We start from the raw sequence: 532,141 nt of genomic DNA on the forward strand, positions 1-532,141 counted from the left end.
AAGATAAGGTGACCATATGTGTGTGGGTTCATCTCTGGGCTCTCTATCCTGTTCCATTGATCTATATTTCTGTTTTTGTGCCAGTACCATATTGTCTTGATTACTGTAGCCTTGTAGTAGAGTCTGAAGTCAGGGAGCCTAATTCCTCCAGCTCCATTTCTCGTTCTCAAGATTGCTTTGGCTATTCGGGGTCTTTTGTGTTTCCATACAAATTGTGAAATTTTTTGTTCTAGTTCTGTAAAAAATGCCAGTGGTAATTTGATAGGGATTGCATTGAATCGGTAGATTGCTTTGGGTAGTAGAGTCATTTTCACAATGTTGATTCTTCCAATCCAAGAACATGGTATATTTCTCCACCTATTTGTATCATCTTTAATTTCTTTCATCAGTGTCTTATAGTTTTCTGCATACAAGTCTTTTGTCTCCTTAGGTAGGTTTATTCCTAGATATTTTATTCTTTTTGTTGCAATGGTAAATGGGAGTGTTTTCTTAATTTCACTCTCAGATTTTTCATCATTAGTGTATAAGAATGCCAGAGATTTCTGTGCATTAATTTTGTATCCTGCAACTTTACCAAATGCATTGATTAGCTCTAGTAGTTTTCTGGTAGCATCCTTAGGATTCTCTATGTATAGTATCATGTCATCTGCAAACAGTGACAGCTTTACTTCTTCTTTTCCTATTTGGATTCCTTTTATTTCTTTTTTTTCCTCTGATTGCTGTGGCTAGAACTTCCAAAACTATGTTGAATAAGAGTGGTGAGAGTGGGCAACCTTGTCTTGTTCCTGATCTTCGTGGAAATGGTTTCAGTTTTTCACCATTGAGAACGATGCTGGCTGTGGGTTTGTCGTATATGGCCTTTATTATGTTGAGGAAAGTTCCCTGTATGCCTACTTTCTGCAAGGTTTTTATCATAAATGAGTGTTGAATTTTGTCAAAAGCTTTCTCTGCATCTATTGAGATGATCATGTGGTTTTTCTCCTTCAGTTTGTTGATATGGTGTATCACGTTGATTGATTTGCGTATATTGAAGAATCCTTGCATTCCTGGGATAAACCCCACTTGATCATGGTGTATGATCCTTTTAATGTGCTGTTGGATTCTGTTTGCTAATATTTTGTTGAGGATTTTTGCATCTATGTTCATCAGTGATATTGGCCTGTAGTTTTCTTTCTTTGTGACGTCTTTGTCTGGTTTTGGTATCAGGGTGATGTTGGCCTCATAGAATGAGTTTGGGAGTGTTCCTCCCTCTGCTATCTGTTGGAAGAGTTTGAGAAGGATAGGTGTTAGCTCTTCTCTAAATGTTTGATAGAATTCGCCTGTGAAGCCATCTGGTCCTGGGCTTTTGTTGGTTGGAAGATATTTAATCACAGTTTCAATTTCAGTGCTTGTGATTGGTCTGTTCATATTTTCTATTTCTTCCTGGTTCAGTCTCGGCAGCTTGTGCATTTCTAAGAATTTGTCCATTTCTTCCAGGTTGTCCATTTTATTGGCATACAGTTGCTTGTAGTAATCTCTAATAATCTTTTGTATTTCTGCAGTGTCAGTTGTTACATCTCCTTTTTCATTTCTAATTCTATTGATTTAAGTCTTCTCCCTTTTCTTCTTGATGAGTCTGGCTAATGGCTTATCAATTTTATTTATCTTCTCAAAGAACCAGCTTTTACTTCTATTGATCTTTTTTTTTTCTTTCTTTTTTAACATCTTTATTGGAGTATAATTGTTTTACAATAGTGTGTTAGTTTTTCCTTTACAACAAACGGAATCAGTTATACATATACATATGTTCCCGTATCTCTTCCCTCTTGCATCACCCTCTCTCCCACCCTCCCTATCCCACCCCTCTAGGTGGTCACAAAGCACAGAGGTGATCTCCCTGTGCTATGCAGCAGCTTCCCACTAGCTATCTAATTTACATTTGATAGTGTATATATGTCCCTGCCACTCTCTCACTTCGTCACAGCCCACCCTTCCCCCTCCCCATATCCTCAAGTCCATGCTCGAGTAAGTCTGTGTTTTATTCCCGTCCTACCACTAATCTCTTCATGACATTTTTTTCCCTTAGAGTCCATATATATGTGTTAGCATACGGTATTTGTTTTTCTCCTCCTTCTGACTTACTTCACTCTGTATGACAGACTCCAGGTCCATCCACCTCATTATAAATAACTCAGTTTCATTTCTTTTTATGGCTGAGTAATATTCCATTGTATATATGTGCCACATCTTCTTTATCCATTCATCTGTTGATGGACACTTAGGTTGCTTCCATGTCCTGGCTATTGTAAATAGAGCTGCAATGAACATTTTGGTACATGAGTCTTTCTGAATTATGGTTTTCTCAGGGTATATGCCCAGTAGTGGGATTGCTGGGTCGTATGGTAGTTCTATTTGTAGTTTTTTAAGGAACCTCCATACTGTTCTCCATAGCGGCTGTATCAATTTACATTCCCACCAGCAGTGCAAGAGGGTTCCCTTTTCTCCACACCCTCTCCAGCATTTATTGTTTCTAGAGTTTTTGATGATGGCCAATCTGACCGGTGTGAGATGATATCTCATTGTAGTTTTGATTTGCATTTCTCTAATGATTAATGAGGTTGAGCATTCTTTCATGTGTTTGTTAGCAATCTGTATATCTTCTTTGGAGAAATGTCTATTTAGTTCTTCTGCCCATTTTTGGATTGGGTTGTTTGTTTTTTTGTTATTGAGCTGCATGAGTTGCTTATAAATTTTGGAAATTAATCCTTTGTCAGTTGCTTCATTTGCAAATATTTTCTCCCATTCTGAGGGTTGTCTTTTGGTCTTGTTTATGGTATCCTTTGCTGTGCAAAAGCTTTTAAGTTTCATTAGGTCCCATTTGTTTATTTGTGCTTTTATTTCCATTTCTCTAGGAGATGGGTCAAAAAGGATCTTGCTGTGATTTATGTCGTATAGTGTTCTGCCTATGTTTTCCTCTAAGAGTTTGATAGTGTCTGGCCTTACATTTAGGTCTTTAACCCATTTTGAGTTTATTTTTGTGTGTGGTGTTAGGGATTGTTCTAATTTCATACTTTTACATGTAGCTGTCCAGTTTTCCCAGCACCACTTATTGAAGAGGCTGTCTTTTCTCCACTGTATATCCTTCCCTCCCGTATCAAAGATAAGGTGACCATATGTGTGTGGGTTCATCTCTGGGCTCTCTATCCTGTTCCATTGATCTATATTTCTGTTTTTGTGCCAGTACCATATTGTCTTGATTACTGTAGCCTTGTAGTAGAGTCTGAAGTCAGGGAGCCTAATTCCTCCAGCTCCATTTCTCGTTCTCAAGATTGCTTTGGCTATTCGGGGTCTTTTGTGTTTCCATACAAATTGTGAAATTTTTTGTTCTAGTTCTGTAAAAAATGCCAGTGGTAATTTGATAGGGATTGCATTGAATCGGTAGATTGCTTTGGGTAGTAGAGTCATTTTCACAATGTTGATTCTTCCAATCCAAGAACATGGTATATTTCTCCACCTATTTGTATCATCTTTAATTTCTTTCATCAGTGTCTTATAGTTTTCTGCATACAAGTCTTTTGTCTCCTTAGGTAGGTTTATTCCTAGATATTTTATTCTTTTTGTTGCAGTGGTAAATGGGAGTGTTTTCTTAATTTCACTCTCGGATTTTTCATCATTAGTGTATAAGAATGCCAGAGATTTCTGTGCATTAATTTTGTATCCTGCAACTTTACCAAATGCATTGATTAGCTCTAGTAGTTTTCTGGTAGCATCCTTAGGATTCTCTATGTATAGTATCATGTCATCTGCAAACAGTGACAGCTTTACTTCTTCTTTTCCTATTTGGATTCCTTTTATTTCTTTTTTTTTCCTCTGATTGCTGTGGCTAGAACTTCCAAAACTATGTTGAATAAGAGTGGTGAGAGTGGGCAACCTTGTCTTGTTCCTGATCTTCGTGGAAATGGTTTCAGTTTTTCACCATTGAGAACGATGCTGGCTGTGGGTTTGTCATATATGGCCTTTATTATGTTGAGGAAAGTTCCCTGTATGCCTACTTTCTGCAAGGTTTTTATCATAAATGAGTGTTGAATTTTGTCAAAAGCTTTCTCTGCATCTATTGAGATGATCATGTGGTTTTTCTCCTTCAGTTTGTTGATATGGTGTATCACGTTGATTGATTTGCATATATTGAAGAATCCTTGCATTCCTGGGATAAACCCCACTTGATCATGGTGTATGATCCTTTTAATGTGCTGTTGGATTCTGTTTGCTAATATTTTGTTGAGGATTTTTGCATCTATGTTCATCAGTGATATTGGCCTGTAGTTTTCTTTCTTTGTGACGTCTTTGTCTGGTTTTGGTATCAGGGTGATGTTGGCCTCATAGAATGAGTTTGGGAGTGTTCCTCCCTCTGCTATCTGTTGGAAGAGTTTGAGAAGGATAGGTGTTAGCTCTTCTCTAAATGTTTGATAGAATTCGCCTGTGAAGCCATCTGGTCCTGGGCTTTTGTTGGTTGGAAGATATTTAATCACAGTTTCAATTTCAGTGCTTGTGATTGGTCTGTTCATATTTTCTATTTCTTCCTGGTTCAGTCTCGGCAGCTTGTGCATTTCTAAGAATTTGTCCATTTCTTCCAGGTTGTCCATTTTATTGGCATACAGTTGCTTGTAGTAATCTCTAATAATCTTTTGTATTTCTGCAGTGTCAGTTGTTACATCTCCTTTTTCATTTCTAATTCTATTGATTTAAGTCTTCTCCCTTTTCTTCTTGATGAGTCTGGCTAATGGCTTATCAATTTTATTTATCTTCTCAAAGAACCAGCTTTTACTTCTATTGATCTTTTTTTTTTCTTTCTTTTTTAACATCTTTATTGGAGTATAATTGTTTTACAATAGTGTGTTAGTTTTTCCTTTACAACAAACGGAATCAGTTATACATATACATATGTTCCCGTATCTCTTCCCTCTTGCATCACCCTCTCTCCCACCCTCCCTATCCCACCCCTCTAGGTGGTCACAAAGCACAGAGGTGATCTCCCTGTGCTATGCAGCAGCTTCCCACTAGCTATCTAATTTACATTTGATAGTGTATATATGTCCCTGCCACTCTCTCACTTCGTCACAGCCCACCCTTCCCCCTCCCCATATCCTCAAGTCCATGCTCGAGTAAGTCTGTGTTTTATTCCCGTCCTACCACTAATCTCTTCATGACATTTTTTTCCCTTAGAGTCCATATATATGTGTTAGCATACGGTATTTGTTTTTCTCCTCCTTCTGACTTACTTCACTCTGTATGACAGACTCCAGGTCCATCCACCTCATTATAAATAACTCAGTTTCATTTCTTTTTATGGCTGAGTAATATTCCATTGTATATATGTGCCACATCTTCTTTATCCATTCATCTGTTGATGGACACTTAGGTTGCTTCCATGTCCTGGCTATTGTAAATAGAGCTGCAATGAACATTTTGGTACATGAGTCTTTCTGAATTATGGTTTTCTCAGGGTATATGCCCAGTAGTGGGATTGCTGGGTCGTATGGTAGTTCTATTTGTAGTTTTTTAAGGAACCTCCATACTGTTCTCCATAGCGGCTGTATCAATTTACATTCCCACCAGCAGTGCAAGAGGGTTCCCTTTTCTCCACACCCTCTCCAGCATTTATTGTTTCTAGAGTTTTTGATGATGGCCAATCTGACCGGTGTGAGATGATATCTCATTGTAGTTTTGATTTGCATTTCTCTAATGATTAATGAGGTTGAGCATTCTTTCATGTGTTTGTTAGCAATCTGTATATCTTCTTTGGAGAAATGTCTATTTAGTTCTTCTGCCCATTTTTGGATTGGGTTGTTTGTTTTTTTGTTATTGAGCTGCATGAGTTGCTTATAAATTTTGGAAATTAATCCTTTGTCAGTTGCTTCATTTGCAAATATTTTCTCCCATTCTGAGGGTTGTCTTTTGGTCTTGTTTATGGTATCCTTTGCTGTGCAAAAGCTTTTAAGTTTCATTAGGTCCCATTTGTTTATTTGTGTTTTTATTTCCATTTCTCTAGGAGATGGGTCAAAAAGGATCTTGCTGTGATTTATGTCATAGAGTGTTCTGCCTATGTTTTCCTCTAAGAGTTTGATAGACATTTCTTGACTGGGATCAGTGATGTGAGTTTGTTGAATGGCATCGTGTGTACCCTGGGCAATGCCAGTGACTCTCAGGACAGTGAGTGCAATCGGTAGGAAAACAGCACATTTGTGTTGGGAAGGGCCACAGCGTATTTGGAAGGAGGGTGCCCCAAGTAAAATATTGACATCCAGGGTACAGAGTACAGGTGGTGTTAGGAGGAAAGTCCGGTGGTGGGATATGAGGGTTTGCTTCTGGAAACTCTTATAGTAAACAAAAGGATTGTTGAGAATGACCATTTGACAGAAATGTCTCGTGCAGAAAGGCCTCTGTTTATAAGGTGTCACTAAGCCTGAGGATCAGAACAAAGTAATGGGCCCATGTGCCGAGGTGGGGGTGGGTGGGAAGGTCTAACTAATGCCTCAAACAGCGGGAAGACTCATTTAGAAGTTAACACGGTTCATCTAAGGAGGCCATTCTGGCTTCTATGAGGGCTGTATCCTGGGGTCATAGGAAGTAAAAGTGCCATGGAATGCCTTTCTGTAGAGCCCAGTGTCTTGAGGTTTTGTTTGTTTGTTTTTGAGAAATGAGTAGGTCACATCAGTGTCTTGGTGGGTCCTTCCATTTTGGCTTCATCAGTGGCGTGTCTAATAGGGTAAGTGAGGAATATGTCTATGTAAGTATATACCATGGTCAGAGCATAGCAAGTAGTCCTGCTGAGGGGATGAAGGGTCCTATTAAGTCTATTTTCCATCAGCTGTAGGGACCCCTTCCTCAGCCTGGAAATTATGTCCATTGATTATACTACTAGGGGCATTTTTTTCCCTTATCAGGTAAACTTGGCATTTAGTAAGTTAGCCATGACAGAGGAGGGGAGTTCCTTGCATTCTGCCTAGAGCTTTAGGGTAGAGGTCTCTCAATGGTTTCACATTTCATGGGCCCACAGGGCCAAGATTAATACCATCAGGTCTGAGAGGTTTCATACGTGCAGTTAGGAGTGACCTTGATTGGGTAACTGTAAGATATTCCCAGAGTTCTTTATTCCGGAGCAGTGATAAGGAGTTAGATAAGGAGTTCTTGTCACTACTGGTGGGACTGGATAGCAAGATCATTGGCAACGGTCAAAGGATCTGTGAAAATGTGCAGATGAGTTTGACTGTTTGCCAGGGCATCCTGTAGTGCTAGCGTGCTTGCTGGAATTTGAGCAGATGCTTGGGTGAAGTTTTTATCAGGGATATCTTGTTTGATCGGGGGCAGAACCTGCCATTCTCTCCAGTGGACTCCATCAGGTGTAGTGGTAGCACATGGTCTATAAAGTATAGGAACTCTCATGGTCCTTCATGTGATCCTAAGTGACTCTCCAAATGGCCAGAGTCTAGAAAAGGGGTGACCTCCTCCAGAACAACTGCATTACTCAGAAGGGAGCACACTTCCTACTGTAGTTGAGATGTGCCAGAGGTCCCAGTTTTGGCTTTATCCTGTAGGTACCATTGTCTTTACAATGAGGAAGCCTCTGTGGTGAAAAAAGCCTGAGGGATCTTGGCTTCATGACCCAAGACAAAATGGAAAGCTGGCTAGAGTCTAGATTCTTTTGTTTTCCTGTTCAAAATCTGCAGATTTTTAAGTATTTTGTAAGTAAGCAAGTAGAGATGATAATTATGGGACACCTGGGATTGTTGCAGCTGAGAGGTATGTGCCCATGACATGGGTTTGACCGCTGTTTCTTCCACCATCTCAGCTCACAGCCCCCTGGTGTTGCCACAGAGAAATTTTCCAGAGTGGGGCAGGTGTGGATTTCTAAAGATGTTTGCCAGTAGGAGGCACAGAGTAGGCTTGAGCTGGAAAATGTAGAGCTGGAAATGGCCTTAAGATGAGCCTGGAAAAGATATGATACTGATGATCATGAATTAGGATGTTCCCAGGCAGATTCCACTTGGGGAGACTGTGGGATACACCTTTTATGTTTCAGAACCATAGTACTTCCAAAGATCTGACCGTGAAACCTAACTTAAACTCAAAAGATCTGGGAGCCCTCTCACTCCACTACTGTTATGAGATGAGGGCCAGTGCAGCCCTATAGGGTGTTTTCTAAATTGAGATTTCAAGAGAGGCCTGTTGAGGACTGAGTCCTCCTTCCTGGTCCTTCAATTCTTCATAAATAGTACCAAAAGGTGGTGGAAATAACTGCTGCACATGTAAAAATCAAGATTCAGCAAAGTTTAACATTTTCCTAGCATGTGAAAGCATTGTTTTTGTTTTTTGTTATTTTAAATATGTATATATACCACATTGTAAGTGTAGTTGTGAGTTCTCACAAATGTACAGTAACACTACCACCAAAAGATGGGTTATACTCCATCACCCCAAAAGAACATTTCTGTGATGCCCCTTTCTACCAAACCCCTTCACCACTGACTGATGTTTTAGGTCCCTATGTATGCCTTTCCAGAATGTAACATAAATAGAACATATTGCCACTTGAGTCATCTGTGAAATTTGATGCCATCTTTTCTTTCAAAGTGAGTAATTTCTTACAGTGTTATTCTTCTTTTTAAAAATATTTACTTGTTTGGCTGTGTCAGGTGTTCGTTGCAGCATATGGGCTCTTCAGTTGCAGCATGCAGGATCTCTAGTTGCGGCACGTGGGATCTAGTTCCCTGACCAGGGATTGAACCTGGGCCCTTTGCATTAGGAGTGCAGTCTAAGCCACTGGACCACCAGGGAAGTCCCTTGCAGGGTTCTTCTGAGTTTAAAATTTTGACAAGTGTTAAGTTGGTGGCATACATTAGGCTTTCAAAACTGAGATTCCATTACTGTGAGCTCTGTACGTTTGGGTAATAACCTCTTCTACCATGGTTAACATTCTTGTTAAGATGTTAGGAATGATGGAAGGAATGATTGGTAGGGACGTCAAAAAGGAGACTAATAATTATGAAATGACAATCTTTACAGTGCTAAGAAAATGTAAGTTAGCACTAAAAATGGACAGAATTTGTCTTTCCTTTGCTCTTTAATAAAACTCAGAGCTGTTACTTTTGTATCCTCCTACTCTAGAATATGTGCTGGAAGCCTAAGCATATGGAAATGATAACTGTGAACAGCAAGATGGGATATGAGGCTTTGTGGGTCACTGAAAAAAAGCTTTCAACTAATTCTCTTATAGAAAGGCATTAAAAATTTCCACTATCTCCTTTCACATTAGGATATTACTCAAAATGATACCCTCTCTCTGTAGCTCACCTCAGTAATTCCTTGGATAATTTGCCTTCTAAACATCCGTAGCTCTTTTTGTTGTTTCCATCAGGAAGTCACAGTAGACTTACATAAATATCACTCTACTCACAGGATAAACTCAGGATGGGCTAGAACACTGCAGATGAACATAACCTTTTCTCAGACTGGGGGGAACTCCAGGGCTAAACAGAGTATATACTGTGTCAGTCAGTATACAAGCAAAATGAAAATGCCAAATATAAAACTTGAAATAGTTAAAGTGAATAGTTTCTTAAAGGATGTTAAACAAAAAGATGTCACAAATATCTGTGGCTAGATCAAAGAAAAGTCTCAAGTCCCAGAAACCTATGTCCAAACTCATGATCACATGTTGTATACAGGAAACTGCAAAAATGAAGATGAACCATATCTATATCTTTACCTCTATGGGGAATCTTTACCATTAATCAAAGAAAGCAGGACTTTCAACACTGCTGCCCTCTACTTCCACAACCAAGCAGTTCCTGTAAGTTAATAGAAATCCAAGTGATCAATAATGACATCCTCACTCGAGGCTCCTACCCTCATAAGAAAGATATACACACACTCCCAGCCTATTATCTCACACATCATTATTTACTTTCCTTCAAAGCTCTCATTTCCATCTTATAAAACCAAAGCTTTATCATTTAACTATCTCCCTTTTCCCACAAAAATATGACCACCAGGACTGTAAGAACTTGTTTCCTGCCTCTATATCCAAATCCTAGAGTGCCTTATTTGTGCTAAATTGGGTAGGTGTTGAATCTAGTGCCAGTTATGTTGAAATAGCATCAAGAGTATAGTCTCTGAGCAAGAAATGCTTAACTGGAACAGTGATCCTTTCTCTCTTGCTAGGTTTGTGTTCACTCACAATTTACCTGAACATATAGGTCTCAGCTAAGTTATAAAGGAGATATTAAAAGGTATAGTATACTTTACGAAGAACTGAATTTATATATTTTCACTGAGGTACTTAACAGTAAACACTATCCATCCAGTATAACACAGGAAGTGTAAGAGTGTTTAGATGATGGGTAGGAAAGGCAAAAAACGACACTGGGGGACTGGATGCTGGCCTTGTGTTCTTTCATCATGTTGAAGAGAAAAATGTCAAACACATCCATCATCAGACAAAGCTGTTCAGTGATCACAAATGGATCAAGACAAAAATAAGGGTATTTTGTAACCATATCACTAAAAATGATGAGATAATTCCAAATCATAAGAATGACCAAGATTCTCCTCTTAATAATATGACTGCAGAGCTTCCTGTGAATTAGATTTAGCCTCACTACACTGTTTTTGTCTTCTAGAAAACACTGATTATGATTACCTATAATAGAATTAAGTTCACCTTCTTGCAGCAACCAGTACATCCAGAAACATCTTGCTTCCCTGAACAGTAATCAAATCACCTAGCAAAAGCCCAAATCCTAAATCCTTTTGAGCACCCTCTTACTGATAAATCCAGTCATTTAGGGTTTGTGGTCATTCTGAGTACTACAATTTATGACACCACTCTTGTTGACCGCTGCTGTGATCCCAGTGGGTTCTGGCCACATGACGTTGACAAAACAAATGAGAAATTCATTTCAAGACAAAAATCATAACTATGTAGAAATAAAAATAAAATTTACCAGAGGAAAAAAATACCCAAACATGTATATACAAGGGATTATTGAATGAGAATGTGTAGCAATTAAGTTGACCAAATTACAAAGTTCACCTGAAAATCCAGTTACAACAGAATATTTTAATATATGTGCTCAGGAAATGAAAAACACATTTATTAGTATGCAAATTGTATGAAAACAGTTAATGAAAATATTTCTAAGAAACAATAGAAGATTCTGTTCAACAAAAATGTATTGCTTGTAATCACAATCAAACATAATTGAAAATGTACTGAGGAATTGCATACAGCTGAGCAACGTGAAGCACCCACAATCTGCCTGATATGAGGAAGGTGCCAATTCTTACTTGGAGGGGCTGGGCCAGGGCAGTCACTGAACAGTGCAGCAGAGGAACAAACTCCAATGTGGTTCTTTTGGACTGTGCAACCATAGCTGTCATAGTGGAGTCAGGAACACATGGTCACTAGCAGTATTACCAGAATTAGGTGTTTACTACACAAATTAGACCTTAAGTGAATATGATCTAGAGAAGATGGAAATCTAGGCATCAGAGAATACTCTGAACTATGAAAGTTAGAATTAGTTGCCTGGTGGACTCATGGAAACTTGAAGGAAAATCCAAACTATGATGGATCTTTGATGTGGAACCTGTGAAGATGTGTGGAAACCTACATGTCTGAGAAAATGGAAGTCAACCAGCTGACTGTCGTTTCCAGGATACTCTGGATTGGCAGGTTAAGGAATCAGGAAAACAGGCTAGAACAAGTATCCTCAAAGTTCCTACACATCTGTCTCCCTGCACAGTGCTGAAATATGATTAATGCCTCCTGTATTTCTGAATTCCAAATCTCATGTGAGTGAGGCTACATGTGAATTCTCACATGGAACCATAAGAGAAATGGATTATAGAAAATGTTACATTACTCAGGTGACAAAACAATGTAGGAGAGCCAAGTCTAATTCTACATTTTATCGTTCAGTGACAGGTCTGTCTCAACTTTTTTTTTTTTTTTTTTTTTGCGGTACGCAGGCCTCTCACTGTTGTGGCCTCTCCCGTTGCAGAGCACAGGCTCTGGACGCACAGGCTCAGAGGCCACAGCTCACAGGCCTCGCTGCTCCCCGGCACTGGGATCTTCCCAGACCGGGGCACAAACCCATGTCCCCTGTATCGGCAGGCAGACTCTCAACCACTGCGCCACCACGCAAGCCCAACAATTATTTTTTTTTAGTAGTTATTTGGCTGCATTGGGTCTTAGTTGCAGCATGTGGAATTTTTTTTTTTTTTTTTTTTAGTTGTAGCATGCGAACTCTTAGTTGCAGCATGTGGGATCTAGTTCCCTGACCAGGGATTGAACCCAGCCCCCCAGCATTGGCAGTGTGCAGTCTTAGCTACTGGATCACCAGGGAAGTCCACATTATTCACAGGAGATGTATTAATACATCTTTTGTTACCTGAATGTTATTGACCAGAGGTGTACCAATACGTTTTTAGAGAGTGATACAATTAACATCACTGTGCAAAGTTGTTAGAGCTTAAAATTGATCAAGGTTCATTATACAACTTGTGATTGTCATTATCATTCACATTTTGCTCCGTTAGGTTTTTGTTCCAATCTTGTATATATTATAAATGCAAGTTTATGACCATAAAATTTTCAAAAATGATGCATCGTGAAATTTTGAGTGAAGAATTTTTTGATGAATTTTATGCAGATACTTTCTCTGATTGTCCACGAGACATATATACTAGTATCTTAGAATATAGTTCTGATTCAGATGATGTGAATATTAGACCAAAAAAAGACAAAAAACCTTAGTGATTGATTCTGATACATGAAATGAAAACGAAACTCACAGCGCTGGAGAATGCTCCTTTGCTTCTACAGAAGAGTGGATTGAAGACATCATTTCACAAAAATCAGAAGACTTTACAGGTGTGCCAGGTGCAAATAACCCGCAAAGCATTAGTGAAATAACAGAATTAATTTTTGGTAACAACTTTTTTGAGCTGGTTCCTTCTCATACTTGTATCACCAACAGAATGAAAAATCATATAAAAAGTATGATAAGGCTTTAAAATAGACTGATGTAACAATAGTGACACGAAGAAGTTTCTTGGATTAATACTTTTGATGGGACAAATAAGAAAGTCATACTGGAAAGAATACTGGTCGACTGACCCTTAATTGAAACGCCTATCCTCCCAAAGACTATGACGAGAAGAATGTTTGAACAAATAATGATGTTTCTTTACTTTAATGATAATTCGGAAAACTCCACTTCCCGCAGAATTTCAAAAGTTAAACCTCTTTTGGATTATTTTCTACTAAAATTTCAATCATTCTGTATACCCAAACAAGAGCTATAACTTGATGAGAGAATGATAAAGTGGAGAGGACAACTCAGATTCAAATCCTAGAAAACTTACAAAATATGGAATTTTGGTCAGGACCGTTAGCAAAAGTGAAACTGGGTATATATGCAACCTTGAGATTTACATGGGTGAAGTAAAGAACTGCAAGAAACAATATTATCAGTCCTACAACCTTATCTTGGTTCATGGCACCATATTTACCAAGACAATTATTACAACAGTGTGTCCACATCTAAAATATTTTTAAAAACTAAAGCCAGAGTTTGTGGGACTATAAGAGAGAATCAAGGTCTACCAAACCAATTAAAGGAGAAATCTAAACATCTACAGAGGGGAGAAATGACATTCTTACGGAAGGGATAAGTGATTCTTCTTACATGGAAAGACAAGAGGCTAGTCCGCAGGGTGCAACTATTCATGATGCCTCCATAGCATCTACAGGAAAGGAAGACAGGAGGACTGGCCATCAGATAACTAAGCCCACTTGTATACTAGAGCATAATAAATATATGAAAGGAGTTGATCAATCTGATCAGTATCTGGCAAACTTCAATATCCTCTGGAAAACTTGAAAATGGTATAAGAAAATGAGTTTCCATTTGAGTAACTACAGTTTATTCAATGCATTTAAAATTTACTGTAGCCTTAATGCACAAAATAAAATGACTTACAAGCAATTTTTGTTAGCAGTAGCTAGAGAATGGGTAACTGACCATTCTGGTGAATGCAGTGGTAGTCCCGCACCTGGTCCTTCTTGTGGCCTTTTTAAAAGAGTACCCCGCAAAGATCCACCTTGTTGACTATCAAGTAAAATAAAAGAACATATTCTAGAGAAAATAATACCTATAGGACCAAAAAAATGCCGCCAAAAAGTCTTCTCTTCCAGGGGAAAGTGCAGTGAAACAGTATGTTTGTAATAGATGTTCTGTTCCCCTGCACAGAGGTGCTTGCTATACTGCCTATTACACTCTAAAGAAATATTAGAATGCCTTAGTAACACATGTACAAAGTTTCAAATAAATACATTAAGTGCAAAAAAAGTTGATATTTACTCAAACATGGGTGTTTCAATATTCATTTACGTAACAAATCGCTGGCCACAGGTGTTAGTGTCTGCAAAAATCCCCTGGTCAATGTGTTAATGCAGACTCTTTATTATTCAAATCCCAGCCAGAAGGAATGACAAAGAGCAAAACATAGAAATTCACATGAGACTATATACACTATGACATTTACAAATTTATGCCATCTTTTACTAGCAAGGAAAATGAAATAGGCTCTTCTGGCCAAAACAAGAGTAGGTTTCCCCATAAGGATTGACTATATATGGGTAAGGAATATCCAATACCTGGCACTACAGGAGGCCAATACGAAAATCCCAACAAATATCAAAATGTCATTTATCAATAACGCCACACAAAACAATCAAAACAAAAATTAAACCAACCTGCGTATTAGACATACATGTCAATTCAACCATGGATCAAACAGGCTTCAAAATGAAAAGAGAAAAATGTTGATTTAAGGGCAAAACAATACCTGTTAATCATTATGTAGTACTGCTTACCCAGTACTTACAGAATTCTCTCACTTCAGTGTTCATTTTTGAACGTAAGTAGTAAATATCCAGTTGAGAGATCCGCTTTAAGAATGAGGCACTGATAAAGACAATATAACTCTAAGAATTATTCTTTCAGGTTATTTTTTTTCTGGAACATTATACATGGATTAATTTGTATCAGGTTTTCTCAGATTTCTTACACATATAGGGTTTCTTTCCAGTGGGAGTTTTCACATGTAAGATGAAGGCCAACTGATGTTTTCCCCACATTGCTTACATTCAAGAGGTTTCTATTAAGTATGAGATCTTTCATGCCTTCGAAAGGAATTGGGTCGACTGAAGGCTTTCCCACATTCTCTACATTTGTAGGGTTTCTCACCAGTGTGTATTCTCATGTGCCCTCGAAAGGTAGTGCGATAAATGAAGGCTTTACCACATTCTGTACATTCATAAGGTTTCTCTCCAGTGTGAGTTTTTTCATGTGTTCGAAAGGATGTGTAACAACTGAAGGCTCTGCCACATTGTTTACATTCGTAGGGTTTCTCTCCTGTGTGAGTTCTTTGATGTATTCGAAATGAACTGGGAAAATTGAATGCTTTCCCACATTCCTTACACTTATAAGGTCCATCTCCAGTGTGCATTATCATGTGTGTTCGAACACTTGAGGGAGAAATGAAGGCTTTCCCACATTCTTTACATTTATAGGGCTTCTCTCCAGTGTGCTTTCTTACATGTCCTTGAAAGGTAGTGCGATAAATGAAGGTTTTCCCACATTCTGTACATTCATAGGGTTTCTCTCCAGTGTGAGTTCTTTCATGTATTCGAAAGGAACTGGGCCAACTGAAAGTTTTACCACACTGTTTACATTCATATGGCTTTTCTCCAGTGTGAGTCCTCTCATGTGATCGAAATGAACTGGGACAAATGAAGGCTTTCCCACATTCCTTACATTTATAAGGTCCATCTCCAGTGTGTGTTATCATGTGCGTACGAATGCTTGAAAGAGAAATGAAGGCTTTACCACATTCCTTACATTCATAGGGTTTCTCTCCAGTGTGAATTCTTTCATGTATTCGCAAACCTAGAGGAGAACTGAAGGTTTTCTCACATTGTTTACATTCATATTGTTTCTCTGCCGTGTGAATCCTTTCATGTCTTCGAAAGGAACTGGGACAACTGAGAGCTTTACCACACTGCTTACATTCATAGGGTTTCTCCCCAGTGTGAATTCTTTCATGTATTCGCAAACCTAGAGGAGACCTGAGAGATTTACCACACTGTTTACATATGAAGGGTTTCTCTCCAGTGTGAGTTCTTTCATGTGCTCGAAATGAAGTGGAACAACTAAAGGCTTTCCCACATTCCTTGCATTTGTAGGGTCCTTCTCCAGTGTGTGTTATCACGTGTCTTCGAAAAGTTGTGAGCCATGTGAAGGCTTTCCCACATTCCTTACATTCATAGGGTTTCTCTCCAGTGTGAGTCCTTTCGTGTCTGTGAACAGATTTGCGGTAACTGAAGGCTTTCCCACATTCCTTGCATTTATATGGCTTCTCCTCATACTCATGATACTCATATGGTTTGTGTCCACTGTGAGATCTGATGTGCCTATTAAGGAATGAATGATGCATGAAGACTTTCCCACACACATTACATTTACATGGTTTTACTCCAGAAAGAGTTTTCTGGTTCAGATTTAGATTTGGAATCTGGCTGACAGTTTCTCCATCTTGATTACCTTCTTTGCTTTCACAGAGTTTTTCTACCATAAGGCTTCTGTAAAAAATAAGAAATTATTAATGATTTCTTTAACGATTTCACATTTATTAGAGGATATCAGAATTACAATTTTATATTTTATAGCAAAAGTGAAGGTTTTTTGCTCTTTCTGAATTTTTTGAGGGCGATTTATACCGAAAGCTCTGTAAGAGGGCTTGACATAGCTATTATGAAAACAGTAATACTAATATATTGGGTTTCTTAATATTGTTTCCAAAAGCACTGGACATCTATGTCACGTTTAAGTAAATGTTTTCAGTGAAAGAAATTTAAGGGTAACTTTGAAGCTGGGGTTGTTTTTTCGCTATTTTAAAAAGTTTATGACATACCAGGATTCTCATGTGGCACACTGCTATCTACTGTGTGTGTGACTCACCTTAGTTTTCTCCCTTGGGTTTTGTACCAATCTTCAATGTTATGATTGTCCCATTTTTTTCCTAAAATGCAGACCCAGAAAAATAATGCAAATTATTGGAAATTATAGAAAAATATTAGATTCTAGGTCCACGATGAGCTGTGACCATGCTTAGTTTATTTATCAATGTACAGCAGTCCCCCCTTACCCACCGTTTCACTTTCTGTGGTGTCAGTTACCTACAGTCAATTTCAGTCTGAAAATCTTAATTTAAACTGTGCACCTTCCAAGTAGCATGATGAAATCTTGAAACGTCCCACTCTGTCCTGTCCAGGATGTGAATCATCCCTTTGTTCACTGTATCCATGCTGTATATGCTACCTGCCCATCAGTCACTTAGTAGCCATCTCAGTTTTCAGATCACTGTGGTGGTATTGCAGTGCTTGTGTTCAAGTAATCCTTATTTTAATTAATGATGGCCCCAAAGTGCAAGAATAGTGATGTTGGTAATTAGAATATGCAAAAGAAAAGTCATAAAGTGCTTCCTTTAAGTGAAAAGATGAAAGTTCTTGATTTAAAGGAAGAAAAAAATCATACACTGATGTTGCTAAGATCTATAGAAACAATGAATCTTCTATCGTGAAATTCTGAAGAAGGAAAAAGAAATTGATCTTAGTTTTGCTGTCTCATCTCAAACTGCAAAAGTTATGGACATTTAACACTTATGCATGTTAAGTTCATGTCTATTATGTGTTCTATTCTTAGTTATCGTTATCAATCTTACTGTGCACCACATTTCTAAATTAAACTTATTACCATAGGTATGTACGTATAGAATTCAGTACTATCTGCAGTTTCAGGCATCCACTGGTGGTCTTGGAATGTATCCCCTGCAGATAAGGGGGGACTACTGTATTCCTTTTCCACATTCCACATCTTGGAACAGTGTTGATGGGCAAGAAATACTTGTTCTCTAACTGAAGAAGTGAAGAAACGTTGTCATGCTTACCTATTGAGGTCAGGTTCCTCAAGGTTTCCTGCATCACATCTCTGTAAAGTTTCTTTTGAGAAGGATTCAGTAAAGCCCACTCCTCCTGGGTGAAGTTCACAGCCACATCCTCAAAGGTCACTGGGTCCTAAAACATTCCAAATATGTTTCCAGTAAGATGTGAGAATCTGACAGAACTGGGGATTTATACTCAATTTATAGGAAGATTACATACGATTCTGTCACCTTCAAACATTTATTTTATGTCTTGGTCATGAGAAACTGACTCTAGGTCCTTACTTACTTCTTCATGAATTTAACAGCATAATGAACACACGCAAATTATTTATTCATTTTCACTGTGATCACTTTAAATGTTATTGCTCTCTGATGTCAGGGTCTAGAGCACCTTGGAGAAATGAGAGAAATGCTACACAAATGAATCAAATATCATTTTAAACACATCAATCTCTTGTGAGAAAAACTTATCTCCTTTGTTATTACACACCATTTAACTCAGTACACTCCACTGATGTATGAGGTCAAATCTGCAGGAGTTTTTAAGGAATAAAACACAGTGAAGAACTGGAAACTTTTTCTATTCCCATCACCAAACATGAGAGTCCAGGAGGCCTGTGGAAATCCAACTTGTGACAAGGATCAGTTTGCCATACTGGCCTGAGAATTATTCCAGGTGATTAGAAATAGCCAGGTGCAACTGGTTAGGTTAAAATATTCTTGTAAAGAAGTAGTACTTTTAGCTTGTGTAAAATTTTTGTGGACTCAGTTTCTCCATTCTCTCTCTGTCCCATTCATGGAGCTAGAAAGTTATTCAGAAGTTAAGGCTCAGACAACTTCACATGATATGACATGCTAAAAAGACAAAACTACTTAGACCTCCACAAAACCCTATACACAATGAGCCTCAGGGCTGCTTCTTGCCAGTTTTTAGCACATACAGGCACACATAATGAAATGATAAAGTGCTAAAAGATTTCTTTTTGGTCAAAGCCCTTGCTAAATAACCTTGAGGAACAGGTTAAGAGCTGCATATTGCACAGGAATTCACTACACTCCACAAAGGTCTGATGGTGAATCTGCCCATGATTATATAATACATAAAGGATTCACAGTGCTTTCCTCCAAAGAATGTAAAACCTCAATTCTCTATTTTCAAGTGGAAGTTTCCTGGCCAGCCACTCCAGAGGCAATCCTCCCAACATCTCTCATTTCTGAGCTCCCATATGGTGCACAGAAGCATAACAGCCCAACCCCAAGTATAGATATATGTAAACTGATGACACCACACACTGTACAAAAGGGTTTATTACTTCCATAATTGAGGTCTCTGGGGAGTAAGGCAGGCCTCTCAAGAAGGCATGAAATGGCTTGAGAGTGCAAGGAAAAAGTACATGGACTTATTTTTTAGTTGAGATTGTGGGTGGACTGAAGAGAGAGTTCACATACAAGGGCAGGAGCTGGCATGAATTGAATCTCTTGTCACTGCGAAAGGAAGGATAACTAAGGCTTTCCTATCATCATGGATACATGTGGGTCACAAGAGGAGGAAGGAGGGATGAGGCTTCAAAGCTGTCAGCAGTCAAACATAAAAAACTGGAGACAGAGACTTTTTTCTTGTTCATTGTATAATGAACTTAGAAACCATCATTCCTAACCTCACAAGAAAAAAAACAAAGAACTGAAGATAAAGAGCAAACCACTGTTTCCAAAATTGGAAAGACAGAAAGAAGCTATTTTGAAATAGCTATTCTTAACAAGGCCTATCCTCAAAAAAGACTATTTCACCAGGGCCTAATGCAAAGACAAAAAAGAATACAACATCTAAGAACTTTGGGACAATGATAGCAGGTGTAATATACACACAATGAGAATACCTGATAGAAAAGCAGAAAGGAACAGAAAAGTAAGTGAAGCAATCATCACTGAGATTTTCCTAACATTAGTGATAGACAGCAAACTGCAGATCCAGGAAGCTAAGAAAAACAAAACATGAAAAACAAGAAAAGAACACAAAAACTGCACTGCCAAGCACATCATTTTCAACTGGAGAAAAATCAAAGACAAAGGGAACATTCTGAAAGAAGCCAGAGGGAAGAAACAAACCTCAGTTTTACTTAAGGATAAGAATTAAATCAGACCTCTTTTCAAAATCTATGCAAGCAAGAAATATCATATAACTGGAATCACACTATATTTATCCTTTGGAATCTGGGTTCTTTCACTTAGCAATAAATATATATATATAAGATTTATCCATGTTGTTGCATATATTAATAGTTCATTACTTTTTATTGCTGAGTAGGACTGCATTGTACAGATGTACTATAATTTATTCATTCACCAGATGACATTTGAGTTGTTTCCAGGTTTTGGTGATTATGAATAAAGCTGCTGTAAACATTCACATACCAAAAACAAACAAAATAACAACAACAAAAAACCCCCAACTATGCAAGCAAGAAGAGAATGGAATGAAATATTTAAAGTGAACAAGGTAAAAAAACACCATCCTACAACTCTGTGTCAAGCAAAATTATTCTTCAAAAGTGAGGGAGAGGGCTTCCCTAGTGGTGCAGTGGTTGAGAGTCCACCTGCCGATGCAGAGGACATGGGTTCGTGTCCCAGTCCAGGAAGATCCCACATGCCGCGGAGTGGCTGGGCCCATGAGCCATGGCCGCTGAGCCTGCACGTCTGGAGCCTGTGCTCCGCAAGGGGAAAGGCCACAACAGTGAGAGGCCCACATACCGCCAAAAAAAAAAAAAAAAAAAGTGAGGGAGAATATTTTGTAATAACCTATATGGGAAAAGAATCTGGAAAGTAATAATATATATATTAATAAAATAACTAAATATATATATAATAACTGAATAACTGCTGTATACCTGAAATGAACACACACTATAAATCAACTATACTTCAATAAAAAAATATTAAAAAGCCGATAAGCCTTTGTAATAAAATAAAAATCTCTAGGACTGCTACATCTCATGAAAAAAAAGTGATGGAGAAATACTTTCTGAGAAAAATTGAGTGACTCTGATATCAATACACCTGGTTTTACAAGAAACAATAAAATAAATTCATTAGAAGGTACAGGCATACCTTGGAGACAATGAGGGTTCAGTTCCAGACTACAACGATAAAGCAAATCACATGAATTTTTTGGTTTGTCAGTGCATATAAAGGTTATGTTTATACTATTCTGTACTGTTACAAGTGCACTAATGTTATGTATAAAAATATAATGTACATATACCTTAATTTAAAAATACTTTATTGCGGGCTTCCCTGGTGGCGCAGTGGTTGAGAGTCCGCCTGCCGATGCAGGGGACTCGGGTTCGTGCCCCGGTCCGGGAAGATCCCACGTGCCGCGGAGCGGCTGGGCCCGTGAGCCACGGCCGCTGAGCCTGCATGTCCGGAGCCTGCGCTCCGCAACGGGAGAGGCCACAACAGTGAGAGGCCCGAAAAAACACTTTATTGCTAAAAAATGCTAACCATCATCAGAGCCTTCAGCAAGTGGTGGCAGTAACATCAAAGATTACTGATCACAGACCACCATAACAAATGTAACAAAAATTTGAAATACTGTGAGAATTACCAAAATGTGACAAGACACACAAAGTGAGCAAATGCTGTTGAAAAAAAAGGTGCCAATAGATTTGCTTCACACAGGGTTACAACCAACCTTCAACTTGCAAAAAATGCATTATCTGTAAAGAGCAATAAAGTGAATTGCAATAAAATAAGCTATGTCTGAAAATGATATAAACAGGTGAAATATTAAAAAAAGGGGACCCTTTAAGAACTGTTCTCAGTTCACTATAGCCTTGTTGGTCTCATGGACACAAGCCCCACTGGTTTTCAAAGCTAGATGTTTTGGGACTTCCCTGGTAGTCTGGTGGTTATAAGACTCTGCCCTTCTACTGCAGCGGGCATGGGTTCCATCCCTGATCAGGGAACTAAGATCCCACATGCTGTGCAGTTGTGCCCCCCACCCCTGAAAGGCTAGATGTTTGAGGGGCTTGTCTTCATGTGTGACTCTTAAAAGCTGGGGTGCCAAGTGTGGGGTCTAAACCCTTTGCTCCTCAAGGAGAAGCTTGGAGTTTTGAGTGTCTTCCTGAAGGTGGGGTGCCATGTGGCCGGGGGGTTGGTTATGGTAAGATTGTGCCTCAGCTTCTACCCACTTTGATGTGGGTGTTCTCATGTGCCCTATGCATAGGGAATCGCCAGTTATGGGCAATGAGAGATGAACTGCTGCATGTTCCTGTACACATGACAACGTCTGCTGCTGCCCTGCTGGATCACATCCCGGGCTCTCCAGACTGTCTCTGCATAGCTAGACTGAGTCCTCTCCCAGGGCCTGTCTGCCTGGGATTCCTGGGGTGCTGCCCTGTGTGCGCAAGGACAATGGTTGCTTCCAGCCGCCCCACCAAGATCACACCCAAGACCCTTGGTCTTTGTGTCCAGACCGAGTCTTTTCCCAGGGCCCAGTTGGCCCAGATCTCCCACCAGGCTGTGGCGTGGAGTGTGCAGGGCCAGAGTATTTGCCCAATTCAGACTGGGGAGTGGCGAGGCAGCAGCTGCCAGTGCCAGGCTCTCTCTGCCCTGATTGCTGACAAGCCAGCATGTGCACAATCCTTGTGAGTAGTGTCTTGGCCTCTCCAGCCCTTCTGACAGTCCCAGTGGTTCTCCGAGCAGCCAAGGGGGCTAGTCTCTCCGCAGGACGCCAAGACTGGGACACACAGATTGTGGCTCCACCTGCTTGCTCCCCAAGGTGAGAGGCTGCCCGTGTGAACCTTCTCTTCCTTTCAGATCCCTCCCAGGGGCACAGATCCCAACCTGATGTCTTTTTTTCTGTCCTACCCAGTTACATGGAGATCTTTCTTGCAGCTTTGGTTGTACAGAAGTTCTTCTGGGGACCTCCCTGGTGGTCCAGCAGTTAAGACTCTGCGCTTCCACTGTAGGGGGTGTGGGTTTGATTTCTGGTTGGGGAACTAAGATCCTGCAAGCTGTGTGGTGTGAGCCAAAAAACAAAACCAAAACGTTCTTCTGCTAGGTTCTAGTTAATTTTCTGTGAGAACTGTAGAAGTATTTTTGATGTGTTTGTAGGGGTAGGTGAGTTCCACATCCTGCTACCCTGTCATCTTGATTCCCCTTTCTCCTTTCAAATTATTAAATTATTATACTATTTGTTATGGTGATCTGTGATCAATGATCTTTGATGTTACTACAATGACTCACTGAAGGCTCAGATGATGATTGGTATTTTTTAGCTCTAAAGCATTTTAAATGTAAGGTATGTACACTTTTTATACATAATACTATTATACAGTTAATAGACCTTAACATAGGGTAAACACAGGTTTATATACACTAGAAAACCAAAATTCATGTGGTAATTGCTTCATTGTGATAACTGCTTTATTAGAGTGGACTGAACCTGCAATATCTCTGAGGTATGCCTGTGGTAGACACACAAAAGATAAAGGTAAAGGAATCTAAGTAGACCAAAAAAGACAAGAATCTAAGCAAGCGAAGAAGACAGGAAAATAGGAATTACAAAACAGCCAGAAGACAGTGAACAAAATAGCAATAAGGACAGAACTATCAATAATTACTTTAAATGTAAAAGAAATAATAAATTCTCCCATCAAAACACAGAGTGACTGAATGGATTAAAAAAAGAAGACTCACCTATATACTGCCTACAAAAGCCTCACTTGAGATAAAAGTGCACACAAAGACTGAAAGAATGGAAAAAAAATTCAATGAAAATGTAGACCAGAAGAAAGCTGGGTTAGCTATACTTATAACAGTCGAAATAGACTTAAAACAAAGACTGTTATAAGGGACAAAAAGGTCATTATATAATGATAAAGCAATAAATCCAATAAGAGGATATAACCTTTGTAAACATTTATGCACCCAAAATAGAAATATCTAAATACATAAAATAAAATTTAACAGATCTAAAGGGAGAAGTAGAAAACCATACAATAACAGAAAGGGACTTTAATACCCCAATTTCATCAGTGGATACATCATTCAGACAAAAAATCAATAAAGAAACACTGCCCCTCAGTAACAAATTAGGCCAGTCATTCTGTCCAAAAGCAACGAAATACACAATCTTCTCAAGGGCACATGGAACATTCTCCAGGAGAGAGCACATGTTAGGCCACAAAACAAGTCTTAATAAATTTAAGATTAAAGTTATATTAAGCACCTTTCCCGACCACAATGCAATACAACTAGAAATCGATTATGAGAAGAAAACTGGAAAATTCACATGTGAAGATTAAACATGATACTGAACAACCAATAGGTTAAAGAAATCAAAAGAGAAATTTTAAAAAGTACCTTGAGACAAATGAACTGGAAATATAGTAGAACCCCATTATCTGTGAGGGATACATTCCAAGACACTGAGTGGATTCCTGAAATCATGAGTAGTACTTAATCCCACAAATATGTTTTTTCCTATACATACACATGCACACACAGTGTGGATACAAAGAACAAAGGGATGATTCATAACCTAGGCAAGATGAAGCAGGATGGCACAAAGTTTTATCACACTCCTCAGGACAATGCACAATACAAAACTTTATTTTAAAAAAATTTTAGGGCTTCCCTGGTGGCGCAGTGGTTGAGAGTCCGCCTGCCGATGCAGGGGACACGGGTTCGTGCCCCGGGGTACAGCAGGATCCCACATGCCACGGAGTGGCTGGGCCCGTGAGCCATGGCCACTGAGCCTGCGCGTCCAGAGCCTGTGCTCCGCAACAGGAGAGGCCACAACAGTGAGAGGCCCACATACCGCAAAAAAAAAAAAAAAAAGGATATCTCCTGGGAGCGAAGCTTGCTGCCATGTCCTGCCCGCTGGCCGCCACACACAGTGGGGTGTTGCTCCAGGACCCTTCAGACAGGGTGAGGTAACACAGACCTTGGAGCCAGATTTGCTGGGTTTGTACCCCAGCCCCAAGAGTTAAGTGCTCTATGGCTTTAGGCAACTCAGGTAGCAAGAATCTCATCAGCACAGAGAGAAAACTTCACTGAAAACTCATTGCAGCTGTGTGGATTAAAGGCTTTTGGTGCTCCAGCCAGGCATTAGGGCTGTGTCTCTGAGGTGAGGGAACCAACTCCAGGAAACTGGTCCACAAGAGACCTCCCAGTTCCACATAATATCAAATGGCGAAAATCTCCCAGAGATCTCATCTCAATGCCAAGACCCAGCTTTACTCAACGACCAGCAAGCTACGGTGCTGGACACCCTATGCCCAACAACTAGCAAGACAGGACTACAGCCCCATCCATCAGCAGAGAGGCTGCCTAAAATCATAATAAGGCTACCGACACCCCAAAACACACCACCAGACATGGACCTGCCCACCAGAAAGACAAGATCCAGCCTCATCCACCAGAACACAGGCACTAGTCCCCTCCACTAGGAAGCCTAACACAACCCACTGAACCAACTTTAGCCACTGGGGACAGACACCAAAAACAACAGGAACTATGAAGCTGCAGCCTGCAAAAAGGAGACCCCAAACACAGTAAGATAAGAAAAATGAGAAGACAGAGAAACACACAGCAGATGAAGGAGCAAGATAAAAACCCACCAGACCTAACAAATGAAGAGGAAATAGGCAGTCTACCTGAAAAAGAATTCAGAATAACGATAGTAAAGATGATTCAAAATCTTGGAAATAGAATTGACAAAATGTAAGAAACATTTAACAAAGACCTAGAAGAAATAAAGAGGAAGCAAGCAACAATGAGCAACACAACAAATTAAATTAAAAACACAATAGATGGGATGAATAGCAGAATAACTGAGGCAAAAAATGGATAAGTAACCTGGGAGATAAAATAGTGGGAATAACTAATGCAGAGCAGAATAAAGAAAAAAGAATGAAAAGAACTGAAGACAGTCTCAGAGACCTCTGGGATAACATTAAATGCACCAACATTCGAATTATAGGGGTCCCAGAAGAAGAAGAGAAAAAGAAAGGGACTGAGAAAATATTTGAAGAGATTATAGTTGAAAACTTCCCTAATATGGGAAAGGAAAGAGTTAATCAAGTCCAGGAAGCACAGAGAGTCCCATACAGGATAAATCCAAGGAGAAACACGCCAAGACATATTAATCAAACTATCAAAAATTACATACAAAGAAAACATATTAAAAGCATCAAGGGAAAAACAACAAATAACACACAAGGGAATCCCCATAAGGTTAACGGCTGATGTTTCAGCAGAAACTCTGCAAGCCAGAAGGGAGTGGCAGGACATATTTAAAGTGATGAAGGAGAAAAACCCACAGCCAAGATTACTCTACCCAGCAAGGATCTCATTCAGATTTAATGGAGAAATTAAAACCTTTCAGACAAGCAAAAGCTGAGAGAGTTCAGCACCACCAAACCAGCTTTACAACAAATGCTAAAGGAACTTCTCTAGGCAAGAAACACAAGAGAAGGAAAAGACCTACAAAAACAAACTTGAAACAATTAAGTAAATGGTCATAGGAACATACATATCGATAATTACCTTATATGTAAATGGATTAAATGCTCCCACCAAAAGACACAGACTGGCTGAATGAATACAAAAACAAGACCCATTTATATGCTGTCTACAAGAGACCCACTTCAGACCTAGGGACACATACAGACTGAAAGTGAGGGGATGGAAAAAGATATTCCATGCAAATGGAAATCAAAAGAAAGCTGGAGTAGCAATTCTCATATCAGACAAAATAGACGTTAACATAAAAACTATCACAAGAGACAAAGAAGGACACTACATAATGATCAAGGGATCGATCCAAGAAGAAGATATAACAATTGTAAATATTTATGCACCCAACATAGGAGCACCTCAATACATAAGGCAAATACTAACAGCCATAAAAAGGGAAATCGACAGTAACACAACCATAGTAGGGGACTTTAACACCCCACTTTCACCAATGGACAGATCGTCCAAAATGAAAATAGATAAGGAAACAAAAGTTTTAAATGATACATTAAACAATATGGACTTCATTGATATTTATAGGACATTCCATCCAAAAACAACAGAATACACTTTCTTCTCAAGTGCTCATGGAACATTCTCCAGGATATATCATAGCTTGGGTCACATATCTAGCCTTGGTAACTTTTTTTTTTTTGTGGTATGCGGGCCTCACTGTTGTGGTCTCTCCTGTTGTGGAGCACAGGCTCCGGACGCTCAGGCTCAGCGGCCATGGCTCACGGGCCCAGCCGCTCCGCGGCATGTGGGATCTTCCCAGACCAGGGCACGAACCCGTGTCCCGTGCATCGGCAGGCGGATTCTCAACCACTGCGCCACCAGGGAAGCCCTAGCCTTGGTAAATTTAAGAAAATTGAAATCGTATCAAGTATCTTTTCCGACCATGCTATGAGACTAGATATCAATTACAGGAAAAGATCTGTAAAAAATACAAACACATGGAGGCTAAACAATACACTACTTAATAACGAAGTGATCACTGAAGAAATCAAAGAGGAAACCAAAAAGTACTTAGAAACAGATGACAATGGAGACACGACGACCCAAAACCTATGGGATACAGCAAAAGCAGTTTTAAGAGGGAAGTTTATAGCAATACAATCATACCTTAAGAAACAGGAAACATCTCGAATAAACAACCTAACTTTGCACCTAAAGCAATTAGAGAAAGAAGAACAAAAAAAAAACGCCCAAATTTAGCAGAAGGAAAGAAATCATAAAGATCAGATCAGAAATAAATGAAAAAAAATGAAGGAAATGATAGCAAAGATCAATAAAACTAAAAGCTGGTTTTTTGAGAAGATAAACAAAATTGATAAACCATTAGCCAGACTCATCAAGAAAAAACGGAGGGGACTCAAATCAATAGAATTAGAAATGAAAAAGGAGATGTAACAACTGACACTGCAGAAATACAAAAGATTATTAGAGATTACTACAAGCAACTGTATGCCAATAAAATGGACAACCTGGAAGAAATGGACAAATTCTTAGAAATGCACAAGGTGCCGAGACTGAACGAGGAAGAAATAGGAAAATATGAACAGACCAATCACAAGCACTGAAATTGAAACTGTGATTAAATATCTTCCAACCAACAAAAGCCCAGGACCAGATGGCTTCACAGGCGAATTCTATCAAACATTTAGAGAAAAGCTAACACCTATCCTTCTCAAACTATTCCAACAGATAGCAGAGGGAGGAACACTCCCAAGCTCATTCTATGAGGCCACCATCACCCTGATACCAAATCCAGACAAAGACATCACAAAGAAAGAAAACTACAGGCCAATATCACTGATGAACATAGATGCAAAAATCCTCAACAAAGTACTAGCAAACAGAATACAACAGCAAATTAAAAGGATCATACACCATGATCAAGTGGGGTTTATTCCAGGAATGCAAGGATTCTTCAATATACGCAAATCAATCAACGTGATACACCATATCAACAAACTGAAGGAGAAAAACCATGATCATCTCAACAGATGCAGAGAAAGCTTTTGACAAAATTCAACACCCATTTATGATAAAAAGCCTGCAGAAAGTAGGCATAGAGGGAACTTTCCTCAACATAATAAAGGCCATATATGACAAACCCACAGCCAGCATTGTTCTCAATGGTGAAAAACTGAAACCATTTCCACTAAGATCAGGAACAAGACAAGGTTGCCCACTCTCACCACTATTATTCAATAGTTTTGGAAGTTCTAGCCACAGCAATCAGAGAAGAAAAGGAAATAAAAGGAATCCAAATTGGAGAAAAGAAAGTAAAGCTGTCACTGTTTGCAGATAACATGATATTATACATACAGAATCCTAAGGATGCTACCAGAAAACTACTAGAGCTAATCAATGAATTTGGTAAAGTAGCAGGATACAAAATTAATGCACAGAAGGTGAGGGAGAAGATGGCGGAAGAGTAAGACGCGGAGATCACTCTTCCTCCTCACAGATACATCAGAAATACATCTACACGTGGAACTTCTCCTATAGAACACCCACCGAACGCTGGCAGAAGACCTCAGACCTCAGACCTCAGGCAAGAAACCCCCCCACGTACCTTGTTAGGGCAAAAGAAAAAAGAATAAACAGAGACAAAAGAATAGGGACGGGACCTGCACCAGTGGGAGGGAGCCGAGAGGGAGGAAAGGTTCCCGCACACTAGAAGCCCCTTCGCGGGCGGAGACTGCGGGTGGCGGAGTGGGAAGCTTCAGAGCCGCGGAGGAGACCACAGCCAACAGGGTGTGGAGGGCAAAGCGGAGAGATTCCCGCACAGAGGATCGGTGCCGATCAGCACTCACCAGCGCGAGAGGCTTGTCTGCTCATCCGCCGCGGCGGGCGGGGCTGGGAACTGAGCCTCGGGCGGATCCCAGGGAAAGGTCTGGAGTTGGCAGAGCGAAAACAGCCTGAAGGGGTTAGCGCACCACGGCTGGCCGGGAGGGAGTTCGGGAGAAGTCTGGAGCTGCCGAAGAGGCAAGAGACCTTTTCTTCCCTCTTTACCTCCTGCTGCGCGAGGAGAGGGGTTTAAGCGTGCCGCTTAAAGGAGCTCCAGAAACGGGCGCGGAGCTGCCGAAGAGACAAGAGACTTTTTCTTGCCTCTTCGCTTCCTGGGGCGCGAGGAAAGGGAATTAAGGGCACCACATAAAGGAGCCCCAGAAACAGGCGCGAGCTGCGGCTGTCGGCGCGGACAACAGAGACGGGTGTGGGGCGCTACGGTTGCTGCTGCCGCCACCAAGAGGCCTGTGTGCGAGCGCAGGTCACTCTCCACACCGCCCCTCCCGGGAGCCTGTGCAGCCCGCCAGCGCCGGGGTCCCGGGATCCTGGGACAGCTTCCCCGGGAGAACGCGCGGCGTGCCTCGGGCCGGTGTAGCGTCACGCCGGCCTCTGCTGCCACGGACTCGCCCCACATCCGTGCCCCCCCACCCACCGCCTGAGTGAGCCAGAGCCCCCGAATCAACTGCTCCGTTAACGCTGCTCCTTTGACCCCGCCCTCTCTGAGCGAAGGGCAGAGGCCCTCGGACAACCTGCGCACAGAGGCGGGGCCAGGTCCAGGGCTGAGCCCCAGGAGCTGTGCGAACAAAGAGAGGGGGTGGGGTGGTCCCTCCCAGCAGCCTCAGAAACAGCAGGTTAAAGCTCCACAGTCAGCTTGAAGTGCCCTGCATCTGTGGAAAACCTGAATAGACAGCGAAATATCCCAGGTTGAGGAAGTGGACTTTGGGAGCAAGATATACTATTATTTTCCCCTTTTTTCTTTTTGTGAGTGTGTATGTGGGTGCTGCTGTGTGAGATTTTGTCTGTGTAGCTTTGTTTTCACCATTTGTCCTGGGGTTAGACTGACCATTTTTTTTTTTCTTTAATAGAAATTTTTCTTCTTAATAATTATTTTGTTATTTTAATAACTGTATTTTACCCTACTTTATTTTGTCTTCTCCCCTTTCTTTCTTCCTTTCTTCCCTCCTTTTCCTATTTCCCTCCTTCCTTCCTTCCTCCCTTCCTTCCTTCCTCCCTTCCTTCCTTTATTCCCTCCTTCCTTCCTCCCTTCCTTTCTTTATTCCCTCCTTCCTTCCTCCCTTCCTTTCTTCCTCCCTCCCTTCCTTCCTTTATTCCCTCCTTCCTTCCTCCCTTCCTTTCTTCCTCCCTCCCTTCCTTCCTTTATTCCCTCCTTCCTTCCTCCCTTCCTTTCTTCCTCCCTCCCTTCCTTTCTTCCTCCCTCTCTTCCTTTATTCCTCCCTCCCTTCTTTATTCCCTCCTTCCTTCTTCCCTTCCTTTCTTCCTCCCTCCCTTCCTTTTATTCCCTCCTTCCTTCCTCCCTCCCTCCCTTCCTTTTTTTATTCCCTCCTTCCTTCCTCCCTCCCTTCCTTTCTTTATTCCCTCCTTCCTTCCTCCCTTCCTTTCTTCCTCCCTCCCTTCCTTTCTTCCTCCCTCCCTTGCTTTCTTTATTCCCTCCTTCCTTCCTCCCTTCCTTTCTTCCTCCCTTCCTTCCTTTATTCCCTCCTTCCTTCCTCCCTTCCTTTCTTTATTCCCTCCTTCCTTCCTCCCTTCCTTTCTTCCTCCCTCCCTTACTTTCTTCCTTCCTTCCCTCCCTTCCTCCTTTCTTCCTTCCTTTCTTGACTTTCTACTTTTTTCTCCCTTTTGTTTTGAGCCGTGTGGATTAAAGGCTCTTGGCACTCCAGCCAGGTGTCAAGGCTGTGTCTCTGAGGTGGGAGAACTAACCTCAGGACACTGGTCCACAAGAGACCTCTCAGCTCCACGTAATATCAAACGGCGAAAATCTCCCAGAGATCTCCATCTCAACACCAAGACCCAGATTCACTCAAGGACCAGCAACGAACAGTGCTGGACACCCTATCCCCAACAAAGAGCGAGACAGGTCTACAGCCCCATCCATTAGCAGAGAGGCGGCCTAGAATCACAGTAAGGCTACCGACATCCCCATACACGCCCCCAGACGTGGACCTACCCACCAGGGAGACGGGATCCAGCCTCATCCACCAGAACAGGGGAACTGGTCCCCCCAACCAGGAAACCTGCTCAACCCACTGAACCAACCTCAGCCACTGGGGACAGCCACCAAAAATAGATAGAAATTCGAACCTGCAGCCTACAAAAGGGAGACCCCAAACACAGTAAGATAAGCAAAATGAGAAGACAGAAAAACACACAGCAGATGAAGGAACAAGATAAAAACACACCAGACCTAACAGATGAAGAGGTAATAGCCAATCTACCTGAAAGAGAATTTAGAATAATGATGGTGAAGATGATGCAAAATCTTGGAAATAGAATAGACAAATTGCAAGAATCAGTTAACAAGGACCTAGAAGAAATAAAGAGGAAGCAAGTAACGATGAGCAACACAATAAATGAAATGAAAAATACTCTAGACGGGATCAGTAGCAGAATAACGGAGGCAGAAGGACGGATAAGTGACCTGGAAGATAAAATAGTGGAAATAACTACTGCAGAGCAGAAGAAAGAAAAAAGAATGAAAAGAACTGAGGACAGTCTCAGAGATCTCTGGGACAACATTAAACGCACCAACATTCGAATCATAGGGGTCCCAGAAGAAGAAGAGAAAAAGAAAGGGACTGAGAAAATATTTGAAGAGATTATAGTTGAAAACTTCCCTAATATAGGAAAGGAAATAGTCAACCAAGTCCAGGAAGCACAGAGAGTCCCATACAGGATAAACCCAAGGATAAACACGCCGAGACACATAATAATCAAACTGTCAAAAATTAAATACAAAGAAAACATATTAAAAGCAGCAAGGGAAAAACAACAAATAACACACAAGGGAATCCCCATAAGGCTAACATCTGATCTTTCAGCAGAAACTCTACAAGCCAGAAGGGAGTGGCAGGACATATTTAAAGTGATGAAGGAAAAAAACCTACAACCAAGGCTACTCTACCCAGCAAGGATCTCATTCAGATTTGATGGAGAAATTAAAACCTTTACAGACAAGCAAAAGCTGAGAGAGTACAGCACCACCAAACCAGCTTTACAACAAATGCTAAAGGACCTTCTCTAAGCAAGAAACATAAGAGAAGGAAAAGACCTACAAGAACAACCTGAAACAATTAAGTAAATGGTAATAGGAACGCACATATCAATAATTACCTTAAATGTAAATGGATTAAATGCTCCCACCAAAAGACACAGACTGGCTGAATGGATACAAAAACAGGACCCATATATATGCTGTCTACAAGAGACCCACTTCAGACCTAGGGACACTTACAGGCTGAAAGTGAGGGGATGGAAAAAGATATTCCATGCAAATGGAAATCAGAAGAAAGCTGGAGTAGCAATTCTCATATCAGACAAAATAGACTTTAAAATAAAAACTATTACAAGAGACAAAGAAGGACACTACATAATGACCAAGGGATCGATCCATGAAGAAGATATAACAATTGTAAATATTTATGCACCCAACATAGAAGCAACTCAATACATAAGGCAAATACTAACAGCCATAAAAGGGGAAATCGACAGTAACACAATCATAGTAGGGGACTTTAACACCCCACTTTCACCAATGGACAGATCATCCAAAATGAAAATAAATAAAGAAACACAAGCTTTAAATGATACATTATACAAGATGGATTTACTTGATATTTATAGGACATTCCATCCAAAAACAACAGAATACACATTTTTCTCAAGTGCCCATGGAACATTCTCCAGGATAGATCATATCTTGGGTCACAAATCTAGCCTTGGCAAATTTAAGAAAATTGAAATCGTATCAAGTATCTTTTCTGACCACAACGCTATGAGACTAGATATCAATTACAGGAAAAGATCTGTAAAAAATACAAGCACATGGAGGCTAAACAATACACTACTTAATAACGAAGTGATCACTGAAGAAATCAAAGAGGAAATCAAAAAGTACTTAGAAACAAATGACAATGGAGACACGACGACCCAAAACCTATGGGATACAGCAAAAGCAGTTCTAAGAGGGAAGTTTATAACAATACAATCATACCTTAAGAAACAGGAAGCAACTCGAATAAACAACTTAACTTTGCACCTAAAGCAATTAGAGAAGGAAGAACAAAAAAACCCCAAATTTAGCAGAAGGAAAGAAATCATAAAGATCAGATCAGAAATTAATGAAAAAGAAATGAAGGAAACAATAGCAAAGATCAATAAAAGTAAAAGCTGGTTCTTTGAGAAGATAAATAAAATTGATAAACCATTAGCCAGACTCATCAAGAAAAAAAGGGAGAAGACTCAAATCAATAGAATTAGAAATGAAAAAGGAGATGTAACAACTGACTCTGCAGAAATACAAAAGATTATTAGAGATTACTACAAGCAACTCTATGGCAATAAAATGGACAACCTGGAAGAAATGGACAAATTCTTAGAAATGCACAACCTGCCAAGACTGAACCAGGAAGAAATAGAAAACATGAACAGACCAATCACAAGCACTGAAATTGAAACTGTGATTAAAAATCTTCCAACAAACAAAAGCCCAGGACCAGATGGCTTCACAGGCGAATTCTATCAAACATTTAGAGAAGAGCTAACACCTATCCTTCTGAAACTCTTCCAAAAGATAGCAGAGGTAGGAACACTCCCAAACTCATTCTATGAGGCCACCATCACCCTGATACCAAAACCAGACAAAGACGTCACAAAGAAAGAAAACTATAGGCCAACATCACTGATGAACATAGATGCAAAAATCCTCAACAAAATACTAGCAAACAGAATCCAACAGCACATTAAAAGGATCATACACCATGATCAAGTGGGGTTTATTCCAGGAATGCAAGGATTCTTCAATATACGCAAATCAATCAACGTGATACACCATATCAACAAACTGAAGGAGAAAAACCATATGATCATCTCAATAGATGCAGAGAAAGCTTTTGACAAAATTCAACACCCATTTATGATAAAAACCCTGCAGAAAGTAGGCATAGAGGGAACTTTCCTCAATATAATAAAGGCCATATATGACAAACCCACAGCCAGCATCGTTCTCAATGGTGAAAAACTGAAACCATTTCCACTAAGATCAGGAACAAGACAAGGTTGCCCACTCTCACCACTCTTATTCAACATAGTTTTGGAAGTTCTAGCCACAGCAATCAGAGGTAAAAAAAGAAATAAAAGGAATCCAAATAGGAAAAGAAGAAGTAAAGCTGTCACTGTTTGCAGATGACATGATACTATATATAGAGAATACTAAGGATGCTACCAGAAAACTACTAGAACTAATCAATGAATTTGGTAAAGTAGCAGGATACAAAGTTAATGCACAGAAATCTCTGGCATTCTTATACACTAATGATGAAAAATCTGAGAATGAAATTAAGAAAATACTCCCATTTACCATTGCAACAAAAAGAATAAAATATCTAGGAATAAACCTACCTAAGGAGACAAAAGACTTGTATTGCAGAAAACTATAAGACACTGATGAAAGAAATTAAAGATGATACAAATAGGTGGAGAAATATACCATGTCTACATAGTGAAAATGACTGTATTACCCAAAGCAATATACAGATTCAATGCAATCCCTATCAAATTGCCACTGGCATTTTTTACAGAACTAGAAAAAAGAATTTCACAATTTGTATGGAAACACAAAAGACCCCGAATAGCCAAAGCAATCTTGAGAACGAAAAATGGAGCTGGAGGAATCAGGCTCCCTGACTTCAGACTATACTACAAGGCCACAGTAATCAAGACAGTATGGTACTGGCACAAAAACAGAAATATAGATCAATGGAACAGGATAGAAAGCCCAGAGATAAACCCACACACATATGGTCACCTTATCTTTGATAAAGGAGGCAAGAATATACTTTGGAGAAAAGACAGCCTCTTCAATAAGTGGTGCTGGGAAAACTGGACAGCTACCTGTAGAAGTATGAAATTAGAACACTCCCTAACACCATACACAAAAATAAACTCAAAATGGGTTAAAGACCTAAATGTAAGGCCAGACACTATCAAACTCTTAGAGGAAAACATAGGCAGAACACTCTATGACATCAATCACAGCAAGATCCTTTTTGACCCATCTCCTAGAGAAATGGAAATAAAAACAAAAATAAACAAATGGGATCTAATGAAACTTAAAAGCTTTTGCACAGCAAAGGATACCATAAACAAGACCAAAAGACAACCCTCAGAATGGGAGAAAATATTTGCAAATGAAGCAACTGACAAAGGATTAATATCCAAAATTTATAAGCAACTCATGCAGCTCAATAACAAAAAAACAAACAGCCCAATCCAAAAATGGGCAGAAGAACTAAATAGACATTTCTCCAAAGAAGATAAACAGATAGCCAACAAACACATGAAAGAACGCTCAACATCATTAATCATTAGAGAAATGCAAATCAAAACTACAATGAGATATCATCTCACACCGGCCAGATTGGCCATCATCAAAAACTCTAGAAACAATAAATGCTGGAGAGGGTGTGGAGAAAAGGGAACACTCTTGAACTGCTGGTGGGAATGTAAAATGATACAGCCACTATGGAGAACAGTATGGAGGTTCCTTAAAAAACTACAAATAGAACTACCATATGACCCAGCAATCCCACTACTGGGCATATACCCTGAGAAAACCATAATTCAAAAAGAGTCATGTACCAAAATGTTTATTGCAGCTCTATTTACGATACCCAGGACATGGAAGCAACCTAAGTGTCCATCAACAGATGAATGGATAAAGAAGATGTGGCACATATATACAATGGAATATTACTCAGCCATAAAAAGAAATGAAACTGAGTTATTTGTAATGAGGTGGATAGACCTGGAATCTGTCATACAGAGTGAAGTAAGTCAGAAGGACAAAAACAAATACCGTATGCTAACACATATATATGGAATCTAAAAAAAAAATATGTTATGAAGAGATTAGTGGTAGGAGGGAATAAAACACAGACCTACTAGAGCATGGACTTGAGGATATGGGGAGGGGGAAGGGTAAGCTGTGACGATGTGAGAGAGTGGCAGGGACATATACACACTACCAAATGTAAATTAGATAGCTAGTGGGAAGCTACAGCATAGCACAGGGAGTTCACCTCTGTACTTAGTGACCACCTAGAGGGGTGGGATAGGGAGGGTGGGAGGGAGGGTGACAAAAGAGGGAAGAGTTATGGGAACATATGTATATGCGTAACTGATACACTTTGTTGTAAAAGAGAAACTAACACACTATTGTAAAACAGTTATACTCAAATAAAGATGTTTAAAAAAAAAATTAATGCACAGAAGTCTCTGGCGTTCTTATACACTAATGATAAAAAATATGAGAGTGAAATTAAGAAAACACTCCCATTTACCATTGCAACAAAAAGAATAAAATATCTAGGAATAAGCCTACCTAAGGAGACAAAAGACCTGTATCCAGAAAACAGTAAGACACTGATGAAAGAAATTAAAGATGATACAAATAGATGGAGAGATATACCATGTTCTTGGATTGGAAGAATCAACATTGTGAAAATGACTCTACTGCCCAAAGCAATCTACAGATTCAATGCAATCCCTATCAAATTACCACTGGCATTTTTTTTTGTTTGTTTACAGAACTAGAACAAAAAACTTCACAACTTGTATGGAAACACAAAAGTCTCTGAATAGCCAAAGCAATCTTGAGAACGAAAAATGGAGCTAGAGGAATCAGGCTCCCTGACTTCAGACTATACTACAAAGCTACAGTAATCAAGACAGTATGGTACAAGCACAAAAACAGAAATATAGATCAATGGAACAGGAGAGAAAGTCCAGAGATAAACCTACACACATACGGCCACCTTATCTTTGACAAAGGAAGCAAGAATATACAGTGGAGAAAAGACAGCCTCTTCAATAAGTGGTGCTGGGAAAACTGGACAGCTACATGTAAAAGTATGAAATTAGAACACTCCCTAACACCATACACAAAAATAAACTCAAAATGGGTTAAAGACCTACATAGAAGGCCAAACACTATCAAACTCTTAGAAGAAAACATAGGCAGAACACTCTATGACATAAATCACAGCAATATCCTTTCTGACTCACCTCCTAGAGAAATGGAAATAAAAACAAAAATAAACAAATGGGATCTAATAAAATTTAAAAGCTTTTGCACAGCAAAGGATACTATAAACAAGACCAAAAGACAACCCTCAGAATGGGAGAAAATAGTTGCAAATGAAGCAACTGACAAAGGATTAATTTCCAAAATTTATAAGCAACTCATGCAGTTCAATAACAAAAAACAAACAACCCAATCCAAAAATGGGCAGAACTAAATAGACATTTCTCCAAAGAAGATATACAGATTGCCAACAAACACATGAAAAAATGCTCAACATCATTAATCATTAGAGAAATGCAACTCAAAACTACAATGAGATATCATCTCACACCGGCCAGATTGGCCATCATCAAAAACTCTAGAAACAATAAATGCTGGAGAGGGTGTGGAGAAAAGGGAACATTCTTGCACTGCTGGTGGGAATGTAAATTGATACAGCCACTATGGAGAACAGTATGGAGTTTCCTTAAAAAACTACAACTAGAACTACCATACGACCCAGCAATCCCACTACTGGGCATATACCCTGAGAAAACCATAATTCAAAAAGAGTCATGTACCAAAGTGTTCATTGCAGCTCTATTTACGATACCCAGGACATGGAAGCAACCTAAGTGTCTATCAACAGATGAATGGATAAAGAAGATGTGGCAAATATATACAATGGAATATTACTCAGCCATAAAAAGAAATGAAACTGAGTTATTTGTAGTGAGGTGGATGGCTAGACCTGGAGTCTGTCATACAGAGTGAAATAAGTCAGAAGGAGAAAAACAAATACCATATGCTAACACATATATATGGAATCTAAGAAAAAATGTCACGAAGAGACTAGGGGTAGAACGGGAATATAACACAGATCTACTTGAGGATATGGGGAGGGGGTAGGGTAAGCTGTGACGAAGTGAGAGAGTGGCATGCACATATATACACTACCAAATGTAGGGTGGATAGCTAGTGGGAAGCAGCCGCATGGCACAGGGAGATCAGCTAGGTGGTTTGTGACCACCTAGAGGTGTGGGATAGGGAGAGTGGGAGAGAGGGAGACACAAGAGGGAAGAGATATGGGAACATATGTATATGTATAACTGATTCACTTTCTTGAAAAGCAGAAACTAACACACCATTGTAAAGCAATTATACTCCAATAAAGATGTTAAAAATGTTTAAAGTATTTTAAAATTTTTATTTCTGTAATTTTCCGTTTAATAGTTTCAGAACACAGCTGACTGCATATAACTGAAACTGTAAAAAGCAAAACTGCAGATAATGGGGGACTATTGTGCAATATACTGAAACTTACAGGATGCAGCAAAAGCATTTCCAAGAGGAAAGTTCATAGTGACACTGATAAATCAAGAAACAAAGACCTAAAAAAACCTAACTTTACATCTCAAGGAACTAGAAAAAAAAAGAAAAAAACGCCAAAGTTAATAAAATGAAGGAAATAAAGATCATAGTGGAAACAAATGAAAAAGACTAAAAGGAGAGTGAAAAAAGAATCAATGAAACTAAGAGCTTTTAAAATATAAGACAGATATCCAGTAGAGATGGTGGAGAAATAAGATGCGAAGATCACCTTCCTCCGCACAAATACACCCAAAATACATCTATACGTGGAACAACTCCTAGAGAACACCTACTAAATGCTGCCAGAAGACCTAAGACTTCCCAGAGAGCAAGAAACTCCCCACGTACCTGGCCGGGTGGCTGACAGGGTCTTGGTGCTCCAGCCTGGTGCCAGGCCTGAGCCTCTGAGGTGAGAGAGCCGAGTTCAGTACACTGGACCACCAGAGACCTCCCGGCCCCATGTAATATCAATCGGCGAGAGCTCTCCCAGAGATCTCTGTCTCAATCCTAAGACCCAGCTCCACTCAACGGCCAGCAAGCTCCAGTGCTGGACACCCCATGCCTAACAACTAGCAAGAAAGGAACACAACCCAACCCATTAGCAGAGAGACTGCCTAATATCACACTAAGTTCAGACACCCCAAAATACACTACTGGACACGGCCCTGCCCACCAGAAAAACAAGATACAGCCCCACCCACCGGGCACCAGTCTTCTCTACCAGGAAGCCTACACAAGCCCCTGAACCAACCTTACCCACTGGGGGCAGACACCAAAAACAATATGAACTACGAACCTGTAGCCTGCAAAAAAAAAACCAAACACAGTAAGTTAAACAAAATGAGAAGACAGAGAAATATGCAGCAGATGAAGGAGCAAGGCAGAAACACACCAGACCAAACAAATGAAGAGGAAATAGGCAGCCTATCTGAAAAAGAATTCAGAGTAATGATAGAAAAGATGATCTAAAATCTTGGAAATAGAATGAAGAAAATACAAGAAATGTTTAACAAGGACTTAGAAGGACGAAAGAGCTTCCCTGGTGGCACAGTGGTTGAGAATCTGCCTGCTAATGCAGGAGACACGGGTTCGAGCCCCGGTCTGGGAGGATCCCACATGCCGCAGAGCAACTAGGCCTGTGAGCCACAACTACTGAGCCTGCGCGTCTGGAGCCTGTGCTCTGCAACAAGAGAGGCCGCGATAGTGAGAGGTCCGCGCGCCGCGATGAAGAGTGGCCCCTGCTCACCACAACTAGAGAAAGCCCTCACACAGAAACAAAGATGCAACACAGCAAAAATAATTACCTAATAAACTCCTACCCCCAACACCTTCTTTAAAAAAAAAAGGACTAAAGAGCTAACAAATAACGATGAACACCAAATAAATGCAATTTAAAATTCTCTAGAAAGATTCAATAGCAGAATAAATGAGGCAGAAGAAAGGATAAGTAACCTGGAAGGTAAAATAGTGGAAATAATAGCTGCAGAGCAGAATAAAGAGAAAAAAGAATGAAAAGAATCAGGACAGTGTCATAGACCTCTGGGACATGAAATGCACCAACATTCGAATTATAGGGGTCCCAGAAGAAGAGGAGAAAAAGAAAGGGCTTGAGAAAATATTTGAAGATATTATAGTTGAAAACTTCCCTAACATGGGAAAGGAAACAGTCAATCAAGTCCAGGAAGCAGAGAGAGTCCCATGCAAGATAAATCCAAGGAGAAACACACCAAGACACATATTAATCAAACTATCAAAAATTATATACAAAGAAAAAAATATTAAAAGCAGCAAGGGAAAAACAATAAATAACATACAAGGGAATCTCCATAAGGTTAACAGCTGATCTTTCAGCAGAAACTGCAAGCCAGAAGGGAGTGGCAGGACATGTTTAAAGTGATGAAAGGGAAATGCCTACAATGAAGATTACTCTACCAACCAAGGATCTCATTCAGATTAGACAGAGAAATTAAAACCTTTACAGACAACCAAAAGCTAAGAGAAATCAGCACCACCAAACCAAGTTTACAACAAATGTTAAAGGAACTTCTTTAGGCAGGAAACACAAGAGAAGGAAAAGACATAAAAAACAAACCCGAAACAGTTAAGAACATGGTAACAGGAACATACACATCAATAATTACCTTAAATGTAAATGGATTAAATGCTCCAACCAAAAGACACAGACTGGCTGAATGGATGCGAAAACAAGACCCATTTATATTCTGTCTACAAGAGACCCACTTCAGACCTAGGGACACATACAGACTGTAAGTGAGGGGATGGAAAAAGGTATTCCATGCAAATGGAAATCAAAAGAAAGCTGGAGTAGCAATTCTCGTATCAGACAAAATAGACGTTAACATAAAAACTATCACAAGAGACAAAGAAGGACACTACATAATGATCAAGGGATCGATCCATGAAGAAGATATAACAATTGTAAATATTTATGCACCCAACATAGGAGCACCTCAATACATAAGGCAAATACTAACAGCCATAGGGCTTCCCTGGTGGCGCAGTGGTTGAGAATCCGCCTGCTGATGCAGGGGACACGGGTTCGTGCCCCGGTCCGGGAAGATCCCACATGCCATGGAGTGGCTGGGCCCGTGAGCCCTGGCCGCTGAGACTGTGCGTCCGGAGCCTGTGCTCCGCAACGGGAGAGGCCACAACAGTGAGAGGCCCGCATACCACAAAAAAAACAAAACAAACAAACAAAAAAACAGCCATAAAAGGGGAAATCGACAGTAACACAACCATAGTAGGGGACTTTAACACCCCACTTTCACCAATGGACAGATCATCCAAAATGAAAATAGATAAGGAAACAAAAGTTTACAAAAGTTTTAAATGATACATTAAACAATATGGACTTAATTGATATTTATAGGACATTCCATCCAAAAACAACAGAATACACTTTCTTCTCAAGTGCTCATGGAACATTCTCCAGGATACATCATAGCTTGGGTCACAAATCAAGCCTTGGTAAATTTAAGAAAATTGAAATCCTATCAGGTATCTTTTCCGACCACAATGTTATGAGACTAGATATCAATTACAGGAAAAAATCTGTAAAAAATACAAACACATGGAGGCAAAACAATACACTACTTAATAACCAAGAGATCTCTGAAGAAATCAAAGAGGAAATCTAAAAATACCTAGAAACAAATGACAATGAAAACACAACAACCCCAAACCTATGGGATGCAGAAAAAGCAATTCTAGGAGGGAAGTTTATAGCAATACAATCCTACCTCAAGAAACAAGAAACAAGCAATACAATCCTACCTCAAATGAACAACCTAACCTTACACCTAAAGCAATTAAAGAAAAAACAAAACAACCCCGAAGTTAGCAGAAAAAAAGAAATCATAAATATTAGATCAGAAATAAGTGAAAAAGAAATGAAGGAAATGTTAGCAAAGATCAATAAAAGTAAAAGCTGGTTCTTTGAGAAGATAAACAAAATTGATAAAACATTAGCCAGACTCATCAAGAAAAAAAGGGAGCAAACTCAAATCAACAGAATTAGAAATGAAAAAGGAAAAGTAACAACTGACACTGCACAAATACAAAGGATCATGAGAGACAACTACAAGCAACTATATGCGAATAAAATGGACAACCTGGAAGAAATGGACAAATTCTTAGAAAAGTACAACCTTCCAAGACTGAACCAGGAAGAAATAGAAAATATAAACAGGCCACTTACAAGCACTGAAATGGAAATTGTGACTAAAACTCTTCCAACAAACAAAAGCCCAGGACCAGATGGCTTCACAGGCGAATTCTATCAAATATTTAGAGAAGAGCTAATACCTATTCTTCTCCAACTCTTCCAAAACATAGCAGAGGGGAGGACTCCTGATAGAAAAACCAGACAAAAATGTCACAAAAAAAGAAAACTATAGGCCAATATCACTGATGACCATAGAAGCAAAAATCCTCAACTAAATACTAGCAAACAGAATCAAAAAGCACTTTAAAAGGATCACACACCATGATCAAGTGGGGTTTATCCCAGGAATGCAAGGATTCTTCAATATATGCAAATCAATCAACGTGATATACCATATCAACAAACTGAAGGAGAAAAACCATATGATCATCTCAATAGATGCAGAGAAAACTTTTGACAAAATTCAACACCCATTTATGATAAAAACCCTGCAGAAAGTAGGCATAGAGGGAACTTTCCTCAATATAATAAAGGCAATATATGACAAACCCACAGCCAGCATTGTTCTCAATGGTGAAAAACTGAAACCATTTCCACGAAGATCAGGAACAAGACAAGGTTGCCCACTCTCACCACTCTTATTCAACATAGTTTTGGAAGTTCTAGCCACAGCAATCAGAGAAAATAAAGAAATAAAAGGAATCCAAATAGGAAAAGAAGAAGTAAAGCTGTCACTGTTTGCAGATGACATGATACTATACATAGAGAATACTAAGGATGCTACCAGAAAACTACTAGAACTAATCAATGAATTTGGTAAAGTAGCAGGATACAAAATTAATGCACAGAAATCTCTGGCTTTCTTATACACTAATGATGAAAAATCTGAGAATGAAATTAAGAAAACACTCCCATTTACCACTGCAACAAAAAGAATAAAATATCTAGGAATAAACCTACCTCAGGAGACAAAAGACTTGTATGCAGAAAACTATAAGACACTGATGAAAGAAATTAAAGATGATACAAATAGGTGGAGAAATATACCATGTTCTTGGATTGGAAGAATCAACATTGTGAAAATGACTCTACTACCCAAAGCAATCTACCGATTCAATGCAATCCCTATCAAATTACCACTGGCATTTTTTACAGAACTAGAACAAAAAATTTCACAATTTGTATGGAAACACAAAAGACCCCGAATAGCCAAAGCAATCTTGAGAACGAAAAATGGAGCTGGAGGAATCAGGCTCCCTGACTTCAGACTATACTACAAGGCCACAGTAATCAAGACAGTATGGTACTGGCACAAAAACAGAAATATAGATCAATGGAACAGGATAGAAAGCCCAGAGATAAACCCACACACATATGGTCACCTTATCTTTGATAAAGGAGGGAAGGAAACACAGTGGAGAAAAGACAGCCTCTTCAATAAGTGGTGCTGTGAAAACTGGACAGCTACTTGTAGAAGTATGAAATTAGAACACTCCCTAACACCATACACAAAAATAAACTCAAAATGGGTTAAAGACCTAAATGTAAGGCCAGACACTATCAAACTCTTAGAGGAAAACATAGGCAGAACACTCTATGACATCAATCACAGCAAGATCCTTTCTGACCCACCTCCTAGAGAAATGGAATTAAAAACAAAATTAAACAAATGGGACCTAACGAAACTTAAAAACCTTTGCACAACAAAGGAAACCATAAACAAGACGAAAACACAACCCTCAGAATGGGAGAAAATATTTCCAAACAAAGTAACAGAGAAAGGATTTATTTCCAAAATATACAAGCAGCTCATGCAGCTCAATATCAATAAAACAAACAACCCAATCCAAAAATGGGCAGAAGAACTAAATAGACATTTCTCCAAAGAAGATATACAGATTCCTAACAAACACATGAAAGGATGCTGAACATCACTAATCGTTAGACAAATACACATCAAAAGTATAATGAGGTATCACCTCACACCATTCAGAATAGCCATTATCAAAAAAATCTACAAACAATAAATGCCAAAGAGGGTGTGGAGAAAAGGGAACCCTCTTGCACTGTTGGTGGGAATGTAAATTGATACAGCCACTGTGGAGAACAGTATGGGAGATCCTTAAAAAACTAAAAAAAGAGCTACCATATGACCCAGCAATCCCACTACTGGGCATACACCCTGAGAAAACCATAATTCAAAAAGAGTCATGTACCACAATGTTTATTGCAGCTCTATTTACAATAGCCAGGACATGGAAGCAACCTAAGTGTCCATCGACAGATGAATGGAAAAAGAAGATGTGGCACATATGTACAATGGAATATTACTCAGCCATAAAAAGAAATGAAATTGAGCTATTTGTCATGAAGTGGATGAACCTAGAGTTTGTCATACAGAGTGAAGTAAGTCAGAAAGAGAAAAACAAATACCATATGGTAACACACATGTATGGAATCTAAAAATATAAAAGGTTCTGATGAACCTAGGGGCAGGACAGGAATAAAAAAGCAGACGTAGAGAATGGACTTGAGGACACGGGGAGGGGGCAGTGTAAGCTGGGATGAAGTGAGAGAGTGGCACTGACATATACACTACGAAATGTAAAACAGATAGCTAGTGGGAAGCAACCACATAGCACAGGGAGATCAGCTCCATGCTTTGTGTCCACCTAGAGGGATGGGATAGGGAGGGTGGGAGGGAGATGCAAGAGGGAGGGGATATGGGAATATATGTATACATATAGCTGATTCACTTTGTTATACAGCAGAAACATAACATTGTAAAGCCATTATACTCCAATAAAGATGTTAAATAAATAAAAGATAAACTGAAAAACCTTTAGCTAGACTCATGAAGACAAAAAAGAGAAGATCCAAATAAATAAAATCAGGAATGAGAAATGTTACAACAGGTACCACAGAAATACAAAGGATCAGAAGAGACTTCTATGAACAATTACATGCCCCCCAAATTGGACAACCTATAAGAAATTCCTAGAAACATACAACCTTCCAAGACTGAATCATGAAGAAATAGAAAATCTGAACAGACCAATTACTAGTAAGGTGATTCAATCAGTAATCTACAACCTCCCATCAAAGAAAAGTCTAGGGCCAGCTGGCTTCACTGATGAATTCTAACAAACATTTAGAGAAAACTAATATCAATCCTTTGCAAACTCTTCCAAAAAACAGGACAGAACACTTCGAAACTCATTTTACAAGGCCAACATTCTGCTCATACCAAAACCAGACAAAGACTCCACAAGAAAATTACAGTCCAGGAAGAACGTAGATATAAAAATCCTGAAGAAACTATTATTATACAAAGTTCAACAACAAATTAAAGGGATCACACACCATGTTCATGTGGGATTTATTCCAAGGATGCAAGGATGGTTCAACAGCTGTATATCAATCAATGTGATACACCACATTAACAAAATGAATAATAATCACACGGTCATCTCGATGCAAAAAAAAAAAACATTTGACAAAATCCAACATCCATTTATGATAAAAATTCTCAATAAAGTGAGTATAGAGGGAATGTACCTCAACATAATAAAGACCATATATTACAAGCCCACAGTTAACATCATACTCATCAGTGAAAAGCTGAAAGTATTCCCTCTAAGAGCAGGAACAAGGCAAGGAAGCCCACTCTTGCCACTTTTATTCAACGTAATATTGGAAGTCCTAGCCACAGCAATAAGAGAGAGAGAGAGAATCTAAATTGGAAAGGAAGAAGTAATATTTTCACTCTTTGCAGATAACCTAACACTATGCATAGAAAATCCTAGCCACAATCACCAAAAAACTACTAGGGCTCATTAATGAATTTGGTACAGCTGCAGGATACAAAATTAATATACAGAAAAGCTAAAAGCTTTTCTTCTAAGATCAGGAACAAGACAAAGATGCCCACTACATAGTATTGGATGATAAGCTACAACAATTAGGCAAGAAAAAGAAACAAAAGGCATCCAAATTGGAAAGAAAGAAGTAAAACCGTCACTATTTGCAGATGACATGACATTATATATAGAAAGCTCTAACGACTCCATCATATCTGTTTGAACCAATAAAGAAATGCAGTAAAGCTGCAGGATACAATATTAATATACAAAAATCTATCTCTATACACTGACAATGAATTATCAAGAGAAATTAAGAAAACAATACTAATTAGGAGTTTGGTATTAACAGTCGCACACTACTATATATAAAATAGATATAAATAAGGACCTATTATTTAGCACAAGGAGCTATATTCAATATCTTGTAATAACCTATGATGGAAAATAATCTGAAAGAGAATTATATATAACTGAATCACTTTTACTGTATACCTGAAATTAACACATTGTAAATCAAGTATACTTCAATTTAAAATAAAACAAATTAGTAATTAGCAAATCAGATCATATTCTAATTAGATCAAACTCTTGAAAACCAGGAATTTCAGTCTGAGAGAAAAGAGATACACATTTACTAGACAGACTAAAATCCTGTAGTCCTGTGGAAACATCAGTCTAAACTTAAATTTTATCTTTTGTAAAAAAACAAAAAATTCTCTACTTCAGTGACAAAAAAAATCCTATTTACAACTGCATTAAAAAGAATAAAATACCTGAAAATACATTTAACCAAGGACGTGAAAGATTTGTATACTGCAATTTATAAGGTGTTGATGAAAGAAACTAAAGATACAAATAAATGGAAAGATATTTTGCCCTCATGGATTGGAAAATACTAAAACTTGTATAGAACCACAAAGACCCTGAATAGCCAAAGTAATCTTGAGAAAGAACAATTCTGGTAGCATAATGCTTCCTGATTCCAAACTATATTACAAAGCTAAAAACAAAACAGTATGGTATTGGCATAAAACAGACATATATAGATCAGTGGAACAGAATAAAGAGTCTAAGGAAAAACCCCATGCTTATATGGTCAATTAATTTTTGGCAAAGGAACCCAGAATATACAATGAGGAAAGCACAGTTTCTTCAATAAATGGTTTGGGAAAACTGGACAGCTACATGCAAAGGAATGAATCTGGACCATTATCTTACACCATACACAAAAATCAACTCAAAATGAATTAACTAAATTGGAAGATTGGGATAGACATTCATACACTAATATATAATAAATAGAGGACTTCCATGGTGGTGCAGTGGTTAAGAATCTGCCTGCCAATGCAGGGGACACAGGTACCATCCCTGGTCCGGGAAGATGCCACATGCCATGGAGCAACTAAGCCCATGTGCCACAACTACTGAGCCTGCACTCTAGAGCCCACGAGCCACAACTACTGAAGCCTGCACGCCTAGAGCCCATGTTCCACAACGAGAAGCCACCACAATGAGAAGCCTGTGCTCCACAACGAAGAGTAGCCCCCGCTCATCACAACTAGAGAAAGCCCGCATGCAGCAATGAAGACCCAACACAGCCAAAAATAAATAAATAAATTTATTCCAAAAAAGATAGTAAGGACCTACTGTATGTATAGCACAGGGAACTCTACTCAATACTCTGAAATGATGTATATGGGAAAAGATTCTAAAAAAGAGTGGATATGTGTATAACTCATTTACTTTGCTGTACACCTGAAACTAACACATTGTAAATAACTATACTCCAATAAAAAAATTTTTTTAAATGGCATAAGACTTGACATAAGCCTCGATACTGTAACAATCCTAGAAGAAAACACAGGCAGTAACCTCTTTGACATCAGTCTTGGAGATGATTTTTTTGGTTTTGACACCAAAAACAAAAGCAAGAAAAGCAAAAGTGAACAAGTGGGACTACATCAAACTAAAAAGCTTCTGCACAGTAATGGAAACCATCAACGAAATGAAAGGCAAACTGCTGAGTGGAAGAAAATACTTGCAATCATATCTGATAAGGAATTACTATCCAAAATATATAAAGAACTCATACAACTCAACAGCACAAAAACAACCTGATTTTTAAAAATGAACAGAGGATCTGAATTGATACTTATCCAAAGACATACAGATGGCCAGTAGGTACATGAAATGTGCTCAACATTACTACCACAATGAGATATCACCTCACACCTGTTAGAATGACTATTATCAAAAAGACAAAAACAAGTGTTGGTGAGGAAGTGCAGAGAAGGCAACTCTTGCACATTGTTGGTGGGAATGTAAATTGATGAAGCCACTATGGAAACCAGCATGAAGGTTCCTCAAAAAATTAAAAAATCCAAACTTTTTGGCCAACCCAATATTTGCACCCCCATGTTCTCTGCAACACTATTTACGATAGCCAAAACATGGAAACAACCTAAGTGCCCAACGATGGATGAATGGATTTTTAAAATGTGTACGTACACACACACACGTACACACACACACACACACATAATGGAATATTAGTCAGTCATTAAAAAAGGAAATCTTGCCATTTGTGACATGGATGGATCTTAAGGGTATTATGCCAAGTGAAATGAGTCAGAGAGAAAAATACCATATGATCTCACCTATATATGGAATCTGAAACAAAGGAAGAAAACCCTGAGAATTCCCTGGCAGTCCAGTGATTGGGACATGGTACTTTCACGGCCGTGGGCCTGGGTTCAATCCCTGTTCAGGGAACTAAGATCCTGCAAGCCATGCAGCAAAACAAAGAAACAAAAAACCCCCAAAACCCAAGTTCACAGATATGGAGAATAGATTGGTGGCTGCCAGAGGTGGGACATGAAGGTGTGTGTCTTGAGGGGTGGGCGAAATAGGTGAAGGCAGATCAAAAGTTACAAACTTTCAGTTATAAAATAAGTCAGGGGATATAATGTGCAGCATTGTGACTATAATTAATAATACTTTATGGCATATTGGAAAGTTGCTGAGAGGAAATTTCAAAAATTTTCATCACAAGAGAAAAAACTCTAACTATGTGTGATGATATTAGTCTAGTTAACCAGACTTACTGTGGTAATGCTTCACAATGTATACAAATACCAAATCGTATGTTGTACTTTTTTTTTTTTTTTTTTTTTGCGGTACGCAGGCCTCTCACTGTTGTGGCCTTTCCCGTTGCAGAGCACAGGCTCTGGACGCGCATTTTCAGCAGCCATGGCTCACAGGACATTCAGCAGCCATGGCTCACAGGCCCAGCTGCTCCGTGGCATGTGGGATCTTCCTGGATCAGGGCACGAACCCGTGTCCCCTGCATCGGCAGGTGGACTCTCAACCACTGCGCCACCAGGGAAGCCCCGTATGTTGTACATTTTAAAGTAATATATCAATTATATCTCAATAAAAATAAGTAAAATGACCAAAAAAAAGAAATAATTAGGGAAGACATAAAAATTGCAGGAATACAGACTATCAACAAAACCAAAAGCTGGTGTGCTTTGAAATAACCAGTAAAATTGATAAAGGTCTAGTCAAGCTAACTGAGAAAAAAGGGTAGACAGAAGTTAGTAATATCAGTAATGAAAGGAGTGTAAGTAAAACAGAAAAGCATTTGATAGAATCCACTTATGATACACACACTAGGAATAGAGGGGAGTTCAGGCTCTTGAGATAGAACATCTTCACGAAACTTGTAGGCACCATCACAATAGTGAGAAACAAGATGCTTTTCTTTTGTAAGGTAAGAAACTAGGTAAGGAAGTCTCCTCTCACCACTCCTATTCAACGCTGTACTGGAAGACCTAGCTAATGAAATAAGGCAAGAAAAGGAAATAAAATGTATACAGATTGGGAAGAAGGAAATAAAACCGTCTTTATTGTGTATGACATGATTTTCTATGTAAAATATCTGAAAGAAATCATAACACCAGAGATCACTCCAGGAATTAATGAGAGTATAGAAAGACTGAGAATACAGAAGTCAACTGCTTTCTTATAGACCCAGAAAAATATAGCCAACTGATCTCTGATAAAGGACTAAAAGGCAATTCAATGGAAAAAAGAAAATCTTTTCAACAAACAGTGCTGGAAATAGTGGATATCCACATGCAAAAAACAAATAAGTAAATCTAGACACAGACCTTACACAAAACTTAAAATAGACCATAGCTGTAAATGTAAAATGCAGAAGTAAAAAACTTCTAGAACATAGGAGAAAATGAAGGTGATCTTGTGTTAATTGATGAATTTTAAGATACAACACCAAAAGCAAGATCCAAGAATGAAAACAATAAGCTTCACTTCATTAAAATCCCCTGTGCTACAAAAGACAATAGTAAGAGAATTTAAAGACAGTCACAGATTGGGAAAAAAAATCTTTGCAGAACACTTATCTGACAAAGGACTGGTATCCAACATGTCTAAAGAACTCTTAAAATGCAACAGTAACATGACAAGCAATCCACTTAAAAAATGGGCAAAATTCGGGACACTGCCCTAGTAGTCCAGTGGTTAAGACTCCATGCTTCCAATGCAGGGGGTGTGGGTTTGATCCCTGATTGGGGAACTAAGATCCCGCATGCTGTGTGGCACAGCCAAAAAAAAAAAGGGCAAAATTGAAAATAAAGCAAGAATCCTTGGGGGAAAAAAATAAAGTCCCAAACATGGGGGAAAAAATGGGCAAAATATTTGTACACACATCAATAAAGAAGATATACAGATGTTAAATAAGCATATGAAAAGAAGCTCAACATCAAATGTCATTAGGAAACTGCAAATAAAACAAATAGATACCACTAAACGCTTATTACAACGGGTAAAATACAAAACACTCAGAATACCAAATATTGATGAAGATGTAAAGCTACAGGAATCCTTAGTCATTGCTGATGGGAATGGAAAATGGTATGCCTACTTTGGAAGACAGGCGGTTTTTTCACAAAACTAAACATACCCTTATCATAGGATCTAGCTCCTAGATTATACTCCTTGTATGTTTATATTTACCCAAATGAGTTGAAAACTTGTCTTCAAACAGAAATATGCAAATTAGTGCTTACAGGTGTTTTATGCATAATTGCCAAGGCTTAGAGTTAAGCAAGATATCCTTCAATAGTAGAATGAATAAACAACCAGTGGTATATCCATATGATGAAATATTGTTCAGTGATAAAAAGAAAGGAGCTATCAAGCTATCAACAGACAAGGAGGAAACTACTGTGTACTGGTTTGTTATAATTTCAAATTTATGGCTTAAGTGAAATTGTTTTGATCTACTTGTTTACGGCTCAAGTAAAGATGTTTTGGTCCAAGAGTGAATTTGTTTACTTTGGGAGGCCATGTCAGGATGACGCCATCAAAATTGTTCTTACCATTATGAACATGTGGAGGAATGATAATCATGTGACAGACATTTAAACTTTAAACACCAAGAATTTGTGAGGACTTAATTTGAGTGTTCAGTCTGGGTAAGGCTACTCTTTGCTAATCTAAAAAGCTCTCAGATCATGAGACACTTGCTCCTGCTGTGGCCAGGTTACTCTTGGATAGCAGTCGTGTTAAACCAAGCAGCAGTCTCAGAAAGAGAAGGGACATAATTGTTTCTGCCGTGGCCAGCCTACTCCTCATAGGCAGTGGTGCAAGCCATGAAATAGTCCCTGGACTAAGCAGCCTACCTTGCCTGCCAACACTAGTGCCTTTGCCCAGCAGGGAGGGATCTAAGTGGGCATCTGATACCCAGCTTTTAGTTGGAAGGACTGATGCTATCAATAACCAATTCATATAAAGGTGCAACTCAACTAAATTTGGACTTCATTTCTTTCATCTTCCCTTTGGCTGGAACAACAGTGTAATTAAACTATCGTTGGTTTGGGGTATGTTATGTCTTTACTGGCTTATTAAGAGACATTATCCTATTTGCAATTGGCTTGTGAAATATTATAAATTATAATTCCCACAGTTGAACCTGTGTTAAATAAATTACTGGCAAAGACAATCTCAGTCTCTGAGCATAATTAGCCTGAACGAAACAGGAAACTTAGAAGTATATCGCTAAGTGAAAGAAGACACTCTGACAAGGCTACATACTGTATGATTCCTACTGTATAGGACATTCTGGAAGAGATAAAACTATGAGCCAGTGAAAAGATCTTTGCTTGGGAAGGATTTGGGGGTTTGAGAGAGCGATGAATGGACAGGTGAAGCACAGGGTATCCTTAGCAAAGTTAAACTATTCTATATGATATAGAAATGATGGACACATGTCATTATACATTTGCCAAAATCCCTTCATTGTATAACACAAAGAGTCAAGGCTAATATAAACAGTGGACTTTATAGCATCGATATTGATCCATCAATTGTAACAAATATACCATAATAATATGAGATGTAAAAAAATAGTACAAACTGTGTGGATGCAAAGGGGTCAAGTGGAAACACTGTACTTTCTGATCAATTTTTCTGTAAGCCTAAAATGTTCTAAAAAACCAGAAATCTGTTTCATACCTTACAATTTTTTAAATCCTTTACAAGCATTATTTAAAATTAAGAGAAATTTATATACACCATACTTTCCTATCTAGTAGTGTTTTTAATTAACTTTTGCTACTTTAAATTTATTTTTAAGTTAATTTTAATTTTTCTACATAGGAAATCATTCCAAATTTAATTCTTTAAACACTATTGGGTATAAAACTGCAATCTGTAGAAAGTGAAAAACTTCAAATGTCTTTCTAACTAAAAGGACAAACGACATCATAGTTTGTCCCTCCACTATATTTCACACTCAGGATATGGTCAGGAATGCGTAGCATATTATAATGCATTAGGGGTTTGCATCTAATCCATGAAGAAACCTACTAGGATTTTCAAAGATTTTCCTAAGTTTGACTAGTTTTTCTCATATCAATTAAAACAGAAATTCAATAGTTTTGTTCACTCATCAGTACAAATAGAAATTCACTTGCCTTAAGAATTGTACAGTCTTTTAAATATCAAAGTTCTCTAGGGACAAGCACATACAAAAACTGATCTAAAAATGAAAAATGTGCCTGAGAACCTAAACATACCCATCTCACAGCTTAAGATTCTGTTGCCTAAAAGGAGCAGAAATTCTGTTTGGTTCCAGGATTTTCTTGCCTTACACACATATTTTTCAATCAACTTATATTTTCCAAAGCCTAAGAAATCAAAAATCGTATACACTCACCAAGGAAATAAAATTGCAAACTGCTAAGGGAAACTAGAGTTAAAGGACTGAAATATCCAATAGATAAAGGCATCTAAAGAAAAGAAACACAAATATTCAAATCAGCTCAGGTAAGAAGCCTGCTTGCCCCCGGTTAAGAACGAAAACCCACATTCAGAAAGTTAAACACATTCCCAAGCTTGGGGTCTAGATACCCAGGTTGAGATACAACCCCTAAGCTGGGTCAGTCCCTGGTGAAGAAGGGTAGGGACACCTGAGCAGTCACTGGAGAGAACTCTCCTCATATTCTCACAAGTGAGGAAACTCTCAGGCAGATTCAGTTTAAGATCTGACTTAAACTCCCAAATTTTGTCCAGGAGACAAAACTCCTGACCACAGATTTTGTGAATACACAAAATACACTCAGAGTGCACCTATATCATGGATGCAGAACTCAAAACATAAAACATGTAGGCCAAAAAATACCCCCCCACTGCCAGCTCCAGATGGGAACTTTAGTTTGGAGTCATTGGCCTCAGGCCTCTGCTCCAGTCACAATACTTTGGATCACCAATGATAATTTAAATTACATAAACCCAGTGTTTCAATAATCCAGAAAAATCACTCAACCCAGTGTTTATGTGTAAAGGAAGAGAGAAGACTGTAAGGCAATTTTATTTGTTCAACAGGAAAATCCCAAAACATCTATTCCTGTCGGAAAATGAAGATGTCAATGAATTAATTCCAAAAAAAGAAACTCATTTGTAAACAATCGTATTGGAACACTTCTAGATTTTGCAAGTCTAAGTCCTGATATGCCACTGGAAATCACCCAAAAGACCTCAGAATATTACTACATCCACTCAGGGTGGGGGAAGAAAAAGGAAACAAAAATTTTAATACACAGAATGTAATAATGAAATATTTTTCTGAAATTCACCTTTCTTGCCTCTTTGGAAAAACTTTATATACTGTCTCCCCAGGTCTACTGAATAAATAAAATTCACACTTATTGAAAAACTGAGTCTCAAATAAGTGAATAAATCTTTTCAAAGAGAGAAACTCGGGAACGGAGGCAGTGCTGAAAAAAGATCACCCAGGAAAGTTTCTCAAGAGGACCCTCCACCCAAAGGTCTTCCCATAGGATGTCCGTGACCAAGAAAGATTTTGAGAGAAGAGGCACAAACATTCCATATAACATATTCCAGGTGGTGGTTCTCTGCTTTCCTCTCAAGTAAAATAGCCGTAACAATAAATCTTTAAAAAGAGCCATCCATGGCTCCATTGATAAATGACTAAACAATTAAAATACTGCATCCGTTTGAAACGCACCACGGAGAAAAACAGTTAATAGTGATACTATGAACTGCAGAGGGGAAGACGGCATTTGGAAATGCGGGGAAACATCTGTAAATTCAGGGATTTATTGCCAGCCCTAGAAGAGCTAGGCTGGGGGGACAGTGTCGTGGATTTGAGATCCTGCTCCTCAAACATTTTAAAAAGTGAGAGTAAAATGATTCCCCTGGAGAGAAAGGGGGAACCGGACACCCCCAGACCACAGCTGCTCCCACACGTGTACCCCGGAGACGGAGTCACGATTGTCCCGAGTCCCTCCCTATGGCCACTGCGCCGTGTGGAGGAGACTCGGGTTCGCAGGGACAGGACAGGACACCTGGGGGTCCCGGCTGTCAACCCAGCCCCTAGGCTGTGTGGCGCGCCACCGGCTGACTCGGGTCCACAGACTCTGGAGTTAACCGCGCGGGAGGCCCGGTTCCACTCAGTCCCACCACCCCCCTCTCCCAACACCCGACACCGCACACCCACCATTTTTCGGTTTCTGGAGTTTCCGGTTGTCCACCCCATGACCGCCGCGGCAAGTGCCGGTCACAGCGACACAGAATGCGGCATAGCCAACCTGGAGCCTTTAACGGCAGCAGGAGCTGATGCCGCTACTGCCAGAACAAGCGGCACTGAGCATGCAGTCCACGCCTCCGGCGTCATCGGAGCAGCGCCGCCACGTAAAATAATTGGCGACTCCCCTGATTGGACAGTTCACAGGGCCCCGCCCCCCTGTGCCTGAGTGACAGGAGGTCGCAGGTCGCGTCTCAGAGCTGACCTCGTCCTGGCAGTGGGTGGGAAATGTTCTCTCCAAGGACCCATCGTCGAACCATAAGGCCACTGAGGCCTGGCACAGAACTGTGACCCTTCACAAACATGGACACTTTTGTGTCCTTACTATTCGGTAATAATGAGGCTGTTCCAGGAATTCCCTGGCCGTCCAGTGGTTAGGGCTCCGTGCTTCCACTGCAGGGGGCACGGGTTGGATCCCTGGTCTGGCAACCAAGGTCCCACAAGCCCCGCAGAGCAGCTCCCCCCGCTCCCCCCACCAAAATAAAAGACTCTATTCCACTTTCATCTTTCCCTTTAGGAGAATTCTGTCCCCCCTCCCCACCCCCACTCATTTGGTACTTTAAAAAGTCCCGTGGCCTCAGGGACACTTGGCTCTGGTGGGAGGATGAACGCCACAGTCCTAGACCAGCCCTGAAGCCTCAGACACTAGCATGTGTGAAACACAGGCAGAGAAACCACCGGAAAACCTTTTCAATGGAATTCCATTAATACTCGTTTGTCGAAAGGTCAAAGGAGGTAAAACTGAAAGAACACTGCTGAGTGAAAAATAATATTTAGATGGTAAGGGTATGTAGATAAACAAAAAAATCGGGACAGTGGTCACGAATGGGGCAGAATGGAGATAAATCAGGCATGGGAACATCAGGACACTCTCACCACTGCCCACAGGCCATTCAAGAATCTTCACGATGATTCCAAGGATGTGTATATTATTACTACATCTTACCACAAAACATTTTGTACATTTTTTCCCTGAATATATTTTATGATAAAAATTTTAAGAAGAAATTCAGTTTGGAATATAACAATTTGTAAATGTTTTTTGCCCTGTAAGGTGGCAATCTGAGTTTTCATTCATGGTTTTGGCAGCAAAAATTTGTAATATCGACTGAAAAAAACGCACAATATAAAAGTTGAGAATTATGTTTTATTTGGCAGACTTCCTGAGGACTCAAGCCTGGGAGGCGGTCTCTCAGGTAGCTCTGAGGGGCTCCAAAGAGGTAAGGGAGAAGCCAGGATATATAGGAGCTTTGTGATAAAAACCAGGTAGTAGAGCATCAAAAGATTATTGTTAAAGAAAACCAGATATCTCAAGTTAATGAATTAGTGCTTTTCTGCATGTGGGAAGATGCAAGAGTCTGGGCTCACTGAAAACATTCCTTTGATATGAACCTTAACTATCTAGGGCCAGTATCCTTTTTTCCACCCTGAATCCCCTCAGGGTGCACAGTTGGGGATGGCTTGATGGCTGATGACTTGAAGGCTGCAACATCCTTTGTTTATTGATAATGGCAGGCAGCATTTTTCATCCACAGTAACAAGCCATGTATCTACTGCGTTGGTCAAAAAGTTCGTTCCACCTTATGGAAAAACCCAAATGAACATTTTGGCCAACCCAATATTTAGAAAAAATGGATTACATAAATTCATCACCATTTGTACCTTTTAAAAATAAAGGGTGGCATGCATTGATATGTAAAAATATGGATTATTTATCAATAGAACAATTAAGCAGTGTATTGATAAAGATACTGAGAACTAAAATATTGCCTGCCATATTAGGAAGCAAAGGATGTCACAGTCATCAGTGATTGCAGCGCCAAAACGGTGAGCCCAGAGGAAACTCAGGATGTGAATACAGAGGATACTGGCCCCAGATAACCGAGGTGCATATCAAAGGAATGATTTCAGTGAGCCCAGACTCTTGCATCTTCCCATACATAGAAAAGTGCTAAATTCCTTAACTTGAGATACAGTAAGTCCCTGCAAACGACCCTTCAAGTTGCAAACTTTCAAAGATGCAAATGAGCGTTTCATCAACGTTAGGCATGAGTGAAACTGCAGCTTGCCCTCCATCTCCTATTGCTGACGATCCTTCAGCTCTACCATCTTTCACCTCCTCTCTCTCTCCTCCAGTCAGTCACCCTTCTTGCCTGTTCACTCGATGCCAGCCCCTGTATGCCAGCTGTTGTACTGTACTACTGTACTTTTCAACGGACTGTACTGTAAGATTTAAGATGTGTTCTTTATTCTTTTTTAATGTATTATTTGTGTGAAAAGTATTATAAACCTCTTACAGTACAGTACTATATAGCCGATGGTGTTAGTTGGATACCTAGACTAACTTTGTTGGACTTACAAACAAATTGGACTGATGAACGTGCTCTCAGAACCAGAACTCAGAACTCATTCTTATGTAGCGGACTTACTGTACGTAGTTTTCTTTTATTAACAGTAATCTTTTGTTCCTACTACCTGCCCTTTGTTGCAAAACTCCTATATATCCTAGCTCCCCCCTCGCCTCCTCAGAGCAGTTTTCTCAGGATTATTTGAAATGCTGCCCCCGGACGTGAAGTCCTCAGTATGTCCACTGAAGAAAACACAACTCTCAACTTTCAGGTTGTGAACATTTGTTTTCAGTTGACAATACCTTACCCCTTCTATAACTGTTATGGTAACCTACTGTGTTAGGGGGTGGTCCCTACCCTAGGTTTGATTGACAACACATTACTGCCAGGAACACATGAAAGAGTTTATTACTTCCATAATGGAAGTGTCTGGGGAGGGCAGGGAAGGCCTTTTAAGTAGGTGGGAAGTGCCTTGACAGAACAAGGAAAGGACCCTGGCCTGAGTTTTCTTCGTTTGTTTTTTTTAAAATTTTTATTGGAGTATAGTTGATTTACAATGTTGTGTTAGTTTTTGCAGTACAGCAGAGTGAAACAATTATACGTAAACATACATCCACTCTTTTTTAGATTCTTTTCCCATATAGGTCATTACAGAGGACTGAGTAGGGTTCCCTGTGCTATACAGTAGGTCCCTATTAGTTACCTACTTATTTATTTTAATTAAAAAAAATTTTTTGGCCGCACCATGCAGCACATGGGATCTTAGTTCCCAGACCAGGGATTGAACCTGTGCCTCCTGCATTGGAAGTGGAGAGTCTTAACGCCTGGACCACCAGGGAAGTCCCTCTATTTTATATATGTTAGTGTGTATATGTCAATCCCAATCTCCCAATTTAACCTTCCCCACCCCCCTTTCCCCCCAGTAAACATGTTTGTTTTTCACATCGGTGACTCTATTTCTGTTTTGTAAATAAGTTCATTTGTGCCATTTTTTTAGATTCCAAATATAAGCAATATGGTATTTGTCTTTCTCTGTCTGACTTACTTCACTCAGTATGAGAATATCTAGGTCCATCCATGTTGCTGCAAATTTTGGCCTGAGGGTTTGTTTGTTTGTTTGTTTGTTTGAATTGAGATTAGGATGTGGGCTAGTGTGAGATTTCGCACATAAAGGCAGGGGCTACCAAGGATTTAATCTCTTACCAGCACCAAAGAAGTAAGCACCCAGGGCTTCTTGTCATCTTGTACAGACGTGGGGCACCAGGAGAAGGAAGGATGAGGCTTTAAAAGTTGTCAGCAGTCAAACATAGAAAAATGGAGTCAGACTTCTAGATTCTCATCTGGCATGTAAAGAGCTTAGAAGGTGACATTCCTATAATCCTCACCAGAAAAAAGCAAACAAACTTAAAATTAACGACTCGGATCTATCAAACCATTAATCACAGAGCCGACTGCTGTCTGCAAAATTGGAGAGACAGTAAAATAGCAATTCTGAAATATGCCCACAATATTCTGCTATTAATAATGCCTGTCCTCAAAAGATTCTGTTTTACCAGTGCCCAGCTGACATGGTGGGAGGGTGAAGTAGGAGATAGATGGGCCCCTGGGCCAGACAGCTGGTGTTTGTCAACTGCAGCAAAACTGAAGTTTTGTCCTCAGCCAGACAAGAATGAGGCCCGTTTCCCTTCCTCCACTGATACAGAGGGAATGAACTAGCTAGCAGTGGGGAATTTGTTGCAGCAAAAATAGAAATGAAGTTTTTCCTCTCCTGAGAACAAGGAAAGTAAAGGGAACAGTGATCAGGCTAGAGAAGAAACAAACAGGCCTGAAAGAGTTCATCACTCTTGGCTATATTTTAACTGTTACTAATCTGTAGTGTCTGTAACTAGATTAGTCCTTCATAAAGCTAACCTATCACTACCTGACACTATGTGAATTACATCCTGCACCTATCACCCCCTAACTCTGTGTGATGTAAATTACATCCTGCACCTGATGTTTAAGCTCCCTGTACTCCCTTGTTACAAGTCACCCCCTGTCGCTTTTTGCATTTCAGAAAGGTCACAGGCCAATAAAACAGAGACAAACAGGCCCAGTTACCCTGCGGGGCTGCCTGACTCCAGCTGTGACTGTTTTGAAATAATGCAAGAAGAAGAAAAATGCAAGACCTTCATGACTTCAATCTTTATCATACACCCCGAACTTCGAGCCCCACCTATAAGATCTCCTCTGATTCCTCGGAAAGTGAGGGCAAAGTTCCTGAGGCGCTAGCCTGCTGTGTTTTCCCCTTTGCCTGGCAAAGAATTAAAAGCTATCTTTCTTTTCCTCCAAAAACTGTCTCCATATTTCTGTTCAGCATCAGTGCACAGAGAGCCAAGGTTTTTTTGGCAAAAGGGGAAATTGCTAACTTGAGTCCCCTCTAGCCTTTCTGACTGACCTAAGTTGAGGGAGAGGGGGACCTCAGAAAGACTTGTGAGGTTGAGAGTTTTGTTCTGTTTAAACCCCAAAAGCAAACACGTGGTGTGTTTTCCGAAACCACTTCACCAGCTCTCCAATTCCAACTGGGTGTCTTACAACTCAATTTTACCACTAACCAAAGTTAACATCAAATTCCACAGTTGGGGCTTCCCTGGTGGCGCAGTGGTTGAGAGTCTGCCTGCCGGTGCAGGGGACGCGGGTTCGTGCCCTGGTCCGGGAGGATCCCGCGTGCCGCGGAGCGGCTGGGCCCGTGAGCTATGGCCGCTGGGCCTGCGCGTCCGGAGCCTGTGCTCCGCAGCGGGAGAGGCCGCAGCGGTGAGAGGCCCGCGTACCACAAAAAAAAAAAAAAAAAAAAAAAATTCCACAGTTGAAGGGCCCAGTCCTGTTGTTGGGGGAACCTCTGACCATAACTGCCCACCCTGGCCAGACACGACAGTAACCACTTACAATAAGTTATCTTACAACAGGAGGTTCTGGTAAGGAATGCAGAACTAACGGCTACCACCAGCCGTAAGAATTCGGGAAAGGTCAAAAGGAGAGAAGAGACGCCAGTCCGTATATCTTACCAACCTCCCAGAAACCTCACTGGAATCCATCTTGGCTGAGCGATGGTCGTGCCACCAGGAAGGACCCTGAGTCAGAATGATCGGCCAGAGACAACCCAGAAACGAACCCCATTACTATAAAACGTCAGCCTTTGAGCCATGCGGAAGAGCAGTCCTTCTGGGTTCCCTTACCCTGCTGCTCTCCACCTGGGTGCCCCTTCCCAGTGAACTCTCTCGCTCTGTCAGCATGTGGGTCTCCTTGGACAATTCACTTCTGAGCGTTAGACAAGAGCCCATTCTCAGGCCCAGGAAGGGGTCCCCCTTCCTGCAACACCGCAAGACTGCCCCCATGTCAGATGCCAGCTGCAAATGCAAGGCCCAGGCCACACACATTTCTGGATGGCTGACTACAAATGTGGAAGTTCCCTATAACCCTTCATGTTTGTTAATTTGATAGAATGACTATTAGAACTAAGAAAAATGTGTTACTTATTATTATCAGTTTATTTTAAAAGATACAAGTCAGGAACAGCCAAGTGGAAAGGGTGCACAGGGCAAAGTGGGGGAACAGGGGTGGGGAGGTTCCATGCCCTCTCCTGGCATGACAGCCTCCCAGCACGGTAATGTGTTCACCAACTCAGATCTCTCTGAATCCCGAAGTTTATGGGGTTTGATGGAGTTTTCAACACTGGAGGCTTGAGGGTGGGCTGGGCTGAAAGCTCTAAGCCTCTAATCATAGCTTGTTCTTCCCGGTAACCATCCCCATCATGAAATCATCTATGGGTCTGGAAACAGTTGCCTCATTAGAACATAAGATGCTACTATCACCCTTATCACATGGGAAATTCCAAGGGCTTTAGGAGGTCTTTGCCAAGAACCATGGACAAAGACCAAATATCTTTCTTATACCACAGAAGGGTCACGGTCCATGGTCACATACTGAGACCCAATCATGGGACTATAAAACATTTCCTTTCCACCCTCAACGTACCACCACATCAAGAAGACACCTAATAACTGTATAAAACACTGACAGAACTGTATGTTTCAGAACTTATTTACATGTTTCTATAGTACTCCTAAAGTGACATGGGAGACAAAAGCAAGGACACCTGAAGATATTTTAGCCTCTGACAGCCACAGCAAATAATAAACAAGTCCAAACCCTAGTCAGATAAACCTAAAATCTCATACTACAGGTCTAAAACCCTCAGTTCCTTTTCACAGTATGTCAGGTCTGGTATTCAACAAAAAATTAAAAGGCACAATAAAAGACTTAAAAAACACATCTCCTAAAAAAATAACAAAAAAGTGGGGGGGAGAGGAAAAAAAAAAACCCAACACATCTCTGGGATTAGGACAAGCAAAAGAACCTGATTCAGATGTAGCAGATATGCTGGAATTATCAGACCAGTAATTTAAAGCAACCATGATTCATATGCTAAGTGCTCTAATGGAAATAATAGATGACCTGCAAGAGCGGATAGGTAACATGTGCAGAGCTGGAAACTCTAAAAAAGAACCAAAGGGAAATCAAAAAAAAAAAAAAAAGAACAGAACAAAAATAAAGAATTCCTTTTTGGGGGGGACCTTATTGTTACAGTGGAAATATGTGAGAAAAAATGATCAGCAACCTTGAGGAGATGTCACTAGAACCTTCCGAACTGAAATGCAAAGATAAGAAAAGGGTAAAAAGAACAGAAATCCAAGAGCTCTGGGACAATTTTAAAAGGTGTAACATATACAACAAGGGAATACATGAAGGAGAAGAAATAAACAGGATACGTAAAATAATAATGAGTGAGATTTTCCCCCAAATTAACAATGGATACCAAAATACAGATCTAGGCAGCTCAGAGGTCACCAAGCAGGATAAAAACCCTAAAAATGCACACTTAGAAATATATACTCAAACTCAAGAAAAATCAAAAACAAAAAAAAAATCTTGAAAGAAGTCAGGGAAAAAAATCTTAGCTACCGAGAAACAAGGATAAGAAGTAAATTGGACTTTTCTTTTCAGAAACCATGCAAGCAAGAAGAGAGTTTTGTGAAACACAGTGTTGAAAGAGAAACCACCCACCTAGAATTTTGTGTCAAGCAAAATTATCTTTCAAGTGAGGAAGAAATAAAGACTTGCAAAAAAATTGAGGGAATTTGTCACCAATACCCCTGCTTTGCAAGAAATGTTACAAGAAATTCATCAGGGGGCTTCCCTGGTGGCGCAGTAGTTGAGAGTCCGCCTGCCGATGCAGGGAACATGGGTTTGTGCCCGGGCCTGGGAGGATCCCACATGCCGCGGAGCGGCTGGGCCCATGCGTGCAGAGCCTGTGCTCCGCAATGGGAGAGGCCACAGCAGTGAGAGGCCGGCGTACCACACACAAAAAAGGAAATTCATCAGGAAGAAGGTAAATGATAAATGTTAAGTGTTAGAGAAGGAACAAATGAAGGTAATAATTAAATCGTTTGTTTTTGTTATCCTTAATTAATCTGACAATAACATTTTGTTGAAAATAATAGCAGCAGCAACATACTCAGTAATTATTGCTTTTGGATGAGTGAAATGAATGACAGAAATGTTACAAGGGGCAAGGGAGAGAATTTGCACATCCAGTGAAATGCTATGGTATTATTTCAGAGAGGAGTTGGGTTAGTTGTAAATGTATACTACAAACTCAAGGGCAATGACTAAAAACGTAAAAAAAAAAAAGTTATAATGATATGCTAACAGAAGAGAAAAAATGGAATCAAGTAAAATGTCCCCTAAAAGGTAGAGAAAACAGAAGAAAAGTGGAAGATGAAAAAGAAACAAAGAACAAGGGCAACAAATAAAAAATGGTAAAAGTATGGTAGATATTAATCCAGTTATATCAATAATCACTTTAAACATCAGTGGTCTAAATACAATAAGTGAAACCAAAAAAAACCCTGTCACAGTGGATTAAAAAAAAACACAAAACTGGGCTTCCCTGGTGGCACAGTGGTTAAGAATCCACCTGCCAGGGCTTTCCTGGTGGCGTAGTGGTTGAGAATCCACCTGCCGATGCAGGGGACACGGGTTCGTGTCCCGGTCCGGGAAGATCCCACATGCCACGGAACGGCTGGGCCCGTGAGCCATGGCCGCTGAGCCCGTGCTCCGCAACGGGAGAGGCCACAACAGTGAGAGGCCCGTGTACCGCCAAAAAAAAAAAAAAAGAATCCACCTGCCAATGCAGGGGACATGGGTTCAAATCCCACATGACGTGGAGCAACTAAGCCCGTGCACCACAACTTCTGAGCCTGCGCTCTAGAGCCCACGAGCCACAGCTACTGAAGTCCACGTGCCCTAGAGCCCGTTCTCCGCAATAAGAGAAACCACCGCAATTAGAAGCTCACACACCGCAACCAAGAGTAGCCCCCACTTGCCGCAACTAGAGAAAGCCCACGTGCAGCAACGAAGACCCAACGCAGCCAAAAATTAATTAATTTTTAAAAAAAGAATACCAAGGGGGTCAGCATGGATGAGTGGCTGGAAGGCTGGTACCAGGAAGTCATGAGGATTCACACCAACCAGGGCTTGGAAATCCAAAAAAGGGCTGCAGACCCTACTAATTGCTCGCTGAATCCATCAGGAGCCTTGCGCACCAGCTGCTTGGGATACTGTGCCTGCAGACACTTCCAACTGGCCCATGGGCACACCCAGTGCTCCATATACGTCAACCCACACCCTATGTCTGGCTCCCCACATGACCCCCAGATGATGAGCGCAAGACTGCAGAGTAAGCACACACATGTAGCTCATAAGCACACACATGACTAGGTGGGATTGAGAAGACATACAAACGTGAGCATTTCAGGGGAAGCAAACACAGCACCCAGCCTGGATGTGAGGGATCAAGGAAAGGCATAGAATCTTATCTGTCCAAAAGAGGGAACAAGAGGCATGAGGTGGGCATCCACAGGAAAAGCCTGAGAGAAGCTCAGAATATCCATCTGGGTTGAATGGTAAAGGTGTTTCTCTCCTAAAGCCAGCCAGTAAAAACTGGAGGAGGTGACTGTTTCTTCAAATGCAAAGACAGCAACACAACAGTTCATGAAAAATGAAGAAGGAAAAAAAACGAAGATTGTAAGGCATTCTGCTAGCTCAACAAGAAAAGCCACAAGTATCTATTAATTCCAGAAAATAATGATACTGGTTATTATTTCCATGGCAAGAAACTGTTTCGTAAACAATCATACTTGAGCACTTCTGCTCTGCAAGCCTAAGCCCTGGAATTATTGATACATTCGAAAGCACCCAAAAGTAAGCAATAGACTTCAGAAACACCCGCTAAGGGCAGGAAAAAAGGGAAACAAATTTTAACACAGGCCATGTACTAATGTTACATTTTACTTTTCTGAAATTCACCTCTTTCTTTAGATTACAGTTACTGTAAAACGGTGACTAAAATGTGAATAAAACTTTTTCGGGTGACAAACCCATGGAGGAGGAGGAACATTTCTCAAGGGGTAGCTACATTCAAGGGCTTTCCATAGGACACAGGATGTCTGTGCCCAGGAAAGACTCTGCGGGGAGACACCCAAGGGTTTCATACAGCCTAGATACAGGTGGTTATTCTCTGCTTTCCTCTCATGGTAAAGTATCCACAAACCAAAAACTACACCTTTAAACATGAGCCATTCATTGGCTGTGGGAAAATGACAAAATTCTGCATCCCCCTCTGCCAAAGAGTAGCTAGCTGTGGGACCTTGTGTAAGGATTTAACTTCTTGGATCCTTCAATGTTTGCTTCTAAAGAAGTGAGCTTAATATTTATTAGGTGTTAGGATTTAATGAGATCTGGGTAAGGTGTTTGCACAGTCCCTGATATATGGTGAGCATTAAATAATTTTTATTTCCATTAATAATACTATTGATTTTATTATTAAATAAATGAACGCATACATTTTCCTCCCTGGAAAAAAAAAATACCGCGTCTGTTTTACATGCACCACGGAGGACAAGTAGTTGATAATGATGCTGTGAATTAGAGACGCAGTTGGCTTTGGGAAGACGGGGAGGGACCTGGAATTTATGGATTTAATGCCAGCCCTAGGAAGAGCTAGGCTGGGGAGACAGGTTCGTGGATTTGAGACTCTGCTTCCCCAAACATTTGGAAAACTCAGGAGAAAACGGGTCCTCTTGGAGAGAAAGGTGGCACTGGGGTCCCCACAGACTAAAGCTCCACCCGCACTTAAAGACAAGACACAGAGTCTGAAGACTCTACCCGAGGTCAATGCACAATCTGAGGAGAGACGGGTTGCGGGCGCAGAGCTTCCCAGAGAGGCTCCGGGGCCAGAGTCACCACGCACAGTGATGGGACAGAACGCCCGAAGTCTCGGCTGCTGGCCCAGCCCCCACGCTGAGAGCTGGAGGGGGCTTAGGTCTGAGCTGAGCCCCGGGCGGACTTGGGTCTGCAGACTCCGGAGTTGACCGCAGCAGGGTCTGGGTCCCACAGTGGCAGGTTCCGACTCAACCCCTCCTCCCTGTCCTGGGACACCTGGCCCCTCAACTCACCATTTCCTGGCTTCTGGGATCCCCATGCGATCCTCCCTTCCACTCCTGCCGCCTCTGCAGTTCACAGCATCATATACGCTGCAGAGAGACACCTGGGACCCGGGAGAGCCGATGAAACGCGACGCTGAGCACCTACAGGAGCCTCTAAGTGGTCGGCTAAGTGTTGCCCCACCCACTTTCCCGTGCTGCGCCCCTGATTGGACAATTCATGAGACCCCACCCCCTTTCCCTGAGTGACAACAGGGCAGAAGGTCACGTGGTTGAACATAATGAGTTTCAGCCAGTGGGCTGGAACTTGCCCCCTCCAGGGAAGTTTGCTTTTAAACAACTTTTTCATAGGTTTTCCTAACCAATATTATGCATAATCACACAGTGAAAGCCACAGGGCTTATGGGAAAAATGGGATTGGGTGGGGTTCAACACTCAAAACTTGTCACTGACATTAAAAAAAGAAGGAATCTAATAAAACAGCATTTTACATATATTGAATGGTTAAGAAATACAAAAGCAGTACAAGAAACAGAGCACTTTACTTTGAAAGAGGCCTGTCCTTTGCTTGTAGACGTGATCCTCAGAAGGACTGACACTTGTGAGTTATAATGAAGAGGTGGAAGGAGAGTTACCTAAAATCAGACAGAAAGTCAGAACCCATATGGATATGGGGATCCCTCATAACACCTGAGAGGCACTGAATGAGCTGGCAGTGTCTTGAGCTGTGCGCATGTGTTTTGTGTATTTCTGAGCAGCAAGGTTCACCTGGGTGCAGTTTTCTGCAGTTAACTCCTGTTTCTCTTGTGTGCCTTGCAGATGAAATTGCACATAAGCAAACATGAAATTAACATTATGTTCAAATTGTTTCCAAATTTATCAATACCCAGAAAAATATGTTTTCAAAACAAGCATGGCAGAACTGACTGCATGTTGATGTAGATATAATTTTTTCTGAACCATTTGAAAGTTGAAAATATCATGACACTTCACCATTAAATATTTCAGCATGAATCACCCAGAATCAGGACATTGTCCTATGTAACCATAATACCAATACCACACTTCAAAAGTTGAGACTATTTTGGTATCATCTAATATTCAGTCCATATCAAACCAAGCAGAAGCTGTAGGGACTTTACAGGGGACAGACCCCTGTATCCCCCACCTGATGTTTATATTGTAGAAAATCTTTAGCCTCCTAGGCCTTCCCGGAGTTCCAAAGAGCAAATTTAATAAGAGAAGGGGGAGAATGCTGAAACAAAGGAAGAGGGTCAAGCAAGACAAAATAATAATAGTTTAGCCAGAAAACAAAGTCAAGGACCTGAGTTCCTCCTCAAGGGTATATATAATAATCTGAGCTGTATCTTTGAGTTGTTTTTCTGATAATAAAACTCCCACCAGGTGGCATCAGTTAACTGTATGCTGACCACAAACACATGGACCCCAGAGTGGCTGGAACCAGGAAGTTGATGCTGTTCACTCCTGAAATACCACCCTGTTACCTCACCATCCACCAATCAGAGAATTGTGCAGCGTGACCCTCGTCCTCACTTTGTCTATAAAACACTTCCCTTAAAGCCACTGGGGAGTCCAATTTGTTGATAAGTCCTACAAAGTTAGCCTAGGTAGCCAACTAACACAATCGGCTATATAGTACTGTACTGTAATAGATTTTAATACCTTTCACACAAGTAATACATAAAAAACATCTTTTTGCCTCCACTCCCACAATTATTTCCACTTTTTCCCCCCATTGTTATCCCTTGGCGCTTCTTCACTGTACCAGCCACATCACCGCTGCTTTTACACTTGCTTCCAGACACCCTGCGCTTGAAATAAAGATGCTGTGCTACTGTACTCTATACGGTACTGTACAGTAAACTACACAAAAGCACAACCACTTGTAGAGGATGCACACACGTAACAATGTACGCCGGACACGTGAACTAACTTACATGATTGGACATGCGAATCCATGTTCGCATCTTTGAAAGTTCTCAACATCAAGGCTCGTGTGTAGGGGACTTAACGTATTCCAACCGTCTTCAAATATTTCCTTTTTGTAGGTGGCTTTTTTCAAACTAGGATTCAATCCACCTTCCTATACCAATTAGGTTATTGACTTTTTAGTGTCTTTTGATTTAGTCCTACTCAGAACCTCACCTCCCCCGCCCGCTGTTTTTCATTATGACATTGATTGATTCTTAATGACGCCAGAACAGAATCTGGCTTTGTTTGCTTGCTTTAAATATACTCTTGAATAAAACTATACTTGAAAGGAATTATTCATAAAGTAAGTCTTATTAAATGAGAAAATTGGGTAAATTGGAAAAAAATGTCAGTGGGCAAATTGCTCCTCAGGCAAGTTCTCAAATGAGGCATTGAAGGATAAACGTGCCCGGGAGTGTCCTCAAAGGTGCCCTGGTAGGAGGAAGAAATGGGCTCAAGCCAAGACTAGTTGTTCTTCCTACCTATTTCTCACATGTTCCCATGCCAATCCAACCCAGCATAAGGGTTTTGAAAGATTTCAGGGTTGAGCGAGAAAAAAGATATGACCACACACAAGGTGGCAGTAGCACACCCAAGCTTTACTAGGCAACACTTGGACGAGTATGCATGCAGGGGAGGTACCTGGGAGCATGACATTTTGAAGAGGTTATGGCACGGAAATCACTACTCATACTCAGAAGGGTAGAAGGGCAAAGGAACTCTCACTAGAGAGAGGGGAGGTGGTCAGTGAGGAAACTTACATGTCTAGTCGATATCACTCAGCAGCCTCGTGGGATCTCTGGTTTAGACCGCTCTAAAGGACAGCAGGGATTAATGCATTTTACAGCCACAGGGTTTATCTTTTTTATGGTATCACATGTTGTGTGCAGTTTCACAGGGTATGCAAAGCTGGCAGAGTCTAAACGAAATGGCAACTTTATCAAACAGTAAGCCTCTATATTAACAAGGGATTGATTCTAGAGCCTCTGTATTCTTATTCAATATTTTGGTTTTTTCCTCTGATAATGAACTCTGGAGATTATTTTGGTATATTACTATTTTCCATATTCTCTCTCATGTTCCCCCACCCAAAATGTCTTAGTTCTCCTTGAAAAATTGCCTTCCTTGTGAAGGCAAGGAAGGGTTCCCTTTTCTCCACACCCTCTCCAGCATTTGTTTGGAGCTTTCTTTTTAAAATTAAAATGTGAAATTTGAATAAAATGGAGGACAAAGACCACAATCCATGGTGAATGTCTCAGCTCATTTGGATATTCTATCCCTTTTGTCTCCCTGGAGAAATGTGTCTCAAATTTAGAGTGCATCACAATCATCTAGAGGGTTTTTAAATCTCAGATTTCTAGATGTCAATCCAAGTAGATCTGGGGCGAGAATGGAGAATTTTCATTTCTAAGAGGTTCCCAGGTGATGTTGATGCTGCTGGTACACATTGATGCTGCTGGCATCACACATTGAGAAAGGGATTCTGGGACATTACAAAGCTGACATGAGACAAAGACAGAAAGCTGAAGGTCATTGTCCAGCACCAAATCCAGACCAATTTACAGAATAAATTATTCAAACACTAAAACTTTACTTTCTGATATATTTAAAATCCATCCACTAACTATACTTATGCAAGATGTCATCTTTTGAGTGACCTCCTCTAATAAATTAGCAATGACAGGTTAAGATTCCTAATCCTTTCTCCACTAATTCAGTTATGAGATTCTAGTCACAATGATCCATTTAAAACATAAATCAGATCAGTTCACCATAACGTTTCACATATATCTGAAACTTTTTGTAAGCATTGGCTCATAGGCTTATTAGATGGAGAAGTCCCAGAAACTACCATCTCCAAACTGGAGAACCAGAAAAGCGAGTAGTATATTTGATTCCAAGTCTGAATGCCTGAGAACCAGGGGTTCTGAAGTCCAAAGGCAGGAAAAGATGGATGTCCCAGCTCAGGAAGAGAGAATGAATTCATCCTTCCTTCACTTTTTGTTTCATTTGGGCTCTGAGCAAATCGCATAACACCCAACCACATTGGTGAGAGTGGATCTCTTTACTCAGTCTGTGGAATCAAATGCTAATCTTTTCTAGAAACACCCTTAATTACACAACCAGAAACAATGCTTAACCAGCAATCTGGATATCCCACAGCTCAATCAAGTTGACACAAAAAATTAGCTGTCATCCATGGCTTTATCCAGCGAACACTAATAGAAAGAGAACAATGTGACCTATGTAATTTTAAAATTTGGAGAACACACATTAAGGAAAGTAAACCCACACAGGGGACCCTTGTTTCTATAACATCTATATTTAACCAAAGAAATCGAGTTATTGTCATTTCAAAATGGAGTCCAGAACAGAACAAGATATGTTATTGTTAGCAAACATAAGTTCATGTGCCTGAAGCACAGTCGGGTCAAAGAAACTGAAACGCCAGAGTTTGGAACAGAGAAAGTCTCACTGCAGGACCAAGCAAGGAAGAATGCATAGCTCATGTTCAAAAACCCTGAATTCCCACATGGTTTTCAGGGAGAAGTTTTTATAGGTAAAATTTGAATTTTATGTTATTTATTTTTTTATACAGCAGGTTCTTATTAGTTATCCATTTTATACATATTAGTGTATAGTGTATATATGTCAATTCCAATCTAGGGCTGCAGGGTTTGTGACTTTTTCTGGTTGGTTGGTGGTTAACAGTGCGCTGTTTTGGGAATCTTGTGCTCAGGCTGAAGTTACCATTCTCCACCGGGGTGGGGTCTTTAGTTCCTGCAGAAGAACTCAACGATATTGTTATATATATTCCTTCAGGAGGCACCTGGACCCCGCCCCAAGGCTGCACTACTGTTTCTTGAATGCTCTTCCTTTCATTCCCTCCCTTCTCTCATAAGCTACTTTTTGAATGTGCCCTTTGGAACTCAGGGAAGTTCAAGGAGACTGAATGAAACCTATTTCCTACAAACAAGAAACAGGGGACACAGAAAGAATTTGTACCAGGGAGGGCCTCATAAGGCCCAGCTTCATTTCATTATATCCTTTTCTTCTTTCTGAGCCTTGAAATATGATGCCTTATGATTTATAGCACATGTCAATACAAAAGTTAAATTTGATTCATTATACTTGATCTGTATCAAGATTTCACAAGATTTGTAGTTGTAAGAGAATATTCACACAGAGTATTTATCCTTTCTTACACAGTGCCTATTCTAGTTTGCCCCATTTTTCTAGTGTTTTTTCAGAATATTGTTTCATTTTACAGTATTTGTATTGAATATTTACATAATTTAGCTTGATGTACTTTACCAAGGTATGTAATGCGAATCTCTTCTCCCACACAAGTTTTCCATTCCCTCTGTCCTTCTGAGGAATTTTGATGAATACTGAATCCTAAAATATTTAATCTTATCCTAATTATAATTTCCCCTCTCTGTTTGAGTGTTATTGTATCAAAAGGAAAGAATTTTCTCCTCATTGTGAAACTGCTCCTTTTTTAAAAAATTAAAAATTTTGTATTGTGTTTGTCTTAGAACTGAAACTAAGAATTTAGGTAATTAAGAAGATAGTGATTCTAAACAGCTTAGCTGGATTACTAAACAGCAAGACAGAGCAAACAGCCTAACAGAAGCTGAGAGTGAAAAATAATAAACAACTCAACACAGAGTTAAAATGGAAGAGAGATATCATTAAAAGGGGAGCAGAGTAAAGGTGGGGAGGAATTGATATTGAAATGGAGCAGGACCTTATGGTCCTTCCCCCCACCACCATGTCCTCAGCCTGACTTTTGTCTGTGGAAAAAGGTTAGCCAAAGAATACGTTAATCAGAGAAGTGAGAAAATGCTGCAGAAACAAAGGGAAAAAGTCCAACAAGACTAAATAATAATAGTTGAGTCATTAAGCAAAGTCAAGGACCTTTAGTTCCTTCTCAAGGGCTATAGATAATATTCTGAGTCGTATCCTGTGAGCTGTCTTGTAGATACTGAAACCCCTACCAGGTGGAAGAAGTTAACTACACGATGACCAGACAGTAGCCAGGACACAAGCTGCCACAATTCTGAGAACCGGCCTCAAGGAAATGGGAACAAACCGACTCTGGAAATAAAGACCAACTGCACTTAAAACAATTAAGATGACCACTGCATGACCAGTTTCAAGATAACTGTCAGAGCTGACTGCTTTTCTGCATGTAGCCCCCTCCGTCTATAAAATCTCTTGCGCCTTGATTGTCGGGGGCAGGGGGTCAGCCTTTGGACAGGAGTCTGCCCTCCCCCCTCTCCCCAGTCGCTGACATCCAAAATAAAGCAAACTTTCCTTTCCACCAACCTTGCCTCTTTAATGGCTTTTGAGTGGCGAGCAGCTGGACCCCACTTTCGGTTACAATATCACAAGTGAAAATACACAAGCATTTTTCAAATTGATGAAAGTCATCCACCCACAGTTGGAGTAACTCAACATTCCCTAAGAAAAGCATATGCAGAGGAAACAGAGCTATTCTATGATCTAAAAGCCAAAGGTAACCTAATAGATTTGTAGAGAATACAGAAGACAAATGAGCAAGAAAAAGGTTAATTGGTGACATTGATATTGAAACCAAATAAGGTAGATACCAACAGAGCATCAATTTTTTTGTGATTTTTTTATTGGAGTATAGTTTACACTATAGTTTACACTATATAGTTTACACTATATATAAACTATATAGTAAACTATATAGTTTACACTATATAGTTTACACTATAGTTTAAACTTTACACTGCTGTGTCAGTTTCTGCTGTGCAACAGTGTGAATCAGCCCACAGGTATATATAGATATATAGATATATAGATATATAGATATATATACTATATCCCCTCTTTTTTGGATTTCCTTCCCATTTATGTCACCACAGAGCACTGAGTAGAGTTCCCTGTGCTATACAGTAGGTTCTCATTAGTTATCTATTTTATACATAGTAGTGTATATATGTCAATCCCAATCTCCCAATTCATCCCACCCCTCCCCTTTCCCCCTTGGTATCTATACCTTTTTTTTTTTTTTTTTCTTTTGGTATGCAGGCCTCTCACTGTTGTGGCCTCTCCCGTTCTGGAGCACAGGCTCAGCGGCCATGGCTCACGGGCCCAGCCGCTCTGCGGCATGTGGGATCTTCCCGGACCGGGACACGAACCCGTGTGCCCTGCATCAGCAGGCGGATTCTCAACCACTAGGCCACCAGGGAAGCCCCTATACCATTTTTAAAGTGCAAAAAGTATCATATCAAACCAGACTTCTATATCAAGCATCATATTGTCCCAAGTAAAGATGCCTTTAAATCTTAAAGTGAAACATTTCATTGTTAGCAGTCTTGAATTAGACAAAATACTACAGTGAGTTATTAAGTCCAAAGGAAAAAAATCCCAGATTGAAAACCAGGAATGAGGGAAGGAATGAAGAGGAAAGGAAGGGATAACTTCAAAATCAATATAAATAAAGTTTGCTTTATAAGGAACTAGATACATCTCATGGAGATTAAAATATATGTAGAATTAAAATGCATGACAGCAGTGTTAGAAAAGTCAGGAAAGTGTAATGGAATTGAAAGTGTTCTAAGGTTCTAGTCATTGGGAAAGGTGGTAAAAGTAATTATCTGTATTAGAATAAGTGAAGGATTTATAATTTAGTCACCAATGTAACTACACCCAGATCTGTATATGATTTGCATTAACAAGTTGACAGAGGGAACAATGGAATAATAAAAGTGAAGTAAAAAGAGTAAAGAGAATATTTAGGTCAAAGAATGAGGAAAAAGTAAGAGGGTTGTAATCATCTCAAATTCCCAGTAATTAAGTAAAATGTAAATGCACAAAACATTAATTTTGTTGTAATGGCTGTATGATATAGACAGTATAGACTTGTCAATAAGTATTTTTGACTTTTTTATTGATAAACATTTAAACGGTCTCTACTTTTTCATATTAAAACATGTTACCTGGAAAATTTTATATATAGAAACTTCCATTCCTATTTTTGTAGAATGTATTCCAGAGTGAGAAAAAAAGGAAATACTAAAATATTGACTAAAATGTTGACATAAACTCTAGGTAACACCCACATACACATATGTATTACATTTTTTTCATCTAGGACAGTATGCAAATGTGAGTAGCCCCATATTTTTGTCTTTGTGTAAAAGGATTTAAGAATCTCTCCAATCCCATTAATCTGAGACAGGGTTCCTCCTCTGGATTATCCACTGATTATCCACTGATTATCCAATGATTATCACCATTATCCAGTGATTGGATTATCCACTCTCTTAGTCTATAAAAGAAGAATCAGAGGCAGAAGTCACTGCTTTTGCCAGCAAGCTACAGGCTGTCTGCATCTCAGGAGTGGGTCCCAGGACAGCTCTTGAACTTGGGGAACCTGCATCAGCCTTTTTCACAAATCAGACTCTGGTGAGTGTGGCATCCTTATTGATGGCAAGAGTGTCCATTTGTATCCTTATTTCTTCAGTAAAATCTCTTTAAGTTAGCAGACTTGACTCTTAAAACAAGAAGTTATCTTATTGAAGTTATTTCTTTGTTGGTGTTGGTATTAAGAAATATTCAAAGTTTTGTGTATCTTGTACATGAAGCTTTCTTGGGATAATAATCCAGATTTTTGTTTTTAAACCAACATCACTGGGAAGGGAAGTAGTGTTTAGCCCTGTGCTGCTGAAATTGCTCTCCTCTCTGGAAAATTCTTTACCCAGAATGTGCTTGGTTCTTTTTTTTTTCTTTAATTTTTGTCCATGCCATGCCATGTGGCTTGTGGGATCTTAGTTCCCGGACCAGGGATTGAACCTGGGCCAGGGCAGTGAAAGCGTTGAGTCCTAACCACTGGACAGCCAGGGAACTCCCCTTTTTCTTTTATATTTTTAAAATTAAATTCTCTGCTCTAATGTCATTAGTCAGGCTTCCCCTAATCTCATCATCATCAGAAATTGTAGTTAATTCTCCCTCCCTCTCTCCTTCTTACTGCTCTTCCTCCAAGTCTCCTATTTCTGTGTTAACCTTACTGTTAATGAGAGCACTTATTCGTACCTAACAGCACTTATTCATACCAACACTAGAGTAGACACTCTTCAGTCATTTAACCCTTTTATCTCATCAGAATTAAAATAAACTGGGGCAGTGACTTTGTAAGTGCAATTCTGAATCCTGGGTTTTAGCCCACAATTTGGCATATATTAGGTGCTCTGTAAATAAGAGGATCAAGTAATTTTCCCTCCAGACTCAAACATCTTGAGTGTTTTAAGGGGTAGTGTTAATAATTATGACAGGGCTTCCCTGGTGGCGCAGTGGTTGAGAATCTGCCTGCCGATGCAGGGGACACAGGTTCGTGCCCCGGTCCAGGAAGATCCCACATGCCGTGGAGCGGCTGGGCCCGTGAGCCATGGCCACTGAGCCTGCACGTCCGGAGCCTGTGCTCCGCAACGGGAGACGCCACAACAGTGAGAGGCCCATGTACTGCAAAAAAAAATAATAATAATAATAATAATAATTATGACAGGACAGCAGGAATGAAATTTGATTTATTATTTCTCCCTTTAAAAATATGAGGACAGCAATGAAAGATTAAAAAGAAAGGGTGGGGACTTCCCTGGTAGTGCAGTAGTTAAGAATCTCCCTGCCAATGCAGGGGACACAGGTTCGATCCCTGGTCTGGGAAGATCCCACATGCTGCGGAGCAACAAAGCCCGTTGCACTGCAACGAAGAGTAGCTCCCGTTCTCAACTAGAGAAAGCCCACTTGCAGCATCAAAGACCCAATGCAGCCAGAAATTAATTTTAAAAATATATAAAGGAAAGTGTGCACTGATTAGCTTTACATTTTAAACAGACTTTTGTGACTAGAGTCTTAGAATGGATTACAAAGAGAAAAAGGATTTGAAATCTTAATGAGAATTGATTGCAGTATATCACAAAAGAGACTATCAGTGTATAATTGTAGTTGAGTGAATTTATTTCAAAAAATGTAGAAAAAAAGGTTTGTTTGGGGGTATGGATAAATTCTTTCAAAAATACATCTGAGCGTTTCCCTAAGGGCAAAGCAATAAGTGAATAATATGTCAGTGTTAAACATTAAAGTCCAGATCAGTCTTCTCTTCATTGGATATCAATTTAGTGAGAAAAACAATATAAAATGAAAGAGAGCAATATACATACAATTTAAAATTGGAAAAAAAATAGAAAATGTAATATTGATTTTGATTACTGGATCAGGAAAGGTCACTTGTGCAAATGGTGTTTTGCAGGAAAATTGAAAGGTGTTCCAAGAATTACTCAAGGGAGGGGCCAGGTCCTGCGTGGAGGTGCTCCTGGAAAGTGTTGCTGGAGCATCGGAGGTTCCTTCTCACCTCAGATCTAGGTCAGGTCAGGTTCTAGGTCCATGATCTTCCCCTGAGATCTCTCTTATCTCCCTCAGCTTCAAGAAAATGGCTGAAGCAATGGAGTCCGAGATGGAGGAAACTTTCAAAACTGTTACTTTCTGGAGGAAGAAGAAGGAACAAGAATTCCATAAACTATTCATTGGTGGCTTGAGCTCTGAAACCACAGAAGAAAGTCTGAGGAACTACTACCAGCAATGGGGAAAACTTACAGGCTGTATGGTCATAACGGATCCTGCCAGCAAAAGATCAAGAGGATTTGGTTTTGTCACGTTTTCATCCATGGCTGAGGTGGATGCCGCCATGGCTGCCAGACCTCATTCCATTGATGGGAAAACGGTTGCCCCCAAACGTGCTGTCCCAAGAGAGGATTCTGGACAGCGGGGTGCTTTCTTGACTGTGAAGAAGCTGTTTGTGGGTGGAATTGAAGGAGATACTGAGGAGCATCATCTTAGAGATTACTTTGAGAAATATGGAAAAATCAATGCCATTGAGATAATTACTGATAGGGAGTCTGGAAAGAAAAGAGGCTTTGGATTTGTCACTTTTGATGACCATGATCCGGTGGATAAGCTTGTGTTGCAGAAATACCATACCATCAATGGTCATCACGCAGAAGTAAGAAAGGCCTTGTCTCGGCCTAAAATGCAGGAAATCCACAGTTCTGGAGGTGGAAGAGGAGGCGACGCCGGTTTTGGAGACTCTCCTGGTGGTGGTGGAAATGATGGAGCAGAACCAGGACAAGGAAGGAAATTTGGAGGACGATCTGGTGGATTCAGGAGTGGTTGGTGGACTTGGTCGTGGCTCTAATAGGTGTGGAGGAGGACCTGGAGGTGGCAGTTTTGGAGGTGGCCCTGGTTATGGAGGAGGAGGAAGATATGGTAGTGGAGGACCTGGATCTGGCAACCAGGGTGGAGGTTCTGGGGGTGGGTATGGCATCTATGGAGGAGGAAAGCGTGCAAGTGAATATGACAATGATTTTTGGAAATCATAACCAGCAACCTTCTAACTAAGCTTAGCAAAGGGTGGAAACTTTGGCTGCAGGAACAAGGATTACACCGTGGAGGAAAGTATGGTCCAGGAGGCAGTGGAGGAAGTGGGCATTATGGAGGGACCATCCGATACTGAGCCACTATTTGCTGTGGGCAAGCGGGAAAGCCCAGAGGCAGCAGAACATCTTCAGGTCGTGGAAACTCTTACCTCAGTCATGCAGAAATATGCAGTGATATGGCAGAAGACATCGGAGCAGATGCGGAGAGCCATTTGTGAATGGATTGGATTATTTAAGAACATTACCTTACTATGGAGGAAAGATTGTGGAAAAAAAATGCTTTTGAGACAGTTTCTTAGCTTTCTCATTGTTTCTTTCTACTGGTATTTGTAAGAGTGTAGAAGCATACCTTCTTTGATAATGTTGACATTTGTGTCGGGTGACATATGAAACCATTTTCAAGAATTTTCTCACAAAGTTTTGAAAAGCTGTTATCCAGGACCATGGTGTAATGAGACATAATGTTACATGAATTCCTAAAAAACTGAAGTGTCTGTGTAGACTTAAGAAGCTTTTGTACATTTATGATCTAATAAAGACTTCTAAAGGAAAAACAACTGTTGCTTGTCCTCTTTCATTGATCATTTTTTGCATTTTTATTTTTTATCTTTTAAATAAATATTTCTTAGTTTTATGAGCTCACTGACATACAGCTCCATATAAGTTTAAATGTGCAGCATAATGATATGACTTTCATACATTGTGAACTGATTACCACAAAACTTTAACATTCATCTCATACTTTAAAAATTTTTCTCATGATGAGAATTCTTAATTTTCACTATGATACAGCAGTGTTAAGTATGGCCCTCATGTACATTACATCTTTTGTATTTATATTATAACTGGAAGTTTGTACCTTTTGACAACCTTCATCCTCTTTCTCCTCCCGCCAATTCTCCACCTCTGGTCATCACAAATTCATTTGTCTTGTTACCAATGTGTCCTAAAGCAGCAGTTCACCTGAGTCCACCAAGCTGTAGCCCTGGGGATGGCTGTGTTCTTTTCTACAGCCTTGAGCTGTGCTTAATGAGGGGAGGGCCTGAAATTTTCCTGGTGGGAGTTTGAAAGATAAACCTTGAGAAGGGGGGTTTTGAGAGGTCCAGAAGTAGATGTCACCAAACTGATGATGCCTGGGCACCGGCTTACCAATTAAAATCCTGAAATGTTTCCAATCAGGGCAGTAAACAGTCACTGAGCTGGGGTCACTGCAAGTACCCATGCCATGACCAGGAGCTAAAGGGTTTTTATCTGGCATTTTGAACTTCATCCCCTGGAAAGATAGATAACTTGACACTTCTGAGTTAAAAGCCTCTTTTCTGATGGCTGCAAGTGTCATGGAGACACACAGCAGGCTGGCCTCTGCCAGGGAGGCCTTTTCAGTACAGCCAGCAGCTGAGGATAAACCCTGGTTCCCAGCAGCCCAGGCCCTACCTGACGTGGCACAGATATCCAAGAGAGTGATTTGCTAAAGGGAAGTGGGTAAGGCTGCACCTTCACTCCGAAGAGAAAGAGAATGCCAGGCCCCAGGGCTTATCCAAGGCTAGGAGGAGGGAGTGGTGTAAGAAGAGTTTCTCCTGCAGGACTGTGAGGCCCCTGAGAGCAGAGGCAGCGTGGAGCACTATTGAATAAGTCTTGTGGGTACAACTATGGCAGAGCAGAGATAACTTATTGCACCTTTGGCCTTCCAATGGCCAAAGGGCACTCACAGTTAACACGAAGGGGCGGAAATTTGCAACAAGGGTCTACCTTACTAGTCAAATATATGTGTATAATAAATGTATGCTAACTTATTCAAAACAGAATAGAGAATAAATACTCATTACAATCAAACGCATGTGAATGTTTCGCTGTCCTTGCTTTCTCACGTAGCTATCATCTACCATCAATCAAACCATCTTATGTATTGATACATTTCTCTTTCCCTTTTTTCCAGCTTTATTGAGGTATGATTGAAAAATAGAAATTGTATATATTTAGGTTATACGGTGTGGTGTCTTTTTTTCCCTAAGGATGCACAATGTGATGATATATCAGTTTTTGTTACATGTATGTTGATTCTCTGTTGTAATCACTGTCTTCTTGGTGGGCTGACATTTTTATCATCAGGTAATGTCCCCTTTTGTACCTAGTAATTTTCTTTGATGTGAAACCTACTTTATTTCATTGGTACAGACCCTCTGGTTTTTATTACTGTTATTATTGCTTGCCTATTATAAGTTCCCTTCCTTTTCCTTTCTGCTTGCCTATGTGGACATATTTGAAGTGAGCTTATTGTAGGTGGCTTACAAATAGGTCGTCATCTTTTACCTACCTTACCAAATTCTGTATTTATATAACTGAGGAATTTCAGCTTCAAGTATGCTAAGCCTGACTCCTGCCCTAGTTCCCCTTTAACTCTTGCTTAGTTTACAAATGAAGAAGCTAATGACGCATACTGAAAGGGAAGTTAGTAGCTCTATTTGCTTTTACCTCTGTTCCTTACTTTTTAGAAACAACTAACCAGGGACTCGTGGCCTGATATTGTTCCAACCGCAAGCAAGACTTGATGAAATTTTTATGCCAATGATCATGATAATCATCTCTGAAAATAGAAGACTACCCTCTCCCCAGCATGTAGCTCCTTCCTCCTTTCCCTGTATTATCTCTGTGCAAAACTGAGGGAGTCAGGCATTGTTCTTTGGGACATGAACACCTTCTCCCCAGAACTGCCAGATTGCCAGCTTCCTCAATAAAGCTATCTTTCCTTTTACCCAACGCTTGTATGTCAGTAATGGATTCTTTTTTTTTTTTTCTTTTTGGCTGCACCACGTGGCTTGTGGGATTTTAGTTCCCTGACCAGGCATTGAACCCGGGCCCTCAGCAGTGAGTGTGTGGAGTTCTAACCACTGGACCGCCAGGGAATTCCCAGGATTGGATTCTTGAGTGAGGAGCAGCCAAACCTGGGTTCCATAACATTTAGACCATTTACATTTAAAGTAGTTATCCGTATGTTAGGCCTTAAGTCTGACATTTTTATCACTTGATTTTTTTTGTTCCCTTTGCTTTTCATTTCTCTGTTTCTCTTTTCTTGCTTTCTTGTAGGCACTTGACTTAGAATTCCATTATGATTCACTTGTAGTACTTTGGAGTCAACGTTTCCTATAGTTTTTGCAGTGGTTGCTCTAGATAATATAACGTGCACATACAACTTATTATGGTCTACTGGTAAGGACGATTTATCACTTCAAATGAAGTGAAGAATCTTTACTGCCCACATTTAAATAGACTTGTCTTAAGTATTTCCTCTGCCTCCATCAACATAAGATGATGTTATACATTTTACTTCCACTCAAACGTGAATACAAATAGCATGAGAGGATAGGTTATATTTACACTTATTTCCACCCGTTTCACTGTTCTTTCTTCCTTTCTGAAGTCACCTTCTTTTATCATTTCACTTCTTTCTGGAGAAATTCTTTCACCATTGTTTGAAGGATAGGTCTGCTGGCAACAAATTCTCTTAGTTTTTCTTGTTCTGTGAAGTATTTATTTTCTGAATATTTCCACTAAATATAGAATTTGGGGTTGACAACTACTTTTTTTCACCACTTGAAAAATATTTTGCCATCTCTTCATGGCTTTTGTGGTTTCAGATGAGAAATCCCCTGTCATTCGAATCTTTGTTCCCCTATAGAGAATATGTCTTTTCTCTCTAGATGCTTAAAAAATTTTTTGTCTTGAGTTTTCAGAAGGTTAATTATGATGTATCTTGGCATGGTCTTTTTTTTTTTTTTTTATGGTACGCGGGCCTCTCACTGTTGTGGCCTCTCCCATTGCGGAGCACAGGCTCCGGACGCACAGGCTCAGCGGCCACGGCTCACGGGCCCAGCCGCTCCGCGGCATGTGGGATCTTCCCGGACCGGGGCACGAACCCGTGACCCCTGCATCAGCAGGCGGATTCTCAACCACTGCACCACCAGGGAAGCCCATTGGCATGGTCTTTTTGTGGGGGAAAGGCAGAAGATCTGTTTGAGGTCTGCTCAGCTTAAAGATCCGATTGAGCTCTGCTCGGCTTATTATATCTGTAGTATTATGTCTGTCACTATGTTTGCGACATTTTCAGCTAATATTTCTTAAAATATTTCTCAGCCTCACACACTTGATCCTCTGTCTATGGGACTTCACAGACATAAATGTTACATAATTTGCTATTGTATTACAGGGCTCTGAGGCTTTTTTTTTTTCCATTTTCTCTCTCATGTTTAGATATGGTATATTCTATTGATCTAAACTCAAATCCTGGGACTTCCCTGGCAGTTCAGTGGTTAAGACTCCATGCTCCCAATGCAGGGGGCCTGGGTTCAATCCCTGGTCAGGGAACTAGATCCTGCATGCTGCAGCTAAGAGCCCACAGGCCTCAAGGAAGAGCCCACATGCCGCAACTAAAACAAGATCCTTTATCCTGCAATGAGAATCACCTGTGCCACAACTAAGACCCAGCACAGCCAAATAAGTAAGTAAGTAAATAAATAAATATTTAATTTATTTAATTTTAGATTCCGTGGTCCCAGTGCAGGGGGCACGAGTCCCAGCCCTGGTTGTGGAACTAAGATCCCACATGCCACATGGTGCAGCCCAAAAAGAAAAAAAAAACCCAATAGACCAATTCTATCATCTACCATCTCAAATTTATTATTGTGCCCATCCAATGAGTTTTTTTCTTTCAATTACTATATTTTTCAGCTCTACAATTTTCATTTGGTTTTTTTTTGTTTGTTGTTGTTTTTTTTTTTTTTTTCAGTACGCAGGCCTCTCACTGTTGTGGCCTCTCCTGTTGCAGAGCACAGGCTCCGGACACGCAGGCTCAGTAGTTGTGGCTCACAGGCCTAGCCGCTCTGCGGCTCTGCGGCTTCTGCCCCGCAGTCAGGGTGTCAGGTGGGGTCCCAGAGGACAGGAAACAGAACAGAATTGGAAATGACTGTGGCCTCAGCCGGTTCTGTGCCCACCGCCCTGCCCCTGCGCAGCCCCTGACCCACAGGGACAGGATGGGCAGCGACAGCCCAGGCCCTCACTTCCCAGGGGCAGGGACGAGGGACGGCACCCCCAGGGCCCGGACCCTGCTCAGCCAGCCCTCTCCTGCCTCCCGCTCCCGCCCTTGAACCCTGGCCCCAGCACAGCAGCCACCCTGGCCTGGAGACCCAACAGGCCATGCCCCCATCCATCCTGTCCCACCCCTGGGCATCTAAGCCTCCCCCCCAGAGGGAAGGACGGACAGCCCCCACCTACCTGCCCTGTCCCCACTCCCCTGCTCCAGTTTTCTCTTGAGCGCTTAGCACCGTGAAGCAGCTGAAAACATTTTACTGATTCCCACTGTTTCCTGAAGTCCACGTGGGCAGGGTGGCATCTGTTCTAGTCTCTGTGCCCTGCACAGCTCCTGGACACATAGCAGAAGCTCCAGAATGAAAATAAGTTTAAAAATGCATGACACGTAACTTTTAAAAATCGTGAATCACTATGCTGTACACCTGAAATGAATATAATATTGTGAATCAACTATACATCAATATAAAAGAAAGTTCAAACTAAAAATAAAGACATAAGTGTGTATGACTGGAAAACATCAGTTCTAAAGGCACCTGTGGTTAACAGCACTGCGCTGGGCACTTCAAATGTTCCAAGGGTAGAGCTCATGTGTTCATATCACAAAGAAGAGGAAAAGCAAAGTGAACACAATGCAATGATTGTAAGTGAAATGAAATAAGTTCTCTCTAAAAGCAGTTATAAGCAACAGCCCCCAGTGTGAGGACGGGAGTGTGGTAGGGTTGGAGGAGGCTGTGCTGGTGGGGAATCTGGGGGCAGCCTTGGGGGCTGACAGCATCAGGGGATACGCTGTCTGGAGACGCAGTTCCCAGGGAAGGGACGGGACCCAGACTGTGTTCCTCTCACAGCCTCAAAAGACAGACACGAAAACCGATGGAATCTGAGAGAGACAAGATGCCTGAACGTCCTGCATGTCGTAACCAACGAGTCTTATAGAGATGAGCAAATTCACAGACGCCTCGATGAACAGCTGCTGGGCTTGATCAAGGGGACACACATGGAACTAGGGGCTGCCTGTGCTTCTGGAGCGTACGTGCAAAGGTAGGAAAACTGATCATATACCAGGGAGAAAGCAAATCTCAACAAGTACCAAAGAAGCTGTACTGGAACTTCCCTGGTGGCGCAGTGGTTAAGAATCCGCCTGCCAATGCAGGGGACATGGGTTCAAGCCCTGGTCTGGGAAGATCTCACATGCCGCGGAGCAATGAATCTTGTGCACCACAACTACCGAGCCTGCGTGCCACAACTAATGAAGTCCCCACCCCTAGAGCCCGTACTCCACACCAAGAGAAGCCACAGCAAGAAACCAGAGCACCACAATGAAGTATACACCCTGCTCACCACAACTAGAGAAAGTCTGTGTGCAGCAACGAAGACGCAACACAGCCAAAAATATAAAACCGAAAGAAAAAGAAAAAAGAAGCAGTATTATAAGGAACATTTTCTAACCACAGTGCCATTAAGTCCGGAATCAACAATGAAAAGATCATTTTAAACCCAGGGAGCTGTTCCCGTTCTCCCACTCTGGCCGCCTCTAGGAATGGACCTAGAAGTCCACCATGGCCTGTCCCTGCAGGGGCCTCAGGGGGCCAGGTGTGGTGTTGATACCGACCAGGGTTCTTGGCCCCCTTAGTCAATAGAAATTGATCACGGGTCAGACAAGAAATTCAGGCAAGTCTTTATTGGAGCCCCTGCTGCAGCAGGGGGGGAGGAGAAGAAACAACAGGTACCCTTACTTGCTTGCTCCCTGAAGGGGGGGCCGAGCTTGTTCCTTATATGGGGCGAGGGTAGGGGTGTGTCCAGAGGTCGGGCTGGGGGGGCGGCTTAGGTGTTTTGCCCACCCCTTTGGTGGTGTTGTACTCAGAGGACCCCGGCAGTACCCTGCTTTTACTCCCGACCCCCTGCTTTTGCTCCAGGCTCTTCAAAAGTGGGAACTGGGGTTTTTGGTCTCTTTGTATCTTTTGTCCAGAATTTGTCCCAACTGCTTATGCATGCAGTTATTTTTAGTCCCATACAGTTTCTTTGTATTTTGTTGCTCCAGGAGAGGTGTGTCTAGGTGCAAGCCTGCAGCCCTGCAGCAGAGTCCCAGGTCCCAGCCTGTCTCAGCGTGAGCAGAGGGCATGGGCTTTGGGAGGCTAACGTCCTGGGAGAGCAGAGTCTGCCCTGGGGGCAGCAGGAGGTCCGAGGTGGAGCAAGGAGCCCAGAGCCCGGGGCACAAGCCTGCAATTCAGCCGCGTTCTGTGAATGCTGGTGCACCCGGGGCTGAGGGATAGCACCTGTCCCAGGTAGCACCTACACGGAGCTGTGCCCTGCATTTGCTCTGCACGTTGGCACAGAGGCTGGCCACTCAGACCTGCAGTGAAAACCCCTATTGGGCCCCAGGCTCAGCTCGAGACTTCTGAAACCTGGAGACACGTGCGGCCTGGTGGTCAGGCTGCCCAGGGACCAGGAGGAGCAGCTCCTCCTACGTGAACCCTATGGAGTCCTGCGAGGGGTGGGAGCGATGGGGTCAATGCAGGCACCCCGCTGTTATCCCAGCTTTCGGGCAGGACTGGCTCCGGAGGTGATCCTCCCAGGGTGTCTCAGCCGCCCACCCTGCCATCCCAGTAAGTAGCTGGACAGGGTGGAGGAAGGCACTGTCTGTATGGACCCTTCCCTGGTAAGCGGGTAGGGCTGGTTGGTACCCTCGTCCAGCCTCATGTACGGTCTGAAAAAACTCCAAGGGCTTCCTGGAGGAGGTGGCCTGTGGTGCTGGGCAACAGGGCTGTTGTAGCCATAAGGCACCCGCTTCATGGGCCTGTGATCTTAAGAAAGGGTTATGGAAATGTGTGTGTGTTCTGATATTTGAGAAAAAAACTGCAGAATCACTTTAGAGCATTTCAAAAACACCTGTGTAACCAATACACATTTAATGGGGAGTGCTCTCTTGGGTATCTCCAGCACCCAGAGGGGCCATCAATAAATCCTTGTTGATGATTAAAAAAACCCAAAAACCCATACATTTGAAAACACCTCTAAATAGTTCATGGGTCTAAGAAGAAATCATAATGGAAACTACAAATACTTATACCTGAGAATACCGACAGGCACGGAAGGCAGCTAAAGTGTATTTCAGGAGAAATGTGGAGCCTTAATGTGTTTTAACCGAGTCACAGGAGACACTGGAAATCAGTGAACTGTTCATGGATTCGGGACGTTGGACGCAGAGTGGGACAGAGACAAGGGGCAGAGAGAAGAGGATGAAGATGTACACAGGAGGGCCCAGGAGCTGGTCCATCAAAGGCCTGGAGCCCGTGAACACGTCCACTGGTGAGCACATAGCTTGGGGACCCGCACAGTGGGGACAGACCCCGAGAAGTAATGCCAAAATCTTGGCTCTCTGTGCACCGATGCTAAAAAGCAATACGGAGACAGAGTTTTGGAGGAACGAGAAAAATAGCTTATACTTTCCTGGCAAAGGGGTAGCACAGCAGGCTAGTGCACAAGAACTGTGGCCCCCCTTTCCTGGGGAATAGAGAAAGGTTATATAGCCCAGGGCTCCTGGTCTGGGGTTTGTGATAAGGCTCATAGTAATAAAGGTCTTGCATTTCTTTTCTTGTGCAGATTCATGGCCGAAGCTGGGGTCAGGCGGCTCAGCAACTGGGTCTGTTGTCCCTGAGGTTATTAGCCAGTGACCTTCTTCCTGAAATGAAGAGTGCTGCAAGGGAGTATAGGGGGAGAAGAAGTGCCAGGTGCAAAGGGTAATTCATATGGCTTCAGAGAGTAATCATCTTTGTGAAAGACAAGTCTAAGGACAAGTGTTTGTCAGTAGTTAACAACTAAGAATAACCAAGATTGCTTAACTCTTTCAGGCCTGCTTATGTTATTTGCCAGCCTGTTCATTGTTTCCTTATTTCCTTATCAGGGAAAAAAAGTCTCATTTCTATTTTTTATTTATTTATTGTTTTTTGCGGTACGCGGGCCTCTCACTGTTGTGGCCTCTCCCTTTGCGGAGCACAGGCTCCGTACGCACAGGCTCAGCGGCCACGGCTCACGGGCCCAGCCGCTCCGCGGCATGTGGGATCTTCCCGGACCGCGGCACGAACCCGTGTTCCCTGCCTAGGCAGGCGGACTCTCAACCACTGCGCCACCAGGGAAGCCCTTTATTTATTTTTTTAATACTACTTTTATTGATTGATTGGCTGCGCAGCTTGTGGGTTCTTAGTTCCCTGAGCAGCGATCAAACCCACACCCCCTGCACTGGAAGCACAGGGTCCTAATCACTGGACCACCAGGGAAGTCCCCAAGGGAGGTTATTTTTAAACTACAAGACACGACACCAAGGACCACAGGGCCAGGTGGCCGAGAGGGTGTGTAGGCCAGGGTCGGGCTGGTGAGGAGGGGAATTGGTGAGGAGGAGGTGTTGAGTAGGTGGGTGCAGGCCGGGGAAGGTCCAGAGGTGCAGAGGCTCCCTTCCGACTGCCAGGTCCCTCCCATAGGTTCCAGCACGGGGAGGAGGCCCACGTTCCCAGGTGGCAATTTTCCCATCCACTTTCCCGAGACTGTTCCCCCTTGGGTCACAGCTACACCGCGAGATGGCAGGTCCCAAGGAGATGCCTGCTGCTTCTCGATCCCTTAAAAACAAGTCTAAGAGAAGCGAAGATGCATCAGAGGTCACTGTGTTCACCCCGTGACCATCCATCACTTCAGAGTTTTTGGTATATGGAAAGTCCAAAGTGCCAATGAAACCCCCAAGGACACTGGAGCTCTGAGGTGAGTGTGTCACCCTCCCAGTCACCATGTGGCACCTACTGTGGTCCTGGGGAGAGTCCAGGAACCTGGCGCCTCAGGTGTGCTGAGACACAGCTAGGACCGGCCTGAGCCCCCAGCACTCGAGCCCCATGCCCAGAGGCTCAGCTGCGGCCGGTCAGTACAAGTCCCATCCCAGGTCACACTCCAAAGAGACGAGTCACAAAAGAAGAGTCCTTCTGCCACCACATCTCCTGTCTCCAGCCATCTCTCTCTCTCCATCTGTCTCTGACTCTGTCTCTCTCCATCTGTCTGTCTTTCCGTCCATCTCTCCATCTGTCTTGAGCTCCACCAGCTTCTGGACTGAGCCCAGGTCTCTCACTCTGGCCGTCAAGGCTGAGTAACCTGGTCCCGTGGTACCACATCCAATTTCACCGTCTGTTCCCATCGGTGCCGTGCCGTAAATCACACTTGATGCCATGTCTGAGGTCTCTTTGAACTGCGTGCGTGGTGGATCCCAGCTCACCGCCCGCCCACCGGCTGATGCCCCTCCTGACCAGACACACAAGCCTTTCCCCCGGGGCTGGAGAAGGACCAGGAGTCGGCTCTGTCCATACCCTTCGCGTCAGCCTTGTGCTTCCATAAGGCTAGAAAAAGCAGACTGATCAGGAAGGAAGAAATAAAACTCCCTGTTTGCATAGGGCATGGTTGAGTGCTGGAAATTTCAGGGTATCGAAAAAAAACACGTGTAGAAGGACAGAGAGGGCTCAGCAAACCCATACATGGGTCAACAGGATCCTTCCTGCTCACCAGGATCGATCCCGTGGAAACCAAAGACACCACACTGGCTACAGTCATGCCATGGAAAATAAGATACTGATATATACATATAACTGAATCACTTTGATGTACACATGAAGCATTGTAAATCAACTATACTTCAATTTTAAAGAAAGAGCAAACACAATAAAATCTAAAACCCAGCAAAACCCAATTCTCTGTGATGATATACAGGCGAGTCAGGGCATACTAAACACCAGATTCATGACAGACAGCCACCGTCTCTGGCCTCTGGTGGGATCCAGGGCAGGAAACTGGGGAGGGGCGGGAGGGAGACTTGAGCTGTCTTGGAAAAGCTGGGGCTCTTCTGAGAGGCCCAGGAGGAAGAATTCTGAGACCTGTCAGATTGTGTGGTTCTATGTAGCCTGGACATCTTAAATGTTGGCTGACTTTATGTCTCCTTTTAAATTTGCGTGGACTGATTACACGAATGGAGAAGGAAGTGGACAGCTGGAGGGCTGTCCAGGAGCAGGGCCTTTGCCCTAAACGATCGTGTGCCAACGCTTTCCTTGCTCTCTGCCTGTGATCACAGCCTATGTCCTCCTTAGTTGTTGTAGCAGGTGCCATCCACTGCTCTCCACCGTGGTCTACCAGGCACCCCCAAAGGGAGCCCAGAGTGAGCAGGTGATCTCTTCCTGGCTTGTCCAGGGGAGTGAAACGGCTAGTTGGGTTGACAGGGGGAGAACAGTGGCCAGCTGCCCTGCGTTGAGAGTCAGACTGCCCGATTTAAACTTGGCTTCACACCTTTCTACTTCATGACCTGTACAAATTACATAAAAATTCTGTGCTCCTTCTCTCTTCTATAAAATAATAGTAAAGCAGAAAACCAAATATGGTATAATATCGCTTATATGTGGAATCTAGAAAACTGGTACAGATGAACTTATTTGCAAAGCAGAAATAGAGTCACAGATGTGGAGAACAAACTTATGGTTACCAAGGGGGGAAGGGAGGGTGGGACGAATTTGGAGATTGGGATTGACATATGTACACTACTAGGTATAAAATAGATAACTAATGAGAACCTACTGTAGAGCACAGGGAATCCTACTCAGTGCTCTGTGGCGACCTAAATGGGAAGGAAATCTAAAAAAGAGTGGATATTTGTATTATGTATAACTGATTTACTTTGCTGCACAGCAGAAACTAACACAACATTGTAAAGCAACTCTACTCCAACAGAAATTAATAATAATAATAATAAGGGGTACACCTAGATTTTGAGGGTGATTGTGCAGATGAAATGAAACAAGCTGCATAGCTCAGAGCCTGGCACTTAGGACACCCTCTATAAAGATTTGGTCCTGGGCTTCCCTGGTGGCGCAGTGGTTGAGAGTCCGCCTGCCGATGCGGGGGACGCAGGTTCGTGCCCCGGTTCGGGAAGATCCCACATGCCGCGGAGCAGCTGGGCCCGTGAGCCATGGCCACTGGGCCTGCACGTCCGGAGCCTGTGCTCCGCAGCGGGAGAGGCCACAACAGTGAGAGGCCCGCGTACCGCAAAAAAAAAAAAAAAAAAAAAAAAAAAAAGTTATGTTTACACTAGACGGTAGTCTATTAAGTGTGCAATAGCATTGTCTAAAATAACAATGTGTATAACCTTAACTAAAAAATACTTCATTGCTAAAAAATGCTAACCATCATCTGAGCCTTCAGTGAGTAATAGTAGTAACATCAAAGATCACAGATAATAAACAAGTATAAGTATAACAAGTATAATTAAAAGTTTGAGACATTGTGAGAATTATCAAAATGTGACACAGACATGAAGTGAGCAAATGTTGTTGGTAATACGGCGTCAATAGACTTAGTTAATCTGTGAAGCACAATAAAATGAGGTATGCCTGTACTGTAACAGCAACACTCCACAGTACATTCTAAAATACCATAATGGATTTCCCTGGTGGTCTAGTGGTTAAGACTCCACACTCCCAACACAGGGGGGCATGGGTTCGATTCCTGGTTGGGGAACTAAGATCCCACATGCCACACGGCATAGCCTAAAAGAAAATCATTCAATCATCCATTCTGTTCAATAAAATAAAATAAAAGTACCATAAGAAGTAATGTTGCAAGCAGAAACTAACACACCATTGTAAAGCAATTATACCTCAATAAAGATGTTTAAAAAAAAAAAAAAAAAAAAAAAAGAAGTAATGTTGCAACAGTCTCATACCTAAATCTTTTGGGACCAATCTGATAACCTCATTTTCTTAGAATTAAAATAGAGGGCTCCCAATGTATATATACATTTGGAAGGTTCCAAATACTTACTAACTTGATCTCTAGAACAGCTTAGCCGAAAAGAGCCTTTTCAAACACAGTCATGCCAATTTCACTTATTATGACCAATATTTGATAGTCTCATTAAATTTGGTGCTGGTTTTGTTTTGTTTTGTTTGCTATTTCTTTAAATGGAAACATAGTCTTGCCATATTACCCAGAAGTTGTGTTCCTAGTATTGACCCAAGTGAGTTGTAAACTTATGTCCACACAAAAACTTATACAAATTTTATGTAACTTTATTCATAAGTGACCAAAATTGGAAGGAACTAAGATGTTCTTCAGTAAACAAACTGTGGTAACATCCAGACAATTAAATATTATTGAGGAATAGTGGGGAGTGAGCTATCAAGCCATCAAAGGACATGGAAGAACTGTAAATGCATATGTAAGTAAAAGAAATCAGTCTCAAAAAGTTACACGATTCAAACCGTATGCCATTCTAGAAAAGGCAAAGCTACAGAGACAGTAAGATCAGTGGTTGCTGGTGGTTGGAGAGGGGAAAGATTACACGGAGCACAGGGGATTTTTAGGGTAGAGTCTGTATGATACTACAATGGTGGGTAAATAATATTATGCATTTGACAAAACCCATAAAACAGTAAAACACCAAGAGTTAACTCTGAAGTGAACTATGGACTTTAGTTAATAATAATGTATGAATAATGGTTCATTAATGATAACAAATGTTTCACTACAATGCAAAATGTTAATAATAGGTAAAACCGAGGACCAGCAGGAAGAGGGGAAATAAATGGGAACTCCACTTTCTGCTCAATTTTTCTGTAAACTAAAACTACTCTAAAAAATAAAGTCTACAAAAATAGCATCTAACTGTTCCTTTGGTTTTCATTGCATGCATATATGCATGGAACTTGAGCATTTTTTCATGTTTTTATCCACTTGTATTTAGCCTTTTATTTTTTTCTGCTTTTTTTCTTACTGTTTTTAAGAGCTTTCTAATATACTGTTATTGCACTTCTATATTTTCTTATAAATCCTCCCTACCTCATGTCATTTGGTATTACTGATAAACACATGATTTATTGAATATATATTATTTATTTATTTATTTATCTATCTATCTATCTGGCTGCATCAGGTCTTAGTTGCAGCATGTGCGATCTTCATTGCAGCATTCGGGATCTTTTGTTGCAGCGCGCACGCTACCCTGTAGTTGTGGCACGCAGGCTTAGTTGTCCCATGGCATGTGGGATCCTAGTTCCCAGACCAGGGATCAAACCCATGCATAGGAAGGTGGATTCTTAACCTCTGGACCACCAGGGAAGTCCCTACTGAATGTTTTTTAAACTACTGATCTAATCCTTTGTGATTCCTTTCACTGCTTTTCTACTTAGGAAGCTTGCACACACTTCATGAAGTCATCTAAATACATTATTTGTATTCATTTCTAATACTGTCCTGATTTCAGTTTTGCCAGTCACTCTCTTTTCTATCAGGTATTTATTTTGAAGTATTTTTCAAATGTTTTCTAGTTTTCTAAATAACATTTATTATATCATTTATCTTTTATGGGTTAATTTGTGATATATCTGTATTACAAACTAAATTCTCATATTGGCTAATATCTGTCTCATGACTGTCCAGTCCGTCCCACTGATATTTCTGTATTTATGTCCATTGCACTGTTTTAAAAGTTGCCTGTCCTCATTCATCTCCTTTTACAAACTTTCTTGAATTTTCAACTAAGTTAATATTCCTTCAGTATGACCAGTTAATACTCCTACTAATCACTTTCCTTAAGTGGATGGATCATAAGAGTCTTAAACAGAATGATTACCTCAGAGGAGTCAAAGGCTACAGGAAAGCAGAGCCCATGCCTCTTACCTTTCTATACTTAGTTCTAACCCACTGCCTGGCATACAGTAGGCACTCAAATAATTGTGGAATAAACAGAAGATGAGGAGATGCAGAGAGAATCATTTAGATGTCTACAAATATCTAAATATTATCATGACAAAGAGAAATGATTTTCAGAGAGGAATTAAAACCATGTAAGTTATAAAAAGCCACATTTCAACTCAAAGGAAGGAACTTTTTCTTAAATGTATATGAAATTGAGGATAACTGTCTTTTAGTTTAGAAATTCCCTCCTGTGGTAGAGATGTAATATTCAAACAGAAATTAAGACTTTTTTTAAAAAATTTTAAAGAGGGACATAAAAGGTAGAAGGCTCTCATTCTCTTTATTTTCAATTGAAAAGGCTTCATGATAAATGTCTCCTTGTTCTTGGTTAAAAGATTTTATGATAGGGACTTCCCTGGTGGTGCAGTGGTTAAGAATCCACTTGCCAATGCAGGGGACATGGTTCGATCCCTGGTCTGGGAAGATCCCACATGACGCGGAGCAACTAAGCCCATAAGCCATAACTACTGAAGCCTGCGTGCCTAGAGCCTGTGCTCTGCAACAAGAGAAGCCACCGCAATGAGAAGAACACGCACCACAATGAAGAGCAGCCTCCGCTCGCCGCAACTAGAGAAAGCCCGTGCGCAGCAACGAAGACCCAATGTAGCCAAAAATTAATTAATTTTAAAATAGATTTTATGATAAGGAATTGCCTCTACACAACCTGACAATTTCTGTCATTCATTCAACAAATATTTATAGAGCACCTATTATATACCAAGTACTGTACTAAGTGCTTAGGTTACAAAATTAACATGAAACAGAAAAGACACAATCCTCTCAACCTAAAGAAATTTAAAGAACTGCAACACGAGCATGCAGGGCACAATTAGAATGTATGGTGGGAGTTCTGATTTGGTCTTTGGAATTGGGGTGTATTAAGCTACATTGGTCATTACAACGATACACAAATTGGGAGAGTAATGGAGAAGTTACTATATGATAATGGAGGAATTATCTATAAAATCTTTGCACAATATCCTTCTCCGAGTCAAACCTGAGACAGAGAATGGTCTGCTTCAAGATATTATTTCAAGACAAATGGCATGAGGGTAATAAAACATCATTAAATTCTGCAACTCCCAATGATCTCTTTCTCTCTACGTTTCCCTGGAACTTGAAGAGACCACAATGGCAAGGCAGAAAGGAGATGTTCCTGAGGCTGGTACTTTCGTGGGAATTATACAGCAAAGGAATAGTCATGAGTCAGGGAAGATGCAAGACACCCCTGCATGGTGTGGGACATTCATTTTTAAAGAGGTGTTCCTGGTAGTAGTGGTCAAAGCAGGGAAGGGAGGGTGTTATTGAGGAGATCTTGGTCTAGAAAACGCTAGATATAACATAAGACTTCATGAGTGAATGAGTTTCAAATGTATGGCACATTCCTGTTTTGTCATTGTTTGAACATTATTCTTGCTTCTTTCCAGGCAACTTCCACAAGTTATATGGAAGCAGGGAACCAAACAGCTATTTCAAAATTCATCCTTCTGAGCCTTTCGGAAGATAGGGACCTGCTGCCCCTCCTCTTTGGGCTGTTCCTATCCATGTACCTGGTCTGTGTTATAGGGAACCTCCTCACCATCCTGGCCATCATCTCAGACTCCCACCTCTACTCTCCCATGTACTTCTTCCTCTCCAACCTGTCCTTCACTGACATCTGTTTCGGCACCACCAGTCCCCAAAATGTTAGTGAACATCCAGATGCAGAACAAAGGCATCACGTATGAAGGCTGCCTTACCCAGATGTATTTCTGCATGATCTTTGCTGGGCTAGATAATTTGCTACTGACAGTGATGGCCTATGACCGGTTCGTGGCCATCTGTCACCCCCTATACTACATGGTCATCAGGAACCCTCGCCTTTGTGGTCTCCTGCTTTTGCTTTCTTGGTTGATCTGCCTGACATATTCTTTGTTGCAAAGCTTGGTTTTGAGGGTGTCCTTCTGCAAAGAGACAGAAATCCCCCACTTTTTCTGTGAACTTGCTCAGATTCTCAAGCTCACCTGCTCTGACGCCCTTGTTAAAGACATCCTGCTGTATTTTGTTAACTGGCCTGCTGGGTGTTATTCCCCTGACTGGGATCCTTTTCTCTTATTCTTATCTCCTCCATAATGGGCATTTCATCTACTGGTGGGAAGTATAAAATCTTTTCCACCTGTGGGTCTCACCTCTCAGTCATCTCCTTGTTCTGTGGTGCAGGCCTTGGGGTCTCCCTCACTTCTGGAACAGCCCATCCCTCCAGAAAGGGTTCAGTAGCCTCGGTGATGTACACGGTAGTCACCCCCATGCTGAATCCCTTCATCTACAGTCTGAGGCACTGAAGGGGGCTCTGAGGAGACTTTTCACTAGAGGAACATACTCTCAGTGAGACAGAAAGTTAAGGGCAGGCAACAGAGATCCCAAGTGCTGATAACTGGTGTTCCTGAATATGTTACCTGAAGACATAGAAAAGAAATACCATTTATGATATACTAGAAGAAAACATTCCTGAGTCAAAGACAAACTTGAAGTGGCACACCAGAATGTTCACCGTCCACCAAGAAAGAATGGCCAACTCTATATAGGAAAAAAATCTAAAAAAGAGTGGATATATGTATAACTAATTCACTTTGCTGTACACCTGAAACCAACACAACTGTAAATCAACTATACTCCAACAAAAGTTTTTTTTTAAATGGCCAACCAATAACAAAACTTCTCGTGAAAACAAACTATTTCAAGGATATAGATTCCTACAAGCATCATGGGAGGAGAAATCAAGTCAAGGAATGCAGGTGGGGAGAAGAGAGGACAAGAGTGACAACAAAAGTTTACACACTGGCTCATCTTTTAACCCTCTCGGTTATTCTAGCACCATGCCTATGGGACCATGTTTTTCCCTGGTCCTGGTCTGAAAACCATTACTTGGACCGTCTCATACCAACCTCCCTCACTCCATAAGATTTTACTTACTGATTCTTGCTTTGGTGTTGGCTATTGACCTATACTGAGGATAATAAGAAACTTAATAAGAAACTTCTTTAGGAAAATCATTGTAGTGTCTACTTTAAGAGAAGGGGAATTCTGGTCTTTGTCAATCCATTTGATCTGGAATAAAGGTCCAAAGCAATCTACTCGCTGTCTTCCTTGGCTGGCCCATGCTTCCCCAAATCTTCACACACCTGTTTCCTTTTCACAAGTTGGGCTTCAAATCAAAACTGTCAGCTCTTCTGAGAGCCCCACCCTGACCACCATCTTCCTATTCATTCGTTTCCATAGCACTTATCATGTTTTGAGGGGTGGGAGAACATAGAGGCTAAGAGGGCTCTGGGTTAATATCGCCATCATTCACTACGAGTGCAACCTCATGCAAGTTATTTAACTTCTCTGTGCCTCTATGCCCCATAATATATTTCCTGAAGAGTTCTGGTGGGGATTAAATGGTACACTTATAAGACAGCCCAGAACAATGTCTGGTATAAGCACTCAATAATTGTTATCCATCACAAGATCCATGAGAGCTGTGTGGGTCCATGTTCACCATGTGAAGGTACAAAGGGATCCGTTATCAACAGAACAGGTAGAAAAGCTGACTAGAGAGGGTTGATCAGGCTATGGATTTAGATGAGGCTGAATGAATCCCCAGAGCTCTGACTTAGGGCACCAAGGACGTAACGTAGGAGGGGGCCCTGTGCAAGGCTCAGCCCTCTGAATTGCCCCAGGAGCACCACATGCTGGAGATCAGATCTGTAGAGTCCAGGAGAGAACTTTCCTGGATCTAGAGACTAAGGATTGGACCAGGAAATGGCCCCAAACAAGGACTCCCTACAACAGGGAACTGGGAGGGCAGAGCATCCTTTATACTGGTTCAGCTCCATGGGGAGATTCTCCTGAAATGAAAGCAAAGAATTAAAACCTGTCTTGGGTTGACTTGAGGAACGATGAACCCTCTTGGTGAATACTAGATTTGGACACAGGCAGATTCCAATGTTTGAATCCTAACTTTATTATTTTCTCTGTCTCTAAGCAGCCTCAGATTCTTCATTTGTAAATAATTGCTGGGGTGATTATAGAAAATCAGTGGTAAGTATCAAATGTACACATTTTGAAAAAGCAGTGGATACCATATTCATGAACACAATATTTATTTATTTGTGCCCCTATCTCGTACCAAAAAGAGGTATATCTATTGGCAGGATCCTGCACCCCACAAAGCACTGCCCAGCTGCATTCTTCTCCAGGAGAGGTCTGAGTGTGAGATAAAAACTGATTGCTACTGGAAAAAAAAAATTACTTTATTCAGTGCAATGTCTTAGCTTCCAACCATTCTATGGGACCTCTGGCCCTGGTGACCTGGGGCACTAGAGTAAGATGAAACCAACATAGGACCATCCTAATAAGCCTGAACAGTATCTGACTGTCCTCCATCTTTCAATTAGTTGCAGGTATAGAAATTATTATTCTACCACAGGGTTTTTCAACCTCGGTACTGTTAAAAGTTGGGGCCAGATAGTTCTTGGAAGGGGGGACGGGTACTGCCCTATGCATTGTAGGATGTTCAGCAGCATCTGTGGCCTTATCCACTAGATGCCAGCAGCTTCTGCCACTCTTACATCCCATTCAAAAACGTAAAAAGGGCTTCCCTGGTGGTGCAGCGGTTAAGAATCCACCTGCCAATGCAGGGGACAAGGGTACGAACCCTGGTCCGGGAAGATCCCACATGTCACGGAGCAACTAAGCCGGTGTGCCACAACTACTGAGCCTCCACTCTAGAGCCTGCATGCCACAACTACTGAAGCCCGCACGCCTAGAGCCTGTGCTCTGCAACAAGAGAAGCCCACCGCAATGAGAAGCCCGGGCACTGCAACGAAGAGTAGCCCCTGCTCACCACAACTAGATTTCTCTAGTTGCATGCAGCAACAAAGACCCAACGCAGCCAAAAATAAATTAATTAAATAAATTAAGAAAAAAAAAAAAAAAGCAAAAAACTAGGGAATTCCTTGGAGGTCCAGTGGTTAGGACTCGACCCCTGGTCAAGGAACTAAGATCCTGAAAATTGCACAGTGCAGTCAAGGAAAAAAAAAAAAAAAAAAAACCTCCAGATATTGCCAAACAAATATCCCTTAGGGACAAAATCACTCCTGAATGAGAACCACTGATTTACCATGACTCAGAACAATCAATGAAAGGAAAATGAAGAAAACAAAAAAAAAGTAAGGGTTAGACCCTAGTTTTCCTAAGGCCCAAAACAGAATGGACCTAAAATACTGGTCTCTAGACAGAAGAGTCCTTGCATGGAGAAGGAGGCCGCCACAGGTCTAGAACAGAGCATCAACGGATATTTGTTAAGTAAACAGATGAACAAATCTTACTGACCGAAGCGCCAGAGAACAAGAACGTTATTTGTTCATTGCTTGCCTGGGTAATGATGGGGAAGGATTCCAAAGGGACACGAGGAAACTTTTGGGGGTTCACCACCTTGACTGTGACAATGGTTTCACAAGTGTACATATAGGTCAAAACTTATCAAATTGTATATTTTAAGAATGTGCAGCTTCTTATATGTCAATTTTATCTATATAAAGCTATTCTCCCTCATTTGAAATTCTTGCAATATAAACACTGGCCTTGTGGCAACTGTAAAAATAGGTACCATTTCTTCCCTTTCCTGTACCTATGTCCCTTCTGTGTAATTCTGAGGACCTTCCACACTGGGCTGACTCATGTGACTGCACAGGGCAATGGGGTGCATGCAGGCAAACATGACACATGCAGGGGCTTGAAAAGCACCCTGCAGGGTGGAGCTTGTGCTCTTCTGGAACCCTCTGGCATGATGTGTACAGGACCCATCTAGACTACTGGGGGATGAGACCGGAGTGAAGAGCAAGTAACCAAACCAGCAGCCAACTGCAAGCACATGGTAAGCCCAGCTAAGAACAGCCCAAATTGTCAAGCAACAGAACTGTAAACGAAGTAAATGGTGGTTGTTTTAAACCACGGTGTTTGAGGTAGTTTATTATGCAGCAAATATGAACAGGCCCCCTTCGTTCCACTCTACTAAGGAGCATGCACAGGCTACCTTTCTTCCTACACAGCAAATCTCATCAAATGTCAATGGATTTCCATCAACTTCAACTAACATTTAAATTGGGATTGATAAAGTCCTGATGTACACGTACGTGTATGTGTTAGATAATGTCCCATGTTACCTCTTCAGCTTTATCTCCTACTTCAAAGATTGTCCTTTTACATGTCAGTGGATGTTATATCTGATCCTGAACACTATAAATAAGCCTTCTAAACTTAGCTTGCATCATCTCTTCAATATGGCTTTGCTTGAACTCCCAAAGTTCAACATCCCTCCTCGGGGCCTCGTTAATGGATTACCAGGCCATACTAACTATCTTATTTGTTGTTTATATCTGTCTCTCCTCCTAGACCTTTACTCCTTTAAGGTCAGTACCATGTCTTTCTTCCCAAAGCCTAGTCCAGTGTAAGGCACTTAACCGATATTCCCTAGAGAGGAAAAACTCCTGAGTGGAGTTGAGTTACCCAAACATTACACAAGATCTAGCTGCTTCCTGCTGGAGAGGCCCCAAGAACTGAAAGCCACAGTGAGACAAGAAGACCGGGTAGGAGTATAATTACAAGTCCTCTCCAGAGAGACTGTGTAAGGTATCACGTCTGTCCCAAGAACTGGCAGAACAGTGCAATGAGATGCAAGAGCTCTGAGCCACTTGTTGGCGATGGGAATTCAGTTTCCTTCTGCCCTGTTAATTGACATGATGGAGGAACTGGGTTGAGGGAGTAGCTGTGCTGGATTCCCAGGGCTCCTAATTAAAGAAATAGTCATATTTTACTCAGTGCTGAGAGAAAGTGCTCTTCTCCCCTTGGGCTTGGCCTCTAGGGTACATTTTTTTTTCAAATGTAGGCAAGAGCCAGTCAATAATTGCTATTTCTTCACTAATGAGCTGAGGAAAACTTTTGATCTGCAGAACACCCACCACCTTCACTCACAGATGTGCAACTGCCCCCCACCAAGCACCCAAAGACCTGCATGGAGCACTGCAAGTGGAAAGGGTGCAGGGACTTCAGGAAGACAAACGGAAGATGGAAGCCCTGTGACCATGCCCCCATGACATAATGTACTATAAGCCCAACTGGTATCAGGTGGTACCAGCATGAAAGGTACTGCAGTTGAGAGGAGATGAAGTGAGGCTGAACAGACAGCACTCGATAAAAGGTCCCAGTTTCCAGCTGATAAGTTGACTTATTTCACCTGTGTCTTCTCAGGTGAATGACTAACAGTGGTGTGTAGAAGACGGCAGTTAATCTATGTTACAGTATTCAAATCTGCCTTCTTCTTGGGTAAGGTAGAGAAACTTTTTTTTTTTCCCCCCAGTTATCACAAATATTAAGTCAGAAGGATTATCAAAGGCCTGGGGCTGGAACTTGTCTTTAGGAAGCAGATTTATTTATCTACTTAGATTCTCAAGGCATAACTGAGTACTTTTTAAAAAAAATCAGCTTTTATTCTGAATTCATAAAAGTAGCAGTGGGCTAAAGACAAATATAAAGCAATGCATGTAGCTTAAACTGAAGGGAAAGGATTTTCCTGGGCTCATGTAGAACAAAGGACTACAGTTTAAAGAATTGCTAGTCTTGAGCTCCTATTTAAAGAGTTTCTAGGGAGTTCCCTGGTGGCCTAATGGTTAGGATTCCAGGCTTTCACTGCTGCAACCCGGGGTTCAATCCCTAGTCAGGGAACTGAGACCCCACAAGCTGCACAGCATGGCCAAAAGATAAAAATAAAAATTAAACAAACCCAAATAAATTTGAGAGGCTGCAAAAATAAGTAAATAAGTAAAAATTTAAAAAAGAGTCTCTAGAAGAACCCAAGAACAGGGAAGACACTGGAGGATACTTTAGTCTCTGACACAATAGCTACAGCAACCAGCAAACATAGGCTAACTTCTAGCTAGAAAAATATAAAGCACATTAAAGGACTATCTACTGCGGTTCACTTTACCCAACACATCATGTCAAGATTTCAACAAAAAAACTGCAAGCCATATTAAAAGGCAAGGAAAAAAGAAAAGAAACAGTCTAAAACAAGAAAGCAAGCATCAGAACCAGACTCAGTTATGGCAGAGATTTTGGAATTACCAGACTGGGAATTTTAATTAACTGTGGTTAATATGGTATGGGTTCTAATGGATAAAGGAAATATATAAGAACAAGTGGGTAATGTAAGCAGAGAAACAAAAACTTTAAGAAAGAATCAAGGACTTCCCTGGTGGCGCAGTGGTTAAGAATCCGCCTGCCAATGCAGGGGACATGGGTTTGAGCCCTGGTCCAGGAAGATCCCATATGCTGTGGAACAACTAGCCCATGCACCACAACTACTGAGCCTGAGCTCTAGAGCCTGCGCAACTACTGAGCCTGCGTGCCACAACTACTGAAGCCAGCACACCTAGAGCCCATGCTCTGCAGCAGGAGAAGCCACCACAATGAGAAGCCTGTGCACTGCAACGAAGAGTAGCCCCTGCATGCCCCAACTAGAGAAAGCCCGCGGACAGCAACGAAGACCCAACGCAGCCAAAAATAAATAAATTAAAATTTAAAAATGAAAGAATCAAAGGAAAAGCTAAAAATAAAAAACACTGTATCAGAAATGAAGAATGCTATCAAAGGATGGGCTCAATAGACTGGATGTGGCTGAAGAAAGAATCAATGATCAGTGAGCTTAAATATACAGCAGTGAAACCTTCAAAACTGAAATGCAAAGCAAAATATGAAAAGAAAAACAATCTCCAAGAACTGCAGGACAATTTACAAAAGGTGTAAATGCATATAATGGGAATACCAGAAGGAGAAGAATGAGAGAAAAGAACAGAATATTTGAAGTAATAACAGATGAGAATTTTCCAAAATTAATGACAGACAGCCAACCACCACAGATACAGGAAACTAAGAGATCATCAATACAAAATGGGATCAATATAAAAAAGAAAAAAGGAGGGCTTCCCTGGTGGCGCAGTGGTTGAGAGTCCGCCTGCCAATGCAGGAGACGTGCCCTGGTCCGGGAGGATCCCACATGCCGCAGAGTGACTGAGCCCGTGAGCCATGGCCGCTAGGCCTGCGCGTCCGGAGCCTGTGCTCCGCAACGGGAGAGGCCACAACAGTGAGAGGCCCGCATACCGGAAAAAAAAAAAAAAAAAAAAAAAAAAAAAGGAAAAAAAAAGCCTAGATCTAGGCATATTATATTCAAGTTGCAGAATAATCAACATAAAATAAACCTAGACTTTACTAACAAAAACAAAAAAGGCTCTTTTACCTGGATATTTAAAAACCTTATTAACTCCTAAGTGAAAAGAAAAATACAAACTGCAATTACAGAACTATAAAGAAATGATGATAATCAAAACTACATACTAGAATCTACAGGATACATTCAAAGCAGTGAGCAGAGGAAAATTCACTGCACAAAACACTTGTGAATGAAATGAAAGATTAAGAATAAATTAATTACTAGTTAAGAAAAAAAAACATAGAAAAAGAAAAATAAACCAAAAGAAAGCATAAGGAAGTAGTAGAGATAAAAGCAGAAATTGAGGAAGGGACTTCACTGGTGGTCCAGTGGGTAAGATTCCACACTCTCAATGCAGGGGGCCCAGATTCGATCCCTGGTTGGGGAAATAAGATCCCACCTGCATGCCGCAACTAAAAAGTCCGCCTGTCACAACTAAAGATCCCTCATGCTGCAACTAAGACCCAGTACAGCCTAAATAAATAAATAAATAATAAAAAGAAATTAATTCCATTTTTTTCAAAAAACAAATAAACCACTAGCTTATTTGATGCATGAAATGAGAAAGCAAATATATAAAAAATAAGAGGTGATGACCATTGAATCAAAAAATATTTTTAAAATCATATAACCACTTTGCTGACCTCTGTTAGATGAAATGAACAATTTCCTAGGAAAATACAGATTACCAGTGCTGACTCCATTCAGGTTAGAAAGCTTAAAACAGACTAATTTCCATTAAAGAAATAAAGTTCCTAAGAAAACAAACCACTAAAAAGCACTCCACCCAGATGGTTTCACAAAGAATTCTACCAAATCTTCTAAAAACCACAGTCTTAATGCTGTACAAATTATTCCAGAGCATTGAAAAGGAGGCAAAAATTCCTAATTCCTCTCATGAAGCAGCCATAATACTAATACCCAAACCAGACAGACGGTACTAAGAAACCACACATCAATTATTCATGAATACCAATGCAAAATTCTAAACAAAATACTAGCAAACAGAATCCAACAACACATTAAGAAAATAATATACCATGGCCAATAAAATTCATTATAGGGAAACAAAATCTGTTGAGTATTGAAAAATTTATTAATATCATATACTATATTGATAAATCAGAGGAAGAGAATCACAATCCTCCTCATAGATGTTCAGAAAAACTTGCACAAAATACAATACCCATTCATGGTAAAACATTCAAGAACACACGATACCTTCTCAATATGATAAAATATACAGTTGACCCCTGAACAACATAGGTTTGAACTGCATGGGTCCACTTATACATGGATTTTTTCTTTCAAAAAATATGTACTACAATACTATACAATCTGCAACTGAATCCTTGGATGTGGAACCATGGATATGAAGGGCAAACAGTAAAGTTATACATGGATTTTCTGTGTGGAGGGTCAGTGTACCTAACCCCCACGCTGTTCAAGGGTCAACTGTACACCTTAGTTTTAAAGAGCATTTATCTTGGGCTTCCCTGGTGGCGCAGTGGTTGAGAATCTGCCTGCCAATGCAGGGGACACGAGTTCGTGCCCAGGTCCGGGAAGATCCCACATGCCGCGGAGCGGCTGGGCCCATGAGCCATGGCCACTGAGCCTGTGCTTCTGGAGCCTGCGCTCCGCAATGGGAGAGGCCACAACCGTGTGAGGCCCGCATACCGAAAAAAAAAAAAAAGAAAAAAGAAAAAAAGAGCATTTATCTTAATGAATGGAAAAATAACAGGGGCATTACCTCTAGAACAAGGCAAGAATGCCCTCTATTATCATACTAGAGGTACTAGCCAATGCAATCAGACAATCAAAAACAGTAAGAGGCATAAGAGTTGATAAACAAGCAAAGCTCACTCAGTTTGCAGATGATATGGTAGTATGCCTGGAAAATCCCAGAAAATAAATAATAAAATGAACTCAAAAAATGAAAGAATTCAGTGAAGTATCAAATAATAAAATCAAGATACAAAATTAGTAGCTCTCACATACAGAAACTGTGAAGAGAAGACATAATGGTAGAGAAAATTTAATTTACAATGTAATATTAAATACTTAGGGAAAACATAACAAGAATGTAGAAAACTTTTACAAAGCAAATTCTAAACATTCCTGACATACACTAAAGTAGACTTGAACTACTTGGAAGACATTCCCTGTTCTTGGATAAGATGACTTAACATTATAGAGATATTAATTCCCCCAAGTTAATTTATAAGTTATAAATTCAAGGCAATGCCAATAAAAATACCAACAAGCTAATTTTATGGAGTTGGACAAGATAATAGACAAGTACATATACCTCCATCCCCCCACACACACATACATGCAAGCATACCTAGAAAAACACTTAAAAAGAAAAACCATGAGGGAGAACTAGTCCATCCAGACACTGAAACTTATTATAAAGCCTCTGATTTATAATTTAAACACTGTAGCACGGTATGTGAATAAACAGACCAATAGAATAGAATAAAGTCCAAATTTAGGCCCAACACATATGGAATTCAGTATATGACAAAGGTGAAAAACCCCTGGGGCAAAGATGTACTTTTAAAATAAATGATGCTAGGTTAATATGGAAAAAAAAAATTAATCCTACCTCATACAATAACACAAAAAATCAATTCCAAGGTGTAGATCTAAATGTGTATACTAGGGGCTTCCCTGGTGGCACAGTGGTTGAGAGTCCGCCTGCGGATGCAGGGGACGCGGGTTTGTGCCCTGGTCCGGGAAGATCCCACATGCCGCGGAGCGGCTGGGCCCGTGAGCCATGGCCGCTGAGCCTGTGCGTCCGGAGCCTGTGCTCCGCAACGGGAGAGGCCACAACAGTGAGAGGCCCGCGTACCGCAAAAAAAAAAAAAAAAAAAAAATGTGTATACTAAAATAAAACCTATAGAAAAAAATGCGAAACATCTTCTTGCCTTCAGCGTAGGTAAATGTTTCTTACACAGGAACAGAAGAACGATGCCCATAAAGATTAGATGACATTTGATATGTCTGGTGTTGTGTTGTGTATTTGCTTTGTGTCTTTGTGGGAAATGGTGAGGTATTATTAACATTATGGTTCCCTACCTCCAAGATCAATTCCAAAAATAATTTTATTAATCCTAAGAATGTAACTGTGGAAATAAAATGGCTTTTCAGTCCTGTGTTGCCAAAAAAAAAAAAAAAGATTAGGTGACATTAAAATTAAGAACTTATTTCATCAGAAGACACCAATTAAAACACTGAAGAGACAAGCCAGAGTGGGAAAAATTACTTGCAAAACGTATCCAGCCATAGGGCCCACATCTGGAATACATAAATCAGTAAGAAAAAGGCAGGCAACTTTAGTATCATCTGATCCAACTCCATAAAATAGCCTGTTGAAAAACAAATTTGTACAACCACTTTGGAAAATTGGCATCATCTATGAAATATGCATCCCATGTGATCCAGTGACTTCAGTCCAGGGTATACACCCAAGAGAAATATATGCACTTATGCACTATCAGAAATACTAAAATATGCTCACAGCAGCATTATTTACAATAGCCCCAAGCTGAAAAGACAAATGTCCACCAACACAAACTGCTTAAATAAACGGAATATTCAAACAATGGAACCCAATAAAATGTATTACTATCTAGAGGTCCTCACAAAAATACTGGGCAAATTAAGACAGACACTAAAGAATGTCTACTGTGTGGCTCCATTTGCATAGGGTTCAAAGACAAAAATCCAAGCCATGTTGTCAGAGTTAGAATATTAGTCACTTGTGAGGGGTAAGGAAAGGTTTGTTATGTGGACGAAGCGAAAAGGGGTTATCAGGAATGCGAGTAAAACATTTTTCTTGCCTGTTTACATGGATGTATTCATGTGATAATTTAGCTGTACATATGTATGAGGTTAAGCACTTTTCTGCATTTCAGTAAAACCTGTTTTTAAATGTTACCACACAGGTATCATTACACAAACACTGCAGAAACAACTGTGGCGTTAAGATAAAATGAACATGCACAGACTTTACAACCCAGCAATTTCACACTCCTGGAATAACTCAGCAACGCTCCAGAAGGCATGTACACAATTTCTTAAAGCAGCATCACTCCTAACTGGGGAAAGTGGAAATAGTCCAGCAACTAAATGTACATCAGCACTAAACGAATTATGGGATGAAAATACAAAAGAAACTACAGCCACATTCAACGTGACTCTCAAAACACCCCTACTACTAATGGACCCTGTTACATTTAACTTGAACTTTGCAATGACCTTCTAACAGGTTTCTGTTTGCATCTTGTTCCTCTATTTAGCCTATCAACCCATAAGCCACTATGTTCCTCTAAAAACAGAAATTGAATGGCTGTCACTTCTCTGTCCAAAATCCTCCACTGACTTTCCACACTGAGAAAGAAAGGCAAAGTCCTTCTAGTTAACCCACAAGATGCTGCAGTGAACAGGACCTCAATCCAGCTCTGACCTCAACACCTTCTGCAACTCCCAAGTTTGCCTGACTCCAGTCACACTGGCCCCTCTGTCCCAAGCAAAATTCTTTTTCATGACCTTTGGATTGCCAAGGGTGCTCTTCCCCACATTACAACATGGTGCACACTGGCAGTGAATTTACATCTCTGCTCAAATGTCCCCTTAAACGAAAGGCTTTCCCTATCCATCCAATAGTTCCACTGAACCCCCACATCTCTCATCACCACCATGCTTAAATTTCCCAGCACTGAACTGACCACCATCTAATATACAATATATTTACTCATTTGTTTATCACATGCCTTAATACCATGTAGAATGTGGTCACCATGATGGCAAAAATCCTGACTCACTACTATAGATCCAAGGCACCAAACAGGGCCTGACATAAGAGAGTATGGACTCAAAACAGACACTACTACTTGTTAATGAGCTGACCTCACACAAGCACCCTTAAACTTCCTTGTCTCAGACTGCCCGTATGCAAAAGGGAGTTACTGGTGGTACCTACTTCTTAGAGCTTTTGTGAAAACTAATACACTTATTTCAACACAAGTCAAGAAGTAATGTTTAAGTACATCAGGGATTTGAAATACAATTTAAAAACATGGTTTAAGGATTTTTAAAACCCATATCCAACAATTAAAAGTATAAGTAGATTATACCCACACGTGCAGCAGCTCTCCAACCTCACTAATGACCAGATGTATGGGTTACAGATAGCATCCAGCTGGGTACAGCAGAACCCTCCTGCCAATAAAACAATTATTAAATAGATTAAACAATCAAATATCCAAAGTAGCTTAAACCAATAATCAGTTTTATTTTTTCTCATGTAATAGGAAGTCTGGAAACAACAAATCCAGGACTTCTGCAGACACTCAAAGAAGCCACAGGGGAAGCCAGGATCATTGTGATTTTTCTGTAGTTATCTCCCCCTTCAGCCTGTGGCTTGCATCCTCACAGTCATAAGATGCACCTTTAACACAAGATACTGAATCTCTTTTCAAAGTGAGAAGTAATGAGAAGAGCAAGGAAAAAAAAAATGTAGAGAAGAATCTAGGTAAGAATGACTCTTTTTCAAGAGCTTTTTTACAGCCTATACAGTAATATCTGCTTATTTGTCAATGGCCAGGCTGTGGACATGGACTGTACTAACTGCAGGAAAACCTGTAAGAGATTTTTAAAAATAGCACACCTTACTAATCAGACAAAACTTGGACTCTCTTGATATAAAAGAATATGAGATACTGAAGGAGCAACTATATGTTACTCTTGGCTGAATGGGAGGCCAAAAACATTCCAAAGGATCAATCTGATGAAGACATCCTGGTCTGATCACAACTGCATTCGAATTAGATAGTTGTAACAAACAGGTACTAAAAATACCCACGTTACACAGCATGTAACACTATTCTAAAAAATTCCATCGGTCAAGTAAGTTGTCCAAAAGGAAATGAACACATATCGAGAATGAAATTATAGTAAAAATACTATATACAAACCTTCTGTGATGAGGCATAAGGAGTATTTGGAAGAGCATAATCTTAAAATTAAAGACTTAAAACTTCATCAGCTGGGGTCCACTTTCATGATGAAAGACTGATAAGTGCAATTCCACATTTACTAAGAAATCCCACTGGGGACTGAATTCTCATATGCACAAGTGCCAGGGCTGTGGATGAAATTATCTCCACATAGGGATTGTCTGCAGTGTGGGTTATCATGTGTTTCCTGAAAGAATTACACTGATTATAATTTTGAAGTTTTAAATAGAAATTTCTCCTAGTGTGAGTACCCACGTGTTTCATAAAAAATTGAGGGACTGTTGGCTAAGGTTTCTCAACCTCAGCAATATTGACATTTGGGGGCACATAATTTCTCTTTCTTGGGGGAAGCCCCCTGTCCACTGAAGGATATTTAACAGCATCCCGATGTTTCCCAAAACATGCCAGTAGCACCTCCCCAGTTTTGACAACCAAAAATGTCTCCAGACGTTGCCAAGTGTCTCCCGGGGAGCAAAGTTATCCCCAGATGAGAACCACTGCTGTAGACCAAGGACTGGCAATGTTTTTCTGTAAAGGGCCAGACAGTGAGTATTTTAGACTTTGTCGGCCACACATGGTCTCTAGCACGTATTTTTCTTCTTAAAAATGCAACAACTATTCTCAGCTTGCCAGCTGTACAAAAACAGACAGTTGGCCATAGTTTGCCCACCCGTTACCGACTTTCCCATGTTCCTTATTTCATAGGTTTTTCTCTTCACTGTGATTTCTCTCATGAGGAATACAGTGAGACCAGGAAAGGTCTGTCCAGTCTTGGAATTTACAGAGATACTCCCTGGTGGGCTTACTCTTGTGCCAAGAAGGTACAAGGTGATGCTTAAGTCATTTTGACATTAAATATCAGACTAGGGTTTCTCCCCCTAAGTTCTCGTTTGTTGAGAGCTAAACATACACGGACGGCTTCTTCACACCACAAACACATGTTTTCTCACCTATCTTGAGTTCTCACGCTATCTCCAAAAGTTATGTGGAAAAACCCAAGTCTTTCCACAGTTATTACACAAATTGGATTTCTCCCAAGTTAACACATATGCTTTTGTGCCCAGTGAGATGAGTTCATCAAGGCTTCCTGCCTTCCTTACACCTGCCAGGTTCCCTTCCAGCCTGCGCTCTCGTGTTTCTCTTTAAAGAGACGTGTCACTGGAGCCTTTTCCACACTGATGACGTGAAGAGCTTCTCTCCCCGGTGCGTCTTCACGTGACTCCTGAGGGACGAGTGATCACTGAAGGCTTTCCCGCAGGCCAGGCACTCGTAGGGCTTCTCCCCGGTATGTATCCTCCGGTGCACATTAAGGTTCGAGCCGATGCTAAAGGCTTTCCCACAGTGATCACACTCGTAAGGCTTCTCTCCTGTGTGACTCCTCATGTGTGTCTTAAGGGTCGACTGGTTTCTGAAGGCTTTCCCACACTGTCTGCATTCAACACGCTTCTTTACGAGATGAATGCTCATGTGCCTCCTCCGCGATAAATAATCACCAAAGACCTTACCGCAGGCGGCACACTCGTAGCGCCTCTCTTGAGTGTGTATTTTTCTGTGAGCAGTTAGGTTGGAGCTTGCACTGAAGGCTTTCCCACAGAGATCGCATCCATACGGTTTCTCTCCAGTGTGGGAATTCATGTGTGTCTTAAGGATGGACTGGTTTCTGAAGGCTTTCCCGCACTGTCTACATTCAACAGGTTTCTTTACAATGTGAATTCTCATGTGTTTTCTCCGTGACAGGAGGTCCCCAAAGGATTTCCCGCACTCTTTACACTCATATGTTTTCTCTACCATGTGGTTCTTCTTGTGCAAGTTAAAGTTGGACTTCCATCGGAAGGCTTTTCCACACTGTGTGCATTCGTAGGGTTTCTCTCCAGTGTGGTTCCTGACGTGCTCTTTGAGATGTGAGGGATGCTGGAAAGCTTTCCCACAGTCATGACATTCATAGGGTCTCTCTCCAGTGTGTGTTCTTCTGTGTGCAATGAGATGGCAGCTCCTGCCGTATGCCTTCCCACATTCATCACACTTGTAAGGTCTCTCCCCAGTGTGAACTCTCATGTGTATCTTCAGTGAGGAGAGGGTTCGGAATCCATTTCCACACTGACTACAGTCAAAGGGCTTCTCTGTGAGGTGAGTTCTTGCATGACTCCTAAGAGCTGAGGGGTCATTGAAAGCTTTTCCACAGGCATTGCACTCATAGGGTTTCTCCCCAGTGTGTATTCTCCTGTGCCGTGTAAGGGAAGCACTCGTGGTGAAGGCTTTTTGGCACTGATGACATTCATGCATTTTCCTCCCATTGTAAATGTTCACATGTTGGGTTACATGGGATCTGTTCTTGAAAGTCACCCCACAGTCCCGGCGGTGATAAGGCCTCTTGCTAGTGTGCCTTCCCATTTGCTGAGTAAGATGAGCACCCATGCTGAAGACGTCTAACAGGTTAGCATATTCACTGGATTTCTCTCCAAGCTGACTGCTTTCCTGCTGATGAAGAGGCAGGGTTGACTAAGGCATTTCCCATATTCATTACATTCCTAAGACTATCCCTACATAAACTGGCATAAATAGAAGCGCATCATTATGACTAATGATGTCATAATTTGCAGTGCAAAAGTACTACTCCTGCCTCATTTGGACTCCATCAAAGAAAACAAGTGAATGCTATGCTCTGAGGCTCCGTGTGTATAACTTTCACAAAGCTTTTTGCATGTACTTTGTTAACTGTTTAAAACTAAATTAAGCCCCAACACTCAACATCTGAGACACAGTTACAGAAATAATTTACTCACTGGAACTTTAAGTGAAGAGGTTTGGGGCCAGGTTTTAGTGTTTTCCCCAAATCGGTAATATTCAGTGTCTCTGAAACTGTTTCCTCTTGGGGACCTGCCTGGTTTTGAGCTGCTTTTCTAACTCAGGCTGCCCCTGTCCTCTCCCAATATGGAAGATCCAGAATTATCCCAAGGAAATCTTACCATTGTCACACCATTAGATGTTTCCTTCCCAAAAATATCTTCCATAAGAATTGACCATTTGGTTTTAGATGGAGTCTCCCAATCTGAAACAAATTGGGAAAATATTAACTTGCTGGAGAAAGAAAATGGTGGGATGATGGTGACAAGAACAGAGGTGGCTTTCTTTGCAAATATTAACCCTAAGGGAAAGGGAATATGAAAGGGGAGAACACACATGAGTAAAAATGACTGAAAAGTCTGGTTAGGTGAGATATTTGGCAATGACAAGGGTAGAAATTTAAGCTGACTCACTAAGAAGCACCTCTTCAAAGAATGACATTGATAATGACATTAAGAGTGTGATCAGGAATGTTGAGTAGGAAAGAATGGGACAAAGAACCCATTTGGACACATATCAAATTTAAAGAAGAAGGGACATGGAGACCAAAAGAATTGTGAGAGGATGGAGGGACAGTGAAAGAGAATGAGCATTTTCAGATTTCCCTGGGTGACGTTTCCTCATGGATCTCTGTCATCCCAATCACTGGAGAGAGCAGATTCTCAGAAGCACTTGTGCCTTCCTGGTGCTTACCAGGACAAGGGCCTTGGTGAAGTTCCTGCTCCTCTGTCCTCAGCTCCTCTTCTTGCTCCAAGTGGGAGATGAGGCTGGGTTTGCCCACCTGACACCCTACTCACGGGGAAAGACACATGTTGAGGGAGGATCGTGCAGAGGACAACCCCTTCCATTAGTCTGGGGTCAGTGTTTTGGTCTTCAGTGCTCTGAAGATGGACAAGTCTGACTTAGGAGCAGCAAAATGATGGTGCCACATTTCTAAGGAACACAGTGAAAGGCTTTCATAAAACACAAAACCACAAATACCCACACGTTTTGCCCTTCAAAAGAATGAGGATTTTTTTTTCCTTTTTGGCTGTGGCGCACGGCTTGTAGGATCTTACTTCTCTGACCAGCGGTTGAACCCATGCCCTTGGCAGTGAAAGCTCAGAGTTCTAACCACTGGACTGCCAGGGTTGAGGACGTCTTAACTCAGAAAGCTATGCCCAAGCTCAGACACACTCGACAACCTCCAAGGGCAATGCAATGGACGGGTCTCAATATCCAAGGTACCATCAGGGCAGGCACCAGGTCGGCTTGTTCATAACTGTGTTCCTAGTCCCCACACAGTTCCTGGGTCACAGCAAGTACTTACAACAAAGACATTTCATTCATGAACGAATAAATGAAGAAATGCCACCAGCCTTACCCACTGAGGCAAGGTTGCTATAGTTCTCCAGCATCACATCTTTGTACAGTTTTCTCTGAGAAGAATCCAGCAAGGGCCACTCCTTCTCAGTGAAGTCCACAGCAACATCCTGGAAAGTCACTGATTCCTGAAACACCACACACATTTGGGGTGAGAACCCAGCCTGTATGTGTTCAAAGGTGGCTGAGGCTAAATATTACACAGGAGAGACTCTAAACACAGGATTTTCAATACGGGGATCTGGGGTCTAAGCATTTACTCTAGAAGTCAGTCCTCAGATGTCTTCTCTTCCAATGAGAAATCTCATGAGATAATCTCATTGCTTCAAATGCAACTCTGACATGGGATCAAACCTGCTTCCACTCCAAACCTGGCCTGAGAACTTTGAGCTATACTATGAAAGAAACACCTGTTAGTCATTTCCCTTAACATCCCTGATACCAGGACAGCCTCACCAACTTCTCCGGCTCTTCCTCTTGCACCCTGATCATGCATCGATCAGCCTGGATAAACATCTAAAAGAATCCTAACATGCGACGTTGCGGGCATTCTAGGGAAGTGCCTCCTCCACCCTCAGGGGCCTTGAGATCTTGGTGTACCTGGGAACCAACACTGGTTGATGTATGAGGCTCCAGGCCATTGTATGCAAACAGCTCCACATCCTGGGGACAGGAATGGTCTTTTGAAGAAAGAGGAATTTCTGACTCATGGACATAGGCGAGCTCCTGGTTGGACATAGCTAGAGAAGAGAGGACCCATGAGGATTAAAGCCCACCTGACATTCGCAGATCAGGAAACGGTCTCACACTAATGATATGTGTGCGGTGCATATGCCCCAATCTCACATTCCCTCACACACTCACTCACACACACTGTTGTGCAACAAGCCAGAGAAGCCCTGCTCTACTCAAGGACAGGAAAAAGGGTGGTGCGCCTACATAGCCATAAAGATAATGATATATAGTCTCAATTTATGAGTAAAGAAATAGAAGCTCTGAGATAGAGCTGTTACTTCATCTAGACTTATCAAAATAATAAATGGGATGCCGCAGGGTTACCAATTACCAGTATCCCTCCTTACACAGCAACTACAAACACTCCCTGCCTCACACAAACTCACAAAGACCCTGAACCAGACACAGTCACCTGCGGAGCTCTCATGACTTCGCTCCCACCCCCGTTCAGTTCATGTATCCTCCTCCACTTCTAATCTGGCAGCCCTCCCATTAGCTGTGCACATCCTTGCCCTCAGTGAAGGGGCAGGGGCCACTGAAGCTTGATTTCTGAGGGCATTCATCACCCGAAGAACTTACCAGATGTGGGAGACAGACCAAGAGCTGCCATCCTGCGAGAATGATAGTAAATTTGCCTGAACGAAAGCAGGGCACTGGCACCAGAAAGTTACTCTCTCGCTCTCATGGGACTCTTGGAGCAGGCATCTGTAGTAAATGAGAAAAAGACTACTAGCTGTAGCCAAAGGCTTTCTGCCTCTCCCACTAACAGGACAATTCTGACTTTTGTTTTTCAGCGTTTCCTCTTTGGAGCAGCTTGTCTCAGGTTGGGCCTTAACCTTGCTTAGGTAAAACCTCCAGGCAATGTGGTGGAGGTCCCTGACCTACCTCAAATAAGATTCAGATTCACTCTCTCAAGTAATTTGTCCCCAGTTACAATTCTGTTAAACTCTGTCACTCATTGAACACTCGGGCCCCAGACTTCCTTCAACTTCAAGGCATAGTCCTCCTGGCTTAGGATGGCTCCAGCATCCATGAGGACTGGTCCATCTCTGATCGCCAATGCCTTTTGGCCCCCAACTCCACACCAACATACAAACCTGTGGGCCACAGCCCAGGCCTTGTCATCACTAGAATCAGATTCACTTCACAAACAATGATTCAGAAATTTGCCCTCTGGACAAAACCTCCTACACAACATTCTTCTCACATAAACTCTACCACTTAGAGGGAATTCCAGGCTACGCAGGCTTCTACCACCTTGCTCCCTAACAGTAAATTCTTCTTCACTGCCCCACCTATTCAGCTGAGAGATCCATCATGATCCATCCCTTCTACAAATTTTTGTCCAAATTCCTTTAATCCTCTACCTAGTATATACCCCCAATGAGCAGAAGACCAGTCTGGGATGATTCCAACCACCTGTTTCCTCCCTGAAGGTACTTGGAAAGACCAGTCTGCACACACCCAGTCACACCAGCAGCTTTCAAAACACAGTCACTAACCTTGAAGGAGCATCTATACTAAAGAAAAGCATAAGTGGTAATCCAATCTCCCCAAAACCATGTAAAAATCTCACCAGCTTTTCTAAACCCAAAACTGTCTTACATGACCCTTGCTTTCAGCAAATAATCTTGCATTTCATTTCACAGTAATCACAACTAAAAAAACATAGCTCAGCAAAGAACTGGAAAATGAAACTTAAAAAATACTTTCATTTATAATAGCATAAAACATACAAAGCACATAGGAATAAACCAAGTAAAAGCTGTGAAACCATGCTGGAAGAAATAAAAAACCTGAATAAGTGAGGAGCTATATCATTTTCATGGGCTGCAAGAGTCAATATTATTAAGGTATTCACTCTCCCCAAATTCATCTGCAGATACAACGCAGTCATCACCAAAATCTCAGCACGTTATGTTCTAGACATTGACAAACCAAATCTAAAATGGGTAACAAAATGCAGAAGATCTAGAAGAGCCAGAACAATGTTAAGAAAGAAAAATAAACTTGGAAGATTCATATTACTAAATTTACTACAGTAATGAACAGCTGTTGGAGTAAGTATAGACAAAAAGGTCAATGGAACAAAACAGAAATAGACCTACACGTGCATAATCAAATGATTTTCAATAAGGGAATAAAGAAATTAATTAGGGAAAGTGATCTTTTTAATAAATAGTGCTGAGACAGCACCCTTCTATAGTCGGTAGATGGGATGCTGCCCAATTCATAAATCGCCTAAGAAAGCCAATTAGATCTTCAAATTAGGAAAAACACAAGGTGCTGCAAGAACTTAATGGACAAAAAGGAACTTTGACCTCCATTATCACTGCATACACAAAAATTTGAATTAAAAAAAACCTTTTTGAGATAACTGACACCAAACAGTAAAATCCACAGAGAATACTTTAACAACACTGAGTTACACAACAATATTTTAGACTAGACACAAATAGGACTAAACATTTAAAAAAATCAATAATTAGACTTTACCAAAATTAAAAATTTCTAGTCATCAAATAACATTATCAAGAAAATAGGGGTTTCCCTGGTGGCACAGTGGTTAAGAATCCACCTGCCAATGCAGGGAACACGGGTTTGAGCCCTAGTCTAGGAAGATCCCACAGGCGGTGGAGCAACTAAGCCCATGTGCCACAACTATTGAACGTGAGCTCTAGAGCCCGCAAGCCACACTACTGAGCCCACATGCCATAACTACTGAAGCCTACATTCCTAGAGCCCGTGCTCCGCAACAAGAGAAGCCACGACAATGAGAAGCCCAGGCACCACCCACCACAACTAGAGAAAGCCTGCACACAGCAACAAAGACCCAAAACAGCCAAAAATAAATAAATAAATTTATTTTTTTTAAAAAAAGGAAGAAAGAAAATAAATAGGCAAGCCACAGATTGGGGAAAAAAGATATTTGCAGTACATACACCTGACAAAGAATTCACATTCAGACTACATAAAGAACTCCTACAAAACAATAATAATTTTTAAAAAAACTCAACAAGGGCTACACTTAGACACTTCACAAAAGTTAATGAGTGAGGAACAATAAGCTTGACAAGTTACTCAAAATCATTAGTCATCAGATGGATGCAAATTAAAACTTATGGTATAACATTTTAGCCCACCAGAGCAGCCAAAATTAAAAGACTATCAACACTAAATGGTGGCAAGGATACAGCATACCCAAAACTCTCATATACTAAAGGTGGGGGTGTGAAATGGTTCAACCACTTTGGAAAACAATGCACCAGTTTCTTAAAAAGTATACCTACCATTTGACTCAGCAATTCCACTCCTAGATATTTACCCAAGAGAAAAATTTTAAACATGTCCACAAAGATTCATATAAAAATGGTCATAGCAATCTGATTCTTAATAGCCCCAAAATGTAAACAATCTAAATATCCATCAACAAAAGAATGAATAAGCAAACTGTGGTATGTAGAGTGGAATACTACTCAGCAATGAAAATAAACTACTGAGACACAACATGGATGAACTTCTATAATGCTGACCAACAGAAGTGAGACCAAAAAAAAAGCTCTGTAACTCCAATTCCACAAACAGATAAAATTTATTAAGGTCGATAGCAAAATGTGTTTATTTAAGTCAATAGAAGGAAAAAAGTTGGTTGCCTCCTTGCAGGAATATGATATGGTGGTAGAATGAGAAGCAAGAGGGAACTTTCTGGGGCAACTGAAATATTTTATTATTTTTTTCAGTTAGTGGCTATACAATGTACACTGTATCAAAAAATTCATCAAACTGATCACCTGAGATATGTACATTTTCTTGAACGTAAATTATACTCTACTTTAAAAAAGTTAAGTGGAGTCTTTCTTACTTTCATGTCTCTAGTTACACAAAAATTCCTCCCACAACTGACCTATGACTCCTATTACCAGTAAGATGTCTGCCCTCCCTCCCTTCTAAAGCCAACCTCTTCAGATCTGCCTCGACTACACTTAACCCTCCCTCCAGAGCAAAAGCTTATAAAGACAGTCCACACTATCTCCCTAATTCAGTGTACCTAATGTCAATTACCATCATCTCCATCTTCACAGAAAATACAATTACTCCTGTGTCCTGTGTCAATGGAATTCAGTAAGTACATTTCAGTCTTAGATCCTCAGCAAAATTTGGTGTCTATTTTCTTTGAGAATCATTCTCTTTCTAGGCTTCCATATAACTCTCTCCCTGGTTCTCTCTCTACTTCTCTTGATACTCCTGTCAAGGTTTTTTCAGAAGATCTCCTTCCACCATTAAAGGCTGAATTTGATCAAGAATCAGCCCTTACCGTATTGCTCTTCATACTCTGTGCTTTGCCAAGGCTTCCCTTAATGTCACTTAATTTTCATCTCTAACACTCAAGATCCAATATGAATTCAAAATCATATTCTCACTGCCTACTAATAGCCACCAAAGAACATCTGATACAAAAAAGCCTGTTGAGCCTGTGTTTCTGGGCTCAGCAAAGAGAATCAGTAGCCAGACCTCTGGCCAGTCACAAGAGGGAGGGGGGGTATGGGAATATATGTATACATGTAGCTGATTCACTTTGTTATACAGCAGAAACCAACACAACATTGTAAAGCAATTATACTCCAATAAAGATGTTTAAAAAAAAAAGCTACAACTTAACTGCTCCATTCCACACCTCTAATCACTTAGAAACTAAAGAAAAATCCATACAACCTTCTTCACATTACAAATTTAAGTTATTATCTTCATATGAAAAAACTTGGCTTTCTCTGTTAGCTCTCTTTCTCCTACAAAACCTGTCACAATGTATTTTTATGTTTTTACTCCCTTGTTTTTATTTCCTTGTTTTATACTGTTTCCTAAACTATATAATAAACTAAAAGAGTGCACCACTGTACTCAGGTCCTAATCCACTACCCGATATTAAGTAGAAAAATGAAGGGGGGTGGGGGCCGAAAAGGTCAATGAATAGAGAACAGACTGGTGGTTGCCAAGGGGGAGGGGCTTGGGGGAGGGAAAGAGTGGGAGTTTGGGGTGAGCAAATGTCAGCTTTTACATACAGAATGTATAAGCAACAAGGTCCCACTGTATAGCATAGAGAACTATATTCAATAACCTATAATAAACCATAATGGAAAAGAATAATAAAAAGTATATACATGTATAACTGAATCACTTTGCTGTACAGCAGTAAGAAACACAACATGGTAAATCAATTATACTTCAATAATAAAATAGGGCTTCCCTGGTGGCGCAGTGGTTGAGAATCCGCCTGCCGATGCAGGGGTCACGGGTTCGTGCCCCGGTCCGGGAAGATCCCACATGCCGCGGAGCAACTAAGCCCGTGAGCCATGGCCGCTGAGCCTGTGCGTCCGGAGCCTGTGCTCCGCAACGGGAGAGGCCACAACAGTGAGAGGCCCGCATACCGCAAAAAAAAAAAAAAAAAAAAAAAAAAAAAATAATAATAATAATAATAATAATAATAAAATAAAGTAGATGTTTTAAAACTCTTGAAAAAAAAAGTCAATGAATTCTACCTCTTATACCACATGTCTCTAAATCATTTAACTTTCTCCAATTCAACACCCAGCAATAGAGTTTGGATCATATATGCTGGACCATAAAAAAGTCTCAAATTTAAAAAAATAGCAAATGTACTAGATTAGAAATTAATAACAGTAAGATATCTAGAAAATACCCAAATATTTGGAAGTTAAAGACACACAAATAATTTTATGTAGAAGATGAAACAAGGGAAACAATAAATATTTTATACTACATGAAAATGAAAATACAACAAATAAAAACTTGTGAAATGAGGTTAAAGTCATTCTCAGAAGGAAAGTATACAGTTAAATGTCTACATTAAAAAGTGGACAAGCACAGTGAAAATCAATGAACTACACTTAAGAAAAAAAAGAAAATTAGGGTTTTCTAGGATAAACCATAAATTAGGCCAAACACAATTCTCAACCAATTTTAAGACAAATAATAGCAAAATATATTCTCCAACCACAATGGAATGAACCTAAAAAACAATGATAGAGGGAAAACTGGAAAACTTACAAATACATGGAAATGAAACAACACATTCTCACAACCAACAGGACAAAGAAATCACTGGGGAAATTAGTAAAAACTTTCAGACAAATGAAAATGGAAATATAACACAGCAAAATTGATGGGATGCAATGAAAGCAGTGCTCAGAGGGAAATTTATAGCAGTTAATACCTACATTAAAGAAGAAAGATCTCAAGCAACCTAACTTTACACCTTAAGCCACAAGATAAGAGCAAACTAAAGCTAAAGGCAGCAAAAGAATTAGAACAGAGATAAATGAAATTGAGAGCAGAAAAAGTAGAATCAAAAGTTGGTTCTTTCAAAAGATCAACAAGATAACTAAAATCAGAAATAAAAATGGGGACATTACTACCAACCTTACAGAAATTAAAAAGACTCTAAAAGGGTGTTCCCTAGTGGCCTAGTGGTTAGGACGCCGAGCTTTCACTGCCAGGGCCGGGTTCAATCCCTGGTCGGCAAACATCCTGCAAGCCGTGAGGCATGGCCAAAAAAATCCACAGCATTATAGAAATTGAAAAAATATTTTAAAAAATAAAAATAAAGAGAATACCATGAACAACTGTACACCAACAAATTAGGTAATCTAGATAAAATGGACAAATTCCCAGAAATATACACTTTACCAAAATGGACTAGAGAAGAAATAGAAAATCAACAGACCCGTAACAAATAAACAGGCGCAATCAGTCATCAAATTCTCCCAACAAGGGGAAGTCCAGGACCAGATGACTTCACTGGTGAATTCTACCGAACACTTAAAAGAATTAACACCAATCCTATTCAAACTTTTCCAAAAATAGAAGAGGTAACATTTTTCTAACACAATCTTTACGGCCAGCATTACCCTGATACCAAAACCGAGAGAGCACAATCTCAAACACCTTTGGACTCCTCAAGAGACGAAGCTACCTGGAGACCAAGCTACCTGTATACATGTTAAGCCTGGGGTGGCGTTTAGACTCTATGTCGCTGATAGGTTGTCTGGTTCTCAGTCAATGTCACATTATTCTCTATGAGACTCAAAGAAGTGACCAAAGCAGGCAGCTTTTATACCTTTCAGACAAAGAAACAATAAATTTGTGAAGAACTGACAGGACAAAGTTTGGGCCTGAGGTAGTAAATTGGTAAAGAAGTAACAAATTTTGTTTATACATCCTTCTCAGCCCTGAACTTCATATCTATCTCTGGAGACAAGGATGTCTCTTTGCCTTCTGGTACAGGGAAGGTGCCTTTCACACAGGAGATTTATTTCCTACTTTCAGGGTAGCAAAAAAGGGTCAGAGTGTCCTTCTCACGCCAACTGTTTCTTATGTAACTTTAATTCAAAATAATCAATATGCCAAAGTCGCATATTTTGGGGCATCTTGTCCTGACCTCCATCACTGCTAATCCACCATGTCATAGTTACCCCAGTCATTTATTGTTTGGCTGAATTAATCCTTTGGCAGGTTTTTTTTTTCATATAGGTGATTATCAAATCTCATCTGAATTTATGCTGATTTGTTATACATATTAGCAATTTCTGGCATACAGCAAAGTGATTCAGTTATACATTTGCCAAGCATAGAACCTCGCACATAGAAGTTACTTTTAAAATATTGAATGAAGAAAAGGATATATGAATAGTAAAATCAAGTTCAAGTGATAGAAGTTAAAAAAAAATCACATTACTTTAGTATCTTCTGGTATCTAGGACAACGTGTCACTCATCAGTTTTTCTTTGTCAAAAATACTGGATATTCTCGAATATTTTCTTTTGCAGATGAAATTTAGAATCAGCTATACCATTTGTATAATGTATTTCCATTTTCATTAATGTTTTGATATTTTAATGTCTTAATTTTCTAAGTGTTTCTAAATAGGCACATCAATTTATTGAAATGATCTTACGTTAAAATGTTTAGAATATTTCCAATTTTTCACAAGTAGAAAAACACTTGGAAGAAATATTTGCAGCTAAATTTTTGCAGTTTTTTTTTCAAGTTTTTCCTTAGAACAAATTTCTAGATAGTGAAATGTTTAGTCAACATTTATGACTAAACGTTTAGTAAGTGTTGCCAAAATGCTCCCCAAACTGCTTTATCTGCAGTCTCTTTAGCTACACACGTATTTATCATACACTAGAAAAAAACCACTTACTTGCCAAGGTGATGAATTATGTTCTTTTTAAATTAAAAACTGAGTAGGGATGTAAAATACTATAGAACACAATTTTATAGCTTGTTAACTGGAAAATAAGGGGCAAGCTGTTTAATTCCTTGAGCTGTAATTAAATGTTACCAAGCACCAGTCTTATCTATTTTCTAGAAAATGAACAAATCACATGTAATAAAACACAATTAGAGGGGCTTCCCTGGTGGCGCAGTGGTTGAGCGTCCGCCTGCCGATGCAGGGGACACGGGTTCGTGCCCCGGTCCCGGAAGATCCCACATGCCGCGGAGTGGCTAGGCCTGTGAGCCATGGCCGCTGAGCCTGCGCGTCTGGAGCCTGTGCTCCGCAACGGGAGAGGCCACAACAGTGAGAGGCCCGCATACCACAAAAAACAAGCAAACAAAGAACAACAAAAAAAACACAATTAGAAAAATGTAATACTCTTGGGAACAACTTATGGAAACTGGGTGAAGTAATAATAATAAATAGTAGTTGCATTTCTCTTTGAAAGGTTTACAAAGAGAGTGAACAGCACTGCCCCTGGTGGGAACCCAGGTCCCACCTCATTGTAAGCACGATCCAGCGTTGGGTTTACCTGAACCCCACAGAAAACCAATCAGATGGGCCTTATAGCACCATCAGAGGTGCACAAACAGGCTCAGAGGGTTTAAGTAACTGCCAGAAAATAGCATAGCAGGTGGCAGGGATGAGACCTGGGCTCTAATTTCTTTAACTGCAAAGCCTAAGTTCATTCCTCCCTTTGGAGGTGGCAGTGGGGGCATGGTTTTACTTGATAAGTACCACCTCTGTGAGAAGAGTGAGGGTTCTCAGAGATTCAAGAATACTACATCAGCTGATGTAGTAGATTCTCAACAAATATTAGCTCCCTTCTCTTTCCCCTTTTGCAGTGAGGAAATACACAAATGTTAACCATCTTTCATTCATTTCTAGATACCATGGTACCTGTCTCCAAATGAGATCAGGTGCTGCCACCTTCTGGGTTTAAAGAGGTATTGCAAGCCTTCTGAGGTCGAACTTGGAACAAACATTTGCCTTTCTCAAGTAGAGGATTTGGGTTCCAACATCAGATTACTGAGGAGAGACTCGATAACTTAAACAAAAGAGGTTCAGAGTCACTGAAGAACAAGGTCTCCACCCTCACCTCCCACTTATTCCTCTATTCTCAATTTACAAATTTCTGCTCCCCAACTTTTCTTGCCAACATCAATACCAATGCTACAAATAACATAAGCATGCTTACTATGCACAAAGTATCTCCTGAGTCTTTCCAGGGACTCTCATTTAATACTCACAACTTCCCCAGGAGGTAAGCAGTATCCTGAGAAAAGTGGGGCAGGTACTGAAGGGTTAGGTCATGTGATGAAGGTCACAAACAGGGGCTAATGAACCTGATTCCAGAGCCACACATGTCCCCTCTCAAGGTGACCTCTGCATGTGAACCCCCTGACACCAAATCAGGAAACAGCTTTTTCCTGATTCTTGTCTTGCTTGATCTCCTCAATACATGATCCTGCCCACTACCAACCTCCCCTCTCTCCCTCTTCCCGGGGAGCCTCTGCTCTTGGCCAATATGCATCATATCCCAAGGTCCTCCTCCATCTCTCCCATCTCAATGGCAATGCTCTTTTTGAGACTCCTGCTCGTGGTCCTTCCTCCTTTGCCAGGATCCCTAAGGGCCAGGGTTCTCCTGCGCCTTCCTCTCCCCTATCCCACACATGTTCACACTCTGAAATCCCTCCTCGCTTCGGTACTGACATCCAGGTTCTGATTACACATCCATGAAGATTGTTGTCTGTCTGTCCTTGAGACCTCAGGTGACCTCACCTTGCTGTAAGCCCAGCTTTCTTGCCCATGGGGGCTCCATTCAAGAATGGATTCATGGACTTCCCTGGTGGCACAGTGGTTAAGAATCCACCTCCCAGTGCAGGGGACACGGGTTCGAGGCCTGGTCTGGGAAGATCTCACATGCCGCGGAGCAACTAAGCCCATGCGCAACAACTACCGAGCCTGTGCTCTAGAGCCCGCAAACCACAACTACTAAGCCCGAGCGCCTAGAGCCCGTGGTCCGCAACGAGAGAAGCCATGGCAATGAGAAGCAAGCGTGCCGCAATGAGGAGTAGCCCCCGCTCGCTGCAACTAGAGAAAGCCCACGTGCAGCAACAAAGACCCAATGCAGCCAAAAATAAATAAATAAATATTTTATTTTATTTTATTTATTTTTTTTTTGTGATATGCGGGCCTCTCACTGTTGTGGCCTCTCCTGTTGCGGGGCACAGGCTCCGGATGCGCAGGCTCAGCGGCCATGGCTCACGGGCCCAGCCGCTCCGCGGCATGTGGGATCTTCCCGGACCGGGGCACGAACCCGTATCCCCTGCATCGGCAGGCGGATTCTCAACCACTGCGCCACCAGGGAAGCCCTATTTTTTATTTTTTTAAAAGGGCTTCCCTGGTGGCACAGTGGTTGAGAGTCCGCCTGCCGATGCAGGGGACGCGGGTTCGTGCCCCGGTCCGGGAAGATCCCACATGCCGTGGAGCGGCTAGGCCCGTGAGCCATGGCCGCTGAGCCTGTGCTCGGCAACGGGAGAGGCCACACAGTGAGAGGCCCGCATACCGCAAAAAAAGAATGGGTTCACTAAACTTGTTTTCTCATCTGGAAACTGGAGGTTATAACACTGGATTATGGGATTGTATGTGCTCAATAAATGTTCACTCTAAAACACCATTATTTTTATCATAAAACAAAACGGCCGTTGGCGATTTAAACTGTAAACTGTTAATTTACAGTGGATGCCACTCTCCACTCCTTGGTACTTGCCCTAGGCAACATGAGTCAGAGAAATGGGCAGATGAGCGCTACGTAAACATTTCCCCTGCAATATCTAATAAGACCTCAAGGTAAACACCTAACACTGAGCTCCTGCCAGCCTCCCCATCTCAATGGCAACTCCATGCTTCCAGGAGCTCCAGGCAAAAAGCCTTGAAGTCATCCTGGATTCTCCTTTTTCACACTTTAGATCCAAATCACCAGCAAATCCTATGGGCTTTACCTTGAAAACGTACCCCAAATCTGGCCACTCCTCACCACCTACTCTAATACTGCCTTGGTGCAAGGTACCACCTCTCTCCTAGATCATTCCAATAGCTTCCTAAAGTATCCCTGTTTCTGTCCTTTAGTTTATACAGCAAGTAGAACCTTGCCAGTAAAATGTAGGTCACATCACTCTTGCTCAAAACATGCTGGCGTCCCATCTCACTCAGCCAAAGCCCTACATTCCTGCTGCCTCATCCACAACCCCTCCTGGCTCCCGGCCCCCGCTGGCCCTGCTCACGCTATCCTCCTCACTGGGCCTTATGCCTGTGCTAGGCATGTTCCCACCTTGGGAATCTTTGCACTTGCTGTTCTCTACATGGAAATGTGCTTCTCCACATTCAAGTGTACCTGCTCCCTCTCCTGCTTCGGATCTTTAGTCAACTTTAAGTGTCTCGACATGGCATTTACTGGCCACTCTAGTCAAAATGCAAACCTCTGCCTGTCTATCCCTAAACCCCACTCCTTCTTCTATTTTTCTTCAAAGCACTAACCTCCACTTAATATACTGTGTAAGTCAGGGTAGCCTCTATTTTACTGCAAAAACAGACTTCAAATCTCAGTGACTCAATGAAACGGAAGTTTATGTCTGGCTCATGTTACTTGTTCAACCTTGGCTGGTGGTGAAACTTTACCAGTTACACGGGGGCATGCCTCTTGTATCTGAGCCAACTGAAATCCCTGGGCACTCTGGCCATGGATGATGAGAAGGGTGTGCCTAGAGAATTGTGCACTTGACACACACGCTCTGGCCCTGAAATGCTCATAGCTCATTGCCCAGAACTAGTCACATATCCCTGCTAGTTCCAGGGATCCTGGGAAGTGTAGGACAGCACACAGAATACCTAGTAAGCATTACTGTCTCTCCCACACATACTATGTATTTTACTTGTTTAGTTTTCTTCCCTTATGCCCAGCCAGACAATAAGCTCCAGGCAGATAGATTTTCCACTTCTTTGTTTTTTTCACTGTTGAGGTGTCTGGAACAGTACCTGAGATAACAAACCAGATAATAGTGAGCAAAAGAATGAATGGATAACAAATAAGCTGATCTACATTTCTCTTCAGATTGAGAAGGCCCTCCCAGACCTGGGGGTCTTGGGAAGATCACAAAGGAGGGGGTCTATGGATCTTGGTGTTTGTGTGTGGGGGCCTCCCCCTTCAGGTCCTATGAGATGTATGTTGACCCAGGTGCTAGGACACAGCCATAAAGCTTAGCTACACCTTGGCTCCCCATCATTCACTACGGCCTGCAACGTGGGGCAAGGTAAACAAACGGTTCAAGCCTGGATAGAGAGTGCACTCACATCATTTTCAAACTTGGGGGATATTTTCAAAGTCTCATGGTAATGCAAACTAGAGGTCAGAGCGAGGTTCTGGAGTGTTTCTCATCTAAGCAATTATACCACTTGTTGAGCTACGCTCAGTGACCCTGAATACAGCTGCTAACAGGACTACCTCAGCATCTAAGTGACTGGAAGTGGAGCAGGGGAGTCTAGGAACAGTTACAGGATCTATTAAAGAAGTTTTGACTCCTGTTTCTACACAATACATGAAACAAAACCACGATGATCAGACTGATATCAGCACAGATAAATGCGATGGAGAGAGAATTTTCAAAGAGCTACTGAGATTGTTTAATTTCTCTTTTAATTTCCTTTATAACACAGTGAAAACAGTTCCCTTTTTCTATTTCAACACATCTTAGCCCATTCTCATTGGGATCTGCTTTTCTCTGTGCCAGGACCAGCACTAGGGGGAGATAAGAGAGGTTGCTGGAGTACAAAATTCAAAGAGGTGCTTTCAGCATCATACAAGTGCGAGGTTGATGCCTCCGCCCACATACCTCACCCTAATCTCACCCCTGCTCCCCACAGTTACAGAAGATCTGCCTCCTACATCAATTTTTTGGTCCCAAACACATTTTACCCTTTAAAATTGTTCTATTGTGACTTCTCCTTTTGTGGGCATAATTCTTCCAATATTTGATTTAAAATCCCCACATTCAATTTTGTAATACTGCCCCAATATATTCAGAATTTGCAGATGTAAATACTAAAGATAGAATGATTCTTTTGTTACTTTTATGGAGTGATATTTCTCCCTCTGCTAGAACTGTTTCTACCAGTGTTACTCTTGTACACAGACAAAGTAACAATAGTTGTAAGAACACTGCATGCCATTTTTCTCAGTCCAGAAATGTGTTACATTTGTAAATTAATATCTCTATGTACTTCACTATCTGTAAGCTTTCAACCAGATGAAATATCCCAGGGGTAAAAGGGCAGATTAAGATTTCTATTTCCAACAGGCAATCTAGATATACTGATTAAACCTTCCACTCTAAACTATTTTAAGTGCAACACAAAATACAGACAGAGGGCTTCCCTGGTGGCTCAGTGGTTAAGAATCCACCTGCCAATGCAGCGGACATGGGTTTGAGCCCTGGTCCGGAAAGATCCCACATGCCGCGGACCAACTAAGCCTGTGTGCCACAACTACTGAGCCTGTACTCTAGAGACACGAGCCACAACTACTGAGCCCATGTTCCACAACTACTGAAGCCCATGCACCTAGAGCCCATGCTCCGCAACAAGAGAAACCACCTCAATGAGAAGCCCACGCACCACAACAAAGAGTAGCCCCCGCTCACTGCGACTAGAGAAAGCCCACGTGCAGCAAGGAAGACCCAACGCAGCCAAAGTTAAATAAATAAATTTATTTAAATATATATATATATCGGGAGGGGGGCAGAACTCTAAGGAGATGGACAAAGCCACTACCAGAGCTCTCAATAATATGTTCAAGCAGACAATTCAATAACTATATGCAGACTGCACAAGATGAAACAGTATTTCCTAACTATAAACTCCAACCACACATGGGGCACAATGTGTGTCTCAGAAAATGGCATCAGTCTCTGACTATAGTGCAAGCAAGTTAGCAAACAATAACCAAAAGATAACCCGAAAAACGTCACAGAAATGGAAATTAAAAGAAAAAGGCCTAAATAATTCACATGCCAAAGAAGTCATAATATTTGATAATATTTAGAACTGAAGTATAAGAAAACACTATCACTGTAATCCTTTTGGATGTACAGGTTCCAATGTGTAAGAAACTGTAAAGAAACATGCCAAAAAGGTAAAAGGAAGACAATTATAAAGAACAGAAAGTTATGAAATAGAAAACATATACATTATAAAGTGCTTCTTCATGAAAAACAAAATTGACAAAATTTTGGCAGGATGTATTTTTTTTAAAAAAAGAACATATAAATACAAGAATGAAAACCTAGAAAACACTAAACATGCAGCAAACATTAAAAATATAATAAAAGCACATTATTAACAACTTTGACTATACAATTTAGCCTTAGATGGAATGAATAAATTCCTAAAGAAATTTTACTTACCATAATGAAATATAGAATTGGATGCCCTATGACTCTTAGAGAACGGAAACAACAGCTTTAAAATTTTCCCCAAAGAAAATTCAGACCCCAGTGGTTTTTCCTGGTAAAACTCCCTTTTAAGGAACAAGTTATTCTACTCTTAGGCAAAATATTCCAGAGTTTAGAAAAAAAAAAGGGAACACTCCCACCCCACTTTATGAGGCTGGAATAAACCTGAAACAGAAAAAGAAAATTACAAGCCAATTTCACTCAAACATAGATGCAAATCATCAAACAAAAATACTAGCAACCAGAAACCAAAAATGATAAAATAGTACACATCCTTTCCAATTTAGTTATTTTACCAAAGAAAATTTAATGTAACATTAGAAAATCAATTGGTTTAATTCACCACGTTATCAGGTAAATGAGAAAGTCGTATTTTTCACTTATTCATTCAAAGCACAAACAGAACTAGAACGTATCACAGACCAGGCATAGTTTTCAAAAGGTGACTGAAACTATCAACATATCAAAGTAGTTGCTAGTGGGGGGAAAAAATCACTTGTTAAAAGCTTACAGCTGTCCAAGACAAAAACTCTTAAATTAGGAAATAGGAGACTTCTTTTACCTAATAAACGCTTTCCAAAAAAAAAAAAAAAGCCTCCAGCAAACATTCAAGTTAACTTCCCTTAAAGTCAGAAAGAAAACAGGACTTCTTTAAGTTTGCTATCCAAACTCCATTCAACGCTACTCAAAGTCCTCAGCCTGTCTAACAAAGAAAGTAAAAAATAAAAAATGTGTGTGATGCAAAAGGAAAATATACACTTTCCTAGGAATAAATCTAACAACAACAAACCAAACCCTTAAATTGTTTTTGCTGATCCTCATAAAACTTTATTGAAAGGCATTATACAAGATATAACTGGGACTTCCCTGGTGGCACAGTGGTCGAGAATCTGCCTGTCAATGCAGGGGACACAGGTTCGAGCTCTGGTCTGGAAAGATCCCACATGCCGTGGAGCAACTAAGCCCGTGGGCCACAACTACTGAGCCCGCGTGCCACAACTACTGAAGCCCGCTCACCTAGGGCCCCAGCTCCACAAGAGAAGCCACCACAGTGAGAAGCTCGTGCACCACAACGAAGAGTAGCCCCCACTCGCAGCAACAAAGACCCAGCGCAGCCAAAAATAAATAAATTTATTTTTAAAAAAGATATAACTAATTAATTGTAAAATTCAATGGCATAATGATGCCAATATTCTCAAAACCCATATATACATTCAACACAACTTGAAAACAAACCCCCGGTATGTGGAACTTTGTAAACTGACTAAAATTTAAGTCACAAAATACCTGAAAAAGAATGGGTAGGTAGGTGCATGTAATCTTCTACAAGATATTCGGAAATATCTAAATTAAAATGGGTACTTCCATCAATATGGAAAAAGGGTGTCTCTGAAAATACTTTAGTGTAAGCCCACCTACAAGTAATTACCAAAATTAATAAATACATTTTTGAGAAAACATATAAGCAGTAAAATCCAGGAAGAAAATCATGGGGAAAGAGAAGGACGCAGTTTAGGAGAATACAGGTTTCCGAGGTTTCGAATTCTTATTTTTCTTGGCCTGGTTTGCAGATTCACTTTATTTTTCTTTTAATTTTCTGTGTTTTCATATTTCTGTAGGACATATATGTCCTTTATTCTGATAAAAGAATTATTTGAAGGGAAAAAAATAAACAGAAAGTACCAAATAAGATGGTAAAGATCAATGCAAAATATTAGTAACCACAATAAATATTAATAGACTAATTCTCAAATTAAACAATGTTGAAGTGCATTTTAAAATCTAGTTATAGGCTATTTACACGAGTCAACTAAAGTAAATAAAGATAAATAACCGAAAAGTTTACGTGTAAAAAGTATTCAAGACAAATGCTAACAGAAAGAAAACCAGTGTGCTCCTATTAACGTTAGACAAAGCTGACCACAAAGCAAAAGGTAGGTAGTTTATCCTTGCGGTCTCCAATTCCTGACACACACACAAACACACACACCTCCCTCCCCCCCCCAAATAATGTCCTGAATTCACTTCGGCCGGGCTTTTCTGTCCCCATCCCAAGATGTCAGTTTTTTTGGACCAGTTCACCAGTGCCTCCCCCTCGTCGCTAAATACAGTGGTCCTAAACTTCATCACTAGCGTTTCATACCGCTTATCACAGGATCTAAAACGCACTCCTCCTGGCTACCTGGCTTCCCGGTCCCAGGTCCCTGTCCCCCGTTACCCCTCCCTGCCTTGTGGGCCTCTCTTGTCCTCAGGAAGGAGGGGAGTAAAGGGTTAAGTGAGGAAAGCGGGTCTTACATTACAGAGGATAGAATCACGGGGAGCAGAGGTCACAGAAGCTGTCGCCGAAGGGACGAGAAGCTCATTGAAAGGTCCGGTCTGCCGCGAGGACCAACAGGTCGGAAGCGGCCGCGGTGGACCACTCCTCTGCCCATGTGTACAGCAGCAATCGCCTCCGGAGAGTAATGGCTTCCGCTTCACTTCCGCCTTCTGAGTGTCGCGGGACTTCATAACCCGCCTCTAACCAGGAAGCGCAGACGGAAAGGATTCTGGGAAATGTAGTTCTGGAGTTTAGACGGGCATGGCGGGTGTACCTCGGTGGAAACTGCGGATGGCGCTCATTTCCCCCCAACTTCTAATTGTTCAAGTGCCTCGGAACTCAGTTCTCAGGCCTCTTTTTGTCTTATAATTCCTGTGGTAGCACTGAATCTTACCTCTTCAAGTACTGTGTATACACTCAAGAGTCAAAATTCCATCCACAGTCCCACACCTCTACCCTGAATGCCAGACAGAATGAGATATTCTCTCTCCACTTGGGTTTTTTAGAGACACATTTAAAGTCCACAAATCAAACTCCTGACTCCACCTTATCAACTTCAAATAGTAGCAACCCCATCTTTCCACATGTCCATTGTAAACCTTGGCAACATCGTGGACCCTTCTTTGTCCCATTGATCCAACAGGCAATGCTCAGCTCTACCTTGACCATCAACCCAGAATCTGATTGCTTTGCCAGAAATATTTTTCTTGTTTCTGAGTCATGAAAGGTCACAGGAGGACTTGAAACTGGCCCTCCTGGGCAAAAAACCCTTTCTGGGTCCCCCATTTCTTATTTGTAGGATGAAGGCTTCAGCCTCCTAGACTTTCCCTGAGTTCCAAAGGGCAGATTCAAACAGCTGCTAATCAGGGAAACAGGGATTGCAGAAACAATGGAGGAATAGTCAAGAAACTATAGAGCAGCGATTAAAGCAAGATCCTGGTCCTCCTCGAGGGGTATACATAACAATATCTTTGAGTTCTTCTGAACGAACTAAGGCACCCACCCAAGTGGACGATGGTAACTTCTGACTGAGCACAAGATTCCTATAACACTGCCCCGTTACCTCACCACCAACCAATCAGAAGAAAGTCACAAACTCTGCAGCCCTCACCCCCAAATTTTGCCTATAAAACTTCTCCCAGGAAACCAACAGAGAGTTCAGAGTTTTCAAGCATAAACCACCCATTCTCCTTGCTTGGCCCTGCAATAAACCTGCCTCTGCTCCAAACTCCAATGTTTTGGTTTGTTTGGCCTCACTGTGCTTCAGGCAGAAGAACTTGTGTTCGGCAACAATAGCCTTTCAGTAGCTCTGAAGGGACTGCTTCAAAGAGGTAGGGGGAGAAGCCAGTATATATATGATTTTTGGCTAGGGAATACATGCAGTTAAGCACATATTTCAGTAAAAGATTATTACTACTCACAAGGAATAGATATCTCAGTTAATGATTTTAGTGCTTTTCTATATATGGAAAGATCCAAGAATCTGGGTTCATTAAATTTCTTCTTGAAATATACTATCTAAAGAGGCTATTTTGGGGCTTCCCTGGTGGCGCAGTGGTTAAGAATACACCTGCCAATGCAGGGGACACAGGTTTGAGCCCTGGTCCAGGAAGATCCCACATGCCGCGGAGCAACTAAGCCCGTGCGCCACAACTACTGAGCCTGCGCTCTAGACCCCACGAGCCACAACTACTGAATCCCATGTGCCTAGAGCCCATGCTCTGCAACAAGAGAAGCCACCTCAATGAGAAACCTGTGCACCGCAACAGAGAGTAGCCCCCACTCGCTGCAACTAGAGAAAGCCTGCACGCAGCAACGAAGACCCAACACAGCCAAAAATAAATTAAATAAATAAATACATAAACTTAAATAAATAAGATAAAGGCCCTCTTTTCCTAAAGCACAGAGTGTCTCATGTTGTTTTTCATCCTGAATTCTTCTCAGAAGGCACTACTGTCCATCAGCAACTGCAGTGGCTAATGACTTAATCTTTGCAGCACTTGGATGGAGAGAAACATTCTTTGTTTTACAACAAACATACAGAAAGTCTACAAATAAATTTTTTAAGAGAACATACCTATGCGCAAATTATAAAAAATGTCCACAAAATGCACATGCCTATGCAATTACTACCCAGGTTTTTCAAAAAGAAAATTACCAATAACACAGAAGCTCCCTTCATGGCCCTCCTGGTCAGTACAATTCCTCATCCTCCAAGGGAAACCCTATCATTGAGGCAGGAGATAGATAACCTCCAGGCTGAGCAGCTGAAGTCTGTCCCCTGTGGACAGATACTCCAAGACAAAGATAATAGCAGGGCCAGAGAGGAGCTGAGTCCTGCCCAGATAAAAGATAAAGAAACCATATATTTCTCATTCTCGAGGTCAAGGAGACCTTCCCAACTACATATGCTCCTTGGGGGTCAAAAAGGGAGGGGGCACCACCCCATAGTAGGTGATGTCAACTGGCCTCTTTGCTAGAATCCATCTTGGCTAAGAGATGCACACACACACAGCGGAGAACCCTGAGATAAACCAAACATGAACTCAGAACCAGGCTAAGCCAGGTGACTTGCCAAAGGAAACCTGGGGAAAATGCCCTATAAAAGTGATTCAAACTACCAGCAGGACGTGACTCTCTCTCTGAGTTTACCCATGTGAGTCTTTTCACACATACTCTTTTTCCTCCTAATAAAAACTTTACTTGTTTCACTACTTTCCATCTCTTAGTGGAAATTCATTTCTACAAAGCCAACAGGCCGGGCCTTATCACTGTCCCTCATGGTCTAGTAGTTAGGATTCAGGGCTCTCACTGCCACAACGTGACTTCAATCTCTTGCCAGGGAACCAAAATCCTGCTTCAAGCCACTGCAAGCCAAGGCCACTGAGATCATTTTAACTTATTATAATACCTGTGGCCAAAAAATAAAATAAAATAAAATTTTAAATAAAAGGGAATTCCCTGGCAGTCCAGTGGTTAGGACTCTGCACTTCCAATGCAGGAGGCATGGGTTTGATCCCTGGTTGTGGAACTAAGATCCTGCATGCCGCATGGCACAACCAAAAAATTAAAAAAAAAAAAAAAAAAAAAAAAAAAACCTGACACGGTTCAGGACACAACTACCCTAAAATACGGCACCTTAGCATATTGAATATTTTAAGCTGAGGGAATCAGAGAAATGACTCAGGGAGGATTCTTTGACCTTCCCCTGAAGCAGGTAATAAGACCCTCCTGTGATAGCTGTCCTTCCTACACCAGAGGAAAGGAGCATCCTTATCTGTGAAGATGGAGGGACACATAAAGGAATCCAACTGTACAAGATTGCTAAATTTCCCTCAGTTTACTACCCTTAGCTCATATCCTTTTGTTCAATCATATTTTTCTATGGCTTTCCAGTCTTCATCAAACCTAGCATAAAAAAGTGCTCAGATTTAACCACTTTTTGGTGTGTCTTCATTTCCTTATGAAGGTTTTAGGGTCATGTAAAACAGATTTGTATGCTTTTCTCTCGTTACTTTTGCTACAGAGCCCCATCCAAGAACCTATAAGTGTATAAGAAAAGTTTTGGGTTTTTTTCCTCCCTTACACATCATAGAAGAGTTTTGCCTGTTTCTTGAACTTTATGTAAGTAGAATCAAGCCTCTCTCCTTTGGGATTGGTGCAAGAGTAGAAAACTTGGGACTTCCCTGGTGGTGCAGTGGTTAAGAATCTGCCTGCCAATGCTGAGGACACGGGTTCAAGCCCTGGTCCGGGAAGATCCCACATGCCACGGAGGAACTAAGCCCGTGAGCCACAACTACTGAAGCCTGTGTGCCTGGAGCCCACACACCACAACAAGAGAAACCACTGCAATGAGAGGCCCAAACACCAGAACAAAGAGTAGCCCCCACTCGCCGCAACTAGAGAAAGCCTGCGCCCAGCAACAAAGACCCAATGCAGCCAAAAATAAATAAATAAATAAATTTTTAAAAGGGGGAAAAAAAAAAAGAGTAGAAAACTGACCTGTGCAAGAGGACAGAACCACACACACAGGGCCGCCTAGTATGACAGCAATGACTACAGTGGGACAAGGACAGTCTTTCCAATAAAGCTGGGCCCATTGGATATTCACATGGAAAAAAAATGAAAACTGATCCCCATGATTCCAAAAAGATGGCAGAATTAAATTTGAAAGGTAAAACAAAAATTATAGAGAAAAACATGATTTTATGGCTTGGAGTAGGCAGAAATTTCTTAAATAGGAGACAAAAGGGGGAAAAAGATTTGATTAGCTGGAATACATTAAAATTAAGAACTGCTTGGGAATTCCCTGGCGTTCCAGTGGTTAGCACTCAGTGCTTTCACTGTGGCCCCAGGTTCAATCCCTGGTTGGTGAATTAAGATCCTGCAAGCCACATAGCGTGACCAAATTAAGAACTGCTCATCAAAAAACACCACTGGGCTTCCCTGGTGGCGCAGTGGTTGAGAATCCGCCTGCCGATGCAGGAGACACGGGTTCGTGCCCTGGTCCGGGAAGATCCCACATGCCGCGGAGCGACTGAGCCCGTGAGCCATGGCCACTGGGCCTGTGCATCCGGAGCCTGTGCTCCGCAACGGGAGAGGCCACAACAGTGAGAGGCCCGCATACCGCAAAAAAAAAAAAAAAAAAAAAAAAAAAAAAAAAAAAAAAAAAGACACACCACTGATGGTGAAAAGTAACCCACAAAGCAGAAGAAAAACATGTACATCTATATGTATATGTGTATATATCTACTATATATAAGATAGACATATATAAGATAGATAACCAACAAGGACCTACTGTATAGCACAGAGAAATCCTCTCAATATTCTGTGATAACCTATATGAGAAAAGAATCTGAAAAGGAATAAATATACATATACAGGGCTTCCCTGGTGGTGCAGTGGTTGAGAATCCGCCTGCCGATGCAGGGGTCACGGGTTCGTGCCCTGGTCCGGGAAGATCCCACATGCCGCGGAGCAACTAAGCCCGTGAGCCATGGCCGCTAGGCCTGCGCGTCCGGAGCCTGTGCTCCGCAACGGGAGAGGCCACAGCAGTGAGAGGCCCGCATACCACAAAAAAAAAAAAAAAAAAAAAAAAAAAAAAAAACATATACATGTATATGTATAACTGAACTACTTTACTGTATACCTGAAACTAACACACATTGTAAATCAACTATACTCCAATAAAATTCTAAAAAATAATAATAATTCATGTTCAGAATATGTAAAGAAGTTTTACCACTCAATAAGAAATAGACAACTCAATTTAAAAATAGGCCAAAAATAAATCTGGTCATATCACAAAACAGGATATTCAAATGGCCAATAAATATATGAAAAAGTGCTCAACTTTATTAAGGAAAGGTTAATTAAGTGCTAATTAATTTAAACCACAATGAGATACCATTACTTAACTAACAGAATAGCTATGAAAAAGGCCCGAGTTCAATCCTTGGTCAGGGAAATAAGATCCCACAAGCTTCATGGCACAGCCAAAAATTTAAAAATTGGGAAATTAAGTGGTGTGACACCTACTTCACTGCTGTGACAATAATGATTATAAAGTTTGTAGAGTTCCCTGCTTCTTAAGGATATCCCTTGAGAGAGGCACAGGCAAAGAGAGAAATGAAAATCTGTGAATATACAGTTGAGACCACACATGGAAAGTCACCTCCAATGAAAGAAGAACTGCTTGAAACTTCTGAGTAGAGTAGCAGAATTCAACAAAAATGTTTTATAAACTGTAACATTAGAAATTGAAGGGAGTTCCCTGGTGGCCTAGTGGTTAGGATTCATGGCTTTCTCTGCTGTGGCCCAGGTTCAATCCCTGGTCAGGGAACTGAGATCCCACAAGCCACGTGGCAAGGCAAAAAGAACCCCCCAAAACACTGAAGCCTTGGTTGCCTTCTGAGATGGCCCACACTGTCTCTGGAGTGTGTGTATCTCTCTCAATAAATCTACTTCTTACTGATCACTTTGCCTCTTGCTGAATTCCTTCTGCACTGAGAAAAAAATAAAATAAAAAATAAAAAGAAATCGAAGTCTTTAAAAATTGTCAATGGAGCATTTATTTATTTTATAAATTCCTACTAACTGTATATAAAAGGGTCTGAACTATGCTCTGTGGTGCTACAGCTTCCTCATTCCCCGCCCCCCCACCAGTCTGTGACTGTAGAAATTCTCTTTTTCTCTAGAAATATGGCTCAATCTCCAGGGTCCATACTTTTGCAACTTCCACAAGTGCCATTCATGTAAAACTTCAGATTCTGCCTGCTCTATATAGAGACCTGAAGAGGACATATTGATTTCAAATATTACTTTATTTTTCTAACATCTTTATTGGAGTATAATTGCTTTACAATGGTATTAGTTTCTGCTTTATAACAAAGTGAATCAGCTATACACATACATATATCCCCATATCTCCTCCCTCTTGCGTATCCCTCCCACCCTCCCTATTCCACCCCTTCAAATATTACTTTAAATAAATTGATACTAGTGACACAGTTAAAGTTTAGGACTACATTCCCCAGCCAGCTCTGTTTATCTAAAACTCTGGTGTGCAAGGTTGGATTTCTGTTAGTCTTTCTAAAATAACTGGCTTCAGGAAAATAAAGTTTTCTTATGGTTTTTGTGTGTTTGGCACTTTACTGACAAAGAATCATTCTTTTTATTTTTATTATTTTTATTTTTTTTTTTTTTTTTGCGGTATGCAGGCCTCTCACTGTTGTGGCCTCTCCCGTTGCGGAGCACAGGCTCCGGACGCACAGGCTCAGCGGCCATGGCTCACGGGCTTAGTTGCTCCGCGGCATGTGGGATCTTCCCGGACCAGGGCACGAACCCGTGTCTCCTGCATCGGCAGGCGGATTCTCAACCACTGCGCCACCAGGGAAGCCCAGAATCATTCTTTTTAAAAAAATTTTTTAAATTTATTTTTTATTAAAGTGTAGTTGATTTACAATATTGTGTTAGTTTCATGTGTACAGCAAAGTGATTTAGTTATACATACATATATATGATTTTTTCAAATTATTTTCCTTTATAGGTTATTACAAAATACTAGGTATAGTTCCCAGTGCTGTACAGTAGGCCCTTGATGGTTATCTATTTTATACATAGTAATGTGTATATGTTAATCCCAAATCCTAATTTATCCCCCCCCTTTCCCCTTGGTAACCATAAGTTTGTTTTCTATGTCTGTGGGTCTATTTCTGTTTTGTATACAGGTTCATTTGTACCTTATTTTTTTTTTTTTTTAAGATTCCACATATAAGCAATAATAAGCAATATCTTATATTTGTCTTTCTCTGTCTGGTTTACTTCACTTAGTATAATATGCTCTAGGTCCATCCATGTTGCTGCAAATGGATAAGAATGATTCTTAGGCTCCGGACGCCCAGGCTCAGCGGCCATGGCTCACGGGCCCAGCCACCCCGCGGCATGCGGGATCTTCCCGGACCGGGGCACAAACCTGCGTCCCCTGCATCGGCAGGCAGACCCCCAACCACTGCGCCACCAGGGAAGCCCAAGAATGATTCTTTTAAATGAATTATCAATGCCATTGTTTTTCTACATGGGATCAGCAGTTAGAATGATGTTGGGAGTGGGCTGAGGCAACAAGAGCCTCTTCTTTCCCAGCTTCTTTTTTCTTTTTTTTCCTTTGCCATGTTTTGCTTCCACCTTTGTGCCTCTTGAAGAGGGCAGAGTTATCCGGAAGTCCCCTGGTCAATACCCGGAGGGTGAGCTTTTCATTAGTGCTCTGCTGAGGTTCCCAAATCTTTTATTTTGCTTTTCTTTTTCCAACTTTATTGAGCTATAATTGACAAATAACATTGTGTAAGTTTCAGGTGCACAATGTGTTGCTTTGATACATTTGTCAATTGCAAACCGGTTACCACCAGAGTATTAGCTACCACCTCCGTCCCATAACATAGTGGCCATTTCTTTTTTTGCTGCGAGAACATATGAGATCTACTCTCTTAGCAACATCCGAGTATAGGATACAGCATTAGTAGCTATAATCACCTGTGCTCCACCTTGGATCCCCAACCTTGTTAATCTTATAACTGGAAGTTTGTGCCCCTTTCCAATCAAGTTCACTCACTCTTCCACCTCATTTTTTTTTTTTTTTTTTTTTTTTTTTGCTATTTTTTGTCAAAGGCAAACAATAAAAAGTGAGCTAGTAAGGAGATTGGTGGGTTTTTTTTTTTTTTTTTTTTTTTTTTTTTGTGGTACGCGGGCCTCTCACTGTTGTGGCCTCTCCCGTTGCAGAGCACAGGCTCCGGACGCGCAGGCTCAGCGGCCATGGCTCACGGGCCCAGCTGCTCCGCGGCATGTGGGATCCTCCGGCACCGGGGCACGAACCCGTGGCCCCTGCATCGGCAGGCGGTCTCCCAACCACTGCACCACCAGGGAAGCCCAGGAGATTGGTTTTATTCAGGCTAATGCAATAAGGAAAACACCCCCAATCCAAACATCAGAGTGTCTCTGCAGAGTGGTTTTGCCTTAGACTTTCATAGGGAGGAATAAGCAAATTATAGGTGGAGGGATTTTACATTTGGGATTGTTATTGTAACCAGAGGACTCTGTTAGCTGAGCAAGAAATGCTTAATCTCTATGTCTAGCTAGTTTGTCAGGGAGGGGGACAAACAGCTCACCTACTCATTTATGAGACAAAAAAATTGGAATTGGAGAGTGTGTCTGGCCCTGTCATAGGAAACAAGGAGGTCACTAGAGAGTCCTATCCTCCTCCTATGGGGAAGAGAGGTTCTTTGCAGTACTGGTTTCTAGAACACAAAATGGCGGGAGGTGGGGAGATTAACTGTCTGGGTTTTCCAGCAGCCCTGGTAAAGTTCAATATTGTCGCTCGCCTTTATATATTAATAATTGAACCATGCATATAAATGCCTACTTTACGCTAAGAGAACTTACCTGTATTCAATTAAACTATTTTTCCCTCCTAGCTATGGTTCACAATGGGGAATGATTTGGCAATGCTTGGAGATTAGTGTTGGGTAGCACAACTTGGTTTGGGTGGGGTGCTACTGGCATCTATTGGTGGAAGCAGGGGATGCAGCTAAACATCTCAAAATGCACAGGATGGCCTCCCAAAACAGACTTATTTGGCTCCAAAGGAGAATAGTGCTGAGGTTGGAGGCTGGGTGGGAGGGTTGGGGGGAGTTAGGGGAGTATTGGTAAAATTGCTCAATACCTCCTTTGGTAAACAGGGCTTTAGAGGCTGGGCAAAAACGTCTGAAAAACTAAATTCCTCCTGAGATGCAGAAAACAAGCAGGCGCAAAGGATTTTCAAATGCATCTTCAATTTCCCTTGGAGTTGTTGACCATTATTCATCTGTCTGTTACCTTTTATTTGAAACACTGCAGCTCAACTTGTATAATTTTTATATGAAGTTTGTAAAACTTTACTTATAAAAATTCACGGAAGGGCTTCCCTGGTGGCGCAGTGGTTGAGAATCCGCCTGCCGATGCAGGAGACACGGGTTCGTGCCCTGGTCCGGGAGGATCCCACATGCCGCGGAGCGGCTGGGCCCGTGAGCCATGGCTGCTGAGCCTGCGCGTCTGCAGCCTGTGCTCCGCAATGGGAGAGGCCACAACAGTGAGAGGCCCGCATACCGCAAAAAAAAAAAAAAAAAAATTCACGGAAGAGTCTCAGATTTTAGCTAAGAGCAAGGATAGGGTAGGAAGCAAACTTTTTCTTTTCTTTTTTCTTTTATTTTGGCTGTGTCACTTGGGCTTGCAGGATCTTACTTTCCCAACCAAGGATCAAACCCACGTCCTTGGCAGTGAAAGCGAGGACTCTTAACCCCTGGAGTGCCAGGGAATTCCCTATAGATGTGTTCTTGCTCACCAACCTGGAAGCTCTCTGAACTCTGTCATTTTAGGTTTTCATGTTGGCTTCATTACATAGACAAGGTGGATTAAATCATTGGTCATGGATCATTGGTTCAACCTTCAATACCTCCACAGATGGGGGTTTGAGGCTGAAAGTTCCAACCCTCTAATCAAAGTTCAGTCTTTCTGGCAACAAGCCCTGAAGCTCTCTAGAAGCTGCTTAGCCAAGAGTTATCTCATTAACATACCAAAGACACTCTTATCACTCAGGAGATTCCAAGGGTTTTAGGAGTCTGTGCCAGAAACTGGGAACAAAGACCAAATATTTTTTATTACATCATAGGGACAAAAACCAGACCTCCATTCATACAAGCATCCCCCCCACCCCACTCTCAGAAAGTACACAGAACTCATCTCAGAAAATAGGTATTTCCTGGCAGTCCAGTGGTTAGGACTCCATGCTTCCACCGTAGAGGTCACGGGTTCAGTCCTGGTCAGGGAACTAAGATCCCAAGTGCTGGCAGGCGCAGGCCAAAAAAACAAAAAAAAGTACTTCTGCTTTAGAAGACTGTATCCTCCATAAGTCTGATTTAGCTGGTACAGAAATCTAGCTTCAAACCTAAGATAGTATTGATTTAATAATCTGTATACAGGACTTCTGCTGCTGGTAATTGAAGGTTGGGAAATTTAGACCAACTCTCCAACTGAAGAAAATGAAAAGTATGCATGTAGTGTACATTAAAAAAATTATCTGGGTTTCCCTGGTGGCGCAGTGGTTGAGAATCTGCCTGCTAATGCAGGGGACATGGGTTCGAGCCCTGGTCTGGGAAGATCGCACATGCTGCGGAGCAACTATTCCCGTGAGCCACAACTACTGAGCCTGTGCTCCGCGCAACCAGAGAGGCCGCGATAGTGAGAGGCTCATGCACCGCGATGAAGACGGGGCCCCTGCTTGCCGCAACTAGAGAAAGCCCTCACACAGAAACGAAGACCCAACACAGCCATAAATAAATAAATAAATATTTTAAAAAGTCAAGCATTTGAAGCCCTTTTTTAAAAAAAATCTAAAAAGCAACAAAGATCTAAATACTAGTAAGAAATCACTGCAGTGGAATCTCAAAAAGGTGAACCCATTAAAATAGAGAAGAGAATGGTGCTTGCCAGGGGCTCTGGGAGGAGGGGGTGGGAATTGGGAGATGTTGGTTAAAGGGTACAAGCTTCCAGTTATAAGATGAATAAGTTCTGGGGATCTAATGCACAGCATGGTGACTCTAGTTAACAATACTGTATTGTGTACTTGAAAGTTGCTAAGAAAATAAATCAAGTGTTCTTACTACAAAAAAGAAATGGTAATTATGTGATGGAGGTGGTAGCTAACACCATGGTGGTCAGCATTTTTCAAGATATAAGCATTTTACAAATCAGTACATTGTGCACCTGAAACTTATACAGAAAAGAAGTCACTGCATGGAGACTAGGAGAGGACAGGGTTCCAGAGAGGTGAGCCAGACACTGGGGTTGCTTTTACCCTTGAGGTGGTCTACAAGAGGCAGCTAAGGGACCAACTGAGCTTTAGGTCTCTACAAGACCAGGGATAAAGAGTGAGAGTAAGGGTCTCCCCTCTTTGGACTGGCTTCCCAAAGGAATGTCTCTGGGGAATAGAGGGGAACTGGAAGCAAACCAGTATGGACTGCAGCCAGGTTTCCCATCACCTGGTAGATGCCAGAAAAAGCTTATGTAACTACAGTGCATTACTATCAGACAAAGTTGATTTTAATGCAAAAACGTTTGTTACACCCAGAGATAACAAAGGTAACTTCACAAAGATAGAAGATTGGGTCCACCATGAAAACATAATAATTCTCAATTTGTATTCAATAGTCTATTGATTTTTTTTTTTTTTTTTTTTTTTTGCGGTAAGCGGGCCTCTCACTGTTGTGGCCTCTCCGAGCACAGGCTCCAGGGCCATGGCTCACGGGCCCAGCCGCTCCGCGTCATGTGGGATCTTCCCGGACCGGGGCGCGAACCTGCGTCCCCTGTATCGGCAGGCGGATTCTCAACCACTGCGCCACCAGGGAAGCCCTGATTTTTTATATATATATAATTTTATTTATTTTATTTTTGGCTGCGTTGGGTCTTCGTTGCTGCACCTGGGCTTTCTCTAGTTGCAGTGAGCAGGGCATACTCTTCGTTTTGGTACGCGGGCTTCTTGTTGCAGTGGCTTCTCTTGTTGCAGAGCACAGGCTCTAGGTGTGCAGGCTTCCGTAGTTGTGGCTCGCGGGCTTCGTTGTTCCGTGGCATGTGGGATCTTCCCAGACCAGGGCTCGAACCCGTGTCCCCAGCATTGGCAGGTGGATTCTTAACCACTGAACCACCAGGGAAGCCCCTCAATACTCTATTGATTGAACTACAAGCAGAGATAGTCAAATTCTATATCACACTGGGTGATTTTAGCATATATCACTCCATGATTGATACAACAAGGAGACAAAAAAAATCAATAAAAATAAGATTTCAACGTGATTAACCAACTTGACCTATTGGGCATATATAGAAAATGCACTCATCGTTGTAGAATCCACATTGATCTTTCAGCGTAAACTGATTACCTACTAAGTTTGACCACAAGTGCATGAGAGCAAATCTCAATAAATTTCAAAGAATTAAAATTATACAGAGTATGTTCTTTAGCCACAATGCAATGATACTAAAAACCAATAACAAAAGAAGAAAAAGAGGTCCTCCATATATTTGGATACTAAAAAATGCACTTCTATATAACTCATGGATTCAATAAAAACTCTCAATTGACTTTATTCAAATCAATTTGTCTGCATAGATTGCAGCAGAAACCAGGAAAATGAGGATGACTCAAACGGGAGAGATGAAACGAAAATTGGTTTATCTAAGTATAATGTGAAAGCAAATGAGTGTTCACTACAAGTTTACAAACACATGGACTGCACATCTGATAATAATTTTTTCCTCCAGCTTTATTGAGATTAATTGACTTCGGTGAACACCTGATAATTACACATTTGATTTTACTAGTGCTTAATATAGACAAATTTCTGTACACATATATTATACTATCTCATACATTCATATATTCCCATATATGAGATATATTCCCTATATCACTATTAAATATGTAACATTTTGCCTATATTATAGATGTCGACTGAACTCAGAGAGTTAAGTTAGCTGATAAATGACAGGTAGTAAAACACAGGATAGAAGGATTTTTTTTTTTTTTTTGCTGCTGCTGCATTGCAGCCTGCAGGATCTTAGTTCCCCAACCAGGGATCAAACCCATGTTCCCTGCAGTGGAAGCTCAGAGTCCTCACCACTGGACCTCCAGGGAATTCCCAGGACAGAAGGATTTAATACAAAGATATCTGATTTGAAAACCCATGATTAATCACTTTGCTAGGAGAATTGAATTTTGGAAGAGTCAGGGATTCTGGCATACCCAGTATTTCATTCCCTTTGACTCTTTCTAAAAGCCCACACCTAAGGCAGATGACAGAATCATGAAAGAGAAAATGTTCCAGAGATCAGTGTCCTCAAGTCTCCCTTTATGGCTCTGTTCCTCAGGCTGCAGACGGAGGGGTTCACCAGAGGAGTGACCACAGTGTTCATCACTGAGGCCACTGCCCTCCTCCTGGGGGAGAGAGTAGCTGCAGAACTAAGGTAAACTCCAACACAGGTCCCATAGAATAAGAAAACGACAGACAGGTGAGACCCAAAGGTGGAAAAAGCTTTATACTTTCCACCAATAGATGGGATTCTCAGGATGGACGAGACAATGCAAGTGTAAGAGAAAATTATCCCTGAGAGAGGACCAACACCTGACAGCCTAGTCACTAGATACAGCAGGATGTCATTGATAAGAGTATCAGAACAGGCGAGTCTGAGGATCTGAGCAAGTTCACAGAAGAAGTGGGGGATTTTCAAGTCTATGCAGAAGGACAGATGTAACACCATCAGACTGTGGAGCAAGGCGTTCATAATGCTAATGAACAAGGAGCAAAGACTCATCAGACCAGAGACGGGGGTTCATGATGATTGCATAATACAGAGGGTGGCAGATGGCCACGTAGCGGTCATAAGCCATGATGGTCAGGAGCAAATTGTCCATACATATGGAAACCATGAAAAAATACACCTGAGTGAGGCAGCCTGCATCGGTGATGACTTTGTTCCCTGTCCGGATGTTCACCAGCATCTTGGGGACTATAGTGGAGGTGAAACAGATGTCAACAAAGGACGGGTGGGAGAGGAAGAAGCACATGGAGGTGTGGAGATGGGAGTCTGAGCTGACGGCCAGGATGATGAGCAGATTCCCCAGCACAGTGACCAGGTACATGGACAGGAAGAGGCCAAAGAGAAGGGGCTGCAGTTCTGGATCCTCTGAGAGGCCCAGGAGGAGGAATTCTGAGACACCAGTCTGGTTTTCTGAGACATGAATTACCATGAAACGGACACACAGACATCACTTGTGAGAGAAGTCATTTAAACAATTCTTCCCTTCTGGTTGCTCTACTCATTTCTTCCTTCACCAAGTAGTTTTTGAATGACTTCTAAGTACCATACATTATGTTCTAATACTAAAATTTAAAAATTAAAACATTTTATTAAAAATTAAAATATTTTATTTTTTTAGGAACTATCATGCCTGCATGGCATTTTAAAATCTATGATTAGGGCTTCCCTGGTGGTACAGTGGTTAGGAATCACCTGCCAATGCACGGGACACGGATTCGAGCCCTGGTCCGGGAAGATCCACATGCTGTGGAGCAACTAAGCCTGTGTGCCACAACTACTGAAGCCTGTGCTCTAGAGCCTGAGAGCCACAACTAATGGGCCTGTGAGCCACAACTACTGAAGCCCGTGCCCCTAGAGCCCGTGTTCTGCCAACAAGAGAAGCCACCACAATGAGAAGCCTGCACACTGCAGGAAAGAGTAGCCCCTGCTCGCTGCAGCTAGAGAAATCCAATGCACAGCAATGAAGACCCAACACAGCCAAAAATAAATAAATAAAATAAATTTATTAAATAAATAAATAAAATCTGTGATGAAATTCTCATCATTTCTTCACATAGGGTCAAACGTGGTTGGATGACTTCACTTTCTCAGAGAATTTTAACTCTGTAGTTAACTTATATACTGAGTCTGCTCAGAATGGCAAATCTCAGGTATTGCTGGAAATTATAAGCTCAGATTCTTTACTGTCTCAATATGAGAAATAATATCATTAATCCATTCCTTTAAATATTCTACTTTTTACAAATTGGATCAAACCACTCTTTTGGAACCTGTCTATATAGGAAGAATTGTTTTGCTGCAATCTATCATTTGCCATCAGCCTACAGTGAGGGACATTTATAAGAAAGGTTAAATGAATCTATATCTTGTCTATTGTGGAAGTGTCATACCTGTAGGGGAAATTCCTGTCTGGCCCTTAAAACAAGAATAGCTAATACTTTTTCTGAAAAACTGATTTAGGGAGTTCCCTGGCAGTCCAGTAGTTAGGACTCGACGCTTTCACTGCCGTGGCCCCAGGTTCAGTCCCTGGTCAGGGAACTGAAATCCTGCAAGTCTAGAAACTCAGAAAGAGTCATTTTATAGCATATATCTTTCAACTAGTTGTTCCTTGGTAGCTACCTTTTTGGACATGTCTATATGGCAATGGCTTTGTAATTATCCCCTACCCTCCAAGTACTCTTTCCTTTTAAAAATTTATTTATTTATTTATTTATTTTTGACTGCGTTGGGTCTTCGTTTCTGCTTGTGGGCTTTCTCTAGCTGCGGCGAGTGGTGGCTACTCTTCATTGCGGTGCGCGAGCTTCTCATTGCAGTGGCTTCTCTTGTTGCGGAGCACGGTCTCTAGGCGCACGGGCTTCAGTAGTTGTGGCACGTGGGCTCAGTAGTTGTGGTTTGTGGGCTCTAGAGCGCAGGCTCAGTAGTTGTGGTGCATGGGCTTAGTTGCTCCGCGGCGTGTGGTATCTTCCTGGACCAGGGCTCGAACTCGTGTTACACTGCATTGGCAGGCGGATTCTTAACCACGGCGCCACCAGGGAAGCCCCTGCAAGTACTCTTGAATGCATTTAACCCTGTGCATTTTTGCAGAACAATCTTCTTCCCAAGCGTGCCAGGGAAGGTCCAGCACATCCTTCTGGAACACTTCAATGGCATTCTACCCAATAAACCCCCAAGTCTTCACTTTGGCATTCAAGTTCTTCCAACATCTGGGCCCTGTAATAATTACACATGGGGCAAGTTACTCTCAGCAATGAATTTACCTTGTAAAACTGACACTCCACATGGTTTCATTGAGAAAGCTTCAAGAGTGAATAATTCTAGGAGCTGATGTGCAAATACCAGCAGGACACATAATTGATGAAGATGTGTCATTTCCTGCTCTAATCAAAAGCAAATTATTCATCTCAGAATATGAGCTTTGGAAGGACACATATTTGTAACAGAAGTGAAGGGAGGATGGAATGCATAGAGTCTTGAGAGAGCAAAGGAAACAGTGAGCATTTTTAAGCTCTGCCTTCACACTGGCTGGCATGTGGGAGAGATGTTAGCCAATGCTAACATCCAGGCCCCGTGACAGGATCAGAACTCAGGCAATGGTTTATGAAGCAAGGGAGGAAACACAGGTGTCTAGTCACAAAGGAAAAGAAGTTGAGCAAAGTTCAAAAGACATTTGTGTCCTTCAAATTAATAAGACATATGCATTAGATAGGAAACGTTCTGAGTACTAGGGACATAGGGAATACTCAAGAAATATTGGCTCTCATTATTGCCATTACTGTTTTTTTATTAATAACAGAATAGCTATTGTTATATTAGTCTTTATGGCAGAGAAAATATTGAGCTTACTTAAGGATGTTCCTCTTCCCCTTAATTTTCTGACACACAGACTGATCTGTTTAACTGTCACAATTCCAGAAACATGAATGAAATATCAACATTTGGAAAGTTTAAAAATGCAAGAAAGAGATTTTGTAATTTTTCTGTTTCGTTTTTTGTTTGTTTTTTTGTTTGTTTTTTTTGCGGTAAGTGGGCCTCTCACTGCTGTGGCCTCTCCTGTTGCAGAGCACAGGCTCTGGACGCGCAGCCTCCGCGGCATGTGGGATCTTCCTGGACCAGGGCATGAACCCGTGTCCCCTGCATCGGCAGGCAGACGCTAAACCACTGCGCCATCAGGGAAGCCCAGTTCTTTTTTTTTTTTTTTTTTTTTTTAGCTTATAAACAATAGGAATTTATTTCTCATAATTCTGGAGGCTGGAATGAAAGTCTGACATCAGGCATGTTGGGTGATGGAGGGAGGGTCGGCCTGGAGGCTAGAGACTTCTTATATCCTCACTTGGCAGAAGGGGTGAGGGACCTCTTTTATAAGACACTAATCCCATTCATGAGGGCTCTATCTTTATGACTTAAGCACCTCCCAAAGGCCCCACTTCATAATACCATCATATTTGGGGGTTAGGATTTCAGCATATATACTTTGGGGGTACACAAACTTTTAGACCATAACACATATATTGGCATAATCCTTTTCATATTTTTTCAGTGCATTTAGGTTTCCTTTCTGTTATTGATTATTTATGTTTTTTAATTTAATTTAATTTTTTATTGAAGTATAGTTAATTCACAATGTTGTGCCAATGTCTGCTGAACAGCAAAGTCACCATTATATATAATATATATGTTATATAATATATATTATATATAATATATGTTAATATATTATATATAAAATATATGTTATATATTGTATATAAAATATATGTTATTTATAATATATGTTATATATTATATATAAGATATAGATACTCTTTTTCATATTCTTTTCCATTATGGTTTATCATAAGATATTGAATATAGTTCCCTATGCTATACAGTAGGACCTAGTTTTCTGTTTTTCTTAAAGAAAATGTTGGAGAACTTCTCAAAAAATTAAAAATAGAATTACCATATGATCCAGCAATTCCACTTCTGGGTCTGTATCCAAAAGATCTGACAGTAGGATCTCCAAGAGCTATTTATACACCCATGTTCTTAGCAGCATTATTTATTTATTTTTTGTGTGTGTGGTACGCGGGCCTCTCACTGTTGTGGCCTCTCCCGTTGCGGGGCACAGGCTCCGGAAGTGCAGGCTCAACGGCCATGGCTCACGGGCCGGTCCGCTCCGCGGCATGTGGGATCCTCCCGGACCGGGGCACGAACCCGCGTCCCCTGCATCGGCAGGCGGACTCGCAACCTCTGCGCCACCAGGGAAGCCCCAGCATTATTTACAATAACCGAAAGGTGGAAGCAGCCCACCTCTCCAGTGACAGATGAATCCTACAGATGAGGGAATATTTAACACCATTCATGGAGACTCAGATCTTACCTCCTCCTGTTCTTGGTAGGATCGCATCCAAATCCAGCTTAGAAATAACTGGGTGACTGCTGTCTCTTGGAAGAATCCACGGCAGGAGACAGACTTAGATCCTTACCAACTCTGTCCCCTCAGTCTACTTCAGGATCCTTGGACCTTTCCAAAGAGGCAAGAAAAGACTGACTAGGCGGCTCACCAAGTGTCTACCAATTGTTCTTAGGCATGAGGTGGAAGGAGCCATCCATAATGAGTCCCCAGGGATCAGAGGCTAGAAGGATAATGAGAATTACAGAGTTTTCAACACCCAGCCACCATGCTCCACAAACCAGGGGACAAAATAAGGACAATGATAAGTTCGTTATTCTCAAGGAAGATACTAATTACGATGGCACTATGGTCTTTAAACTTGATTGTGCATCAGAATCACCCAAAGTGTTTGTTAAACAGATCTCTGGGTCCCACCCTAGAGTTTCTGATTGACTAGGTCTGGGGTGGAGTCCAAGAATTTGCATTTCTAACAAGTCCCCAGGTGATGCTGGTGGTCACACTTCGAGAATGACTGCTGTAGAAATTCCTAAAGAGTGGTGTGGAATCTGCCACATCTGGATTCAAATTCTGTATAAAGCCAAGGAGGAGAATTCTTGAACATGTTTGAGCTTTTGTTTCCCATCTGGATAATGGGAGTGAAAATGTAGGTGTACCCTACATTCCAGGAGTACATATGAAAAAGAAAAAAATAAAGCCCACAGCAGAGTATGCATTTACTGGGTGGGGCTCAGAGCAGGCCACCCCCAAATATGCCAAAGTGTCATAATGATTATTTTGAATTAAAGTTACTTTAGGGACTTTCCTGGTGGTCCAGTGGTTAAGACTCCACGCTCCCAATGCAGGGGGCCTGGGTTCAATCCCTGGTCAGGGAACTAAGATCCTGCAAGCCACACAGCGCAGCCAAAAAAAAAAAACTTCACAAAAATGTCCAATGCGAGAGGGACACTTTGACTCTCCCCTCTGTCTCCTTGAAAGCAGAAAATAAATCTCCCATGTGAAAAGGTACCCTCCCCGTACCAGGAGGATGGAAAAATCCTTATCACCAGAGATAGGGAGCCCAGGGCCAAGAAGGCTATATAAACAGGTCTTGTTACCTCTTCATTAATTAGCCATCCAAGCCTATTTTTCTTTGTATGGTCAACTCCTCACAAATTTATTGTTCTTTTGTCTAAAAACTATAAAAGCTGCTTGCCTTGGTCAGTTCTTAGGTCCTATATCTATGAGACTTCTGTATGTATGACTTAATTTTTTTTTCTCCTTTTAATCTGTCTTGTGTCAATTTAATTATCAGATTGCCCAGAAGAACTCAAGAAGGGGGAGGGGATTTTTCCCCTCCCCAACCCGTTCATTATTCATATACCTATTATTTTTAAATTTTATTGGAGTATAGTTGATTTACAATGTTTTAGTTTCAGGTGTACAGCAAAATGATTCAATTATACATATATTCATTCTTTTTCAGATTCTTTACCCATATAGGTTATTACATAATATTGAGTAGAGTTTCCTGTGCCGTACAGTAGGTCCTTGTTGGTTACCTATTTTATATATAGTACTGTGTGCATGTTAATCTCAAGCTCCTAATTTATCCCTTCCCACCACGTTTCCCCTTTGCTAAACATAGGTTTGTTTTTGATGTCTGTGAGTCTGTTTCTGTTTTGTAAATAAGTTTATTTGTATCATTCTTTTAAAAATTAGATTCCACATATGAGTAATATCGTATGGTATTTATCTTTCTCTGACTGACTTACTTGACTTACTATGATAATCTCTAGGTCCATCCATGTTGCTGCAATTATTCATATTATTTATATTACGATTACCAGGACTTGAGATCCTGACCTGATTCCTCCCTTTGAGTGGCGTGTATTGGAGGGTTTAGGGCGGAAAGGACAGGAATGTAAAGGAGGAAGAGGAAGAGGCAGAAGAGAGAGAACATCCAGGGACAACACTTATGAATTGTGAAGAAAGAGGACCATCTTGAAAATTCCATGAGGATCCTTGATCACATCAAGGAGCAAGTTGTCTGGGGAGACTGACCCCCTTTCCTTGAACCTCGGTGTCTTCCTTAAAGGGTTGGATCCCAGTTGGATCCAGCAGTGCGAGGATTCAACAGCACAGTTCTCCTCCTTCCCTTCCTGGGACATAAAGGATGCATTGGAGCAGCCTGGAATTTTCAGAAAATTCTGAGAAGTATTGATTCCTTTGAGTAGCGAATTGGTCTATGCAATTTTAAGGTGAGAGAAAGGGGTCAACAGAGCCACAAGCAATTGCAAATCTAGTGCCAAGGGACTTGGAAATAGGCTGGAAAAATCGGGAGGGCAGTTAGACAGTGACTCTCACTCTTGACCATGCATCAGAGTCACCTAAAGGGTTTCTTAAAACACAGGCTGCTGGGCACCACCCCAGAGTTTCAGCATGTCTAGGTGAAGTCTGAGAAATTGCATTTCAAAGAACTCCCCAGGTAATGCTGATATGACTGGTAGAACCTGCTGCATTAGACTTCCTACTTAATTAACCTAGGACTACCTCCAAATAGGAATAATAATGATAATGATAACAATAATAATAATGCTGCCCCCTTTCCCCTAGAACTTACAAGGATTTCTGTATCTCCAGGATGGCCCCACAGGAGACCACGGGGGCTGAGTTTCTCCCCAGGATGTAGATGTTGAAGATAAATTGATGCTTGAGAATTTCAAGGAGGCAGTCATGTGTGCAGTTTCTGGACAATACACATTCTCTAAGAAGCAACAATGTAGCAAAGCTTTCTGGTTGGTTCCTGTGAGATTGTGTTGATAGGGGGCACTTAGTATATTTATAGTTTTTCTCTGGCCCTAGGGGCCTTGTCTCCAAAGCTCCTCATTAGCCAAATTGTTCTCTCTTCACTTCAATCCTGCAGCAGAAGGAAGGAAACTACTGGCTTGCTAATTCCCTGAGCCCAGGTAAGCATGTGGCCTTTCCTCTCTCCTGCCTCTTGTACCAAATTTCAGTCTGGGATGATGGAGATGCCCAACAGCAGATAGTCACCCTTCACCAAGTACCACTCGCTTTCCCAGGAGGCAGTCTCCCAAACTTCAGCCATTCCTGATTTTCTTCATGGTTGTTAATACCCTCATTGACTTGAAAGTGACACTTAATTGGCTCTTTAAAAAAAAAGGAAAAAAAGATGTTGGGGGTTGGGGTTTATTAATTAATTTATTTTTGTTGTGTTGGGTCTTCATTTCTGTGCCAGGGCTTTCTCTAGTTGTGGCAAAGGGGGGCCACTCTTCATCGCGGTGCGCGGGCCTCTCACTATGGCGGCCTCTCTTGTTGCGGAGCACAGGCTCCAGACGCGCAGGCTCAGTAGTTGTGGCTCCGCGGCATGTGGGATCCTCGCATACCAGGGCTCGAACCCGTGTACCCTGCATTAGCAGGCAGATTCTCAACCACTGCGCCACCAGGGAAGCCCATGGCTCTTCTTTTAAACTCAGCAAAGGTTGTTTGTTTTTTGGTGCTGGTGATATTTTCTAATACTTATTAAAATACACAGTCTTTAAAATATTGTCTGCATCCCATTTTGGAAACACTAATGAGTGCATCTCTATAGCTTCTAGATTTTTTTGTATCAGGAGCACCTGCGCAGGTAGCCTCCTCTGATTCTCCCTCTCGGCCAGGGTTTTTTTTTTTTTTTTTTTTTGTGGTACGCGGGCCTCTCACTGTTGTGGCCTCTCCAGTCGCAGAGCACAGGCTCCGGACGCGCAGGCTCAGCGGCCATGGCTCACGGGCCCAGCAGCTCCGCGGCATGTGGGATCTTCCCGGACTGGGGCAACGAACCCGTGTCCCCTGCATCGGCAGGCGGATTCTCAACCACTGCACCACCAGGGAAGCCCTCGGCCAGGGTTCTTAATTTGGGGCTCTAGTCATTGACAGCACTCACCTATGACTGTACTGAGATCCAAGACTCTGGCAATTATTTGATGAAAGGCCACTTTGCCCTGTAAAATGCAACTACAAGAGAACAGGGTTTGCTCACCATGGCTTAACACAGTGCCAGACCCAAATAGGAGCTGATATAATATTACTATGCGAGCCAGGAAATTGTTGCAACCCATGAGTTAGGTGCCATTATTATACCCATCATAGGAACCAATGTTTAGAGGCAATGGTTTGCTGGGAAGTCAGGAAAAAGATCTGATTTGTAGCACTGGTTGATTTCTGAGGTGTAAATTCTCCCACCACAAATTTGAGCTCCCAGTCATTGAAGGCAGAGTTGGGAAGAGCTGTGTGATCAGCTCTGCGGTGTGGACTTTCAGCTCACCACTGAGAAGGATTCTCTATTCTTCAAACTCCCCAAGCTTATTCATGCCTCAGGGCTTTTGTATCAGCATTTCTGGCATTTCTCTGTTTTGAAATGTCTTCTCCCAGATCTTCCCACTGTAGGCCTTTGTAATTCAGATTGTCAAATTTAAAAAAAAAGAAAGAAAAATGCCACTTCGAAAGTCAGCAAGGAATGACTTTATTAAGAGTGACTATTGTAGCAAGCAGAAACGCCTATTGTTAGCCAGAATCGTTTCAGGGAGGGAATGGAGGAACAAAGCTTTAATATGCGGAGGCCACTGGCTGGGGAGGGAAGGAGGGACTTGTTAAAAACTGCATTGTGGGCGGGGCTGGGGTGATAGTGGGGTGAAGGTGAGCGGGGGCTGGGGGTAAAGTGCCGGATGGTGGAGGAGTAAGGGAAGTGTCTTGAAACTTAACAAACTGCTTTAAATAATTGCAATAACAGGAAGAGAGGAGGCAGGAAATGTTTGTTGTCAGGCACATGGTGGAGGGGTGGGGATCTGGGACTGACGCAGAGCTAACAAGTTGTAGTGCTGGAAGTTCTCACAAATAAACGGTCTCGCTGTCCTAAGTCAATCCAGCCTCGGTTACGTCAAGCAACGTTTTAAGCAGCCTTGTCAAGGTTTCCGCTGGAACATCAGCTCCCGAAAGAGTGCCTGTGTTCAACTACTACCAGTCATTCAGGTACCCCATTACCATTTACTTTTCTTCTAGCATTTGCCATTTGCTTTTTCTTTTTTTGTTGTTTTTAATATTTATTTATTTGGCTGCGCCGAATCTTCTTTGCCATGTGCGGCATATTCCTCGCGGCCTGTGGGATCTAGTTTCCTGACCAGGGATGCAACCTGGGCTCCCTGCATTGGAAGCGCGGAGTCTTAGCCACTGGACCACCAGGGAAGTCCCGCCATTTGCTTTTTTCCTTATTTGATTTTTCTGTGTGTATGTTGTGTTGTTTATTTTACATTCCTGGTAGTTAGAATAGTGTATGGTATACAGTAAGTCCTCAATAAACATCAATTCAATGAATGAATAATTACCCTGTAAAAATACGCAACAATTTAGACTTCCGTAGGCAGCGAACCACTCTATTAATATCGCTGAATACAGTCGACCCTGGGGGTCGGTAGATCCGCGATTAGCCGGCTGAATCCGCAGATGCGGGACCCGCTGAATGGGAAGGTAGAATGTAATAGTACACCATGTTTCATAAGGGACTTGAACGTCCATGGCTTTTGGTATGCATGGGGCGGTGGTCCTGGAACCAGTCTTCCGCAGATACTGAGGGACGACTGAACTTGTATCTTTACTTGTACAATTAAAAGGAACTAGTGTAAACGGGGTGTGTTTTTTTTGTGTGTGTGGGGGGGCTTTTTTTGCGGTACGCGGGCCTCTCACTGCTGTGGCCTCTCCCGCTGCGGAGCACAGGCTCAGCGGCCATGGCTCACGGGCCCAGCCGCTCCGCGGCGTGTGGGATCTTCCCGGACCAGTGCACGAACCCGTGTCCCCTGCATCGGCAGGCGCGCTCTCAACCACTGCGCCACCAGGGAAGCCCAGGGTGTGTTTTTTTGATTTAACAATAATCCTATATAAATCGGTAACACTGAGCCTGTTAGTATTTGCTCTAGGTGACTGTGTAAATCTAGTCAGGGAGAATAGGGTGTGTCTTTTAAGCCTTTAGTCCTTTCAGTTGTATCATAGATAAAAGTCAGTGACTTTGTGCATTTCTCCAGACAGAAAGTTTGCTGTAGCTGAGAAGTATGTGGACATCACTCTGGCCCAAGCTCTTACCCCAATGACTGGATTTCTGTGTTTTGCGGTGAGTAAGGAATAAGAGCTTGTGGCAGGGGCTCTCCACTGCCCTTCACTTTGTAAGATAATTTTTACCTTGTAGAACATTTTCTCTTGACTGTGGGCATCCGGGTGCATTTGAGATTGAGGTATCTTGTGAAATGAAATTTTTCAGTTATTTTTGCTGGGTAAGCGTCGACTGAAAAAAGTACACAATGTGCGAGTTGTGAGTTAAGTTTTATTTGGGGTAAAATGAGGACTATAGCCTAGGAGACAGCCTCTCAGTTCCGGAACTGATCCCAAAAAGGTAGGGGGGAGGTCCGTATACACGTGATTTGGGTGAAGGGGGACACGTGCAATGAAGCACACACGTTGGCAGAGGGTTACTATTAGTCATGGGGAACAGATGTCTCCGTCAATGATTTTAGTCCTTTTCTAGATATAAGAAGATGCAAGAAATTGGTCTCATCAAATCTTCTGAAGAATATCTAACTATCTGAAGACCTGTTCTGCCAGTTTTTCCCAGAGCACAGAGTGCCTCATTCCTCAGATCTGCCCCGAACTCCTTTCAGGGTGTATTGAAGGTCAGCCACTGCAGTGGCTAGTGACTTCTTCCTTGTGGAGGCAGACGGCAGTTTTTCATCCACAAAGGCTTTGTTCACAGGGTGTCAGGATGGGCAATTTATTACCTTTTAATTATGAGTTCTACTATTAAGGTCAGCTTTGTTCTTTTCAAGTGAGCTTAGCTAACCTGACAACCCCCAACACTTGAAAGTCAAGACATTCTTTAAAAAGTGATGCAAATTTCATTAAGGCACTACGTGAAATGAGAGTTCAATTGACATTATATGAAATGAGTTTTACCTAGTGCTGTGTTAATTATTTGTTTTCTCCCAAACCATATAAAAATAATAAAAGCAAACTAGGCATCGACTTTTAAATGCAAGTAATTTGGTTATAAAAGAGTATCCTCTTACAGAATTTGATGCTTCCTTTACTTAAATAGAGTTCACTTTTTTTTTTTTTTCCCCCCGTACGCGGGCCTCTCACTGTTGTGGCCTCTCCCGTTTCGGAGCACAGGCTATGGACGCGCAGGCTCCGTGGCCGTGATGTCTCACGGGCCCAGCCATTCCGTGGCATGTGGGATCTTCCCGGACCGGGGCACGAACCCGCGTCCCCTGCCTCAGCAGGCGGACTCTCAACCACTGCGCCACCAGGGAAGCCCTGGGTATAGCGTTTTAATAAGAAAAGGCCATTCTCTTGGACGTTACAATCTAGTGGAAGAGAAAATATAAGCAAAGAACTAAATATATAATTACAAATTCTGAGGGCTACATAGGAAGACTAGAGAGAGCTCAGACAATAAAATAAGATTGGCTTTATATTAAATATGGGGCTCACAATAAAGGTGATTATGAGGAAATGACATTTAAATGGACAGAAGAATGACAAGGGAAAAATTATCCATGTGTGGCAGGGAACGGGGAAGAATTTAGTAGTTGGGATTTTCTCCGGAGAGAACACCATTGAAGAAATGATTGGAGTTGGGTGGAGAGAGGGTGTGGCTTGGATTAGTCTCTGTCAGTTTCTGTTGTTTGGGAGGGTGGACAAGTCTACAAAGGAATCGTTTTAGGTTTCAGGTGATTGCTGCCTTTGGGGGATGGGGGAGAAAGTGTCCATATTTTAAAATTTCAATGGCTTGTGGGCTGAGGGAAAGGAGTCAAGGATTCTGTGGGTTGGTGTTTTTATTTTTTCTTTCCTTTTTTTTTTGCGGTGCACGCGCCTCTCACCGTTGTGGCCTCTCCCGTTGCGGAGCACAGGCTCCGGACGCGCAGGCTCAGCGGCCATGGCTCAAGGGCCGAGCCGCTCCGCGGCATGTGGGATCTTCCCGGACTGGGGTACAAACCCGTGTGCCCTGCATTGGCAGGCGGACTCGCAACCACTGCACCACCAGGGAAGCCCTCTGTGGGTTTTAATTGAGTCCAGCCCACAGGAAGGGAGAAGCGCTTATCAAATAATTAATCTTCAGGGTTTTTTTTTTTTTTGCGGTACGCGGGCCTCTCACTGTTGTGGCCTCTCCCGTTGCGGGGCACAGGCTCCGGACGCGCAGGCTCAGCGGCCATGGCTCACGGGCCCAGCCGCTCCGCGGCACGTGGGATCTTCCCGGACCGGCACGAACCCGTGTCCCCTGCATCGGCAGGCGGACTCTCAACCACTGCGCCACCCGGGAAGCCCTAATCTTCAGTTTTAATTAATTATAGCTGTCGGGTGGGGGTAAAGGGTGTGATACCAGTGATGCCTTCTGCCTGCTCTAAATACCTAGAGCGTTAGTACTCCTTATTGAGAGTGCAGATGCTTGAAATGAAAACAGTTTTGGGGAAGAGATAAGTTCAGTCTGATAAGTTTCATCCAAGGTGGCTACAAAACGTTTAGATGGCCATAGTTGAAAAGGCAGCCGGATACATGGGTCTTAAGCTCAGATTTGAGTTCTCAAACTGGAGATTTTGGTGTTATGAGCATAGAGATGGAATTTATTTATTTATTTATTAATATTTATTTATTTATTTGGTTGCACCGGGTCTTAGTTGCGGCACGTGGGCTACTTAGTTGTGGCAGACAAACTCTTCATTGTGGCATGCATGTGGGATCTAGTTCCCTGACCAGGGAATCTAACCCGGGCCCTGTGCATTGGGAACATGGAGTCTTGCGCTGCGCCACCAGGTAAGTCCCGACATGGAATTTAATTTCAGGGGAATGCATAGATGTGGAATACACAGAATAAGGTGAGAGATAAGGGCCAGGACTGAGCCTTGAGGACAGTCAACAGTGGGAGAGGAGCTGGCCAATGAGCTTGAAAGACAGTGGCCAGAGAAATAAGATGCCAACCAGGAGATTATGGTCACAAAAGCCCAGAACAGAGGCTGATTTATAAAAGAAAGTAGTGATAGTTCAAAGAATGGCATTCACTGGATTAATCCTCTTAAATCCTTGGCAGTCTGGCAGAGCAGTGTCAGTGAGGTGGTGGTGAGACAGAAACCAGTTTGGAGTGTAATTAAGGGAGGTGAGGAAATGGGGAGAATGAGAGGGTAGACCAGTCTTTTCAAAAGCTGGGTGGAGAAAAGGAAGAGGGACTGAGCAGTAACTGTAGGGCTAAGTGGGACCCAAAGGCATGAATTTGTTTCTAGATGGGAGATTTAAAATTTTTTTCAGAGAAACAAGAACATTTATTTAGAAAGAAGAGGTACAAGGCAATATGTATTAGAAAATACAAGGCAATGTTTAGAAGATGTAAAAATATGCAATCACTAAGATAACTCTCAAACTTTAGAAAAATTACAAAGGAAAAAGGAAAAAAATTAGCAAGGAAAATACCTGTCTCCAAGGTCATGCACTGTCTCTTCATTATTTTTTTAACATTCCTTTTTTTAAAAAAATATTTTTTGCCATTATGGTTTATCATAGGATATTGAATACAGTTCTCTGTGCTATACAGTAGGACTTTGTTGTAAGATGGGACATCTTTGATTATGTTTCAGTGTTATAAGTATGAGTACAGTGGAGTAGAAGTTGATGGTGATGGAAAAGAACAAAGGAATAATTAATAAAGCAAGCTTTCTGAGAAGGTAGGAAGGGATTAGACCAGTGGTTCTTAAAGGGGAAATTTTGCCCTCTAGGGGACATTTGGCAATATCCCTTTCACAACTAGAGGGGATCCACTGACATCTAGTGGATGCTACTAAGCATCCCTGGTAGGATGATAGAATGGTACCCCCATAGCAAAGAAGTATCCAGCTCAAAATGTGCCAAAGATGGGAAACATGACATAGCAGAGTAGCAGATATTGACTTTAGATAAGAAGGCAGACATATCTTGTTTGGAAAGTGAAAGAAACCATGATGCTGTGGAACTACTTTTGTACTAGTGGCAAGAAAATGAGGAATCCTTCTTTCATTGTTAGAGTTTCTCTGCAAAGTAAGATGTAAGATCATTGGTTACTGAAGAGACAAGGTTGACACCATATGAGATTCAAAATCTTGGAGGAATTGTGAAAAGGTCTTTGGATGACTAGGAGGTTAAATTGCCTATTGGGCTTTTCCTTTAGTGTTGAAGCCCCATTTAGAGTATGTGGACTCATTTTTAGTGCTTCCCATATAACTTATTGGATAGGAATTACCCAGGCAGGATAGACAGATGGTTGGAATTATCTAAGGCAGGTGTTACGATTCCTCAGAGAGGAATTTGAGGTTTTAGAAAATATATTATTGAAGTGATGGGCCATGGCATTTCATATTTAGTGCCAAGGAAATGAGGGTTACAAATAGCAATCTGGTGGAAGTATGGATGGCTTGGAAGCTTCTTTGAGGTAGGAAAGCAGATGCAATACAGGCAAAAGAGTGAACAAGATGGAAGTATACCTACTTTGTTCAGAAAGCGGGATGTCTGACTTTTTGCCTTCGTAGAGAGCAAGAGTCTCAGGTGATGATAAATTTAAGGTGTTTGGTTGAGATGTAGAAGCCATGGACATTTGCTAGTTTATGCCCAAGAACATGGTATCATCTTGAATCAGAGCAGGGATGGGAGTTAAAATGAAGAATGGGAGTCAGGTGACAGTGACTTTAATGGGTCAGGTCTATATGTTGGTGCTAATTCAGGGGAGAAGCCAGTGAAGTGCCTCAGTGGAGATGGAGTTTGTGATAAGTGGTGGGTAATGTGGTTTCATAATGTGGAGGATGTACATTAGGAATGGGGAAGGTCAAGAATACCCACTAGGGCTTCCCTGGTGGCGCAGTGGTTGAGAATCCACCTGCTGATGCAGGGGACACGGGTTCGTGCCCCGGTCCGGGAAGATCCCACATGCCGCGGAGTGGCTGGGCCCGTGAGCCATGGCCGCTGAGCCTGTGCGTCCGGAGCCTGTGCCCCGCAATGGGAGAGGCCACAACAGTGAGAGGCCCGCGTACCACAAAAAAAAAAAAAAAAAAAAAAAAAAAAAAAAAAAAAAGAATACCCACTATATTGCTTTGAGGTTGTACATGGCATGCAAAACAATGACCCAGGATCAAAGACAGCTTGAATCTGAAAGGACCACATACTGGATGCATGATGATGTAACTGTCCTAAGTGCAAAGGAGAAACAGAAAGCTTGTGAATTCTCTTGTTAATATTTCTTTATTTCAGAGCCCTGCCTGGAGTGGATCATAGAAGCAATAAGAGGAGCATCCTTGTTCTCCTGGTTGCTGTCTGATCATATTTATTGCAAAATGGCAGCCCCACATCTGTCCACTATATGTGGTGAGTTCCTAGGGTAGATTCACTTTACCAGGATTAAGTGGGCACAAAATAAGGGAGTTGAGTAGCCACAGGGGACTGGGAAGAAGGGGCTGAAATGAAAGGAGGTGGGTATGGAGCTCTACGAACACTTGGTGCCCCAGAATTTGCTCATGTCGGATTCAATGCCCTTTGGGAGTTTAGAGGAAGGGGTGGCACCTCCTTATCCCATCCATTTGTTTTATAAAGCTGGGGAAGGTAACAGCTCAACCTTTCTGATTTTCAACTTCCTTGCTAGGGAAGTTGAGACTATGTATGTGCCTAGAAACTCATGTCACCCTCTCCTCTAGCTCTGCCTGTCCTAGACCCTTCCTGTGCCCATGAGAGGATATCAGAGATGGAAAACTTCCACTGTGGGTTACAAGTGAGTCATAATTTTTTTTCTTTCTCCTAAAATACATTCCTGTCCCCTGGGGTGAATGCATCTCCTTCCAGTACTCTGGAGCCTCGTAACCCAACCTGCATTTTGAAACTTCTGATGGTGGTTAAGGGACTTCCAAAAAAAAATTCTTCTACTACCTTACTACTTACAGTTATTTTGCAGGCATCTGTCCTGCTTAGTGCTGTTAGTAAAACAAGTAAAAAGTAAAAGAAGGATATAAGACTGTCTTAAGCCTCAAAAAATGTATGGCCACTCTGTGGGAAATAACTTTTTCATTTAGGAAGTATTTCTCTCATTCTTGCAATGTGTTCAGGTGTCTGATTAACCCTGCCGATAGAAGAGAGTATGATTATGAAAGCTTTCAGGCTAGGAGTGGAGAGATACATTTCATCATGTGTTAGAGAGGCCTTAAATTCTTGAGGCTGGTTGAAATTCCTTAAGGAGTGAGCATGAATAGAGAAGAGAAGGAAAGATTCTGAGAACTGAGTCCTGGGTTAAATAAAGAGCCCTCAGAATCTTGAAGTTACTGTGAAACAGGTCTTTCATTTCCACTGCTATTGTGCATGATCCTCTCCCCAGGAACATTGGTGGGGTTGGTGGCTAGTTGAGACAGAATGTGTTGTTATTTTAGAGCTCAATAACCTTTGAGGATGTGGCCATGGACTTCACCCAGGAGGAGTGGGTATTGCTGAATTCATCTCAGAGAAAACTGTACAGAGATGTGATGCTGGAGAACTATAGAAACTTGGCTTCACTGGGTAAGACTAACAGAATCCCTTGATTTATTTACTGAATTTGAGCCATGGATTTCTTGGGTGAGTGAGACCCAGTCAACTTGTGATACAGACTATAGGAGTTTTTTTGGTAGGCTTTTACTTTTAAGAAAAATTGCCGTATTGAGACGTAATTCACATACCATAATTTACTCATTTGAAGTGTACAAAACAATGGGGTTTTTTTTCTAGTATATTCATAGAGCTGTCCAACTGTCACCACTGTCTAATTCCATAACATTTTTGTTGCTCCGCCTACAGGGTGTTTCATTCCTCCTGCCTGCAGCCCCTGGACAACTACTCTACTTTCCTTTTCTACAGGTTTCCCTGTTCAGCATTTCATATTAATGGAATCATACCAAATGTGGTCTTTTGTGACTTATTTTTTCACTTAGCGTAATGTTTTCAAGGTTCATCCTTGTTGTAGCATACGTCAGTACTTATATCCTATTCATTGCTGAATAATATTCTCTTGCATAGATATACAACATTTTTTTTATCCATTCATCAGTTGATGGACATTTGGCTTTTTGACACTTGCTGTTACGAATAATGCTGCTATAAACATTCACATACACGTTTTTGTGTGGACATATGTTGTCCTTTATCTTGGGTATATGCCTAAGAGTGAAGTTGCTGGGTCATTTGGTAACTTTATACTTAACATTTTGAGGAGCTGCCAAACTGTTTTCCAAACTGGCTGTATCATTTTACATTCCCTTCAGCAATGTATGCAGGTTCCAAATTCTCCACATTATTACCAACACTTATTTCCTGTCTTTTTGATTATAGCCATCCTAAGAGTTGTGAAATGGAATCTCATTGTGCTGTAGATTTGCACTTCCCTAATGACTAATGACATTGATCATCTTTTCATATGTTTATTGACCATTTAGGTATCTTCTTTGGAGAAACCTCCATTTAACTCCTATGTTCATTTGAAAATTGGATCGTCTTTTTTTCCTACTGAGCTGTGAATGTTCTTTTTATTTTTGAGATACAAATCCCTTGTCAGATACATGATTTGCAGATATATTTCATTCTGTGTGTTGCCTTTTCACTTTCTTGATAGTATCATTTGCAGCACAAAAGGTTTTAATTTTGAGAAAATCAAATTTATGTACAAACTTAAATATTTTTTCTGGACTCAATTTTATTCCAATAGTTTATATGTCTGTCATTATGCCATTACAGTGCTGTTGATTGCTGAGCCTTGTAAGTTTGAAATTGGAAAATGTGAGTTCTCCAACTTAATTTCTCTTTTTCAAGATTGTTTTGACTATTCTGGATCCCTTGCATTTTCATATGAATTTTAGGGTGGTTGGTCAATTTCTGCAAATAATCCAGGTGGGATTTTGCTGAAGGTCACATTGAATCTGTAGACCAATCTGGGGAGTATTGCCAAATTAACAATATTATGTTTACCAAGCCATGAACATGGAATGTCTTTACATCTTATTGAGGTCTTCTTTAAATTCTGTCAACAATGTTTTGTACTTCTCAATACCTAAGTCAGACTTCTTTAATTAAAATTATTGCTAAAGTATTTTCTTTATGATGCTGTTGTCAATGGAATTGTTTTCCTTTTTAGTTTTAAAATTATTTTTCCTCTAGTTTTATTGACATATAATTGACATACAAGACTCCGGACGCGCAGGCTCCAGACGCGCAGGCTCAGTGGCCATGGCCCACGGGCCTAGCTGCTCCGCGGCATGTGGGATCTTCCCGGACTGGGGCACGAACCCGTGTCCCCTGCTTTGGCAGGCGGACTCTCAACCACTGTGCCACCAGGGAAGCCCCGGGATGGTTCTTTTAACAGAGCTCCCAAAGAGGTCAGACCTCTCTGTTGACTGCAGCACTACTGATTTTGGCCATTTCTTCTTCTTTTTCTTTGGCTGCGCCATGCGGCTTATGGGATATTAGTTCCCTGACCAGGGATCAAACCCAGGCCTTCGGCAGTGAGAGCACAGGGTCCTAACCACTGGACCACCAGGGAATTCCCAAGGGATGGGAATATTCTTAAATTAAAATGTCACAGATCCTGTTCTCTTACCAAGGTTCAGTAATTTCTCTTGGAAAGACAATTTTCCATTTATGGAAAGCTGATCTCAGAAATGCTTTACTTTTGCTTTCTCTGTTAGAATTTTGTCATTTTGCTGCTTACAAAGTCACAACTGCCTATCTTCAGAACCTCAAAGACCAAGTTGTTGTCACAGTTTGATGGTAGTTTTTGTTGTACACTGCATGGTCCTCTCATATGTATCTTTCCCCATAATAGGACATCAACTCAGCAAGCCTCCTCTCATCACCCAGATGGAGCAGAAAGATGAAATGGAGATAGTAGAGAGAAGAATTCACCAAGACACCTGTTCAGGTGAGCACCAGGCATATATGAATGTCTTACCTACAAGATCTGTTCCCTGTGCTATACATCCCACTATTTTATACTCTAGGAACTTGAGGTTATGTTTCCCATTTGTTTCAGATTGGGTTGGGGCATTACCTGCTTTTTGTCAGCATATTGTCACCATGTCTTTTCCAAAACTTTCTCCCACTTTGTTCAGATGAGCTGATTCTCCTTAAAACTAAACAACCACAGCAAAAACAAGATATTTTGGAGAAATATATGCTCAATGGCAAGAAGGTAAGAGTCACATGGGATAATTTCTTGTCCTCACATTAGAAGTCCAGAATTTTATAAGATAGAAAAGGACTAGAGGGTAATATGAGGGATATCACACTCATTTCACCAATCGAAAGCAGAAGATTCTCTAAGTATTCATTTGAAGGAAACTCATAACTTAGTTCCAAAAATGGTTACAGAGAATCTCCAAAGTAAATATTTGCATAATGGAATTAGTTGTAACTGTTTAAGATACTCACTCTAAGGCAATTTTATCTTAAATCTGTTGAAGAGACTCCAGTGAAGCCATCTGGTAGAGCAATCAGCTTATTCAAGCTGATACACTCAGTCAGAAACTGCATATTCACTAAGAAAATGTGAAACTCTGATGCTAATAAAGTGCTCATTAGATGTATCAGAATTTACATTGGGGGAGATTCTCAGTCATGAACACGATAAATCCTGTGATTGTAACTCATATTTTAATCAATAGGAACAAACTCTTGGAGGCAGTCCCATTCAATGCAGTGAAATTGTTGAAGCCTTGAGTGTGAAATCTAGCATTACTCAGAATAAAATTTACCCTAGCAAGAAACCCCATCGATACCTTGACTCTGCAGAAGCCCTTAGAGATTCTTCACATCTTAAGCCACCTGAGGGAATTCTTCCTCCGGAAAAATCTTATGAATCTAAAAAGGATGAGAATGCCTTCCTCAGGAGTTCTAACTTAGCTGGGCACAAGAGACAACATACAGAAGAGACATCCCCTGAATGCAGTGACTTGGGGGAAGTTGTAAATTCAATCTCACACCTTAAGAAGAATGAAAAAACTCACTTTAGAGAGAAACCTTTTGAATGTAATCAGTGTGGTAAAGTATTACAGAGCCATTCATCCATTAAGTTGCACATGAGAACCCACACTGGAGAAAAACGGTTTAAGTGTGATCAGTGTGGGAAAACCTACAGCTCAAGCTCTTACCTTACGCGTCACAAGAGAATTCATACCGGGGAGAAGCCCTATGAGTGCCCTGACTGTGGAAAAACCTTCCGAGATAGCTCACTTCTCAGACAACATTCAGGGACTCATTCAGGAGAAAAACCCTACAAATGTGATCAATGCACCAAAACCTTCACTAGAAGCTATAGGCTTACCATACACCAGATAACACATACTGGAGAGAAACCCTATACATGCAATGACTGTGGGAAAACCTTCAGTATTCTCCCATATTTTAAAAGACATAAGAGAATCCACACTGGAGAGAAATCCATTGAATGTAGCCATTGTGGTAAAGCTCTGAGTAGTAAGTCATCTCTTAAGATACACCTGCGGATACATACTGGAGAGAAACCTTTCAAGTGTGATCAATGTGGGAAAGCTTTTAGGCTGAGCTGCAACCTTATCACGCACAAGAAAATTCATACTGGAGAGAAACCCTGTAAGTGCAATGACTGTGGGAAAGCTTTCAGGGATCGTTCATGTCTTAAAGAACATGTGAGAATTCACACTGGAGAAAAACCCTTTACATGTAATCAATGTGGAAAAGACTTCAGAGTGAAATCTTTCCTTGTTTTACACAAGAAAAATCATATGAAAATGAAACATGAATGTAAGGAATGTGGGAAAATCTTCCGTGGTCTCTTATCTCATAGGAGGCATATGAAAATCCATACCAGGGACAAGAAACCTTTTAAGTGCAGTGAGTGTGGTAAAGCTTTTAGCAGGCATGTGTCCCTTACAGTACACATGAGAACTCACACTGGAGAGAAACCCTACGAGTGTAATCAATGTGGAAAATCCTTTAGTGTAAAGTGTAATCTCATTGTGCACAAAAGAACACATACTAAAGAAAAACCCTATAAATGCAATGTCTGTGGGCAAGGTTTCAGTAAATCCTTACCCCTTCGGCGTCATGAGAGAACTCATGCCCAATAAACCCCCTTTTAAATGATATCCATGTAAAGTAGCTTTCAGTGAACGCTCAATCTTTTAAGGCATACAACCAAATGCTAAGTGAAAAGAACTGGTTGTGAAGAATGAGAAAGCCTCTAAGTAATGCATATATGGAAGAAACCTAAGTTAGAAATCCTTTATTCATTCATTATCCCTTAGAAGATAATGTGATAACACTGAAGGGAAGATGTTTTGATATCTTCAAGAATTGTTACTTGAGAAAAATAAAACACCTAATGTTCTAAGCCACCATGTTTTCCATGTGTTTGTTCCTTTGTTTTGTGTGTGTGTGTGTGTGGTGGTGGTAGGGAGGTTTTTTGTTTTTCTTTTTTCACTCCTAATTGACAAGTCACTAATCAATAGAGTCCACAGATGGCCAGTTTTTAAAAATAAAGTTTTATATGGTAACAAAAGTGAAAAATTATTTGGTACAGGGATGTATGTTTAATAGATGTTTACCTATTGGATAAAGCTCTTAAGTTGTACTTACAAATCATCTGTGTACCTGTATATTTCATGTGTCCTAACCTACCATTACCTGCACAAGGTCTGTAATGAACCTTCCCATGAAGATTGCAGATGGTGAAATTCTCCTTGGAATTCTGAACTTTTTCCAACACATTTTGTTTACATTTAACACGTACAAGAATGTACAATTGCATGAATTTTTACAAGGTAGAAGAACACTTCTGTATTAACTACTGTACACTCTGGTTAAGATACAGAATATTACAGGCACCTGAGCATCGTTCTTTAATGCTCTTTCCATTACTAATCACTCTGATTCCTACCACCAGAATGTAGGTACTCTATGGAATCATGTCTTTTTAATTTTTTAAGTCAAACTATAGTTGATTTAGAACGTTGTGTTCGTTTCTGGTGTACAGTAAAGTGATTCAGTTATAGATATATATACTATATACATATTTTGCATATTCTTTTCCATTATGGTTTATTGTAGGATATTGAATATAGTTCCCTGTGCTATACAGTAGGATGTAGGACTTTGTTGTTTATCTATTTTATGTATAGTAGTTTGTATCTGCTAATCCCAAACTCCTAATTTATCCCTTCCTCACCCCTTTTCCCTTTGGTAACCATGAGTTTGTTTTCTATGTCTGTGAGTCTGTTTATGTTACCTAAAGTTCGTTTGTGTCTTTTTTTTTTTTTTTTTTTTTTTTTGTGGCCACGCTGTGAGGCTTGTGGAATCTTAGTTCCCCGACCAGGGATCGAACCTGGGCCCTGGCAATGAGTGCTGAGTCCTAACCACTGGACTGCCAGGGAATTCCCTGGAGTCATGTATTTTTAAAAAAACTTTATTGAGATATAATTCACATACCACAAAAGTTCACCCATTCGAAGTGTAAAATTCAATGATTTTTAGTGTATTTAAGGTTATGTGCACTCTGTGCCTGATACCGTGTGTTATCGTTTGTGCCTGGCTTCTTCTGCTCAACATTACATTTTTCAGATTCATTTTTGCTGTTGGATTTAGCAGTTTATTTTCATTGTTGCATAGTTTTCTATAGAATGAATATGCACACTTTATCATTCAACTGTTTTGAACATTTTATCTGTTTATAGCTGGGATAGTTTACAAATGGCTCTGCCACAAACATTATTGTACATGTTTTTTGATTCACAATTGTACATATTTTTGTTGGGTTATGTATTGAAGAGTGCAATAATCTATGGTCATATTTATTCATAACTACCAAACAGTTTTCCAAAGTAGTTGCACCAATTTACATTCCCAGTCTCTTGCCAATATTTCATGTTGTCTTTTCAGTTTGGCCATTTTGATGAGTATGGAGTGTGCCATATTTTGATTTTTAAAATTTTATATTGAACTACTTTTACACTTAGAGAAAAGTTGCAATAATAGGGAGTTGCTTTATATCCCTCAGGGTTTCTCAGTATTAATGCAATCAGTTTATCAGTCACTTCCTTTATGATTAGTGCTTTTTTGTGATTTCTTTAAGATTGTTCGTTTATGTCTATTTTTCAGGCAACCTCGAAAAGCCTGCCCAAGTAACTAGTAAATTGGTTTCCTTGCTACCTCTCTCCTACAATAGTACTAACTTCATTCATGTAGGGACTTTTGGAGAAAATTTTCTTAAGTGTGTGACAATGATCCCATGATACATTTCCTGCATCCCTGAGTCTCTGTCCCTATGGGGACTTAAACCTCTCTTCCCTAGTCCTTTACTGATAATCTCTGGCTCAGAGAAGGCTGGGAGTTGGTCTTAGGAGGAGGCCATCAGGTCCCTTAAGGTTAGACCCGAGAATCCAATAATGTGATACCCAGGATGTGAGAGGAAATGTGGGAAGAAAATGACATATGCCTGTCTGTCCTCTCAGAGTCAGGAAATCAGCCATGCAGGAGCTCTCCTTTCTAGCATCTGTGCTTCTTAAGGATATGAGCTGCCTGGGGGAAGTAATGACAGTACACATTTGGCTAATGAGCTTTGGAAACAGCCCCCAGGGCCATAGAGACTACATATAGTCTATCTGTGATCACTCTATTCAACAGCCCTACTCAGGTTAGGAAAGAGCATACTGGAGTCTCCTTCTGAGACGATCCCTCTTGCCCAGCATCCAGTTGCCTTACTTGGTCCATCTGTCCTTCCTGGGGACAGATTTTCCATCCCCATCCTTCAATATCCAGAGGAAAGGTGAATGTGAGTACACGGATGGCTCCAAGGTAATCTGAAGTGCCCACTAAATGCAGTGAAAAATTGGAACAGTTTATTTTTTTAACCTATCTGGAGGACGTCCACGAGGTAAGATAAATTTCAGTGGAATTACAAGTGAGATGACAAGTTTTTGACATTCTTGATATATTTACTTTTCCACATTCATCCTATTTGCAATCAGCTTTCATCATTTCTGGCTCCTATTCTGTCTTCTAAATCCAAGGGACTCCTTCCCCAGCTGAGTATGAATTAGCCCCTTCAGAAATCTGGGAGATGTTTTTACAATTCTCTGGTTTCCCTCATTTTTTGGTAGTGAGTGGAGCTGGAGTGACATGAGTTTGGCTTCTCAATTTTCCCAGTCCTCATTCCAGATTTCATCCTTAGAGAACTCAATCAAGTCTTGTCCTTATTTACTTGTGAGGATTCTGGGAGAGGACGTTGAGTCTACTGTTTAGTCTTTCTTTGAAAACCCCCAAACAAAACATTACAAAATATTTTAAACCATGAGAACTGCACAGCGAACAGTAAAACAGCCATGCAACCACCTTCCAGAATTAATGCCAAGCTTTTGCCATATTAGCTTCAACCACCTTTAAAAATTTGTGACTAAGGCAGACATCATTACAGAGCATGCTAGGTGCTCAGAAGAAAGCCACCAGGACAGAAGTCCAGAGTCACGAGCTTACAGAGTAAGCTGGGTCTCAGTGCAGTCACAGGAAAACTTACATGTGTGTTGGAGCACATGGGCATGTGAACCTGCCTTTTCAACTGTAAGTTGTATGAAATGTAGGTATAGGTCAAGTATTTTTCTTTTTTTTTTGGCTGCGTTGGGTCTTTTTTGCTGTGCGCGGGCATTCTCTAGTTGCAGCATGTGGGGGCTACTCTTTGTTGCAGTGCGCAGGCTTCTCATTGTGGTGGCTTCTCGCTGCAGAGCACGGCCTCTAGGCACGCGGGCTTCAGTAGCTGCGGCTTGTGGGCTCACTAGTTGTGGTGCATGGGCTTAGTTGCTCCCGCGGCATGTGGGATCTTCCCAGACTGGGGCCCGAACCACTGTCCCCTGCATTGGCAGGTGGATTCTTAACCACTGCACCACCAGGGAAGTCCCTGTAGCTTACTCTTGACATTTTCTTTCTTTTTAAAAAATTGAGATATAATTGACGTAGAACATTGTATTAGTTTTAGGTGTACAATATAATGATTTGATATATGTATCTATTGCAAGATGATGGGCAAAGAACAGCTTTCGTGTCAAAGTGAAGGGTGATATGAGGCTGCTGGGTTTATTTCAGAAGGACTGCAGAAGCAAGCTGAGGAGATTTTCACTGGCCAAAGATAGGACAATTTGAGAATTAATATAAGCACAGGCTCCGGACGCGCAGGCTCAGCGGCCATGGCTCACGGGCCCAGCCGCTCCGCGGCATGTGGGATCTTCCCGGACCGGGGCACGAACCCGCGTCCCCTGCATTGGCAGGCGGACTCTCAACCACTGCGCCACCAGGGAAGCCCCAGAAATCAATATTTTTTACAAAATATTTATTTAGTTATTTGGCTACGCAAGGTCTTAGTTGCACGAGGGATCTTCATTGCCAGTGCGGGATCTTTAGCTGCGGCATGTGGGATCTAGTTTCCTGACCAGGGATTGAACCCGGGCATCCTGTGTTGGGAGAGTGGAGTCTTAGCCGCTAGATAAACAGGGAAGTCCCAGAAATCCACCTATTTAATTTGGGAAATTTCCTCTTTGTGGAAGTATTTCAACCAATAACTGAAAAAAGAATTAAAATGTCAGCATTTTGTAACTCCTGGTGAATTAATAGATCCAGGCAATAATTATTACAAGAAGACAAATAGGCAATATGTTCTTCCTCATGAATATATTTAAGGATGTTTGCCAAAAGTTGAAGCTAAATTTAATCAAGATTCTAGACTAGAAGTAGGCACATTTTTTTTTTTTAGTAAAGAGCTAAATAGTAAATGTTTTAGGTTGTGTGGGCTATACGTCTCTGTCACAAGTATTCTCAACTCAGACGTAGCGGGGAAGCTGCCATGGACCGTTAATAAACGAATGGGTGTGTTTCAGTAAACCTTTATTTACTGAAATAAGCAGCAGGTAGAATTTTGCCCACACACTGCATTTTCCCAAACTGTATTCTAGAATGCAGTCTTAATAATTTTATTCTGCAGTTATTTGCTTGGAGGCATCTTAAGGGAGAAGACAACATTCCATGACTATTTTCCTGTGAGTACATACCCCTACTTGACAAAGAATAGATGGACTATAAAAGCTCAGGACAGGGCATGGTGTGGAGTGAAGTTTTGTGGGAATGTAAAGCAAGAAAAGGAGAGGAAAGAAGAGGGGAGAGAAGGAAGCAGGAGAAAAGACCTGTAACTGATTGGTTTCAAAATATGGACAAGATTAAGGAAATTGCTCTGAAGTTTTGTTTTCTTGTCAACATCTTTCTAACAGACCCATTGACAACATGAAACTATGAAACCTCTCTGATACTGCAGAATTCCTCCTTCTGGGACTCTCAGGGGGTCCAGAGCTGCAGCCCCTCCTATTCCGCCTGTTCCTGTCCATATATGTGGTCACTGTGCTTGGTAACTTGCTCATCATCCTGGCCAGTATCTATAACTCCCACCTCCACACTCCCATGTACTTCTTCCTCTCCAATCTGTCTTTCATTGACATCTGTTTCACCACCACCACAATCCCCAAAATGCTAGTGAACATCCAGACACAGAGCAAATCCACCAGTTACACAGGATTCCTCACCCAAATCTGCTTTGTCTTGACTTTTGCTGGACTGAAAAATGGAATTCTGGTCATGATGGCCTATGATCGATTTGTGGCCATCTGTCACCCACTGAGGTACAATGTCATCATGAACCCCAAGCTCTGCAGGCTGCTGGTTCTGATCTCCTTCTTTGTTAGCGTTCTGGATGCCCTGCTCCACACTTTGATGGCACTGCGGCTGTCCTTGTGCACAGAACTAAAACTTCCCCACTTTTTCTGTGAACTAGCTCATATTCTCAAGCTCACCTGTTCTGATATCCTCATCAATAATATCCTCGTGTATTTAGTGACCAGCCTGTTGGGTGTTATTCCTCTCTCTGGGATAATTTTCTCTTGTACTCGAATTGTCTCCTCTGTCCTGAAAATCCTGTCAGCTGGTAGAAAGGATAAGGCATTTTCCATCTGTGGGTCACACTTAATAGTTGTTTCCTTGTTTTACGGGACAGGTTTTGGGGTGTACTTTAGTTCTGCAGCCACTCACTCCTCCAGGAAGAGTGCAGTAGTATCAGTGATGTACACTGTGCTCACCCCTATGATGAACCCCTTCATCTGTAGTCTGAAGAACAAGGCTATGATGGGGGCTTTGAGGAAACTCATCTCTAGAATATCATCTTTCCATTGATTTCCAGTTGCTTTAGGCTTACACTGCTGGAATATAGCACAGAGAAATAAATTAAGGAGAGGTCCAGCAAGTCTGACCACCTTCATGAAATACTTAAGACCAGATATCAGATGGTTAAGGGTGAGAATTTGTTTTTAATTAAAGACATTTTTTTTTGGTGTTTCTTATTTATTTTATTTTTATATTTCTGGGGGGGTGAGATTTCGGAATCAGACCACCTGGATTTGAATCCTACCTCTGCTAAACAGTAGCTATGCGACCTTTGACAGTTTACTTGAACCCTCTAAGCTCAGTTTCCTCCTCTACAAAATTGACATAATTGTATTTACAATTTTGGAAGATTTGAGGCACTTCGATTCTCTCAGAATACATGCATGCCTTCAGCAATAATAAGGCAAAAGTCTCGACTCTCATAGGGAAATGATAAATGATCACTTTATCATCTTTTCTAACAATGACTTTAGAGGTCAGATAGGTCTAGGCGCAAAAACACAGGGCTGCATTTCATTCTACCTAAGCCTTCTTCCTAAGGCTGTTCCCATGATGGTTATCAATGCCTATAGCTGTGCAGGGACATTGCAGACACAATAACCAGAAACAGAAAACTGGCTGCCTCTCCTTAGGTCTCTTTGCAATGCAGAAAGAATCTTTCCAAGGACACACCCAAAAGACATTGTTTTTATTATCAGCCTGATTTGGGACATAAGTCCTGTATTAGTTTCCTATCGTCATTGTGACACATTACCACAAGCTTAGTATCCTAAAACAACACAAATGTATTTTCTTGCAGTCCTGGAAGTCAGAAGCCTGAAATCAGCTACATTGGGCTAAAGTCAAAATGTTGGGCTCCTTTTGAAAGCTCTAAGAATGAAATGCGGAGTTATTGGGTTTTTTTTGTTTGTTTGTTTGTTTTTGGCCGTGCACATCATGGTTTGTGGGATTTTAGTTCTCTGACCAGGGATTGAACCCAGGCCAAGGCAGTGAAAGCGCTGAGTCCTAATCACTGGACCGCCAGGGTATTCCCCGGAGTCATTTGAATGCGTAAAGAATTTCTGTTCAGGGTGATGAAAAAGTTCAGGAAATGGATAATGGTGGTGGTCCCACAACATTGTGAATGTTCTTAGTGCCATAGAATTGAACACGTTAAATGGCTGAAATGATAAATTTTATATCTATTTCACCACAATTTGACAAACTCAAAAAAAGGAAATTGAAACTGATAAATAACATCGTTCTCTCGAGACAAAACCAAAAATCATTCCAATGTTAAGCAAAAGTCAAAGTGATTAAATATTTTGGAAGACAATATACAAAGATATTTTTATGACCTCAGAGGAGTTGAGCACCTGAGAGACTAATACAGTCCAAAAGGTAAAGACTGAGGAATTTAAGCACTTTAAAAATAAGCCACTAATAAGAAAGTTAATACAGAAAAAAAAAGCCACTAAAACAATTTTCAAGAACGAAAGTTCAGAATTGTTCTTTCAATATAATGAAGAAAAAAGCAGGGCAAATAAACTTCCAGTGAAATATCTCCACATGTGACCTTATTCACTCCATCGATATCAATGTGCTTTGATTACTCAGTACAGAAATAAACAACTTTTCATATATTCCAGCACTCTCAAAAATCAATCCTTCTCACCCTCTCCCCTGTAGCCACCAGTCTACTTTCTGCCCTTATGAAGTTGCCTATTCTACATACCTTATAACTGAAATCATACAATATTTGTCTTTTTTTGTCTGGATTATTTTGCAGAGCATAATGTTTTTAGGGTTTATACATGTTGTAATGTGTCAATTTCATTCCTTCTTATATGGCTGAAATGAATGAATGAATAAATAAATAACTTCATAACCTACAATTATAACCAGGCTTCCTGATATCATTGATTGCATAACTATGCCATTGGTTGTATCTAAAAAAAGAATACTAGAGTCCAGTTAGAGAAGAATGGTGTGTCCACATTTGCATTGTGTGTGAAATACATGTGAACAGAAAGAGGTAGAGCAGTGAATGGTGAACACCTGGCTTCAGAGCATCAGGGAATCAACCACCCTGAATTTTTCCATTGTATCTTCTTGGCCTTTAAGGATTTGCACTGCACTGGCATCAGAATGATGATGAAATTGTTTGGCTAATGAGGAGCTTTGGATATTGGTCCTCCAGAGGTACAGAGACTACAAATTGTGAAAACCGCACTCAACAGCACTTCCCCGGTAAAGAAACAGCACATCTGTACCTCCTCCTGGAGATAAGCCCTCTTGTCCAGGAGCCTGGAGCTTCACTCAGTCCCTCTCCTCTTATAGAACTTTAGTCTCCATCACTGAACATCTAGCAGAGATGCATCATTGCATCTCTAGGAGAGATTCCATCATTGCACAGTGAAGTCATCCGGGTAGCAAAATGTCCCTTTGTTAATGTTTGGAAATCAGGGCAGGTGTTTTACTACAAGTTTATCCAGGGGAAACTGTGAGGAAAGGACATGCATAAAATGATTAGAACCAAGCCATTCATTTGCCTCTTGCCTGTCTCCCATCTTGACATGTTCCCTCGTACCTTTCCTGAAATCCTCAAAGAGCTCTCATTCTGCCAGTCTCCTACTCTCTCTCCACAATGGCAAAAACTATTTTCTTTCTCAGCAGGAATATGCTCATTTACAAACATAGTGATTGTTTTCAACTTTGCGGGCATTTAACTTCATTTTTGTAGTGGTTTCGGAGAGGAGGCTTGGGCAGTTTTACTGTATCTTCCAGTTCTGTGTTTTTATTTATTTATTTATTTTTTGGTGCTAGGCGGGCCTCTCACTGTTGTGGCCTCTCCCGTTGCGGAGCACAGGCTCCGGACGCGCAGGCTCAGCGGCCATGGCTCACGGGCCCAGCCGCTCCGCGGCATGTGGGATCCTCCTGGACCGGGGCACGAACCCGTGTCCCCTGAATCGGCAGGCGGACTCTCAACCACTGCGCCACCAGGGAAGCCCCAGTTCTGTGTTTTTAAACACAGCTCTGTGTTATCTCGGTTGCCAGGCTGTGAGGTCTCCGAGAAAGGAGGTGGCAATCCAGTTAGACTCATCAGCCTGACTACCTGTTTCTCCTAATAAGGTTACCAAATGTTATAAATAATCAGAACAGCATAGTGTAATTTTTAAAATGACCATTCCTAGATCCTTTCCAGAATTAATGTTGACACACTGCTTTATTAACTTCAAAATATTTTTGTTGACACACTGCTTTATTAACTTCAAAATAACAAAATAACAAGCATATGGAAAGCATCCCTCCATTCCATTACTTCCTTTCCCAAACTGGTGTTTGCCTCTGGTGATACTCCAGCTGCTGGACTAGGGACCACATCTTTTCCATCAGATTTATCAACAATCTGGAGCCCAGAAACCAAACAGATGTTTCAGAATTTCTTCTCTTGAGACTGACAGAGGATCCAGAACTGAAGACCACTTTCTTCAAACTGTTCCTGTCCGTTTACCTGATCACTGTCCTGGGAAACCTTCTCATCATCTAGGCTGTCATCTCTGACTACCGACTCCACACTCCCATGTACTTCTTTCTCTCCAATCTGTCCTTCACTGACATCTGTTTCAGCACCACCATGATCCTAAAGATCCTGGTGAACATCCAAGCACAGAATCAAGAGCATCACTTATAGAGGCTGCCTCACCCAGATCAGCTTTGTTCTGACTTTTGTTTGTTGGGAAAATTTTCTCCTTTTAGTAAATGGCCTACGATCGTTACGCGGCTATTTGTCACCCACTAAGATGCAACAGTCAGCATGAACCCCAGCCTCTGTGTTCAGCTGATTCTACTCTCCTTGTTCATTAGCATAGCAGATGCCCTGCTCCGTAGTCTGATGGTGCTGCAACTGTCCTTTTGCACAGACCTGGAAATCTCCCTCTTCTGTGAAGTTGTTCAGGTCATCAAACTTGCGTGTTCTGATACCCTCATCAATAACATCCTGATATATTTTACAGCTAGCATATTTGCTGGTGTTCCTCTTTCGGGAATCATTTTCTCTTATATTCAGATTGTTTCCTCCAGTTTGAAAATGCCATCATCAGGCAGAGAGTATAAAGCTTTTTCTAACTGTGGGTCTCACCTCTCAGTTGTTTCCTTTGTCTATGGGACAGCTTTTGGGGTGTACATTAGTTCGGCAGTTACTGACTCTTCCAGGAAGACTGCAGTGGCTTCGCTAATGTACACTGTGGTCACTTCTATGATGCACCCCTTCATCTACAGCCTGAGGAACAGAGACATGAAGGGAGTTTTGAGGAAACTTATTGGTAGAGTACTTCTTTTCTGTGATTGTGTCATCCGATTTGGGATGGGTTCACTAGAATGAATCAAAGTAAAAGGAATACTGATGAGCTAGAATGCCTGACTCTTTCATCAATAGGTTCTTTGATAAATAGATAACATGATGGCTAAGTGCATTTTAACTTAGGGTTAAAGGCTGAAGTGCGCTTTTTTGTTTTTTCTTTAGCACTGTGATTTTTGACACATGATTTCCATTCTCTAAGAAAAGTTTCTTCAGTTAAGGTCTATAGAAGCTGAATCTGAGGCAGAGGTTCATGGTATAGTAATTTTGTGAGGAATGTTCTGAGCACAAGGGAAGTGGGAAAAGGTGGATAGGTGAAGGAAATGATTCAAAGAAGTCTGTGGTCATGCAGAAGTAGATTATGCTTGATTCTATGGGTAGCACCATGTGAACTGCACCCCAGAGTTAAGCCCTCTGTGGGACGTAGTGGTTGATCTTTCATACCCCAGATCAGGAATCCTTGAGACTGGTCACTGGTAAAGTGTGCATGTGTGGGGCAACATTAGCATCCAGAACACTCAGCTTTATCTTGTACACAATTTTTGTGATTAGATTATCTCAGTAGTTTGAAATGATTGTGTGATGTTTGAAATTAATCAGTGAGGAAGACTTTCTTCCTAATAAGAGAAATTAATCCTGAGTCTAATATGTGCAAACAATAAAGATATCGTCATTACAAGGATTTCAGAGATAGAAAATGCACAGGAGCAGGAAAGTAGAGATTCATTCATTCCTCCATGAAGTGGCTTCATGCTAGGGCTGATTCCCTTCATGGACCCAGATGGCTTCACAGATGCAGGTATCATATCTAGACATGATTCCCAGAGGCAAAAACCCAAATAACAAAAAACTCTGACTGACCTTCCCTGGGTCTGAGGTTAATTGAGGGACTGTTTATACTGGATATTTCCGTGGCATCATCCATAAGGTATTACCTTCAATCTTATCACTGAGAATAGGATCATACGCCACCTACTTAATCTAATTCCTGGTATAAAAATGATTACTATGAGAACCTTACTCTTATCATATGTAGTGTAATTACTGGTCAAAAACAGGACAATGCTTCAATAAAATTTAACTAGTATTGCTGTGTTCCATATCTGGCATATCTTCTTAACTCTTATAATCCTATTGTTTTCACATGACTTTATCACTTGCTTCAGCAGTTGGATTTGTTTTCATTTATTGTTATATTTATCAGCCTTTTCCAATGGTGTGAATAATATAATAAAATAAATATTTGTTAGGTAAGCAGGGCAAAGTTCGGTAATCTTCTGGCATTGTTTTTCCTTTGAAATGTTCTCATTGGCTTTTTTTTTGAATTTTATTTTATCTTTTTTATGCAGCAGGTTCTTATTAGTTATCTATTTTATACATATTAGTGTATATATGTCAGTCCCAATCTCCCAATTCATCACACCACCACCATCACCACCCCCGCTTTCCCCCCTTGGTGTCCATACGTTTGTTCTCTACATCTGTGTCTCTATTTCTGTCTTGCAAACCAGTTCATCTGTACCATTTTTCTAGATTCCACATATACACGTTACTATACGATATTTGTTTTTCTCATTCTTTTTTTTAACGTCTTTATTGGAGTATAATTGCTTTACAATGGTGTGTTAGTTGCTGCTGTATAACAAAGTGAATCAGCTATACATATACATATACATATATCCCCACATCTCCTCCCTCTTGCGTCTCCCTCCCTCCCACACTCCCTATCCCACCCCTCTAGGTGGTCACAAAGCACCAAGCTGATCTCCCTGTGCTATGTGGAGGCTTCCCACTAGCTATGTATTTCACATTTGGTAGTGTATATAAGTCCATGCCACTCTCTCACTTTGTCCCAGCTAACTCTTCCCCCTCCCTGTATCCTCAAGTCCATTCTCTACGTCTGTGTCTTTATTCCTGTCCTGCCCCTAGGTTCTTCATAACTTTTTTTTCTTTTTTAGATTCCATATATATGTGTTGGCATACAGTATTTGTTTTTCTCTTTCTGACTTACTTCACTCTGTATGACAGCCTCTAGGTCCATCCAAGTCTCTACAAATGACCCAATTTTGTTCCTTTTTATGGCTGAGTAATATTCCATTGTATATATGTACCACATCCTCTTTATCCATTTGTCTGTTGATGGGCTTCATTGGCTTATTTGTAAGACTATCTGAGCTTTTACTTCTCTCCTTAGTCATTATTTTTTTTCCTCAATAACTTTTTAAAAATATTTATTTAGTTGCACTGGGTCTTAGTTGCAACACGTGGGCTCCTTAGTTGCGGCACACATGTGGGATCTAGTTCCCTGATCAGGGATCAAACCCAGGCCCCCTGCATTGGGAGCATGTAGTCTTATCCACTGCACCACCAGGGAAGTCCCTCCTCAGTCATCTTATATTGCTTTCTTTCTTTTTTTTTACTTAAGTTAAGCATTTTTTAAAATTAATTAATTTATTTTTTGGCTGCATTGGGTCTCTATTGCTGCGTGGACTTTCTCTAGTTGTGGAGAGTGGGGGCTTGTCTTGTTGTGGAGCATGGGCTCTAGGCACGCGGGCTTCAGTAGTTGTGGCATGCGGGCTCAGTAGTTGTGGCTCATGGGCTCTAGAGCGCAGGCTCAGTAGTTGTGGCGCATGGGCTTAGTTGCTCCGCGGCATGTGGGATTTTCCTGGACCAGGGCACGAACCCGCATCCCCTGCATCGGCAGGCGGACTCTCAACCACTGCACCACCAGGGAAGCCCCCTGTGTTTTTATTTTTTTACAGATCTTTTCCTGTAATTGATATCTAGTCTCATAGCATTGTGGTCGGAAAAGATACTTGACACGATTTCAATTTTCTTAAATTTACCAAGGCTTGATTTGTGACCCAAGATATGATCTATCCTGGAGAATGTTCCATGAGCACTTGAGAAAAATGTGCATTCTGTTGTTTTTGGATGGAATGTCCTATAAATATCAATTAAGTCCATCTTGTTTAATGTATCATGTAAAGCTTGTGTTTCCTTATTTATTTTCATTTTGGATGATTTGTCCATTGGTGAAAGTGGGGTGTTAAAGTCCCCTACTATGATTGTGTTACTGTTGATTTCCCCTTTTATGGCTGTTAGTATTTGCCTTATGTATTGAAGTGCTCCTATGTTGGGTGCATAAATATTTACAATTGTTATATCTTCTTCTTGGATCAATCCCTTGATCATTATGTAGTGTCCTTCTTTGTCTCTTGTAATAGTCCTTATTTTATTTTTATTGATTGATTGATTGATTGATGGCTGTGTTGGGTCTTCGTTTCTGTGCAAGGGCTTTCTCAAGTTGTGACATGCGGGGGCCACTCTTCATTGTGGTGCACGGTCCTCTCACTTTCGCGGCCTCTCTTGTTGTGGAGCACAGGCTCCAGATGCGCAGGCTCAGTAGTTGTGGCTCATGGGCCTAGTTGCTCTGCGGCATGTGGGATCCTCCCAGACCAGGGCTCAAACCCGTGTCCCCTGCACTAGCAGGCAGATTCTCAACCACTGCACCACCAGGGAAGCCCAATAGTCTTTATTTTAAACTCTATTTTGTCTGATATGAGAGTTGCTACTCCAGCTTTCTTCTGATTTCCACTTGCATGGAATATCTTTTTCCATCCCCTCACTTTCAGTCTGTATGTGTCCCTAGGTCTGAAGTGGGTCTCTTGTAGACAGCATATAAATGGGTCTTGTTTTTGTATCCATTCAGCCAGTCTGTGTCTTTTGGAGGGAGCATTTAATCCATTTACATATAAGGTAATTATCGATATGTATGTTCCTATTCCCATTTTCTTAATTGTTTTGGGTTTGTTCTTGTAGGTCTTTTCCTTCTCTTGTGTTTCTTGCCTAGAGAAGTTCCTTTAGCATTTGTTGTAAAGCTGGTTTGGTGGTGCTGAACTCTCTCAGCTTTTGCTTGTCTGAAAGGTTTTAATTTCTCCATTAAATCTGAATGAGATCCTTGCTGGGTAGAGTAATCTTGGCTGTAGGTTTTTCTCCTTCATCACTTTAAATATGTCCTACCACTCTCTTCTGGCTTGCAGAGTTTCTGCTGAAAGATCAGCTGTTAACCTTATGGGGATTCCCTTGTGTGTTATTTGTTGTTTTTCCCTTGATGCTTTTAAGATGTTTTCTTTGTATGTAATTTTTGATAGTTTGATTAATATGTCTTGGCGTGTTTCTCCTTGGATTTATCCTGTATGGGACTCTCTGTGCTTCCTGGACTTGATTAACTCTTTCCTTTCCCATATTAGGGAAGTTTTCAACTATAATCTCTTCAAATATTTTCTCAGTCCCTTTCTTTTTCTTTTCTTCTTCTGGGACCCCTATAATTCGAATGTTGGTGCATTTAATGTCATCCCAGAGGTCTCTGAAACTGTCCTCAGTTCTTTTCATTCTTTTTTCTTTATTCTGCTCTACAGTAGTTATTTCCACTATTTTATCTTCCAGGTCACTTATCCGTTCTTCTACCTCAGTTACTCTGCTATTGATCCCTTCTAGAGTATTTTTAATTTCATTTATTGTGTTGTTCATTGTTGCATTTTCCTCTTTGGTTCTTCTAGGTCCTTGTTAAATGTTTCTTGCATTTTCTCTATTCTATTTCCAGGATTTTGGATCATCTTTACTATCATTATTCTGAATTCTTTTTCAGGTAGACTGCCTATTTCCTCTTCATTTGTTAGGTCTGGTGGGTTTTTATCTTGCTCCTTCATCTGCTGTGTGTTTCTCTGTCTTCTCATTTTGCTTATCTTACTGTGTTTGGGGTCTCCTTTTTGCAGGCTGCAGCTTCGTAGTTCCTGTTGTTTTTGGTGTCTGTCCCCAGTGGCTAAAGTTGGTTCAGTGGGTTGTGTTAGGCTTCCTAGTGGAGGGGACTAGTGCCTGTGTTCTGGTGGATGAGGCTGGATCTTGTCTTTCTGGTGGACAGGTCCATGTCTGGTGGTGTGTTTTGGGGTGTCTGTGGCCTTATTATGATTTTAGGCAGCCTCTCTGCTAATGGGTGGAGTTGTGTTCCTGTCTTGGTAGTTGTTTGGCATAGGGTGTCTAGCACTGTAGCTTGCTGGTCGGTGAGTGAAGCTGGGTGTTGGTGTTGAGATGGTGATTTCTGGGAGATTTTTGCCATTTGATATTACTTGGATCTGGGAGGTCTCTTGTGGACCAGTTTCCTGAAGTTGGCTCTCCCATGTCAGAGGCACAGCACTGACTCCTGGCTGTAGCACCAAGCACCTTTCATCCACATGGATGAAAGGTGCTAAATCTTCACCATTTTAAGGGATTTGATTCTTGCTGGTGGAAGCAAGGCTGGGGAGAGCGTAGAGGCAGTAGACTTCTACCCTTGCCAATAATCCAAGGACTGAAGTTACAGAAGGGACAACCCCAGTCCCGGGGTTTTCTCCTATGCAGCCACGTACATAAAGTAGAACAGATGAAGTAGCCTTCTGAGCTCCGTGGAGCCGCTGCCCGGTCGCTGCCTCTGGAGGTGTGGGGATGTCCCCTCGGATCCCGGTCCTCATTCAGCAGCTTTGCGTCACGAGCTTTCAGACTCTCAGCATCTTTTTTCCCCCCAAACTGGGTCCCGAAACCAACTGGAGTTGGCCTAGTTCTGACTTAGAAACTGGAGAGGGGCTGTAATTTCAAATGATCTACCTTGGAGCTTACAAATTCTTTCCTCTGTTTGATCAAGTCTGTTGTTGATAGTCTACTGCATTTTCTATTTTAGCTCCAGAATTTCTCTTTGGTTCTTTTTCATGATTTCTTATCTCTCTGTTAAACTTCTCACTTTGTGCATATATTGTTTTCCTGATTTCACTGAACTGTCTTTTGGTGTTTTCTTGTAGCTCATTGAGCTTCCTTAAAGCAATGTTTTGAATTCTCTATCAGGCAGATCACAGATCTTCATTTATTTGGGGTCAGTTACAGGAAAATTATTGTGTTCCTTTGGTCATGTCATGTTTCCCTGATTTTTCATGTTCCCTGAAATCTTGCATTGATGTTTTCACATTTGAAGAAGGAATTACTTCCCCCAGTCTTTTCTGACTGATTTTGGGAGCAAAATATCTTCTGTCAGCCCTGTAGGGATTCTTAGACTTTCTCAGACTTTTTCTATAGATACATCTTCTCAACATATCTTGTTCCCTCTTGGGGAAAGGGAGGATTCTTAAGATCATATACCTTCTCTTGATCCTGCAGAGTCAAGCCAGGTGCTAGCAGTTTCCTGTTTGCTTTCCCTAGAGTGGTGCTTTGAAACAATCAAGAGTGTGTGTTTTCTCCCAGTCCCTCAGAGTCAGGCTGACTTTCTGTGCCTGTTCACTCGCCATCTGCAAATGCTTGCGTTTGCTGCCCATGGTGGCACACACAAGGAGCTAACCACAGGGCATGTGTGTGTTTGGTGGGGGCGGGGGTGAGTTGTGTGGAGTGTTAGGTGTGCTCTTGGGCCAGTTGGTGGTCCAGAGGTGAGGAATCCCCAGCAGCATGTGGGTGGGCTTCCCTATGGAATCTGTGAAGCAGTTTATAAGATCTGCATCCCTTTGATGCATTTTGAGCCTGCCTGCTGTGCTCCCAGCCTCTCTCTGCCCTCAGTCATTACAGTTCACCTTAGTATTCTGGATGGCATAAGAAAGAAGTGAGCCTCTTTGACAGCATTCCACACAGCTGGGGGAGACAGACACTCACTCACACACTCTCACTTTTCCCTAAGGGACAAATCAAGTTCTGAGGGTGTCTGTCTTGGCACTGAGCTGTGCTGCCTTGGGGGAGGGCTGACGTGAGCAAAGTGAAACTGTTCCTCTTACTCTCTTCAAAGTTTTCAATCTCAGATTTTTTTTGCTCCAGTTGTGTGCTGGAACCTCTCCACTGGACCCCAGACTCCCAAAAAGGTGCTCTTGTCTATTGGTGATGGACAAACTTGGTGTTCTTTGGGGGGAGGATGGTAGAAAACTCTTATTCCACCATCTTGCTGACATCACCAGTAAATGTTCTTTAAAGGAAGAAAGTATTCTGAACTGAACAATTATGAAAATATAATATGTCTATTTATTTAAGTTTTTTCATGACTTTCAATAGTTTTGTAGGTTTCAAACTTTCTTTCCTAAATTATGCATATAAGAATATTAATTTACCTCTGAATACTGATTTAGTTGCATCTCCTTTGCTAGTTAGGTTTTTTTTTAAATTATAAATATTTCCTGATTTCAATGATGATGTCTTCTTTGATGTATACATTAAGTGTGCTTTTAGTATTTCAAAACATATAGGAAGAGACTGATTATCTTTTTATTATTAATTTCTAATTTGATTACATTGTGAGTAGAGAACATGCTCTGTTTGATATGTATTCTTTGGCACTAAGATTTGCTTTGTGGCCTAATTTTTGCAGATATGACATATATCCTTAAAAAGAAAGTGGATTTTCTAATAATTTAGTGTAGTGCTCAAATCAAGCTGATTCTGTTATCAAGTTTTCTATACCCTGACCAAAATTTTGTCCCCTTGATCTACCAATTACTAAAAAAGATATCATAAATTTCCTATTATGATATGGTTTATAATTTTTTACTTACAGTTCTGTTGGTTTTTATCTTTATATATTGTAAGTCTATGTTGTTAAGTGCATATTAGTAGCTTTTTTTCTCTTTCTGGTGAATCATTCCCTTTATTATTACATAATGACTTTCCATATTTTTTAATGCCTTTGCCTTAAGTATGTTTTGTCTGATATTAATAAGCTATCCAACTTCCCTTTGGTTAGTATTTCTTGGTATATTTTTAGCATTACTTTTCTTCAACCCTTCATGTCATTATAGTTTAGGTGTATCTCTTGCATACATGATGTAATAGGGTTTTGTTTCTTTGTCCAACCTGAATCTGTTTTTTAATGATCAGTTTAAGCCATTTAAACTTTTGTTGTAATTATGCATGTGTTTTGTAATTTTTATTTTCTTCTTTATATCTCCTTTCCTAACTTAAAGTGGTTTGATCAAAATCTCTATTTCTGTTGTACCCCTACTGTAATTTAGAAGTTATATATTCTATACCCATTAGTTTAGTGGTTACCCCTAAAGTTTAGTTACATATACTTTATGTAGGAAGTCCAAAACGTTCAATATGTCTATTCTTCTGCAACTTAATACAAAAACATTACAACAATTTAATTTTAATTCCCCCTTTTGTCTTATATAATTTTTGTATTGTATTTTAATCCACTTTACTTACATATACATTCTCATTATTATTATTATTTTAAAAGTGCTTTGTTCACATTTCTTCTACATTTACACCAATTTCTTGGCTGATCATTGCTTCTTGGATAGTGCTTTTTTCTGGATTCAACTTTTTTATCCTGAAGTAAAACCTTTAGTAGTTTTATTAGCAAAGGCTCATACATGGTATACTCTCTCAATCTTTGTCTGAAACAGGAATATTCAACCTTGAGCCAAGGCTTGACATATGCGTTGCTATAAACAGTTTATCAAAGGTTCAAGATGCAATACGTATACAAGTTGATAACATAATTAGTCCAGATTGGAAATTGAGTGTAATCTCTTCTAATCTTCCAGGATCATCTCTATAGGATTCATGTAACTTCCCCCTTTCAATACTTTTAGAGGAATCATGCTGATGGAACCAAACAACCAAACAAGTGTATCCAAGTTTATCCTCCTGGGACTTTCAGGAAAGCCATAACAGGAAACTCTCCTCTTTGCTCTGTTTCTCTGCATGTATGTGGTCACAGTAGTGGGGAACCTGTTGATCATACTGGCCATCAGTTCCGACTCCCACCTGAACACTCCCATGTACTTCTTCTTAGCCAATCTCTCTATGGTTGATTTCTGCCTGGCCACCAACACTGTCCCCAAGATGCTAGTGAACATACAAATCAGGAGCAAATCCATCTCATATCCTTGCTGCCTGACTCAAATGTACTTTCTCCATTTCTTTGGCATCATGGACAGTGTCTTAATAGCCGTGATGGCTTATGACAGGTTTGTAGCTATATGTCACCCCTTATACAATACCACCATCATGAGCCCATGTCTCTGTGGCCTGCTGGCTGGTGGCCCATGGGTGTTTTCCTGCTTCATCTCCCTCACCCACATTCTCCTGATGGCCCGTCTGGTTTTCTGTGGCAACAATAGGTTGCCTCACTACTTCTGTGACCTCACTCCCCTCCTGAGACTTTCATGTACTGACACCTCTGTGAACAAGATCTTTGTGTTCATTGTGGCAGGAATGGTGATAGCCACACCTTTCATCTGCATCCTGGCTTCCTATGTTCACATAATTGTGGCCATCTTGAAGTTGCCCTCTGCAGGCGGCAGGAAGAAAGGTTTTTCCACCTGCAGCTCCCACCTCTCTGTGGTTGTACTCTTCTATGGGACCACAGTTGGGGTCTACCTTTGTCCTTCATCTGTCCACACAGCCGTGAAGGAGAAAGCATCTGCTGTAATGTACTCTGAGGTCACACCCATGCTGAACCCCTTTATTTACAGCCTGAGGAACAGAGAGCTGAAGGGGGCCCTACTGAAGCTCATCAACAGAAAAATCACCTCATCTTCCTGACCACCAGGGCACCTGGAACCTTCCAGGGTGTGAAGATGTAAACATCTGGGTTCTTGGGCAAAAATCTGGAATTGCATGGGTTGGGAGAGTAACCACTTTCGATTTTGAATTGCTGAAGCTTGAAAGGTAACCTCAAGATAGCCCTGTAACTATTTTCTCAATTACTGAGACCACTAAGGGACCATTGGGATATGACTCATGCTGTATTTCTACCAGGATCAGTCTGGTTCTAGCAGATTGGATTTATCCATTCAGATCCATTGAGCACTCAACAAATATATATTAAGTATGTATTCTGGGTTTGATGTCAGATGCTGGATATAGAGTCATGAACAGGAGTAGCAAAAATCCCTATAGTTTGAATTATAGTTGAGAGTGAGAGAAGATATCGTACACTTCGTTATAGTAGAATGGAACATAAACATGAGAGGGAGGATAGGATATAGTAAGAACACCCAACAGAGTCTGGAAGGGAGAATCAGGGAAGGTCTCCTGGGAGAAGTGATCCCCAAACCCAAAGGATAAGATGGTGTTGTTCAGGCAAAACGAGAAGAAAGAGTATCTCAGAAAAACAAAACAACATGTGAAAAGGTGAGAGAACTAGAGAAGCATGCATTTGTGAAGTGAAAAGTCCAGTTATGGCGAATGATGCCAGGTCCTAAGGGCTTTTAGGATCAACCTAAGAGTGTGGCCTTTTCCTAAGGAACCAGCCAGCTAACTTGACTTCCGGGGACCAAAGTCAGGGAGCATGTGGATGAGTTGTACAGCCCCTACCCCTTTCCTATCATTTATCTTATCTTCTGAGGGAGCAAGATGGCTTGTGCTAGACAAAAGTTGTGCGAGGCACAAGGGAGAAAGAGATTCAGACCATGAACTACGAAAGTGAGGAAATGGAACTTCCCTGGTGGTGCAGTGCTTAAGAATCTGCCTGCCAATGCAGGGGTCATGGGTTCAAACCCTGGTCCGGGAAGATTCTGCATGACGCAGAGCAACTAAGCCTGTGCGCCACAACTACTGAGTATGCGCTCTAGAGCCCATGAGCCACAACTACTGTGCCTACGCGCCACAACTACTGAAGCCCACACGCCTAGAGCCCATGCTCCGCAACAAGAGAAGCCACCACAATGAGAAGCCCACGCACTGCAACGAAGAGTAGAGCCCGTTCGCTGCAACTAGAGAAAGCCCGCACGTGGCAACAAAGACCCAAAGCAGCCAAAAATAAATAAAAATAAAATAAATAAACTTATTTTTTTTAAGTCTAAAATAAATAAATAAATAAATAAATTACCATTTGAGAAGGGCATATTAGCTTGAAACAACCTCATTCAAAGCAGGATTGCTTATATAGGTCACTTGATGGAACTGGTTTTTTAAAAAGGAGGCAAACTGAATGCACATGTATTGTTATTCCAGGGGATATGACCTCACTGTTATAAGCATTGAGTATCACCATAAGCAATCTTTAAGGATCATCACTGTTGCTTTCTTTTCAAGAGTATTCGACTTTTTCCGTTGAAACCACAGACCTCCAGACCTGGCCCTGTTGTAGATTGGAAAGACGATGAAAATCCACTTTCTGGTGAATAAAACCCAGAAGTTAAGAATATTAGAGTTTGCCATGGGGGAGCCCATGAGTCTGGTCGGGTCCTTTTTGGAATAACCAAAAATCTGGTGAAAGTTGGTCCACAGCTCTCCTTGCAAGTTCCCTCTGTTCTCCTGTCATATGAATGCAAGTAGTTATGGTGCTGGTTGGGAGAGGATTGGAATGGCCAGAGATTTGGGAAATTATTAGAACTGGGGGGCTCATAGAATTTTGTGAAAATCTCTCTCTGTATCCAGTTTGAGTTGAAGCACGCTTTTACCTCTCTCCCTCTCCTGTGCAATGAGGAGTGCAAAAACACGCACCAAAAACACTGTTAAGATTCTGTCAGCCAAACTATCTCTGTCTTGTTTTGTATTAAGAACTTAAGACCACAAATCTAAAAAAGAAAAAACAAGATGCAGATGAACTTATTTGCAAAACAGAAATAGACCCATGGACATAGGAAAAAAACTTATGGTTACCAAAGAGGAAAGGGTGGGGGAGGGATAAATTAGGAGTTTGGGATTAACATATACACACTACTGTATATAAAATAGATAAGCAACAAACACCTACTGTATAGCACAGGGAGCTATACTCAATATTTTGCAATAAACTATAAGAGAAAAGAATCTGAAAAAGTATACATGTATATGTATAATAACTGAATCACTCTGCTGTACACCTGCAACTAACACAACATTGTAAGTGAACTATACTTCAATAAAATACATATATATATATATATATATATATATATATATATATATATATATATAATTTTAAAAAGAGAGAGAAAAAAAGAAGACCACAACTGCAGGAGAGAGTTATCCTGATAGCACTTACAATGTCAACTTCCAACATTTGTTGGTATTGATATCTGTTTTATTCATTCATTCAACACATGAGCACTGGCAATAGAGCAAGAGAGAGAAAAAGCCCTTTCCTGTGACAACAAAAGTTTAGTACAAGGGGGTTTCTTCAGGGTGGGTGAGGGGGCGAGTGATGGAACTGTTCTGTATCTTGATATCAGAGCAGTGACTCTGAAGGTGCTAAAATATTTAAATGGTACTCTACCTCCCCAAATCCCACAAATCTATACATAAGATAAAATACCAAGCATGGTACACCAGAAAAAAGTTAATTTCACTGATATTTAAAAATAAAATCAAACAATAGAAAGCAAAGCAACCATTCCCAGTTTAGCAGGGAAAACAACAATAACTAAAGAGATAATCAATGTGCCAGATAATTACCAATGGTGAGAAGGACTTCAAAGGCATCACGAAGGGTATGTGACAGAGATAGATGGGGGTGGTATTTTAGTCTTGGGATTTCTGAGAGCAACCGGTCTCTATTAAGGTGGCTTCTGATCTGAGCTCTGAATCAGGCCGAGAGAGAAGTATTCCTATGAAGGAGGTGGAAACAGTGTGCCAGAAGGGAATTGTACATGCAAAGTCAGGCACAAGTCAGTATTTAAATAAGTTTTAAGGAGCTGTCCATGCTTTTTTAATTAATTAATTAATTTTTGCTGTGTTGGGTCTTCGTTTCTGTGCGAGGGCTTTCTCCAGTTGTGGCAAGTGGGGGCCACTCTTCATCACAGTGTGCGGGCCTTTCACTATCGCGGCCTCTCGTTGCGGAGCACAGGCTCCAGACGCACAGGCTCAATAGTTGTGGCTCACGGGCCCAGTTGCTCCGCGGCATGTGGGATCCTCCCAGACCAGGGTTCGAACCCGTGTCCCTTGCATTAGCAGGCAGATTCCCAACCACTGAACCACCAGGGAAGCCCTGTCCATGCTTTTTAATATATATTTAGATTTGTTCTCGTCTTAATCCTTGAACAAAGTCCTGCAAGCATTATAAACCCAACATAGAACTCAGCTTAAAACAACCAACAGTTATTATCTTATAGTCTTTGTAGGTCAGGAAACTGGGCGTGGCTTAGCTGGGTAACTTGCTCAGGGTCTCTGATAAGGCTGCAGTCAAAATGCTAGTAAGGGGATTTCTCTTTCTGATCTTTTGTTGTTAGTGTATAGAATGCAACAGATTTCTGTGTATTACTTTTATAGCCTACAACTTTACCAAATTCATTGATGAGCTCTAGTAGTTTTCTGGTAGCATCTTTAGGATTTTCTATGTATAGTATCATGTCATCTGCAAATAATGACAGTTTAACTCCTTTTACAATTTGGATTCCCTTTATTTCTTTTTCTTCTCTGATTGACATAGCTAGGACTTCCAAAACTATGTTGAATAAAAGTGGTTATAGTGAACATCTTTGCCTTGTTCCTGATCTTAAAGGAAATGCTTTCAGCTTTTCACCATTAAGTATGATGTTAGCTATAGGTTTGTCTCATGTGGCCTTTGTTATGTTGAGGTATGTTCCCTCTATGACCACTTTCTGGAGAGTTTTAATCATAAATTGTGTTGAATTTTGTCAAAAGCTTTTTCTGCATCTATTGAGATGGTCATATGGTTTTTATTATTCAATTTGTTGATGTGGTGTATCACACTGATAGATTTGCAGATATTGAAAATCTTTGCATCCCTGGGATAAATCCCACTTGATCATGGTATATGATCCTTTTAATGTATTGTTGGATTCTAATTACTAGTACTTTGTTGAGGATTTTTGTGTCTATGTTCATCAGTGATATTGGCCTGTAATTTTCTTTTTTTGTCAAATGTGTATTGTACTGCTTAACGTGCAAAATTAAAGTCATTCCCATGGATAAACACACTAATATCCTCAGGATATATCTTAACATGGATAGAATTTAAGTATCTAGATGGCAGGTCATCCCATTCAAGATAAAGACTATAACATGATAGCTTTGTAGAGGCATATAAAATGCCAAAAGAAGGGATTAAGATTGGTTATGTAACTGCTTTCATGCAGTTTGCTACTATTTCAATTCTGCCTTGTATAGATTATGTCAACATAACTTTGGAAGCAATAATTTTACTATATTTTATTTTCAGATAGCTTTTAAAAATCAGCATTGTAAATGCAGCTATGCTCATTTAATGTTCAGAATTTTCATTAAAATTAAAAATTTGGCATTGACACTTTGGTTTTTTAAATGGTGTTTAAGGACTTATGGATGTGTATTTTTTATTTGTAATCATAGAGGCTGTCCCAGAAAAAGTATATTATTATATGCCTGTTAAAATTCAGCAAAGACAGTAGGAAAATAAGTGTTATGGGAAACTTAAAGAAAAACTGAGCCAGAATCTTTATATTCCAGACTTTAATTTGATTAAAGTTTATCATTGTTCTTTCTAAAAATATATATCTATCTATATATCTATCTATATCTGGTTAAGATCAGAAAGAGAAATTCAAGAAACAATCCCATTTACCATCACATCAAAAAGAATAAAATACCTAGGAATAAACCTACCTAAGGAGATAAAAGACCTGTATGCGAAAACTATAAAACACTGATGAAGAAATCGAAAGAAATTGAAGACAGATGGAAAGATATATCATGTTCTTGGATTGGAAGAATCAATATTGTCAAAATGACTATACTACCCAAAGCCATCTACAGATTCAATGCAATCCCTATCAAACTACCAATGGCATTTTTCACAGAACAAGAACAAAACATTTCACAATTTGTATGGAAACACAAAAGACCCCGAATAGCCAAAGCAATATTGAGAAAGAAAAACGGAGCTGGAGGAATCAGGCTCCCTGACTTCAGACTATACTACAAAGCCATAGTCATCAAAACACGATGGTATTTCTATATTTTTATAGAAATATAGACCAATGGAACAGGAGAGAAAGCTCAGAAATAAACCCACACACCTATTGTCAATTAACCTATGACAAAAGGAGCCAAGACTATACAATGGTGGAAAGACAGTCTCGTCAACAAATGGTGCTGGGAAAACTGGACAGCTACATGTAAAAAAAAGTGAAATTAGATAATTCTTTAACACCATACACAAAAATAAGCTCAAAATGGATTAAAGACCTAAATGTGAGACCAGACACTATAAAACTCCTAGAGCAAAACATAGGCAGAACACTCTTTGACATAAATCACAGCCATATCTTTTTGGATCCATCTCCCAGAGTAATGGAAATAAAAACAAAAATAGACAAATGGGACCTAATTAAACTCAAAAGCTTTTGCACAACAAAGGAAACCATAAACAAAATGAAAAGACAACCCACAGACTGGGAGAAAATATTTGCAAATGATGTGACTGACAAGGGATTGGTCTCGAAAATTTACAAACAGCCCATGCAGCTCAATATAATCAAAACAAACAACCCAATCAAAAAATGGGCAGAAGACCTAAATAGTCATTTCTCCAAAGAAGACATACAGATGGCCAAGAGGCACATGGAAAGATGTTCAACATCACTAATTATTAGAGAAATGCAAGTCAAAACTACAATGAGATACCACCTCACACCAGTCAGAATGGCCATCATCAAAAAATCCACAAACAACAAATGTTGGAGACAGTGTGGAGAGAAGGGAACCCTCCTACACTGTTGGTGGGAATGTAAACTGGTACAGCCAATGTGGAGAACAGTATGGAGGTTCCCTAAAAAATTAAAAATAGAGCTACCATATGACCCAGCAATCCCGCTCCTGGGCATATATCCAGAGAAAAACATGGTCCAAAAGGATACATGTACCCCAATGTTCATTGCAGCACTGTTTACAATAGCCAAGACATGGAAGCAACCTAAATGTCCATCAACAGAGAAATGGATAAAGATGTGGTGCATATATACAATGGATTATTACTCAGCCATTAAAAAGAATGAAATAATTCCATTTGCAGCAACATGGATGGACCTAAAGATTGTCATTCTGAGTGAAGTAAGTCAGACAGAGAAAGAGAAATATCCTATGATATCACTTATATGCAGAATCTAAAAAGAAATGATACAAAGGACTTATTTACAAACAGAAACAGACTCACAGACTTAGAGAACAAACTTATGGTTACCAGGGAGAAAGGCTGGGGGGAAGGGATAGTTAGAGAGTTTGGGATTGACATGTACACACTGCTATATTTAAAATGGATAACCACAGCCACTATGGAGAACAGTATGGAGGTTCCTTAAAAAACTACAAATAGAACTACCATACGACCCAGCAATCCCCCTACTGGGCATATACCCTGAGAAAACCATAATTCAAAAAGAGTCATGTACCAAAATGTTCATTGCAGCTCTATTTACAATAGCCAGGACATGGAAGCAACCTAAGCGTCCACCAACAGATGAATGGATAAAGATGTGGCACATATATACAATGGAATATTACTCAGCCATAAGAAGAAATGAAATTGAGTTATTTGTAGTGAGGTGGATGGACCTGGAGTCTCTCATACAAAGTGAAGTAAGTCAGAAGGAGAAAAACAAATACTGTATGCTAACACATATATATGGAATCTAAGGGAAAAAAAATGTCATGAAGAGCCTAGGGTTAGGACGGGAATAAAACACAGACCTTCTAGAGCATGGACTTGAGGATATGGAGAGAGGGAAGGGTAAGCTGTGACGAAGTGAGAGAGTGGCATGGACATATATACACTACCAAACGTAGGGTGGATAGCTAGTTTCGCTTTGTTGTAAAGCAGAAACTAACACACCATTGTAAAGCAATTATACTCCAATAAAGGTGTTAAAAATAAATAAAATAAATAAAATAAAATGGGTAACCAACAAGGACCTACTGTATAGCACAGGGAACTCTGCTCAATGTTATGTGACAGTCTAGATGGGAGGAGAGTTTGGGGGAGAATGGATACATGTATATGTATGGCTGAGTTGCTTTGCTGTGCACCTGAAAATATTGCAACATTGTTAATCGACTATACTCCAATATAAAATTAAAAGTTAAAAAAAAAAGATGCTAGTGAGGGGAATTCCCTGGCGGTCCAGTGGTTAGGACCTCGGGTCATCTAATATCTTGACCAACGATAGGGGATCTGTTTCTGACCTCAGATCTCAGTTCTCTGCTGATTGGTGACAGTTCCTGGACATATGGACCTTTTTATAGGGCAGAAAGACAGAGACATAAAGGGAGAGAGACTGAGACAGAGAGAGAGAGAGAGGCAGGGAGGGAGGGAAAAAGGGAGGAGGGGGAGGGAGGAAGGGATGAGCGAAGATGAGAAGGAGGAGGGTACAACAAGATGAAATCACAATCTTTATAATTCAATATCAGAATGAGTTTGTATCTTTTTTTTTTTTTTTTTTTTTAGTTTGTATCATTTTTGCTGTATTCCATTTGTTGGAAGCAAGTCACATGTCCCGCCCATATTCAAGGAGATGCCATTACACACGGAGTAAATACCAGCGGGCAGGGATCTTTGGGATATTAGACACCTTAGAGGCTGCCTGATGCACCGACATCCTCCTAAGACGCATCTTTTCAGGAGCATTGACCCTAGGTGTCATGGGAGATTGAGGGCGGCATTCTCAAAGCTGGCCTTAGGTGCTGGTATTGACACTCTGAATTCATGCAGTTCCAAGTTGAGACACACGGGGACAGCAGAAACACATAGCTAGGATGTCTCATGCCCCTCAAGTCCTTGGAACAGAAGTTTCCAGGAAGGGTCTCGGTGGTACCAGGCACAGACTTGCTGATCTTGGTTCCTTACCCCACCCCCACCTCAGCCCGTTCACCACAGGGGAGCCAGAGACTCAGCTTCCCAAAGGCTTCCCAAATTGGGGCACATTAGGAAAGTGGTCTTAAGTGTTCTGAGTTTCCCAACCATCCCATCCTCAGAAGTCACCAAATCTCTGCCCCCTCTTCCCACCGCACCTAGGACCAGCACTGTCTGGGGTCCAAATAGGGAAGGCCCAGAGGGTTCTTGTTTTTTCCGAGGTAGGGAGAGAGAGAGAGAGAGAGACAGAGAGAGACAGAGAGAGAGAGAGAAAGAGACAGAGGGAGAGAGGAAGATACTGCGATCCTGATCAAAAATACAACAACAACAAACGTGTATGGAGCCCAGAGGCCAACTTGGAACAAGATAGGTTGTCGTGTCCACTTCATCTGAGCGGTGAGGATCAAGGCAGGATTTGGAGAAGGAGGCCAGGGTGAAGGTGGAGAGACAAGACTGACAGAGTGATTAGACTTTTGGGACACTCAGCATTCCCATAGCAGATATTCATTGGGCGCCTACGATGTTCCTAAGTCTTATGCCTGGGAATACAATGGACTAATTGGTGAATCAACCCCCCAAAAATCTGTCCTCCAGGAGCTAATATTCTAGTGTCAGAGTCCATGAATATAATCAGTAAGCAAAAAATTTTTTTCTTTTTTGGCTGCGCTGCAGGGCGTGCGGGATCTTAGTTCCCCAACAGTGCCCTCAGCAGTGAAAGCTCGGAGTACTAACCACTAGACCATCAGGAATTCCCTCAATAAGCAAATTAAGAAAGACATAAGATCCCACTTTTGAGGAACAAAGTAGGGATGAAGGTGGAGGGGTATATTCTAGTTTTCTTTTTAACAGCTTTATTGAGATATAATTCATATATCATTCACTCATTTAAATTATACAATTCAATGGTTTTTAATCTATTCACAGAGCTGTGCAACCATCACCACAATCAAATTTAAAGCATTTCCATTACCCCCAAAAGAAACCCCATACTCAATGACAGTCCTTAGACCTCATTTCACCCAAACTCCACAACCCCCTGCCCTGGGCAACCACTAATCTACTTTCTGTCTCTATAGATTTGCTGATTCTGTGCATTCTTCATAAGTGGAATACACAATATATGGTCTTTGTGACTGGCCTTTTTCACCTAGCATAATGTTTTCAGGGTTTATACTTCATTCCTTTATATAACCAAATAATACTCCATTATATTTTGGATATATGTGTCGAGATACCACATTTTGTTTATCCATTCATCAGTTGATGGACATGTGGATTGTTTCCACTTTCTGGATATCATGAATAATGCTGCTCTGAACATTTACATACAAGTTTTTGTACAAACAAGATTTTTTATTTATATTATTATTATCTTTATTGAGGTATAATTGACTATATTATAACATTATATTAGTTTTAAGGATATGACATAATGATTCAATGTTTGAATATACTACAAAAGGATCATAGTAAGTCTAGTTCACATCTGTCACCATACATAGTTACAAAAATTTTTTTCTTGTGATGAGAACTTCTAAGCAACTTTCAAATATGCAATACTGTATGATTAACTATAGTCACTGTGCTGTATATAGGACGGCAGTTTTAAATTAAGTAGTCAGGGAAGATCTCTCTGAGAAGGGGACATTTGGTTTAAGGACCTTAAAAAGTGAAGGAGGTGTATATGTTAATCCCAGTCTCACAATTTATCCCTCCCCCTCCCTTTCCCCCCTGGTAACCATAAGTTTGTTTTTTACATCTGTGACTCTCTGTTTTGTAAATAAGTTCATTTGTACCATTTTTTTGGATTCCACATATAAGCAATATCATATTTGTCTTTCTGTGTCTCACTTCACTCATTATGACAAGCTCTAGGTCCATCCATGTTGCTGCAAATGGCATTATTTTGTTCTTTTCTTTTTTATGGCTGAGTAATATTCCATTGTGTATATGTACTACATCTTCTTTATCCATTCCTATATAAAATAGATAACTAATAAGGACCTACCGTACAGTATGGTAGGGAACTCTACTCAATACTCTGTAATGACCTATATGGGAAAAGAATCTAAAAAAGAGTGGATATATGTATATGTATAACCGACTCACTTTGCAGTACAGCAGAAACTAGCACAGCATTGTAATTCAACTATACTCCCATAAAAAATTTTTAAAAATTAAATTAGGTTATGAAGAATCTAGGGGCAGGACAGGAATAAAGATGTAGATGTAGAGAATGGACTTGAGGACACGAGGAGGGAGAAGGGTAAGCTGGGAAAAAGTGAGAGAGTGGCACGGACTAATAATACTACCAGATGTAAAATAGGTAGCTAGTGGGAAGCAGCCACTTACCACAGGGAGATCAGCTTGGTGCTTTGTGACCACCTAGAGGGGTGGCATAGGGAGGGTGGGAGGGAGACACAAGAGGGAGGAGATATGGAGATATGGGGATATGTGTATATGTATAGCTAATTCACTTTGTTATAAAGCAGAAACTAACATGCCATTGTAAAGCAATTATGCTCCAATAAAGATGTTTTTAAAAAAAGTTAATTTAATTTTTTTAAAAAAGTGAAGGAGGATACAGAGGACAACCAGTGCAAAGGCCCTGAGGTGAGAGTGAGTACACCGGCATGTACAAGGAATCACTCTGAGAATAAGATTGGGTCATATTAATAGAGCTAAATAATGAGCTGGGGTCTTTTGTCTTTTTTTAAAATTAATTTTTATTGGAGTATAGTTGCTTTACAGTGCTGTGTTAGTTTCAGTTTCAAAGTGAATCAGCTATACGTTTACATATATCCCCTCTTTTTTGTATTTCCTTCCCATTTAGGTCACCACAGAGCATTGAGTAGAGTTCCCTGTGCTCTACAGTAGGTTCTCATTAGTTATCTATTTTATACCTAGTAATGTATATATGTCAATCCCAATCTCCCAGTTTGTCCCACCCCACCTTCCCCACCCGCCCCTGTATCCGTAATGCCATTTCCTACGTCTGTGTCTCTATTCCACAAACAGTTGTTTTTTTTGTTTTTGTTACTGTAAAACAATTGGAGCAGTTCCCAGAGATGATGAAGAAAAAGTGCAGGGGAGGGTGTGGAAAGCAGAGGGATAGAGAAGAATGAAAGGGGGTGGAGGTGAAGGAAGTGTGAGTCTTCAGCAATCAGAGGGTAAATGGCCAGGTGGAGGTGTTACCTTCATGGGTCAGAGCCCATGAAAGGGGCAGACCTGGGCTTTAGAAACTGACACCAGTGCTGCAAAGGCCTGGAACTCCCCCCTCCCCCACCTCAAAGTCTCTAGCAACTCAGACCTGAGCTGAAAAGTCCTGTATCCCTGACAATGCCCTATCCCCCTCTGGGCAGAAGGCAGGTCTCAGGTGTCATTAACAAACCACCTGAGGATTTGCTGAAAGATGTCAGATCTCCCTGCTAGACCCAAGATCCTTGAGACATGAACCTCACAGTCTGTCCTGCTCCTTTCTTTGTTCCCAGTACCCACAAAAACTAGAGAACAGTCAGGGTTCACTATGGACAGGCTTTCTCTCTCAGCACCGTGGGGCAGGGAAGGAACTGGGAGAGTCCAGGAATAAGTCTGAACTATCAGGTTTCAGCAAATCTAAGGACTATCCTCCAGGGAGTACCCAAAAACAAAGTGAGGGGAAAGAGAAGAAGCATTTCCCTTTAGGATAGAGAGGGTGTAACCGAGCAGGACCCTATGGGGCCTTCCTGGGACAGGCCCTTCCCCTATATCCTCTGCTTTAGCTCCTCTCTGAACTACCTGGATAACAGTATCCGATGTACATTTCCTGAGTTGTTTTACAGATGTAAAAATCCCCCACCAAGTGGAAGATGTTAACTACTTGATGACCAAGAGCACAGAGTCCCCAAGGCCTCTTGGAGCCTAAGGATTGATCATGTTAACCCCTGTGACACCTCCCTGTTACCTCACCAGCAGCCAATCAGAGAATTGTGCACGAGCTGATCACAGACCCTACGAACCCCCTCCCTCACCTGGCTTTTAAAAATTCTTTGCTGGGGACTTCCCTAGTGGCGCAGTGGTTGGGACTCTATGCTCCTAATGCAGGGGGCCCAGGTTCGATCCCTGGCCAGGGAACTAGATCCCACATGCATCCCTCAACTAAAGAGCCCACCTGCCACAACTAAGACCCAGTGCAACCAAATAAATAAGTAGGCATTTTTTAAAAAAATGCTTTGCTGAAACCCTTCAGGGAGCTTGGGGTTTTCTGGGCCATGAGCCACCCAGCTCCTGCAGTAAAACTTTCTCTGCTCCAAACTCCGACTTTTTGGTTTGTTTGGCCTCCCTGTGCATCGGGTACACGAACTTGCATTAACAAGGGGGGTCCCTAGGACACAGGTCCCTAGGACACAGAGGGTGCCAGCTGAGCTGACTAGTAGTAAGACGTGTAGCCCCCTCCCCAGTCTTTGAGAGAGAAGGACATGGAAGGTCCTCTTGAGAAATAAGACATCTTAAAGCAGCTGCCCATACCCTCTTGGGGGGTCCCAGACCCTACTGAGAATCAGACAGGAGCTGGGAGGCTCCTCCCTGGAGAAATGCACATTTGTGGCCACTCCCATAACTGCAGTGGTTTTAATGATTCAGAGCACAGACTCTGGGGTTAGGCTGCCTGGTCTGAAATCCTGGAACTACCACTAGCCAGCTGGGTCAGCTTAGGCAAAGGCCTAATCTCCTCTATGCCTCAGTTTTTTTCTCTGTAAAATGGGGGCAAATGTAATAATAAACCTCACCTTCCAATGCAGAGGGTGCGGGTTCGATCCCCAGTCAGGGAGCTAAGATCCCACATGCCTCGTGGCCAAAAAACCAAAATATAAAACAGAAGCAGTATTGTAACAAATTCAATGAAGACTTTAAAATAAAACGGTCCACATCAAAAACATCTTTAAAAATAATAATAATGATCATACCCACTTGGTTAGATTATTGGATGATTAAACATGATAAGGTGGTGGAGAGTTTTGGACCACATGTGGAAAATAATAACTATTATTGTTATTGATGAACCCCATTGTTGGTTTCCTAGGGGCACATGGAGTTGTTTATATCCTGTTTTAGGGTTGGGAGGGAGATGTACAAGTTTGCAGTGTGGACCTAAAAAAGTATTCAGAACCTAAAAGTTGAGAGTTATGTTTTATTTGGCAGGAATTTTTAGGACTTCAAGTCCAGGAGGCAGCATCTCAAGTAACCCTGAGAGAACTGCTCCAAGGAGGCAAGCGGGGGAAGCCAGGTTATATAGGCATTTTGTAACAAAGGGCAGGTGGTCGGGAACATCAAAAGATTATTGTTAATTAAAGAAAACCAGATATCTCAAGTTAAGGAATTTAGCACTTTTCTGTGTATGGGAAGATGCAAGAGTCTGGGCTCATTGAAATCATTCCTTTTTTTTTTTTCCCCTTGTCATTTCTTTTTTTTTTTCTTTTTTTAACATCTTTATTGCAGTATAATTGCTTTACAATGGTGTGTTAGTTTCTGCTTTATAACAAAGTGAATCAGTTATACATATACATATGTTCCCATATCTCTTCCCTCCTGTGTCTCAAGACTGTGTGTCCCATCCTGGAGGGGGTAGTGAGGAGTCTTATAGTGTTCAGGGAGCAGGGCGTGGTCAGCTCGTGGACATTCTTCTGATTGGTTGGTGGTGAGGTAATTGGGAGTCAGCATGATCAGCCATCTGGTTCCAACCAGTCTACATGCTATGGGCAACAACATACAGTAAACCTCTTCCACCTAGTGGGAGTTTCAGTATCTGCGAAACAGCTCAAAGGATATGGACAGAATATTATCTATATCCCTGGAGGAGGAAATAAAGGTCCTTGACTTTGTATGATGGCTAAAATATTGTTATTTTGTCTTGCTTGACTGTTTTCCTTTCTTTTTGCATTTTCTCTCTTCTCTGATTAAATTTACTTTTTTTTTAAAAAAAATTACTCTTTGACTAAAGTTTTTCTACAGACAAAAGGAAGGCGGAGGACATGGATGGGGATCTATGCTGGGAAGGCTTCATAGGGTCCTACTCGGTTACACCCACCCTACCCCAGTATGACCTCATTGTGACTTAACTAATTACATCAGCACCAACCTTATTTCCAAACAAGGTCAGGACGTTGTGAGAGGTCCTAAGGGTTAGGACTTCAATGTATGAAATTGACATATGTCAAAGGGGAGACAATTAAACTCATAACAGAGGCCTTGGGAAAGTAAAGGTAGCTGAGCTAGGGCTGTGGGGTGGGAGGGAAACTTCTCCAAGAAGGTGGGGTTACAGTTGAGCCCTGTTGTCAGAGAGGGTCTTGCACTAGCTTGGCTTGAGACAAAGGGAGGGAATCCCAGCCCCAGGTGGTGAAGTTTAAGTCAAAGAACAACTGAGGGAGGTTAGGGTCTGCCCACTCATGGTCCCCATGACCCACATTGCAGAGGGATGTGAGGTGAGAGAAAGAAGGAACTTTCGCTCCAGTGGTTCTCAGATGGAGGGCACATCAGCATCACCTACAGGGCTTATTAAAACACAGCTTCTGGGAGTAAGTCTGGAATGGGGCCCAGGAATTTGCATTTCTAACAAGTTATCAGGTGATGCTGATATGGGTGGTCAGACTCATCCAGGGAACCACAGTTCAAGAATCACTGTTTTGGGCTTCCCTGGTGGAGCAGTGGTTGAGAATCCGCCTGCCGATGCAGGGGACACGGGTTCGTGCCCCGGTCCGGGAAGATCCCACATGCCGCGGAGCGGCTGGGCCCGTGAGCCATGGCCGCTGAGCCTGCGCGTTCGGAGCCTGTGCTCCGCAACGGGAGAGGCCACAACAGTGAGAGGCCCGCGTACCACAAAAAAAAAAAAAAAAAAAAAAAAAAAAAAAAAAGAATCACTGTTTTGCAGCCTGGGTCCATGTCTGCTTTATAAACAGAAGCAATCTTAACGCTGCAAACAAAACAGAAAATGAAAACCAAGACCTGTATGAATCTGTGCCAGCCAGAAAGCTCATAGAGGCCTTCCTCTGAGACACGGGGCCCCAGTCTTGCCCACATAAGAATCACCCCTGTGTACGAGGGGGTGGAGAATAGGAAAAGGAGGTGTTGAAATCCAGATTTTTGGGTTCCCACTTGCTGAACTCAAATTTCCAGGGAGAAGAGAGGGATAAATTAGGAGTTTGGGATTAACATAAACACACAACTACATATAAAACAGATAACCAACAAGGACCTACTGTATAACACAGGGAACTATACTCAATATTTTGTAATAACCTAAAAGGGAAAAGAATCTGAAAAAGAATACATATATTATATATGTACATATAACTGAATCACTTTGCTGTGTACCTAAAACTAACACAACATTGTGCATCAACTACACTTCAATAAAAAAATAAAAAAGTAAATCTATCAGTTAAAAAACATTTCCAGGGAAGGAGCCTTGGGCAAGTTCTTTTACCATCCATGCAAGCCTCAGTTTTCTCACCCTTAAAATGGGTTTGTCTGGGAGATTTGATGAACTAACAGAGTAGATTTCAAATGGTAGGGTGCGTCACCTGCGGGGCAGGGGTTTATAGTACAGAGGGCTGAACCCCCCCACCAACGTTTCTGATTCAGTAGGTCTGGGGAGGGGTTGGAGAACTGACATTTCTAACAGCATCTCTAGTGATGCTGATGGTCCGGAGACCACCTAGAAAAGCACTGAGCTAAGGCTCTGAAAGGCTGGCAGAACAATGCCTGGTACTCTGTGAGTTTCATAACGGAAGCATCCCCCCCGGGGATTCTAAAGGCCAAGCAGGCTTAAAGATGCACCTCTGGGGGAACTGTTGGACTAAGTTGGCTAAGAGTAAAGAGCAGTCTGTGTTGGAAGGAAGATCAAGTTCAGGACTCAAATGATAGAATCCTGGGCACCTTTATTCAAAATGACATGATATAAAAGGAATTAGCCCCCCACTTCATACCCATTAAGATGCCTACTATAAAAATAAATACATAAATAAAATACAAAAAAAACCCACCCCAAACAAGTATGCATGAGGATGTAGAGAAATTGGAATCTTTGTGCACTGTTGGTGGGGATATAAAATATGGAAAATGGTATGGCAGTTCCTCAAAAATTTAAAAATAGAATTACCGTAAGATCCTGCAATTCTGCTTCTGGATATATACCCCAAAGAATTGAAAGCAGGGTCATGAACAGATATTTGTACACCCATGTTCATATCAGCATTATTCATAATAGGCAAAATGTGGAAGTAACCCAAATGTCTGTTAACAGATGAGATGAATGGATGTATATAAAATGTATAAATACAGAATGGAATATTAGTCCTGAAAAAGGAGGGAATTTCTGACACCTGCTTCAACATGAGGACAGTATGCTGAGTGAAATAAGCCAGACACAAAAGGACAAATATTGTACAATTCCATTTAGAGGAGGTCCCTAGAGGAGTCAAAGTCACAGAGACAAAAAGTAGGCTGGTGGGTTGCTAGGGGCTGGGGGAGGGGGATGGGGAGTTAGTGTTTAATGGGGACAGAGTTTCAGTTCAGGAAGATGAAAAACGTTTTGGAGATGGACGGTGGTGATGGGTGCACGACAGTGTGAATGTACTTAATGCCACCGAACTGTGTACTTAAAAATGATTAAGATAGCAAATTTTATGTTGTGTGTATTTTACCACAATTTTAAAAAAATAAATAAAAAGGAATGAACCCAATGCCTGCCATCCAATTAAAACTAAATATTAGCTTTTATTGAGAATGCAGATATCATTCCATTGTTATCAATATTGGGGTTTGACATAGTGCTGACCCAATGAGTATGAGTGATCCTAAAAGCATGGTGGTTATTATTATTGACTATAATGGTTTGATTTGTGCTGGGATTTGTGCTAAGCCTTTTGCCCCATAAGTCCTGGTAAAAACACTGAAATAAGCGGTGTTATACATAATTCCAATTTACCAAAAGGGAAACTCAGGCACAGAGAGGTTGAATGCTTTGTCCAGGCCACACAGGATTCGAACCCAGAATTAATGGCAGAGTCCATTATGTCACTATAAAATTATAACAACAAACTGGGCCATCTCTGGCTTCCTGGGACTCATAGACTGACTGTGTAGATTACCAAAAAATAAGAAGTGACGTGCACTTGTTGGAGAAATATAATTGAAAACCACGAAACCACAAGCGTTAATGTGATGCACTTCACAGGCAATTTGCTAAGAGATTGTGAGACAGAAAGACATCTCACCTTTTTCCACAGCCGCGCTGATACAACCTATTACATACACATTTGCAAGATAAAGGATAATTAATCCTCAAGTCAGAGGACTTGACAACACCCTGGTAATTGGAGTGACCATTTGTGTTAGCTAATTGGCTTTAGCCACAGCAAAACCAAATTTCTCATCTCTTGGTGACAGGAGGTAATTTTGCAACTTGGAGCAAGGCACCAGCTAAAGTTAGCATCCTATGCTCCCACAGAAACGGGGAGACCAGGAAATTTAAGCCTCTAATTTTTAATGTTTATTTGTCCTTCCACAGACAAGTCCAGGATATAAAGTGAAAGGGAGCGGAGAGAGGAGGATTGGGGGTGGTTTGCCTTGTTTTTGTTATTCAGGGGACTGCAAAGAATTCACAAGAATTGGGTCTTACAGGAGCAAGAGTGAGAAGGGTCTGAGGTAAGGGCAACTGAGGCATGAATAGAGACCCAGCAAGATTGAAAAACCACCTCCCACTCTCCTGTTAATGCTCCCAGGCTCCTGTCCTCGGGATAAAATCTTTACTCCTCATGTAGCCTAAAACCCCTGCTTTCTTTCTTTCTTTTTTTAAATGTATGCTTTAAAAAAATTTTTAAATTTATTTTTGGCTGCGTTGGGTCTTCATTGCTGCGCGTGGACTTTTTTCTAGCTGCTGTTGTCTTCGTTGCGGTGCTCTTGCGGTGGCTTGTAGTGGAGCACGGTCTCTAGGCATGTGGGCTTCAGTAGTTGTGGCACATGGGCTTAGTTGCTCCACGGCATGTGGGATCTTCCCGGACCAGGGCTCGAACCCATGTCGCCTGCATTGGCAGGTGGATTCTTAACCATTGCACCACCAGGGAAGCCCGACCCTTGCTTTCTGCTCTCCCGCCCCTTAGCCCCTTCCTCCAGCTACACTGGCCTTTGCTGTTTCTGGAGAGGTTTGGACCACAGGTCCTTTGCACTTGCTATTTTGCTCTGCCTGAGTGTTCTCTCTCTCCCCAGGGCCGGCTCCTTCGCATCATTCAAGGTGTGACCGGCTTCTTTTACAAAAATAAATCAGGAATACTCTGTTTTAGAATCCTCAGAGCACCAAAATACTTAAAATTACCTTGTTTGTTTAACGATTATGTTTCCCTCACTAGACTATATGTTCCATGACAGTGGCACCCATCTGAGGCCCCACAGCCTAGACTGGAATCCCAGCTCAGATGTGTGACATGGGGCCTCTCTGAACCTCTGTTTCTTCCTCCATAAGAAGAGGAACATAGAGGAGTTTCAATAAGGATTAAATAAACAACTCTTAGAACATGTAGGGGACACAGAATAGGGACTATACGTTTAAGTGTCTGTTTTTGCTGTTATGATAGTAATAATGATATAATTCTTAGGTTCTAGCATAGAATTTAGCCTATGTGAGACACTCAGTACATAGTTATTGGATGGATACACAGATGGGTAGCAGATTTTTGAGCAGAGAAGGGCAGTACTGAGCCCTTTCTGAGCTCTGGACATGGCTTATAACAAAACAGAAAGCCTGGCTGGGGGTGGCCAAGGGCTTCTCAGCTTATACCCCCAGCCTTCAAGATCCCACTTCAGAGCTCAAATATCAGATAAAACCAATGGGAGAGAAATTATCTAAGTAAATGTGGTCATGTCTGCCTTTGAAGAGTTGGAATCTTTAAAACCAAGTTTCATTTTAAAGGAGCCCCAGCCGACTCAGCTCTAAGCAGCCCGAGGGGAGCACAGCCCTTGGCTCAAAGCCAGATAATTTCTATCTTCAAATTTCTATTTGTTCCAACTCACAATTTTTTTTTTTTTTGCTCCTCTGTAATCTTTGAAAGAAAAATGAATGCTCCCTGCATGCAAAGGAGCGGGAACCTCCCCACACCCCAGTTCACACGGCTTTATTGTTTTGTCCCCAGGGCTGCTTTTGTGGTCTCACAGCAGGAAGCTATCTGGAGGCTTTCTTCAGTGTTGTAAGCCTCTTGACCAATCCTGTTTGATAAGCATTAAAGAATGTCAAAACTCCTCAAGTCTTCCCAAGGTGTGCCAGGAAGTCATTCATATACTCCAGGCTTCCGGGCGTTTTCAGGGCTCAAATGTCAGTGAAAATGAAGAGAGAAAAGGATGGCAGTAAAAGAGAGCTTGTCCTCTTTGTCTTCCTCCTCCCACTTTCCACTTGGGGTGACAGACGTGAGGAGTGGAAGATTTAAAAAGAAGAGACAGATGGAGAAAGAAAGGGAGAGAGAGAGAGGCAGGAGGTGGGGAGAGAGAGATAAAGTGAGGTGCCTGTTTTTCTACATTTCTATCCCATCTATCAAGCTCCTACTTTGTCCCTGTCACAAAATACAGCACAGGGACATGCAACAAATGTTTATTGGATGCAGAGTCCGAGGCATTTAAATCAGGGGCTCTCAAGCATATCTGAATGCCTGGAAGCTTTGAAAACAGTTCTGTGTCAGCACTCCACCCCAGGCTGGTATTTTTCTTTTAAAAAAGCTTTTGCAGGAGATTTTAATGCACAGCCAGGATGGAGAACCATTGATTAATATCAAAAGCCGTGCCACGCGGCTTGTGGAATTTTAGTTACCCAAGCAGGGATTGAACCCAGGCCCTTGGCAGTGAGAGTGCGGAGTCCTAACCACTGGACTGCCAAGGAATTAAAATCAAAAGTTTAGAAATGATGGCCTAGGCCTTGATTCAGGCCTAAAGATGATGTGTTTATTTCGCTGCACAGTGTCTTAAAAATATTTGCATTCCTCAATATTGCAAACTCTGGTAGTCCATAAACTTCCCAGGTTTCTAACTATTTTTTAGAAAAGTTTGAAGTTCCAGCCATCATAGGTGTACCTCCCAGCAGAAGCAGAGCAGCACCTGTTCCTTTAGATGGAGCAGGAAGACGTTTTCAATTAGCCACTGTTCCCACCACTCCCTGTTGCCCCCTGGATGCTGAGTTGGAGGACCCAATTTCCCTCCTCTTCACAGTTGCACTGCTGGTTCTTCTTTGGAATAAAGTTTAGGAGAAGGTGAAATAGTTGTCTAGAGTTAGCATCTCCAAGTCAAGTGGGAAATGGGAGCCTCATATTCCCAAGAACACAAGAAGTATTTCTTTATAGAAGTCAAGTTTATTCCTCCACATTTGTTATACAAAGTTTGCTTTTCTTACAGCTTGTTCAATCACAGACACTACATGTCAGAGGTGAAGTGTGGTGCTTGAGAGAAATGGTCCCAAAGTCTGCTTCTCAATACAATAGCCTCTAGTCACATGTGGCTGTTTTTATTTAAATTAATAAAAATTAGATAAAAATAAAAATTACTTTCCTCAGCCACAGTAGACACTTTTCGAGAGCTCAGCAGCTGTGTGGGACTGGTGGTTACTATATCGATGGTACAAAACATGTCTATTGCTGCTGAAATGTCCAGTGGTCTATTGGAGAGCAATGCTCTGGAGTGAGACTTCCAGGGTTTAAAACCCTGCTTTGCTACTTCCTAGTTGTGTGACCTTGGGCTAGGAACTCTACCTCTCCTTGCCTTAGTTTCCTCATCTGTAAAATGGCTTTGTTTAACAATAGTACTGACATCAAAGGATTGTTGTGAGAATTCCAAGACAATACATGTAGAGCTTTTGGAACAGTGCCTGGCACATGGTAAATGCTTATTAACATTGTAAAAGCATTTAATATCTATATGTTATTAATACAAATAATTATTAATATCTATTATTATTATTATTTTAACATCTTTATTGGAGTATAACTGTTTCACAGTGGTGTGTTAGTTTCTGCTCTACAACAAAGTGAATCAGTTATACATATACATACGTTCCCATATCTCTTCTCTCTTGTGTCTCCCTTCCTCCCACCCTCCCTATCCCACCCCTCTAGGTGGTCACAAAGCACCGAGCTGATCTCCCTGTGCCATGCGGCTGCTTCCCACTAGCTATTATTAATACTATTATATAGTTATATAATAATATATTATATAATTTAATAATTGCATAATTATATTATGTAATATTTATATAATATATAATTAAATATCTAGTATATATAATAAATGTAATATATTATATTATTATATATTATAAATGTTATATAATTATGTATTATTATATATAATTATAATAACCTATTATTATAATTATATAACATAACATTAATTAACATCTATTATTAACATTAACATTTTATTTGTTTTACTATAATAATTATTTATTATTATATATTACTTTTATATATTATGTATAATTATATGCTATAATAATTATAATTATAATAATCTATTATATACTTATATGTAATAACACTAATTAGCATCTAATATTATTATTTATTTTACACCAATAGTAATGATTAGTAATAGACATCCCTGGTCCGGATGAGTTTCCCATCCCCTTTTAACCCTCATTCATAATCTGTAAAGTTTACGAATTTAGATTCATATAGAGTATAAATTATCCACTCTATACTCCATATGAAGAAACTGAAGATCAGAGAGGTTTTGTCACTTGCTAAAGATCAACAGCATCTGCAAGGTGTAACTGGGATACAGTCCAAGATTGTTGAATTCTGATGCTCTTGCCTATTCACTCTACCATGAGGTCTCTTGAGGTGAAAGGCTAAGCAAAGGTCCTGGGGTAGACATCACCAGGTGTGTCTGGCCTGTGGTGCACTGGCCAATTTTGCTGGAATTCAGGGTATGTGAAAGGGGGGGTGGTGCCGAAGGGAGGCATAAAAGTTTAGCTATAAGGAGGGATTGGAACCAGCCAGAAATTGAGCAACAGCCTGAGGATTTGAAGGCTTCATTTAGGGAGCTATATAGTTCTTTAAAAAGCATCTGGGATCAATTACAGGAAAAGATCTGTAAAAAATACAAACACATGGAGGCTAAACAATACACTACTTAATAACGAAGTGATCACTGAAGAAATCAAAGAGGAAATCAAAAAGTACTTAGAAACAAATGACAATGGAGACACGACGACCCAAAACCTATGGGATACAGCAAAAGCAGTTCTAAGAGGGAAGTTTATAGCAATACAATCATACCTTAAGAAACAGGAAGCATCTCGAATAAACAACTTAACTTTGCACCTAAAGCAATTAGAGAAGGAAGAACAAAAAACCCCCAAATTTAGCAGAAGGAAAGAAATCATAAAGATCAGATCAGAAATAAATGAAAAAGAAATGAAGGAAACAATAGCAAAGATCAATAAAAGTAAAAGCGGGTTCTTTGAGAAGATAAATAAAATTGATAAACCATTAGCCAGACTCATCAAGAAAAAAAGGGAGAAGACGCAAATCAATAGAATTAGAAATGAAAAAGGAGATGTAACAACTGACTCTGCAGAAATACAAAAGATTATTAGAGATTACTACAATAATCTATGCCAATAAAATGGACAACCTGGAAGAAATGGACAAATTCTTAGAAATGCACAACCTGCCAAGACTGAACCAGGGAGAAATAGAAAATATGAACAGACCAATCACAAGCACTGAAATTGAAACTGTGATTAAAAATCTTCCAACAAACAAAAGCCCAGGACCAGATGGGATTCACAGGCGAATTCTATCAAACATTTAGAGAAGAGCTAACACTTATCCTTCTCAAACTCTTCCAAAAGATAGCAGAGGGAGGAACACTCCCAAACTCATTCTATGAGGCCACCATCACCCTGATACCAAAACCAGACAAAGACGTCACAAAGAAAGAAAACTATAGGCCAATATCACTGATGAACATAGATGCAAAAATCCTCAACAAAATACTAGCAAACAGAATCCAACAGCACATTAAAAGGATCATACACCATGATCAAGTGGGGTTTATTCCAGGAATGCAAGGATTCTTCAATATACGCAAATCAATCAACGTGATACACCATATCAACAAACTGAAGGAGAAAAACCATATGATCATCTCAATAGATGCAGATAGATAGATGCAGTGGAGCTTTTGACAAAATTCAACACCCATTTATGATAAAAACCCTGCAGAAAGTAGGCATAGAGGGAACTTTCCTCAATATAATAAAGGCCATATATGACAAACCCACAGCCAGCATTGTTCTCAATGGTGAAAAACTGAAACCATTTCCACTAAGATCAGGAACAAGACAAGGTTGCCCACTCTCACCACTCTTATTCAACCTAGTTTTGGAAGTTCTAGCCACAGCAATCAGAGAAAATAAAGAAATAAAAGGAATCCAAATAGGAAAAGAAGAAGTAAAGCTGTCACTGTTTGCAGATGACATGATACTATACATAGAGAATACTAAGGATGCTACCAGAAAACTACTAGAGCTAATCAATGAATTTGGTAAAGTAGCAGGATACAAAATTAATGCACAGAAATCTCTGGCTTTCTTATACACTAATGATGAAAAATCTGAGAATGAAATTAAGAAAACACTCCCATTTACCATTGCAACAAAAAGAATAAAATATCTAGGAATAAACCTACCTCAGGAGACAAAAGACTTGTATGCAGAAAACTATAAGACACTGATGAAAGAAATTAAAGATGATACAAATAGGTGGAGAAATATACCATGTTCTTGGATTGGAAGAATCAACATTGTGAAAATGACTCTATTACCCAAAACAATCTACAGATTCAATGCAATCCCTATCAAATTACCACTGGCATTTTTTACAGAACTAGAAAAAAGAATTTCACAATTTGTATGGAAACACAAAAGACCCCGAATAGCCAAAGCAATCTTGAGAACGAAAAATGGAGCTGGAGGAATCAGGCTCCCTGACTTCAGACTATACTACAAGGCCACAGTAATCAAGACAGTATGGTACTGGCACAAAAACAGAAATATAGATCAATGGAACAGGATAGAAAGCCCAGAGATAAACCCACACACATATGGTCACCTTATCTTTGATAAAGGAGAGAAGGAAACACAGTGGAGAAAAGACAGCCTCTTCAATAAGTGGTGCTGGGAAAACTGGACAGCTACCTGTAGAAGTATGAAATTAGAACACTCCCTAACACCATACACAAAAATAAACTCAAAATGGGTTAAAGACCTAAATGTAAGGCCAGACACTATCAAACTCTTAGAGGAAAACATAGGCAGAACACTCTATGACATCAATCACAGCAAGATCCTTCTTGACCCATCTCCTAGAGAAATGGAAATAAAAACAAAAATAAACAAATGGGATCTAATGAAACTTAAAAGCTTTTGCACAGCAAAGGATACCATAAACAAGACCAAAAGACAACCCTCAGAATGGGAGAAAATATTTGCAAATGAAGCAACTGACAAAGGATTAATCTCCAAAATTTATAAGCAACTCATGCAGCTCAATAATAAAAAAACAAACAACCCAATCCAAAAATGGGCAGAAGAACTAAATAGACATTTCTCCAAAGAAGATATACAGATAGCCAACAAACACATGAAAGAATGCTCAACATCATTAATCATTAGAGAAATGCAAATCAAAACTACAATGAGATATCATCTCACACCGGTCAGATTGGCCATCATCAAAAACTCTAGAAACAATAAATGCTGGAGAGGGTGTGGAGAAAAGGGAACACTCTTGCACTGTTGGTGGGAATGTAAAATGATACAGCCACTATGGAGAACAGTATGGAGGTTCCTTAAAAAACTACAAATAGAACTTCCATACGACCCAGCAATCCCACTACTGGGCATATACCCTGAGAAAACCATAATTCAAAAAGAGTCATGTACCAAAATGTTTATTGCAGCTCTATTTACGATAGCCAGGACATGGAAGCAACCTAAGTGTCCATCAACAGATGAATGGATAAGGAAGATGTGGCACATATATACAATGGAATATTACTCAGCCATAAAAAGAAATGAAACTGAGTTATTTGTAATGAGGTGGATAGACCTGGAGTTTGTCATACAGAGTGAAGTAAGTCAGAAGGATAAAAACAAATACCGTATGCTAAGACATATATATGGAATCTAAAAAAAAAAATGTCATGAAGAGATTAGTGGTAGGATGGGAATAAAACACAGACCTACTAGAGCATGGACTTGAGGATATGGGGAGGGGGAAGGGTAAGCTGTGACAATGTGAGAGAGTGGCAGGGACATATACACACTACCAAATGTAAATTAGATAGCTAGTGGGAAGCTGCAGCATAGCACAGGGAGTTCACCTCTGTGCTTTGTGACCACCTAGAGGGGTGGGATAGGGAGGGTGGGAGGGAGAGAGACGCAAGAGGGAAGAGATATGGGAACATATGTATATGTATAACTGATTCACTTTGTTGTAAAGGAGAAACTAACACACTATTGTAAAACAGTTATACTCAAATAAAGATGTTAAAATTTAAAAAAAAAAAATAAAATAAATAAAAAATAAAAAGCATCTGGCGCTTCCCTAGTGGCACAGTGGTTGAGAGTCTGCCTGCTGATGCAGGGGACACGTGTTTGTGCCCCGGTCCGGGAAGATCTCACATGCCGCGGAGTGGCTAGGCCCGTGAGCGATGGTCGCTGAGCCTGCATGTCCAAAGCCTGTGCTCCGCAACGGAGGAAGCCACAACAGTGAGAGGCCCATGTACCGCAAAAAAAAAAAGCATCTGGTCTGAGATAGCCTGCCCTTTGGCTTATGCCAGTCAAAAGAGCAGCCCAGGGCTTCCCTGGTGGCGCAGTGGTTGAGAGTCCGCCTGTCGATGCAGGGGACACGGGTTCGTGCCCCGGTCTGGGAAGATCCCACATGCCGAGCAACTGGGCCCGTGAGCCATGGCCGCGGCGCCTGCGCGTCCAGAGGCTGTGCTCCGCAACGGGAGAGGCCACAATAGTAAGAGGCCCGCGTACCGAAAAAAAAAAAAAAAAAAAAAAAGAGCAGCCCACAACTATTGAGCAAAAACCATTTGCTGGGACCAATGCCCACGGTCCTTCTCACAAAGCCCTTATGAGAACCTTTTGAGGAAGGTTTTATTATTGTCACTCCCACTTTGCAGATGAGAAAACTGAGGCTCAGAGAAGCCCACGCAGCTGGCCAAGGGTGGAATCAGGATTGCACCTCAGTGCCTTCTTTCTGACCTCGTTGCAGCACTGTTGGGCCAGGGCTTGCTTAAACTCTTACTTCGAGGAAGGTCTCACCATGGGTGACAATTTCTGGTGCTGACAATGCATTTTCTCCAGAAGAATGTGCATAACAAGCATGTTGCGAGGCCTTTGGCCTCTGAGAGCTTCCAAAGGTGTGTGACATCACCAAAGTCAGACCATGGCCCTATGTGAACTGGTCCCTCTCCCCTAAGTGGACTGGCTCCTCCTGCTCTCCCTCTGCCTCCCTCCTCCTCCTCTTCTTCTCCCTTCTCCTCCTGAACATCCACTTAGAGAAATCCTTAGGGGCTTGTTTGAGGTATAAATGCATCGCTATGATTAGAAGTGCTTAGAACAGGGACTATCACGTTGGTAAGTGCTCAATAAAATTTGTTGATGATAATAATACTGTTGGATTATTATCTTTGTCCACACAGAGATAACAAGACCAACCCCAATTTCAGGAGACTAGATGAGGAGAGAGTGGTAAAAGTTGCCTTAGGTTATGAAGAGGCTGTGACATACAGCTTTTGAGGGAGGTATGGACCCTGGTGCCTAAGAAATCTTTGTGATGCTTGAGAAAATAGAAACAATTTCCCATGGTGAGAAAAACCTTTGGCAAAGGGTTTTGGGTGGAATTATGAAAGGAAACGGAAATCTTTTTTTTTTTTTGTGATACGCGGGCCTCTCACCGTTGTGGCCTCTCCCGCTGCGGAGCACAGGCTCAGCGGCCATGGCTCACGGGCCCAGCCGCTCCGCGGCACGTGGGATCCTCCTGGACCGGGGCACGAACCCGTGTCCCCTGCATCGGCAGGCGGACTCCCAACCACTGCGCCACCAAGGAAGCCCCGGAAATCTTTTGAATTGTGTGTAATGTTATGTGTGTATCTTTTAGGTCTCACTGGGGTCCACAATCTCCCCCCACAAAAGTTCAATAACCATTCATTCATTCATTCATTCATTCAATAAATGTTTATTGATTATCTATATGCTAAAACAGATTCAGAGGTCAATATAAGAGGTGGTATAGCTATTATGATTAATGATTATGTAAATCTTTATAATTATTAGTCATATTTAGGTAAGAAATATTATGGCAACTGCTCATTTGTGTATGTTTGGTAGTCAAAGAAACCGAAGCTCAGAAGGATTAAACAACTTGCCAAGAAACATAACCAGTAGGTGTTAGAGGTGGGGTTTGAAGGTCTAGGTCCGGGGGGTGGGTCCAGGTCCACATCTGTCTTCAGCAGGAGAGGAAAGGTAAGGGAGGACATTTGGGGGTGGCTAAGAGAAGGAGAAAGATCTGGCGTGAAGGGGAGAAAGAGGACAGGAGAGAAGAGTTATTATTCATCAGAGAAATGCAAATCAACACCACAGTGAGATACCACTTCATAACCACTAGGATAGCTAGAATCAAAAAGTCAGATAATAAGTGCTGGTGAGAATGTGAAGGAATTGGAACCCTTATATGTTGCTGAGGAATATTATCTGATGCAGCTGCTTTGGAAAACAAGTTGGCAGTTCCTTGAAAGTTAAACAGAGTTACCATATGACACAGCAATTTCACTCTAAGTATACATATCCAAGAGAAATAAAAGCATATGTTCACACAAAAACCTATACTAAAATGTTTATACCAGCACCATTCATGAAAACCAAAAAGTGGAAACAACCCAAATGTCCATCAACTGATAAATGGATAAATAAAGTGTGGTATATGCATACAGTGGGATTATTTGGCCATAAAAAATGAAATACTGATACATGTGACAACACGTATGAACCTTGAAAACATTATTCTAAGTGAAAGAAGTTAGTCAAGAAAGACCACACATTGTATGATTCTGTTCATATGAAAATGTTCACAACAGGGCCATGTATAGAGACAGAAAGTAGATTAGTGGTTTCTTAGGGATGGGAGTTGATGGTGGGGTCGCGGGTGATAGTTAAAGTACAGGGTTTCTTTTTGAGCTGACAAAAATGTTCTAAAACTGGTGATGGTTTTGAACATTGTCAGATTGTGCACTTCAGATAGGTGAATTGTATCATATGTAAATTGTATCTCAATAAAGTTGTTAAAGAAAATAAACAGAAGGCTAGGGAAAAAATAAAATAACATAATAAGAAGAAGGCATGCCCTGACCTAGGAGAGTATTTGGTGTGACACGATCAGGATCTCGGAGAGACAGCAGTGAGCAGTCTTGAAGAGAGATATTAGTTCCCTGCCCAGGAATTGAGCCTGGGTAGCCTGGATAAAAACCAGGAATCCTAGCTGCTAGACCACCAGGGGCTAGAGGCTAGAAGCAAAGTTGCCCTGGCTCTGGCACGATTTGAAAGCAAGAATGTTTCAAGGAGGCAAAAACTGTTAAAACAGGTACAAAGTTTATTATTATTAGCACAGCACTGTATGTGGGAGAGCACACAGAGAAATAGTTTATTTATTTAAGACAGAAGCAAGGCAAGGGTGTGGTGTCCTCTCTAATGAGGAGTGCAGTAAAGAGGCAGTTTAATCAGTTATACAGGGCAGGTCTCAGGGTCTTTGTTCTCCTCTGGCACGTTATCTTGTTTCTTTTCCCACACCTGACCTGTCCAAGGCCTTCCCCAATATGCATGCACATCTTTTTACCAAGATGGATTCCAGCGCAGAGGCTAATGGGAGGTTTGACATCACCTATTATGGGGTGGCGCCCCCTCCCTTTATGACCCCCAAGGAGCCTTCCTGCACATGTCCAGTCAGGGAGGTTCCCCTGACCTCAGGAGTGATAGATGTGGTCCTCTTATCTCGTTACTCCAGCAGAGCTCAATTCCTGCCACTAACTTTGTCCTTGGCGTGTCTAAGGACGACAAAGCTCCAAATTTCTCTGCTTGACAAATTCCAGCTGCTCAGCCCAGGGACCCATTTACTTCCTACCTCAATCAGAAGGGATGAGATTAAAATTCTTGCATTGTTTGTACCAGCTAGCAAGAGATGGTTGTGAAATTCTCCATAACCTTGCAAGCAAGTTGATACACACAACCATTATTAAAAATGATATAAAGTTATAGTTGTTACATTAAAATAAAAGTAATCAATACTCAAAACTCATCACTTTCTAATTACTTTACAACATTTTCACTTTTCTAAAGTCACACAGGTTAGGAGACCCAAGACTCTCAGATAAGGGGCTTTTTCATTCCACACAAATGGTCACTATCATAGTTCAGAGGAGGAAGAAAAGTTTTCTGGGTCAATTACACAGGCTCATTTTGACTATTTTTCTTCACCTGTTGAATAGAGGTCTACATTCAAATGCACAACACTAAAAGTATCTTCACATATTCACTCAGCAAACGGGTACTGAATAATGAGTGGACTGATTCATTTATTCATTCAGCAAACAGGTATTGAACCAGGCACTCAGCTCCACCTGGGGTAAGCTCGCCTTCAAGGAGTTTATGGAACTGAAAATCTAACCACTAAGAGAGAGGGAAAAAATCATAACCACACCATACAAAAGCAACTGACTGCTATTACCTTTTGATATTGTTCTTTTGTGGATATTTACATCTTTTGGCTATTTGAGAGTATCTTATTTCTACAATTTTTTACCAAAACATTTACATATTTGTAATGATACTATAGAAATCATTCTGCATTTTTTCCTTTTACACTGATGACACAACTTTTCAAATTTCTCATCAGAGTTGTAAGGTACCTCTTTCCAATTAAAAATTAAACAGCTGTGGTTGCCAAGGGGGAGGAGAGGTGGGGGAGGGATGGATGGGGAGCTTGGGGTTAACAGATGCAAACTATTAGATATAGAATGGATAAACAACAATGTCCTACTGTATAGCATAGGGAACTATATTCAATATCTTGTGATAAACCATAATGGAAAAGAATGTGTGTGTATATATATATATATATATATATATATATATATATATATATAAAACTGAATCACTTTGCTGTTCAGCAGAAATTAACACAACATTGTAAATCAATTATACTTCAATTTAAAAATTACTTAATTAAAAAAATTTAAATAGCAACTTTGAGCTTTTTCCCTGCTCCTCCCAAATGCATGAGGGTGAGCCTTCAATTAATCTGATTGCCAATCATCCCCTTTCTTCTGAATGAAGGAAAATTCAGCCTATCATGATCTGAAAATGAGACTGATAATTGATCAAAACTGACTTTATTTCTTTTAAAGAACCCCCCCCCCTGCCCCGCATTGATTGTTTTGGGGGCAAAGGAATGTGGTTTTTAAAAAAATTTATTTATTTATTTTTGGATGTGTTGGGTCTTTGTTTCTGTGCGAGGGCTTTCTCTAGTTGTGGCAAGTGGGGGCCACTCTTCATCGTGGTGCGCGGGCCTCTCACTGTCGCGGCCTTTCTTGCTGTGGAGCACAGGCTCCAGACACGCAAGCTCAGTAGTTGTGGCTCATGGGCCTAGTTGCTCCGCGGCATGTGGGATCTTCCTGGACCAGGGCTCTAACCCGCATCCCCTGCATTAGCAGGCAGATTCTCAACCACTGCGCCACCAGGGACGCCCAAAACTGACTTTATTTCTTTTGGATGTATACCCGAAATAGGATCGCTAGATCATATGGTAGTTCTATTTTTCAATTTTTTTGAGGAACCACCAGACCATTTACCATAGTAGCTGCATCAATTTACTTACATTCCCTCCAATAGTGCAACAGGGTTCCCTTTTCTCCACATCCTCACCAACACTTGTTATCTCTTGCCTTTTTGAGAATAGCCATCTAACAGGCTTGAGGTGATAGCTCATATGTGGTTTTGATTTGCATTTCTCTGGTGATTAGTGATGTAGAGCACCTTTTCATATACCTGTTAGCCATTTGTATATCTTCTTTGGAAAAATGTCTATTCAGGTCCTCTGCCCATTTTTCAATTGGATTACTTGGTTTTCTTGCTACTGAGTTGTGGAATCTTCCCCCCGCCCCCCTCCCACCACCGGCACCATGCGGCTTGCAGGATCTTAGTTCCCTGACCAGGCAGTGAAAGTTTGGAGTCCTAACCACTGGACTGCCAGGGAATTCCCTGAGTTGTGCCATCTTAAAAAACAAAACAACAACAAAAAGCTGAACTCATAGCAACAGAGAATAGACTGGTGGTTTAACAGAAGCTGTGGCATAGGGAAAAGAAGATTAAAAAAAAAAAGTAGCATGGAGGTTACAAGGGGCTTAGGGGAGGGGGTCATGGGGAGTTAGCATTTAATGAGGACAGAGTTTCAGTTTTGCAAAATGAAGAGTTCTGGAGATGGATGGTGGTGAAGGTTGCACAATAATATAAATGTGCTTAGTATCAATAAACTGTACACTTAAAAAAGGTTAAGATAGCAAATTTGTTACATACATTTTAAAATAAATACAATCAATAAAAACATTGAAAAATAATTAACAAAATATTTTAAATATTTTGTTGTATTGAGCAGTGACTACACACCATGTGAATGATCTCTCTCAATCCCCACAGACACCTCAGGCGATAAGCATTACGTGGCATCACAGGAAATTGTCGATATTGGTTTTCAGCCACAAAAATGACAATTTAATAAGGTTCCACCTATTACTATCTTCATTTTAAAGGTAAGGAGAGTGAGTCATAGAGGCATTGGGTGAGCTGGTAAAAATTGCAGAATTTAGGCAAGGAGAGAGGCCAGGGTTTCAGCCCAGATTTGACTGATTGTAAAGCCCAAACTTGACAGTCTCCATGGCCTTTTTTGCCAACAGCTGCTAGGAGGAAAAAAGGCAGATTTTTTTCCACGGAAGGGACAACCCCAAGGGTCTCCTACGTAACTAAGGGGTTTCACTGTCACAGGTGACCCCAGCCTGGGGCTTGCTAGCTGCCCGTAAAGAAAGGCTTGGGCAACACCAGGCCCTTCATTGCTCTGAGGGTCCTTCTTCTCAGTTTGCTCTGGACAAAATACTCACCCAGGAGTTTCCCATTTCTCAGTTGCATGCTTGAGATCTTTTTTTTTTCTCTAGGTTTCTTGAGCTACAATGGACATATCACATTGTGTAAGTTTAAGATGTGCAATGTAGTGATTTGATACAATGATATATTGCAAAATTACCATCAGAGTTCAGCTAACTCCTCTATCATATCATATAATTATCATTTCTTTTTTTGTGTGTTGAAAGCATTTAAGATCTTCTATAGCTAAAAAAAAAAAAAAAAAAAAAAAAGGAGACAAACTGAATATATGTTTTTCCAAAGACATACAAATGGCTGACAGGTGCTGGGCATCAGTAATCATGGGGAAAATGCCAATCAAAACCACAGTGAGATATTCCTTCACACTCTTTCATTTTTATTTATTTTTTAAACTTACTTTTGTCTTTATTTCATTTATTTATTTGGCCGGCAAAGCATGGCATGCAGGACCTTATTTCCCTGACCAGGGGTCGAACCGGTGCCCCCAGCAGTGGAAGCGTGAAGTGTTAACCACTGGACCACCAGGAAAGTCCCCCTTCACACTTTAGAATGGCTGATATCAGAGACCACAAGTGTTGGCAAGGATACATGTTTGAGATCTTATCCGTTAGGGAACATTATCTGCCCCATTCCTGTGGCTTTCCTCAAGGGCCTGGGGGGCGTGGCATTGTATTCCTGGAACTGTACATTCAATGTTTAATTTTTTAAAAGCTTTCCACTTCAAATCAGGCTTCTCAGTGTCTGCTGAGCCCATTAACCTCCCAGGTGTGTGTGCGTGACCCTGGTCACTCATCTGAAGAGGAAAGTGGTGAGTTAGCCTCAAGTCTGGAGGGGCCCAGCCCTCTGGGGACGCTTTGTCCTAGAATAGGTTCTTTTCTTTTGGGCGCTCACACCTGCTGTTTCCTCCCCCTCACGTGTCATCCCAGCACTTAGCAAGGTGTGTGATGACCTGTCTGGGAAACATCTTTCCTCTGGTTGCAGGGAAATGAGTCTTGCTGGCTTTGAGTGGTGGGCACTATATCTATTCCTCACATATTTCTATATCATCAGTGTAGAGCCTGTCCTATTTCCCAGGATATGCCAGGCTGATCTGCAACTGTGATGCTTTTCTGGGAATATTACTATGTTACAAACAGCACCCTGACTTTGCTAGCTCTGTGTTGCTGCCACACTTTCTCCCTGAGCCTCAGTTTCCCTACCTGTAAGGTGGGTAACACCCACCTTGCTGGGTGGTTATGACAATTATTATAATTAAACAACAAGAATGACCTTTACCCAGATCCTGCTAGGCAGCAGGCACCAGGACAGAAGGCTTTTCAAAGTCATGCTGGCATTTAATAACTGGCATTTAGGGATTCCTGCATTAAAAAAATATTTTTTGAGTAGGCTGAAACTGAGACAGTCTGGGACCTGAAACCTGGGACCTGGGACCCTTTGCTGCAGTGCTTGCGCCTGGGCACACATCTCCTCTCCTCTGGCAACAAAATACAAAGAAACGATAAGGGACTAAAAATAACTGCGTGCGTGTGCAGTTGGGGCAATTTCTGGGCAAAAGATACAAAAAGACCAAAAAAACCCAACTGCCACTTCTGAGGATTTGGGAGCAAAAGCAGGGTACTGAGCATGCCCCCTGCACACAGCAGAGGGTGGGCAGACCACCCCTCTGGCCTGACCCCTGGACCCACCTCTACCCTCATCCCATAAAAGGGATCAGCTTGCCCCCCTCAGGGAGCAAGGGAACCTGTTACCTGTTTTCACTCCAAGCCTTGCCTGAATTTCCTGTCTGGCCTCATCAATTTCTGTTGATTAAGGAGTGTAAGAACCCTGGTCGGTAACAAAACCATTTCAATAAATTCCCTATAGAATGAAATGTTTGGTCCTTGGTGAGCCTAAAATTGCACTCTGAGGAAATTACTGAAGAAAAAATGGGGAAGGGGAGAGAGAAAGAAAAATAGAGGGAAAATATTGGCCTCATCTTGGGGTATTCCCTTAGGACAATGGAACATATAAGCTGGTTACATTTCTCCCTTTACATTGGCTCAGAGTCAGTTATACCCAATGTTGACTTAATATAAGGCGCTTTGTTAACATGAAAAATAGGCATAAACGTTTTTAGACATTGCATCATTTTTTTCCTCTGATCTCCTCACTTAAGTTTTAGCTTGCTGTGTGTAACCCTCTATTCCTTTTTCACTTTGAATGAGGAGGGGTCTACATGCATACATACTATATTAATGAGAAAAATGCCTCCAAGATGCACAGACTATCCAATTTTTTAAAATTAGGGGTAAATTTTAAATTAGACTGAAGTCCATAAACTCCTGCGTAGGGTATAAATAGACTACAGATGGTCAGTAATCTTCCTGAATATTTAGAAGGGGCTTGGGTATCTGTGCATCCCCTCTCTGCACCCAGAGAACTAATAGATTTCATCAGATTCTCCAATGGATCCACGACTCCCTAGATATTATGCACCTCTACTGTAGATAGTACAAATGTAATTCTTGGATCAAGCCAGACCACAAGAAAGTAACCTGTATCCCTCATTGGTATGGCCCACCATCAGCAAGCTTTAATCCACTGGGTCCAAACTGGGCTGATTCTGCCCCCAGGGGACATTTGGCAATGGCTGGAGACATTTGTTTGTCACATGTGGAGCGCGCCATGCCCGTTAAGGGTATTCGGCCTGGAGGAGCATGACCAATTGAGCACAGTCTCCCAAAATAGAGGCAGGCATTCAGGCATGCCTCAATAAGGTTGAGCCTACGCTCTTGGGACTTCTCCACCCACGTTTTCCCCGAGGTGATCAGTGCATGACAGGTGCAGGTGAAGCCCATTCTGGACGGATGAAAGCCCCTTTTTGCTAATGTTCACCACAAGGTCCAGAACAATATGCCCAGTCATAACAGAAACTTTGGGTACAAACAGAGAAGGCAAAAATATTGTTATCAAGAAGTTAGCAGGATGAAGGACAGACTGTTCCCATGAGAAAGAAACTAACCTAATCTTAAACAGAACCTAGTATGCTTTAACTCCCTGAACTCCCTGTATCTGCATTTTATAAAAGCTGTGCATATAAACAATAAAATTGACACTTGTTTGCAATGGCTCCTGGTGTCCCTCCCATCCTCACTCTTTCCTCTTAAACTTTTTCCTCATCCCCTGGCCGCCTGAATTCGAGCCCTCGGTCGTGCTGGCAGCGACAGTCACACCTGGAGAGAGGGGCAGACGCTATGGCATCTAGTAGGGAGAGGCCAGGGATGCTGCTGAACATCTTACAATACACAGAACAACCCTGAAAACAAAGAATTATCCAGTAAGTTCCAAATATCCATAGGGCAAGGTTGAGAAACCCAGCTTGAACAAAATCTTCTGTTGAAACCTCAATCCTGGCTTGCGGCCAGGGGCGTTACAGAAACTAATGGTTTGAAAGGCAACATTGCATTTATGGTACCAATGTCTCGGTGCACACGATCTGTTGGGCATCACTCAGAACCCCATTTGGCCCAATTGCAATGATCCATCCGAGAAATTTCTTTCAGAATCGGCGTCAGCCAAAGCTTGGGCTCTCTTGAGCAAGAAGTGTTACTGAACGCAATTGCATGTGCCTGATGCATAGTGAGCCCAAACAAACCTAAACGTCAGAGTTTGGAGCAGAGAAAGGTTTATTGCAGGGCCAAGCAAGGAGAAAGGCGGGCAGGAGGGGTGTCGGGGGGGGGGTGCTTATGTTCCAAAAAAACTCCCGAACTCCCCGAAGGATTTCAGCAATGCATTTTTTTAAAAAACATCTTTATTGGGGTATAATTGCTTTACAATGGTGTGTTAGTTTCTGCTGTATAACAAAGTGAATCAGCTATATGTATACATACTTCCCCATATCTCCTCCCTCTTGCATCTCCCTCCCACCCTCCCTATCCCACCCCTCTAGGTGAACACAAAGCACCAAGCTGATCTCCCTGTGCTATGCGGCTGCTCCCCACTAGCTATCTATTTTACATTTGGTAGTGTATATATAAGGCAAGGTGAGAGAGACGCCTGGTTGATCGTTGCAAACTTCTTGGTTCAGGAATCCTTTGTTCTTGCAGCTGCCCATGTAGGTCAGGTCATGATGTTCCTGTAAACCTCCCACAAAACAAATGCTATTCTCTGTTCTGCAACTTTTAATCTCTATATGAATGGGAAACTGTTATACCCTTGATGGTCAGAGCCTTGAGAATGAGCTATCCTGTATATTTCAGGCTATAGGCACCATTCTTAACTCAGAGCAAAAGTCATGGAATACTAAGGTTAAAGTAAAAGAAACAGATCTAATATGGAGTCAGATTTGTTCTTCCCTATGACAGAAGTGTGACTGTAATTTCTAAATACAGGGCATTTGTTCATTCAATAAGTATTTACTGCCTTGCCTGTCCATTGCCAGCCACTGTTTGGGCTCTGAGGACAAGCAGTGAGCAAAATGGATACAATCTCTGCCTTCCTGAAGCTTTCACTCCAGTGAGAAGAGGGACACTAAATGAGCTACATAATGTATGATATAATTACTGGCTACAAGGGAGAAGGAGTTACTTGGGTACAGAGAGACCAGTCTGTGCAAAGACCCTGGGGTAAGAAGGAGCACTGCAGTTTTAAAGAATCACTGGCTGGCAAAGTTGTGGGAGCCCTGAGAGCAAGAAGGTAAATAGTACAAAAAGCTAAGAAAAGAGATGGCAGCCAGACTATGCAGCCTGGACCTGGCTGGCTGAGGCAGGCTTTGATCTTTGTCCTGGAAATGGAAAGTTAAGAAACACCTTAAGCTATAAGGAGGATGCACTGTAGAGGGCAAAGTAGATATAGAGAAAAAGGAGACTTTGCAGTTTTTTTAGAGCTAATGATTGCTTTGGCATCCATCCATCCATCCATCCATCCAAATCACTGAATGTCAATTTTGCCTAAATACTCATGCTTTAAATCTCTGCAAGGACCGTGGAGAAGCAACAGCATCCGGGGGCTTGTTAGACATGAAGAATCTCAGCAGGACCTACTGTATTAGAATTTGCATTTAAACAACTGATTTCCATGTGGATTAAAGTTCAAACAGCCCCACCATTAATATTACCAATACTGACAAGAGTCATCATGAGGCGTGGGATTTAGCATGGCCAGTACCTGGCATAAGCTGGCAGCTCAATAAATGGTAGTGCTACCATTTTAAAATTTGTGATATTGCAGCTTCAAGAATTGGGCTGCAACTCTGGCTGCTTCTGGGTAGTTGTTTGCCAGGCTCGCTTGTAATGATGGGTATTTGTTATTCAGGGAATGTTTATAGAGGAGTGCCTCATTTAAAAAAATTTTTACTGAAGTATAGTTGATTTACCATGTTGTGTTTATTACTGCTGTACAACAAAGTGACTCAGTTATACACATGTATACATTCTTTTTTTATATTCTTTTCCATTAAGTTTTATCACAGGAGACTGGATATAGTTCCCTGTGCTATACAATAGGACTTTGTTGTTTATCCATCCTACATATAACAGTTTGCATCCACTAACCCCAAACCTCCTAGTCCATCTCTCTCCCTCTCCTACCCTCTTGGCAACCACAAGTCTGTTCTCTATGTCTGTGAGTCTGTTTCTGTTTTATAGATAGGTTCAGTTGTGCCATATTTTAGATTCCACATAAGTGATATCATATGGTATTTGTCTTTCTCTTTCTGACTTACTGCACTTAGTATAATAATCTCTAGTTGCATCCATGTTGCTGCAAATGGCATTATTTCATTCTTTTTTATGGCTAAGTAGTATTCCATTGTAGATATACACCACATCTTCTTTATCCATTCATCTGTCAGTGGACATTTAGGTTGCTTCCATGTCTTGGCTATTGTGAATAGTGCTGCTATGAACATAGGGGGTGCATGTATCTTTTTGAATTATAGTTTTGTCTGGGTGTATGCCCAGGAGTGGGATTGCTGGATCATATGGTAGCTCTATTTTGAGTTTTCTGAGGAACATCCATACTGTTCTCCATAGTGGCTGCACCAACTTACACTCCCACCAACAGTGTAGGAGGGTTCCCTTTTCTCCACACCCTCGAGGAGTGTCTCTTTTAAAGTACATTTGTGGTTCAGGATTTTCTAAATTACCAGAGAGGTAACACTTGTCCTCTCTCCTCTCTCTCTTCTCTCCAGGAGGAATTACTCACCTAGACACCAGAGTTCTGCTTAGCCTGGACGCAACCACAGGGATTCTGGGTGATCGTCATGTGCCCACATCTCAGCCTTCTGCTGAGGGGCTGTGCAGAGATGTGCCCATCTCCCCTGGGAGACCTCCAGGGACACACTCACTGTCCAGATTCAGGAACATGAGTGATTCTTCTGTGGATATCAAGAGGCAGCCGAACAAGAGAAAGCTGATCAGAAGGGCAGCATCCAGCCCAGTCTCCTCGGGTCCTCTGAGTTCCCAGAGTCTAGGTGCCAGAAGCCAGGGATGGGACCCAGGAGGCACTAAGGTCCTGGTGCCTCCAGTGCCCCCTGCCCAGCCACACCCTCCTCGCTCAGAGCTGAGGCACCCACCAGCCTCCCATTCCCAGACCAGAGATAGTAAGTCCTTGCTGTTTTAATCTTCCAAGTTGACATTGCTCATTCAAGTGTTCTACCGTCTTTGGTTCTGACCTGATTGGATTAACAGGTGTTGAGGTTGTGCCTGATACCTACGGTCAAGGTCACTGCGGCCAAGTCCTTCCCAGCATCACACAGCTCAGAGGCAAACAGTGAAGGTAGACTTCAAACAAGTTGTCGCAATAGATTGCAATGATGTGGAGGCGGGGAGAAGTATCCCGGTCCTGGCAGGTGGCCTAACCTGGGTTAGAGAATCTGAGTTTCTTCCATTAGGCACTGAAATTGAAGCTGGAGGAGGAGTTCACCAGCAAAGGCAGGGAGGTGGGAAAGACACAGAGACCTAATTGATGTTTTTTTCTCCTTCCTCTCAGCTGCCCCTTTCTTTCTTCCCCTCTCCACTTTCTCCTTCTCTGCTAACCTTAATTGCCTTTTTCTCCTTCTCCCTCCTCTTCCTCCTTCAACTTTTTCAAAACTGATTACCATTCATTTCTTGAGTCCTTCAGGTCATGGGCAAAGGCCCTGTGGCTCTTTTTTTTGTGCAGACCTCAAGCTCTGAATGGTTTTCACATGTTTAAAGGGCTAGGGCAAAAACCAACCAACCAACCCTAGATAAACTAACAACAACAACAACAACAAAAAACAGAGCAAAGAGGAATATGCAACAGAGACCACATAAACACAGCTTATGAAACCTAAAATACTCGATGACTTTACAGAGAAAGTTTGCTGGGCCTTGGGGTATATGATTCATTTTATTTTCACTGTTTCTTTTTACTTTTGTTGTGTGTGGCTGCTAGAAAATTTTAAATTATATTGTATTTTAAATTGCATTGTATTTCCACCAGAAGAACTGCTGCAGGGAGTTTCCAGCATCTGTTAGAGGGGCACACATCCCCCCTCAGTGTTTGCTCATCTCTGCCACCCAGTGCTCTCTGGTGAGTGTAGGTCAAGGTAGAGAGGGACAGGGGAAGCCAGTCATTATTCTTGTTGGTTTCTGGCCTCAGACTCTCTGCTCTCTGATTGTGGACACATTTCTTTCTTTTTTAAAAAATTTTATTGAAGTACAGTTGATTTACAATGTTGTGTTAATTTCTGCTGTACAGCAAAGTGACTCAGTTATACATGTATATATTCTTTTTCGTATTCTTTTCTGTTATGGTTTATCACAGGATATTGAATACAGCTCCCTGTGCTGTAGTAGGACCCTGTTGTTTATCCATCCTATATATAATAGTTTGCATCTGCTAATCCCAAACTCTTAATACTTCCCTCCCACATCCCCTCTCCCCCTTGGCAACCACAAGTCTGTTCTCTATGTCTGTGAGCCTGTTTCTGTTTTGTAGATAGGTTCATTTGTGTTGTATTTTAGATTCCACATGTAAGTGATATCATATGGTATTTCTCTTTCTCTTTCTGAATTACTTCACTTAGTATGATAAGCCTCTAGGTCCATCAATGTTGCTGCCAATGGCATTATTTCATTTTTTTAATGGCTGAGTAATATTCCATTATATATATATATATATATATACCACAGCTTCTTTATTCATTCATCTGATGGACACATTTCTTAACCTGTTGACCCTCAGCATCTTCATCTATAAAATGTGGTTGTAAGAGCAATGCCTCTCCTCTGGGTTTCTGTGAACATGTAATGAGATAACATATGGCAAAAGCTTAGCACAGTGCCTGGCTCACAGAAATCATTAGCAGGAGGACGGCTCCCTAAAGCCATTGGCTGGGGACCCTCTAAGTCACCACCTCCCTGAGACTGAATGAGTTCTTCGTATATTTCAGGAGAGCCAGCGCACTTTTGCCTAGGCTCTCCTGGTCTGGCCCCACCTGAACATTTCCTTACAGCCCTGCCCAGCTGCTTCTGTGGCCACTTGGGATCAGCAGCCCGTCATGGTGTTACCTGAGTTGGCTGACACCCACAGGTGTGGCCAGGAGACCATGGAGGCCATTGGGGCATGACAGTCACTAGACCAATTTTGCAGCAGGAGGGAGTCCTCCTTGCAGCTGAGAAATGCCACACAGCCTCTGCTAGGGATAAAGGAAGTGCACGCTGACCCCTGCCTGGCCAGCCAGCAAGAGCTGGGCACAGGGTGGTGCTGGACATATGGGGATGAATGTGGCACCAGCTCCTGCCCTTGCTTTGTTTTCCAGCTCAAAGCACCAAGCAGACGTGTCTCATTGGCACCAGCTTCATTCACTCATTCACTCTTTTGGCAAATATTTATTGAGCGCCTGCTTTGTGGCCACACTGGTGCTGAGCACAAGTGATGCACAGCGAGCAAAACGATCAAGGCCTCTGCTCTCATAGAGGCAGAAAAATGTGAACATGGAACCGGGTGAGCAAGGGGCTGGGTGAGACTTCAGACAAGGTGGTCAGGGAAAGCCTCTCTGAAGAGGTGGCATTTGAGCCAAGACTCAATGGTGAGAGAGATCCTGCAAAGGGAAAGGGATTTCAGGCAGATGGAACAGCCTTTGTGAAGGCTCTAAGCAGAAAATGTGTGTGGCATGGCTGTGGGGGCTTTAAGAAGGCTGGAGTGGCAGGGGTGTTGTGAACAAGAAGGGAGTCCTGTGAGATGAGGTCAACAGGGTTGGGCAGGTGCTAGCTTGGGTGGGGCATTTGTATCAGTCATCTATTGCTGCATAACAAATTATCCCCCAAAATGTAAAGGTTTAAAACAACATTTGATATCTCACAGCTTCTATGGGTGAAGCATCTGGGTGCAGCTTAGCTGGGTCCTCTGCCTCAAGTTCCCTCACAAGCTGCAGTCAAGGTGTCATTTGTGGCTTCAGTCATCTCAAGGCTCAACTGGGAAAGGACTTGCCTCCAAGTTCACTGTTGGCAGGATTCGGTTCCCAGTGGCTGTTGGATTAAGGACCCTCAGTTTCTTTCTTTCTTTTTTTTTTTTTTTTGCGGTACGCAGGCCTCTCACTGTTGTGGCCTCTCCCGTTGCGGAGCACAGGCTCCGGACACACAGGCTCAGAGGCCATGGCTCACGGGCCCAGCCGCTCCGTGGCATGTGGGATCCTCCCGGACCGGGGCACGAACCCGTGTCCCCTGCATCGGCAGGCGGACTCTCAACCACTGTGCCACCAGGGAAGCCCAGGACCCTCAGTTTCTTGCTGGCTTTTGGCCGGAGACCACCCTCACTTCCTTGTCACGTGATCCTCTCCCTCATGGACATTTGCTTCATCAAAGCATGCAAGACCAGAAGGCAATAGAGTCCGACAAGATGAAAGCATCAAACTTTTGTAACCTAATCACGAAAGTGACATATCATCAATCTTGCCATATTCTGTTCGTTTGAACAGATTAATTAAGTCCAGCCCACACCTGAGGGGAAGGGGTCCCACAAGGGTGTGATTATCAGAAATTGAGGATCATTGAGGACCATCTTTGAAAGCTACCTAACAACAGCTGGCTGAGCCAGTGTGTGATGTTGGGTCTTAATATGAGTGCAGGGAACTAAGTAGGCATTTACATACGTTATTTTGCCAGTCTTCCTCTGACAAGAAAAAGTCAAGGGATCTCGCAGTGGAAGAGAGAAGAAGACTTTGTAGCTCTAGAGGTCAGAATTTGGACCAATAGAGGGATGCTATCATGATTAATCATGAGTTTTGATATATCATGATTAATCATGAGTTGAATAAGGAAGTGAGCTCCCCATTGCTAGAGGCATGCAAGTAGAGGCTGAAAAACTCCACATGGGGAATGTTGTAGCAGGTCCTTATAGGCTGGGCAAGACCTGAGCATTTTCATGTAATTAAAATCTGTCATTGTGGCACCATTGTAAAGACCACTCTTGGGAATGTCTTCCCTGAAAGAAAATGGGTGAATAGTCCTGAATACCTAGGTGATAGTCTGAGTAGCTTCAACCTCTCAGATGTGGATTCTTTGTCCCCATCCCTGCAAGCCCAGGCTCAAGGACTCCTCAAAGATTCCTTCCCAGAGATGTCAGTGCCACCATCTCCTTGGAGGAGGGTCCCTGGGGAAGGACATCTCAGCTGCAGGGTTGTGGATGCCTTTGTGAGTACATTCATCTGTTTAACAAATGCACACTGAAGTACATGCATGCAGGCTCTGGACTCAGACCTGTCTGGGTTCAAATCCTGCCTTTGCCTCTCCTCCACTGAATGATTGATCAAGTCAGACGATTCCTCTGAGCCATGGTTTCCACGTCTGTACAAAGGAGGAAATATTGCGTAACTGTTAAGTTTGTTGTGAGGCTTAAAGAAATAAAAGAAGTTCCTGCCAGTAAGTGTCTTTGTATACTATAAGTGCTCAAAAAAAAAAAAAGTGATGACGATGGTGATGAGGGTTGCCGACTTGTTTGTTGACTCATCTATTCACATGGTCATCTGGCAAACATTTCTTGGAGGCTGGGCGTTCACATCCCTCTGTGCTGCCTGTGGGGAGCTGGCATCAGTTCTCTGAACCTCCCCCGTGAAGTCCCTCCTGACTGGTCAGTCTCCTGGTGTATCAGTTTCCTATGGCTGCTGTCCCAAATCAACACAAACATAAAGCCTTCAAACAAAACCAGTTTATTTTTTTCTTGGAGTATAATTGCTTTGCAATGTTGTGTTAGTTTCTTCTGTAGAACAAAGTGAATCAGCTATATGTATACATATATCCCCTCCCTCTTGAGCATCCCGCCCCATCCCACCCCTTTAGGACATCACAGAGCACCAAGCTGAGCTCCCTGTGCTATACTGCAGCTTCCCTCTTGCTATGTATTTTAAACATGGTGGTATATATATGTCAGTGCTACTCTCTCAATTCGTCCCACCCTCGCATTCCCACCCTGTGTCCACAAGTCTGTTATCTATGTCTGTGTCTCTTTTCCTACCCTGCAAATAGGTTCATAAGTACCATTTTTCTAGATTCCATATATATGTGTTAATATACGATATTTGTTTTTCTCTTTCTGACTTATTTCACTCTGTATGACGGACTCTAAGTTCATCCACATCACTACAAATGCCCCAGATTTGTTCCTTTTTATGACTGAGTAATATTCCATTGTATATATGTACCATATCTTCTTTATCTATTCATTATCTATCAATGAATATTTAGGTTGCTTCCATGTCCTGGCTATTGTAAATAGTGCTGCAAAGAACACTGTGCTACGTGTATCTTTTTGAATTATGTTTTTCTCAGGGTATATGCCCAATAGTGGGATTGCTGTGTCATATGGTAGCTCTATTTTTAGTTTTTTAAGGAACCTCCATACTGTTCTCTAAAGTGGCTGTATCAATTTACATTCCCACCAACAGTGCAAGAGGGTTCACCTTTCTCCACACCCTCTCCTTGTAGATTTTGTTTGTTTGCGGTACGCGGGCCTCTCACTGCTGTGGCCTCTCCCGTTGCGGAGCACAGGCTCCGGACACGCAGGCTCAGCGGCCATGGCTCACGGGCCCCGCTGCTCCGTGGCATGTGGGATCTTCCCGGACTGGGGCACAAACCCGCGTCCCCTGCATCGGCAGGCGAACTCTCAACCACTGGGCCACCAGGGAAGCCCTAGATTTTTTGATGATGGCCATTCTGACGCGTGTGAGGTGATACCTCATTGTGGTTTTGATTTGCATTTCTCTAATAATTAGTGATGTTCAGCATCTTTTCATGTGTTTGTTGGCCATCTGTATGTCTTCTTTGGAGAAATGTCTATTTAGGTCTTCCACCCATTTTTTGATTGAAACAAAACCATTTTATTATCTCACAGTTCGGGAAGTCAGATGTCTGAAAATGGGTCTCCCTGGGTTAACATCAAGGTGTTAGTAGGGCTGCATTCCTTCTGGAGACCCTTGGGGAGAACCTGTTCCTTGTTTTTTTCAGCTTCAAGAAAGTGTTCACATTCTTTGGCTCATGGCTCCTACCTCTATCTTCAAAACCAGCAGTGTAGGGACTTCCCTGGTGGTCCAGTGGTTAACACTTTGTCTTCCAATGCAGGGGGTGTGGGTTTGATCACTGGTTGGGGAACTGGTATCCTACCTGCCTCGAGGCCAATAAACCCAAAACATAAGAAAAAAACAGAAGCAATATTGTAACAAATTCAATAAAGATTTAAAAAATGGTCCACATTAAAAGAAAATCTTAAAAAAAAAGCAGTGAATCATCTTCAAATCTCTCTCTGACTCTCCGACCTCTGCTTCCCTCCTCACATCTTCTCTGACTGTGACCCTCACGCTTCCCTCTTACAAGGACCCTCGTGATGACTTTGAGCCACCTGGGTAATCCAAGATAATCTCTCCATCTTGAGATACTTAACTCAATCACATCTTCAAAGTCCCTTTTGCCATGTAAAGTCACATTTGCACATTCTGGGGATGTGGACGTGGACATCTCTGGCAGGCCATGATTTTGCCAACCACATCTGGGTCCACTGCCTTGGCCCCCGCCACCTGGCTCTCTAGATTCTTTCTAGGTCTCTCTTCCCATGAAAGGAAACTTCTGCCCCAGGTCACGCAAGTCTTTGGGCTTTGGTATGTCACCCCATCTGTCTAAATGCTCCTCTGCTCTCCCTTTGTCTGGTATTACTCACCCTTCACATCTCCACCCCACCCCCTCCTCCCCCCCACCCCACCCCCAGTTTCACCAAGTCCCCAGATTAGATTAAATCCCCACCTTGTAAATCACCTGAAGTCACAATGGCATGCATGCTATTCCTTACTGCCTGCCTCCTTCTGGTCACTCTAAAGCACCCTAGGGGCAGGGGCTGTGACTCTTGCTCACTGCTACATCCTCATAGCTAGCACAGCACCGGGCATGTCTCAGCCCCTGGAAACAACTTGTTAGTTTGAATTGAGTCGTTGCCCTTTCTCGTCCTGCCCCATGGCTGGCTTCCTTGGTGCTATATACAGGGGTATTCATTTCCTAGGGATGCTGTCACAAAACATCACAAGCTGGGTGGCTTCAATGACAGAAATGGATTATCTCAGAGTTCTGGAAGATAGAAGTCCACGATCAATGTGTTGTCAGGGTTGGTTCTATTTGAAGGCTGTGCTGGAGACAGAGTCTGTTTCATTCCTCTCTCCCTGCTTATGGTGGTTTGCTGGCAATCTTTGGCAACCCTTGTGTTATAGATGTATCACCCTGATCTCTGCCTTCATCTTCACATGGGCTTCTCCCTGTGCATGTCGGTCTCTGTGTCCAAATTTCCCCCTTTTATAAGGACACAGTCATATTGGATTAGGGCCCACCCTCATGACCTCATTTTAACTTGATCATCTGGAAAGAACCTATTTCCAAATACAGTCCAAAATCCCATGCACAGGTACTGGGGGTTAGGACTTTAACATCTTTGGGGGGGACACACAATTTTAACCTGTAACACGACGCTTCTGCCCTCAGAGTCACCCACACTTGAAACCTCAATCATCTTTGCCTCCACTTTCACATAATTCAGAAAATATGGGTAAAGGGACTTACTAAGTAAAATAGACCCTTAAGCTGAGGGCTGGAGACCCCATGGCAAGTCCTAGAAAGTGTCTTTTTTTTTTTTTTGGTCACACTGCACAGCATGCGGGATCTTAGTTCCCCAACCAGGGATCGAACTCATACCCCCTGCAATGGAAGCCTGGAGTCCTAACCACTGGACCACCAAGGAATTCTCTGGAAGACATCTTAATCCTGCTTTTCAGATCTGCAAGTGAGGGGCTTCCCTGATGGCGCAGTGGTTGAGAGTCTGCCTGCCGATGCAGGAGATACAGGTTTGTGCCCCGGTCCGGGAAGATCCCACATACGGCAGAGCGGCTGGGCCCGTGAGCCATGGCCGCTGAGCCTGCGCTTCCAGAGCCTGTGCTCCGCAACGGGCGAGGCCACAACAGTGAGAGGCCCGCATACCGCAAAAAAAAAAAAGATCTGCAAGTGAGGAAGAGCAGACGTGCCTTTGGAATTCCTATTTCTCAGGCTGTATCACCTGGAGGAATGAAATCAAAGAGGTTTTATTATTTATTTATTGCAAATAATTGCAAGAAAATATTTCCTTGGCTTGGCCCTGCCCTACCATTCTCTTCCACTTTTCTGAAGTCTCTCAAGTTCTCCTCCAGGTCGATTGCAGGAGGTGTCTCACAGACACTCCGAGATAAGCGTGCTTATTGCCACCTCTTGTCACCACTAGCTTTGCCATGTGGGTACGAGGTTTCTCATTTCAGCCCTAATGGCAATGTTGCAAAACAGGTACTTCCAATGCCCAGTTTTTTTCCACCGACATGATTCTTTTTTTTTTAAATGAAGTATAGTTGATTTACAATGTCATGTTAGTGTCAGGTGTACAGCACAGTGATTCATATATATATATATATATATATTATTTTACAGATTCTTTTCCCTTACAGGTTATTACAAATATAATATAGGTTATTATAGTGAGTATAGTTCCCTGTACTATACAGCAGGTCCCTCGATTATTTTATATATAGTAATGTATATATGTTAATCCCAAACTCCTAATTTATCTCTCCCCACCTTTCCCCTTTGGTAACCATAAATTCATTTTCTATGTCTATGAGTCTCTTTCTGTTTTGTAAATAAGCTCCTTTGTATCTTTTTCTTTTTTTAGATTCCACATAAGCGATATCATACGATTTTTGTCTTTGTCTGGCTTACTTCACTTAGTATGATAAATCTTTAGGTCCACCCATGTCGTTGCAAACTCCACTGTTCAGTTTGAGATGCACAGCACGTGAGGTCATTGTGCAAGGCTGCACACTTGCAAAGTGGTGGAGCCATGATTGGGCCCTGTGTGTCTGACTCCAGGACTTGTGCCTGTAACCCTGCCTTAATAAATCACAGCCCCAAGTTGATGGGAGGAAAAGAAGGTCCAGAGGAAGAAAGGGCACAGCATGGTCAGAGGTGAATCTGACCCCAAATCCATATAGACTATTATCTTTTCCCTTTTTTAAGGAATTAGAACTTATGCACAAAAACATGCATGGCCCAAGGCATTGTTTTCCAATACCTTCTTATGAAAAATTTCAAACATACAGCAAAGGTGAAAGAATGTTGCTGTGAACTCTCATATACCCACCACCTAGATTCTACTTTCATTTTGCCACACTTGCTTTATCACACACCTGTCTATCCATCCATCGTCCAGTCATCGATCGATCCATCCACCCATCCCTTCATCCCACTATCTGTCGTATCTAAGCATCTTAATTCTGATGCTTCCAAAGAAGTTGCATTATCAGTACCATCTCCCTCTAAGTAGTTCATCATGCAGAGAGTTAACTAGAATTCAATATCTGTATATAGATTTTTATCTTTTGAGATCAAATTTACGTCAAGTGAAATGCACAGATCTCAGGTGTAATTTGCTAACTTTGGACAACTGCCTACTTTGGTGTAACTCAAATTTCTCTTGAGCTGTAGAATATCACCAACCTCACCCCACAGAGATATAACATATTATCCTCCCTTTTATTCTTTTATATGGAAGTATAATGTATACCCAGTAAAGTCCACAAATACTAAGTGGATAGCTCAGTGAATTTTTATATGAACTCTAAGCTTTTAACCCCTGGGCTGCACTTGGAGTCACTTTTCTTCTTGCTAACTGGATTTTGTCTCTGGGGTAGATTCTTTGATATTAATATAAATCAATTAGGTTTTTCAATTAAGAGTGATTTTGCTCCCAGATGACAGCTGGCAATATCTGGTGGCATTTAGGTTGTCACCACTTGGGAGGTGCTACTGGCATTTTGTAGGTAGAGGTCAGGGATGCTGCTAAACACCCTACAATGCACAGGATGGCCTCTTCCCCACCCCCACCCCCAGCAAAGGATTATCTGGCTCCAAACATCAATAGTGTCAAAATGAAGAAACCCTGATATCAATAGACCTCAAATCTTCCAATCCATCCATCCTCCAGCATTACCCAGATGTGTCTGGATTTGAGACTGAATCAGCTTAGGCTCCATCAAGGGGTCCTGCACACCATATATAAATAACTACATACCAAGATTAGAAGGGGGATGAAGCATCAAAGAGGCACAGAAACCACAGAGGAGGTGCAGTGGATCTGTTTCATTCACCTCTTTATGCACAGAGCTTGGTGCCTGGTGACTGGTATGGTAAGTAAGTAAATGAATCAGTAAGGAAACTCCTTTATTGTTATTGTTTTGCACACCTCCTGCGTGTCAGGCACCCTCTGTGGTATTCACAAATCTAGGGACTGTAAGAGATCCAAACCCAGATGTGTGATCGTGTGGTCAAGCTCTTTCACGGAGAAAGTTACAGAGTGCTCTGGAAACCGGGAGGGGAGGTAGGGGAGGTAAGCATGCTGTCTGTGGGAGGCGGAGGTGGGGAGGTGGAGGGCCCTGCATGAATCACAGGACCAGTAAACAAAGCCTTTGAAGGAATGTGTCAGGTGAAGAGAGGGAGAGCAGTGCTGACAGAGGGTACAGCCCGGGCAAAGGCTTGGAGGGGAGAGATCATGCCAAATGTTGTGGGCATGGGAGGATGCTCTGGCGCTGCTGAATCCCTGGTTTATGGGGAAACAGTGCGCTCAGGCGAGCGCGGGGGGGGGGGGGCGGGGGGGGGCCAGGTCCCAGATCAAGATGAGCCTTAAGAGCCAGGCTGGGGACTTTGGACTTGATCGTGAGGGCAATGAGAAGGCACAGAAAAATTCAGACCAGGGGCGGGGCAGGGACAGTTTTACATTTTTGGAAGGTCATTCTGGGTGGGTGGAGGCAGAGGATGAGTAGAGGCCGTTTCAAAAATTCAGAGATGACGAAGGCTTGAACTCAGGTGGGGTTGGGGGCAGAGAGTCAAGAATGACGTAGAAGTTTCCGAGGATGGAAAGGAAGGGTCCACGACAGGGTTTCACATAGCGCACCCCCAGAAGGCTGATTTCCCAAGGCTGCTAAGCCTTGACCACCATGTGGAGAATGATTTGGAGCAGAGCAAGAAGGGAGGCAGGGAGCCAATGAGCAACGTGTCCTCATTGTTCAGGTGAAAAACTATGGGCTGGCCCAAAAGTTTTGTCCATTACATCGCATGGAAAAACCCGAACGAACTTTTGGGCTAGCCCAATATTATTTGGACAGGCCTCGGTTCAGCATCGCCCTCTGCCAATTACATTTAAAAATTTCTAAATATTATATGATATCACTTATATGGGAAATCTAAAAAAAATGATACAAATGAACTTATTTACAAAACAGAAACAGACTCACGGACTTCGAAACACACATATGGTTACCAAAGGGGAGAAAGGTCTGGGGGAGGGATAAATTAGGAGTTTGGGATTAACGTGTACACACTATATAAAAAACAGATGATCAACAAGGACCTACTGTATAGCACAGGGAACTCTACTCAAGATTCTGTAATAACGTATGAGGGAAAAGAATCTGAAAAAGAATAGGTATAGGTATAACTGAATCATTTCGCTGTACACTTGAAACTAACACAGCATTGTAAATCAACTGTACTCCAATATAAAATAAAAATTAAATTAAAAAAATAAAAATTTAATGTTAATTAAAAAAAACTTCTTGTTGAGGTATAACATCTACCCACTAAAGTATACAATGCCCTGGTCATAAGTGGATGACTCAATGAATTTTTACTTATGTGTAACCTCCACACCGCCCAAGGTATAGAACATTCCTTTCCTCTAGAAATGGTTTCTCAAGCCACCACAGTACTGATGTTTGGCGTGGGATGATCCTTTGTTGGGAGGGGCTGTCCTGTGTACTGTAGGATGTTGACCTCGACCCCAGCCAACACCCACTAGATGCCAGTAGCACCCACATCACACCTCTTACTTGTTTTTTTGTTCCCTGGAACTTTGTGCGTTTCGACTACCTTCACCCATTTCCTGAACCCCTCCGCCCCCACTCCCCACCTCTGGCAACCACCAATCTGTTCTCTGTATTACTGAGTATGGTTTGTTCAGATTCCACATGTGAAATCATACAATACTTGTATTTCTCTGCCTGGCTAATTTCACTTAGCATAATACCCTTCAGGTGCATCCTTGTTGTTGCAAATGACAAGATTTTCTCCTATTTATGGCTAAATGATATTCCTGTGTGTGTGTGTGTGTGTGTGTGTGTGTGTGTGTGTGTGTGTGTGTGTGTGTGATGCTTTCTTTATCCATTCATCCACCGATAGACACTTAGGTTGTTTCCATGTCTTGGCTATTGTAAATAATGCTGCAATGACGTGGAGGTGCAGATATCTCTTTGAGATCAAGATTTTATTTCCTTTGGATAAATACCCAGAAGTGGGATTGCTGGATCATATGGTAGTTCTATTTTAAAATTTTTAACTGTAGGGGCTGCACCAATTTACATTTCACCAACAGTGCATGAGGATTCCCTTTTCTCCACATCCTGACTAGCATTTGTTGTCTCGTCTTTTCTTTTTTTATAGCAATTTATACATACATATATATGTGTGTGTATATGATTATTTTAAGGTGCTAAACACTGTTTTTCTTTACTTTCTTTTTTTAATTGAAGTATAGTTGATTTACAATATCATGTTAGTTTCAGGTATACAGAACAGTGATTCAGTTGTGCATATATATATTCTTTTTCAGATTCTTTTCCCTTATAGGTTATCACAAATATTGAGTATAGTTCCCTGTGCTATACAGTAGGTCCTTGTTGGTTATCTGTTTTACATATAGTAGTGTATATGTTAATCAACCTCCTGATTTATCCCTTCCCCCCTCCTTTCCCCCTTGGTAACTGTAAGTTTGTTTTCTATGTCTGTGAGTCTCTTTCCGTTTTGTAAATAAGTTCATTTGTATCTTTTTAAATTAGATTCCACACATAAGCAATGTCATATGATATTTGTCTTTGTCTGGTTTACTTCACTTAGTCTGATAATCTCTAGGTCCATCCATGTTGCTGCAAATGGCATTATTTCATTCCTTTTTATGGCTGAGTAATAGTCCATTGTATATATGTACCACATCTTCTTTATGCATTCATCTGTCGATGGACATCTAGGTTGCTTCCACGTCTTGGCTATTGTGAATAGTGCTGCTATGAACTATCTCTTGTCTTTTCGGTGATAGCTATCCTAAGAGGTTGAAGCAACATCTCCTTATGGTTTTGATTTGCATTTTCCTGATGATAGTGACATTCAGCATCTTTTCATGTACCTGTTGGCCATCTGCATGTCTTCTTTGAGAACGCTTCTCAGTTTGGACAGCTCAGAATGTCCCCAGACAGTGCCAAATGTCCCCGGGGAGCATAACTGTCCCTGATTGAGAACTGCTGCTCTAGAAGTTTCCCTCATGCTCCTTTTCCAATGTTCCCATCCCCAGCACATCATTGGCTTTCATTCCCATCTGTTAGTCTTGCCTGTTCTTGAACATATTATGAATGGAAACATAAGCTGCCTCACTGCAGTCTTGTGTGATTATAGAGCTTCTTTGCACCTCAGTTTCTTTCTCTGTGAAATGGGTTGATGAATGCACCACTTCATAGAACCAAATGAGCCATTAAAGCCTGTAAAGGAAGGAGCTCAGAGAAAACATTGAATAAATGCTGCTTGTTAATGTTGTGATTTAATGTCAGTGCCCTTAGCTCCTGGCACACTTCTTCCTGTTTCTCTAATGGCTGGCATACAGTAGGTGGTCAGTAAATGTTATTATTATTGTAGTCATTATTGCTGCTGTGGAGTGACAAGGATTTGAACCCAGGCTACCTCTAGAGCCAGTCTCATACCCTCTTGACTTCTAAGCCTGACAACCTGGCCTTGCCCATTTTCCTGCATGGAAACAACTGTCTCAAGAATGACTGATAGCTTCTCCTGAGCTCCTTCTGCCTCTGCTATTTTTTTTTTTTTTTTGGTTGCACGCAAGCAGGATCTTAGTTCCCCAGCCAGGGCCACCTGTAGTGGAAGCGTGAGTCTTAACCACTGAACCGCCAGGGGAGTTCCTACCTCTGCCTTTTATATGACATGTGTATGGTAGTCTCTCCCTTGTCCTCAAAACCCGCTCCTCCTGCAGTTTCAGTGACGACCGACCATGTGGGTTACTCCTCCTCCTCTGATTGTGCCTCTACCACTAGCTTCTCTCTCCCTTTCTGCCCAGACAGTATCCTCAGCCCTCTGTCTTGCTCAGGCAGCCCAGCCCAGCCCTGACGTTTCCCTTCTTCCCCCAGCAATGCCATCGGAAAGCGAGGCTGGCTCAGGCCACACGGTCATTCTGGGTCCAGCAGAAGCCAGAGGTTGCTTTGCTCCTTCTCTGACCCTGCTGTTCTCTCCATGTCCCCACAGAAGGGCAGGCAGACCTCTGAGAGAAGAGCATCCAGAGACCTGCCCTCATCTTCCCCCATTCCCAAGTGGTCCTGCTGACGTAGCTCAGCATAGTCAAGGGTAGAGAAGGGAATATGGATCCTACCCCATCCTTGTCATCGGTGCAGACACTGCCAAGCTGGGAGAGACAGAGCAAAGAGAGGCAAAGGTGTTTATAGTTAAGACTACTACGATTAAATAATTAAATAATAATAATAATAATATCTTAAATAATTAACATTATTTACAGTGGGCAGCACTCAGATCCCAGAGCAGTGTTATCCAATAGAAAGAGAACCCAAGAACCCAAGTCACATACATAATTGGAGATTTTCCAGTAGCCACATTAAAAGAGTAAAAAGACACTGGTGCTGTTCATTTTCATCATCTATTTTACTTAACCAGTATATCCAAATAGTTATCTTTTCAATAAGTAACTAGTATAAAATGACTAAGGAGATATTTTACATTATTTTCTCATACTACATCTTCTAAATCTGGTATGCATTTTAAACTTTATAGAGCATCTCATTTCGGATGCTAGATTTTTAATCTGAACTCTTGATCTGTATTTAGATTTCATAAAACTCCAGTAGAAAAAGTACATCTGCTAATTATTAGGCAAATGCAAATCAAAACTATAATGAGGTACCACCTCACACTGGTTAGAATGGCCATCATTAAAATGTCTACAAATAACAAATGCTGGAGAGGGTGTGGATAAAAGGGAATCCTCTACAGTGCTGGTGGGAATGTAAATTGGTGCAGCCCCTATGGAGAACAGTGTTGAGGTTCCTTAAAAAACTAAAAATAAAGCTAACATATGATCCAGCAACCCCACTCCTGGGCATGTATCTGCAGAAAACCATACTTTGAAAAGATACATGCACCCCAATATTCATTGCAGCACTATTCACAATAGCCAAGACATGGAAACAATCTAAATGTCCATCGACAGATGAATGGATAAAGAAGATGTGGTACATATATACAATGGAATACTACTCAGCTGTAAAAAAGAATGAAATAATGTTATTTGAAGCAATATGGATAGACCTAGAGATAGATTATCATCCTAAGTGAAGTAAGCCAGAGAAAGACAAGTATCATATGATATCGCTTATGTGTGGAATCTAAAGTATGACACAAATGAACTTATCTACCAAAAAACAAGACTCACAGATACAGAGAACAGACTTGTGGTTACCAAGTGGGAGGGGGAGTGGGGGAGGAAAGGATTGGGAGTTGGGGATTAGCAGATGCAAACTATTATTTATAGAATGGATAAACAACAAGGTCCTACTGTATAGCACAGGGGACTATATTCAACATCCTGGGATAAACCGTAATGGAAAAGAACATGAAAAAGAATGTACATATACGTATAGCTGAATCACTTTGCTGTACAGTAGGTATTAACACAACATTGTATATCAACTATACTTCAATAAAATAAATTTTAAAAAAAGAAAAAGTACATTCACATGCTTAAGCTGTTCCAAGCCTACTCATAAATTTTCTAATAACTGAACTGAGGATTGTTTTTTTTTAAATTCAGATTAAACAAAATTAAAAATTCAGTTCCTCAGTCACACCAGTCACATTTCAAGTGCTCAGTGGCCACGTGTGGCTCATGGTGTGTGGCCCTGTTGGATGGCACAGATATAGAACATGAACATTATCCAGAAAGTTCCACTGGACAACAGTGTGGCTTTAGACCAGGTTTTTTGTTTTTTTTTTTTTTTTTTTTTTTTTTTTTTTTGCGTTACACGGGCCTCTCACTGTTGCGGCCTCTCCCGTTGCGGAGCACAGGCTCCGGACACGCAGGCTCAGCGGCCATGGCTCACGGGCCCAGCCACTCCGCGGCACGTGGGATCTTCCCGGGCCGGGGCACGAACCCGCGTCCCCTGCGTTGGCAGGCGGACTCTCAACCACTGCGCCACCAGGGAAGCCCTGTTTTTGTTTTTTTTTTGGGGGGGTTGCTTGTTTGTTTTTGTTTTTTATCAGTGTCAGTATTGACATTTGGGGCTGGATAATTCATTGTCAAGTGTGTTTGCCTTTTGCACTGTAGGATATTCACCAACAACCCTGCTCTCTATCCACTAGATGCCAGTAGCAGCCCCCCTTCCCCTCATGACAACCAACAATGACTCTGGACGTTGCCAAATGTCCTCTGGGGGGTGGGGGGAATAACCCTTAGGTGAGAAACACTGTTCTCGATCAAAACAGAGTTCAAATCCTAGTTCTGCTATGTGCTAGATGAGTGACTTTGGGCAAATCCCTAAGCCTCGGCATTCTCATCTGTGCAATGGGGCAATGAGTAGCAACCACCTTATAGAACAACTGTGAGGGTAAAACCTAGCTTCAGGGTCATGGGTATGACTGGAAGCCATGCCCAGCGCATAGTAGGTGTTCAATAAACAGTAGTTGTGATTACCCATTGTGAACCTAAACCCATAAACCCCTGTGCACCTGTTGTAAGAGCAGGGCAGCTCCTGGACGCTAAGGCCTCTCTGATGGTGTTCAGGGGCGCTCGTTGTCGTGTCCTGGAGAGACACAGGATTTAAATCGCTTAAATAGGCAGAGTTCGGAGAGTCCAAGGATCTGGGGTCTGGTCCCAGCTCTGTCACTGATCTTGCTGGTCCTGGTACTTTTTGGGTGCCCAATTTCCCCCTCTGTGAGGTGCGAGGAGCTGACCACCGTGATCTCCCACTGGACGCTCTAGCTTGGCCTCTGTTTCTGATTGTTTCCTTAAGGAAGGGAGGAGGTGCTCAGGTAGACAACTAAGGGAGGGGGTTTGGGCAAAAGCCAGACTCCACTTCCTGCTTCCTGCTGCCTCCAGTCTTTGCTAACACTGTGTCTTTTCCCTGGAACACTCCTTTCTCCACTCCCCACCTCCACTGGCCCAGCTGGCTTCAGCTTATCCTTCAGGACTTGGTGTATGTGGCACCTCCTCCAGGAAGCCTTTCCTGATCCCCTGCCCCTTCCCAGTCTGGGACTGGTGTCTCCCACCGACTTCTATGCTTCTGCCACTCCACCTTGATCATTTGTCCATCTTGGCCAGGCTGCATGCATGAAGTGTAGTAGGGGCTCAGCAGAGTGTGTCTATGCTGAGAGAGAGTGAATGGCATCCGGGCAAGAAAGGTGGAGAGTAGGTTAGCAGGACATCACATTGAGCATGAAGGACCGGGGGGCAGGGGGGTGGGTGGGTGTTCGGATAAGCTCGCCTTGGCTACAGGTCCATGGAGTTTGGCTTTGGGTAGCAGATGCAGGAGAGATGTGAGGTTTCATGGGGTGGCCACTGCCTGCCACCTTCACACCTGCGTGTGCCATCCCCTGGGTGAGAAGATACACCCACCTGTCTGGCTCTTAGAGGCTTGAGGGGTGGGCCAGGAGGGAGGGTGAGGGTCTCCTGAGCGCCTGGACGAGGGAGGAGCATGGGGGACACTGGGGATCGCGTACCTAAGGAGGGTCGCCCTGGCAAAACCTGGCAGACGGCGGGGGAGAAGGGCAGCTGTTGTAACAGCCCAGGTCTGGGGTGACAAGAATCCCTGGAGGCTGCATCCTTGTCAAGGAGGAAGCAGAATCCCATGCCAGCCCCTCCTGCTCTTCTCTGCCCTTGGGGCCGCCAAAGGGCTCGGCTGGGGAGTGAGCACTGCAGCCCCCATGCTGGCCATTTGGGCCCTGGAGAGGTACGGGGGGGCACAGGGTGGCTCTGAGGGGCTCCCCAAGTGGACAACAACCCTGGCCCTCTGCTTCCCTGGCAGCCAGGGAGTTCCCACGTGGGAATGCAATCTCCCACTCCCGCACATTCCAAAACCCTGGGAGCAGGCCGCGCCTCCCCCAGGGAGGGTCCACCCAGTTCGGTCTGGTGGTGCCAGCCCCTGAGCAGGAAGTTGTCAGGTAGAACCCAGGGAACTTGAAAGATTAGGACAGATCTATGGTCAGCTTCCTGTTCACCTTTAAGGCCAGCCGGACCCTTGGGTGGGAGGCAGGGGGTGGGGTGGGGTAGGGGGGCGTCTCTTGGTCTGGCAACAGGCTTTTAGGGAGCCAGGCTGAGTCTGGTAGGTGGGGATCCCCCGTGCCCCTCTTCACAAAGGGTATCAGTCAGCAGGCGTTAGGCGCCACGAGGGCACTGAATAATGCCAACTGACCTTTGCCAGCCACCGAACCACTGCTTTCCCCTAGGGCAGGCCCTGCCCCTCCCGGGAAGCTCAGCAAGGCGTGTCCTCAACGCCCTCCCAGGAGCGCGGCTGGCTCGACTGGGCTGGGTTCAGTCACTGGGAGTCGCTCGGGGTGTGAGGAACGCTTCCCTGGCGGGTGGGCAGGAGCATGGGCAGGGAAAGCCCTGCACAGCTGGGGCGCCATCGGCAAAGGCAGCTGGTGGCTCTGACTGTGACCCTCCTCCTCACCTGTGGGCCAGGTAAGCCGGGCTGAGCTGGGGCCAGTGGAGGAGTCGGACAGATTCCTGGAAAAGAGGGGCAGATGTGACAGGCGCCTCAGCTTCCTAAGCCCCCACACCCCCGACCAGGGGCAGCCACAAGGGCTTTTGCTTTTCAGCAAAGGCTTCCATCACAGCCAGCCAGGTGAGGCTACGTTTTCCAGACTGACTGAGGAGACTTCACACAGTGGCTGCATCGTGATTAAATGCTGCTGGATCAGAGATACCCAGGCACCTCTTCTTTCGCTGGCTCACTTATACGTTCATTCCCTAGGGTTTGGGTGTGTTTTTTTTGTTTTTTATTGGAGTATAGTTGATTTACAGTGTTGTGTTAGTTTCAGGTGTACAGCAAAGTGATTCAGTTATACATATACATTCATTCTTTTTAAGATTCTTTTCTCATATAGGTTATCACGGAGTATTGAGTAGAGTTCCCTGTGCTCTACAGTAGGTCCTTATTGGTTATCTATCTGGGTTTGTTTGTTTGTTTTGTTTTTTATTGACACCTCTGACCCCAGTACCTGTGCTCAGCTCTCAGGTGGGAAATGAGCAAGTCACAGCCCCAGGCTTGCAGGAACTCCAGGCTGGTGGGTGAGGCAGAGGGGTGCCCAGGCTCTCTTGGTACAAGGCTGAGCAGGAGCTTTGCCACCTTAGGGGTTCTGGAGGTGAGGGTTTGCCTAAACTGCAGGGTGGTGTTTGGTTGGCAGGGATTTCTACAGGTGCAATTAGTGGAAGAAGGAAAAGGGCACTCCTGGCAGGGAGAACTGGGTGGGCAGAGGCCAGGAGGCAGGAAGGTGCAAGGTGTGTTTGGGTCATTCAATGTGATGTGAGTGCATTTGGGCTGCTTGAAGGGGGGATGCTGAGGGGAGGGGTGGGAGCAGAAAGGCAGACTGTGAGGGTTAGGGGAGGTATGTTCTTCGCTCTCAAGGGGGACTTTGCAGGCCTGTTGGTCACCTGTGGGATCAGCTTGGGTATGGCTAACCAGACAAACTCACTGGCCTCAGGAAAAGCTGGGAGTACAGCTTGGCGTTGGGCTCTCTCCCCTATGGAAAGAAGGTCCAAGATCCTCCACGTGTGGCTCCAGGGCTGCCTAGACCCCCAGACTGTTTTACTCCAGCTGCCTCCTCAGGCAGGAAGTCAGGGCTTTCCAGCCAAACCGTTCTGGTGTCCAAGATAACCTGAGAATGGGCATCTACTATGTGCCAGGTGCTTAAATATCTGTTCGTTTACTCCTCCCAGGAAAAAGGAGTGTCCTTAATGCTTGTCTGGGAAACGGAAGCCACTAAGGCCTGAAGGAGAGTGATGGTGGGGTCATCCTGCTTCCCCATCCTGAGGACCTCAGGCCCTGGACACTGGCAGCCCAGGAGCCACCCGGAGTATGTGGGCTGCCTCCTCACCCACTCAGGCCTCGCTGCAGCTCCTGAAGCAGGTGGAAAGGGCCCCCCAGCCCTGAGTCACCCAGGCCAGCTCTTGCCCCTGAAAGAGCTCTGCGGTTGGACACCATTGTAAGGCACCCACACAATGGCCTGAATCGTGGGTGGGTTTGTATCAGACAATTCCACCACCTCTGATGGGGCGTGTCCCCCTGAGCTGTCCCCAAAGCACGTTTAACTGCTTTTGACCCCAAGGCTCCCTTAGAGTCTGATGCTGAGGGCTGTTTGAACTGAGCAGACTCTTGCTCCTGCCCCAGTGAGGGCTGGTTGCCTGGACTAAGGGTTGACATCCCTCCCCAATTCCCCATCACTTCCACAGTAAACAGGACGCCTGTCAGGGCAGGGATCCCCCTGGAATATCAATTCAGACACCCTTCAGGACTCTTGACTTTAATGCTGGGAAAGACTCCCTTAATCCCTGGGCAGAGATGAAAAGAAATCTAAATCCAATGCTGACAGGCTGTGTGTCCTTGGGCTTGACACCTAACCTCTCTGAGCTTCCATCTCCCCAAAGAGTAATTTTAAAAATTCCAGAGCCGAAGGATATCCATTTCCCACTCACCTCTCCCTCCGCCCTGGACCCATCTGGTGCATCTTCATCCACATCTGCATCCTGTGCTTTTTCCCTCTTTGCCTCTGTGGCTGAAACACCCCAAGATCCCAGAGGACTGCAATAATCATCATTTTGTATTGCATGCCTACTATGTGCCAGGGCTTTTTTTTTTTAAACATTGTTATTAGAGTATAATTGCTTTACAATGTTGTGTTAGTTTCTGCTGTGTAACAAAGTGAATCAGCTATATATATATATATATATACACTACCAAATGTAAAATAGATAGCTAGTGGGAAGCAGCTGCATAGCACAGGGAGATCAGTTGGGTGCTTTGTGACCAGCTAGAGTGGTGGGATAGGGAAGGTGGAAGGGAGACGCAAGAAGGAGGGGATATGGAGATGTATGTGCCGGGGCTTTTATCTGCGTTATCTGGATTGAGCTTGTGTGGGTGAGAATAGGGGCATATTGCCTCCCATTTTACAGAAGAGGAAACTGAGGCTCAGAGAGGTTGAGCTTTTTGTTTAAAGTCACACAGCAGGGATCTGAACACCCATTTCTAGATGATTCCTAAGTCCTGACCTTTACCCTCTGCCTGGGAAGAGACTGAGGGTTGAGGAGGATTTCTCGTCTCCTGGCTGTTTCCTGGCCCTTGAGTACCTCCCACAGGGGAGATAGCTGTTCTCCATTGCCCCTCTGAGCAGGACCCTGACAGCATAAAGATCTTGCTGTGCTGTTGAGCCCCTTCCTGGGTCCCTGGACAACAGTCATCGCCCCAGTCCAGGCTTGGCTGAGATATCCAAGGTCCAGGGAGGGAGATTATCAAGGGACAGGGCATTGGAGGGAGTAGGTGTGTGCGTGGAAGGTATCTGGAGCTGAGAGGTGGGTTCCAGAGTGTAACCTGCTCTGGCCAGAATTTCAGAATCTTTCACCACCTGTGACTCAGCTCCAGGAAAAGAGGAAAGGTTTGCTCATGTTTTCTCCCGATCACAAGGAATAGGTCACCTTTCTTTCCAGTTACTTTGTGACCTCCCCCAAAAGGAAGGTGCTGGATCCTGGCAGGCAGGGCAGCCCTAGGCTTCTTTATACCTAGGTTGTCCTTCTGGTCACTTGATGCTCCCAAGGTTGCCCCAGGCGAGCAGGTAAAATGAACCCCTCCCGCCTTCAGGGAGACCCAAAGTTCCAGAGTGATGTGAATGGCCATCCCCATTTCAGAGGTGAGGGGACAGAAGCTCAAAGAAGTTTTCACATGTGACCAGGGTAGATCTGGGCTTCAAACCCAATGTGTCTGACTCCAGACACCACACTCTGCATCCCACTATCCAGGTCTGGCTTCTGGGCACAGGTAGCAGCCCGCTTCCTCATCTTCCTGCTCAGGGCTCAGAGCTGTCCCCAGGGGCCTTAATGCATCATAAGCCCAGAGCTGTGGGAGGCAAATGCCAAGCCAGCTGTGAGCGAGAGAAAGATCCTTGCTGAGCTGATTCTAGCAGGGGCAGACAGACCATAACCCATAACAATAGTAAGTAAATTAGGTATTTAAGTATTAAGAAGGTGATAAGGAGAAAAACTTGGGACAGAGAATCTGGGGTGCTGGAGTGTGTTGGGGGGCGGGTTGCTCTTTTCAATGGGGCGGGGTTGGGGGAAGCCTCCCTGAGAAGCAAAGACTTGAAGCGGGAGGACGTTGTTGCTGTGGGCCCATGACTAACACATCCCAGTGAAACCCAGTGCAACATGGGGATAGATGTGGTCTGGTGTTATTTCTGCTTTAAAGATGGGGAGGGCTTCCCTGGTGGCACAGTGGTTGAGAGTCCACCTGCCGATGCAGGGGACACGGGTTCGTGTCCGGGAAGATCCCACATGCCGCAGAGCGGCTGGGCCCGTGAGCCATGGCCGCTGGGCCTGCGCATCCGGAGCCTGTGCTCCGCGACGGGAGAGGCCACAACAGTGAGAGGCCCGCGTACCACAAAAAAAAAAAAAAGAAAAAAAAAGATGGGGCAACTGAGGCTCCATGAAGTGAGCTGGGGCAGAACCAGGATGAAATCCAGGACTCCAGGACTTGAGTTCCAGCTGCATGTGTGCGTGCATTTGTGTGTGTGTGTGTGTGTCTTACTGAATTTGTATGTGTGCACAAGTATGTGGGAGAGTGTGTGTGTGTGTGTGTGTGTGTGTGTGAGAGAGAGAGAGAGAGAGAGAGAGAGAGAAAGAGAGCTCTTTTTTTCTTGCAGGGGGTCCTCCTCTTTCTCTCCTGGCAGCATGTCCTCACTTTTCTCAGGTGGGAAGAAGAGCCCTTAGGTCTTTCCTTCCAGGGCAGATAGGACTTCTGCCCTGGGGAACAGTTGGTGCTGAAATCCCCAAAAGACCACCCCCACCAGCAGTCCCTTGTGGGTGCAGGATGGGCCAGCAGGGCAGGGTAGGAGCAGTGGACTCTGCCCATTATTGGAGGCCCCTCCTGCAGGTGGGGATGGGCTTGGCATTTCCCTTGCTGTCCTGGGCTGGGTGCCCCCTCCCTGCACCCCCCTGCTGGGTCCCCACCTGGGAGGAGATGCCCAAGGAGCTGCCCCAGCTCATCTGACCCCATACCTGCGTGGAGCCAGGCCTCACAACAGTCAAGGGAACAGACATTGCAGTGAGGCATCCTGCCTGGCTGTCCCCCACCCTCTCTGGACCTCTCATCCCACACTGACCAGTCTCATCTACTTCCATTGGACCACGCTGCCCCTTACAAGGGCTGTTCTGGGACAGCTGTCCTTTGGGCGTCCAGCTTTGTGACTCCCCAACATACAGTGAATCTGACCCCAGCTCCCCATCATTGATTCTTATCCTGGTCCCCACTTTCTCTGATTCTGACCCACTCCCTAAGAGTAACTCTGATCCAAGTTACCTCCTCCCTCTAATAATAATAATATTGTGATAAGTGCTATGCTAAAATGAGTTGTAATAATGTTATTTTTATTATTTTATTATTTATTATTTTATTTTATTTTGTATTTTTAAATTTTAATTCACATAAAGTTCAGTCTTTGGTGAATTTTGACAAATCATATTCATCAACGATCGAGAACACTGTCGTTTAAGCCCTTTGCATAGATTAATTCATTTAAAACTCTTAGCGACCTGATGAAGTACATTATCATTTCCACGTTGCAGATAAGGAAACCAAAACTGAGGAACTGTTAGTTATGTGACTTGCCTAAGGTCAAGTCACTGGTCCGTGGTACAGCTGGGCCTCTATTCCAGGCAGCCTGGCTCTGTAAACCCCCAGTGATACTGACACCAGCTCCCTTGTGAACTCAGAGCCCGCCAACCTCCCAGTGATCCCAGTGATGAGAAAAGAGATTGGATCGGGAAGGAAGCCAGGCAGAGCTGGATAGCAGAGGATGAGCTGAGGCAGGAGCATCTAGCAGACTTTTTAGACTGGGATCCATAATAAGATCCTCCCCCGCTTTCCCCCTTGGTAACCATAAGTTTATTTTCTATACCTATGACTCTATTTCTGTTTTGTAAATAAGTTTATTTGTACCATTTTTTTAGATTCCACATACAAGCGATATCATATGATATTAGTCTTTGTCTGACTTATTCACTCAGTATGACAATCTCTAGGTCCATCCATGTTGCTGCAAATGGCATTATTTCATTCTTTTCATGGCTGAGTAATATTCCATTGTATATATGTACCACATCTTCTTTATCCATTCCTCTGTCAATGGACATTTAGGTTGTTTCCATGTCCTGGTTATTGTATCAATAAATAGTGCTGCAGTGAATATTAGGGTGCATGTATCTTTTTGAAGTATGGTTTTCTTTGGATATATGCCCAAGAGTGGGATTGCTGGATCATATGGTAGCTCTATTTTTAGTTGTTTAAGGAACCTCCATGCTGTTCTCCATAGTGGCTGTACCCATTTACATTCCCACCAACAGTGTAGGAACTGTCTCTTAGAAACACAATTGCCAGCAGCAACCATGCCTGAGCCTACAACCCAGGCAGTTCACAGCCCCCCACGCTGGGGAGAACCCAGCTGGATGAAGGAAAAGCCCTGGGCTTTGCCTCCTTCCAGCGTCACTCAGTTTACAAGGAATGAGCCTCTGCCTTCTGTGGTGTGCTGGGCCGTGCAGGTGGGCAGCTTTCCCCTGGGTGGATGAGCAGGAATTCTGAATTCTGGCTGCATTCATGTTTTAGGATCTGTTCTGAGTTGTCTGAGACTCCCTACTTCCTAAATTTATTACCCTCATCGTCACAATCATTTTCATTTTTGCTTTTTATTTTTTTATTCTATCCTCCTCATCCTTTTTTTTGATAAAAGTATGTTAGAAATTTATTAGAAATATAAATGTATTAATCTACAAAAATAAGAATTGACATTTAAAATGTGTAACAAAACTCCACGTTTTTTTCTGGTTAAATATTCAGAATCCTAAGAACATATTTACATACATATGTTTATTTAATGAGTATTGTGATAGGGTAATCACAATAGATGTATTTACCTAATATTTTAGGTTTGCTGAATGCAACAAATGAAAGAAGAACAAGAAAAAGCCAGATTGACAGCCTCTAGAAGAAAGAGATCAAACCTATCATTATTGTTAAGAAGTAGTGTAGCTGTAGGGTCATTTTTTTTTTTTTTTTTTAAACCTTAAGTCCCTAAGCTTTGTAGGCTAGTCATCATCCTCTGGGTTATCAAGGGCAAACTCCTGCAAGATCCCCCGGAGTCCGGGGGTCTTGCCCTCAACCACCACCTTAAAGGAAGCCATTTATGTCTGATTTCACCCCTGCTACTTATAAGCAAGGTTGGCTCCTCAGCTCTAGGGGTGAGAGAGCCTGCAATTTGCCTGCTGGGGAGGAAGGACCAGGCCTCTGGTATCTGGGACCTGGCAGGGTGGATGCAACCAAATGAAGAGGTACTCCCAGCAGCAACCGGCAGTGGGATGCAGAGTCCAAAAAACATAGACCCAGTCATCAGCGTTGCCCTTCATTAGCTACATTACCTTGGAAAGTGTTGCCACTTTGTGCCTCAGTTTGTCCATATGTAAAATGGAAATAATTTCACTGACTAACAAAGAAGGCATATGGAAAGCACCCAGTGCAGGCCGGTGACCCTCTGGAGCCATTCAGAACCAGTGACTAAAGATAATAACACCAGGAAGCCCCAGGAGACAATAAATTCTGGACCTGCAGGTCACTGCATCCCTACTGCACTTTCCTTGTATTCATTTTCGAGGGCTAGTTTGCATGTTTGAGTGCTTAGCTCAGTGGGACCTGATAGCAGATGAGTGCTACCTGCATCTGAGAGGTCCCCTCCCCTCTACTGAGCTTTAAGGGCAGAAAGCACCCTAACCTGGACCCTGAGAAAGAAGCAGCCTGCTCAGGATAGGACAGAAGGCCCCAGAGAAGTCGGGTCACAACAGAACTGGATGTGGACCCTCACTCAGAGCCCTTGCCGCTACGGAGCTGAATCCCTGCTCAACCTTGGGGCAAGAGGAGGAGGCAACTTCTTGCTTCTTCTAGGTGAAGTCCCCAAAGGATTCAGGCTGTGCATCAGACCACCTCTCTTTAGGATATGTGCCTTCTTATTAGGGGTTCAGCCAGTCAGTATGAGGGGGGCTGGGATGGCCCTATCTTATCACAGACTCTTCTCCTCCCCTGGGTTCTAGGAAGCTGGCTCCTTCCAACCCAGAAGCTTATAGGGTGGAAATAATGATAATGAATTATTATGTTATGTGGATAACTTAGTGCCATTCAGCAGGGGTGTGTGTGTGTGCGCTGGGGTTCTTGGCATTGGTGGCTGTGTGTCCTTGGGAGTAATGTCCCCAGTGTTTTCCTTCCATTTGCTTATCTCTGTTAGGGCTTCTGGGAGCATTTACACAGAATTCAATCCAACTCGATCATGGTGTATTATTCTGCCATTTGCAGCAATGTGGGTGGACCTAGAGAATATTATGCTTAGTGAAATAAGACAGAGAAAGACAAATATTGTACGATATCACTTATATGTGAAATCATACCACTTATATGTGAAATCTAAACAAATATATAAATGAATGTATATGCGAAAGAGAAACAGACTCAACGATATGGAAAACGAAAGAGTGGTTACCAAAGGTGAGAGGGAAGGGGGAGGGGCAGGTTAGGAGTAGGGGGTTAAGAGATACAAACCACTGTGTATTGGGTTGGCCAAAAAGTTCGTTCGGTTAATGAATACGTTGTTCAATAAAGTTCTTGGTGAAAATGAAAAATGTGTCTTTTATTTTTGCTTAAAACCAAACGAACTTTTTTGCCAACCCAATATAAAATAGTAAGCAACAAGGATATATTGTATTGCACAGGGAAGTAAAACTGTTACCTTGTAATAGTTTTTAATTGAGTATATATAAGCTGTAGAAATACTGAATCACTAGGCTATACATCTGAAACTAATATATTACTGTAAATCAACTATACATCAATTTTTAAAGTCATCTCATTAACATGACAAAAGGTACCTTTATTGCTCTCATTTTGCAGGAAATTCCAAGGGTATTAGGAGCTCTTTGCCAGAAATGGGGACAAAGACCAAATACATATTTCTTATTATAAATTACAACATCACAGCTTTAAAGAAGACTTTCCAGAGGAGGAAATGCTTGAACTGTGTGGGTTTTTTTTCATTTATTGAGGTAGCATTGGTTTATAACATTATATAAATTTCATGTATACAACATAATATTTTGACTTCTATATACACTACAGCATGCTCACCACCAAAAGCTTAGTTTCCTCCATCACCATAGGGTTGATCTTCTTAACTCATTTCGTCCTCCACCCATTCCATTTCCCTTCTGGTAACCTGTACTATGTTCTCTGTACCTATGTGTTTGTTTTTGTTTGGTTTGGTTTGTTCAGTTATTTTTAAAAAAATTCTGTTTTATTTATGCAGTATTTTATTTATATGTTTGGTTTTTATATTCCACAACTAAGTGAGATCATATGGTATTTGACTTTCTCTGTCTGACTTATTCCATTTAGCATAATACCCTCTAGATCCACACATGTTGTCACAAATGGCAAGATTTCATATTTTTTATGACTGAGTAGTAGTCCAGTATGTGTGTGTCACACACATTCTTTATCTTTTCATTCACTGATGGGCATTTAGGTTGTTTCAATATCTTGGCTATTGTAAGTAATGCTGCAATGAACAGAGGGGTGCATATATTTTTTTCAGATTAGTGTTTTGATATTCTCTGGATAAATGCCCAGAAGTGAAATAGCTGAATCATATTGTAGTTCTATTATTACTTTTTTGAGGAAACTTTAGACTGTTTTACATAGTGACTGCACCAATTTACATGAACACCAACAGTTTATGAGTGTTCAGTGCAATCCCTATCAAAATTCCAATGACATTTTTCACAGAAATAGAATTTTTAAATCCTAAAATTTATATGGAACCACAAAAGACCCCAAAAAGCCACAGGAAACAGAGAGGAAAAAGAAATAAAAGGAATCCAAATCGGAAAAGAAGTAAAATTGTCACTGTTTGCAGATGACATGATACTATACATAGAGAATCCTAAAGATGTTACCAGAAAACTACTAGAGCTAACCAATGGATTTGGTAAAGTAGTAGGATACAAAATTAGTGCACAGAAATCTCTTGCATTCCTAGACACTAATGATGAAAAATCTGAAAGAGAAATTAAGGAAACACTACCATTTACAATTGCAACAGAAAGAATAAAATACCTAGGAATAAACCTACCTAAGGAGACAAAAGACCTGTATGCAGAAAACTATAAGACATTGATGAAAGAAATTAAAGATGATACAAACAGATGGAGAGATATACCATGTTCTTGGATTGGAAGAATCAACATTGTGAAAATGACTATACTACCCAAAGCAATATACAGATTCAATGCAATCTGTATCAAGCTACCAATGCCATTTTTCACAGAACTAGAAAAAAGAATTTAACAATTGGTATGGAAACACAAAAGACTCCGAATAGCCAAAGCAATCTTGAGAAAGGAAAACAGAGCTGGAGGAATCATGCTCCCAGACTTCAGACTATACTACAAACCTACAGTCATCAAGATAGAATGGTACTGGTACAAAAACAGAAATACAGATCAATGGAACAGGATAGAAATCCCCAGAGATAAACGCACGCACATATGGTCACATTATCTTTGATAAAGGAGGCAAGAATATACAATGGAGAAAAGACAGCCTCTTCAATAAGTGGTGCTGAGAAAACTGGACAGCTACATGTAAAAGAATGAAATTAGAACACTCCCTAACACCATACACAAAAATGAACTCAAAATGGATTAAAGACCTAAATGTAAGGGCAGACACTATAAAACTCTTAGAAGAAAACATAGGCCGAACACTCTATGACATAAATCACAGCAAGATCCTTTTTGCCCCACCTCCTAGAGAAATGGAAATAAAAACAAAAATAAACAAATGGGACCTAATGAAACTTAAAAGCTTTTGCACAGCAAAGGAAACCATAACCAAGACAAAAAGATAACCCTCAGAATGGGAGAAAATATTTGCAAATGAAGTAACTGACAAAGGATTAATCTCCAAAATATACAAGCAGCTCATGCAGCTCAATATCAAAAAAACAAACAACCTGGAGATTGGTTCAAGATGGCGTAGTAGAAGGACGTGCTCTCACTCCCTCTTGTGAGAGCACCAGAATCACAAAGAACTGCTGAACAATCATCGACAGGAAGACACTGGAATTCACCAAAAAAGATACCCCACAGCCAAAGACAAAGGAGAAGCCACAATGAGATGGTAGGAGGGGTGCAATCACAATAAAATCAAATCCCATAACTGCTGGGTGGGTGACTCACAAACTGGAGAACACTTATACCACAGAAGTCCACCCACTGGAGTGAAGGTTCTGAGCCCCATGTCAGGCTTCCTAACCTGGGGGTCCGGCAACAGGAGGAGGAATTCCTAGAGAATCACACCTTGAAATATAGCTGGATTTGATTGCAGGACTTCGACAGGACTGGGGGAAACACAGACTCCATGCTTGGAGGACACACACAAATTAATGTGCACATCGGGACCCAGAGGAAGGAGCAGCGACCCCATGGGAGACTGAACCAGACCTACCTGCTATTGCTGGAGGGTCTCCTGCAGAGGCAGGGGATGGCTGTGGCTCACTGTGGGGACAAGGACACTGGCAGCAGAGGTTCTGGGAAGTACTCCTTGGTGTGAGCCCTCCCATTAGCCCCAGCAAAGAGCTGGGTATGCTCCAGTGCAGGGTCACGTCAGGCCAAACAACCAACAAGGAGGGAACCCAACCCCACCCATCAGCCAACAAGTGAATTAAAGTTTTACTGAGCTCTGCCCACCAGAGCAACACCCAGCTCTACCCATCACCAGTCCCTCCCATCAGGAGGCTTGCACAAGCCTCTTAGATAGTCTCATCCACCAGAGGGAAGACAGCAGAAGCAAGAAGAACTACAATTCTGCAACCTGTGGAAGAAAAACCACATTCACAGAAAGATAGACACAATGAAAAGGCAGAGGACTTTGTACCAGATGAATGAGAAAGATAAAACCCCAGAAAAACAACTAAATGAAATGGAGATAGGCAACCTTCCAGAAAAAGAATTCATAATAATGATAGTGAAGATGATTGAGGACCTCTGAAAAAGAATGTTGGCAAAGATCAGGAAGATGTAAGAAATGTTTAAAAAAGACCTAGAAGAATTAAAGAACAAACACCTAGAAGAATTAAAGAACAAACAGAGATGAACAATACAATAACTGAAATGAAAAATACAGGAGAAAGAATCAATAGCAGAATAACTGAGGCAGAAGAATGGATAAGTGATCTGGAAGACAGAATGGTGGAATTTACTGCTGCGGAACAGAATAAAGAAAAAAGAATGAAAAGAAATGAAGACAGCCTAAGAGACCTCTGGGACAACATTCAATGCACCAACATTCGCATTATAGCGGTCCCAGACAGAGAAGAGAGAGAAAGGACCCGAGAAAGTATTTGAAGAGATTATAGTCAAAAATTTCACTAACATGGGAAAGGAGATACCCACCAAAGTCCAGGAAGCACAGAGAGTCCCAGACAGGATAAACCCAAAGAGAAAAATGCTGAGACACATAGTAATCAAATTGATAAAAGTTAAAGAGAAAGAAAAATTATTGAAAGCAACAAGGGAAAAATGAAACATACAAGGGAACTCCCATAAAGTTAACAGCTGATTTCCCAGCAGAAACTCTACAAGCCAGAAGAGACTGGCATGATATATTTAAAGTGATGAGAGGGAAGAACCTATAACCAAGATTACTCTACCTGGCAAGGATCTCATTCAGATTTCAAGGAGAAATCAAAAGCTTTACAGACAAGCAAAAGCTAATAGAATTCTGCACCACCAAACCAGCTCTACAACAAAGGCTAAAGGAACTTCTTTAGGTGGGAAACACAAGAGAAGAAAAGGGCCTACAAAAACAAACCCATAAGAATTAAGAAAATGGTAATAGGAACATACATATTGATAACTACCTTAAACGTGAATGGATTAAATGCTCTAACCAAAAGCCACAGGCTCGCTGAATGGATACAAAAACAGGACCCATATATATGCTGTCTACAAGAGACCCACTTCAGCCCTAGGGACACATACAGACTGAAAGTGAGGGGATGGAAAAAGATATTCCATGCAAATGAAAATCAAAAGAAAGCTGGAGTAGCAATACTCATATCAGATAAAATAGACTTTAAAATAAAGAATGTTACAAGAGACAAGGAAAGACACTACATAATGATCAAGGGATCAATCCAAGAAGAATATATAACACTTATAAATATATATGCACCCAACATAGGAGCACCTCAGTACATAAGGCAAATACTAACAGCCATAAAAGGGGAAATCAACAGTATCACATTCATAGTAGGGGACTTTAACACCCCACTTTCACCAATGGACAGATCATCCAAAATGAAAATAAATAAGGAAACACAAGCTACTACAAAAAAAGAAAATTACATACCAATATCACTGATGAATATAGATGCAAAAATCCTCAACAAAATACTAGCAGACAGAATCCAACAACACATTAAAAGGATCATACCCCATGATCAAGTGGGATTTATCCCAGGGATGCAAGCATTCCTCAATATATGCAAATCAATCAATGTGATACACCATATTAACAAATTGAAGAATAAAAGGCATATGATCATCTCAATAGATGCAAAAAAAGCTTTTGACAAAATTCAACACCCATTTATGATACAAACTCTCCAGAAAGTGGGCATAGAGGGAACCTACCTCAACATAATAAAGGTCATATACGACAAAACCACAGCAAATATCATTCTCAATGGTGAAAAACTGAAAGCATTTCCACTAAGATCAGGAGCAAGACAAGGATGTTCACTCTTGCCACTATTATTCAACATAGTTTTGGAAGTCCTACCCACAGCAATCAGAGATGAAAAAGAAATAAAAGGAATATAAATTGGAAAAGAAGAAGTAAAACTGTCCCTGTTTGCAGAAGACATGATTGTATACATAGAGAACTCTAAAGATGCCACCAGAAAACTGCTAGAGCTAATCAATGAATTTGGTAGAGTTGCAGGATACAAAATTAATGCACAGAAATCTCTCGTATTCCTATACACTAACAATGAAAAATCAGAAATAGAAATTAAAGAAATAATCCCATTCACCACTGCAACAAAAAGAATAAAATACCTAGAAATAAACCTACCTAAGAAGGTAAAAGAAATGTATGCAGAAAACTATAAGACACTGATGAAAGAAATCAAAGATGACACAAGCAGATGGAGAGGTATACCATGTTCTTGGATTGGAAGAATCAATATTGGGAAAATGACTATACTACCCATAGCAATCTACAGATTCAATGCAATCCCTATCAAATTACCAATGGCATTTTTTACAGAACTAGAACAAAAAACCTTAAAATTTGTATGGAGACACAAAAGACCCCGAATACCCAAAGCAGTGTTGAGGGGAAAAAAATAGAGCTGGAGGAATTAGACTCCCTGACTTCAGACTATACTACAAAGCTACAGTCATCAAGACAATATGATACTGGCACAAAACGAGAAATATAGATCAATGGAACAGGATGAAAATCCCAGACATAAACCCACACACCTATGGTCAACTAATCTATGACAAAGGAGGCAAGGATATACAATAGAGAAAAGACAGCCTTCAATAAGTGATGCTGGGAATACTGGACAGCTACATGTAAAAGAATGAAACTAGAACACTCCCTAACACCATACACAAAAATAAACTCAAAATGGATTAGAGACCTAAATGTAAGACTGAACACTATAAAACTCTTAGAGGAAAACAGGAAGAACACACTTTGACATAAATCACAGCAAGATCTTTTTTGATCCACCTCCTAGAGTAATGGAAATAAAAACAAAACTAAACAAATGGGACCGAATGAAACTTAAAAGCTTTTGCAAAGCAAAGGAAACTACAAACAAGCCAAAAAGACAACCCTCAGAATGGCAGAAAATATTTGCAAACCAATAAACTGACAAAGGATTAAACTCCAAAATATATAAACAGCTCATGCAGCTCAATATCAAAAAAACAAATAACCCAATCCAAAAATGAGAAGAAGACCTAAACAGACATTTCTCCAAAGAAGACATACAGATGGCCAAGAAGCACATGAAAAGAAATGCTGCTCAACATCACTAATTGTTAGAGAAATGCAAATCAAAACTACAATGAGGTATCACCTCACACCAGTTAGGATGGGCATCATCAGAAAATCTACAAACAACAAATGCTGGAGCAGGTGTGGAGAAAAGGGAACCCTTTTGCACTGTTGGTGTGAATGTAAATTGATACAGCCACTATGGAGAACAGTATGGAGGTTGCTTTAAAAAATTAAAACTAGAACTACCATATGACCCAGTAATCCCACTACAGGGCATATACCCTGAGAAAACCATAATTCAAAAAGACAATGCACCCCAATGTTCATTGCAGCACTATTTGCAACAGCCAGGTCATGGAAGCAACCTAAACGCCCATTGACAGATGAATGGATAAAGAAGATGTGGTACATATATATAATGGAATATTACTCAGCCATAAAAAAGAATGAAATTGGGTCACTTGTAGAGACATGGATGGATTAAAGACTGTCATACATAGTGAAGTAAGTCAGAAAGACAAGAACAAATATCGTATATTAACGCATATATGTGGAACCTAGAAAAATGGTACAGATGAACTGGTTTGCAGGGCAGAAATAGAGACAGAGATGTAGAGAACAAACATATGGACACCAAGGGGGGAAAGTGGCGGGGGTGGGGTGGTGATGGTGTGATTAATTGGGAGATTGGGATTGACATATATACACTAATATGTATAAAAGAGATAACTAATAAAACTTGCTGTATAAAATATAAATTAAATTAAATTAAAAAGAAAAACCAAACAACCCAATCCAAAAATGGGTAGAAGACCTAAATAGACATTTCTCCAAAGAAGATATACAGATTGCCAACAAACACATGAAAGGATGCTCAATATCACTAATCATTAGAGAAATGCAAATCAAAACTACAATGAGGTATCACCTCACACCCATCAGAATGGCCATCATAAAAAAATCTACAAACAATAAATGCTGGAGAGGGTGTGGTGAAAAGGGAACTCTCTTGCACTGCTGGTGTGAATGTAAATTGATACAGCCACTATGGAGAACAGTATGGAGGTTCCTTAAAAAACTAAAAATAGAACTACCATACAACCCAGCAATCCCACTACTGGGTATATACCCTGAGAAAACCATAATTCAAAAAGAGTCATGTACCACAATGTTCACTGCAGCTCTAATTTACAATAGCCAGGACATGGAAGCAACCTACGTGTCCATCGACAGATGAATGGATAAATATATGGCACATATATACAATGGAATATTACTCAGCCATTAAAAGAAAGGAAATTGAATTATTTGTAGTGAGGTGGATGGACCTAGAGACTGTCATACAGAGTGAAGTAAGTCAGAAAGAGAAAAACAAATGTCATATGCTAACAAATATATATGGAATATTGGGAAAAAAGTGGTTGTGAAGAACCAAGGGGAGGACAGGAATAAAGACGCAGAGGTAGAGAATGGACTTGAGGACACGGGGAGTGGGAAGCATAAGCTGGGATGAAGTGAGAGACTGGCATGGACATATATACACTACCAAATGTAAAAGAGATAGCTAGTGGGAAACAGGCACAGGGAGATCAGCTCAATGCTTTGTGACCACCTAGAGGGGTGGGATAAGGAGGGTGAGAGGGAGACGGAAGAGGGAGGAGATGTGGGGATATATGTGTACATATAGCTGATTCACTTCGTTATACAGCAGAAACTAACACACCATTGTAAAGCAATTATAATCCAATAAAGATGTTTAAAGAAAAATACTAGCAAACAGATTCCAATAGCACATTAAAAGGATCATACACCATGATCAAGTGGGATTTATCTCAGGGATGCTAGGATTCTTCAATATATGCAAATCAATCAGTGTGATACACCACATTAACAAATTAAGGAATAAAAACCATATGATCATCTCAATAGATATAGAAAAAGCTTTTGAGAAAATTCAACACCGATTTATGATAAAAACTCTCCAGAAAATGGGCATAGGGGGAACCTACCTCAACATAATAAAGGCCATATATAACAAACCCACAGCAAGCATAACACTCAATGGTGAAAAAATGAAAACATTTCCACTAAGATCAGGAACAAGATAAGGATGTCCACTCTTGCCACTCTTATTCAACATAGTTTTGGAAGTCCTAGCCACAGCAATCAGAGATGAAAAAGAAATAAAAGGAATAGATATCGGAAAAGAAGAAGTAAAACTGTCAGTGTTTGCTGATGACATACTATACATAGAAAATCCTAAAGTTGCCACCAGAAAACTACTAGAACTAATCAATGAATTTGGTTAGGTTGCAGGATACAAAATTAATGCAAAGAAATCCCTGGCATTCCTATACACCAACAACGAAAAATCAGAAAGAGAAATTAAGGAAACACTCTCATTTACCATTGCAACAAAAATAATAAAATACCTAGGAATAAACCTGCCTAAGGAGGCGAAAGACTTGTACTCAGGAAACTATAAAATACTGATGAAAGAAATTAAAGGTGACATACACAGATGGCGAAATATACTATGTTCTTTGGATTGGAAGAATCAATATTGTGAAAATGATTATACTACCCAAAGCAATCTACAGATTCAATGCAATCCCTATCAAATTACCAATGGCATTCTTCACAGAATTAGAAAAAAATTTTTTACAATTCATATGGAAACACAAAAGACCCCGAGTAGCCATAGCAATCTTGAGAAAGAAAAACGGAGTTGGAGGACTCAGGCTCCCCAACTTCAAACTATACCACAAAGCTACAGTAATCAAGACAGTATGGTACTGGCACAAAAACAGAAATATTGATCAGTGTTACAGGATAGAATATCCAGAGATAAACCCACGCACATATGGGTACCTAATTTATGACAAAGGAGGCAAGATCACACAATGGAGAAAAAACAGCCTCTTCAATATGTGATGCTGGGAAAACTGGACAGCTACATGTAAAAGAATGAAATCAGAACACTCCCTAAAACCATACACAAAAATAAACTCCAAATGGAGTCAAGATTTCAATCTAAGACCAGACACTATAAAACTCTTAGAGGAAAACAGGAAAAACACTGACATAAACCACAGCAAGATCTCTTTTGATCCACCTCCTAGAGTAACAGATAAAAACAAAAATAAACAAATGGGACTTAACTAAACTGAAAAGCTTTTGCACAGCAAAAGAAACCATAAACAAGACCAAAAGACAACCCTCAGAATGGGAGAAAATATTTGCAAATGAAACAACAGACAAAAGATTAATCTCCAAAATATACAAACAGCTCATGGAGCTCAATATCAAAAAAACAAACAACCCAATCCAAAAATGGGCAGAAGAACTAAATAGACATTTCTCCAAAGAAGATATACAGATTGCCAACAAACACATGAAAGAATGCTCAACATCATTAATCATTAGAGAAATGCAAATTAAAACTACAATAAGGTATCACCTCACGCCAGTCAGAATGGCCATTTTCAAAAAATCTAGAAACAATAAATGCTGGAAAGGGTGTGGTGAAAAGGGAACCCTCCTGCACTGTTGCTGGGAATGTAAATTGTTACAGCCACTGTGGAGAACAGTATGGAGGTTCCTTAAAAAACTAAAAATAGAACTATCAGCAATCCCACTACTGGGCATATACCCTGAGAAAACCATAATTCAAAAAGAGTCATGTACCATAACATTCATTGCAGCTCTATTTACAGTAGCCAGGACATGGAAACAACCTAAGTATCCATCGACAGATGAATGGATAAAGAGGTGGCACATATATACAATGGAGTATTACTCAGCCATTAAAAGAAACAAAATTGAATTATTTGTAGTGAAGTGGATGGACCTAGAGTCTGTCATACAGAGTGAAGTAAGTCAGAAAGAGAAAAACAAATACCGTATACTAACGCATATATATGGAATCTAAAAAAAAATTGTACTGATGAACCTAGTTGCAGGGCAGGAATAAACAGGTAGACATAGAAAATGGACATGAAGCTGGTAAGGCAAAGCTAGGGCGAAGTGAGAGTAGCATTGACATATATACACTACCGAATGTAAAATAGTTGGCTGGTGGGAAGCAGCAGCATAGCACAGGGAGATCGGCTTGGTGCTTTTCAGTGAACTAGAGGGGTGGGGTAGGGAGGATGGGAAGGAGGCTCAAGAGGGAGGGGATATGGGGACATGCATATACATATGCTTATTTGCTTTGTTGTACAAAAGAAACTAACACAGTATTGTGAAGCAATTATATTCCAATAAAGATCTATTTAAAAAATAATAATAAATAAAGAGACCTAGGAATGAAGGCTTCTGGTATAGGAATGCCTAAGAGCATGGCTGGTCAAGAGGGATCCAAGTCCTTGACTGCAACTGTCTTGAGCAACTTCAGTGTATTGGCTGTGCACAAAGTCTGGTGTGGGGAGGACAGATTTCCTATTTGAAGCTAATATCCTTGAGGTAATTGCCTATGGTTGGGCCTGAAAAATCACACACAGCTTTTTTTATTGAGGAGCCAGACTCCTCAATAACTACAACAATTTTGCTGGATTTAACTCATGTTATATATGAATATTTCAGAATGAAAAAAGGTATAATAGAGTGATGAAGACCCCACCTGTTCTAAGGAGACAGATAGTTTTAAAAATTTATATGTTGAGACCAATCAGATCAGAAGTCCCCACAATTAACAAAAAGCTTTCCATCTCTTATGACCATCTTGAGGGTTTGATTTAATGTAAAAAAGACAGTTCCTCTTTAAATGCCTTTTCAGACAAATGAGGGCATTGCTAAGCCAGTATCTAGTGAGAGTGTTCCTCATAGGTCCATATTCTTAGGGAATGCAAAGGTAACACCTCTGTCTTTTACTTCAGGCCCTGATGAGTGTGTGGCAATCACCACCAGGGAGCTGAGTCAAGGAGAACATGGAAGTACCACTTGGCCAACCAGTAACCCCTCATCTCTTACGACTATGATCAATGTGGGTAAGTAAGAGCATCATCTCTATTTTCTTCCAGTCTAAGAGGACCCATATGGGTCCTCTCTCTTCATCCCTGGGGTCAAAACTTGGATTGTTTAAGGAAGTAAAATGACTAGGTTTGAAATTGATTTCTTTGGCTTCTTGACACTCTAAAGATGTTGGTTATTTTTTTTCCTAGAGATTGTATTAACGGAACACTGTTATTGCTTCACCTTAGTAATTTATATGATTAGTAGCCAATCAATTCAGCAGGAGAAAATGCCACAGGGTCAGTTCCCTCCACACTTTCTCTTGCACCAGGGTGAAGGATTTTTCTAAATCGGAGATCCTCACTGGAATTTTGTGTTGACAGGGAGGGCACAAACAGACTTGAGGTGATACAGTTTTCTTTTGTTACAGTAGAGGAAGGGATCATGGTCCTTGGCTATGCCAAGTTGGTGAGGATAATGTAAAAAAGAGTGCTCTTAGAAGGTCGAGCTTTCCTTATCCCTGTGGCAGTTACATGCCCTTTACCTCAAGGATAGGAAAAGGGTTCAGAGAGGGAGATGAGTTTGAAAGAGGATGAAGGTAAAGGAAAAGAATTTTATCACCCTTCTAATCTGTTGCCTCTCAAATATAAATCCTTAAGTGGCTTTTCAGTGAGCTAAGATTTGGGACATCTAGTGGAGGCTTGAAGTTATAAGCTGAAACTGGTTCTGCAAGGGCAGGCTCCAAGGAGAAAAGTAAAATAGGGTAGGGAAAGCCTCGTGCATGGGTAGAGTCCAGGTTAAACACATCCTTCCTTGTACAAAGAGCCCTTCTTTGTAGGGTATGTAGTACACTGAGTTCCAGGTAACAATTTCTCCTGAGTAAACCAGAGGGTCAAAGCCCTCACCCCACTAACCCTAACACTTTGATCCATCTTCGGGAATGGTCAGTAAGTTCCCTGGTGTCCAGAGTCTTGAAGTGACTCTGAGAGGGTTAACATTTTCTTTTCTGGAGAAATAGGAAATAGTTTGAGTTGAAATCACAGGAAGGAACAAATGATACTGTCAATCAGGACTCCTGTACCGTTTGCATATCTCCTACCAATTCAATTTCTAATCACAGGTATGTCCACAAGAAGCCCAGAAATGGCTACAGCCTTCAAAATCATAAGCTCCAAGCAGCCCAGCACCAGCCCAGAGATGAAGTACACTCTGGGAAATTCTTGGAATACTTCAACAGCAACTGTCCCTATGAAGACCACAGCGGAACCAGTCACACTTCAGTCCACAGCCATAGAGAGTGGCAGCATCAGCCTCCCTCACCTGCCCACAGGATTCATGACACCAGCCAAGTCACCAGCAAAAGGGACAGCAACTACAGAATGGGTCTCACTCTCTCCATCTGAGGTTTGGACCAACTCCCATCTTGGGACTCCAGAAGGGACCAAAAAGTCATTGGGCACAGTGTCCTCTGTCTCCCAAGAGTCAAATCCTAAAGGCAACATAGGGACTGGTCCACAAAGAAGCCCAACTCCGATTCCAAGGACAACTGGAATGAATTTATCCGTGTGGCTTGGCTCCACTGGAGGGACCACCGTGGACACACATGTCTCTCTGAACACATCTTCCATTGGTCCTGAAGACTCTGTGACCATCCCAGACTCTGTGACAACCCAGATGGTAACCATGAGCTCAGTGACAGATAAATCTGAATTTATAACCAAGACAAGGGTCAACATCACAGTCACTCCTTCCACTGTTCTGAGTAAAGATACAATGACAGATGAACAACAGGCAAGTATATCTGTGAGTGAGGCTTATTCATCTGCTAGCCCATGGTCAGAGCAGACAACTGGGAGTAACCTGATTATTGGTAAATCCCCTGAGGCCAAAGACACATTGCATAACACCTCCTTAGAACAAACCACATTAGCATCTCTGACCTCTGAAAGCCAAGACATTACCAGCATCACCAATGCCACAGGAGGAAAAATGAGCTCTTCACCATCTGTCACATTCCCCTCCGTGGGGTCAAAGACACTGGCGACCATCACAAGTGTAGTAACTAGTGATGTTGCCTCTACTCTTGGGCAACTATCACAGACCTCATATCCTGCAGCAGGAGTGAGCAACATGGAGGTAACCATAGCTTCCACTCCACTTGTCACCACCACCATCACCACTATGGAAACCAATTCAGTCCTGACTACCATGCCGGACCCAAAAGCAAGTGTGAGCAGCATGGACAGCACCCTGGCTACAGAGACCAGTACATCTGCCCTACAGCACCCACCCACCAGGTCATCCACAGCTGCAACACCAGGCCCCAGGACTATCACAGACATGGCTTCAATCTTGGAAGTCACAGGTTCTCCTAAAGCAAATTCTGCAATGAGCACAACTTCATCCATAGCGTCAAGCACTGAATCAGGCTCTGTGTCTACCCCGCATGGCCTTGTGACTGTCATTGGAACCAGCCTAGCCATCCCATCCTCCTTTGCTTCAGCTGAAAAGACAGAGGCCAGCACAAGTGTAAGGACATTGAGTCCTTTAGACACAACTGCCTCTATGCCCATATCAACTTCTGGTGTTGAGAGGATGAGCACCTCAGTTCCTGACATTTTAAGCACAAGTCAGACTCCCAGTAGAAGAGAAACAGAAGCCTTGCATGTTTCAATGACTTCTATGGACCATCCAAATACAAAGACTATCCCAAAGAGCCTCCCATCCACTCCTCAGCCTGATTCTCTGTCCACTCTTAACTGGGCCACTGGGAGTTCTGTGTCATCAGCCATAACCTCTACCTCAGTTCTTCAAGAGGTTACAACTCCTTCAGAACTCCCTTTGGAGAACATGATCAGCCCAACTACCTCACAGCTGCCCTCCTCCATAGAGGACATTACAAGTGAGGTCACACCTGTTACAATGGTAAATAGCTCTAAAGTCACTTTATCAGGGAGGCCAGATCTTGCCAGCAAAGAAGTAGAGCAGAGCTCTACCCAGCTTCACATCACAGCTTCTGCAGATCCAGGGTATATGTCTAGACCAGAAGCAACGACTCTGGATTTAATCCCATACACAGTAAGAACTCCATATCCAACTCCCCGGGTGAATGGGATAAGGACTCCTACAACACAGGCAAGAGCTACACCTCATTCCTGGATGGGGGAAGAAGAATCAAGCTCAAGAACATCTCTGAACACAGAGGTGATAAATGTCTCTTCTGTCTCAGGAGGGACCATCAAGGAGGTTACTGACTCCCCAGGCCTATTAAAGACCACAGATCTACTGGGCATAAGCTTGGAATCTGGGACAACTTCATCTCCAAATTGGAAAAATGGCACATATGAGAGAATAGCCACTTCTGAACCTACCATAGACAAAGAGACAATTCACCCCTCTACAAACACAGTAGATACAACAGTATGGCCCTCAAATTCTGAACATGATCTTCATTCCACTGTCCCAGCCCATTCAGAGTCATCCATGGGCACATATCCAATGAATACTACCTCCATCATGCTGAATACCATTGTTTCCACAACAACAACTACCTGGCCAGAATCCACAAGGGCTGGAAGAGAGCTTGATTACCCCCTGACCACTGAACTGAGGGAGTCCAGTATTTACATGGATACCAACTCAACCGCAGAGATAAGCAGTGTCCATTCCCTAAGTTCTTTTGCTATTACTCGGGTGTCCGGGACAGAAGTCACTACCTCTGACAGAATTTCCAGCCCAGATCTAGCTCAGTCCACAAGGTCATCAGACATCACCAGGCCCTCTACCTTCCCTGACATAACAGACTCTGAAAAAATGACCATAACCATGCAAACAGGTCCTTCTGGGACTACCTCGCTGGGTGCACCTACCATGGACACATTAGTCACAGCCTCCTTGTCAGGGACTTACTTGGCTGTGACTCAGGGATTTCCACAGTCAAAGATAACCACTCAAGTGAGCAAAGGTCCTGAAGGTGTGTCATGGACAAACCTTCCCTCTGTGGGAGAAGCCACCTCTTCCTCTTCCCTAGCACCTATCTCTGACACAACCTCATCTTCTCATGTTTTGTTGACATCACAAGGGCAAAGTACTTCCTCTACTCTACCTGTGACCTCAGGTCTCTTGCCTAAGAACTTTGGCTTGGGGAAGACCAGAGACATGTTGAGGACGAGTTTGGAAACTGATACCAGTTTACCCCCAAATTTGAGGAGTAGCTCAGATGAGATGTTTGTCACCACAGATATAGAAGCAACTCATCCTTCCACAAACACAGCAATGACGCATGTAGAGACTACCAGTTATGGACATGAATCACATTCTCCTGTCCTGGCCCACACACAGCCATCCAAAGCTACATCTTCAGTGGTTACCTCCTCTACCATGTGGGACACTACTGCTCCCACATTAATGTCTGGCTCATCTGAGACTATAAAGATTGAGAGAGAGTCAGTGTCCTCACTGAATACAAGACTTAGGGAGACAAGTACCTACCAGGAGACCGGCTATGCTACAGAGACAAGCACTGTCATTTCCAATGTGTCCACAAATGATGCTACTACTGAGGCCACCAGGAAACAAGTTACCTCCTCTAACAGGATATCCATCCCAAGCCCTATTCACTTCAAAACTTCTCCAAACACACCTACAGAAAGCAGAACCAGCCCCTCTATATCCATGTTCATGTCAGAATCTTCAGGAATGACCATCACCACCCAAACAGGTCCCCCAGGGGCTATATCACAGGACACACTTACCTTGGATATATCGACCAAGGTCTCTGGGGCAGGGAACCATTCGACTATGACTCAGAGTTTTATGCACTCAGAGATGACCACTCTCAGGAGTAGAGGTCCCGAGGATGTGTCTTGGCCAAGCCCTGCCTCTGTGACAGAAACTGGCTCTCCATCTTCCCCAGGGAATGTACCTGCCATGACAGCACCCTCCCCTGAGCCATCCACATTACCAGGGAGGAGCCCCTCTTCTCCTACCCCTGTGACCTCCCTTCTCGCTCGCAGCCTGGGCAAAACCAAAGACACATTGGCTACAAGTGTGGAACCTGTGTCCAGTTCAACTTCAAGTGAGATCAGCACCACCATTGAGATACTGTCCACCTCTGAAGCCTCCACAGGCACAGATGCAATTGAGCCCTCCAAAAACACAGCTGGGACCCACAGGGCCAAAAGAAGTTCTGGACATGAAACACATTCCTCTGCCCCAGCTGACTCAGAGCCATCCAATGTCACATCCCCAATCATTACTCCTTCCACCTCTAGGGACACCCGTGTATCCACATCAATGCCTCACTCTTTAGGAACTACAATGTTTGAGATACACTCCACATCCTCTCTGACTCCTGAACTGAGGAAGACCAGCACCGTCCAGCAGAACAGCTCAGCCATAGAGAAAATCACTCTCCTTTCCAAAGTACCCACTGATACGACGACTGAGATCTCTAGGATAGAACCGATCTCCTCTAGCAGCACGTCCATCTCTGGCCCTGTTCAGTCCGCGATGTCGCCAGACATTCCTGCGGGCATCATCACCAGGCCCTCTGCCTCTCCAGTGATGACAGAATCTGCAGAAGTGACCGTGACCCCCCAAACAGGTCCCACTGAGGCTACATCACAGCACCCACTTCACTTGGGCACTACAACCAACACCTCAGGGGCAGAGATTCACTCGACTGTGACTCAGAGTTTTACGCAATCAGAGATGACCACTCTCAGGAGCAGAGGTCCTGAGGATGTGTCTTGGCCAAGCCCTGCCTCTGTGACAGAAACTGGCTCTCCATCTTCCCCAGGGAATGTACCTGCCATGACAGCACCCTCCCCTGAGCCATCCACATTACCAGGGAGGAGCCCCTCCTCTCCTACCCCTGTGACCTCACTTCTCACTCGTAGCCTGGGCAAGACCAAAGACACATTGGCTACAAGTGTGGAACCTGTGTCCAGTTCACCTTCAAGTGAGATCAGCACCACCACGGAGATACTGTCCAGCTATGAATCTTCCACAGGTACAGATGCAATTCAGCCCTCCAAAAACACAGCTGGGACCCACAGGGCCAACACAAGTTTTGGACATGAAGCACACTCCTCTGCCCCAGCTGACTCAGAGCCATCCAATGTCACATCCCCAATCATTACTCCTTCCACCCCTACGCACACCAGTGTTTCCACATCAATGCCTCACTCTTTAGAAACGACAATGTTTGAGATACACTCCACATCCTCTCTGACTCCTGAACTGAGGAAGACCAGCACCGTCCAGCAGAACAGCTCAGCCACAGCAAAAATCGCCATCCTTTCCAAAGTACAAACTGATACAACTACTGAGATCTCTAGGACAGAACCGATCTCCTCTAGCAGCACGTCCATCCCTGGCCACGTTCAGCTCACGATGTCGCCAGACATTCCTGCGGGCATCATCACCAGGCCCTCTGTCTCTCCTGTGACGACAGAATCTGAAGAAGTGAACGTGATCCCCCAAACAGGTCCCACTGAGGCTACATCACAGGACCCACTTACCTTGGCCAGTACAACTAACATCTCTAGGGCAGAGATTCACTCGACTGTGACTCAGAGTTTTACACACTCAGAGATGACCACCCTCAGAAGCAGAGGTCCCGAGGATGTGTCTTGGCCAAGCCCTGTCTCTGTGATAGAAACTGGCTCTCTATCTTCTCCAGTGATTGTACCTGCCATGACAGCACCCTCCCCTCAGCCATCCACATTACCAGGGAGGAAACCGACCTCCTCTACCCCTGTGACCTCACTTCTCACTCGTGGTCTGGGCAAGACCAAAGACACATTGGCTACAAGTGTGGAACCTGTGTCCAGTTCAGCTTCAAGTGAGATCAGCACCACCATTGAGATACCGTCCACCTCTGAAGCCTCCACAGGTATAGATGCAATTGAGCCCTCCAAAAACACAGCTGGGACCCACAGGGCCAAAAGAAGTTCTGGACATGAAACACATTCCTCTGCCCCAGCTGACTCAGAGCCATCCAATGTCACATCCCCAATCATTACTCCTTCCACCTCTAGGGACACCCGTGTATCCACATCAATGCCTCACTCTTTAGGAACTACAATGTTTGAGATACACTCCACATCCTCTCTGACTCCTGAACTGAGGAAGACCAGCACCGTCCAGCAGAACAGCTCAGCCATAGAGAAAATCACTCTCCTTTCCAAAGTACCCACTGATACGACGACTGAGATCTCTAGGATACAACCGATCTCCTCTAGCAGCACGTCCATCTCTGGCCCTGTTCAGTCCGCGATGTCGCCAGACATTCCTGCGGGCATCATCACCAGGCCCTCTGCCTCTCCAGTGATGACAGAATCTGCAGAAGTGACCGTGACCCCCCAAACAGGTCCCACTGAGGCTACATCACAGCACCCACTTCACTTGGGCACTACAACCAACACCTCAGGGGCAGAGATTCACTCGACTGTGACTCAGAGTTTTACGCAATCAGAGATGACCACTCTCAGGAGCAGAGGTCCTGAGGATGTGTCTTGGCCAAGCCCTGCCTCTGTGACAGAAACTGGCTCTCCATCTTCCCCAGGGAATGTACCTGCCATGACAGCACCCTCCCCTGAGCCATCCACATTACCAGGGAGGAGCCCCTCCTCTCCTACCCCTGTGACCTCACTTCTCACTCGTAGCCTGGGCAAGACCAAAGACACATTGGCTACAAGTGTGGAACCTGTGTCCAGTTCACCTACAAGTGAGATCAGCACCACCACGGAGATACTGTCCAGCTATGAATCCTCCACAGGTACAGATGCAATTCAGCCCTCCAAAAACACAGCTGGGACCCACAGGGCCAACACAAGTTTTGGACATGAAACACATTCCTCTGCCCCAGCTGACTCAGAGCCATCCAATGTCACGTCCCCAATGGTTATTCCTTCCACCCCTGCACACACAAGTGTTTCCACTTCAATGCCTCACTCTTTAGAAACTACAATGGTTGAGATACACTCCACATCCTCTCTGACTCCTGAACTGAGGAAGACCAGCACCGTCCAGCAGAACAGCTCAGCCATAGAGAAAATCACTCTCCTTTCCAAAGTACCCACTGATACGACGACTGAGATCTCTAGGACAGAACCGATCTCCTCTAGCAGCACGTCCACCTCTGGCCCTGTTCAGTCCGCGATGTCACCAGACATTCCTGCGGGCATCATCACCAGGCCCTCTGACTCTCCTATCACCACAGAATCTGCAGAAGTGACCGTGACCCCCCAAACAGGTCCCACTGAGGCTACATCACAGCTCCCACTTCACTTGGGCACTACAACCAACACCTCCGGGGCAGATATTCACTCAACTGTGACTCAGAGTTTTACGCAATCAGAGATGACCACTCTCAGGAGCAGAGGTCCTGAGGATGTGTCTTGGCCAAGCCCTGTCTCTGTGACAGAAACTGGCTCTCCATCTTCCCCAGGGAATGTACCTGCCATGACAGCACCCTCCCCTGAGCCATCCACATTACCAGGGAGGAGCCCCTCCTCTCCTACCCCTGTGACCTCACTTCTCACTCGTAGCCTGGGCAAGACCAAAGACACATTGGCTACAAGTGTGGAACCTGTGTCCAGTTCACCTTCAAGTGAGATCAGCACCACCACGGAGATACTGTCCAGCTATGAATCTTCCACAGGTACAGATGCAATTCAGCCCTCCAAAAACACAGCTGGGACCCACAGGGCCAACACAAGTTTTGGACATGAAGCACACTCCTCTGCCCCAGCTGACTCAGAGCCATCCAATGTCACATCCCCAATCATTACTCCTTCCACCCCTACGCACACCAGTGTTTCCACATCAATGCCTCACTCTTTAGAAACGACAATGTTTGAGATACACTCCACATCCTCTCTGACTCCTGAACTGAGGAAGACCAGCACCGTCCAGCAGAACAGCTCAGCCACAGCAAAAATCGCCATCCTTTCCAAAGTACAAACTGATACAACTACTGAGATCTCTAGGACAGAACCGATCTCCTCTAGCAGCACGTCCATCCCTGGCCACGTTCAGCTCACGATGTCGCCAGACATTCCTGCGGGCATCATCACCAGGCCCTCTGTCTCTCCTGTGACGACAGAATCTGAAGAAGTGAACGTGATCCCCCAAACAGGTCCCACTGAGGCTACATCACAGGACCCACTTACCTTGGCCAGTACAACTAACATCTCTAGGGCAGAGATTCACTCGACTGTGACTCAGAGTTTTACACACTCAGAGATGACCACCCTCAGAAGCAGAGGTCCCGAGGATGTGTCTTGGCCAAGCCCTGTCTCTGTGATAGAAACTGGCTCTCTATCTTCTCCAGTGATTGTACCTGCCATGACAGCACCCTCCCCTCAGCCATCCACATTACCAGGGAGGAAACCGACCTCCTCTACCCCTGTGACCTCACTTCTCACTCGTGGTCTGGGCAAGACCAAAGACACATTGGCTACAAGTGTGGAACCTGTGTCCAGTTCAGCTTCAAGTGAGATCAGCACCACCATTGAGATACCGTCCACCTCTGAAGCCTCCACAGGTATAGATGCAATTGAGCCCTCCAAAAACACAGCTGGGACCCACAGGGCCAAAAGAAGTTCTGGACATGAAACACATTCCTCTGCCCCAGCTGACTCAGAGCCATCCAATGTCACATCCCCAATCATTACTCCTTCCACCTCTAGGGACACCCGTGTATCCACATCAATGCCTCACTCTTTAGGAACTACAATGTTTGAGATACACTCCACATCCTCTCTGACTCCTGAACTGAGGAAGACCAGCACCGTCCAGCAGAACAGCTCAGCCATAGAGAAAATCACTCTCCTTTCCAAAGTACCCACTGATACGACGACTGAGATCTCTAGGATACAACCGATCTCCTCTAGCAGCACGTCCATCTCTGGCCCTGTTCAGTCCGCGATGTCGCCAGACATTCCTGCGGGCATCATCACCAGGCCCTCTGCCTCTCCAGTGATGACAGAATCTGCAGAAGTGACCGTGACCCCCCAAACAGGTCCCACTGAGGCTACATCACAGCACCCACTTCACTTGGGCACTACAACCAACACCTCAGGGGCAGAGATTCACTCGACTGTGACTCAGAGTTTTACGCAATCAGAGATGACCACTCTCAGGAGCAGAGGTCCTGAGGATGTGTCTTGGCCAAGCCCTGCCTCTGTGACAGAAACTGGCTCTCCATCTTCCCCAGGGAATGTACCTGCCATGACAGCACCCTCCCCTGAGCCATCCACATTACCAGGGAGGAGCCCCTCCTCTCCTACCCCTGTGACCTCACTTCTCACTCGTAGCCTGGGCAAGACCAAAGACACATTGGCTACAAGTGTGGAACCTGTGTCCAGTTCACCTACAAGTGAGATCAGCACCACCACGGAGATACTGTCCAGCTATGAATCCTCCACAGGTACAGATGCAATTCAGCCCTCCAAAAACACAGCTGGGACCCACAGGGCCAACACAAGTTTTGGACATGAAACACATTCCTCTGCCCCAGCTGACTCAGAGCCATCCAATGTCACGTCCCCAATGGTTATTCCTTCCACCCCTGCACACACAAGTGTTTCCACTTCAATGCCTCACTCTTTAGAAACTACAATGGTTGAGATACACTCCACATCCTCTCTGACTCCTGAACTGAGGAAGACCAGCACCGTCCAGCAGAACAGCTCAGCCATAGAGAAAATCACTCTCCTTTCCAAAGTACCCACTGATACGACGACTGAGATCTCTAGGACAGAACCGATCTCCTCTAGCAGCACGTCCACCTCTGGCCCTGTTCAGTCCGCGATGTCACCAGACATTCCTGCGGGCATCATCACCAGGCCCTCTGACTCTCCTATCACCACAGAATCTGCAGAAGTGACCGTGACCCCCCAAACAGGTCCCACTGAGGCTACATCACAGCTCCCACTTCACTTGGGCACTACAACCAACACCTCCGGGGCAGATATTCACTCAACTGTGACTCAGAGTTTTACGCAATCAGAGATGACCACTCTCAGGAGCAGAGGTCCTGAGGATGTGTCTTGGCCAAGCCCTGTCTCTGTGACAGAAACTGGCTCTCCATCTTCCCCAGGGAATGTACCTGCCATGACAGCACCCTCCCCTGAGCCATCCACATTACCAGGGAGGAGCCCCTCCTCTCCTACCCCTGTGACCTCACTTCTCACTCATAGCCTGGGCAAGACCAAAGACACATTGGCTACAAGTGTGGAACCTGTGTCCAGTTCACCTTCAAGTGAGATCAGCACCACCACGGAGATACTGTCCAGCTATGAATCTTCCACAGGTACAGATGCAATTCAGCCCTCCAAAAACACAGCTGGGACCCACAGGGCCAACACAAGTTTTGGACATGAAGCACACTCCTCTGCCCCAGCTGACTCAGAGCCATCCAATGTCACATCCCCAATCATTACTCCTTCCACCCCTACGCACACCAGTGTTTCCACATCAATGCCTCACTCTTTAGAAACGACAATGTTTGAGATACACTCCACATCCTCTCTGACTCCTGAACTGAGGAAGACCAGCACCGTCCAGCAGAACAGCTCAGCCACAGCAAAAATCGCCATCCTTTCCAAAGTACAAACTGATACAACTACTGAGATCTCTAGGACAGAACCGATCTCCTCTAGCAGCACGTCCATCCCTGGCCACGTTCAGCTCACGATGTCGCCAGACATTCCTGCGGGCATCATCACCAGGCCCTCTGTCTCTCCTGTGACGACAGAATCTGAAGAAGTGAACGTGATCCCCCAAACAGGTCCCACTGAGGCTACATCACAGGACCCACTTACCTTGGCCAGTACAACTAACATCTCTAGGGCAGAGATTCACTCGACTGTGACTCAGAGTTTTACACACTCAGAGATGACCACCCTCAGAAGCAGAGGTCCCGAGGATGTGTCTTGGCCAAGCCCTGTCTCTGTGATAGAAACTGGCTCTCTATCTTCTCCAGTGATTGTACCTGCCATGACAGCACCCTCCCCTCAGCCATCCACATTACCAGGGAGGAAACCGACCTCCTCTACCCCTGTGACCTCACTTCTCACTCGTGGTCTGGGCAAGACCAAAGACACATTGGCTACAAGTGTGGAACCTGTGTCCAGTTCAGCTTCAAGTGAGATCAGCACCACCATTGAGATACCGTCCACCTCTGAAGCCTCCACAGGTATAGATGCAATTGAGCCCTCCAAAAACACAGCTGGGACCCACAGGGCCAAAAGAAGTTCTGGACATGAAACACATTCCTCTGCCCCAGCTGACTCAGAGCCATCCAATGTCACATCCCCAATCATTACTCCTTCCACCTCTAGGGACACCCGTGTATCCACATCAATGCCTCACTCTTTAGGAACTACAATGTTTGAGATACACTCCACATCCTCTCTGACTCCTGAACTGAGGAAGACCAGCACCGTCCAGCAGAACAGCTCAGCCATAGAGAAAATCACTCTCCTTTCCAAAGTACCCACTGATACGACGACTGAGATCTCTAGGATACAACCGATCTCCTCTAGCAGCACGTCCATCTCTGGCCCTGTTCAGTCCGCGATGTCGCCAGACATTCCTGCGGGCATCATCACCAGGCCCTCTGCCTCTCCAGTGATGACAGAATCTGCAGAAGTGACCGTGACCCCCCAAACAGGTCCCACTGAGGCTACATCACAGCACCCACTTCACTTGGGCACTACAACCAACACCTCAGGGGCAGAGATTCACTCGACTGTGACTCAGAGTTTTACGCAATCAGAGATGACCACTCTCAGGAGCAGAGGTCCTGAGGATGTGTCTTGGCCAAGCCCTGCCTCTGTGACAGAAACTGGCTCTCCATCTTCCCCAGGGAATGTACCTGCCATGACAGCACCCTCCCCTGAGCCATCCACATTACCAGGGAGGAGCCCCTCCTCTCCTACCCCTGTGACCTCACTTCTCACTCGTAGCCTGGGCAAAACCAAAGACACATTGGCTACAAGTGTGGAACCTGTGTCCAGTTCACCTACAAGTGAGATCAGCACCACCACGGAGATACTGTCCAGCTATGAATCCTCCACAGGTACAGATGCAATTCAGCCCTCCAAAAACACAGCTGGGACCCACAGGGCCAACACAAGTTTTGGACATGAAACACATTCCTCTGCCCCAGCTGACTCAGAGCCATCCAATGTCACGTCCCCAATGGTTATTCCTTCCACCCCTACGCACACAAGTGTTTCCACTTCAATGCCTCACTCTTTAGAAACTACAATGGTTGAGATACACTCCACATCCTCTCTGACTCCTGAACTGAGGAAGACCAGCACCGTCCAGCAGAACAGCTCAGCCACAGCAAAAATCGCCATCCTTTCCAAAGTACCCACTGATACGACGACTGAGATCTCTAGGACAGAACCGATCTCCTCTAGCAGCACGTCCACCTCTGGCCCTGTTCAGTCCGCGATGTCACCAGACATTCCTGCGGGCATCATCACCAGGCCCTCTGACTCTCCTGTCACCACAGAATCTGCAGAAGTGACCGTGACCACCCAAACAGGTCCCACTGAGGCTACATCACAGCACCCACTTAGCCTGGGCACTACAACCAACACCTCCGGGGCAGATATTCACTCAACTGTGACTCAGAGCTTTACACACTCAGAGATGACCACTCTCAGGAGCAGAGGTCCTGAGGATGTGTCTTGGCCAAGCCCTGTCTCTGTGATAGAAACTGGCTCTCCAACATCCTCAGTGATTGTACCTGCCATGACAGCACCCTCCCCTGAGCCATCCACATTACCAGGGAGGAGCCCCGCCTCTCCTACCCCTGTGACCTCACTTCTCACTCGTGGTCTGGGCAAGACCAAAGACACATTGGCTACAAGTGTGGAACCTGTGTCCAGTTCACCTTCAAGTGAGATCAGCACCACCACGGAGATACTGTCCAGCTATGAATCTTCCACAGGTACAGATGCAATTCAGCCCTCCAAAAACACAGCTGGGACCCACAGGGCCAACACAAGTTTTGGACATGAAGCACACTCCTCTGCCCCAGCTGACTCAGAGCCATCCATTGTCACATCCCCAATCATTACTCCTTCCACCTCTAGTGACACCTGTGTATCCACATCAATGCCTCACTCTTTAGGAACTACAATGTTTGAGATACACTCCACATCCTCTCTGGCTCCTGAACTGAGGAAGACCAGCACCGTCCAGCAGAACAGCTCAGCCATAGAGAAAATCACTCTCCTTTCCAAAGTACCCACTGATACAACTACTGAGATCTCTAGGATGGATCTGATATCGTCTAGCAGCACGTCCATCCCTGGAGCTGTTCAGTCCACGATGTTGCCAGACGTTCCTGCAGGCATCATAACCAGGCCCTCTGCCTCTCCTGTCACGACAGAATCTTCAGAAGTGACTGTGACCACCGGAAATGGTCCCACTGAGGCTACATCACAGGACCCACTTACCGTGGGCATTGCAACCAACACCTCAGGGGCAGAGATTCACTCGACTGTGACTCAGAGCTTTACGCACTCAGAGATGACCACTCTCAGGAGCAGAGGTCCCAAAGATGTGTCTTGGCCAAGCCCTGTCTCTGTGATAGAAACTGGCTCTCTATCTTCTCCAGTGATTGTACCTGCCATGACAACACCCTCCCCTGAGGCATCCACATTACCAGGGAGGAGCTCCTCCTCTCCTAACCCTGTGACCTCACTTCTCACCCACGGTCTGGGGAAGACCAAAGACACATTAGTTACAACCTTGGGAGCAGTGACCACCTTACCTCCAACTTTGAGTAGTCCCACAGTTGAGATAATTTCCACCTCTGAATTTTCCATAGATACAGAGAAAATTCTTCCTTCCATATACACAATAATGAGTACTGTGGGTTCTAGCAGTTCTGGAGATGAACTAAGTTCCTCTGTCCCAATTTTTCCTGAGTCCTCCAGCACCACATATCCTATGGGTACTGCTTCCTCCGTGTATGAGACCGCTTTTTCCACAACAATACGTTCCTCCTTTGAGATGAAGACACTTTCCCATCTGACTCCTAGACTGAAGGAGACAAGAGTAACCTTGGATTCCAGCTCAAGCACACTCACAAACACACCGTCATCGCATCTGTTCACTCATGGTTTGAAGGGTCCCAAGACTGATGTTACGTCTTCTGTGACAGTATCAGCACCAGATCAGCCTCTGTCTACACAGTACACTGACATTCCAGTGGAAACAGTCACACGCTTTTACACTTCTCCCTCCATTACAGGGTCTGCTGGCATAACTGTCCCAGAATCCAATCTTTCTGTGCCTGTATCAGAAAATACACGTTACCTAAGCACAGATATGTTGTCTTCAGCGGAGACCATTTTTGCTAATAACACACTAACACCTTCTTTGTCAGAGGCCATGGCTTCCTTTGCTACATCTGGAGTTCCAGGTGCCATCTCAGTCAGTACATTTTCTAGGACAGAATCAGACCCTGGGGATGCTACTATGCCCACCACGGCAGAGAGTCTACCTTCTTCAGCTTCAATACCATTCCCCTCTTTGACCTTCCGTACCACTGATTCTTCATCCACCCCACTCCCCCATTGGATTACTTCCTCACCAGCTACCGCAAGAACAGTAGACACCAACCTTGAGGCAGAGAGCCAAAGCACTGCTGCATTACCCTTGGTTACAGCCAGTACTTTGCAGACTTGGACCCAGCCAGTCAGGACATCTTTACCACCCATTATGGATACCAGAATGACAGAGAGTGTTGGTTTGGGAACAGTGACAAGTACTTCTCAAGTTCTTCCACACTCAACCCAGTTGACAAGTAAGGACCCCCTGCTCCTACACTCTCATGATTTGGGGCTCATAGAAAATGGCTTCTTTTCCGATAGGTAAAAAGGAGTTAATTACTGCACCAGAAATTCCTTTAGCAAACATATATGTTGATCTGTTTTCATGTCCAGGCATTGAAATAAGCACTGGGGAAACAAAGCTAAATAAGCAAGTAGTTGAATAATTATAGTACCATGATGGATGTTGTAACATTACAGCTAATGTTGATGATGACAGTAATGATAACAAATGTTTATAGAACACTTATTCCGTGTCAAATGCTGTTCTATTAAGTTCCTCATTGGAACACAGTTTGAGAAGGGACTATTATAAGCCCATTCTACAAATGAGTCAACTGATACAGAGAGAGGTTGAGTAATTTGATCAAGATCATTAAAGCTGGTAAGTGATAAGAACTCAGACTATATGGCACTAGGAACCCATGTTCTTAGCCATTAGGCTAGGCAGGAGTGGTCCAAGAGATAGCAGAAAAAGCAAGAGATTCTGGCTTCACAGAAGCCAGAGGAAGAGAGAGTTTTAGGAAGGAGGGATGGTCAGTTCCATCAAATGCTACAGAACAGCCAAATTGAAATGAGGTGAGAAGTTCTCTGACAACATGTGGGTCCTCAGGGATTCTAATGAAGGCAGCATCAGTGAGTTTTAGAGGACTGAAACAACAGATGGATACAGGGATAAAGGAGATAAAAGGAGAGATTGGATAAAAGGAGAGATTCCTCCTTTAAAATGGATAAAAGGAGAGATTCCTCCTTTAAACTGAGCATGTTTCTATATTGAGAAGAGAGTCAGCAAGGGAAAAGGGAAAGAAAAAGGTGAGTGAATGAAAATCGAGGGAACAAAGTACCTATGGATGTGGGAGGTACTTAGGACCTAGGAGGAGAAACACTGCCTCCTAAAGAACAGTAGATGAGATAGGGAACTTCTTGGGAGGATTCCATTCCTTGGATAAGTTGAATTTGATGCCAGATTTTGCTCTGGACACAAATCCAACAAGGCCCTCCAACTACTCCAGCACCTGTTCACTAGACAATATGTACAGAAGGGTGATTTGATTATTTCCCAAACTAGTTTTAACAATTCACAATCAGGTTAGACACACTGATGGCTATTGACCCATGTCTTAAAATGTGGCTTGATAGTTGAGTGATGGGTGTTCAGTAAGCAACTGATGAGTGGAATGGAAAGAAGGTAGGACTGTGGTTGGATGGGAGGAAGGAAGAATGGAGTGATAGATAAATGAAAGAAGAAAAGATGGATGTATAGAAGGAAGGATGAATGTATAGAGGAAAGAATGAAAATAAGGAAGATGGATGGAAGAAAGGATTGAAGGAAATAATGATTGAAGGAAATACTGTAGGGATGAAAATTTGCAAAGAAAGGAGAGAGGAAATATGAAAGAAAGATGCATGGTAAGAAGAAAGGATAAAAGAAAGGATGGATGGAAGAATAAATGGGTAGATATAGGGCTAGATGGACAGAAAGATGGATGAATCTCTGGGTGAATGCACAGTCCTAGTTCCAATCCATACAGATGGTTGAGAAGAAATGCGTTGTATAGTCAAATTAAGTGGATCTATTTAGACCATGTTCTCCTTCTGGATGAGATGAGTTATTCTAGGTCTCTTCCCGACCCTCTCCTGCAGGGACTGATGGCATTGTGGAGCGTATCACAAAGATACCCAATGAAGCAGCACATGGAGACACCACCGTCCATGTCCCCCTGGCATCCACGTCTGCTAGTCTTAGAGGTAGGTTCAACTTTGCTTACTTCCCAATAATCAGACTTATGCCTTTATTTCCTGTTCCAGAGGGATGAAATGTTTGTTTCTTTAGAGAAAGAACTATGTGGAGTTGCCATAGGCTTCCCTGTCTCAACTGGATCTTTGTCAAGTTGTTACCAGGTAGATGTTACTTTTCATTCCCTCATAACATGCTGAGTGAGTTTAGTTCAAGGTTGGATATGTCAACTTCACAAATCCGACCCAGTTTAACTTAATTCTGAAAGTGCTTATTAATAATTTACTGTGTGTTAGAAACTATGACATAACCTAAGGATGCACAGATGAAAATAGATCGGCATTGCATCCATGGAGCTCTCAGTCCAGTAGACGCGACAGCAAAGGAACAAAATAATTATGATACAAGTTTAAAAAAATTTTTTATTGGAGTATAGTTGATTTACAATGTTGTGTTAGTTTCAGGTGTACAGAAAAGTGAATCAGTTACACATATACATATATCCACTCTTTTTAAGATTCTTTTCCCATATAGGCCATTACAGAATATTGAGTAGAGTTCCCTGTGCTATAGAGTAGGTCCTTATTAGTTATATGATGCAACTTTAAAGTATTTGAATGGTAGAAGGAATGCTTCATGGAGGAGGTAACATTTGAGCTGGGTTTGAAAGGATGAAGAGGAATTTAGCAGGAAGACAAGGAGAATTGATGAAGACATTCTGGACAGAAGGGAGAGCTGCATGCAAAGGCACAGGGAAGGGTAAAATCTGGACATATTTGGGAGGTACAAATAATTCACCTTTGCTAAACTATGAAATATACAGATGAGATGGTGGGAGAAGAGACTGTAGATGGGCAGAAAACAACATTCAGAAAACCTTTTAAGCCCTTGTAATGCTTGGATGCCCTTTAACAAAAGGACAAAAAGTTTGTGGCCAAAAAAGTGTGACAAACATGTTGCTCCTGGAAATTCCCTGGCAGTCCAATGGTTAGGACTCTGTGCTTCCATTGCAGGGGGCACGGGTTTCAATCCCTGGTCAGGAAACTAAAATTCCACAAGCTGTGTGGTGTGGCAAAAAAAAAAGAAAATGTTGCTCCTTCCTAGAGGGTAATAATGTGCATAAGCATGTTAAAGGCTCTGAGATATCCTGCTGTAAAGAAACTTGTTTAGCCTTATTCAACACAGGGTTTTACATAATTATTTGACTGTATAATTTTTTCTGCTGAAAGGCACCTACTAACATGTTACAGTATTATTGGTCTGCATGAGTGTTTAAGAGGTGCACGTGTATATAGCAAGGGGTTCTCCTCACCACATGGCTAAACGGTAAGGTTCCCCATACCCATTACGTTTCTTCCAACATTTAAAAAATTTTTATTTATTTATTTATCTGTTTGTTTATTTATTTATTTATTTTTGGCTGCATTGGGTCTTCATTGCTGCATGCGGGCTTTCTCTAGTTGCATCCAGCAGGGGTTACTCTTCATTGCGGTGTGTGGGCTTCTCCTTGTAGTGGCTTCTCTTGTTGCAGAGCATGGGCTCTAGGCATGTAGATTTCAGTAGTTGTGGCATGTGGGCTCAGTAGTTGTGGCTCCGGGGCTCTAGAGTGCAGGCTCAGTAGTTGTGGTACACAGGCTTAGTTGCTCCACGGCATGTAGGATCTTCACGGACCAGGGATCGAACCCATGTCCGCTGTATTGGCAGGTGGACTCTTAACCACTGTGCCACCAGGGATGTCCCATTTTCCAACATGTTTAGAGGCCAGACTATTTTACCAGTACATTTTGGAAGCTTTTTGCCAGATCCAGGTTTTGGACAGAGTCACCACCAGTCAGGTTATTAATCTTATCCTGTGACCCAGGTATCTTTGGTTGGCTGCCCCCAGAAGCAGACATAAGTTAAGGATGTGGGCAAGTAGTTTATTTTAGGTGGGGGGTGGTCCCAGGAAGCGCTGGAGAAGAGAAGGAAAGGAAGTCAATTCAAGGTACTTTCCTGAGCAGGTCACAGCTGTGGGCAAAAGAGTGTCAGTTCCACTAGGGACCTCTAGGAGACAGCATAGAACACCTCACCTAGCCAAGTGGCTGGTGTGTTTATCATCCAACTTCCTTCCATTGTTGGCCATGAGCTGCTTGGTCCTGGAGGTAACCCTCAGCACCTCCAGCCTGCTGGATACACAGGCTAAGTGAAAGCCCTTAGGTGCAGAGCTACAGGGGCTGCATTAGGGTCCCGTTGTGATTACGTACTGCAGCAGTGAGTGCTTACAGGATATGAGTGAGGCATTGCCAGTTGGCTACACCAGATCACTTGGAAATGGATCACTGAGCTTCAGGTGATAACCAATATTTAGATGGAAAAGTTTATGAGGGATAGCTAACCATATTCATTGAGTGGGATTTCTCAACCTCAGTACTATCGATATTTTGGGCAGATAACTACTTGTTGTAGGGGGCTGCAGGATGTCCAACAGCATCCCTGGCCTCTGCTCACGGGATGCCAGTAGCACCCTCCATATACACACAGCTATGACAACCAAAAATGTCTCCTGACATTGCCAAGTGTCTCCGGGAGCAAAACTATCCCGGGCTGAGACCACTAAATTAGAGAATCCTTGAGGACCCCACCCCCATGGTCATTTTCTCCTTACATCCTTCCTTTCCATCCTGGCCCCCACAAGATCCTGAAACTCGGTTAGGGAATTAATACCCTGCAGTGGTTGACAGCATAGGTCTAGGATTCAGAGAGAACTAGGTTCAAATTTCCACACTATCAGTCAGTAGCTGTGTGATCTTGGCAAATGATGATCTCTGAGTTTCTGTCTTTTCCCTGGTCTGTAAAATGACAAGAATAATAGGATAAACACTCGGTGTTCTTGTGAGGCTCAAAAATACAAGGCATGTTAGGTAATTTGCTCATCACCATCAACAGCATCATCTTCATCATCAAATACATATTAAACACATTAGGATGTCTACTCTTGGAGATATGTTTTTTAGGGTATACCCAGCAACACAAGGACATTGTTCCACCATCAGAGTCCAAATCCTCCTCATTTTGTCCCTCTCCCTGCAGCAACCCCCAGTAGGCTTTGTGGTCTTTATAGAGAAGCCTCCCTGTAGTTCTTCCTCCTTCCTGGGGACCTTTTTCTGAAGGCCTGGTCAGTAGCTGCTGTCTCAGCCAATGTCACTCTACTCTTCCTCAGAGACTGAATTCCAGTCACCTTGGCCAGCTAGCACAGTTCCTGGCAAATTCAATTCAGTAAACATTTATTGTATATTAGAAGTCCAAAGAGTAGGAGTAGTAATAATGTGTGGTTGTAGCTACTAACAGTAGCAATAGCTCTAGCAATAGTAGGTAATAGCAGGCAGCAGCAGCAGTAGCAATAACGGTAGTAATAGGTGGTAATAGTAGTAGTAACAGCAGTAATGGTTGGTAGCAGCAGTGGTAGCATTAACAGTATTAATAACAGCAGAAATGGTAGGTAGAGGCAGTGATAGTAGTAACAGTAGTAATAACTCTAGCAATAACTAGTAATAACTCTCTACTACTCTAGTAGACAGTAGTAGTAGTGGTAGTAGTAGTAACAGTAGCAATAACAGTGGTAATAGGTGGTAATAGTCATAGTAACAGCAATAACAGTAGTAATAGGTAGTAATAGTAGTAGCAACAGCAGTAATGTTAGGTAGTGACAGTGGTAGTAGTAACAGTAGTAATAACAGCAGAAATGGTAGGTGAGAGTAGTAAGAGTAGTAGCAGTAGGTAGTAGCAAGAGTAGTAATAACAGTGGTAATAGTAGATAAATAGTAGTGGTAGTAGTGGTAACATCTTATTACAAACCAGGAGGCATTGTGCTTGGTGCATTTTTATCAAGACTCTGAGCTGACCACTGTACTTATTCCTACTTTATAGATAAGAAAATGGAGGTCTAGCAAGATCTGACAACTTAAAGAGCCACACATCTGTTTAGTGGAGGAGCCAGAACACTAATGTGGCTTAAGAGTCCAAGCTCTTAAGCACAAAGATACATGATCTCTCTCAAGTCAGAAGAGACCTGCTAATGTACATATTCATCCATGTATTTGTTCATTCATTCATTCATTCAACAAATATTTGTTGAGCACCTACAATATGCCAAGCAGTCAGACATTAGTAGATAGTACCAGGCAGACTGGGAGGGGTGGTACAGTGCAGGTTCAGACAGTATGATGAGGAAATACTGAGAAGGGAGAGATGGATTCCTACATGGATTTGTAAAGGTAGATTTGAGGTAGGGTTTGAAGAAGGGCAGAACATAAAACCGATGAGAGATGGGCATGGTAGGTAGAGAAAACAGCTTGAACAAAGGCTCGGAGGGAGAGAACAGAGAACATCTGGGAACAGGGGGTGGTCAAGAATTCATGGAGGAGTTCCCACATCTATTTCTCTGACCAATATTCATTGAGGATATAATAAATATATCAGAGAAATTTATAGAAAGTGACTAGAACTTTGAGGACTTTGTTTTATAAATACAAAAAAACCCCAAACTTGAAACCCATTTTAAAAAATCCATTTGTGTGGGACTTCCCTGGTGGCACAGTGGTTAAGAATTGCCTGCTAATGCAGGGGACACGGGTTCAAGCCCTGGTTCAGGAAGATCCCACATGCCACGGGGCAACTAAGCTCGCATGCCACAACTACTGAGCCCACACACCGCAACCACTGAAGCCTGCGCACCCAAGGGCCTATGCTCTGCAACGAGATGCCACCACAATGAGAAGCCCGCGCATCGCAATGAAGAGTAGCCCCCACTTGCCGCAACTAGAGAAAGCCCGAGCACAGCAACGAAGACCCAATGCAGCCAAAAAAGTTATTTTTAATCTATTTGTAACCCCATTCCTTAGCGAATGGCAACGTTAACCACAGTCTTGTGGGCTATCTGTGCTTGGCCAAACTTCCCAGGATCTCCTTCTCACTTCCTTGAATAGTTTATCGAAAAAGGTAAAGTTCTTAGACTTACATGAATTACAGTTTAAATCCTGGTCTTGACACTCTAGATGTAATTAAATATCAAAAATCTCGGGCTTCCTTGGTGGCGCAGTGGTTGGGAGTCCGCCTGCCGATGCAGGGGACACGGGTTTGTGTCCCGGTCCGGGAAGATCCCACATGCCGCGGAGCAGCTGGGCCCGTGAGCCATGGCCGCTGAGCCTGCGCGTCCGGAGCCTGTGCTCCACAACGGGAGAGGCCACAACAGTGAGAGGCCCGCGTACCGCAAAAAAAAAAAAAAAAAAAAAAAAAAATCTGCGTACTGGTTCCAGTAGCTACTTACTTGATGATCTTGGATATATTGTTTAACCTTTTATCTGTAAAGTGTGGGGAGAAATATCTACATCAAAATAGGTATTGGATGCATGAAATAAAGTCAAGTCTCTGGATGTACTATCTAAAAATTTTAGCCTCCCTGAGGATCGGCTCTTTCATCCATAAAATAAAAGTGATTACTGTGTAATCATAATTTTAAAGGTTTAAAATGATAATTAATATAGGATACTTAACTAATGAGAGGTCTCCAGCTATGATATTATTATTTGTAATCGAAAGTGGGGCCCAACAGCTTACCGCTCAAAAGCCAATAAAGAGGCAAGGTTGGTGGAAAGGAAAGTTTGCTTTATTTTGGATGCCAGCAACTGCGGGGAGAGGGGAGGGCTGACTCCTGTCCAAAGGCCAACTCCCACCTCCACAACCAGTGGGCAAGAGCTTTTATAGACGGAGGGAGGGGGCTACATGCAGAAACAACACAATCAGCTCTCACAGTCATCTTGAAATTGGTCATCAGTGGTCTGACCAGCATCATCTTGGTTGTTTTAAGTACAGTTAATCTTCAGTTTTAGGGTCGGTTTGTTTCCATTTCTTTGAGGCAAATTCTCGGAATTGTGGCAGCTTATGTCATGGCTACGGTCTGATCATCATGTAGTTAACTTTTTCCACCTGGTAGGGGTTTCAGTATCTACAAGACAGCTCACAGGATATGGCTCAGAATATTATCTATAGCCCTTGAGAAGGACCTAAAGGTCCTTGACTTTGCTTAATGACTAAACTATTATTTAGTCTTGTTTGACTGCTTTTCTTTGCTTCTGCATTTTCTCACTTCTCTGATTAAACTTATTCTTTGGCTAAAGTGTTTCCACAGACAAAAGGGAGGCTGAGGACATGGGGGTCATAGACAATAGGGTCCTGCTCCATTTCAGTATCATATTCTCAGCTGTCAGTTCCCAACCAGGGATGCATATGAAGAAACTTGTCTGTGGTGATAGAACACTTGCCCAGATGATAGCCTGACTGACAGACTCAGGATCTCTGTGAAGGTGTGTTCAGAATAGATAGATATTTTTTTCAAAGCTAAACAAATAATAATCATCACAGCTCTGGTTAAAAAATGAGCAGTGGTCTAATTTTCTGGATCATACTTTCTCTCTTCCTTCTTCTACTTTCACTCATTTTAGATTAGAGATTATTCCAATATGGTCCTGAGGTATTTATACTCTCTTGAACTTGGGCAATATAGCTGCCACTATGTCTATAGTTAATAAAAAGAGCAATTAGATTTATTCGTATTTCAGAGAACTCTTTCATTTTATGTGCATGGATCTTACTTTTAAAAAGATTTATTTATTTATTTATTTATTTTTGCCTGTGTTGGGTCTTAGTTGTGGCATGCAGGATCTTCCCTGAGGCATGCAGGATCTTTCTTTGCAGCACACGGACTTCTCTCTAGCTGTGGCATGCAGATTTTCTCTCTCTAGTTGTGGTGTGCAGGCTCCAAGGAGTGTGGGCTCTGTAGTTGTGGTGCATGGGGTCCAGAGCACATGGGCTCTGTAGTTTGCGGCATGCAGGCTCTCTTGTTGAGGCCCATGAGCTCAGTAGTTGCAGCACGCAGGCTTAGTTGCCCCGCAGCATGTGGGATCTTAGTTCCCTGACCAGGGACTGAACCCACATCCACTGCATTGGAAGGTGGATTCTTTACCACTGGAGCACCAGGGTAATCCCATGCATGGATCTTTTTTAAGGAAAGTTTTACTCCATTATGTTTTTGAGTTTTGTTTCTGTTGTTATTAGTCTGATTTCTACCTGAGAAAAAAATGATAAACCTTTTGTCGGTTTCCATTTTCAGTTTTTTCACTGTTCTCTTTTTATTTTCATGCTCTTAATATTTATAATAAACTCATAAACTGATTTTTAAATATATTTTCTTGGCCACCACACGGCATGTGGGATCGTATCTCCCCAACCAGGGATCGAACCAGTGCCCCTTGCATTGGAAGTATGGAGTCTTAACCACAGGACCACCAGGGAAGTCCTATAAACTGATGTTTTAAAATTCTGTTCCTGTTCTAAATAAATACTTTTAAACAAACAAACAAAAAAAGAATTCATGGAGGAGTTGCAGCCCAAGATGAGTCAGGTAAGGTGAGGGAATGCCAATCACAATTCCTTTTCCCATTCCAGAAGCATCACTGGCACACCCCAGGCAGACATTTCTCTCCCTTTCCTGATGTGGAGAAAAAATAAGCGATTGTCAACCCAGTAAGTAGTAATAATGTGTCCCTCCTACAATTCACAGGACTATCAACAGGAGGGACAGAGAGGGCAGAGACCACTGCCAAGGTTCTGAAGACCACTTCCACAGTGACCTCGACTACCAGAGTCTCTACTCCCACTTCAGGTATGCTGTCTCTCCTTAGGACATCAGATAAAACAGCCAGCATAAGCACAACAGGAATGATCATCACAACCCCAGATGTTCCAAAGATGAGAGCCTCATTTGTCACCAGACCTGGAGACAAGACCAGCACAGTAGTTCCCATGACAATCCCATCTACTTTCAATAGAGGACCACAGACTACACCCTCACTGGTCCCTAGTTCTGGGGCAGAGACCAGTACAGCTGTTCCAACTCTGACTGATTCCATGCACAAACCAGAGACAACAGCCTCATGGGTCACCCATACAGAAACAAGTTCAGCTATTCTAACTATGACTGCTTACCCTGGGAAGCCAAATACAACAGCTTCACTGGTCACCCATCCTGTAGACACCAAACTGACTGTTCCCAGGACAACCCCCAATGTTTCCCATAGTGAATTAGACACCACATTCTCAGTGGCCACCAGTCTTGGGGCAGAAGTCAGTTCAGTTGTTCCAACTCGTACTGTCTCAGCTGGTGTACCAGATATCAGGACTTCACAGGTCACTAGCTCTGAGACAGACACCACTATGGCTATTGTACCTCTGACTCTTTCTCCTGGTGAACCAGCAACCACAGTCTTAATGGTCACCCATTCCAGTGAAGAGACAAGCACAAGTTTTCCTGCTTCAACTATTTTTCCTCATTTACCAGAGATCACAGCCGCACCATCCATCCCACCTGGGTTGGAGACTAATACAACTCTTCCAAATCAGACTGTTTTCTCTCAGTCCACCAGAAACATCCTCTCTCTTCACCACAACTGTGACCAAGACAGTCAGAGTTAATCTAACTCCAACAGCTTCATTTGGTGTTCCTGCAGAAACAGCCTCACTCTCTACCCATCCTGGGACAGACATCAGCGCAACTATCTCAACTTCAGCTCCTTCCCGTGGTTTACCAGAGACCACAGGCTTACTGGCCACCAGGCCTGCAACAGAGGCCAATACAAGTACCCCAGCTCTGACTGTTTCCCCTGGCGTTCTTGGGCCTTTCAGGACCCCTGCAACAATTGTTGGGCTTTATCCTGTACCTTCCGGGAGCACAGAAACCTCACCACCCACAACCTCAGCTGGACTCCCAGAATTTCCCAAGACCGTGACAGGGGACACCATGACCTTGATAACATCAGAGACTCCAACACCACCTAAAACCAGTCATGAGGAAGGATTAAGTACAACCACTGTCCTGAAAACCACCACTGTTGAGACCACTCATTTAGCTGCCACAGGTTCAGGTCCCACTGTGGCCAAGACCACAATCACCTTCAATACACTGTCTGGAAGTCCTTTTGCCCCTGTGACCACACCTGGAACCTCTACCTTGGCCTCTGTGAGGGTGACTTCAGGAACAAGTAAAAATAACTTTTTTATTGTGGTCAAATATAATTTATTTATATATATATGAAATAATATTTGCCATTGTAACCATTTAAAATGTACAATTCAGCAGCATTAATTACACTGCCACTATTGTGCAACCATCTCTACTGTTTTCAATCACCCTGAACAGGGTCTGTGAACCCATTAAGCAAGAATTCCCGGGCTTCCCTGGTGGCGCAGTGGTTGAGAATCTGCCTGCCAGTGCAGGGGACACGGGTTCAAGACCTGGTCTGGGAAGATCCCACATGCCGCGGAGCAACTGGGCCCGTGAGCCACAACTACTGAGCCTGTGCGTCTGGAGCCTGTGCTCCACGACAGTGAGAGGCCCGCACACCGCGATGAGGAGTGGCCCCCGCTCGCCACAACTAGAGAAAGCCCTCGCACAGAAACGAAGACCCAACACAGCCAAAAATAAATACATAAATAAAATTAAAAAAAAAAAAAAAAAGAATTCCCCCTTCCCCACTCCCTCTAGCCCCTGGTGACCTCTAATCTACTTACTGTCTCTATGAATTTGCCTATTATAGATACTTCATATAAGTAGAATCATCCAAAGTATTTTTCCTTTTGTGTCTGGGTTATTTTGCTTAGCATAATGTCTCCAAGGTTCATCCATGTTGTAGTGAATATCAGAACTTGACTCCTGTTTGGGGGAAAGAGATGGGCAGCTGTGCTACATGTGTCTATAACCTAGAATATAGAACGAACATGTCATTGGAGGAGGCTTTAAGAAGTCTGGTGTGGCTGGAGCATACACCTTGACATGAGACATGGGAAAGCTGTAGCTGAAGATGTGGGTAGGGACTTTCCTGGGCACTGGAATGGTTTGTGGAGGAACAGGACACACTCAGAATTCTACTTTAGAAAGCGCATCCTCTCGGTGTTACAAGGACAATGACTGGGGACAGGGAGGAAGAACAGAGGCAGGAAGACACATTAGGAACTTAGGTCAGCAAAGGTGTGTGATAGATGCCCACTGAGATAGTCAGCACCTGCACCTGCCAACTCTGCCCCAGAGAAGCCCAAGCTCTTCTTCCCCACATCCTAGTGAACTCTCATAATGCTTGGTGGAGAGTTGGACAGGCAGACAGATGAATGGATTCAAGGTGGACAGGTAGATGAACAGTCTTCTGTAGGCCACTTAAAAAAAATTTATTGCAGTACAATTGATTTACAATGTTGTGTTAACCTCTTCTGTACAGCAAAACGACTCAGTTATACATATATATATTCTTTTTCATATTCTTTTCCATTATGGTTTGTCACAGGATATTGAATATAGTTCCCTGTGCTATACAGTAGGACCTTGTTGTTTATCTATCCTATATATAATAGCTTGCCTTTGCAAATCCCAAACTCCCATTCCCTCCCCCCCCACATCCCCCTCCCCTTTGGCAACCACAAATCTGTTCTCTATGTCTGTGAGTCTGGTTTTGCTTCATAGATATGTTGATTTGTATCGAATTTTAGATTCCACATGTAAGTGATATCATACGGTATTTGTCCTTCTCTTTCTGACTTGCTTTGCTTAGTGTGATAATCTCTAGGTCCATCCGTGTTGCTGCAAATGGCATTTCATTCTTTTTGAGTGTAGCCCACTTCTAAAAACCCAGCTCAAGTCCACATTGCCAGGAATAAATAGACTGGCTATAATGACTTCTTTGTTTAAAACTTCATACTTTCTTTTTATTCTAGAAGTGGAGCCATCAATTCATCTACCAACAGACCAACCAACAATCAGTCCCAGCTTCCAGAACTTCCAGCTGAATTTCACTGTCACCAACTTAATCTATTCCCAAGACATAGCCCCAGGCACACCCAAACACCAGCGGAACAAGAGAAATATTGAGGATGCGGTGAGAATGGGGTTGTTTGTCCACCCTGTTCCCATGTAGAGACTGACCTATGGACACTGGGTAGTCAGAGGGTGACTTTTTGGTGTGCACATTTATTTTTTTTTCAGTTTGGCAATCTGGACATTTTTTTAACATCTTTATTGGAGTATAATTGCTTTACAATGGTGTGTTAGTTTCTGCTTTATAACAAAGTGAATCAGCTATACATATATCCCCATATCTCCTCCCTCTTGCGTCTCCCTCCCACCCTCCCTATCCCACCCCCTCTAGGTGGTCACAAAGCATTGAGCTGATCTCCCTGTGCTATGCGGCTGCTTCCCACTAGCTATCTATTTTACATTTGGTAGTGTATATATGCTGGACATTTTTTAAAATTGAAGTATAGTTGATTTACAATATCATGTTAGTTTTGGGTGTACAGCACAGCTATTCAGATATATATATCCTTCTTCAGATTCTCTTCCCTTAAACGTTAATACAAACTATTGAGTATAGTTCCCTGTGCTATACAGTAGATCCTTGTTGGTTATCTGGAGGGTGACTTTTTTTTCTTAACAATTCATCAAGACAGGTTCTTATTCCCATTTTACAAACTAAGAGACAGCCATAGAGGGGTTCACTTGCTAGCCCAAGTCATAGCCTGGAACAGGCCCTGGGCTAGTGTTTTCTTTTTCATTTTTGTGTTTGTTTGGTTTTTTCTTGGCCACACCACTCAGCATGCGGGATCTTAGTTCCCTGACCAGGGATCAAACCCGTGCCCCCTACAGTGGAAGCACAGATTCTTAACCACTGGACTGACAAAAAAAAAAAAAAAAAGATGGGGAAGTGTGCTCTTTGGTTAATTGGCATTCTCCGATGCCACTGGGCCATGGATTCTGACCAAGGAAATGTTGCCCTGTCTTTCAGCTCAACCAGCTCTTCCGAAACAGCAGCATCAAGAGTTATTTTTCTGACTGTCAAGTTTCAGCATTCAGGTGAGTTCCAACTCAGGACCCAATCATTTTGGAGGTTTGTTCTGTCCTTTGAAAGTGTCCCACTGCCACAGTCTCTCAGTTCCTAGCTGTTATGGAGGAGAGCCCTAGGAATATAGAGCTGTTACCCAAACATCAGCTTGTTCCTGAACCAACGAGTACAACTGGCTAGAAACTCAGGAGAGCTTGTGTCAGCCTAGGTAGGCATGACGGTGTCTTGTGCTGGGGCCATGGAATATAGAGTGTAGCATTCATGTCTTAAGAAATCGGCCACTGAAGGCAGAATCCATGGGAGCTGGGGGTTAGAACACCAGATGACTTGGAATCCAGCAGTCTAACCGTGCTGCCCAACACTGTAGCTACTAGCCATAAGAGGCAATTAAAAACTTTTATACACCTCTTGGGATGTGCTTCACGTATCATAAAATTTACCTTTTTTGATGTACGTAATTTAGTGGTATATTTATATAGTGGTACAACTATCCTACTACCTAATGGAGGGAGGAACATTTTCATCACACCAAAAAGAAATCTTGTACCCACCCATTAGCAGTCACTCATTCTTCCCTCACCCCCACCCCTAGCAAACAATTTACTTTCTCCGTCTGTAGATTTGCCTATTCTGAACAACAGGCATTCCATTTATATGAAATGTATTTAAATGGAATCATACACTATGTGGTCTTTTGTGACTGATTTCTTTCACTTAGCATAATGTTCTCAGGATCATCCATGCTGTAACATATATCAGTTCTTCATTCCTTTTTAGGATTGAATAATATTCTGTTGGATGGCTGTACCACTTTTGTTTATCTGTACATCCACTGATGGACATTGGATTGTCTCCACTTTTTGGCTATTATGAATAATGCTGTTATGATCATTAACATCCAAGTTTTTACATGAACTTATGTTTTCAATGCTTTGGGGCATATAAATAGGAATGGGTATTGTAGGGTCATAGGGTAACTATGTTTAATTTCTGAGGAACTACTGAATTATTTTCTACAGAGGTTCCACCATTTTATATTCCCTTCAGCAATGTATGAAGGTTCCAAATTCTTCACATCCTCACCAACGATTCTTATTGCCCTTTTTTCCCCCCACTATAGCCATCTTAGTGGGTGTGAAGTGGTAGCTCATCGTAGTTTTGACTTGCATTTCCCTAATGATTAGCGATGTTGAGCATTTTTTCATATATTTATTGGCCATTTTTATATCTTCTTTGGAGAACTGTTTATTCAAGCCCTTTACCCATTTTTTTTTTTTTTTTTTTTTTTCTGGTACGCGGGCCTCTCACTGTTGTGGCCTCTCCCATTGCGGAGCAAGCTCCGGACGCGCAGGCTCAGTGGCCATGGCTCACGGACCCAACCGCTCCGCGGCATGTGGGATCTTCCCGGACCAGGGCACGAACCCGTGTCCCCTGCATCGGCAGGCGGATTCTCAACCACTGCGCCACCAGGGAAGCCCCCTTTACCCATTTTTTAAATTGATTTGTCTTTTTAATGTTGGGGTATAATAGTTCTTAATATAGTCTGGATACTAGACCCTTCAAGATACATGATTTGCAAATATTTTCTGCCATTTGAAAGGTTGTATTTTCATGTTCATGGTAGTATCTTTTAAAGCACAACAGTTTTTCATTTTGGTGAAATCCAATTTATCTACTTTTTCCTTTGGATTCTTGTGCTTTTAGTACCATATCTAAGTAAGCAATGACTAATCCAAGGTTATGAAGATTTACTCTTATGTCTTCCAAAGGTTATATAATTTTCTCTCTTACATTTAGATCTTTAATTTATTTTCAGTTAATTTTTGTATATGCTGAGATAGGGGTCCAACTTCCTTCTTTTGCATGTGAATATCTAGTTGTCCCAGCTCTATTTGTTAAGTAGCCTATCCTTTCCCTGTTGTTTTGGAAACTTTGTTGAAAATCAGTTGTCCATAACTGCATGACTTTGTTTACAGACAGTAAATTTTATTCCATTGATCTGTATGTCTATCTTTTTGCCAGTGGCAGTGTTTTGATTACTGTAGTTTAGTAGTAAGTTTTGCAATTGGGAAGTGGCGCTGTCCAGCGTTGTTCTTTTTCCATATTGGTTTGGTTATTTGAGTACCTTGAGATTCCATATTAATTTTAGTATCAGTTATCAATTTCTGCAAAAGAGCCAGCTGAGATTTTGATAGGGATTGAATTTAATCTTTAGATCAATTTGGGGAGTGTTATCATCGTAATAATATTAAATCCCAAATTCATGAACATAGGATGCCTTTTCATTTATTTAGGTCTTTTTAAAAGTCTTTGAACAAAGTTTTATAGTTTTGAATATACAAATCTTACATTTCTTTTGTTAAATTTATCCCAAAGTGTTTTGTACATTGTTTGATGCAATTGTAAATGGAACTGCTTTCTTAACTTTATTTTCAGAATGTTAATAACTAGTGTATAGAAATACAATATAGATTTTTGCATATTGCTCTTATATCCTACGATCATGCTGAACTAATAGGATTTAGTAGTGTGTGTGTGTGTGTGTGTGTGTGTGTGTGTGTTTCTTGGGATTTTTCTATATACAATATCATGTCATCTGCAAATAGAGAGTTTAACATCTTCTTTTCCAACCTAAATGCCTTTTATTTCTTTTTCTTTCCTAATTGGCCCCATAAGAACCTTCAGTATGATGTGAATAACATATAAGATGAGGGCAGACAAACTTGCCTTGTCCTTGGTCTTAATGAAAAAGTTTTCACTCTTTCACCATTAAGTATGATGTTAGGGGTAGTCTTTGCATGAATGTTCTTTATCTGGTTTGCAAAGTTTCTTTCTATTCCTAGTTTGTTGAGGTTTTTTTAATCATGAAATTATATTTTGTCAAATTCTTTTTTGTGTCTATTGAAAACATGTGGAAAAAAAAGAAAACATGTGGTATTTGTCCTTTATTCTATTAATATGGTATGTTACATTGATCAATTTTTTTAGATATTAAGCCAATCTTTCAGCTAGAGGTAAGAGTTTAATACCTTCTCAAGTCTTGCACAGCACTCTTGTGGTCTTCTAGATCCCCAGGAATACACTGGAGCTTTTCAAAGCCCCCTGTAGACATCTCATTCCCCAATTTTTTCTTTTAAGTTATTAGCTCACCTCTTGCTTGCCTCAACTGGTATTGCTCCCTTGGGCAGATATAGTGTAAAACAATTACCACGGACTGTGGCAAGTGCCATGGGGTTAGGCTTTCCTCACTAAACAAGCTCTGAACTACTATATGACCCAGCAATTCCACTACTGGGCATATATCCTGAGAAAACCATAATTCAAAAAGAGACATGTACCACAATGTTCATTGCAGCACTATTTACAATAGCCAGAACATGGAAGCAACCTGAGTGCCCACTGACAGATGAATGGATAAAGAAGATGTGGCACATATATACAATGGAATATTATTCAGCCATAAAAAGAAATGAAACTGAGTTATTTGTAGTGAGGTGGATGGACCTAGAGTCTGTCATACAGAGTGAAGTAAGTCAGAAAGAGAAAAACAAATACCGTATGCTAACACATATACATGGAATCTTAAAAAAAAAAATGGTTTTAAAGAACCTAGGGGCAGGACAGGAATAACGACGCAGACGTAGAGAATGGACTTCAGGACACAGGGAGGGGGAAGGGTAAGCTGGGACAAAGTGAGAGTTGCATTGACATATATACACTACCAAATGTAAAATAGATAGCTAGTGGGAAGCAGCTACATCACATGGGAAGATCAGCTTGGTGCTCTGTGACCACCTAGAGGGGTGGGATAGGGAAGGTGGGAAGGAGATGCAAGAGGGAGGGGATATGGGGATATATGTATACATATAGCTGATTCACTTTGTTATACAGCAGAAACTAACACAACATTGTAAAGCAATTATACTCCAATAAACAAACTCTGAGTCAAATAAAGACAAGCTCTGAAAATGAGGCTTTTTCAAGGAGCTGCCAGATAGGTCAAATAGTGACAATTCAATGGTGATGGGTCTTTTGGGGAGCTCTAAACCCATTATGGTTTTCAAGTTACTGAGGCCCTTGTGAGAGCAGGATGAGAACTGTGCAAGTTATAACATCATAACATTTACTCCATTTACCAAGATTCAAACATTTTTTTCTTAACTAAAGGCTGCTTGAATTGTTGCAAGCCTTCGGTTAATTTCTAGACTTCTGAAAAAGTTGATTTTGACCATGTTTGCCAGTGTTCTTATTGTTTTTACAGATTTTCAGAAGTCCTTACTCCAACATTTCAAAATGTTCTCCCTGCAGCTACTTATTTATAAATTAATTCAATTAAATAAAATGAGACATTCAGTTTCTCACTCACACTAGCCATATTTTAAGTGTTCAATAACAACATGGGGCAAATAATGACTGTATTGGATAGTACAGACACAAATGTTTACATCATTGCAGAAAGTTCTCCTAGACAGGACTAGAAGCAGGGAACCAGGAATCAGGGTAGAATTCCAGATACCCTTGTTCATCCCTTGTGTCCTTCCAGGTCTGAGCCCCACAGTAACCACACTGGGGTAGACGCTCAGTGTAACATCTCACCATTGGCTCAGAGACTGGACAGAGTTGCCATCTATGAGGAATTCCTGCGGCTGACCAAGAATGGTACCCAGCTGCAGAATTTTATCCTGGACAGGAATAGTGTCCTTGTGGATGGTAAGGCTCCCTGATCATTGGGGCAGAAGTGGGGGCTTCCAATTTCCTCACATGGGGACTTTCCTGGGAATCTGGAGACTTGGGGATGAGTTAGCACTGAACTTTCCCAGGCTGGCAGGAGGTGCATACTCCCACAGACTTTACCCACTACTGAGGGAGAGGAAAGGACATTCAGTGGGATATAGGAGACACTCGCCTTCTCCTAGACTGCACCATGCAACAGAACTTTCTTAGTGAAGGCAATGTTCTATATCTGTGCTATCCAGTGCATAAGCCACATGAGGCTCTCGAGCATATTAAGAATGGCCATTGTGACTGTCTTTTATGGTTAATGATTTTTAATAGTACTGACTACCAGATTTTTAAAATTTCACTTAATTAAAATTAATTTTAATTTAAAAAGGCACTTGTTGAAGTAAGTCAGAGAAAAATACCGTATGCTAAAACATATATATGGAATCTAAAAGAAAAATGGTTCTAATGAACCCAGGGGTAGGACAGGAATAAAGACGCAGACGTAGAGAATGGACTTGAGGACACAGGGAAGGGGAAGGGGAAACTGGGACAAACTGAGAGAGTAGCATTAACATATATACACTACCAAATGTAAAAGAAGATAGCTGGTGGGAAGTAGGTGCATAGCACAGGGAGATCAGCTAGATGCTTTGTGACCACCTAGAGGGGTGGGATAGGGAGGGTGGGAGGGAGACGCAAGGGAGGGGATATGGGGATATATAGCTAATTCACTTTGTTATACAGCAGAAACTAACACAACATTGTAAAGCAATTGTACTCCAATAAAGACGTTAAATTTTTTTTTTAATTTTTAAAAAATTGTTTAAAAGTAAAAAAATTAATTAATCACAGCATATATTTTGTAAACCTGGTTTGAATGGAAGTAAGAATAAACCTCCAAGGGGATGTAGAAAAAAAATAATAAAATAAAATAAATTAATTAAAAAGGAACTTGTTGGGCTTCCCTGGTGGCGCAGTGGTTGAGAGTCCGCCTGCCGATGCAGGGAACACGGGTTCGTGCCCCGGTCTGGGAAGATCCCACATGCCGCGGAGCGGCTGGGCCCGTGAGCCATGGCCGCTGAGCCGGCTTGTCCGGAGCCTGTGCTTCGCAACGGGAGAGGCCACAGCAGTGAGAGGCCCGCGTACAGCAAAAAAAAAAAAAAAAAAAAAAAAAGGCACTTGTTCCTGCTTGTATCAGGCAGCACATCTTAAGAATTTGCCTGGGGTTGTACGAGCAGGGGGACCTGAAACCCTCTCCCATTGCCCATTGGCTGCTATGTGTCCCTACCCTCATAGAGTTTGTGTTGCAGTTGGAAATAACAAGAATAGGCAATTTAAAATTATAAATTATTTGATGTGAACCAATCTATACTTGGGAGTGGTAATCAGAAGGCTTCCTGGAGGAAGTTACAGTATAGGTGAATCCTGGAAAATAAGCATTAAAAACTCAGTAAAGAAGAAGGGAGTGAATGTATTCATAGCCAGAGAAGAGAGTTTTGAGTGGGAATTTATAAATTTAAAGAGATCCCATGGTCTTGTCAACTGTGATGATCCATTCTCCCCTCCGCTAGCATAAGATGGTCCAGACCATCATCAGTCATCCATTCCCAGAGGTATGATTTGAAATATCACTCTTGTAGTGTGATAATGGCTTTGTTATTATGTAGCAAAATATCCTCATTTTCCAGTGATGCAAACTAAAATGGAGTGAATCGTCATTATGGCTACATGACTTTAATATTTCAATGGAATTATGGGATGATGCAAGGGTAGCAAGTGTTAATAATTTATACATTGTGTATGATACTGTTATAACTGGATAAATTATATATTGTTATTTCTAGGTGATGGACGTTTATAATGTGGTTCTATTTTTCTGTGTATTTGAAAAGTTTTATTTAAAAAAGTAAAACACACTCACATGCATTCTCCATTTCATTCACTTTCAGGGTATTCTTCCAATAGAAACGATGTCTTGACTGAGAATTCGGGTAAGCCTCAAAGACGCTCCAGCCCAGCATGGGGAGGGAATAGTTTGATTCTCTGCCTCACTAAAGGGAACCATGTACCCAGGGTATTGGATGATGATGAATGTTGGCCAACCCATGCTAAGGACTTTGAGGCACAGTAGGGGGAATCAGGAGCCCTAGGGGAATGATAGGAGGTGGCTCACACAAGCACTTGTCTCCCCAGACCTCCCCTTCTGGGCCATCATCCTCATCTGCCTGGCAGGACTCCTGGTGCTCATCATGTGCCTGATCTGCTGTTTCCTGGTTAGCAAGAAAGTGTTGTGGTCTTCTTATTATCAGGTTGTAAGAGTCCTTTATATATTACAAATACCTGTCTTCTGCTGGGGATATGTTGCAAATAGTTTCTCCTAGTCTGAGTGTAGTTTGCCTTTTCCTTTTCTTAACAACATTAGTCATTAGGGAAATGTAAATGAAAGTCATAATGAGATACCACTACACATGAGAATGACTAAAATTAAAAAGATGATAACAAGTGTTGGTGAAGATATGAAGCAACTGGAACTCGCATATAGTGCTGGTAAAAAATAACATGGACACATCTTTAAGAGTTACATGGGGGTTAGTAGATGCAAACTATTACATATAGAATGGCTAAACAAGGTCCTACTGTATAGCACAGGGAACTATATCCAATATCCTGAGATTAAACCATAATATAAAAGAATATAAAAGAATGTATATATGTGTATAACTGAGCCACTTTGTGGTACAGCAGATATTAACACAACATTGTAAACCAACTATAGTTCAATTAAAAAATAAATTTTAAAAGAAGTTACATACACCTCTGCAACCATCCAGTCCTAGGAATTTATCCAAAAGAAATTAAAACATATGTCTATACAAAGACTTGTACACAGATGTTCATGTTAATATTTGTACTAGCCAAAGACTAAAAACAACCCAGAAGTCCATCAACAGGTGAAGGGATAAACAAACTGTGGTATATCCATACAATTCAATACTATTTAGCAATAACACTGGATTATTAACACATGCAATGATTAATCTCAAAATAATTATGCTGAATGAAAGAAGTCAGATGAAAAAGAGTACTTACTGTATGATTCCATTGATAAACAAACTATTGAAAATACTAGCTAATCTCTGAGGCCAGAAATCAGATCAGTGGTTGTCTGGGAATAAGAATGTGTTTGTAAATAGCAGGGGAGGAGGAATTGCAAAAGAACATGAGGACTATTGGGGGGATAATGAGCATTCCTTATTTCGATTGTGGGGATGGTTCAATAAGTTTATAATCCAAACTTATCAAATCATTCACTTTAAATGTATGCAGTTTACTGTATGTCAGTTATACATCAGTTAAGCTGGGGTGGGAGAAGGAAAACAGAAGATATGAAGGGGATATCAGAGAGACAATGGTAGAAAAAAAAGAGAGTTAAAAGGAAGATAGAAGAAGAGAAAGAGGTGAAAGAGGGAGAAAAGAGAGGAAAAGGGCTGGGAGAGAAAATTAAGAGAAAAAGAGAAAAAAGGAACAGAGACACATAGGAACATCAGGTCTCTGTGGCTGTGGCCATGTCCCTCCCCTGTAGCCCCCGATACTTGGCAATGACTGGTCCATTCTGATGCCCTCTGCTCACCCTCACAGGTCACTGTCTCCAGGCGGAAGAAGGAGTTAGACTGCGAGGCTCAGCAACAATGCCTGGGCTATTAACCTGCCACACCTGGACCTAAGGAAGCTGCAGTGACATCTGCTTGAGTCCCCTTTTCCCAGTCAGGTTCCAAAGGAGCTTGGCTGGAACAGAAATAAACCACGCTGGTCAGACACAACCTCTGGGCCTTTCTTGACTCAGCCCCTACCTGGTTCACACTACTGAGATAAAAGTTTTCCTCTTCATTATGCCCTAAAGACAACTGCAACTTCTGTCTTATGGTTTCACACCATATCATTCCTCAGGGACACCAGGATTGGTGAAACAGGCACCGACATTGTCAATGAACAAAATCAACATCCCACTTAAGCGTGAGGTTTGCCTACCTAGTCACCCACCACACACGTCTCTCCTTGACTCCTGCGCAGCCATCACCCCATCTCTATTCCTCCATATTCTGCACCCCCTTCCCCGAAGCCCTGATGGTCTCAAGTTCCCCTTTAACTACTTCGTTCTCTGATGTTCAGATTCACCAGGATGTCCAGAAAATCTGCCTTGGTGACTCCTTTCCCTCATCACAGGTCCTCCAAGGTGGGAAACAGACCAAGAAGGAATGAGTGGGTCTGACATGACTCTGCAATCAGCCTTGGGACTTGGGAGCTGAAATGACTAGGTATCTGGGAAGAATGAATCCCTGAGTAATACCAAACTCTAGAGAGATAGGGTCTGCTTTGGATTTAAAGATTAATAAAACTCAGCGGAAAGGTCTGAGAGAAAAAAAAGATAGTCTTTTTTTCTTTTTTTTTTTTTTGCACTGAATCTAATCAAACAGTTAAAGCAGAAACTCTCTAACAGGCAGTGCGAAGCATCCCAGGCATGAAACAAATACTACAGATGCTCTATTATTGTTTAACACCTCGCTCTCAGAAACTGTAAATCCCTCAGACAAAAGTAAGTCATGATAAAGAGGATTTGAATAAAACAACATGCTTGATGAAGCAAATAGGCAAATAAATCCCAACAAGCAGTGACTTACTGTTAGATTAATGATGCTGAAAACAGTCTCTTTTGATATCATGATACCCCAAATGGCATGTCAATTTTCATGAATCAAATTTCCAACACATAAACATCTTTAAAAGTGAGGAAAAGTTTGATATCTCATTATATGCAACTCTGAATTAGCATGCAACAACACAAAAATAGAGACCTAGTAGTAGATATCTTATTTGAGAACACAGTTATAACAGCTCTTTAATGAAATATTATTTTGGAATCTACTGGGTATTATACAAAAAAGGATAATCTATTGCAAAAAGGTAGGTTTTATTCTGTGATTGTAAGGGCAAAAATACCTAAATAATCCCATAACTTTGATAACTCTCTATTGACTTTAAAATACAGGGCTTCCCTGGTGGCGCAGTGGTTGAGAATCCGCCTGCCGATGCAGGAGACACGGGTTCGTGCCCTGGTCCGGGAAGATCCCACATGCCGCGGAGCAACTAAGCCCGTGAGCCATGGCCGCTAGGCCTGCGCGTCCGGAGCCTGTGCTCCGCAACGGGAGAGGCCACAACAGTGAGAGGCCCGCATACCGCAAAAAAAAAAAAAAAATAAAATAAAATAAAATACAAATACAAATAAATAACATACATAGAGAGGAAAATGAGATAACAACATGGAGAGGAAAGATCTCCTCTTCTCACCAGAAACCAAATCACTCCCCTTCAAAAGATCACTGTCTTATGGTACTGGCACAAAAACAGAAATATAGATCAATGGAACAGGATAGAAAGCCCAGAGATAAACCCACACACATATGGTCACCTTATCTTTGATAAAGGAGGGAAGGATGTACAGTGGAGAAAAGACAGCCTCTTCAATAAGTGGTGCTGGGAAAACTGGACAGCTACATGTAAAAGTATGAAATTAGAACACTCCCAAACACCACACACAAAAATAAACTCAAAATGGGTTAAAGACCTAAATGTAAGGCCAGACACTATCAAACTCTTAGAGGAAAACATAGGCAGAACACTCTAGGATATAAATTACAGCAAGATCCTTTTTGACCCATCTCCTAGAGAAATGGAAATAAAAAAATAAATAAACAAATGGGACCTAATGAAACTTAAAAGCTTTTGCACAGCAAAGGATACCATAAACAAGACCAAAAGACAACCCTCAGAATGGGAGAAAATAGTTGCAAATGAAGCAACTGACAAAGGATTAATCTCCAAAATTTATAAGCAACTCATGCAGCTCAATAACAAAAAAACAAACAACCCAATCCAAAAATGGGCAGAAGAACTAAATAGACATTTCTCCAAAGAAGATATACAGATGGCCAACAAACACATGAAAGAATGCTCAACCTCATTAATCATTAGAGAAATGCAAATCAAAACTACAATGAGATATCATCTCACACCAGTCAGATTGGCCATCATCAAAAACTCTAGAAACAATAAATGCTGGAGAGGGTGTGGAGAAAAAGGAACACTCTTGCACTGCTGGTGGGAATATATATATTTTTTAAAGTGACAATACAGCCATTGCCCGGGCATTAAAAACTCTTATCCACAACACTGCCATTTTCAGGAAAGATCCAACAGTTGATGTGATTCCCTTTTTTGGAACCTTCACTGGTGGGTTGTTGCTTTACTTTAAGCATGATAACCCTAAGAAAACTTCCAACGGAACCACCATGCTGAAGCATAACATATTTCATACTTCTGGTACCCTGTAAAAACGTTTGCATTGCACAGGAAAGCAGCATCTGGAGTAGATCTATTTCCTCTTCTAGTTCATTTTCAAGCCCTATTATCAAAAATCTCTTTTCTAGATGGAGAATGCTACTCTTGGTATGGATTTTACAGGTGTTCTTCCCTGAAATTCAGATTTCTCACGAGGACGTTTGTAACAACAGCTGGTCACTGCTATCCCTCAGTGTGATCTGACGTTCACTTTCCATTTGAGGGCAAAGGAGGGAGACAGAGATAAGGGAGTGAAAAAGAGAGCTGGCTTCCCCAGCCCCCAGAGCTGCTAGACGGTGCTGCTCTGTTCTTCCCTACTGCTGCCTGCACATTGGTCGTTTCTTTCAACTTTCGCTACTGTGTTAAGCATAAAAGAAAATCCAAATCTGTTAGGTATTGCAGGCTCTCTGTTACATGTCTTTACCCACAGTTATCTTGCTCCGTTTTCCCACAACCAGGAGAATATAAACACAGAGCTTATTATTAAACTTTAAAGATTATTAAACACAGGAACTAGATCGACATTTCCAAAAGGAGACCGATAGTTCTTCAAAGTCCCAGACCAGGGCTGAGTGTGGTACATCATTAAAAGTCAATGATGACAGTCAAATATATATATTTGACCCTATTTGGCTGCTTCTGTAGTGGATATTTTATGGGGTGACACCAGCCAACGTGTGACCTGGCGGATGAATGCATCCAAACAGGTTTAATTAGATCAGAGACACAAAGGGCTAGTCCCTCCTTTGATAACAAATAAAGCAGCTGTAAGCGCCTACAATAGCAGGCGAGAAACAAAGGCAGCAAAACAGAACCATAATTGATCCTCCTCCTAGCTGGCCTGTGATTTACTTGTAACCTGGGAAGTGGCAGCTGGAGCAGGAGGGAGCAGGAGACTCAGCTAGAAGCCAGCTCCAGAAGATGAATTGCTTGGGGATGGGGAGGAGGGAGGTAGCAAAATCTCTGTTTTGTAGCCCGAATTTACTCAACTATTTGTTACCCATCGTAGAAGGCTGCTAGGTTTTAGCCTGCTGCTCCCAGACCTGGTCCTGATTTCACCAGCTTTGCACGCTAGGAATCCCATAAAATAAATCACCCTGTACTCCCGGATCCCACAGACAGCTCCGCGGGGGTAACGCCACCACAAAGCGGCTCTGGCCTTAGTACAGGGCATCCTCCAAGCCCAGGGTGGGAGGAGAAGCGGGTAGGAGGCAATGGCAGGCGACGGTACTCCGACTTTTCTCCACCCCCGCGCGCGTTAGAAGCGTCGATTTTTGGATCCAGGTCTAGCAGGGATTAATTGTCAGGCAAGTCAACAGTTTACCCCACTTCAGAAAGGATGAAAGATGGAGAGGGCGGACAGGAATCTCCCCCTGCCAAAGGGCTCCCACCTGCTCCCTCTTCCTCCTCCAAGATAACAAGCTCAAGCCAAAGCCTGAGCACTTCGCCAACTCTCCGTTTCTCAGCTCGCGCATCAGTGCACCACCGCCTTTCGGTCTTCCTCCTCCCGGCGTGGCGCAGGGGGCGCCAGGGAGGCGGCGCAGTCCGCGTGGCGTTGCGTTCACCCTCCTCCAGCTGCGCGGCGTGCAGGTGCTTGGAGAGCTCCCGCAGCGCCGCTGCACGCCCGAAGTGGTCGTTGCGCCGCTTCTTCATAATCAGGTCCTCCAGGCTCTGGAACTCGAGCTCGTGGTTGCGCTGGGCAAAGAGCTGGATCTGCACCCCATAGGGCTGCTGGCCGAAGCGCGGCTCGTCGCCCATCTTGAACGCGCGGTGACCTAGGCGGCATCAATCGGGTGAAGCTCTCAGAGTGGCGTCTTCTCAGCTCGCGCTGGGGCTCCGCGGCTCGTAGCTGTAGATGGTTCACCACGCGGCTCGCGTCGGGTGGGAGGCTGTTGCTCACCTCCAGACGATGCAAATGCACCACCTGGAAACTGCCCACGTAGACGGTCCAGTGCGGGTACAGCGCCTGCCACACGAACTCTCCCAGGTCGCCAGCTCTGCATTGTTGAGCAGGTTCTCGGCGTGCAGGTGCTCAGCGCCACGGAGCCCGCGCAAAGCTTTTCTGGTAGATGCAGTCGTGGCGGTAGAGCTCGGAGCGCCCCACCTCGCGCAGCCGCGGGTCAGAGGTCCACGGCGGGGGCAGCGGCTGCGTGTCCCTGCAGTTGGGCAAACGGCCGCCGCCGCCATCCGGCTTCTGGGGCAGCGGCTGCGGCTCCACTGCCTCATTATCATTGGAGAAGATGTAGGAGATTCCGATGTGGGGCCCGTCGGGTTGGCTGTAGGAACTTCCTAACAACTTAGGCGGGTCATTTTCTCCGCATGGTTTCCCATCATACTGCGGACGCAAGATCACACCGCCGAGGGAGGAGAAAGCGGAACCGCCACTAGGGTCATAGGCACAGGTCTCCGGACAGGGACTGAGACCACCCGCGAGAGGTGGAGGCCGTGGGGAATTTGGGGCAGGGGGGCACTGCACCCTGAGACTTCTAGGGGAGTTTGCAAGTGTGGGCTCCGCAGTTCCTCTCCTGGCGCGGTGGCAGGGAGGCTGCGCAGGGGGAAGGGACACAAGTCTTGCCCTTACAGCTACATCGCGCCTCAAGACTTGAAGGTAGGAGGGCAATGCCTGTTCACACCCATCCCCTCCCTCCTGCTGGGGCTGCTGCTCCCCCTCAACCTGCTCTCGGGGAGGTGGGGCTCCAGAAGGAGAAGGAAGCAGCCTTGCTGCCTGTCATTGGCAGCTCCTGCTCAGCCCTGTGAGCAACAAGCACCAGATCAGGAGAGCTGGGGTTGTATGTAGATCCTGCTCCCGGCTTCCCCAGGGGAAGTAATACAGACTATTAATACAGGGAGGTCTGTTGTTCCTCAGCTAAGAAACTGCCTAGAGGGCAACAATTGTATAACTTTCCCCCTCAACCAGACTCAAATTATACTTTCAAAGGCCAAAGCCTTTTTCACTGCAGGCACTCCTGTCCCTCCTCTTGGACATGTGCCTGAGGGGCTGGGAGTTCTTGGGTGAGCTACAGACCTCCATCCTCCTGGTAGTTCATGGTGATGCCACTGACTGTCCCCTGTTGTTGCAGGCAAAGATGAATCAACTCTTAAACTAAATGAGGCCTGCAGGATGGGTACCCTGCAGGAAGTTACCGTGTAGAAGTCTGTGAAATCCATGGTACCTACCAGGGAGAAATGTCTCTTACGTGGCCACATTGCTGTCCATCTACCCCACTTCCAACACTGCCCAACAGGTAGGTACTGGACCAGTGGTTCACTAGGTAAGTGTGGCCCCCCTCCTCAGCACAGTGGTGACTCTGCCCACTGCGAGCTGTGTGTTTGAGAATGTGACCAAATCTCTCTGAGCCTCAGTTTGCTCCTCAAAGTGGAGTGGTAGAGGATAAACTTCATAGAGTCCTCCTTGTAGGGACTACTGGATCAGCTATGGCAGGTGCGTGTCTGGTGCCTGGCTCTGCAGAAAGGGCTGCTGGACGTGCTGGGGTTGTTCCTCGTTATTATTTTCCCCTCCCCCATGAAAGGCCATCTGCCACACCCCACTGGTCTGTGGCCTTCCTGAGTTTAGAAAAGCACATGGAAAACAACATGCTATTCCAATGCAAAGGAGGTTTGAGATTCCATCTTGCTGATCCTGGTCCTTGTCCTTGGTGTGGCCAGAGTAGGTAGGATGAGAGGCCCCAGGCCCACTCAGATACCTGGCATGGTTCTGGTTGAAGTTCATTCATTCCACAGTATATATTAAGCATCTACTACATGCAGGCACTTTCTGAGACACTTAACATAACTCAGTGAATGAAGCAGACACAATAGCTGGGCCTCAATATAGCAGAAGAGTCACAGTCATACTAGACATCATTTGCAGGTCCTGCCCACTGTACATCACATGTGATGCCCTCATCTAGATCTGCAAGCACCCTCCCATATTGTAACTGGGATGATGAACCACAGGACCAACTAAAAACCTGAGTGGTGTTTGGGCCCAGAAGAAGGGCCTGCTGTCCCCACAAAACAGATGGGGAGAGGATAGGGGCTGTGTGTAGGGAGTGACTGGCAGAACCTTGGATCTCACACAATCTTTTGAGAGGGCTGAGGTCTGGAAGCTTCTGCTTCAGAACAGGAGGAAAGAGAACTGTATATGGGGTCCCAGGTCCCTTGAGAATCACAGGGGAGGATGGGTTGAGCATCCCCTGAAATAACCATCCCCACCACAGTCCCATCTTGATCTACCTGGCCCCCTCCACATCCACCACTCCTGACACCCACCATCAGGCCCAGGACAGGAGACGTGGGAGAAATGTGCTCACGGGTCTGCCTCAATCCTCAGTCCTGACTCCCAGATGCATGGAGGACTGAGGTGGGAATGCATATTTGGTCAACAAGCACAACAAGAAAGGCCTTGAAAGACTCAGGCCAATGTTTCCAAGACAATGAAAATTAATCTGTGCAGAGGCCAACAAGGTGCTCATTAAGCGCAAAGTAGTCAAATGCAAGATGTTAAAAAGTGCCAGCCTTAAATTAGACAGTCTCACCCATATCATCCACTCCAGTCTCTGGAAGTATGCTGTTTTTCTTTTCCATATAGTCAAGAGTACTACACTTTGGCAATCACTGACCACGAGTGAGGCCAAGGTCAAAGCCAAGGCCAAGGTCCCAAAAAGTTCCCCCAAAGACTCCAGGAAAAAAGCTTTTTTCTATTAACTTTGAGGATCAAAAATGGTACAAAACTTGGACTACTGCCTGCCTGGACAGGTATCTCCCTATGCAATTTATAGAAATACAATATAAATTCTATCCCCCACCCCACCACTTACCACAAAAGAGAGATAATCATATAGTTTTTACCTTGAAATATGTTAATACAATAAATTATGTTAATATTTAACTGTCCTTGCCGTTATGGAATAAACTCTACTGAATCATGATGTATGTCTTTTAAATACACAGCTGGATTTATTTTGCTAATATTTTATTCAGAATGTTTGCTTCTCTAATCATGTGTTAGAGTGGGCTAATGTTTACAATAGCAAAAAAAAAATGAAAACAAACAACATCCATCAGATGGAGAACAACAGAATAAATTATGGTATAGTATACTATGGAATGTTACTCAGCTTTTTCTTAATTTTGAGAGGTCCATTGACTAACCCAAAGAGATAGCCATGATATACTCTTAAATAAATATAGCAAGTTACAAAAAGTCTATATATGTGTGTATATATGCTTATATATTTCTGAGCAAAGAGAAAGATGTCTAAAAATACTCAAAGTGTTGGTTAATGTTGGCTACCCCAAGGAGTACAGTGGAGAAGGGAGAGACCTGAGAGGGGAGGAATATATTAACTTTTTCTTTATTCACCCCTGGTTTGTTTAGTGATTGCAAGCAGAGTATTTCTTTTGTAATTTTTTTTAACAAAGGTAGGATGGTGGGGGGGGGGGAGGAAACACCAGTTACCTATTAAAAGTGATGTCAATTAACATCTCTTGAGAACTAATAAATAGCTACAATTAATACATCCAAAACCGAAAATAGAATAAAATTATCAAAAGCAAGAAGAAGAATCATTATGAAGGTCATTTACCTGAAAATACAAAGCAATCAATCTGGAACCAAAGTTATTACATAGACACGGTCTTTCCCAAGTGCATTAAGCAAGACATCTTCAGGAAGAACTAGTTTTTCATTTACAATTAGCACAAAATTATCAGTTCATGGATATGAGGACAACCAAGGATAAAACAAAGAGAAAATGAGTCAAGTCCATTTAAAGGAAAATATTTAAGGAATAATTGTACCCATCATACATACACAGATTAGCTGAAAAAGGCAAAATATTACAGAAATCATTGAAGCTTGGGGGAAAAAATGACATTCCGAATAGTCAGCTTGTCATCTACACTACGGAAAGAGGGGCAAATTTTTTCCTAGTGTGTTATTTTATATTTTACACCGTAAATAGACAAGTCCTTTTTACTAAATAGATCACAAAGGAAAACCAACCACCTTGACCGATCGCCACATATGAAAAAATTTTAAATGAAAACTTACAAAAAGCTATCAACATGGAGCATGGGGCCGGGGCGGGGGGAAGCGATAAAGTTCTCACACTCAGAAAGTTGCAGTTACTCACAAAAGTGAGAAATGTTTGTAAAACTTGAAAATATTGACATAATCTCTAGAAAAGCTGTGGTTTGCTATTTCACCGATATTAAAATTTAACTTTTGTCAGCTCTGTGGTGGTTAAAGGAATGCGTACTAGGAGTCTGCCCAACAGAATTTTTCTCCTGAAAGTTTTTGACTAAGTTTACGGTTATTCAAGTACTCTTTCTCTCAGCTCTTATCAAATCCTTCATAAAAGAAAATTTCAGGACACAAAATAAATCAGTAGCCGAATCACCATGGGCTCCGTTGGCTGCCCACTTCGCCGTCTCCCGCTTGCCCCGTCCCTCTCCCTGGAGCTCAGGAGCTGGAGACGAACGCCCGCCCTTCCCGAAGCCACCTTTCCCGCCCGGCTCGCCAGTCTCTTACCTGCCGCTCCGAGGTGTTCTTGGCACTCGGGGGACAAGCCCCAGGCCCCGGGGTCTCCTGTGAGGCCGGCGCCGCCCGCGATTCCCCGAGCACCTCGACGCGCTTCGCTGCCTGCGGTGAAACTGCTCCCGGTAAAGAGCGGCGGCCCTCTCCTCTCAGCGGCCCTCTCCTGTTAGCGGCCGCCTCACAGACGCCGGCTCTCCGCGTCAGCCTGGCGTCAGCTCTCAGCCGCGAAGTGAGCGCCTCAGCTGGGATGCGAACGCGGCCGGGGGCGGGGCCGCGCGGAGCATGCGCGGAGGGCGAGGCCGGAGGCCTTAAGGGCGACCCCTGCCCTTCAATCAGAGAGCTCCCAGCTTCCCCTGCGGGTGGGTCGGGTATCACTGTCCCGCGTGGCCGGAGCCCAATTGAGCGGCACCCGGGAGCCCGCAGCTCCCGGCCTCCCGGTGGCGCCGCCTTCGCGACAGGGCCGTAGCACCCTCCAAAGAACGGGCACCCCTGCCCTCTCCACAGTTTGTGGGTGAAGAGCAGCTTCGAGAGAGAACGGAGACCAAACCCTTCTCTGCGCGGAGAAGGTGAACCCTGGCTCTGCCGCCCTATGAGGTTTGGGTATTCCTCTTTTCCTCAGGGGCCTCTGACTGGCGGGATCCTTGGTATTTTGTGAGGAAGAGGAAGGGGAATTCAATAGATCTCCAGGCCCTAGATAGTTCAGCTCTGCCCCCAGGGGTGAGGTCGCGCTGGGTGATGCTGTTGTCACGTGCGCACATTTCTGGGCCAGTCCTCCTGCTTTGGGGGCCGGAACGTTCCTTTAGATGCCCCCCTCCCCCACTTCAGTCACCTCACATGCACAGGTGAGTCATTGGTCCTTATAAATGTCAGTTATTCTTTCCTTGATGCTGAGCTGTAATCTGTAGACTGCTTGAAACGCCACAGTTGGCTGAGGTGGGAATCGGGGATGAGGTGCAAAAAGCAGCCCTGGGGGGTGGGGGTGGGGAGGGAAGAGAGAGAAGGCCGACTGTTGTCTAGAATCACCGCTGAAATTCACCAGCCAGCCTGAGAGCCTGAGGTGAAGCTGTGACACTCCTTCTGTCACTGCCAGGTTGGACAAGAAGTAATGCGGTTTTGAGAGCTAGTCATCAAGGCACAGAAGGCCCCCATACCAAAGCCTCCTTGAAGGTCCTATTTCCCCCATTTGCCTCCACCTAGATCCTCTTCCTTTTGACTCTTCTTTCCCTCGCATCATAGAAGAGCAAGCCAACTGTGGAAGATATATCTGGACATACGTTTTCCTCATGGGCTGTAAGATGACGCAAAGCAATCACTGTCACCTACTCTTCCTGGTTAGTCTTTCCTTCCATAAACTGAGACGACCTTCTGTGGTCATCTGGCCCCTAATGCGAAGCCGTGATTGGAAATAGATGTCAAATTACTTCAGTCAGCAACCTGCGTCCCTAGTGTTTCTAAGAGAGGTTGGTTTGGTAAGTCCTTTGAATCTACTTCAGGACTTTCTATTTTTTTTCCCCCCAAAGTTAGTATGAATTTCAGAATAATACAGGAGATTGAATATGGAACCATTTCCAAAAGCTAGTCTCTACAGTGAGTGCTTGAAAAGTTAGAACTAGAGCAGCTTTGAATACTACGGCTAAAATGGCAGGGTGAAGGATTGGTAGATGGAATTTTTTGGTGATAACTCCAAAAAGTTAGATTACTCTAAAACGGATCTGTCTATGGTGATGGAGGCAGAGTAGTGATTACTTTGGGGGAATTGACTTGAGAGGGGGCAGGAGGGAACCTTCTGGGTTACTGGAAGTGGTCAATATCTTGATTTGGTTAATGATTACAAAGGTTAACATGTGCAAAAAAATTTGTGTGCTTTACTGCATATCAATTCTAAAACTTTTTAAAAAATTTTATACACACAAAGAGGCATTACAACATGATCATGATTGGAATCTGGAAACTTGGGTTTGAATCTCAGTGTCACTCACTAATTACCAGCTATGTGAACTTGAGCAAGTCTCTGAGCCTTCTTTTTTTCATCTATCTAATTTGGGTGATGTTACCTCACAGGATGGTTGTAAGGATCAAATCAAATTATGTTTGCAAAATCCTTAGCACTAAGTGTGCTAAATAATAAGTTCTTGGGAAACAGTAGCCACTGTTACATTATTTTTCTTACACTCACATTTACTCTACTCCTCTGGTCTTTTAAATTTATTTTAAATATTACTTTGTACCACTAAACTAATAACATTCCTTTCCCCCAAAATAACAAACAGCAGTCAGAGGTGTCAAGTGTTGGTTTTCAAACTAGTTCAGGTGGCAGGACTTAGAAACTAGGGTAGTCATTGTGGAACCCTATGAAATGTTGATGAATTTAATTCTTCCACATGGACTTGACACAAATTTACTAACACTAAATTTGGCTATATTTTGTTTATGCAGATCTCCTACATATTAAAAAATGTATTTTAAGAAATAATATGTCTGCCTTTTCCCTTTTTTAAAAATTTTACTGAAGTATAGTTGATTTTGCTTTTTTCCTTTAAAATTTGTTGGCAACTCTTCACAAGATAGAAAGTATCAAACATTTAAGAACAATTCACAAAATGCAAACCTTTAAATCCATTCCTCCTGAAAATTAAGAAACCACTGTAATTGTTCAGTTTTAGCAGCAGAGCTCTTTAGTGGACAAAAGCAACAGGCAAAAAGCACATCTGTTTGTCTGGCACAGACACTTTTAGGCACAGACCTCTTCCTCGGTTCTCTACAGAGTTTGAAGGTACTTGGTATTGACAATGTAAATTCTGTAAAAGACATTTCAACTGGGAAAGGGGGGAAAATTAAGTTCCATTTGTAACTTTCTACAGGTGGAACCCTAGCTTATTTCCAACCCATTCCCTCCTAGTTTATTCATACACTCCTGAACACATATACAAAAGTTGATTATGAAAAAAATTAAATGCACAGTATATTACAAGAGCATTTTTCCCCGAAAGAGCTGAAAATCACTATTCAATTCCTAATTGCAACTCACCTTTAAGATCTAATCTTTGAAAAAGTACTTCCAGCTTGTATTATATTTTCTGATTTTGTCCTAATTAGTCACTGCTTTGTATATAGTTAATGACTCCATCTTTGCTCAGTTGTATTAAGTTTAAGAAAACTATGTTTCTTATTACTAGTATCAGCATTTCCATTTTCTATTCATATTTATAAATGGTGATAAAAATGTAATGAAATGTTCAAACAGTCATATAAACAAATACCCGTAAATGAAGATGCTGCCAAAAATAAACTCTTGACTGAGTAGGCTGTGCCATTGTGTAAGAGCTTAAAACGTTCATTCACCAGCAAATGCAAGTATGTCACAATTCCATGTATTAAAAGCTGACTAAGGAATGGCATTGTAAAAGAAACTCTAAGTTGATCTCAAGTTGAAACCAGAAACATTGATGACCACCTATTTTGCACTCATTGTTGACACATTTTTTTCAAAGACAGTATACTAAAGAAATTACAATTCTGTCATCATCAAGGGTATTTACTGTACCCAAATACAAACATGACACCACTGACCCACCACTAATAAGAAGTTTCAGTCGATTCTCCAGTATTGTATGGGTTTTATTGAACCTGCAGATGCCCTTACTCAAAGCACCTAAGTACTTACAAGGGAGTTAAATATTAGGAGGAGCCATTGGCAGCAAAGGGAGCATGATTGGCCTTTACAGAGAATGACCACACAGTCATGGTTTGGTACCATAGCCCTTATCAAGTAGCAATGAGTAAAGGGAAGAATACAGTAGAGTTGTGTAAACTGTATTTTCTTTAATATAATGGAATACCCCTAATTTCTTTGAATCCAAAATGGCTTCAGACAAGAGATGAATTTTTTAAAAAAATATAATGGAATTATAGCTTTGTTGATGTGAAATGTAAAGAGTTTTCAATTATATATATTTAAAAAAAGAGGTGAGAGGAAGAAAAGTGAGGGGAAATAAAGGTTTCAATTGGACTTTATCCCACACATCTGAAGCCCATGTCACAGTTTCTCTAGGTTGAGTGAACCAAGCCTGATGCACAGTGTGAAAGGAACAAAAAAGGAAGTCGAGAGTCCGAATTCAGAAGAAAGGGAGCGGGGCATTTTCATGTTACGTTGCCAACCTAATAATTGTAATGAAACTTCATTCAGGTGTAACTTGGCTATCTGAGAATCTCATCTATCTAAAGTACAGCAAAGAACCAAGGAAGTAAAAGAGATGGAAAAAGACCTCTTCAGAAATAAAACAGAGATCACCAAAGTCCATGCCCTAAAGATCAAGCCCATTACTCCGAGAGATTCATCAAAGCCCTTTCTCATAAGTTATTAATGTTTACTTGGATTCGATTTTAAAGGACCTGGCAGTCCGGTTTCCAAACTCATAAAAAATTAAAATCAGTAAACTAGAAGTGGGAGGAGAAACTATCCCATGTGGGCATGCAGATAGCAGTAAGAAGACTGGAAGTCTATAAGCGGGACAGAGATTTAAAAAGGCATAAAAATTGACTTAATGATCAAAAAGCACCACAATTTAGTGTCTTTAGCCTAGGAGGAAAGAGTCCTATACCGCTATAGGCCTTGTGGAAGAAATATTAAAATCTGATTCTATATTAACCTTGAGTAATCAAGAAAATTAAATTATATTAGTATACAGATATTCTCTGAACTATGTAGCACTCAACTTTATGTAAATAGCTTTATAAGGCATACAATAAATTTTTGAAAATTTGAAAATGATTTTATATGACACTGAGAAATACAAAGAAGTGTATGTTAATGGTTAAATAAATTATGACATGAAAATTTGATGAGCAATTATGAAATCATAAAAACTATTAGTGAAGAAATTTGTATGACACATGAATTTAAAAAAACAGGATACAGAATTGTATATGCAGCATAAATGTGTAAAATATGTAGAAAGAAGATCTTTTGATCTCATTAATGACAGCCACAGAAAAAATTTTTTAAACCTCAGAACAAACTCTATGTGCAATACACACACAAAAAAAACTATACATATTCACTGAAGGAAATTTTTAAAACTGCGTAAATGAAAAGGCATACCATGTTCCCTAATGGGAAGACTTGATTTGGTAAAGGTGCCATTTTACCCAAATAGTATACAAATTCATTATAATTCCAATCAAAATTACAATAGGATTTTTAACAAAATTGATATGCTAATGCTAAAACTCTTCTGAAAGAATACATATTTAAGAAGAGCTAGACATTTTTTAAGCATACTGAGGGGCCTCTAACTACCAGGTATTAAAATATACAATCACAATCATTAAAGGATGATATTGGGTCACAAACAGAAAAAAAAGATTAACAGAGAGAAAAGATCATCAGCTACTGACACAAAATTGTGGATAGCATTTCAAATAATTGAGAATAGGTGTTGGGACAATTGGTTATCCATTAAAAAAAAAACCAGCTATATCTCTACATCACACCGTTCAAAAATAAATTAATTAACTTTCCCTTCCCAGCAACTGGCATGGTCAGGGCCAAGTCCTGAAGAGGCAGCAGCCAGCACCGTGGAGGCTAACAGGGACTGGGATTGGCACAGCTGGACCAAGCAGCAGCCAGCCACAGGGGTGGGGCAGAGGGGACAACCAGCATGGCAGGGAGATCTGTTATACACAGGGGTATTGGGAAAAATAAGGAAACGGAGGATGGTGAGAGCAGGCTTCTCTCTGTCATAGGAGCGAGTTACAAATATGGAAAGTGAGAAGCTTAAAAAGAACTCTGTGAGGTTGGACTGGAGAAATTGGTGTGAACTCAAAGTTTTACATATCTATGTTCTGATTTTGATGCTTGTGCTAAGGTTATGTAGCAGGAGCAGAAAAAGGTACGGATACTCCGGGGGAGAGGAAGAGACTTTGCTGAAAGGAGTCTGGAGACATTACAGTTGCTTGTCCCATCCATAGAATAACACACACACACACCTATATATATAAACATATAAATGTGTGTGTGTTTATATATACACATACAATTACATGTATATGAATGTGTATGTATGTATATGTACAGATATATGTATATATATGCCTGCTTGAGGCTGCAGGTTCCACCTCTGCTTCATCCACACCTCACACAGACAGGGCTTTGCAGATACTTCTAAGATTACTTGCTGTTTCTGCATTTTCCTGTCTGTCTGCACTTTGGCGGATCCCAGCAGCTTTCTGAGAATAAACCCAGTGTATACAAAGAAGGAGATTGGTTATTGGTGTTTTCTTCCCCTTTTTTATATTTCTCCCATAGAGTGGGATCAGTGAGCCTAGCAAGGATGTCATTTTCCAGCAGGAAGTGCCTTTCTATTTATTCATTTTCTGCTTGATTATTATGATGAATGATGCCTAGGGGATCTGTGGATGGATGAACCAAGGCTCTCTGCATCACCTGTCCTGTCCTTTCCCCTGCACCCCGACTTCCCCACAACTGTCCATAATTATTTTGTCTCTTTCCACCCACTTCACTGTTTCCTTCAAAGTGGGAGATGAGAATTTTTATGTTTTCTGATTCCCTTCCTTTTTGCATCCCCTTTTCAGGCCTTAATAAGACAGCACAATGTACTCAATGTTAGAGGCCTAATATTCTAGAATATTCCCTCCCCGACTGGTGGCTGAACAGTTGACTTTGATGGGTGCGGTGAGCAGCTGGTTCGCAGGGAAGGCTGGGTGGACCCAGCTTTCTCATCAGGTGCCCCACACCTGCCATTCCCTGATCGAGGACCTGATGATCTTGGTCCAAAGCCCTATTCCCCCCACTTCCCACTGCGTGACCTGAGCAACTTTATTAATCCCCAAATCTTCGTTGTCCAATGTGGACAGTAGAGGCGGACACTGAGAGAGCCTGCTGCACAGGGTGGCTTTGCAGATTAATGAGGAAGAACAGATAGTAGTATGTTGGGTGGGGCTGGTCCTTTGAGGGTGGGGGGTGAGCTCACTGAAGTGCTTCCAGGTCCTGGGATCAATCATCCATTTGCCCAGGAGGCCTCAACAGCCTCAGCATTCATTAGGCACCTGGTGTGTACTTGTCTTATGGGAGACAAAGACCCTGGTTGTAGCAGCCATGGGACAATGTGCATCTGAATGGGGAGTCAGACCCGAGGGGTGATCAGAATGAGTGGAAGATGCCCCTTGAGGTGGGCACAGGCGTGAGTCATGTTTCTGGTGCTTGGAAGAAGTGAAGCTGGGCTGGATGCAAATGCCACTCCCCCCTCCCCAGTCCTGTGTCCTGTGTCATCCTGTGCTGGGCATCTTCATTGGACATAAACAAACCCAGGGACTCCAAGAAGCTTCAGGCCACATCCTCAGCTTCCTGAGCTCCAGCTCTAACCAGAGACCCTGGTGTAGAACCGTGAGGAACTGCAGATGCTAGCTGTGTTGTGGAGGCTGAGTGACACTCTTCATCCTCCCCAGGAGCTGTTCAAGAAGGTGGTGCCCCATCACTGCCTGGGCTCCATCTGGTCCCAGGGGACCAAAAGGGGCCATGAGCACCTGGTGCCCGCTGTCCACAACACCGTCACCCACTTCCAAAAGGTGGTCAACTTTATCACCACCACCTACCTCGGGAACCCAATTGTAACAGCCCAGAACAGGGCCGAGGTGGTGGAATTCTGGATGCAGGTGGCCAAGGTATGCTGTGGGAGGGCCCAGGGAGTGCTCTCCAGAGCCATGGGCACTGCCCCTTCTCCTTCCTCAGCTCTCAGGATTGAAGTCTGGGGTCTGAGTTCCTACACAGTCCCTAGGCCCCTCCTGCCAGGGGCACACTGACCTTGACATTCAGATCCCAGTGATGGGCTGTTCACTTCCTCCTCGGGTTGAGCTAAAACCCTCCTGCCCAGGAGTATTAGTCATGGGGTCCCAGGTACACCCTCCCCAGGGCCACTGGGCATCTTTCTCATCCAGGAGAGAAGTTAATGAGGGGACAGGAGCCAGAGGAGCGGGGTTCCAGCTCTCTCCTCACTGACCATTCCCTTCCTTCCCCAAATGTGCAGAGACCTGAGGAATTACTCCTCTCTACAAGCCATCATTTTGGCTCTACAGAGCCCTCTCACCTCAGAAAGACATGGGGACAAGTTTCCAGGTGAGTAGGCTGCTTTCCATCTGAGCACCAGAGTAGACAAGACACCACCCGCCATGTTGCTGGCTGTGTCCCTTCCGTCAGCTGGGAGCTCCTGGGAGACAGTGGACCCTGGGGACAGGAAGCCACCTGGTTGGTGGGTCTCTTGAGTCTCTCTAGGACCTGAGGCCTGTGGTTCTGCTTTAAAAATTAGGATCTTTAAATGTCAGATCCTGCATTGAACCAAATGGGAGATTTTCAAGTGTTTACTTTCCAGCGACAGAACTCTCTATCCAAGTGAAACCAACACCGGTCAAAACAGATCTGCTAAGGAGTGAAGGGAACAAAAGCCCCAGGAGACAACATGAGAGCCTCCTCCCCAGTCCCACAGACACCTCTGGGCCCAGACGATGCAGGGGATACCCTCATGAGGTCTGTTAATTTTCCAGGTACTCAAATAAAAAGGATTCGCTCTCAAATCCCTGCACATTATTCCCGTTTTCTTCCTTCTTTCCCATCCCCTCAGGAAGAACTCCCGACAATTTGAAAAGTTATGCCGGAAAAACAAACTGCTGAGCAGGATGATCACTGAGGTGACGTGGAGGCTGTAGATCTGGAAGGAGGGGGGACCAGGCAGGATGTGGTGTGGGTAACTTATCACAAAAAGTTCTCCGAGAAATTCAGTCTGTCTTGTCCAGGTTGACAGGAAGAGGGGTGTGTGAGCTCTACAGGCAGGTGGGGGCAGTCTGGGGCAGGAGTCCTTGGTCATGAGATGTAGCAGTGTTGGCTGGACTATTTCAGGAGGGTAAGAAGCTGGTAGAGTTAGTAGTTATCTGGCTTCCTTGCTGGTCCATCAGCTGCCACTCATCTTCCTACAGGCTGTTGGGTGGACGGTGCACCCAACACCGTCCATACGGTGGGGGTCCTTTGTTCCTAAACTAGCCCAGACTGTCCTCACTAAGCCAGGCCCCTGCTGCTCCTCCTGTCTTCACTGTACCTCGCAGGAGAAGGGGACCCTGGCTGCAACAGGGATGGACGCAGCGAGAATGCCAGGGACCAGGGGGACTGGGTCAGGGGGCGCTGCCCAGCCTGAGACAGATTACGTGTGCTTTCTGAAACTCCCCACTCTGTCCTACAGAGTCACTGCTAATCGATCCCGGAGGGATTCTCGCCTGATGCCTTTTTAGCAATGACAGTTGCCCCAGATGGTGATGAGAAGTATCTGAGGAACTGATAGGTTCCTAATGGATCCTTCCTGACTGGACTTCAAAAGTTGCCACGAAACATGTGGAAGTTAGTGCTCTGATCGCCTGCTGCCCTGTCAGTCAGAGCACCTCAGGAGTCCCCTCTCTGAGTACATGAAAAAGGATTTCTGTGCAAGGGAATGTCATGAGGGTTCTTAGGGAAGTGAGGCTTTAGCATGGCCTCGGGTCAGCCTAGGGTGAGAGGACAGGAGGCTAGAGCAGTCAGGAGCCTCTCAACCAGGCCCCCCAATATACCCTGTTAATTTCCCTCCATGGCTCAGCTCCTTGCTGGGAGCTTGGACACTCATTAGTCCAGAGGTTAGGTCTGTGGTCAGTGGTGGAGCTGGGGGTGGGGTGAAGGCACCCAGGACAGGGCCTATGGCTGGGAGGGGTAGTGGTCTCTCCTCTGTGGACCCCTCTGTAAGTCACTCACCTCTGAGGGCCTCAGTCCCCTAAACCGGGAAGATCTGGAGAGAGATGATTCTGTACTTAGGCTGCACAAGGAGGTTCAATGAGTAGGTTCAAGGGAGGAAAAGAATGGAGCTTTGTGATGGCTCCACCTGGAGGGGTGAGGGCAGTGATGACAGTCACAGGACACTGAGCGCTCAGGAGACCCAGGGACGCAGGCGGAGTTCTCACACGGTCCAGATAAGGATAGAGGCTCAGGGAGGCCAGGTCACAGAGCCAAGGTCACACACAAGTGAGTGTTGGAGCTAGGGTTGCTCTAGAATCAGAGCTCACTGGAGGTTGGGGCAGCAAAGGTACCAGGTCACTCAGGCCACATGTCCAGGGGTTGACATCAGGCGCCTTGGGGGGAAATGTGGGAGGGTAGTATGGCCACAATGTCACTGTCCTCGACCCTGCAGGAGGCAACCTCCTTGTTGCACACCTTGGAGGTGGACCTTCAGGGAGCTCAGGAGACACAGCAGCAGCAGGTGAGAGTGCCTGTGGGGGAGAGGCCCAGGGGTCAGAGCAGAGGGTGCTCCTCCCTCCCAGCTGGAGGCATCCACCAGGAGAGGGGCGCCTTCCATCTGCAGACCTGCCCCTGGTACCACAGGACCTGAACTGACTGCATTGGAAGTGACCAGGAGGAGGGATTTGGGGAGGGATGGGCCAGGGACCGCATAACCTGGGATTTGCCAAATACCAGCCTCGGGAGGTAACTGGAGGAAGTTTGGTGCTCCTGAAGGGGAAGGGAGGGGGTTTGGAGGAGGCTGCTAAGAGTCCTGGGTTACTCCGTGTGGGGTCTGGGGGTGGGATAGGAAGCTGAGAGTGAGGGGTTTCAGGGGACCTTCAGATGGCCCCTGAGAGAGGGGGCTCATCACCATTCCTGTCCCGATGGCACAGAGTGTCATCCCCTTCCTCAACACCTTCCTCAGTCACCTGCTGCTGCTGGACTACATAATGGACGCTCATGAGAAAGTGAGCCTGGAGTCGGGGGCTGGGCAGGATCCCGAGGTTGGGAAGGAGACAGCCCCACCCTGAGCCCTTAGCTCTCAGCACGTGGCAAACCTCCTCTCATGGGAGCCTAACAACCGCCCTTGGGAGCAGGGACTTAGGCCCGTCCTTGTTATGAGTGAAAGGAGCCTCCGAATAAGCTGCCCTCCCAGTTCCCTGGGCAGATGAAGCTCAGAGCCGCCTGACTGCAACGCTACAGGAGGTTGAGTCTGAGCTGGACTCATCTACTCCCTCAGACCCTGCCCGTGATGGGGAGTGAAGTCTATCCTTCCAAGTCAAAAAACACATCCTGGGCTTCCCTGGTGGCGCAGTGGTTGAGAGTCCGCCTGCCGATGCAGGGGACATGGGTTCGTGCCCCGGTCCGGGAACGTCCCACATGCCGCGGAGCGGCTGGGCCCGTGAGCCATGGCCGCTGAGCCTGTGCTCCGCAACGGGAGAGGCCACAGCAGTGAGAGGCCCGCGTACCGCAAAAAAACAAAACAAAACAAATACATCCTACCAGAGGCTCAGTCTCCCCATCAGTTATCAGAGCGTGTTGGGCTAGAAGGTCTCTGGCCTGAGCTCCCCTGTCCCCGCTTCTCAGGACCCCAGAGCCTGGCTCAGGTCCAAGTCCTCCTCTGCGCATGCCTGCCCTCTGGTGGGCCCTGACAGTAAAGCAACATGAGATGGGGTGTGGAAGGGGGCTAGTTACAGGCTAAGGGGGCTGTTTCTAATGGACTTTGGCCATCTGCCTTCCAGAGCAATGCAATCTAATTTGTGAAAAGTATAGAGGTGAGCAGCTGCAGCCTCACTGGGGGACGGTGTAGGTGTGGAAACCAGAGACCCTCCAGGCAGGACCCTCTCTGGCCCCATCTTTCTTACATTTATTGGGCAACTGATACAGAGTTGAGGAGAGCCATCCCACTGGTGGGTGGGCATAGGAGGATGGCATCAAGGACAACTTCCTGGAGGAGGAGCTATTTAACACCAACTGTGAGAAGAGGCAGGGCCCAGATGGAAGTGGAGGGAAGGAAGGTCCCCATGTGAGTTAGGACTTATTACCTGCCCCATGCCCCACTCCTCACCCCCACAAGGCCCCTGAGGGGCCCTATCTGCATCCTGTCCTTCCCTCTGTCCCAGGAACTGCAAGCAATTAGGGAAATCCAGCTGTTCCAGGTGGCTGCAAACCATTACAAGCTGGAGCCCAGGAGCAATTTGGGGCCTGATTCCAGGCTATGGAGCCCTTTGTCAAGGAAGTGAGGTGAGGCGGGACAGAAAATGGTTGAGGAGAGGGTAAACTCTCTGATGGCTGCTCCAGAGTCTGCAGCCATGGCTCCCTGGTCAACCCCAGACCCTGTTGCTTGGTGATCCCTGGGACAGCCAGACTCCAGCTGCTGGGAGGTGGCCCTCTTGGTAGCCTCACAGGTGCTCCTCTGTCCAGTGGCTACAGCCTGTCCTGCCACCTTAGAGCCCCAGCACCGAAAGGCCAACATGATGAGAGTGGCTTTCAAATCCAATAAGGTCTGGCCAACAGCATCTTCTGCTACCGCTGTATGTCCAGGAAAGAACGAATTATTCTTGAAGGCCAACAAGGTCTGTCTGTCAACAAGCTCAGGTCTGAGTGAGTGTCTGGGCAGGCAGAGGCTGAATCCTCGGGTTCAGTGAAGCTTTGGGTTAAGCATGGGCCTGGGGAGAAGAAGAGTTGATACTGGGATCCCGATTCCAGCACTGACCATTCTTGGCACGGAGAGACTTTTGCTACTTTTATGGGACTCATATTCATCCTCTATAAAATGGGTGATGCTAAAGTCCCATGACAATGACAGATGGGGTGCTGTTGACTGACTGCATTCAGCTCAGGACTTGGAGCAGACTGTACTGGGGGCAGGGAGGTGGGCTGTGATTCTGGGGGAGGCCTCAGATGATCTGTCTCTTCTATTCAGTCACCAAGTCCCTGACACATCGACCAGAACCAGTGGCCCATCTGACTCCTGAAGCCAGCTCAAGTACAGCCACTACCTCTATGGTGGGGACCCAACTGGGACATTCATGGTGCACAGGGCCAGCTCTTAAGGGAAAGAGAATCTTGTAAGCCTTTTCCTGGGGTCACATGAAGCCCCAAAATAGGGAGTGACCCCCCTCCCATCTACCTGACATCTGTACACCAGGGCCTATTTACCTAGGCAAAGTGCAATATTTAATTCTTGTAAATAGTTAGGATTTTAATATAACATTCTATTCTGTTTTCACTAAAGCCTGGGAGTCATGTTGTGGTTCTTTCACTTCCTGTGCTCATAGAAATGACATACAGAATTTCATATTTCTCCTTGAAATAAGTAATTCGGCTGGGTCATCAGCTTCTTGTATGTGGGAGAAGGGAGAAGGGCCAGCCCCCGTCCCTGTCCCTGGCTACTAAAGGACACCCCATGCCCCCTTCCTCAGATGACAGAATCATTTATCTCAGTGTTGTTCACCAGGGCCAGGAGCAGGGATAGGCTCTCAGAACTCCTGGGATTTACAGGTTGGAGGTTCTTTCATAAGCAGAGCAATAACCCCTGAAATAAGGGTGTCTTACAAATAGTCTGTGGTAGGACCATATCCTTCCCAAGGACCATGAATGTTTTTCTACAGCTCTTGAGGCAGAGGGAACATTTCTGTCTCTCTTGTTCAAGTTCTTTTCACCAAATACTAGAACTTGTTATTATCTAGTCAACTTGCGAATGATCCACACTCCCCTTTGCTGTCCAGGGTAACTTCTGGGCCTGTGTGGTTCTGAGGTCCACAGTCTCAGACAATCTCCAGTTTACACACTCAGTTGTGTCCTTACCAACTTGTAGTAAAGGTTCAGCAGGGCCTAAACCCGTAGACCTTGTTGCCTCTGGGACAGCTATATTCTTTTCCACTGTTGTGCTGTGATGATTTTAAGGGGTGTGGAATTTTCCTGTTTGAAGATTTGAAAGATAAGGCATAAAAGGATGGGAACTGGGGTTCCAGCAGGGGAATGACATCAAAATGATGATGTGTGGACATGCATGGATACAGCCTTACCAATTAAAATGCTGAGGACTTCGCTGGTGGCGCAGTGGTTAAGAATCTGCCTGCCAATGCAGGGGACACTGTTTCGAGCCCTGGTCCGGGAAGATCCCACATGCCGCGAAGCAACTAAGCCCATGTGCCACAACCACTGAGCCTGCACTCTAGAGCCCATGTGCCACAACCACTGAGCCTGCACTCTAGAGCCCATGTGCTACAACTACTGAAGCCCGCGCACCTACAGCCCATGCTCCACAACAAGAGAAGCCACTGCAATGAATATCCCGCGCACTGCAATGAAGAGTAGCCCCAGTTCGCCACAGCTAGAGAAAGCCCGCATGCAGTAACAAAGACACAATGCAGCCAAAAATAAGTAAATAAAACAAAAACCCAAAACTTTTTAAAAAAGAAACTACCACAACATTGTAAAGTAACTATACTCCAATTATACATATATATATAAAGAACTGTTGTCATCTTTCAAAATTGCAAATCTAACCAAAAAAACAAAAACCCAATTGAAAAAGGGGCAGAAGACCTAAATAGACATTTCTCCAAAGACATACAGATGGCCAACAGCCACAGGAAAAGATGCTCAACATTGCTAATTACTGGAGAAACACAAATCAAAACTATACTGAGGGGCTTCCCTGGTGGTGCACTGGTTAAGAATCCACCTGCCAATGCAGGGGACACGGGGTCGAGCCCTGGTCTGGGAAGATCCCACATGCCGCGGAGCAACTAAGCCCGTGCACCACAACTACTAAGCCTCTGCTCTAGAGCCAGTGAGTCACAACTACTGAGCCCCTGTGCCTACAGCCCGTGCTCCAGAACAAGAGAAGCCACTGCAGTGAGAAGCCCACACACCACAATGAAGAGTAGCCCCAACTCGCTGCAACTAGAGAAAGCCTATGTGCCCAACAGAGCCAATAAATAAATAAATAAAATAAATCTATTAAAAAAAAATAAAACAGCTAGAGGGCTGTAGGAAATGGAGTCCACTCTTAAAGGCAAACACAAAATCTCACATGCTCCTAGTCCCAGCAAAGAGGTTTAATTATAATATGTCTAGGCCCAGGATGAGCTGTATCCATGCCTTTTTTGTTTACCAACATCCTCCCCTCTCACATTCTACATCTTGAAATAATGTTGATGGGCAAAAAACACTTGTCCTCTGAATGACAAAGTGAAGAAAAGTCATCATCCTTACCTATTAATGGAAGGTTCCTGAAGGCTTCCCAAATCACATCTCTGTAGTTTCTTCTGTGAAGGATCTAGTAAAGCCCACTCCTCCAGGGTGAAGTTCACAGCCACATCCTCAAAAACCACTGAGTTCTAAAAACATCCCAATTATGTGTATAGTGGGATGTATGAGACTGACAGGATTGGACATCTATACTCCATTTACAGGAAGGTTACGTATGATTCTGTAATCCCCAAACATTTATTCTATGACTCAATCATCAGAAACTTACTCTCATACTTCCTCATAAATTTAACAGCATCATGAACACATGAAAAATATGTATACATTTTACTATGATCATGGTATATTTTATTTCTCTCTGACAGCACAGTGCAGAGCCTGTTGGGAAATGACAGAAATGCCATACAAATGAAATAAATATTATCATTTTAAGACAATTAATTCCTTGTGAGAAAAACTCTTTCCTTCCTTGTTACCCACCATTTACAGCACTCCATGAGGCAGAGGGTCCAACCTGCATGAAGTTTCCATTAATAAAAACAGTGAAGGAGAAAGTTTCTCTTCTATTTCCATCACCAAACATGACAGTCCAGGAGGCCTGTATTAAGCAAACTTTTATTTTTAAAATAAATTTATTTATTTCTTTATTTTTGGCTGCAGTGGGTCTTCATTGCTGCACGCGGGCTTTCTCTAGTAGTGGCGAGCAGGGGCTACTCTTCGTTGTAGCGGGCGGGATTCTCATTGCGGTGGCTTCTCTCGTTGCAGAGCATGGGTTCTGGATGCTTGGGCTTCAGTAGGTGTGGCATGTGGGCTCTAGAGTGCAGGCTCAGTAGTTGTGTCGCACGGGCTTAGTTGCTCCACAGCATGTGGGATCTTCCCAGAGCAGGGATCGAATCTGTGTCCCCTGCATTGGCAGGAGGATCCTTAACCACTGCGCCACTATGGAAGTCCTAAGCAAACTTTTAACAAAGCCGAGCTGGCTGTATTATCCTAAAGTATAGTTGATCTTTGAAACAACACAGGTTTGAACTGCATGGATCCACATATACATGGAGGTTTTTCAATGGTAAATACTAGAGTGCCACAGGATCCAGGGTTGGTTGAACCCAGGATAAGAAACTGCAGATGCAGAGGGCCTATTTAAGTTATATGGATGTTCCACTGGGCAGAGAGTCGGAATACCTAACCCCTGCATTATACAAGGGTCAATTGTATTCCAGCCCATTAGAAGTAAGGACATGCAGCTGCCCAAATGTAAATATTCTTAAAAAGAAGCATCGCTTTTAATTTGTGTAATACTCATCACTGAGCAGTTCTTCCTTTCCCTCTCTGTCTGATTTGATGGTATTGAAGGACAGAGGAAACAAAAAGTGCCCAGAGACGAGAAGGTATCTTGAGACTGAAAAACGAGGCAGGGGCTTCCCTGGTGGCGCAGTGGTTGAGAGTCCGCCTGCTGATGTGCGGGACACGGGTTCATGCCCCGGTCCGGGAAGATCCCAAATGCCGCGGAGTGGCTGGGCCTGTGAGCTGAGCCTGCGCATCCAGAGCCTGTGCCCCACAACGGGAGAGTCCACAAACAGTGAGAGGCCCACGTACCGCAAAACAAACAAAAAACAAAAACAAGGCAGGCAGCTCCATATAAATCAATGGATCTGTTTACTATAGAGTAATTTACTCACAGTGTAGGTGGGCAGACAATGATCCAGAAGCATTTGAAGCTGCACTCCACTCTGCCAGGGGGCAACTGGGACAAATTTATCATTAACCTAGGGTATGGAAGTACATGGTTGAAGAGAGGAACTGCACTCCCAAGTCAAGATTTATGAATCGGCATCTAGTCTCATGGGTACCAGGAATACATCAGCAAAGGTCTTCATCATTGTTTGGAGGCTAACAGAGCACAGACCTAATGATCATTAAACTGCATCTATTAACTACACAGCCCTTGATGACAGAGAAGTGATTTTCCATACAGTACAGTCCTGGGTAGGGTCAGTGGAAGGGCAGGAGGAACTGTACAGGTCCAAGATGGTGTCAGTTATGCTAACAGCCATACAGATGCGTTAGGAGTTATTTGGAACTTAGAGCACAGAAACAAAGAAGACATGACAACTTAGACCTCAAAATCCCTATACCCATGGGCCTCAGGGCTGTTTACAGCCAATCTTGGCACACACAGGCACACACACCAAACCAATAATATGCCAGAAGAGCTCTTTCTGGCAGAACCATCACAGTCTATCCTGGGCCTTGCTGCCCTTGAGGAACAGGTTAAGAGCTGTAGATTGCAAAAACCTGAAAGCATTTCCTCTAAGATCAGGAACACGACAAGAATGTCCACTCTTGCCACTTTTATTCAACATAGTTTTAGAAGTCCTAGCCATGGCAATCAGAGAAGAAAGAGAAATAAAAGGAATCCAACTTGGAAAAGAAGTAAAACTGTCACTGCAGATGACATGATACTACAGATGCTACAGATGCTACTGGAAAACTACTAGAGCTTATCAATGAATTCAATAAAGTTGCAGGATACAAAATTAACACACAGAAATCTGTTGCATTTCTACACATTAACAACAAAAGATCAGAAAGAAAAATTAAAGAAACAATCCCATTTATCATGGCATCAAAAAGAATAAAATACCTAGAAATAAATCTACCTAAGGAGACAAAAGACCTGTACTCTGAAAACTGTAAGATGCTGATGAAAGAAATTGAAGACAACACAAACAGATGGAAAGGTACACTGTGTTCTTGGATTGGAAGAATCAATACTGTCAAAATGACTATACTATCCAAGGCAATCTACAGATTCAGTGCAATCCCCATCAAATTACCAATAGCACTTTTCACAGAACTAGAACAAAAAATCTTAAAATTTGTATGGAGACACAAAAGATCCCAAATAGCCAAAGCAATCTTTTTTTTTTTTTTTTCTTTTGTGGTATGCGGGCCTCACCGTTGTGGCCTCTCCCGTTGCGGAGCACAGGCTCCAGACGTGCAGGCTCAGCGGCCATGGCTCACGGGCCCAGCCGCTCCACGGCACGTGGGATCCTCCCAGACCGGGGCACGAACCCGCGTCCCCTGCATCGGCAGGCGGACTCTCAACCACTGCGCCACCAGGGAAGCCCCCAAAGCAATCTTGAGAAAGAAAAATGGAGCTGGAGGAATCAGGCTGCCTCACTTCAGACTATACTACAAAGCTATAGTCGTGAAAACAGTATGGTACTGGTACATAACAGAAATATAGATCAGTGGAACAGGACAGAAAGCCCAGAAGTAAACCCACACACCTATGGTCAATTAACTACAACAAAAGAGGTAAAACTATACAATGGAGGAAAGACAGTCTCCTCAATAAATGGTGCTGGGAAAACTGAACAGCTACATATAAAATAATGAAATTAGAGCAGTCTTTAACACCACACACAAAAATAAACTCTAAATGGATTAAAGACCTAAACATAATACCAGATACTATAAAGCTCTTAGGCAGAACATAGGCAGAATACTCTCAGACATAAATCACAGCCGTATCTTTTTTGATTCATCTCCCAGAGTAATGGACATAAAAAACAAAAACAAACAAATGGGACCTAATTAAACTCAAAATCTTTTGCACAACAAAGGAAATCATAAACAAAATGAAAAGACAACCCAAAGAATGGGAGAAAATATTTGCAAATAATGTGACTGACAAAGGATTAGTCTCCAAAATTTACAAACAGCTCATGCAGCTCAATATCGTAAAAACAAACAACCCAATCAAAAAAATGGGCAGAAGACCTAAAGAGACATTTCTCCGAGAAGACATACAGATGGCCGAGAGGCACATGAAAATATGCTCAACATCACTAATTACTAGAGAAATGCAAATCAAAACTATAATGAGTTATCACCTCATACCAGTCAGAACGGTCATCATCAAAAAATCTACAAACAACAAATGCTGGAGGGGGTGTGGAGAAAAGGAAACCCGCCTACACTGTTGGTGGGAATGTAAATTGGTAGAGCCACTGTGGAGAACAGTATGGAGGTTCCTTAAAAAACTAAAAATAGAGCTACTCTATGACACAGCAATCCCACTCCTGGGCATATATCTGGGGAAAAACAAGGTTTGAAAGGATACATGCACCACAGTTTTCATTGTAGCACTGTTTACAATAGCCAAGACATGGAAGCAACCTAAATGTCCATCAACAGATGAATGGATAAAGAAGATGCGGTATATATATACAATGGAATACTACTCAGCTGCTAAAAAGAATGAAATAATGCCATTTGCAGCAACATGGATGGACCTGGAGATTATCATACTAAGTAAATTAAGTCAGACAGAGAAGACAAATATCATATGATGTCGCTTATATGCAGAATCTAAAAAAAATGATACAAATGAACTTATTTACAAAACAGAAACAGACTCACAGACTTAGAGAACAAACTTATCATTACTGGGGGGGAAGGGTAGGGGGAGGGATAGATTGGGAGTTTGAGATTGACAAGTACACACTGCTATATTTAAAATAGATAACAAGGACCTACTGTATAGCACAGGGAACTCTGCTCAATATCCTGTAGTAACCTAAATGGGAAAAGAATTTGAAAAGGAATAGATAGATGTATATGTATAAATGAATCACTTTGCTGTACACCCAAAACTAACACAACATTGTTAATCAACTATACTCCAATATAAAATAAAAAATTTTTTAAAAAGAGCTGTAGATTGCAGAGCGTTCAGTGAAATCCACAATGGATTGATGGTGAATTTTTCCCATGATTATGAAATACATAACGGTGTCAAGAGCACTTTCTTCCAAAAGAACATAAAATCTCCATTCTCCAATCAGGTAGAAATGTTTTCTGACCATGTACTCTAGAAGCTGCCCAGACCATTTCTGTAATTTCCAAGCTCCCCTGTGAAGTAAAGGGTATGACAGCTCAACCTCTGAGCATAAGAATGAACCCCTCAGCTGATGACACCACACACTCCAAACAGCCTATGAAAAAAAGGTTTATTCCTTAATAATTGAGGTCTCTGAGGAGACTAAGTCAGGCCTCTCGAGCCAGCTTGAAATAGCTTAAGAGAGCAAGGAAAGGTGCATGGACTTGGTTTTATATTGAGGTTAGGGGGAGTTCACATACAAGGACCTGAGCATGAGTGGATTCAATCTCTTGCTGCCCCCAAAGGAGGGAGCATTAAGACTTTCTTCCTGCCTTGGACACATGTGGGTCAGAAGGTGAAGGAGGGATGGGGCTCTAAAGCTGTCCAAAGTCAATTGTCAAAAATCTGAGTCAGAGACTTCCACTTCCTGGTCTGGCATTTAATAGCTTAGAAGCCATCATCCTCGAATTCACAAGAAAAAAGAAAAAAACCTTGAAATTAACTGCTCTTCATTGACCCATCAGAGCATTTGGGTCAGGGCGACCCAGTGTCTCCAAAACTGGGAAAGAGAAAATAAACACAGCATTTTGAAATATGCCCCAAATATTCTGTTCTTAACATGGCCTGTACTTAAGAAAATCTGTTTTGGCAGAACTCTAGGACCACCTTCTTTAAATGGAAGGTTTAAATATACATCATGGGAATACCTGAAGGAATAGAAAGACAAAAAGGAACAGAAGAAACCAGAGAAATAACAATTACTGGGCTTCCCTGGTGGCACAGTGGTTAAGAATCCGCCTGCCAATGCAGGGGACACGGGTTTGAGCCCTTGCCCGGGAAGATCTCACATGCTGTGGAGCAACTAAGCCCATGCACCACAACTACTGAGCCTGTGCTCTAGAGCCCGCATGCCACAGCTACGGGGCCCACGTGCCATAACTACTCAAGCCTGTGTGCCTAGAGCCCATGCTCCACAATAAGAGAAGCCACTGCAATGAGAAGCCCGTGCACCTCAATGAAGAGTAGCCCCCGCTCACTGCAACCAAAGAAAGCCTGCGTGCAGCAACAAAGACCCAATGCAGCCAAAAATAAAAATAAATAATTTTTAAAAAATTACTGAGATATTCATAAATTAATTTTTAAAAACTATACATCCAGGAAGCTCAGAGAACACTTAACAGGATAAACAACAAAAATGCACACCCAAGTATCTCATATTCAAACTAGAGCAAAACCAAAGACAAAGAGAATATACTGAAAGAAGCCAGGGGGGAAAAGTTTCCTTATAGAGAAACAAAGATTATAATTAAATGTGACTTCTTAAAACTATTCAAACAACAAGAGAATGAAATGAATTAAAGTTTCTAAAGTACTTCCAATGATTCAAAGAAATGGAAAGATATCCCATGCTCTTGGACTGGAAGAATTAATATTACTAAAATGACCATACTACCCAAAGCAATCTACAGATTTAATGTGATCCCTATCAAATTACCCATGACATTTTTCACAGAACTAGAACAAATAATCCTAAAATTTATATGGAACCATAAAAGACCCAGAATTACCAAAGCAATCCTGAGGAAAAAGAACAAAGCAGGAGGCATAACTCTCCCAGACTTCAGTCAATACTACAAAGCTACAGTGATCAAAACAGCGTGGTACTGGAACAAAAACAGATATATGGATCAATGAAACAGAATAGAGAGCCCAGAAATAAACTCACACACCTATGGACAATTAATCTTCAACAAAGGAGGCAAGAATATACAATGGAAAAAAGACAGTCTCTTCAGCAAATGGTGTTGGGAAAGTTGGACAGTTGCATGTAAATCAATGAAGTTAGAACACACCCTCATACCATACACAAAAATAAACTCAAAATGACTTAAAGATTTAAATATAAGACATGACACCATAAAACTCCTAGGAGAGAACACAGGCAAAACATTCTCTGACATAAATCGTACCAAGGTTTTCTTAGGTCAGTCTCCCAAAGCAATAGAAATAAAAGCAAAAATAAACACATGGAACATAATCAAACTTACAAGCTTTGGTACAGCAAAGGAAACCATAAACAAAGTGAAAAGACAACGTACAGACTGGGAAAAAATATCTGCAAATGATGCGACCAATAAGGGCTTCATTTCCAAAATATACAAACAGCTCATACAACTCAATAATCAAAAAACAAACAACCCAATTGAAAAATGGGCAGAAGATCTAAATAGACATTTCTCCAAAGAAGACATACAGATGGCCAAAAGGCACATGAAACGATGTTCAACATCCCTGTTTATTAGAGAAATGCAAATCAAAACTACAGTGAGGTACCCCTCACACCAGTCAGAATGGCCATCATTAGAAAGTCTACAAATAACAAATGCTGGAGGGTGTGGAGAAAAGGGAACCCTCCTACACTGTTGGTGGGAATGTAAACTGGTGCAGCCACTATGGAAAACAGTATGGAGGTTCCTCAAAAAAACTAAAAATAGAGTTGCCATATGATCCAGCAATCCCACTCCTGAGCATATATCCAGAAAAAGCTATAATTCAAAACGTTACATGCACCCCTGTGTTCACAGCAGCACTATTCACAATAGCCAAGACATGGAAACAACCTAAATGTCCATCCACAGATGAATGGATCAAGAAGATGTGGTGTATATATATATACAATGGAATACTACTCAGCCATTAAAAAATGAAATAAGGCCATATGCAGCAACATGGGTAGACCTAGAGATTATCACACTAAGTGAAGTTAAGTCAGAAAGAGAAAGACAAATACCACACGATATCACATATATGGAATCTAATATATGACACAAATGAACCTATCTACAAAACAGAAACAGACTCACATAGAGAACAGACTTGTGGTTGTGGGGGGAAGGGATGGACTGGAAGTTTGGGATTAGCAGGTGTAAACTACTATATCAATATAGAGAATGAATAAACAACAAGGTCATACTCTATAGCACAGGGAACTATATTCAGTATCCTGTGATAAACCATAATGGAAAAGAGTATGAAAAAGAATGTGTATGTGTGTGTAATATATATATATATAAACTGAGTCACTTTGCTGTACAGCAGAAATAAACACAACATTGTAAATCAACTATACTTCAATAAAATTTTTTTTAATTTAAAATTTATTTAATTTTTACTTTTCTACAGAGGAAAGTATTCTAAGATTTACTCCTTTAAACACTAACTTATAAAAGTTTAAACCATAAAAAATGAAAAGTTTCAAATCTGAGTAAAATAGCAAGAGACAGAGTTTCTCTTTATATCTCACTCTAGGAGGTTATCTCAGGAATAAGTAACATTTTATAATGCATAGGGATCTGGTCCTAATTCATTAAATGTATTAAGATTTTCAATGATTTATAAAGTAGTTTACCTCTTATCAATTAAAATAGGAATTCATTTGCCTCACCAATATTATAGAACTTAAATTTTCAATGTCCTCTTGGGATATGCACATACCTAAATGACTTAAAAATGTAAAATCCGGGCTTCCCTGGTGGCACAGTGGTTGAGAGTCCGCCTGCCGATGCAGAGGACACGGGTTCGTGCTCGTCCGGGAAGATCCCACATGGTGCGGAGCAGCTAGGCCCGTAAGCCATGGCCGCTGAGCCTGCGCGTCCGGAGCCTGTGCTCCGCAACAGGAGGGGCCACAACAGTGAGAAGCCTGCGTACCAAAAAAAAAAAAAAAAAGTAAAATCCACCTGAGACTCAAATCTCTTGAGGACCTTTTGCCTAAAATGAACAAATATTCTATTTGCTTCCAGAATTTCTTGCCTTCCTCCCCTTGTATCTCTCAATCAATTTACATTTTCAAAACACAGAATGATTTTATATACTTACACAGGAAATAATATCACAACTGCTAAGATAAACTAGAATTAAGAGCTGCAAAGTTCAATATATAAATGTATACAAAGAAAGAAATGCAAATACATGAATCAGTTGAGACAGACAGCCTGCTTCCCCACAGTTCAGAAGAAAACCCACATTCCCAAGCTTGAGGACCAGACTCCCCTGTGGGGATACGACCCCTGAAGTTGGTCAGTTTCTGGTTGGTGATGGAGGATAGGGACACCTGAGTAGCCACAGGAATGATATTTGGTGGCTTCACATACCATCCTATCCTGTAAGCATATAAGCCTTCCTCCCCCATACTTCCATTCTCACAAGTGGGGAAACTCCTGGAACAGACTGAATTTAAGGTTGTGACCCAAACGAGCTCTCAAATTCATAAGCCCTCTGTTTAGAAGACAGAACTCCTGACCTTCACAGACTTTCTCAATGTACTCAAATTATTCTGAGTGCACCTACCCTGCGGATGCAAAGCTCAAGCCTATGTCTAGAAACAGGCCCAAGTAAACCAGTTACAACCTCAGGAAGGGGATTACCCCCATCCCCCCATCCACTATCACATGTGCATCCCCCTTTCCAGGGATCCGTAGCTTCTCTCAGTATAAAGGCTCTTTCCACGGTGGATGTAAGCAGGTAGGACACCTGCAGGAGAAGACTCCCCAAAGAGAATCAGCTGGCCCTTCAAGAACTTCCCTTTGCATCCTCAAAGACTGGAGACGCTGACAGGCTCTGCTTCCCCCTGGAGGTGCTGGACCACCATTTATACTCTAAATATACAAACCCAGTGTTGGAACAATCCAGCAAAAGCACTCAAACCCAGTGTTTACATGTAAAGAATAGAAGAAAATCGTAAGGCATTTCTCTAGTTCAAGAAGAAAGTGCACAAATATCCACTATTTTCAGAAAATAAATGTCAGTTAATTATTATTTCCATGGCAAGAAATTGCTTGGAAAACAATCATAATTGAATGCACTTCTAAATGTTGGAAGCATGAGCCCTGATATTGCATTTGAAATCACCCAAAAGAACAGATTTCAGAATGCTACTACATCCATTCATGGAAAGAAAAAAGGAAACAAAAATTTTAACAAATGGAATGTAATAATAGAATCTTTTATTTTTTTCTGAAATTCACCTGTTTCTTGACTCTTTGGAAATACTATATACTCTCTTTCAAGATTTATTGATTAAACGTATTTACACTTATTGAAAAACAGATAATTAAAATAGCGAATGAACTTGCAAACTCAGGGAGGAGCAATGCCATGAAAAGGATAGATCACCTAGGAATGTCTCCAAAGTAGATCCTTCACCCAAATGACTCAAATGAGATGTCTGTTGCCCAGGAAATATTCTGGGAGAAGAGGCACAGGATTTCATGCAACCTAGTTCCAGGTAATTATTCTTCACTTTCTTCTCATGTAAAAATCCACAGACAAACATGAATTTTAAAAAATACCTTATCCAGAGCCCTGGGAAAAAATAATAAAGTTAAAATATTGAGTCTGAAATGCACCACGGATGACAAAGAGTTGATAATGATGCTGTGACCAGAGAGGGAAAGTTGGCTTTGGGAATTCAGGAGGGATCTGGAAATTTAGGGACATATTGTCAGCCCTAGGAAGAGCAGGCTGGGGGGTTAGGGTCATGGATTTGAGCTCCTGCTCCCCAAACATTTGGAAAACTAAGGAGAAAACTGATCCCCTCTAGAAAGAAAGGAGGGACTGAGGACTCCACAGACCACAGCTCCTCCCACATATGAACCCAAAAGACAGTCAGGATTACCTACTGCTGACACACCCTGTCTCATCATACAATTAAGGGCAGATGAGAGACGGTAGGTACAGAGCTGCTGAGAGAAGCCCCGGGCCGAAGCCGCCAGGCACAGTAACTGCACAGAACATCCAGGGTCCCAGCTGCCAGCCCAGCCGCTGCACTGTGCGCAGAGGCAACTGAGGTCTAAGCGGTCCCCACAATGGACTCAGGTCCACAGATCAGAGTTGACCATGGGGAGGCCACAGGCAGTCGCTCCTCCCCATCCTGGACACAAGGCCCTGCACACTCACCCTACCTTCCTATATCGCATGTCATATTTTACATTTCATCAAAGCCCTTATTTCCATCTTATAAACCAAAGCTTTACCATTTGTTAACCATCTCTCTTGTTCCCACAAAATTATAAGCACGACTGCAAGAACGTGTTTGTCTCACCCCACTATAACAAAATCCTACAGTGCCTTGTTTATTTGTGCTAAATGGAGTACACTGACTCTTAAGTGCATGGCAATGAGGGATGTTGAATCATTAACTTCAAGAGTATAGTGTCTGAGCAAGAAAGGCTTGACTGGAACAGCGGTCTTGTCTTTCTCCCTTGCTACATTTGTGTTTATCTAAACTTATTCAACTCAGTGGGATCATAAAGGAGTTACTGAAAATATTACATAGCATACTAAGGAGTTAATTTATATATTTTAACTGACACACTTTATGGTAAAAAGTGTCTAATAGAACAGTTTTTAGTAATACGAAGGAAAGGCAAAAGCTGTTCCAAAGGACCAGGAGCTGGCCTACATTCACTGCAAGGCCTACTCTTATCCTTTAAAGAGAAAATGTCACATACCTCCTTCATTAAAGGTAATCAGTGACTATGATGGGCCAAGACATTTATAAAGGGATTTTACAAACATATATCTAACAATGATAAAAAAAATAAAGTTTCAAATCATAACAATGACCAATATTTCCCCCTTCTTACTAATATGACTGATTGGGGCTTCTCATGAATTATATTTAATTCCATCAAATTGTTTTGGCCTTTGAGAAAACAAAGTTTAAAATTACCAATGATAGGAGAAAGGTTAGCCCTCAAAGCATTCAATACACAAAAAATTCTTGATGCCTTCAATAGCAATCAAATCATATAACATAAGCCAAAATCCTGAACACAATATCTTAGACTGCTCTGCCATCCCGACTTCCTCAAAATCCTATAAAAGTCCAAAGTACCCTTTATGATACTCTTCATGGTCACGTGTACCTTGTGGTCATTCTTAGTATCAGAATTCATTATCCTCCTCTCTTTGACTACAGGTGTAATCATGAAGGTCACTGGCAAGTGGGCACTGAAAAAACATAATTTAAGTTTGGGGTATTAATTATGCGTGAGAAATCGGTTTCATGTCAAAAACTGTAGATATTAAAAAATAAAATATGCCTGAGGAAAAATTACCTGAACTTTTATGGAAATGATAACACTGACTCATAATTTATAAAGACAAAATGAAGAAAACCTCAAAGTTTATTTGAAAATCCACAATGATAATGAGACTTTTTAATATATCCTCTGAGGAAATTAAAAACACAGTATTTCTTAACATGTGACAGCTTAGAAAAGAGTTAATATTATATTTCAATGAAAGAAATACAGAAGGTTTCCTTTGACAAAAAAATGCACACACATATTTGAAAACATTGAGATATAAATTCAACTACAAGGAATATGAGACACCCACGGTCTTGCTGACATGAGGAATGTGCTTATTCTCACATGGAAGGACCAGGTGAAGGCAGCCAGTACACAATGCAGCAGAGAAACAAACTCCCATGTCATTCTTTTCTGACTGCACCTTAGTAAATGCAAACATTCTCACTAGCACTAATAAAAGCATAAGGCGTTTCCTGTGCAAATTAGACCTTATATGGATATAAGCAGAGAAGAGGAGAATCAGATAATACTTCCAAGTGTGAAAGTCTGAATTAGCTTCCTGATAGACACAAAAGAACTTACCAAAAAATCCAAACTTTAATGGATCTTTGATGTGGATCTTGGAAAGACATCAGTGGAAACCCACAGCTCTACAAAAATGGAAATCAAACAGTTGGTGGTGGTTTTGAGGATACTCTTGATTAGAAGGTCAGCAATCCAGAAAATAGGCTGGAAGATGGTATCCTTGAAGTTCCTATATGTATCAGTCTCTCTCCCTGTATGGTGGCTCCAAACTCTGACTAATGCCGTGTTCGTTTCTGCCTTCCAAATCCTATGCAAGTGAGGCTATTGGTGAATTCTAACATGGAGCCATAAGGGGGATGGATTCTGTAAACTCTAGTTCCTAACATTATCCACAGGAAGGATATCTCCAATTTTACATTTTTTTTGGTCCTATCATATCTCTCTTCTTAAGTCAAACTCTATTCACCAAATACCAGTCAGAATAAAGGACAAAAAGCAAAGGCCCAGGGCTTCCCTGGTGGCGCAGTGGTTGAGAATCCGCCTGCCGATGCAGGGGTCACGGGTTCGTGCCCTGGTCCGGGAGGATCCCACATGCCGCGGAGCGACTGAGCCCGTGAGCCATGGCCGCTGGGCCTGCGCGTCCGGAGCCTGTGCTCCGCAGCGGGAGAGGCCGCAGCGGTGGGAGGCCCGCATACCGCAAAAAAAAAAAAAAAAGCAAAGGCCCAAATATGAAAATAATTATTCACATGAAACTATATTCTTTCATAAACTTGACACACAAAAAATATTTGTTCCAACTGTTTATTTGTATGGAAAGTGGAAAAAGGCTCAGATACCCATCACCCCTAAAGAGAAGCTTTGTCAGAAACAAAGGTGGAATATATATACTGGACTAGGGATACCTAGAAACCACCACAAAGTCAGTAGGAAAAAATAAACTATCATTTTTCAGTGGTTCTTTAACACAGAATAAAACATTATTTAAAAATTAACCTAATTGCTTATTAGAAACACACTTTAATTCATGCATGGATCCAACAGGCTCAAAACTGAGAGAAAATATTAACTAATTTAAGAAAAAATGACTACCTATTAATCATATGTACTATTGTTGAAAACAACTTGCAGAATATCTTACTTCAATATTCATTTCTAAAAATTAACTAGTAGAAATCCACAGTCCAGTGATGCACTTCAAGGAAAAGGTCTGATAAACATAAATATTTACAACATTAATAACAAGTCTTTCATGCTGAAAGTTTTCTGGAATATTATATATAAATCAATTTCCATCAAACTTTGTCATGTTACTTACATTTTTTCTTCTTTTCTGTAGGAGCTTTCATATGTAAGAATGTGGGCCCATGAAGACTTACCATGCTGTTTAACTTCTTTAGTTTTTTGGTTTTTTTGGCCACGCCATGCAGCATGTGGGATCTTAGTTCCCCAACCAGGGATTGAACCTACAGTTCCTGCATTGGAAGCACGGAGTCTTAACCAATGGACTGCCAGGGAAGTCCCTTACCATGCTACTTACATTCAGGAAGATCATCCAGTGAGTCTCTTTGTGCCTTCTGAAGGAATTAAGATGACTGTAGGCTTTCCCACATTCTTCACATTTATATGGTTCTCTCCACTGTGCAGTCTCACATGTCTTAGACAGTTTGAGAGACAAATGAAGGCTTTTCCACATTCACTACATTTATAGGGTTTCTCTCCAGTGTGAGTTTTTTCATGTGTGTGAAAGGAATGGTAATAACTAAAGGCTTTACCACAATGTTTACATTCATAGGGTTTCTCTCCAGTATGAGTTTTTTCATGTGTTTGTAAGGAATAGTAATAACTGAAGGCTTTACCACATTGTTGACATTCATAGGGTTTCTCTCCAGTATGAGTTTTTTCATGTTTGCAAAGATAACTGGGACACACGAATAATTTATTACACTGCTTACATTCACAGGGTTTCTCTCCAGTGTGCATTTTCACGTGCCTTCGATAGTTTGTGTGACAAATGAAGGCTTTCCCACATTCCTTACATTCATAAGGTTTCTCTCCACTGTGGGTTCTTTCATGTTTTCGAAGAGAACTGGGACAACTGAATGCTTTACTACATTTTTTACATTCATACGGCTTTTCTCCAGTGTGATTTCTTACATGTACTTGGAAACCTCTTTGAGAACTGAAAGCTTTACCACATTGTTTACATTCATAGGGTTTTTCTCCTGTGTGAGTCCTTTCATGTGTTTGAAAAGAATTGTAATATCTGTAAGTTTTCCCACATTCTTTACATTCATAGGGTCTCTCTCCAGTATGAGTCCTTCTGTGTATTTTCAAGGAACTATAATAACTGAAGGCTTTACCACAATGTTTACATTCATAGGGTTTCTCTCCAGTATGAATTCTTTCATGTATTTGTAAGAATCTGTAATCTCTGTAAGCTTTACCACAGTATTTACAATCATAGTGTTTCTCTTCACTGTGAGTTCTTTCATGTTTTTGAAGGTAACTGAGAAAGCTGAATGCTTTACTACATTTTTTACATTCATAGGGTTTTTCTCCAGTATGATTTCTTTCATGTACCTGGAAGTCCACGTGAGAACAGAAAGCTTTACCACATTGCTTACATTCATAGGGTTTCACCTCAGTATGAGTTCTTTCATGTTTCCGAAGAGAACCAGGACAAATGGAAATGTTACTACATTTTTTACATTCAAGTGGTTTCTCTTCTGTGTGAGTCCTTAAATGTGTTTGAAAATTCTGATGAAATCTATAAGCTTTTCCACATTGGATACATTGACAGGATTTTTCTCCAGTGTGGGTTCTTTCATGTATTTGAAGAGAATTTGAAAAAATAAAGGTTTTGCCACATTCCTTACATTTATGAGGAGAATTTCCAGGGTGCATTACCTTGTGTCTTTGAAAACTTCTGAGCCACATGAAGGTTTTCCCACATTCCATACATTTATAGGTTTTCTTTCCATTGTGATTTCCTTCATGTTTTTCAAAATACTGGAGATAATGGAAGACTTCCCCATGTTCCTTACATTTATATGGCTACTCTCCATATTTCTGATATTCATATGGTTTATGTCCAGTGTGACATCTCATGTGTCTATTAAGGGATGAATGAAGCATGAAGACTTCTCCACAAGCACTGCATTCATGTGGTTTCACTCCAGCAGTTTTCTTGTTCAGACTGAGATTTGAAATAAAGCTGACGTTTTCTCCACATTGACTACTCTCTTTATTTTCACAGTCTTCCTACCACATGATTTCTGTGAAATAGGAGAAGCATGTTATCAATGATTTCTTTATTAATGATTTTATATTTATTAGAATACTTGAACTACATTTTTATGATTTATCTCCAAAGTGTAGATTTCCTACCTTGCCTAAATTATTTGGAATTGAATATACTGAATACCTGCAAGGGGACTTCACCCTTGCTATCATCAAAACAGTGATATTCATACATAGGGATTATTAATACTGTTTCCAAGTGAACTATTTTGCAAACACTGAAAATCTATGTCATATATAAGAGGGTATTTTGGTGAAATCTTCTAAGAATAGATACATTTGAAGTCAGGCTTATTTCTTTGTTTGCTTGTTTTTAAAATTTCATAATATACCAGGACTCTGACATGAGAGAGTACTTTCTATTGTGAGAGAGACTCACCTTGGTTTTCTCCTCTGATTTTTGTACTGATCTTCTATGTCATGATCTTCCCATTTCCCCCCTAAAATACAAACCCAGAAAAATGACTCCAAAATATTAGGAATTATATAAAAATTATTAGATTCTAGTTATATAATGAGCTGTGACCATGCCTAGCTTATTTACCAATGTGCTCCCTTTCCACATTCTACATGAACAATGTTCATGGGCAAGAAAACTTGTTCTCTGACAAAGTAAAGCTGTCATCCTTACCTACTGAGGCCAGATTCCTCAAGGTTTCCCGCATCACATCTCTAGAGAGTTTCTTCTGTGAAAAATTCAGTAAAGCCCATTCCTCGAGGGTGAAGTTCACAGACACATCCTCAAAAATCACTGAGTCCTAAAACATACCAAATATGTTTATGGTAGGATGAGTAAGACTGACAGCATTGGACACCTATATTCCATTTCTAGGCAGGTTATGTATGATTCTGCTATTTCCAAACCTTTATTCTATGACTTGATCATCAGAAACTCTGTCCACACTTACTTCCTCATAAATGTAACAGCATCATGAACACATGGATATTACAAACTTTTATAGTGATCATATTACATCTTATTGCTCTCTAATGGCAGGGTCCAGAGTATGTTGGGAAATGACACACTGCTATATAAATGAAACAAATGTTATCATTTTAAGACCATTCATTCCTTGTGAGACAACCTTTCATCTCCTTCTTTATTACCTACTGTTCACAGCACTCCATGAAGCAGAAGGTCAGATCTACATGTGGTTTCAATGAATAAAAACATGGTAAAGAACTAGAGGGTTTCTCTTCTATTTTCATCACCAAACATGAGATTCCAGGAGGCCTGTGGAAAGCAAACTTTTAACAAAGCCTAGCTGGCCATACAGTTCTAGGTACTCCAGGCCATTAGAAGTAATCAGATGCAGCTGGTTGAATGCAAATATTCTGTGGAGAATTATTACTTTTAACTTGTATAATATTCACCACAGATGCAATTCTTTCTCTCTCTCTGTTCTATTTGATGGGCTAGAAAGTAATTTGGATCTTAGAGCTCAGACATGAGGAGGAAGACATGACAACTTAGATTACAAAATCTATATACTCATGTGCCTCAGGGCAGCTTCTAGCCAACTCTTGGCAAACACAGACACAGACACTCAATCAAGAATATGCAAGAGGGGTACTTCCCTGGTGGCGGAGTGATTAAGAATCCGCCTACCAATTCAGGGGACACGGGTTCAAGCCCTGGTCTGGGAAGATCCCACATGCCACGGAGCAACTAAGCCCTTGCACCACAACTACTGAGCCTGCGCTCTACAGCCTGCGAGCCACAACTACGGAGCCCGCGTATCACATCTACTGAAGCCTGTGCGCCTATAGACCCTGCTCTGTAACAAAAGAAGCCACCACAATGTGAAGTCTGAGCACTGCAACAAAGAGTAGCCCCTGCTCCCCCCAACTAGAGAAAGCCCATGCGCAGCAATGAAGACCCAACGCAGTCAAAAATAAATAAATAAAATTTTAATAAGTAAATAAATAAAATGCCGGAAAGCTCTTCCTGGCAGAACCATTACAGTCTATCCTGAGCTTTGCTGTCCTTGAGGAACAGGTTAAGAGCTGCAGATTGCAGAGAGTTCACTGAAGACCACAATGGTCTAATGCTGAATTTCCCCATGATTATAAAATATGTATAGGTGTCAGCAGTGCTTTTTCCCCCCCAAAAAATAAAATCTCCAATCTCCAGTCAGGAGGAAGTGTTTCCCGACCAGCCACTCCAGAAGCTGTCCAGCCAATTTCTGTCATTTCTAAGATCCCTCATGGAAAAAAGGAGCATGATACCTCAACCCCTGAGCATAAGAATCCCTCAGCTCAAAACAACACACACTCCCAAGAGGTGAAAAGATTTATTCCTCTATAATTTCTGTTTCTGGGTATAGGAAGGCAGGCCTCTCAAGAGGGCATGAAACAGCTAGAGAGAGCAAGGAAAGGTACATGGAGTTGTCCTTTTATTAACTTGCTATAATATTCACACACAGATTTTTGTCCAAACATAAATTTCCATTTTTCATGAGCACATACCTAAATATCAGTTGATAGATAATATGGTAATTCCAGGTTTAATTTTTAAGGAACTTATTGTTTCCAAGTGGCTGTACCATTTGTAGAATGAAATATTAAACTGTTGATAGAAAAAAACTCACCTAACTACAATTGTGCGTTGAACAAAATTATCCTTTAAAAGTAAGGGAGAATTCAAGATTTCTGAGACAAATATTGAGGGAATCTGTCACCAGTACACCTGCTTTGCAAGAAATCTTAAGGGAGATTCTTCAAAATGAAGGAAAATGATAAAGAAAGGGAGACTGTTTGAGAAGGAGTAAAATGAAGGGAAAATCATATCACTTTAAAAATTTAATCTGACAGATAACACTTTGTTCAACATAATACTAGCAACAACGGCTTTGGTTATTATGCTTATGGATAAGTGAAATGAATGACAGCAATTTACAAGGGCCAAGAAGGGAGAAATTTACACAACCAGTGAAGTGGTTAGTGTTACTTGAAAGAGGACATGGGTTAATTGTAAATGTATTCTGCGTATTCAAGGGAAACCAGTAAAAATGTTTAAGAAGTATAATCGATACGCTAAGAGAAAAGAAAAAATGGAATCAAGTAATATGCTCAAAGCTAAAGAAGGTAGAAAAAAAGTTAAGAGACAAAACAGAAACAAAGAACAAGGGCAACAAAGAGAAAACACAACAAATTATGGTAGATATTAATCCAACGATGTCAATAATCACTTTAAAAGTCAAAGTCAATTGTCTAAATACAACAACCGAAAGACAGATACTGACACAGTGGATTAAAAAAACACTCAATTATATGCTGTTTGTAATATAACTATGTTAACAATAAATCAATTAAGACTCAGATGAAAAGATATCTCATGCTAAAATTAAAAGACAGCTAGAATATCTATATTACTTTCAGACAAAGCACAGGGATAAAGGGGGGTATTACATAACGATAAAGGGGTCAAGTCTAAGGAGACAGAGCAATCCTTACTGCTATGTGCATAATAACACAGTGACAAGTTATATCAGGGAAAAATGGATAGAACTCCCAGGAAAAACAAATAAATCCACTAATATAGGTGGAGGCCTCAACTTCCCTCTATTAATAATTAGAGAACCAGCAGTTTATCAAGAAAAACAGAAAAGCCAGAGTATAATTGAACAGTGCCCTTAAACAACTGGATTTAATTGAAAACTATGGAATACATCATCAAAGAACAGCAGAACACACATTCTTAACAAATTCACATGGAAAAGTGATGAGATAGAACACGATCCAGAACAGGAAACACACCTTACCAAATTTGAAAGAAGAGAAATCATACAAAATATGCTTTCCAACCACAAAGGCATTAATCTAGACATTAATAACAAAGATATTAGGAAACCCTCAAATACTTCAAGATTAAACAATACATTTCTAAGTAACTCATGGATCAAAGAAGTCTAAAGAGCAATTACAACTTATTTTGAACTAAATGAAAATGAAGCTACAATTTACCAAAATTTGTGGGATTCACCAAAAACTACCTAGAGGGAAATTTATAGCATTGAAGGCATACAATTGAAAAAGAGATCTGTGATCAGAGTAAGCCTCTATCTTATAAACTAGAAAAAGAAGGGCAAATTAAAATACAAAAAGAGAGACTTCCCTGGTGGCGCAGTGGTTAAGAATCCACCTGCCAATGCAGGGGACACGGGTTCAAGCCCTGGTCCAGGAAGATCCCACATGCCACAGAGCAACTAAGCCCATGCACCACAACTACTGAGCCTGCACTCTAGAACCTGCAAGCCACAACTACTGAGCCCGCATGCCACCACTACTGAAGCCCGCGTGCCTAGAGCCCATGTGCTGTGACAAAGAGAAGCCACTGCAATGAGAAGCCCACGCACTGCAGCGAAGAGTGGCCCCCTCTCACCACAACTAGAGAAAGCCCACACACAGCAACAGACCAAATGCAGCCAAAAATAAATAAATGAAAATAACTTTTTTTTTTGAAAATAACTTTTTAATAATAATAAATAAATAAGAAACCTATTTTAAAAAATAAAGTACAAAAAGAGAAGTAATAAAAATTAGAAAAGAAATCAACAATATGAGAAATCAACTGAGAAAAATCAGTAAAACCAAAAGCTGGTTCTTTTAAAAGATTAATAAAATTGACATACATCTATACAAGCTGAGAAAAAAAGATACTAATATCAAGAATGAAAGGAGAGGAAATCTGACAAAATTCAAAATCCATTTATGACAGCAAAGTAGAAATAGCGGGAAATTTCCTCATCCTGAGAAAGATCATCTACAAGAAACCTGCAGTTAACATACCTCCTGGTGAGAAATAAGATGCTCTCCTGGTAAGATCACGAAGAAGGCAATGATGTTCATTCTCACCAGTATTGATCAAAACTGTACTGAAACTGTATTGATCAAAACAAAGAAAGAGAAAGGTATACAGAATGGGAAGTAAAAAATAAAACTGTCTTTGTTGCACACAACATGATCATCTAAGGAGAAAATCTCAAAAAATCAACAATAATAAAGAAACCCCATGAACTAACACATGAGTAGATTAAGGTTTAAGGATAAATGGTTAATACACTAAAGTCAATATTTTCTTATAGATCCAAACAAATATACTCAACTGATTTTTGACAGATGATCAAATGCAATTCAATGGAGAAAACACAGTATATTCAACAAATAGTGCCAGGAAAACTCAACATGCATATACAAAAAAACCCCACAACTCTAAATATGGATCTTATACCTTTCACAAAAATTAACTCAAAATGATTCACAGATCTAATGTAAAATGCAAAATTACTAGAAGATAACATAGGAGAAAATGTAGGCAACCTTGGATTTGGTGATGAATTTTTAGATAAAACACCAAAAGCAAGATCAATGAGAGAAAAAAAATAGTAAGTTTGACCTCATTAAATGAAAATCTGCTCTGTGAAAGACAGCATTAAGAGACTGAATACACAAGCCACAGTCTGGGAGAAAAATCTTTGCAAAACATTTAACTGGGGACTTCCCTGGCGATCTAGTGGTTAAGAAAACGCCTGCTAATACAGGGGAATACAGGGGACACAGGTTTGATCCCTGGTCCCAAAGATCCCACATGCCGTGGGGCAACTAAGCCCGTGGGCCACAACTACTGAGCCTGCATGCTCTGAGGCCCGCGTGCTGCAACTACTGATGCCCACGTGCCTAGAGCCCGTGCTCCGCAACAAGAGAAGCCACCGCAATGAGAAGCCCGTACATCACAACAAAGAGCAGCCCCCAATCACTGCAACTAGAGAAAAGCCCGCGCAGCAACAAAGACCGAATGCAGCCAATAAATAAATAAATTAATTTTTTTTAAAAAAAGGGATAATTGCAGCTCGAATGCCATATACTTTGGGGCCTAGGGCACGCTCTTGCATTAGAAGCCTATGAACAACTTATTTCTACCATGTCAAGGAGGGAGCAGGCCCCAGATTACCAAATAATTTTTAGGAATCTGAACAACGTGTCAGTGTCTCACATGCTATACATGGCAATAGACTATGTGCTTTCTATGAGTTCTATTCTCAATATTTTAATATTCTGAATATCCTCAGAAGAGGATGCCATTGATATAATGTCATACCTGTGCTTCTGGAGGAAGGTGGCTACAGTTCAGACCCTGCCTTCAGGGGCTGTGTGCAGTGGCAATGGTGTTGAAGTTCCCTGAGGGTAACCAGATAAAAGAATATCACGTCCTTTTAGAAGTGAAGGCAACTTCAGTACAGAGACTGTTAAAATAGACAATGAACACAACAGACTTAGCCAAATCTGTGAGAGCAGAATGTTTACAAGATACTGAACGAAGGAGTCAAAAATTTCCACAACGCTGGGGACTGGGAATAGGGGGTTTTTGGTGTGATCATGGCCTCAAGGTTGCCATAATCCATGCTGAGGTGCCATTTGTTCTTTTCAGCTTAAAGAACATGCCAAATAAAGCTGTTAAAAGGAGAAGAGAGGGGAAAATGACTTCTTCAGCTGTTGTACATTGGTTTGCAATCCTTCAAGACCCTGTTTAATTTACCTTGGGCCACAGTAAGTAATTTAACTGGGGTAAGGTCTTAGGGTCCCATTTTCATAATGTAATTTGAAAGTGTCGAAGACTAAATTAAAATTTAATTTATAACTCACTGGTTCAGACCTTCCCTGCCTGGTGTGGGATATTTTATTTATTTATTTTTAACATCTTTATTGGAGTATAATTGCTTTACAATGGTGTGTTAGTTTCTGCTTTACAACAAAGTGAATCAGTTATACATATACATATGTTCCCATATCTCTTCCCTCTTGCATCTCCCTCCCTCCCACCCTCCCTATCCCACCCCTCTAGGTGGTCACAAACCACCTAGCTGATCTCCCTGTGCCACGCGGCTGCTTCCCACTAGCTATCCACCCTACGTTTGGTAGTGTACATATGTCCATGCCACTCTCTCACTTCGTCACAGCTTACCCTTCCTCCTCCCCATATCCTCAAGTCCATGCTCTAGTAGGTCTGTGTTTGATTCCCGTCCTACCCCTAGGCTCTTCATGACATTTTTTTCCCTTAGATTCCATATATACGTACGTGTTAGCATACGGTATTTGTTTTTCTCCTTCTGACTTACTTCACTCTGTATGACAGACTCCAGGTCTATCCACCTCATTACAAATAACTCAGTTTCATTTCTTTTTATGGCTGAGTAATATTCCATTGTATATATGTGCCACATCTTCTTTATCCATTCATCTGTTGATGGACACTTAGGTTGCTTCCATGTCCTGGCTATCATAAATAGAGCTGCAATAAACATTTTGGTACATGACTCTTTTTGAATTATGGTTTTCTCACTGTATAACCCTAGTAGTGGGATTGCGGGGTCGTATGGTAGTTCTATTTGTAGTTTTTTAAGGAACCTCCATAGTGGCTGTATCAATTTGCATTCCCACCAGCAGTGCAAGAGTGTTCCCTTTTCTCCACACCCTCTCCAGCATTTATTGTTTCTAGAGTTTTTGATGATGGCCAATCTGACCGGTGTGAGATGATATCTCATTGTAGTTTTGATTTGCATTTCTCTAATGATTAATGATGTTGAGCATTCTTTCATGTGTTTGTTGGCAATGTGTATATCTTCTTTGGAGAAATGTCTATTTAGTTCTTCTGCCCATTTTTGGATTGGGTTGTTTGTTTTTTTGTTATTGAGCTGCATGAGTTGCTTATAAATTTTGGAGATTAATCCTTGGTCAGTTGCTTCATTTGCAAATATTTTCTCCCATTCTGAGGGCTGTCTTTTGGTCTTGTTTATGGTATCCTTTGCTGTGCAAAAGCTTTTAAGTTTCATTAGGTCCCATTTGTTTATTTGTGCTTTTATTTCCATTTCTCTAGGAGGTGGGTCAAAAAGGATCTTGCTGTGATTTATGTCATAGAGTGTTCTGCCTATGTCTTCCTCTAAGAGTTTGATAGTGTCTGGCCTTACATTTAGGTCTTTAACCCATTTTGAGTTTATTTTTGTGTGTGGTGTTAGGGAGTGTTCTAATTTCATACTTTTACAGATAGCTGTCCAGTTTTCCCAGCACCACTTATTGAAGAGGCTGTCTTTTCTCCACTGTATATCCTTCCCTCCTTTATCAAAGATAAGATGACCATATGTGTGTGGGTTTATCTCTGGGCTTTCTATCCTGTTCCATTGATCTATATTTCTGTTTTTGTGCCAGTACCATACTGTCTTGATTACTGTAGCTTTGTAGTATAGTCTGAAGTCAGGGAGCCTGATTCCTCCAGCTCCATTTTTTGTTCTCAAGATTGCTTTGGCTATGGTGTGGGATATTTTAAAACAATCATGGGGAATTCAGGTAAGACCACAGTTCTCATAGTTAAGGTGAAACATACCTTTTTGTATTCTACATATAATAGTTATTAACTCCCCTAAGATTATCATAGGTATCTGACTTAAATTTAAGGCATCCCATGTATAACTATAATTTGAGCCATGGTATTGATTATTTGCATGAAGGTTTGAGAATTACTGTAGTAAAGCAGATGGCAAAATTACTTCACCAACTATGTTGACCCCAAAGTCAAGTAGTGCCCTTTCATCTTTTTTGTTGTGTAAATTCTTTCAGTATATTTTGGATTTCCAATTGAGTCAAACTGTGGACCTTTATTTCAGAATTTTTTTCTTTTGTCCTCTCCCTCTTGTCCTTCCCTGTTTTGTTTTTTTAGTCCCTGGATATGCATCAGGAGGGGGGTGCCCGCTGTATCCTGATATTTATAAATTTTTTCCTCCACAGAGCCTCAAATCAGTGCCATCAGGGTGACAGGCTGCCTCCAAGACAAGTGGTTGTTCTACAAAGTATAAGGAAGCTGGGCTCAAGTCAGGTTTGAACTAATCCCTTGGCTGTTCCACAGGGTTGCCATGGTGTTGTCCTCTATAACCTGGAAGGACATGACCTTTGTTGCAACAGAGGCAGCAGCAGTAGAGGCACTTAAGTGTCCTAAGGAGCTCTCTTGAATTAAGCATGTGGACTCAAGCCTGCCATCTAATACAGCCTTTCCCCCCTCTTCTCTTTCTATTTTTATATAACTGCTCTTTCGGGACTGACCACCCACTGCACCTACCTCTAGCACAGGATATAATCCCCCTCTTCAACCTGTGCCCCATATGTTGTGTCCAACACAGCCTCGGTCACAGCTTCACTACAATACAGATTAATCCCGACAAAGAAATCTTGGAGGGGATCAGGATGTTCTGGAATGAGTCTACTTTAACCTTCTCCTCTTACAGACTTTTGCTAACCTTCACATGAATTATTATTCAAAATAAACTGAGTAATTTATATAAACCATATTTTTCTATTTAATAGCCTTTATTTTTAATTAACTTACTTTTGCTTTATAATTTTTATTTTAAAATTTATTTAACTTTTACTTTTCTACAGAGGAAAGAAACCATTCTCAGATTTACTCCTTTGAACACTAATGCTTATACAATTTAAACTGTAAAAAAAGAAAAGTTTCAAATCTCTTTCTAACTAAAATAAGAAGAGGCATCATACTTCCTCCTTGAGGAAGTATAACCCCCTCACTCGAGGGGGTTATCTCAAGAATAAGCAACATTTTATAATACACTCAGGATTTGGTCCTAATCCATTAAATGTTTTAGGATTTTCAATGGTTTTATGGAACTTTCTTGGTGGTCCACTGGTTAAGACCCCACACTTCCAATGCAGGAGACACAGGTTCGATCCCTGGTCAGGCAACTAAGATCCCACATGCCACGTAGCAAGGCCAAAAGAAAAAGGGTGGTGGGGGGGGTTAAGTAAGTTTTGAGTAGTTTTTCTCGTATCAATTAAAATAGGAACTCATTGCCTTACTAATATCACAGTATTTAAATTTTCAAAGCTCTCTAGGGTCACACATACTCAAATGACCTACAAAATGTAAAATCCACTTGAAAACGCAAATACACCCATCTCTTATCTTGAGGGTCTCTTGCCTAAAAGGAACAAATATTCTGCTTGGTTCCAGAATTCCTTGCCTTCCTCTCATTGTTTCTTTCAATCAATTTACATCTTCAAAGTCCAAGAATGAGAAACCTTACACACTCACGCAGGAAATAATATCACAAACTACCAAGGGAAACAGAATTAAGAGTTGCAATATCCAAGACATAAAAGTATACAAGGAAAGAAATGCAAATATTCAAATCAGGTGAGAGAAACAGCCTGCTTCCCCATATTTCAGAAGCAGCCTTGCTTCCCAAATTTGAGGTCCAGACTCCCCTTGTTGAGACACAACCCCTAGAGTGGGTCAGTCCCTGGTGATGGAGGGTAGGGACACCTGAGCAGTGTCAGGAACAAACTCTGGGAGCTCTGTACACTCTCTTCTCAAAGATATAATGGAAATACTCCCTTCTCTCAGGCTTCTGTTCTCACAAGTGAGGAACTCTTGGACAGAAAGTATTTCAGATTGTGACCCAAATGAACTCTCCAATTCATAAACACTCTGTCCAGAAGACAGATCTCCTGACTTCACAGACTTCCTCTATGTACACAAATTACTCCCAGTGCATTTATACTGCGGATGCAAAGCTCAAGCCTATGTCTACAACAGGCCCTAGGAAAAGACAACTACAATCTCAGAAACAGCATCACTCCCTAGCCCCCAACAAACCCCTCCTGCCATGTGCATGTACACTCCCAGCTTTTCAGGTCTCTGTAGCTTCTCAGCATAAAGGCTTCTTCCACAGTAGGTGTGAGCAGACAGGACACCCACAGGCGAGGCTCCCTAGAAGAACCAACTAGGCCTTCAAGTACTTCCCTTTGCATGGGGAGTGGGGGGCTTGCTTACCTAAGAGACACTGACTTTAGGTCTCTGCTTCCCAGCTAGTTGCTCTGGACCAGCATCGATACTTTAAACCCAGTTTTTGAACAATCCGGTAAAATCACTTAAACCCAGTGTTTATGTATAAAGGATGAAAGAAGATTGTAAGGTGTTTGTCTAATTCAACAACAGAAACCCCCCACAAACATCCATTCATTTCAGAAAATAAATGTCAGTTGATTATTAATTCCATGGGAAGAAACTGTGTGGAAAACAATCATAATTGAACACGCTACTAGATGTTGAAAGCGTAAGCCCTGATATTGCATTTGAAATCACCCAAAAGAAAAAACCAGATCTCAGGGACTTCCCTGGTGGCGAGGTGGATAAGACTCCGAGCTCCCAATGCAGGGGTCCCAGGTTGGATCCCTAGTCGGGGAACTAGATCCCACATGCATGCCACAACTAAGAGTTCACAGGCCACAACTAAGGAACCCACCTGCCACAACCAAGACCCGGTGCAACCAAATAAATAAATATTTTTTTAAAAAAGAAAAAAAACAGATCTCAAAATGTTACTACACTCCGTCATGGGAAGAAAAAAATGAAACCAAAATTTTAACAAATGAAAGTGGAATAATGGAATACTTTATTTTTTCTGAAATCTACCTCTTTCTTGCCTCTTTGGAAATATTTTACACACTCTTCCAATCTATTGATTAAGTACATTTTATATTTATTTGGAAAATGGAAACAAAAAAAGTGAATAAAGTCACAAACTCAGGGAGGTGCAGTGCTGAACTGGAACTGTGATGAAAGGACAGATCACCCAGGAGCCTCCAAAGAGGACTCTCTACCCAAAGGACTCAAACAGGATGTCTGTGCCCAGGATAGGTCCTGGGGAGGAAAGGCATAAGGCTTTTATAAAACGTAGTTTTATAAACTACGGTTAATCTCTGATTTCCTCTCATGGAAAAAATATCCACAGGCAAAAAACCCCAAATCTTTAAAAAGAGCCATCCATGGCTCAGTGGAGAAATGATAAACAATTAAAATACTGCGTAGTTTAAAACGCACCACGGAGCATAAGAGGTAATAATGATGCTATGAACTGGAGGGGGAAGATCTGTAAATTTAGGCGTTTTATTGCCAGACCCAGGAAAACCAGTCTGGGGGCACAAGGTCGTGCTCCTCAAACTTAGAAAAGTGAGGGGGAAACGGTCTCCTGGGGAGATAGGAAAGACCCCACAGACCACAGTTTCTCCCACGCACGAACCCCAGAGAACGAGTCACGACTGTCTCAATGACCTTCACCGTGATCAGCGCACAATCTAGAGGAGAAACGGCCGCCTGTCGAGCCGCCACGCTGCGCCGCGCCACGCCACCTGCGTACTCAGGTCCCCGAGCCCCGCAACTCACCATGTTTCGGTTTCTCGGGCTCCGGGTCGTCCACCCCACGATTCCGGAGCGGCAAGTGCAGGTCACAGCAACAGAAGATGCTGCAAAGCCATCTCTACTTACGGGTACCGAGGGAACCTGACCGCGAGAACACCCTAGCTCCGACTCGCAGTCCACGCCACCCACGCCGTCAGCGGAGCGTAGCCCGCACGTACGTACCCGGCGACTCCGCTGATTGGACAGTTCGTAAGGCCCCGCCCACCCGTGCCTGAGTGACAGCAGGCCGGCGGTCGGGTCTTTGAGCAGAGCTCTTATTGACAATGGGCGAGAGCTTTCCCCTCTAGAAACGCCGCCGCACTGACCCAAAAGGCCAGGATCCCTCAAAGAACTGTGACACTACTCTAGAAACACGATCACTTAAAAGTGGCCTCACCATACGTATTAATGAGTGTGACTGCACTTTGATCTTTGACCATTTCCTGTGGGCGACTTCTGTCCATCCCTACCCACCCGGACTCATTCGGTGCTTTATAAAGCCCGCCGGCCTCAGGGGCACTTGGCTCTGGTGGGAGGATGAACCCCGCAGTCCTAGACCAGCCCTGAAGCCTCAGACACTAGCATGTGTGAAACACTGAGAAAAGAGAAACCACCGGAAAACCTTTTCAATGAAATTCCTTTAATACTCACTTTTGAAAGATCAAAGGAGGCAAAACTGAAAGAACACTGCTGAGTAAAAAATAACAGATGGTGAAGGTATGAAGGATAAAGAATATCAATAGACTTTCACAACTGCCCACAGGCCATTTATGAATCCTCTTGATGATTCCAAGGATGTTTATATTATTACTAAATCTTACCACAAAACGTCTTGTACGTTTTTCCTCGAATATATCTAATGATAAAAATTTTAAGAAGTAATTAAGGTTGGAAAAGAACATACCTTGTGTATATTTGTTTGTCGTATAATGTAGCAACTCATGGTTTGGGCAGCAAAAACTGGTAACAAGCCAGTGTGTATTTAGAAAGGATGTTTTGGGCTTCCTAGGTGGCGCAGTGGTTGACAGTCCGCCTGCCGATGCAGGGGACACGAGTTCGTGCCCCGGTCCGGGAAGATCCCACATGTCGTGGAGTGACTGGGCCCGTGAGCCATGGCTGCTGAGCCTGTGCGTCCGGAGCCTGTGCTCCGCAACGGGAGAGGCCACAACAGGGAGAGGCCACAACAGTGAGAGACCCGTGTACCGCAAAAAAAAAAAAAAAAAAAAAAAAAAAGGATGTTTTACATAAATTCATCATCATATGTACTTTCAAAAGACAAAGGCTATTGATATGAAAAGATCTGGAGGATTAATCAATAGAACAAATAAGCAAAGTATATTGCAATATATATATACCATGTTACATTTTCTATAACCTGCTGAGACAGGTAGACCTCTGACCACCACCCAAGGTTTGGTTGAGTAGTGGGGACTGCCACACACCTACCAGAAATATATGAAAGGGTTAATTACTTGATAACTGAGGGCTCTGGGGGGAGCAGGGCAGGCCTCTCAAGCAGGTGGGAAATGCCTTCAGAGAGCAGGGAAAGGAGCCTGGCCCGGGGTTTTTTATTGAGGTTAAGAGGTGAGCTAGGATGGGAATTCACACACACAGTGGGGGCTTTCGTGGTGAATCTCTTGCCAGCACTGACAGAGCACGTTGTCACTTTTTAAAAATCACTTCGTACAGATGTGGGGCACAAGGGGAAGAAGGAGGGATAGACCATAAAGTTGTCAGCTGTCAGATAATAAAAATATATATACTGGTCTCTGCCCCCCAGTTCCTGGCACAGAGCTCCTAAAACCTTTGTAAATTCCTAAGCGATAAGAGCACTAGGAACGCCTCTAGTTCTAATATTTGGTGTCTGACCCTGTCCTTGACACAGGGCTCCTGAAACTCTTGTAAATTCATAATTGATAAGAGCACTACGACCATCTTTTGTTCTATTGAAGCAACTCTGCTTGGGCTCCCACTTGGGGGCTGGTCACCAGAAAGAGCGAGCCATGATCAGGAGCTTGGAATTTTCAGCCCAACACCCCATCCTACGGAGACGGAAGAGGGGCTGGAAATGAAGTTAATAATTGATCATACCTATGTGAAGAAGCCTCCGTAAAATCCAAGTGGTATGGGGTTTAGAGAGCTTCTAGCTTCTAGCACATCTACGTACGGGGAGGGTGATGCACCCTAACTCCACAGAGACCCTCTCAGACATCACTCTATGTATCACTTCATCTGGCTGTTCTTCTGTATCCTTTATCATGTCCTTTAATAAACTGGGAAATTAAGTGAATGTTTCTGTGAGTACTGTGAACTGCTCTAGCAAATTAATCAGATGCAAGGAGGGGGTTGTGGGAACCTCGGATTTATAGGCAAGTCAGACAGAAGTTGTGAGTAACCTAAGAACCTACACTTGCAACTGGCATCAGAAGTGGGGAGGAAGCAGACTTGTGGGACTGAGCCCTTAACCAGTGGGACAGGATGTTATCTCTGCCTTGATACTGCTAGGATTAAGTTGCAGGATACCTGGAGGGTGTCACAGAGAATTGTTTATTGTGGAGAAAAACCCTCACACATTTGGTATCAGAAATGTCAGAAGTGATTGTTCTGGATGAGTATAAAGGAGACACACAGGAGGAAAGGACTGGGATTTTGCCCACTGAGGAAGACTACTTGATTTTTCTAACACACCAGCAGTCAAATATTTTAAAAATGGAGTCAGAGACCTTGGGTTTTTGTTTTTCCAGGTAAGAAGCTTAGAAGGTGACATTCCCATCTTCACTATGTAAAAAAGCAAACAAACTTAAAAGCAACCGCTCTTCTTAGATCTATCAAAGAATTGAGTTTGCAAGGCAAACCACTGCCTCCAAAATTTGAAAGAGAGAAAAATAGCTATTCTGAAATATGCCCAAAATGTTCTAGTTTGCTTAACAAGGCCTGTCCTCAAAAGATTCTATTTCACCAAAATCTAACTCCTGAGATTTTACTAGCCAAACTGACACAGTGGGAGGGAAATTATCAGTTTGAGCTTCCTCTATCCTCTCTGCCTCACCTAAGTTGAGGGCAGGAGTGGGGACTCAAAAACACTTCGGAGGTTGGAGAATTCCCTGGCAGTCCAGTGGTTAGGACTCTGCACTTTCACTGCCGAGGGCTTGGGTTCAATACCTGGTCTGGAAACTAAGATATTCCATGAGCCACGCAGCGTGGTCAAAAACAAAACAAACAAAAACTTGTCAGGTTGACAGGTTATTTTTCCCTCCTGACTTCAGACATGCAGTGTGTTTTCTGAAAGCATTTATCCAACCCTCCAAAACCAACTGGATGGCCTACAATTCAATTCAATTCTGCTAATAACTAATCAGAGTTAAGCTCAGACTCCACAGTGTAAGGACTCCTCGGTCCCATGAGACTGCCTCCATGTTACATGCTAGCCGCAAATGGCGGGGCGGGGGCAGCCTACACACGTTTCTGCATAGCCCACTACAAATTCAGAGGCTCCTTGAACACCTCATACTTGTTGATTGTCTAGAACGACCATCAGAGTGAAGAAAAGCACTTTACTTATTATTACCAGTTTACTGTAAAAGATACAAGTCAGGAACAGCCAAATGTGAAGGGTGCACAGGGCAAAGTGGTGGTCGGAGGCTAGGGAGCTTCCATGCCCTCTCCTGGCATGACAGCCTCCCAGCATGGTGATGTGTTCACTAACTCAGATCTCTCTGAATCCCGAGGGTTAGACGTTTCCATGGAGTTTCCTTATGTCGACCATTGGTGAATAACTCTCTCTCCAGTTCTTCTCTCCTCCCCAGAGGCTGGGAACTGAGCTGAACGTTCTAAGCCTCTAATCAAAGCTTGGTCTTCCTAGCAATCAAGCCCCATCCTGAAGCCATCTAGGGGCCTGGAAACAGTTGCCACATTAGGACATAAGATGCTCTTATCACACTTATCACTCAGAAAGTCCAAGGGCTTTAGGAGGTCTTTGCTAAGAACCATGGGCAAAGACCAAACATTTTTCTTATCATACCACAGAAAGTCACACAGCCCAGGGATACAGGCTCATTAAAATACTGAGACCAAATCATAGGACAATAGAACATTTCCTCTCCACCCACAACATGCCACTACATCAAGAAAACTCCTGTTTAATAACAGTGGGAAATACTGAAAGAACTGTATGTTTCCAAACTTATTTAAGAAGTCTCTATAGTATCCTCAAAGATGTCATGGGAAACAAAAGCAAGGAACTTGAGGATACTTTAGCCACTGACAGTTACAAGAAATAGTAAACATAGCCTAAATCCTCAGATAAACATAAAACCTTACACTAAAGACCTAGTTACCTCAGTTCCTCTTTACAGGTACATCATGTCCAGTATTCAAGAAAAAATTAAAAGGCACAATAGAAAGCTTAAAATTTTTTTCCAGTGGATAAAGAAGATGTGATACATATATACAGTGGAATACACTCAGCCATAAAAAAGAACAAAATAATGCCATTTGCAATAGCATGGATGCAATTAGAGATTATTATACTAAGTGAAGTAAGTCAGAAAGAGAAAGACAAATACCATATGATATCACTTATATGTGGAATCTAAAATATGACACAAATCAACCTATCTATGAAACAGAAGCAGGGACATAGAGAATAGGCTTGTGGTTGGCAAGGAGGAGGGGGGTGGGAGAGGGTTGGATTGGGAGTTTGAGATTAACAGATGCAAACTGATATATATAGAATGGATAAACAACAAGGTCCTACTCTATAACACAGGGAACTATATTCAGTATCCTGTGATAAACCATAATGGAAAAGAATATAAAAAAGAATATATATATGTGTGTGTATAACTGAGTCACTTTGCTGTACAGCAGTAATTAACACAACACTATAATTAAACTATACTTCAATTAAAAATAAATTTTTAAAAAAAGAATTTAAGGGCTTCCCTGGTGGCGCAGTGGTTGAGAATCCGCCTGCCGATGCAGGGGTCGCGGGTTCGTGCCCCGGTCCGGGAGGATCCCACATGCCGCGGAGCGGCTGGGCCCGTGAGCCGTGGCCGCTGGGCCTGCGCGTCCGGAGCCTGTGCTCCGCAACGGGAGAGGCCACAGCAGTGAGAGGCCCGCATACCGCAAAAAAAAAAAAAAAAAAAAAAAAGAATTTAAATTTTTTTTCAGGAAATAGGACAAACAAAAGAACCTGATTCAGATGTAGCAGATATCTTGCAATTACCAGATATTTGAATCAAGCAACCATGATTATGCTGAAGGCTCTAATACAAATAGTGGATGCATGCAAGAATAGATAGGTAATGTTTGCAGAGATGGAAACACTAAGAAAAAAACAAAAGAGAAATGCAAGAAATGTGAAACAAAAAAAACAGAACAGAAATGAAGTATTCCTGGGTAAAGGGGGGATGCTCATCACAGTGGAAATGTGTAACGAAAGAACCAGTAAGCTTGAGAAAATGTCAATAGAACCTTTTATTTTGTGCAGGTCTCAGCCTATGAATAACCAGTGTTGTTGTTGGACCAGCCTTTGTTATTATGATTGCCGGTTGCCCTTCAGCAATAACCATCAGGAAACTTTGAAAAAATAAAGGTTTATTATTTATAGGACCTGCAAATCACACAGCACACCAAGGGCCACGCAGTGAGATTGTGGGGTATGGTGGGGAATGACAGAGGCGGAGGGCCTGGGGTTCTATTTTTATTGGGGTAGAGGGTGCGGGCCTAGGGTTCAGAAGCTCACTCTTTATTGGTTAATTTAAAATATAAGAGCAGGAATTTAAAGTGCGAGGAAAACAAGTGGCTCAAATGGTCAGTTATTGAAAATCAACCAAGATCTCTAAAACAAAGGAGTCTAAGTGGGGGGAGGTGGCCTGGCTCTTTGTGGCTGGCAAGAGCTGTCTTTGAAGTGGATGCTTCTTTGAAGTGGATGCCTTGGCAATCAAAGCTTAAGTCAAGCACTTGCATTACAAAAAGAGAAAACCCAACTGTCAGTAATTACACTGCATTTTTCCAAAACTGAAATGCAAAGAGGTGAGAAGGACAACAAAGGCAGAACAGAAGTCCAAGAACTTTGGGAAAATCACAAAAGGTATAACAAACACATAGCAAGAATATATGAAAGAGAAGAAAGATACAAAGAAACAAGAAATAAGTGAAGCAAACCACCGACCCAGGAACCTTATTTAAACAAACACTCCCAGGAAGCTTAAAAAATGAGCTAAACTGGAAATTCCCTGGTGGTCCAGTGATTAGGACTGTGCTTCTAGTGCAAGGAGCCTGGGTTAAATCCCTGGTCGGAGAATTAAGATCCCGCAAGCCACGCGGCCATAGAAAAAAAAGAGCAAAACTGTATACTGGGGCTGGCTGACCAGTAACAGTGCTAGATGGGACCAGGATATGTGGGCAGTGAATTTTCTTAAGTTAGACTTTCCTTTTTTACAGATTTATTGAAAATTAACAGAGAAATTTATGTATGCTAGATTTATTATCTGACAGCCTTTTTAAAACTTTTTTTTACATAGGAAATCATTCTAAGATTTAATTCCTTTAAACACTAATGGTTACAAAATTATAAACCATACAGAAAGAAAAGAAAATTTTCAAACTCTTTCCAACTTAAAGGATATGCAGCATCCTAGTTTGTCTTTCCCTATTTCTCACACGGGGGTATTTTCAGGAATAAGTAGAATATTATAATGCAATAGTGGTTTTAGTTTAGCCCTTTGAGTAGTTTTCCTCACATCAATTAAAATTAAAATTCAATTACTTTAGTCTTTGAAATTTAAATGTTCTCTAGGGACATGCATATACAAACACTGATCTAAAAATGAAAAATGTATCTGAGAACTTAAATATATTCATCTCACAAGTTGAAGTTATCTTGCCTAAAAGGAACAGAAATTCTTCTTAGTTCTGTCAACTACAAATTGGCACTTGCCATTGGCACTTGCCATCTGCCTCTACGGGGATTAAATCATGCTCCGCTGCAGCTGCTGACTTTCAACACCCTCTGAAAGGAGTTCAGGGTGGAGAGCAGAAATGAGGAACTCTGTGCTCTGGGAAAAACTGGCAGAACAAGTCTTCAGATAGTTAGATATTTTCAGGAGATGATTTTATGAGCCCAATTCTGTATCTCCTCATATCTAGAAAAAGTACTAAAATCCTTCATGGTGATGTCTGCTCCTAGTCACTAGCAGTAACCTTCACGAGACTAGCAGAAACCTTCTGTAAAAAAATACGTGCTCGGGCTTCCCTGGTGGCGCACTGGTTGAGAGTCCGCCTGCCGATGCAGGGGACGCGGGTTCGTGCCCCGGTCCGGGTAGATCCCACATGCCGCCGAGCGGCTGGGCCCGTGAGCCGTGGCCGCTGAGCCTGCGCGTCCGGAGCCTGTGCTCCGCAACGGGAGAGACCACAACAGTGAGAGGCCCGCGTACCGCAAAAAAAAAAAAAAAAAAAAAAAAAGAGGTGCTCGATTGCATGTATTCCCCCTTCACCAGAATCACATATATACCGACCTTCCCCCATACCTCTTTGGAGCAGTTTCTCAGAGCTATCTGAGACGCTGTCTCCTGGGCTATACTCCTCATTTTGCCCCAAATAAAACATAACTCGCAACTTGCACGTTGTGCGTTTTTTTAAAGTCAGCAGATCCATAATTTTCTTGCCTTGATGACATCATTTCTCTCAATCAACTTATATTTTTAAGCTCAAGAAACAAACAATGTTATTTCTCACATAGGGAATTAATCACGAAGTGCTAAAGGAAACAAGAGCCAAAGGGCTGCACTATTCAATGATAAAAGAATCCGAAGGAAAACACAAATATTGGAATCAGCACAGATAAGCAGCCTGAGCTCCACAGGACAGAAGGAGCCTGTTTGAAAGTTTAACACACGCTAGGCTCTCCTGGTTGAGACAGAACCGCTGGACCAGGTCAGTCCCTGGTGGAGGACGGTAGGGGCACCTGAGCAGCCACAGGGATGGACTCAGGGAGCGCTACGCACCCTCTCCTGCCCAGGGAATAATGGAACCACTCCCTTTCTCAGGCTTCCATTCCCACAGTGAGAAAACTCTCAGCAGGACTCAGTTTCAGGCTGTGACTAAAATGAGCTTCCAAATTCATGAGCCCAAACCCAGGACACAGAACTGTTGACTTTCACAGACTTTCTCAATGTAAACAAATACTCTCTGAGGGCAGCTACACTGTGGATGCAGAACTCCAACCTATGTCTACAAACAGGCCCAGGAGAACCACAACTAAAAGCTCAAAAAGGGCATCAACCCCACTCCCCACCATGAGCATGTATATCCCCAGTTTTCGAGGATTCTGTAGCTTTTCTCAAAATAAAGACTCCTCCTGCAGTGGGTGTGAGCAAGGACACCTGTTCAGGGAGACTCCCCAGGAAAAACAACCGGGCCTTCAAATACTTCCTTTGCAGGCTCTTGGCAGGGCTGTGGGGTGGGGTTTGGGGTGCAGGGGCGAGTCGGGGGGGCTTTGCTTGGAGTCACTGACCTCAGGTCTTTGCTCCCTGTCACATTGCTTTGGACCACCATTGACGTTTGAAATGACACAAACTCAGTATTTGAAGGATCCAGCAAAATCACACAAACCCAATGTTTATGTGAAAAGGAGAGTAGAAAACTATAAGGCATTTTCCTACTTCAACAAGAAAATTCACAGTATTCATTACTTTTGGAAAATAATATTATTTCCAAGGCAAGAAATTGTTTTATAAAGAATTAATCATGCAGGAACACTTCTGCTGTTCAAGTGTAAGCTCTGGAATTCCATTTGAAAATACCACTCTCCTCCCCAAGAAAGTAAAACATCCTATTACTACACACTCAGGGGAGGAAAAGAGGGAAAAAAGAATTTAAGTAATTCTAGACTATTTTCTTTTAATATTTATTTATTTATTTGGCTGCACCGGGTCTTCGTTGTGACATGCGGGATCTTTAGTTGAGACATGCAGGATCTAGTTCCCTGACCAGGGATCGAATCTGGGCCCCCTGCATTGGGAGCATGGAATCTTAACCACTGGACCACCAAGGAAGTCTCTAGATTATTTTCTTTTTTAAAAAAAAATAAATTTATTTATTTATTTTTGTCTGCATTGGGTCTTCGTTGCGGTGCGTGGGCTTTTCATCGCGGTGGCTTCTCTTGTTGTGGAGCATGGGCTCTAGGTGCGTGGACTTCAGTAGTTGTGGCTCACAGGCTCTATCTAGAGCACGGGATCAGTAGTTGTGGTGCACGGGCTTAGTTGTTCTGCAGCACGTGGGATCTTCCTGGACCAGGGCTGGAATCTGTGTCCCCTGCATTGGCAGGCGGATTCTTAACCACTGCGCTACCAGGTAAGTCCTATTTTGTTTTTTTCTGCTATTCACCTATTTCCTGCCTCTTTGGAAATATTTTATACTTTCAAACTGTATTGATTACTTAAATTATAAATTTTTGAAAAACTGAGTTTCAAATAAGTGATTAAATCTTTTCAAAGTGACAAACCCAGGGAGGGGCAGTTCTGACATGGCAGATCACCCAGAAAATTTTCCTATGAGGAACCTCCACCCAAAGGACTTCCCATAGGATGTCTGTGCCCAAGAAAGACCCTGTGGGGGGAGGCACAAGGATTTCATGCAACATGGTTCCAGCCGGTTACTCTCTGCTTTTCCTCTTTCCATAGTCAAAACAATAAATCTTGTAAAAAGAGACATCCAGGGCTTCCCTGGTGGCGCAGTGGTTGAGAATCCGCCTGCCGATGCAGGGGTCACGGGTTCGTGCCCTGGTCCGGGAAGATCCCACATGCCGCGGAGCAACTAAGCCCGTGAGCCATGGCCGCTGCGCCTGCGCGTCCGGAGCCTGTGCTCCGCAACGGGAGAGGCCACAGCAGTGAGAGGCCCGCACACCGCAAAAAAAAAAAAAAAAAAAAAAAAAAAAAGAGACATCCAAGACGCTGTGGAAAAAGGATAAACAATATATTGGGTCTGTTTGAAAAGCACCATGGAGGACGCATTGTTCATAATGATCCTGTGAATCTGAGAGGGGATGCTGGCGTTTAGGAATGCAGAAAGGATCTGAAAATTTAGGCATTTATTCCCAGCCCTAGGAAGAGCTAGGCCAGGGGTGTGGATTTGAGACACTGTTCAACAAATATTTGGAAAACTCAGGAGAAAACGGGTGCCCCCTGGGGAGAAAGGAGGGACTGGGGACCCCACACAGCTCCTCCAGCGCCCGCACCCGGGAGATCGAGTCACGATTGTCCTCATACGACCTTCACCACACAATCGGGGGAGACGCGGGGCTGCGGGCGCAGAGCTGTCCAGGGAGGAGCCAGGGCCAAAGTCCCAACGAGCAGTGACGGGTCAGGACGCCCGTTGTCCCGGCTGCCGGCCCCGACCCCACGCTGCGTACCGGGGGGAATGAGGTCTGAGCACCGTCCCCCGTGGACTCGGGTCTGCAGACTTCGGAGGTGACCGCGCAGTGAAGCCGGGGTCCCTCCACGGCCGGTTCCGACCAACACTTTCCCGCATCTCTGGACACCCAGACCCGCACACTCCCAGTTTCCGGAATCCCAGGAGTCTCCCTTCGACTCCCGAGGCAGGTGCAGGTCACAGCATTACTGAGGCTGCAGCAGAGACACCTGGGCCGGGTAAGCGCAGGTGACACACGATCCTGAGTGGAGCTTCCTTGAGGTTTGCGGAGCTTCGCCCCGCTCATCTGCCCCTGCTGCGCCCCTAATTGGGCAGTTCGCAAGGAACCGCCCCCCTTTCCCCTGAGTGACAATGAGGCAGGAAGCTCGGGTGGCTGAGCAGAACCCTGGTGGGCGGGAACCCTTCCCCTCCAGGGACTTTTTGGTTTAAAACAAAACTCCTTCCTGGCCCTGAGCTTAGAGACCCAGGTGTGCGCAGGGAATTCCAGTGTTATTTTCCAGTTAGAGAGACACCATTGACCAAAGCAAGAGGGGCCCCTAAGTCAGGCCAACTGGACCAAGAGGGCCTGAGGTCCTCCCTGGGTCAGGGGTTGGCATAGGCTGCAAGGCCACTCATGGTACTGAGGCAGGAGATAGATGGGCCCCAGGCTAGACATTTATAACTGGCCTCCCGTTCACACTTCCTGGGGTGAGAAGAAGATGGGCTCCAGGCCAGACATTCAGTACCAGCCCCCTGATTACATTTCCTGAGGTAAAAGACAAACGGGCCCTGGACTACATATTTATGACCGGACTCTTGTGTGTATATATATATATATATATATATATATATATTTTTTTTTTTTTTTTTTTTTTTTTTTTTTTTTTTTTTTTTTTTGCGGTACGCGGGCCTCTCACTGCTGTGGCCTCTCCCGTTGCAGAGCACAGGCTCCGGACGCACAGGCTCAGCGGCCATGGCTCACGGGCCCAGCCGCTCCGCGGCATGTGGGATCTTCCCGGACCGGGGCACGAACCTGTGTCCCCTGCATTGGCAGGCGGACTCTCAACCACTGTGCCACCAGGGAAGCCCTTCTGTCTATATTTTGAGATCTGCACTTAGATGTAAGAAACAACAACAGGAATAGGGTAGATAACCGGACATTGGACACTTTTATGGCAAGGACAGGGAGAGGTTAAACCCTGTTAAAAGATCAAGAGGTCATACATTTCCCATCCTTGGGGCGAGAGAGACATTGCACATGAGCAGAAAGGCTCCTTGGGGGTAAAAAAGGAGGGGGCACCACCCCATAATATGTGATGCTAAGACAGTCCCATAGGCCTCTGGACTAAAACCCATCTTGGAAAAAAGTCGCGCATACATGTTTGGGAGGGTCCTAGGGCAGGTCAGGTATGGAAAAAGAAACCAGGTAATCGGCCAAAGGTAAACAAAGACCCGGAAGAACTGCCCTATATGAATGACTTAACCGCCTCCTTACTGCACCCCTCCTCACTAGTGAGGATACCCACACCCTTTCTCTCCGGTGTGCATCTCTGCCTTGCTTCTATCTTAACTAAACAAACTGTTTCTCTGTGTGCTCTCCCACTTGTTGTTGTGCTGTGTCTCTAATAATAAACTTTGCACCTGTTTTTACAGTTTTTGCCTCTGTGAGAAACACATTTTTCGCTGGGGCAAGAGCCAGGGGGTGTGGTGGCTAGGATTCCTGGTTTTCATCCAGGCTACCTGTGGGGCGCGGCAAAGCGTTGCCGCAAAGCAGGATAGAAAAAGCTGAATCATCCATCCTGTAGCCAGTGCGCATGCGTTGGAATATGCTAACAAGGTTTTGGAGCAGTAACCAGTCCGAAGGTGACGCGTGGCCATGCCTCCGATATGAACCAGTCAAAGACTTGCACAGTACCCCGAATCTTATATAGGCAGCTGCCGTTAAGGCTGCGGGGTCTTCCTTCCATCTTTCCATAACCAAGCTGTACTCCAATAAAGTGTGATACGAGAAGAATCTAGCGTGTGGTGACTGTTATTCTGCTGGTCAGACGCAGCTCGCCATAAGTGGTGCCGAAACCCGGGAACGTTGCACCCCGCATGGAGGACCGATTCAGAACTCGACACACGGAGTGAACCGTCGGTAAGTAGTCCAGTCAGGTATATTTTCGCTTTCACTTTTGTCCCTTTTGTTGTCCTCGCGTTCTTCCTTTGTGTGTTGTCGGCGTGGCCGAGTGCGCACCCCTGGTCGGTAAACAGTTCGAGTGTTCTCCAGCGGCTTTCAGTAGGAAACGGCAGTATGGGGAATAGCTCATCTGCCGAACCTGCCATTGGGTTTCATGAAGCCATTCAAGCCTTATTGAGAGATCGGGGACTTAAGCTGTCACAGAAAACCATAAGCAAGTTATTACAAGATATTGATGGCGCTGCACCCTGGTTTGCAGTAGCTGGCAGCTTGACTGTTCCATCATGGGAAAAACTCGGAAGAGATCTAACTGAGCACAGTAAGTTGAAAGGTAAACAGCTATGATATCACTAAGGCAACTAAATTCCAAATTTCACCAATATAAGAAAGATAAATAAAAGGTTATGTAAATGTGAGATTTACCTGGACTCTTAATATACTTAACACGTATCAAAACTTCTAATGCATTTATTTATTTGAATAGTTTTGTTGAGATATAATACACATACTACCCAATGCATCCCTTTAATATGTACAATTCAAGGGCTTTCAGTATATTCACGGATACATGCAATCATTATTACAATTTTTGTACATTTTTGTTGCCTTGAAAAGAAACCTCTATACCCTTTAGCTATCTTTCCATCTTCCTTCTCCAAGCCACAGTCCTAAGCAACCTCTAGTCTGTTTTCTGTCTCTATAGATTTTCCTACTCTAGATTTACATATGAATGGAATCATATATGTTGTCTTTGTAACTGACTTCAGCCATTTAGCATAATTTTTTCAAGGAACATCATTCATGTAGCATATATGAATATTTCATTTGCTTTTATGGCTGAATAATATTTCATTGCATGGATAAAACACATTATTCACCTGTTAATGTTTATTTGGTTTGTTTCCACCTTTTGGCTATTATGAATAATGTTGCAATAAACTTTCATGTACAAGTTTTTGAGTGGACATATATTTCATTTCTCTTGGGCATATACCTAGAAGTGAATTGATGGGTCCTATGTTAATTCTAAGTTTCATTTTTGAGGAACTGCCAGACTGTCTTCCAAGGTGGCTGCACCATTTTATATTCCCATCAGCAGTGGATAAAGGTTCCAATTTCTGCATATCCTCGACAAAACTTATTATTATCTTACTTTTTGATTCTAACCATCCTAGTGGTAGTAAAGTAGTTCATTGTGGTTTTGAATTTCCTTGAGGACTACTGATGTCCAGCATCTTTTCATGTTCTCTTGCCCACTGATACATCTTCCCAGAAAAATGTCCATTTACACCCTTTGACATTTTAAAACTGGGTTATTTGACTTTTATTATTGAATTGTAAGAATTTTTTTTTACCATTTTAAGAAAGTTTTTACTCTTCCCTGAATGATAAAGTCCTGACAACTACATGAAAAATAAGTGTAAATCAGGACAGTCTGTGACCACTTTCTATCAACTTCGAACTAGAAACAAAATTGACAACATGTTTGGTGAAGAGACAATTAACTGGAATCTTCCATTAACTATTTTCTGCACAGTTATCAGACTGAAAATCTGGGACAAACTGTTCGTCATCAGGAACTTGTGCTTCAGCTAACCAAGCCTCTTGAAGTTGACTGAGATCCTGAAACAACTCTTTAGAATCATGAGCCAGATCTGTATCCAAAAACTTCCTCTTTCTGTCAATCACACGCCGCCCTCTACTCTCCTCTGACCGAGATTTCCCTGGGACCATAAAAGGGACTTGTTGATCATAAAAACCATCCATGGTGCTTCCAATGTCTCTAATGTCACTTTGGAAGGTCTCAGCATTGAGTAATTTCTGGGGGGAAAGGGGTCCTCTTTAAGAGAGGCCTTAATTTCCTTTAACTAGGTTTCCAGTGGGGGAAGAATTAGCAGCATCTCCCTTTAAAATCTGAGCTCTCAAATAGATTTTAGTTACTATGTTATACTGGTCGGCCAAGGCCCAACCAAATCCCGTTTTCTCCCCATGTCTAATTGCGTCTAATTGTGGTTTATAACCGCCAGAGTGGGTTTTGGACCCGAGATGAGGGAGGGTCGGCGCTCAAAGAAATCCTTTCCGAGGACTGCACCAGTCTGCAGACCTAGAAATAGAAACATAAAGCCCTCCGAAACGGGCTTGCAGAGTTAGAGCGCCTACTGGGCATATACCCTGAGAAAACCATAATTCAAAAAGAGTCATGTACCAAAATGTTCATTGCAGCTCTATTTACAATAGCCAGGACATGGAAGCAACCTAAGTGTCCATCAACAGATGAATGGATAAAGAAGATGTGGCACATATATACAATGGAATATTACTCAGCCATAAAAAGAAATGAAACTGAGTTATTAATAATGAGGTGGATGGACCTGGAGTCTGTTATAGAGAGTGAAGTAAGTCAGAAGGAGAAAAACAAATACCGTATGCTAACACATATATATGGAATCTAAGGAAAAAAATGTCATGAAGAGCCTAGGGGTAGGACGGGAATAAAGACACAGACCTACTAGAGCGTGGACTTGAGGATATAGGGTGGGGGAAGGGTAAGCTGTGATGAAGAGAGAGAGTGGCATGGACATATATACACTACCAAACTTAAAATAGACAGCTAGTGGGAAGCAGCCACATAGCACAGGGAGATCAGCCCGGTGCTTTGTGACCACCTAGAGGGGTGGGATAGGGAGGGTGGGAGGGAGGGAGAAGCAAGAGGGAAGAGATATGGGGACATATGTATATCTATAACTGATTCACTCTGCTATAAAGCAGAAACTAACAGACCATTGTAAAGCAATTATACTCCAATAAAGATGTTAAAAAAAAAAAAAAGCACATCCAGCTGTAGTGTGCAGAGCAAGCAGATCATGGGAGCAAGAGCAGCAGTGGGAAGCCAGTTGGGATGCTATAGGAAGCAGCACAGGTGGGGTGAGGGTGGTTTCCAAGACCAGGGGAATGGCAGTAGGGCTAGCAGTACAAAGTTGTTTAGCACAAAAAGTTACATATAAAAATGTAAATATTAAAGAAAATCATGTAAAATCTCAAAAAAAAAAAAGACTCCACGCTTCCACTGTATGGGGTGAGGGTGCGTGGGTTCAATCCCTGGTCAGAGAACTTAGATCCTGCATGCCGTGTGGCGTGGCAAAAAAAAAAAAAAAAAAGAAGAAAAAAATGTACAGGACAATATACTGAGGAACATAGATGCAGAAATTTTCAACAAAATATTAGCAAACCAAAGTCAACAATACATTAAAAGGATCCCAATTCCAGGGATGTAAGGATGGTTCAACATCTGCAATTTAGTAAATGATACACCACATAAACAAAACGAAGGGTAGAAATCACGTCACCTCAACAGATATAGGAAAAGCATTTGACAAAATTCAACATCCAATTATGATTAAAACTCTCAACAAAGAATAGAGGAAACATACCTCAACATAATAAAGGCCATCTATAATAAGCCCACAGCTAACACCACCCTCAATGGTAACAAGCCAAAAGCTTTTCCTTTAAGATCAGCAACAAGACAAGGATCTCCATTCTTGCCACTTTTATTCAACACAGTATTGGAAGTCCTAACTAGAGCAATTAGGCAACAAATAGAAATAAAAGGCATTCAAATTGTAAAGGAAGAAGTAAAAGTGTCACCATTTGCAGATGGCATATTATATATAGAAAACCCTAAAAACTCCATCAAAAAATTGTTAGAACTAATAAATGAATTCAGTAAAGTTACAGGATACAAAATCAATAATACAAAGTCTGTTGTGTTTCTATATGCTAATAATGAACTATCAGAGAAATTAAGAAAACAATCCCATTTACAATTGCATCAAAGACAATAAACTACTTAGGAATAAATTTAACCAAGAAATTAAAGATAAGACAAAAATACAAGAAATTAATTAAAGAAACTGAAGACACAAATAAATGGAAAGATATTCTGTGTTCATGGACTGGAAGAATCAACATTGTTAAAACGTTTACACTACAGAAGCAATCTACAAATTCAATGCAATCCCTATCAAGATTCCAATGGCATTTTTCGCAGAAATAGAACAAACAATCTCGAAACTTTCATGGAACCATAGAAGACCCAGAATAGCCAAAGCCATCCTGAGAAAGAAGAACTCGGCAGGTGGCATCTCATTCCAATTTTAAAGCTATACTAATTAAAATTACAATATGGTATGCAGGTAAAAACAGACACATAGATTAATGGAACAGAACAGAGAGCCCATAAATAAACCCACACATATACCTGGTCAATTAATTTATGACAAAGGATCCAAAAACATACAATGGAGAAAGGACAGTCTCTTTAAGTAATGGTGTTGGGAAACTTGGACGGCCATATGCAAAAGAATGAAACTGGACCACACCAACACCATACACAAAAATCAACAAAATGGTTCAAAGACCTGAACATAAGACATGAACACTCCCAGAAGAAAACACAGATGGCAAACTTCCTGACACAGGTCTTGGCACTGAATTTTTAAATCTGACACCAAAAGCAAAAGGAAAAATAAATAAATGGGGATACATCAAATTAAAACCTGCTCAGCAAACGAAACCATCAAACAAAATGAAAAGCAGGGCTTCCCTGGTGGCGCAGTGGTTGAGAGTCCGCCTGCCGATGTAGGAGACACGGGTTCGTGCCCCGGTCCGGGAAGATCCCACATGCCGCGGAGCGGCTGGGCCCGTGAGCCATGGCCGCTGAGCCTGTGCGTCCGGAGCCTGTGCTCCGCAGCGGGAGAGGCCACAACAGTGAGAGGCCCGCATACCGCAAAAAAAAAAAAAAAAAAAAAAAAAAAAAAGAAAAGCAATGTACTGAGTGAGAGAAAATATTTGAAAATCACATATCTGATAAGGGGCTAATATCCAAAATATATAAAAACTCACACAACTCAATAGCAAAAAAAAAGCGATTAAAAAGTGGGAAGATATAAACATTTTTCCAAAGAAGACATATATATGGCCAAAAGGTACATGAAAAGATGCTCTACATCATTCATCACCAGGGAACTGCAAACCAATACCACAATGAGATATTACCTTTTTCATACCTGTTAGAATGGCTATTATCAAAAAGACCAAAAGTAAAAATGTTGGCAAGGATGTAGGAAAAATGGGAAATCCTGTGCACTGTTGGTGGGACTGTAAATTGGTGCAGGCACTATGGAGATCTGTATGGAGGTTACTCAAAAATTAAAAAGTAGAAATACCATATGACCCAGCCATTTGACTTCTGAGAATTTATCCAGAGAAAATGAAAAAACTAACTTCAAAAGATATATGCACGCCCACGCTCATTGCATGATTATTTACAACAGCCAAGATATGGAAACAACCTAAGTGTCCATTGATGGATGATGGATAAAGAAATTGTGATGTGTGTGTTTGTGTGTGTGTGTGTGTGTAATGGGATATTACTAAGCCATAAAAAAACTTGCCATTTGCAACAACATGGATCAACCTAGAGAGTATTATGCTAAGTGAAATCAGTCAAAGAGAAATATTGTACGATTTTACTTATAGGTGGAATCTAAATAAACAAATGAAGAAACATAACAAAACAGAAACAGAGTTATGATACAGAAAACAAACAGGTGGTTGCTAGAGGGGAGGAGAGGGAAGGGAGGAAAGAAATATGTGTGGGAGATTAGGAGGTACAAACTTTCAGTGTCAAAATAAATGAGTATGAAATGTACAGTGTGGGGAACATAGTTAAAACAGGGCCCTGTTAGGGCACATGGCCTTGTGCCCATGAATACGTTATGACTGCTTCTGTTTCCCTCTCGGCTCACAGTCCCATGGTGTTGCCTCAGAGAAACTTTCCAGAATGGAGTATACATGGATTTTTAAAGATGTTCAAAGTAAGCAGAGACAAGTAGTCTTCAGTTAAAAACAAATTGCTGAAAATACTCTAAAGATGGCAATTGGAAAGAAATTACACTGACGCTCATGAATGAGGATACCCCTAGGCAGATTCCACTTGGGATACACCTTTATGTTTCAGAACTGCAGAATTTCCAAAGATCTGTCCAAAGATTCTGGTTTAAAATCAGATTCTAAAAGCACTCTCACTCCATTTTTAGTTTATGTGATGAGATGTGGACAGGTGCAGCCCCCGAGGGTGTTTTCTCAGTGTAGAGTGGGCTGCAAGAAAGGCCAGTTGTGGCCCATGTTCTTCTTCCCCAGTCCTGCAATTCTTCCTAAGGATCCCACAGTGGTGAAACAGAGATGAACACATAAAATTCAAGGTTCAGGAGCTTAACACTCTCCTATCATACAAAAGCACATCTGTGGTTCTGCATCTTTGGATTCAACCAACCACAATCGTATAGTATTGAAGTAAATTCACTTCAGTTATTCCTTAGATGATAGCCTCTAAGCATCAACAGCTCTTTTTGGTGTTTCCACTGAGAAATCACAGTAGGTTTGCATAGATAACACTGTACTCACAGAATAAACTCAGAATGAGCTGGAACTGTGTAGATGAATGTAACTATTTCCCTAAATGGGAGAAACTCCATGGTTTAATGCAGCAAAATGAAAAAGCCAAATATTGTAACATTTAAAAAATTTAAAGGGAAATGAAAATCCTCTCAAATGACATTAAACACAAATAGATACCACAAACATCTATGGCCCAAATCAACAGGCAGTCCCAAGCCCTAGAAAACAATATCCAAGATCATGACTATATATTCCACATACAAAATGTATAACAATTGCAAAAATGAAGATGAACTATGTCTATACTTTTGGGTAATCTTGACTGTGAATCCAAAATGCAGGAATTTATTGTTGCACTCTATTTACTTCCACATCCAAGTTTTTCCTCAACCAGTGTTCAAGATGTACCACCTAGCACAAATTCAAGTGATCACTGACATCATCATTCACTGAGGCTCTTACCCTCACAGAAAAGATTTATTAACACCACAGCATCTCTATGATCTAATGTATTTTTTGTGGGGTGGGAGGCCTCGACTCGCAGCATGAGGGACTTCCCTAACCAGGGAACGAACCCATGCCCCTGCAGTAGAAGCACAGAGCCCTAACCACTGGACCTCCAGGGAATTCCCTCATGGTATTTTTTAATATTCATCTATCTTATACACCAAAAGTTTTACCATTTATTAATTGTCTTTCTTTTCTCACAAAGATGTAAGCACCTGCACTGCTTGAACCTGTTTTTCTTTTTTTTTTTTTTTTTTTTTGTGGTATGCGGGCCTCACTGTTGTGGCCTCTCCCTTGCGGAGCACAGGCTCCGGACGCGCAGGCCCAGCGGCCATGGCTCACGGGCCCAGCCGCTCCGCGGCACGCGGGATCCTCCCAGACCGGGGCACGAACCCGCGTCCCCCGCATCGGCAGGCGGACTCCCAACCACTGCGCCACCAGGGAAGCCCGAACCTGTTTTTCTAATGTTACTTTATCCAAATCCTACAGTGCCCTGATTATGTGTGCTGAATTTGGTACTCTAAAGTGCATGGCAATAAGGAATATTGAAAAATTAGCAACAAGACTATAGTATCTGAGAAAGAAATGCTTGACTAAAATAGTGGTCCATGGGAATTCCCTGGTAGTCCAGTGGTTAGGACTTAGTGCTCTCACTGCCGTGGGCCTGAGTTCAATCCCTGATCAGGGAACCAAGATCTCACAAGCTGCACAGCACGGCCAAAAAAAAAAAAAAAAGAAATAGTGGTCCTGTCTTTCTCCCTTGGTAGGTTTGCATTCTCTCACAATTTATCTAAACTTACAGGCCCCAGTTGAGTCATAAAAGGGATATTAAAAATATTACATAGTATAATAGGAAGTAACTTTACATATTTTTTTACAAAAACAGCATCTAATACACTGAGGGAAATGCATCAGTGTTTAGAAAACAAGTAGGGGGCTTCCTTGGTGGCGCAGTGGTTGAGAGTCCGCCTGCCGATGCAGGGGACACGGGTTCGTGCCCCGGTCCGGGAAGATCCCACATGCCGCGGAGCGGCTGGGCCCGTGAGCCATGGCCGCTGAGCCTGCGCGTCCGGAGCCTGTGCTCTGCAACGGGAGAGGCCACAACAGTGAGAGGCCCGCGTACCACAAAAAAAAAAAAAAAAAAAAAAAAAAAAGTAGAAAAGGCAAAAGCTGTTCCAGAGGACCGGGACCTGGCCTGCATTCATTGCAAGGGTAAGTCTTTTCCTGTTGAAGAGAAAAATGCCACACAACTTCAGCAAATAAGATAATTGGTGACCATGATGGATCAAGACGTTTATAAGGGGATTATGTAACCATAGCTCTAAAAATAGTAAAAGATAAAGTTCAAAAGCATTAAAAAGACCAGTATTCCCCTCTTCTTACTGAGGCTTCTTAAGAATTAAGTTTAGCTTTATCACCTTTGTTTTTGCCTTCTAGAAAACGATTATGATTACCACTGATAAAGTTTCCCTCCTCATAACATTCAATACAGAAAAAAATCTTGTTTCCTTGAGTGGTAGTCAAATCTTCCAACACAAGCTAAAATGCTATAAGAATTCCTTTTGAACATCCTATTACAATTATACTCCACAGTCCTTTACAGTGTGTGGTCATTCTTATTTGAATTCATTACAACCTTCTCTTTGACTACTGGTGCAATCCTGTGAGGCATTGGAAAGAGGGCACTGAAAAAACATGATCTAACTTTTGGGTATTAAGAATGATTAAGAAATTAGCTACATGACAAAAATTGCAACTAAAAAAAAAAAGAAAATTTCCTGGAGGAATAAAATACCTGAATTCATATGCACATAATCTTCACTCATAATGTATAATGAATAAATGAAGAAAATTATAAAGTTTACCTTAAAATTGATAATTATAATGGCATATTTTCATATCTCCTCCCAGGAAATTAAAAAAACCAACATTTGTTAGCACTCGATGGCTTAGAGAACAGTTAATAAAATGTTTCTATGAAACAATTACAGAAGCATTCCTGTGACAAAAATATTCACATAACTTCTAGTTATATATGAACATAATTTAAAACATATTGAGAGATTACATTCAACTATAAGAACAAGACACACCAACACAAGGAAGTAGTTTATTTTCACATGGAAGGATCAGGTGAAGGCAGCCCATGTACAATGCAGTAGAGAAACAAAACTCCCCTGTTGCATTTTCACTGCACCATTGCAGGTGTCATGGTGAATCAGGAAAACATACTCACTAGCACCATTAACAGCATAAGGTGTTTATTATACATTTTAGACTTTAAATGGATACAGAGAAGAGGGGACTCAGACAATACTCCCAAATAGTGAAGTCCAAAGTAGCTTCCTGGTGCATAGAAGAGGCCTTACAGAAAAATCTAAACTATGATGGATCTTTGAGGTGAATCTTGGGAAGGCAAAAGTGGAAACCTACAGCTCTAGGAAAATGGAAATCAAACATTGGTGGTGGTTTTGAGGTACTCTTGATTGCAAGGTCAAAGAATCCAAAAACTGGGCTGGAAGATGATATCCTTGAAGTTCCTATGTATTGGTCTCACTTCCTGTATGGCGCCTCCAGACTCTGACTAATGCCTTGTTTACTTCTGCTTTCCAAATCCCAGGCAAGTGAGGCTACTGGTGAATTTTAATGTGGAACCATAAAGGGTATGGATTCTATAAAACTTAGTTTCTAACAAAGTCAAGATGGCGGACCAGGAAGATGCAGAGTTGGCGTTTCCACACAACTAGGGCACCTACCAGCACTGGAGGGGGACCATGGACACCTAAGGGGACGGGAGGAACCCCTAAGCAACCGGGTAGCATGTGAGGGAGGAGAAGCAGTGGAGGCGGGATGGTACCAGCACCCTTGAGGGGCAGCTGGGAGAGGGGAGGGGTTCCCACACCCAGACGGGGAACGGGGAGAATACTGGGAGTGCGGAGGATCAGAGGGAATGTGGCCAGTGTTTCCCCTGCCCACTTGGGCCCTGGGGAGGCTGCTGATGTGCTAGGTCCGATCCTCTGCCCACTAAGCCCCCCTCCAACCACCTGGGTCCTGAGGGAGTGGGAGGGAGAGGAGGGGAGGGAAAGTAAAGCCCAGAGTGACGGGACCAGTGCCACTGGGGGATGGCTAGGAGAGCAAAGGGGTTCCCACACCCAGTTGGGCCCACCCACGGTTAGGGGATCAATGGGGACAGGGGAGACCCTCGGGAAGCAGAGGAAAGGAAGGGAGTAAGGCCACTGTTTCCCCTGCCAACTTGGGCCCTAGGGAGCCTGCTGAGATCCTGGGCCTAACCCTCCACCCTCAGAGGCTCCCTTCTGCCACTGAGCCTAAGCCCCACTCCCACTCCCTCACCCAGGGCCTCACCTCCAAACTCCAGCTTCAAGGCACTCAGAAGACCCCTTGAGGCCAACCTTCCTTTCCCCACTGCACAGGCCCTAAGCCTAGGCCCCACTCCCAAGGCCTTTTCCAGCTGCAAAGGTCCTGAGCCTAAGCCACAGCACATGCTTAAATGTCATGCCTGCCTAGGCCCCACCCTGCTTAAGCTCCGCCCCCCACAGCCAAGGCCTTTTCCAGCTTTTTTTTTTAAGGTTGTGATTCTGTTTTACCTTGTTGTTATTTTTTTTTTTTTTTGCGGTATGCGGGCCTCTCACTGTTGTGGCCTCTCCCGTTGCGGAGCACAGGCTCCGGACGCACAGGCTCAGCGGCCATGGCTCACGGGCTTAGTTGCTCCGCGGCATGTGGGATCTTCCCGGACCAGGGCACGAACCCGTGTCTCCTGCATCGGCAGGCGGATTCTCAACCACTGCGCCACCAGGGAAGCCCCTACCTTGTTGTTATTGATTCATTTATATTTTTATTTTTTCTAATAAATTTTTTATTTTTCTAATTTTATTTTATTCTTTATACTTTGTTATTGTTCTGCTCCTTTTGGCTTGTTCATTTTTTGTTCTTCATTCTGTTGTGGTTCTGTTTTACCTTGCTGTAGTTGTTCCACTTATATTTTTATTTTTCCTAGTATATTATTTATTTTTAAATTTAATTTTATTTTTTATTCTTTGTATTGTACTGCTCCTTTATTTTCTCTCTTTTCTTTTGCCACACCACACAGCTTCCAGGATCTTGGTTCCCAGACCGGGAGTTGGGCCTGAGCTCCCATGGTGGCAGTTCCAACTCCAAACCACTGGACTAACAGAGAACCTCAGACCTCAAGGAATATTAACCGGAATGAGGTCTCTCAGAGGTCCTCATCTCGGCACCAAGACCCGCTCTACCCAACTGCCTGCAAACTCCAGTGCTGGACACCTCAGGCCAAACAACCAGTAAGACGGGAATACAGCCCCTCCCATCACAAAAAAATGAGATGGCAAAAAAATATGTTACAGACAAAGGAGCACAGTAAAAACCTACAAGACCAAATAAATGAAAAGGAAATAAGCAACCTACCTAAAAAAGAATTCAGAGTAATGATAGTAAAGATGATCCAAAATCTCGGAAAGAGAATGGAGGCACGGGTCAAGAAAATACGAGAAATGTTTGACAAAGACCTACAAGAACTAAAGAACAAACAAACAGTGATGAACAACACAATAACTAAAATGAAAAATACACTAGAAGGAATCCATAGCAGAACAACTGAGGCAGAAGAGCGAATAAGTGAGCTGGAACATAAAATGGTAGAAACAACTTCCAAGGAGCAGAATTAAGAAAAAAGACTGAAAAGAATTGAGGACAGTCTCAGAGACCTCTGGGACAACATTAAATGCACCAACATTTGAATTATAGGGGTCTCAGAAGAAGAAGAGAATGAGAAAAGGTCTGAGAAAATATTTGAAGATATTATAGTTGAAAACTTCCCTAATATGGGAAAGGAAATAGCCACCCAGGTCCAGAAAGCACAGAGTCCCATACAGGATAAACCCTAAGAGAAACATACCAAGACACATATTAATCAAAGTAACAAAAATTAAATTCAAAGAAAAAATATTAAAAGCAGCAAGGGGAAAGCAACAAATAACATATAAGGGAATCCCCATAAGATTATCAGCTGATTTTTCAGCAGAAACTCTGCAGGCCAGTATGGAGTGGCAGGATATATTTAAAGTGATGAAAGGGAAAAACCTACAACCAAGATTACTCTACCCAGAAAGGATCTCATTCAGATTTGACAGAGAAATCAAAAGCTTTACAGACAAGTAAAACTAAGAGAATACAGCACCACCAAACCAGCTTTACAACAAATGCTAAAGGAACTTCTCTAGGCAGGAAACACAAGAGAAGGAAAAGACCCACAAAAACAAACCCAAATCAATTAAGAAAATGGTAATAGGAACATAACATATCAATAATCACCTTGAATGTAAATGAATTAAATGCTCCAACCAAAGACACAGACGGACTGAATGGATATAGAAACAAGACCCGAATATATGCTGTCTACAAGGGACCCAGTTCAGACCTAGGGACACATACAGACTGAAAGTGAGGGGATGGAAAAAGATATTTAATGAAAATGGAAATCACAAGAAAGCTGGAGTAGCAATACTCATATCCAATAAAATAGAGTTTAAAATGAAGACTTTTACAAGAGATAGGGAAGGACACTACATAACAATCAAGGGATCAATCCAAGAAGAAAGCATAACAATTATAAATATTTATGCACCCAACATAGGAGCTCCTCAATACATATGGCACCATAAAAGGGGAAATTGACAGTAACACAATAATAGTGGGAGACTTGAACACCTTACTTACACCAATAGACAGATCAGACAGAAAATAAATAAGGAAACACAAGCTTTAAATGACACAATAGACCAGACAGACTTAATTAATACTTATAAGACATTCCACCCGACAGCAGAAGAATACACTTTCTTCTCAAGTGCACACAGAACGTTCTCCAGGATAGGTCACATTTGAGTCACAAATCAAACCTTGAAAAATTTAAGAAAATTGAAATCGTATCAAGCATCTTTTCTGACAACAACGCTATGAGATTAGAAATCAGTTACAGGAAAAAAAAACTGGAAAACACACAAACACATGGAGGCTAAACAGTGCACTGCTAAATAACCAAGAGATCACTGAAGAAATCAAAGAGGAAATTTAAAAAAATACCGAGAAACAAATAACGAAAACACGACAATCCAAAACCTACGGGACGCAGCAAAAGCATTTCTAAGAGGGGAGTTTATAGCAATTCAAGCTCACCTCAAGAAACAAGAAAAATCTCAAATAAACAATGTAACCTTACACCTAAAGCAACTAGAAAAAGAAGAACAAAGAAAATCCAAAGTTAGTAGAAGGAAAGAAACCATAAAGATCAGAGCAGAGGGCTTCCCTGGTGGCGCAGTGGTTGAGAGTCCGCCTGCCGAGGCGGGGGACGCGAGTTCGTGCCCCAGTCTGGGAAGATCCCACGTGCCGCGGAGCGGCTGGGCCCGTGAGCCATGGCCGCTGAGCCTGTGCGTCCGGAGCCTGTGCTCTGCAACGGGAGAGGCCACAACAGTGAGAGGCCCAAAAGATCAGAGCAGAAATAAATAGAAATGAAGAAAACAATAGCAAAGATCAATAAAACTAAAAGTTTTTTCTTTGAGAAGATAAACAAAACTGATAAACCTTTAGCCAGAATAATCAAGAAAAAAAGGGAGAGGACTCAAATCAATAAAATTAGACATGAAAAGGAGAAATTACAACTGACACCGCAGAAATACAAAGGATCATAGGAGACTACGACAAGCAACTATATGCCAATAAAATGGACAACCTGGAAGAAATGGACAAATTCTTGGAAAGGTACAACTTTCCAAGACTGAACCAGGAACAGTTAGAAAATATAAACAGAACAATCACACGTAATGAAATTGAAACTGTAATTAAAAATCTTCCAACAAACAAAAGTCCAGGACCAGATGGCTTCACAGGCAAACTTTATCAAACATTTAGAGAAGAGTTAACACCTATCCTTCTCAAACTCTTCCAAAAAATTGCAGAGGGAGGAACACTCCAAAACTCGTTCTACAAGGCCACCAAAACCAGGCAAAGATATCACACAAAAAAGAAAATTACAGACCAATATCACTGATGAACATAGATGCAAAAATCCTCAACAAAATACTAGCAAACAGAGTCCAACAACACATTAAAAAGATCACACACCATGATCAAGTGGAATATACCCCAGGGATGCAAGGATTCTTCAATATATGCAAATCAATCAATGTGTTACACTGTATTAACAAATTAAAGAACAAAAACCATATGATCATCTCAATAGACACAGAAAAAGATCCAACACCCATTTATGATAAAAACTCTCCAGAAAGTGGGCAGAGAGGGAACAGACCTATGTATGAACATACCATACATAATAAAGGTCATATATGACAAACCCACAGCAAACATCATTCTCAAAGGTGAAAAACTGAAAGCATTTCCTCTAAGATCAGGAACAAGACAAGGATGTCCACTCTTGCCACGATTATTCAACACAGTATTGGAAGTCCTAGCCACAGCAATCAGAGAAGACAAAGAAATGAAAGGAATACAAATTGGAAAAGAAGAAGTAAAACTGTCACTGTTTGCAGATGACATGATACTATACATAGAAAATCCTAAAGATGCCACCAAAAAACCACTAGAACTCATCAATGGATTTGGTAAGGTTACAGGATACAAAATTAATGCACAGAAATCTCTTGCATTCTTATACACTAACAATGAAAGATCAGAAAGAGAAATTAAGAAAACAATCCCATTTACCATCACAACAAAAAGAATAAAATACCTTGGAATAAACCTACCTAAGGAGGCAAAAGACCTGTATTCAGAAAAGTATAAAACACTGATGAAAGAAATAAAAGATTACACAGATGGAGATATATACCATGTTCCTGGATTCAAAGAATCAATACTGTGAAAATGACTATACTTCCCAAAGCAATCTACAGGTTCAATGCAATCCCTATCAAAGTACCAATGGCATTTTTCACAGAACTACAACAAAAAATTTGACAATTTGTATGGAAACACAAAAGATCCCTAATAGACAAAGCAACTTTGAGAAAGAAAAATGGAGCTGGAGGAATCAGCCTCCCCAACTTCAGACTATACTACATAGGTACAGTAATCAAGACAGTATGGTACTGGCTCAAAAACAGAAATATAGGGCTTCCCTGGTGGCGCAGTGGTTGGGAGTCTGCCTGCTGATACAGGGGATGCGGGTTTGTGCCCCGGTCCGGGAGGATCCCACATGCCGCGGAGTGGCTGGGCCCGTGGGCCATGGCCGCTGGGCCTGCGCGTCTGGAGCCTGTGCTTCACAACGGGAGAGGCCACAGCAGTGAGAGGCCCGTGTACCGCAAAAAAAAAAAAAAAAAACACCACAGAAATATAGATCAATGGTACAGGATAGAAAGCTCAGAGATAAACCCACTCACCTATGGTCACCTAATCTATGACAAAGGAGGCAAGAATATATAATGGAGAAAAGACAGCCTCTTCAATAAATGGTGCTGGGAAAACTGGACAACTACATGCAAAAGAATGAAATTAGAACACTACCTAACACCAGACACAAAAATAACCTCAAAATGGACTCAAGACCTAAATGTAAGACTGGACACTATAAAACTCTTAAAGAGAAAACATAGGAAAAACACTCTGACATAAATCACAGCAAGATCTTTTATGACCCACCTCCTAGAGAAATGGAAATAAAAACAAAAATAAGCATATGGGACCTAAACTTAAAAGCTTTTGCACAGCAAAGGAAACCATAAACAAGATGAAAAGACAACTCGTAGAATGGGAGAAAATATTTGCAAACGAAGCAGCAGAGAAGGGATTAATCTCCAAAACATACAAACAGCTCATGCAGCTCAATATCAAAAAAACAAACAACCCAATCAAAAAATGGGCGCCAAGACCTAAACAGACATTTCACCAAAGAAGACACACAGATGGCCAAGAGGCACATGAAAAGATGCTCAACATCACTAATTATTAGAGAATGCAACTCAAAACTACAATGAGAAAAAAAAAACTACAATGAGGTATCACCTCACACCAGTCAGAACAATCATCATCAAAAAATCTACAATAAATGCTGGAGAGCATGTGGAGAAAAGGGATCCCTCTTGCACTGTTGGTGGGAATGTAAATTGATACAGCCACTGTGGAGAACAGTATGGAGGTTCCTTAAAAAACTAATAATAGAACTACCATATGACCCAGCAATCCCACTACTGGGCATATACCCTGAGAAAAACATAATTCAAAAAGACACATGTACCCCAATGTTCACTGCAGCACTATTTCAATAGCCAGGACATGGAAACAACCTAAATATCCATCGATAGATGAATGGATACAGAAGATGTGGTGTGTGTGTGCATGCACATATGTGTATACACACACACACACACACACACACATATAATGGAATATTACTCAGCCATAAAAATAAATGAAATTGGGGCTTCCCTGGTGGCACAGTGGTTAAGAATCCGCCTGTGAATGCTGGGGACATGGGTTAGAGCCCTGGTCTGGGAAGATCCCACATGCTGTGGAGCAACTAAGCCCATACACCACAACTACTGAGCCTGCGCTCTAGAGCCCGCGAACCACAACTACTGAAGCTCGTGTGTCACGATTACTGAGCCTGTGAACCACAACTACTGAGCCTACATGCCACAACTATTGAAGCCTGCACACCTAGAGCCCATGCTCCACAACAAGAGAAGCCACTGCAATGAGAAGCTCACACACCACAATGAAGAGTAGCCCCTGCTCACCACAACTAAAGAAAGCCCGCATGCAGCAACGAAGACCCAACGCAGCCAAAAATAAATAAATGAATTAATTAAAAGAGAAAAGAAAATAAGCCTTTAAAAAAAAAGAAATGGAATTGGGTCATTTGTAGAGATGTGGATGGACCTAGAGTCTGTCACACAGAGTGAAATAAGTCAGAAGGAGAAAAACAAATACTGTATATTAACACATGTATGTGGAATCTAGAAAAATGGTACAGATGAACATATTTGCAGGCCAGGAATAGAAACGCAGAAGTAGAGTACAGACGTGTGGACACAGAGGGGGAAGGGGAGTGTGGGATGAATTGGGAGATTAGGTTTGACATAAATACAGTGCAGTGTATAAAATAGATAGCTAGTGGGAACCTGCTGTAGAGCACAGGGAGCTCAACTTGGTGCTCTGTATTAACCTAGATGGGTGGGATGGGGGGAAGGGAGGTCCAAGAGGGTGGGGATATATGTATATATATAGCAGATTCACTTCACTGTACAGAAGAAACTAACACAACATTGTAAAGCAATTATACTCCAATAAAAAAATTTAGTTTCTAACATTACCCACAGGCTCAGATATTTGTCCCATCACAGGTCTCTCTTCTTAAAATCTATTCACCAAATAACAGTCATTGGAAGAACAACAAGCAAAGGCCCAAATATAAAAACAATTATTCACATGAAACTCCAAAAAAGGAGCTTTGTCATAAGAAAGGTAGAATACATACAATAGACTATAAAGATATCCAGGAACTGCCCAGTATCCAGATATCCCGTAGGAAAATCCCAACAAATACTACATTTTCCAATTGTCCCTTAACATAGAATAAAACTATAAAAAATTAAACCTGACTATGCACATATCAGAAATACAGTTCAATTCACCCATGGATCCAACAGACTTCAAAATGGGGAGAGAAAATATTAACTGATTCAAGGAAAAAGCACTGCTTTTTTTTTTTTTTTTTTTTCAGTACGTGGGCCTCTCACTGTTGTGGTCTCTCCCGTTGCAGAGCACAGGCTCCAGACGCACAGGCTCAGCAGCCATGGCTCACGGGTCTAGCCACTCCGTGGCATGTGGGATCTTCCCGGACCAGGGCATGAACCCGTGTCCCATGCATTGGCAGGCAGACTCTCAACCACTGCACCACCAGGGAAGCCCAAGCACTGCCTTTTAATCTTATGTACTACTGTTGAAAGATGACTTGCAGAATTATATCACCCCAATATTCATTTATGAAAGTAGTAGAAACCCACACTCCAGTGATATACTTTAAGAAAGAGGCTTGATAAACAATATATTTACAACTTGTAAAAAACAATTATTTTGTGTTGAAAGTTTTTTGGAATGTTATACACGGATTAATTTTCATCAAGCTTTCTCATGTCACTTACATTTATAATTTATTTCCGGTGGGAGTTTTAACATGTAACGATGAAGGCCAACTGAAGTCTTTCCCATGCTGTTTACATTCAAAAGGTTCTACCCTGTGAGTCTTTTCATGCCTTCGGAAAGAAGTGGGATGGCTGAAGCCCTTCCCACATTCTTTACATTCATAGGGTTTCTCTCCAGTGTGAGTTCTTTCATGTCTTCGAAAACTCTGATACCACCTGAAAGCTTTTCCACATTCCTTACATGCATAGGGTTTCTCTCCTGTGTGAGTCCTTTCATGTGTTTGCAAGGAACTGTAACCTCTGTAGGCTTTACCACATTGTTTACATTCATAGGGTTTTTCTCTAGTGTGAGTTCTTTCATGTGTTCGAAGATAACTGGGACACCTGAATGCTTTACTACATTTTTTACATTCATAGGGTTTTTCTCCAGTGTGATTTCTTTCATGTCTTCGAAAACTTTGATAACACCTGAAGGCCTTTCCACATTGTTCACATTCATAGGGTTTCTCTCCAGTATGAATTCTTATGTGTGTTTCTAAGGAAGTGTAATCTCTGCAGGCTTTTCCACACTGCTTACATTCATAGAGTTTCTCTCCAGTGTGTGTTCTTTCATGTAGTCGTAGCAAAGTTGAACAACTAAAGGCTCTTCCACACTCCTTACATTCATAGGGTTTCTCTCCAGTGTGAGTTCTTTCATGTTTTTGAAAGGAAGGGTAATACCTGAAGGTTTTACCACACTGTTTACATTCATAGGGTTTCTCTCCAGTGTGACTCCTTTGATGTATTTGAAATGAACTGGGAGAAATAAATGCTTTCTCACACTGCTTACATTTATAAGGTCCCGCTCCAGTGTGAGTGATCATGTGCACTCGAAGGCTTGCAAGAGCTCTAAGGGCTTTCCCACATTCCTTACATTCATAAGGTTTTTCCCCAGTATGAGTTCTTTCATGTTTTCTAAAAGAACTGGGACAACTGAAGGCTTTACTACATTTTTGGCATTCATAGGGTTTTTCTCCAGTGTGATTTCTTTCATGTATTTGGAAACCTATATTAGAACTGAAAGTTTTACCACATGGCTTACATTCATAGGGTTTCTCTCCAGTATGAACTCTTTCATGTGTTTGGAAGGAAGGGTAATATCTGAAGGTTTTACCACATTGTTTACATTCATAAGGTTTCTTTCCAGTGTGAGTTCTTTCATGTGTTCGGAGGGAACTGGGACAACTGAATGCTTTACTACATTTTTTACATTCATAGGATTTCTCTCCTGTGTGAGTCCTCTCATGTGTTTGTAAAGTTTGATGATATCTATAGGCTTTTCCACAATGTTTACATTTATAAGGTTTCTCTCCAGTGTGGGCTCTTTCATGTATCTGAAGTGAAGCTGAAGAACTAAAAGTTTTTCCACAATCCTTACACTTATAAGACGCACCTCCAGTATGTGTTACCATGTGTCTCTGAAAAGTTTTGAGCTGCATGAAGGCTTTCTCACACTCCTTACATTTATAGGCTTTCCCTCCAGTGTGATTTCTTTTATGTTTTTCAAAACACTGCAGATAACTAAAGGCTTTTCCACATACATTACATTTATATGGCTTCTCTCCATTTTTCTGATACTCATATGGCTTGTGTCCAATGTGACTTCTAGTGTACCTATTATGGGATGAATGATGCATGAGGACTTTTCCACATACTTTGTGTTCCCATGGTTTTACTCTGATAAGAGTTTTCTTGTTCAGATTGAGATTTGGAATAAGGCTGAGGTTTTCTCTACATGGACTATCCTCTTTCCCTTCACATATTCTCCCTACCTTATGACTCCTGCAAAAAACAAGAAGGAATTATTAATGATCTCTTTATTAATGATTTCATACTTATTACAATATTTCAGCTACAATTTTATTATTTGTAGCAAAACTATAGGTATTTTTCTATTTTGCGTGAATTGTTCAAAACTGAATATACTGAATGCTCCGCAAGAGGACTCACCCTTGCTCACCAAAATGGTGATATTTATACATAGGGCTTATTAATACTGTTTCCAAGTGAACTATTTTGCAAACACTGAACATTATGTCATATGTAAGAAAGTAATTTGGTGAAAATTTTCTGAGAAGCAATAAATTTGAAGCATGGATTGTCTTGTTTCTTTTTAAGATCTGGTACAATAATATAATTCTCATGTGAAACACTGATTTCTGCTGGGAGTGCCACTCACCTTAGTTTTCTCCCCTGGTTTTTGCACTGATCTTCAATGTCATGATCTTTCCATGTTTCTCCTAAAATGCAGACACAGAAAAATGATTCCAAAGTATTAGAAGTTATAGAAAAATTATTAGATTCTAGTACAGTGAGCTGTGACCATACCTAGTTTATTTATTTACCAATGTCCTCCCTGTACACATTCCACCTCTTAGAATAATATTGTAGGGCAGAAAAACTTGACCTTTGACTGACAAGGTGAAGGTAAGCTGTCATTCTTACCTACTGAGGCCAGGTTCCTGAAGGTTTCCCCCATCACATCTCTGTAGAGTTTCTTCTGTGAAAAATCCAGTAAAGCCCACTCTTCCAGGGTGAAGTTCACAGCAACATACTCAAAGACCACTGCGTCCTACAACATCCCATATGTATGTATGGCAGGATGAGTAAGACTGACAGCACTGGACATCTATACTCCAATTATAAGGAAGGTTACATATGATTCTGCTATCTCCCAACATTTATTCTCTGACTTGATCATCAGAAACTAATTCTCTGTCCATACTTACTTCCTCATAAATTTAACAGCATCAGGAACACATGAAAATTATTTACATAGTTTTACTGCAATCGCATTACAAATCCTATTGCTGTCTAATGGCAGGGTCCAAAGTATGTGGGGAAATGTCAGAAATGCTATACAAATGAAACAAATATTATCAATTTAAGACCATCCATTGGTGAGAAAAACTCTTTCCTCCCTTTTCTTATTACCCACCATTTACACACTCCATGACGCAGAGTGTATAATATCCTGTAATAAACCATAATGGAAAAGAATATGAAAAAGAATATGTATATATATGCATAACTGAATCACTCTGATGTATAGCAGAAACTAACACAATGCTGTAAATCAACTATACTTCAATAAAATAAATTTAAAAAGATCAAGAGCTACTTTATCATAATGACAAAGGTGTCAATTCTCCATGAAGGCATAACAATTGTTCATGTGTACATGCATCACAACAAATGGGCAAAATATATGAGGCCCAAACTGATAGAATGCAAGAAAGTAAGCGAATCCACTACTAACTGTAGACTTCAACACCTCCTTATCGTGAATTATCAATTGCAGCAGGCAGAAAATTAGGAAGGACAGAACTGAAATCAATAGTACCATGGAACAACTGGATTTCATTGTAATCCATGGAAATCATTCTTCTCAAGTTCATAAGGAACATTCACCAAGACAGAACACTTTCTGGGACATAAAACATACTTCAACAAATTTGAAAGGACAGCAGTCATTCAAAATATGTTCTCACACCACACAGGCACTAGTCTAGAAATCAGTAACACGAAGATAGTCAGAAACTCCCCAAAATACGTGGAGATTCAACAATATGCTTCTAAATGATACATGTGATCAAAAAAGAAGTCCCAAGAGAAATAAAAAATTATTTTGAAGTAAATGAAAATACAACTAATCAAGGGTTGTGGGATGCAGCAAAACAATGCTTAGAGGGAAATTTATGCCACTGAACAAATACACTAGAAAAAAAAGAAAAATCTATAATCAACAATGTAAATATCTACCTTCTGAAGGAAAAGAACAATTTAAACCCAAAGTAAGCAGAATAAAAGAAATAATAAAAATTGGGGGGAAAATCAGTGGAGTATATTAAAAGAAAAAAAGCTGGTTCTTTGATAAGATCAATGAAACTGATAAACAGCTTGTGATCATAACTAAGAAAAAGAGAGAAATTACAACACAAGACCATCAGGGGTGACCAGAAGGTATGGGAGGTGGGTGCTGAAGCCTCTTCACTGTAGTGAAGGAGTCTTTGAGGACACTATCAGGTGTGCCTGTTGTATGGCAACAGTCTTGAGCCTTCTATGGTAGGGGTGTCCATTCACTGTGGTCCAATTTCCAAGTAACCACATAAATGGGCTCTGGTAAATTTATAAACGAGGGATATGTTGCCTCCCAAACATCACAAGAATCTAGACGATGTTGTGGGTGCTGAGACGGACTATTGGTATTTCTTCATGGTGCTAGGAATGGGTGGCCTTCTGTTTATTAAATTTTTTAAAATGTATTCATTTAAAGGTATCCAGGCCTCATATGTTTGGAGCAATGCCCATCCACTTTTTACAAGCCCACCTTTTTCAATACTGTTATGTCCTGAATATCAAATGAACTTCCTCAGAAGAGATGTCATTAATGTCATATCTCTGCTCGTGGCACAAGGTGGATGCAGTTCAGATCCTGCCTGCAGAGACTGTGTGTTCACAGTGGTGTTGAGGTTCCCTGATGGTAACCAGTTAAAGGTGTATCATGTCCTTTCAGAGGTGAAGGCCAAGTGCAGCTGAGAGGCTGTTGAAACAGGAACTGAACAGAACAGATGTAGCCAAATCTGTGAGGGTGGAATGTTGAGCAGAATGTTTAGCAGTTGCTGAGTAGATGGAGTCAGTAACTTCCATAATATTGGGGACTAGGAATAGGGGTTTATGTGATGGGACAACAGCCTCAAGGTTGTAGCATTCCACTGTGAGGTGTTTTTCACTCTTTCTAGGTTTAATAACAGGTCAAATTAGGCTGTTCAAAGCAGAAGCCCTGGGGATAATCACTTCTTCCCAAAATAAAAGGTTTCTTAAAGTTTTCAATCCTCAAAGGCACTGTTTAACTTATACTGGGTCATATAACTAATTTAACTAAGGGGTAAGGACCATGGAGTCTCATTTTGTGAAGCCAATTTGAAAGTGGCAAGAACTTAATTTTAATTTATGATTTATTGGTTCAGAGCTTTCCTGCTCACTATGGGACATTTTGTGACAATGGTTGCTATGATCGTAAGGAGTGGCAAAGAGTTCTGATGGTTACGGTGAAGTATACCAATCTGCCCTCTATATTATATTCAGTACTTCCTCTAAGATCATGCAGTACACCTTGCTTAAATTTACTGAGATCCTAGGTATAACTAACTTGATATCTCTCACTCAATAATTGTAGGAAGGTTTGTAAATTACGGCATTATAGGAGACTGTAACATTAATTCAAAACCTATGTTCTGAAGATGCTCAAAAAGCAAGGACTGCCCTTTTTATCTTTTTGGTTATGTAAATTTTTTAGTATACTTTGGATTTCCAACTGGAAAATTGTGAGCCTTTTTTCAATACCTTTTTTCCTTTTGTTCCTTCTCTCCCGTCCTTCCCTATATTATATATTAAGTCCCAGGATATCCTTTGGAAGAGAGGGTGTCCTCTCTACCCTGGGACTCATAAAATTTTTCCTCCAGGGGCACACACTAGTGTCATTGGGATCAGAGGTCTCCTCCACGACTACCGGGTATTTTATAGAGTTTTTAGGTTAAGTTTGAACTAATCCCTTTGCTGTGCCACAGTAAGGCTATGGGTGTTGTCCCCCGTAACTCAGAGGGTCAGGATCTTCGCTGCAGTAGAGGCAGGTGCAGCAGCAGCAGAGGTCAGCCCTCATATTAGGAGAGTGGACTCAGCTCATCACCTACCGGCTGCCTTTCCCAGTCTCCTTCTCTCTCTGAAATACCTGCTCTTTAAGGAGTGGCCATCTGATGGGCTCACCTCATTCACAGGGTATAATCAGCCTTTTACTCCCCAAAGACAAGGCAATCGCAGCCTCAGTTACACTTTTACTTAAAGACACAGATAGGCTCCAGCCAACACATAAGGAGCCTTTCTCATACTCCTGCTCTGAGAGGACAAGGAATTACCAAAACTTCCAACTTGGTGTCCTCCGTATATAGAACCCAGGCTTGGTGGGGTCAGCAAGGCCACACAGGGCAGCTCAGCGCACAGGAGGAGCTCCTCAGCAAACAGCAGCTCACAGAGCAGGAGCCCCCAGGCTTTCTTATCAGCCCGTCCAGGTAAGAAGAACTAGGCAAAGAGGGAGGGGTGAGGCTTAACTTTCAGTAGTCAAACATCAAATACGTGGACCCCCCGACAGCTCATTATAAGAACAAATCCAGTAAGCATTAGCACTGGTTTGTTCTTATACAAAGAAACACTAACAAAATGATCAAGAAGTAATCAAAACTGGTCATTTCAGGGTGGCTGGAATAAGAGCAGAGAAGTAGAACAGGATATGTAAGTTAGTTTCCTATCTTAGGAATTTTTAAAAAATTCAACCTTTCCATGCATTAGTTACTGAAAATAAGGAGAGAAGTTTACATACACTGCCTTTTCCTATGATTAATCATTATTTTAAATTAGCTTTTGCTTTTTAAAATTTAAACTTTTCTACATAAGAAACTACTTCAAAATTTAATCCTTTAAACACTAGCAGATATAAAACTGCAGACCATTAAAAATTTACAAATCCCTTTCCAACTAAAAAAACGGGATTTCTATCAACAGCCCTAATGTACAATGCTTCAACTTACAATTTTTCGACTTTCAACAGATACACTTACAACCATCCTGTGCCCATACAACCATTCTATTTTTCACATTCAGTACAGTACTCAACAAAGTACATCAGACAGTCAACACTTTATTATAAAATAGGCCTTGTGTTAGATGATTCTGCCCAAATGTAGGCTAATGTAAGTGTTCTGAGCATGTTTAAGGCAGACTAGGCTAAGCTATGATGTTCAGTAAGTTAAGGTATATTAAATGCATTTTCAACTATCAAGATTTTAAATTTACGATGGGATTATTGGGATGTAAACCCCTCATAAATTTAGTAAGATCTGTAATAGTTCCTCCCGCCACTATATTTAACATAACATATTTTATAGTATGAGTAGCATATTATAATACATTAGGGGTTTCAATTAAGCCCTGAAATGTACTAGAAATTTCAAAGATTTCCATAAGCTTTGAGGTGTTTTCCTCATATCAATGAAAAAAGAAATTCAACTGCTTTTTCCTTGCATGCATTAAAATAGGAATTCGGGCTTCCCTGGTGGCGCAGTGGTTGAGAATCCGCCTGCCGATGCAGGGGACACAGGTTCGTGCCCCGGTCCGGGAAGATCCCACATGCTGCGGAGCGGCTGGGCCCGTGAGCCGTGGCCGCTGAGCCTGCGCGTCCGGAGCCTGTGCTCCGCAACGGGAGAGGCCACAACAGTGAGAGGCCCACGTACCACAAAAAAAAAAAATTGGAATTCATTTGCCTTAGGAATAGTATAGCCTCTTGAAAGTCAAAGTTCTCTAGAGACATGGACAGACACTGACCTAAAAAATGAAAGAAGCACCTGAGAACTTAAAAACACCCATAACTCACATCTTGAGGTTCTCCTGCCTAAATGGAGCCAAAATTCTATCTGGCTCCACAATTTTCTTATCTTACACTGTATGTGTCAACCAACTTACATAGTATAACCCTGAATGCCAACGAGAACCAGAATCAACACAGATATGCAGCACGCTTCGCTACAATTCAGAAAACAAAAATACCACCACATTCAAAAAGTTGAACATAATCGCAACTTGGGTTCTAAACACTCCTGGTTGAGATGTAACCCCCTACAGTGTGTCAGACTCTGGTGAAGGAGGGTAGGGACACCTGAGCAGCCACAAGAAAGAACACTGGGAGCTCCATACGTCCTCCCCGCTGTAAGCATGGAAGCTCTCCCTCCCCCAGGCTTCTACTCTCACAAGTGAGGAAACTCTCAGCCTGATTCTGTTTAAGGGTCTGACCAAAATTAACTCCCAAATTCATCAACCCTTGGTCCATGAGACAGAACACCTGACCTGCAGACTCTCAATGTGCACCAATTACATTCTGAATGCAAAACTTCAACATAAGGCCTAAAAATGTCTAGACCTAAGGACCCACAACTACAAACTCAGAAATAGCATCACGACACACCTCCCATCCCCATGTGCACATGCATCCCCAGTGTTCCAGGGGTTTGGTAGCTTTCCTCAGTATAAAGGACTCCTTCTGTGGTGGGTGTGACCAGGAAGGACACCGGCAGAAGGAGGTTCCCCAGGAAGAATCCAACAGGCCTTTAAGTATTGCCCTTTGCAGACAAAAAGGGAGCCATAGCTTGGGCCAGGCCTCTGCTCCACTCTGCAATTGCTCTGGAACAACGCTGATACTTTAAATGACACAAAGCCAGTGTGTGAACAATCCCAAAAGTCACTCAAACCCAGCATTTACATAGAAAGGACAGAAGAAAACTGTAAGGCACTTTGACGAGTTCAAATAGAAAACCCCAAATATCTATTCAGGTGTCAGGTAATTATTATTTCCAGGGAAAGAAACTGATTTGTAAACAACTAATCAAACTGGAACACCTACTCTGCAATTCTAAGCCCTGGAAATTTACTTGAAAACACCCAAAAGTAAAGAATAGACCTCAGGAACTTCCTGTATGTGCTCAGGGGAATAAAGAGTGAAAGAATCCTATACAAATGGAACGTGTAATACTGGAACATATTATTTTCTTCTAAAATTCACCTGTTTCTTGCCTGCTTAGAACTATTTTATACTGTTTTTGAAGCTCTATTGATTAAATACATTTTACCTCTATTGAAAAACTGAGACTTAAATAAGTGAAAAAAAATCTTTCTGAGGTGATAAACCCAGAGAGGAGCTGTTCTGACAAAACACCCAGGAAAATTTCCAAAGAAGAACCTCCACGCAAAGCACTTCCCATAGGATGTGTGTGTGCAGGACAGATTAGGGGGAGAGTCAAGAGGATTTGATGCAACCTAGTTCTAAGCGGTTATTCTTGGCTTTCCTCTCACGAAAACAGCCACAGGCAAACATAAATCTTTTAAAAACAGCATTCCATGGCTCTGGAGAAAAAAGATAAAATATTGGATCTGTGTGACATGCAGCCGGAAGACAAACAGTTAGTTGATTATAATGATGTGAATTAGAGAGGGGAAGTTGGCTCTGGGAAGGAGGTGAGGGATCTGAACATTTAGGGATTTATTATCAGTCCTAGGAGGAGCTACGGCGGGGGGACAGAAGCATGGATTTGAGACTCCGCTTCCCAAATATGTAGAAAACTCAGGAGAAAACAGGTGACCCCTGGGAGAAAGGGACCGGGAACACCACAGACTACAGCTCCTCCCACGCACGAACCCCAGAGACCGAGGCCTGATTGTCACTAATGACCCTCCCCGTGGCTACCGCACAGTCTGGGGAGACGCCGGGACGTAGGAACAGCGCTGCCCAGCGAAGCTCTGGGGTCGGGCGCCGAGCTAAATAACGGGACAGAACGCCCGGGGTCCGGCTGCCGTCCCAGCCTCCACGCTGCGGGCGGGAGGGGACTGAGGTCCGAGTCCCGCCACAGCCGGTTCCCACAAGACGCTCCGCCCCAACTCCGCACTCAGGAGCAGCACACTCACCATTTCTAGGTTTCTTGGATCTCCCTGAGTCCTTCCGACGGCTCCCACGACCAGTGCAGGTCACTGCGCAACACAGACAGCGGCCCGCTCACCAGGAACCGTGAACCACAGGCTATACCCGATCTCCGGCGAGGCCGGCGCCAGTAGGGACGTCCACTCCGGTGCGGTACGTCGCCCCCACCCACCTGCCCCAGCGGCGCCCCTGATTGGATAGCTCGGAGGGCCACGCCCCTCAGCTTGAGCTACAACAGGAGGGAGGATGCGCTGCTCACCCGAACCACCTTCTGCTAGTGGGTGGGAACCTGACCCAGCCACGACCGTTTGTATGGAGAAAAAACTTTCTCTTGGTCTGGGGCTGCCTCTACAGTTTTTTTCTCCCAGCTCTTTGTGAACATGTGGTCACAGTTTACAGGGAATTCTTGAGCTTTCGTGAAACAAGCACACAGCACGAGGGTGGCCCAGGCCACACTGGAATAAGAGGGTCTTCTGTCTCTAGGGATCAAGGGCTTGGCATAGGGCTGTCAGGCCACTCAGGGAACTGCAACCCTTGTTTAGAAACACAAGACACTAAATGTGACCTCACCACTGATAATAAAGAACCCGGCTGCATTTGATCTTTGATCCTTGCAAGGATTGAGCCTTCCACCCATCCCTTTCCCACCCCCACTTATTTGGTACTTAAGTGAAAGAAACCTAGGGCACTTGGATCTGTGGGAAGTTTGAACCCGACAGCCCCAGCCTGGGCACAAGGACTCAGTCTAACCACAGGGCGTGAGATGTACTCATTAAACTATTAGGTGATGAAATAAAAATTCATATTCTAAGGCAAGTCAAGGAAAATTTAAACATAAAAAATTTTCTCTGCCCTTTGGCCTCCTCCTTCCCCTCTACTGTGCATTGTGTATCAGCATTATGCATCAACCAAACCTCCCCACCGGCAGAAATACCTGCTCAACCATAAAGAGCAACATTCTCCTAGTATCAAGAAGATAACTCCTTAGGAGATAGCCTTCCTGCTTAATCTTGTAAGGGGCCACAAATACCCATGACCCACTATTCATACTTGCTTTGTACATGTAGACCTGGATTGTGTAAACTGTCAGTAATACATCATTTAATGTACAGCCCTCTGCCTCAAAATCTTATATAACTGTGCTTTGACATCTAGTGGGCAGAATAGTTCTTGGAGCTTTCTGAGGGTATATTTCCAGGTTATAATCCTCAATTTGGCTCGAATAAAATTTTCCATTTCTTTCTTAGATCAACTAATTTTTACATCAACACAGGTTTCATTAAATTCACATTTTACATTGGAAGGAAATTTATTTTAGATCAGATTTTGCCAGTGTTTCTCGAGAACTTCAAAATGTAAATGACTAGGGCTTCCCTGGTGGCAGCAGTGGTTGAGAGTCCGCCTGCCGATGCAGGGGACGCGGGTCCGTGCCCCCGGTCCGGGAAGATCCCACATGCCGCGGAGCGGCTGGGCCCGTGAGCCATGGCCGCTGAGCCTGCGCGTCCAGAGCCTGTGCTCCGCAACGGGAGAGGCCACAAACAGTGAGAGGCCCGCGTACCGCCAAAAAAAAAAAAAAAAAAGTAAATTACTATAATGTCCCTAAGGCAACTGATTCTGATTTTCACTGATAGAAAATAGTAAGTCTTTATCTAAACAGGGAAGTATCTGGAAATCCACGCCCCGCCCCCACCAGCTTTACTGAGGTATGACTAATAAAACTGCCTGAATTCAAAGATTACAATGTGATGATTAAATATACGGTATCCTACATTGTATACTTGAAATCAGCCAAGACAGTGGATTAAGTAATCTCACCACCCACACAAAAAGTAACCATGTGTGGTGATGGATGTGTTAATCAATCTGGAAACTCTTATATGCCTACAAGATTGAAACGTATAACTCTTAATGTATTTAATTTATATGAACACCTTTATTGAGACATAATGTAGATACCATACAATGCATCACATTAAAGAGTACAATTCAAAGGTTTTCAGTATATCCCCAGATATATGCAATCATTCCCACAGTTGATTTTTGAAGATTTTCATCATCTCAAAAAGAAATTCCTCTTCACTTTTTCACTCCCAATATCCCATTTTCCTCCTCCAATATCCAGCCTTAGGAAACCTTAATCTACTATCTGTCTCTATAGGTTTCCTTATTCAGGGCTCTCAAATGAATGGAATTATGTAATATATGGTTTCTGTGATTGATTTCATTCATTCGGCATAGCTTTTTCAAGGTACACCCATGCTGTAGCATTGATCAATATTTCATTCATTTTAATGGCCAAATAATATTCCACTAGATGGATAAAATGTTTGTTTATCCTTTCATCTGTTAATAGACATTCAGATTATTTCCACTTTTTGGCTACTATGAGTAACATTGCTATAAATTTCATGTACAAATTTCTGTTTGACCACATGCTTTCATTTTTTCATAGGCATATAGCTGGGAAAGGAACTGGGGGGTCATATGATAATTATAGATTTAATTTTTGAGAAACTGCCTGACTGTTGATCAAGTGGCTGCACCATTTGTGAATAAAATATTTCAAGTGTTGATAGAAAAAAAGGATCTAACTAGAATTCGTTGTTGAGCAAAATTATCCTTCAAAGGTAAGGGGGAAATAAAGACTTTGAGACAGGGCTTCCTTGGTGGTGCAGTGGTTGGTAATCCACCTGCCAAAGCAGGGGTCCGCCTACCAAAGCAGGGGATGCAGGTTCGAGACCTGGTCTGGGAAGATCCCACATGCCATGGAGCAACTGAGCCCATGAGCCACAACTGCTGAGCCTGTGCTCTGGAGGCCGCGAGCCACAACTACTGAGGCCCGTGCGCCTGGAGCCCATTCTCTGCAACAAGAGAAGCCACCACAATGAGAAGCCCATGCGCCGCAACGAAGACCCAACACAGCCAAAAATAAATAAAATAAATAAATTTATTTAAAACAGAATTTATAAAGACTTTGAGACAAACGTATTAGGGAATTTGTCACCAGTACACCCGCTTTGCAAGAAATGTTAAAAGAAATTCTTCAAAAGGAAGGAAAGTGATAAAGGGAGAGCTTTTGAGAAAAAAAATAAATGAAGGGAAAATATCACTTTAAAAAGTTCTTAATTAATCTGATAGATAACACTTAATGAAAATAATACCAGAAACAATTTATTTGGTAATTATAGCTTATGGATAAGCAAAATGAGTGACAGCAATGTTGAAAGGGACAGGAAGAGAGGAATTGGGAATATGAGGAATTTATACAACCAGTGAAGTGGTTTAGTGATACTTGAAAGTCGACTTGGGTTAACTGTAAATGTATACTACAATTCAAGAGCAACCAATAATAAAGTAAGTAAAGTATAATTGCTATGCTAGGAGAAGAAAAAATAGAATCAAGTAAAATGCTCAAAGCCAGAGAAGACAGAAAAAAGGCAGAAGACAAAAGGGAAAAAAAAGAACAAGGGCAACAAATAGAAACCACAAAAATTATTGTAGATATTAATGCAACTGTATTAATAATCACTTTAAAAGTCAATGGTCTAAATACAACAACTGAAAGACAGATACTGTCAGAATGGATAAAAAAACAACACCCAATTATGTATTGTCTGTAACAAACTGACATTAACATTAAAGACAGATGGAGTAAGACTAAGATATGTAAAGATGTATCATGTTAACATTAAAAAATAGTTGAGGAAGTTGGACTTCCCTGGCAGTCCAGTGGTTAAGACTCTGGTCCAGTGGTTAAGACTCCATGATTCCAATGTAAGGGACGCAGGTTCAATCCCTGGTTGGGGAATTAAGATCCCACATGCTGCGCGGTATGGACAAAACATTAAAAAAAATTTTTTTAATAGTTGAAATATCTAATTTCAGATAAAGCACAGGGATAAAATGGGGCATTACATAATGATAAAGGGGTCAAGTCTCTAAGGAGACACAGCAATCCTTGTGCTTATGCACACAATAAAGTGGCAAAATACACCAGGGAAAAATGGATAGAACTGCAAGGAGAAATAGATGGCTCCACTATGATTACTGGAGACTTCAACACTCCTCCATTAATAATTATGAGAACCAGCAGCAATTGGATTTAATTGAAAACTGTGAAATAACTCCATCAAGCAACAGCAGAATATATATTCTTCTCAAGTGCATATGGAAAATTCATGAAGATAAAAACACACTGTATAACATAAAACACACCTTAACAAATCTGAAAGAAGAGAAATCATATAAAATATGCTTTCAGACCACAAAGGCATTAATCTAGAAATCAATAACAGAAAGATATTAGGAACTCCTTAAATACTTGGAGATTAAACAACACACTTCTAAATAACTCATGGATCAAAGAAGACTCAAGAGCAATTAAAAATTATTTTGAATTGAACAAAAATGAAAGTACAATTGTTTAAAATTGTGGGATCTAGCAAAAAGTGCTTAAAGGAAATTTATAGCATTGAAGGCATACACTTGAAAAAAGAGATCTGTGTAATAAGTGATCTAAACCTCAACTTTACACAACTAGAAAAAGAGGAGCAAATGAAACCAAAATTAAGCACAAGAAGATAAATAATAAACGCTGGAGAAGAAATCAATAAAATTATGGGAAGCCAATGGAGAAAACCCAACAAAACCAAAAGCTGGCTCTTTGAAAATATCAATAAAATTAAGATACATGCACACAAGCTGAGAAAAAAAAAGAGGGAAAAAAGAAATTATTAGTATCAGGAACAAAAAGGGAGAAAATGTAACTGTAAAAGCATTTGACAAAATACATTCATGACAGCAAACAACAAATAGAAGGGAAGTTCCTCTTCCTGAGAAAGACCATCTACAAGAAATCTGTGGTTAACATGATACTTATGGTGAGAAACTAGATGCCTTCCTGGTAAGATCAAGAAGGCAATGACGGCCCCTCTCTCACCAGTCCTAGTCAACACTGTACCAGAAGTCTAAGCTAATCCAATGAAAGAAAATACAAGGAAAGGAAATAAAAGGTATACAGAATGGGAAGTAGGAAATAAAACTGTCTTTTGTCACATATGACATGATTATGGAGAAAAACTCAAAGAATCAACAATAACAAAGAAAACCTCTTGAACTAAAATAAGAGAGTAGATTAAGGTTGAAGGATAAATGGTTATACAAAAGTCAACGCCTTCCTATAGATCATAAATGGTTAATATACAAAAGTCAGTGCTTTCCTATCGTTCCAAACAAATATAGTCAATTGATCTTTGACGAAGAATCAAAAGCAATATAATGGAAAAAAACAGTCTTTTCAACACATAGTGCCAGGGAAACTAGATAGCCACCTGCCAAAAACAAAAACCCTACCATGTAATCAATCAATCAATGTACCTAGACACAAATCATAAACCTTCCACAGGAATTAACTGAAAATGGGTTATAGATCTTATGTAAAATGCAAAACTACAAAACTCCTAGAAGATAACATAGGAGAAAATCTAGGTGATCTTGGCTTTGGTGATAAATTTTTAGAAACAACACCAAAAGCAAGATCAATGAAAGAGAAAAATAGTAAGTTTGACTTCACCAAAATGAAAACTTGTTCTGTGAAACGCACTGTTAAGAGATTAAAAACACAAGCTGAAGTCTGGGAGAAAATCTTTGTAAAACACTTCTCTTATAAAGGACTGGTATTCAACATGTCCATTTATAAGAACTCTTATAAATCAATATATCAAACAATTAAAAATGGACAAAATATCTGAACACATACCCCAACAAAGAAGATATATGAATGGTAAATAAGCATAAGAAAAGATGCTCAACATCATATGTCAACAGGAGTTGCAAATAAAAGAAGAATGAGATACTACTAAACACCATTATGGCTCAAATCAAAACATCAAGAACAAACACCAAATGATGGAGAAGATGTGCAGCAACATGAACCCTCACTCACTGCTGGCGGTAATGTGAAATGATATGCCTACTTTGGAAAACAGGCAGTTTCTTAAAACTAAACCTATTCTTGCCAGGCACTCCAGCAAGCAGGTTCCTTCCTATTTCCCCAAATGAGCTGAAACTTACTTTCATAAAAAAACCTACATACAAATTTTTATAAGAGCTTTATTCATGATTGCCAAGACGTACAGGTAACCAAGATATCCTCCAATAAATAACAGAAAAAATAACCATGGGGACATCCATTTGATGAAATATTATCAAATATTTTTAATATTATTAAGATATCAATATTTAATATTATTAAAGGATATGAGGTGGAACTTCGCTGGTGCTCCAGTGGTTAAGACTCTGTACTTCCACTGCAATGTGTGTGGGTTCGATCCCTGGTCCGGGATCCCACATGCCACGCGGTGTAGCAACAACAACAAAAAAAACAACCTCATGAAAGTGATGATACAAACTTAGTATTAAAAATAAAATAAAGATGATTTTTTAAAAAGGATATGAGGTATCAGGCCAAAAAGATATGGAGAAACCTTAAAATAAAACTGCTAAGTGATTGTATAGTTCTGGAAAGGCCAAAACTATGAGAAAGTGAAAGATCTTTGGTTGCCAGTGATTTTCGGGTGGGAGGGAGGAATAAAGAGGTAGAGCACAAGAGATTTTTAGAGCAGTGAAAGTACATGATACAGAAACGACAGACATATGTCATTTCATGATGTCAAAGCCCAGAGTTTGTATAATACAGAATCAAAACAATCTTACATGTAGCTTTCTTTCTTTCTTTTTTTTTTTTTTTTTTGCGGTACGCGGGCCTCTCACTGCTGTGGCCTCTCCCGTTGCGGAGCACAGGCTCCGGACGCGCAAGCCCAGAGGCCATGGCTAACGGGGCTAGCCGCTCCGCAGCATGTGGGATCTTCCTGGACCGGGGCACAAACCCCGTGTCCCCTGCATCGGCAGGCGGACTCTCAACCACTGCGCCACCAGGGAAGCCCTAATTATTATATTTTGATCTTGTATATTATCACTCTGCTGCACTCAATAATGAGTTCTAATACTTTTTTAAAAAGTTCTTTAATTTTTTCTGAATAGAAGATATCTCATCTGGAAATGGAAATAGTTTTTCATCTTCCTAACCAATCTTTAAGCATTTTATTGCCTTTTCTTGTATAATAGTTTTGGCTAAAATCTCTAGTACATTCTCAAATAGAAGTGGCAAGACCAGATATCCTTGTTTTGTTCCATATCTTCAGATGAAAGCATCCAATCTTTCATCATTAAAAATACTAGCTTTGGGTTTTCCACAGATGTTCATTATGAGGTTAAGAAATTTCTTTCTATTCCTGTTATTCTGAGTGTTTTAATTATGGTGTATGTATCATAGGTGTATATCACTACAACCTTCCCTTTTACTACTCCTTATACTGCATACAACTGTCCTTGTATATTTCTCCCCTGTTTTTCACTTAACACTAAATACCATGGAAAATATTTAATTTCTTCTGCTCTTTAATAAAAATTGAAGTTGTTACTATTATTTTCCAGGTTTCCAGAAAATGTGCTGGAAGTCTAAGCATATGGAAATGAAACCTGTGAACAGCAAAATGTGCTGTGGGCTTTGTGGATCATTGAAATGAGAGGCGTCCTGCTTAAAGGAAAAAGCATTAAAAATTTCCCATATCTCCTTTTATACTCAATTATGATATTACATGAAATGACACAAATTACCTAAACTTATAGACCTCACTTGAGTCAGTCATAAAGGAGATATTAAAAATATTACATAGTATACTAAACAGTAAATTTATATATTATAACTGAGGTACTGCATGGTACCTCAGGAAATACATCAGTGTTTAGATAACAAGTAGGAAAGGCAAAAGCTGTTCCAAAGGCCCAGGAGCTGGCCTGTATTCTTTGTAAGGCCAAGTCTTTTCCTGTTGAAAAGAAAAATGTCACACACCTCTTTCATCAAGGCCCTCAGTGGCCATGAAGGACCAAGACATTTATATAGATATTTTGTAACACTATCTCTAAAAATGGTAAAAGATAAAAGTTCCAAATCATAAAAATGACCAGTACTTTCCTTTTCTTACTAATATGACTGACTGGAATGTCTTATGAAAAAACTTTGGCTCTAATTCTCGTTTTTACTTTCTAGAAAACAACAATTATGATCACCAATGAGAGAAAAGTTTACCTCCTCACAGCATTCAATACAGAAAAACATCTTGCTTGCTTAAATAGCAATCATATCCTCTAACAAGAGTCAAAATCCTATAAGAAGTCCATTTCAGCATCCTGTTGCTATTATACTTCACAGTCCTTTTTGGTCTGTGTTCATTCTTATTAAAATTCATTATACTCCCCTCTTTGACTACAGGTGTGATCCTATGGGTCAGTGGCAGAGGGCACTTAAAATTTTTTACATTTTCGGTATTAACAGTGAATGAGAAATGAATTTCAAATCAAAAATTTTAACTACAAAAAACGTATAATTTCTCTGAGAAAAAAATACTTGAACATGATAATACTAATGCAAAAATATAATGATTAAATGAAGAAAACTGCAAATTTATCTGAATATCCATAATTATAATGGCTATTTTAATATATATTCTGAGGAAAGAAAAACCACAGTATTTGTTAGCATACAAAAGCTTAGGAAAGAGTTGATAAAATATCTCTCCGAAACAACTACAGAATCATTTCTTTCACCAAAAAATGAACATACTTTTAATCATGTACAATCAAACATAACTGAAAACAAAGAGGGATTATATTCAGCTACAAGTAACAGAAAGCACCCATACTTTTCTTGATATGAGGAAGGGGCTTATTCTCACATAGAAGGAGTGGGTCAAGGCAGCCACTGCACAATGCAGCAAACTCCCATGTCACTGTTTATCGCTGCACCATTGTGAATGTCATGGTGAACCAGGAAAACATACTCACTAGCAATGTTAACAGCATAAGGTGTTTCCTACACAAGTTAGACATGATGAAACTATAATCTACAGAAGAGGGTAATCAAACAATACTCCAATCCAGAAATTCTGAATTATTTTCCAAGTGGACACAGGAGGCTTCACAGAAAAATTCAAACTCTAACAGATTTTGACGTAGAATTGTGAAGACATCAGAGGAAAACTACACTTCTGATAATAGAAATCAAACAGTTGTTGGTGGTTTTGAGGATACTCTTGAATACAAAGGCACAGAATATGGAAAATAAGATGAAAGGTGGTGTCCTCAAACCTCCTAGGTATCTGTCTCTCTCCCAGCATGGTGGCTCCAAAATCTGAAGTATGCCTTCTTCTCATCTGCCTTTAAATTGCACACAGGTGACGCTATTGGTGAATTATAACATTGACCACAAAGGGGATAGATTGTGAAAAATCTAGGTCCTAATGTTACTCACAGGCAGGATATCTCCAACTCTAGATTTTTTGTCCTATCACAAGTCTCTCTTCTTCAAAGTCTATTCACCAAATACCAGTCAGAAGGAATGAAGAAGCAAAATGGAAAAACATAATTTACGTGAGTGTACATCCTTTGACAACCTTGCCATACAGAAAAAATTATTCCAAGTGTTTAACAGTATGGAAAATGGAAAAAGGCTCCTATACTCACCACCACCCAGAAAAGATCTTTCTGTAATAAAGGTACAGTATCTATAATAGATTAAGGATATCCGAGAACTGCCACCCAAGGCCAGTAGGAAAATCCCAACAAATACCAAGCCTAATTGCATATTAGAACTACACTTTATGGGGTATATGTATATGTATAGTTGATTCACTTTGTTATAAAGCAGAAACTAACACACCATTGTAAAGCAATTATACTCCAATAAAGATGTTAAAAAAAAAGAGAACTACACTTTAATCACCCATAGGTCCAACAGACTTAAAAATGGAAAAAGAAAATATCATTACCTGATTAAAGGAAAAATCACTACCTTGTAACCTTATGAACTATTATTAAAAGATGACTTCCAGAATTACTTCACCTAAATATTCATTTCTGAGGGTAACTAGTACCAATCCAACATCAAGAAAGGCACTTTCATAAAGATCCTTAGTAAACACATATATTTATAAATTTGTATAACAAGTCTTTTATATTGAAGATTTTCTGAAACATTATTCTTGGATTACTTTCCAACAAGTTACCTCATGTTACTGACATTTATATTTGTTTCTCATGGGAGTTTCCACATATAAGTATGTGGCCCCACTGAAGTCTTTCCTAGGCTCTTTAAAAATTATATTTATTATCTAGTGAACCCTTTCATGCTTTGCAAAGTAGAGATCAGAAAAGGTTTTCCCACATTCTTCATATTTACATGGTTTCTCTGCAGTATGCATGTGTCTCTGAATGCCTAAGACAGAAATGTAGGCTTTCCCACATTCCTAAGTTCATAAGGCTTCTCTCCTGGGTGAGTTCTTTCATGCACTTGAACATAGTGGAAGCAAAAGTTTTCCCACATATTTTACAGTCATAGGGTTTTTCTAGTATGAGTTCTTTCATGTTTTTGAAGAGAACTGGAAAAACGAAATGCTTTAGAACATATTTTACACACACACGGTTTCTCGCCAGTGTGAGTCCTTGCATGTGTTTGAAGAAAACTGGGAATAATAAATGCTTTCCCACATTCTACACATTTATACGGTTTCTCTCCAGTGTGCAGGCTCATGTGTCTTTGAATGCCTGAGAGAGAAATGTAGGCTTTCCCACATTCCTTACATTTATAGGGTCTCTCCCCAGTGTGAATTCTTTCATGCACTTGAACATAGGTGGAACTGAAGGTTTTCCCACATATTTTACATTCATAGGGTTTTTCTCCAGGATGGGTTTTCTCATGTTTTCGAAGATATCTGGGAATACTAAATGCTTTAGAACATGTTTTACACATATACAGTTTCTCTCTAGTGTGAGTCCTTTTGTGTATGTGAACAGAACTGGGATTATTGAATGCTTTCCCACATTCTTCACATTTATATGGTTTCTCTCCAGTGTGCAGTCTCATGTGCCTTCGAATGCCTGAGGGACAAACGAAGGCTTTCCCACATTCCTGACATTGATAGGGTTTCTGTCCAGCGTGAGCTCTTTCATGAACTTGAACGTAAGTGGAAGTGAAGGATTTCCCACCTACTTTACATTCATAGGGTTTTTCTCCAGTATGGGTTCTTTCATGTTCTTGAAGGGATCTGGGAATACTAAGTGATTTACAACATGTTTTACACACATGTGGTTTCTCTCCACTGTGACTCCTTTCATGTATTTGAAGAGAGCTGGGGTTAATGAATGCTTCCTCACATTCCTTACATTCACAGGGTTTTTCTCCAGTGTGATCTCTTTCATGTTTTTGGAAACCTTTTTGAGAACGTAAACCTTTACCCCATTGCTTACATTCATAGGGCTTCTCTCCAGAGTGAATTCTTTCATGTGTTTGGAAACCTTGATGATTACTGAAACTTTTTCCACATTGCTGGAATTCATACAGTTTCTCTCCAGTGTGAGTTCTTTTGTGCCTCTGTAAGGAACTGTAATATTTGTAAACTTTCCCACATTCCTGACATTTATATGTATTATACAGTCCCTGATCATATTTTTTAAAATCTTGAGGTCGGTGTTCAATGTGACATTTCATGTGCCTATTAAGAGATGAATGATGCTTGAAGACTTTTCCACATACACTGCATTCACATGGTTTTAATCTAGGAGTTTTCTTGTTCTGATTGAGAGGTGGAATAAGGCTGAAGTTTCCTTCACATGGACTATGGTCTTTACGCTCAGAGAATCTCACTACCATATGATTTCTGAAAATGTGAGAAGCACGTTATTAATGATTTATTAATCATTTTATATATATTGCATTCATTACAATTGATAGGAATAGTGTGGTTTTCTAATATGTGTGAAGTGTTAGGAATTGAATATACTGAGTGCTCTGCAATGGACTGCACCCTTTCTATTGAAAAGTGATATTCAAATACAGGGTTTATTAATACTGCTTGCAAGTGAATTATTTTGCAAATACTGGATATTTATATAACATTTAAGAAAATATTTTTGAAAGAAATTTTCTAAAAATAACTAAATTAGAAGAAAGGGCTATTTGTTTTGTTTGCATGTTTTTAAAATTTCATAATATACCAGGATTCTCATGTGAGTCAATGCTTTCTATTGTCAGTGTGACTTACCTTGGTTTTCCCCCCTGGTTTTTGTACTGCTCTTCAATGTCATCATCATCCCATTTTGTTCCTAAAATGCAGACCCAGTAAAACGATTCCAAAGATCGTAAATTAAAGAAATATTATTTGACTCTATGTACACTGTTAGCTGTGATCATGCCTGGTTTATATACCAACATCCTCCCTTCTCACATTACACAACTTAGAACAACATCAATGAGCAAGAAGCATTTGATCTCTACCTGAGTAACTGATGGAAAGTCCCCATCCTTACCTACTGAGGCCAGGGTCCTAAAGGTTTCCTGCATCACATCTCTGTAGAGTTTCTTCTGTGTAGGATTCAGTAGAGCCCACTCCTCCAGGGTGAAGTTCACAGCCACATCCTCACAGGTCACTGAGTCCTAAAACATCCCAAGTATGTGTACAGTAGGATGAGTGACAGCACTGGACACCTATATTCCATTTAGGGGAATGTTATGTATGACTCTGTCCTTTCCAAACATTTACTCACCCTCTGTCCACACTTTCTTCCTCATTAATTTATCAGTACCATAAAGACATGAGAATTATTTACGCATTTTTACTGTGATCACATTACATTTTGTTTCTCTCTAATGGCAGGGCCCAGAGAATACTGGGAAATGACAGAAATGCTATACAAATGAAACCAATATTATCATTTTAAGACCATCAATTCCTTATGAGAAAAATTCTTTCTTTTCCTTCCTTATTACCACCAATTCCAGCACTCCAAGAGACAAGGGGTCAAATCTGTGTGAGGTTTCAATGCGTAAACCACTGTGAATAACTACAAGGTTTTTCTTCTCTTCCCATTACCAGGCATGAAAGTCCAGGAGGCCTCTGGCATGTAACATTTAACAAGGTCCACTTAGTCACAGATCCTACAGTCCTCCAGGACATTAAAAGTGACAAGATGCAATTGGCTGAATGAAAATATTCTTGGGGAGAAGCACTGCTTTTGCCCTGTGTCATATGTATTACAGACTCAGTACCTCCTTTGTCTCTCTGTCCAATTTAATGGACTAGAAAGTTATTTGGAACAGAGTTCAGACATGACAAAGAAGGCATGATAACTTAGACCACAAAGTCCCTACACTCCAGTGTCTCAGGGTAGTTTCGTGCCAATTCTGGGAACACACAGGCATACACACTGAGATAATAATGTCAGAAGAGCCCATGTGGCATACCATGACAGTCGATCCTTGTCCCTGCTGACATTAAAAAACAATTTAAAGAGAGGAGAACAAGATGGAGGAGTGGAGGGACATGGAACTCACCTCCTCCTGCCAGTACATCTACATGTGGAACAATTTTTTTAGAATACCTATTTAAAACTTGCAGAAGATCTCACATAACCAAAGCTGCAAGAAAGATCCCCACATAACTGGGTAGGATGAAGGGAGAAGAGAGAAGAGGAACTGAGATGGGACCTGCGCTCCTGGGAGGGAGGTGTGAAAGAGGAAAGGTCCCCTAAGCCAGGGAACCTCCTTCACCAGCTGGGAGGTCCACCAGGATAGATAGGGAGCTTCAAAGGCTGGAAAGGAGAGTGTGGCAGCTGGCCTGCAGCCTGGCAGGGTAGAGAGAGATCAGAATTGACAGTTCTGGTAACGTGCCTGCACTTCTCAGCCCAAGACATGTGCCTGCTGGTGTGTGCAATGACTAGGTGCAGAAACGTGGCTTCAACGGACAGACCCGGGGAAAGGACTCAGTTTGGCTGCACAGAGACAGCCCACAGGGTCTGGACTGTGGCCTGGGTTGCAACTAGGGGCATGAGCAGGACAGAGAGTGGGTCTGCCATAGGAGCCCCATTGTCAACACTGGCAGGAGGGGAACAGGTCTGCCATAGCAGCCTCACTGTCAGCATGCTCATAGCAGGGATCTAGCTGCAGTGGGTTCTTTGAACTTTGTGGGCCTGCACAAGCAGAGGCAGGGCAGAAATCTGAGCCAATTGTAGGCAGTCCTACTGCGGGTGCTGGGATGCAGCTCCAGCAGGTTCTCGTTCCAGCAGATTTGGGGACCGGGACTGCTTGTGCTTACCTGAGAGCCACCTGAGCCGATTATCTGCTGGCTCAGGGGACATGACTCTGTGTGTTTAAACACTGGTGGCCCTGTGGACATGCATACATGCCTAAGGAACCTCTAACCTGATTACCAGAGCCCCCAAGTGAAGGCGGCCATCAAGGGCAGTGCCAGTAGCAGTGATCTTTGTGGGTACGCACACCAGGTGGCAAGTAGCATCACAGAATCACACATCCCACAGACATCTCCTGGGGATGAAGATGAAGCAGCTCCTTTCCCACTGGGAGGCCTCCAGTGTCATCTACCTCACACCACATCTTAGAACCGGCTCTAGGAGCTTCTATTCCAACAAGTAGAGAGCAGACCCTGCCCCCAACAGACCTGTGACAACCACAGAGCAAAGAGGAGGCCCCACCAAACATCCAGTGCAGTCTCTGGTCACCACAAAGCCAAACACACCAACAAGGGCCAGCAGAACCTGATGAGACACATGGCAAGCATACATACTAAAAACAGCCCTTGCACCATGAATACTGGACTCAAGCAGTCTACACAGGGACACTCCCACAAAACATCAGCCCTGTAAGACCACAGTAGATAAGTGTTTCTCCTAAACTGACAGAGTCAGAGAAATATAAGAAAAATGAAAAAGCAGAGGAACTACTCCCAGTTAAAAGAACAAGAAAAATCCCCTTAAAGAACAAACAATGAAACAGACATTTCCAGTCTACTAGACCCCAAGTTCAAAAAGGAGGTAATAAAAATGCTGAAGGTATTAAGAAAGGCTACCAATAAAAATGTGGATCACTGAAACAAGGAACTAGAAACTATAAAGATGAGCCAATCAACATTAGACAACTCCATTGCCAATATGAATACTGAGTTAAAAACAATAAACAGCAAACTTAATAATGCAGAACAATGAACAAGTGACCTGGAAGAAAGAATAATGGAAATCACCCAATCAGAACAGCAGACAGAAAAACAAATGAAAAATATGAAAACAACATATGAGATGTATGGAACAATATAAAGCATGCCAATTTACACATAATAGAATCCAAGAAGAAGAAAGAGAAAAGGAGGTTGAAAAAGTATCGAATAAATTATGGCTGAAAACGTCCCAAACCTAAAGAAAGAAACAGATATCCAGGTACAGGAAGCACAGAGGGTCCCAAACAAGATGAACCCAAACAGACCTGCTCTAAGATATATCATAATTAAAACGGGAAGAAATAAAGATAAAGAGAGGATTCTAAAGGCAACAAGAGAAAACCAAAGAGTCAATCACAAGGGAATCCACATAAGGCTATCAGCTGATTTCTCTACAGAAGCTTTGCAGGGCAGAATGAGTGGCAAGATACAATGAAAGTCCTGAAAGGGAAAAACCTGCAACCTAGGATACTCCACCCAGCAAGATTATCATTTAAAATAGAAGGAGAGATATAGAATTTCTCAGAAAAGCAAAGACTAAAAGAATACAGCAGTACTAAGCCTATCTTACAAGAAATATAGAAAGGTCCTCTCTCTAAAAAAAGCAATAATCTGTATGAATGGGAAGATCAAAATAGTAAAGGTAAATATATAAGACTGAAGATCACTTAAGTAAACCAGTACATAGATTAAAAAAAAATCAAAAGAATACTATGAAAACAATTATAACTATAAAGAACAGCAAAAGGGTAATAAACATGAAGATGTAAAATAAGTCATCAAAATCACAAAATGTGTGGGAGGGGAGTAAGAATGTAGATCTTTTACAATGTGTTTGAGCTTATATAACTACCAGTCTAAAGCAAGTACAGACATTTATTGGTTAACAAACTTGAAAACCAGGCTAACCACAAACCAAAAACATACAATAGGTTCATAAAACCCCAAATGAAAGAAACTCAAGCATAATACAAAGAAAACCATCAAACTACAAAGGGAAAAACAAAAAGAAGAAAGGAACAAATAAGAAATATAAAATCAACTGGAAAACAAGGTTTTAAATGTCAACAAATACATACTTATCAATAACTACTTTATGTGTCAATGGAATAAATCTCCGATCAAAAGACAGAGTGGTAAATTGGATAATAAAACACGAACTTTCAATATGCTGCCTACAAGAGACCTGATTTACAGCAAAAGAAACATAAACATTGGAAGTAAGGGAATGAAAAAAGATATTTCATACAAATGGAAATTACAAGAAAGCAGAGGTAGCAATACTCAGACAAAATAGACTTTAAAACAAAGGCAATAAAGAAAGACAAAGAAGGACACTAGATAATAATAAAAGGATCAATACAAGAAGAGGATATTGCATTCATTAACATACATGCATCCAATGTAGGAGCATCTAAATACATAAAACAAATATGAGCAGACATAAAAGGAGAAATTGTTGGAAATACAGTAATAGTAGGAGAGTTTAACACCCCAGTGGCATCAATGGACAGATCTTCCAGACAGAAAATCAGTAAGGCAACAGAGATTCTGAATGACACAATAGAACAGTTAAGACTTAATAGCTATTTACAGGACACTACATCCAAAGAAATCAGAATACACGTTCTTCTCAAGAGCACATGGAACATTCTCTAGGATAAACCACATAGTAGAACAAAAAACAAGGCTCAACAAATTTAAGAGGACAAATTATTTCAAGCATCTTTTCTGACCACAACAGCATGAAACCAGAAATCAACCACAGAAAGAAAAACAAGAAAAAAATGATTCCATAGAGACTAAAAACATGTCCCTAAAAATAACAATGGGTCAACAATGAAATCCAAGAGGAAATTTAAAAATACCTCAAGAAAAATGAAAATGAAAACACAACCATACATAATCTATGAGATGCAGCAAAAGCAGTTCTATGAGGGAATTTCATAGTGATACAGGGCTTCTTTAGACAAAAACAACAAATCCCAAATGAATAACCTAACTTACCACTAAAAGGATTAGAAAAAGAACAAACAAAACCTAAAGTCACAGAAAGAGGAAAATAATAAGGATCAGGGAAGAAGTAAATAGAGATTTAAAAAAAACATTAGAAAAGACCAATACAGCTGAGACCTGGTTTTTTGAAAAGATTTTTTAAAAAATCAACAAACCTCTAGCCAAGCTCACCAAAAAGAAAAGAGAGAGGACCCAAAGAAACAAAATGAGAAATGAAAGGGGAAAAACAACAACCAATACCACAACAATACAAAAAAATCATAAGAGAATACTATAAACAAGTATATGCCCACAAAATGGACAACCTAGAAGAAATGTACAAGTTGCTAGAAATATTCAGCCTACCCAAACTGAGTCAAGAAGAAAGAGATAATTTGAACAGACCAAGCACTAGAAGTTAAATGGAAACTGTGTGAATCCCCTGGTGGTCCAGTGGTTAGGACTTAACACTTTCACTGCTGTGGCCTGGGTTCAGCCTCTGGTCAGGGAACTAAGATCCCGCAAGCCATGTGGTGAGGCCAAAAATAAATAAATTAATTTAATTTAATTAAAAAAAATTGAAGCTGCAATATAAAAACAAAAACAAAAAACTCCCTGCAAACGAAAGTCCAGGACCAGAGAAATTCCTTGGGGAATTCTACCAAACATACAAAGAACTTATACTGATCCTTATCAAACTATTCCAAAAGACCGAAGAGGCGGGTACACTCCCAAAATCATTCTATGAAGCAACCATCACCCTGATGCCAAAACCAAAGACACTACACAAAAAAGAAAATTACTGGCCAATATCTTTGATGAATACAGATGCAAATATCCTCAACAAAATGTGATCAAATCAAATCCAACTATACACAAAAAGGATCATACAACATGATCAAGTTGGATTCATCCCAGGCTCACAAGGATGGTTCAACACACACAAATCAATCAATGTGATACATGATATCAACAAAAGAAAAGACAAAAACCACATGATCATCTCAACAGATGAAGACAAAGTATCTGATAAAATTTAACACATATTCATGATAAAAACTCTCACCAAAGTGGTTATAGAAAGAACATATCTCAACATAATAAAAGCCATTTTTGGCAAACCCACAGCCAACATAACACTCAATGGTGAAAAGCTGAAAGCATTCCCAGTAAATTCTGGAATGAGACAAGGATGCCCACTTCCACCACTTCTACTCAACAGAGTATTGGAAGTCCTAGCCACAGCAATCACAGAAGAAAAAGAAATGAAATCCAAATCAGAAGGGAAAAGGTAAAATTGTCATTATATGAAGATGACATGATATTCTATATAAAAACCCTAAAGACTCCACACAAAAACTACTAGAACTGACAAAGGAATTCAGCAAGGCAGCAGAATATGAGATAAATATACAGAAATCTGTTGCATTTCTTTACACCAAAAAAGAAATATAAAAAAGAGAAAGTAGGGCTTCCCTGGTGGCGCAGTGGTTGAGAATCCGCCTGCCGATGCAGGAGACACGGGTTCGTGCCCTGGTCCGGGAAGATCCCACATGCCGCGGAGCAACTAAGCCCGTGAGCCATGGCCGCTAGGCCTGCGCGTCCAGAGCCTGTGCTCCGCAACGGGAGAGGCCACAACAGTGAGAGGCCCGCATACCGCAAAAAAAAAAAGAGAAAGTAAAAACAATCCCATTTAAAATCACATCACATCAGGGACTTCCCTGGTGGTGCAGTGGCTAAGAATCCATCTGCCAATGCAGGTCACACATGTTCAAACTCTGGTCTGGGAAGATCCCACATGCTGCAGAGCAACTAAGCCTGTGGGCCACAACTACTGAGCCTGCAAGCCACAACTACTGAGCCCGCATGCCACAACTACTGAAGCCCACATGCCTAGAGCTGGAGCCCACAAGAGAAGCCACCACAATGAGAAGCCCAGGCACTGCAATGAAGAGTAGCCCCCACTTGCCACAACTAGAGAAAGCCTGCGCAGGAATGAAGACGCAACACAGCCGAAAATAAATAAATAATAAATAAATAAATTTATTTTTTTAAAAATTACATCAGGACTTCCTTGGAGGTGCAGTGGTTAAGAATCCACCTGCCAACACAGGCGACATGGGTTCGATCCCTGGCCCGGGAAGACCTCACATGCCACAGAGCAACTAAGCCAGTGCACCACAACTACTAAGCCTGCACTCTAGAGCCTGCGAGCCATAACTACTGAAGCCCACATGCCACAACTACTGAAGCCCGCTCGCCTAGAGCCTGCGCTCCACAACAAGAGAAGCCACCGCAATGAGAAGCCCACGCACCACAACGAAGAGTAGCCCCTGCTCACCGCAACTAGAGAAAGCCCATGTGCAGCAACAAAGACCCAATGCAGCTAAAAATAAATAAATTTTAAAAATAAATAAATAAAATAAAATTATATCAAAAAAAGAGAAATACCTAGGAATATGCCTAACCAAAGAGGTGAAAGACTTATATGCTGAGAACTATAAAATATTGATAAAGGAAACCAAAGATGATTCAAGGAAATGGAAAGATATCCTATGTTCTAGGATTGAAAGAATTATACTGTTAAAATGGCCACACTACCCAAAGCAATCTACAGATTTAATGCAATCCCCATCAAATTACTCATGACATTTTTCAAGGAACTAGAACAAATAATCCTAAAATTTATATGGAACCGTAAATGACCCAGAATTGCCAAAGCAATTCTGAGGAAAAAGAACAAAGTTGGAGGAATAACCCTCCCAGCCTTCAGACAATACTACAAAGCTACAGTAATTAAAACAGTGTGGTACTGAACAAAAACAGACATAGAGATCAATGCAACAGAATAGAGAGCCCAGAAATAAACCCACACACCTATGATCAATTAATCTTTAACAAAGGAGGCAAGAATAAACAATGGAGAAAAGATATTCTCCTCAGCAAGTGGTGTTGGGAAAACAGGACAGCCGCATGTAAATCAATAAAGTTAGAACATTCCCACACACCATACACAAAAATAAACTCAAAATGGCTTAAAGACTTAAATATAACACCTAATACCATAAAACCCCTAGAAGAAAATATAGGCAAAACATTCTTTTGCATAAACTGTAGCAGTGTTTTCTCAGGTCAACCTACTGAGGCAACAGAAATAAAAGCAAAAATAAACAAATGGGACCTAATCAAACTTATGAGCTTTTGCACAGCAAAGGAAACCATACACAAAACAAGAAGACAACCTATGGACTAGGAGAAAATATTTGCAAAGGATGTGAGTGACAAGGGCTTAATTTCTAAAATATATAAACAGGGCTTCCCTGGTGGTGCAGTGGTTAAGAATCCGCCTGACAATGCAGGGGACACAGGTTCGAGCCCTGGTCCAGGAAGATCCCACATGCCATGGAGCAATTAAGCCTGCAATTAAAAAAAAAATTAAGGCCACAACTACTGAGCCTGAGCTCTAGAGCCGGCGAGCCACAATTACTGAGTCCGTGTGCCACAGCTACTGAAGCCCGTGCACGTAGAGCGCATGCTCTGCAAAAAAGAGAAGCCACTGCAATAAGAAGCCCATGCACCACAATGAAGAGTAGCCCCCGCTCACCGCAACTAGAAAAAAGCCCACGCACAGCAACAAAGACCCAACGCAGCCATAAATAAATAAATTAATTAATTAATTTTTAAAAAGGGACCTTAATAGACATTCCTCCAAGGAAGACATACAGATGACCAATAGGCACACGAAAAGATGCTCAACAGCACAAATTATTAGTGTAATACAAATCAAAACTACACTGAGGTAACGCCTCACACCAGTCAGAATGGGCATCATCAGTCTACAAATAATAAATGCTGGAGAAGATGTGGAGAAAAGGGAACCCTCCTACACTGTTGGTAGAAATGTAAATTGGTGCAGTATGCAGGTTCCTTAAAAAACTAAAAAGCGTTACCATATGATCCAGCAATCCCACTCCTGGGCTTATATCAGGAAAAGAGGAAAACTCTAATTTGAAAAGACACATGCATCCCAATGTTCACAGCAGCACAATTTACAACAGCCAAGACATAGAAACAACCTATGTGTCCATCAACAAATGAACGGATTCCAAAGATGTGGTTTATATATGCAATGTATTATTACTCAGCCATAAAAAAGAAGTAAATAATGCCATTTGCAGCAACATGGATGGACCTAGAGATTATTAGACTAAGTAAATCAGACACTGAAAGACAAATATATGATATCTCTTATATGTGGAATCTAAAAAAGAGTACAAATGAACTTATTTACAAAACAGACAGGCTCACAGACATATAAAACAAACTTATGGTTACCAAAAGGGAAGGGGGGAAAAGGGATAAATGGGGAGTATGGGATTAACACATGCAGTTTACTACATATTAAATAGATAAACAATAAGGATTTGCATATAGCATAAGGAATTTATAAATTGAAAAAAAAAATTTAAGAGCTGCAGATTGTAAGGGAGCTCACTGAAGTCCATAATGTTTTCATGGTGAATATTCCGATGATTATAAAATAAATAAACCTGTCCACAGTGCTTTCCTCCCAAAGAACATAAAATCACCATCCTCTAATCAGAAGGAAGTCCTCCATGACCAGCCACTGTCAAGGTGTCCTTCCTTCCTCTGCCATTGTCAAGGTTCTCTAGGGAGAAAAAGAACATGCAGTTCAACCCCTAAGCATAAGAATCCCTTAGCTGAAGACAGCACACACTGCCAGTAGGCTATAAAAGGGTATGTATATTCCTCCATAATTGAGGTCTCTGGCGAGTGTAAGGCAGGCCTCTCAAGCAGGTGTGAAATAGCTTGAGAGAACAAGGAAATGTGTGTGGACTTTTTTATTTTGGTTTTGTGGTGGGATACAGCGAGAGTTTACACACAAGGGCAGAGCATGTGTGGATTCAATCTTTTCCCGCGCCAAATGTAGGAGCAAAGCCTTTCTCACTGCCTTGGATACATGTGGGTCACAAGGGGAAGAAGGAGGGATGAGGCTCTAAAGCTGTCTACAGTCAACTGTCAAAAAATTGGAGTCAGAAGCTTCTACTTCCGGCTCTGGCATTTAATAACTTAGAAGCTATCATTCCCAACCTTGCAAGAAAAAAGCAAAATAACTTGAAATAAACTTCTTAGATTCTTCGCGGCACTTAGGTCACGGGGCAACCCACGATCTTTAAAATTGGGAAAGAGAAAATAAATACATTATTAATATCCCCCAAATATTCTGTTCTTACCATGGCCTGTCAAAAAATTCTATTTCATCAGAGTTTAATGGAAACACAAAAAAGACAGAACAATATCCATGAACCCTAACATAAACTGTCTTAAAAAGAAGATTATAACCATCATGGGATTACGAAAGGAAAAGACAGAAAAGAACAGAAGAAATTAGTGTAGTAACAATCATTGAGATTTTCCTAAAATTAATGATACACGACACACTGTAGATCCAGGAAGCTTAGAGGACACTAAACACATAAACAATAAAAATGCACAACCAAGTAGCTCGTATTCAAACTAGACAAAAACCAAAAACAACGTGAATATATATGGAAAGAAGCCAGAGGGGAAAACACCTTAGTTATACAGAAACAAAGATTAGAATTAAATCAGATTTCTTCTCAGAAACCACGCAAGAAAATAAAAGAGTGGAGTGAAATATTTCCCGTTTTGAAACAAAAAACAACTCTCCTAGAATTTTGTGTCAAGCGAAATTATCTTCCAAAAATAAAGGAATAAAGACTTTCTCAGAAAAAAATTGAGACTTTGTCTTAATAGACCTACTTTGAAAGAAACGTTCAGAAACTCATCAGAAAGAATGTAAATGATGAAGATGTAGGATTAGAAAAACAATATATGAAGGTAAAATATCTACTGTAATTCTTATAATTAATATGGCAGATAACCACTTTGTTTCAAATATGAACAAGAATGTATTTGGCAATTATAAACTTATGGATAAGTGAAATAAATGAGAGCTATGTGACAAGGGACCAAAGATGGGGGAAGTAGGAATAACTTCGTATGAGGTACCTACCTGCATGCCCAATGAAGTGGTACAGTGGCACTTGATAAATGATGTGGCTTAGCTGTAAATGTATACTGTAAACTCAAGGGCAAGCACTAAAAAAGTGAAAAAATATGTGTAATTCATATACTAACAGAGGATTAAGAAAAACAATCAGGTAAAATGCTCAACTAAAGCCAGAGACGGCAGAAAAAGTGGGAAGACAAAAAGAAACAAAGTACAAGGGTAACAAATAAAAACAATAAAAGGTGTGGTAGGTATTAATCCAACTGTATTAGCCACCACTTTAATCATGGTCCCAATACAACTGAAAGACAAATACAGTAATGACAGATTTTTAAAATCACACTTAATCGTATGTTTTCCACAAGAAATCCACTTTAAACCTAAAGACACAGACAGACGAATTTTAAAAGGATGAAGAAAAATGTCCTATGACAAAGCCAGAGAGGGGCAAGGCTGCCAGATCAACCAGGAAAGCTTCCAAAGAGGACCACCACTGGCAGGATTTCGGATAGGATGTCTGTGCCCAGAAAAGATCCTGAGGGAGAGGCATGAGGATTCAAACGGTAATTCCACGTAGTTATTCATGGCTGTCCTCTCATGTCAAATATCCACAACGAATATAAATCTATAAAAAGGAGTCACCCATGACTCTGTGGGAAAAAAAATTAAAACAAAAAAAATTGGGTCTGCTTGAAATGCACCACGGAAGACAAATAGCTGATAACGATGCTGTGAATCGAAGAGGAGAAGCTGGAGTTTTAGAATTCGGGAAGGAATCTGGAAATTGAGGCATTTATTGCCACTCTAGGAAGAGCTAGGCTAGAGGGACAGGGTCGTGGATTTGAGACCCTGCTCCCCAACCATTTGGAAAACTCAGGAGAAAACGGGTCCCGCCCTGGGGAGAAAGGAGGGACTGGGGACCCCACACAGCTCCTCATACACAGGTAACCCGGGGACCGAGTCAGTATTGTTCCCTGATGACCCTCCTCGTGGTCACCGCACATCCTGGGGGAGACGAGAGGCTGCGGGCGCAGAGCTGCCCAGAGGGGCCGGGGCCGAAGTCGTGGCGCGCAGTGACGGGACAGGACGCCCGGGGTCCCGACTCCAGGCCCCGCCCCCACGCTGCGAGCCGGAGGGAATGAGGTCCCAGTGGCTGTCCAAGTGGACACGGGTCCGCAGACTCCGGAGTTGAACGCTGGGAGGCCCGGGTCCCGCCTCGGCCTGTTCCCGCCGGTTCCTACCAATTTCTCCGCTGTCTCCACACGCCGGGGAGGAACACTCACCATATCCAGCTTTTCTGGGTCTCCCCGAGTCCCTCCTACTCCTCCCACGACCAGCGCAGAAACAACCAGGACCATTAAGGGCGGGGAACGCCTGATACCCTCCGTCAGACGTCGGAGTCCGTGACGACATTCTTGCGGGTGCTGTGCGTCGCCCCGCCCACCTTCACCAGCGGCGCCCCTGATTGGACATTTCGCAAGTCCCGCCACTTCGTGCCTGAGTGATTGCAGAGCAGGAGGGCTGGGCTCCGCCCAAACATCTTCGCCTCTAGGTGGTAACCTGACCAGCCAGCTCCATTTGCATTTAAACATAAGTTTTCCTGGCCTGAGGCTGCCTATGGTGTTTTCACCCAGCTTTTTGTGAAAGTGTGGGCTCAGATGTGCGCCGGGAATTCCCGATTCAGTCTCAGGTTGGAGAAATACAGAGCAAGAGGATGGCCCAGGCCAGGTCTGCTTGTAACAAATGAGCCATCTGTCCTCTGCAGGTCAAGAGCTTGGCGTAAGGCTACGGCGAACCACTCATGGAACTATGACCCTTGTTTAGAATGTCAACCATAAGGACCACCAATTATAAAGAGGCAAAATGGCAGTCTATTGAGGGATCTTAGAATTGCAATTCAGGGGGTCACAGATTCTGGAGAGACCCAGAATGGTGTCCCACCCGAGGAAAACGGGTAAAAGTTTTTCTAGGAAAAGGGGGGTTGTTCATTCAGGCTTACAAAACTTCTTTACCAAGAATTTGGATTGGAGGATAAAATTCGTCTATACATACCATTGGGTTACGGAACACATCTCATCCGTTACTAGGGAAATGTATGTTTTCTTTAGTCCAGAATAAGTCCAGTTATCATGATCATCATCGTTATTTGGCAACTCAGCAACTATTCAGCCATTTTATTTAGAGAGCTCAGCAAAATTCCAACGCAGGAAGCAAAGATGGGGGTCCTTTGGTCACATCTCACTCATTCCTGACACAGTTCTTTTCACAAGAAACACACTTAAGTGTGACCTCACCGTCTGTAACAGAGGCTGGTCCATTTTAGTCTTTGATCTTAGCGAGCACTGAGATTTCCCTCATCCCTTTCCCTCCCCCACTCTTTTGGTACTTAAGGTAAAGAATCCCAGAACACTTGGCCCTGGTGAGAAATTTGAAGCCCGCAGTCCTAGCTGGGTGCAAGGACTCTGCTCAGTCTAACCATAGGGTGTGAGATGTGTTCATTAAGTTCTCATGTCTACATTTACACTGACAGGAAATTTACATCAGTTTTTGTTTCAAACCCTAGCGAACTTTGAAATGTAAACGACTATGACATCCCTAAGGCAATTGATTCCTATTATCTCTGTTACAAGAAAAACAATAAATCATCCTGTAAACTTGGGATTCATCTGGAAACTCTTCCCCCACAGCTTTCTTGAGGTATCATTCACTAACAAAATTGTCTATCCTTCTGTTACTACCACAATATCTTGATTACCTTTGTTTAGTACAAAGTTTTGAAATCAAGAAATGTTAATCCTACAATTGTTTTTTCTTTTTCAAGAATGGTGTTGTAAACCAGACATTTTAGGTAATATATTGCAGCAACTCTGGGTTCTGGACCCATTCCTTCTGGGGATTATTAAGGTTATGTGCTTATTTATTTGTTCAGTGACTGCCTGGATTATTTTAATGAAGCCCGTTCCCACTATACTGAGAAGTCAGAGCTGGTGTATTGAATTAAGAATATGCAGATTATGATCTGCTGAATAATGGGCACAGCCTGTTCTTGACCTTAAAAATAAAAGTTATTTTACTAGTAAAAATGAGTTTATGCAGAAACAGCAAAGGATTGAGACTCTGGACAAGCAAGCTATAACAAAAGCCATAGCGAAGACCAACAAAGAAAGGAGAGGAATGTTAATGTTGTTTTATTGAGATAAAGGAGGAAGTTGGGAGGAGCTTTTGTGTTTTTTTGGCTGTGCGGCACAGCATGCGGGATCCCAGTTCCCTGACCAGGGATCAAACCTGCACCTCCTGCATTGGAAGCACAGAGTCTTAACCACTGGACCACCAGGGAAGTCGGGAGAAGTTGCTTTGATGGAAAGTCCACTGGAGAAAAGTGAGAGTTCAGGGTGATGACAGTTTCCCATTGGCTGAGCTGCTGGGCAACTCAATTTTTTGTAGGAAATGCAATGTACATTCTTCTCTTTGTGACCTATAAAGGATGATTCTTTCCTGATGAAGATTCTACTGTTGAGGTGTGCAAATGACAATTCCTCCTACAACTGATGTGGAGAGGTACTGGGCTACAGGTCCCCATCATAGGCCCCCAACTCCATTTTAGTGAGGTTCCCTTTTATAAATTCTCATAACCATCCACATGGGGTGGGCAGGTATCTCCCTCAGCAAATGAGTTCCCACTTTGGGTAAGTGAAACCCATGGGGTTGTTTTGATTGAAGGTACAGTTTCGATAAACCCAGAGAAAGCAAGTACAGCCAGAAGATCTATTACTTACACATCCCAGAAGTTGGGGGCTGAGTCGGGGGGGTGGTTACAATGACCCTGGGAAAAGGGCAGTCCTCAGCCCAGGTCAGGAGCAAGCAGGAGAGAGAGTAGGCACCTATCAATTATAAGACGGATGGCGCTGTCAAGTAAAAAAAAAAGTGCACAACCTAAAAGCTGACAAATATGGTTTTTTTAATTAATTAATTAATTTTATTTTTGGCTGCGTTCGGTCTTCGTTGCTGCACACGGGCTTTCTCTAGTTGTGGCGAGTGGGGGTTACTCTTCGTTGCAGTGCGTGGGCTTCTCATTGCGGTGGCTTCTCATGTTGTGGAGCATGGGCTCTAGGCACGCAGGCTTCAGTAGTTGTGGCTTGTGGGCTCTAGAGCGCAGGCTCGGTAGTTGTGGCAAACGGGCTTAGTTACTCCGTGGCATGTGGGATCTTCCCGGACCAGGGCTTGAACCTGTGTCCCCTGCATTGGCAGGCAGATTTTTAACCACTGTGCCACCAGGGAAGCTGGAGAAATATGTTTTATTTGGCAGAACTTCTGAGGACTCAAGCCCTGGAGACAGCCTCTCAGATAACTCTGAGGGACTGCTCTGAAGAGGTTAGGGAGGAGACAGAATACATAAGAATTTTTACAATAAAAACCAGGTAGTTGGAACATGAAAATCAGGTAGTCTGGTTAATTAAAGAAAACCACATATCTCAGGTTAATGAATTTAGCACTTTTCCCAGTACAGGAAGATGCAATAGTCTGGGCTCATTGAAATTGTTCCTTTGATATGCACCTTAACTTACTACCTTTGATGGTCCTTACTATCTAGGACCAGTATCCTGCTCTTCTCCATCCTGAATCCCCTCAGGGAGCACCCCTGGGGGTGGCCGCAGCTTGCTGGCTAGATGGCCCCAACATCCTTTGTTTACTGATATGGCAGCTAACAGTCTTCATCCACAGTGCAGAGGTCACTAACTTTTCACAAGCTTAACTCTAAGTGGTTTTATTGTTTGTTTGTTTTTGTTGTTGTTTGTTTTTGGCCACACCTGGCAGCACGTGGGATTTTAGTTTCACAACCAGGGATGGAACCTGCGCCCCCTGCATTGGAAGCGCCGAGTCTCAGCCACTGGACCGCCCGGGAAGACCCTCTAAGTGGTTATTTTAATAAACGTCCTGAGAAAACCTTAGCAGGAACTAAGAGTGGAATCCTAAACCCAAGTCTTTATCTAAATGTCCAGATTCTGGGTGTGGGCAGGGTTACCATACTGTAAAATGCCTAGGCAGTGACTAGGAAAGACAAAAGCAGTTCTTCGAAAAGTGGTTTTTCTCACCACACCCCAGACAGAGTGAAACCCCTAACACAGGTCCTCAGGTTGGGCTCAGCTTTGGGTAAACCCGCTGTATCCTGGGATGACAGGACCATTGGTGAGGCTCTCTTGCTCTTTCACGGACCTCACCCAGTGGTGAAATTAAATCAATCTGTGGCTGATGGCTTGACTGTTTTCACCTACACGGGGCAGGGAGGGAGAGGAGAGCAGGAAAGGGCATAATTTACTCTCCAATTTATTCAACGCAACTCTGGTTCCTTTGTAGAAATATTTCCCCAAATCAGTATGTGATATTTGTTTAACCCTTGGAATCCTCCTCTCAGCACTCTAAGTTCCCAATTCTACCCAGAAAACTAGGCAGTGTACAGGTTAGGCTACTTTCATTAAATACAGAATCTACTCCTAACTGATTTTCCACTTTTTTGCTAGGGTCCTTTGACTTCCACTTTTCAAAATCTTTTGCCAGGCACTTTAATTCTTTGGAAAGGTAGTCAGAGCTCGCTTCCCACCCACCCACCTACACCCCACCACCCCGTACTCAGGAAAAAACCTCTGTGCCAACCCTGGAGCTGTTTGGGGGTAATAGGAAGCCTCTCTGAATGACAACCCCATCCTAAGAGCTGAGTGCTCAATGGAGGGGAGACAGCAGCCAGTGGTCCTCTTAATTGTATCTTCAGGAACCTCAGGAATGACTTATGATACAGCCACCTCACCTGCTGGAAAAAGGGCAGTCAACACCCTGTATTGTCAATGTATACAAAGGCATCACCTCTGTTCCATGTGTAGGGAATAGAAGAATCGTGTCCCAAGTTTGTAAGAAGAGTCATCCAGTAAGTAGTAACCCCCAGCAACAGGCAGTGGGGGCCGGTTTGAAAAGTTGAAGCCTGTTCTTTCTAAGAAAACAGTCCTCTTGAGTGGGAGCTGGGGTAACAGTGTGCCAGTTTTCTCGGTCACAGTTGTCTAAAGTGGAATCTTCAGCAACCTAAGCTGAGAGGAGCTAGAGAGGGAGTGAAATAAAATGCATATTTTATGGCAAGTCAAGAAAAATTTAAACATAAATTCTTCTCTGCCCTTTGGCTTCCTCTCTCCTCCCACTGTGCATTGTGTATCTGCATTATGCATCAACTAGACCTCCCCGATCAGCAGGAATGTCTGCTCAACCATAAAGAGTAACATTTTTCTAGCATCAACAAGACAACTCCTTAAAAGATAACATTTCTTCTTGATCTTGTAAGGAGTCACATGACCCACCACGATCCTGCTTAGATCTGGATTATGTAAACTGTCAATTATATGTCATTTGATGTACAGCCCTCTACCTCAAAAAACTTATATAACTGTGCTTTGATTTCTTTCTTCTTCTTTTTTTTTTTTTCGAAGTGTAAGCTTTTACTACTCCAGCACAACTTGGACTTCACCAATGCCTACCTTCGTAGGGCACGTAGTGTGACTCATGATTGCAGACACAAAATCATTTGAAGCCTGTGCTACAGCTCTGGGCTACTTTCGAAGACATTCAGTTACATGAACAGTGACTTGCTTCTAAAAATGTGAGTCCCATTTTCATTTTCCTTCCTCTCTGCCTTGCTCGCTACTTCCTGCCTTCTTGGGACTTCTCACTGTCTGGGTAACAAGGCTTGGGTCTAGCCAAACCTGGGGTAGTGAGACCCCTCTGTCACAAGCAGTGCCCGGGCCTGAGGCTGAGCCTGTGGCCTCTGGAGCCCAACCTGGCTTGGTGCCCGTGTGCAGCACTAAGGGGTGGCCTGTTAGGCTAGCTCCCGGCTCCCTGGGGAAGCCTGCGGACACTGGCCTGATGGGAGGCGCTACTGCACTCCCTAGGGCCTCTCAGAATCCCCACTTCTAGTTAGTGGACCGAACCACGGGACAGCCACACCTCACTTTTCCTTTTCCCAATTACAAGCAGCTGGGAGGGCCCCTGGCCTTATCAGCTCTGTCATCAGAGTGGCTGCTTTTCCCCAGGGCTTCAGCAAAGTCCGAAAAGAAGGGCTAAAGGGCTGCTGCTGTAGGCCTGGGCTGCAGAAACCCTGACCAACTCTCAGGGGAGCTGGCACCCCGCTAGTCCCACTGGACCACTCACCTCTCCTCCTTGGCCTGTGTAGCCAGCAGCCTTCAGACCTGCCCTCCTCCCCGCCACCAGCCCCTCCAACGACATCGGCTTTCCTCTCCCGTGAATGCTGGCCTGAAGGCAGGCTGTTGAGAAGTCCTGCCCTACTGACAGCCAGCAGCAGCCAGCCCGGGGGGCTCTGAGCCCTGCCTGCGCCCACACCCCAAGAGCAGCAGGGCCACCACCTGCCCTCCTCCGTGAGGACGGAGCCCCCACCCCCCTGCCCACAGACTGCAGAGGGTTCGTGTGAGCTGTGAGAACTTCCAACCATGAGAATTTTGACTTCCAGGTTTAGGGATCTGACCTGGTGGACAGTTCAGCTCTGAAACTCATCACTCTCTTCGGGCCCCTGCCTGTTCTGGTGTTCCAGGCCCAAGTCTGGGAGGGAGGTGGACGTCACCAGCTGCAGGCTGTCTAGGACCCCATCCTTGTGCAGGACCAGCTTCTGCAGCATCTTCTGTTGCGCCGGCGTGATGACGATCTGCGGGGGACTGTGACGACATCGAGCCGCCCAGGAGTGCTCCTTCCATAACTGTGGGCTGGAGCCCCGGGCCGCTCCTGCAGCTCGACTCTCGGATGGCACCCCCTTGAGTATAGCGAGCCTGCTTGAAGGGTGCTGGTGCACACACGGCAGCCCCTAGGCCAGAGCTGCCTGGCTGGGCTGGGCCCAGGGGGCAGGTTGGGGTCAGCAATGCAGGGCAGCAGATAGGCTGGACATTCTCTTGTCTCTCTCCACGGGCTGGCTGGCACCTTTCTGCAGCTGCTCTGTAGCCTGGGCCAGGGCTCCTGAGGGTGCTGTCACGGGCTGCCATGGGCTGGCACCGCTCAGGGCACTGATGGACACGTAGGAGTTGTCCTGCGGGGAAGGGGGGTGGCAGCTGGCGGCCTCTGGCTATAGAGACGGCCCTGCCACTGCCGCCTGTAGCTTCTCTAGCCGCTGGTACACCTGGCCCGTGGGGGGGGTCTCCTCTTGGCCCGGTGGTGCAGGCAGCAGCAAGCCAGATGGCCCAGGGCCAGGCCCAGCTCTGGTGGGCATGGCCCGGGCCTGGGGTCCAGGTGCTTCTTGTAGATCTCAGTGGAGATCGGGGTCGCCCAGGGATCTGCAGCCAGACCTGCTTGGAGTGTGGTCTGGGTGCTTTTCAGGGCCACCCCAGCCTCCTCGGCTTCCTCTTCAACCAGGTCTTTCAGATACTTGGTCTGGGCACCGTGCATCCTCACAGCCCTCCGGCCTGTGCCATGACTTCTAACAGGCGAAACAGTTCTCAGAGCTTTCTGAGATGCTCTTGCCGGGTTACAATCCTCAAATTTGGCTCAAATAAAATTTTCCAATTCTTTCTTGGATTGACTGATTAATTTTTCATTGACAGGGAGTGCTCTTGGTTCAAATAACAGACTCATATTTCATACAAATCTTTATGAGTTTTTCTTTTCTTCAAGTTTTATTGAGATAATTGCATACATCACTGTATACATTTAAGGTGTACCACATAATAATTTGACGCACATACATCAATGCAATGACTATCACACTAAGTTTAATGAGCATCCATCATCTCCTATAGATACAAAAATAAGAAATAGAAAATAAAGTTTTTTCTTGTGGCGAGAACTCTTAGAATTTACTCTGTCAGCTACTTTCATATACCACATACAGCAGTATGAATTATATTTACCATGTTCTACATTACATCCCTAGTACTTATTTATCTTTGAACTGGAAGTTTTGACCTTTTGACTGCATTTATCAATTCCCCTTCCCCACCTCTGGTAACCACAAATCTGCTCTCTATTCCTATGATTTTTTTTTGCTTTTGAAGTATAATTGACCTACAACACTATGTTAGTTCCTCTTTTTTTTTTTTTTTTTTTTTTTCGGTACTCGGGCCTCTCACTGTTGTGGCCTCTCCCGTTGCGGAGCACCAGCTCCGGACGCGCAGGCTCAGTGGCCATGGCTCACGGGCCCAGCCGCTCCGGGGCACGTGGGATCCTCCCAAACTGGGGCACGAACCCGCGTCCCCTGCATCGGCAGGCGGACCCTCAACCACTGCACCACCAGGGAAGCCCTGTTAGTTCCTCTTACACAACACAGTGACTCAATATTTCTATACATTTCAAAATGATCACTGTGATAAATCTAGTTACAATATGCCACCTTACAAAGATACTACATGGTTAATGACTCTTCCTAGATTTCCTTGAACAAATGTTCTTCATCTGCTGTTTGCCTTTAAGACTATTTCTGGCAGCTTGAAATGTTTGTTATTAAAATAATTTTCACCAGTTTTATTGGGGAGTGAGTCAGAAGACCTCCTCACACTGTAAGGACATCCTAATACATTTAGTATGAAGCCCATTCCAGTCAATAGAGAATGAAGGTGATAGCTCTAAAATCACTTGTCATTTTATATGTGATCAAAATTGAGATTTTATTGAGATCAAAATTTTATTTTTTGATTTCCAAAACGATACTGAACACTTCACAAAATTTACTGTTTAGGAGATTACACAGAAAAAATGACTCCTCAATTATAAGGCACAATTTGATTTCTAATAAATAAAAATTAAAATACAATGTTAGTCATGATCCTTCACAGAAACAGAACCATCATGATGCATGTAAGTGTCTATACACATATATTAATTTTCCTTTTCCTTTTTTTTTCCTCTTTTAGAAAGTGGCTCATGTTCTTATGGAAGAGTGGCTAAATAAAAAATATGCAATCGAGGGAATTCCCTGGAAGTCCAGTGATTAGGACTCTGCGCTTTCACTGTTGAGGGCCCAGATTCAAACACTGGTCAGGGAACTAAGGTCCCACAAGCCATGTGGTGCAGCTAAAAAAAAAAAAAAAAAAAAAAAAAAATTCAATCTAAATGGGCACGTTGGAAACCTAAGGGAAGAATTGTAGCTGAAGTCCAAAAGCAGTCTAGTGGTAGAATACTTCTGGTTCAGGGAAGATCAGTTTTTGTTCTATTAAGAACTACAGAGGGGCTTCCCTGGTGGTGCAGTGGTTGAGAGCCTGCCTGCCAATGCAGGCGACACGGGTTCGTGCCCCGGTCCGGGAAGATCCCACATGCCGTGGAGAGGCTGGGCCCGTGAGCCATGACCGCTGAGCCTGCGCGTCCAGAGCCTGTGCTCTGCAACGGGAGAGGCCACAACAGTGAGAGGCCCGTGTACCACAAAAAAAAAAAAAAAAAAAAAAAAGACAACTTAGTGCTACTAGACCATCTTTTTAAAAAAATTTTTTTAATTCTTAAAAATTTATTTATTTTTGGCTGCATTAGGTATTTGCTGCAGCACACAGGCTTTCTCTAGTTGTGGCGAGCAGGGGCTACTCTTTGTTGTGGTGCATGGCCTTCTCATTGCAGTGGCTTCTCTTGTTGCAGAGAACAGTTCTAGGCACCTGGGCTCAGTAGTTGTGGTTTGTGGGCTCTAGGGCACAGGCTCAGTAGTTGTGGCACACGGGCTTAGTTGCTCTGCGGCATGTGGGATCTTCCCAGACCAAGGATCGAACCTGTGTCCCCTGCATTGGCAGGCAGATTCTTACCCACTGTGCCACCAGGGAAGCCCTACTAGGCCATCTTACAGAAAAAAATGAACCACCTTTTGGCCAACCTAATAAATAAATATTTTGTAAAAACTTACTCATATTGGATAATGATTAAATGAAGAAAGCTGCAAGGTTTTTCTGAATATTCATACATAAAAGGGTACTTTAATATATTCCTTGAAAAAATGAAAAGTAACATTTGTTAGCTAATGAAAGCTTCAAAAAGAGTTGGTAAAATATTTGAAAAGACTACAAAAACTAATATTTCACAAAAAATCCAAACAGTTTCAATCATGTAAAATAAAATACAATAAAAAACATGTTGGGGGATTATACTCAGCTACAAGTAACAGGAAACACCCATAGCCATCTTGACAGAAGAAGGTGCTTATTCTCACATGGAAACAATGGGTCACCGATGCCCCTGTGCAATGCAGCAGAGAAGCAAACTCCCATGTCATTCTTTTTGGCGGCACCATTGTGAATGTCGTGGTGAGTCAGGAACACATACTTACTAGTAATATTAACAACATAAAGTGTTTCCTACACATATTAGACACTATAAAGATATAATCCAGAGAGGAGTGGAATCAGAGACTATTACCAACCATACAATACTGAAATAACTTTCAAAGCGGACATAAGAGGCCTTACAGAAAAAATTCAAACTCTGATGGATCTTTGATGTGGAAGCTGTGAAGATATCAGGGGAAACTACATGTCTATAAAAATGGGGGGGCTTCCCTGGTGGCACAGTGGTTGGGAGTCCGCCTGCCGATGCAGGGGACATGGGTTCGTGCCCTGGTCCGGGAGGATCCCACATGCTGCGGAGCAGCTGGGCCCGTGAGCCATGGCTGCTGAGCCTGCGCGTCCGGAGCCTGTGCTCCGCAACAGGAGAGGCCACAGTGGTGAGAGGCCTGTGTACCGCAAAAAAGAAAAAAAATGGAAATCAAACATTTTTTGGTGGTGTTGAAGACACTCTTGACTACAAGGACACAGAATCTGGAAAATAAGCTGGGAGATGGTGTCCTTGAAGCTCCTACATATCTGCCTCTCTCCCAGTGTGGGGACTCCACTATCTGAAGAATGTCTTCTTTGCATCTGCTTTAAAATCGCACACAGGTGAGCTGTTGGTGAATGCTAACATGGAACCACAAAGGGGATAGATTCTGGAAAGTCTAGGTCCTAATATGACTCACAGGCAAGATATCTCCAACTCCAGATTTTCTGTATTATCACAAGTCTCACAGTCTATTCAACAGATACCAGTCAGAAGGAAACACAAAAAGCAAATAGGAAAAAACATAATTTACATAACAGTATATTCTTTGACATACTAGTCATACATAAAATTTATTCCAAGTGTTTAATAGAATGGAAAATGGGAAAAGGCTCCTATATGCACCACCACCAAAAAGGATCTTTCTCAGTAAAAAGGGTACAGTATATACAATAGATTATATACCTAGGAACTGTCATACAAAAGTACTAGGAAATCCCAACAAATACCAAACTGCCATTTTTCAATGGCCCATTAACAGAGAATGAATAGAACATTATAAAAATTTAAGCCTCACTGCATACTAGAAATACACTTAAATTCATCCATGAATCCTACAGGCTTCAGAAGTAAATATAACAAAATAACTATCCAATTAAAGGAAAAATCACTACCTTCAAACATTATGTACTATAGTTGAAACACAAATTACAGAATGAATTCACATTAATATTCATTTGTGAAATTAGTAGAAATCCACCATTGAAGGATACACTTGAAGAAAGATCCTGAGTAAACACAACATATTTATAAACTTTTTTTTTTTTGGCTGCATTTTGTCTTCACTGCTGTACGTGGGCTTTCTCTAGTTGTGGCAAGCGGGGGCTACTTTTCATTGCAGTGCACGGGCTTCTCATTGTGGCGGCTTCCCTTGTGGAGAACAGGCTCTAGGCACGTAGGCTTCAGTAGTTGTGGCACGTGGGCTCAGTAGTTGTGGCTCATGGGCTCTAGAGCACAGGCTCAGTAGTTGTGGCACACGGGCTTAGTTGCTCTGCGGCATGTGGAATCTTCCAGGACTAGGGCTCAAACCCATGTATGCTGTATTGGCAGGCAGATTCTTAACCACTGCACCATGAGGGAAGTCCTATAAACTTTTAAAACAACTCTTTCTGGACTTCACTGGCAGTCCAGTGGTTAAGATTCTGCACTTCCACTGCACAGGGCACAGGTCTGATCCCTGGTTGGGGAACTAAGATCCCCCACATGCTGCACAGCCTGGCAAAAAAATAATAATAATAAATAAAAATTTAAAAAACTCTTTCATATTGAAGGTTTCCTGAAACATCAGGCATAGATTACTTTCCATCAAGTTATCTCATGTTACTTACATTTATACTTCTTTTCCAAGGGAGTTTTTATGTGTAATGATATCAACCAATTGAAGTGTTTCCCAGGCTGTTTACAAACAAGGTTTTATCTAGTAAATCCTTTTATGGTTTCATAAACTACTAAGATCAGAAAAGGTATTCCCACATTCGTCACATTTTATATGATTTTTGTCCAGTGTGCAGTCTCAGGTCTTTGAACAACTGAGAGGCAAATGAAGGATTTCCCACATTCCTGTCACTGATAGGGTTTCTGTCCAGTGTGAATTCTTTCATGCACTTGAACATATGCAGAAGTGAAGGTTTTCCCTTCATTTTTACATTTATAGGGTTTTTCTCAAGAATGGGTCCTTCGATGTATTTTCAAAACTGCTAGATATCTATAACTTTTACCACATTGTTCACATTGATATGGCTTCTCTCCAGTGTGACTCCTTTCATGTGTTTTAAGAGAACTGGGATTAATGAATACTCTCTCACATTCTTTACATTTATAAGGTCCATCTCCAGTGTGTGTTATCATGTGTTTCTGAAGGGTTATTTTCCATGTGAAGGCTTTCCCACATTCCTTACATTCATAGGGTTTTTCCCCAGTGTGGATTCTTTCATGATTTCGAAGAGACCGGGCAGTATTCAATACTTTAGAACATGTTTTACACACATACGGTGTCTCTCCTGTGTGATGTCTTTTGTGTAGCTGTAACGAACTGAAATGATTGAAGGCTTTACCACACTGCTTACATTCATAGAGTTTCTCTCCCCTGTGAATTCTTTCATGTATTTGAATAGTTTCAGGACTTTTAAAGGCTTTTCCACATTGTTTACATTGATAGGGTTTCTCTCCATTGTGACTGCTTTCATGTATTCGAAGACAACTGGGATAAATGAATGCTTTCTCACATTTCTGACATTTATAAGGTAAATCTCCTGTGTGAGTTACCATGTGTTTTCGAAAAGTTGTTTCCCACATGAAGGCTTTCCCACATTCCTTACATTCATAGGGTTTCTCCCCTGTGTGAGTTCTTTTGTGTAGTCGGAAGGATTTTTGATATCGAAAGATTTTTCCACACTGTTCACATTCATAGGGCTTCTCTCTAGTGTGACTCCTTTCATGTGTTCTAAGAGAACTAGGAGAAATGAATGCTTTCCCACATTCTTTACATTTATATACTTTCTCATGGTACTGTTGATACTCTCTTTGTTTCTCTTCAATGTGACATTTCATGTGTCTATTAAAGGATGAATGATGCATGAAGACCTTTGCACATGCACTGCATTCCCATGGTTTTAAACCAGGAGTTTTCATCTTCAGATTGAGAGTTGGAATAAGGGTGAAGTTTTCTCCACAGAAACTACTGCCTTTACTTTCAGAGAATCTCTCTACCATAGGACTTCTGTAAACAATGAGAAGAAGATTATTAATGACTTCTTTATTAAGAAATCATTTATTGTATTTATTATGATTTATAGGAACAGTGAGGTTTTCTATCTTGTATGAATTGTTAGAAGTTGAATAAACTGAATGCTCTGCAACAGGACTTCACCTTTTCTATTAAAAAGTGATATTCAGGGCTTCCCTGGTGGCGCAGTGGTTGACAGTCTGTCTGCCGATGCAGGGGACACGGGTTCGTGCCCCGGTCTGGGAAGATCCCACATGCCGCAGAGCGACTAGGTCTGTGAGCCATGGCTGCTGAGCCTGCGCACCCGGAGCCTGTGCTCCACAACGGGAGAGGCCACAACAGTGAGAGGACCGTGTACCGCCAAAAAAAAAAAAGTGATATTCAAATATAGGGTTTATTGACTGCACATGAACTATACTGGAAACACAGAACATTTATATCACATTTAAGAAAATATTTTTTAGGAGACATTTTCTGAGAATAACTAATTTTGAAGACCGGGCTATTTGTTTTTGTTGGCTTCTTTAAAATTTTCGGAATATACCATGATTCTCACAAGACAATGCTTTGAATTGCAGGTGTGACTCACCTTAATTTTCTCCCCTGGTTTTTGTACTGATCTTCAATGTCATGAACTTCCTGTTTTGTTTCTGAAATGCAGAACCAGATAAATGATCCCAAAGTATTAGAAATCATAGAAAAATTATTGGATTTTAGGCCCATGATGAGCTCTGACCATGTCTAGTTTCCTTTCTTTCTTCTTCTCTTTTTTTTCGGGGGGCGGGTGCTGTGCAGTACGGCTTACAGGATCTTAGTTTCCCGACTAGGGACTGAACTGGGGCCACAACAGTGGTGAAAGTGCCAAGTCCTAACCACTGCACCGCTGGGGATTTCCCTTTGATCCCCACCCCTCCTAGTTTCTTTACCAAAGTTTTCCCTTTCCACATTCCACATCTTTGAACAATATTGATAGGTAAGAAACACTTGTTCTCTAATTGACAAAGGGAGGGAATTTTTCATTCTTACCTATTGAGACCAGGTTCTGGAAGTTTTCCCGCATCACATCTCTGTAGAGTTTCCTCTGTGAGGAATCCAGTAAAATCCACTCCTCCAGGGTGAAGTTCACAGCCACATCCTCAAAGGCCAATGAGTCCTAAAACACCCAAAATAGGGGCACACTGAGATGCATGAGACTGACAGAACTAGACACCCACACTCGATTTATAGGAAGGTTACATACAATTCTGTTGTTTACAAAGTTATTCTATGACTTGATCATGAGAAACTTATTCTCTGCACTTCCTCAATAATTTAACAGCATCATGAACAAATGGAAATTATTTACACATAACTTCTGTGGTCACAGTATTGCTTATATCACAATAATGGCAGAGCCCAGAAAATGAGAAATACTTTACAAATGAAAGAAACATCATTTTAAGAACAACGATTTCTGTTGAAAAAATTCTTTCGTCTTATTCTTATGATCCACAAGTTACAGTACTCCATGAGGCAGAGGATCAAGATTGCATGAGGTTTTAATAGACACACAGTGAAGAATGGGAAGCTTTTTTCGAGTCCTATCACCTAACGTCAGAGGCCAGGTGACCTATAGAAATCAAACTTTTAACAAAGCCCAGCTGGCCACACTGTCCCAAAGTCCTCCAGGCCTTTAGAAGAAATCACAATCACACACAGTTGCCTGAATATAAATATTCTTCTGCAGATACACTGCCTTTAAGTTGTATAATGATTAGCACAGACACTGTTTTTCCTTTCTCTCTACATATAATTTGATGCAGGTAGTAAGTTACTTCAGACTTAGAGCTCAGACATGGGGAAGAAGCATTAATATGTTAGACCACAAAATCCCTATACTCAGGTGCCTCAAAGTGCTTCCAGACAAATTTTAGAACACACAGTGCAATTACATGCCCCCAAATCTCGTTCTCTTCACAGTGTAACAGTATACTCTGGGTCTTACTGCCCTCAAGGCACATGTTAAGAGCTACAGTTTACAAGCGAGCTCACCAAAATCCGTAACACTTTGATGATGAATTTTTCCATGATTATAAAATATGTAAGGGTTTCATCATTGGCTTCCTCCAAAAGAACATAAAGTCTCCATCCTGCTATTTCAGGAACAGGAGTTTTCCAAGCAGCCACTATTGCTACTGCTAAGTGAAAATCTAGTCTGGGATTTATGAAATTAGAAGTTGTGATTCTCCATCTCACAAGAAGAGAATGAAAAAGCTTGAAATAAACAAGTCCTCCCAGAGCCATGAGAGCACTGACTTCAAAGGGTAAACTGGTGTCCTAAAACTGGGAAAGAGAAAACAAAGATTTTTTAAAAATATGTCCCAAATATTCTGTTCTTAAGGCCAGTACCCAAAAAAACTTTCACTGTAGTCTAACACAAAGACAAAAAGGATCAAAAAAGATAGAACACAGTATCCATGAACCCTGGCATGACCTTCTTTAACAGAAGATTTAAGATACATATAATGAAAATAACTGAAGGAAAAGAGAGACAGAAATAAGTAACGACCACTGAGATGTTCCTAATATTAATGATAGACAACACCCATAGATCCATGAGGCTCAGTGAACAATAAAAATGAAAACACCTAAAATGGAGACCAAAGTATATTATATTTAAAGTAGAGAGAAAAACAAAGGCAAAGAGAATATATTGTAAGATGTCAGAGGTATACTTTAGGTATAGAGAAATAAAGATTAGAATCAAACTAGACTTCTCTTCAGAAAAAAAAATTATATATATACATATATATGAAAGAACTAAGTGGATAGAAATATTTAAAGTTTTGAAACAAAAAAAAAAAAACAGTGTCCTAGAATTCTGTTAGGAAGCACAATTATCCTTAAAAAATAAGAAAAAATAAGGCCATTTTGAGACAAAAATTGATGGAACTTGTCATTAGCATGCCAACTTTGAAAGACATTAAAATTCATCAGAAAGAATGTAAATTATGTAGGGGAATTAAAAGAGGAATAAATAAAGGTAAACATCTTTTATATTTCTTTTATAATAGATGATACTTTGTTTAAAATCATATTAGCAAGAATGACATTGATAATGATAACCTTGTGGATAAGTGAAATAAATGACAGCCATATCAATAGGGACAGAGGAGGGGAAATGGGAATAGTGTGGTATGAGGTACCTGAACAACCAATGAAGAGGTACTGTGTTAAGTTGCAGACTGATGTGGGTTAGTTCTAAATGTATACTGAAAACTCAAGGGCAACCACTAAAAAAGTTCTTTACAAAGGTATAGGCTAAGAATAGAAAAAAGGAAGAATCAGAGAAAATGCTCAATTAAATCCAGAGAAGGTAGAAAAAAGAGAAAAGACAAATGAAAAAATAAGGGCAACAAATAGAAAGAGTAAAAAGTGTTAGATATTAATCCAACTATACTAGTCACCATCTCAATCAACAATGGTCTCAATAAAAGTGAGAGAAAATTACAGTAATATCAGATTTACTTATTCATTTTTATCGAAGTACAGATGATTTACAAAGTTGTGTTAGGTTCTGGTGTACAGAAAAGTGATTCATATATATATATATATATATATATATATATATATATATATATATTCTTTTTCATATTCTTTTCCATTAAGGTTTTCCATAGGATTTTACAGTACCCGGTGCTATACAATAGGACCTTGTTGTTGTTTAGCTATTTTATATATAATAGCTTGTTTCTGCTAATTCCAAACTCCTAATTTATCTCCTCCCCACCCCCTTTCCCCTTTGGTAACCATAACTTTCATTTTGATGCCTGTGAGTCTGTTTTTGTTTTGAAAATAAGTCCATTTGTGACATATTTTAGATATCACATATAAGTGATATCATATGGTATTTCTCTTTCTCCATCTGACTTACTTCATGTAGTATGATAATCTGTACATCTATCCATGTTGCTGCAAATGGCATTACTTCACCTTTAATGGCTGAGTAGTATTCCACTGAATATATATACTACATCTTCTTTATCCATTCATCTGCCAATGGACATGTAAGTTGTTTCCATGTCTTGGTTGTTGTAAATAGTGCTGCTATGAACATTTGGGTGCCTGTATCATTTCGAATTAGAGTTTTCTCTGGATATATACCCAGAGATTGGACTGGGATTGCTGGATGATATGGCAACTCTAGTGTTTTGGGGAACCTCCATACTGTTTTCCAAAGTAGATGCACCAATTTACATTCCTTCCAACAGTATAAAAAAGTTCCGTTTTCTCCACACCCTCTCCAGCATTTGTTATTTTCAGACTTTTAATGATAGCCATTCTAACCAACGTGAGGGGGGTACCTCACTGCAGTTTTGATTTGCATTTCTCTAACAATCAGCAGTGTTGAACATCTTTTCATGTGCCTATTGGCCATATGTATGTCTTCTTTGGAGATATGTCTATTTAGGTATTCTGCCCATTTTTTATTGGGTTGTCTGTTTTTTGTTATTGGATAGTATGCGCTGTTTGTATATTTTAGAAATTAAGCCCCTGTTGGTTGCATCATTGACAAATATTTTCTCCTAGTATGTAGGTTGTGTTTTCATTTTGTTTATGGTTTCCTTTGCTGTGCAAAAGCTTATATGTTGATTGGGACCCGTTTGTTTATTTTTACTTTTATTTCTATTGCCTTGGGAGACTGACCTGAGAAAACATTGGTATAATTTACATCAGAGAATGTTTTGTCTATGTTCTCTTCTATGAATTTTATGATGTCATGTCTTACATTTAAGTCTTTAGGCCATTTCAAGTATATTTTTGTATATTGTGTGAGGGTGTGTTCTAACTTCACTGATTTACATGAGGCAGTCCAAATTTCCCAACACCACTTGCTGAAGAGACTGTCTTTTCCCCATTGTATATTCTTGTCTCCTTTGTCAAAGATTAATTGACCATTGGTGTGTGGGTCTATTTCTGGCCTCTCTATTCTGTTCCATTGATTCTATATTTCTGTTTTTGTGGCAGTATCACACTGTTTTGACAACTTTAACTTTGTATTATTGTCTGAAATCTGGGAGGGTTATGCCTTTAGCTTTTTTATTTTTCCTCAGAATTGCTTTGGCAATTCTGGGTCTTTTACAGTTCCATATACCTTTTAGGATTATTTGTTCTAGTTCTGTGAAAAATGTCCTGAGTAATTTGATAGGAATCACATTAAATCTGTAGATTGCTTTGGGCACTATGGCCATTTTAACAAAAATAATTCCTCCAATCCAAGCATATGGGTTAGCTTTCCATTTTTTTTAAAAATAAATTTATTTAGGGCTGTGTTGGGTCTTCATTGCTGCACGTGAGCTTTCTTTAGTTGTGTTGAGCGGGGGCTACTCTTTGTTGTGGTGTGCAGGCTTCTCAGTGCGGTTGCTTCTCTTGTTGCAGAGCATGGTCTCTAGGCATGCAGGCTCTAGAGTGCAGGCTCAGTTGTTGTGGCTCACGGGCTAAGTTGCTCCATGGCATGTGGGATCTTCCCGGACCAGGGCTTGAACCCGTGTCCCCTGCATTGGCAGGTGGATTCTTAACCATTGCACCACCAGGCAAGCCCAGCTTTCCATTTTTTGATTCAGTTCAATTTCCTTTATCAATGTTTTATGGTGCTCAACATATCTCTTTCACCTCCTTGGTCAGGTTTATTCCAAAGTATTTTATTTTTTTTGGTGCATGCTGTTTTGTTTTTTTTTTTAACTTTCCCTTTCTGATATCGTAATATGTGATTTTTAAAATTACAATTATATGTAGTCTACCAACAACTCATTTTAAATACGAAGGCACTGGTAGATGAGAAATAAAGCAATGGAGATAAATACACCATGCCAAAACTAACCAAAAGAATTCTGGCACTCGTATATGAATTTTAGACAATGCAGATTTCAGACCAAGGAAAACTCAGGGGTAGAAAGGACTTTACATAATGACAAAAAGGTCCATTCTGCAAGAAGGCATAACAATCCTTCATGTGTACATACATAGCAACAAAGTGGCAAAATACATAAGGCAAGACATGAAGAATGCAGGGAGGAATACATAAATCCATTGTTATAGTCATACATCAACACCCCCTTATCATAAGCTGTATATAACAGCAGGCCAAAAATCAGGAAGGACAGACTTGCTTTGAAGAGTACTATGAAATAACTAAGTGTAATTGTAATCTAAAGAACAATTCATGCAACAAGAGCAGAATACACATTCTTCTAAAATTCATATGAAACATTCAACCAGACAGAACACTTTCTGGGACATAAAGCATACCTTAACAAATCTGAAAGAAGAAAAAATCATACAAACAATGCTGCTAGAACTCAAAGGCATTCATCTAGCAATCAATGCAAGCAAGAGATTTGGAAAAAACCCCTAACACACAGAGATTCAACAACATATTTCTAAATAATATGTGGGATCAAAGAAGAAGTCTCAAGAGAAATTAAGATTTGTTTTGAGCTAAATTGTGGCATGCAGCAAAAGCAGTGCCTATAGAGAAATTTATGCCATCATCAACTGGGAAAAAACAAAGGTCTGTAAACAACAACACAAGCATCTACCTTAAGAAACAATAAAGAGAAGACCATATAATCACAAAGTAAGCAAAATAAAATTATAAAAATCAGAAAGGAAATTAATGTAATTGTGGTAATTGAAGGAGAAAAAAACTTTTAAGCTAGTTCTTTGACAAGATTAATAACACTGATAAACATCTAATCAATATGCCTGTAAGGGAAGACAGAGTAAAAGGAAGTATCAGAAAAGAACAAAGGGGGAAATGAAAATTTCAAAGGATTTGGTAAAATAAAGCATCCATTTTTAATCACAAACAAGTAATAGAGGGAACTTCTACTTGCTGAAAAAGAACATATTCATGTATCCTATAGGTAAATTCATATATTTGGTCTCTAGGAAATAATTATCTCTGTGAAACATCTTAAAGATTCTCCAACAACAGATAACTCTTGGATTTAAGAAGGCATATCCTGGGCTTCCCTGGTGGCGCAGTGGTTAAGAAGCTACCTGCCAATGCAGGGGACATGGGTTTGAGCCCTGGTCTGGGAAGATCCCACATGTCATGGAGCAGCTAAACCCATGTGTCACAACTGAGCCTGTGCTCTAGAGCCCATGAGACACAACTACTGAGCCAGCGTGCCACAACTACTGAAACCTGCACGTCTAGAGCCCATGCTCCACAACAAGAGAAGTCACCGCAATGAGAAGGCCATGCACCACAATGAAGAGTAGCCCCCGCTCTCCACAACTAGGGAGAAGCCCATGTGCAGCAACGAAAACCCAAAGCAGCCAAATAAATAAATTTATTTTTTTAAAAAAGAAGACATATCTCAAGATTGAAAGATAATCAATTGTTTTCCTGTAGACCCACAGTGAACTTGGACAAAGAAGGAAAGGCAATTCAAATGAAAAGAAAATCTTTTAAACAAATAGTGCTGTAAATAATGGATATTCACAAACAAACACACACACAAACAAAGCAAATATAAACACAGGACTTACACGTTTTACAAAAATAACCTCAAAACATATCACAGATCTAAATGTAAAATGCAAAAGTAATAAACTCCTCAAAAATATCATAGAAGCAAATCTAGGTCACTTTGGGTTTGGTGATAAATTTTCAAATATGACAACAAACACAAGGTCTGTAAAAGAAAAAAAGGATAATTTCACTTCATTAAAATAAAAAACATCTCCGCTCAGGAAGACAGTGTTAAGGGAATGAAAAGCCAAGTCACAGGATATGAAAAAATATTAATATTTGCAAAACACTTATGTGATAAATAACTGGTGTTCAAAATATCCAGGAACTATTAAAACTCAACAGTAAGAAGATAAATAATCCAATTGAAAATGGGCAAAAGATCTGAACAAACAGCTCCACAAAAATAATATATAGAAGGGAAATAGGAAATATGAAAACATGCTCAATGTCAAATGTCAGTGGGAAATTGCAAATAAAACAAGCTATCACTACACACCTATTTAATGACTAAAATGCAAAACACCAACTGGATGTGAACATAATCCTCATTCATTGCTGAGGAAAATGGAACTTGGTACCCCTACAAAGGAAGACAGGAGGTTTCTTTCAAAACAAAATATACTCTTAGTGTGTATATTAAGACCCAGCAATCACACTCCACGTTATTTGTCCAAATGAGATCAACTCTTATATTCACACAAAACTCATACACAAATACCTGTAGGGGCTTATTCATAACTGGCATGAGTCAACAGGTAAGCAAGATATCTTGCAAGAGTCAAATAATCAGTGGTATATCCATATGATGAAACAGTGTTCACTAATAAAAAGGAATAAAGTATCAAGCTATGAAAACACATGAAGGAAAGCTCAAAAGTATATTGCTACCAGAAAGAAGCCAATCTGGCAAAGCTATATACTGTATGATTTCAAGTATAGGAGGGCCTTCAAGTACTTCCCCTCCCAGGCTCAAAGGGGGCCTTAGCCTGAAGACACTGACCTCAGGCTCTGCTCCCAACTATAGGTGCTCTCCACCACCACTGATATTTTAAATACACCAACCCTGTTTGAATAATTCAGCAAAATCACTCAAATCCAGTGTTTATGTGGCAATGAGAGAAGAAAATTATAAGCCACTTCTACTAGTTCACCAGGAAACCCCAAATATCTATTCCTTTTCAGAAAAAAATGTCAATCAATTACTTCCAAGGCAATTTCATTTACTACATAATTAATCATGCTTGAATACTTCTTTTCTACAAGTCTAAATCTTGGAACTTCATTTGAAATCCACCAAAAGTAAAGGAGAGGTCACAAAAACTTAACCACACTCCCTCAGGGATTGAAAAAAAGCCAAAAATTCTTAACAAATGGAATGTAATACTGGATTTTTTTTTCCCCTGAAATTGACCTCTCTTACCTCTTTGGAAATATTTTATATGGCCTTTGAAGCTCTATTTTACACTATTGAAGAAAGAAACTTAAATAAGTGAGTAAATCTTTTGAAGGGGACTAACCTAGGGATGGGCAGGGTAGATCATCCATAAAAGTTAAAAAAAAAAAAAAAACCTCCACGAAAGGACTTCCTATAGGATATCTGTTCCCAGTAAAAATCAGGAGAAGAAAGTACTTCATACAACCTACTTCCAAGTGGTCATTGTCGGCTTCTGCTCATGTAAAATATCCACAGACCACCCCCCGCCCCCCCCCCAAATACCATCCACGTCGCTACGGAAATAGGATAAACAATTAAAATATTTGTTTGAAATGCACTGCGGAGACTAGGTAATTTGAATCGGAGAGGCGAAACTGACTTTGGGAATGAGGGGAGCAATCTGGAAATTTAATGATTTATTGCCAGCCCTATACAGAGCTCCGCTGGGGGGCTAAGATCTTTGAAATTCTGCTTCCCAAACATTTGGAAAACTCAGAGAAAAAATGAAACCGTGTCAGTCAGATGGGACTTGAACCCACGTGCCGGGACTCAAACCCTGCCTAAACCCAGATTGGGACTTGAACCTATGGTCTTTTAATTAGAATCACTCACCTAGTGTTGGACTTACTGAGGCTCGGGTTCTTTGTGTCACAGCGCAGAAGGAATTCAGCAAGAGGCAAAGAGATAGGCAAGATGTAGATTTATTAATATAGGACGCTTGCAAGAGACGCAAGCAGGCAGGGAGGCTCTGCCCTGAGGATTAAGTGGGCTATATTTTTATAGTCAAAGGAAAGTGGAGAAGGGATAAAAGACTGCCTTCTTCCTCATTCTTCGAGTAGACGTCAGGCTTAGGTCACTAGCTCCTCCTTCGTATGGAACAGGAGAGTGTCTGACCCTATGAGGTCAAACTAGGACTGTCATAGAGCTTATTCAAATCAGGAGAAGGGTGGTAACATACACTAAAGTATGTTGAATCATCTCAGGTCTCCATATAATAAGGGTCTCCTACTTTGGAATGTCACCTTTCCCTTAAATTCCTGTCCTTGGTGTTAAGGATCATTATCTTGCTGAACTCGACCAGCAGAATGCAGGCCTCATTTTTTCTTTCACTTAATGACCTGGGGCATATCTCATGCTTTTATTTATGGCTTTATACTTAAGGAAGCCTGCCTGGTTCCACATTTCCGATAGCTTTCTTGAGCGATCAATAAGTTACAGTGGTCTCCCAAAGTTCCCTAGCTTTCCCTCTCTATTTACAATCCCCTACTGGGGACTTCTACAACTGCCAGTGTAACTATCCTATTCTATCCCTATCAAAACGGGTACCCCCTGAGGCAGAAAGGAAAGGCTGAGACCCCTCAGACCACAGCTAATCCCACGACCGAACCCTGGAGAACAAGTCCCGACTGTCACCTGAAGACTGTGCCTGAGGTCACCACACAATCTGGGGGGAAGAAGAGGGGCTGCGGACGCAGAGCAGCCGGGTGAGGCTCCGGGGCCAAAGTTCCTGCAGCGAAGTGACCGGACAGGACGCCTGGGGTCCGAGCTGCCGGGCCAACCCCGCCACTGAGACCCAGAGGGGACTGAGGTCCGAGCAGCGCCCCAGACCCCCGAGTATCCGCAGACTCCGGAGTTGACCGCGAGGTGACCGGGTCAAAAGATGGCCGGTTTCGGCCGGTTGCGACCAGTCCCTTCGCAGCGTCCACAGCCCGGCTCAGCACACTCACCATTTCGAGGTTTCCTGGGTCTATCTGAGTCCCTCCTAACGACTCCAAGGACTAGTGAAGAACACAGGGCAACAGAAGGTACGTGAGAGTAAACAGGTTACTGAACCGGGAAAGACACACGACCCCCTTCGCTGTAGGAGAAACTAAGGAAGTCCACGACTTAGCGGGGGACCGCCCCGCCCACCTACCTCAGCGGCCGCCTGGTTGGACAGATCTCAATACCTCGCCCCCTAGTGCCTGAGTGACAACCTGTGGGAGGTGGGGTGGGAACTGTCCCCGCCTGGCACGTTTGCTTGGTAAAACAACATTTCCTGGCCTGGGATTGTCTCAGATGTCTTCCGCAGCTCCTCCTGCACTGGGATTCCTGATTCTGTTTCAAGATGCAGCAAGTACAGATAAGAAGATGGCCCAGGCCAGTCCTGCCTGGAACAAGAGGGTCTTATGTCCTCCAGGGGTCAAGGGCTTGGTGTAAGGCTGTGTGGCCAGGCATGGAACTGTGCTTCTTGTTAAGAAACGCAGACACTTAAATGTGAATTCACCATCTGTAATAAAGGGGTTGACTCCATTTTCATCTTTCGTCCTTGACAGCCCTGGGCCTTCCACCAATCCCTGCCCCATTCCCACTTGTTAGTACTTAAGCTAAAGAATCCCAGAGCACTTGGCTCTGGTAGGAAATTTGAATGTCATCCTAGCTGGGTGCCAGGACAAATCTCAGTTAAACCACAGGCTATGATGTGTGTTCATTAACTTCTCAGTTGTACATTTCACACTGGTAGGAAATTTTATAAATAAATAAATTACTACTTTTTATTGGACTATAGCTGATCCACAATGCTGTAGTAGCCTCAGGTGCACAGCAAGGTGAATCAGCCACACATATACATACACCAACTCTTTTCTTAGATTCCCCTCCTATATAGGCCATGGCAGAGTATTGAGTAGAGTTCCCCACACTACACAGCAGGTCCCCATCAGTTATCCATTCTACATATAGTAGTGTGTACATGTCAATCCCAACCTCCCAATTTATCCCTCCCTATTTATCCCCTGGTAACCACAAGTTTGCTTTCTACATCCTCAACTCTACCTCTGTCCTGCAAACAAGTTCATTTGCACCCCCTTTCTAGACTCTGTATATAAGCAACATCACATGGCATCCAACCTTCTCTGTCTGACCCACAGCACTCAGCATGACAATCTCCAAGTCCATCCATGTCACTGCAAATGGCATTATTTTGTTCTTTTGTATGGCTAAGTAATATTCCACTGTATTTATGTACCATATCTTCTTTATCTATTCCTCTGTTGATGGCATTTAGGTTTCTTTCAAGTCCTGGCTATTGTAAATGTAAATAATGCTGCAATGAACATTGGGGTGCATGTATCTTTTTGAATTATGGTTTTCTCTGGATATATGCCTAGGAATGGAATTGGTGGGTCATATGGTAGTTCTATTTTTAGATTTTTAAGGAACTTCCATACTGTTCTCCATAGTGGCTGTATCAATTTACATTCTCACCAACAGTGTAGGGGGTGTTCCCTTTTCTTCACACCCTCTCCAGCATTTACTGTTTGTAGATTTTTTGATGATGGGCATTCTAACCCATGTGATGTGATACCTCCTTGTAGTTTTAATTTGCATTTCTCTAATAATTAGTAATGTTGAGCATCTTTTCATGTGCCTTTTGGCCAACTGTATGTCTTCTTTGGAGAAATGTCTATTTAGATCTTCCTCCCATTTTTTGATTGAGTTGTTTGTTTTTTTGATATTGAGCTATATGTGCTGTTTGTATATTTGGGATATTAATCCCTTGTTGGTTACTTCGTTTGCAAATCTTTTCTCCCATTCTGAGGGTTATATTTTGTGTTTGTTTATGGTTTCCTTTGCTGTGCAAAACTTTTAAGTTTAACTAGATGCCATTTGTTTATTTTTGTTTTTATTTTCATTACTCTAGGAGGTGGATCAAAAGAGCTCTTGCTGAGATTTATGTCAAAAAGTGTTCTGCCTATGAGTTTTACAGTATCCGGCCTTACCTTTAGGTCTTTAATCCATTTTGAGTTTATTTTTATGTATGGTGCTAGGGTGTGTTCTAACTTCATTCTTTTAGATAATTTGGACAATTAATAATTTTGTGCTTCAAAGGAAACTATCAAGAAAGTGGAAATATCTTTTGGAATCCTTATGTGATATTGCTTGGAATATAAAATTGTATTGATGTTATGAAAAAAAAAAGGCAATTCCTCAAAAAATTGCAAACTGAGGGGCTTCCCTGGTGGCACAGTGGTTGAGAATCTGCCTGCCAATGCAGGGGACACAGGTTCGAGCCCTGGTCTGGGAAAATCCCACATGCCGTGGAGCAGCTGGGCCCGTGAGCCACAACTACTGAACCTGCGCGTCTGGAGCCTGTGCTCCACAACAAGAGAGGCCGAGATATTGAGAGGCCCGCGCACCACCATGAAGAGTGGCCCCCACTCGCCGCAACTAGAGAAAACCCTCGCACAGAAACAAAGACCCAACACAGCCAAAAATAAATAAATGAATAAATAAATAATTTTTTTAAAAAATTGCAAACTGAGTCACTATCTGACCTAGCAATCCTACTTCTGTCAATTGAAGTAGAATTGAAAGCAGTGACTCAAACAGATATGTCGAAACAGATATATATGTTCATATCACATTATTCATAGTAGCCATAGGTGGAAGCAACTCAAGTGTCCATCAACAGTTGAATAGACAAAAAAAATACGGTGCATACATACATCAGAGTATTATTTAGCTTTAAAAAGAAAGCAAATTTTACTCTTGCTACAACATAGATGAACCTTAGGACATTATGCTAGCTGAAATTAGCCTGACAAAAAAGCTCAAACACTGTATAATTCCATTGATATGAGGCACCTACTGTAGCTAAATTCCTAGAGACAAAAAGTAGAATGTTTTTCTCCATTGTATATATGTACCACATCTTCTGTATCCATTCACCTGTCGATGGACTTTTAGGTTGCTTCCATGTCATGGCTATTGTAAACAGCACTGCAGTGACCAATGGGGTGAATGTATCCTTTCAAACCATGGTTTTCTCTGGATATATGCCCAGGAGTGCGATTGCTGGACCATATCATAGCTATGTTTTTAGTTTTTTAAGGAACCTCCATACATACTGTTTTCCATAACAGGTACAGCTATTTACATTCCCACCAACAACCCCTTTTCTCCCCACCCTCTCCATCATTTATTGTTTTTTTGTTTTTGTTTGTTTTTTTCTCTAATGATGGAATACTCTCATAAGGGAGAGCTTAAAGCACCTTGTGAATTATTTATTTATTTTTTCAAATTCTTTTCCCATTTAGGCTGTTACATAATATTGAGCAGAGTTCCCTGTGCTATACAGTAGGTCTTTGTTGGTCATCCATTTTATTTATTTTTCAAATATTTATTTATTTATTTGTCTGTGCCCAGTCTTAGTTGTGGTATGTGGGATCTTCAGTTCTGGCATGAGGAAGTTTTAGGTGCGGCGTGTGAACCCTTAGTTGCGGCATGTGGGATCTAGTTCCCTAACCAGGGATCAAACCCAGGCTTCTTGCACTGGGAGTGTGGAGTCTTAGCCACTGGACCACCAGGGAAGTTCCTGGTTATCCTTTTTAAATATAGTAGTGTGTACGTGTAAATCCCAAACTCCCAAAGTATCCCTCCCCATCTCCCCTCTGGTAACCATAAGTTTGTTCTCTAAGTTTGTGATTCTGTTTCTGTTTTGTAAATAAGTTCATTTGTATCTTTTTTTTTTTTAGATTCCACATATAAGTGATATCATACGATATTTGTCTTTCTCTGACTTACTTCACTCAGTATGACATCTAGGTCCATCCGTGTTGCTACAAATGGCATTATTTCATTCTTTTTAATGGCTGAGTAATATTCCATTGTATATATGTACCACTTCTTTTTATCCATTCATCTGTCATCCATCATTTATTGTCTGTAGACGTTCTGATGGTGACCATTCTGACTGGTGTGAGGTGATATCTCACTGTAGTTTTGATTTGCATTTCTCTAATAATTAGCAATGTTAAGCATTTTTTCATGTGTCTCTTGGCCATCTGTATGTCTTCTTTGGAGAATTGTCTATTTAGGTCTTCTGCCCATTTTTTGATTGGGTTGTTTGTTTTTTTAATATTGAGCTGTTTGTTGGAGATTAATTCCTTTTCAGTCACATCATTTGCAAATATTTCCTCCCATTCTGTGGATTGTCTTTTTGTTTTGTTTATGGTTTCTTTGCTGTGCAAAACTCTTTGCTTACTATAGCCCTCCCAATTTCCTTTTCCCTTCTTTAAAAGAATGCTCCTCTCCTTGCTGCAGGGGAACTTGCATGCCAAGGTTGCTGACCCCAAATTACAATTCTTTGCTAATCCTGGATAAACAAATATTTTGCTGGAGAAATAATTGGCATCCTATTTGTTTATGTCAACATGGGTATAGAGTTTGGTTTTGAAAGATGAAAATAGTTCTGCAGATTGGTTTCCCAATGTCAATGTATTTCATACTACTGAACTATACACTTAAAATGGTGAAAATGTAAATTTTATGGTATGTGTATATTATCAAAATTAAAAGTAAACTTTTAAGGCAAGACAGTGAACACAACCCTTAGAATGGAAGAAAAATTTTCAAATCATATATTTAAAAAAGAACTTATATTGAAAATATCTAGAGACTTCTTATAAGTTAGTTATAAAAAGTCAATTAACTCAATATTAAATGTGACAAGCATCTGAAGTCACATTTTTCCAAGTAAAATATACAAATGATCAAGGGCATATGAAAAGATTCTGGCCATTATTAGTCATCAAGGAGATACAAATCAAAACCACAATGAGATTCCATGTCACAAAAACTAGGATGGCTAAAATCAAAAAGTGAGGTAATAAGTTTTATCCAGGATAGATGGAGAAATTTGAACTCTCATACAGGTTCGAATGAAGACAAAATAGTGAAGCCACTCTGGAAAAAGTTCTGGGAGTTCCTCAAATATTAAACCTAGAGTTATCATATGACCCATCAATCCCACTCCTAGGTATATGCCCAAGAATATGAAAATACATATTTGTCCAAAACTTATACATGAATTTTAGAGTAATGTGATTCATAGTAGCCAAAAGGTAGAAACATCTAAAGTTCCATTAACAGATGAATAGGTAAACAATGTGTTTTACCCAATCAGTAAAATGTTATTCTGATGTAAAATGAAGGAAATATTGATTTATAATTTTTCCTTGAAAAAACTCATGCTGAGTCAATCAAAAGACCATATACTATAGAATTATTTTCATATGAAAGACCAGGATGGAGAAAAAGAAAGCAGATTAGTGGTTTTCTAAGGCTGGGGATAGGAGGAGGAAGATGGGAAGATTAGCGGTGACAGCTAAAGAGTAGAAGAGTTTCTTTTTGAAGTGAGAAAATCTTCAAAAATTGACTGTGGTGATGAATGCATGTATCTACAAATACACTAAAAGTATGAAAATGTATACTTAATGGGTGCCTTCCACAGTATGTGCCATACATTTCAATAAAGTTGTTCAAATAAATCAATGCATGAAGTGTTTTGCAATGGAAGAGTTTTGCAATGAAGTCTCCTGGGAGTATAAGAATTTCCAGGTTAATTAATACCCATCACTTCGCTTAGTTTTTTTTTTTTTTTTTTTTTTTTTTAATTTATTTATTTCGCTGTGCTGGGTCTTAGTTGTAGCATGTGGGATTTTCCATCTTCCTTGCAGCATGCGGGCTCTTTTAGTTACGGAATACAAACTCTTAGTTGAGGCATGTGGTATCTATTTCCCTGACCAGGGATGGAAGCCGGGCCGCTGCGTTGGGAGTGCGAAGTTTTACCACTGGACCACCCGGGAAGTCCCAATTATCTTTATTTTTGTTTGTGTGGTCGGAATGCTTAAGATCCACTCTCTTAGCAGGCATGGAGCGACTGGCAGGCCCGGCTGCTGCAACGAATGGCTTGGCTGCCGCCACCTTCTCTGGCTCCGCCACAGGGGTCACGGTGGCCGCGGTGCTGTCCTCGAGTTTCCAGCGTGAGGAGGTGGCCGGTGGAGAGAAGCATCATGTTTGAGGCAGAGACCCTGAGGCAGCCCCGCAAGTGGCCTCGTTCATTGCTCTTAACAATGCCGTCACCCTGTGGCAGTTCCTCCTTCAGCTCCTAAAGGAGCCTCAGAACGATCACATGATCTGCCGGACCTCTAATGATGGGCAGTTCAAGCTTGTGCAGGCAGAAGAGGTGGCTCGTCTCTGAGGGATTCAAAAGAACAAGCCTAATATGAATTATGACAAACACAGCCGATCCCTCAGATACTATTATATGAAGAATATCATTGAAAACGTGAGGGGTCAGAAGTTTGTGTACAAGTTTGTCTCACACCCAGAGATTCTGAACACGGTTCCTATGCCAATGGGCAGGATTGAGGGAGACTGAAGCTTTACGCATCAGTGAAGTCAGCAGCGAGAGATCCAAAGATGAGGAGAATGGGGGGAAAAAGAAGCCACCGCAGCCTGGTGCCAAGACCCCTAGTTGCAGTGACTACAGATACTCTGGCTTATATTCTTCATTTGCCCTCAGATCTTTGAACTCCTCCAATAGGAAGCTTTTCTAATCTATAAAGGTTGAGAATCCAGCTGAGAAACTGGCAGAGAAAAATTCCCTTCAGGAGCCAACACCATCTGTTACCTATCATCTTCCAAAAAGCCACCAGTTGAACTTCTTGCTGCCACCAGTTCAACTCACCCAAGTATTTCTCCATCTTCCAAAGAAACTACCCAAGCGCTGGAGACTTGGTCTTCCCCCAAACTGCCTTCGCGAGAAGCACCAGTTTCTGTATCCAGTGCAAATGCCGCTTTTACCACCACACCTATTTCGTCCATTTGCCCTTTTCAGGAACCTCCTAGAACACCTTCACGCCCACTGAGTTCCAACCCAGACATGGACCCAGACATCGACGCAGACATGGAGCCTAAAGACCAGGATTCAGCTTTGCCAGAAAAAGACAAAACAAATAATTCATCAAGGTCCAAGAAACCCAAAGGGTTAGAGCTAGCATCATGATCACAGGCTGTGATCCAAGCCCACTGATTATTACGCTAGCATTATTTTCACAGACACCCTTCTTGACTCTGAGTCCCTTGGTCTCCGGTATCCACATTTGGAGTACTCTCAGCCCTGTTGCTCCCCTAAGTCCAGTCAGACTGCAAGGTACTAACACACTTTTTCAGTTTCCTTCTGTGCTGAACAGTCATGGGCTCTTCACTCTGTCTAGCCTGTATGGACCTTCCACCCCTGGCCCATTTTCCACAGATCTACAGAAAACAACCTATGCACTTGTGGAATGGGAGAAACAAGGAATAAACAGAGACACATTGAACATGAAGATATTTAAAGTGTGCGATTGATACTTCCACAATGATGATAATAGTCTACTGTGATCTCTGCCATTCCCCATTAAAATGCTTTTTTTAGGGTTCCCTTAAAAAAAAAAGATCCACTCTCTTCATAAATTTCAATTATACAATACAATATAAGTGTATCAGATCATCATGTTTTAATCTTTATTTATTTATTTTTTTTTGGTATGCGGGCCTCTCACTGTTGTGGCCTCTCCCGTTGCGGAGCACAGGCTCCGGACGCGCAGGCTCAGCGGCCATGGCTCACGGGCCCAGCCGCTCCGCGGCATGTGGGATCTTCCCGGACCGGGGCACGAACCCGAGTCCCCTGCATTGGCAGGCGGACTCTCAACCACTGCGCCACCAGGGAAGCCCATGTTTTAATCTTTAAATGCAGTTTTATTAGTTAGTTATACTTCAATAAACCTGAGGGGAGGCAGGAAGACTTTTAAGGTATTTTCCAATTTTCAGTACAACTTATTGTTTTTCTTCTATCAGTGGAAATAGGAATACAATTGCCTTGAATGCTGACATTTCAAGGTTTTCTAGGCACACAGGGAACACTGATCTAAGATAAATTTCCTTCTAGGGTAAAATGTACAGCTGAGAAGTTAATGCACACACCTCACAGCTTGCGGTTTGACTGAGATTTGTCCTGGCACCCAGCTAGGGCTGAGTGATTCAGACCTCCTACCAGAGCCAAGTGCTCTGGGATTCTTTAGCTTAAGTACCTAGGGGATGGGGAGGGATTGGTGGAAGGCTCAGCGCTGTCAAGACGCAAAGATGAAACTGGAGCCAACCTCTTTATTACAAACGGTGAGTTCACATCTAAGTGTCTGCCTTTCTTCACAAGAAGCACAGTTCCATGCCAGGCAATCCCAGGCCAGGGAAAAGTTCTGTTACAAACCTTAAGTGCCAGGCGGGGCCAGAGTCCATCCCAGCGGCGCTAAGTGATTCTGCTGAGTCAGGCTTCCTCTCGCAGGTTGTCACTCAGGTACGAGGGGGCGGGGTATTGGGAATCTGTCCAAGCGGGAGGCCGCTGAGGCAGGTGGGTGGGGCGATGCTCCGCACAGGCGTGGATGTCCTTTTATTCTCCAACTGGGGCTAGACAGAACTTTTCCCTGGCCTGGGATTGCCTGTGATAAGAGGATGGCCCAGGCCAGTCCTGCCTGGAAGAAGAGGGTCTTATGTCCTCCAGGGATCAAGGGCTTGGTGTAAGGCTGTGTGGCCAGGCATGGAACTGACCCGCAGAATAGCTCTTAGTAGGGCTGGCAAGCACTCATGAAATTTCCAGAGCGCTCCCCGCCTTCCCAAAGTCAGTTTCCCCTCTCCGATTCACATCATCTAACAACTATTCGTCTCCCGTGGTGTATTTTAAACACACCCAGTATTTTCATTGTTTATCCTATTTGCGCAGAGTCGTGGATTGCACTGGGGAGGGGGGCGATTTGTGGATGTTTTACACGAGCGGAAAGCCGAGAATAACCACTTGGAAGTAGGTGTATGAAATCCCTTCTTCCAATTTTTTTTTTCTTGGAAGAGACATCCTATGGGAAGTCATTTTGTGGAGGTTTTTTTTTTTTTTTCAAACTTTTCTGGACGAGCTAACCTGTGACCACTGCCCATCTCTGGGTTAGTACCCTTCAAGATTTACTCACTTATTTAAATTTCTTTTTTCAATAGTGTAAAATGTACTTAATTAATAGAGCTTGAAAGACTGTATAAAATATTTCCAAAGAGGCAAGAAGGGTAAATTTCAGGGGAAAAAAAAAATCCAGTGTTACATTCCAGTTGTTAAGAATTTTTATTTCACAGGCTTCCCTGGTGGCGCAGTGGTTAAGAATCCATCTGCCAATGCAGGGGATATGGGTTTGAGCCCTGGTCAGGGAACTAAGATCTCACATGCCGCAGGGCAACTAAACCTGCGTGCCACAATTACTGAGCTCATGTGCCTCAAACTAGAGAGCCGGCGTGCCACAAACTACAGAGCCCATGCGCTCTGGAACCCGTGTGCCACAGCTACATAGCCCACGCACCCTGGAGCCTGCATGCCACAACTAGAGAAGAGAAAAAGCCACATGCCACAACTAGAGAGAAGCCTGCAAACCACAGTGAAAGATCCTGCATGCCTCAACAAAGATCCCATGCAGCCAAAAATAAATAAATAAAATAATAAGTAAATCTTAAAAAAAAAAGAATTCACACTGGATAGAAACCCTATCAATGTCAGGAATATGGGAAATCCTTCACTTGTCTCTCAAGTATTCAAAGACACATGAGACTGCACACTGTGTAGAAACCGTATAACTTGAAGAATGTGGGAAAGGCTTCTTTGATCTCTGGACTTTAGGAAAGGATGAAAGGATTCACTAGATAAAACATCTTGTTTTTAAACAGCCTCAGAAAGACTTCAATTGGCCCACATCCTTAGATGTGAAAACTCCCATGGAGAAGAAATATAAATGTAAGTAACATTAGATAGCTTGATGGAAAGTAATCCAAGCCTAATGTTCCAGAAAACATTCAGTATGAAAAAGTTGTTTTAAAAGTTCATAAACATGTTGTGTTTACTAGGAATCTTTCTTAAAGGGTATCCTTGGACACTGGATTTCTGCTAATTTGAGAAATAAATATTAATGTGAGTTAATTCTGGAAGTTATCTTTAAACAGTAGTACATAAGTTATAAATGTAGTGATTTTTCATTTAATCAAATAATAATTTTTTGTTTCCATTTTGAAGTCTGTTGGATCAATGTGTGAGTTAAAGTGTATTTATAATATGTAGTTAGGCTTAAAATTTTATATTTTATTCATTCTCTGTTAAATGACCATTGAAAATAGCAGCTTGGTATTTGTTGGGATTTTCCTAGTGGCCTTGGGTGGCAGTTCCTGGATGTCCCTAATATATTATATACATTGTACCTTTTTTACTGAGAAATGTCCTTTTGGGGGGCTTGTGGATGCAGGAGCTTTTTTCAGTTTTCCATTCTATTAAACACTTGGAATAAATTTTAATGCATGGCAAGGTTGTCAAAGACTACACTTTTATGTAAATTATGATTTTCCTGTTTGCTTTTTATCTTTCCTTCTGACTGGTATTTGTTGAATAGAATTTGGATTAAGAAGAGAGACTTGCAATAGGACAAAAATAATCTAGAGTGGGAGATACCTTGCCTGTGAGTAACGTTAGGGCCTAGATTTTCGAGAATCGATCCTCTTTGTGGTTCCATGTTAGAATTTACCAACAGCTCATCTGTGTGTGATTTTAAAACAGATGCAGAGAAGGCATTCTTCCTGTTTTGGAGCCACCACACTGGGAGAGAGACAGATACATAGAAGCTTCAAGGACACCGTCTTCCAGCTTCTTTTCCAGATTCGGTGCCCTTGTAGTCAAGAGCATTCCCCAAACCGCCATCAACTTTTTGATTTTCATTTTCATAGAAGTGATTTTCCCCTTGCGTCCCACATGAAGATCCATGAGAGTCTGAATTTTTTCTGGAAGGCTTCGTGTCTCCACCAAGAAAGTATTTCAGAGTTTTACGGTTGGGAGTATTTTCTGATTCCACTGTTCTCTAGATTATACCTAATGTCTAATTTGTGTGGGAAACACTTGATGCTGTTCACAGTGCTAGTGAGTATGTTTTCCTGATTCACCGTGATATTTACAATGGTGCAGCCAAAAAGAATTACAGGGGAGTTTGATATTTGACTTTTAATTGGCTTTACATACCTAGTCACCCTTCCTGGCCCACAATGGATAAACAAGTTAGGAAGGTTTACTCATGTTCCTTTTTCTGTGCCAATGTGTAAGAGTGTCAAGCCTTTAAAACCTGTAGGCTCTACCCCTATACACCTTAAAGGAGCAACACATTAACTTTTGACAAGCCAGCTTAACCCACTTAACCTTGCCCTACTTTCCTTCAAAAGTATTTTTGTGGAATAATACTACTTCTATTAACTTAATGCACGTGTCAACAACAGTCTTGACATCTGATCATATTTATTTTAGGTTGCGTGTTAATCCTGTCTTCAAAGGGCAATGATAAAATGGAAGATAACCCATGGAAAATGCCTTTTGGGTATTGGACAGGTATTCAGCATAGGAAATTTTTAGAAGATGAGGATAAGAAATTCAAAAGTAGAAATCCCAGTATGATGTATTTAGGCACACTGGTCACAAAAGAAAAACTCTGAAACCAACTCCATGGGCACTAGCAGTAGAATCAATAATTGAAAGTTGTATGGTCTTAGAAAGGAAAAATAGCAAAAAACATGAATGGATGGTTTTTCTTCCAGTATGTAAAGAGCTCTGAGTGATTTTCTCATCCTCACAACTGGAAAAAAACTGAACAACCAGAAGAGCAATATCTCTTCTTAGATCCATGAGAGATTGGAGATTACATGTGTTAAATGAAAGAAAAACACATGATGTGAGATCTGTGACTTTGTTTTATTTATGGACTTACTGAGGACTGTAGCCCAGGAGAGAGACTCTCAGGTAGCTTTGAGGAACTGCTCCAAACAATAAGTTTGAAGTTCCATATACCAGTGATTTAGAGAAGGGGTATGTGCACTCAAGCACACATTTTTGTAATAGGTTACTTTTAGTCATAAGGAAGAGATAGCTTCATTGATGATTTTAGTACTTTTCTAAGTATAGGAAAATGCAAAATTGGAGTTCATAAAGTTTTTACTGACAATGTCTAACTATCTAAAGTCCTGTTTTTCTGCTTTTCCCAGAGCACAGGGTGCCTCTTTCCTGATCTCATCCCTGAGTTCCTTTCATAGTGTGTTCGAAGTCAGCAACTGTATCAACTAATGGCTTACTTTTTGTAGGACTGGGTGATGTTTGACATTATTTTTATTTATTTACTTGAAGTTTATTTTACTGAAGTATAGTTGATATATAGTATTATGTAAGTTACAGGTGTACAACATAGTGACTCACAATTTTATAGTCATAAAATAATGAATATATTTCCTATGTTGGACAACATATGCTTGTAGCTTATTTATTTTATACATAATAGTTTGTACCTCTTAATTCCCTACCCCTGTCTTGCCTCTCCCCCTTACCCTGTCCCTACAAGTATGCACTAGTTTGTTTTCTGTATCTATGAGTCTTTGTCTTTTTTGTTATATTCTCTGTTTTTTTTTATTTTTTAGATTCCACATATAAGTGATATCATACAGTATTTGTCTTTCTCTGTGTGACTTATTTCACTTAGCTTAATACCCTCTAAGTCCATCTATGTTGTTTCTTTTTCTTTCTTTCTTTTTTTTTTTTTTTTTTTTTTTTTTTTTTTTTGCGGTATGCAGGCCTCTCACTGTTGTGGCCTCTCCTGCTGCGGAGCACAGGCTCCGGACGTGCAGGCTCAGCAGCCATAGCTCATGGGCCCAGCTGCTCCGCGGCATGTGGGATCCTCCCGGACCGGGGCACGAACCCGTGTCCCCTGCATTGGCAGGCACAATCTTAACCACTGCGCCACCAGGGAAGCCCTCTATGTTGTTTCAAATCACAAAATACATTCTTTTTTTATGGCTGAGTAGTATTTCATTGCATATATATACCCCATCTTCTTTGTCCATTCTCCTGTTAATGGACACTTAGGTTGCTTCCATATCTTGGCTGTTGTAAATAATGCTGCTGTGAACATTGGGGTGCATGTATGTTTTTGAATTAGTGTTTCCAGTTTTTTCTGGATATACATACCCAGGAGTGGAATTGCTGGGTCATATGGCAGTTCTATTCTTAGTTTTCTGAGAACTCTCCATACTGTTTTTCAGAGTGCCTGCAACACTTTACATTTCCACCAACACTGTAGGAGGGTTCACTTTTCTCCACTTCCTCACCAATACTTGTTATTTGTTTTCTTTTTGGTGATAACCATCCTGACAGGTGTGAGGTGACATCTAATTGTGGTTTTAATTTGCATTTCTCTGATGATTAATGACATTGAGCAACTTCTCATGCGCCTGTTGGCCATCTGAATGCCCTCTTTGGAAAAATGACTATTCGGGTCTTCTGTCTAGTTTTAAATCAATTGTCCAGTTGTGTGAACTTTTTACGTGTTTTGGATATTATTAACCCCTTATCAGTCACATGATTTGGAAATATTTTCTCCCATTCAGTAGGTGTTCTTTGTGTTTTGTCCATGGTTTCCTTTGCTGTGTAACAGCTTTTAAGTTTAATTTGGTTCAATTTGTTTATTTTTGCTTTTATTTCCTTTGCTTTCAAAGACGTATCCACAAAAATATTGCTGATTTAGGTGCGTGTGTCCTGCCTGTCTTTTCCTCTAGAATATTTCTGTTTTCTTGTCTTATATTTACTTATTTTTAAAATTAATTAATTAATTAATTTGATTTTTGGCTGCCTTTGGGTCTTCGTTGCTGTGTGCCAGCTTTCTCTAGTTGTGGTAAGCGGGGGGCTACTCTTCATTGCAGTGCGCAGGCTTTTCATTGTGGTGGCTTCTCTTGTGGAGCATGGGCTCTAGGAGTGTGGGATTCAGTACTTGTGGCACGTGGGCGCAGTAGTTGTAGCTGGCGGACTCTAGAGTGCAGGTTCAGTAGTTGTGGCACATGGGCTTAGTTGCTCCGTGGCATATGGGGTCTTCCCAGACCAGGGCTTGATCCCATGTCCCCTGCATTGGCAGGCAGATCCTTAACCATTGTGCAACCAGGGAAGCACTATATTTAGATATTTAATCCAGTTTGAGTTTATTTTTGTATATGGTGTTAGAGAATGTTCTAATTTCATTGTTTTACATGTAGCTGTCCAGTTTTCCCAGCACCACTTATTGAAGGGAGTTTCTTTTCTCCATTGTATATTCTTGTTCCTTTTTGTAGATTAACTGACCATAAGTGGGTGGATTTTTTTCTGGACTCATTCTCTTCCATTGATCTTTGTGGATGTTTTGGTGCCAGTGCTATAATGTTTGATTACGGTACATTTGTAGTTTGGTCTGAAGTCATGGAGCATGATTCCTCCAGCTCTGTTCTTCTTTCTCAAGATTGTTTCACCTATTCAGAGTTTCCAAACAAATTTTAGAATTATTTGTTCCTGTTCTGTGATAAATGTCATTGATATTTTGAAAGGAATTGCACTGAATCTATAAATTGCCTTGTGTGTAATGGTCATTTTAACAGTATTAATTCTTCCAGTCCATGAACACAGTATATCTTAACATCTGTTTGTGTTGTCTTCAGTTTCTCTCACCAGTGTCTTACAGTTTTCCAAGTACAGGTCTTTTTACCTACAACATAGCTTTATTACTAGGTATTTTATTCTTTTTCATGGGATGGCAAATTGGATTGTTTCCTACATTCTCTTTCTGATAGTTTGTTTTTACTGTATAGAAACGCAACAGAGTTCTGTATATTAATTTTTTATACTGCAACTTTACTGAATTCATTGTTGAGCTCTGGTAGTGTTTAGGTGGCATCTTTTTTTTTTTTTTTTTTTTTTTTTGTGGTACGCGGGCCTCACTGTTGTGGCCTCTCCCATTGCGGAGCACAGGCTCCGGACGCGCAGGCTCAGCGGCCGTGGCTCACGGGCCCAGCCGCTCCGCGGCATGTGGGATCTTCCCGGACCGGGGCATGGACCCGTGTCCCCTGCATCGGCAGGCGGATTCTCGACCACTGCGCCACCAGGGAAGCCCTAGGTGGCATCTTTAGATTTGGTATGTATAGTATCATGTCATCTGAAAGCAGCAAATATTTTTACTTCTTCCTTTTCTGTTTGGATTCTTTTTATTTCTTTTTTGTGTCTGATTGCTGTGGCTACAACTCCCAATGCTATTTTGAATAAATGTGATGAGAGTGGGCATCCTTGTATTTTTCCTGGTCTTAGAGGATATGGTTTCAGCTTTTCACCACTGAGTATATTAGCTGTGAGTTTATCATGTATGGTCTCTATTATGTTGATGTATGTTCCCTGTGCACACCCATTTTGAAAAGTTTTTATCATAGATGGATGTTGAATGTTTTCAAAATCTTTTCCTACATCTATTGAGATGATCATGTGGTTTTTATTCTTCAATCTGTTAATCAGGGGAGCTCTAACCCAGATCCTCTCCACATCAGTTACAGGAGAAATTGTCAGTTTAATTACACACCCCAGCAACAGAATCTGCATCACAAAAGAATGACCCATTATAGGCCACATAGAAAAAGAATGTACATTATATCTCCTACAATAAATTGACCCCCTAAACTACTCACCCAGTGAGAAACTGTCATCACCCCGAACTCTTGTTTTTCTCCAATGGAGTTTCCATTAAAATAACCCTTCCCAACTTCCTTCTTTTTCTCAATGAAATAATGTTCCTCTGCTTTGTTTGTTGGTCTTGACTATGGCTTCTGTTGTAGCTTGCTTGCAACTCAGGAGCTGCAGTCCTTTGCTATTTCCCCATAAACCCATTTTTACTGGTGAAATAAATGACCATTTCATTTTTAAGGTCAATAATGGGGTGTGCCGCCTTATTCAGCAGGTCGTAATCTGCATATCCTTAATTCAGTATTAGAATCTGTCCAACCAGGAGGCCGCTCAGGCAGGTGGGTGGGGTGACCCTCGGACCAGCTTAGAAGTCCTTTCTCCCACCGCACGTAAGGTAGCACGCTGTGTAAGCTTCCCAGGCCCTGGAGACCCTCCCGTATATGCACTAGTCGTTGGAATTGTTAGGAGGAACTCTGACCCAGGAAACCTCGAAATGGTGAGTGTGGTGCCCTGGGGTGCCGAGACGCGGAGAGGGGCTGGTCGGAACTGGACATCTTTTGAACTGGCCTCTTCACGGTCACCGCTGGAATCAGCGGATACTCGTGGGTTTGGGGTACCGCTCTGACCTCAGTCCCCTCCGGCTGGGGGAGGGGGGCTGGACCCTGCAGCCCAGACCCCGGGGGTCCTGTCCCTTTACTTTGCACAGGAATTTCCGCCCCGGAGCCTCTCCCCGCAGCTCTGCACCCGTAGCCCCTTTTCTTCCCCACATTGTGCCAGGCGAGTGCAGATTCAATCCCAGCGCCTAACGTGGTTTTGCTGAGTCAGGCTTCCTCTCGCAGGTTGTCACTCAGGATGAGGGGGCGGGGTATTGCGATCTGTCCAACCTGGAGGCCCCTGAGGCAGGTGGGTGGGGCGTTGCTCCGCACCCACGTGAATGTCCTTTTTTTCTCCCAAGGCCTGGCAGAGGTCGCACGCCGTGTATGGTTCATTTGCTCTGGAGACTCTCACGTATCATCTGTGGCCCTGTGATCTAAGCTGGTCATGGAGTCGTTAGTAGGGACTCAGACCCAAGAAACCTTAACGATAAGAATCCAGGACAATCTGACTGAACTTCAAAATTGGGACAAATGTCACTTTACAGCTCTTTACCATATCATTGTAATAATAATATCACCCTCCCCCTGTACCACAGACTGTCAGAATAGAGGCATGAATTGCATTCTGGGAAATCTCCACCCATTTCTATGAATCAGGAAGACAAAAGACTCCTGCCTCATATAAGCACCTTCACCCATTTCCTTTTTTTTTTTTTTTTTGATGTGGACCATTTTTTAAAGTCTTTATTGAATTTGTTACAGTATTGCTTCTGTTTTATGTTTTGTTTTTTTGGCTGCGAGGCATGTGGGATCTCAGCTCCTGGACCAGGAACTGAACTCACATCCCCTAACTTGGAAGGCGAAGTCTTAACCACTGGGCTGCCAGGGAAGTCACCACCCACTTCTATAAAAAGCTTGTCCTCGCTTGTAGTCAGAGAGGAGGTGTCTTTAGAGCATTAGCTCCCCTTCTCTTTCTCTGGCCATTGAATAAAAGCCTGTCTTGCTTGCACCAAACTCAGTTTCCTTATTGGCAGCTCAAACCTGAGCGGGAAGGAACTCCCTGACCCAGTGAGGGTTCAGGGGCAGGGGGGTGTTGGTTCAGCTAGGGGCCCGGAGGGGAGTCTCCAGTCTAATGCAGTAACAAATCTTCTTTAAAATTTTTGGAGAACTTAGTGTAGAAGCCATTTACACAAAGGTAGAGCCTAGATTTATTTTATGGATGTTTTTTGTTTACCAACTCAACCACTTTACTTTATAGTTCTATTCTGATTTTGCTTTTTGTCTTGAGTTAGTCTCAGTTGCTTGTTTCTCCTGAGGAATTTATGCATTTCTTCTAAGTTATCTTATATTTTGGCATACAGTTGTTCATTGAATTCCTTTTTAATCCTTTTTATTTCTGTAATGTCCATAGTCATATCCCTCATTTGTGATTCTATGAATGTGAATATACTCTCTTTCTTTCTAGATCTATCTAGCTAAAGGTTTGTCAATCTGTAAGAACTTGTAAGAAGACAGGGTAAGGGGTCCCTAGAGAAAGAGAACCAGTCATGGCCTTCTTGACAGACAAGAAGCCATTTCTGGCCTAAGCCATTTTGTGATCTAAGCTTGGCTGGAATGCTTGCCCTTGCATAGATCTCAGTAATTAACCAAAATAAGGGAATGTAAGAACAAAAGAAAAGGATCAAGTAACCATAGGTCAGGGATAAAACAGAGTCCTAGTTCCTCCTCAAGGGTACACATAAAAATCTGATACATGTCTTTGAGTTCTGCAGGACCTAAGGCCCCCAAGTGAAGGATGGAATGATGGTGTTGACCCTCCTGACTTCAGTCAACTAAAGCTTAGACTCTGTGAACCTTTGCCCAAATTCCTGGCTGAATTCTCCTCTTCTCAAGCCCCTTCAGAATATGCATGTACCGTTAGCTTAAAAGTCCCCCAGTTTTGCTGTTCTGAGTGACACTGCTTTGGGAAAGATCCCTGTGTTCACCTTAGTTGCTGCAAATAAATCCTTTCTTCTCCACACCTTTGGCTTGGATGTGTCTTTTGCTGAACACCCAAGAGGCAAACCCAGCTTTTGGGTAACAAACTCACTTTTGGTCTCATTGGTTTTCTCTAGTTTTACTATTCCCTGTTTCACTCATTTCTACTTGAATTTGTATTAATTCCTTTTCTCCTTGTGTTTAGGACCTCATCTTTACAGTCTCTTGAAGTACATACAGGGTACTGATTTGGTCTTCCTTCTTTGCTAGTAGAGGTATTAATGGCTATAATAGGGCTTCCCTGGTGGCGCAGTGGTTGAGAATCCGCCTGCCGATGCAGGGGACACGGGTTCGTGCCCCGGTCCGGGAAGATCCCACATGCCGCAGAGCGGCTGGGCCCGTGAGCCATGGCCGCTGAGCCTGCGCGTCCGGAACCTGTGCTCCGCAATAGGAGAGGCCACAACAGTGAGAGGCCCGCGTACCACAAAAAACAAAAAAACATATAAGCAAATTGTGTCCGTACAATTTGCAAGAAAAGCCCATATTTAGAAAGTTGAACATCTTTACAGACTTGAGAGTCTAGATACACCCGGTTGAGATAAAACTCCTGTAAACGGTCAGTCCCTCAATGAGGGCAGGGACATCTGGGCAGCCACAGGAATAAACTCTGGGAGCTCCACAAACCCTCCCCAGTCCTGTAAGCAGGGAAGCTCTCCCTAACCCAGGCTTCCATTATCACAAGTCAGGAAACTCTAAGCCTGATTCAGGTTAAGGTTCTGATCCAAATGGACTCCCATATTCATAATCCCTTTGTCCACTGGACAAAACACCTCGTCGTCACAGACTTCTCAATGGGCACAAATTACAATCTGAGTGCACCTATTATCATGGAGGGACCACTCAAATATAACATTTTAAATGCCTAGGCTAAAGGAAATCACAAATACCACCCTGAAAGGGCAACATCCCTACACCCTTGTGAACTTGCACCCCCAGATTTCAGGGCTCTGCAGCTTCTCACAGTATAAGGACTACCATTGGTGGGTGTGAGCAGGTAAGATTGGGCAGGAGAAGGATGTGCAGAAAGATCCACTTCCCTGTGCAGGCTCAAAGGGGGACTTAGTTTGAAGATACTGACTTCAGGCTCTGCTCCCCACTACAGGCAATCTTGACCACCACTGATACTTTATGTGAGATACCCAGAAAGGCAAATATATAGAATCAGAAAATAGATTAGTGATTTCCTAGGCCTTGGGATGAGAAAGGAGAGTTACTGCTAATGGACATGAGGTTCATTTTGGGAGTGATGGAAGTGTCTTAAAATTAGTGTGGTGATAGTAGAACAAGTCTTTAAATACGGTAAGCACCAGTGATCATTTACACAAACCCTGTTTGGACAATTCAGCAAAATCACTCAAACCCAGTGTGTATGTGGAAATGAGAGAAGAAAATTCTCAGCCACTTTTATTAATTCACCCAGAAAACCCCAAGTATCTATTCCTTTCAGGAAAAACATGTCAGTCATTTATTATTTCCAAGGCAAGTTTAATTAGTACGTAAGTAATCACATTTGAATACTTTTTGTCTCCAAGTCTAAATCCTGGCACTTCATTTGAAATCAACCAACAGTAAAGGAGAGTCCAAAAGAACTCACCTTATTCAGGGAACTTAAAAAGTGAAACAAAAATTCTTAACAACTGGAATGTAATACTGAAATTTTTTTCCCCCTGAAATTCAACTCTCTTACCTCTTTGGAAATATTTTACATGGTCTTTCAAGCTCTATTAATTAAATACATTTTACACTATTGAAAAGAAAAACTTAAATAAGTGAATAAATCTTTTGAAGAGGAATAACCCAGGGACGGGCAGTGGTCACAGCATAGATCGTCCAGAAAAGTTTCATAAAAAACCTCGACAAAAGGACTTCCCATAGGATATCTCTTCCCAGAAAAAAAATGGGGAGGAGAAAGAATTTCATACACCTACTTCCAAGTAGTTATTCTTGGCTTTCCGCTCCTGTAAAATATACACAGACCGCCCCCCTCCCCAATGCAATCCACGACTCTGCGCAAATAGGAAAAACAATTAAAATATTGGGTTTGTATGAAATGGACCACGGAAGATGAACAGTTGACAGACGATGTGAATTGTAGGGGAAACTGATGTTGGGAAGACGGGGAGTAACATGGAAATGTAATGATTTACTACAAGCCCTACAAAGAGCTACTCTGCTGGGCCGAGGTCTTTGATTTGAGACTTTGCTTCCCAAACATTTGGAAAACTCAGAGGAAAACGGGTGCCCCCAGGGCAGCAAGGAAGGGCTGGGACCCGTCAGGGAACAGGTAATCCCAGGACCGAATCCTGGAGAACGAGTCACGATTGTCACCTGAAGACGGCCTCCGAGTTCACCGCACAATCCGGGAGAGAAGAGGGGCTGCGGGCGCAGAGGCGCCGGGGAGGAAGTTCCTGCACGAAGTGACGGAACAGGACGCCTGGGGCCCCGGCTGCCGGGCCAATCCCCACGCTGCGAGCCGGAAGGGACAGAGGTACGAGCGGCGCCGCAGACCCCACGTATCCGTAGACTCCGGTGTGGAGCGCTAGGAGGCCGTGTCAAAAAGATGGCCGGCTTCGGCCGGTTTCGACCAGTCCCTCCGCTGCGGCCGCAGCCTGGGGCACCACACTCACCATTTCGAGGTTTCCTGAGTCTGAGTCCTTCCTAACGACTCCAAAGACCCATGCAGATACGTGACACGGACGGGTCTACAGGGTCAGTGAACCGCACACAGCCAGCGGCTCTTGACGCAATTGGAAAAAGAAAGGACGTCCACGCCGGTGCAGAGCATCGCCCACCCACCTGCCTCAGCGGCCTCCCGGTTGGACAGATTTCGTACCTGAGTGACAACCTGCGAGAGGAAGCCTGTCTCAGCAGAATCACTTAGCGTCGCTGGGATGGGCTCTGTCCCCGCCTGGCACTTAAGGTTTGTAACAGAACTTTTCCCTGGCCTGGGATTGCCTGGCATGGAACTGTGCTTCTTGTGAAGAAAGGCAGACACTTAGATGTGAACTCACCGTTTGTAATAAAGAGGCTGGCTCCAGTTTCATCTTAGCGCCTTGACAGCGCTGAGCCTTCCACCAATCCATCCCCATCCCCACTCATTAGGTACTTAAGCTAAAGAATCCCAGAGCACTTGGCTCTGGTAGGAGGTCTGAATCACTCAGCCCTAGCTGGGTGCCAGGACAAATCTCAGTCAAACCACAAGCTGTGAGGTGTGTGCATTAACTTCTCAGCTGTACATTTTACACTAGAAGGAAATTTATCTTAGATTAGTGTTCCCTGTGTGCCTATAAAACTTTGAAATGTTAACAGCTATAATATATATAAGGCAATTGTATTCCCATTTTCACCGGTAGAAGAAAAACAGTAAGTTGTACTTAACATTGGCGTGTACCTGGAAACTCTTCCTGCCCCCCATCCCCAGCTCTACTGAGGGATAACTGACTAATAAAACTGCATTTAAAGATGACAACATGATGATCTGATACACTTACTGTATAGCATAATTGAAATTTAGGAAGAGAGTGAATCTTTTTATTTTTTTGAGGGACTCCTAAATAAGCCTTTTAATGAGGAATGGCAGAAATGACAATAGACTATTATCATTATGGGAGTATCAATTGCGCACTTTAAAAGTATTCTTGTTCGATGTCTGTCTGTTTCTTTATTCCTCGGTTCTCTCATTCCACAAGTGCATAGGTTATTTTTTCTGTAGATCTGGGGAAAATGGGCCAGGGGTGGAAGGTCCATCCAGGCTAGACAGTCCATGACTGTTCAGCACAGAAGGAAACTTGAAAAGTGTTTTAGCACCTTGAAGTCTGTCTGGACTTAGGGGAGCAACAGGGCTGAGAATACTCCAAAAGTACATACTGGAGAGCAAGGGACTCCAAGACAGTAAGATGGGTGTCTGTGAAAATAGTGCTGGCCTAAGAGAAGCTCTAGGGAGAGATGGGCTTAATATTATCGGTGGGCTTGGATCACTACTTGTGATCATGAGGGTTGGTGCCAGCTCTAACCCTTTGGGTTTCTTGGACCTTGATGAATTATTTTGTCCTTTTCTGGCAAAGCTGAATCCTGGTCTTTAGGCTCCAGTGACAAGTTCCCTGGAAGTTCCATTGGCTGAGAAGCCACTAATTCCATGTCTGTGTCCATGTCTGGGTTGGAACTCAGTGGTAGTGGAGGTGTTCTAGGAGGTTCCTGAAAAGGGCAAATGGATGAAATAGGAGGTGTGGTGGTAAAAGCAGCAGTTGCACTGGATGCAGAAGTTGGTGTTTCTAGGGAAGGCAGTTTGGGGGAATATAAACTCTCTAACGCTTGGATAGTTTCCTTGGAAGATGGAGAAATACTTGGGTCAGTTGAATTGGCGGCAGCAAGAGTTTCTGCTGGTGGCTTTTTGGAAGGTGTTACAAATTTGATAACAGAGGGGATTCTTTTCTCTGCAAATTTCTCAGCTGGATTCTCAACCCTAGAAATTTGAAAAGCTTCCTATTGGAGGAGTTCAAAGATTTGAGGGTAAATGAAGAATATAAGCCAGAGTGTCTGTAGTCACTGCAGCTAGGGATCTTGGCACCAGGCTGCGGTGGCTTCTTTTTCCCTCCATTCTCCTCATCTTTGGATCTCTCGTGGCTGACTTCACTGATGCGTAAAGCTTCAGTCTCCCTCAAGCCTGCCCATTGGCATAGGAACCGTGTTCAGAATCTCTGGGTGCGAGACAAACTTGTACCCAAACTTCTGACCCCTCACGTTTTCAATGATATTCTTCATATAATAGTAACTGAGGGATCGGCTGTGTTTGTCATAATTCATGTTAGGCTTGTTCTTTTGAATCCCTCAGAGACGAGCCACCTCTTCTGCCTGCACAAGCTTGAACTGCCCATCATTAGAGGTCCGGCAGATCATGCGATCATTCTGAGGCTCCTTTAGGAGCTGAAGGAGGAACTGCCACAGGGTGACGGCATTGTTAAGAGCAATGAACGAGGCCACTTGCGGGGCTACCTCAGGGTCTCTGCCTCAAACATGATGCTTCTCTCCACCGGCCACCTAGTAACATAGAGAACTCAAGGATAGTGAGGCAGCCACTGACACCCCCGCGGTGGAGCCAGATATAAGACTTTAATTTATTTAAGAAAATGAATATCCTCTTAAATGACATTAAACACACAAAAAAACAGCATCACAAATATTTGTAGGCCAAATCAGTTGGAAGTCTCAATCTCAGTTAACAATGTCAATACTCAAGCCCACATCATATATATATATATATATATATATAAATAATTTGTAATGGTTACAAAACTGAAGATGAACCATATCCATATTTTATCTTTATGGTGAATCTTTACTGATAATCAAGGAAAGCAGGATTTTCTATATTGCTACCCTCTATTTACTTACACAAGAAAGCAGATCCTGAAACAGTGTTTTAGGTATATTATGTGGTGGAAATACAAGTGATCATAGTGACATCTTCATTTACTGAGGCAGACTTTGATATAAGAAGAGGGATGTGATAGGACCATAAAATGTAGAGTTGGAGATATCCTCCCTGAAGGTTAAATCAGGATCTAGGTATTACAGAATTCATCCCCTTTATGGTTCCATGGTAGAATTCACCAATAGCCTCTCTTGCATGAGGTTTGGAAAGCTTATGTGAAGAAGGCATTAGATTTTTGAGCCATCATAAAGATAGAGACAGATACATAGGAGTCAAGGACACCATCTTCCAGCTCATTTTTCAAATTCTTTGCTTTCCTGATTAAGAGTATTCTCAAACCCACCAATGATTTATTTGACTGCCATTTTCATAGAGGTGTAGCTTTCCACTGATGTCTTTATAAGATCCGTATGAACAATCCATTGGGGTTTAGATTTTTCTGTAAGACCTGTGTGTCCAACAGGAAACTATTCAGACTTTACTGCTTGGGAATATTCTCTGATTCTCTTCTACTTTATATTCACATAAGTCTTGATTGCATAGGAAACACCTTATTTTGTCAATAGTGCTAATGAGCATGTTTTCTTTTTTAAAAAAATTATTTATTTAATTTATTTATTTTTGGCTGCATTGGGTCTTCATTGATGTGCACGGGCTTTCTCTAGTTGAAGCCAGCAGGGACTACTCTTGGTTGCGGGCTTCTTGTTGCTGTGGCTTCTCTTGTTGCTAGGCGCACAGGCTTCAGTAGTTGTGGCACATGGGCTTAGTTGCTTCATGGCATGTGGGATCTTCCTGGACCAGGGCTTGAACCTATGTGCCCTGCACTGGCAGGCAGATTCTTAACCATTGTGCCACCAGGGAAGCCAGAGCATGTTTTCTTGATTCACCGTGACATCTCTAAGGGTGAATTCAAAAAACGACAACATGGAAGTTTCTCTACTGCGTTGAACACTGGCTCATTTACCTGGTCCTTCCATATGAGAATAAGCACCTTCCTCAAGTCAAAAAAGACTGTGGGTGTGTCCTGTTCCTTGTAGCTGAATGTAATCCCTCAATCTGTTTTCAATTATTGTTGCTTGTGTGTGATTAAAAGCATATGCATTTTTTTGTTAAACGAACACTTCTGTAGTTGTTTCATAGAAAAATTTTATTAACTTTTCTAAGCCATTGTATTCTAACAAATACTGTGTTTTTATCCCCAGAGAGGATAAATGAAAATGCCCCATTATAATTATGAATTTTTAGATAAATTTTGCAGTTTTCTTCATTTAATCATTCTACATTATGAGGCAATATTGTCATGTACTACAAGTTGAGCCTTTTTTTCCTCAGGAAATTTTCCTTTTTATTGTTTATTGTTATAATTTTAGTCGTGAAACTAATTTCTAATTTATCATTAATAACGAAAATGTAATTCATGTTTTTCTTCAGTAACTTCTTGCCAGTGACCCTCAGGATCATGCCAGTGGTCTAGAAGAGGGGTGTAATGAATTCTAATAAGCATGATTACAAATCATATAGGGACTAGGGGGTAGAACAGTAACAGGGTGCTGAAATGGACTTCTTCCACAATTTTGGCTTGTGACAGAGGATATGATTGCTATTCAAGGAGGCAAGACATTTTTCTTTATTGAATGCTGTGAGGAGGTAAACTTTATTCCCTCTTCATAAGAAGCTCCAGTCAGTCATATTATTAAGAAAAGGAAAATATGAGTCATTTTTATGATCTGGAACTTTTTTACCATTTTCAGAGATAGCACTACAAAATATCCTTATGAATGCCTTGGCCCATTATGGCCGCTGAGTACCTTTGATGAAGGACGTGTGTGACATTTTTCTCTTCAGCAGGAAAAGACTTGGCCTTGCCATGAATGCAGGCCAACTCTCGGGCCTCTGGGAAAGCTTTGATGTTTCCTACTTGTTATCCAAACATGGATGCATTTCCTGTGGTATATTAGATACCCTTTACCATGAAGTACCTCAGTGAAAATATATAAATTTAATTCTTTGTATACTATGTAATATTTGTAATGTCTCCTTCATGATGAGACTATACTCTTGATGCTAAGGTTTCACAACTCTCATTGGCACACACTTTAGGGTCAACATATCCCATTCAACACTGATAATCAAGGCACACATCAAGGATTTGTGTATTTTGGCAGGAGACAGGTTTTTGCAGTCCTGGTGCTTATATTTAGTAGGAAAAGAGAGATGGTTAACAAATGGTAAAGCTTTGGTTTATGAAATGCAAATAAGGGCATTGAACGAAAGTAAAAAATGTCATGTGATGTAATACAGAGGCCGGGGTATGTATATGTATTTTATTTGAGTGTAGGTGCCTCAGTAAGTGAAGATATCATTATTGATCACTTGTATTTCCACCACATAATACACTTTAAACACTGTTTCAGGATCTGCTGTCTTGTGTAAGTAAATAGAGGGCAGCAATATAGAAAGTCCTGCTTTCTTTGATTAACAGTAAAGATAAAATATGGATATGGTTCATGTGCAATTTTATAATTATTACAAACCATATATATATATATATATGATATGTGGTCTTGAGTTTGGACATTGTTATCTGAGACTTGAGACTTCCAACTTATTTGGCCAACAAATACTTGTGTTGTTTTTTTGTGTTTAACATCGTTTGAGAGGATATTCATTTTCTTTAAAATTTTAAAATATTATATTATTGAGCATTTTCATTTTGCTACTGTTCACATTGAGTGACACAATGTACACCCCATTAAGCCATGGAATTCCTCCCAATTGGAGAAAGAGTTGGGTTCATCTGCACTGTTCTAACTCATCCTGAATTCATGAGTAGGGTGATATGTATGCAAGACTACTTTGATTTCCCATTGGAAAGACCAAAAAGATGTATGGATATTTAAAAGTAATAATCCAAAGAATAATTGAGCTGACCTATAGAAAGGGGATATCATTTTGAGTAATATCATTATTGAGTATAAAAGGAGAGACGGAAATTTTTAATGTTCTTTTTTAGCAGGAGCTGGAAGCCTTTTGTTTCCATGATCCACAAAGCCCACAGTGCATTTTGCTCTTCACAGGTTTCATTTCCATATGCTTATACTTCCAGCATATTTTCTGGAAGACTGGAAAATAAAAGTAACAACTTCAATTTTTAGTAAAGAGCAGAGGAAATAAAATCTTTTCCATGTTTTTTAGTGTTAGGTAAAAACCAGGGGAGAAATATACAAGGACAGTTGTATGCACATAAGGAGTAATAAAAGGGAAGTTTAGAGTGATATACACTTATGATATACACCATGATAAAAACACTCGGAGTAACAAGAATAGTTAGCAATTTCTTAGCCTCGTAGTGAGCATCTACGGAAAACCTAAAGCTAATATTATTTATTTATTTATTTATGGCTGCGTTGGGTCTTCGTTTCTGCTTGCGGGCTTTCTCTTGTTGCTGCAAGTGGGGGCTACTCTTCGTTGCAGTGCGCGAGCTTCTCATTGCGGTGGCTTCTCGTTGCAGAGTGCGGGTTCTAGGCGCGCGGGCTTCAGTAGTTGTGGCACGCGGGCTCTAGAGCACAGGTTCAGTAGTTGTGGCACATGGGCTTGGTTGCTCTGTAGCATGTGGGATCTTCCCAGACTAGGGCTCGAACCCATGTCCCCTGCATTGGCAGGAAGATTCTTAACCACTGTGCCACCAGGCAAGTCCCTAAAGCTAATATTTTTAATGATGAAAGATTGGATGCTTTCACCTGAAGATAAGGAACCCAACAAGGATATGTGGTCTTGCCACTTCTACTTGAGAATGTACTGGAAATTTTAGCCAAAACCGTTATACAAGAAAAGGCAATAAAACGCTTAAAGATTGGTTAGGAAGATGTAAAATTATTTCTACCTCCAGATTGGCTATCTTCTATTCAGATAAATGTAAAGAATCTAGTTTAAAAAAACAAAACAAAACAAAATGTATGAGAACTCATTATTGAGTTCAGAAAAGTGATAATATACAAGATAAAAATATAAATATTAATTGTATTTCTATACACTGTCAATGAACGTTCTTTTTAAAACAATTTTTATTGGAATATAGTTGATTTACAGTGTTGTGTTAGTATCAGGTGTACAGCAAGGTGAATCAGTTATACATACACATACATCTACTCTTTTTTTTTTTTCTTTTCCCATATAGGTCATTACAGAGTATTGAGTCGAGTTCCCTGTGGTATATAGTAGGTCCTTATTAGTTATCTGTTTTATATATAGTAGTGTGTATATGTCAATCCCAATCTCCCAGTTTATCCCTTCCCCTCCCAACAATCTTCTAATGAAACTAATACATGCCTTTCTAATAAAATGAAAAGAGAATGAAATCATTGGGAATAAATTTAGCAAAGAAGTACAAAAAGAATATTCAGTATGTGTATATTACTGCAATTAAAAGTAAAATTTCTAGGGCAAGAGAGTGAAAACAACCCACAGAATGGAAGAAAATTTTGCAATTCATATATCTGAAAAGGAGCTTGTATTGAAAATACGTAAAGACCTCATAAGATCATTATAAAAAGTCAAATAACTGTATTGAAAATACGTAAAGACCTCATAAGATCATTATAAAAAGTCAAATAACTGGAATCATTATAAAAAGTCAAATAACTGGTGGTCCAGTAGTTAGGACTCGACACTTTGACTGCCCTGGCCTGGGTTCAATCCCTGGTCCAGGAACTAAGATCCCACAAGCCGCAAGGCACAACCAAGAAAAAAAAGTCAAATAACAATTTAAATATGACAAAGAATCTGAATACACATTTTTATAAGTCAAATAGACAAATGGTCAAGAGCATATGAAAAGATTCTTGACATTGTTAGTCATCAAGGAGATGCAAATCTAATCCACAATGAGATACCACTTGACAACAACTAGGACAGCTAAACATTTTTTTTTTTTTAGAATGGCTAAAATTAAAAAATGAAGTAGTAAGTTTTATGGAGGATATATGGAGAAATTTGAACTCTCATACACAGGCTGAATGAAGATAAAATGGCAAAGCCACTCTGGAGAAAGATCTCAGAGATCCTCAAATATTAAACCTAGAATTATCATAATTGCCCAAGAAAAATGAAAACGTGTTTCACCTAACATATATGAATTTTATAGTAATGTGATTCCTAGTAGCCAAAATTAAAAACAATCCAAATGTCCATTGATGGATGAATAGATACACACAGCATGTTTTATCCAATCCATGAAATATTATTTGGTCATAAAAGGAAATATTGATTCATAGTTGTCCCTTGAAAAAGTATGTTGAGTGACTGAAGTCATTCAAAAGACCATATATTATAATATTCTTTTCATATGAAAGACCAGGATAGGGAAATAAAAGTAGAGTAGTGGTTTTCTAAGTGGAGGGATTGGAGGAGGATGGGAAGATTAGTAGTGACAGCTAAAGGGTAGAGGAGTTTTTTTTTGTTTTTTTTTGTTTTTTTTTGTTTTTTTTTTTTTGTGATACGCGGGCCTCTCACTGCTGCGGCCTCTCCCATTGCGGAGCACAGGCTCCGGACGCGCAGGCTCAGCGGCCATGGCTCACGGGCCCAGCCGCTCCGCGGCACGTGGGATCCCCCCAGACCGGGGCACGAACCCGTATCCCCTGCATCGGCAGGCGGACTCTCAACCACTGCGCCACCAGGGAAGCCCGAGTTTGTTTTTATAATGACATAAATCTTCAAAAATTGACTGCGGTGATGATTGCATGTATCTACAAATATAATAAAAGTGAGAAAATGTATACTTAAGGGCTACCTTCTACAGTATGTGCAAGACAGCTCAATAAAGCTGTTCAAATAAATCAACGCAAGAAGTGTTTTGCAATGCAAGAGAGTTTGTAATGCAATCTCCTCGGAATATGAGTGTCCACGTTACATAATACACCCATATCTTCCCTTAGTTACCTTTATTATTGTTTGTGTAGTCAGAATGCTTAAAATCCAATCTCAGCAAATTTCAGTTATACAATACAGGATGTGTATCAGATCATGTTTTAATCTCTAAATGCAATTTTATTAGTCACTTATACTTCAGTAAAGCTGCGGGTAGGGGGCAGGAGGAGTTTGCAGGTGCATTCCAAGTTTACATAACAACTTATTGTTTTTCCTCTATCATTAAAATAGGAATACAATTACCTTATATATATTATAGCTGTTAACATTTCAAGGTTTTCTAGGCATACAGAGAACACTGATCTAAAATAAACTTCCTTCCGGTGTAAAATGTACACCTGAGAAGTTAATGAATACACCTCACTTGTGGTTTGACTCAGCTAGGGCTGAGTGATTCAGACCTACCAGAGCCAAGTGATCTGGGATTCTTCAGCTCAAGTACCTAATGAGCCGGGGATGGGTAAGGGATGGGTGGAAGGCCCAGCGCTGTCAAGGACCAGAGATTAAAATGGAGCCAGCCTCTTTATTATAGACGGTGAGTTCACATTTAACTTTCTGAGTTTCTTAAACAGAAGCACAGTTCCATGACTAGCCACACAGCCTTACATCAAGCCCTTGACCCCTGGAGGACATAAGACCCTCTTGTTCCAGGCAGCTTTGGCCTGGGCCATCCTCTTATCTGTACTTGCTCCCTCTTGAAACTGAATCAGGAATTCCAGTGCATGAGGAGCTGCGGAAGACAGCAGAGGCAATCGCGGGGCAGGAAAAACTTGTTACAAACCAAAAGTGCCAGGGAGGGGCTGTTCCCATATCGCCTCCCGTAGGTCGTCACTCAGGCACGAGGGGGCGGGGTATTGAGATCTGCCCAACCAGGAGGCAGCTGAGTCAGGTGGGCGGGGCGACGCTCCGCACGCGCTTAGTCTTCGGTTCTCCTTCCCGCCGCTTAGGGCTGGCGGGTTGCCTTACCCATCAGGGCCACTGGTAGCGCTTCAGTCTCTTCTGTCGTGCGCTGACCTGCACTGGTCGTTGGAGTCGAGGGAAGGACACAGAAAGATCCAGAAAACTTCGCAATGGTGAGTGTGCTGCCTCGGCTTGCGGAGAAGTGCCAGAGGCTCTGGTCGGGACCGCCCGGAACCGGCCTCTTCGCGGTCAACTCCGGGAGTCTGCGGACCCGAGTCCATCTGGAGTGCCGCGCGGACGTCAGTCGCCTCCAGTTCGGAGCTTGGGGGCTGAGCCGACAGCCGGGACCCCGCTCGTCCTGTCAGGTCCCTGCTGGTGGCGTGTTCGGCCTTGACCCAGAGCCTCTTTGGGCAGCTGTGCACGCATAGCCCCGTGTCTGTCCCAGAGTGGTCGTTGACCACGTGGAGGATTATTAGGGGACCATTCTGTTTACTGTAGTAGCGGGACAAACTATTATGCCCCTTGTCCTTTCAGTCTGAAAGGAGGTTTTCATTTTTTAATGATTGCAATTTTATATCCATTACTGTATAAAGGATCAGTTTTTTTTATTGCTATTGCTGATTTATTACAAAGGATATTTCAAAGAATACAAATGAACAGCTAGATAGAAGAGATGTGTAGGGCAAGGTATGGGGGAAGAGGCACAGAGCTTCCATGCCCTCTCCAGGCCTGCAGCCGTCCCAGCACCATGTGTTCGCCAATGCTGAAGCACCAAATCTTTTGGTTTAAGAGGTTTGTTTTTTTCTTTTCTTTATTTTATTTTTTATTAAAGTATGGTTGATTTATAATATCGTGTTAGTTTCAAGTGTACAGCACAGTGATTCAGTTATTTATATATATATATAACTATATAGAGAGAGGAGCTCTATAGGTCTATAGCTCTCGTGCTCTCTATGTATATATATTTTCAGATTTTTTTCCCGTGTAGGTTATTACAAAATAATAAGTATAGTTCCCTGTGCTACACAGTAGGTCCTTGTTGCTTATCTATTTTATACATAGTACTAGTGTGTATATGTTAATCCCAACCTCCTAATTTATCCCTCCCCCCCGCCCCCAAAGGATCAGATCTTGCAGTAGTTTCCTTTGTAGAAAAGTGTAAATTCCTAAGGGAAGAAAGTATCTCAGGACTCCCTGCCCACATATCCTCCTCCACTCCTCTGCTGTTAAGTCCAGCCATGCTCAGATAACCAGTTTTGATTACTACTTCATCATCCTTTTAGTGTTTCTTTATATACAAAGAATCCAGTGCGAATGCCTGTTTTTCTTACAGTTTTTATTCTTGTAATGATTATTTGGGATCCACATATTTGATGTTTCACTACTGAAGAAGTTAAGCCTCACCCCTTCCCTTTCCCCTAGTGCCTCTTACCTGGACGGGATGATAAGAAAGCCTGGAGGCTCCTGCTCTGTGAGCTGCTGTTTGCTGGGGAGCTTTACCTGTGCGCTGTGCTGCCCTGTGTGGCATTGTTGACCTCACCAAGCTTGGGTTCTCTACTTGGAAGACTCCCAGTTGGCCGTTTCTGTTAGTTCCCTGTAGTTTGGGAGCAGGAATATGAGAATGGGGCCCTCCTTCCAGTGGTCCTGGGTTGATGTCTGAGCTGGAACCTATCTGTGTTTAGAGTGAAGGTGTGACTGAGGCTGGGTTTGCCCAGACATTAGTGTTGAGGGGAGGACTGGGGGAGTAGGAGGATGATTATACCCTGTGAATGAGGTGAGCCCAAAAGACAGTCACTACTTAGAGAGCAGTTACTTCAAAGAAAGTGAAAGAAAAGAGACAGGGAAAAGCAGCTAGTAGGTGGTGAGATTCCAAAAGGCTCACCAAAATGTTTAAGTAACTCTGGGGCTGTTGGCCCTGCATCTGTTACAACAAAGATCCTTACCCTGTGGATTATGCTGGACAACACCCACCGTCTCAGTTTGCCACAGCAAAGAGATTAGTTCAATCCCAACATAAGTGAGTTCCTTAAATTCTGTAAAGCAGTCATTGTCATGGAGGAGGCCTCTAACCCTGCTGGCAGTGACTGGAGGCTCTCTGGAGGGGGTCTTAAGTTGGCCATAGGCTTCTGATGCGAGGCACTGCCCTAGGTCCCACATTAATATGCCAGTAGAGCTGTAATTATCTCCATGTGTTACGGAGCCAAACTTGGGTCCACTTGCCAGCGGGCAGTAAAGCCAGTCTACTGACACTGGCATGTGAAGGAAAGTGCATCATTTATTGCAGGGCACCAAGCCAGGAGTCCATGTAGCTAGTGCTTAATAGGCCTGAACTCTCCAAAGGGTTCTGAGAAAGGTTTTTAAAGACAGGGTGAGGGAGGGGGCTTGTGGCGTATGTGATCAGCTCATGGACATTCTTCTGATTGGTTGTTGGTGAGGTAATCTGGAATTGACATCATTAAAATTCTGGTTCCAACCAGTGTGGGGTCTACCTGCTTGTGGGCAGCATAGAGTTAACTTCTTCCACCTGGTGGGGGTTTCAGTATCTGCAAAACAGCTCAAAGGACGTGGCTCAGAATATTATCTATAGCCCTTGAGGAGGAACTAAAGGTCCTTGACTTTGTTTAATAGCTAAACTATCATTATTTTGTCTTGTTTGACTGTTTTCCTTTTTTTCTGCATTTTCTCTCATCTCTGATTAAATTTATTCTGTGTAACTCGATGAAGACCTAGAAGGCTAAAGTTTTTCTACAGACAAGAGGCAGACAGAGGACATTGATGGCGGGGGTGGGGGGTGGGGGTGGGGCGTGGGGTGTTGTCTGTTCCCGGAAGGCCCTATAGGGTCCTGCTCAGTTACATATGTTCTGGGTTCTCTAGAAAATAGAGGCCTCCCATAAGCACTGATCATATGGTGCTCCACTGAAGTGCCTGTATGGCTCTGGTTCTGGAAACAGCACCCCAGCAGCTCAGCCTGGCTGCTCACACTTACTTGTGGTATGATGGAGCCAAACCTTGGCCCTTGGGCTTATGCCTCCTGGTGGAGATATGACATTTCTTTCTTCAGTCCTTTGAGAGATGCTGTGGTGCTGGAGGAGCCATCCTCTCCAACATCTTAGTTCCCCGGGTACTTGGGATTAACTGAATGCACAGACAGCTCTGGGGAGTACATAGATTAAGGATGACAATACACCCTGGTACATGATGGAGCTCAGTAGAGAATTACTGCCCTTCATCCCTTAATTGGGACAGCCTTGATGGAGAACCAGACCCAACCGTCACCACGCATAACCAAACATCAGGCAGTCATCAGGGGTGAGTTGTACAGATCTTTCTTCATCTTTTTTTTTCTAAATATACTTCAGCGGTTTTTTTTTTTTTTTTTTTTTTGGTATGCGGGCCTCTCACTGTTGTGGCCTCTCCTGTTGCGGATGGCTCACGGGCCTAGCCGTTCAGTGGCATGTGGGATCCTCCCGGACTGGGACACAAACCTGTGTCCCCTGCATCGGCGGCGGACTCTCAACCGCTACGCCACCAGGGAAGCCCCAGCTTTTTTTTTTTTTTATAAATACACTTTCCTTGTTGGTTTTGTTTATTTTTAAAATTTTATTTATTTATTTATTTATTTTTGCCTGCATTGGGTCTTCATTGCTTTACGTGGGCTTTCTCTAGTTGCGGTGAGCAGGGGCTACTCTTCGTTGCAGTGCGTGGGCTTCTCCTTGTGGTGGCTTCTCTTGTTGTGGAGCACGAGCTCTAGGGACGCAGGCTCAGTAGTTGTGGCTTGTGGGCTCTAGAGCGCGGGCTCAGTAGTTGTGGCTTGCAGGCTCTAGAGCGCGGGCTCAGTAGTTGTGGCACACGGGCTTAGTTGCTCTACGGCATGTGGGATTTTCCCGGACCAGGGCTCAAACCCGTGTCCCCTGCATTGGCAGGTGGATTCTTAACCACTGTGCCACCAGGGAAGTCCCCCAGGCTTCAGCTTTTTTACATCAGTTTTAGATATAGCGAAAAACTGATCAGAAATTATAGAGTTCTCACATAACCCTTCTCTATCCACACAGTATTCACTTTTAAAAAAAATCTTGTATGACTGGTACATTTGTTACAATTGCTGAACCAATACTGATGCATTAAAGTGTACAGATTACATTAGTGTGGGCTTTTTGTATTGTATTATATAATGTATGTAAAATGTATGGGTTTGGCAATTACATGTGTCCATCATTTATGCACATATAGTGTAGTTTCACTTCCCTAAAAATACTCTGTGCTTCACCTATTTGATTCATCTCTTTCTCTGACCCCCAAATCCTTAAGAACCAAAGATCATCTTACTGTCTCATGCTTTTGTCTTTTCCAGATCATCATATGCTTGGAATCATACAGTATATAGCCTTGTTAGATTGGCTTCTTTCAGTTAGCAATGTACTTTTTAAGCTTCCTCCATGTGTTTTCATGGCTTGATACCTCATTTCTCTTTATCACTGAATAGTATTTTTTCCTAGGAATATACCACTGATTATTTATTTGAGTCTTGAAGGATATCTTGCTTAACTCTAACTCATGTCAGTTATGAATAAACGCCCTCCAGATATTCATGTACAGGTTTTCTGTGAACATAAGATTTCAACTCATGTGGATAAATAGCAAGGAGTGTGATTGCTGGATCTTACTGTACATACTAAGAATATATTTTCTTGATAGGAAGCTCCTGTTTTTCATTGTAGGGGTACCAAGTTCCTTTCCCCTCAGCAATGAATGAAGATTATCTTCATATCTTCACCAATATTTGGTGTTCGAGTGTTTCGAATTTTAGCCATTTATAACTGTGTCCTGATACCTCATTGTTTTATTTTCCATTCCCCATTGACATTTGATATTGAGTATGTTTTCATGTAGCCTATTTCTTTTCATTATATCTGCTTTGGGGAGCTGTTCAGACATTTTGCCTATTTTCAATTAGGTTTTTTTCTTCTTACTGTTGCACTTCAGTAGTTCTTTGGACATGTTAAATACCAGTCATTTATCAGATATGTGTTTTGCAAAGATTTTCTCCTACTCTCTGACTTGCCTTTTCATTCTTTTAATGCTGTCTTTCTCAGAGCAAGGTGTTTTCCCTTTCAGTGAAGTGAAATTATACCTTTTTTTCTTTTACAGACCTTGCATTTGGTGTTATATTGAAAAATTCATCACTAAACCCAAAGTCACCTACATTTCCTTCAATATTATTTTCTAGGAGTTTATTCCTTTTGCATTTTACATTTAGATCTGTGATGTGTTTTGAGTTATTTTTTGTGAAATGTGTAAGGCCTGTGTCTACATTTGTTGTGTTTCTATGTGCGTGCATGTGTTTTATGTGAATATCCATTATTTCCAGTGCTATTTGTTTAAAGGATTTCCTTTTCATTTGAATTGCCTTTCCATCTTTGTTCAAGTTCAGTTGAGTACATTTGTGTGGGTCTGTAGGAAAGCAATTGATTAACCCTCAATCTCAGCCTCTTATTAGTTCCAGGAGCTATCTCTGTCGTTGTGGATCCTTTGAGATGTTTCACAGGGATAATCATGTTATACAAACAAATGTTATAGATTTAGCTACAGGATTCATGAAGATGTTCATTCTCAAGAACTGAAAGTTCCCTCTATTAGTAGTTTGTTTTCATAAATGGATGTTGGATTTTATCAAATCCTTTTTCATTTTCATTTCCCCCCTGTTCCTTTCTGATATTTGTAATTTTTCTCTTTCCTCTTTTCTTAGTTATCCTGACTAGATTTTTATCAATGTTATTAATCTTGTCAAAGAAACAGAGTTAACATTTTTTCTCCATCGATATCTCACAATTATGTTGTTACTTTTTTTTAAGTTTTATTATTTCTTTTATTCTGCTTACTTCACATTTTATATGCTCTTCTTTTGATCATTTCCTAAGGTACATGCTTTTGCATTGTTGTTTATACATCTTGGTGTTTTCCAATGTATTTGTTTTATGGCATAAATTTCCCTCTAGGCACTGCTTTCGCTGCATCCCACATTCTTTGAAACATTGTGTTTTCATTTAGTTCAAATAAATTTCATTTTTCTTGAGACTTCTTTGATCTTATGTATTATTTCAAAGTGTGTTGTTGAATCTCCACGTATTGAGGGGTTTTCCAACTCTCTTGCTGTTATTGATAATCTATTTCTTTTTTATTGTTGTTGTTATGTTATTTATATCTAGATTAATGCCTTTGAAGTCTAAGAGCAGAGTTTGTATGATTTTTGTTTTTTCAGATTTGCTAAGGTATGTTTTATATTCCAGAATGTGTTCTGTCTTGGTGAATGTTTCATATGAACTTGAGAAGAATGTGTATTCTGCCCTTGTTGCATAAAGCATTCCATAGATTACAGTTAAATCGAGTTGTTTTATAGTGCTTGTTCAGTTCAACTCTGTCCTTCCTGATTTTCTGCCTGCTGAAATTTATAGCTTGTGATAAGAGGGTGTTGATGTATGACTATAATAATGTATTTATGTATTTCTACTTGCATTCTTTCAGGCCTTGCTTTATTTATTTTGCCCCTTTGTTGTTATGAATGTACACATGAAGGATTCTTATGCCTTCTTGGAGAATGGACCTTATTGGTATTATGTAAAGCTGCTTTTTATCTCTGAGGTTACCTTGGTCTGAAATCTGCATTGTCTGAAATTGATATACCAATGCCACCTTTCTTTTTTTTTTTTTTTTTTTTTTTTTTTTTTTTTTGCGGTACGCGGGCCTCTCACTGCCGTGGCACAGGCTCCGGACGCACAGGCTCGGCGGCCACGGCTCACGGGCCCAGCCGCTCCGCGGCACGTGGGATCTTCCCGGACCGGGGCACGAACCCGCGTCCCCTGCATCGGCAGGCGGACTCTCAACCGCCGCGCCACCAGGGAAGCCCGCCACCTTTCTTTTGATTACTTTCGGCATGGCACATTTTTCTCCATCCCTTTACCTTTCGTCTACCTGTGTCTTCATATTTAAAATGGGTATTTTGTATACAACATATAATTACAATTTTTAACATCTGATATTACTGTATTTGTCTTTCATTTGTTTTGAGACCACTGATGATTGAAGTGGTGATTAATACAGTTGAGTTAATATCTACCACACATTATCCTGTTTCTATTTGTTGCCCTTGCTCTTTCTTTCATTTGCCTTCCCCCTTTTTTCTACCTTTTTTGGCTTTAATTGAGCATTTTACCTGATTCTTCATTTTATCCTCTCTTAGCCTATCGATTACACGTTAAAAAAAAAACAACTTTTAGTGGTTGGTCTTTTATATATATATATATATATATATATATAATTTATTTATTTAGGCTGTGTTGGGTCTTCGTTGCTGCGTGCGGGCTTTCTCTCTAGTTGCGGCGAGCGGAGCCTACTCTTTTTTTTTTTTTTTTTTTTTTGTGGTACGCGGGCCTCTCACTGTTGTGGCCTCTCCCGTTGCGGAGCACAGGCTCCGGACGCGCAGGCTCAGCGGCCATGGCTCACGGGCCCAGCCGCTCCGCGACATGTGGGATCTTCCCGGACCAGGGCACGAACCCGTGTCCCCTGCATTGGCAGGCGGATTCTCAACCACTGCGCCACCAGGGAAGCCCGACCTACTCTTAATTGAGGTGCACAGGCTTCTCACTGCAGTGGCTTCTCTTTGTTGTGGAGCACGGGCTCTAGGCGTACAGGCTTCAGTAGTTGTGGTGTGTGGGTTCAGTAGTTGTGGCTCGCGGGCTCTAGAGCTCAGGCTCAGTAGATGTGGCGCACGGGCTTAGTTGCCCCTCGGCATGTAGGATCTTCCCAGACCAGGGCTTGAACCCGTGTCCCCTGCATTGGCAGGTGGATTCTTAACCACTGCACCACCAGGGAAGTCCCTAGTGGTTGGTCTTCAGTTTTCAGTATACATTTAGAACTAACCCACATCCTCTGTCAAGTAACACTATACTTCTTCAGTGTTTGTGTAGGTACCTCATACCACACTATTCTTCATTCCCCCCTTTCTTATTTCACTTATCCATGAGGTTTGCATTACCAATGTCATTGTTGTTAATATTATTTTATATAAAGTGTTATCTGTTATATATGATAATATAAAAAATGTCTATGCCTCTTCTAATCCAGCTTCATCATTTGTATTCTTTCTGATGAATTTTGAACGTTTCTTTCAAAGTAGGTTAACTAATGACAAATACCCTCAATTTTTGTTTCAGAAAGTCCTTATTTCTTCTTTATTTTTTAGAATAATTGTGTTTGATATAGAATTCTAGATGGTTTTTTAATTTCAAAACTTTTAAGTATTTCAGTACACTCTGTTCTTGTTTGTTTTCTGAAGAGAAGTCCAATTTAATCTAATTTTTTTGTCTATACCTGAGGTGTGTTTCCTCCTCTAGATTCTTAAAATATACTCTTTTTGCCTTTGTTTTTCTCTAGTTTGAATATGATATACTTTGGCCTCCATTTCAGGTGTTTTCATGTTTAGTGTTCGCTGAGCTTCATGGTCTACATTTGTTGTTTATCATTAATTTTAGGAAAATCTCAGTGATTGCTACTTATATCTTCTGTTTCTTTTCTTTCAGTTATTTTATCATGTGTATTTTAAATCTTGTGTTACAGAAGGTTATGCTAAGGTTTATGGATATTGTATTATATCTCTTTTTTTTTCTTTTGTTTTTGCATTACTCTCTGGTAAAACTTTTTTGTTCCAGTACAGGCCTTAAGATCAGAATATTTTGGACATATTTCGAAAACATCTTTATTTTTTCTTTCCTAGTTTTGGAGACATCAGTTTGCCCTTTGAAGTCACTGGTCTCGTGGCTCTAGGAAAACTTTATTTCGAATTTTTTCATTCTCTTCTAGTGAGATTGAGAATCACAGCTTCTAACTTCATAAATTCCAGACTGGAAGTTTGCCAGACAGCAGATAGGGTGTCTGCTCAGGAAACACTAGGTCCTGTAATTGCAGAATGGAGACTTCATGTTGTTTTGGAGGACTCCACTAATGAAACCTTTACATATTTTATAATCATGGACCAATTCACCATCAACACATATGGACTTCAGTGAACTCTTTTTTTTTTCTTCTTCTTCTTTTTTTTTTTTTTAAACATCTTTATTGGAGTATAACTGTTTTACAATAGTGTGTTAGTTTTTCCTTTACAACAAAGTGAATCAGTTATACATATACATATGTTCCCATATCTCTTCCCTCTTGCATCACCCTCCCTCCCACCCTCCCTATCCCACCCCTCTAGGTGGTCACAAAGCACAGAGGTGATCTCCCTGTGCTATGCGGCAGCTTCCCACTAGCTATCTAATTTACATTTGATAGTGTATATATGTCCCTGCCACTCTCTCACTTCGTCACAGCTTACCCTTCCCCCTCCCCATATCCTTAAGTGCATGCTCTAGTAAGTCTGTGTTTTATTCCCGTCCTACCACTAATCTCTTCATGACATTTTTTTTTCCTTAGAGTCCATATATATGTGTTAGCATACAGTATTTGTTTTTCTCCTTCTGACTTACTTCACTCTGTATGACAGACTCCAGGTCTATCCACCTCATTATAAATAACTCAGTTTTGGGGCTTCCCTGGTGGCGCAGTGGTTGAGAATCCGCCTGCCGATGCAGGGGACACGGGTTCGTACCCTGGTCCGGGAAGATCCCACGTGCCGCGGAGCGGCTGGGCCCGTGAGCCATGGCCGCTGAGCCTGCGCGTCCGGAGCCTGCGCTCTGCAATGGGAGAGGCCACAACAGTGAGAGGCCCGCGTACCACAAAAAATAAATAAATAAATAAATAAATAAATAACTCAGTTTCATTTCTTTTTATGGCTGAGTAATATTCCATTGTATATATGTGCCACCTCTTCTTTATCCATTCATCTGCTGATGGACACTTAGGTTGCTTCCATGTCCTGGCTATCGTAAATAGAGCTGCAATGAACATTTTGGTACATGACTCTTTTTTTTAATTCATTTTTTATTTACTTATTTATGGCTGTGTTGGGTCTTCGTTTCTGTGCGAGGGCTTTCTCTAATTGTGGCAAGTGGTGTCCACTCTTCATCGCGGTGCGCGGGCCTCTCACTATCCTGGCCTCTGTTGTTGCGGAGCACAGGCTCCAGACGCGCAGGCTCAGTAAGTGTGGCTCGCGGGCCCAGCCGCTCCGCAGCATGCGGGATCCTCCCAGACCAGGGCTCGAACCCATGTCCCCTGCATTGGCAGGCAGATTCTCAACCACTGCGCCACCAGGGAAGCCCACATGACTCTTTTTGAATTATGGTTTTCTCAGGGTATATGCCCAGTAGTGGGATTGCACGGTCGTATGGTAGTTCTATTTGTAGTTTTTTAAGGAACCTCCATACTGTTCTCCATAGTGGCTGTAACAATTTACATTCCCACCAGCAGTGCAAGAGTGTTCCCTTTTCTCCACACCCTCTCCAGCATTTATTGTTTCTAGAGTTTTTGATGATGGCCAATCTGACCGGTGTGAGATGATATCTCATTGTAGTTTTGATTTGCATTTCTCTAATGATTAATGATGTTGAGCATTCTTTCATGTGTTTGTTGGCCATCTGTATATCTTCTTTGGAGAAATGTCTATTTAGTTCTTCTGCCCATTTTTGGATTGGGTTGTTTGTTTTTATTGAGTTGCATGAGTTGCTTATAAATTTTGGAGATTAATCCTTTGTCAGTTGCTTCATTTGCAACTATTTTCTCCCATTCTGAGGGTTGTCTTTTGGTCTTGTTTATGGTATCCTTTGCTGTGCAAAAGCTTTTAAGTTTCATTAGGTCCCATTTGTTTATTTTTGTTTTTATTTCCATTTCTCTAGGAGATGGGTCAAAAAGGATCTTGCTGTGATTTATGTCATAGAGTGTTCTGCCTATGTTTTCCTCTAAGAGTTTGATAGTGTCTGGCCTTACATTTAGGTCTTTAACCCATTTTGAGTTTATTTTTGTGTGTGGTGTTAGGGAGTGTTCTAATTTCATACTTTTACAGATAGCTGTCCAGTTTGGGAAACACTTCAATTGGCCCACATCTTTAGATGTGAAAACTCCCATGAAGAAGTATAAATGTAAGTAACATGAAATAACTTGATGGAACATAATCCATGCGTAATGTTTCAGAAAACCTTCAGTATGAAAGTTGTTTTTATTTTATTTTGTTTTGTTTTATTTATTTATCTATTTGGTTGCCCCAGGTCTTAGTTGTGGCTCGCAGGCTCCTTATTTGGTCCTTAGTGTGGCTCACCAGGTTCTTAGTTGCAGCACGTGGGCTCCTTAGTTGCAGCTCCAGGGCTCCTTAGTTCCAGCTCGCCAGCTCCTTAGTTGCAGCATGCATGTGGGATCTAGTTCCCTGACCAGGGCTTGAACCCAGGCTGCCTGCATTGGGAGCGCTGAGTCTTATACACTGCACCACCAGGGAAGTCCCAAGAGTTGTTTTAAAAGTTTATAAATATGTTGTTTTTACTAAGGATCTTTCTTCAGATGTACCCTTGGATGGTGGGTTTCTACTAATTTGAGAAATGAATATTAATGTGAGTTAATACTGTAAGTTGTGTTTCAACAATGGTACGTAATGTTTAAAGGTAGTGATTTTTTTCTTAGATCATGACATTTCCTGTTTCCATTTTGAAGCTTTTTGGATCCATGGGTAAATAAAAGTGTATTTCTAATATGCAGTTAGGCTTAAATTTTTATAATGTGCTATTCATTCTCTGTTAAAGGGCCATTGAAAATAGCAGTTTGGTGTTTGCTGGGATTTTCCTACTGGCCTTGGGTGACAGTTTCTGGATATCCCTAATCTACTATATGTAGTACCTTTTTGACTGAGAAAGATCCTTTTCTGGGGGTGGTGGGTACAGGAGCCTTATTCAGTTTTCCATTCTGTTAAACATTTGGCATAAATTTTAATGTATGGCAAGGATGTAAAGGAGTACAATTTTATGTAAATTATGTTTTTCCTGTTTGCTTTTTCTTTCCTTCTGCTTGGTATTTGGTGAACAGAATGTGAATTAAGAAGAGAGACTTGTGATAGGACAAAAAAATCTAGAGTTGGAGATATCTTGCCTGTGAGTAATGTTAGGGCCTAGGTTTTCTAGAATCCATCCCCTTTGTGGTTCTATGTTAGAATTCACCAACAGCTCACCTGTGCATGATTTAAAAGCAGATGCAAAGAAGACAATTTTCAGATTTGGGAGTTACCACACTGGGAGAGAGACAGACCAACAGGAGGTATGAGGACACCATCTTCCAGCATATTTTCCAGATTCTGTGCCCTTGTAGTTAATAGTAGCCTCAACACCACCAACAAATGTTTGGTTTCCATTTTCTTATAAATGCAGTTTTCCCCTGATGTCACCACAAATTCCAGATCAAAATCTGTCAGTTTGAAATTTTCTACAAGGCCTCCTGTGTCCACTTGGAAAGTAATTCATGTTTCATGGTTGGGAGTACTATCTGATTACCATCTTCTGTAGATTATATCTTTATAATGTCTAATTTGTATAGAAACACCTTATGTTCTTAATAGTGCTGGTGAGTATGTTTTCCTGATTCACCATGACATTCAGAATGGTGCAGCCAAAAACAAGAACATGGGAGTTTGCTTGGGTTTTTTTTTTTTTTAAGTCTATTTTATTTATTTATTTTTTGGTTGTGCTGCGAGGCTTGCAAGATCTTAGTTCCCCAACCAGGGACGGACCCAGGCCCTTGGCAGTGAGAGCTCGGAGTCCTAACCACTGGACCTCCAGGGAATTCCCTCTCTGCTGCATTGTGAAGAGGTTGCCTCGACCTATTGTTTCACCTTGACCCATTGGCCTCCTGTCAGGAAGGACATCCTCATTTGTGTAAATCAGCATCATTTCCTTCCATCATCATGCATAGACTATTTCCAGCTCTCACGCCTACTCTGTGCCTGTTTACATGGAAACATCTTTAGAAATCCATGCGTATCCCACTCTGGAAAATTTCCTGAGGCAACACCAGTGACTGAGTTGAGAGGGCAGTAGAAGCAGTTGGCAGAACCTATGTTATGGACACATTCCATCGCCCTCAGTAATCCCGGCTGTCTCATATTTGTAAAATATGTTTGCTTGCTTGTTCACACAGCACTTCAATTTTTACTGAGTTTGAATGGGGAATCATACGCTCTGGAATTTCTCTGAGTAACAATTACTCCATTATCATCTCCCTCCCCACACCCTTTTACCAAAAGGCTTTAGCAGCCTCTGTTTATGCATCCAGGTGTCTCTAAACCACCCATGGTGGACACAAGTTATCCAAGGCATTCTTGTACCAGAAACTAGTCTCCTCAACTGTTATTGCACACAATTAGAGCAGCTCTGCTGGCAGCTGACAGAGTTGTTCTGTAAATGGAGGCCTTCCCATGGCCAGAGTTGAGCCTCCACAGCCAATTTCCCATTTTGCCTTGGGTCATGAATGTAGGACCCCTCCGTTTTGCTAACCAGAGTCTTCCTCATTAAAAAGTCATTGGTACTTGCAGCATAAAGCAAAAATTGGCCCCTCTGTCACATCCCACTTACTGAAGGAACTGTGTTCCCCCTCAGTTAATGTCTTTTGTTCTGGAGTAGGTCACTTCTTTCTGGACACATGGCCACTTGAGGAGTCACTTGGGATCACAGGAGAGACCAGGGAGTCCACATACTTTATATACAGTGTGTTGCTGCCACACCTGATGGGGTCCACTGTAGAGATGCTGTGTTCTGTCACTAAATCAGACAGGCCATCTGGGATGAGATGGATTAGCCAAGCATCAAATGGATTAGTCAAACTTCAGGCAATTGTGCTAGCAATAGAGAATTACCTGGCCAAGAATGGAACTCATCTGCACATTGTTACAGATCCTTTGGCCACTGCCAATGATCTAATTGTACCAATCACAGCTCCTTATCCAAGGCTGCCCCCTTTGGCATTAAGAACTCTGAGGATAACTTGCCTCACAGTATCCAAGTCCAAATCAATGCCAGTCCTTACTCTGTGCATATATTAAACCTCAGTCTGCAGAGGCTCAGTGTTCAGAGCAATAAATTGACTTCTGGGCACACTCTCACCTGGGATCTGATGGTATTAGCCTTAGCCCTGTGAGCCCCTGCAATCCGTAACCATTTAGGGGCCTCTAACTTCAATGTTAGGCAATATTCATGGGACATCCCTTCTCTGCCATGGCTGCCTTAGTGACTGATGTGAACAAACACACCACTGGTAATAAGCTCAACAGACATAGCTTCCCGACCAAGGAAGGGGTCCCTACAGCTGATGGCAAACAGACTTCGTAGGGCCCCTCACCCTGGCTACTGGCTACTTGCTATGCTCTAACCTTGGTAGATACTTATATACAAAAATTACTTATCCTATCACACATAACCCTTTTGAAACCAAAATGCAATCACTCGCCAACACACGGTAGAAATTATTGATATCCACTCAATTCTGAACAACCAGGCTCTTGAAAAAGGCATTCAGTGGCAGTCTTAGGACCCCAGTCTACAACCCTCATAGGATGTCCTGATGGCTTACTTAAAGCTTGATTTCTTCTATACATAGGTCTTCCTGCTGTTAGGGGCATTATTCAGATTCAATCTACAGTCTTTGGGGCCAGTTACTTTGTTCTGGTCATCAGGCTTACTGTTATCTTATGAGTAGAGCCTTTCTATACTAGACATTCTGTCAGTGACATTTCTGGTCACTCCTACAGGTCTTTGGTTTATTGTCATAGTACATCCTGGCCACCACATGTATATCCCCCTCCCAGTTCTTCCTCCTAACATCATCCATAGACTGGGTAACCTACATGTCAGTATTTCATTTTGGGCACCCTCCTTCAAACCCCTCTGGCCCATCCAACACAAATGTCCTCTCTTCCTACAGTTTACCATCACAGACTCATCGTCGTTGGAGCCCCTGGCACTGACCTGGGCACACATGATGTCATTCAACAAACATATCATTAATGCCAATCAAGAAATGTCAAAAACTTTCAAAATACGTGTAGTAAACAGCTAATGCCTCAGGTGTGTTCCATGAAGGACAACTCTCTAGCGGACATGGTAGCTGATGACCACTTGGGCTTTGCACTATTTATGAGCCAGGGAGGGAGAGTTCTGTTTCCCAGGAGGGCTTCTTGCTGCACGTGGGTGGAATACACTGGCAAGGTGCCACCAGCAACAGAAACGAGACAGCAAATTAAAATAAACAACAACGTTATTGAAATAGTTGAACAGAATTCCAGAACCATACTGAACACTTTCCTGGATCCCTCAAAATACCCGGGGATGACAGCATTCCAATCTTGTTTTGAAGCTTCATCATCTTGATTATGTTGCTTGTGTCACATGGCTTTTCAGTTAATATTCAAATTCATTTCAATGAGATGTGGCAACATTCAGTCTATAAACTTAAGGAGTGAAAGAATTGACCTCATTTTTGATATTTGACTCTTAAGGCTTCGGGTATCTGCTCACCTGTCTGGCCTACAGTGCATAACTAAGTTAGGAAGGGTGACACCTGCTCCTTTTCTTTTTGTGTCAGCAGGTGGGAGGGTCAAAACGTGAAAACCTGAAGCCTCCACTTCTACACACATTAAATAGCCAAGCCATTCTTTACACAAGGCACCTGAAGTAGCTTACTCTTTCCCGACTCTCCTTAGAAAGTACCTTTGAGTAATAAGCATCTTTCTATTTTTAAAAATTTATTTATTTATTTATTTTTGTCTGTGTTGGGTCTTCATTGCGGCGCACAGACTTCCTCTAGTTGCAGCAAACGGGGGCTACTCTTCTTTGAGGTGAGCAGGCTTCTCCTTGCAGTGGCTTCTCGTTGCGGAGCACAGGCTCTAGGTGTGCGGGCTTCAATAGTTGTGGCATGCAGGCTCAGTAGTTGTGGCTCGCGGGCTCTAGACCGCAGTGTCAGTAGTTGTAGCACATGGGCTTAGTTGCTCCGTGGCATGTGGGATCTTCCTAGACCAGGGCTTGAACCTGTGTCCCCTGCATTGGCAGGCGGATTCTTAACCACTGTGCCACCAGGGAAGTCCAACATCTTTGTTTTGAAGCACTTGAGAACATCAGTGTTGACATCTGATCCCATTTGGGGTAAGGTGTTAATCCTGCCCCCAAAAGGGCAATGATAAAACAGAAGGTAATGCATAGAAAATGTCTTTAGGGTGACAAACATGTATTCAGGGTAAGATATTTTAGAACTTGAGGAAAGAAATTCAAATACAGAGATCTAAATATGATCACAGAAGAAAAGCTTTGAAACCACCTACATGTTCAGTAGCAGAGGAATGAGTAAGTGAAATGATAAACAGTCTTATAAAGGAAAAATACAGAGCAGCACAACTGAATGGATGGTTTCTGCTCGGATATGTAAAGAGCTCTGAGAGATCACTGTTATCTTCACAACAAGAAAGAAAAACTATAAACAACCTGAAAGGCAACACCTGTTCTTAGATTCATGAAAGATTTGAGTATACGGCAATCAATGCTCCCCAAATCAGAGACAGATAAATAGAACTGTCAGTTACCTGGAGGTGAAGCCTTCCTAACTTAGTTATGCACTGTAGGCCAGACAGGTGAGCAGATACCCGAAGCCTTAAGAGTCAAATATCAAAAATGAGGTCAATTCTTTCACTCCTTAAGTTTATAGACTGAATGCTGCCACATCTCATTGAAATGAATTTGAATATTAACTGAAAAGCCATGTGACACAAGCAACATAATCAAGATGATGAAGCTTCAAAACAAGATTGGAATGCTGTCATCCCCGGGTATTTTGAGGGATCCAGGAAAGTGTGTCAGTATGGTTCTGGAATTCTGTTCAAATATTTCAATAACGTTGTTGTTTATTTTAATTTGCTGTCTCATTTGTGTTGCTGGTGGCACCTTGCCAGTGTATTCCACCCACGTGCAGCAAGAAGCCCTCCTGGGAAACAGAACTCTCCCTCCCTGGCTCATAAATAGTGCAAAGCCCAAGTGGTCATCAGCTACCATGTCTGCTAAAGAGTTGTCCTTCATGGAACACACTTGAGCCAGTAACCTCTAGAAACATTTAAACTGGTAATTTGAATTTGTTAGAGACACAGATTGGACTAGCTTGAGATTTAAAACATTTAGGGAGGGCTTCCCTGGTGGCGCAGCGTGGTTGCGAGTCCGCCTGCCGATGCAGGGGACATGGGTTCGTGCCCCGGTCCGGGAAGATCCCACATGCCACGGAGCGGCTGGGCCTGTGAACCATGGCCGCAGAGCCTGTGCTCCGTAACAGGAGAGGCCACAGCAGTGACAGGCCTGCGTACCACAAAACAAAAACAAAAAAAACCCCAAACATTTAGGGAGTCCAGTCTCAGGGAACCTCCCAAATTTATGAATTTTTCCTACAGGAGCCCAACCAGGTTCCCATCATGAATGATGGAAAAACACTGCTTCATGCTTCAAGCAGGAATCAGGAAAGCCATTTTGATCAGCACACAAAGCATTCTGTTCCCTGTAACTCAGGCTCTCAAAGAAAATTAACTTGCCAAAACCTTATCTGAAATGGGGCAGAGCAGTCAGACAGCTCCCTGACCCTTCAGGTTTTCACTGTGTCAAAAGGGAAGGAATGAATACTAAGAACCTGTTCTGAGGTTCATAGTCCAGGGATTCTGTCCTGCCAAAACATTAAAGGTTTAATCATAAGAGAACATTTTTCCACACTAGTACCTTCCTACCATATCAACAGGGCTCAGTATAAAAAGAGTGGCTTGAAACAGAGTTTTAAGACACAGACTATTTAACATTGAGTTTCTAGGGATACCCAAACACAGCAGGGGAGATAAATACAAGGAGACCTGTATACAGCATAAAGTATAGTAAAAGGGAAACTTATAAACACCTATATTAAGAAAGAAAGATATCAAATTAACAACCTAAATTTACACCTCAAAAACTAGAAAAAGAACAAGCTAAACCTAAAGTATAAAGTGAGTACTTTTCAAACTACAAAACATGGTGAAAAGAAATTAAGACAAGTGTAAATAGAAAACATAGCAATTTCATGGTTCAGAAGAGTTAACATTGCTGAACTGGCACTACTTCACAAAATGATCTGAAGATTCAATGTAATACCTATTATAATGCCAGCTATTATCTTTGTAAGAAATTGGCAAGTTGTTTCATAATTTTATATGAGTGGGGAAGAGGCAGGGATGGATGGAAGGCTCAATCCTGTCAAAGGACAAATATCAAAATGGAGCCAGACTCTTTATTACAGATGGCGGGGTCACCTTAAGTGTCTTTGTTTCTAAACAAGCGTCACAATTTATAATGGTCTGACAGACTTAAGCCAAGACCCTGACCCATATAGGACGTAAGACCCTATTGTTTCAGTGTCGCCTGATCTGGGCCATCTTCCCGTGCTGTACTTACTTTATTCATTTGGGAATTCAATCAGCATTTCCCTGTACCTCCGCGTTCCTAAAGAACTGGGCGAAAACAACACAGGCCGCCCCAAGCCGGAAAGAAGTTCCGTTTAAATGCAAACATCCTTTGCCGGGTCAGGTCGCCGCCCACCTGCAGAGTCTGGTTCCACAGACAGGCATCTTCCTGCCCCGCTGTCACTCAAGCGTGGGGGGGGCGAGGCCTCTCAAACTGTCCAATCAAGAACCCCGCTGGGGAAAGTGGGTGGGGACACGCGCTGCATTGGCGTAAACATCCTTACTCGCCCCTAATCGTCGCTGTGGCTTTGCCGCACTGTCCCTGGCGCTGTGCTTTGCAGCGGTCGTGGGAGTCATAGGACGGACTCAGGGAAACCTAGAAATGGTAAGTGCGCTGCCCAGCGATGTGGAGACGCGGTGGAGGGTCTGGTCGGAACCGTCCCTCGCGGGACCCGGGTCTGACCGCGGTCAACTCTGGGGTATGCGGACCCGAGCCGCGTGTGTCTCCGCTCGGACCTCAGTCCCCTCGGTCTGGCAGCGTGGGGGCGGGGCCGGCAGCCGGAACCCCGGGCGTCCTGTCCCGTCACTGCGCGCGGAGACTTGGGCCCTGACCCCGGAGCTTCTCTGGGCAGCTCTGCGCCCGCAGTCTGTCGTCTCCCCGAGACTGTGCGGCGACCACAGGGAGGGTCATCAGGGAACAGTCGTGACTGGGTCTCTGGGGATCGTGCGTGGGAGGAGTTGTGCTCTATGGAGTCCACAGTCTCTCCCTTCACGTCAGCGGGGCTTGTTTTCTTCTGAGTTTTACGAGTGTTGTGGTTTTTAGAGCAGGGTTTCAAATTCACAGCTGTTTCCCCAGCCTAGCTCTGGCAATAAATACCTCCTCTCATTCCCAAAGCCAGCTTCGCTTTTCCGATTCACAGCATCACTATCAACTGTTTGTCCTCTGTGGTGAATTTCAAAGGGATCCAATATTTTAACTGTTTATCCTTTTCCCACAGAGCCATGGATGGCCCTTAAAGATTTATTATTATTATTTTTTATCTATGGATGTTTTACATGAGAAGAAAGACGAATAACCACACGGAACCATGTACATTGTATGAAAACCTTGTGCCTCTCCCCCAGAATCCTTACAGGACACGTACATCCTATGGGAAGTCCTTTGGGTGGAGATTATTTTTGTGGAAACTGTCAGCACTGCCTCTCCCTGGGTTTGTAACTTTAAAGAGATTTACTGACTTAGTCGGCATTTTTCAATAAAGGAAACACGTATTTATTTAATCAATAGAGCTATAAGGACAGTATAAAATAGTTCCAAACAGGCAAGAAAGAGGTGACTCTGAGAGAAGATAAAAATATTCTTGTATTACATTACATTTGTTAAGAATTTTGGTTCCACTCTTTTCCTGAACGTGTACAGTAAGTTTCTGAGGTCTGTTCTTGCTTTTGGATATTTTCAATGAAATTGCAGGGCTTAGACCAAAAGTGTTCAAGTATAGTTAATTATTTACAAATGAAATTCTTGCCATGGAAATAATAATTAACTGACATCTTTTATTCTGGATGGAATAGATAGTTGGGGTTTTCTGCTTGAACTATGAAAGTGCCTTACCATTTTCTTTCCTCCTTCCCACATAAACACTGGATTTAAGTTATTCTGCTGTATTGTTCAAAAACTGGCTTTGTGTCATTTAAAATCTCAGGGATCCAAAGCAAGTCCAGGGAGAGTAGAGGCCTGTGGTCAGTGAGCCTCACTAAGGCCCCCTTGAGGTTGGAAAGAGAAGTACTGCAAAACCTAGTTTGTTCTTCCTGGGAAGCCTTACCCTTGCAGGTGTCCTCTCTGTTTGCATCCACCACAGAAGGAAACTTTATAGTGAGAGAAGATGCAGAGCTTTGGAAAGCTGGCAGTGCACCTGCACGTGGGGGTGGGGATGATGCCTTTTTTAGGTTGGAGTTGTAGTTCCATAGGCCTAGACACTTTTAGACAGGGTGTTTGAGTTTTGCATCCACAGTGCACGGGCAGTTAGTGTAAATTGTACACACTGAGAGTCTGTGAAGATCAGGTGTTCTGTCTCATAGACAGAAGGTTTATGAATTGGGGAGTTCCTTTGAGTCAGAGCCTTAAACTGAATCAGGCTTCGAGTTTCCTGACTTGTTTCAAGAGAAGCCTGGGGGAGGGAGTGCTTCCATGCTTACAGGAGAGGGGAGGACATGTAGAGCTCCCAGAGATCATTCGTGTGGCTGCTAACCTGTCCCAACCCTCCTTCACCAGGGACTGACCCACTCTAGGGGTTCCATCTCAACCTGGAGTGTTTAGACACCAAGTCTGGAATATGTTCAACTTTCTGAAAATGGGGTTTTCTTCTGAATTTGAGGGAAGCAGCCTGCATATCTGTTTTGATTTCAGTATTTGGATTCTTTAATCCTAAATATTGCAGCCCTTTAACTCTAGTTTGCACCAGCACTTGGGATTTTAAAATGTAAGTTGATCGAGAGATATGATGTAAGGCAAGAAAATTGTGGAACCAAATAGGATTTTTATTCCATTTAGGCAAGAGAACCTCAAGATGTGAGATGGGCGTATTTAAGTTCTCAGGTGCTTTTTCCATTTTTTGGTCAGTGTATGTGCCTGTCCCTAGAGAAATTTGACATTTAGAAGGCTATTATACTGTTCCTAAGGTAAATGAGTTCCTATTTTAATGGATGTGAGGAAAAAACAATTGAATTTCTATTTTCATCGATATGAGGAAAATCCTCAAAGCCTCTGTAAATATTTGAAATTCTTAGTTTACTTCAGCTCTTACTTTGCAAGTCCTAGTGTATTAGATTATGCCATTAGTTCCTGAAAACATCACCAGTGTGAAATATAGTGGAAGGACAAACTGTAAGGCCCCTAGTCCTTTTCGTTAGAAAGGGATTTGTAAATTATTTACAGTCAGCAGTTTTATACACCTTACTGTTTAAACGATTAAGTCTTGGTGTGGTTTCCTATGTAGCAAAGTTAAAATTAATTTTTAAATGTAAAAGTTAATATAAAATAATTATTAAGCATAGCAAAATATGGCATATAAATTTTTTTCTCCTTCTTTTATAGAAATAATTCATGGGAAGGTTAAAAAAATCCCTAAGATAGGAAACTAACTTAAGACAACTCCCTCCCCACATATCCCACTCCACTTCTGTGCAAAGAACCAGTTTTGATTACTTCCATCATCCTGCTAGTGTTTCTTTATATAAAACCAAGTCATTGTGAATGCACATTTTTCTTCTGTTTGTTCTTGGGTGGGGTGGTGGGGATCCACATATTTGATGTTTAACTACTGAAAACTTAAGCCTCACCCCTCCCTTTTCCCCTAGCTCTTCTTACCTGGGCAGGCTGATAAGAAAGCCTGGAAGCTCCTGCTCCATGAGCTGCTGTTTGTTGGGGTCTCCTCCTGTGTGCTGTGCTGTCCTGTGTGGCAGTGTTGATCCCAGCAACCCTGGGTTCTATATACAGAGGATTCTGAATTGGCAGTTTCTGTAATTATTTGTCCTTTGGGAGCAGGAGTATGGGAATGGAGCCCTCCTTACAGTGTTTCTGGGTGGATGTCTTGGGTGTAACCTATCTATGTGTTTGGAGTGAAGATGTGTCTGAGGCTGGTGTCTCCCCAACTTTAAGAGGGGTCTTAGTGTTACCAAGTTCAAGCTCATACTGCTCACTGTGTTACCCAAAAACCGGGTTCACCTCTTGGTGGGTGTTGAACAAGTAGACACAATCAAGCCAAAGGTCGGGAGAAGGAAGGATTTATTATTACTTGCAGCAAGTAAGGAGAACACTGGGGATCTTTCCCAAAGCATTGTCACCCTGAACAACAAAATTGGGGAAGTTTTAAGCTAAGTGTACATGCATATTCATGAAGGGGATTTAGCAGAGGAGAATTGAGCATAAAATTGGGGCAAAGGTCGACAGAGTCCAAGCTTTGGTTTATGAAGTCAGGAGGGTCAACATCATCATTCCATCCTCCACCTCGGTGGGGGCCTTAGTTCCTGCAGAACTCGAAGATATATTATTTTGTATATATATCTATATCCCTTGAGGAGGAACTAGGACTCTGCTATATCACTGCACTACTGTTTGACTACTTTTTCTCTGTTCTTTCATTACTTTGTTCCTTAAGGTCATTGATTACTGAGACCTGTTCAAGGGCAAGCATTGTGGCCAGGCTTAGATCACAAAATGGCTTAGGCCAGAAATGGCTTCTCTTATGTCAAGAAAGCCAGGGTTCTGTTTCACTGGGGTTCCCCTAACTTATCTGCTTACAGCTGCATGACAGGCCAATAAAATGAGAGGTGAAGTGTTGGGGCAAGAAGTAGCAACTTTATTCTGAAAGTCAGCAAAACGAGAAGGTGGACTAACTTCCTAAAGAACCATCTTAATTCAGAAAAGAATTTAGGTTTCTTTTATGCTAGGAGAAGTGAGAGGGCGGTTTTTCATCTTCTTGTGGCATTTTCCCAGGAGGCAGGAGGTCCCAGCTCCTAAGTCACCCTTATCTGTAGATACCATCTAGCCCTGCAAAACAGCTAATCGAAAGCACTGTTATTCTTAGGAATTAGGGTTTGGTTAATGATTATCATGCTGTGGGGGTTGAAGGTTAGGAGGACAAAGTAAAATACTTTAGTGCATTCTGTGAAGTTAGTACAGCTTAATCAGGTCAGTTAATAAAATATAGAAGGCCTGGGAATTCTCTGGTGGTCCAGTGGTTAGGACTCAGTGCTTTCACCGCTGTGGCCCAGGTTCAGTCCCTGGTCGGGAAGCTAAGATACTGCAAGCTGAGTGGCTCAGCAAAGCCGGGGGGTGGGGGGAAATACACACACACACACACACACACACACACACACACACACACGTGTGTGTGTGTATGTGTGTAAAAGGACTTTTGTAACAAGGCAAGAGAACAAATAGCCCCTGTTACATTAGGGTGTTATGAATATGATTATACCCCATGAATGAGGTGAGCCTAGGGGTTACTTCTTAAAGAGCAGTTATTTCAAAGAGAAGTAAGAGAAGAGAGGGAAGGGAGCCAGTAGATGGTGGACTGAGTATACTCTCCAAATACCAGAGGGCTCAGCAGCAGTACCTCTGCTGCAGCTGCTTCTCCCTCTACTGCAACAAAGAACCTGACGCTCTGAGTTATTAGGGATGACACCATAACCTCACTGTGACACAGCAAAGGAATTGGCTTTAACTGATTTAAGCTTGGGTTATTTAAATTATATGTCATGGTGGAAGAGACATGATACATCTTCACCTGGTTATCTTCAGGGAACCTCAGCAGCCTTGCCATTTCACAGTCTCTGCAGGTAGGATCTGCACTGCATGCACTTTGCTCCAGGAGCACAGGTATGACATCACACTAATGATGTCCTCCTCTGAGGATATTCGTTTCACACTCATTCAGAACTAGTATTGGAATGGGAGCTCATACGAGGTGGATGGGCCATTGACCCATGCATAAGATAAGACCCTCATGCCTTGGTCAAGTTCCTGAAAATTCTTTGGTAATCAGATGGCTGCTCTCTCTCTGACACTGTGAAGAAATAGTTATATAGTTTTTTTCAGTACCCACAAGATCTGCTGGGTCCTTTTGGTGTTGGAAGACAACGTTTTCTTTGTTTACTAATTTTACTTGAGCCCATATTTGCTGTTGCTTGGAAATTTGGCCACCTTGAGGTCACCCCTACCACAGAAGGCTCTAGAATGTGTTTAAATTGCTGTACAACAGCCATACATAACACTAACTCATGTTAGAGTCCTCTTAGCCTCCTTCACTTTAGAGTTTTCAGTGACCTTTCATACCTCCTGGAGTTGCCCACGATGGCCTTAAATTGTCCATAGACTTCTGATGCAAGAAACTGCCCTGTGCCTCACACGGTTTGCTATTAGAGCTGCAGTGACTGTCACACAGTGAGCTCTCTTGAAAATAAAGGGTCTCGGGGCTTCTCTGGTGGCGCAGTGGTTAAGAATCCGCCTGCCAGTGCAAGGGACACGGGTTCGAGCCCTGGCCTGGGAAGATCCCACATGCCGCAGAGTAACTAAGCCTGTGAGCCACAACTACTGAAGCTTGCGCGCCTAGAGCCCATGCTCCCAACAAGAGAAGCCAGTGCAATGAGAAGCCCGTGCACCACAATGAAGAGTAGCCCCTGCTTGCCACAACTAGAGAAAGCCTGCGCACAGCAACGAAAAAAAAAAGAAAAGAAAGGGTCTCATAAGCAATGAGCTTGTGACCCTCTGCTGAGCTGCCCATTGTGCCTTTGACCCTAGAACTAGCACCCCACTGTGTTGGCATGCCTACCAGCACCACCGCGTGCAATGATGTAGCGAAACCTGTCCTGGTTTATGCCTCCTGCAGGAGGGTGGCCTGTTCTCTCTTCAGTCCTTTAAAGGATGCTGTGGTCTTGGAAGAGGTTACTACTCCCCCAGATGGAGACTTCCCTCCGGAGTTTCTTGGGATTAACTGAATGCATAGCTCTGGGGTGTGCATAGACATTAAGGATGACTATGCATTCGTGCATGATGAGTTCAGTGGAGAGTTGCTGCTCTTCACCCCTTGTGATATCCCTGATAAATGACCAAACCACACAGCTAACCAAACATCAGAGAGTCATCTTGATACTGGCCAAAAATTGGACCCATCTACATGTATTCACAGCCTTTTGGACGATGTCTAAGAATTGCCCCTTTGTATTAAAAGAAATGTTGGGATCTCTTGATTTAGAGATACCCAAAATAGAAATCAAGGTTATTCTCATCTGTACATATACTAGGCCCACAATATAGGGACTCACCAGGACACTCTTATCCATGTTGGAGTCCCAGACATGACTGGTAGTAACCGTGGCACTTCTCAGAAAATACAGTGCTGCTCTCCAACATGACATTCAGTTGAAGTTTCACTTCCGTTAACAGGTCTCAGGCTCATGGAGCACCATACTGGCTTATTGAAATAAGTTCAAATCAGTTGTATGAAAGGTGTCCCGTTTTGATCATCAGTCATCAGGGGTGAATTGCAATGAGTCTGTCTTCAACTTTTTTTTTTTTTTTCCTAATTCACTTCAGTTTTCTTTTAGAGCAATTTTAGGCTTACAGAAAAAGAAAAATAGAGAGTACAGAGAGTTCCCACATAACCACTCTGCATCCACACAGTTTACACTATTTTTAAATCTTGTGTGTGGAACATTTGTTAAAATTGTTCAGTGAATGTTGATACATAAAAATATACAGTTTACAGTAGCATTGATTCCTTGTGTTAAAAGATCTATAGATCGTGGCAAATGTTTAATGACATATATCCTTCATTTCATTTCTGTATCCTATAGCATAGTTTCATTTCCCTAAAAATCCTATATGCCCAACCTATTCATTCATTCTTCCCTTGAACCCTCAAATCCTTCACAATCAGAGATTTTTTTCTTCGCTCATAGTTTTGTCTTTTCCAGATTGTCACATACTTGGAATCATACAGTGTGTAGCTTTGTGAGATTAGCTTCTTTCACTTATACTTTTTTTCTTTTTAATTCAGCCGCACGGCATGGGGAATCATACTTCCCCGACCAGGGATTGAACCCATGTCCCCTGCATTGGGAGCACGGAGTCTTAACCACTGAACCACCAAGGAAGTCCCTTTTGGGTTCCTCCATGTGTTTTCATGGCTTGATACCTTATTTCCTTTGGTATCCTTCAACCTTGCTCTGCTCTTATTAATTCCAAGAGTAATCTCTGTTGTAGATTCTTTCAGATATTTTACATAGACAATCATGTCATATAGAACAAAGATAGTTTTATTTCTTGCTTCCCAATCTGTATATCTTTTATTTCCTTTTCTTTTCTTACTGCATTGACTAGGGCTTCTAGTACAATGTGTTTTGTTTTTATTTTTCTCTGTGTGTGTGTGTGTGTGTGTGTGTGTGTGTTTGTAGTACAGTGTTGAATAGGAGTGGTGAGAGGAATCTTCTTGCTCTGTTCCATTCCTGTCTTACCAGTAAAGCAACTAGTTTCCCACCACTAAGTATGATGTTAGCTACAGGTGTTATGTAAATGTTCTTTCTCAAAAAGAGAGAGTTTCCCTCTATTATTAGTTTGTCATCATAAATGCATATTGGATGGTATCAAGTCCTTTTTCATGTTCATTTCCCCCTTCTTTCATTTCTGATATGAGTAATGTCTGTCTTCCCTTTTTTCTCTGTTATGTTGACTAGATACTTATCACTTTTATAAATTGATCTCATCAAAGGACAGCTTTTGGTGTTGAAAAGAGGAGAGTGTTTTTTTCCAATATATTTTAAATAATTTCAGATTTTTTGCTCCTTTAAATATTTCCACATTCTTTGATCTTCCAATCAAGCTTATCCTCAAAAGCACCACCAACTGTTTAATTTCTATTTTCTGAGAGGTTTAGTTTTCCACTGATGGCTTCACAAGATCCACATCAAAAATCCACCAGCTTTCCATTTTCCATTACCACCAGCTCTTCATCTTTGCCATTATTTGGTGTTCTGAAGGTTTGTAATTTTAGCCATTGTAGGAAGTGTTGGGTGATATCTCATTCTTTTATTTTCAGTTTCCTGGTAATATATTAAGAATTTTTTCGTGTGCTTATTTATCATCTGTATATCGTCAGTAAAATGTGTGTTCAGATCTTTTGCTCATTTTTAATTTGGTTCTTCTTTTTGTTCAGTTTTAAGAGTCCTTTGGATGTTTTGGATACCAGTGCTTTATCATGTAGATGATTTCCAAGGATTTTCTGCTGGTCTGTGGCTTGTGTTTTCATTCTCTTAGCACTGTGTTTCACTGAGCAGGAGTTTTTCGTTTTAATGAAGTCAAAGTTACTTTTTATCTTTTGGATCTTGCATTTGCTTTTATCTAAAAATTAATCACCAAAACCAAGGTCACCTAGATTTTCGCATATGTTATCTTTTTGGAGTGTTGTAGTTTTACATTTTACACTAAGTACTCTGATCCATTTTGGGTTAATTCTTATGAAAGGTTTTAAATCTCTGTCTAGATTCATTTCTTCATTCTGCATGTGGATATCCAATTTTTCCAGCAATATTTGTTGAAAAGACTAAATTTTTTCTATTTAATTGCCTTTGGTCCTTCGTCAAAGTTGAGTTCACTCTTATGTGTGGATCTATAGGAAAGCATTTGACTTGTGCATGTTAACATTTTAATCTTCAATCTTCCTCTACTCTCTTAGTAGTTCAAGGTCTTTTTTTTTTTGCTCTTGGAATTCTTTGAGGTTTTCTCCAAAGACAGTCTTGTCATTTGCCAGCCAAGGCAGTTTTATTTCTTCTCATTTTTTATCCTTTTTATTTAATTTTCCTGTCTGATTGCATTAGCTAAAAATTCCAGTATAAGATTGATAAAGGAATGGTGAGAGGGGACATCCTTACCTTCTTCTTGATGTTACCGGAAAGCATCTCGGTCTCCAGTTGATGTAGAAGTAGATGTGGGCAGAGGGGAAGCATTCTCTAGAACACTGATTTGATCTCAATCTTCTAGTGATCCTGTATCTCTGGGTTTGACTTTCTGTGATACAATGAGAAAGATGTTTGGTCTTTGTCCCACGCTCCTAGCAAAAACCTTTTGAGGTCCTTGGAATGACTTGAGTAATGAGGGTGATAGAGTGTCTTTTGTTTTAAGTAAATTAGGAAACCTGATGGTGTGTCAAGGAAATCTATGATTTGTAGGCGGCTGAATAGAAATGTTGATAACCAAGGCACACCATTTGTGTCTGGCATCTGAAGTAGAGACACTGTCTAGTACTGAGCGCTTAAATCTATAGAGTGTAACATATGTGAGTTAGTGTTAGAATTGAATTGAACTGTTGGACATCTATTTGGTGATGGAGAGTTGGAGAAATGGCATTGGGACACCACATATTTGTTGTTAGGAGGGGAAAAAAACACTATTATCCTCAGAGGTGCCCCCGCCTTTGAGAGTAGAAAATGCTAAAAGAGACTCACGTTGGCTATTTCCCTACACCCACAGGTCAGTTAGGCTCTAGCAAAATCCCAGTTAGTTGCCCGCTTGTGAAATAGATTGTTTTCAGGACAGGCCTTGTTAAAAAGAAGAGACTATTCTGGGTATATTTTTATTTATTTATTTATTTTTATTTGTTTATTTTTACAGTTGATTTACAGTATTATATTAGTTTCAGGTGTACAGCATAGTGATTCAGTATTTTTATAAAAATATGGAACACTTCATTAATTTGCATGTCATCCTGCTGATCTTCTCTGTATTGTTCCAATTTTATTTAAAAATTTTTATTGGAGTACAGTTGATTTACAATGTTGTTTTAGTTTCAGGTGTCTGGATATACTTTTTTGTTTCTATTTCTAATTTGGAGATAGCAGTTTACCCTGTGACCTCAGTTCTCTGGTGGAAGAGTTGTTGCTTTTAAGTTTCTTGGCTTTTTTTCTTCTGAGGACTAGAAAGTACCACAAGCTGACTTCTAAGCTCCTTAGATACCAGACCATAGATAAGAAGTCTCTGGGGCTTCTCTGGTGGCGCAGTGGTTGAGAGTCCGCCTGCCGATGCAGGGGGACACGGCTTCATGCCCCGGTCCAGGAAGATCCCACATGCCGCGGAGAGGCTATGGCCGCTGAGCCTGTGCGTCTGGAGCCTGTGCTCTGCAACGGGAGAGGCCACAACAGTGAGAGGCCCGCGTACCGCAAAAAAAAAAAAAAAAAAAAAAAAGAGGTCTCTGACTCCTTTTCTTGATGTTTGACTGCTAACAACTTTAAACCTTACCTCCTCTTTCTTTCATCTACTTGTGCCCACATCTGTACATGGTGATAAGAAAGCCTCAGTGTTCCTTCCTTTGGTTCTGGCAAGTGATTGAATCTACAGAAGGCCTTGCTCGTGTACTTGAATTCTCACCCTAGCCCATCCCCTAAGCTCAATAAAAAACCCAGGGCAGGCTCCTTTCCTTCTTTCCTTGATGTCTCAAGGCATTTTTCACCTTCTTGAGAGGCTTCCTTTCCTTTTCCCAAACACTTCCATTATAGAAGTAAGAAACCCCTTTCATACTCTTTAGGTGTGTATATGTTATCATCAGTGCAGACATCTGAACTAAATCTCGGGCAAGGCTTCATCTGTCTATGAAGGAGACCATAACAGTTTAGAATAGGTAACATGCTGCACTTTTTGCAGTACTCTTTGCTTTACTGTTTATTGATAAAACCTTCAGATCTGTTGATATTAGTGTGTCACCCTTGTATATCTCTCCAAGTGCAACTATGTAATAAGTTCTGTGGACATTGTTGGAAATTGCTGGGCTGTAAATAATGATCAAGTTCATATTCACAGGAAATAGCAATGGAGTGTATCACTTGGCCGTTTCTCCATTTGTGCATAATTTAATGATTTTTTTCCCCCAATGGTCTTCAACACTTGGGATTTTCTTTTTCTTTTCTTTTTCTTCTTCTTTTTTTTTTTTTTTTTGGCTGCGTTGGGTCTTCGTTGCTGTGCACAGGCTTTCTGTAGTTGTGGCAAGCGGGGGCTACTCTTCATTGCAGTGCACAGGCTTCTCATTGTGGTGGCTTCTCTTGTTGCAGAACATGGGCTCTAGGGTGCACAGGCTTCAGTAGTTGTGGCATGCAGGCTCAGTAGTTGTGGCGCACAGGCTTAGTTGCTCCATGGCATGTGGGATCTTCCCAGACCAGGGATTGAACCCGTTCCCCTGCACTGGCAGGCAGATTCTTAACCACTGCACCACCAGGGAAGTCCCAACACTTGGGATTATTAAATTGACTAAGTTTTGTTCTAATCACTGTGAAATGGGATTTACTGGACATATTAGTGTCCTATTACCCAGTTGCCAAGGTGATGGACATTTTTTCATATATTATCCTTTTCATATCTGTTAAATATCTTTTGCTTCTTTTTCCATTTTAAAATTGTCTCTTCATTTTAACTCTACAAAGTAACCTTTTCTATTTTTATATCTGTGTGCATTGCAGATATTTTCCTTTTTTTTTTTTTTTTTTTTGTGGTACGCGGGCCTCTCAGTGTTGTGGCCTCTCCCGTTGCGGAGCACAGGCTCCAGATGCACAGGCTTAGCGGCCATGGCTCAGGGGCCCAGCCGCTCCGCGGCACATGGGATCTTCCTGGACCGGGGCACGAACCCGTGTCCCCTGCATCGGCAGGCGGATTCTCAACCACTGCGCCACCAGGGAAGCCCGATATTTTCCTTTTTATGTATCTTTTAACTACCTGAACTTTAATATATTTGAATTTATCTCTGGCTTTATAGAGTATTCTTTTGCTTATATGAGATACTCTTTCTATTCTTCTATCAATAAAACATTTACCTGTGATTTCTAAAAGTGGCCTAGTTTTATCTTTCACATTTAAATCTACAATGAGTAGGCTATTGTCTATGGAATGGAGGGAAATACGCTGCATTTTTCCAACTGGATAATAGTTTGTCCCTTATGTAGTCAACTGTTCATGATATTTGCCACTACTCTCCTGTTCTGTCCTTGAACAACTTTCCATATTAAATGCTTGTCTATGGAAGACACTTTTCCTTTCCTTTGTTCTGTTTGTTTTTCTTTCTGCTAATACTTGTATTGTCTGAATTACCATAGAGGTGTGTTAGGTAGACTGCCATGTTTTTCCATAGAAGACTTTGTCTGTCATACAGAGTGAAGTAAGTCAGAAGGAGAAAAACAAATAACGTATGCTAACACATATATATGGAATCTAAGAAAAAAAATGTCATAAAGAGATTAGTGGTAGGACAGGAATAAAACACAGACCTACTAGAGCATGGACTTGAGGATATGGGGAGGGGGAAGGGTAAGCGGTGACGATGTGAGAGAGTGGCAGGGACATATACACACTACCAAATGTAAGTTAGATAGCTAGTGGGAAGCTGCCGCATTTGTGACCACCTAGAGGGGTGGGATAGGGAGGGTGGGAGGGGGGGTGATGCAAGAGGGAAGAGATATGGGAACATATGTATATGTATAACTGATTCACTTTGTTGTAAAGGAGAAAGTAACACACTATTGTAAAACAGTTATGCTCAAATAAAGATGCTAAAAAAAGAAAAAAGAAAAAAAAGAAGATTTTGTCCATTTTTGGACGTTCCTTCTTTGTATTAAGTTCGGAGGAGTAGTTTTTATCGAGTCCTAAAAACTTTTAGGTATTTGCGAAATTTAATAAATGTATCATTTGGTAGAGATAACATCTGGGCGACGCTGAATTCTTTCTAAGAACACATGCCATCATTTTACTTACTTCAGTCTACTTTGACATTACCCAATAATTTTTAAAAAAATTTTTACATGAGGATCATTAAATATTTTGTATTAGTCTTGTTTAGTATTGAATTAAATTTGGTGTGGAGGAAACCAGAAGCAAGCTCTCAAATGTTGTCTCTTGGTGTTACCACGTAGGATGGGCTCAGTTCTCCAAGTAACAGATTAGAGACTCAGTGCCCATAGTTTTTTAGGGAGGTGGGTGCTGATCAGGTAGGCACATTCTGCTGAACATGACACAAAATTACAACTCTCCAAAGGAAAACAGGAGTTTACCATATACACTTTAGGCTCACTGAGGCAATTTTATCTGTAAGGTTGATCGGCTTACTCCCAAAATCACAGATCCCAGATACTAGTGAAAGATGAAATTTGTGAGCAAGCATTTCTAAGGCTAAGCAGTCTTGGGCCTGCTAATGTTCACTGTCTTTTGTACACTAGGTAGTTGGACTTTGTTATGAGCAAGTGCTGATGTTCCAGTGAAGAAAGAGTAATTAGGGCTGCCCTAAGCATCTCCTCTTACTCCCTGGACCCACAACAAGAGAGGTGTTCCTTCGTTGATGTTGCTCTACCAAACAAGCTAATTCTAACATCAGAATTTATGGATGGGAGCCTTTTTTCTGTTCCCTTCACATGGACATCAATGGGTAATTGGTCTCTTTCAGGGACCAGCATTTAGGAAATTATGCCACTGGGGAATTCCTGTACCTAGGATGGGCTGTCATGCTGCTGTGCCCCACCTGGGAGCTCAGAAATGAGAGAAGGTGAGAGGACAGCCTCTAGAGTGGCTGGTCAGGTATCAAAAAGGTTTTGTGGTTTGTTTGTTTGTTTTTTTGAGGAAAGCACTGTTGAACTCTTTTATGTATTTTTTATAATTTGTGCAAATTCACCATGAAACCATTGAAGATTTTAATGAAGCCCTTGCAAACTTTAAGTCTTAACCTGTTCCTCAAGGTCATCAAGGCCCAGATTATAGTTGTATGATTCTGCTGAAAAGAGGTCTTCTGTGATCTTATCATCTCAGTATGGATGTTCTAAAAATTGTTCAGAAGCCATCCCGAGGCACATGAATATAGGGATTTTGTGGAGGTGTGAGTTGTCCTGTTTTCCTCCTCATGCCTTGGCTCTGACTGAATAACTTCCTGGCCCCATGAAATGAGATAGAGGAAGGAAAGCAAAACTGAGTATGTGATAAATATTATATAAATTTTAATTTATACTCCTCCACAAGAATATTTTCATTCAGCCACCTGGATCTGACTACTTCTGTTAGCCTGGAGTACTTCAGGACAATATGACTAGCTGGATCTTGTTACAGGTTGGATTTCCACAGGACTTTTGGCCTCGTGTTTGATGATGAGAATAGAAAGAAAACCTTCCAGTTCTTCACTGTGTTGTTATTTGTTAAAACCTCATGCAGATGTGAACCTGTGCTCATATAGTGCTGCACGACATGGTGGGTACTAAAGAGGGAATGAGAAAGTTTTTATCAGAATGAACTGGTGTGCTTAAAATGGATTATTTCTTTCATCTGTATAGCAAGTTTCTCTTATTTCTCCAAGGTGCTCTATGTCTTGACAAAGAGAGGAATAAAGACTTGAAGTGATCACAATATAAATGTAGCAGTAAATTCCTTGTGTTCATGATGCTCTTGAATTCATGAGGGAGTATCACCATAGAGTGAGAGTTCTAATGACAAAGTTATAGAACAAATGTTTGGAGACCGCAGAGTCATATGTGAACTTCCTATGAATTGAGTATAGATTGCTGATGCTCTTCATTCTGTCCATTCTCTCACATATGTATTTGGGATGTTTTAGGATTCAGTGACCTTTGAGGATGTGAGTGTGAAGTTCACCACAGAGGAGTGGGCTCTGCTGGATCTATCCCAGAAGAAACTCTACAGAGATGTGATGCAGGAAACCTTTAAGAACTTGACCTCAATAGGTAAGGATGATGACATTCTTACTTAATTACTTAGTCAATTAGAGAACCAGTGTTGCTTGCTCATCAACACTTTAAAGAGGTGAAATGTGGAAAGGGATGACATTAGTAAATAAATCAGGCATGGTCATAGTTCATCATGGACCTGTCATGTAACAACTTTTCTCTGATAGTTTATAACTTATAATGATTTTTGTTGTTGTTGGTCTGCATTTTAGGAGAAAAATGGGAAGACCCTGATACTGAAGATCAGTATGAAAATCCTGGGACAAATCTAAGGTGAGTTATACTCACACGAGAATGTCCCGTGACACAATGTTAGTATGCCATGACATTTTTTTTTTAATTCAAGTACAGTTGATTTACAATGTTGTGTTAGTTACAGGTGTACAGCAAAGTGATTCAGTTATACGTATATATATATCCATTCTTTTTCCAATTCTTTTCCATTATAGGGTATTCCAAGATATTGAATATAGTTCCCTGTGCTATACAGCACGTCTTTGTTGTTTATCTGTTTTATATAGAGTAGTGTGTATCTGTTAATCCCAAATTCCCAATTTATCCCTCCCCCACCCTTTCCCCTTTGGTAACCATAAGTTTGTTTTCTATGTCTGTGAGTCTATTTCTGTTTTATAAATAAGTTCATTTGTATCATTTTTTGGATTCCACGTGTAAGTGATACCACATTTTCTTTATCCATTCATCTGTGATGGACATTTAGGTTACTTCCATGTCTTAGGTGTTGTAAATAGTGCTGCTATGAATACTGGGTGCATGTTTCTTTTCGAATTAGAGTTTTTGTCTTTTCCAGATATATGCCCAGGAGTGGGATTGCTGGATCATATGGTAATTCTATTTTTACTTTTTTATGGAACCTCCATACTGTTCTCCAGAGTGGCTGCACCAATTAACATTCCTACCAACAGTGTAGGAGGGTTCCCTTTCTCCACACCCCCTCCAGCATTTATTGTTTGTAGACTTTTTAATGATGGCCATTCTGGATGGTGTGAGGTGATACCTCGTAGTTTTGATTTGCATTTCTCTGATAATTAGTGGTGTGGAGCATCTTTTCACGTGCCTTTTGGCCATCTGTGTGTCTTCTTTGGAGAAATGTCTATTTCAGTCTTCTGCCCATTTTTTGATTGGGTCCTTTGGTGTTTTGATATTGAGCTGTATGAGCTGTTTGTATAGTTTGGAAGTTAATCCCTTGTCAGTTGCATCGTTTGCAGATACTCTCTCCTATTCAGTAGGTTGTCTTTTCATTTTGTTTATGGTTTTCTTTGCTGTGCAAAAGCTTTTAAGTTTCATTAGGTTCTATTTGTTTGTTTTTTGCTTTTGTTTCCATTACTCTAGGAGACAGATCCAAAAAAAATATTGCTGCAATTTATGTCAAAGAGTATTCTGCCTATGTTTTCCTCTAGGAGTTTTACAGTATCTAGTCTTACATTTAGGTCTTTAATCCATTTTGAGTTTATTTTTGTATATGGTGTTAGAGAATGTTCTAGTTTCATTCGTTTACATGTGGCTGTCCAGTTTTCCCAGCACCACTTGTTGAAGAGACCTTCTTTTCTCTATTGTATATTCTTGCCTTTTTTGTCATAGATTAATTGACCATACGTGCATGAGTTTATTTCTCGGCTTTCTATCCTTTTCCATTGATCTGTGGTCTGCTTTTGTGCTAGTTCCATACTGTTTTGATTACTATGGCTTTGTAGTATAGTCTGAAGTCAGGGAGCCTGATTCCTCTAGCTTCTTTCTTCTTTCTCAAGATTGTTTATGCCATGACATTGTAAAACAAAGAAATAAAACAAATCAGCCCAGCCTTAAAATTAATGAATCTTAGAATTTTTGCATCAAACCTTTTTTCTCAAATGTGTCCTAAATGTTGAGTGTTTGAAAAATAGTACACTTGGAATCAGTATTCAGAATCACCATTTATGAATAGTACTGTTTTGATAATTGCTATGATTATTTTGCAGAGCTTTAGTAAATTCACTTTCAATCAGAATGTGCAGAAAATGTGCACTTTCCTTTAAAATGGTAAAATTTTCATTGTCATAACTATTACTAAATATAATTAATAAACAATTCGTTAATAATATGCTTCTTATTTTTTACAGCAGTCATATGGTAGAGAGACTCTGTTAAAATAAAGAAGGTAGTCAGTATGTGGGGGGAAACATTTAGCCAAATTTCAAATCATAATCAGAAAAAGAAAACTGGAATAAAACTATGTGAATTCAGTGTATGTGGACGAGTCTTCATGCGTCATTCATCCTTTAATAGGCACATGACATCTCGCACTACACCCAAACCACGTGAGTGTAAGGAATATGAGGAGAAGCCATATAAATGCAAGGAATGTGGGAAAGCCTTCAAGCATCGTCAATCCAGACATACCCATGAGAAGATTCACACTGGGGAGAAACCCTATGATTGTAAGAAATGTGGGAAGGCCTTCAAGCTTCGCCAGTCTATTCGAAGGCATGAAAGGATTCACACTGGAGAGAAACCCTATGAGTGTAAAAGATGTGGAAAAGCCTTCAGATATCACCACAACTTTCAAAAACATGAACGAACTCATACTGGAGAGAAACCCTATAGATGTAAGCACTGTGGTAAAGCCCTCAGTTCTCTCAGATACTGTCGAATTCATGAAATAACGCACACTGGAGAGAAACCTTATAAATGTAAGCAATGTGGTAAAGCTTTCAATTGTCCCAGTTACTTTATAAAACATGAGAGAACTCATAGTGGATTAAAACCATATGAATGCAAGCAGTGTGGTAAAGCCTTCAGTTGTGCCAGTTACATTCGAAGACATGAAAGGACACATACTGGAGAAAAGCCCTATGAATGTAAAAAATGTGATAAAACCTTTAGTTGTTCAAGTTCCTTTCGAAAACATGAGAGAACTCATACTGGAGAGAAACCCTATGAATGTAAGCAATGTGGTAAAGCCTTTAGTTATTCCAGATCCTTTCAAAGTCATGAAAGGAGACACAGTGGAGAAAAGCCCTATAAGTGTAAAAATTGTGGTAAAGCTTTCAGTTGTCCAAATTCCTGTCGAAAACATGAGAGGACTCATTCTGGACAGAAACCCTATGTGTGTAAGGAATGTGGGAAAGCCTTCAGTTCTCTTGCCAAATTTCAAAGACACATGATGAAGCATACTGGAGATGGACCTTATAAATGTAAAGACTGTGGGAAAGTCTTTGATTGTCCCAGTTACTTTCGTTGTCATGAAAGGACTCACAGTGGAGAGAAGCCGTATAAGTGTAAGGAATGTGGTAAGGCCTTCAGTTTTCTATGTTGTCGTCAAATACATGAAAAAAGTCATACTGGGGAGAGGCCCTATGAATGTAAGCAATGTGGTAAAGCCTTCACTTATCTCAGTTCCATTCGAAAACATGAAAGAACTCATACTGGAGAGAAACCCTATGAATGTAAGGAATGTGGAAAGTCCTTTATTTATCCCTCACATGTTCAAAGACACATGATAATGCATACTGGTGATGGACCTTGCAAATGTAAGGACTGTGGGAAAGCCTTTGATTGTCCCAGTTCTTTACAAGCACATAGAAACACTCACACTGGAGAGAAACCCTATCAATGTAAAACTTGTAGTAAAGCCTTCAGTTGTCCCAGTTCTTTTCAAAACCATGAAAAATCTCATAATAGAGAATAGCACTATGAATGTAAGGAATGTGTGAAAGCCTTTATTTGTCCCAGTTCATTCCAAATACATAAAAGAGCTCACACTGGAGAGAAACCCTATTTTTGCAAACAGTATGGTAAAGCTTTCAGCACTCTCTGTTATATTCAGATACATGAAAGAACTCATACTAGACAGAAACTGAATGTGAGGAATGTGGGAAAGCCTTATCACACACACGTTTCCAAGGACACATGAGAGTGCACACTGGAGAGAAACTATATATGTAAGGAATGTGGGAAAGCCTTGAGTCCCATTTCCTTGGAAAGCCATGAAAGAACTTGCACTGGAGAGAATTGTATTGAATGTAAACTATGTAGGAAAACCTTCGCTTGCCCCACATCCTTACAAAACCATGTGAAAATGTACATGCGATAGAAACCTTGTAACTGAAAAGGGAAACTTTTCAATTTTAACAGATATTTTCAAAGTCTTATGAAAACTGCACTGGAAAGAAATTATCTCCATGTAAGTACTATGGGTATGCTGTCTGAAAATTCACAACATGGAAGAAATGTTACAAATTTTCTTTGTAATTGACTCATTCTTAAAGTGATTCTCTATAGTATGGATTTCTAATTAGTTTTCAAAGTACACATTGAAGTGAGATAATTTTGTAGGTACTTATTAAGCAAGAGTTCCTAAAAAATTAATAAGTAGTTTTTTCTTTTAGTCATTTAGTAATTTTTTGTGTGTCTATTTTGAAGTCTATTGGAGCCATGAATTGAAGTTTATTTCTAGTATGCAAATAGGTTTAATTTTTACCTAATTTTGTAAGTTACATGTAAGGAAAGGGACATTGAAAAATGCCAGCTTGGTTTTTTTTTCCTACTGGCTTCCTGTGGATATGCCTTATTCATTATATATAAATATATATATATATTTCACCTTATTTAGCAGAAAACTATCTTTTTATTGCCTAAAGATCCTTATTCTATTTTCTGTGGAATATATAATTGCTATATACTTGTAAGCATGCAAAGTTTATCATAGTGCAGTCTCTTGTGAATTATCTTCATCTTTTGTCCTTTACACTTTGTTATTTCTTTTGGCTGGGATTTGGACTATGGAATTTACATTAAAAAGAGAGACATGTGAAAGGACAATAAAATTTAGATTTGGCAATGTCCCTTCTTGATCCTGTTATATTATGTGAGTAATGTGGACTACATTTTCTAGAATGTGTTGCCTTATGATCCCATGTGAGAAGTCACCAAAGCCTAACTTACATGAAACTTGGAATGCAGAAATGAAGTATGATTTAGTCAGGTTTTGAAGTCACCTGTATGGAAGGAGACAGAAGCATAGGGCCTTTGTAGACACTTGCTTCCAGCCCGTTTTCCACATTATTTTCCCTATCAGTCAAGTATATCCTCAAAACCACCATAGACTGCTTGACTTCCACTTGATCTGAACGTTAGGCTTCTACAGTTGTCCCAAAATTCAACATTAAAGATCCAATATGGTTTGGATTTTCCTGCAAGCTCTCATGTGTCCACCTTGTAAGAAATTTAGACTGTCATAGTTAAGAATATTCTCTGAAGCACTGAGTGCCCTGTTCTCTTGATCTTATTTGTATAAGGTCTAATTTGTAAACACCTTATTCTGTTTATACTGCTCCTGACTATGTGCTCCCCATTCCACTATGACAGTTATAGTGGTACAGCCCAAAAGAACTACATGAGAGTTTGTTCCTCTACTGCACTGTGCAGTGACTGCTCTGATGCAGTCCTTCTGTGTAGCATCAGCACCTTCCTCATATCAGGCAAGTTCTGTGTGTTTCCTGTTATTCATAGCTGAGTGTAATCCCTAATATGTCTTCAGTCATGTTTTATTGTATTTAAAGTGTACATTTTCATGTCAGGACTCAGCCCACCCACCAGCAGTGTTGCCAGTCATCTCCACAAATTAAAATCTCATGGGTACAAATTAGACACTGATGTCAAGGAGAAAGGGTTCAGTTAAGAAGGTGGAGTCACCATGGGAGGAATCAATGAGGTCTAGGGGAGTATGATACCACAACTGGAGAGATTATAAAAATATCTAGTAAAATAGACTTTTTAAAAAAATTTATTTAATTTATTTACTTTGGGCTGCGTTGGGTCTTGGTTGCTGCGCATGGGCTTTCCCTAGTTGTGGCAAGCGGGGCTACTCTTGGTTGAGGTGCACAGGCTTCTCGTTGTGGTAGCTTCTCTTGTTGTGAAGCACGGGCTCTAGGCACATGGGCTTCAGTAGTTGTGGCATGCGGGTTCAGTAGTTATGGCTTGCGGGCTCTAGAGCACAGGCTCAGTAGTTGTGGTGCACAGGCTTAGTTGCTCCACAGCATGTGGGATCTTCTCAGACCAGGGCTTGAACCCGTGTCCCCTGCATTGGCAGGCGTATTCTTAACCACTGCACCACCAGGGAAGCCCCCAAAATAGACTTTAAACAAAAAAGTATAATTAGAGATAATGAGGAATATTATATCATGCCTAAGGAGTCAAAGTTTATAGTTTGCATCTAAAATAGTACATAGAAATGTTTCTATTTGCAATTAATGCTTATGTTAACAAGAGATCACAAATCAATAACCTGACCTTTTACCTTCTTGACCTGAAACAAATAGACTATAAGATACTTCTCTAACAAAGGTGAGTTTATTCAGGATCAGCGGAGAACTACAACTCATGGTCTGCAACGTGGTGAGTCACATTGCAAGTCCCTGCACAGCAAGGGAAGGTGAACACTTTTATAGGGCACAAAAGGAAGTTGGAAGGGCTGTAGTAAACAGAGCGTCAGTGACTTTTCATTGGCTGAGTCCTTGCCAGGAAAGAAGAGGTATCTTTCTTCTTTCCTGTTGGGGTCTACTATCATTGCAGGATCTGAGAGCTCCCCCTTCTGGTCTGCTCACTCTATTTGAGGTTTCTGTGTATTCATTTTTTACATTTTCCCCTTTTGGTGAAGATCTTTCTCTGAAAGCATCGCTTATCAAGAGTCAGGTTTTCTATATAGTTTCAGCAGCTTTTTTCCGTCAATGTCAGGGTTTCCTGGGTTTAGTATCTCATGTCAAAGGGAAAGTGCCCAGATAAGAAACCTACTAAGGTCACATTTGAGTAACAAGAAGGGGTAAGAGAGAGAACCTTCAGGCACTTTTTATCTAGTCCATATGCTATTAAGATAATAAGCATTGGCTATCATCTGAAGAGTTATGTCATCATCAAGGGTTTGGCAACAAACTTCCAGCAGACCTGGTCCTGATATCTTGGGAAAGCTGTCTCATCAAATCTTGTCTGCTTCAATTCTGGGAAATCTTTACTTTCAGGTCACCAGATGATATGCAGCTCCAGTCAGGGTTTGATGTTTTCTTTAGGTGTGTCATAGGTGTGTCACGTGACTCCCAAGAGTCCACTCCTTGGAATTTGATGGCACAAGGGTTGGTTAGCAGTACTTGATAGGAGTGTTTCCAATGAGGTTGAAGAGAGTTCTTCTGGAGGTATATTTTTGAATAAATGAAATCTCCAGGTTGCAAGATGTGATACTTAAAGGTCATTGTTTCCCAAGGGTACACTGTGAAAAGACTCTTCTACCAAAACGTGATTACTTTTCATAGAAACAATTAGGCCTTTGCAATGTTGGAGCATCTCCCCTTTTATCAGTTGTGGGTCAAAAGAAGCAGTAGGTCAAGTGCATTGGGTGTCCTGTGACTGTCTCAAAGGGTGAGAGTTTATGAGTTCCAAGAGGGGTGGGTCTGAGATTTAGAAGAACTAACGGCAGTGTGTTTGGTCAAGGTATTTGTAGGGCCTCAACAAATTCTGCCAATTGAGTCTTAATACCATTAGTGTTTTTGACTAAACCAGACGATTGAGGGTGGTAAGCACTGTGATAGTGTTGCCCGTCAAACAGCAGAGACTTGTCAAAGCACCTAACCAGTAAAGTGGATTCTTCAATCACTGTGAAATTTGAGAGGAGTTCCCCTGGTAGGGGTAATCTTTAACAAAAGGATTTTAGCCACAGTAGAGGCAGTAGCATGTCTATAAGGGAAGGCTTCAGTCCAGTGTGAAAACATAAAAGACCATGTCTTAAACATATTTATATCCATTAGACAGGAAGTTGCATGAAATCTATTTGCTGGCCTCAAATGGTTCATTAGGCAGTTTTATTTTTTTATTTTTAGTTTTTTATAAATTTATTTATTTATTTATTTTTGGCTGCATTGGGTCTTCGTTGCTGCACGTGGGCTTTCTCTAGTTGTGGCGAGCAGGGGCTACTCTTCATTGCAGTGCGCGGGCTTCTCATTGCAGTGGCTTCTCTTGTTGCGGAGCACGGGCTCTAGGCACGTGGGCTTCAGTAGTTGTGGCACTCAGGCTCAGTACTTATGGCACTTGGGCTCTAGAGCGCAGGCTCAGTTGTGGCGCATGGGCTTATTTGCTCCACAGCATGTGGGATCTTCCCGGACCAGGGCTTGAACCCGTGTCCCCTGCACTGGCAGGCGGATTCTTAACCACTGCACCACCAGGGAAATCCCCATTACGCAGTTTTAAATGTTTAGGAGCAAAACAGACAGGCTTCACTGGGCTATGCTTTGGACAAGTGAGACAAGTGAGGTAGGTACTTTTTGTGGATGTTAATGTTTCCCCACCAATATTGAGTGATGAAGGATATCATTTAGTCAGTTGACCAATGGCTTAATGCATGGATAGTGGTAAGGAGTGGGAATTTCTAAATCATTTGGGCAAATATCCCTTTGGTCTATGACAGACATTTGGCTGCTCTAGATCCCTTTAAGGGCAGCATTCCTTGCAGAAATATCAGCAAGGTGATTTTCTCTAGCTTTAGAGAGTCAAATTTAAAATGCCTTTGGGGAATTCCCTGGCAGTGGTTAGGACTCCACTCTTCCACTGCTGGGGGGCATGGGTTCAATCCCTGGTCGGGGAACTAAGATCCCACAAGCCATGCAGCACAGCCAAAAAAAAAAAAAGCCTCAGAATCTTAATAGCTAATGTGGAAGGGGAATTATTGCATTCAGTAATTCCTGAACATAGGCCATTTTTAACTTTATTTCCATCGGAAGTAAGGAAGCTGCGTTGCTTCCACAACATTGCAAAATCACAAGCTACTGTGAAAGCGTATCTGTTATCAGTACAAACACTGGCAGTTTTGTTCTTGGCTAAATGTACAAGCCTGTGTAAGAGCATGTAATTCAGCCTGTTGGGTCAAAACAGCCATAGGTAAAGATGCTGCCTCAACAACATCAAAAGGAGTTGTAATAGCATACCCAGCACAGTATTTGTCATTGTCACCTTTTAAATAAGAACGATCAATGAACCATGAGAAGTCAACATTACCCAATGGAATTTCCTGCACATCATTACAAGTCAGGAGGTGGTCTGTCAGCGTTAAAACAGTTGTGAGTACTTCATCAGTGATGGAAGGGAGAAGAGTAGCAGAGTTAAAAGTTATTACAGTGTAAAAGAGTTATGTGAGGGGCAGTTAACAGGGGACTTAATAGGAGGTGAGGCGGCTGCCTGAGAAATGTTGAGTGTGATGAAAATTTAGGAGAGCTTCTAATGCATGAGGTACAAAAATGGCTAAAGGGGATCCCGCAATGATTTTATCCATGGCCATAACCAACAGGGCAGTGGCCATAATGGCTCTAAGCTGAGGTAGGGGTGTGTCCCCATGCCACAGGGTCCAGTTGGCTGGCTATAAAACCCTATGCTATGGGTGGATGGTGGTACATGTTTTGGGGTGAGTTCCCCAAAGGCATTCCATTCCTTTTTATATACCAAAAGGATGAAGGGAATCTGATCATTGGAATGCCAAGGGTAGGTGGGTTCATTAAACACTTCTTTTCTTTGTAATTCTTTTCTTTTTTGTTCTTTTTAGCTGCGCCACGTGGCATGTGGGATCTTAGTTTCTCAACCAGGGATTGAACCAATGCCCGCTGCATTGGAAGTGCAGAGTCTTAACCACTGGACTGCCAGGGAAGTCCCCATCAAACCCTTCTTTAAGGCCTTGAAGGCTTTGTTGTCCAGTTCTTTCCATAAAATTGGGTCAGGGTTGTTACTGTTGAGTAAAACATACAGAGATTTAGCCATAAGAGAGAAATTTGGAATCCCGTTTTGGCAGTGACCCACTAGCCTGAGAAAACCTCACCATTGGTGCTTACTTTGGAAACCATGAAACTTAGGAAACTATGAAGTCTATCTGGATCTATGTGTCACTCATGTTCTGATATCAGATGCCCTAAATATTGAACCTGGGTTCAGGCAAACTGCAATTTTTCTTTGGTGACCTTATGTTCCTTTAAGGCTAAAAGCTTTAGGAGGTGGCTGCTATCTTCCTGTGAAGAGGCTTGAAAAGGAGAGCAAAGAGGCAAATCATCCACATACTGCCTCTAGTGAAGGATTCTCTAAGGGTACTAACTGGAGTGCCACTTGTAATTGAAGAGAGTCTTTAGCCTCTTGTGGTAGGGTACCCATACAAAGTGGCAAATTTGCAAATAACAAAAATGGGCTCAAGTAACATTTGTAAACACGGAATATGTTGCCTCCAGAACATCAAAAGAACCGTGTAGATGTTGTAGGTGCTATGGGGAACAACAGTCGTTTCTTCATGGTGTCAGGGAGGGAGCTGGCCTCAGCTTATCAAATAATTTCCAGAAACTTAACAGAGTTATCAGGGACTCACATTATATGCATGGCCTTGTCCCATCTACTTTTTGTGAGTTTCTCTTTTCAGTAGTTGTATGTCCTTAATGTCCTTAGAGGAGATGTCATTAATATAATGTTCTGCCTGTGTTCTTGGAGAAACCAGCATGCTGTTCAGATCTTGCCTGCAGTGACTGTGTGGGAGGGCAAAGCTGTTAATGATCCGTGAGGATAACCCAGTAAAGGTGTATCACATCCCTTCAGTGGTGAAGGCCAAGTGCAGCTGAGAGGCTGTTGAACTAGGCACTGAACACAACAGACTTAGCCAAATCTGTGATATCAGAATATTTATCAATTGCTTATTAGATGGAGTCGGTAATTTCTATAATGTTGGGGACTAGGAATAGGGTTCTGTTTGGTACGACCACAGCCTTGAGGTTGCCTTAATTCACTGTAAGGTGTCATTCTTTCCTGGTTTAATGGGATAAACTGGGCTGTTAGAAGGAGGATGGAGAATAATTAACCCTTCACTAACTAGGTTTTGTATACAATTTTCAGTACATCAAGGCCCTGTGTAATTTATGTTGGGCCATATTAACTAACTTATTTGGAGAGTAAGGTCTGTGAGGTCCAGTTTTTCTTCCTTTTTTTTTTTTTTGGTCATGCCACACGGCATGCAGAACTTCCCCATCCAGGGATCCAACCCATGCACTGGAAGCGCAGAGTCTTAACCACTGGAGCACCAGGGAAATCCAAGGCAATTTTTTTTTTTTTTTTTTTTTTTTGGCGGTACGAGGGCCTCTCACTGTCGTGGCCTGTCCCGTTGTGGAGCGCAGGCTCAGCAGCCATGGCTCACGGGCCCAGCCACCCCGCGGCATGTGGGATCTTCCCGGACCAGGGCACGAACCCGCGTCCCCTGCATCAGCAGGCGGACTCTCAACCACTGCGCCACCAGGGAAGCCCCCAAGGCAATTTTTAAGTGGCAAAAGCTTTAATTTTAATCTATGAATCATTGGTTCAGAGCTTCCCAGCTTGTTTTGGGATATTTTAGGACAATGGGTGTTGTGACCATGGAGAATTTAGGCACAACCATGGTTCTGATGGTTAAGGAGAAACAAAGTCCTATTTGTCCTCTATATTCATTAGTGCTCCTAAGATTATCAGAGGTATCTTGCTTAAATTTAATGGGATCTCAGGTAGATCTGTACTTTGAGACCTAGTATTTATTAACTGCTTGAAGGTATCTGAATTAGTACCTTATATCAGAGAGCAAAATTAATTCTGAACCTATGTTGTAGAGGCCCAAAAGCTAAGCAGTGTACTTTCATCTGTTTTGTTGTGTAAATTATTTTAGTATATTTTGGATTTCCAATTGCGTCAAATTGTGGACCTTTGTTTTAGTATTGTATCTATCATTTCCTTCCTCCTGATCTACTCTGTTTTGTGTCCTTCTTCACTGGATATACTTTGGGGAAGGGGTGTCTCTCTCTACCCTGGTATTTATAATTTTTTTTCCTCTCGAGAGCCTCAAAACAGTGCCATCAAGGTTATGAGTCTTCCCCATGACAATTGGTTGCATTATAGGGTTTAAGGAACCAGGCGTAAGTCAGGTTTGAACTGATCCTTTGGCTGTGCCACAAGGATGCCATGGCTGTGCAGCAGCAGAAGTCTTTAAGGGTCCTGGTGAGCCTTCTGGTATTAGGAATGTGGGCTCAGCCTGCAACCTAGTGGCTGCCTTTCCCCCTCTCCTCTTTTCTTTTCTTCTTTTTTTGGGGGGGAGGGGCTGCATTGCGTCTTCGTTGCTGCACGTGGGCTTTCTCCAGTTGTGGCGAGCGGGGGCTACTCTTCCTTGCAGTGCACGGGCTTCTCATTGCAGTGGCTTCTCTTGTTGCGGAGCACGGGCCTCTAGGTGCGCGGGCTTCAGTACTTGTGGTACACAGGCTCAGTAGTTGTGGCTCGCGGGCTCTAGGAAGCAGGCTCAATAGTTTTGTCGCACGGGCTTAGTTGCTCCGTCACACGTGGGATCTTCCCAGACCAAGGCTCAAACCCGTGTCCCCTGCATTGGTAGGCGGATTTTTAACCATTGCGCCACCAGGGAAACCCTACTTTTCTTCTTAAATGACTGCTTTTTCAGGACTACCCCCTCACTCAATGAGGCTACCTCTTTCACAGGGTGTAGTCCCTTTCTCCCAACCCGATCCCCATGGCATTTTGGGGTCAACCCAGCCTCTGTCACAGTTTCTCCGTAACACACAGATAAATCCTGGCACAGACATCAACCCAGGACTACTTTAAGCAGAGCCCCAATCCCACACCCCTGCTCCCAAAGGCTTAGAAATTCTTGAAACTTTCAATTCTGGTCTGCCAACCATAGAACTGAGGCCTGGTGGGGTCAACAGTGCAAGGGCAGCACAGCTCACGGCACAAGCTCCCCAGCGCCCAGCAGCCCACAGTGCTGGCAACCATCAGGCAGCAGAGCAGGTGAGCAAGAGAAGACAGACCCACAGGTGGAGGTCATGTGTATATATGCTGCTCACAGCGACAATTATTATTGTCACCTGCAGAGGTGTGGTTTCCTTGTTGAGGCTGATGCCAAAGTGCCCCCGCCCCCCCCGACACACACACACACCAAGAAGGTAGGAAAAAGCTTATGACTCAGGGTTGTGGGGAGGAGGGAAGGGCCGGCCTCTCAAGCAGCTCTGAAATGGCTTCAGAAAGCAAGGCGAGGAGCCTGGCCTGGGTGTTCACTGTGGTTGGGCATGGGGCCAGGGCAAGAGTGCCTGCGCACTGGCAGGGCTTATGGTTGGAATCTCTTGTCTGCTCTAGAGGAGAGACCACCCAGGCTTCCTCTTCAGCTTGTCCAAGTAGGGGCACAAGGGGAAGAGGGTGGGGTGAAGCTTAAGGGGTGAGCAGTCAAACATCTAAAAATGTGGAGTCGTGACTGCTCACTGCAAGGACAAACCTGGGTAAGATAAATATGCATTCGCAATTGCTTGGTTTAAAAGAAACACAGAATGCTCAAGAAATTTTCAAAACTGTATTTCGGGGTGGCAGGAGGAACAGCACTGGATGGGACCAGGATATGTGGGTTAAGTTCTTAAGTTAGATTTTCCTATCTTACAGATTTAATTAAACTCTGTATGTAAAACAGAGAAATTTATATAGACTATATTTTACTATTTACTAATCTTTTTCTTTTAAAGATTTTTTTTTAAAATTTGGCTGCGTTGGGTCTTTGTTGCTGCGCACGGGCTTTCTCTAGTTGCGGCGAGCGGGGACTATTCTTCATTGCATTGCGTGGGCTTCTCATTGTGGCGGCTTTTCTTGTTGCGGAGCATGGGCTCTAGGTGCATGGGCTTCAGTAGTTGTGGCACATGGGCTCAGTAGTTGTGGTTCGTGGGCTCTAGAGCGCAGGCTCAGAAGTTGTGGTGCACGGGCTTCGTTGCTCCGTGGCATGTGGGATCTTCCCGGACCAGGGCTGGAACCCGTGTCCCCTGCATTGGCAGGTGGACTCTTAACGACTGCACCATCAGGGTAGCCCCCGTGACTTTCTTAACGTATACAAGTTACACTCTGAGTGCAGCTACACTGGATACAAAACTCCAACCCTTTTCTACAAGAAGGCCCAAGGGAACTACAGCTAAAACCTCAGAAAGGGCATCACCTCCCTGTCCACTCCTCTCTCGCCCCCTAGTCCCCATCCCCACAAGTGCATATGCATCCCCAGTTTCCAGAGCTCTGTAGCTTCTCTCAGCCTAAAGGCTCCTTCCAGGGTGGATGTGAGCAGGTAGGACACCTGCAGGGAGAGGCTCCCTGGGAAGAACCAACTAGGCCTTCAAGCAGTTCCCTTCGCAGGCTCAAGGGGGCCTTAGCTTAGAGTCACTGGCCTCCGGGCCTCTACTCCCACTGGAGTTGCTAGGACCACCACTGCTATTTTAAATACACAAACCAAGTGAACAATCTAGCAAATTCACTCAAACCCAGTGTTTATGTGGAAAAGAGAAAAGAAAATTATAGGAATTTTGCTAGCTCAACAAGAAAACCCACAAGTATCTGTTGAGTATTACATTCCATAAAAAGAAAAAAATTGTTAATTATTATTTCCATGGCAAAAAAATTGTTTTGAAGATAATCATACTTGAACACTTCAGGAGTGCAAGTCTAAGCCCTGGAAATCGATTTGAACTCACCTGAAATAAAAGAACACACCTCATGACTATTACTGCACACGATCTGGAAATGAAAAAAGGGAAACAATTTTTAATACATGCAGTATTATATTGGAATATTTTTATTTCTTTCTGATATTTATCTCTTTACTGTCTCTTAGATATAGTTTCATACTGTGTTTCAAGTTTTATTGATTAAATAAAATGTATTAATTGAACATAGACTAACATCAAGTGAATAAATCTTTTAAAGGTATTCCTTTGGGTTTGAGTAAAGGTCATCTGCACAACTGTAGCTCATCATGTATTTTCCTATGAGTAGGGTGATATCTGTGCAAGTCCAATATGATTTCCTGGTTGAAACACCAAAAATAACTATGGATGTTTAGAGGGCGATTATCCAAGGAATAATTGAGGTGAGCTACAGACAGAGGGTATCATTTTGAGTAATAACTGAATGCGGTGACAAAGGAGGTATATTTCCTCAGAGCAGGAAATATTCTATGCCTTCATTTTTTTAAAAACTTTATTCTATAAATTTATTTATTTATTTATTTATGGCTCTGTTGGGTCTTCCTTGCTGTGCGCAGGCTTTCTCTAGTTGCGGCAAGCGGGGGCTACTCTGCGTTGTGGTGCGCAGGCTTCTCACTGCAGTGGCTTCTCTTGTTGTGGAGCACAGGCTCTAGGCGCGCAGGCTTCAGTAGTCGTGGCTTACAGGCTCTAGAGCACAGGTTTGGTAGTTGTGGCACATGGGCTTAGTTGCTCCGCGGCATGTAGGATCTTCCCGGACCAGAGCTCCAACCCATGTCCCCTGCATTGGCAGGCGGATTCTTAACCACTGCTCCATCAGGGAAGTCCCTATGCCTTCTTACAAGAGGAGCAGCTGGGAGGTTTATGCACAAAGCCCTCAAAGCTCATTTTTTCTGTTTTCAGGGATCATTTCTACGTTTACACTTTCAGCAGATGTTAGGGAAGATGGAGTAAAAGGTGACAGTTTTGGTTTCATTAAACAGCAAAATAAGTCCAAACTTGCTCCCCGCTTTTTTTTTCAGTACTAATTTATGCTTTCTTAGCAGTGTTGACATGTGACTTTACAATTATTAGTATCTCATTTGATCTCCTGTCCCCATCATTCCTGCCACATACAAATGAAGAAAATTAAGCACTGGGTCTTACCTCAATTCCCATAGCTGATAACAGTGGAATCTCTCAGTTTTGAAGGCATAATGTGTGCCACTCTTCTGGGCAATGTCAAAAATTGCAAACTCAGAAGGACACTATAAGGTTTGTATAATTATGTACTTTTACAAATGCAGAATCAGAGTTTCCAGCAGGGAACATAAGACAACATGGTGTTCCACATATATGACATTGTGGAAGAGGCAAAGGTATAAGAAGCTAAAACAGATCAGTGATTAAGGGTAGGGAGGGTTCACTACAACCAGGCACCACTAGAGTGTTCCTTTGAGATGATGAAGTGTACTCTATCTTGATGGTAGTATAACTATACATTTGTAAAATTTCACAACTACACTCCAAATAGTATGTGTATATACTAAAAAGTAATAGAAAGCAACAAAGATGCTTTCACATGCTAGGAGAATGTTAAACTTTCCCAAACCTTGATTTTTACACGTGTAACACTTCTTTCCACCTTCTGTGATCCTTCATAAGAAGAAATGGAAGGACTAGAATGGAGGAAGGTCATGGGTCACGACAGGACTTTCTTGGTACCAAGTCTCACTTAAGAAAGAAACAGCTTCTAGGGCTACACCTGCTCTCATTGCCATTCACATAACTGGTGAGAAAGTGATAGGGCTCTTGGAGTCCACTTTTGTGTTGACTCCAAGTTTTTTGGGTCATATCTTGGCAATGCTATGGTCTGACACAAAGGTGCATGTCACAGACCTCCCCAATGGGATACAGCTGCATGTGTCCTAATCTAATATTTGCGCATCAACATCATGTGTTCCCAGAGGAGGTATTGAAACCATTTCCAGCTTATAAATTTCCCATCTCTAGTGTACTCTGTGACCGCTTGTTAGGAAACATGTTTAAACCAAACACTATCCCACTCTGGAAATTTTCTGTTGTGACCTCAGGTGACTGTGAGGTGAAACAGTGATGGAACCCAGAACCCATGTCATGAGTACGAGGCTCAGGCCCCGCAGACACAGTATTACCCACTGTCTCATAAAGATCAGCTGTGTACTAACAAGCACAGTTTCACAATACTTTCAAAACCACCAATAATGTTGAAAAGAGACACCCTGCCTTGTCCTAGCTATAGAGTCCCTCTGACAGACCCCACTGTTACCAAATCATCCTCCCTTTGTTCTAAAACCCTGCACGCTATGATTTCGGTGGCACATGTGCTGACCACCGGGGGGTCCCTCACCTCGGCATCTGCTTCCAGAGTTTGGCGCTCCCCTACCGAGGCTGGTGACAACTCTTTCCTGGTACAGGAAAATCTCTGCAGATCTCCTGCCCTGTGGGAAATGGTGATCTCAGCCAGACCCTCCGCCGCTGGGGCCCCTTTGCTTCCCAAAACTCTAGAATGCAACGTGACACCGTCTCCAACTAGGAAGCGCAAAAACGCCCAGCATCCCGGAAGTGCGCAGGCGCAGGAGGTGGTGCCTCCTCGTTAATCAGGAGACAAGCTCCAGGTTTCTCAAGAGGCAGAAATGGGCGGAGCCATGTCCCCACCTGCTCTTGCAACAGCTTTCAGTGCTTTCCAGGGTCCCAGAAAGTGCTCTCTCTGTGGCTGGGAAACCTGGGGTCCGAGGTCTGGAGGCCGCCTCTCTCCCCATCAGTGGAAGTTCACGTAGGGGACAGTGATCAGGGGCTTGGGGACGGCCTGTGAGGCGGACCAGAGCGACCTTGGTGCGCAGGTGAGACCTGGGGGGTGATGGATACCATACGGAGGAGACCTCCCAGAGGACATGGAGGCCAAGTGAGAACACAGAAACCTTTGTCTCCCTCACTGAGCTTCCAATGGGAAAGTAAAGTGAGGAAGGGTCACATCGTGAGGGGTGCTTTTCTGAAAGTGATTATAGCAGTGTGAGCGACTGGGACAGGATAACTCCTGGCATTGCAGACCTTGACCCTCACCTCTTCAGGCTCCTGAGAAGTTTTTCTTATATAAAATGGAGTAGGACTTCCCTGGTGGTGCAGTGGTTAAGAATCCACCTGCCAATGCAGGAGACACGGGTTCAAGCCCTGATCTGGGAAGATGCCACATGCCACAGAGCAAGTAAGCCCATGCGCCACAACTACTGAGCCTGCACTCTAGAGCCCACGAGCCACAACTACTGAAGCCCGTGCGCCTAGAGCCCATGCTCCGCAACAAGAGAAGCCACTGCAGTGAGAAGCCCGCGCACTGCAACAAAGAGTAGCCCCTGCTCGCCACAACTAAAGGAAGCCCGCGCGCAGCAACAAAGACCCAACGCAGCCAAAAACTAATTAATTAATTAATTTTTAAAAAATGGTTTAATGTATTGGGCTGGCCCAGGACATGTGACGTCCAGACCTTCGCCATTAGGAGGGCCCAGTGAACCCTCCTTGGGGGATTGGTTTTGGGGCCTTGTGACTCTTATCTGTCACACGGGGTAGGACTCAAAACAGTTCACTCTGTTAAGATCAAGTGGATGTGGGCTTGTGATGAGGTTTGTGTAAAGTCGTGGTGTTTGTGTTTATGTGTGTGTGTGTCATTTCCGGCAGTGACTCTGCCATCCACAGTCTCCCATTTTGTGTTATTTTTGTAGAGGTGTGCTTTTTGTACTATAAGGTGTCAGGAAGGGTGAAATCCCTTCCCCATTAGGAGCTCTAACACCTTCTTTGGGGATTAGGTTGGGAGCCAGGAGACACCCTTCTACCACATGGGATGGGAGTGAGAGCAATTCACTCTTTGAAGATCTGGGCCTATGATGAAATTTCTGTAAAACCTCTGTATGAGTGTGTGTGTCTGTTTGTCTCTCTGTGAGCCCTGATATTCAATTAGTATCAATCTCCTTTGGTGTGACAGGCTTTCTAGTGGGTGCTATGGTGAACAAAGCCAAAGAAATATCCCTGTGTGCTTAAAAGCTGACATTCTAGTAGAGAAGAAAGAAGATATCTAAGTAAAATTATAACATATCTGATTGTGATTAGTCCTAAACAGAGGAAGAAAACTGGGGAGGAGTGCAGAGGGCTTGGGATCCATGTGTCTATGGGAGCGTCTGTGTGTCTGAGCCACTGACTCCGAGGTTTGTGTGTCTGTATCTGCGTGTGTCCTTCTATATGTGCCATGACAATATCTGTGTGATTTTGTGTGTTTGCCTGAGGAGTTGTATGTATATATCCTGGAATGCTTTTATTTCATGTTCCCGCCTAATTTCCCTGGGGAAAATTTCCCTGGGGAAGCACCTCCTTTACAATGTTAAATAGAACTGGTTAGAGCAGATATCTTTGTCTTGTTTCTGATCTTAGAAAGCCTTCAGGGTAAGCGGTGATGATGTGAGAGAGTGGCAGGGACATATACACACTACCAAATGTAAATTAGATAGCTAGTGGGAAGCTGCCGCATAGCACAGGGAGTTCACCTCTGTGCTTTGTGACCACCTAGAGGGGTGGGATAGGGAGGGTGGGAGGGAGGGTGATGCAAGAGGGAAGAGATATGGGAACATATGTATATGTATAACTGATTCACTTTGTTGTAAAGGAGAAACTAACACACTAATGTAAAACAGTTATACTCAAATAAAGATGTTAAAAAAAAAAAAAAAGAAAAGAAAGCCTTCAGACTCCATCAAGTATATTGTTAGCTCTGGGCTTTTTACTGATGCCTTATTTCAGGTTGAGGAAATTCCCTTCTAGTGGCAGTTTATTGAGAGCTTTCCTTGTCAAGGGGTGTTGCACTTTGTCAATAGCTTTTTTGTATCTATTGAGATGATCTTTTAGATTTTCATGTTTATTCTACTAATGGTTCATTATGCTGAATCATTTTCAGATGTAAAACCAACATGATGTCCTGAGTTAAATCCCACTTGGTCATGGTGTAGAGATCATTTTGTGTATTGCTGAATTCAGTTTGCTGGTGTTTTGTTGAGGCTTTTTTGCTTGTATATAAAAATAGATTTTCGGGGCTTCCCTGGTGGCGCAGTGGTTGAGAGTCCACCTGCCAATGCAGGGGACGCGGCTTCGTGCCCCGGTCCGGGAAGATCGCACATGCCGCAGAGCGGCTGGGCTCGTGAGCCATGGCCACTGAGCCTGTGCGTCCGGAGCCTGTGCTCCGCAACGGGAGAGGCCACAATAGTGAGAGGCCCGCGTTCCGAAAAAAAAAATTTTTTTCATGTACTCTATTACATAGTATATAGTATCAAATTGACTAATATTGCATAGAGTGTGTGTCTGCATATATATATATAGAGAGAGAGAATATACTATATATATAAAGTGTATGTTGGAGCTTCCCTGGTGGCGCAGTGGTTAAGAATCCACCTGCCAATGCAGGGGACACGGGTTCAAGCCCTGGTCTGGGAAGATCCCACATGCTGCAGAGCAACTAAGCCCGTGCGCCACAACTACTGAGCCTGCGCTCCAGAGCCCACGAGCCACAACTACTGAAGCCCGCGTGCCTAGGGCCCATGCTCCACAACAAGAGAAGCCACCACAATGAGAAATCCGCACACTGCAACAAAGAGTAGCCCCCGCTTGCCGCAACTAGAGGGAAAGCCCGCATGCAGCAAGGAAGACCCCAATGCAGCCAAAAGATAAATAAATTTAAAAATTAAAATTAAAAAAATAATAAAAATTAAGTGTAAAAAGTCATACGTAATAAACATTTCAAAGTGTGGAGAAATTTAACCATTCTTCAGCACCCTCAGTCCTACTCAGTAGAGGTAACCATGATGGAAACATACATATATATATATATATAAAAAACTGCAAATTGGAAATTTTCTTTTCCCTGACCAGTGATGGAACACAGGACCTTGGCAGTGAAGACATGGAGTCCTAAACACTGTGGACTGCCAGGAATTCCCAGCAAATTGGAAATTTTTAACTTAGCTACATCATTCTGCAGCAAATATAGATCAGAGCTTATAGATTTACCCCATGCTTTTATTTTTATTTTTCAGATTCTTTTCCATTCTGGCTTATTACAAGATATTGAATATAGTTCCCTGTGCTATACAGTGGGACCTTCTTGTTTATCTGTTTTATACATAATAGTTTATATCTGCTAATTCCAAACTACTAATTTATCCCTTCCCCCCTTCCCCTTTGGTAGCCATAGGTTTGTTTTCTATGACAAATGACTAATTTATTTTCTTAATTTTTTAACTTTATTTATTTATTTTGCAGATTAAAATATATATGTATATTTTTAATTTATTTATTTTGTCTGTGCAGGGTCTTAGTTGCAGCACAAGGACTCTGTTGCAGCATGCGGACTTAGTTGTGGCATGCAGACTTAGTTGCACCAAGCATACAGGATGTAGTTCCCGAACAAGGGATCAAACCCCAGCCCCCTGCACTGGGAGCACGGAGTGTTACTCATTGGCCCACCAGGGGAAGTCCTGACTAATTTATTTTTAATGAGAATCTGCATCTCTATGTGTTAATCCTCTAAACAATAATATTTTCAAGTGTGCTATACAATTTTACAAACCATACAAAATTAATGTTCTCAAATTTGTTTTCCTATAAAATGACAAGTGCCGTCACAGCCTGTAGTTCCATTGTATATCAATCTGGAGATCATTTTCTGATATGGGCAGCATATTAAATGCATATGGTGGTATGATAATATGAGGAGCTCCACTGACCCACATCCCAGTGAAACTGGTGAAAATTATTTTTAAACCAATCATTTAAAGCCTCTGGAAATTGTCCTAAAGGCAAACAGCAAAGGAAGACATCCATTCAATTAAATCACTGGAAATTCTGTGAGAATATTTGAACCATGACCCCTCCCTTCCTACCCTATCTCAGCTCAGTGTGTGAACACTACTCCATTTTAGAGTATGGCACCCAGAACCAGAATACAAGGTTCTCTCTCCCTGTCTAATCTGAGGGCTTTGTTTTAGAAAGAGCAGGTCCATCTGTAAATAGGACACGTATAAAAGCTGGAGAGATTATATAAATATCTGGCAAGTAGACTTTTTTTAATATAAATTTATTATTATTATTTTTTTTGGCTGTGTTGGGTCTTTGTTTCTGTGCGAGCACTTTCTCCAGTTGCAGCGAGCAGGGGCCACTCTTCATCGCGGTGCGTGGACGTCTCACTGTCGTGGCCTCTCCCGTTGCAGAGCACAGGCTCCAGACGCGCAGGCTCAGTAGTTGTGGCTCATGGGCTTAGTTGCTCTGCAGCATGTGGGATCTTCCCAGACCAGGGCTTGAAGTCGTGTCCCCTGCATTGGCAGGCAGATTCTTAGCCACTGTGCCATCAGGGAAGCCCCTGGCAAGTAGACTTTAAAACAAAAAAAAAATATTGCTAGAAATCTTGGAGGACATTATATCATGATAAAAAGGTCAAAGCTTATGGCTTGAATCTAAAACAATACAAAGAAATAAATTTATAGCCATCAATGCCTATACTAACAAAGAAAGAAATCAATAACCTTTCATGTTAACACACTTGAAAAGATGAGGTATCAAACCCAAAGCAAGGAGAAAAAGAAATAATAAAAATTAGAGCAGAAATTAATGAAACAAGGAATAGAAAAACCATAAAGAAAATCAATGAAACCAGAAGTGGGTTCTATGGAAAAATTAACAAAATTGACAAATCTTTACATAGATTGATTTAGAGAAAAAGAAGATTCACATTTATAGAGTCAGGAAGAAAGAGGGATATTACTACTGACATTACAGAAGTAAAGAGTATTATGAAAGCATTCAATGAACAATTCAATTGAACAAAGTAGATAACTCAGATGAAATGGACAAATTCCTCAAAAGATACAAACTACTGAAACTAAATCAAGAATAAGTGGAAAATGTTAAAGAACTATAACAAGTGAAGGGGTTGAATTAGTAAACAAAAAACTTACCCACAACATAAGCTTGAGCCCAGAGGAATTCCCTTGTGGTCCAGCAGTTAGGACTCGCTTTCACTGCCAGGACCAGGGTTCGATCCCTGGTGGGAGAAGTAAGATCCTGCAAATCGTGTGGTGCGGCCAAAAAAAGCCTGAGCCCAGGTGGCTTCAACACAGAATTCTCCAGAACATTCAAAGAAAATTTAATATCAATTATTGACAAACTTTTCTTAAAATAGGGCACTTCACACTCATTTTATGAGGCCCATACAACAAATACTATTATATTTTAGTATTTAAATACTGCAATTTATAAAAGAATTATATACCATGACCAGTGAGATTTATCTCAGGGATGAAATGTTGGGTTAATCTCAAAACCTATTAATGTAATAAAGGATATCAATAGAGTAAAAAGTATAAGTAGCAAGATCATCTCAATAGCCTCAGGGAAATAACTAACAAAATCCAATATGCTTTCATGATAAAAGCACTCAGATTACCAGGATTAGAAGGAAATTTCTAATCTCTTCCTAACCTCATAATGAGCATCTATGGAAACCCATAGCTAATATTATCTTTAATGATGAAAGACTGGATGCTTTCCCCAGAAGATAAGGAACAAGACAAGGATGTCTGCTCTTGCCCCTTCTATTCAACAATGTACTGGAGATTTTAGCTAGAACTATTATGCAAGAAAAGGAAATAAAATGCTTGAAGACTGGTTAGGAAAATGTAAAACTATCTCTACTTTCAGATGAGGTACCTTGTTTTTAGAAAACTCTTAAGGAATCCACTAAAACAAACTGTATGAACTTACAGTTGAGCTCAGCAAAGTGGTAAGATAGAAGATCAAAATAGAAAAATCAGTTGTATTTCTATATACTTGTAATTAACAATATGTTAAGGAAATTAAGAAATGCAAGAAGCAAAATTAAGAATCAAAGGAATAAAATAAAATACTTTAGAATGAATACTTAAATAATACTTAAGAATGAATTTAGTAAAAGATTTACAAAATTAATACTCAGAAAACTATAAAATATGGTTGGAATAAAATAATGTACAAGTAAATGGGAAAACATCCCAATTTCATGGATCAAAAGGCTTAACATTGTTAAAATGGCACTATTCCCCAAATGATCCAAAGACTCAGCACAATACCTATCACAATCTCAGCTTATTCCTTTATACAAACTGGCAAGCTGTTACATAAAATTGTATGGAATTGCAAGGAAGCCAGAATAGCCAAAGAAATTTTGAAAAAGAAAAACAAAGTGGTAGAACAAACATTTCTCAATTTCAAAACTTTTTTTTTTTTTTTCACCTGGTACGCGGGCCTCTCACTGTTGTGGCCTTTCCCGTTGTGGAGCACAGGCTCCGGAATGCAGGCTCAGCGGCCATGGCTCATGGGCCTAGCCGCTCTGCAGCATGTGGGATCCTCCCGGACCAGGGCACGAACCCGTGTCCCCTGCATCGGCAGGTGGACTCTCAACCACTGCGCCACCAGGGAAGCCCTAAAAACTTTTTAATATGCAATGGTAATCAAGATATTGTGGTACTGACACCAGGATAAACATACAGATCTATGGAATAGATGACGTTTTAAAAATAAACCCCTACATCTCTTGTCTATTGACCACAGACCCCTACATCTGTGGTCAACTGATTTTTGAAAAAGGGTCCAAGAATAGGGATAGAATAATCTTTTCATAAAATGGTGCTGAGCCAACTGGATAGCCGTATGCAAAAGAAAGAGGCTTTATCCTTCTAACACACCACATACAACAATTTACCAAAAATAAAGACCTAAACATAAGAGTAAATCTATTACAGTTAGTTAAACATAGGAAAAAGTTCTTGATCTTAGATTTGACAACGAATTGTTAGATATGACACCAAGAGCAAAAACGGGAAAAAGGTAATTTGGGCTTCCACAGATGAATTACTTTCATGCTTCAAAGGATACGACCAAGGAAGTGAAAACACCCTTTGGAACCCTTGCACAGTATTGCTGGGAATATAAAATTGTGCTGATGGAATGAAAAACAATATGATAGTTCCTCAAAAAATTACAAACTTAGTTGCCATCTCTTGGGTAAATACCTAAAAGAATTGAAAGCAGGGACTCAAATAGGTACATGTACACTTGTGTTCATTATTAGCATTATTCACAATAGCCAGAAGGTGGAAGTAACCCCAAGTGTCAGTCAATAGATGAACAGATGAAAAAAGTAGGTACATACATACAACAGAGTATTATTCAGCTATAGAAGGAAAGCAAATCTGACACATGCTACAACATGGATGAACCTTAAGAACATATTTGAAGTGAAATCAGCCTGTCAAAAAAGGCCAAATAATGTATGATTCCACTTGTGTGAGGTATCTAGAGTAGTCAAATGCATAAAGATGAAAAGTGGAATGGTTGTGGCCAGGGACTGAGGTAGTGGGAGAAAGAGGAGGTTTTTGTCTAATGGGTTAGAGTTTCAGTTTTGCAAGATGAAAATAGTTCTGGGAATTGGCTATACAATGTCAGTGTACTTCACACTACTGAACTGTACACTTTAAAATGGTTAAAAAAAAAAAAGTAAATTTTATAATATGTGTATATTACCACAATTAAATGTAAAGTTTTTAATGCAAGAGAGTGAAAGCACAACCCACAGTATGGAAGAAAACTGCATATCATATATTTGATAGGGCACTTACATAGAAAAATATAAAGAACTATTATTACTTAATAAAAGTCAAATAACTCAGTTTAAAAATGGCAAAGGATCTGCATACATATTTGTCCAAAAAAGATATACAAATGACCAGGAGCTATGAAAAAATGCTGCATATCATTAGTCATCAAGGAAATGCAAATCAAAACACTAATGAGGGACTTCCCTGGCGGTCCAGCAGTTAAGACTCTGCACTTCCACTACAGGGAGCATGTTTAATCCCTGGTTGGGAAACTAAGATCCCACATGCTGTGTGGTATGGCCAAAAAAAAAAGGAAAAAAACCAAAAACTAGGGCTTCCCTGGTGGCGCAGTGCTTGGGAGTCCGCCTGCCGATGCAGGGGACGCGGGTTTGTGCCCCGGTCCGGGAGGATCCCGCGTGCCGCGGAGCGGCTGGGCCCGTGAGCCGTGGCCGCTGAGCCTGTGCGTCCGGAGCCTGTGCTCCGCAACGGGAGAGGCCGCGACAGTGAGAGGCCCGCGTACTGCAAAAAAAAAAAAAAAA

At 41.9% G+C, this 532,141-nt stretch overlaps 13 protein-coding genes, 1 long non-coding RNA gene and 6 pseudogenes across 25 annotated transcripts; 9 read left to right on the forward strand and 11 right to left on the reverse strand.

Moving 5' to 3' along the window:
• Positions 1-11,164: 11,164 nt before the first annotated feature.
• On the reverse strand, positions 11,165-310,964 carry ZNF14 (zinc finger protein 14). 5 transcript variants are annotated; one of them, XM_067032590.1, is made up of 5 exons: positions 310,347-310,366; positions 130,272-130,522; positions 18,055-18,181; positions 17,067-17,127; positions 11,165-16,687 (listed from the first exon to the last, which is right to left on the reverse strand). In XM_067032590.1, exons 2-5 carry the CDS (start codon positions 130,482-130,484, stop codon positions 15,208-15,210), a joined length of 1,881 nt encoding a protein of 626 aa, XP_066888691.1. In that variant the 5' UTR covers positions 130,485-130,522; positions 310,347-310,366; the 3' UTR covers positions 11,165-15,207. The 5 variants fall into 5 exon arrangements, with proteins under 5 accessions (XP_066888691.1, XP_066888692.1, XP_066888693.1 ...); XM_067032591.1 differs by lacking the exon at positions 130,272-130,522 and having other exon boundaries at positions 310,347-310,964; XM_067032592.1 differs by lacking the exons at positions 130,272-130,522; positions 310,347-310,366 and adding an exon at positions 66,616-66,735.
• On the forward strand, positions 77,084-78,226 carry LOC131756041 (heterogeneous nuclear ribonucleoproteins A2/B1 pseudogene; annotated as a pseudogene).
• LOC131756044 (olfactory receptor 7D2-like) lies at positions 94,364-95,239 on the forward strand. The gene is given in 4 exon segments (XM_067032596.1): positions 94,364-94,590; positions 94,592-94,958; positions 94,960-95,012; positions 95,014-95,239. Coding segments are annotated over 4 exon segments (873 nt in total).
• ZNF317 (zinc finger protein 317) lies at positions 107,483-130,360 on the reverse strand. Of its 2 annotated transcripts, XM_059062789.2 has the most exons (7): positions 130,272-130,360; positions 113,751-113,876; positions 113,037-113,176; positions 112,438-112,564; positions 111,768-111,863; positions 111,197-111,279; positions 107,483-110,705 (listed from the first exon to the last, which is right to left on the reverse strand). In XM_059062789.2, the coding sequence occupies exons 2-7, from the start codon at positions 113,779-113,781 to the stop codon at positions 109,386-109,388; spliced, it is 1,797 nt and encodes a 598-aa protein (XP_058918772.1). In that variant the 5' UTR covers positions 113,782-113,876; positions 130,272-130,360; the 3' UTR covers positions 107,483-109,385. The 2 variants fall into 2 exon arrangements, with proteins under 2 accessions (XP_058918772.1, XP_066888695.1); XM_067032594.1 differs by lacking the exon at positions 111,768-111,863.
• On the reverse strand, positions 143,683-148,009 carry LOC131756047 (olfactory receptor 7A10-like). The gene is given in 3 exon segments (XM_059062804.1): positions 143,683-144,199; positions 144,201-144,609; positions 148,000-148,009. Coding segments are annotated over 3 exon segments (936 nt in total).
• ZNF93 (zinc finger protein 93) lies at positions 159,961-165,741 on the forward strand. The gene is made up of 6 exons (XM_067033440.1): positions 159,961-159,991; positions 160,318-160,391; positions 161,041-161,167; positions 163,461-163,556; positions 163,747-163,826; positions 164,299-165,741. Exons 1-6 carry the CDS (start codon positions 159,961-159,963, stop codon positions 165,739-165,741), a joined length of 1,851 nt encoding a protein of 616 aa, XP_066889541.1.
• Positions 170,918-171,871, forward strand: LOC131756052 (olfactory receptor 7G3-like). Its single transcript, XM_059062809.1, is given in 1 exon segment — positions 170,918-171,871. A coding segment is annotated over 1 exon segment (939 nt). The 5' UTR covers positions 170,918-170,932.
• On the forward strand, positions 171,982-176,225 carry LOC131755821 (olfactory receptor 7G1-like). Its single transcript, XM_059062428.1, is given in 6 exon segments — positions 171,982-171,991; positions 173,966-174,110; positions 175,205-175,517; positions 175,519-175,605; positions 175,607-175,645; positions 175,647-176,225. Coding segments are annotated over 6 exon segments (1,173 nt in total).
• On the forward strand, positions 184,815-185,756 carry LOC131756046 (olfactory receptor 1M1-like). Its single transcript, XM_059062803.1, is given in 1 exon segment — positions 184,815-185,756. A coding segment is annotated over 1 exon segment (942 nt).
• Positions 243,360-299,546, forward strand: LOC131755822 (mucin-16-like). Its single transcript, XM_067033320.1, is given in 9 exon segments — positions 243,360-243,511; positions 263,087-263,197; positions 264,283-279,006; positions 280,676-280,780; positions 288,367-289,208; positions 289,210-289,866; positions 292,634-292,701; positions 297,234-297,400; positions 299,365-299,546. Coding segments are annotated over 9 exon segments (16,947 nt in total). The 5' UTR covers positions 243,360-243,420.
• On the reverse strand, positions 305,286-306,142 carry LOC131756048 (protein LRATD2-like; annotated as a pseudogene).
• LOC131755823 (zinc finger protein 709-like) lies at positions 310,885-393,867 on the reverse strand. The gene is given in 10 exon segments (XM_059062430.2): positions 310,885-311,318; positions 333,767-333,971; positions 337,198-337,282; positions 337,948-338,015; positions 339,428-339,519; positions 339,522-340,550; positions 384,309-386,020; positions 386,418-386,478; positions 386,684-386,810; positions 393,746-393,867. Coding segments are annotated over 10 exon segments (3,501 nt in total). The 5' UTR covers positions 393,749-393,867; the 3' UTR covers positions 310,885-311,199.
• LOC131756029 (uncharacterized) lies at positions 341,877-353,581 on the reverse strand. Its single transcript, XR_010840423.1, has 3 exons — positions 353,423-353,581; positions 347,291-347,370; positions 341,877-341,948 (listed from the first exon to the last, which is right to left on the reverse strand). It is a non-coding gene; the product is annotated as an uncharacterized lncRNA (long non-coding RNA).
• Positions 393,868-403,987: 10,120 nt separating the features above from the next.
• Positions 403,988-418,330, reverse strand: LOC131755826 (zinc finger protein 791-like). Its single transcript, XM_059062431.2, is given in 7 exon segments — positions 403,988-404,124; positions 404,127-404,174; positions 404,177-404,223; positions 404,225-405,532; positions 405,917-405,977; positions 406,182-406,308; positions 418,214-418,330. Coding segments are annotated over 7 exon segments (1,803 nt in total). The 5' UTR covers positions 418,289-418,330.
• A 6,131-nt stretch (positions 418,331-424,461) lies between these two features.
• Positions 424,462-425,691, reverse strand: LOC131755827 (interleukin-1 receptor-associated kinase 1-like; annotated as a pseudogene).
• A 4,334-nt stretch (positions 425,692-430,025) lies between these two features.
• On the reverse strand, positions 430,026-442,307 carry LOC131755828 (zinc finger protein 709-like). Its single transcript, XM_067032595.1, has 4 exons — positions 442,163-442,307; positions 432,505-432,631; positions 432,068-432,128; positions 430,026-431,472 (listed from the first exon to the last, which is right to left on the reverse strand). The coding sequence occupies exons 1-4, from the start codon at positions 442,163-442,165 to the stop codon at positions 430,416-430,418; spliced, it is 1,248 nt and encodes a 415-aa protein (XP_066888696.1). The 5' UTR covers positions 442,166-442,307; the 3' UTR covers positions 430,026-430,415.
• A 5,821-nt stretch (positions 442,308-448,128) lies between these two features.
• Positions 448,129-449,609, forward strand: LOC131755829 (ETS domain-containing protein Elk-4 pseudogene; annotated as a pseudogene).
• Positions 449,610-462,947: 13,338 nt separating this feature from the next.
• On the forward strand, positions 462,948-511,222 carry LOC131756032 (zinc finger protein 709-like). 7 transcript variants are annotated; one of them, XM_067032608.1, is made up of 6 exons: positions 491,417-491,507; positions 505,096-505,194; positions 505,749-505,886; positions 506,251-506,377; positions 506,593-506,653; positions 508,664-511,221. In XM_067032608.1, the coding sequence occupies exons 3-6, from the start codon at positions 505,884-505,886 to the stop codon at positions 510,063-510,065; spliced, it is 1,593 nt and encodes a 530-aa protein (XP_066888709.1). In that variant the 5' UTR covers positions 491,417-491,507; positions 505,096-505,194; positions 505,749-505,883; the 3' UTR covers positions 510,066-511,221. The 7 variants fall into 7 exon arrangements, with proteins under 7 accessions (XP_066888713.1, XP_066888712.1, XP_066888711.1 ...); XM_067032612.1 differs by lacking the exons at positions 491,417-491,507; positions 505,096-505,194; positions 505,749-505,886 and adding exons at positions 462,948-463,368; positions 507,189-507,223; XM_067032610.1 differs by lacking the exons at positions 491,417-491,507; positions 505,749-505,886 and adding an exon at positions 472,727-472,877.
• LOC131755830 (ETS domain-containing protein Elk-4 pseudogene) lies at positions 464,146-472,774 on the reverse strand (annotated as a pseudogene).
• LOC131756482 (U6 spliceosomal RNA) lies at positions 501,349-501,442 on the reverse strand (annotated as a pseudogene).
• Positions 511,223-532,141: the final 20,919 nt, after the last annotated feature.

The sequence above is a fragment of the Kogia breviceps genome, chromosome 4 (assembly GCF_026419965.1).
Source record: "Kogia breviceps isolate mKogBre1 chromosome 4, mKogBre1 haplotype 1, whole genome shotgun sequence".
Classification (NCBI taxonomy): domain Eukaryota; kingdom Metazoa; phylum Chordata; class Mammalia; order Artiodactyla; family Physeteridae; genus Kogia; species Kogia breviceps.

Excerpts from the sequence above, each read along its gene's own strand:
- ZNF317 (XM_059062789.2), bottom strand. The coding sequence starts at position 113,781 with ATGGCAGCTCTTGGTCTGTCTCCCACATCTG. Across the intron at positions 111,280-111,767 it reads TCACCAAGGCCCTTGTCCTG|ATTGGGAGACTCCATCTAAA; the intron begins GTAAGCACCAGG and ends AATTTGTTTCAG. Across the intron at positions 110,706-111,196 it reads CATCTAATGGTGTGACAATG|GAAAGCAGTCAGCTTGGAGA; the intron begins GTAAGATTTCCT and ends CTTCATCAGCAG.
- ZNF14 (XM_067032590.1), bottom strand. The coding sequence starts at position 130,484 with ATGAAGTCCCGCGACACTCAGAAGGCGGAAGTGAAGCGGAAGCCATTA. Across the intron at positions 18,182-130,271 it reads GTGATTCTATCCTCTGTAAT|GACCCAGTGACCTTTGAGGA; the intron begins GTAAGACCCGCT and ends GGAATGTTTTAG. Across the intron at positions 17,128-18,054 it reads GAGGAACCTGACCTCAATAG|GAAAAAAATGGGACAATCAT; the intron begins GTAAGCATGACA and ends TCTGCATTTTAG.
- ZNF93 (XM_067033440.1), top strand. The coding sequence starts at position 159,961 with ATGGCAGCCCCACATCTGTCCACTATATGTG. Across the intron at positions 159,992-160,317 it reads ACATCTGTCCACTATATGTG|CTCTGCCTGTCCTAGACCCT; the intron begins GTGAGTTCCTAG and ends CCTCTCCTCTAG. Across the intron at positions 160,392-161,040 it reads ACTTCCACTGTGGGTTACAA|AGCTCAATAACCTTTGAGGA; the intron begins GTGAGTCATAAT and ends TTGTTATTTTAG.
- LOC131755828 (XM_067032595.1), bottom strand. Across the intron at positions 432,129-432,504 it reads CCAGAACCTGGTCTCAATAG|AAACAAAACAGGAAGTTCAT; the intron begins GTAAGAATGAAA and ends TCTGCATTTCAG. Across the intron at positions 431,473-432,067 it reads AACCAGGGGAGAAAATTAAG|AAGTCCTATGGTAGAGAGAT; the intron begins GTGAGTCACACC and ends CATTGTTTACAG.
- LOC131756032 (XM_067032607.1), top strand. Across the intron at positions 506,378-506,592 it reads TAAGAACTTGACCTCAATAG|GAGAAAAATGGGAAGACCCT; the intron begins GTAAGGATGATG and ends TCTGCATTTTAG. Across the intron at positions 506,654-508,663 it reads AATCCTGGGACAAATCTAAG|GCACATGACATCTCGCACTA; the intron begins GTGAGTTATACT and ends ATCCTTTAATAG.